The 576,716-nt window shown below is 38.9% G+C and overlaps 5 protein-coding genes and 2 long non-coding RNA genes across 10 annotated transcripts; 5 read left to right on the forward strand and 2 right to left on the reverse strand.

The window, feature by feature from the left end:
- The first annotated feature begins 5,396 nt into the window (after window positions 1–5,396).
- LOC129660003 (uncharacterized) lies at window positions 5,397–8,375 on the forward strand. The gene is made up of 3 exons (XR_008718297.1): window positions 5,397–5,436; window positions 6,126–6,203; window positions 8,014–8,375. It is a non-coding gene; the product is annotated as an uncharacterized LOC129660003 (long non-coding RNA).
- A 6,886-nt stretch (window positions 8,376–15,261) lies between these two features.
- Window positions 15,262–27,699, reverse strand: LOC129660004 (uncharacterized). 2 transcript variants are annotated; one of them, XR_008718299.1, is made up of 4 exons: window positions 27,265–27,699; window positions 25,719–25,850; window positions 23,149–23,236; window positions 15,262–15,364 (listed from the first exon to the last, which is right to left on the reverse strand). It is a non-coding gene; the product is annotated as an uncharacterized LOC129660004 (long non-coding RNA). The 2 variants fall into 2 exon arrangements; XR_008718298.1 differs by lacking the exon at window positions 27,265–27,699 and having other exon boundaries at window positions 25,719–25,990.
- A 39,548-nt stretch (window positions 27,700–67,247) lies between these two features.
- On the forward strand, window positions 67,248–70,556 carry TSPYL1 (TSPY like 1). Its single transcript, XM_055535121.1, has one exon. It carries the CDS (start codon window positions 67,347–67,349, stop codon window positions 68,649–68,651), a length of 1,305 nt encoding a protein of 434 aa, XP_055391096.1. The 5' UTR covers window positions 67,248–67,346; the 3' UTR covers window positions 68,652–70,556.
- Window positions 70,557–84,611: 14,055 nt separating this feature from the next.
- TSPYL4 (TSPY like 4) lies at window positions 84,612–88,592 on the forward strand. Its single transcript, XM_055535126.1, has one exon. It carries the CDS (start codon window positions 84,725–84,727, stop codon window positions 85,967–85,969), a length of 1,245 nt encoding a protein of 414 aa, XP_055391101.1. The 5' UTR covers window positions 84,612–84,724; the 3' UTR covers window positions 85,970–88,592.
- A 5,161-nt stretch (window positions 88,593–93,753) lies between these two features.
- Window positions 93,754–202,661, reverse strand: NT5DC1 (5'-nucleotidase domain containing 1). 2 transcript variants are annotated; one of them, XM_055535124.1, is made up of 12 exons: window positions 202,381–202,661; window positions 196,259–196,350; window positions 194,551–194,622; window positions 191,848–191,954; window positions 188,461–188,540; window positions 184,999–185,080; window positions 111,885–112,059; window positions 109,927–110,024; window positions 108,289–108,407; window positions 107,095–107,247; window positions 104,215–104,383; window positions 93,754–95,505 (listed from the first exon to the last, which is right to left on the reverse strand). In XM_055535124.1, exons 1-12 carry the CDS (start codon window positions 202,471–202,473, stop codon window positions 95,390–95,392), a joined length of 1,356 nt encoding a protein of 451 aa, XP_055391099.1. In that variant the 5' UTR covers window positions 202,474–202,661; the 3' UTR covers window positions 93,754–95,389. The 2 variants fall into 2 exon arrangements, with proteins under 2 accessions (XP_055391099.1, XP_055391098.1); XM_055535123.1 differs by having other exon boundaries at window positions 184,999–185,083; window positions 202,381–202,659.
- Window positions 176,471–182,665, forward strand: COL10A1 (collagen type X alpha 1 chain). The gene is made up of 2 exons (XM_055535127.1): window positions 176,471–176,751; window positions 180,795–182,665. Exons 1-2 carry the CDS (start codon window positions 176,556–176,558, stop codon window positions 182,663–182,665), a joined length of 2,067 nt encoding a protein of 688 aa, XP_055391102.1. The 5' UTR covers window positions 176,471–176,555.
- A 26,714-nt stretch (window positions 202,662–229,375) lies between the features above and the next one.
- On the forward strand, window positions 229,376–329,411 carry FRK (fyn related Src family tyrosine kinase). Of its 2 annotated transcripts, XR_008698094.1 has the most exons (9): window positions 229,376–230,805; window positions 289,932–290,053; window positions 310,925–311,088; window positions 313,200–313,368; window positions 316,276–316,434; window positions 325,080–325,261; window positions 326,928–327,093; window positions 327,473–327,802; window positions 329,128–329,411. XR_008698094.1 is itself a non-coding variant. In XM_055535122.1 (8 exons), exons 1-8 carry the CDS (start codon window positions 230,432–230,434, stop codon window positions 327,679–327,681), a joined length of 1,545 nt encoding a protein of 514 aa, XP_055391097.1. In that variant the 5' UTR covers window positions 229,376–230,431; the 3' UTR covers window positions 327,682–329,411. The 2 variants fall into 2 exon arrangements, 1 of the variants encoding a protein (XP_055391097.1); XM_055535122.1 differs by having other exon boundaries at window positions 327,473–329,411.
- Window positions 329,412–576,716: the final 247,305 nt, after the last annotated feature.

The raw sequence follows: 576,716 nt of genomic DNA on the forward strand, positions 1-576,716 counted from the left end.
TTATAATTCTGTTCTGATGAGGCCAAGGGGGCAACATTTTCAAACATATGGATACATTCAATATCCATACTGATACTCACAAAGTAACTTGAGAATTACCAGTGAATTGGTACATCCACTCAGAAATTCATGCTCTAATCAAAGTGGGATAATGGTGTCACCTTTGTTTACAACTCCTTCAAAAACTACCTTTCAAATATTTTCTGCATGTTTCAACAAGTAAAAACATTAAAGAGAAATGACAAATAAAATATTAGAAAACATGTCAAGATGTAACTTTCTTTTCATATGCAGATACATGGCAATATTCTTTCTCTGTAAGCAAGTTTATAATCAAAACATAATTTGGTGGAGAACTGTTTGAAAGCAATGCTGCCATATTGCTTTTGCTTTTATTGGATACCAGTAAGAATGACCATGACCTAGCAACCAGAGAGAATGCTAACCTAAGAGATCTTGCCTCACAAGTCAACAGATATGATTTTATGAAACAAAGCAAACTATACCAACACTTAAAACCACAAATGAGCTGAGATTAACAAATACTTGCAGTGAAAAGGAAGCATTAGACAATCTGATTTGTAATATTGAAAAACACCCAGCTGTTTCCATGTGACCACATCACCTGTTGTATATACTGTATTGAAATAAAAGATCTCTATTACAGAGTTTCTACTTATGAGTGCAAAAGAACAGTAGTAACTTTTGTATGTTCTTAATCTTCAGATGTCATTCTCTGAAAGCCAAAAACCTTCCTAATGTCACAATTCAGTATTAAACTGCATTTGCTAAGTATTAAAACAGTGTTTACTATATATAGTTGTTGTTCAGTCGCTCAGTTGAGTCCAACTCTTTGCAACCCCATGGACTGCAGCACACCAGGCATCACTGTCCTTCACTATCTCCTGGAGTTTGCTCTAATTCATATTCACTGAGTTGGTGATGCCATCCAACCACCTCATCCTCTGTCATTCCCTTCTCCTCCTGCCTTCAATCTTTTCCAGCAATCTTTCTTTTCTAATGAGTCAGCTCTTCGCATCAGGTGGCCAGAAGTCTTGGAGCTTCAGCTTCAGCATCAGTCCTTCCAATGAATATTCAGTATTGATTTCCTTTAGGATTGACTGGTTTGATCTCCCTGCAGTGCAAGGGACTGTCAACAGTCTTCTACAACACCACAGTTCAAAAGCATCAATTCTTCAGTGCTCAGCCTTCTTTATGGTCTTAATATATATAGGAGACAAAATATATGAATATAGTAGCTAAACCGAAGTTATAAATAGGAAAAAAAGACATATTTAAATTTGATCATGTATGGCTGGCAATGACTGCTGAAAATTATAAGATTCTGACAATAATGGTCATTATTAAATTACTAAGAAACTAGGTCATTACTAAGAAACTGGGTAAAATATACTGTTCACTTTCAGTGAGAAAATTGCTAAAATATCACATTAAATATAATCTTTGTTTTTATTAAAAGAAGCATTGTCAGTTAGAACTATTATGTTTTTTCCTCAGTTCAGAAATATATTAAAAAGTTTTATTTGCCTGACACCAGTGTCTGTACCTTCCTTTCCCCAATAAGGAGAATAGTTTTAATAAAGCACCTGACCTGCCTCTTGAGAAATCTGGATACAGGTCAGGAAGCAACAGTTAGAACTGAACATGGAACAACAGACTGGTTCCAAATCAGGAAAGGAGTATGTCAAGGCTGCATATTGTCACCCTGCTTATTTAACTTATACACAGAGTACATCACAAGAAACACTGGTCTGGATGAAGCACAAGCTGGAATCAAGATTGCTGGGAGAAATATCAATAACCTCATATATGTAGATGACACCACACTTATGGCAGAAAGTGAAGAAGAACTAAAGAGCCTCTTGAAGAAAGTGAAAGAGGAGAGTGAAAAAGTTGGCTTAAAGCTCAACATTCAGAAAACGAAGATCATGGCATCCAGTCCCATCACTTCATGGGAAATAGATGGGGAAACAGTGGAAACAATAACAGACTTTATTTTGGGGGGCTACAAAATCACTGCAGATGGTGACTGCAGCCATGAAATTAAAAGACTCTTTCTTCTTGGAAGAAAAGCTATGGCCAACCTAAACAGCATATTAAAAAGCAGAGACATTACTTTGCCAGCAAAGGTCTGTCTAGTTAAAGCTATAGTTTTTCCAGTAGTCATGCATGGATGTGAGAGTTGGACTATAAAGAAAGCTGAGCGCCAGAGAATTGGTGCTTTTGAACTGTGGTGTTGGAGAAGATTCTTGAGAGTCCCTTGGACTGCAAGGAGATCCAACCAGTCCATCCTAAAGGAAATCAGTCTTGAATATTCATTGGAAGGACTGATGCTGAAGTTGAAACTTCAATACTTTGGCCACCTGATGCGAAGAACTGACTCATTTGAAAAGACCTTGATGCTGGGAAAGATTGAAGGCAGGAGGAGAAGGGGATGACATAGGATGAGATGGTTAGATGGCATCACCACCTCAATAGACATGAGTTTAAATAAATTCCAGGAGTTGGTGATGGACAGGGAGGCCTAGCGTGCTCCCTGAGCAAAGAGTTGCAGAGTTGACATGACTGAGCAACTGAACTGAACTGAATTGAAATGAAGAAAATATAAATTATTGTTGGTTTCTTATCTCTGTAGGTGACTTCTATTGCCTAGACTTTGAGATGACAAATCACAGCTCAATTATTCTGGATAGACAATGACAGAAGTGTCAGATTCTTTAGTCTGAGTGGAAGACTTCAGTATCAGAACTGTATAGGGAAGCAATAATTCTTATGATATCAACTTCTTTAGAAATTATGCTCTGCTTTTCATATCACTATAAAGTTTTCACTTTAAATTTCTGTTTCTACTTTGGTGTCAGTATTGCTCAGAAGTTTAAACAAGGTTCACTGGCTACTGACCTCCAAGTATTGATACATGGATGAAGTATGAACATGAAGGATAGTATTTGAATAGGTCCCTGATCTTCCATAACCTCTTTCATCTGATGCACCATTGACAGACAGTGCCCACCAAGGCAGGGACTGTGAGCAGTTGAGATTCCACCTGTTTCTTCTGTTAGATGGCATCAGTAAGGAGGAATATAAGCTGAATCTGGCCCAGAGAGCTTTGAGCCGGGATCCAAAGGCCTCTAATAATTGATCTAGGTGTCTTTAAGACTCAGCATTAAGCATTTTTCATCTTTCTACACACAGTTTTTAAAAGCAAAAAAAAAAAACAAAAAACAAAAAACAAAAAAACCCCAAATCTCCAAACTCCCCCAAAATATCCAACATGGAGTTCTGGGAGGAAGATGTTATAAAAAGAGAATGTCATTATATACACAGACTTACAGGAAGTGTTCCCTATTTAGTCTACTAGAAAATCATAAGAATTGTTACAAAATCTAATACTCTTTTTAACAGTTCCTTTAAAGCAGATTTTTCTCAAACTTTTTTTTTTTAACTAAAAACTAATATGGATAGAGGAGATGATAGAAAATAGATATCAATAATAGCTAGGTAGACAATACATGATAAAGATACTGAAATAGGTATGTATAAAACAAAGTTTCAGAAACCAGTTTATTTTAGTCTGTTCCATTAAAAAAGAAAGATTTTCATTGACTAAATAGATTTCAAAACTCACTAATAGATTACAACTAGCAGCTTAAAAACATTGCGCTGGTGGTTTCTGTGTACATGGAGAGAGATCTTGCTTATGTTTACTTTCAAAGTTTAAAGATATAGACCTCTCAGAAGTATAAAACTGAAACAGTGGCATCTGCATTCTTTTTAATCTACGTAAATCTAACTGTTAAACATGTAAGAAGATGCCTTGATGCTTTAGAAAGAGAAGTAGAGGCAAGTCTGCTTAAAAACAGATACTGTGTGATATTGAGAAGTCTGTTCAGAGTGGCAGGAGAAGGAAAGAGCAGTAACATAGATAAGGTTTAAATCAATTTGCTGTTGTTGTTCAGTCGCTTGGTCATATCTAACTCTACGACCCCATGGACTACAGCATGCCAGGCTTCCCTTTCCTCCACTAGCTCCTGGAGTTTGCTCAAGTTCATGTCCATTGAGTCCGTCATGCTATCTCATCCTCTGACACCATTTTCTCCTTTTGCCTTCAGTCTTTCCCAGCATCAGGGTCTTTTCAAATGAGTCTGCTCTTTGCATCAAGTGACCAAAGGATTGGTGCTTCAGCTTTAACTTCAGTCTCGCCAGTGAATATTCAAGGTTGATTTCCTTTAGGATTGACTGGTTTGATCTCCTTGCAGTCCAAGAAACTCTCACGAGTCTTCTCTATAAAGCAATACACTACATTTAAGACTTTTCCAAGGGTCACATAGATTTTTTAACAGGAAAATTATGCATTTTTGAAATACACCAAGAAAATTAGCAATTGTTAGAGCTGTAAGGCACCAGAGTTTTCCCACAGTTTAGAAGTAATCAGTTCATCAAAGAGAAGGTCCACCTGAATGATCATGAGTCATCAATTCCTGCCACTGTGAAGAAGGCTTCCAAGGACTGCACATCCCAGTCTTGCCATATTTATTCATTATGTCATCTCAGGTTTTTTATCAGCAAAGAATATCTCTTTCCCTCAACAAAGTTAAGACTGCCAAAGACTCGTTCCACCTCCTACATTTATAAATAATCATATGGTAGTATACATACTCGGAGAAGGCACTGGCAACCCACTCCAGTACTCTTGCCTGGGAAATCCCATGGACGGAGGAGCCTGGTAGGCTGCAGTCCATGGGGTCACTAAGAGTCGGACATGACTGAGCAACTGCACTTTCACTTTTCACTTTCAAACATTGGAGAATGAAATGGCAACCCACTCCAGTATTCTTGCCTGGAGAATCCTAGGGACAGTGGAGCCTGATGGGCTGCCGTCTATGGGGTCGCACAGAATCGGACACGACTGAAGCAACTTAGCAGCAGCAGCAGCAGTATACATACAAGTATAGGCTGCAGACTGCTGTTGCAGATGGTGTCGATACTGTAAAACCTCTAAACAGTCATCTATTGATTATTATTTTTATGTCTTTTCACAGGGTGAATATTTCTATGGTCAGGAAGAATCAGCAACAGTGAAAGACATCTGTAACTTCTGAGGAAAATAGCATAATGATCAGAAATTTTTACTGCACTGGATATAGAGCCTTGGAACCGGGTAAAGAGAACTTAACTTGCTTGCCTTCTGCCAGTGGCAGGGATTCAACTAGATAGTGATGAACTGAAATTAGAAAGCATTTTATGACCTAGTTCTAAGAAATTCTAAAACAAGATTTATTTACCTAGTCTTATTTGCCTGAGGCATTTTATCAGTGACTTGGATTAATTACTCTATAAATTCTGCATTTGATAGCTCATCTTAAACCTAAGGAATCCAGAAGAATATACATCAAATACAAAGGCTTCAGCCAGGTATTTCCCTGTGTCTTCAGACTTTTGACACACATACATACACAAACAGGTTTTCATACATTTTGGGACATGTACGTACATAGACTTCAACAGGCTTGGAATCATCTGGGAAAGTGGGTCCCTGGAATGTACCATTCAGAGCAGCAAATATTCCTATTGCAGGGTGATGGATTCTGGAAATATTTTGGATGCTACCTATTTACTTAAAATTCTCAAATAGTTTATTAACAGATGAGAAAGAAGGAAAAATATTTGGGGGTTAAAAAAAAGCCTTATATAAGCAAGGCTATGTTGATGCCATGTAAAAAATAATTTGTTTTTACAGCTTAAGGGCAGAAGCTAGGGAGTGGCTCACCACCCATCAGCACTTGATCCTTCTGAAGAGTGCACTAGTACTGGAGAAGTAACGTTGTTTTCTGGATGCTAGAGAAAACCAAAATGTAGTAAATGTCGGGAGGGAACATAATAATGAATTTCAAAGTTTCACACTTCTCAATTAGCTAGAAAGGGTTTGTTTCTGCTTTTTCTTTTTCTCAGTTGGTTGGGGTTTTTGTTTTTCCGAGCCATGCTTTGGAAAGATACCAAGACCTTACTAAAACCACAGGTCCCTGTGGATGTCAAAATCAGTAATTAATGTGAGATGATGAAAGGGGGAGACATTAACTTGAGGCCCAAATATGTCTTTTTAGAAATGAACTTGGAAGCACCAAAGAATTGGACACGACTGAGCGACTGAACAACAACAACCAGCTATGAAGACAGATCAGGTGAGCAGAGATGGCACCAGGGGCTGAGGCTAGTATGCCTTTCCGTGCCCCAGAGTTAGAGGAATCCTGAAATATTCAGTGTGGCTACTGCAGCCAAACACAGGCCTCATGGGAGGGAAAAGTCAAGTAGACACTTGATGGAGAGCCAGATATGTACTTTCTGACTCTACCACCAATTGAGGGACATGAATAAGTCACTGCACCCAACTGGGTGCCAATAACCTCATTCATGGAATGAAAGCTTGTTGTCATCTACAAGATTCCTTCACCTTTAGAATTTGATGACTCAGGATTTCTGAACTGAGGTAGCTGTGGCCTTCTAGATAAGGACAGTCCAGAAGAAATATAATGCTGGCCACATAGGTAATCTGAAATGTGTAGTGGCTACATTAAAATATATCAAAACACACAGGTGAAATAAGGTTTTATAAAATTTTTCCTTAACCCATATTGATAAGGACAGTCCAGAAGAAATATAATGCTGGCCACATAGGTAATCTGAAATGTGTAGTGGCTACATTAAAATATATCAAAACACACAGGTGAAATAAGGTTTTATAAAATTTTTCCTTAACCCAGTATGTCCGAAATATTGTTATTTCAACACCCCTTTGAAATCCCAAATAGCCGTGTGACATCAAGTGCTCACAAGCGCCGTGTGTTCCTGGTGGCGGCTCTCCCATTTGGGACAACACTGCTATTGACACTAGTGGAGTTTGCAAATAGGAAGGAGTAGGAGTTACATTTCTCTTCGATGCTGTGAGTCATGGTTCCAAAGCCTGGCTAGTCATCAAAATTATCAGAGGAACTTTAACAAAAATATATTTCTGAGTGCATCTCATTCCTTGAGCATGGATCATATCTTTAAAAATCTCACTAGATAAATCTGAGATGCAGCCAGCTTATTCCAATCTACAGAGCAGTGTTTAAAACCTTTTTACTGACCTAACTGAGGGTCCGTGCTGTTCGGAGGTAGCTGGCCTAAGGGAAGCAGTGATTTATGGTTAGCAACCCCCGCAGAGACCCTCCAGAGAGGACTATCTTGTCTGCTAAGTGAGCTGGAAGATTTCAACACTAATCCTGACAGCAAAGGGTGCTTTCAGTTATGGAGGGCAATTTCAAGTTAAAATGTATTTAAAAAACAAAACAAAACAGTGAGCTGATGTTGCAAAACAAAGGACGCCAGATTCTGCTCTGCCAACTGGTGACTTGATGGAGCTGCAGTTGTGGTGATAGATCTACTTTTGAGCCGCTCAACATTTGTTTGCAATGGCACCCTGCTCCAGTACTTTTGCCTGGAAAATCCCATGGACGGAGAAGCCTGGTAGGCTGCAGTCCATGGGGTCGCTAGAGTCGGACACGACTGAGCGACTTCACTTTCACTTTTCACTTTCATGCATTGGAGAAGGAAATGGCAACCCACTCCAGTGTTCTTGCCTGGAGAATCCCAGGGACGGGGGAGCCTGGTGGGCTGCCGTCAGTGGGGTCGCACAGAGTCGGACACGACTGAAGCGACTTAACACTAACAACAACAGTAACATTTATTTGTAGACTGGCTGCCTTCAGTCTGAGATATTCTCATCTTCAGATGTCTTCCAATGAGTGGTAACAGAGTGGTTGGGAGAACTTATCAGAGTGAAACATCCCACAGTACTCCATTTTACTGACAGAAAAGGCCTCCTGAAGTGTGCATGCCTAGAGGGGACTGTGGAGACACAGAAGAGCAGGCCAACAGCCAGGGCCCCTGCGGCTTCTAGTGAACCTGTCATTGGCTCCTAACCCCCACCACTATGTGTGTGTTTGCAGCCAGACTCCACCACTACACAGGCACTTGCAGCTGGCGCCCACAGCTGACTGTGTCATACCACCTGCTCCAGCTACTACTGCTCTGCCTTCCCTGGTTCTTAGCCACCCGACCCAGAGGCATCACTGAGGACCCCAATAGCCCTTGCAGCCACTGCAGATCTCTGGCAGTATTCACTAAGCATCGCACAGTTGTCAATAAGGTGGACCCCAGCAGCCTGAGCCCATTCTCTGTCCCTAGGAACCCAGTGCTGCTACACACCCTAACTTCTCAAGGACAAATATGAGGAAGACTGCTCCTGTGCAGACTACACCAAATACTATCTTCATTCTAAGAGAAGGACTGTGTATCAGAAAATATTACCTCTATATAATACTGCAAATAAAGGTATATATTTAAAGGCTATCTGTAGTCTAGATTCTAGAAAATGACACTACATCACTTTTTAAAGCAGATAAGCATTATGATTCAGTATCTGAAGGCTGCTTATGTATACTCTAAAACCTTTTCTAAGAATCTAAGAAAACATATCACTAGGTTTAGATCACTTCTAAGACTTTTTAAACTTAATAATAATTATCAAATTATTTTCCATTGGCCATTAAAGTTCACAAAAAGCAAACATCTTGGTAGAGAAGCTCTCATAATTATAAAATAAGTCCCACATCTACCTGAGTCTCTCTCTGTCATAATGGCAAATGTCCTATGGATAGAGATAGTCAATCTATGTTCAAGTAACAGTTGTACAATTTATTAGCTCTATAGCCTCAGGAGAATTGCTTAGCATTCCCAAATCTCAGTGTTCTGGGACTATTAATGCCCATCTTGCAAGTTTATAAGGATGAAGTAAAGTGTTAGACACAATGCCAGACAGAGCAGATTCTCAAAGGTAACTATTATTATTAATGAAACAAAGTCTTCTATATAGACTTTACTGATAAACATTTACAAGATTTTCTGGAAACTAAGAAGGCCCTTATGAAGAAAGACATTTATTCCCAGTAACTATGACATAAACATATTTATTTGGACCATGACAAAGAAAAATATCCCCAAATTTTCCATTAAATATTACCTAATATTACACGCTCACACACACAAATCTGCCTCCCGCCACCACCCTTAGTAGTCTTTCCATCTCTCCAGAGGAAAAGTAGAACATAAAGTTCCTTCTGCTTAAACACAAAATAAAGGTCAGCACCAGTACATTTGGAAAAATATCCATCAGTGTTTATATAAAGACAAACCCACAGATATATACACTTCCATGTACACACATACACACAAGGACATTTATTAATATGTGTACTTGAACTACAAATTAGTAAAGACCAACATTTTACTGCTTAGATAAAATAAATGATTAAGGTTTATAGAAGCTCAAGCACTTATGATGACCATAAGACTCATGCCTCGGTCTTATTCTTAACCTTCCCTGATGCACTTGTCTGAAAACACATTCCACAATCCCACAGATTATTCTGGAGAAGGACAGAGAGAAGAGAGAGAAGGAAGGGAGAATGCGGAGAAGGAGGAGGGAAGCAGAGAGAAGGAGAAGGAGGAAGAAGAGAATAGAGGGAGGGAAGGATGAAGGACGAATGAAAAGAGGATAGGAAAAAGGAAAGAAGGAGGATTCCATGTGTGGGGCATGTGTGTGGGTTGCTTGGCAAGCCAGCTCAGTTTGTGGAAGGCAACTTTTTGCCGTCCCAAAGCCTGCCCAGACTTGCCCTAAGGTTATGTTGCAAAACGGATAGTGATTTCTCTGCCAGGCATGTTATTGGAATGAATGAAGTCCCAGATCTGACTAATATTTTCTCCTTGGCCTTCTTACTTCTTTAGCACAAACATCTGGGCTGTGGTGTTTTAAAGTGGTTTAAAGCTCCTCAAAGAATCCCAAAGTTCCTGTTTTTTGTTTCTCTATTTCCTACTACCCAGTTTCAGAGCTACTGGCCTCTACCCTATCTAGCACTGACCCTGTAGATTTTTGAAGTCCTTTCGCTTTTCAGAGCTACCATTCCCAGCACAGCTACCTCCATGCAGAGTCTAGAAATGAGGATCAATGACCCATGTCAATTCAGTACATATTGAGAGATTCTTTGAGGGCAGGTCCTGTGTTTGGGGACTCTTTATGATTGAGAGAAGAAATGGTTCTAACTGGTAATTTTAGATGAACTGATACCTGGACATAGGAACAGGGTAAGTTAAAGCCTGAAAAAATTAGTTGTGCCTAGGAAGCTATGTGTAGATAGACAATGTGTAGATATATATATATTAATAATAGCCAATTCACACAAAGTAACATTAAGCAAGACTGTATGTGGATACTGATTCCAAAAATACATAAACACATAAAATTATGAAACATTCCAGCTAGACATCTAGTTTGACCCTTTTATTTTACATATTTATAGACAGAAAATTGAGGTCTGGAGATTCTAACTTTTCCCAGATGATGGATAGAGACTGGAATGGGCTTTGGTTACAGTCCAGGGGAAACTAATTATAACCAAAGAGGTTACATGCAATTAGCAAAGGTTTAATGATGGGACTTAAAGTTCTCATAAACTAAGGAGCAGCGCTCTGGGATAGGAGAACTGTGGTCAGGAGAAAGACGCGTGATAAAATGTTCGAGACAACTCTCTGGGTTCTACCAGAATTGAGACGAACATTCAAGACCTTCGTCTCATTCATGCTTACCAGGGAGCTTTCTGATTACAAACTCAAAAGTTCCTAAAGTCTGGAGATTAGAATTGGAGGACACCTGATGACAGAGAGGACTAGTCAGCAAAGACTGATCATTTGAATTAAATTGATAAACCTGAGGTTATAAAAGAATATACTTGAGGACACTGCATTCATGAAAAATTAATCCAAGATGGTCAATAACTCTTATTCTTTTTATCTTTTTGTGGAACATTATTAAAAATTTCAGTATACATGCAACTATTTCATAAGGAGGTAAAAATAATGAAGTTATTAATAAATAACAAACATTAATATAGTAAAATTACAGTAGAACGTAGTTGTGATATATTTAGCCAATAAGAATATATTTAATCATATTATAATCAGCTATAAAAATGGTTCCTAGAAATTTAAATGTTAATAAGTTTGCCAACTTATTAACACTTTTCTTAAATAAAAAATACACGTTTTAAAATGTGACATGAGTTATCAGATTTATTTTTATTTTCTACCATACTCAAAACAGACTGTTTTCTCTCATGGTTCTAGGAAGGGTTACTCTCTTGCTGCCAGGAGGCCTGAGTACGGAACCGTCAAACTAAAAATCAGATGACTATTCTGTTAAAATCAGGGTTCTAAAACTGGATTCATGAGACTGAGAATTCAGCAAGGAGAAAACATTCACATCTCTGTTTTAGAAAAGTTATTAATGATGTGGACTATATGGAAGTTAAAAGAAAAGTAGGCAAAAACCCAAATTTATACTCAATCACAACATATATTCTACTAGCCACAATGTAAAAACAAACTACAGTCTCAATAGTATTAGCCAATTTGAGTAGCTTTTAGCAAATAAATAAAATTTACTTTCTAAGACTGTAAATTCTGTGTAAAATGATATAACATACACATATAGAGAGATATTATATATAATGTATAGATACATATAGATGTACATGTATATCTATGAAATGTACACATATTTCTACATATATCTATATGTATATTTTAAATATTTACTTTTTTATTTGACCACATAAGGTCTTAGTTGCAGCATGTGGGATCTAGTTCCCTGACTAGGGATTGAACCCAGTCCCCCTGCATTGGGAGCATAGAGTCATAGCCACAGGACTATCAGGAAAGTCTTTACTTTTATATATTTTTTAAACTGAGCAGAGACATCAGCACAAGCAAATGGCAGAGGAAAAAATTTTCACAAATTTAACCCAGGCAAATTCCTAAACAAGCAAACAAAATGAGCAGCAAAAATAACCTTCAGAAGTGAAAACAAAAATCAGAATCCAGACTCATTGAGATATATTGCCTAATATATCTAGTTATGTCAGGCTCTGTGGTGCAACGGATAGAGCATTGGATTTCTAATACATCCAGTTTTCAAGAAAATGATTATGACATGTGCAAAGAGATAAGAATGTGTGGCCTATATTCAGGAAATAAAGCAGTTAATAAAAACATTGTCTGACTGTCCTCAAATGTTGGATTTTACAGACAAAAAATACAAAACGCTTCTTATAAAAAGCAGCTATTTAGTTCAAAGCACTGAAGTAAACTATGATCTGGAGTTAAAAGAAAGTATGACAGCAATGAATCGACAATAGAGATTCTCAGCAGGGTGACAGAAATTAGAAAAAAAGTACCAAAGCATATATTCCTGATTTGAAAAATAAAATAATTCACTGCTGCTGCTGCTGCTGCTAAGTCACCTCAGTCGTGTCCGACTCTGTGCGGTCCCATAGTCGGCAGCCCACCAGGCTCCCCCGTCCCTGGGATTCTCCAGGCAAGAACACTGGAGTTCTTGGGTTGCCATTTCCTTTTCCATAATTCACTAGAAGGCCACAATAGCAGATTCAAGATGGCACAAGAAAGAATCAGTGAACTTGAAGACAGATCAGTAGAAGCTATCCAAACTGAAGAGACCAGTGGGACAACATCAAATGTACCAATATCCTAGTAGTGGGAGTTCCACAAGAAGAGGATAAAGAGAAGACAGCAGAAAAAGTATTTGAAAAACAATAACTGAAAATATAACAAATTTGATTAAAAACATTAATACGCATATCGAAGAGACTCAAAGAACCCCAGGTAGATAAACCTTCTGCAAGAAGCTCTCCTTACTGGTTTTTTTGCGACTGTGTATCCTCATGGATACTTATATGACTACTGGAAAGATCACAGCTTTGACTACACAAACCTTTGTCATCAAAGTGATGTCTTTGCTTTGTAATACGCTGTCTAGGTTTGTCATAGCTTTCCTTTCAAGAAGCAAGCATCTTCTAATTTCATGGCTGCAGTCACCATCCACAGTGATTTTGTTGCCCAAGAAGAGAAAATCTGTCACTGCTTCTACTTTTTCCCCTTTTATTTGCCATGAAGTGATGGGACCAGTAGTCACGTACGGATGTGAGAGTTGGACCATAAAGAAGGCTGAGCGCCAAAGAAGGGATGCTTTTGAATTGTGGTGCTGAAGAAGACTCTTGAGAGTCCCTTGGACAGCAAGAAAATCAAACCAGTCAATCCTAAAGGAAATCAAACCTGAATATTCACTGGAAGCTGATGCTGAAGCTGAAGCTCCAATACCTTGGCCACCTGCTGCAAAGAGCTGACTCATTGGAAAGACCCTGATGCTGGGAAAGACTGAAGACAAAAGAAGAGGGCAGCAGAGGATGAGATGGTTGGATAGCATCACTGACTCAATGGACATGAGCTTGGGCAGATTCCAGGAGATAGTGAGGGACAGGAAGGCCTGGTATGCTGCCATCCATAGGGTCCCAGAGTTGGACATGACTTGGGGACTGAACAAACAAATTTTCATGGGTCCCCTCACAACTTCATGACTATTCCTCTTGCATACTTGCCTTTATCAATCCTTTTTTTCCTCAGTGGATGTATCTTAAAGTCCCATGCAACTCATCTTTCTGTACTATATACTCTCACACAGAAATTATATCCATTTCCACAGCTATCAGTAGAGACTTTCAAATCTTATAACATAAATTCTGTATTTCCACTGCCTGGTTCAATACCTCTTCTTGGATATTTCACTATCTCCCTAACTGCAGAATGGATTCATTCTTGTGTTGTTCCATTTTCTATAACAGCATTAGCACTAAGAGTGGGCAGTGAGCAACCTGAAACCTCAGTTACCTTTGACTTTCCTTCTCCCCAACTTAGTTGTTAAATCCTGCCAGATTCTACAGACAACTGTCTTCTTCCTATTAATTTCCACTACTACTTCCCTATTTAAGGGAAGATTTCATTACTTTCTCACTCAGATTGATCCTACAGCTGGTTTTCATGACTCTGTTCTCTTTAAGCCATCCAAAACACAGTAGTCAGATTAATATTTCTAAACCATAGCTCAGATCATTTCACTACATGTTAAAACAACAAAATTATAGTTTCCATGGCTCAAAAAAAATATATGAGTTTGTTAGCAGAACTTTCCCTTCTGAACTGTACCACTTCCCTTCACCAAGTCCCAATTTCAGTGTTGAAAAAAAAACTTTGGAGACGCTTTTCAATTCAACTGAAATAAATCATAAAGTTAAAAAAAAAAGGATAGTTTATTTTTTGGAAAAAAAAAAAAACAAGAAAAAAGATTGTTATTTGTGGGTGGGTACATGTTCCCTGACAACTTGTAAATGTTCTAAGTTTTAACATTATGTAAGTTCTTGGAAGCCTGAAGTAGCCACATCAGCTATGGGAGATGAAAAGTTCAGGACACATGGCCATGGGATATGGTGAACAGATGGACAGGACTGAGGTGGAAGATCCTATCTTGAACTTTGTCATCCAGTTATAGACAAGAAAAACTAATTCATCTACTGAACAGGAGCAAATTACTAGTAAATGGATACAGATGAACAGAGATTCTAGCACAGGGTGTGTGAGACAAATCAGGATTAGAACAAACATTTCTGGAATATCGAGCTTTGCTATTTGGAACCATAGAGGAACATACAGTTCCAGATGGACCTAGGCAAGGATGTCTGGGCAAGGCTGCAGAGGTCCAGGCACAAGGAGAAGCTGGAGAATCTTGATTAACTGGCAAGAGCTGCTTTGTTTTATAACATTCTGCTGCCTGTACACTATTTTGCTGGAAAATGGGAAAAGCTTTCTGTCACTCTACGGCTTTGTGAATGGAATAAGCTACATGAATTCTGCAAATTAGGTAACAAAACTGTGCAGATGCCGGTTGGGTATGGGTCAAATTTCTTAGCTAAGGTTTCCACTCTCTCTGTACTTATGCCAAAAGTAGTTTTTAGTTCAGTTTATGAATTATAATGAATTCTTAATTTATAGGATCAAAATTTTAAATGTTTTGCTATGAAAGGATGCATATTAATTAAACGTAAATGGAGCCAGAAAAGTAAGGTTAATCAGGACACAGAACAGAGATGTGAAGAAAAACAAAGCTCTTGTTACAGAAAGGAATTGATGAAGTTTATCCTTTGTGGTTATTCTTTTTTCTCTTACCTGACAGGATCAATGTAAGTGCAAAATTTCTGCTGCAAATGCTGAAGATAATCTTCGTGTTTATACCAAATTTTATTATGTCCTCCGAAATTGCATGGGTGTTATTGAATGCAGGAGTAAAAAGTCTCCATAAATCAGAGCAGACTTAACATATTTGATGTCCTCAGAGCTACTTCTAAAAAGAGCAAATCACATGGGACATTTTAGTTCACAGTCATTAGGAAGTAGGTAAAACAATTTTCTATGATATATCTGAAACCACAGATTTCATCAAAGCACAATTGTGTAAATCTTTATTTGACCTCAAGACTCTCTATAATAATCAGATATAATAATAATAAAATAAAATAAATAATAATAATAAATTAAATTAAATTAAAATAATAATAAAATATTATTATTACTATAATAATAATAAAAATGCTGCTTTTCATTTTTTTCCAGATTAATTCGGCAATTAGAGCATTTCTGATTTTAAATGATGAATTATGATACTATTGAAAAATTTAGCAAAGTAAAACCTGCACAAAGCAACTTTTCTTATATATGCTTTCCTTGTATATATGAGGTACTGCATAGTATTGCAGTGGGGAGCAGGGGTTGTGGGGTCAGATTATTTAGATTTATGCACCATCTCTACCATTTATTAACTGTGTGACACTGAACAAATATTTATTGTGTGCCTCAGCTTTCTTACTGTAAAACAGAGATAATGATAGTATTTACAGCGAGGGCTATTGCATTAATAAAGACAAAATCTAAACTTAGACATTAACAGTGTTGTGTTTAGTCACTCAGTCATGTCTGACTCTGCGACCCCCTGGACTATAGCTCGCCAGGCCCTTCTGTCCATGGGATTTCCCAGGCAAGAATACTGGAGAGGGATGCCATTTCCTTCTCCAGGGGATTTTCCCAACCCAGGGATCGAAACCACATTTCCTGTGTCTTCATTGTAAGCAGATTCTTTACCCACCAAGCGACCAGGAATACCCAATAAAGACAAAATCTAAACTTAGACATTATCAGTATATCATAGCTATTCTCATTACAGTCATAAATATTTATACATATCACAGTCATTAACTGTTTTTGCAACAAAGACTAGGAACTTAGCCTAAAATACACAGATATTTTGAGCACAATATAATTATACTAATAGAATTTGCTGCAAGCAAATACAGCAGACCACATGTCACTCAGGTAGGTAGCATTTTAAGATTAGTGTTAAAATAATCTTTATTTTTAACACAACTTTTAGAAGTTATAACTAATTGTTACATTCAAATGAGAAAGACTTTGGCTAAAATCAATTCTATCACATCATGTAGCATCTTATACCTTGTATATCATCTCCCAGGAATGTATTTTCTGTTAATATACTAAAGGTATACTATTTTACTAAAGGTATTATAATAAAGGTATCTATTTTTAGATTTTTCTCCTATAAAACAGATATTTATTTTTAATTACTAAGTATAGCTGAAATAAAATTCTCCCTGGATTCCAAAAAAGTTGACATATGAATGCAAATGTATAGCAGGGATGCAAATTATAATGCTGAATATAATTCTGAGAGACATGTTTATGATTAAATGCACACAGAAGAGGAGAAGAAAACAAAACTTTCAGCACACTATCTGGGTATAGTTTGTGAAACCTGGATAGTGTGTGAATGAACAGAGCAACAAGAAGTGGAATTGTTTGCAAATAACTTCAAATGGAAAGATGAAATAGAATTGTTTATCTTTGAGAACACGATTTGGCTTTAATTTCCCTAGAAGAGATCAGAGTGATTTCAATCTTTCTTTAATGAGTTAAAATGTTAAAGAGTTGAAATGGGAATTTGCCCATTGTGAGTCAAGGTGTCAAGGGTAAGAGTTTAATCCATTCATTTAACAGACATTTGTGTGATATGCTGGGGATATAAAGACACAAAGATTAGAGCATTCCCACTAAAATATTAGAATCTAGTAATAAGAGACACATGTAAACAAATTAGTACAATAATGTTCACTAAGTAAAAATACATTAAAAGAAGACAGTTCTATTTTTAGCTTTTTACGGAACCTCTATACCGCTCTCCTGGAGAAGGCAATGGCACCCCACTCCAGTACTCTTGCCTGGAAAATCCCATGGATGGAGGAGCCTGGTAGGCTGCAGTCCATGGGGTCACTAAAGATCGGACACAACTGAGCGACTTCACTTTCACGTTTCACTTTCATGCATTGAAGGAAATGGCAACCCACTCCAGTGTTCTTGCCTGGAGAATCCCAAGGACGGGGAAGCCTGGTGGCCTGCTGTCTATGGGGTCGCACAGAGTAGGATACAATTGAAGTGACTTAGCAGCAGCAGCAGCAACATACTGCTCTCCACAGTGGCTGTTATCAACTGGCATCATCATCAACAGTGCAAGTGGATTCCTTTTTCTCCCACTCCCTGTCCATATGACTCAGCAATCCCACAGCTGGGTATATACCATGAGAAAACCATAATTCAAAATGACACATGTACCCCACTGTTCATTGTGACATACTTACAATCGCCAGGGCATGGAAACAACCTAAATGTCCAATGACAGATGAATGGATAAATAAGATGTAGTACGTATACATGGTGGAATATCACTCAGTCATAAAAGGGATAATATCAGGTCATTTGCAGAGAAATGGATGGGCCTAGAGTCTGTCATGCAGAGTAAAGTAAGTCAGAACGAGAAAAACAAATATTGTATATTAACCCATATATATGGAATGTAGAAAAATGGTACAGATAAACCTATTTTCAGGGCAGGAATAGAGCCATGGACATAGAGATCATGTCCACATGTGACATGTGGACACAGAGCGGGGAAAGGCAAGGTGGGATGAAATGGGAGATTAGGCTTGACATACACACGCTGCTGCTGCTGCTGCTGCCGCCAAGTCGCTTCAGTCGTGTCCGACTCTGTGCGACCCCACTGACGGCAGCCCACCAGGCTCCCCCGTCCTTGGGCTTCTCTAGGCAAGAACACTGGAGTGGGTTGCCATTTCCTTCTCCAATGCATGAAAGTGAAAAGTGAAAGTCAAGTCACTCAGTTGTGTCCGACTCTTCAAGACCCCATGGACTGCAGCCCACCAGGCTCCTCCGCCCATGGGATTTTCCAGGCAAGAGTACTGGAGTGGGGTGCCATTGCCTTCTCCAATATACACGCTACCATGTGTAAAACAGATAGCTAGTGGGAAGCTGCTATATAGCACAAGGAGCTCAGCTTGGTGCTCTGTGATGACCTGGAGGGGTGGGATGTGGTGAGGAGGAGGATCATGAAGGAGGAGACAATGTACACGTGCAGCTGATTTTCTTCATTGTACAGTAGAGACTAACATAACATTGTAAAGCAATTACACTCCAATAAAAAGTTCTTAAAAAGAAAGCAACTAGGATAGAGATCAACATAGTAAAGAACTGAACTTCTTTCACAGATCATAGTTATGTTCTAAACTGTATTGTCTTAGTGAAAAGAATATGGAGTTGAGAGTTGGAAAGACTTGGTTTAGATGCTGGCTCTTCCACTTAGTAAACTTATGTTAAAGATCTTTGGCTTTCTTGAGCCTCATTTTTCCTACTTGTAAACTAGATACTGTACGTATCCTGAAAGGCAGTTGAGACACAAGTCAGTGCTTGCCACCTGAATGTATGAATAATATATATACATGCTAATTCCATTCTCTTTTTATGGATAATTTATCAACTTTAAAAATTTTTTAACGGTGAATAAGGATTCTTGTTGCTCCACAACCTTACCCATACTTAAGATTGTCAGTAATTTTAGCTTTTCTAGAGGAATTCTAGTAGTATATCATTGTGGTTTTAATTTGCATTTAATTTAATATGCATTTGCCTGACTACTAAAGAAATTAAAGACCTTTTCTTATAGTTATTGGCAATTGTGGTATCCTATTTTTATGAAATTCCTTTCTGGTCTCTTGCTTGTTTTTCATCAGGTTGTCTTAAATATTGATTTGCACATGTTCTTTATATGTATGCTGGATCTAAGACTCATATATGTAATATATTCCTCTATCCTTGAACTTGACCACTACACAATTGAAACTTCTCAATTATTAGAATAATAAAATGGTGTGTTATTTCTAGAAATATTAATAAATATACAAATTATATTTCCTTCATTAAACTTGTTGAAATCATTACACTGCTTCAATTTCTTATCTGCTGTCACTGATAGTAGAGAAGCGGAATTACTTGACTATAGGTAATTAAAAGTGTCTTTTGATAAACAGAGGTTCTTAATTTTAGCATGGTTCAATTATCAGTCTTTTCCTTTTATTGGTACTTTTATGTCCAGTTGAATATAGAGACAACTGATTTATTGCAAAGATTCATCTCTTTCTGTATTCTGATTTGTGCCACTGATCTTTTTGTCTATTCTCACCCCGATACTAAACTATCTTAATTACTATAGATAAACAATAAGTATTAATACCTAGTAGAACAAATCCTCCTATTTTTACCCTTCTATTTGAAGAGTGTCTTACCTGTACCTGTTCCTTTCAATTTTCATATATATATATATATTAAAAAAAATTTTAAGATCCTTTCTTTCTCTCCCTCTCATATACACATACACACACTTAAGTGCACATATAAACCTACTTGGATTTTTATTGGAATTTCATTGAACCTAAAGCTCAGTTTCACAAAAATTAAAATGTAAAATGCTGGGTCTTTCAATATGGGAATGTGACATAAGCCTGCATTAATTTGTTTTTTATGACTCAGGAATGTTTTATGCTTTTGCCCCACAACTTTTCAATATCTATTCCTAGATTTTAAATATTTTTTATACTATTATAAATTTTTCAGTTCTATTTTCTATTGCTACTTGTCATAGTCCTGCAATTTTAAAAATCTACAAGTAGATATTAGAATTAAATGAGCTTCACAAAGATAATCTTGTTAAAGTCATTTAATTCTATATCTATTGGTAGAATCTCTGGGATTTTCTATGCACATAATCATAACAAATAATAGCAGTTTTGTTTCTTTGAATTCTTTTTCTTTCCTCCTGCACTGATTAGGACTATCGTATAAGGCTGACCAGAAGTGGTGATCATTTTCATACTTGTCTTATTCCTGATCTCGGAAGAAAAGCTTTCGCTATTTCCATCGTGTCTGTCTATTGGTGTCTTGTAGATTTCCTCTATTAAAGGAATTTGCTTCTATTCCTAGTTTGCCAAAAGATGGATTTAATCAGCTGCTTTTCTATTAAGATGGTCATATGATATTTTTTATTCTTTTAATGTGGTAAATTCTACTGATTAGTTTTCTAATATTAAACTAACATTGCATAATTACAACTAACCCATCTTATTTGTGACATATTATTGTTTATACATGTTATTTGGTTAGCTGAAATGAAGAATTTTGATGTATATGTTCATGGCATTCTTTGAATAGGAGGGTAAAAGGAGGAGGATTTGTTCCACTAGGTATTAATACTTATTATCTGACAATACTTATTGTCTGTCTGTAATAATTAAGAGGGCTTCCCTGGTGGCTCAGTCGGTAAAGAATTGCCAGCAATGCGGAAGACATGGGTTCAATCCCTGGGTTGGGAAGATCCTCTGGAGGAGGACAATAATTAAGATAGTGCAGTTTGAGGGTGAGAACAGACAAAGATCAGTGGCACAAATGAGAGTTCAGAAAGACATGCACTTTTGAAATAAACCAATTTTTTCTTCATAATTTCCTGTTCATGTTTTCAGGGTTATGCCAACCTCATGAATTAAATTGAAGAGTGTTTCCTAAATTTTTTTTTCTTGAAATGCATAAAGATGTTTACTCAATAAACATTTGCTAGAATTACATAGTGAAATTCTGAACCTATATTGGAGAGTTTTAAATTAGAGATTCAGCTTTTTTCAGTTGTTATGAAATATGCATAATTATTTCTTCATGTCAAATTTTAACAGCTATATTTTTTTTGTATCTTTTTTCATTCTACTAAGGTTTTTGAACTGTGGTGTTGGAGAAGACTCTTGAGAGTCCCTTGGACTGCAAGGAGATCCAACCAGTCAATCCTAAAGGAAATCAACCCTGAATATTCATTGAAAGGACTGATGCTGAAGCTGAAACTCCAATACTTTGGCTACCTGATGTGAAGAACTGACTCACTGGAAAAGACCTGATGCTGGGAAAGATTGAAGGCAGGGGGAGAAGGGGACGACAGAGGATTAGATGGTTGGGTGACATCGCCGACTTGATGGACATGAGTTTGTGTAGGTTCTGGGAGTTGGTAATGGATAGGGAAGCCTGGCGTGCTGCAGTTCATGGGTTCACAAAGAGTCAGACACGACTGAGTGACTGAACTGAAGTTTATACAAAATAGTTAAGACACGAAGCATACATTTATTAGAAATGTAATTATTACCAAAATTTATGGTGCATGAGAGGTGCATTTAAGAGTAGTTCTATTTCTTATTAAAAGTTTGCCTTATTAAAATGAACTTCTTTTTGACATAATTTTTAAAAACAAAGTTGTGGTGCTGAAAAAACTAAGAACATGTTATATTCTTTTGAGTTAAAATGAAAAGATGAATGTAGCAGCACACCTAATGTATTTGACACCTGAAAGGAACCATTTTTAACACCTCTCCCTTAATATAACAAAAATATTTTCAGTAATAATTATGAAATAAAACAAACAACAGTTATCATGTCCAGAAAAGAAATGCATAAATAATAGTTCTAGTAAAAAATTAATAAATATAAAACAGTAAAATTTTAGTATTTTTAAGCACATTGATGTATTTTTTGAAAATGGAGAAAAATGCTTACATATTGGTCCCCATGGCAATGAATAATCCCACTGTGGTTTCTGACTTTGAGCCTTCACTTCTGCAAATTTGTCAATGACTTTGTCAAACTGATCTTTACATATTCATGGTCAATAAAATTGGTATGGTCTCACTCATAGTTGAATGAAGGACATGTATCTATTTTAATTTCAAATACTTCTTGCACATAATAGATACATGAGTAGCTAGGAAAGCTTTAAAATAAAGATAAGTTTATCAGAGATTCATAAAAATCCCATTTCATAGTAAATTCCAGAAATGCAATACTGTCCATATCTTTGCTCTTTGGGATCAGCTCTAATGCTTTAAAACATTTCTTCAGTTGAAAAATTTCCACTAAAATACCTTCACCAGAAAATTCATCATAAATTTATGTTATACTCAGTAAAATTCTTCAAAGCATATAGTGGTAACGAATTATTTGAATGTGCTTCAGGCTCAGTTCATATCTCTAACCTCTTTGGTACTATGTAATCCTGTGTTTAAACATAGATCCAAAATAAACAATTATAGCACAGTAATTATGAAATTGTAAAAACAGAACTTGGCTGCTTATTCTTGAAATAAACATATGTAGCTGAGTACATGTCCAGAGGAGTTACTTTTATTTTCACGTAGACTACAATGTTTGTTAAAGAGCAAGTAACCACAAAAAAGATAATTTTCAGCTTATAATTATACTATTACATTTCAGTAATGGCAAATGTTATTTAGAACTTAGACCTACAAAATTTTTTTTAGAGAGGGGTAGGACCTTTGGCATTGCTTAGAATTGTCAGTGCATAATGATAATAAAGGGCTTCAGGTGGAGCCAGTGGTAAAGGACCTGCCTAATAATGCAGCAGACTTAACAGATTTTGGTTCAATCCCTGGGTTGGGAAGATCCCCTGGAGGAGGGCATGGCAACCCACTCCAGTATTCTTGCGGGGAGAATCCCATGGACAGAGGAGCCTGGTGGACCACAGTCCACAGGGTTGCAAAGAGTTGGACACAACTGAAGTGACTTAGCACACAACACAGTGATAATAAAAGGTAGACTGGCTTTTTACTGTAGTTTTATTTTATCTCTTTAAAATTTTCTACACATAAAGCAGTCCCTTATTACCTATATTAGGGGTGGCCACTTGCACCATCCCATCCTTGGTACACCATCCCATCCTTGGTACACCACCACATCCTTGGTACACCACAAGCTGGATGATAAAAAATAATGAGGGAAATGACAAGGAACATTTATTTCATTTTAACTCCAGCAGGCCACATATCTTTTAGAATTAGGTGATTCCAAGCAATTATGAGAATAATAAAATGATGTGTTATTTCTGGAAATATTAATAAATATACAAATTATACTTCCTTTTGCTCCTTCATTAAACTTGTTGAAATCATTACACTGCCTCAATTTCTTATCTGCTGTCACTGACAGCAGAGAAGCAGAATTACTCTGATGTAATACAGGTGGATAACCAACTGATAAAGTAAGACTAAAAATTTTGGCAGGCAAACAAACCTCTGAAGTACTGTTTGAAGTATTTCCTGCCTTATCTGTTCTTTTTAGCACCCTATTACAAACTGAAGGGAGGTAAACTCATTCTGCTCAATATATGCACATTTTTTTTAATCTAAAGAGGAAATGCCTGGCAAATTTAATTAAAGACTTGAGAATTATACTGTGACTCTCAATAGGCTACAGCAAGTGGTAAGTTGCTGATTCACAGTTTAAAAAAAGAAAAAAATAACAAGATACGGTAAAATTTCAACATCTGAAGAATGTAGTATTGCATAAGTTGTAGCAAGTAAAATGACTGGAAAAACACCATTAAATTATTTTGCAGTCAGACTTTAACCAAAATGACTACACCTTTTACGTGTTCTGTGCTTTATTGACAAATTTTGTTCAAAGAACTAAACTACATGTTTCTTTACAGTCAGAAAATAAATAGCAGAAATGCCCATTGGTTCTTCCTGTTTGGTTCTGCTAATGGACTAATGTTCCCTTCTGCTGTAGCAATTGAGGATGTTTGTATTCTTGACCCCTCCACAGGGAAGCAGGAAAGAATCTGAACTCTGATGACAAGTTGTACTTCCCGCTTAAATGTACTGTTCTGGCCTCTGAGAAGGAGGAACAGACATGAACTTGTGAAGTGTAGTGAAAACGCCAATCAAGAGTCTGACTTCAACAGTCATGTCTTTAAGCTTTCTGTGTAAGAACATAATTTCTTAGTAACACACATAATGATTTCAACTACCCTCAAAATTAGGCAGATAAAATACCCAGTAAGGCATTTTCTAAAAAATATATAAAGCAGGCAGTGAGATTGGAAGCACACACCAATAATGGGCCCTTGGATAACAGAACTACTTACCAAGAGCATTCTAGAGTCAAGTATTCTGAGAATGCTTCAAAGTTCTAACCTCTAAATACCCTGTAATCCAATGATTTCTATCCCTTGGACACCAGTTGTGTTTCTTCCAGAAAATCATTTGTCCAAGATTCTGATGATGCATATAAAAAAAATCTATCATCCTAAAATTCTGTAGCAATTGCTGCATCCTCAATTGCTCAATTTTCTGGAACCCCAACATCATACTAGATAATTCAGGGTCAGTTATAAGCTCTCCAGATCACATTTGGAAGCTTAAATTTTATTCTAACCCTGTCCCTTAACTTAACCCTCCTCTTTCTTGTTTCATTCAGCTTGTGATCGAAAAAAAGGAGAAACCCATGAAATATGTATTTTAATTTTCTACTAGGAGATAATCCTAGGCTCCTCACCCCTTTTAGTACCTTAGGGACAACATATTACCCTTTGTGATGTGCTGGGTAACCAGGTAACTGAGGAGAACAGGGTCTGTTCTGGAGAAGGATGGCACTATACCAGCTGAAGACACCTTTTCCTGACTCTTCCCTGTTCTGTCCTCTTCTTACTATCTGCACTGTAATCCCCTTTAGAACCTGTCAATTTATTTTCCCTGGAGTTGTAAGGCCTACATAAAAGGCCTGCATATTTGAAGGTCATATAAATAACACCAAACATGAATCCCAAGACTACAGTTTAGTAAATGTGAATCATCACATCTAACTGCCTGACTGTAATCATTTTGAACAGTCTATTTAGGATTATATTTCTATTTGGGGTTTCCCTTTTTCCACTGGAGAGGATTTAGGAAAATATATTTATTTCTTCACCTCTCTAGTAATTTTTCTGCTGCATTTTGCTCTTACACACTATTTTCCCCATTTAGATTTAGATATATTTACTTTTCCTTTCATGAAGTCTTCATCTTAATTCATGCCCTATAGCTCTGCAGTAAATTTAAGGGAACACCCAATAGCTTTGCTTTTGACAAATGAAGGGAGAATGTAACAGTTTCTTTGGCCAAGCAAGAGAGAGACAGATTGTGACTATAGTGAGTCATGATTTGGCCACGTCAGCATCAGCCAAAAAACACCTAGACTGCCAGAGCACTTAGATGAAAGTACATGGCAGTGAATTTGAAGACAGTCAAACAGTGCTATGCTGGCATCACTTAAATATTATCAACAAGATCAAAAGAGGTATGAAGATCACAGTAACTTACAAAAGATTTCACCACAATTGGCCCGAGCAGCTCCTAAGATATTTCAAACAGAAAGGATTTTCTTTCACAGAGAGAGTTGAAGGGGACCCTTACCTCAGATTTTCCTTGATTCTCTGTCAGCGCTTGTTCCTCAGGCTTCTGCTTTCATCTTTTCTGAGCTTCTTCAGGATGAGGATTCTCTTGCAGTTACTACAGTGATGGGCCAGGGAAATAATTGAATGCATGCTGAAAATCAGACAACTAATTATAAATGGGTCAGGCATTTGAGGAGGCAGAATTATAAAACAGAGAGTAGTGGTCTTTCCTGCAAGGCAGAGGAAAATTATATAACATGCATCAGAGCATGGGTCACACTGTGACAAAACAGAAGCTGTATAAACATCTTAACTTGCAGGAGCCCATCTCTCTCCCCCAGTTGCAGCACAGTGCATTAGGTTTTATGGAAAATAATGAAAGCAGCAAGAAATTTGATGGAGAGTCAGACAGTACTCAGAAGAAGTCATGATTAAACTGAAATGTGAGGGTGAAGTGCGTGCTAAGTTGCTTCAGTCGTGTCTGACTCTTTGTGATCCTATGGACTGTAGCCCACCAGGCGTCTCTGTTCATGGGATTCCCCAGGCAAGAATAGTGGAGGGGGTTGCTTTTTCCTCCTCCAGGCATCTTCTCAACCCAAGGATCCCACACCCCTCTGTCTCTTGCATTAACAGGTGGGCTCTTTATTACTAGTGCCACCTGGGAAACCCGGTTCTAGAGGTAAACCAGTGAACAAAACAGGTGGAAATCCCTACCCTGTGACATTTACATTCTAGGGAAGGGACATTTTGGCAAGGGAAGGGGATTGAGAGAGTATGTGAAGATTAAACGGATTTTTAATGTAAGGTGCTAGGAATAGTGCTGGAGAAGGAAATGGCAACCCACTCCAGTATTCTTGCCTAGAGAATTCTGTGGACAGAGGAGCCTGGTGGGCTGCTGTCCATGCGGTCGCAAAGTCAGACACGACTGAAGCAACTTAGCATGCATGCATGCATTGGAGAAGGAAATGGCAACCCCCTCCAGTATTCTTGCCTGGAGAATCCCAGGGACAGAGGAGACTGGTGGGTTGCCATCTATGGGGTCACACACAGTCAGATATGACTGAAGCAACTTAGCAGTAGCAGCAGCAGCAGGAACAGTGCCTGGTATAAAATGTTCAACAAATGCCACCTGCCATTTCCTTATTTTACCAATGAGGAAACTAATATCCACAGAGGGGAAGGAGTCTGCCTACATAACTCAGGCAGCCATTCCCTTCTCCAGGGAATCTCCCCAATCCAGGGATTGAACCCCAGTCTCCTGCATGGTAGGCAGATTCTTTATCATCTGAGCCATGAGGGAAGCCCCGTAAGTAACTAAGAGAGGAGGCAAATCAGGCTCCAGGCTACCCCCATCTCACCTCTCTCAACTTACTCCTAGAAGAATTTCAGTCTGGGGCTGGAAGACAGATACTAAAACAATGCAGCCAGAACTGTCTCTTGACACAGACCCCTATACCTGAATGGAGAACTTACTGGTGCCATATATCAGAAGCAAACACTGCTAAATGAACTTTTATTTGACATCCCTGAGAACATAGAAAAGATAAAGAGCTAAAGGAACTCACCTTGTTTGTAGCTCCAGCCAATTCTTGCTATTGCTAAGTCACTTCAGTCGTGTCTGACTCTGTGTGACTCCATAGACGGCAGCCCACCAGGCTTCCCCATCCCTGGGATTCTCCAGGCAAGAACACTGGAGTAGGTTGCCATTTCCTTCTCCAATGCATGAAAATGAAAAGTGAAAGTGAAGTCGCTCAGTCATGTCCGACCCTCAACGACCCCATGGACTGCAGCCTTCCAGGCTCCTCCGTTCACGGGATTTTCCAGGCAAGAGTACTGGAGTGGGATGCCATTGCCTTCTCCCTAGCCAATTCTAAGTACCTTTATAACACTCATTTATGAGGGGCTATCTACTGTTCTACATTTACATTCAGTTCAGTTCAGTTGCTCAGTCGTGTCCGACTCTGCGACCCCAAGCATCACAGCACGCCAGGCCTCCCTGTCCATCACCAGCTCCCGGAGTTTACTCAAACTCATGTCCATCGAGTCAGTGATGCCATCCAGCCATTTCATCCTCTGTCGTCCCCTTTTCCTCCTGCCTCCAATCCCTCCCAGCATCAGAGTCTTTTCCAATGAGTCAACTCTTCACATGAGGTGGCCAAAGTACTGGAGTTTCAGTTTTAGCATCATTCCTTCCAAAGAACACCCAGGGCTGATCTCCTTTAGAATGGACTGGTTGGATCTCCTCGCAGTCCAAGGGACTCTGGGTAAAAAATGACTAAGGAAAAAAATGTAAAGTCAGTTCAGTTCAGTTCAGTCGCTCAGTCATATTCGACTCTTTGTGACCCCATGGACTGCAGCACGCCAGGTCTCCTTGTCCATCACCAACTCCCAGAGTTTACTCAAACTCATGTCCATTGAGGCGGTGATGCATCCAGCCATCTCATCCTCTGTCATCCCTTCTCCTCCTGCCCTCAATCTTTCCCAGCACCAGGGTCTTTTCAAATGAGTCAGCCCTTTGTATCAGGCGGCCAAAGTATTGGAGTTTCAGCTTCAGCATTAGTCCTTCCACTGAACACCCAGGACTGATCTCCCTTAGGATGGACTGGTTGAATCTCCTTGCAGTCCAGGGGACTCTCAAGAGTCTTCTCCAATACCACAGTTCAAAAGCATCAATTCTTTGGTGCTCAGCTTTCTTCACAGTCCAACTTTCACATCCATACATGACTACTGGGATTACCTCCACCATAGTTTGGCCCCAGGTAAATAACAGGGAAGAAACACAGCCCAACCTATCAACAGAAAACTGGATTAAAGATTTACTTAGCATGGCCCCGCCCATCAGAACAAGACCCAGTTTATGCCTAGTCAGTCTCTCCCATCAGGAAGCTTCTACCCAGTCAGTCTCTCCCATCAGGAAGCTTCCATAAGCCTCTTATCCTTCTTCATCAGAGGGCAGACAGACTGAAAACCACAATCACAGAAAACTAACCAATCTGATCACATGGACCACAGCCTTGTCTAACTCAATGAAACTAGGAGCCATGCCGTGTAGGGCCACCCAAAACAGACGGGTCATGGTGGAGAGTTCTGACAAAATGTGGTCCACTGGAGAAGGGATAGCAAACCTCTTCAGTATTCTTGCCTTGAGGACCCCATGAACAGTATGAAAAATGTAAAAGTAAACTGTATTTTTATAGCATTTAATATAAAATTATAATAATTATTAAAACATCTCTCAAATAAAATAGCACTATCTTGTGAATAAAGCAAATCTGAAAATTTCCCCAATATATTTAAACCAGAGTGCTATTTTAAAGTATTTTTATAGTCAGACGGAACATAGAAAGTTTACAGGAGGCCCAGAAAATGTACTGGAATGACTTATCTGAGCCAAAATTCTATGAGATGTCCAAACATTTCTTCTAATCCTTTATTTGAATGACTAATATTTGTTTACGTTACAAGATAACTATAAAGGTTAAAATCCACATGATATAACTAAACTCAAACTTGTTCCCATGACCCTCAAGTCTTAAAAAACAAAAAAAACTGAAGGGCTTCCCTGGTGGCTCAGTGGTAAAGAATCTGCCTGTCAATCCAGAAGGCTCGAGTTTGATTCCTGGATTGGGAAGATCCCCTGGAGAAAGAAATGGCAACCCACTACAGTATTCTTGCCTAGAAAATCCCATGGACGGAGGAGCCTGACAGGTTACAGTCCGCTGGGTCACAAAAGAGTCAGATGTGACTCAGCAGCTAAACAACACAAAGTGAGGGGCAATCAATTTAAACATGTTGCAATATGTAGTAGAATATAATTTGAAAAATCTAATTTGTTCCATTAGAGTCATGGCTTATGATAACACAACAAAATTTTCTTTTATCCTTATTGTGAAAGCACATGAACTGGAAAAAAGACAAAATAGTAAATCGTGCTTTAGTATAAGAGATTACACTGACTAAAAACAGGAAAAAAAAGGAAAAAAGGCAATCATCAAGGCAGTGACTGACAGTCTTGAATACAAAGATAAGTAAAGTGAAATGATATAAACAGTGAGAAAACTACTCTGAGCCTAAGAGGGTTTACGTTTATGTATAATTAATTTCTCTATGAATTTTCTGATTCAGGATATGAGTTAGCAAAATTATTAGGATAGTGAGTCCAAAATCTGTTATAATAGTTAAAAGAATAGGCATAATAAATGACTAGATGACAGGCTGTTCATGAGCTTAAAACCAAAAAGTTGGAATTTGTGCTTTATAAGAAAACAATAATTAAATCATTTGATCAGCTATACACAGAAATGAATGCTTCAAGTAAGAAAAAGGAAAAGAAAGCCTACTGAAGGTTTGGCTTTTAAACTGGAAAATGTTTACTGAAGGTCTATGTCTGAATCTGCTGCTGATTTAGTGGCTTAAATTACTCCAACTCTGCTTGCAATTAACCTATAAAGGATTTACATGCAAAAAGCATTTAAAGATGCTCATGTATTTATGGTGTTTTGTAAGCAATCATTATTACTAACCAACACAAAGACAGAGAGTTCCAGTCAAATTTACCAAGTGCTGCATAAACCCATTTAGAAAGCAATGCTATAGGTTTACTATGGTTTGGCTTCATTTAAAAATTAGTTTGTAAAAGTGCAAATTGTATATTATTTTTCCAGGGCTGCCATACATAAAGTATGATAAACTAGGTGGCTTAGTACAGAAAAGATGTATTGTCACAATACTGGAGGCTAGCAATTCGAAATCACAGAATTGGCAGGGTTATGCTCATGGCATCTGGTCCCATCACTTTATGGGAAATAGATGGAGAAACAGTGTCAGACTTTATTTTTTGGGGCTCCAAAATGACTGCAGATGGCAATTGCAGCCATGAAATTAAAAGACGCTTACCCCTTGGAAGAAAAGTTATGACCAATCTAGCATATTAAAAAGCAGAGATATTACTTTGCCAACAAAGGTCTGTCTAGTAAGGCTATGGTTTTTCCAGTGGTCATGTATGGATGTGAGAGTTGGACTGTGAAGAAAGTTGAGCACCAAAGAATTGATGTTTTTGAACTGTGGTGTTGGAGAAGACTCTTGAGAGTCCCTTGGACTGCAAGGAGATCCAACCAGTCCATCCCAAAGGAGATCAGTCCTGGGTGTTCATTGGAAGGACTGATGCTAAAGCTGAAACTCCAGTACTTTGGCCACGTCATGCGAAGAGTTGACTCATTGGAAAAGACTCTGATGCTGGGAGGGATTGGGGGCAGGAGGAGAAGGGGATGACAGAGGATGAGATGGCTGGATGGCATCACTGACTCGATGGACATGAGTTTGAGTAAACTCCGGGAGTTGGTGATGGATAGAGAGTCCTGGCGTGCTGTGATTCATGGGGTCGCAAAGAGTTGGATAAGACTGAGCGACTGAACTGAACTGAACTGATGCTCCCTCTAAGCCTCTAGGGAGGATCTGTTCTTGCCTCTTCCAACTTCTGGTAGCCCCAGATATTCCTTGGCAGATAATCCCTGTCTCCTGTACAATGTCATGAACCTCCCTCAATAGTTCATCAGGCATTCTATCAGATCTAGTCCCTTAAATCTATTTCTCACTTCCACTGTATAATTGTAAGGGATTTAAGACATACCTGAATGGTCTAGTGGATTTCCCTACTTTCTTCAGTTTAAGTCTGAATTTGGCAATAACCCTAACCCTTCTCAGATTCTCCCTCCTATAGCAGGATCCCCCCACCAACCACTCCTCATTCCTTCACTGCGTTCCTGAAATGCTCCTCCCTCTTCCCATCACATCCCTTCTGTCCTTTCGGGATCAGTAGTGTTCTCCTTCAGGAAGGCTGCCCTGACCAGTGACTGTGCACAGGGTGACTTACATTCTTCCAAACCTGACTCGCGGGCTTGTGCCTGAACTACTGAACTGGTGACCATCTCACTGGTATTTTTCAAACTGTACTTATGTGGTTAAAACAAAAAAGGAATAGATTACACTCTCCAAAGTTGATAAAAGCAAAAAGCAAAAAAAAGTTGTCCTCTCATTGTGAGAAATGGACCATAAAGAAGATTGAGCACCAAAGAATTGATGCTTTCAAACTGTGGTGCTAGAGAAGACTCTGGAAAGTCCTTTGGACAGCAAGGAGATCAAACCAGTCAATCTTGAACATTCATTGGAAGGACTCTTGCTAAAGCTGAAGTTCCAATACTTTGGCCGCCTGATGTGAAGAACTGACTCACTGGAAAAGACCTCAGTGCTGGGAAAGATTGAGGGCAAGAGAAGGGAATTCCAGAGGGTGAGATGGTTGGATGGCATTGCTGACTCAATGGACATGAGTTTGAGCAAACTCGGGGAGATAGTGAAGGACAGGGAAGCCTGGCATGCTGCAGTTCACGACTGAGCGACTCAACAACTCAACCCTGAACCCCACATTCACTACACCTCCACACATCACTTTCATCTATTCCACAAAATGAAGGCTTGGACTACATGATCTCCAAGGTCTCTTTCAATCTGAAAACACTAAGGCTGTAACATAGAAGATATTAAGAAGGAGGGATAACACATTGTGGTAGTTGATATACTCTAAAATGAAACAGAACCTGATTTACGAACTCAGTTCCACCTCTTTCTATACTTGTTTCTGAAAAAATGTTTTTTTCTGGCTGCACTATGGGGCATGTGGAATTTCGTTTCCCAACCAAGGATCAAATCCATGCCCTGCAATGGAAATGTGGAGTCTTAACCACTAAACCACCAGAAAAGTCCCCTCTCATTTCCTATTTCCACCTTACTCCAGCCACTGTTCTAGGCCCTGACAATGCAGCAGCAAATTAGACTGTTAAGGTCACTGTCATCATGGTGATTACATTCTTGTAGGATAGACAAAGAATCTAAAAACAATATAAATGTATGAGTAAATAATATGATCTTGGATAAGAAAAGTAAAGCAAGGAAAGAGAATAATGAGTGAGGAAGCTGTAAAAGATGTTTTAAATAGCATGTGGGGATATGTTCTCTGGGAAGTGCTATTTGAAAGAGGGAAAAGGTTTGAAGAGCATCCTCGAGGGAAGCAGTAGCATCCGTAAATATCCAGAGGAGGAAGGCACACGGTCAGGGCACAGGTCTGCTACTTACTTGTTTCATTTTATTTTAGACATAGTATAAATAAAATGGACTTGAATGGTGAATTTAACTCAGATGACCATTATATCTACTACTGTGGGCAAGAATCCCTTAGAAGAAATGGAGTAGCCCTCATAGTCAACAAAAGAGTCTGAAATGCAGTACTTGGATGCAATCTCAAAAACGACAGAATGATCTGTTGGTTTCCAAGGCAAACCATTCAATATCATGGTAATCCAAGTCTATGCCCCAACCAGTAACGCTGAAGAAACTGAATGGTTCTATGAAGACCTACAAGCCCTTCTAGAACTAACACCCCAAAAAGATGTCCTTTTCATTCTAGGGGACTGGAAAGCAAAAGGAGGAAGTCAAGAAACACCTGGAGTAACAGGCAAACTTGGCCTTGGAGTACAGAATGAAGCAGGACAAAGGATAATAGCGTTTTGCCAAGAGAATGCACTGATCATAGCAAACACCCTCTTCCAACAACAAAAGAGAATATTCTACATATGGACACTATCAGATGGTCAACACTGAAATCAGATTGATTATATTCTTTGAAGCCAAAGAAGAAGCTCTATACAGTCAGCAAAAACAAGCCCGGGAGCTGACTGGCTCAGATCATGAACTCCTTATTGCCAAATTCAGACTTAAACTGAAGAAAGTAGGGAAATCCACTAGACCATTCAGGTATGTCTTAAATCCCTTACAATTATACAGTGGAAGTGAGAAATAGATTTAAGGGACTAGATCTGATAGAATGCCTGATGAACTATTGAGGGAGGTTCATGACATTGTACAGGAGACAGGGATCAAGATCATCCCCAAGAAAAAGAAATGCAAAAAAGCAAAATGGCTGTCTGTGGAGGCCTTAAAAATAGCTGTGAAAAGAAGAGAAGCAAAAAGCAAAGGAGAAAAGGACAGATATACCCATTTGAATGCAGAGTTCCAAAGAATAGCAAGAAGAAATAAGAAAGCCTTCCTCAGTGATCAGTGCAAAGAAATACAGGAAAACAACAGAATGGGAAAGACTAGAGATCTCTTCAAGAAAATTAGAGATACCAAGGGAACATTTCATGCAAAGATGGGCTTGATAAAGGACAGAAATGGTATGGACTTAACAGAAACAGAAGATATTAAAAAAGGTGGCAAGAATACACAGAAGAACTGTACAAAAAAGATCTTCACAACCCAGATAATCATGATGGTGTGATCACTGACCTAGAGCCAGACATCCTGGAATGTGAAGTCAAGAGGGCCTTAGGAAGCATCAGAGTCAGACGCGACTGAAACAACTTAGCATGCACACACACACAACAAGAACATAGTGAAGAGTAAGAAACCTATTAGACATCCAGATGAGGATTTTAGGGAATGATTGGATATAGGAGGGCCTTGACAGTGACTTAAAAAAAAAAATTCTTCGGCCTACAGATGACTCATCAATATATTTGGAGCCATTTGGTACATGAAGCAACCTAGGGAGGGAGCATATACAGAGGAGAAAAGAGGCCAAAGGCTAAATCTGTAACCCTCCCATAATTAGAAGCTAGGAGGAAAAGAAGGACAAACAAAGATAAGAAATAGCTGCCTATAAAATAAGAGCAACAATTGGAGAATGTAGCATTCCAAAGCCACCTACAAATTACAGGATCTAGGCTTTGAGCTTTGGCTTTCTCATCTGTAAAACAGTACTTAACTATAAGAACTTGTGGGGAATGAATGAAACTATATATGTTAAGTACCTACCAGAAAACCTAGCCATGATAAATATTCAATAGAATAATAGTTGGCAAAATTTAGAATATTGTTTATACACATGACTAGGAAAGACTAGAGATCTCTTCAAGAAAATTAAAGATGCCAAGGGAACATTTCATGCAAAGATGGGCTCAATAAAGGACAGAAATGGCAGGGACCTAACAGAAGCAGAAGAAATTAAGAAGAGGTGGCAAGAATACACAGAAGAACTGTACAAAAAATATCTTCATGACCCAGGTAATCACGGAAAGTGTTGCACTCAATATGCCAGCAAATTTGGAAAACTCAGCAGTGGCCACAGGACTGGAAAAGGTCAGTTTTCATTCCAATACCAAAGATAGGCAATGCCAAAGAATGCTCAAACTACCACACAATTGCACTCATTTCACACGCTAGTAAAGTAATGCTCAAAATTCTCCAAGCTAGGCTTCAGCAATACGTGAACCGTGAACTTCCCGATGTTCAAGCTGGTTTTAGAAAAGGCAGAGGAACCAGAGATCAAATTGCCAACATCTGCTGGATCATCGAAAAAGCAAGCGAGTTCCAGAAAAACATCTATTTCTGCTTTATTGACTATGCCAAAGCCTTTGACTGTCTGGATCACAATAAACTGTGGAAAATTCTGAAAAAGATGGGAATACCAGACCACCTGACCTGCCTCTTGAGAAATGTGTATGCAGGTCAGGAAGCAACAGTTAGAACTGGACATGGAACAACAGACTGGTTCCAAATAAGAAAAGGAGTGTGTCAAGGCTGTATATTGTCACCCTGCTTATTTAACTTCTATGCAGAGTATATCATGAGAAACACTAGGCTGGAAGAAGCACAAGCTGGAATCAAGATTGCCAGGAGAAATATCAATAACCTCAGATATGCAGATGACACCACCCTTATGGCAGAAAGTGAAGAGGAACTAAAAAGCCTCTTGATGAAGGTGAAAGAGGAGAGTGAATAAGTTGGCTTAAAACTCAACATTCAGAAAACGAAGATCATGGCATCTGGTCCCATCACTTCATGGGAAATAGATGGGGAAACAGTGGAAACAGTGGCAGACTTTAGTTTCTTGGGCTCCAAAATCACTCAGATGGTGACTGCAGCCATGAAATTAAAAGACGCTTGCAGAGAAAGCCTTTGACAAAATTCAACATTCATTTATGATAAAAACTCTCCAGAAAGCAGGAATAGAAGGAACATACCTCAACATAATCAAGGCTATATATGACAAACCCACAGCAAACATTATCCTCAATGGTGAAAAATTGAAAGCATTTCCTCTAAAGTCAGGAACAAGACAAGGGTGCCCACTTTCACCATTACTATTCAACATAGTTTTGGAAGTTTTGGCCACAGCAATCAGAACAGAAAAAGAAATAAAAGGAATCCAAATTGGAAAAGAAGAAGTAAAGCTCTCACTGTTTGCAGATGACATGATCCTCTACATAGAAAACCCTAAAGACTCCACCAGAAAATTACTAGAACTAATCAATGACTATAGTAAAGTTGCAGGATATAATATCAACACCCAGAAATCCCTTGCATTCCTATACACTAATAATGAGAAAACAGAAAGAGAAATTAAGGAAACAATTCCATTCACCATTGCAACGGAAAGAATAAAATACTTAGGAATATATCTACCTAAAGAAACTAAAGACCTATATATAGAAAACTATAAAACACTGGTGAAAGAAATCAAAGAGGACACTAACAGATGGAGAAATATACCATGTTCATGGATTGGAAGAATCAATATAGTGAAAATGAGTATACTACCCAAAGCAATCTATAGATTCAATGCAATCCCTATCAAGCTACCAACAGCATTCTTCACAGAGTTAGAACAAATAATTTCACAATTTGTATGGAAAAACAAAAAACCTCGAATAGCCAAAGCGATCTTGAGAAAGAAGAATGGAACTGGAGGAATCAACCTACCTGACTTCAGGCTCTACTACAAAGCCACAGTTACCAAGACAGTATGGTACTGGCACAAAGACAGAAATATAGATCAATGGAACAAAATAGAAAGCCCAGAGATAAATCCACACACATATGGACACCTTATCTTCGACAAAGGAGGCAAGAATATACAATGGATTAAAGACAATCTCTTTAACAAGTGGTGCTGGGAACTCTGGTCAACCACTTGTAAAAGAATGAAACTAGAACACTTTCTAACACCATACACAAAAATAAACTCAAAATGGATTAAAGATCTCAACGTAAGACCAGAAACTATAAAACTCCTAGAGGAGAACATAGGCAAAACACTCTCTGACATACATCACAGCAGGATCCTCTATGACCCACCTCCCAGAATATTGGAAATAAAAGCAAAAATAAACAAATGGGACCTAATTAACCTTAAAAGCTTCTGCACATCAAAGGAAACTATTAGCAAGGTGAAAAGACAGCCTTCAGAATGGGAGAAGATAATAGCAAATGAAGCAACTGACAAACAACTAATCTCGAGAATGTACAAGCAACTCCTACAGCTCAACTCCAGAAAAATAAATGACCCAATCAAAAAATGGGCCAAAGAACTAAATAGACATTTCTCCAAAGAAGACATAAAGATGGCTAACAAACACATGAAAAGATGCTCAACATCACTCATTATCAGAGAAATGCAGATCAAAACCACTATGAGGTACCATTTCACCCCAGTCAGAATGGCTGCGATCCAAAAGTCTACAAGCAATAAATGCTGGAGAGGGTGTGGAGAAAAGGGAACCCTCTTACACTGTTGGTGGGAATGCAAACTAGTACAGCCACTATGGAGAACAGTGTGGAGATTCCTTAAAATACTGGAAATAGACCTGCCTTATGATCCAGCAATCCCACTGCTGGGCATACACACTGAGGAAACCAGAAGGGAAAGAGACACGAGTACCCCAATGTTCATCGCAGCACTGTTTATAATAGCCAGGACATGGAAGCAACCTAGATGTCCATCAGCAGATGAATGGATAGGAAAGCTGTGGTACATATACACAATGGAGTATTATTCAGCCATTAAAAAGAATACATTTGAATCAGTTCTAATGAGGTGGATGAAACTGGAGCCTATTATACAGAGTGAAGTAAGCCAGAAAGAAAAACACCAATACAGTATACTAACGCATATATATGGAATTTAGAAAGATGGTAACAATAACCCTGTGTACGAGACAGCAAAAGAGACACTGATGTATAGAACAGTCTTATGGACTCTGTTGGAGAGGGAGAGGGTGGGAAGATTTGGGAGAATGGCATCGAAACATGTAAAATATCATGTATGAAATGAGTTGCCAGTCCAGGTTCGATGCACGATACTGGATGCTTGGGGCTGGTGCACTGGGACGACCCAGAGGGATGGAATGGGGAGGGAGGAGGGAGGAGGGTTCAGGATGGGGAACACATGTATACCTGTGGCGGATTCATTTTGATATTTGGCAAAACTAATACAGTTATGTAAAGTTTAAAAATAAAATAAAATTAAAAAAAAAAAAAAGCTCCTAGGCAATTGAACCACTTGAGCTGTGACATAAAATCATTTCCTTTAATCTAGTTTATTCATTGTGGATAGCACTCCAAAATAATACTTTAAAAGTCAAAAAAATAAAAAATAAAAAAAATAAAAGACGCTTACTCCTTGGAAGAAAAGTTATGACCAACCTAGATAGCATATTGAAAAGCAGAAACAGTACTTTGCCAACAAAGGTCTTTCTAGTCAAGGCCATGGTTTTTCCAGTGGTCATGTATGGATGTGAGAGTTGGACTGTGAAGAAAGCTGACCACCAAAGAATTGATGCTTTTGAACTGTGGTGTTGGAGAAGACTCTTGAGAGTCCCTTGGACTGCAAGGAGATCCAAGCAGTCCATCCTAAAGGAGGTCAGTCCTGGGTGTTCATTGGAAGGACTGATGTTGAAGTTGAACCTCCAATACAACAGAGGATGAGATGGTTTGATGGCTTCATCGACTCAATGGACATAGGTTTGGGTGGATTCTGGGAGTTGGTGATGGACAGGGAACCCTGGCATGCTGCAGTTCATGGGGTCGCAAGAGTCGGACACAACTGAGTGGCTGAATTGAACTGAACTGATTGGGCTATTTTCATACTGGAGTTAAGTAAAGATGAACGTGTTCATTTATGAATATCTGAAGCCACAAAGTGGCAAGAGTAGGATTCACAGAAATAACAGAAAATCAATAGGTAATTGACGTTCATTTTGGAGTAATGTGTGTGTGTGTGCCCGCGTGTGTGCTTACTCAAATGACATCATGACTAAGTATATGTTAATTTCCAGACCTTCTTAGAAGTTTCCTAAAAGGAGAGTTTGTGTGTGAAGGTTGGAGGAAGAACAGAATAAAAAGAGTATTTATGAGTGCTTACTATGTATCATGTACTATAATAGATTATTCAAATTTACTTACATAGACATCAGATCAGATCAGATCAGTCACTCAGTCATGTCCGACTCTTTGTGACCCCATGAATTGCAGCACGCCAGGCCTCCCTGTCCATCACCAACTCCCGGAGTTCACTCAGACTCAAGTCCATCGAGTCAGTGATGCCATCCAGCCATCTCATCCTCTGTTGTCCCCTTCTTCTCCTGCCCCCAATCCCTCCCAACATCAGAGTCTTTTCCCATGAGTCATGAGGTGGCCAAAGTACTGGAGTTTCAGCTTTAGCATCATTCGTTCCAAAGAAATCCCAGGGCTGATCTCCTTCAGAATGGACTGGTTGGATCTCCTTGCAGTCCAAGGGACTCTCAAGAGTCTTCTCCAACATCACGGTTCAAAAGCATCAATTCTTTGGCGCTCAGCCTTCTTCACAGTCCAACTCTCACATCCATACATGACCACAGGAAAAACCATAGCCTTGACTAGACGAACATTTGTTGGCAAAGTAATGTCTCTGCTTTTGAATATGCTATCCAGGTTGGTCATAACTTTCCTTCCAAGGAGTAAGTATCTTTTAATTTCATGGCTGCAGTCACCATCTGCAGTGATTTTGGAGCCCAAAAAACTAAGGTCTGCCACTGTTTCCACTGTTTCCCCATCTATTTCCCATGAAGTGGTGGGACCGGATGCCATGATCTTCATTTTCTGAATGCTGAGCTTTAAGCCAACTTTTTCACTCTCCACTTTCACTTTCATCAAGAGGCTTTTTAGTTCCTCTTCACTTTCTGCCATAAGGGTGGTGTCATCTGCATATCTGAGGTTATTGATATTTCTCCTGGCAATCTTGATTCCAGCTTGTGTTTCTTCCAGTCCAGCGTTTCTCATGATGTACTCTGCATAGAAGTTAAATAAGCAGGGTGACAATATACAGCCTTGACGCACTCCTTTTCCTATTTGGAACCAGTCTGTTGTTCCATGTCCAGTTCTAACTGTTGCCTCCTGACCTGCATACAAATTTCTCAAGAGGCAGGTCAGGTGGTCTGGTATTCCCATCTCTTTCAGAATTTTCCACAGTTTATTGTGATCCACACAGTCAAAGGCTTTGGCATAGTCAGTAAAGCAGAAATAGATGTTTTTCTGGAACTCTCTTGCTTTTTCTATGATCCAGCGGATGTTGGCAATTTGATCTCTGGTTCCTCTGCCTTTTCTAAAACCGGCTTGAACATCAGGAAGTTCACGGTTCACATATACTTCAGGAAACATGAGATAATATTAGTATGTTCAATTTACTAAAGGGTGTTCTAAAAATTTTAAAATTTGAATAAAAGCAATAATCAATCAGAAATGCTAATTACCTATCAGTTTATTTTCTTCTCTTGACTTAAAAATTATTAATTATAAAAGCTACTATTTATTGAGTATCTACTATGCTCAAGGAACTGGAGCTCATAATTTACATGTATTGTTTCATTTTAAAAACAGTCCCACAGAAAGATAGGTGCTATTATCACCATTTTTTGGAAGATATACTTGAGGGAATTCCCTAGCAGTCCCGTGGTTAGGACTCTGTCCTTTCACTGCTGAGGGTCCAGGTTCAATCCCTGGTCAGGGAACTAAGATCCTATAAGCTATGCAAAATGAGGAAAAAATTCAATAGAAAAAAATTACAAATAAAGAAAAGAAGATATGTCAATACTTGAGACCCAATGGGTTTATGTAAGTTGTTTTAAAATATAGTTAATAAGTCATTAAATAAGACCATGGACTCTGGTTTTTCTCATTAAAAAGGCCTCATTACCTTCACTATACTGTACTATCATCATAATATTTTGATAATTATTCTTCATGTTCAACCTTCCTAATGTTTTCACTTTCATTTATAAAGAAGTATTTTCTGCTTAAACAGTTCATTTCAAAATATATTAGAACAAGAAAGGATACATCCAGTTCTATGTTACTTTACACACTTACAAGATTTACAAATCCCTTATAAAATTTAAGCCAAGATCAAAACAAGCAAAACTCCAGAATTTCTGAGTCTAAAGCTTACCAGGGAACAACTTGCTTCTAATGCTATCAGTGTACAGTATGGGGGCAGGCAGTGTCAGCCAAACAGTGTGTGGAATCAGTCAGGCTGTATGCCAGCCAACAAAGGAAATGAATCTGTTCTATTGTGGACTGAATGTCTGTGTTCCCCCTAAAGTTCACATTCTGAAGCCCTAACTCTCAATGTGATGGTATTAGGAGCAGAGGCCTTTTATACATGATTAAATTTAAATCAGGTCGTGAGGGTGGTATATTCATGGTGGGTTAGTGCCTGCATAAAAATAGTGAGAGAGAGAGCTCTCACTCCCTCTACACACACACATCAAGGATTGGCCAGGTGAGTAAACAGAGAGAGTGAAGGATTACAGGCCAGGAAGAAGGCCTTTACTAAGAACTGAATATTTGGGTACCTTGATCTTAGACTTCTTAGCCTAACAAACTGTGATAAATAAATATCTGTTATTAAAAATGACCCAGTCTACAGTATTTTGTTATAGCAGCTCAAGCTGACTAATACACTAGGTAACATAGCTAACATAGAGCTGGAATTATATGTGATTCAGGACATTCAGAATTAGTCTAGATGGTCTTTCAAAGGACATAAAGAGTGTATTGATAGATTTTACAATTGCTACAGATCTCACGGAATATTCATGGCCATGTAGAGAATGAAATGAAAACAAAGAAATCAAGCAAAAGTGATCTCTAGTTGACAGCAATTACTACTGGATAAGTTAGAATTTAGGAATATATCAATTTTTTCAGTATTTCTAATACTTCCTCCTAATTATGTTTGAATTTGACTAAATAGTTCATATTTATACAACCTTTCTCCAGCTTTCAGCTGGAAATATGTACTTCCCCTTTGGAGTGATCTTGTGCACATATCCTCCAAGATGCAGCATAGGCTGCACAGTATTGTTTTGAGTAAAATATCTGCTAAGTGAGGGAGTAGGAAGGGGACTATGTAGGGAAAGGCTTTTTATAAAAAATGAGCTGGAGTAAAAGAAACAAATAGAGATTCATGTTCTACCCTTGTTCAAATTTGTACTACCTAATGTTCATAATTTATTTATTGCTCACAGAAATTTACTAATAATGTTACTTCACTTTTAAAAACTTTCTAAATTAGTGTGCTGCTGCTGCTAAGTCACTTCAGTCGTGTCTGACTCTGTGCGACCCCTGATACGGCAGCCCACCAGGCTCCCCGTCCCTGGGATTCTCCGGGCAAGAATACTGGAGCGGGTTGCCATTTCCTTCTCCAATGCATGAAAATGAAAAGTGAAAGTGAAGTCGCTCAGTCGTGTCCGACTCTGATCAACCCCATAGACTGCAGCCCACCAGGCTCCTCCGCCCATGGGATTTTCCAGGCAAGAGTACTGGAGTGGGGTGCCATTGCCTTCTCCTAATTAGTGTAGGCATGCTTTATTATCTAGTAGGCATGCTTTATTATCTAGTTCATGTTTATATAAAGTGTATGAAGGAAATTTTCTTTTCAGAATAAGTTTTGAATTAAAATATTCTTTACTAAGAATCCTCTTGAGGCTACTGAATCCATCACTGATGATATGGAAACAGAAAGGCAGGGCTATTGGCAATGTCTCTGCTTCATTAGAAACTGTGGCTTTCTCTGTAAAACGCTAAAATCAATCTGTCACAATTTCAAGCAAAGTCACAATGAACCCATACTCAAACAGTAGACTTAATGAATAACTGAAGTGATCAGGTTTAGATTCTGCTTCTTTCATTCAGCAAGCCTGGACTCCAGTGGTCAGGCACTGCTTCGGGGACAGAAAAATAAGGTACACACCTGCTGCCCTTAGGATTCACTTTCTTGTGTGACAGAAAAATCCATCAGCAACTCATTGTACATCAGAGTCCTAACTGCTATAGCTTATTTCTAGGCAAATTGCTATGTATACACAGAGGAGATACATTAGTCTGCTTGGGTTGCCATAATGGAATGCATGGTTTAACAAACATAAATGCATTTCTCATCCTTCTAGAACCTGAGAAGCCAAGATCAAAGTGCCAGAAGATTAAGGCTTGCAGAGGTCCACCTTCTCACTGGATCCTCACATGATGGAGTAAGAGACAAGTTCTCTGGTGTCTCTTTTTACAAGGGCACAAATCCCATCATGAGGGCCCCATACTCATGACCTCATCTTACCCTTTTTACCTCCAAAGTCTCATCTTAAAATACTATCACATTGGGGGTTAGAACTTCAACATATGAATATTAGGGAACACAACATTCAGTCCCTAAGAGGAGGGATGTGTTAACGCTGCCTACGATTATGGAGTAGGGCATTGCAGAAGAATTGACCCCTGAGGTCTCAGAATGGGCATAAGAGGTCGCCAGTGAAGAAACAGTGAAGGCATACTTTGTAGAAAGAATAGCAGGGGAAAAAAAACACAGGGGGAAGAATGAAAGGTGATCGCTGCATCATGGATAGAATAAGGAGTAACTATAGGATAGGAAACAGTGAATGAGGCAGAAAAGTAGTTTGAGACCAGATTATAGAAAGGCCTGAGCATGACTCTGAGAAGCTTAAAATTTCTTTGTATGGGTAGCAAGAAGCTGACGAAATTGTGTGTGTGTTATTAACAAAGTTTGTTTGGACTAAAGTACTACAATTAAATTTAATATTTAAAATTGATTTTTTATAAGTTTTTATGATAAAATAACATCAAACTTTGAGAAAGCAAGAATAACACAAAGAACTCCTGTATAGTCTTTACAAAGATTTACCAATTATCACTATTTGGCCACATATACCTTATTCTCTCTCTCTCTCTCCATATATATATATGTTATATATATAACATATATATATTTCTTATATAGACACATAGATATGCATGGGTATGTATACACACACACACATTTATATATCAGTTCAGATCAGATAAGATCAGTCGCTCAGTCCTGTCCGACTCTTTGCAACCCCATGAATTGCAGCATGCCAGGCCTCCCTGTCCATCACCAACTCCCGGAGTTCACTCAGACTCAAGTCCATCAAGTCAGTGATGCCATCCAGCCATCTCATCCTCTGTCGTCCCCTTCTCCTCCTGCCCCCTATCCCTCCCAGCATCAAAGTCTTTTCCAATGAGTCAGCTCTTTACATCAGGTGGCCAAAGTACTGGAGTTTCAGCTTCAGCATCATTCCCTCCAAAGAAATCCCAGGGCTGATCTCCTTCAGAATGGACTGGTTGGATCTCCTTGCAGTCCAAGGGACTCTCAAGAGTCTTCTCCAACACCACAGTTCAAAAGCATCAATTCTTCAGCACTCAGCCTTCTTCACAGTCCAACTCTCACATCCATACATGACCACAGGAAAAACCATAGCCTTGACTAGATGGACCTTTGTTGGGAAAGTAATGTCTCTGCTTTTCAATATGCTATTTAGGTTTGTCATAACTTTCCTTCCAAGGAGTAAGCGTCTTTTAATTTCATGGCTGCAGTCACCATCTGCAGTGATTTTGGAGCCCAGGAAAATAAAGTCTGACACTATTTCCACTGTTTCCCCATCTATTTCCCATGAAGTGATGGAACCGGATGCCATGATCTTCGTTTTCTGAATGTTGAGCTTTAAGCCAACTTTTTCACTCTCCACTTTCACTTTCATCAAGAGGCTTTTTAGTTCCTCTTCACTTTCTGCCATAAGGGTGGTGTCATCTGCATATCTGAGGTTATTGATATTTCTCCTGGCAATCTTGATTCCAGCTTGTGTTTCTTCCAGTCCAGCGTTTCTCATGATGTACTCTGCATAGAAGTTAAATAAGCAGGGTGACAATATACAGCCTTGACGCACTCCTTTTCCTATTTGGAACCAGTCTGTTCCATGTCCAGTTCTAACTGTTGCCTCCTGACCTGCATACAAATTTCTCAAGAGGCAGGTCAGGTGGTCTGGTATTCCCATCTCTTTCAGAAGTTTCCACAGTTTATTGTCATCCACACAGTCAAAGGCTTTGGCATAGTCAATAAAGCAGAAATAGATGTTTTTCTGGAACTCTCTTGCTTTTTCTGTGATCCAGTGGATGTTGGCAATTTGATCTCTGGTTCCTCTGCCTTTTCTAAAACCAGCTTGAACATCAGGAAGTTCACGGTTCACATATTGCTGAAACCTGGCTTGGAGATTTTTGAGCATTACTTTACTAGCATGTGAGATGAGTGCAATTGTGCAATAGTTTGAGCATTCTTTGGCATTGCCTTTCTTTGGGATTGGAACGAAAACTGCCCTTTTCCAGTCCTGTGGCCACTGCTGAGTTTTCCAAATTTGCTGGCATATTGAGTGCAGCACTTTCACAGCATCATCTTTCAGGATTTGAAATAGCTCAACTGGAATTCCATCACCTCCACTAGCTTTGTTCGTAGTGATGCTTTCTAAGGCCCACTTGACTTCACATTCCAGGATGTCTGGCTCTAGGTGAGTGATCACACCATCGTGATTATCTGGGTCGTGAAGATCTTTTTTGTACAGTTCTTCTGTGTATTCTTGCCATCTCTTCTTAATATCTTCTGCTTCTGTTAGGTCCATACCATTTCTGTCCTTTATCGAGCCCATCTTTGCATGAAATGTTCCTTTAGTATCTCTGATTTTCTTGACGAGATCTCTAGTCTTTCCCATTCTGTTGTTTTCCTCTATTTCTTTGCATTGATCGCTGAAGAAGGCTTTCTTATCTCTTCTTGCTATTCTTTGGAACTCTGCATTCAGATGTTTATGTCTTTCCTTTTCTCCTTTGCTTTGTACTCACATGTATATACACACATTTTTTTCTGAACTAATTGAGAATAGTTCATCCTTTTACCTCTTAATAGTTCAGTGTGTATTTTCCAAGAATAAAGGCATTCTCTTTTATAACCAAATTACAATTTTCAAATTCAAGAAATTTTAATCCATATACTTTCAATTTTGTGAACTGTTCTAATAATGACTTTTACACTATGAAAAATTTTACCCTGTAGAATCAAATCCAGAACCATGTATTGCATTTCATTTTCTTGTCTTTTTCATGTCCTTTAATCTGCAAAGTTCCTTAACCTTCTTTTTCATGATAATGGTATTTTTAAAAAGCATTGAGAATTTTTAAAGAAAATGATATGTTAAAAATACCTTATTATTGAAAAATGACTAAGGTCAGTGAAAAAGAGATGAATGAATGAAAAAATAAGGGGCAGAGAGGTGACTTGGATGACATAAACAGCTTGAGGTGATAAAGATTCAGTGGGAGGGTGAAAAGGGCACCCACATGGGAAATTCAACAGCATTCAGTGCCGATTTTGTGCGAAAAGTAAAGAAATTAAAGTTTGCTTCTAGCTTGGTCCATTCAATGGATGATGATAGGATTATAAATAAAGATTTTGCCTTCTCTTTGATTCTAGGTTGAAGGAGGATAGCCAGTTTTTCTTTTGAGTGCTAAGTGGATCTAGGTATCATGCAGTTGGAAATAAGACACAGAACTCTGGTAAGATATCTAGGGTAGAGAAAGAGTACCTGAAGAATAACAAACCTAAATAGCCTATCTTTTGCTTAGCTTTCCATCTTCCAGCTGAGACTTGTACACAGGAGATGCTTAAGATGGATTGTAGCCTGACAACAATCTCACAGTAGCTTAAAGTGAAGTTGCTCAGTTGTGTCCGACTCTTTGTGACCCCATAGACTGTAGCCTATCAGTTTCTCTGTCCATGGGATTTTCCAGGCAAGAGTATTGGAGTGGATTGCCATTTCCTTCTCCAGGGGATCTTCCCGACCCAGGAATAGAACCTGGGTCTCCCGCATTGCAGGCAGACGCTTTACCATCTGAGCCATCCGGGAAGCCACCAGTAGCTTAAAGGAAAGGCAAAAGGGTGGTCAAGTTTTCTTCCAGGCAGATGAGGGCTGGGAGGACTCTGGGGATTTCCCTGCAGAATTGAGGAAGCCCTGAGCTGATCAGGGCAGCTCCTCCCTGCTGCAGAGACTCAAATAGGAATTAATAGGGTCCCAGAGGAACAACGCTTTGTACCAGCTTCACAATCCCCCATCCAGAATTTCCAAATCCAGAGAACTCCTATAGAACCTTTCACCTACACTTCTCTTCTACTGTCCTGTCCTGCACCCGCTGTGGGGTTGGGAGGGAGTGTGCAAAAAGGAATCAGACCATCCAGTTGGTCTTTTATTGGCTCATCATTTATTCATCTATTCAAGAAATACATAGTGAATGTCTATATAGTGAATGCCAGATGCTGAGCTAGGTTCTTCAAGTATGGCAATTAACAAACATCTTTGACATCATCATTGTATTTCCAATCTATCAAGGGAAACATTAAATAAATAATTAACTAAAATTGTTAAGTGCTACAAATGGGGATGCTGAGTGCAGTCAGAGTGTGTGAGAGGGAGAGGCCCAGCTTGGTGTAGAGGCTCAGGGAAGTCTTCCCAGAAAAGGTGACACGAGAAGGTGAGGAGGCAGCTGGGTAAAAAGGGTGAGGAAGCAGGGAGGATGAGGTAGAGAGAATGCCAGGCAAAGCAAACTGTATAAAAAGAACCCAAGGCAGGAATGTGGAAGTGAACATTTGCCTAAATGTGGAAGTGAAAGTGTTAACTGTGGCTAAAAGGAAGAGAGCACGCCTGGGGTGAGGTCTTTACGCTAAGAGATAATCAGCCACTGGTGGCGGGGGGTGGGGAGGGCGGTTACTGGAACGATGTGACAGCTACTGCCTATCAGGTCTCTGGTGTGAAGTGAAGAGATTAGAAGATCAAAGGTGAATGTATGAAGAACAGAATAATACAGTCTTTCCCTCTTGGGGCACACAGACATCTATTAATAATGTAAGAGGTGATATAGAAACATAGCAAACGAGCATGACCCTGAGCAGGGCTGGACCTCCCTGCTCCTGAAACACAGCCTGGCTCCACATGGGTAAGGCCAGGGATTCTAGAAGTCCTGGCCATCTCCAGGGAAGAAGAGGAACAAGACTCCCTCTCCAGGTAAGTCCTCAGGACTGCCTTGACCTCCAAGGGAGAAGAAACCTGACCCCAAACAGTTTGCCTGCTCTCTCTCTCTTTATGCCAGCACATAACACCAACTCCAAAATCTTTCAGCCTGACCCAGTAATCCAACTACTGCTCTATAATCAAAGAATGCTCTCTCTCTTAGGACCTTGCTCCATATTTTCTGTTTGCACAGTATCTGAATAAAAACCATACTTGAGATGATTTCACCTTTAAATTTACTACCTATAAATGCTCATCATAAGATGGCTGTGAAGTTTGCATTAAGAATCATCATCATATGTTACCATATATAAACGACTTCACTCAACTAGAGTAGCATTTACTCTGGCTTACTTCCATATGCCAAGACTTTAATGCTGCCTGCTGGCAACAGGAACACTGCTGGAATTCTTTGTTGAGCAGAACTTCTGAACTGGAACTCGACACTAAAAAGCAGTGAAGAAAACTTGTTACCATTCATTTATTTTGGACTTAAATTCAAAGGGTGAGAGGAACGGGAAGGACAATAGTTCTTTGACACAAGCAAGTTAGTAGAAGGCCAAAAATCTCTTTATTAGACTTGATAGCCTGAGGCAGAATAGTCAGGAAAACAATTTTGCAAAGTAGATCTTTGCAAGGGAGGGGAATGATAAGATAAATATATGTAATGAAGCATATTAAGCAACTGCAAATGTTGTACCTGGACCCTCTCAATTCTAAAAATTCCCAGCTTTTCACTCATGTGGAATTTGATAAAAAGAGTGATAAAATTATATATTCAGAAGTTAAAGGAACTTGGACATTTGAAGTTGAACTTTTTTGCTTTAATTTTTGCATTTATATGGAAATCATATTCAAATATGACATGAAATGAGTACTGTATTATTAAAGCGGCTGTTGTTATTATTCCCAAAATAGTAACAGCCACTTAAAATGTACTACTTGAAACTTACTCTTCAAGCATATTCTATTACTTCCACTTATTTCCTAATTGTGACTTTGGGCCCCAAAGGACAACAGCAACTTTCAGAAGCATAAATTTAGTAGTTTAGTGCTGAATAAAATGTCTTCCTGTAAGATGTGAAAGTGTGTCTACACTTTACTTTCTTATTACTGTACAGATCTTCCTAAGATAAACTTACACTCTTTTTTTGGACTAAGATTTATTAATAACTGTCAAATTAAAAAGAAATGGCTTGAACAAAAGCAAATTATTAGCAGACCAGCAGATTATTAAAATTCCACAACTGTATTTCCATCTCATGTTCTACATTATGGTTGTCCACAGACAACCACTGCCAAAACACTAGCAGTCTCAGAAAACAGAAAAGTGTGCAAAGCAATTTTCTTTTAGACCATGTTAATTTTACTTTCTGAACTTCAATATTCACAGTATACTATGGAATTTATTTCTCTACCCACCTCTTCACTACCCACAAATGCAGCACACATTTCTTTTTTCTTCCTTACTCTGTGCATCATTCAACCCAGAAATCTGAAAAGGAGGAAATTCGGAATGGCAGAGTCTACAAAGCTGATTTAACTTGGCTTATATTCTTAAAAATTTTGGCCTAGAATAGCCAGATATATTCTAATCATAATAGTTACAAGACTCAGACGAGCTCAAATTCTACAAAATCAATGATTTTTCTTTTTTTTTAAATTTAAGCAGACTTTCCAGATGAGAGAGTTTAATACTCTTTTAGTTTACCATGCCTTGGGGTCATTTTGTTCCCATAATTTTATAAACCTATAATTACAGATAACTTTTAATTGGTTCAAATTATTCTTAAAACCATGAGAGGGAGAAAAACTGCTAGTTGTTCCTCAATATTCAGCCCTTCCTTCTTTCCCCAGAATTTTAGGTGAACACAAAATCACTTTATCTGGAGACTCATTTCTCTAGCAAACCAAGTTTTGCCATCGGCATGTGAGGGGATATGACTGTGGGATTTTTTAGGTCACATTAGAAAACTGCCTTTACTTCCTCGTTACCTATATTTATTACTTAATAATACTTAATTAGAGATACCAAGGGGACATTTCATGCAAAAATGGGCTCGATAAAGGACAGAAATGGTATGGACCTAACAGAAGCAGAAGATATTAAGAAGAGATGGCAAGAATACACAGAAGAACTGTACAAAAAAGATCTTCACGACCCAGATAATCACGATGGTGTGATCACTCACCTAGAGCCAGACATCCTGGAATGTGAAGTCAAGTGGGCCTTAGAAAGCATCACTATGAACAAAGCTAGTGGAGGTGATGGAATTCCAGTTGAGCTATTTCAAATTCTGAAAGATGATGCTGTGAAAGTGCTGCACTCAATATGCCAGCAAATTTGGAAAACTCAGCAGTGGCCACAGGACTGGAAAAGGTCATTCCAATCCAAAACAAAGGCAATGCCAAAGAATGCTCAAACTATTGCACAATTGCACTCATCTCACATGCTAGTAAAGTAATGCTCAAAAATCTCCAAGCCAGGCTTCAGCAATATGTGAACCGTGAACTTCCTGATGTTCAAGCTGGTTTTAGAAAAGGCAGAGGAACCAGAGATCAAATTGCCAACATCCACTGGATCACAGAAAAAGCAAGAGAGTTCCAGAAAAACATCTATTTCTGCTTTATTGACTATGCCAAAGCCTTTGACTGTGTGGATCACAATAAACTGTGGAAAATTCTGAAAGAGACTGGAATACCAGATCACCTCACCTGCCTCTTGAGAAACCTATATGCAGGTCAGGAAGCAACAGTTAGAACTGGACATGGAACAACAGACTGGTTCCAAATAGGAAAAGGAGTACACCAAGGCTGTATATTATCCCCCTGCTTATTTAACTTACATGCAGAGTACATCATGAGAAACGCTGGACTGGAAGAAACACAAGTTGGAATCAGGATTGCTGGGAGAATTATCAATAACCTCAGATATGCAGATGACACCACCCTTATGGCAGAAAGTGAAGAGGAACTAAAAAGCCTCTTGATGAAAGTGAAAGTGGAGAGTGAAAAAGTTGGCTTAAAGCTCAGCATTCAGAAAACGAAGATCATGGCATCCGGTTCCATCACTTCATGGGAAATAGATTGGGAAACAGTGGAAACAGTGTCAGACTTTATTTTCCTGGGCTCCAAAATCACTGCAGATGGTGACTGCAGCCATGAAATTAAAAGACGCTTACTCCTTGGAAGGAAAGTTATGACCAACTTAGATAGCATATTGAAAAGCAGAGACATTACTTTCCCAACAAAGGTCTGTCTAGTCGAGGCTATGGTTTTTCCAGTGGTCATGTATGGATGTGAGAGTTGGACTGTGAAGAAGGCTGAGCGCTGAAGAATTGATGCTTTTGAACTGTGGTGTTGGAGAAGACTCTTGAGAGTCCCTTGGACTGCAAGGAGATCCAACCAGTCCATTCTGAAGGAGATCAGCCCTGGGATTTCTTTGGAGGGAATGATGCTGAAGCTGAAACTCCAGTACTTTGGCCACCTGATGAAAAGAGCTGACTCATTGGAAAAGACTCTGATGCTGGGAGGAATTGGGGGCAGGAGGAGAAGGGGACGACAGAGGATGAGATGGCTGGATGGCATCACTGACTTGATGGACGTGAGTCTGAGTGAACTCCGGGAGTTGGTGATGGACAGGGAGGCCTGGCGTGCTGCGATTCATGGGGTCGCAGTCAGACACAACTGAGCGACTGAACTGAACTGAACTGAATACTTAATAATTTACAAATTGATATCGTCCAGGCAAACCAGGATGGTTAATCACCATGTCTGAACCTTTTACCCAAACCCCAATTACAAAGGTTTAGCAAGAATTTTTAAAAGCCTGATGGTCACAGACCACATCTAAATTCCAGAGAACTCCATCGTGGTGGGAGACGATTCCTTATGAGACCAAAAGTTGCTAGAGAAACTCTGCCTCTTCCTCCAAGTCATCTTTTCCTGGGTTTGACAAAAAGTGAATTTGCTGGAAATGGTCCAGATAATTTACCCTAAGAAGATTCATAAGCAGGGCCTTGCAAGGAGATGGGAGAACACATCTGAGAAGGAAATGCAATTCTGTCATCTTGAAGCATGTGCTGTTGTTGTTTAGTCACTCAGTCCTGTCTGACTCTTAGGGAACCCATGGATTGTAGCCCACCAGGCTTCTCTGTCCATAGGATTTTCCAGGCAAGAATACTGGAGTGGGTTGCCATTTCCTTCTCCAGGGGATCTTCCCCACCCAGGGATTGCATTGACAGGTGGATTCAACCCAAGGATCAAACCCATGTCTCTTGCATTGGCAGTGTATTCTTAACCACTGAGACACCACAGAAGACCACAGCATGTGTAGCTAATCAAATAATCCTAAAATATTACCTATCAAAGGTCTGGAGCCTCCCTGGTGGCTCAGACAGTAAAGAATCTGCCTGCAATGCAGGATCCCTGGGTCAGGAAGATCCCCTAGAGAAGGGAATGGCTACCCACTCCAGTATTCTTGCCTGGAGAATTCCACAGACAGAGAAGCCTGGTAGGATACAGTCCATGGGGTCGCAAAGAGTTGGACAAGACTGAGAGAGGAACACACTTATTAGAGGTCCTCAGTGTGGTCATTAATTATTTACAATCTACCAAAATTCGTGTCTTAACCTGCGTGCCCCCAGAAGCTGACCCTGGGTCAGGTATTGGACTGCAAGTAGTTTATTTAGGAGATGATCCCAAAAGGCACTAGTGACAGGCTGGGGAAAGAGAAGGAGGAAAGGAAGCCATTATAGGCGTGACGATAAGCAGGTTACTCATGAAGGCAGCTGGGACTACATCCCATTGGGACCTCTGAGTGATTTTCATGCATCAGAGTTGTTCTCCACCAGAAAGGAAAGGAAGCTGGGATGTTTATCCCTCCAATTCGCTAGCATTTTGGCCTGGCAGTAGGAAGCCTTCAGCATCATTGAAACAGTGAATGTCCAGGGAATGTGGACAGAATGTAGACCGACAATCCTGCTATAATTGACCATCCAAATTATATCCTGAGTCTTACCACTTCTTATCTTTTCTACAGTGACAACCCTAGTCCAAGCCAATGTCAACTCTCTCCTGAAATGCTGCAGCTGCTTCCTCATTGGCGTCCTTGCCTGTATTCTTCCACCCCACCAAATCCCCACAAAACAGCCCAAATGATTTTTCCAAAGCATGATTCCAATTATATCATCCTTACTCTGCCAAAAATTCAGAGATTACAGAACAGAATCCAGCTTCCTTACCGACTTCAAAGCCTTTTGCATGATCTTCTGCCCCACTATTTCTGACCTCATCCCCTCAGCAAAGTTAGTTGACTACCCAGTCACCCACTCTGTGTTGATTAGCCTTGTCTCAACCTTTGTTCTGTTGTTCCTTCTGTTAATATTGCTCTTTTCAGTGGATCACCTTCTAACCACACAGGTATAACTCAAATATCACCTCCCCACAAAGGCCTCCTCTTGATATCTTAGCCCTAATCACCTTATAAACTGCCTTTCCTTAGAGCATTTATCAGTCCCCATAATTATCTTTTTATATGCTTTCATATTTCTTATCTGCACACAAGAAAGTAAACTCCTGATAGTCAGGGATTTGGCATGCCTTATTCAAAGCTATGGGGCTTCCCAGGTGGTACAGTGGTAAAGAATCCGCCCACCAATGCAGGAGACACAGAAGATGCAGATTCAATCCCTGGTTTGGAAAGAAACCCTGGAAGAGGGAATGGCTACTCACTCCAGTATTCTTGCCTGGAGAATTCCATGGACAGAGGAGCATGGCGGGCTACAGTCCATGGGGTCACAAAGAGTCAGACATGACTGAGCAACTGGGCATGCTCGCAGGCATTCAAAGCTATATCCCCAGTACCTAGAACATACTAGGGATTTCAGAAATATTCGTCACTGAAAAAATGTTTCCAAGGTTAATGAGGTTGAATGAAAGGGCCCTTCTGTCTTATACATTGTAAACATAACTTCAATATACACTGTTTATCCTTGGTCTACAATAATAAAGAAGAGATGGTTTGCTAAGAAAAGGCAAAACTGGTGAGATTATGGAAAATTTTTCATCAGTGGAGTCCCAGTTAATGGAGTTCTACTTCTGAAGAGGTTTTTAATGATAATGTTCTAGCTATTTTTAGAAAGAAAATAAAATGACAACTTCCAATTTTTCTTTTTCCCCTTAAGTAAACCCATTTGTAGCTTTCAGTTAAAATTGTTCTGTTCCAGGGTTTAGTCATGCATTGAAACTAACAACATCAGAAAACATAATTTCCAGGAGGTAAATTATTTCTTTCTGAAAATCTAAAAGCTTTTCTTGTTTAAATATTTAAATTAAGGTGGTTATATTTTATTTTCCATGTGGTATTTCCTGCCTTCTCTTTCTACACATTGGCTGATTTAGTCATTAGATCACATCTCATCTTATATAAAGACCCTGAAATTAAAAAATGTTTGGGGTAAAGTCAGCAAATTTTAAACAGGAAAAAATAAATGCACACTGTTAGGGTTCAATAGGATGCTGATGGCAGAACACAACACTCCACGGTGAGCGTCAAAGCCCCTCAAATACAGCCCCCACATTCCAACCTTCCCCCTCCCCCTTCTTCCCCTGCCCATGCCACTGACTTTGTCTATACTTGCTTATCTCCAATGCTCTCCTCTAATGCCTTTTGTCTTCCTTCAAGTCCCAGCCTGTGTCCCCTCTTCTATAAAGCTCTCTCCAAACGCCCCAGGGAATCACTAGGTGCTTTTTTTTTTTTTTTTCCTGTGCTGAGTGTTCAGCTTGTATTGGGTAAAACACGCCTAATGTTCCCCTTTTCAAATGGCATTGTAATGTCCTACCTCCCACTGGATACTCTCTCAGGGCAGGAACTGTGTCTTTATCCTGGAATCCTCCATTCTTATATTTTACTGGGAAGTCTCAATGTGTGTGTGTGTGTGTGTGCACGTGCGTGCTCAGTAGTGTCTGACTCTTTACAACCCCATGGACTGTAGCCTTCCAGGCACCTCTGTCCATGGGACTTCCCAGCCAAGTCTCAATGTGTATATGTATGTGTGTATGTGTGTGTGTGTGTGTGCACGCGTGCTCAGTTGTGTCCGACTCTTTGCAACCCCATGGACAGTAGCCTCCCAGGCACCTCTGTCCATGGGACTTCCCAGGCAAGAATATTGGAGTGGGTTGCTGTTTCCTACTCTAAGGGATCGAACCTGAGTCTCTTGCATCTCCTGCATTGGCAGGCAGATTCTTTACCACTGCAGCACCCGGGGAAGCTCAGGAATAAATAGTGTTCTTTCAATATACTCCAGGGTTCTGAGAGAGTATGTTCTGCATATTGCAGAATGACAACAGTTGTTGTCGCTGTTGTTACTCAGTCACGTTCAACTCTTTGCGACCCCATGGCTGTAGCATGCCAGGCTTCCCTGTCCTGCGCTATTTGCTCGAGTTTGCTCAAACTCATGTCCATTGAGTAGATGATACCATCCAACCATCTCGTCCTCTGTCATCCCCTTCTCCTCCTGCCTTCAATCTTTCCCAGCACCTGGGTCTTCCAATGAGTTGGCACTTCGCATCAGTGGCCTTGGTAGTTGTTAATAAAGATGGGATGGGAGGAGATTGAGGGAGAGACTTGCTATGCTCCTGTCTTCTCCTTTTCTTTATATTCTCCTGGTCTCAAGATGGGGCCAGAGACTAGTGGAGTCTGGACTGAGGTTCTGACTTGCTACACTACCTCTAACACCACGAGTAAGATACTAGCTCGCAGATCTTTTAATTAACATCTTCTACTTCCTTTTATGAATATCTTTTATGAATACTCTCTCATCTATTTTCAGTCCTCAAGGACTCTTTTACCCTAAAGCTATACACCTTTTCTTCTACTGACTTTAATAATCAGTAGCATAGGGCTTTCCTATTCCTTAACACTTCTAGATTCCAAAGTTCAACCTAAGAAGGTTGGTTTACAGGTTATTTAAGTTACTTAAACTAAGGTACAAACATAGGAGTGTTCCTATTTTAAATGAAATTCTAATAAATTCTAATAGACTATTTTTATCTTGAAAGCTACCATTTTTGGCTAACTGCAGCACCCTGCTTCTAAGCCTTCTTTCATATAAAATAAACTTTTATGAAAAACAGACATACTTAATAACTATTCACTAATTACTAACTTGCATATTGTGACAACTTGCATATTGTGACAGTTAATTTTATGTGTTTTTGGACGCAGTGCCCAGACTAAATACTATTTTTGAGTGTGTCAGTGAAGGGTATTTCTGAATGAGATTAACATTTGAATCAATGAACTCAGTAGACTGCCCTCCCAATGTGAGTGGGCAGCATCCAATCCATGGAGAGCCTGAATAAAACAAAAAGCAGAGGAATTCGCTCCTTTTTCTCTGCCTCATGCTTGATCTGGAACATCTCTATCTCCTTCCTTTGGACTGGGATTCACACCATCTGCTCCCCTGGTCCTCAGGCCTTTGGATTCAGACTGAATTACAGCATGGGCTTTGTTGGGTCTCCAATTTGCAGATGGCAGATTATGGGACTTCTCAGCTTCTACAATCACATAAACCAGTTCCCCCAAACAAATGTATCTATAGCTAACTCCTGATATTGTTGTTACTCTGGAGAACACTGACTAATACAGATGTATTACAAATAAAAATTACTATCAAATAAATCACCAAGGTCACTTCTAGCTCACTGGTTAAAGCAACCAATGCTCCATAAGACAGAGGTTCATCTCCACGTATTGAGTTTCTTGAGTTCCAACTATTTCAAATTACTCTCTAGTCTATTATTGGCCTCATCTTCCAAATTTAAGCAAAAATAAAAAGCCTTCATTTACCTTGAACTCTGTCACATTTTGAGCAAGTGTTTTTGCTTCAGCCTTAAATACCAGTCCAAAAAATTAACATAACAAATGTGTTAGCTTTTGGTGTTTTCTTTTTTTAATGACTGCTAAACTCTGTGTTTGATCATATAAAGTAAAATTACTTCATGATTTTATGAGAGGGTTTTCTTCAATGCAGTCTGAAAAATATTTTAAATTAATAATGTAAATGTTATAATGTCACCAGTTCTCTTTAAAGTTGTAGGAAGAAGTTAAAGATCACTTTCCTTTTCTCATCCCCATTTCCCTGGAGACCACCACTGTTGGCAGCTGGGTACACATCCTTTCCAAATATTTTCCATGTTTAGATAGATATATGGGTGTCAATTAATGTTATTTATTAAAGTATAATTATGCTACATTTATTGACCTACAATTTTTTTGTATGTTTCTAATTTCACACAGATACTTTCCCAAGTCACTATTTGGGATCCATTTTATTCTTTCTTTAAAGGTTATGTAACATTCAATTATTTATATATACCATAATTTATACACCTTTTCTTCTACTGACTTTGTTTCATTTGTGTGGGAGGAGCTCATGCAATGGACTGAAGGTTTGTATCCCCTAAAATTCCCATGTTTAAATCCTAACCCCTAAAGTGATGGTATCAGGAGGTGAGCGCTCTGGATGGTAATTAGGTCATGAAGGTGATGCTCTCATGAATAAGAATGTTGTCACTGTTTAGTTGCTCAGTTGTGTCTCACTCTTTGCAACCCCATGGACTACAGTCCACCAGGCCCTTCTGTCCATGGGATTTTCCAGTCAAGAATACTGGAGTGGGTTGCCATTTCATTCTCCTAGGGATCTTCCCCACCCAGGGACTGAACCCAGGTCTCCTGCATTGGCAGGAGATTCTTTACTGCTGAGCCATCAGGGAAGCCCGGGTGAACAGCATTACTGCCCTTACAAACGTGGCTCCAGAATGCTCTTGCATTCCTTCCACCATATGAGGATACAATGAGAAATTGGCAGTCTGCGAATAGGAAGAGGGCTCTCACCATGTTAGCACCCTGATCTCATACTTTCAGCTCCTAGAACTATAAAAAATAAACTGCTATTTGCAAGCCACCTAGCCTATGGTACTTTGTTATAGCAGTCCAAATGATTAAGACATCTGGTCTATCCCTACTTTAGTAAGAATATATGATTAGGACTTCCTTTGGTTTCATTTCTTACAAACTTTCTTCCTTCAACCCACTGTCTCCCTCAATCAATCACATATTTTCTGAATGGCCAATTATGAAAGAACTGGCCTCACATACCAGCCATATTTTCTTCATTTCTCATTCATTTCTCAACCCTGCATCCTGCCCCTCTACTCTTCTGAAATTATTCTTGCTAAAGACACCCATATCCACACAGCTGCCCAGTTCAGGAACTTTTCTTCCCAGTCTTCATCTTACTCAACATGGCTGCATCCTCTTAATCCTGGTTTCCTGAAGTTCTTTCCTCCCTTGTCTTTTGGGATAACATTCTCTTCTGTTCTTCTCTTACATCTAACAGCTACTTCTCCATTTTCTCTGTTTCAGTTTTCTCTGCTTGTCAACCACATTACCTGTCTCTGTTATGTCAAGTGTCCAGAGTTCTATACTTGGCTCATCATTTTTTCTCCTAATACATGTCTTTCTGGTGTTCTCATCCTCTCTGATAGTTTCAACTATCAGCTATACACTTCAGTCAGTTCAGTCACTCAGTCATGTCCGACTCTCTACAACCCCATGAATTGCAGCACACCAGGCCTCCCTGTCCATCACCAATATGCCAAAGATGTACAAATCTACCTTTGGACCCCGCTGTTCTCCTGACCTACAAAGGCCCAGATTTATCCTTCAGCATCTCCAAAGGGGTACCTTAGATTGACAACAAAACTCTCTTGTCTATAGCTGGAAAACTCAGCAGTGGCCACAGGACTGGAAAAGGTCAGTTTTCATTCCAATCCCAAAGAAAGGCAATGCCTAAGAATGTTCAAACTACCGCACAATTGCACTCATCTCACACACTAGTAAAGTAATGCTCAAAATTCTCCAAGCCAGGCTTCACCAATACATGAACCGTGAACTTCCAGATGTTCAAGCTAGTTTTAGGAAAGGCAGAGGAACCAGGGATCAAACTGCCAACATCCGCTGGATCATCAAAAAAGCAAGAGAGTTCCAGAAAAACATCTATTTCTGCTTTAATGACTATGCCAAAGCCTTTGACTGTGTGGATCACAATAAACTGTGGAAAATTCTGAAAGAGATGGAAATACCAGACCACCTGACCTGCCTCTTGAAAAACCTATTTGCAGGTCAGGAAGCAACAATTAGAACTGGACATGGAACAACAGACTGGTTCTAAATAGGAAAAGGAGTACATCAAGGCTGTATATTATCCCCCTGCTTATTTAACTTACATGCAGAGTACATCATGAGAAACACTGGGCTGGAAGAAGCACAAGCTGGAATCAAGATTGCCGGGAGACATATCAATAACCTCAGATATGCAGATGACACCACCCTTATGACAGAAAGTGAAGAGGAACTACAGAGCCTCTTGATGAAAGTGAAAGAGGAGAGTGAAAAAGTTGGCTTAAAGCTCAACATTCAGAAAACGAAGATCATGGCATCCAGTTCCATCACTTCATGGGAAATAGATGGGGAAACAGTGGAAACAGTGGCAGACTTTATTTTTGGGGGCTCCAAAATCACTGCAGATGGTGATTGCAGCCATGAAATTAAAAGATGCTTAATTCTTGGAAGGAAAATTATGACCAACCTAGATAGCATATAAAAAGCATAGATATTACTTTGCCAACAAAGGTCCATCTAGTCAAGGTTATGGTTTTTCCAGTGGTCATGTATGTATGTGAGAGTTGGACTGTGAAGAAAGCTGAGCACCAAAGAATTGATGCTTTTGAACTGTGGTGTTGGAAAAGACTCTTGAGAGTCCCTTGGACTGCAAGAAGATCCAGCCAGTCTACTCTAAAGGAGATCAGTCCTGGGTGTTCATTGGAAGGACTGATGCTAAGCTGAAATTCCAATACTTTGGCCACCTCATGGGAAGAGGTGGAAAAGAGGCTGACTCATTGGAAAAGACCCTGATGCTTGGAGGGATTGGGGGCAGAAGGAGAAGGGGATAACAGAGGATGAGATGGCTGGATGGCATCACTGACTCGGACATGAGTTTGAGTAAACTCCAGGAGTCGGTGATGGACAGGGAGTCTTGGCGTGCTGCGATTCATAGGGTAGCAAAGAGTAGGACATGACTGAGCAACTGAAGTGAACTGAAGTGAACTCACGACTTCTCCCCTCTTATCAAAACCTGATCCTCTGCCTATCTTCCATAACTTAGTCACATTTCCACCCATCTTTGCAGTCCAAACTTAAAAAATCAATTTTCTTCAACTCCTTGCCCATCTTCGTATATGTTTTTATCACTTCTTTTACTGTTTCTCTGAAGTAATCCATTATGTTACTATCGCATTTCTAAAGAACTATTCATCAGTCCTTGTCTGAACCATTACACTTCACAACTGATATCCTAGCCTTTAGCCACACAAGCGTCAAGTCATTTTATTGCCAATTAAGTTATTATTTGATATAATGTATGTTAGTCCCCTGTTTAAAGACCTCTAACATCTAACAGTCACAGGATTTTAAGATGCATATAATTACAGAGACTATATGAATATAATAGTCTCTATAATATTACAAACACATACACACACAAGTACATAAAAGGCTGTTAGTCATTAGACTCCATTTTACTGAAGCATCATCCCTCACTAATTGTCCTCTTTCAGTCACTCCTCAAGCTGCCTGGGCACTTAAGTCCAGGTCTTTGCTCAGGGTATTTTATCAGCTTGTAATTCTCTCTCTCTCCCTCTTCCTAATAATCTGATTTTTCTACTAGGACTCACCTCAAAACTATTGATATCTCCTCTGTAATAGTTCTCCAAGCCCTCTTGTCAGTTACGGGAATACAAACTTTAAGTTCTGTGCATTCACAGCCCTTAGCTCACACCTCTCTTGTTCCATTTATCACCTGGTATTGTAATTATTTGTTTCTCTATCTATCTTCTCCACAATGGCATAAATCCCTAATGAACAAAGTTCACATCTTTGTATCCTATCACACAGTGCTGTGTCTTGCATGTACTATACACTAACAAATATATTTGAGTTTACTATTTGGAAAGACCAAATAGTGTGGCCAGGTCTCCAGCCTGCGCCTCCCGTCTACTGTGCTCCAGATGACAGTGCAGATCACAATGGTGACTAGATAATTTAGCAAATTTAGGTTGGGTGCTCTGTTTACTTTGTTGTATTAGTAACATAGTTCTAGGATCAGCATTTCATCAGCAATTTCACTGGGGATGAACCCAGAAAACGTTCTCTCTTTGGAAGAGAAGAAAGCAGTTAAGATGATCAAGTTCAATTTTTAGAATCAGAGAAATGTTTTCAATGAAAGACTTCATAAGGGCAGATGAAACGCTAAGTGGAAAGATGCAGATTATCTTCCTTTTCTCAGAGTAAGTTAGCATTACTTCCAAGTTGGACTTCATGTATTTCTTAACAAATCTTTATTTTCAAAATTTCCTCCTGAGTACAGACAGTAAAAACTAACGAAATATTTATTGACTAGAGCTCTCTGGGATATAGTAGAGGTCAGGGAGGCCTGTTGTGCTGCAGTCCATGCAGTCGCAGAGTCGGACATGATTTAGCAACTGAACAACAGCAAGAGCTCTTTTACCCTTAAGTTCATTCATCACAAAGGAACTCTTTGAACTTCAAATCTGAGAATCTGGAAATACTGTTAAGTTAGATATATCAGCAGTAGCAGGAGGTACTGTTTCTTAAATCTGTCCCACATTTAATAAATGCTTCCATGGAGGGCACTTGTCTCCTAAAAACCGTTATGTTCTGTTTAGATTTATACAATATAGTTTTCATGGCTGTTTATGCTAGATTTCAGCGTGGAATCATTCAATCAATGCAATAAACACTGCAAGAAGATCCTCTGACTGCTAGGCATGGAAAATGCAAACCCTGGCAAAAGCAGTTATCAGCAAACAGGCAGTAGTCCTTAAGTTCCCTGGTTACTGCCTAAGATTTAAAAAAACTCAGAAAAGTAACATGACGTAGTAGAAAGAGCTTTGAAGACAGGCAAACTGGGCTTATATCCACACTCCATTACTTACTAACTATATAACCTCAGGCAAGTTATTTGACCTCTCTGAGTATTCTTATCTCTTCAATAAGATGAATTCTACCTATGATCAAATCAATGAATGATAGTCACTTTCCAACCTTCCATATTTTAAAAACAGATGTGCGGACTTGCTTACAAACCAAAGGAAATTTTAATATACAGTCTTAGAGCCAAAGAATTTATAAGGCAGAAGTCTCAGCTAACAGATGAAGTGTTAATGAAAATCAAAGTATTAAGTTATATACTATAATATAAACTTTTCACATTGAATTAATTTTTATGCCGAAAGTAGTAAATGACTGATGAAACTTGTTTTAAAACTTGTTTATGCATTATGACAGTCTGGTTGTTCTAATAAGGCTCTTTGACCTTGGGACTGTATTTAAAAAAATAACTAATATTTTTGTAACTTATAAATGAGCTCTGGAGTTTAATTAATAACCACAACACAAATTCATGGGAACAATATTTAAAGAGTTTATCTAGAAAATGCAAAGAAATATTTTTCCTGTATATGAAATTTCTTAACCTGAGGCATTTGAGATGCTAGATGCTTTCAGATATAAAAATCATATTTATTAAAGGGCTTTACTGTCAATTTTTGGTACTGTACCACACAAATCACTATGATTCATATTAATTTTAAAAATCTATATAATTATTTCCATTAATTGTTTCAGATATTTTCATTTTATTAAAAATCTTTTTCACCTTACTAAAAATACAGTAGGAGGTCATTCATCAGGCACACATTTTTGGGTTACTTAAATAATTAATGTAATTACACAAATTTTTCAAGTAATTCTGCCTGAATTTGATTCATTTAGTTTCAGTACTTTATCTGAAGGGTAATGGCTCACTTTGGCAAACTATTTTAAATCTATAAGCTTTATAGTAAGGGATTTGGATTGCATAATATTGGATTATCTTTTTGGTACTAAGTGAGCCAGTAGACGAGTACTTCTAGTGAGAATACCTACTCCCAAAGTAAACACACAAAATTTTTGTTAAAAAATAAATGTTAACTGAAAACATTAATTTTAACAAATAATTTTTCTTAAGATCTTTATAAAACATAAGTCTGCAATCTCTGTGGTATGGCATTTTAATTCTAATCAGCCTTTTTTCTACCACCTGAAGGTACTGTATGTCTAGAACAGCACTGTCCAATAAAACTTTCTGCCATGATGAAATGCTACACACGGTCCAATGCAGTAGCCATTAGCCAGATGTTGCTACTGAGCATCTGAAATGTGGTGTGACTGATGAACTGAATTTTTTATTTTAATTAATTTAAAGAGCTACATGTGTCTACTGACCACTACATTGGACAGTGTAGGGCTAGAATGCATGTTGAAATAACTGGAGCAAGCAGTGGACCAATATGCTTACTATGTCCTCATGCCCCATCTCCTCAAGCTCTTTAACTCTTATCTACCCACAGCAGGATACAAGTTAAGTCTCGTTTCCTCCATGAAGCTTTCACTGACCACTCTAATACACATGCATGTCTCTCTCTTCTGAACTCCTAAATACTTACCTGTTTTATAATGGAATTTAGTACCTGTTATACAACACAGACAACAGTTTACTTATAATGTACGTAAACTTTAGCATAAAAACAATACAAATAATAGTACCAGCTTCTATTCATTGAAAGGTTATAATGTTAAATATTTTATACACATCTTATTTCATCTTTTTAAAATAATTTTACTTATTTATTTTTTGGTTGTGCTGGGTCTTCTTTGCTGCACAGACTTTTCTGTAGTTGTGGCAAGCAGGGGCTACTCTCTAGTTGCGGTGTGCGGGCTTCTCATTGCAGGGGCTTCTCTGTTTCTGGAGCACGGGCTCTAGGGAACTCTGGCTTCAGTAGCTGTGGCATGAGAGCTCAGTAATTACAGTTCCCGGGATCTAGAGCACAGGCTCAACCATTACGGTGCATGGGCTTAGTTGCTCCATGGCATATGGGATCTTCTCAGCCCAGGACCAGGGATTGAACCTGTGTCTCCTTGGACACAGTGGCAGATGAATTCTTTATCAGTGAGCCACCAGGGAAGCCCTATTTCATCTTTTTAATAGGCCTCTAAAGTATGCATATATAAATGTAAAATTATAATCTCTATTTTACCTATGAGGAAACTGACTCAGAAAGATGAAGTTACTAGTCCAGGTCACAACAGCTAGTCAGGGGAGCTGGAATTTGAAATCAGGTACATGACTCCAGTAATACAGGGTAGGGACCTTGTCAGAGTAGGCACAGTCAAATGAGATATTCTGGCCTGAGCTAATTACTGGAAGCCATAATAAACAAAGCTCAGTTTGTGTGAGAAAATTACTTGGTAACTGTTGGTGATGGACAGGGAGGCCTGGCGTGCTGCGATTCATGGGGTCGCCAAGAGTTGGACACGACTGAGCGACTGAACTGAACAACTTAAAGGGAATAAAAGATTATGATTCAATTTAAATTACAAGAGTATTTCACTTATAGTGAGAGAACCAAAGTTCTGTCATCATAATCTAGATATATCAATACCACTTTCTTATAGACAAGTTGCTCCCTCTAGTGAAAGCTGATGGGAATAGCATACCCTCAAATATTCAAAGGAGAAAAATCTCTGCAGAAGCTATACTTTCCTAAGGAATCTTTTGGAAATTTGTGGAGGTGAGTTCTATATATTACAAAGAATGGAGGTTGTTACTGGCTTTCATTAGGTGAGGCTGGGGTGCTAGATACCATGCAGAAGGTCCTCATAAACAAAACACTGGCCTATTTCTGAGAGGGAAAACCCATTTATATTTATCTGAGCCTGGAAGTTAGCATCACTTTACATAAAAAACACAAAATATTTTGGCACTGTTTTACTATGCACTGAAATTTTCCAGGAAGGAATCTATGGCATTTCACCTGACAAAACACTGTCACTTGTAAAGCATAGTATTTAAATAGTATCCATGATGAAAGAAAAAGAAAAGGGAAGAAAAACAATTGCCAATTAAGCTAGGACACAATGCATTCTTATACATAATTTTATCTCTATTTAAATGGTTCCTTTAGACATATTTAGACGTAAGTCAAGTGTCACACTTGGACACATATAAAGGGGGAAAAAGCAAAATAAATTAAAGTATTTCTAAAACTTCTTTGTATTCAGAAGATTTTTGACTCAGAGTTGTTAAAATCCATGTTTTTCAAAACAAAATTATTCTCTTGCCACCAAGTATTTTGATGATGCTGTATTTGTTAAAACACTGCTCAACTTGTGTCTAGGTTTTTTTCAAAGCCACTGACACCAATTATATGCATTTTGACATTGGTACTTTTTTGAGCCTTCCAAAGATATTGATGGTTGAAGGGGTTTCTGCCAGGAAAAACTTGAGCCACACAGAGATGCAACCGAACTTCAACCCAAGGAATATCCCTTTCATACTGTTGTAACAAATTACCACAGACTTAACAACGTTAAGGTACACAAATTAATTATCTTACAGGTTTGGAGGTTAGATAAAATCAAGATGTGGTAGGGCTGCATTCTTTTGGAGACTTCTATGGGAAAATCTACTTCCTTACCTTTCCAGCTTCTAGACAGGCTGCCTTTATTCTTTGGATCTTTGTTCCTTCCTCCATCTTCAAATATTTTTTTCTCCCTCTTTTTCACTTTCTCACCTCTGCTCTGGTCATCAGTCTCACACTGACACTCCCACTTCCTCTTACTGTAATTATACAGGGTCCATCCACCGGGATAGCCCAGCACAATCTTTAAATCTCCTGATTCTTAACTGAAACATACCTATGGAGTTCTCTTCCCAGGTAAGATAAGACACAGGTTATGAAGGTTAGGACATGGACATTTTAGGGGGCCATTATTCAGTGTAATATAATAGAATTAAAAAAAAAAACCCAAACATTTGCCTCTTTTACATCTTGAGGTAACTAACTTAAAACTGGTATCCAGCCGTTTGTGTTCTATTCAAGGCCATCTTGGTTATCCATTTTAACTGGCTTTTCTTCATAAAAATGGAGGTGGATGGCCCCTCTACCAGTATTTCCCCGAGGTCCCCTAGCTCTCTAACACGTTTTCCTCACAAGTCAACACACTACAACAACCAAAGACACTGACATCCCTTTTGAAAAAACTCTACAAGCTAATTACCATGAACAGATAACTTCACCAGAGCCAACCTTTCCTACCTTCTTTCAGAACTAAATTCGTTATTAGATTAATAAATTGATGGGGCTGGAAACAGCTTTTCTATTTCCTGCAGTGACGGGCCGCGGAGCGAGATTCAGCAAACTGATTCTGACTTAATTCCTGCAAACATCACGCAAGACAAGCTCTTCTTTGATAGATTATCAAGGTAAGGCTGCTGCTGCTAAGTCGCTTCAGTCGTGTCCGACTCTGTGCGACTCCACAGTCGGCAGCCCATCAGGCTCCCCCGTCCCTGGGATTCTCCAGGCAAGAACACTGGAGTGGGTTGCCATTTCCTTCTCCAATGCATGAAAGTGAAAAGTGAAAGTGAAGTCGCTCAGTCATGTCCGACTCTTCACGACCCCATGGACTGCAGCCTACCAGGGTCCTCCGTCCATGGGATTTGCCAGGCAAGAGTACTGGAGTGGGGTGCCATTGCCTTCTCCGAAGGTAAGGCTAGCAAGGAACAGTATGCATGACTTTTGTGGTAAAAAGTCGTTCAGTAGCTTTTTCTCCCAGAGATGTTACAGGCCAGAATATTTTCACTCACTACCCGAGAAAAGGGAACAATTTGCTATTACTTTAGTTAAAAATTAAAGAGAATTTTGCTCCTGCCCATCATGGAATAACAGGGAGTAGATTTACCCTCTTGCCTACAAAACCATAAAAACATGTTTTCAGACAACAGAAGGCAGTGTAGTACTGGGATCCTTACAATTACCCCAGCGAACAATCTGGAGGTACTTCCAGATGCACTGCCAGGAAGGGAGGGGGGCGGGGGTCTCCCTGCTTCAGCCTCTGCTTGCGAGCCACATATTTACGTAAATCAAATTACCAATCCACCGGATTAAATTCGTAAAAATAAAGCTAACAGAAACACTCGGGCTGTAGGAAGCCTGGTAAGCCATCCCAGGAGCCGCGAGTTCTCGCGTCACATCGAGATTTACTGCCCTGACGTCATCCTCACGGAGTCACTCGCGAGATTAGAGAGAGAGAGAGGTAGGAGCGACCGGTTTTCGTCGAGCGCGGCTTCTGAGAGAAAAACAGACATTGGCCTTCGGTTTTTCTGGGTGCTGCCGACATGAGCGGCCCAGACGGGGGCGAGAGGACCCCTCTCCTTGAAGCCCACAGCCTCACCACATCCGACTGTGCCGCCGGAGCTCCGGACCCTTCCCGGTGCCTGAAAACAGAGGCGTCACAGGTGATGGCGGAGACGGGTGAGGGTTATTTCGAGGCCGTCGCGCTCCCACCACCCCTCCTTCCAGAGGAGGAAAGCGCACCCCCAACTGCTCCCTCAGATCCAGGCTGTGCCGGTACGTTCCAGATCCGAGCCGGCGGGGATGGCGGTTACGTAGTGCCCGAAGCGAGGCTAGAGCCGGCTCCGCCTCCTACGGAGGGCCTGGGAACGGCGTCTGTGTCCCTGGCAACAGACGACAGCCTGGGAAATGGCCGTCAGCCCGGAGAGCCGCAGGGCTTGAGTCGGGAGAAGCCGCTAGAAACTTGTGGCGCGGAGAAGTTGGGGTCTGACTTGATGGCGGAGGCGAAGGCTGAGGAAGTGAAGACTGAAGAGGGCCCCGTCTTCTCGGTCGCAGTGGATGAGGAGGTGGTGGGGAAGGAAGGAGCGAAGGAGGAGGAGGAGGAGGGAGTGGAGCAGGGAATGGAGGTGGAGGAGAGGCCAGTCGGTGAAGAAATAGAAATGGTGGAGAACAGAGTGGTGGAGGAGGCGGGGCACAGGCCCCTGCGTATCGATCTCCGCATGAACCCGCTGGAGGCAATCCAGCTGGAACTGGACTCTGTGAACGCTCAGGCTGACCGGGCCTTTCAACAACTAGAGCATAAATTCGGGCGGATGCGTCGACACTACCTGGAGCGGAGGAACTACATCATTCAGAATATCCCGGGCTTCTGGGTCACTGCCTTTCGGAACCACCCCCAGTTGTCTCCCATGATTAGAGGCCAAGATGCAGAGATGTTAAGATACATAACCAATTTGGAGGTGAAGGAGCTCCGACACCCGCGAACAGGCTGCAAGTTCAAGTTCTTCTTTCGGAGAAACCCTTATTTTCGAAACAAGCTGATTGTCAAAGAATATGAGGTCAGAGCCTCTGGCCGAGTAGTGTCTCTTTCCACTCCAATCATATGGCGCCGGGGCCATGAACCCCAGTCCTTCATTCGCAGGAACCAAGAGGTCGTGTGCAATTTCTTCACCTGGTTTTCAGACCACAGCCTTCCAGAGTCTGACAAGATTGCTGAAATTATCAAAGAGGACCTGTGGCCAAATCCACTGCAATACTACCTGCTGCGTGAAGGAGTTCGTAGAGCCAGACGTCGCCCAATAAGGGAGCCTGTGGAGATCCCCAGGCCCTTTGGGTTCCAGTCTGGTTAAACTTTGCCATTGGGAAGGTTTCTGCACAAGGTCCCTTTTGGCCTCCAAATGGACCTGCGTTTGGGCAACAGATACGGATATGTCTTCTAACCACCCCTCTCCCTCCCCACCCCACTTTTTTCTCTGACATTTCTGGAGCCTTTTTCCTCTGGACATTCAGTTCTCTCAGCCTCAAGATTGAGACAGTCATGGCCATGCTCCTTCACTTCCACATGGCCTTCGTGCTTTTCTGCATTAATATCACATGCTGCATGGCCCATGATTCATACCACTCCTAAGTAAGCTTGTGATGTAAATTGCATAGTCTTTCTCTGCACTACTTGGACCCTGTTTGTTCCCAGAGCCTCCAGTTTGACTCTTATACCTGGAGGTATTTGTCTGGGAGGCCATTCTACCTATCCTACTCAGCAGCACAGGCATATAGCCTGTAGATAACTGGGCGTTAATGATATCAAGGGAGAACTGGGCCACTGGGCCTGTATGATTTATGTGACTCCATTGCTCTTCTTGCGCCTCTGGTCACCTACTATTGCTGCCTGCTACTGGCTGTTCCCTTGACTGCTACCTACTGGATGGACATCTAGAACTTTGTCACCCCCACTCTGGTTTCTGGTAAACAATCTCCAGGTTTCCTGCCAGAACTCAAAAGAGCCTTCCATTTTTCACAAAAGACTTATCCTCTATTCCTCATCCCCCGCCCCCATCTCCCTTTCCTCCGCTCCCATCATCCAGAACCCTAATAACTGTCAGGCAAGTGGTTGAGGTGACAAGTTAGACTTCTCATGGCAGGTTGGCCTAAAGATGGTGTCCATTCAAAGTGCCAGGCTTTTTCAGTCTCGAGTGAATCACCCAAAAGCTGGGTACTTCTTTGTGCCTCCTTTTTTCATCCTGAGTGTAATTAAGTGCCAGAGTGGCAGTACACCTCTGTTGTCTCTCTCCTGTCTTAAATGGTAGCTCATAAGTGTGTGCAAATCAGGTCTTTTAATTTGGCTCTCCATTATTTCAAGGAACAGGCTGTCTTGTCTAATAGATTGCCAGAGCTCTTATTTTCTTCTGCTCTCTTCTGCATCCTCCACCCACGTTAGCAACATCTAGAGGATTTAAAGGGAGACATGAAATGAAAAGTGCTATCTAGGCCATAATTGATGGAAGAATTAAAGATACTGCCATGGGTTCCCAAAACAGGAGAAACTGAACAGACCACAGATAGGCAAAAATGAGCCAGGTTAAAATTGGGCCTGAAATTAAGATGGAGAGTCTTAAAGGAGGTTCTTTGTCAGTGGTGATGGGAGAAGAGGTTCTTTTCCCAGGATTAACACGTGAGAATTGAAGGGGGTTAGAATGTTAAGTACGTTACCTAGAAAAGAGTTCTGTAAAAAAGGCAACTTGAGTGCTTGCTCTTGTTTTCATTTGACTTCATTTATAAGGAGGGTTAGTACTGTGTGGTTTATTTCACTAGTATTTAGTAAAATCGTGTTATTTTCCTTGTTTCTGGTTACTGGGAAAATTGAGCTATACAGGCTTTATTTTGCTTTCAATTGAGAACATTTGGAAAAATGTGCTATATCTCTGTATGATATAGACACCTAAATGAATATCTGTAGTGAATTTCAGTTTCTGTTAATAATTAAACTGTATGCTTAGAAATATAATCTGTGTAACTTGTTCTTGTCATATTCTTAATACTTTGGAAATTGTCTTCATGAAAAAGTAGCCTACTAAAAATATGTGGCTTAATTGTCTGTCTTGATAATTTGCCTGGTTAACAGCTTAGTAATTCATGTGTCTTTTCCTAAATAGCATAAATACTTGTGAAGCTGCTCTGTCAAATTGAAAGTGTACCATTGATATATTTGTTTTTCTTTATATGCATGATGGTAAAATAAAAGCATGTTACTTGCTGGATTTCTTATATTTTACCCTGCATGTAAATATGCATGAAGAAATTGTTCTATGTAATGGCAGGTTATGAAATTACTACAGTTCTTAAATGGATACAGTAGGCGTTCTCCCAAAAGTAAGAGAGGCTTCTCTGGTGAAACAGACAGTAAAGAGTCTTCTGCAATGCAAAAGACCCTGGTTGGATCCCTGGGTCAGGAAGATCCCTGGAGAAGGAAATGGCAATACACTCTAGTATTCTTGCCCAGAGAATTTCATGTGCAGAGGAGCCTGGCAGGGGAGAGTCCATAGGGTTGCAAAGAATGGGACAGGACTGAGTGACTTAACACTTTCACTTTCAAAAATAAGAAAATGAGGCTGACTACTGTACCTTCCCATGCAGGGAGGTTTGTTGTTGTTTTATTTAAAATGTTAACAATTTTAACTTCTTCCTCATGATTTCATTTTTTTCCATAACAGCTTGTGTAGCATCATCCCCCTTTCACTTATCCCCAAGTCATTCAGGCTCTTTTTATTCACTTTTGCATTTAATAAGCAAACATGCCTAGAGTTCTAATGAGTTATATACTTTTATATCCTTATACTTTCTCAATTCTAGAAACTTGTTTATTCTTTTCAACTTCATTACTTTCTTTCTGTGTCAAATCCTTTAAGTCCTGTCATAGATAACACTTTTGCCTTAACAGTTTTTCTATTCTAAATATTTCTTTATAAACTTGGTATACTTTGTAGGGACGTATGTTCTAGAAAATAACGTAATAATTCATTATAGTGAATTCTGCATAGTGATACAGTAAAATAAAATACAGAGATATACTTTCACAAGTTTTTCACACCTTTCCTTTCTAATTTGAAAGCTTTGTGAAAATAGAAGTAGGGTGTCTTTTACTTACAATGTTTTGCCCATAGTTGTCACCAGATAAATACTAATATTTATTGAATGACAAAATGAATAACTCAAATGGAAAGATATAACAACTTAGTACCCAGAAAAGACTTTTGATGAGGTAATGGAAAGAAGAAAACAGTTTTTAAGGTATTTGTAAAACTGATGTCAACAAATTTGCAGAGCCTTTCTTAAATTTCATGTTTAAATAGAAACGGTCTAAACACTTAACTTTTCACTTGCCATTTTAACAGGGCATTACTTACTTAACTTTGAGTCAACTTTTGTGTGCTTTGGTTTTCTACATTTTTAAGGTGACTGTCACACTGGAGATAGAAGAGGTTAGACTCTAGGCATGTGCTGTCTAATAATAGTCACTTATCACCAGTGGCTGTTGAGCACTTGAAATGTGGTTAGTCTAAACTGGAATCTGCTCTAAGTATAAAATATATTGCTAAGTCACTTCAGTTGTGTCCGACTCTGTGTGACCTCATAGATGGCAGCCCACCAGGCTTCCCCATCCCTGGGATTCTCCAGGCAAGAACACTGGAGTGGGTTGCCATTTCCTTCTCCAATGCATAAAAGTGAAAAGTGAAAGTGAAGTCGCTCAGTCATGTCCGACTCTCAGCGACCCCATGGACTGCAGCCTACTAGGCTCCTCCATCCATGGGATTTTCCAGGCAAGAGTACTGGAGTGGGGTGCCATTGCCTTCTCCGATAAAATATATACTTGATTTCAAAGACTGAGTGTGGAAAAAAAGGATGTAAAATATCTCAGTTTTTATATTGATCACATTGAAATACTTTTGATACGTTAAAATATATTAATAATTTCCCCTACTTAACCACAGAGGGTGAGACATGACTTAGCAACTGAACAACATTTTTAAAAATGGCTGACAGTAAATTTTATATAGAACAGCATGGTTTTAGACTTCATGATGAATATGTCAGCATATATAAAATACTAAAATGTCATTTTCTCCCCATGAAATTTTTTGTGACTTTCAGTTCAGTCGCTCAGTCATGTCCGACTCTTTGTGACCCCATGGACCACAGCACGCCAGGCTTCCCTGTCCATCGCCAACTCCCAGAGCTTGCTCAAACTCATGTCCATCAAGTCAGTGCTGCCATCTAAGCATCTCATCCTCTGTCATCCCCTTCTCCTGCCTTCAGTCTTTCCCAGCATCAGTGTCTTTTCCAGTGAGTCAGTTCTTTGCATCAGGTAGCCAAAATGTTGGAGTTTCAACTTCAGCATTGGTCCTTCCAGTGAATATTCAGGAGTGATTTCCTTTAGGATTGACTAGTTCGATATCCTTGCAGTGCAAGGGACTCTCGAGTCTTCTCCAACATCACAGTTCAACAGCATCAACTGTTTGGTGCATATTTTTCTTCGGCACAATTCTTTGTGACTTGAGAGCAAAGTTTATCTAGCTAAAATTCAAGATGTGTAAAGTATAGCTTGGGCTTCCCTGAAGGCTCAGCGGTAAAGAATCCGCCTGTAATGTGCAGGAGACATGGGTTCAATTCCTGGGTCAGGAAAGTCCCCTGGAGAAGGAAATGGCAATCCACTCCAGTATTCTTGCCTGGGAAATCCCATGGACAGAGGAGCCAGGCAGGCTTAAGTCCATGAGATTGCCAAAGATTTGGACATGACTTAGTATAACAACAACAAAATTATAGCTAGAAGCTGATGGGTAAGTGATAAAATGAACTGTCTTTAATCAGTTTGTTCTTGGATACTTAAGATATACTTAGCATTTTGTAAAGTGTACTGTGTAAAACTGATTTGGGGTATGTAGGAAAGATGTCGAGTGCCAAATTTGCACTGACAGTTATATTGGTTATTTAAAGTAGTGTATAACAACATTTAGGACCTGCAGCTTCCTATTTTTCTAGAATGAAATGTTCTGTATTTTTTGGTGTACGGATGTACATGAAGCTCAGAAAACAATTTCAGTCATTAATCATATTGTTTATCTCCAAATTTTAACAATTGGCTATAACAGAAAAAGCAAGTCCCCATCTAGTATTGGACCAAATCCAATGCTCACCACTTGAAGCATAGTTTATTTTTTTAATATTTATGATATATTTTTATGTTCTCTGTACCTTACTGTAAAATGTATTTTGTTTTAGAAAATTAGTGTTGTCTAAATTGTATTGAAAATTAGTTTGCAGCAATTACTACTAATTTTGTTTTGGATATTAAGGATTATATGGGATAGTGAAGTAAAGGTTGTCCTTGCCCTTGGGGAACTGTCTCATTGAGGGGGTATCATTCTTTGGATGTTTCTTCAGCAAATTCACATATTCAAACTAGTTACATTCATAAGGAGACTCGGGCATAATGTGGCCTAAAGGAGGTATCAGAGATGTTCAGGACCATACTCTCCTCAGGACCATTTTCCTCTCCCTCAATATTAATATATAATTGAGGTCCTAGACTGTACAGAAGTGACAGATAACAATATATCCTTTCATCAGTATGGGAGGTGTTTCCCTTGTGAACAGTTCTGTCTAAGTTTGCTTGAAGTAAATTGAGCTCTGAAGAGTTTGAGCCATTGCCTCTGCCCTCAGAGGTTCTCAAAACCTTGAGAATTTCTCTGGGGCTATATTAGAAATACTGAATATCTACTTGGCTCTACTTTTTAAGGATTTGCATTTAACATAATTTCCTGGAGAACAGGCCAGGAAGAAATGGTTCTATTAAGAACGGGGTCACTTATGTAAGTTCCTGATTTTTATGAACAAGTGTTTTACTATTGACTTGATGAAACTCGAAAGGCATGCTGGTTTTAAGTTGGAATTAACTGTTTTACAATCTACCACCTAGCATATTTGCCAAAATAACTACCTTCCCTGAGCCTCAGTTTACTTGTCCATATGCAGGGATGATAATATCTTTATTATAAGCTAATATTGTCCTAGCATGTATTTGGAGAATAGATTATATGGTTTCAGAGAGGATAATAACAAACGTTTGGGAGCTTGCCATGTTCCATTGTTCTAAAGATTCCAAGTATTAGTTAATAAAGGTTACATTGTGAAAATGCCAATGCCTGGCATATGGTATGAATAAAAAAAAATATTAATTTCCATTTACCTGCCTCATTTAAATTTCTCATTTAATTCATATCCTGACAAGTCGTCATCTAGCTTAATATTTCTCAAACCTAACTGTTCATTATCAATAGCTGGGGAGCTTTGAAAATAATCCTGATGTTTAGGCCCTACCTCAAACTAATTAAATTAGATTTTAAGGTGCAGATAGGATTTAGAATCATGGATAACCTTTCCTTGGACTCCTCAAATGAGGGAATACTCAACTTTTTTCCAAGTTTTGTTGAATTTACTCAGAATCCACTGCCTTACAACGTCTAGCTGTTGCAAAGGGCCTGGCAAATAGTTGTCTCTCAGCACATTGCTCCCTATTTTGACCCCAGCAGTCTCGCAGAATGGAATTAGCCTGACTCCACAAAAGAGTTCTAAGTACTTGAAGATCATCCTTAACATGCTTCTCAGCTCCCCACTAACCAACCTGGCTATCTATCAGTTCCTTCCATTTCATTTTCTGTTCTGTATGCTAATTATTTACTTTGCCAGTGCTCTTTCTAAAGTCTGGTGCCTGGAACTGAATGAGATAACATCCAAAAATAAAACAGGATGAGATTTTTCCCCCTGCCTTTATTATGAATAGTATGTTTCTTTAAATGGATCCTTGGAGAGCATTAGCTTTTGAGGCAGCAATATTACCCTTTTACTAAACCCTTAAGTTTTAAAGTACTCGTGTGCTGCTGAGTTTGGCTCACCATCTTACCACATTTTATTGAATTTTGTGCCCAACAATTTACATGTATCTATACTAAATTTCTTTCTATTACTCTCCTGTTTACATTTGGAGGATTGTTGCTAATGAGTAATTCTCCCTAATTTCATGTTGTTTGCAAATCTAGTCTGTAATGATGTCAGGTTCTCCCTCCCAGGACCTTGCCTTCAGAGTCACACCGCATCTTTAAGACATCATCTTTCCATCAACTATGAATCCATCTATTATCTAGTGTGTGTATAGTTTAACTTTGTTCTAGGGCATCAGAACTTGGTGCCCAAGTATACTTGGCACCTCTTAAGGAATTAGGGAAAGATGCCCCCTCCAGACAGGGATTAGGAAAGTGTGCCAGTTCTTCCCAGATATAGTCCGTTATAGCAGATGTGTTTATCTTTCAAATTTCCTTGTCAAAAAAGAAAATGACTTAGTGATCTTCATTTAACTCTGTTGATCACTCTGCCTTTTTTTTGAAGGCAGTATTAATATTTTAATATTACTACTTCAACATTTTTGTGGGTTTGAAATTTTTCAAAATAAAATTAGAAAAATATTAAAAATGTCATACAGCTTATTTTAAATCAGTCATCAAAATTAGAAAACAAATTTAAAGTATGAAAGTGCACAACTAAAAGCTTAATTTATAGACCTGATGAATTTCCATCAAAGTAATAAGAATACTCACATTTAAATGATTGTTCTATAATTGGAAACTATAAGAAATAGGAAGTATATATTATTGTGAAGACGTATTGCTGAAAGTGGGTTCTTTCTTTCAGCTCTAGATAAGACCCACCATTGTGCCAAGCTGATCATATGTCTTGAAACTTATGATTCAGGTTCTCCTTTACAAAGTTCTAGAAATATGGGTCTTAGTGAGGGCTTCAGAACTTATTTCTTGAGGCTGAGGCCCACTGATGGAGCAGATTGGCATTGCAGAATCAGGCACAGCTACTGAAAGCATGATTTGTATACCAAATCATATCTGTGTCTTTATATTCACATTATATATAAGCAAATCATGGCTCAGAGAAGTCAGGTGACCTGTGCAAATTGAACAGCTAGTAAGCACAATTGAGAAATGAAGCCAGATCTGTCTGATTTCAATGTATGTGTGTTTACTCTGTATTAGTCAGGTTTGCTAGAGAAATAGAGACAATAGGAATAGACAGTTATGAGGAATTGGCTTGTGTGGTTATGGAGGCTGAGAAGTCTCATGCTATGCCGCCTACAAGCTGGAGACCCAGGGAAGCTGGTAACAGTATAATTCCCAGCTGAGTCCCAAGGTCTGAGAACCAGGAGAGTTGATGGTATGAATACCAGTCCAAGGGCAGAAGACTGATGTCCTAGCTCAAGTACTTGGGCAGGAAGTAAAGGGCAAATTCTTCCTCTACCTTTTTGTTCTATTCATGCCTTCCTAGACTGGATAATGCCCACCTAAATTGGGGAGGGCAATCTACTTTCCTGAGTCCACCAATATCAAATGCTAATTCCAGAGATACCCTCACAGATGCACCCAGAAATAATATTTAATCTGTCAAATTAACCCTGCCAAGCTTAAACAAAATTAACCATCATTACCAACATACAAAGGTATGAGGTCTCTCAGGTCAGGGATTTGGCTCTGATTTCACTTATAATTGGGAAAAGCAAGGCTTTTTTCGGGGGGCGGTGTGTGGGGGCGTTGTCACAGGGAATCATCATAACTAAGACTGAGAAAATTTTAATTTTGTAACAGAATCTAAGTGTTAAAAAAGATTATTATTCATTTTAATAAAATATGGAACATTAAACATTGAAAACTCATGCTGTAGTTCTTTTAGTGAACACATGGTTTATAAAATTGTACTCTTTGGAACAGTTTAAACTTTAACACCAAAGATGAATTAGGTTATTATTATTTTGGTTTATTATTTGCTTTTTTTAAAAAAATAATGAGGTCATCTATTATATCTAAAATTGTTCTATAAAATATTTTAAATATAATAGATTATTTTAAAAACTATTTCCTCCCTCTAGTGACCAAGAATGGGAATACCACATCTACAAGCATTAAAAAAACTGATTCTCAGTGTGCTTGTGTACCTCCCCCTAGAGGATGCCTGGGAAATTTGCCAGTTATTTTGGTTATTACAATGAATGTGGGTGCTACTGGCATTCATCAGGGGCATTAAAAATGCTAGCTAGCATCCTGCAGTGTGATGGACAGTGCCCCATATAAATGAATAATCCGTTGCTGAATATTCATGTAAATAAACTTATTATTTAAGCCTAGTATTGTTTCCTGGAGAATCCCAGGGACAGAGTAGCCTGGTGGGCTGCCGTCTATGGGGTCACACAGAGTCGAACACGACTGAAGTGACTTAGCAGCAGCAGCAGCAGCAGCAGCAGAGCCTACTGTAATCCTACATATGAAAACAAAAATTTTTGTATTCTTTGTACACTGCATTTTTGAAAGCAATTTATTTCATTTACTCTAAAACATTGTAAGATACATCATTACCTAACACTGAAGAAAACTGCCAATTAAACTGATACATACACAAATAAATGTTGACACAAAGCTTTTTAAGATTTAGAACTTTTATTTTATCAACAATCAACAGAGTGAAAAGGCAACCTATGGAATGGGAGAAAGTATTTGCAAACCATGTATCGGAAAAGAGGTTAATCTCCAAAAAATACAAGAAACTATTGATTCTATAGTTTTAGCCATCCAACTACCTCATCATGTAATTTAATATAGGCATACCCAAGCATTTACAAATTAAAACATATTCTAAGACTGATTTTCTTTTACTTGCCTAAATTTCCAAAGGCAGAGCTGGAACACCTTCTTCCCAACACCAATGACAAGAATAACACAAAAGAAATGTTAAATCTAATGGGCTGATTTAAGGCATGGAGTGAGGACCAAAATTCTTGTTTCTCCCCTTAATAATTGGGCACTTTCCCAACAATAAGCACTACTTTGTGGATGTGGGGCAGGGAATAGAAAGATGGGGATGATTTAATATTAAACTTGAATGGCCATATGGTCTTATTTCTAAGAAAGTTGCTTTCTCATTTTACATGTTGTGTACAGTTGAATAATATAATGAATGAGTGTACTCGTTCCCGAGTCAGTTTACCTGGATTCAGATTTTGGCTCTATCACTGCTATATGACCTTGGATGTTGTTTTTGTTCAGTCACAGAGTTGGGTCCGACTCTTTGCGACGCCTCGGACGGCAGTACATCAGGGTCTCCTGTACTTCACTATCTCCTGGCGTTTGCTCAAACTCATGTTCACTGAGTGGGTGATGCCATCCAGCCATCTTATCCTCTGTCGTCCCTTCCTCCTCCTGCCCTCAATCTTTCCCAGGATCAGGGTCTTTTCCAATGAGTCAGCTCTCTGCATCAGATGGCCAAAGTATTGGATCTTCAGCTTCAGCATAAGTTCTTCCAATGAATATTCAGGTATGATTTCCTTTAGGATTGACTGGTTTGATCTCTTTGCAGTTCAAGGGACTCTCAAGGGTCTTCTCCAACACCAAAATTCGATCTTGAATAAACAACTCAATTTCTCTTTGCTTCAGTTCCTTCTGAGATAAAGTCACTTAAATGGAGGTGATCATACTACCATCTCCCAGGGGTGTTGTTGGAATTAAATGAGATAACACATTTAAGTGTTTAAGTGGTGTATAGAAGATACAAAATAAATGTGAGCTATGATGAGGCTTCCCAGGTGGCTCAGTGGTAAAGAATCCACCTGCCAGATGTGGGTTTGATCCCTGGGTCAGGAAGATACCCCGGAAAGGGGGATGGCAACCCACTCTAGTATTCTTGCCTGGAGAATTCCATGGACAGAGGAGCCTGGAGGGCTACAGTTCATGGGGTCACAGAGAGTCAAATACGACTGAGCATGCATGCATCTGCATGATAAATATATACAGGCAAACCTTGGAGGTATTGTGGGTTCAGTTCCAGACCACTGCAATAAAGTGAGTATCTTAAGTCTTAAGACTTTTTTTTTTCTTCTCAGTATATACAAAATTATGTTTATACTATAGTCTTTGGTATACAATAGCACTATATCAAAAAATAAGCATACTTTAAAAATAGTCTGATTTAAACAAATGCTAACCATCATATGTGCCTTCAATGAGTTATAATTTTTTTTTTTTTCCCAGTGAACGATTTTGCCTTAATAGCTCATGACTGATCCTGGTGGTGGTTGCTGAAGGCTGGGTGGCTGTGGCAATTTCTTGAGAGGAGACAACAATAAAGTTTGCCACATAGATTGACTCTTCCTTTCATGAACAATTTCTCTGTAGAATGCAATGCTATTTGATAGGATTTTACCTACAGCAGAACTTCTTTCATAATCGGAGTCAATCCTCCCAAAGTCTGCCTCTGCTTTATCAACTAAGTTTATGTCATAATCTAAGTCCTTTGTTGTCATGTCAGTCGTCTTCATAGCATCTTCACCAGGAGCAGATTTGTCTCAAGAATTTCTTTGCTCATCCATGGGAAGCAACTTCTCATCCATTAAAGTTTTATAACAAATACAATGAAAAAGTATGAAATATTATACGAGTTACCAAAATGTGACACAGAGACACAAAGTGAGCAAATACTTATTGGAAAAATGATGCCTATAGACTTGCTTGACATGGGGTTACCACAAATCTGCAGTTTGTAAACACCAGCATAGCCATATTATTCATTTCAGTAAAGCCTTTTAAAAACTTCATTTAAATCAAATCATCAAATTTCACTAAAATCTATGAGATTGTCACTGGACTACTGTGTAAATATAGTATATGCTAAAGAAGAAGCCACTATGCTGCCATCCTTTTCTAGCTGGGGCGAGGAGACAGTTACCTGCATGAAACAACCAAGTTTAAGGTAGAAGATAAATAAGTACAACCTGGATGGCAAAGGTAACGAGCTATAGAATGGTAAGTGATTAAGGAAGGTATAGGAGATGGGAGAATGCAATTTGTCAATTAATATGTGTCTGACCATGGTTAACTTCTCAGTGATACCTGGGTTCTTATTTCAAAATTTACTCATTTAAAACACCTAGCACAATCTACTGAGAAGGCAATGGCAACCCACTCCAGTAACTCTTGCCTGGAAAATCCCATGGACGGAGGAGCCTGGTAGGCTGCAGTCCATGGGGTCGCTAAGAGTTGGACATGACTGAGCGATTTCCCTTTCACTTTTAACTTTCATGCATTGGAGAAGGAAATGGCAACCCACTCCAGTGTTCTTGCCAGGAGAATCCCGAGGACAGCGGAGCCTGGTGGGCTGCCGTCTATGGGGTCGCACAGAGTCGGACACGACTGAAGCGACTTAGCAGCAGCAGCACAATCTAATGAGGTAGGCCTGAATGGAGTTTTAACAAATGGGCAGGCTATTATTAATGGAAAATGATTCCATTGACAGGAATAATCAAAGCTAGCTAGAGAGGGATGTTTCAAGTAGTGGAGACAAAAAAAAAAATTTCATATGTACCATGCACCCCAATGGTCAGAGCTGCAGCATTTATTAATAGAAGAGGAAAGAGGTGAGAGATAATTAGTTTGGGAAGAATGAATCCTGTTTGCACTTTTTTTTTCACCCCCCTCAATGGGTAACTAATTAGCTCGCAGCAGTCAGTCTGGAAGTCTGTCCTTGGATATCTTGTTTATGTAATTTCTGGAAAACCTTTGTGAGCTAAACTATGAAGATGAAGGACAGGCTATTTCTCTGTAATGTCTGCCTGTATCTAGCACCTCCCTTCTTAGCTGTGCCAGGCCTACACTACTTCCCTCACAGAAATGTCAATATAACTGCTGACTTTCTTGAAATCCTTTCCCCTCAAATCTTTACTTCTCATTGGAAATCTCTTCTGCACCCTTATTTGAAAGTGATCATAATCTGAGGTTGTAGTGGAATTTCTATCACAATTTATAGTCATTTTTGAATATGAATTTAAGATGTTAATCAAAAATATGCAAAATTCAAGTTTTTTTTTTTTGTTCTACTTCAACCAACAAAACAGATAGTAGTGACACCATTATCAAATGAGTTGTATGAGTTCATTCTGACCCCTCAAAATTTTTAAAATATTTTAACATTAACTTTAAAAATGTTATTTAAAATATTTTAATTAAGACAATAACTCTGGTGCCTACAAACAGTTGATCATGGCTTGCACCCTTCAGTGAATTATCACAGAAGAAAATTTTGGCAAATTTACTGGCTTCATTCCCACAGGCATTGTGAAGCAGGAACTCTTTTCACATTAAGATCACAACTCTAGGATAAGCAATATATAATATGTAAACTCCAGTAATGCTGAAGAAGCTGAACTGTTCTGTGAAGACCTACAGGACCTTCTAGAACTAACACCCCAAACAGATGTCCTTTTCATTATAGGGGCCTGGAATGCAAAAGTAGGAAGTCAAGAGATACTTGGAGTAACAGGCAAATTTGGCCTTGGAGTACAAAATGAAGCAGGGCATAGACTAACAGTTTTGCCAAGAAAATACACTGGTCATAGCAAATACCCTCTTCCAACAACACAAGAAAAGACTCTACACATGGACATGACCAGATGGTCAATACCAAAATAAAATTGATTATATTCTTTGCAGCCAAAGATGGAGAAGCTCTATACAGTCAGCAAAAAAAAGACTGGGAGCTGACTGTGGCTCAGATCATGAACTCATTATTGCCAAATTCAGAATTAAATTGAAGAAAGTAGAGAAGACCACTAGACTATTCAGGTATGACCAAATCAAATCCCTTACAATTATACAGTGGGAGTGACAAATAGATTTAAGGAATTAGATCTGATAGAGTGCCTGAAGAACTATGGATGGAGGTTTGTGACACTGTACAGGAGATAGGGATCAAGACCATCCCCAAGAAAAAGGAATGCAAAAAGGCAAAATGGTTGTCTGATGAGGCCTTAGAAATAGCTGTGAAAAGAGAAGTGAAAGGCAAAGGAGAAAAGGAAAGATACAACCATTTGAATGCAGAGTTCCAAAGAATAGCAAAGAGAGATAAAGCCTTCCTCAGTGATCAATGCAAAGAAATAGAGGAAAACAATAATATAGGAAAGACTAGAGATCTCTTCAAGAAAATTAGAGATACCAAGGGAACATTTCATGCAAAGATGGGCACAGTAAAGGACAGAAATGGTATGGTCCTAACAGAAGCAGAAGATATTAAGAAGAACTGGCAAGAATATACAGAAGAATTGTACAAAAAAGATCTTCATGACCCAGATAATCACAATGATGTGATCACTCACCTAGAGCCAGACATCCTGGGATGCAAAGTCAAGTGGGCCTTAGGAAGAAGCATCACTATGAACAAAGCTAGTGGAGGGGATGGAATTCCTTTGAGCTATTTCAAATGCTAAAAGATGATGCTGTGAAAGTGTTGCACTCAATATGCCAGCAAATATGGAAAACTCAGCAGTGGCCACAGGACTGGAAAAGTCAGTCTTCATTCCAATCCCAAAGAAAGGCAATGCCAAAGAATGTTCAAACTACTACACAATTGCACTCATCTCACATGCTAGTAATGATCAAAATTCTCCAAGCCAGGTTTCAGCAATATATGAACTGTGAACTTCCAGATGTTCAAGCTGGATTTAGAAAAGGTAGAGGAACCAGATATCAAATTGCCAACATCTGTTGGATCATCGAAAAAGCAAGAGTTCCAGAAAAACATTTATTTCTGCTTTATTGACTACACCAAAGCCTTTGACTGTATGGATCACAACAACCTGTGGAAAACTTTTCAAGAGATGGGAATATTAGACCACCTTATCTGCCTCCTGAAAAATCTGTATGCAGGTCAGGAAGCAATAGTTAGAACTGGACATGGACCAACAGACTTGTTCCAAATAGGAAAAGGAGTATGTCAAGGTTGTATATTGTCACACTGCTTATTTAACTTCTATGCTGAGTACCTCATGAGAAATGCTGGGCTGGATGAAGTATAAGCTGGAATCAAGATTGCTGGGAGAAAGATCAGTAACTTCAGATATGCAGATGACACCACACTTATGGCAGAAAGCGAAGAAGAACTAAAGAGTCTCTTGATGAAAGAGGAGATTGAAAAAGTTGGCTTAAAACTCAACATTTAGAAAGCTAAGATCATGGCATGTGGTCCCATCACTTCATGGCAAATAGATGGGGAAACAATGGAAACAGTGTATAGACTTTATTTTGGGGGGGCTCCAAAATCACTGCAGATGGTGATTGCAGCCATGAAATTAAAAGATGCTTGCTCCTTGGAAGGAAAGTTATGACAAGTTAGACAACATATTAAAAAGCAGAGACATTACTTTGCCAACAAATGTCCGTCTAGTCAAAGCTATGGTTCTTCCAGCAGTCATTACGGATGTGAACGTTGGACCATAAAGAAAGCTGAGTGCTGAAGAATTGATGCTTTTGAACTGTGGTGTTGGAGAAGACTCTTGAGAATCCCTTGGACTGCAAGGAGATCGAATAAGTCAATCCTAAAGGAAATCAGTCCTAATAGTCATTGCAAGAACTGATGCTGAAGCTGAAACTCCAATACTTTGGCCAAGTGATGAAAAGAACAGACTGATCAGAAAAGACCCTGATGCTGGGCAAGGTGAGGGCAGGAGGAGAAAGGGACGACAGAGGTTGAGATGGTTGGATGGCATTACCAGCTATATGGACATGAGTTTGAGTAAGCTCCAGGAGTTGGTGATGGACAGGGAAGCCTGGCGTCCATGGAGTCCCAAAGAGTCAGACAGGGCTAAGTCACTGAACTGAACTGACTGAACTGAATAGGTTAACTTTTAGCAATTAAAATCCCCTTTGATTACGTTTCTCCCAGTACTGCGCAAATGCTGAATTTGCTCTTTTACAGGTGCGTGGGTTACTTCTAAGTAAGGAAATACATTTTGCTATTCACATCAGTTAGAGGTAAGAGAAAATACTGTCCAATTGCTTCAGAGGTGTTTGCCAAAGTACATAAACTATGAAATGTGTAAGGCTACTGGAATAATCTTTTATTATGTCTTTTTTAGCATGAGAGGAATTTTCCTTTTTAGCTGCTCCGAATTTTAAAAAATCATCTCAAGTATTTTAAAAAAGCAGTTTAGATACCTTAGAAGTTTATTCAGTCTTAGAAATCCACATTAACACACAGTTCTCACTTGCTTGAGTTTGTCTACGTCCATTTCTGTAAGCCAACTCTTCCTGACTAATAAAATTCATATTTTTTAACAAAATCAAATACACTTAACTGACATGCAGAATCAGACGGCTCAGCGAACTCTCGCGCGATTTTAAGACGCTACCGCCAGACGTCACAGGTTGCCATAGCAGCCATCACCCGGAGTGGAAAAGAGGGGTGGTGCGACGGGCGGGTCGCTGCTGCCGCCGCCGCTGCTGCTACTGCGGAGGACCGCGGACGGTCTCCTGCAGGTCTGACTTCTGCCAAAATGAGCGGCCTGGATGAGGGCGACAGCCTCTCCGTCGCTAAAACCTGCGGCCCCGCTACTCCCGACCATGCCCCGGGACATCCGGACCTCAAGCAGTGTCAGAGCGAGGAAACCGAGGCGACCTCGGTGATGGCGGACACAGGTGAGGGCGGCTTGGAGACTGCCGCAGAGGGAGGCGCAGCCCAGGACCCCGCGGGCTGTGGCCTTGCGCTCCGCATTCGAGTTGCTGGCAGTCGCGGCCGCGTAGCGACCAAAGCGGGCCAGAAAGAGGCTCCGGCTTCCACGGAGGGCCTGGAAGCAGCCTCTGCCTCTACCTCTGTGGGAGCCGACAATAGCCAGGAAAATGGCTGTCAGCGTAGAGAGCTGCGCAGCCCTGCAATCGAGAAGGCTCTAGAAGCCTGTGGCGCAGGGAGCTTGGGGGCTCAGATGTTGCCTAGAGCGAAGGCCAAGGAAATGACAACGAAAAAGTGCGCTGTTTCTGCGGCAGGGGAAAAGGAGGGAGTAACAGAGGAGGTGGTGGAGGGAAAGAAGGTGATGCAGAAGGAAAAAAAGGTGGTAGGAGGCGCGAAAGAGGAAACCCGGGCCAGAGCCCCGAAGATCAATAACTGCATGGATTCGCTGGAGGCCATCGATCAGGAACTGTCAAATGTAAATGCCCAGGCTGACAGAGCTTTCCTTCAGCTGGAGCGCAAGTTTGGCCGTATGCGGAGGCTCCATATGCAGCGCAGAAGTTTCATTATCCAGAATATCCCAGGTTTCTGGGTCACTGCCTTTCGCAACCACCCGCAGCTGTCACCTATGATCAGTGGCCAAGATGAAGACATGATGAGGTACATGATCAATTTGGAAGTGGAGGAGCTTAAACACCCCAGAGCAGGCTGCAAATTCAAGTTCATCTTTCAGAGCAACCCCTACTTCCGAAACGAGGGGCTTGTCAAGGAGTATGAGCGCAGATCCTCTGGCCGGGTGGTGTCTCTTTCCACTCCAATCCGCTGGCACAGGGGCCAAGACCCTCAGTCCCATATCCACAGGAACCGGGAAGGCAACACTATTCCCAGTTTCTTCAACTGGTTCTCAGACCACAGCCTTTTAGAATTCGACAGGATTGCTGAGATTATCAAAGCAGAACTGTGGCCCAATCCCCTCCAATACTACCTAATGGGTGATGGGCCCCGCAGAGGATTTCGAGACCCAGCAAGGCAGCCAGTGGAGAGCTCCAGGACCTTCAGATTCCAGTCCGGCTAACCTGCCCTGTATGAGAAGCTCCTGCACAAGTTCCCCTACCACCCACCTCCTCTCAGACCCATGCTTAGCCAACAGCATGCTGTCGTCCCTGTACTTTATCTTCACACTGGATTATTTTGTCCTTTGATCCTTCTAAATTCTCAAAACTCAGTGGCAAGATAGTTGCTTATATGCCAATGCTCTCCTTCCTCTGCGCCTTCCTGCTCTTCTGCATCCTGTTCCACTGTTCCAAGTGCATGGCCTTCCACTGCTTCTATGCCAAGCACATAATACTGTAGATACCCACTGCCTTCTTTTGCATGCTCTGGGCCCTGTCTGACTATAGCCTTCTCCCAGTTTTTAAAGTGGTTATCTACCACGAAAAAGCTTGATATACTGTTGCAGCTACTTAGCTGGGCGTCATACTTTGTGCTGACTGTCCTCCTGATACCCATGTACTCTGTGGCCAAATCTTTGTTTCACTGCTGCAAGATGAAGCTGATAGAGATGATGCCAGCCAACACCTAAACTGAACAGTCCAGGCCACCAGTAACTGGTTTTCAACTGTCTTCTTGGGTCCGTGCCATCTACCCTGCTGATTATTTTTGCAGAATAAGCGGCTGACGGGTGGATGGTTACTAGGCATGAATGAGGTAACAGATGAGAAGTTTCTGTGTTATGTTGATCTTAGGCCTTTGGTCACTCTGCATTGTGACCAGGTGGTGGTGAGTATGAAGCCCTGTGATACCCACCCAAACCTGCTCTCAGCCTTCTGGATGAGATTTGCACAGGCACCATTCCCTGCCTCTTTAGGAACTATCTGGAGACTTAAGCTCCTGGGCAGCACACAGGAACCATCCCCCGCCAGACCCCCACCCCCCGCTTGCCAAATGGTTACCTGGAAACTGCTTGGCTGTCAGGCAGGTTGGGCAGTCATAATATCACAGTGCCTAAAGCAAAGCTGGTGGGAGGTCCTTTCCAGCAGTTAGCCTTTTTGAGCTCTAGCCAACAAACCACCATTAATCTAGGTGTCCCCTTCTGCACCCATTCTAAACATGACAAAGTTGCCAGGATGGGGCCACCAAGGAAGAGGTATTTCTGGTCTGTGGGGCCTGTTACATATCTTTCTGTCTTTCACTTTCCTGCTTTCCTCCTTTTCTCTTCCTCCTCCTCATAAACAGTTACAGCTGAGAAAACAAAACTGGCAAAGTAGGCTTTTTGTTTACTTTGCTTTCCCTTTGATTGTGTCCAGGAGAAAAATACTGTGCATTGGACTCCAGCTTTCTTACTGCTCTCTTCTGCCCTCATGTGTCCACCCCACTTCCTTGAGTAAAGTCTAAACATTTCAAAGGGAACTCTGTAGGGTGAATTGCCTGCTTATGGACATTGTTCTTTGGGGCCCACTTTGACAGCCCTGTACTCTTCCTTATCCATTTACCAAAACCTGTGTGTTTTCTTGAGCCTTAGCTTGAGAAGCTGAGGGGAGATCACAGAAGGGCTGCATGACAGACCCAGAGCAGGCTGTGATCCAAGGTAATAAAAACTTAGTTTCACTCCACCTTTTTAAGCTTGGAAATTTTTTGAAGTGGCCCACTTAGAAATAACCAAGGCAGCTTTTTGAGGGGCACTCCTGTCCTCTGTACTGTTTTTTTCCCCTGAATTCCCATGGGCCTGCATCCTACCACCCTGGCCTTGGCTCTCAGTCCACAGCTTCTGCATTTCCTTCCCTGCTTCTGACCTAGGAAATGAGGGAACAGGTTGCAGTCTCCTTGTGGGAGCTGCTGAGACTCCCTCATTGGGAGTAAGGGGGTGTGTGAAGTCTGCCCCATAGGATGTCTGTACAGAGCCGTGGGGAGGGTGTCCTAGGCTGTAGAAACTGAAAGCCCAGGAAACCAAATGAGTTTCCTGCAGGGTCAGCAGTAAAAGGAGAGACGCCTGTGGTTTTTCCCAGGAGAGGTGGGAGAATGAAAGCGTTTGATGCTTTAAGATGATGCTTGCAGATGTTAGGTTTTCTCTCCAATTTTTCCTGACTCCTTGAATTCACCAGTAGATTTTTGTACTCAAATATAAGTCTGAATGTTTTGTATTCCAGCATATGTGGACAATTAATGGTATATGCTCCTTATTTCACTGTTTGAGTAAAGTCCTATTAATTCTTTTCTCCATATTTGCTTGCTGGCAAAATTGACATTTACAGCCTGCTGTTTGCTTGTAATTGAGAATGTGTGCAAAAATATCAAGCTTGTTTCCTGTGCAGTATGAAAACTTTTGTGACTACTCACAAATATATCAGCTTGTTCTGGTCTCTCTTCTTATATAGCTCGATTCTTAGAAATATAATTTGAATGTGATCTTTGAAATTGTGCAGATTGTTGCTGTCTTGTGAAAGTATTCTCAAACAGAAAAACATAACTTTGTCGTCTTGATACTTCTTGGTCTAGTAATAACTGTTGTACTTGACATCTTATGTTCCTAACTTGTAGAATTGTTCTGTCAAACTATACAAAGATAGTACTTTAGTCTTCTCCTGTGTGTTCAAAAGGAAAAATTAATCTGTTACTCTGCTGTTCCTTGTTTTCACCAAAAATAAAAATAAATAATGCTCTGTCTGTTTTGTCTAGGCTAATAAATGGTTGGAAAATCATTAAAGTTATCAAGTTGTTACAGTATCGTGTTGAACCTTTAAAAAAGGCAGTAGTGCACCTTCCAAGAATTTTTGCTTGGAAAATGGTAGATAAGAAGCCCAAATGCTTATTCATAAATATATTTCCTATACAGTCAGCATAGTTTTTGGTGGTAATTGAACTGCTGTATATTGATTTTTGTCACTTACCTAAAATACTGTTTTCAGTGGAGAACTGTTCTCTATTGCACAGTCATTTTTTTTACTTACATTTATGTTAACTATGTCCCATCTTTGGCTCATTCTTTACTTGATGAGCTTAAGATAGATTTTTGGAAGACTTAATCATTGGATATTCTCTAAGTACTACTTAAATTCTTTTCCTACAATAGTGTGGTGCTCTAAAAAGAAAGAAAAAATATAATGTCTTGAAGCAAATGATACCAGACATCACAGTGTCAGTTACCAGTAATGTCTTGCTTTTAAGCATCTATTACACGAAGGTTTGGGAGATAAATACTTCTGCATTCTCTGAAGCAGAGAGTGCAACGAATACTACAAGGTCTGCATAAATGAATCACTGAATATTTTTAGCCATCTAAACAAAATTTTGACATAAATGGCCACAAATTACTGATTTGAATTAGAGATTGTTGATTAAACCTACAGGTAAACCAGACTTGCTGACTCTTGATGCAGTTCTTGTTTGCAAGTTCTATTTGCTGAAGTGTAATTTTTCTAGACCTGGAGAACTTTTAAGTATTAGCGAAGTTTTCCTTTATAAGTTTTATACTCATCTTCCCCATACTATGTTCATTTTACCTTTTCAATTCAGTGATTAATTTCTGCATTGTGAACCATCTGTTTCAAGCATTATCTTTTTATCCTATTCTGGATATAATCAGAAAATGTCATTTTTGCTGGTTTATTATCAGCTTCAGTCTAACCAAGAGTATTCATTTTTCTTGTAGGCTGGTGCTACTCATTTGTCACAGATTAACATGGTTTCTGTTATTTTTAGTCCAATAAAATTAGACTCAGCATTTTCTTGGATTCACATACTACACAATTGGTTAACTCAAATAACCCTGCTCCATTTCTTTGCATTTCCTTTTTGTTTTTATTCCTCTGTTCTGGAACCAAAAGTCTTAAATCAGATCTCCCAACCAGTTAAGACTTTCTCTCATCCTTTTCTCCAAGGAAGCATGACCATTGTGGTCTGCTCTGGCCACATTACCCTTTGAGTACTTCATAATTTTCTTGGTCCCTATATTAACAGAATATTATTGGGCATCCTTTTCTATTTTTCTGGATATTTAGCTTAGGCCAGATACCCACAAGGTTTTCTCTGACCTTCCTTATTCAGGCGGGTTCCTCTTCCACATCACTCCGGCTGCTGCTTTTGCTTCTGCTTTCTCATGTAGTGCATGAGTAAATCAGTAGTTTTCAATGTTAAAAACAATCCCCTCAAAATGACCAGTATTCCTAATTATTGAGTTCCTGCTCTCATAGAGTTACAGTTTAAGCCTTCAATATCTGATTTTGCATCAGATACACATTCCTTGGTTTGATAGTCCAGAGATCTAACAGCAGGTACTTTTACTTACATGTTGTTCTTAGGTTACTGTCATAATTCTGAAAGTTTTACTATTCCCTTTAAAGTAGTTGAGAAAACAGCTCAGAATATTGAACTAAATTGCCTAAGATGCAAATCACAAACTTAAATTGTTTGATTTCAAGCTAGGGTACCTTCCACTATATCACAGACATCTGTATTAAATTCAGCATAAAACAAAAACCCTATTATGTGAGTATTAAATGGAAGGTTATTCTTAACGCATTCATGATGGTCTTTGAAGAGATTTTATCACTTAAGATTCCATAGATTAAAACACTTCTGAACTTACATATGTAATAATGATGTTTGGTGCATAAATGAGATTAACAGTTCATCAAAGGGAATAAGTGCAACAAAAGGACATAACAAATTTTAAAAATGGTGTATTTAATTTCTGCTGTATAGCAATGTGATTCAGTTATATATATACACATCCTTTTTTTATATTCTTTCCATTATGGTTTATCACAGGGTATTGAATTTAGTTCCTTGCGAATAGTAGGACTTCGTTGCTAATTCATTCTATGTATAATTTGCAACCCCACATCCCCATCTCTTGGCAATTGCAGTTCTGTTTTCTATGTGGGTTTTGTAGATGTTCATCTGTCATATTTTAGATTCCACATATAAGTGATATCATATGATAGTTGTCTTTCTGATTTGCTTCATTTAGGATGATAATCTCTGGTTGCATCCGTGTTGATGCAAATGGCATTTTTTTTAATGTCTAGTATTCCATTGTGTGTATATATACATACTCTATCGTCTTTATTCTTTCATCTGTTGATGGCTGCTTAGGTTATTTTCATGTCTTGGATATTGTAAATAGTATTGCTGTGAACACGGGTGTGTGCATCTTTTTGAATTATAGTCTTGTCCAGATATATGCCTAGGAGTGGGATTGCTGTATCATATGGCAATTCTGTTTTTAGGTTTTTTTAAAGGAACCTCCATACTGTTTTCTGTAGTGGCTGCACCAACTTATATTCCTGCCAAGTGTCAAGAGGGTTCCCTTTTCTCTACACTCTCCAGCATTTGTTTGTAGACTTTAATGACGGCCATTCCTACCAATGTGAAGTAATAATTCACTGTAGTTTTGATTTGCATTTCTCTAATAATTAAGCTCCAGTACTTTGGCCACTTCATGCGAAGAGCTGACTCATTGGAAAAGACTCTGATGCTGGGAGGGATTGGGGGCAGGAGGAGAAGGGGACGACAGAGGATGAGATGGCTGGATGGCATCACTGACTTGATGGACGTGAGTCTGAGTGAACTCCTGGAGTTGGTGATGGACTGGGAGGCCTGGCGTGTTGTGATTCAGGGGGTCACAAAGAGTCGGACACGGCTGAGCGACTGAACTGAACTGAATTATTACCAATGTTGAGCATTTTCTCATGTGCCTATTGGTCATCTGTATTTCTTTGGGAAAATGTCTATTTAGTTCTGCCTATTTTTCGATTAGGTTGGGTTTTTGTTGTTGGAACTGTTTGTGTATTTTGGAGAGTAAGTCCTTGCCAGTCTCATCATTTGCAAATACTTTTTCCCATTCTGTAGAATTGTGTTTTTGTTTTGCTTATGATTTCCTTTGCTGTGCAAAAAGCTTGTATGTTTGATTAGGTCCCATTTGTTTTTATTTCCATTGCCTTAGAATGACCCAAGAAAAAACTGGTATGATTTATGTCAGAACGTTTTGCCTGTATTCTTTTAGTTTTATTGTGTCATGTTTGTCCTTTTGAAGTTGTGTCTGGTGTGAAGAGGGTGTATTCTAACTTCATTGATTACATGTGGCTATCTAACTTTCCCATCAACCCTTGCTGAAGAGACCGTTTTTTTGCCCGTTGTGTATTCCTGCCTCCTTTGTCAAAGATTTATCGACCTTAGATGCACAGATTTCTGGGCTGTCTGTATTCTGTTCCACTGCTCCATCTGTGTGCCACAAAGCTACTGTAATCAAAACAACAGTATAAATAGCGTGACAGCATGCTGTTTTGATTACAGCAGCTTTGTAGTATTGTCTGACATCTGGGAGGCTTATGCCTCCTGCTTTGTTCTTTTTATTCAGGATTGCTTTGGCAACTCTGGGTCTTTTATGGTTCCATATAAACTTTAGGATTATTCTAGTTCTCTGGAAAGTGCCATGGGTAACTTGACAGGGATCACATTAAATCTGTAGATTGCTTTGGGTAGTATGACCCTTTTAACAATATTTTCAACCCGAGCATGCGATGTATTTCCATTTCTGTGAATTGTCAATTTTCTTAATGTTTTATAACTCTCAGTTTATCTTTCACCTTGTCAGATTTATAGGTGTTTATTTTTTTGATGTGATTTTAAAGGAGATTGTTTACATTCCCTTTGTTAGTGTAAAGAAATGCAACCAATTTCTGTATGTTAACCTTGTAGCTTGATACTTTGCTGAATTAGTTTATCAGCTCCTATAGTTTTTGTGTGGAGACTTTAGGGTTTCCAGTATATAGTAGTTCAATACATAGAAGACTCTAGTAATACAGTCATCTGTATGTAATGAGTTTTACTTCTTCACTACCAACTTGAAAACATTTTATTTTCTTGTCTGATTACTGTTCCTAGGACTTCCAATACTGTGTTGAATAGAAATGGTGAGTGGGCATCCTTGCCTGATTCCAGATTTTAGTGGGAAAGCTTTTGGTTTTTCACATTATGTTGGTTTTGAGTTTGTAATAAGTAGCTTTTATTATGTTGAGATATGTCCCCTCTATATCCACTTTATTAAAGAATTTTTATCATGAGTGGATGCTCAATTTTATCAAATGCTTTTTCTGCATCTGTTAAGATGATCATGTGGTTTTTGTCTTTTTGTTGATATGGTATATCATATTGATTGTTTTATATACATTGAACCATCCTTGTGACCCTAGGATGAATCCAGCTTGGCCGAAGCATATGATCTTTTTTCTGTTGTTAGATTTGGTTTGCTAATATTTTGTTGAGAATTTTTGCATCTATATTTGTCAAAGATACTGTCTTGTACTTTTCATTTTTGGTAGTGTCTTTGTCTGTTTTTGGTACTGGGTGATGGTAGCTTCATAGGCCTGTGTGCTAATATTAAACTTAAGTCCTCTGTCCATTTACACAATTTTCTTGCTTTTTTACTTCATGTAACTTTATTATCGAATATACAGCTTTTGTTCTCCAATATCGTCTTTAAAATTTTTGATGATTATTTTTCTGGCACTTTTTAGAAACAATAATTTTAAAAGTTTAAATACAATTCAACAGAAGATCATTCATTAGAAGCACTGACTGCTCTGCTAGTAAAGTGGGAGGAAACTTGGATATAAACTTTAATTTTCTCTTTTGACAAATGGAAAAAACTGAAAGGTGGTAACTTGTTCAGATTTTTTAGTTAGGTACTGATAAGAGGAGCACCAGAACTTCTGACTTCAATGAATATCTTCCACTCCTCAGTGGCTAAAAGAATGAAATTAACTTATTTGGAGGTTCTCATTTTTCATATTAACAATAGCAGTTTAGAAGTATTTAAAGATGTATTATTCTTTGCCATTGACAAAATAAACATGCATAAGGAAAAATAGCTTTATTTTTAAAAGAAATTAAAGGTATCCACGAAAGTATACATGAAAACAGCATCTTTCCTTGAGCCCTAAGCTTGATTGTGCATGCTCTTTATTATATTCCAATGAGATTTTGGAAATCAATTTCAAAGACATTAACATTTATTAACAGATACTGAAGAAAGCTACTGACTTTGAGAGAAAAAAATTCAGTAACTGTTTACCTACCCTGAGATACTCAATCCCACAATATATTGGGGATTATTTGAGCATTTAAAAATTTAACAAAAATATTTATCTTTTCATTGCATCTATCAACATGTTAAACTCTTGGATACAAACCAAGTAAAATGATGGTGACCAGTGTTTTCTGATTCTGTCCATGATGGACAGAGTGAAATTACAGCATAAAGAGTAGCCAGGAATTTATACTGTAAACATTATCTGGGTCCAAACATCTTGCAACAAACTATTAATATGACTACACGTAGCACATAGAACACAATAATCCTGAACTGCAATACATCTATAAAACCTTTTAAAAATAATTTTTTTCAACCTCTTTTTTCATTACCACTGCCCCTTGCCCTAGAAGAAAAAATATATTTAATTAATAAATTTAGCTTTAACTTACATTTCTCCCTAATGAGAGAAATACTAAAGAATAAGATTTTGTTGTGTAGAATAAAGATGGAGAACCATAATCCACTGCGTTGAGATTTTTTTACACCAAGAGCCAATTTTTGCCCCACTGAGAATATACGACTTAAAGTGAATGAAAAGTGAAGTAGACATTAGGGAGGAAAATGAAGAAAACATTAGGGAGGGAGAAAAAAAACAAAACCCTAATGATTAACACTGGAGGCTGAAATAGTTGGCTTCTTCTATCATCCAGGTCCCATTATGGCTGCAAGGTCTCAGAAGACATCATGTCTATCTCCTTGTTTTGGAAATTAGGAAAATAGCATAAAATCTGATAGTTTGGAATAATAATTTAATCTTACTAGACCTGGTGTTTATGACTATAAATTCAAACAACAGGTATAGATCAGTTATTCTCAACTTTGGCTGCATTTTCCTGGGACATATTAAAGATGTCAATGTTCATCTGTATCCCCAGACCAATTAAACCAATGTCTGGAGGTTATAGTCTAGCCAGTGGTTCTTAAACTTTAGTGTGAGTCATACTATAATTAAACACAGATTGCTGGGTCACAGTCCCAGATTTTCTGATTCTGTAGTCTGGGATGGGGTGTGCAAATTTACATTTCTATCAAGTTTGCATGTGCTGCTATGCTAGTGGTTTGGGGACCACACTTTGAGGGCCACTGGCCGAGGTAAATGTGTAAATATGTATGTGTATATGTATGTATGTATATATAGCCCCAGGTAATTCTAATTTCAGAACTACTAGTATAGAAAATATTAATAAGATTCTTTTCAACTCTAAGATACTGAGATTTTAACATAATGAGTGTCGTTGGGTGTCAAGACAATCTCTGTAGAAAGGAGACCTATGGAAAACATACCAATTTCTTGGTCACGTTTCATTAATAATTTTGTTTCTATAAAGCATTTTACAGTAGTTTTTGAAAATTAACATTTGCTGCATATATGGTTTTCACTCATTTTTTGGTAAAGATAGTTTATTTGGCTGTCAGTTTTCCAGCATTTGATAAGACCAATGGAGGGTTTGGATAATAGCCTGCTGTTTTTGAATTATTTGAAGAGAATCTTGTAAATTTGTAGTCCAGGGGTAATTCTAAAAAAAAAAAAAAGATTTATTCTGCAGATCTCAGAAGGCCTTTTATAAATATAAACAAATCAATATTTGATAGTTATTCGTAATAAAACATTTTTTAGATTTTTATAATTTTAATATTTCTTTTATCACCAGGATAGGTTGCACCTGGAATGAACAGTGTAGATGTCTTTTCCTATATAATGTACAGTAATATTTAAGTCAAATTACATTTAGAGATATTGCAAATTATATTCAGAGGTCTAACTAGTGAATAAACGCCTTTATTGACTCTCTACACAAAAGTAAATACACAAAATAGGAACACTCCTCTGATTTTTTTTTTTAATTTAAATGTCTCTAAGCCTTTATCCAGAAACTTATGTAACTGGAAAATGAGAACTAATCATCTTCACGCATGTGTGTGTGCTAAGTTGCTTGAGTCATGTCTGACTCTTTGTGACGCTATGGACCCTGGAGGCTGCCAGACTCCTCAGTCACAGGATTCTCCAGGCAAGAATACTGGAGTGGGTTGCCACACTATCCTCCAGGGAATCTTCCCAACACAGGGATCAAACCTGCGTCTCTTATGTCTCCTGCATTGGCAGGCAGGTTTTTTTTTATCACTAGCTCTACTTGGGAAGGCAATAATCTTCACAGCCCTGAACACTAACAGAGTTATGAACAATAATCTTTGAATGCTTAGCTAAATAATTCCAATATGCACAATCTGGCAGCTTTTCCATATGATAAGCATCGCACACACACAGCCACAGAGGAATGGATGGAGAGAACTAAAATTCGTACTTTCTCTGTTGTGGGACATTGTGACATTTTCATATAAATATCTCAAAAGCTAGCGTTCAGATATATTCCTCCTAAGTTTCTTCAAAGAACCATTACCATAAATATTACAAGTGAAATATTAAGACCTATGTCATGTAATGATTATTCATTCCACATGCAGATACTGGTTAGTAATCCTTATTTCACAAATTTTACAGGTAAAACATCATTTGGTAGTATTTAGTGTTCCGAAAATGATACTAAAATAAAAATTATATTTTAAATGCCAGTGAGAATCATTAAGACCCAAACAGTTAATCCTTATGAGGAAAAAACTAGTGCTGAAAATTGCGAAGAAGGAACACTGCCTTTCTGAGGTCAGAGAAAACTAAGATTACTATGAATAGAAAAACATTCAATATTTTTCAGTATTAGTGAATTTCACTAGTCTTCACTGCTTCAAGTTAGCTGGAGTGTATTTTCAGCCATTAAAAAGGCTCATTAAAAAGCAATGGAAATAAAATTGTTAAAACTGAGTTTCAAAAATAGTGCACCTGAGGTTCTGGATTTCTTGTAAGCCACCAAAATGATACAGGCTAAGAGCTGACCCAACTACCTCTTTCCCTGTCTTTCCTATACATTTCCTAAAGTAAAGGTAGCTATTATTGAAAGGTTAAAATGATTACATTATCAAAACACTTATAAAGCAAACATTGCAGTAATATATACTGCAAACTTTTGTAACATCTATAAAAAATGCTTCTAAGAAAATTCTGAAAGAGATGGAAATACCAAACCACCTGACCTGCCTCTTGAGAAACCTGTATGCAGGTCAGGAAACAACAGTTAGAACTGGACATGGGACAACAGACTGGTTCCAAATAGGAAAAGGAGTATGTCAAGACTGTATATTGTCACCCTGCTTATTTAACTTATATGCAGAGTATATCATGAGAAACCCTGGGCTGGAGGAAGCACAAGCTAGAATCAAGATTCCTGGGAGAAATATCAATAACCTCAGATATGCAGATGACACCACTCTTATGGCAGAAAGTGGAAGAGGAACTAAAGAGCCTCTTGATGAAAGTGAAAGAGGAGAGTGAAAAAGTTGGCTTAAAGCTCAACATTCAGAAAACTAAGATCATGGCATCTGGTCCCATCACTTCATGGCAAATAGATGGGGAAACAGTGGCTGACTTTTATTTTTGGGGGCTCCAAAATCACTGCAGATGGAGATTGCAGCCATGAAATTAAAAGACGCTTACTCCTTGGAAGGAAAGTTATGACCAATCTAGATAGCATATTAAAAAGCAGAGACATTTATTTGCCAACAAAGGTCCGTCTAGTCAAGGCTATGGTTTTTACAGTGGTCATATATGAATGTTAGAGTTGGACTATAAAAGAAAGCTGAGCACCGAAGAATTGATGCTTTTGAACTGTGATGTTGGAGAAGACTCTTGAAGAGTCCCTTGGACTGCAAGGACATCCAACCAGTCCATCCTAAAGGAGATCAGTCCTGGGTGTTCATTGGAAGGACTAATGTTTAAGCTGAAACTCCAATACTTTGGCTGCCACCTGATGTGAAGAGCTGACTCATTTGAAAAGACCCTGATGCTGGGAAAGATTGGGGGCGGGAGGAGAAGGGGACGACAGAGGATGAGATGGTTGGATGGCATCACCGACTCAGTGGACATGGGTTTGGGTGGACTCTGGGAGTTGGTGATGGATAGGGAGGCCTGGCGTGCTGCGGTTCATGGGATCACAAAAAGTCAGACACAACCGAGCGACTGAACTGACTGAAGCATTTAAATGTCTATGAGAGAATCACATCTTACAGAATATGGACGAATAAAGAAACTTTCCCTGGTGACTCAGATGGTAAAGAATTCGCCTGCAATGCAAGAAACCTTGGTTCGATCCCTGGGTCAGGAAGATCCCCTGGAGAAGGGAATGGCTACTCACTCCAGTGTTTTTGCCTGGAACATTCCATGGACAGAGAAGCCTGGTGGGCTACAATCACAGGGTCGCAAAGAGTCGGACATGACTAAGCATGCAAAGAAACATTACATGTATTCAGGAAGGTTTCAAGCGACGATGGGGAGTATCAGGTTTTTCATTCCCTATCTCCTTTAAAACAGAAATGTTATTCTGTCTTCCAGGTAGCACAGGAAGCATAAAGTCTACTAAGGTTAAGAAACTGGGTATGGAATAGCCAAACTGAGGTCAGATGACTATTCTGTTAAAGAAAAGGATGTCCAGAATGGGGTTCACCAAGAGGGAGACATTTGCATCTGTCTTAGGAAAATCACTGTTGGGTGCTGTTTGGAAGAAAAGAGAATGATAGACAAAGAACCAAATTCTTGTTTACCACAGTAATTTTCTATTAAACTGTGTACTGAATATACTATAATATCAACTACATTATCTAATAATTGTATGAACTGAACCAAAATGAATATTCTTAAACAGTAAGTTCAGTGTAAAATAATGAAACACAAACAGAAATACAACAACTCTTGGAACTTTTTTTTTTTAAAGATATTGCCAGGATAACATTTATATAGAGATTTTAAAAGTCATGACCATCATACTGTTTTCCTTTCAGCCATTTTATTTTTTACTTGGAGGTAGATTACACAGTGCTATCCAAATTTACTGAATATGTTACTGAAATAATTTCAAGTTCTATGTGAGAGGATTTCCTTATGAGAATGTGATCATAAGTATTGAGTGCTAAGTTAAAGAGAAACTAATACTTTGCTTTTTGAGGAAATGTCTTAGGCATCAAAATCAATACTGAATATAATATACCAACTGTCATTCTTTCCCCACAAAAAAATCTACGTGTTTAGTTTTGTTTGACTACTGGTGAGTCCAACTAAGTATTTTCTCCTAAAAAAAGTGAGAAGACAAAGGCTCTGCCAAATTCTTTTTCAGGGTGCTGAGGAAGGAAAGTTTGGGAAAATGAAAATGGGAGACACTGATGTTATTATTGCTTCTTTAAGGAGAAGTGATCACCCTAGAAGAGAGGGGATTATTTTCCCTTTTTTTTTTTTTGAGAAATATTTAAATCCTAGAATAATGGAGAGTCACTTTTCTTTAGGTCTCTTACTCTTTCACAACCATATCCCATTGAACAGTTTTTAGAATAATTCAAGTACTTTAGAATAATTCATTGACTTCCATTATCACAAAATCCTACTCTCACTATAAATTTGAGTCACTTTGAAGGAAAGAAAGTGAAATATAAAAACTGAAAATGACAGTGTAATTCTGGGCCAGTCCCTCCCTTCATGTTACAAGGTCCCTTTCTTCAATAAGAAAATTGTAGGTAAAAGAAAGAAACATATTCTTTACTTTTACGTGTGTAAGCATGGAACAAAATGAAAAATGCTTTTGAAACTAGTGAAAATGAGTATTTCAGCAAGTAAGATGTATTGACATATTGGATTTGGATACTGATGTAGAAGATGGACCTTTTGGAAGGCCACACATCTTAGTCACCACTATCATCCCAACACTAAATATCAGAAAAACATCTTGCTTTACTTTCACATCTGTCCTGTGAGGGTGGTATATGCCCAGTTTAAGGAAGAAGAATCTGAGATTCAAGGAAAACCACATCTGAACTGGAGCTGATACCAACTACAAGAGCTAGGTAAAATAAAATCATCCAAGTCACTGGAGAATTGAGACCACTAAGACCCAAGGACACACAATCCCTGGAAAGAACAAGCAGCAGTGAAGTGATACAACATTCTGCCACAGCTTTTCCCTTCAGGCACCTGAATTCTGGGTGGAGGTGCGGCAGGGGCAGTTACCAGCAGCAGGAAAACCAAAAGAGATTTTGGCAGTCTTGAGGGGGTACAGAGACAAAAAATTGGGATGGAGCCTGATATAGAGGAAGGTGTGGAGAACTGAACTGTGGGCTCAAGGTGCTTGCCAGACTCTGCAAGGAAACTTTAGGAAGCTAAGAGACAAGCAGAAACATATCCCTCTGTAAAGCAGAGTAGATTTTTCAGCAGTTTCTTGGTACTGAGAAAACAGGGAGGGATTAAGTTCTGACCTGAGAGAAGAGAGGATGAATTTACTATTATGAAGAGAGGATGAAATTATTATGAAGTGTTGCTCTTTCATGTTAATAATGGATTTTTTTCCCCTTCACATTAACAGAGCTAACTGTTAATTTTCTTTTGGTTAACATTAACATGGTACTGGAGAAGGGGGCGGCAGAGGAAGAGATGGTTAGATAGCAACACCCACTCAATGGACATGAATCTGAGCAAACTCCAGGAAGCAGTGCAAGAGAGGGAAGTCTGGCATGCTGCAGTCTATGGGGTCGCTAAGAGTCAGACACATCTTACTGATTGAACGACAATAAACATGGTATTGTCTCTTTCCATCTTTTGATATTCAAACTTTCTGTATCTTTTTCTCCCCATTTTAATTTTTTTTTGAGTTTTAAAATTATTTTACATAATTAGATCAGTACGTGTATCATTATAATTCTTTTCATAGTTAATATCTTATTAGAGACTATGATATGCATTTTTGGTTTAATAGCTCTCATCCTTTGCCATATATGTTAGAACACTCTACTATGAGATTTATATGCCCTTGGTGTCAGGTCTGAAAATTCTTTCCTTATTCAAACCTCATAGGATTAAAAAAGATTGTTTCTAACTGTAAATACTCACATATTTACAGTTCCAATTTATTCACATATCCTTTTGTTGCTGTATATTCATTTATTCTTGTGTTTCTAGTCTTCCAATAGGGATCATTTTTACTTTTGCATGAGCAACAATACCCTTTACTGTCTTCCATAGTGCACGTCTTCTGGAGATACACTTTCTCCATTTCTGTCTGAAAGTGAAGTCGCTCAGTCATGTCCGACTCTTTGTGACCCCATGGACTGTAGCCTACCACGGCTCCTCAGTCCATGGAATTTTCCAGGCAAGAGTACTGGAGTGGGTTGCCATTTCCTTCTCCATGGGATCTTCCCGACCCAGGGATTGAACCCAGGTCTCCCACATTGCGGGCAGACACTTTACCGTTAAGCCCCCAGGGAAGCTCCATTTCTGTCTATAAATACTTTTTTTAAATCATTTAATGATATTTTTACTGGGTATAGAATTCTATCAAGGTGACAATCATTTTCTTCCAGCAATTTAAAGATATCACTCTACGGTCTTTTGGCTTTTGTTTCTCACTCTTTTGTTGAAGTACTCCTTTGAAATCAATCTGTCTTTATTCTCTGACTGCTTTTAGTATTTCTTAATTATGTGGTCTTTAGCAGTTAACTTCGGGATTTCCTTTTATGTACTGTGTTTCAGTTCTTTGGGCTTCTTAAACCTTTGGCTTATTTTTTTTCATTTCTGGAAAGTCTGTAGCTACTGCTTTTGGCTTATTCTCTCATCACCTAAGATTCTAATGACAGAAATCTTACTCATTCTATCTCCTGTGTCTCATAGTCCCTCTGCTTGTATCTCCTATGCTTTTTTCTCTTTGGGATTTATTGTGACTATTTTTTTTTTTGGCTGATTTTCCAGGATACCAGTGCACTTTTCCTGTGGCTACTCTTCTGTTAAACCCATCCATTCAGTTCTTAATTTTGACTTTTTAATAAGAATTTTCATTTTCCCAAGTTTTTATATATCTACCAAATTTCTCATTCCTTTCTTTTCTATCCTTGGTTACTTCTGTTAGTGTAGTCTCATATCCTTGCATACCTGGCTATTTTTTCATTACGTGCTGCACTATATGAATTGGTTTTTTTTTTTGAAATAATTTGAGTCCTAAAAGATGTTATCTGCCTCAAAAGAAGAATGATTTAAAGTTGAGCTTCAAAGAGTACATGAAAATGTAATGAGATGAAAGAATACCTCAGTCACCAAAATCTCTATTAGAGAAAGCATTGTATTGGTCTTGGAGTAAGTGTCTGAATTAACCGTTATTAGTCAAAGGTAAGAATAATCCATAGGGTGTAGATGCATGCTCAAGAAACAGGAATCACCTGCTAAGTTGTCCTGTATGACTGGGAAGTGAAGGATTTAAAGTTCTCTTTGAAAAGAGAAGGAGAAAGATCAGAGAAGGAAAATCCCACAAATGGCAAGAAAGAAGAACTGAGAAAAGATATACTGGATGGTTAAACCATAACCAAAAAAGGTTTAAATAAAATATTATATATATAAAAAAAGCTGAGCTTCATTCCTGTGAATGCCTACTTCTAATTCATCCTTCAGGGTCTCAAGACGGATTGAGTCTACCAGGTCTATCCCTCCTTTGGTAGGTCTTACCCCCCACACACTTTCTACCCCTGTACATTCATGAAACTACAAAAAAAAGCCACTCATTTCTTTGGGTACCTTTTCTCTTGAGTTAGCAAAGACGAGGAAGAGCAGGCCCCAAAGTCAGCGTCGCCCAACTGGGCCTCCTTAACATCCTGTCCTTGTAACTTTCCCCTAGCTTTATCCTGTGACTCCAGGCTGATTAAAAAAAAGAAAAAAAAAGTGCAGCATTTGCAGTTGGTTCCAGCAGACAGGCAAGTCCTAATTACCTCAACTCCCATATCTATATGTTATCCAAGAGAAACCTACAAATGTCATGGGAAAATTTTCCTCTTTTAAAGAAAAAAATTTCACTGTTTGCAGATGACATGATACTGTACATAGAAAACCCTAAAGATAATATCAGAAAATTACTAGAGCTAATCAGTGAATTTAGCAAAGTTGCAGAACACAAAATCAATACACAGAAATCAGTTGCCTTTCTATATACTAACAATGAAAAAAATCAAAGAGAAATTAAGGAATCAATCCCATTCACCATTGCAACAAAAAGAATCAAATATCTAGGAATAAACTTACCTAAGGAGACAAAAGAATTGTACACAGAAAATTATAAGACACTAATGAAAGAAATCAAAGATGACATAAACAGATGGAGAGATATTGCATGTTCCTGGGGAGGAAGAATCAATATTGTGAAAATGACTATACTACCAAATGCAATCTACAGATTCAATGCGATCCCTATCAAATTACCAATGACATTTTTTCACAGAACTAGAACAAAAAATTTCACAATTCATATGGAAACACAAAAGACTGAATAGCCAAAGTTGTCTTGAGAAAGAAGAATGGAGCTGGAGGAATCAACCTTCCTGATTTCAGATTATACTACAGAGCTAGTCATCAAGACAGTATGGTACTGGCACAAAAACAGAAATATAGACCAATGGAACAAGATAGAAAGTCCAGAAATAAATCCATGTACCTATGGGTACCTTATTTTTGACAAAGGAGGCAAGAATATAAGAGGGGGCAAAGACAGCCTCTTCAATAAATGGTGCTGGGAAAACTGGACAGCTACATGTAAAAGAATGAAATTAGAACACTTCCTAACACCATACACAAAGATAAACTCAAAATGGATTAAAGACATAAATGTAAGACCAGAAACTATAAAACTCTTAAGAGGAAAACATAGGCAGAACACTTGACATAAATCAAAGCAAGATCCTCTATGGCCCACCTCCTAGAGTAATGGAAATAAAAACAAAAGTAAACAAGTAGGACCTGATTAAACTTAAAAGCTTTTGCACAGCAAAGGAAACTGGAAGCAAGGGGAAAAGACAACCCCTGGAATGGGAGAAAATAATAGCAAATGAAACAACTTCACTCTGTGTAATAGGTTCTAGGTTCATCTACGTCATTAGAACTGACTCAAATGTGTTTCTTTATGGCTGAATAATATTCCATTGTGTATATGTACCACAACTTCTTTATCCATTCATCTGTTGATAGACATCTAGGTTGCTTCCATGTTCTAGCTATTGTAAACAGTGCTGCAGTGGACACTGGGATACATGTGTCTTTTTCAATTTTAAAACTCTACCTCAGTCCACAGTAACAGGTAAAGCGTATGTATTTTCCCTCTTACCTGCTATTGCTTCAATACTTGGAATTGCAATAGTGCTGTAAGCACTTATTCGCTTGCAAGACCATGTATAAACCAAGGAATCTTCTCTATTTTCCAGTCCGGAAACCGAATCAATAAAAAAAGAGCCCCATTTTTTAGATGATGTATTCAGAGGCTTTGCCTTTGATCCCTGAAACAAGAAACCAAATAATGAAACTGATTAATTAGCGTTCAACCTCATTTTTCCCACCACTAAGTAAATCAAACTAGAAAAATTCTGCAGAAATTTCAGTTGTTTAGCCAGACTATATAAAAAATAAAACAAAGCTTAGTAGTCCTTTAAGGGCTTCCCCAGTGGCTCAGCAGTAAAGAGTTCAGCTGCCAATGCAGGAGACACAGGTTCGATCCCTGGGTCAGGAAGATCCCCTAAAGAAGGAAATGGCAACCCACTCCAGTACCCTCACCTGGGAAATCCCATGGACAGAAGCCTGGCGGACTACAGTCCATGGGGTTGCAGAAGAGTCAGACACGACTAAACAACAAAGCAGTCCATTGAAGTACTCTCTCCCGGCTTTGCTTGGGAACGCCTTTCTCAGCCTTTGGGATCTGGTTTGGATGCCACCTAGGATGTTTTCCTTGACTTTCCACACTTAGGTGAGATTAGGTCTCCTCCTCCATTTTCTCACACTCTTGAGTTTATTCCTAATACAGTACTTTTCAAACCATCTTGCAATTATCATACTATTTACTTTTTGCCCTGGACAGATTATGAACTATATAAGGTGAAGAACTATCTCATGTATTAGTTTATCACTAGGGCCTAGTGCCTAGGACATAGCAGGCACAGAGAAAATGTAGACTAAATAAAAGACTCATTCAAGAAATGCTTCTCAGTGTTTTACAGATGCCATATAAAATTAAGAATGAAAAAAAAAAATCCTATCACACCCATATAATTTGAATTATAAAATCTGTCATCCTTCCTGGATGAAAACTTTGTTTTAGAGCATCAGAGTCCCCAGTATGCCTTTAGATTCATGATTCTTTCTGCTGGAACTCAATTTATGAAGCAAGATGAAAATACATGTTTTTCAGATGATGCTGTTGTTTAGAAATTCCTTAGCAAGAATCTATTTGGATTTCACCAAACATACTAAGCAGTATGGAATACAAATATCTGTGCTTCTGTGTATACATTTAAGGTGTATTTAAATATAATTTCTCAAGGTGTAAAGAGAAGCTTATAGTGTAACTTTTATTTGGCTCATTGTCTTTTCTAATGAGTCTAAGAAGAGATGACTCACATTGCACAGACTATATGTGGATAATGGTTCTGCCAACACTGAGTTTTGGTAATCTGGGCTGCATGTTATTCCTCTGAAAAGAGGAAAGCAGACTTGTTTACCCTTTCTGGTTCAACGTATTATGGATGCTGTTACTGTCTAAATGTTCATGTCCTTCCAAAATTTATATGTCGAAATTCTAATCCTCAAGACGATGTAATTATGAGGTGAGGTCTTGAAGAGGTACTTAGGTCATGAAAGTGAAGCCCTCATGAACGAGGTTTAGTGTTCTTATAAACGAGATCCCAGAAAGCCCATTATGTAATGTTGTGTTTGTAATGAATTAGCAAGGAAAGGGGTCTATGGGAGAAGATGGAGCTACTGTTTACATAATGCTGAAGGAAACATTCCGACCCTGTCTTCACTTTCTTTTCATTGTCTGTGCATTCTTAAATCATTGTAAAGAAACCAAATTTCCTTTACATTGTAGAGAAACCAAATTTCTCTTTAAGGGAAACTTCCTCCACAATCCCTCAAGTTAGAGGGTCCACCTCCTGGAAGGTTATTTTAAAACTCTTCTTAACTCAGTCCACAGAGCTATATAGTTCACAGAGTTTCCAGTGTCACGCTGAACACTAAATGTTGGAAACCTCATAGAAACCTGACTCCTTTAGTCTAACATAGTAGTCTTTATTTCTTAGAACACTTTTAGGTTTACAGATAAATAGGGCAGATAGTATGGAGACTTCTTAAATATGTTGTCTCTGGTCCACCCCTAACAGGATCTTTCCTGTTATTAACAATTTGTATTAATTAGTGTGTTATGTTTGTTACAACTGTGCTCCATTTATTCATCCCCTTCCCCTCTGAGCCCTGGGGCATTCACTGGTCTCTTCCCTGTCCCTATACTTCTGTCTTTTCCAGAATGTCACACAGCGGCATACAGTACGCAGCCTTTTCAGACTAGCTTCTTTCACTTCTTTCACCTTAACATGAACTTTAGGTTCCTCCATGTTTTTCCATGGCTTGATAGATTCTATTGTTATTTTTTGATCTGACCTTTGGTTTTTGACTTTTTAGATTCTTCCACTGGAATGAATTTAGAAGAATGCATAGTGCATTTTATTTTCTGATCTTTTAATTTTCTGCTTATTTTTGCTTTTATATACGACTTTCCCTTTCTAGACTGATGACATACTTTACTTTTCTTTCCCTCAAAGTTCATTGGGGGTGGCTCAGGAGTAAGTTTACGGGAGCTACCGATTTCGGAAGTTAGACCCATGGAAAAAGAGCACAAGAGCTTTCATGGCTAAGCCAAAGAGACAGAGTGTAACTATAGCGGGTCAGGATCTGGCTGCCTCGTCATCAGCCAAAGCACAGTCGTGGTGCCACAGCTCTGGACGAAAGCAGGGAGCCCAGAAGACAGACAGATGGTCAACGGCATTATCTTGGCATCCTTTAAAAACTACCCACAAGATCAAGTGCAGAGTTGAGAGGGCATGAAGGTCACAGTTAGGTGCCAACAGACTTCATTGCTCATGGCAGAAACAAGCACTTTCTAAGATATGACAAACATAAAGGTCTTTCTTTCAAGGAAAAAACTAAAGGAGACTCTTACCTCATATTTTCCTTTTTTCTCTTCAGGTTCTGATTCCTCAGGCTTCCCATCTTTGTCCCCTCGGAGCTCTTCGAGGATAAGGACTGTCTCCCAATTACTATAATGACAGGCTGGGAAAATATCTGAATGCATGCTGTCACCAAAGTAAACAACCTGTAAGTCAGACAGCAAATTTTGTCTGAGACATGAGGACTGTTAAGGGGCATGGTGGTCATTTTACAAAAGGCACAAGAAAATTCCTTAACAGCTATCAAAGTCATGTAAAAGCTGCATAAACATCTTAAATTTCCTTGGATAACTTCCCAAGTGACCACTGACTTGCTCCATTTGATTCACAGGGTGTCAGGTTTAAGAAATTACACAATTCATTTGCATGCAGAAGAGCAGAAGATAAGTGAACTTAATTCAAATTTCTGAAATGAAAATGAAAGAGCCCCAATGTTTACAGTTAAACCTGCCCCTGGAATTGAAGAGCTGGTGACATACTGGAGACAGCCTGTTATAGAGGATTAGATTAGCAAGAACACTCTCAACAGAGCCAATTTACCAAAGTTTACAGGCCCCACTCACACCTGCTGAAACAGCGTCTCTGAGAGTGGGTGGGCGAGGCAGGTGGACTCCAGGAAGCTTCCCAGGTACTCTGAGGTATTCTGAGGCAAAGCTTATAGATGAGGAAACCAGGTTAAGAGCATATGAGCTAGAACCTCCAAGTCAGGAGCCCCCGGGGGCTGTGCCAGTGTGGGAGCCAGTGGATCAGGGCTCAGTGATGGACTGACCCATCCTCTCATGGGGCTTGTGGCAAACGTTTTTTAGAAGGAAGTGTTCTGCTATTAAAAATATACCAATGTCCAACATCAACAATATGACAGGATGTTAAAAGCTAATGTGTCTTTAGTCTGTAGTATAATCAGTTATTGCTGGTTTCACATATAAAAAGGTCCTTGATGGGCAGTTAGCAGGATAACATTCCTCAGGTAACCCACACACTATTCTAGGTCTGTTCCTGCTTGGAATATTTGCTTTTCTTTGTCAGAGATAAAAATGTACATCAAAGGAAAGACTTATTTAAGCAGAAGAGGTAGGCAAGGAGGTTGGCAGATAGTTATGCGGAATGCATTTAGAGTTACGGTTTTAGTTGACAAAGGTTTCTCTCTCCAAGTGGGCCACAAAGACTCCACCTCAATGAGAAAATACCTTGGGTTCAGGCTTGCCAGTCATTTTCTTCAGAAGTTCATAAAGGTGGACAGCGTTCCCTTGGGAGTACCAGCCAGGTTTATCCAGAAATGGCAGCGCCTCCCGCTCCTCGTCATTCTCTGAGAACACAGATCAACAATCACACGTTTTCATCAAGTGGCAGCACTCACTGGGCAGACCACGCTTTGCATGGCTGAAGGACATGTGTAAGAAGGAACCACGTGGGGATGGCAGCTACCATTCAGTGACCACCCACACGTCATGAGCATTTCGTTGACATAGAGACATATTTTTTAAAAGAATTTTTTAAGAGCAGTTTTAAGTTCACACAAAACTGAGAGGAAGGTACAGAGATATCCCATATACCCTCTGCCCTCACAAAGGCACAGCCTCCCCCATTACTGGTGATAATAAAACAGTCCAACGTATAATAATGGAAGATGAATTTCTACACAACCTCAGTTATTTTGAACAAGAAATTCTAAAATCACAATTACAGATAATTAAAGCCATGTCACAGCTAAAGGTCAAAAGATATTCAGGCCTATTTGGCTGACATTTCAGCAGCCATTTTTTAATTCTTTTATACAATCAAATTAAAACCCTATTATTCTCTAAAGAATAGGTCAAAAATGAGCCATGTTTAGCCTAACATTAAGAGTCTAAGAAGAATCATCATATTCCCGGAGAAACATGGTGAAAACCAATTATTTCTCATGTCTGTCTGTCTTTACTTAGTACAGAATGTCTTGCCATGTAAATAATCTGGGTTTGATGGCAACTGGAAAATGATTAACTTACACAATTATTTTTGAAAGCAAACCTACATCTGATATGTAGAGGCTCCCTGTGTAGGAAACATTGGGAAGGGAAGCTTTCTATTGCTTAATAAAAAAATATAAATCTATAGAATCATGATTTCTCAGATACTGGGACTCAATTATTAACAAAAAAGAGAAAATTTCTTCTTTATACAAAAACCAAAACAAAAAACTCACTTTACACAAATATACCCCTTCCCTTCCCTGTTTTCAGCCCCCAGACTGGAAGCTGCTCTGCAGGGTCCTATCCATGCAGGGCAACGTGGAGGGCTTAGAACCTTCATAACTGGGAAGCTGTGGGACTGAAAAAACCATTAACTCCAGCAGCAGACAGCCAAGGTGGCGCATGAAGGCATCAGAGCTGAAGCAGAAGCATACAGTCCAAGGGAGCACACTCAAAGAAGTTTCAAGCACCATCTTCATAAACCCAAATACAATACTTAAACATTTCTTCTCACGCTCTATGGGAAGCACCAGGCTCCCGCTCTGTGTCTCCATGACAACGGCTGACATCAGTCCCTTGCAACTGCCTCCCTGTGGGCACTCTAAGGTGGCCTCCCAGTTTACTCGGTGTCACCAGGCAGTCACTGCCACCTCGACAGGCAACATGGCCTGTAATCCCATCCCACGCATTCACCGACTTGCTTATGTGTTTGTGTTTGTAACCTCATGAGGAGAAAGGACACTTATCATCTCTTTAATTCCCTTCATTGCATCTAACATGAAATTTTGCACATGGCTGTTAGCCAACAGGGTATTTATTAAGTGAACGAATAAATCTTAAGCAGGAGAGGAAAGACACAAACTGTGAACTCACCAAGTGTCCGGAAAGGCCTCTGACTTGGTAAATGAGAGAAGAAGCCAGGCTTCAATGCATTTGTAATCACAATGTCAAAAAGATCTTCAAAATCATTCCTACAAAGCAGTGATATTTTTCATAAGTTTATTTTAAGGAATTAGAAAAGGTCCATAAAAAACAGAACTTAATCTTTGCCTATCTGACCACAGCATCATTTCTTATTTTTTGATTAAGAAAAAAATAAGAAAGGAAATAGAAGGTGGTCAAGCACTAATTATCCAGACACCACCCTGAAGTATACACATAAGGGGAAAAAAAGCACATTAACTCATTAACTCTAGGTGCTAAGCTGACTTTCTCACTATGGCAACAGTTATAAATTCGACAGTTCTAACATCTACGTATTCACACACTGTTTTCAAATTTAGGGCCTGAAATTTGTTTGAATTTATTAGCATCAAGAGTTATTAATAATTTTGTGTATCTCATGGGTCTTACCGAAAGCCAGCATCGTATTGAGTCAGGAGACATCTTTCAGAGAGTGTTAAAAAATCAGGGTAGTCTTATAATATGGTTATTTTTGTATAGTAATAAAAATGTATTTTTTAGTCTGTATTTAATACTATACTAAGGATTATTTGGGACAGCAAAGGGAAGATAATTTTTGTTCCTGACAGACTCACTATTACATTGGGGAGACAATATTTACCCAACACTTCAGAATACTTTTATAACAGCAGAACTGTACTACAGAGGAATTCAGATATGAAGAAAAATTCTGGTAACCTACAATGAATGTAGGTCACCAATGAAAAAAAATACTCCCAGTGTTTACTCTGAAGCATGGTCCTGGTACCAGGACACAAACGTTCTATAGAAGGCATTTACTTCCCAAGGCACCTGGGACTGCAGCCTTAACTCACTTCAAGGATCCCATCCCTTAATATTAATAAGAAAGCAGAAAACCACCAACAGACTGTAACTGTACCACAGGTCAGTCTGAACCTACATGTGCTGAAAAACATGGGAATTAGGAAACTAAACCAGTCAGCAAGGGGTCAGTCTGGAGGCTAAATTTTGCTTCATACTCACAGCAATTCAGTACAGTGTCTGATAAAATTTGAGGAAACATTAGGGCAAATCTAATAGCCGATTTCAGAATCTAGATCTGACCATGGATATTCCCAATACGGATGCCATAAATAAGTATTAATGCTTACTAAAATTTATCAACTACTCTGCCTAATACTTTAACCTGTACTATGCTATTTAAATTTCCCCTAACACCTATGAGGTATTGCTGTTGTTCAGTAGCTAAGTCATGTCCGACTCTCTGCGACCCCATGGACTACAGCATGCCAGGCTTCCTTGTCCTTCACTATCTCCTGGAGTTTGCTCACTGTCCCATTTTTAAGAAGATGAAATGAAGGTTTAGAGAGGTTACAGAACCTACCCTGGGTTACAGAGTAAGTTGTAAGGCAGGGCTTGTGCCCACATCTGCCTTGAGTCTACACATTTATACTGTCTCGATGATCATGGATGTCAACCCCACACCTGGATGGGTAAATGGTGAAGTGCCTGGCTCCACAGGGAAATTGCTGCAGGGGGGCTGTATTCCAGGTGAGTGTCAGGGAGCATAATCTGTAACTCAGTGTCCCTCAAGAATCACCCAAAGCTGAGAAACCAGAGACACGGAGGATGCCTGAAGGACTTGTGGTCTGTCCACAATATTTTCCAGAAAATCTGAAGTCCATCAGCTGTGAGCATACTGGGCCTGGCAAGACTGCTTTGCTGAAATGTACGTGGGGTATCTTGCTGTCAGCAGATGTTGAGGGCTGTTATGAGAAATAACCACGTGTCACTCAGTATTGTTTAATATAATGACATGGTCATGGCTGAACACTTAAAAAGGGCACTGGTCTAATCTGTTATCAGGATTTTATAAGACCGTGAAAACAAAATGACTCACCACTTACCCAAGGATATATTGGCAGAGGAGTCTACAGTAATCACTGTGAGAACTGGTAATTAACATAAGGATTTTGCCAGCATTCTTTAGCTGTCGAAGCCACTTTTTTACTGATTCCGGACAAGTGTGTAAATATTTGCCTGGATCTCTTTTTATTTCTGGAAAATATATTCCACAGTTTTCTGAAAAATAAAAATATCACAGAGATTAAAATTTTTTTCTTGATTCAGTGTCTTCTCAAATAAGTTCGTCTCTCTCAAATTATAAAATTAAAAGGCTAAAAACTATGTTCAAACAATCTAGCAACAATGCCATTACTAACTTCTTGAATACTTACTGTTCTTTTTTAAAAACATGATGACTGAAAATGTCAGTTGAAAACATTTTCTGGTTGTTTGACAAGTGTTAAAACAGATAACATAATAAACAAAATATATCAGCACTTTCAAATCAGAGAAAAACTTACTGTATTTGAAATGTCAATAAATATTCTTTCAATCATTCAACAAATACTTGCTGAATTCAGAAAACAAACAAATACATTTTCAGATAATGCAACAGGAACACACCTTGGCAGGAAGCAGTGGAGAAAGGAGCTGTTTCAGGTTCTGTTTCAGATGGAACTGAGACTAGATGTCCTGGGTCTGTTACAGCCCTTGGGGGGCTGTGATATTAAATGGAAAAACAAGCCAGAAAAGGCAGGAAGGCAGTGTGACTGACAGAAGTTGAAGAACCTGAGTCACTGAGCTGGCCCAGCTCTGTTCCTCTGGGTCTATAAAGAGTCCAGGGCATCAGCCTGAGCTCCGAGGCAGCTGGGGCCAACATCTCCAGAAGTCCTGGTCAGAGGCACCCAGTGTTTGATACGGAGGCTTCAGAGTTATGCGTGCTTAGACAGACAATGCAGGTTTGGTTGAAATGCGATTAGATTCATACAGCACTTTAGAGATACAGGTTTTGGGGGCGTGATAGCACTGGTAAGCACAGAAAGAGAACCTGAGTTCTTACTTTCCTTAACTGCTAGAGAAAAGACACATGCATAGACAAAACAAGAAGTGAAAGAGCTTGTGCTGAATGATAAAATTCTGCAACAGAGTCTATACATCTGTAATTCTGTTTAGTGTCATGCACTTAAAATAAGGGAAATGAAGTTTTACTTCAAGAACATTAGGACAAGAAAGAAGAGTCTCTAGGGGGAAAAAAAAAGAAACAACAAAAACAGAAATGGCACCAAATACTGTTATCTGACTGCCCAAACCCACTCTCCCTCTTCTTTGCTGGAGAGCATTCTAATTGTGTTGGAGGTTTCTGAGGGGCAGGGTGCTTAGAGAGGGTGGGTCTCTCTACCAGTCCAACCTAACAGGGTAATTCCTTCCCATGTCCTAATCATGTGAAACAACCCAATTTAGCAACAGCTTAACCATTAAGGATATCTATTATTTGCATCCTACAACATCTTTCTTCAGAAAATAATACAATGTAAGAATTATTCATAATCAGACCAAAATATTGCTTAACAAAAGAATGAATGTTGTAAAATGAGAAAAACAGCCGTCAGAGTGCCAAGAACAACAAAAACAAACTTCGTGCCCTCATATTCTGCCCTACAAAGAACATGTGTTCTTGGATCTCTTAATATCCCAGAAGCTATGTAATGGCCCTTGAAAAAATTAAAATATATCTTCTGTATTTCAGGGATGAGAAGGTACTAGTAAGAAAGGACTAACTTAAGAAAGAAAAAATAATATATTTAAATAGCTAAAAACAGAATAGTTTGATGAGTAATGATCAAAGCAATGGCAGAAGCTGTGTCTCTCCCAGAATTTACCTGAGGCAGTCATATGTAAGATTATTTCACCCAGAAAAACAAAGGCTTTTGTAGTGATATTATGGGCTGGATAACAAAAGATTTGTAGTATGTAATGCTGAAGATACTTAAGCATCTGTATTCAGAAACAATCGCTGAGAAAAGGCTCTTTTTTCCTTAGCTTATGTGTGGAAGCACACATAAGTGTGGTCAAAGTGCCACCTAGTGGTCAAAAAGTAAATTACTGTTAAAAAGCTATTCCATTTCCAAATGAATTAAAAAAAAAAACAACATACATTTAAACAGAGCATTTTGAAATTCCTGCCTAGATTAATATTAGTTTCCCTTAGTAAGCCTAATCTAAAAGAGTGCAAACATAATAGTTTAGTTGGAGAAAACTGCTCCCTGAGGAAATAATGGAGATGTTCTCGCTTTGTCCACAAGCCAGAGAGAAATGAACAAATTAAAAAAGACAAATCCTGTACAAATGGATATGTTATGGTAGATTATGGGTTGCTCTTTGTGTAAAAGGTCACTAACCGTGGTTGGGGAAAATATTTTTCATCCCTTGTAACCTCAAATCATTAAGGGAATAGGAGGTATGTTAATGTAAATACACACTCATCTTTTAAAGCTTATTTTTACTGATATAACTAACACATAACACTGTGCAAGTTTAAGGTGTACAATGTGTTGATTGACATTTATACACTGCAGGAGATTATTACTGTATTTAGCCAACACCTCTATCATGTTGCACAATCATTTCTTTTTCTTTTTTTGTGGTGGGAACAATTAATATCTAATCTCTGAGCAATTCTGAAGCTTATAATTTAGTACTGTTGTCCATAATATATACCCATGATTTTTACTGAAATGGTCAAGCTATTAAACCAGAGGAATTTATGTTAAACATATAATAACTGCCTATTAAATTATTTCCCTAAAAGCAGGGAGTCTGATTTTCTGTTTGACATTGAGCGATCATTCAATGAATGAATACTTAAATAAGTGGAGAGGCAGACACAGGAACATTTATGTTTATTTAAAGTCAAAGTAATGATTTTTAACATATAACCTATGACAAAAATTCTATTATTCATGTCTTATTAATGACATCCTATCTAAAGTACCTTCCTTTTTATACCCCTATTGATAAAAATAATCATGTTTATTCTGTTTTTATACTGAGAGATTTACACTGACTAGACAAGCCAGGGAACTGAGACTGAGACCTAAGGTGGAAAGAAAGGAATGGTCTTGTCTTGTTTGTTCTCCACTCACAAAGCAGCCTGTGTTTTCACTTAACCTCAAAAGAATTCTATTTCATTGCCATTTTATGTAACTCATTTTCCTGGCCTCTACACTCCTCTTCTATCCTTAGATGCTGATATTTTCTCTATCTAGAGGGGATTAAAAGTAAAAAATTTAAAAAGCTAGTTCTAAAGAATAAAGGTTTCACTCTCCTATATTAAAAATTCGGTATTAATGCAGTCACGGGAAGAACAGCGAGGTGCTAAGACAGTCCTTCGGGCAGAGAAAATGACCTGCACGTAACCACTGTAATTCAGGACTGAGGGACCTCTCGTGGTAAAAAAAAATAAGTACAACTTGAATATTAAAAATGCTTTTTTAGCTTAATAGACAATTGTGCCACATCACGATTTCTATCATCATGGAATAAGTAAGCATTTTCCTTGTTAACTATATCGCCAGTGTTGGTGTGACGTGTGGGTCGTGTTCTCAAAGCTGCCGTGCGGGAGGATCAGAGATTCTGGAATGCTATCAGCTCCACCATCAGCCTCCAATTAAGGTCTGTTATCATTTCCACTGCAGAACATAATTTAGGAGAGACTGAAATATTTACAACCTTTGTACGTTATAGAAGAGCAGGCCAGTGAACAGCTAAAATGTTCAGCCATGAACTGTTTAAATATATTTGCAGTAAGGGATGATACAATTTTCTGAAATACACATATACTATATAAATTTCTTTTGGCCAAGAGATACTGAAATAGTTTTTGAAGGATGAATGAGATAAACAATAGATTAAAAAATGTTCTAATTTTTTTGTTTGTGATAGAAGGCAAAAGATGAAACTGAAATTTAATGTTAAAACAGATTTTCTGTTTATGGACCCTATATGGGCCCTAAATGGTTTGCTTTTAATATTTGTAAATAAATCTAGAATATCTAGATTGAGTATCTATGTACTAAACATAATGCTTGGAAAAGGACAACAAGAATTGAGAAATGAAGGGTAAAGGTACTGAAAAACATAATCTATAAAATTTACATGAACAGTGTTTGACTTCTATCTCTGTATCTGTGTCTTACCCCCAAGATTCTGATTTAATTGGTCCGGGCTGGAGCCGTGACACTGATATATTTTTTTAAAGCTCCCCAAGTAATTTCAATGTACAATTAGGATTAAGAATTATGGCTCTAAACATAAGAACTAGAACTTTTGCTATTATTATCTGTATATCCTGCCTGCCTCATTGGGATCACTGGCTCTCAGCGAGCCGGGACTTCTTAATTTTATAGTATCTTGTTACCTAACATGAGCTATGTAACCTCACTGCTTACGTGTCTAAAACCTTGTTTTAAATTTAATTTATCAGGTGATCAGTGTCTGTTAAAGAAAAATAACATGTGCAGAAGCAGCAGAAGTCAAATGCTTCAAATCCATATTCAGTGCTGTAATTGTTGAATAATATGCTTTTCCTCACAATACCTACAGAAGTTTTTTTGTAGTGACTGAGCTGATGTTGGGCTTCCCTGATAGCTCGGTTGGTAAAGAATCTGCCTGCAATAAAGGAGACCCTGGTTCGATTCCTGAGTTGGGATGATCCCCTAGAGAAGGGATAGGCTACTCACTCCAGTATTCTTGGGCTTCCAATATTCTTGAGATGATGTCATCTATGCTATTATCTGGGAACTGAGATAGGCCAAAAAAAAAAAAAAAACCCCCAAAATAAATGTCTTCCACATTGAGGTATAAGCATTACCTTCCTTTGTGGAATGTACTCTCCTTTCTCTGCTGCTTTAGAAATGCTTGCTGCTTGTCTGTGGAGCATTTCCCAACACCCTCACCCAGTCACACCACCTCTGGACATCATTCATCACACTGCACGATAATAAACACTTGTAATAAGTGTGTTTATGTATTTTTCTTTCTCCTGAGACTGAGATCTTTTAGGAAAAGAATTGTCTTTACCTTGGTATTTACATTTTCGATGTCAGGGAAACAGCAGAGGATGAATAACTGTAGAAGTAAGTCTGTGTGCGGGGAGAGCTATCAAGTGAGATTTATCAGGTGATCAGAAAAACCTGAGGCCGGCAAACTGCAGCCCACAAGCTAAGAAAGGTATTTACTTAACATGATTATAGAAGTATCTACATAAAGCCTATAATCTTTACATGATCTGGTCCTTTGAAAAAGTTAGTTGATTCCTGAGACAGTATTTCATAATTTTAAGACAGTAACAATAAGCAATAGTTATAACTCAGTTTTAGAAAATGCCAGCAAGACTATTGAAGTTGTTCATTTGAGAGATCCTGTTGAAAGGTTTCATAGTATCTCAGCAGAGTGACTATTAGAAGATCATGTGTGATAAAACTGCTTTCTGAAAGACAATATAAATACTTTTATGTATTTTTTTCACCATGACATACCTGCTAAGTGCTGAGTTGCTCAATCATGTCTGACTCTTTGCGACACTATAGACTGTAGCCCACCAGGCTCCTCTGTCCATGGGATTTCCTGGTAAGGATACTGGAATGGGTTGCCATTTCCTTCTCCAGGGGATCTTCCTGACCCAGGAATCAAACCCGCGTCTTTTGTGTCTCCTGCATTGGCAGGCAGATTCTGTACCGCTGAGCTGCCAGGGAATCCCTACTTATAGCCCCTCAGTTATTTTCTGGCCTGAGTCTTCTAACAATCTCTTCTACTGAACCAGAGAAGGTTCTCGTCACTTTTCCATCTTGTTAAAACAAACCTAAATCTGCCTTTGCTGTTGCCTGTATGATTTTGATACACCTTATTTTTTAGTCTCTGAATAAAATATTTCCAGGTTCATTTGCTCTGCTTACTAATGGAGCAATTATAGCAAGGGCCACAGCAAGATACTTCTAGTCCAGGCCAAAAGCTTCCAGCTGGTAATCTTTTCCCCTGTTAAGGTCAGAGGAAGTAGAAAGATCCAAGAAAGGCACATGAAGACAAGATGACATCATCAGAAGGACCTAAAGAGCATGTTGCTGGGGATGAATAAAGGCACTACTGCCTAAACACACGCAAGTTAGCTTCACAAGACACAGGAACGTTTTCCTTGGCAAACCAACAATCCCCCAGGTAAAACCTGGGACAAGTTTAAGGGGCCAGCTTCAAGGAGCTGCACTGTAAATTTTGTCTCAAAATAGGCTTTTAAATATATTTACCAGGCATGAAACCACCTTGCATGGTTTTTGTCTTCACCAGAGGACACAGACCCACATATTATTCTGACTTGAAACCTCCCAACTCCTCCAGAAGAAAGAAGATGGAAAAAATCAGAACTAAAACAGGATAGCTTGGGGCAAAGCAGGCTCAGAGAGGTGCCAATGCTTAATCCTTTAAAATAAAGTTAAAGCTGGCTTCTCTAGCTCTGAGGCACACAGAGATTAGACACAGTAACAGGAATAAAGCAGGCATATGCCAGACATTAGAGTTCATTTACAATAAACATTTTGAGGGAACCTTCCTCCTACTGAGGAAGCCAATGCTCAGTTACTTAACGATTCTTAAAACAAAAACAAAAAAACCCCACCAAACCCCAAAAAACTGTGTTTCTTCCCACCTGGTTTTTCTTCTAGCGTAGGTAGCTTAACAGAATGCCAAGACAGCATTTTAGAAGGTACACACAATGCTCAATTCAGCTCCCAAAAGAACATAAATAACTAAAAAAAACCCATTATGGGAACCCAGTCTTCATTCTACAATAATCCATTTTGAACAGAGTGGAGAAAGCCTGGGGGCACAGCTGACCCAGCCTCAGCCACCAATATATAGCCTGTAGCCGCTTCATGGAGGGGGCAGGACCTCAGGTAGAAATTGGGGAGAATGGGCTGGAGGGGTTCCCAGCTGAATCACGCTGTGTTCCACTGGCTTCCAGAGAATTTTCTACTCTAAGGAGTGCTTTTAATCTTCTCAGTCTCTCTTTTTCCTTCTTTGGCCTATCTCCTTCCAGTTTGACTAATACAAATAAGTTTATATATCTGGGGTTTTTTTCTGAACTAACAAACGTATAGTCATAGTAAGATGACAACCATATACATTTTTAAAATACTTAAATAAAGACTTCTAAAACTAAAAATCAAAAAACAACTCAGCCGGGTTAACATGAAAAAAATCTTAAAAACAATGTTAAATATTCAATTTTATACATACATACATATATACACATAAAATTAAATATTTTGAAAGAAAGATATTTTTCTGCTTTCTCCATCACACTATCAATCTTTAGCCATTATTCAAAACCAATTTCTTTTCTGCTTTTCTAAATTCCATCCTGTTTTTGGGACTCAACATAATTTCCACTTTTTCTACTTTTCAATCTGCCAGCTACTATATTCTAGTTTACATACTCCAACCCTTAGTCATATATTTTTCTATATAGTTTATTGTGTAAGAAGTGTATCTTCTATTTAATCTCTATAAATCAAATTTCTCTGTGTCATTATAGTGACTAGCATTACAACAATTAGATTCTGAGCATAGAACACATTCTGAACATAGAACAGATTCTGAGCATAGAACAATAAAGGTAATGTAATTAAACTTTCTCTTAAGGATGTTGAACATACTTGCTTGAAATCTTGGTGAGTATAAAGTATTATGTGATTCAATGAAATAAACAATTCCTTCCGTAGTCAAAGGGAACTTTGTTTTTGCTCAATCTAAATGAGGCCTACTTATAAATTTTAGGGCTTTCCAGGTGGCGCTAGTGGTAAAGAACTCACTTGCCAATGAAAAAGACTTAAGAGAAATGGTTCAATCCCTGGGTGGGGAAGATCCCCTGGAGGAGGGCACAGCAACCTATTCTAGTATTCTTGCTTGGAGAATCTCATGGACAGAGCCTGGTGGGCGGCAATCCATAGGGTCACCACTGACGTGACTTAGCATGCATGCACATATAAAATTTAATTAAATGGAATCTCAAGACTAAAGTTCTTAGGAGAAGTAGTGCAGCTCTGATTGTTGGTATATATTTAGTGAGTATCACCAGTGTTTCAGAATAAAGCACAATAAATCTGCTGTAAGCATAGAATAGTTCTAGTTATCAAGGCAGGGATCCTGTAAGTTCCCCAAAGTGTGTGTTAGTCGCTCAGTCGTGTCCAACTCTTTATAGCGCCATGGACTATATATAGCCCACTAGGCTCCTCTGTCCATGGGATTCTCCAGCTAAGAATACTGGAGTGGGTTGCCATTCCCTTCTCCAGGGAATCTTCCCAACCCAGAGACTGAACCTGGGTCTCCTGCATTGCAGGTCGATTCTTTATTATCTGAGCCACCAGGGAAGCCTAAGTTCCCAGAAAACCCAAATAAAACAACATTGTCCTAATCAAACTTTGTCACTATGAAAAATTATATTCTGACTTCTCTTGACCTAAGAAAAAAAATCTGTTAAGAAACCATACGACATAAATGATCAGACTATTTCTTTCTAAAGGAAAGGTGCTGTCAACATAAATCCAGAGAAGCAGAAAGCCTAGAATTACTCAATAACCAAGAAAGAAACAAGCATTCAAAATTCAATTTAAGTAAGGCAAATATTTTACTCACAGTATTTGGCAAAAGTTAGCAATAAACACCAAATGAGCTATGTGTACTAAATGAAGAAAAATGTGAATGAAAAGGAAATTGCACTAGCCCTCACAGATGCCCAGTAACAATTCCATTTATCTGAAAACTATGAGAAAGAAAATGTTTTTCTTTCCAGATAAGAACTCCATTTACACTTCCAAAGGAGTTTAATCTAAGTGTCTTGTGCCAGCAAATTAAATCATTATAGAGCAGGGGAGGAGGGCGAAAGGAATTTGTGATTTTTCAGATGAAGTCACTAAGTAATGGCTCTTGCTACTGATATGAGGAGAGCAGCTACTCCGTTCTTACTGAAAAACCTTCAAAGGATGGAGCAGTTGTGTGCAGAGCATATCAACATATATATAACAAGCACATTACAGGATGCAGGCCTGGGTGATCCTGGATGGCCTGATCTCAATCAGACAGTCCTGATTCAAGTCTCAGTTGTACAATTTGCGTGGGTAAGTGTCCCGGTCATTCAGACACTTTGTTGGCTTATCTGTGAAGTGATGATGATATTAGAACCCACAAGATTATCAGGTGGATGAAACACGATAATGTATGTGAAACACCTGCTCAGTGCTTGGCACACGGTAAACACTCTCTGTGAGCCGCCCTGGCTTAAATATAGGCTTAAATCAACTGTGAAATCCCCCCTCCTATGGGCCACGTTGCATCAGGAGCCTATCCCACAAGGGGTGAATTCATGATCACATGGTCAGTTCAGTTCAGTTCAGTCACTCAGTCATGTCCGACTCTTTGCGACCCCCATGAATCACAGCACGCCAGCCCTCCCTGTCCATCACCAACTCCCGGAGTTCACTCAGACTCACGTCCATTGAGTCAGTGATGCCATCCAGCCATCTCATCCTCTGTCGTCCCCTTCTCCTCCTGCCCCCAATCCCTCCCAGCATCAGAGTCTTTTCCAATGAGTCAACTCTTAGCATGAGGTGGCCAAAGTACTGGAGTTTCAGCTTCAGCATCATTCCCTCCAAAGAAATCCCAGGGCTGATCTCCTTCAGAATGGACTGGTTGGATCTCCTTGCAGTCCAAGGGACTCTCAAGAGTCTTCTCCAACACCACAGTTCAAAAGCATCAATTCTTCGGCGCTCAGCCTTCTTCACAGTCCAACTCTCACATCCATACATGACCATAGGAAAAACCATAGCCTTGACTAGACGAACCTTTGTTGGTACTTACTCACACAGTACTTACATTCAAAACATATTTGGAAAAAAACTTCAAATGTTCTGACCAGGATGCAAGGCAGTGTCTCTTTTTGCCACTTCCAGAGAAAAACACAGGACTGAATGCCCACTGCTCCATTATTTGACATTTCTCGTAGCACTGGGCAGATAACCTCGCAGACCACAGAACCCCATTTCCTCACTGTGGATACGAATACAAGGCCTAGAGGCTGACTTGCCTTTCAGCACACAATGCTGTTAATATACCTTTCATTTTACTATCCATTAATAAAGTAGAGAATCTTTTTGTATTGTTATTAGTCACCATCTTTCATTCCATTTGCAGTTCTATCTATAATACACAAGGTTGGAAATGAAGCACTCACCAAAAAAAAAAAAAAAAAAGTTTGTTGAACCAACTAGGTGAATTGAGGGCTATTTATGTCAAATTACTTGATTATAAAAATTCACCAAACTCACTTGGAGAGCACTTGGTAAACTCAAGTATTATTAACTCAAGTATTTCTGATTCTACCAAATGCCTACAGGCTCACATTAGAGCATTATTCTCTCTTATCCAACTGTTTTCCTGAAGGACCAAAGGCCATTGTCTTCAAGGCATTTTCTAGATGGGCCTATGGAAAGTTAGAAGTGTGTACATTTGATGATCACTCTGCACATATGCAGAACAGATAAATAAATTGTGGTAGAGTCATACAACTGTGTACTATACAGTAACAAAGAGGACTGAATACATTATACAACAGGTATAAATTATAGAGACATAATGTTCAGGAAAAGAAGCCAGACAGAAGAACACAGATATAGCCTAATTCTACTTCTATAAAGTTAAAAATCAAGCAAAATTTATCTATGGTGTGAGATATCCATCCAGGCAATGGATATTGGCTAGAAGGGAGATAAGGAGAGCTTCTAGGGGACCAGAAATTGTTCTATCAGCTGAAAATATGTTCATGAATAACACTATTTAACAACAGTACTTATAAAAAACTGACACAACATTTTCATGACCATAAAACATAATATAAGAAACTGAGTAGAAATAAGTGCTAAATCAGAAATTTAAGAGTCCAATCAAATGAGAATCTATGTAACCCAGCATTGTAAAACTGTTCAGAACAGAAAAGCAAGTATTTAGTGAATTAGTTTGTTTAAATTTTCATTAAATAACATCTTGGAGTAGCTTTACTATTTCCTGTCTCCCAGCACAAGAAGTGTTTTTCTACTATCATAATCTGTGGGAGATAGTTGTCCATTAAACTTAATCTGAAAGCATTGTATTAAGCCGTCAAAAGCCATGTTATAAGGAAGAAAACTTCTAGTGGGATAGGACCACAGTTTTTTTTGGCATTTAATATTGCTCCTAATAATATCTGTTACCTTTGTATTTTCCTTACGCTTTGAGAATTTCCAGTACAGAAACTGTTGAGTAATCAAAAAACTGTCATTCTAATTTTTTCTACAGAGCTTCTGAATTTACTTGTTCAATTCAACAGCAGTAGTAATGGCAAGAGCTGTCATTGTTTTAGCATTTATCAGTAAATGCATTCTCAATTTATAAACCACAGTTCCCCTTTTCCCAGACTATAATCTCAGAATTCTGTTCTTAATGCAAATATCATGTAGCTAGATTTTTGTCTGGCTCCGTAAGTATCACTCATTCCTGATTTAACGTGTCCCTGAATTTTGCAGGCATCAAATAACTGATTTGTATCTGTAAAAGAAAATAGTCCTTTGTTTTTAGAATTAAAGAAATAAACCTCTTGCCAATAATACTTTTCTAAAGGTTCAGACTCTTAAAGGTAGAATCAAGGGCATATGAGACCACTGTTTCCTCATTTCCCCCAAAGAGTATGGTGAATTAAAACTCAGCAGCGTTTATTTTTTAGGGTTGACTTAAGATCTCATGACTTTCAAGTCAGAAAGACAGAAACAAGTATTGTATATTAACACACATATATGGAATCTAGAAAAACGGTACTGATGAACTTATTTTCAGGGAAGGAATGGAGACACAGATGTACAGAATGGGCTTGTAGGTATAGTCAGGGAAGGAGAGGGCAGGACGAATTGAGAAAGTAGCACTGACATATATACAAAACCATGTATAAATTGGCTAGTTAGTGGGAAGTTGTTATATAAAACAGGGAGCCCAGCCTGGCGCTCTATGATGACCTAGAGGGCTACGATACAGGAGGGGAGGGAGGCTCAACAGGAAGGAGATATATATATATATATATACACACACACACACACATATATATATATATAAAATATAAATTATGACTGATTCATGTTGTTATACAACAGAAACCAACACAACATTGCAAAGCAATTTTTGTCCAATTAAAAAAAAAGATCTCACAACTTTCAATTTAAATGGGCTAAAATTTAGTAGGAACTTTGTTTGGCCAATGGTTATATATTTGAAACATCCTAAGCACAAGAAAAGAAAGTTCCTCAAAAAATAATTTTTTTTCTAGAAGAAGGGCCAAGCGTGCACAAGCAGCTCTGAGGGCTAACACACAAGAGGAGCCCACATCCAATACCATCTAGACCTGTGTTGTCTAATATGGTCATTAGCCACATGGGGCTATTTAAAGTTAAATTAACTAAAATTAAAATGTAAAAGTCAAGTCCTGCAACACCCTAGCCACATTTCAAGTACCTGGCAGCAGCATGTGGCTACTGTCAGCCACAATGGACAGCACGGATACAGACCATCTCATCCCTGGGAGGTTCTACTGGTCAGAACTCCTCTAGGATAACTTCAGTCCATGATTCCTAAAATTATCAGCCGTGGCTGCATAAAACTACGGTGTGGCATTGGGATCAAAATAGCAAGCAAACATGATCTGGTCCAGAAATAGAGCCTTTAAAAAAGCAGAAGTCATAATTATAACCATGAAACCAGGCCAAGGCTGCAGTGTGGACTTGTGGGAGAAACACTATGGCCAGAATCAGGCGGCTCGGGCTTTACATCTGCATTTCAGCTTTGTGTGTGTCCTCACCTGTCAGATGGCAGTCATTGTTAGGGTTAATAATCAGGGTACTGGGTGGGATGGATGAAAGACCTAAATACCTAAATGATGCAGGTGCCTTAGGAGAGTGGTAAGCACTTGTTTATGTCATTATTCTTATGTTAAACGATGTTTTTGTTATCAGCAGCAAGCTTAATGTTTAGCTCACTGTGGTGCTTGAAATCAAAAAGCATTATCAGGGTGATTTCATGTCGGTAGTTATATTAGGGAACTTGACTGATCAGTTCTTAAGTACTAAGAGATTACAGAACACTGCTCTCTGTATAATGGAGTGATTCTGAATTCAGTATTTATAATGAACCATGCTCATATATGTACCTCTATACAGTGCTACATGCCTGGGATGAATAAACTGTTCACTGAAATAAGGAGGGTGGAGTAAAAAGGTGAGAGTATCACAAAGAAACCAGGTGTGTGCTAAGTCACTTCAGTCACTTTTGACTCTTTGCAACTCCATGGACTGTAGCCCGCCAGTCTCCTCTGTCCATGGAATTCTCCAGGCAAGAATAGTGGAGTGGGTTGCCATTTCCTCCTCCAGGGGATCTTCCTGACCCAGGGATCGAACATGTGTCTCTTCTGTCTCCTGCACTGGCAGGCGGGTTCTTTACCACTAGCTCCATCTGCAAAGCCCCTACATAAAATATTTTTTTATCCTGTAAAGTTATGACCAACCTAGACAGCATATTCAAAAGCAAAGACATTACTTTGCCAACAAAGGTCCGTCTAGTCAAGGCTATGGTTTTTCCTGTGGTCATGTATGGATGTGAGAGTTGGACTGTGAAGAAGGCTGAGCGCCGAAGAATTGATGCTTTTGAACTGTGGTGTTGGAGAAGACTCTTGAGAGTCCCTTGGACTGCAAGGAGATCCAACCAGTCCATTCTGAAGGAGATCAGCCCTGGGATTTCTTTGGAGGGAATGATGCTGAAGCTGAAACTCCAGTACTTTGGCCACCTCATGCTAAGAGTTGACTCATTGGAAAAGACTCTGGTGCTGGGAGGGATTGGGGGCAGGAGGAGAAGGGGACGGCAGAGGATGAGATGGCTGGATGGCATCACTGACTCGATGGACGTGAGTCTGAGTGAACTCTGGGAGTTGGTGATGGACAGGAAGGCCTGGCGTGCTGTGATTCATGGGGTCGCGAAGAGTCGGACACGACTGAGCGACTGAACTGAACTGAACTGAACTGAATACAATGTCTCACCAAGGTTTTACCATTGTGAAGGATCTCCCCATCTTCTATTCCTGTTCTGCATATATCTAGGTGCATTACCTGCTGGGCAGTCTGTGCTTCACCTGACAGCGAAAAGGAGGTGCTGCCACAGTACCTCATTTTTCCATTCCTCTTTGAGAAAACAGAAACCAAACAGGGAATCTTCTAGATCTTGGTTAGAAGAAAGAACCTATAAGCTGTAAAGGCAGCTCTGATAAGGTGCGGTAAGAAGGGAGCACATGTGGATTTCCTCACAACAGAAAGTAAAGCTGGTCTGCCATCAGATTTACACCAACATGGTGAAGACTGTTAAGTGATACATAAATACCATAGATAAGGACATTAAACATCACCGTGAGAATGATGCCTGGGAGAGATTCCACAAACAGACTTTTAAACCTTCAGTTAGTTCACTCGTGTCCGACTCTTTGGGACCCCATGAATTGCAGCACGCCAGGCCTCCCTGTCCATCACCAACTCCCGGAGTTCACTCACACTCACGTCCATCGAGTTGGTGATGCCATCCAGCCATCTCATCCTCTGCCGTCCCCTTCTCCTCCTTCCCCCAATCCCTCCCAGCACCAGAGTCTTTTCCAATGAGTCAACTCTTCGCATGAGGTGGCCAAAATACTGGAGTTTCAGCCTCTGCATCAGTCCTTCCAGTGAACACCCAGGACTGGTCTCCTTTAGGATGGACTGGTTGGATCTCCCTTGCAGTCCAAGGGACTCTCAAGAGTCTTCTCCAACACCACAGTTCAAAAGCATCAATTCTTCGGCACTCAGCTTCCTTCACAGTCCAACTCTCACATCTATACATGACCACAGGAAAAACCATAGCCTTGACTAGATGGACCTTTGTTGGCAAAGTAACGTCTCTGCTTCTAAATATACTATCTAGGTTGGTCATAACTTTCCTTCCAAGGAGTAAGCATCTTTTAATTTCATGGCTGCAGTCACCATCTGCAGTGATTTTGGAGCCCCAAAAAATAAAGTCTGACACTGTTTCCCCATCTATTTCCCATGAAGTGATAGGACCAGATGCCATGATCTTAGTTTTCTGAATGTTGAGCTTTAAGCCAACTTCTTCAGTCTCTTTCACTTTCATCAAGAGGCTTTTTAGTTCCTCTTCACTTCCTGCCATAAGGGTGGTGTCATCTGCATATCTGAGGTTATTGATATTTCTCCCAGCAATCTTGATTCCAGCTTGTGCTTCTTCCAGCCCAGCATTTTTCATGATGTACTCTGCATATAAGTTAAATAAGCAGGGTGACAATATACAGCCTTGACGTACTCCTTTTCCTATTTTAAACCTTAGGGAGTCATAAACTAGACCTGCTAATATCTTTCTGGATAAAATAACCACTGTTTATAACAGTACCTTAATTTTATTTACCTATACTTTTAAAAATAAACTTTAGAATAACTTTAGATCTACTGAAAAACTGCAAAGATAGTAAGAGAATTTCCATCACTCACTATTTCCCTATTATTAACACTTTACAATATTCCATGTTTGTCACAATGAATGAACCCACACTGATATATTATTAAAATGGCCACGCTTTATTTTTATTTCCTTAGTTTTTATTTCATGTCTTTCTCCTTCTTCCAGGATCCCATACCACATTTAGTGGTCATGTCTCCTTAGGCTCCTCTTGGGTGTGACAAGTCTCTCAGACTTTCCTTGTTTCTGATGACCAAGACAGTTTGGAGGAGTACTGGTCAGGTATTTTGTAGAATGTCCCTTGACCGAGATTTGTGGTGAGACTAGGGTTATGGGTTTTTGGGAGAAAGAGCCCAGAGGAGAGGTGCCATTCTCACATCATATCAAGGGTATTTATGTCATAACATGACACCTCACTGCTGATGTTGATCTCGAGCACCTGGATGAGGTAATGCTCACCAGATTTTTCCATTGAAAAGTTACTCTCTTTTCCCCTTACCATACTGTACTCATTGGAAGGGAAGTCACTATGCACAGCCCTCAATTAAGGAGTGGGGAGTTACGCTCCATCTCCTAGAAGGTGAAATGTCTGCAAAAATTATTTGGAATTCATTTGCATAGGCAAGCTGTCTCTTCTCCTCATTTATTCATTCAATCATTTATTTATATCAACAGACTCACTGGTATTTATTTTACACTTTGGGTTATAATCCAATACTACTTTATTTATTTTGTCCTTAAACGGTTCCAGCTTTGGCCACTGGGAGCTCTATTACTTGATTTCTGGGTCCCTTTGACGTATCCCATCATCAGGTTTTGGTTTTTCTTTTGAACCACTTCCCCAGTTTGTGGCACCACAGGATGCTCTGGTCATCTTGCATGTTGCCTGCCCCAGTCCTAGAATCAGACACTCCTCCAAAAGAGCTCTGGTTCAGATCTGGGTGCCTTTTTAGTTTCTAATGGGTTTGGTACACGTGCTTCTCTCACATCCACAGCCTCTTGGACAGATGAGTAAACCAAGGTTCTGAGTAGCTGAGGCATTTGCTCAAGATCAAGACTAATAATGGCAGGGTTGGGATAAAATTCAGTCTTTTGATGATAATATTGTTCTTTTCCATTACTGAGTGATTTCTGGATGAGGACCTGGACTCAAAGACCAGTCTCACAACTTGTAGGAAAAAGGAAAAGAGAAACTGACATTACCAGAACATAGTCCTTCCAGGAGAGAAAATATTAACAGAGGTATGTGACAGACTCTATGTACCTAGAAGGAAACAACTGGAGATTCTGTATTGGACAAAGGCCTCCAATTGTATTACAGCAGTGGTTCTCAGCCGGAGGTACTTTTTCTTCCCGCTCCTCCTCTCCCCACCCTGAAACATCTGGCCATGTCTGGACACATTTTGCTGGGGAGGGGCGTGCTGCCACTGGAGTCTAGGGGAGAGAGGTCAGGGATGATGCCAAACATTCTATAATGCACAGAAGAGCTCCTGCAACAAAGAATTACAGTTCAAAATGACAACAGTGTTCACACTGAGAGACCCTAAACCCAGGGACCGCTAAAGAACTGCACCCAGTTTTATGCCATCTCTACTCTTGCTGAATTACTTTCCCGTTGGTGGCTATGAGGGACAATCGTGGAAGATTCTGGGGGCATTCTGTGGTCTAGTGAGTTGGTCTATTAGCAGGAAAAAAAAAAAAAAAAACCAACCCATTTTGGTTAAGGGATACGGCTCACCATCAGATAAAAGAGTTCTCCCTGGTGGCTCAACTGGTAAAGAATCTGCCTGCAATGCTGGAGACCCAGGTTGGATCCCTGGGTTGGGAAGAGTCCCTAGAGAAGAGAATGGCAACCCACTCTAGTATTCTCCCCTGGAGAATTCCATGGACAGAGGAGCCTGGCAGGCTACAGTCCATGGGGTCATAAAGAGTCGGGCATGACTGACTGACTAACACTTTTGGTTCTTACACGTGGGTCAAACAGAAGAAGGGGTGCTCTTTAAAATGAGCAGCCATGGCTCATGTGTTTACCATATATGCCATCGTTTACTAGTAGGCCATGCTTCTGCTATCTTCTAGTTCAGGAACAAGCTGTGCAGAATGGTATGGTGGCTTAGAAAGTCTGCCAATGAGCTGGTCAGCCTTACTAAGTAGATGGCTGTTGCCCAGAAACTGTTGTTCATTGCTCAGTGACCTCGGTTTGAAGAGGAAGTAAGTGACTGAATCCCTGTTTGTTGATGCTGTCAGTGACCACCCAGCAGTTTGACAGAAGAAAACAATCCTTGTTTACTATGACCTCTCTTGGAAGCTTTAGAAAAGCTTGCTCATTCTTGGTACTAACATTCAATAGAGGACATTTTCTGAGCAAAGCTAGGTGTGTCCTGGGATCATAAATCGCCATTGCCTTCTATAAAAAAATAGAGCTTACAGGGGCAGTATAGTTTGGGATGATCCCATTTGGGGAGATCCTGATGATGCAGATAGGTATATGTAAAAATACTCCATGCACTGTAATGTCTGGTACACAGTAATTGCTCGTCAATTGTAGCAACAATAAAAACCCAAATGTTTACTTAGTGTTTCCTAGGTGTCAGGCCCTGTGCAAAGGACATGTTTATCTCATCAAACACTCAAAACTAGCCTATGAGATAAGTGCCACTCTATTACTACCTAAGTTATGAAGGAAGTCAGATGCTTATGGAATATATGATAGTTAAAGAAAGGAAAACTGTCATCTTGCGATACAATCTTATTCCTGGAGATGATATGAGGTCACAAGACCACAGTGATAAACAAATGCCAAGTTTAGCCCGTTAACATCCCCACATTACCAACCACAGTCTTACAGGGGGTGTCAAACACTGGACGGGATGGGTGGACGCACCAGGAACTAACACAGCTTCGCAGGTCAATTATACTTCAAAACAAACTCACAGCAAAGAGATCAGATTTGTCGTTAACAGAGGTGCGGAATAGGGGATGGGGAATCAGATGAAGGCAGTCAAAAGGTACAAACTTCCCGTTGTAAGATAAATATATACTAGGGATGTAATGTACAATATAATAAATCTGATTAACACTGCTACATATGAAAGTTGCTAAGAGAGTAAATGCTAAGAGTTCTTACAAGGAAAAAAAGCTTTTTTTCCTATTTCTTTACTTTTGTATTTATATGAAAAGATGAATATTCACTAAACTTACAGTGATAACCGTTAATGCAATTATTATGCTGTATACCCTGACCTGGGCTTCCCTGGTGGCTCAGAGGTTAAAGCGTCTGCCTGGAATGCGGGAGACCAGGGCTTGATCCCTGGGTCGGGAAGATCCCCTGGAGAAGGAAATAGCACCCCACTCCAGTACTCTTGCCTGCAGAATCCCATGGAGGGAGGAGCCTGGTAGGCTACAGTCCATGGGGTCGCAAAGAGTTGGACACGACTGAGCGACTTCACTTCATACCCTGACTTATACAGGGTTGTATGTCAACTGCATCTCAATAAAACTGCAAGAAAAAAAAATGGAAAGTTTCTAGGCCTGTACACGCCCCTCTTCAGTCCTGCACTCAAAAATCACCATTTGTAGTCATTTGTTCTTAACCCTTCTGATAATTTACATTCACAACTCTGAGTAATATACTTAAGTTAATTCATAAGCTTTAGACAATATCCACTGACTTCCTACTAAGAAATGAGAATTCACTTAATTCACATTAACCTTTATTATCCTTTTCCTTCCTCTTTATAATATTTATAGTTATATTCAGATTTATTCTCTTACTGGTCACTTTTTAAATATTGCGCATCCAGCTCTATTTGTTGTTCCATCAAAATTTAACTCCCCAGAACATAAAATAGGCCATTAGTAATCCTCCTTCCCATCAACTCTCCAATTCCCTTCTACTTTTTTTTTTTAATAGTTATTTATCTGACTGTGTTGGGTTTTCATTGTGGCATGCAGGATCTTAGTTATGGCATGTGGGATCTAGTTTGCTGAAGGATTGAACCCCGGGCCCCTTGCTTTGGCATGGTGAAGTCTTAGCCACTGAACCACCAGGGAAGTCCCCTTCCCCTTCTACAACTTACCATCTGATCATCATCTTATTTTCTTCAAATTACCAATAAACCTTTCTGTGCTTTATGAGTTGCTTCTAAAAATCAAAGGTGAATAATCTGTGTTTACTATATTGTGATCTGTAAATATTATTCATTACAGAAACAAGGAATGTTTTAGAATTATGTTTCTACTTCCAGAAGTCCATTTTTTACTGAACTGTCATTCAAAAGAACATGTTACTAGAATAAAGGTCAAGTGGATTTCTCTTTTTTAGTTTTCATAATTGCTCAAAATCACACATTTTTTTGTATTGTGATTGCACAATGACATTATTGTACATTTTTTAATCTGGAGTTTCTAATTGCCTTTACTTTTCTACTGTTCATATCATCAAATTTTTACAGCAAAATTATATTTGGGCTCACCAAATAAAGATGAAAAATTCAAAGTTCATTATAGCAGACAATAAAAACAAACTTTTGAAAACACTTTTGTTTTTAAATTCTTAAAGATAACTTTTTGCTTATGTGTCCTTTAAAACAGAGATGAAGTGTATTCCATATACATTAGTAAGATCCATTTATATACTTTCAGTTTATAAAACACTGCTTGCAAATATTGTTTTGTGTTGTCAACCCATGAAGGAGGCAGAATCGTCTTTATTTCACAAATACAGCAATTTAACATCAGAGAGAGTTTTGGAGTGGGGTGCCATTGCCTTCTCCAAGAGAGACTGAAAGATTTAGCTACAATCAGACAGCAAGTAAGCTGCAAGTTCCAAATGCGAAACCAAGTTTTCTTTTCCCCTCAAAGCCCAAGGTTCTTTGCTTCTACCTCAGCTGCCTAACACATGGGCTCTTTCTGCCTTTTGTTTAGAAATAAAACATCATGATTTTGGTTTATAAGTTTTGTTATCAATTAGAGCACTCCTATGGAAAGCAACACACTACTCTCACTCCTTATTTACTAAGGATAAGGCAGGGAAGGATTTTTGTAAATAAACAATAGAAAAACTGGCAGAACTAGAAAACACAGAAAAACACAAATCAAAAGGCCATTACATAAAGACGCTACAATGACAAACTGAATAGTCAAGGCAGGCCGAAGATTCGTAAGCACTAGGCTTCTCAGTGAATACATGAGCGCCTATAAGCACTGGGGTTATTACGCCAGCAGGACAGTGCTGACATGGAAGGGACACCGATCCCAATCGTACTCTCACAAACCAGGCGTATCTCACACAATTAGCTTCTGAGGAACAACTCTGGGTACTGTCTCTGAGAGGTCAAGGTCTACCAAAGAGGAGAACCAGGGTCCTGAGAAGACGCCATGTGAGGACACCAGGGGAAGTTCAGCACAGAGAAGTAGGCTCAAGTTACAGTCATATGAGCACAAAGAAATGGGTTTCAGCATAACATGAGGAAGAATTCCTGACAGAGGAAACATGCCCTCAAAAAATGACAAAATAACAGCATTCAGACCAGCTAGATTCTGGTTAGTTGAAGCTTTAGACTCTCTATACAGGTAAAAGGCAAAAGCTGAAAATTCAATTTCTGAATTTTGAATTTCATGTTTACCATTTATAATAAAGCAAATATTCTTTAAAGTTATTTAAGACTTGACTTTGACTTTACATCAGAAGAAAACAGTTCAGGAAAAACAGTTTCTTAAAATAAGAACTTACTTAATGTAAATATTAACAGAAACACAGAACTCAATTTGAGCAAGAAATGTCCAGGCTTTCTTCTTATATATACCTAAACTCTAATATGTCAACTTTTTTTGAAATAATGGGGGAAAGTAGTCAAGTTTGATTGTTTTTGTATGTAGCTATCCAGTTTTCCCAACAGTCTAAAAATTGACAGTCTTTCCCCCATTATATGTCAATTAATTGACATATTATAATATTGACTATATTACATGGCCAATTAATTGACTGTGTAAGTGTGAGTTCATCTCTGGACTCTATTCTGGTCCACTGATCTGTATGCCTGTTTTTGTGTCAGGGCCATACTGTTTTGATTACTGTAGCTCTATACTACAGTACAGAGAAGGCAATGGCACCCCACTCCAGTACTCTTGCCTGGAAAATCCCATGGACGGAGGGGCCTGGTAGGCTGCAGTCCATGGGGTCGCTAAGAGTCAGGCATGACAGAGCGACTTCACTTTCACTTTTCACTTTCATGCATTGGAGAAAGAAATGGCAACCCACTCCAGTGTTCTTGCTTGGAGAATCCCAGGGACGGGGGAGCCTGGTGGGCTGCCGTCTCTGGGGTCGCACAGAGTCGGACACGACTGAAGTGCCTTAGCAGCAGCAGCAGCATACTACAGTATAGTTCAAAACCAGGAAGCATGATACCTCCAGCTTTGTTCTTCTTTCTTAAGATTGTTTTGGGGTCTTTTGTATTTCTATACAGATTTTAGAATTATTCTAATTCTGTGGAAAATGCTATTGATATTTTGATAGGGATTGTACTGAACCTGCAGAATGCCTTGGTTATTACTATGGTCATTTTAACAATATCAATCCTTCTAATTCATGAGCATGAACTATTTTTCCATTTGTTTGTGTCACGCTCAACTTATTTCATCTGTGCCTTATAGCTTTCTGAGTTGTTCTATTTCATCAGTGTCTTGTAGCTTTCTGAGTATAGGTCTTTTTCCTCCTTTATTCCTGGATATTTTATTCTTTTTGATGTGCTTATAAATGGAATAGTTTTCTTAGCTTCTCTTTCTGACAGTTGTTAGTGTATAAAAATGCAACAAATGGAATATTACTCAGCCATAAAAAGAATGAACTCTTGCCGTTTGCAAGAATACAGACAGACCTAGAGTGCATTATGCTAAGCAAAATAATGATTTCACTTATATGTGGAATCTAAAATAGAAAACAAATGAACAAAGGCGGGTGGTTGCCAGAGGGGAGAGGGGTTTGAGGGGATGAGAGAAACAGGTGAAGGGCAAACTTCCAGTCACAAAATAAATGCGTCACAGGTATGAAATGCACAGTGTTGGGAATATAGTGAATAACTGTGTAATATCCTTGTATGATGACATACTATAACTAGACATTCTGTGGTGATCATTTTGAAACATATAAAAATACCAAATCACTATGCTGTACACCAGGAACTTATAGAGTGTTGTAGGTCAATTATTCTTCAAAAACAAACTTACAGAAAAAGAGGTCAGATTTGTGGTTACCAGAGGTGGGAAGTGGAGGAAGGGGATACTGAATGAAGGTAGTCAAAAGGTACAAACTTTCATTTGTAAGATAAATAAATACTAGGAATGTAATGTACAATGTGATAAACATAATTAACACTGCTATACGTTATATATGAAAGCTGTTAAGAGAGTAAACTCTAAGAGGTCTCATCACAAAGAAAACTATTTTTTTTCTTTTATATCTATAGGAGATGAACGATGTTTACTAAACTTACTGTGAGAATCACTTCATGATGTATGTACATCAAATCATTATGCTGCATACATTAAACTTTTACAGTGCTACATGCCAATTACATCAGAATAAAATGGGAGGAAAAAATTCAAATGATGGGGAAAACATACATAACTCTCTAAAGCAGAAACATATTTCATAAGATTATTTGATTACATACAAAAAGGGAATCATCCCTTTCATCAATAACATTTTAGCTGATATTTACTGAGAAATCACTACATGTTAGGGACTCTGTTTAACCCATCATATGCACTATCTCCTAATAATAATACAATTTATTCCAATTTTAAATGTGTGCTGAAGACTTACAGGGGTTAACCTGCCAAGCCTAGAGTTAAGTCCAAACTGACATTCATCTCTTAAAACATTACATCCACTACCATTACGTACCTATTCAGTGGATTGGAAGTTCATGTGATAAATTCTTACCATGATATTAATGATTATCAATTTTCATCTGAGTAATGGGCAAAAAGAAGATTAACCAGATCCCTTTTATAAGACCAAATTCTCACTCTCATGTTAGCTGATAATTTCTATTATCTTTATTCTGTGTGGATAGAAAGGGAAGTCAATATAGCTCAAAGTGGCAAAATTAATTTAAATTCATCTCTGATGTTTCCTGCTCCCTTGCTGGCGAGGACATCAATAAACAATGAAAACCTGGTAGACTGAAGGTCTAGGGAGTACAGAAATACTGCCTATTGATATACACAATTTTAGGAGTCAGGTCGTAGGATAAACATTTCAGAGTTTGATGTTGATTGTAGAAACTTAAAAGCACTTTATTACATAATTGTAATTGTTAGACAATTTTGTAGATTATTTTCAGCAAAAGATTTTCTTTACAAACTGTTTAGACAGGCTATTTTCCTACTGCAAGTCATTCCATATACATGGTAGTACCATATATGTTGAATAATGAAGATGTGGTTATTCCTACGTATCAAATACACAAATATCTTTTTGAGTTTAGACAGTGACTGCTTAAGGATATTTCATCTTATCAATAAACGATAATCTATTAGTAAATATTTATGAAGCACCTACGAAGTAGAAATCACTTGCACTGTAAGACCTTTCTCTTTCCTCCTCTTTCCTTCCACAGAGCAACAGGAACTATAATATTAAGTACAACAGGGTTTTTTTTGTTTACTTATGGTTAACATTTTTTGAAGATCTCAGATGCTGTTCCTTGTTTTGCATCTTCGAAGCAGTATGTCTTGTTTCAGGTCAGAAGTAACAAATTCCAAGGAAAAACAGGTTTTTTCTTTTTCTTTTCCTTTAAGACACGGATGTTCAAGGCTGAATACTATTAAATAGGTAGAAGCACATGTTACATTTCTAAGGAATGGTTTCTCCTGTTAATAGCACTGACCCCAGGAGTTCAAAGACTCAGGTCCTGATTCTACCATAACCCTCACTAGGCAACTTCGGGGAAGTCACCTTAGACCTCTCAACCCCCGTTTCTTCATTTAAAATAAGGAACTGGAGTTGGATAATTTCTCAACTCAACCCCAGCTCATAATTCTAGGATTTCCTTGTAATGGTCTTTAGAAATAGGGGTAAGTCAGGTGGCGCTTAGTGGTAAAGGACCCCTCCCCAATGTAGGAAACGTAAAAAACATGCGTTTGATCCCTGGGTGGGGAAGAGCCCCTGGAGGAGGGCATGGCAACCCACTCCAGTATTCTTGCCTGGACAATCCCATGGACAGAAGAACCTGGCAGACAATGATGTCCATAGGGTCACAAAGAGTGGGACGTGACTGAAGCAACTTAGTACACACGAGTTACTAACGAGGATGCTTGCAGAAGCACCACACAGAAGCCCACCCAGTGAAACTAAGACTGCCCTCTGGCACCTACTCAGATTACTGAAATCCAGCACACCTGTCACTTGCTCCGCAGAAGAACGATTCTTTCCATACCACACGATTCTGGCAGTTCAGCTGTCAAGAATCCAGAGACCAACACATTTTTGGCAGCTTCACAGGTCTAAAATTTCCTGTTTGATTTTATTCAAGACCTAATAAAGCAAAAGGTTGTGCCAAAGTACAAGCTTTCTTCACTGGGTGTTTTATCCCCATACCCACCCTCACTTTTATTGCTCTTGACTTAAATTTAGCTGGGCAAAAAGGGCAACAAATGAGATGGGAGGGCGTTTGCTTTGTTTTCTCAAGATGCAATGCTCCTAGCTCCTCAATACTATACTGTCTCCCTCACTTCTCACTCTGCATTCAAGTAACAAGTAACTGTCCATAGCTCCCTGACCCTACATCTACCAACCTGAGAACCATCAGAAATTACTTCCTTTCATCTTGCAGCAATAACTTCACTTTTCAAGGAAAAAAATCCCCAGTATTTCACCTAATAATGAAAGAAAACATAGCATGATAATTTTAAAAAATACTCTTCTGACTCAGGGAGGCCTCAGTGAAAATACAGTGCTAGGAAAAGAAAATAAACACATATTATCTACTACATGCCGAACACTTTATATGCCTTGTCTTATTTAACAGCCACTACAGCCTTTGTGATAGATATTGTTATACCCTTATCACAGATGAAAAAAAGCCCTGAGGTTAATTCAGTGAGATAAAATAATTTGCCCATTATTTAAACAGAGACTGTGCCGTTTCCATTATATCATGCTGTTCATATTACTCCGACATGCTCTGAAAACTATTAAAAGAAAAGCATATATTTTATTTCTCCTGTGAAATCAGTTTAAACATCTTGAAAGGCAAATGCATGATATAGCAAAATGTACAATAAAATAATTATGAACTTGCTCTGAAGCGATGCTAATATGAACTTGGCATTTATTTAGGGATCTGCTCTGCGTACCATTATTTCACTTCCCTACCTGCTGCATCTGAATAGATTTTTGTATCCTTTTCCTTAAGGATACAGTTCTATTAAAATCATTTTATTCACCCTCAAAACATTTTACCATAGCCAACTACAAATATTTACTCTCACTTGACAAGCAAGAGTCTTTTTAAAGGAAGAAAAACAGTCTGCATAGCTGGTTTAAACTTTTGAACTCTATTTCATCCACAAGAACGACAGCGGACCAGCAGTCCCATAAACACAACTCAATGTCATCCAACTTGGGCTCATCTGTTTATATGTACATGCATGTGTCCTCTCCATGTACAAAGGATCTGAATTACTTGCACAAAACGCTTAGGAAAAAGATAAAGATACAGAAAGAATAAACATCACAACCAGAGGAAATAAGAGTAAAATGTCAATATAAGACAGACAAGAAATAAAATGCACACATATGCCAATACTGGGGCTCTATGTAAGTTACCCAGAGAAGGCAATGGCACCCCACTCCAGTACTCTTGCCTGGAAAGTCCCATGGAGAGAGGAGCCTGGTGGGCTACAGTCCATGGGATCGTGAAGAGTCGGACATGACTGAGCAACTTCCCTTTCACTTTTCACTTTCATGCATCGGAGAAGGAAATGGCAACCCACTCCAGTGTTCTTGCCTGGAGAATCCCAGGGACGGGGGAGCCTGATGGGCTGCCGTCTATGGGGTCGCACAGAGTCAGACACAACTGAAGCGACTTAGCAGCAGCAGCATGTAAGTTACCAACTGAACTCTGAGCTTACTTACTAGTACTCAAAATGGGGAAAATTACATACACACACTCAGTCACACAACTCTAACATTTTATGAGAGAGAGAGAAACTTATGGTTAATCGAGGTAAATCTTTGATCACAATTTACACCTAAAAAATTTCTCAGGAGTGGAACTAAAAACAGAGAGCAAAACTTAAGTAGAAAAGGTATACTACCCAGATCCATTTTCTCATCAGAAACTGCAAAATGTGGTAATCAGTTCTACTATTCCTTTTCCTTTTTTTAAGCTGAAAGTCTTTTATAAAGAAAAGCTTTCCTGCATCAACTATTTAGTTACTGTGCATTAAAATATGTACAAGAGATAATTCTTTGATTCTTTCCATTTATTTACTATTTTCAAAGCCAGTTCCCTTGTATCCTCAAAATAATCAATGAAATAATAAATTATAATATGTATATATTAATAATAAAATTTTATTCCTTTAAGGGAATAAAGTCAAATACATCTTTTTTCAGTCTATATACCTAAAAAAATTAAAATAATTATCATGTGAAATAAAGAAATAGAAATCTTTATCCTCTTAGTGAAGTTGCTCAGTTGTGTCCGACTCTTTGAGACCCCGTGGACTGTAGCCCACCAGGCTCCTCCATCCATGGGATTCTCCAGGCAAGAATACTGGAGTGGGTTGCCATTTCCTTCTCTAGGGGATCTTCCTGACCCAGGGATCGAACCCAGGTCTCCCGCATTGCAGGCAGATGCTTTAACCTCTGAGCCACCAAGGAAGCCCATAATATATATATATATATATATATAAAACATATATTAATAAAAAACATTTTATTCCTTTAAAGGAATAAAGTAAAATACATCCATCCTTTTTCAGACAATCTAGCTAAAAAAATTAAAATAATCATGTGAAATAAATAGAAATCTTTATCCTCTTAGGTTAAATTCCTCAATTTTATAGAAAACTGGATGGTATTTGTCAGTCTAAAAACCCAAGATTTTACTTTGATGATGGCTTCTTGCTGTTTTATGCCCACTGACACTTTTCTAAAGTTCTAACAAATGTTATATTTGCTTCAGAGAAATCACCAGTTAACAAATCCTTTACGATAAGGGGCTTTTGTATACATAAAGAATCTTGGCTAGCATTATGTACATTCTTGTGTGTTTTCAAAAGAGAGAGAGAAAAAAAATCACTCCAAGTAATAAGAGAAAAAAACAGGGCCCAAGAGGCGTGTCTTAATCCAATGAAATCTTATAATACTGGGTTATCATTGAAGCTGCTTTAGATTCCAATCATGCTACCAAATGGTTACCAAAAATCTGCAATGTTTCTGAACAGCCTCAAGGATGATTAAAACAATTTAATATAGTATGTTAATTTTTTTAAAAAGTCTTTGTGGTTGCTAATACTCAAGGAGAAAAAAGAACGCTAAAACCACAATTCTCTGAATAGAAGTATAATTGTCTGATCAGAAAAGTAAAGTAAATCCTTTCCCTGATAGCTCAGGTGGTAAAGAATCCACCTGCATTGCAGGAGAAGCCAGTTCGATTCCTGGATCAGGAAGATCCACTGGAGAAGGGATAGGCTACCAACTCCAGTATTCCTGGACTTCCCTTGTAGCTCAGCTGGTAAAGAATCTGCCTACAGTGTGGGAGACCAGAGTTTGATCCCTGGGTTGGGAAGATCCCCTGGAGAAGGGAAAGGCTACCTACTCCAGTATTCTGGCCTGGTCATAAAGAGAAAGATATGACTGCGAGACTTTCACTCACTCCTGCCATGATGCAGTTTTCAGATTTCTCTATTTTAATATTGAGGCAAGGAGCATTTTGACAGTGAAACACACTGGAAGAATACCTATTATACACTATTTCTGAAATAAACAGCTATCCCTAATAATACCCTCATAATACCTCAAGGTGAGTATCTCATTATGCTAAATAAATTAAAAGATAAACATATTTTATTTTACAATTTTTCAACTTGACTATTTTAGGGCCCAAGACTTAGTCATTTGTGTAACGATAAAAATGAGGATTATGGAAACTTTCTTTCTACTGCTAATTAGCACAGTATCCTTAGACTCATGAGAGACAACATGGAAGATCTGGAAATGTGTATCAAGTCAAGGAAGAGTTGTTTAGGGCATGATGGTTTATAATGTGAACACTCAAACATCGAATTTGTCAAAAGCTGGAGGCTTTTTTTGGTTCTCATCTAAGTCAATAAGCCCAAGGGTTGTTTTTGGTTTTGTTTTCACTATTCTGGCAAGCCTGCATTTTTTGGGGGGAGATCAGTTAAGGAGTTTTATCATTGGAGGGAAACTGTTCTATGTTTCTAGAAAGGAGATAAAATTTTAGACTTTTCAGTGAAGCTGTCTTCACCAATATCATGCTTCTTTATATTGGGTTAGATATATTCAATCCTTAAAGGAGAAGGCGGAGCTCTTGGTATTTGACTTCCACACACCAGCTTATCCTAGTGATACCTGCTTTAACAACAGAAACTGAGAGTTAGTTTTCTGCTTCACTGTAGAAATCCCTTTAAATGAAACTGGCCAAAGTCTTTTTTAACTGAGGAGTAACTGACATGTAATATTATACTAGTTTCAGGTGTACAATGTATGATTTGTATTTGTATATATTGCTAAATGGTCACCACAATAAGTCCAGCTAATGCCTATCACCATATAGTTACAAATTTTTTTTCTTAAGATGAGAACTTTGAAGATCTACTCTCTTAGCAACTTTCAAATACACAGCACAGTATTAACTGTTTAGCTGTATATTACATCCCCATGACTTATTTATTTTAGAACGGTCCTTTTGACTGCCTTCACCCATTTTTTTTTGGCCAACTCCCCTCACCCATACCTGGTATCTGACAACCACCTATCTGTGTTTTGACCACCCAATTTCTGGATTCCTATACCTAGACATAAAATCCAGATATGTCTACGACTTCCTTCTATCCCTTCAATGAATCAGGCAGGCAGGCTTTATGTTAAGATGTTGAGGCAGGTTTTCTGGATCTGTTCTTTGGTGGTGATGGTTTAGTGGCTATATTCCGTGTTGTACAATATACCTTAGTTTATTTTATACACAACAGTTTGTACTTCTTAGCCTCCTACCCTTACACCACCCCTCCCCCTTTCCCTCTCTCCACTGATGACTACTGCTGCTGCTAAGTCGCTTCAGTCGTGTCCGACCCTGTGCGACCCCATAGTCGGCAGCCCACTAGGCTCCTCTGTCCCTGGGATTCTCCAGGCAAGAATACTGGAGTGGGTTGCCATTTCCTCCTCCAATGCATGCAAGTGAAAAGTGAAAGTGAAGTCGCTCAGTCGTGTCTGACTCTTAGCGACCCTATGGACTGCAGCCCACCAGGCTCCTCCGTCCATGGGATTTTCCAGGCAAGAGTGCTGGAGTGGGGTGCCATTGCCTTCTCCTGATGACCACTAGGTGTTTCTACACCTGTGAGTCTGCTTTTTTATTGTATATATACTTATTTTATTCCTATAACTATATCCAGTAAAAATAATAAAAAGTGTTCTTGACTATGACAATTCAAAGAAATCACAAAAAAGGTTTAGAAAGCAAACATGGTTTAGAAGCTGTCGTGTCTGACTCTTATGATTCTATGGACTGTACTTGGCCAGCTCCTCTGTCCATAGGCTTCTCCAGGCAAGAATATTGGAGTGGGTTGCCACTTCCTCCTCCAGAGGATCTTCCTGACTCAGGGATCAAACTTGCGTCTCCTGCACTGGCAGGTGGATTCTTTACCACTGAGCCACCAAAAAAGCCCTTGCTTTACTTCTAAATACATTTTATCATATAATTTTCTTTACCTAAGCAGCATTTTAAATTTAGCAATAAGGTTCACACTTAACTAGAAATTTTGTATGATTAAAGAGAAGAAAGCTCATGAATATTTTAAACCCAATTTACAATAAAACAGATGGAAGTTATTTATAATACTTAAGAATGGTGAGTTTTGATCACAGAAATAATAAAGTCTAGATCTTACAGTGGCGCTTGTCTTTGGATATACTCTATCCAGTTTCTTCCTTAAAGTCTATAACACCCATGAATGAAAAACAGAGTTAATTGAAAAGTATGACATGAATGTTATAAACAGTGAAGAGAAAAAGCAAAAGAACATAATTTGAGGCTAAACTGAATTATTTGTTCTGAGACTTTGTTGAAAATGGAAAGCTCACGTAATAAAAACTTAATTTTTATAGAGTCTTGTGCATGAATTCATTTTATGAGAGGATCTGTATCAAAACTATATACTATACCATAAAGAAACTGCACTATAAATGGGAACTTCAGATTTTAGCTGTGGTACTCTAGACATTTTCTAAGTCCACATGTCTGAGTATTCAATTCAATATAAGAAACTGTATTAAAATTACATATAAAAGTTCCCATTAACTTTCTGAAATATTACTGGGGAAGAATGAGGTGTTTAAGAGGGAGAAATATACTGAATGTAGGACAGTGCAAAACACAGTCTGTGTTACTGCCTATCAATGTACTATCAACTGCTATGGAAAAGCTAATGATGTTTACTAAGTACTTAAGTGCTTAATGGAAAATTGTTTATAAATCTTCCTTTTAATATATTAATATTTTGAAACAAAGAAGAAAACAAATGTGGAAAAAAAGCCGGCTCTAAGGTAAAAACTGAAAGGTTTTGAAAGAAATCTGTATATTATACATAATGGTTTCACTATTCTGTTTGGGCTTCTACAAGACGTACAACTCAAGGATCTAAGGCTTTCAGAAGGAGCCTTAACAGATGGGTCAGGTCAGCTACTGACCTTTATTATCTATAATTTCCCTCTGAAAGCCTCTGAAATGTGCCTCTCATCTCTCCACCCCTGCTCACTTCAACATTCTAATTCAATTTGACTATTTGTTTAAAACTGAGCCCTAACAAGGGGAGGATAGGGAGATACCCTCTCTTGTGGTTCACTATGCTTTTTGTTGTGGTGGTGGTCTACTGAAAAAGAAGAACTTAAAAAGCTTGCAATTTCACATATACTTTATTTCCCTTTGGAGTCAAATCTCTGCAATAATTCATGTCAATATTTTTCGAATTTAAACAACTGTTTAGCTTTAAGACTGATGCTGGTTTTTGGCAGACAGCTTTTTCAACACTTTCAACTCTTTGAGCCTGTCCCCATAGTTCACTGCCACAGTCTGGGCTTCCAAGATAGCAGAGGCTAACATATTCTAGCCTGGAAAATCCCATAGAGGGGCGCCTGGTGGGCTGCAGTCCATGGGGTCGCTAAGAGTCAGACACAACTGAGCGACTTCACTTTCACTTTTCACTTTCATGCATTGGAGAAGGAAATGGCAACCCACTCCAGTGTTCTTGCCTGGAGAATCCCAGGGACGGGGGAGCCTGCTGGGCTGCTGTCTATGGGGTCGCACAGAGTCGGACATGACTGAAGCAACTAAGCAGAAGCAGCAGCAACAGCCTAAAATGAGTGTGGATGCCCATAAAAGTTGCTTGTCTAGGGTTCCCCTACACAAAGTACACTAACACCTGACTGGTCTCAGACAATCTGACACTTATACAGAAACTTAAAGCACTGCGATTGATTCAAAAGATGGGATGTGGGGATCTTCATTCTTAGACCAATTTAAGTAAGAAACCAAGAAACAAAGGGAAAGGGGGTAAAATATCTGGGATACAAATAAAGTTTCACTTTGTTTTCCCCTTCTCACCCCAAATAGTTCAGGTAATTGCAGCCCAAGGTTAATCTCCTTCCTTCCCTGTCTTGTTTGGTTAGATGAGAAGTGGTATTATGGAGTGAGTATAGTTAGGCTAAGACAAAAAACAAAACAAAGCAAAATAACAAGGTGTAATGAGGAGAGAGGAGCAATCCTTCTTCCTAAGGAGTAAACGGTTCCTCCATGGACCAGGGGCTAGATGCACAGACTGGGGTCCTTAAAACACAAGGACCTGTGTTGTGACTGGAGAGTAAGGTGGGGTGAGGACTGGAAGCACAGTCAGTTATCTAAGCTTAATTATCTTCATATCCGTAGGTATCTTTGATAACAATTTCAAATGTAGTTTTTACTTAAGATATACTGAATGTCAGAAGCAAATATGAAAGGATCATTAGAATATTTTTAGTGTCATCCCTCCTGACTCCTCCAAGTTGATTAAATCCATCTCTCAAGGCAACTTTAAATTACCCTGCCTCCAGGAAGGATACCTCATGTTCTCCTCATCATCCCCAATTAGGAAACTGTAATTCCCCCACCCCGTCCCTTACTTTATCCACATCGTTTTTATGACAGGTTCCTTTCTACTTATTATAGTCTGTCAGTATTAATTTTAATACTTTGGGGATAAAAAGCAGAGAGCACATAATACTTCTTTCCAAATACTTAAAGCTCATTAATTCTGTCAGAAATTTAGAGGGACAGGGACCAAGGAAAACACTACAGAAAGTAAATGTGAAACAGGAAAACGAGACAAATCAGAAACATTCTTTATTTTATTTATTCTTCCCCCAAATAAAGGATGATGGGGACCAAGAGGCCAATAATATTATTTTTTCAAAGTAAAGAAATATTGACCTTAATATAACTTGAAGAATTTTATGCAATGGTATAATCAGAAAAGCATTTTTGACTACTAGCATGATATTTCATTACAGGAGATAGTTCATTGCTGAACATGATTTAAATCAATGTAATTTTTCCCAGACTATTCCCAACCCTAAATGCCTTTAATTGCTTATTTTAGTTACTTGCATATTCTTGCTTATTTTAGTTTCTTGCATATTCTTCCAGTTTTTTGTTTTTAAAACCACCCTCCACTTCTGTTTATACAAAAGATAGCATAAAATGTATATAATTCTGTACCTGGCTTTCAAAAAACTTATATATCCTAGAAATCCTTCCATTTGAACGCATGCAGAACATCTTCCTTCTTTCCTTCCGTGTCCACCCCCCCCCCCCACCCGCCTTTTTTTTTAAAGGAGAAGTGTATGATTTCTCTGTGTGGATACACTGCTGCTGCTGCTGCTGCTAAGTCATGTCAGTCATGTCTAACTCTGTGCGACCCCATAGACGGAAGCCCACCAGGCTCCCCCGTCCCTGGGATTCTCCAGACAAGAACACTGGAGTGGGTTGCCATTTCCTTCTCCAATGCATGAAAGTGAAAAGTGAAAGTGAAGTCGCTCAGTCGTGTCCAACTCTTAGCAACCCCATGGACCGTAGCCTCCTCTGTCCATGGGATTTCCCAGGCAAGAGTACTGGAGTGGGGTGCCATTGCCTTCTCCGGGTGGATACACTATAGCTTATTTAACCAGTCCCTTTTAGATGGATAGAAGCCTCGCTTCTGATCTTTTGCTTTTATGACCAATGTTATAATGGATAACCTCATTCATGTGTCCTTTCATTGATGTGTAGAATACTGGCAGGAAAATACATTTGCAATCCTTGACTGACTCAAAATCATTTTAAACTGTTCACTTTAGGCTCTAAAGGACATATTAAAACTTATTTAACTGGACCTAATGTATTACATTATTTAATCCCCAAATATGGTCTTGGCAAAGATTAATTTACAATAGTCTTTTAGATGACCTAGCAAGTGGCATTGATTTCCAGAAGAGGTGTCTGTGCTGATGAGGGACAAGAACTATAAAATGAAAACTATTACTATAAAGTGCTAAATGAAAGATTGTTATCTTTCTCAGATTGTCCCAGATTGTATGGAAACTTAGAGAAGTTAGGAAACTGCACAATATGTAACCATCAAGACTGTATGTTTCCTGTAACACTAAAGTTTGCATGTTAAATATTTGTAGTCTTAACTATCCAAATGGAGAAATATTTCAGTGCCATATTGCATTCAGTTGGCCACATATAAAGTCTATATATTCCCTACCTAAATAAAGTTCTATTCTATCATAAGAGCCTCATTTCAAATCTGTACAGGGAGTAAAAACAAAACAGATAAAGAATGATGTGATTTTAAGTTCCCCCTCTTTTTTTAGTCCTGACTTTCTATTTTTATCTCATAAAGAAATATATTTTATTCTCAAAACAATTCAGGATTTTTCCTCATTTATAGGATGTTATAGCCCAGTCAAGAAATGTAATAAGATGCCTCTGCTAAGAAATACTACCTTTTATTAATTCTGATTTAATAAAGCATATCAAACATCGCTTTATTTTTTTGTTTCATGGCTGAAATAAAACAGAACAAATAAGGAATTATTTAATTTCATCAACAAAAACATCCCAAATACTTCTCAAGGAGGCTCTCACCCATTCATAATTAAATTAACCTGTAAGTTTACCAAATAAACACCACGAACAGGGTACTTTTAAATGGTTATACACTACCTCACTGTTCTAGCATTTTTTAAAAAAGCAAATACAAGGTCTTCTGTATTTTGTTAATCAACAATTTGCTGGAAGACTTAAAAATAAGGTTTACAGAAAAATTCCAAAACATCAGTCAGATCACCTGTACCAAGGAGTACAACATGTCTGGGTGAATCTACTGGCAGAGTTCAGGGAAGAAAACAGGTCATAAGTATGCCTGCCCTGTGAGGAGACCGGGTCACCATGGACAGTGTTAGGATATAGGAATGGTTAGAGATTCAAAGCCTCAGTGACAGGAACTTTAGATATTTTGCTGCTCTGTTAAAGTAGTAAATGTATTTATTTACCAACTATTTTAAAATTTCACATATTGTTAACACTACCACTTGGTAACCAAAAATAAAATCATTAGAAATATTATAGTATTACTATTCCAAGGGGGAAAATACATTGCAAATCAATGTATTGACCTTAGACCCATGCTTTAACATCTTTTTGGTCAATCACTTCAACTATCGCATAAACAAAATACACCTTGAAATATTCCCTTTAGAGACATGTATTGCCTGTCCTAATTTCAAAGATTCACCCTGCACTTTCTGAGTGCTGTACATATAACTTTACACTAAAATGGTCCTTGGAAACTCTCTGGCATTTAATAAGCTTTATTCTGAGGGACTTCCCTGGAGGCTTTGATGGTAAGGAATCTTCCTGCAATGCAGGGGACCTGGGTTCAATCCCTGGGTCAGGAAGATCCCCTGGAAAAGAGAATGGCTACTGACTCCAGCACTGTGGCCTGGAGCATTCCATGGACAGAGGAGTCTGTCAGGCTACAGTCCATGGGGTAGCAGAGTGGACATGACTGAGTGACCACCACTTTCACTTTTTTTCCATTGTCTCCCTGAGGGTTACTTTGCCAAATTGCATTTCTAGGCATGTATCTTTCACAAAGTCTCACAAAGAAGGTGAAAAAATAATCCTGTCAAGATCAAATCTTTCACTTACCAAAGCTTAACAGCCCTCAAATGACAAGAACACTATTCAGGTCATTGCATGAAATGTAAGAAATAAAAATGACTAAAACAATAAGAAAATTATTAGGTAGAACTACATGAAACTACTGATATTTGACTGTTTTTGATATATAAAAATGGTAATTTCATGTGGTTCAACTTAATATATCCCTGAATCCTGAACTGAAAGAATGGTGTTTATAACCAAAACTTAATTCAAGGAGACTTAAAAGAAACTGGAACAAAATGTTTTACAAATTAAAATTTAAATGAAGACATGGAATATTTTCGTTTCATTTTGAACTCTAGCTGAACACAGAGTCTGTAAAACACTGTGTTTAAATAAATATAAAGTGAATGTACTCATTTGACAATAGATATTATTTCTTTAACAGATGTAAAATCACTTTCAAGGTATTTGTGAAACTTTCAGAGCTGATGTCTGTTTATATTCTGTGCAAGAATACGATTTTAAAATATATTGGCCTTTTAAATGTCTTATCAAAATACAACATTTTATAAATTACAGCTAAAATCATACAAGGTCATAATTTTTAAAAGTTTTAAAGAAACAATTCTAACTAGCTTGACTATTCAAGATTAAGTTATTTATATGTTTATATATGCATGTATGTGTGCATATGTGTAAAGGCATATACATATTTATATACCAGACATTTTGTAAAATGTTATACACTAGGCTATTTCAAGGGATTAGGATTTCCTTCCTTTTCCAAAAGCAATGTAATTCAGCCATCTAGTGGTAAAGTATAAAGCAATCATCTCTGTATTTTATTATGCTATGAAAATAAGACTAGCAGTATGGAGGGGGATTATAGGTTATTTAGATTTGCTGTTTTTTCCCCTCTGGTGAGACCACATAGCCTAATCAAGAAGTCAGAAGCACTTTCTTTGTGGATCTTTAAAATGTATGTTTAAATATTAACATGGCAAAGCATCATTTTTATTTTTTATTGTACTGTAATGAGCTATACCATTATAAAACGTTCTACCAAAAATTGATTACTTTGACAAATAAACAGATTTGGCTCTAAATTTGCTGACATAAGCCTTAAAGCTACAGGAGATAGAGTCCATTGGGAATAGAATATATGTATAAGTCACAGGAAATACAGTAAGTGCTAATGTAAGGCTCTGTAGGAGCAGACAGAGAAATGATTTTAAGCTTGACCACAGTTTCCTTGAGGAGAGGTTGTCTGAGCTAAATTTTGGAGGCTAAAAAAAGAGAATTCACTTGATGGGCACATGTGGCATTAGCATCCTCTTCATCCTCTCGGCTCCATGGCCTCTCTCATGTCTTCAATTTCCACCTACAGACGGGTTCCTTCCAAGGCCATTATCTCCATATCAGATCTATCTCTGGAATGCCATATTCACGAACTGAAGCCCAATAGATACTTCCAACCCTACACGTTCAAAGACAAAATGATCATCTTTGAAAGCTTTGCTCATTTTCTCATACTCCAAATCTTAATGGATGGAGTTACAAACCTTTAAGTGTTCAAGTCAAAAACCTCAAAGTCATTCCTCACTCCCACCATCCCTATCAAATGGAATGTAAGATCCTGTAGATTCCACCCTCCTTACTATATTCTGTAAATATCTCACTTCTGTATCCTCTGAGACTCCTCAGTTTTGTTTCATAACATCCTTTATCGGGATAATTACAACAACCTTCAGATTCCTAACTCTTCCGTACCTAGTAAATTTCCAATAGGATGTTGGAAATGTGAGTCTGAAGAAGAGGCCAGATGTCTTACGTAGAGACCAGAAAAGGGAGAAATAAGCATGTGAATAAATGGTGAAGTTATGACAATGACTGTGGCCATCTAGGTAGGCCCTGCAGTATAAAGAGGAGGGCTACACACAGAATCTTGAGGAATCCCATTCATGGGAGGAGCAAAGAATAAGAAAGAAATTATGGAATACAGTAAAGAAGAAATTCCGAGTTTCAGGGGAACCAGGGAAAGAGGAAGGAAGAAAACCAAGCGGACAGAGTTTTGAGAGTGATTTACACAAAGCCAGGCGTTTAGAAGAATGGCAGTATTATTACTGAAAATACATCACTGGGCTTGAGCAGTGGGACTTTCTGGCTGACTTTATTAAGAACAGTGGAATGGTGCCAAGAACTGTATGCGTTGTAAGGAAAGAGGCAAGTCTAGAACAATGACCTAATAAGTATGGCTGTGAAAGGACAGAAGAAAAGAGAAGAGAAGGAACTGTAGGCTATAGGAAGGTTCCTCTTCTTTCATAGCATTCAAAGTCCTGAATATGTTAAGGGGCTTACATAAGAATGCAAAGAATACATGTAAAAGAAAAGTCCCATGTGAGATAGAGGGGGATGAATAGCGTATACAAGAGTTGGACTGCCCTGGAGAAAAAAGCAAGGCACCTCATTCTCTGACATGGTAGCATGGATAATTAACAGAAAAAATTAAAGGTAGATGAGAGAGGAGCTAGAAAAGTTGTTTCCTAATATTTTCTCTTACCTTTGAGAAATAATAATTCTTTGCCTCTTGTCAGACAAGAGGCAAAGGGATCTATCTTACAGTGAAGAAGCAGGGGCCAGGATGAAAGATATGGAAGTCATAAAAGAAGTTGAACAGTCAACTGTTGTAATTTTAAGGTGATAAAACCCAAATCATTAACAGAAAAGACTCAAACAGCTCCTACATTTGCCAATCATATATGCCAATTTAGAATTTGGAATCTTCAAACTGGTTTAACATTCGCATTTCAGAAGTTAACTGAACTGAAAGTTTAATGAAGTAAAATGAAGACAGTGTTTCATTTTAAAGAAGACTATGGAATACAAACCTCACAAACTTATATCCTTCAAAATTTCCATTTTCCCTTCTCTTTTGTAAGGAATAGCGTATCAAAATAAACCAGGTCACTGTAACCCTGCATATCAGTCAGTGAAGTAGCACAGTAAAATGAAATAGGTGCTTTCAATCAAGTTGGCATCAACTACTCCCCAAATAACACATGTCCTTATTAAGCTTCAGAAGCCAAAATAAATGCCTTGATGCTCTAGCAACAAAAGAAGATGTGATGAGACAAAATGATCAGATTATGAATGTTTCAATAATCAAGAAGAGCTGTTATTATTCACAGGCTACAGTGAACTATTTTGTTGCTGTTTATTATTATTATTAAAGTTTTACTTGCTGGGCTAAACTGGTACTTATTACAGAAAAAATAAAAAGGCCAGAATTTATTCCTATTATAAATGGGAAGTAGAAATAAAAAGTAATGCTTTCTAAATTTATACTATCTATATATCTAACCCTAAATTTAACAACCTAATGCCACATTTTTCAATATTTATGTGTACAATTTTCCTGACAACACTGAATTCTAGAAGCATACCAAGAGGCCACATATAAATTATTTACATTCCATGGCCCTATACTAACAAACTTAAACAAGGAACAGCATGAAAGAAAGGGTTTGGAAAAAGATGTCTTATGCAAATGGAAATGATAAGAAACTGGGGTCACAATACTCATGAGACAAAACAGACTTGAAAACAAAGGCTATGAAGAAAGATAAAGGAAGGACACCATATCAGTATATATAGAAAGAAAGAAACTTGCAGTGCTCAATGTTTCAAGTGAATAAATGAATGAGTGAAGGGAATAAAAACCTGTTTTACAAGGCTATGATAATATATGATAATTCTGGAGGACATAAGCCAAAATCAATATACATTGAAAACATTTAGGATTTTCCTTCTTGTGTAACTTATTTTGAGAAAAAATTAGCCAGGAAAAATAGGAACTGTACAATAAGAGCGTATTTGCACACATGAAAGGGGTTTAAGATATCTGGCTGCCACACTCACTGAAAGGGGCACACTGAGAAGCCTTCACTGCACAGGGGGAGGGAGAAGAGAAGAGGCTGGTGCAGGCGCTGAGGGCAGAGGAAGATGGGGAGGGCTCTGTACCGAAGCAAAAAAGGGATGAGTAAGGGATGCAATTAGGAGATGCAAACCCTACTTCCTGTTCAAATTCAGAGATAAAGTCCAGAAATAAGAAGATTTCAATCAACAAAACATAACATTTTTAAATGCCATAAGAAGTTGTCAAATGTCATCTTATCAAAAATCCTAAAACCACATATAACCTGAAATTATTTTTATTCATGAAGTTTAAACAACAATCGCAGTACCTAAATCAATTTATGTAACATTTAAATGTAAGCTCTGTATCCATTACACACAATTTTAAATGTTTTGATATTTCCAAACTCACCACATTTGATATTTACTACTTACAATATTCCAAGATTCTCCAGTTTCCCTGTTATCATACAATATGATGAGAATATATGACAGAGAGCTACAACAGCAAGCAACATGAATAAAAATAAGCTTATCAAATATTGCAAGATGATGTCTCAATCTCTAAAATCTAGCTTTTAAATATCACTTTTACCCAGCTACTTCACTCCAGACACATCACACCATTCTAAGACACCATCTTCTCAATGACCTCCCAGTGACCACTGACTCCCCAAAGTTCTGCATATTGTAGCCAGTGTAAAATTTTAAAAAACACATATTTAATAGGTCACTTTTCTGCAAGGATTCTTCAAGCCTTGGCCTCACGGCCTCTGTCGAAGGTCAGACTCTTCGACTGGGTCTGCACAACTACAAGATCTAGCTCCTGCACTTTTGGTCTCATCCTTCATGGCCCACAAGCCTTCTTTCAGGCCCTGAACAGTAGTTTGGGGGCAATCCTCAAAGAGAGCTACCCTAGGAAATAAAGATCAAATGTTGTACTAAGACAGTCACTTCTACCTGCCTGTGAGGAGGATATAAGACTTTAGATAAAAAGCCGTGAGTCCTAATTCTGATTCTTTGTGTAAATCAAATTCCTTCTCAGTTTCCTCATCTCTAAAGAATGGGCACTGGTCAAAAGGATCTCTAAGAATTTTCAAGCTCTCCAATTCTATAACTTTTTCACCACTTATTTTATAGCTATTGCAGCCTCAAGGGTTCCATCCCAATAATCTACACTGATTTGGTATATAAATCAGAGATTACATTCAACTATTTCCTTTTTAATTCAGTGACTGTACTAAGTAATGGGACTCTTGGAAAACAGCTCTCTGCAATTTCCAGTCTAGCCACCCTTTTCAACAGCTGTCTTTTGGTTCACCTTTGTTAAAAGCAATAGTGCGTATACATGTCACTATTCAAATAGCACTTTGTGTGGAGACTCCATCTCAGACTCACCTTATTTATCTTACTAGAGTAGAATAGGTCAGTGTTGTGTTAATATTGGTAAGGAAATGACCTAGAGGATTAGAATCTTAAAATGCAAAGTCAGTCTAGTATAGAAACACACTGTCTACTCAATTTCCTGTCACACAGAGTAGGAAGAAGCGTAAGTTAGTATGCAGAAATGGCTTACAATGCTCCAAAGCTGTACAGTGACGAAAACAGCTATTTACGCTATTAATTATGAAAAGTTCTTAATTTAAAATTTTAGAAGTCACTGAGTAAAATTGTGTTGAATTTGCTAATAATATCACTTACAACTTCAAATTCTGACTCAAATGTGTAATTACCCTAAAATGGCCTGCCAGTAAAAAATATTTTGAGAACTTTGTTGGTTTGCTGTCCACCTGTGTTTATCCATGTGGCGCTAGTGGTAAAGAACCCGCCTGCCAATGTGGAAGACGTAAGAGATGCGGGTTTGATCCCTGAGTCGGGAAGATCCCCTGGAGAAGGGCATGAAACCCATTCCAGTATTCTTGCCTGGAGAATCCCATGGACAGAGGAGCCTGGTAGGCTACAGTCCATAGGGTCTGTAGGGTCACAAAGAGTCAGACACGACTAAAACGATTTAGCATGCATGCATGTGTTATCCATGGACTATGCACCTGTCTTATAATAAAGAAAGAAAAATTCAAGGAACTTGTGAAAAAGACTGAAAATTCAAATGAGTAGGAAAGTCTGAGAAGAATGGTCAGTTTCCATTATTTAAATTTTCACTATGTTCTAGTAATAAAAAGGATCATCAGCTCCTTCAAATAAACTGTAATAAATCAGTGTCAGGTAATACATATTTATTGAAGGTATTTCTTTGACTAGATTTCTATTTTCTCTTTTATGCTTCCAATTTGATTTACTTAACAGAAATGACTGCCTACAAAGGTAACCACTCAAAATATGATTTTAAAAAGTACATTTAAATATATCTTAATAGTAACATTATTTTGCTCAGTTTTCCCACAGAGAAACACAAAAAGCCCTCAAAATTTACTTAATAATGATTTTGTTATAGGAAAACCATTTGACTTTTAGCCACTTCTTCCTTAACAACAAAAAAAATATGTACTCATTAATACTTCTACTAACATGTCCATATTTTAAGAGTAGAATGAAAACTGATATTCACAATGATGGTCCTAAGGCAATGTTTAAGATTCAGTAATATTAGAAAAAAAAAATTAAGCTTTAGTATTATAGTTATTTACTACTGTATTCAAATACTCAAAAAAGCAGGAAATCTTTTTTTTTTCCTGCTTTTTTGGAAGGCACGTATAGTAAACTCAATGAAAACAAACCATACATTCTTTTTTCTCCTTTACTTTTTGTCTTTTTATAGGATTTGGAATAGATTAACATGTTAAAACATTCAAAAGGTAAAAATGGGCATACAATGGAAAGTCAGTCTTTCTCCCACACCATCCAGTTTCCCTCACAAAAGACAATCCCTCGCACGAGTTTTTTGGTCCATCTTACATAAAGTGTGTGACAGTTTGTGTTACATATACAGTTCCATGTATTTTACAAAAGGACTGTTTTAATACTCTATTCTATACACATTTTTTTTTCTACCAGCTAATTTCTGGAGGTCCTTTCAAATCAGTCTCTAATAAGGTAGCCCCACCTTTTTAATGACTACTTAATGTTCCACTGCACAGATGAATGAAATTGTAGCTAGTATTTATTAATGAATATTTGAGTAGTTTCCCTCTTTTGCTATTATAAACAAAGGTGTAATGAGTAATCCTATAAATACACACACACACACACATACACACTCTCACACACATATCCTCTGTACATATACAATTTTATTGTAAGATAAATTTTCAGAGATGGAATTCTTGAGTAAAGATCATGTGCATTTAAAATTTTTAAATTTGTATTAATTTACACTGTCTGCAGCAGCTTCTATTTGCAACTTATTATGAATGAAATGGAATATCTTTGCACAAGTTTAAAGTCATACTTCCTTTTCTGTTAATTGTTTATATCCTTTGTCTATTATTCAATGTGGTTATTGTTTTTTAGTATGTTTTAAAAAAACTTTAATATTTTAAAGACTATTATCTCCTTGTCCATTACATGAGCTGGAAACTTTACTCTTGGTTTGTCATTTGTCTTTAATTTTGCTTTTATTTTTCTTTATATGTAGAACACTTTTTAAATGTTGTCAGACTCATACATCTTTTCTTTAAAGGTTTCTTGGTTTGAGATTATACTTAGAAAGGTTTTCTGATCCCAAGATTAAAAAAATTACATATTTGTCTTACATTTTTTAGCAGCAACTTAATGACTTCTTTTTAATGGTCAGAACTTTGATATCTGGAATTTATTTTGGTGTTAGGCAGGGCACAACTTTATTTTTCAAAAAGCTACCCATAAGTTAAACAAAACTTCTGCTGCTGCTAAGTCGCTTCAGTTGTGTCCGACTCTGTGCGACCCCATAGACAGCAGCCCAGCAGGCTCCCCCGTCCCTGGGATTCTCCAGGCAAGAACACTGGAGTGGGTTGCCATTTCCTTCTCCAATGCGTGAAAGTGAAAAGTGAAAGTGAAGTCACTCAGTCGTGTCCGACTCCTAGCGACCCCATGGACTGCAGCCTACCAGGCTCCTCTGTCCATGGGATTCTCCAGGCAAGAGTACTAGAGTGGGGTGCCATTGCCTTCTCCAACAAAACTTCTAGAATAATCCATTTTCCACTGATGGAGAAGGGAATGGCTACCCACTCCAGTATTCTGGCCCGGAGACTTCTACGGACTGTATAGTCCATGGGTCGCAAAGAGTCGGACACGACTGAGCGACATTCACCTTCATAATCAGGAAGAATTACAGATCAGGAAGAATAAAAAACAGATCAGGAAGAATTCACAGTACACTGAAGCTTAAGAAATATGCTACATTGTATCATAATTACAGGAAACTACAAGACGTAGATAATATAAATATTCTTCCTAGCCTTAATACTTACTTGTTAATTCATTTATCTTTCCCCTCTCCCTGGCAATTCTTTCTTTAAGAAGAACATTTCCAAGTGGCCATCTCAGAATTTTCCTGATTTCAACCCAAAGGGATTTCTTTTCCCATCTTGAGTGAAGTAACTCCAATAATTTACTTACGCCATATGCCTGTAGAGATAGTCTTCCCCCTTTTATTTGAACTTGAAAGGTCAAAGTATGATCAAGTCCATTTTGTAAGCTATCTAGAATTACAGGATGATGCCACATAATCAAAAATGTTTTTCTACAGCCTGGATAACTTTGTATTTGCTTTATTCCTTTTTAATCATATACTGGACTGGAATCTCAGAAAATTCACACTGCTTTTTATCAATACCTCAGGGACTCTCTGCCCCAAATCCTATTCACTCACCTCAACTTCTGTCCACTACAAAGTATGAAGTTTTTCCTAATCAGCACTATCTATAACCATAACCAGCAAGTTGGGCTGGGTGCCATGCGGCTGGCACCTCTGCTGAGTTAGGAGAAGGAGAAGGAGAAGGACTTCTCTCTTTTTCTGTGCTGCTCTCCAGAAACAAGTCAGGGGAGACTTCTGCCTGGGAGTAGTGTTCTGTGGAAAGCCCAGTGAGTGAAGCCTAGACTGCATGCTAAATTAACATAATTACAAAACAAAATTCTGGGCACCTGCTCACTGCTTTTAAATACTGTTGCATAAATGTTAAAAGAAGGTGAGAAGGTACCAAAAATATCTATTTGGTCAGTTTTCAAATACAATTTTCCACTCAGCCATGTAACAACTACTGGTAAATAACAGAATGAACTGCTAATAAAATATAAAGTGAGAAAATGAAACAAACCATTTTCACATTTTATTGGATGGAAAACACAAATCTATTTTTAGATCTCTGGCAATACCTAAGAGAAAGACCCAGAGGATCTTCCCAACCCAGGGATCGAACCTGGATCTCCTGCATGGCAGACAGACTCTTGACCGTCTGAGAATGTATAAAATGGTAAATAAATAAATACTGGGTAAAAGATGGAAAGAAAATAGTAAGATGACAATGGCAGGATTTATAATAATATAACAAAGAACCCATTTAATACCTTAAATGAATGTGAAGTTTATGGATTTATTCTCAAGCAATGATACAACCAATCTCTTTACTAAGAAATAATAAAGAACACAGAAAACTGCATTTTAAAAATCAGCATTCCCTTTTAATCATCAGTTTAGTATTATTTAATTTTTTTAGACTTTCACAATAGATACTTATTTAGCTCAGATCTTATGATGTTGATAATCCAAATATTTTACTGTGAACTCAGGAAAGGAGTACGTCAGGCTGTATATTGTCACCCTGCTTATTTAACTTATATGCAGGGTACATCATGAGAATGGAAAATAGAAACAGTGACAGACTTGATGTATTTTTTTGGGCTCCAAAATCACTGCAGATGGTGATTGCAGCCATGAAATTAAAAGATCCTCGCTCCTTGGAAGAAAAGCTATGACCAACCTAGATAGCATATTAAAAAGCAGAGATAGACAAAGGTCCGTCTAGTCATAGCTATGGTTTTTCCAGTAGTCATGTATGGATGTGAGCCTTGGACCATAAAGAAAGCTGAGCACCTAAGAACTGATGCTTTTGAACTGTGGTGTTGGAGAAGACTCTTGAGAGTCCCTTGGACTGCAAGGAGATCCAACCAGTCCATCCTAAAGGAGATCAATCTTGAATATTCACTGAAGGACTGATGCTGAAGCTGAAACTCCACTATTTTGGCCACCTAATGTGAAGAACTGACTTATTTGAAAAGACCCTAAAGCTGGGCAAGATTGAAGGCAGGAGGAGAAAGGGGATGACAAAGGATGAGATGGCTGGATGGCATCAATGACTCAACAGACATAAGTTTGAATAAACTTTTTGGGAGTATAAATAATACAGAATAAACATATAAATAATACAGAGTAAACATATCTGGGAGCTGGTGATGGACAGGGAGGCCTGGCGTACTGCAGTCCATGGGGTCTCAAAGAGTCGGACAAGACTGAGCGACTGAACTGACTGATTTCATCACACCTCATCTTTCAAAACAAATACCATCTGGAAACATTTAATGGTAAGCAGTTATCATAACACAATTTGCAGAGGGAGGGGAAGATCCTAAAGAAGCTTCCAATCTATTACAAAGCTTCAAACCCACAGGAAGGTTTTATGTTCCATTACTTTGCTCACATATTAGATTTAAAAGGCACTCCATTTCTCATGTGTCGATCTGATGTAAGAATCAAACCTGAGATTCGTTTGTTCATTCACTCTGAGAATACTTCAACATCATATTCTAGCTGAATCCTTACTCTTGCTCCTCAGATCATGTCCCCCCACTGCTGGCAACAAACACATTTTAAAATCCAGTAACTTTCAACAGAGTTGTGCAGACAACAGTCAGTGCTGTCAGTCTAAGGTGCTTTGGTTAAAAAAAGGTCTCGTTTTGAACTACATGCCAAAGAGAGGTCTCATTCTCCTATCATGCACATTTGTGGCTGCGCTATGGTAAACTAGCTCAAAGCTGTAAGAGACCAATGCCATTGGCTCATTATTGGTTTCCTTCCTGTTATCACATCCAGTCCCTTTAAAGATTGTATTACTGCTGGGAAGTCAAATAGTTGGGTGTGGCGCAAAGTCTGGTGTGGATTAAAATAGGCTCTAAGAGTCCATTGACTAGCTGATTTGAAATCAACATTAACTTAAATACACTCAAATATCTGAGTTCTAAACTTAGAATCTTTTACTTAAAATAATATAGAAAACTAGAAAAGATATGCTTTTTTTCTCACACTTTTATTTTTTTTTTAATTTTATTTTATTTTTAAACTTTACAATATTGTATTAGCTTTGCCAAATATCAAAATGAATCCGCCACAGGTATACCTGTGTTCCCCATCCTGAACCCTCCTCCCTCCTCCCTCCCCATACCCTCCCTCTGGGTCGTCCCAGTGCACCAGCCCCAAGCATCCAGTATCCTGCATCGAACCTGGACTGGCAACTCGTTTCATACATGATATTATACATGTTTCAATGCCATTCTCCCAAATCTCCCCACCCTCTCCCTCTCCCAAAGATATGCTTTCAACAAACATATTCAGCAGTTTTGTGCCTGTGAATGGAAACTGTGTTGTTTATATTTTAATGTTGTAACAAAAACAAATGTTTCACATTTTGCTATAAAGTGATTCTAATTATGTAAAACCCTACCTAGTGTGTGCATGCTAAGTGAGGTCAGTCCTGTCCCACATTCTGTGTGACCCTATAGACTATAGCCTGCCAGGCTCCTCTGTCCATGGGATTCTCCAGGCAAGAATACTGGAGTGGGTTGCCATGTCCTCCTCCAGGGATCTTCCTGACCCAGGAATCAAACCTGTGTGTCTGACATCTCCTGCTTTGGCAGGCGGGTTCTTTACCACCAGCACCACCTGGGAAGCATAAAACCCTAGAAGTCCATATGTAATGTTCGAGTGCAGAATGTCCAATACCAGTAATAAATCAGTCCTGAATGTCATCATTATTCAGAAATCAGTGACCATACTTAGTTGTGAAATAATCAAATACTATTACAATACTTAATGACTGAAAAATCATAATGAAAAAACTCCAATGTCTCTAAATCTTTCCGCAAGTTGTCAAAACATTTAAGGCCATCCCTTTCACATCAGCACTTTCATAAAGGGTTGTAAACATCTTAGTTATAGATTAAAATCTAATAGAGAAAATATATCACAACCAAACACTGCTACAAATTCAGCCAACTGCAATTAATAACACACAGCAATAACCTTTCTTGACTTAAGTACAATAAAACAAATCATTAAGTTAATTTTTTGAGGAAATGGCTTATTTCCTTATAGGCTTATCCATAAAATGATCCCTTGTCTTTAAAAAAAAAAGGGCACACTCACATTCTTTACATATGGCTAATAAGGACAGTGTAATTTGTTGGCAGTTTTCATAAAGAGGAAAAAAAAACTATAAGTAGTAGGTTTAATTCATTCTGAAAAAAGAAATCAAAATAAAAAGGCAGAAAAATACAGTACTATTCTTCCTAACGTTACTTATGTCAGTGCAAATTCCTTTAATTATTATCACAGTATGAGTAAAATGTCAGGTATTTTGATATTATCCCAAAATAACAAAAATCATGTCTCTGGGAATTTCATAGTAATAGCAAAATATGTATGACAGAACTAGAGCCTTCTTCCAAATAAAATATAAACCATAACATCTACGTTTTTATCCACGAATTCTTCCCACCGTAAAACATAAAAGAGAATAGTTTTGACCCAGATTTTGTGAGGCATCCACCTGATTTCCACATCACACTGACATAGAGCTGAGACACCTGGAGCAGAGAGCTCTGAATAAGAAACGATCTCCCAGAGCTAGTAAATATAGCACCTTGCATCTTTGGCAGTCTGAAGAATACAGTTACCGAGAAATGAAAAGAAACAAGAAAGGCAGTGCCAAATTACTGTTCAAGGTTTGAAGAGCACTACAAATTCACTGAGTGCTTCCTGCTTGTTCTGAGCCACTGCCATGAGCCTCTCGGAGTTATCCTTCTATCAAGACGCCCGGATCGCTACCGACAGCCCTTATGCAAGCAGTTTCCACCACACACTATCGTCTCATTTTCCTGTACATGTTTATTTTCCGATTTCAACAAAATTATCAGACACAAATTACAAGTTCATTTAACATATTTCAAGGGTAAAAAACATGACTTTGATAGTGGAACTGACACTAATGATAAGATACTCTTTTTAGTTGACGAGTTAGGCTGTCTGTGGCTTTGATGTTTATGTTACTACATTATTTTTTTTCAACTCAATGCAATCTCTACTACTTTTTCCTAAGAATTTGCCAGGTAATGACTTTTTTAGGTTAAAAAAAAGCAAAAATGATGTTTAATAAAACTGAGTTTGTGGGATTATCTTTTAAAATTAAATTCCTAAAACTGACCCCCTAAATACTAAAAAATAAAATGGAACACCTGTGAATTGTATTAACATTAGTTTCATATTTTAGAATAAGAATCTATTGACCCCCTTAAAGTCTTATAAATATGAAAGTAAAAAATTTACTTTTCATATAAATGAGAGGAAAAAAAAGGAATTATTCTAGCAATAATTCCATTTGTATCACACATTAGAAATCAGCCATGAAGTGAAAATAAGGTAACAAGTATTTTTTTTTTAGTTTTTTAATCCAAGCAACTTCAAATTTTTCCCATAAAAGGAATTCCTCTTTATTTTTCCAGATTAGAAACATACCATATTTACATACTTTTCTCACAAAATCACTTACTAAAACAATTAGAACCTTGTAAGAGAATTTTCATTAATTAAATGCTGATCAAAAAATGCTCATATAGAAACATTTTCCTGTTGGAAACTCTGATAAAGAAAATGTGGTGCTTTATTATTATATGAAAATAACATTTCCTTAAATTCAAATGTCAAATATAAACTTCCATTGATGATTTACATAGAACTTTTTCAAGTAAACCTCGAATTTCAAACTCTGTAAAAAGAATGCTCACCTATCTCTACTATAGGAAAGAAAGTCAACAAAAGTAAAATTTAGTGAAACATTCTCTATCATCATTCAAAGAGGTGTTCTTTGAATATACAGTGGCATGGAGTCCCACTTGAAAGTTGGGAAAAGAATAACAACAATAACTTACTGGATCTCAATGAGTCCATTTTAAAAATAGGGTCTTCCTTGGCTAGACAGGTGCAGACAACACATAAGATGCCATATATTTGCAAAATACTAACTAATGGAAATCTATATTCAAAACACAGAAGGAATGCTCAAAAAACAATGACGACAACAAGAGAAGACGATTCAAAAAATATGGGCAAAGATACAAACAGGCGTTTGAGAGAGAAATAAACACAACTGGCCAATAAATATATGAAAAGATGCTCACTCTCAGAAATCAGAAACATGTAAATAAAAATCTAATGAGACAGCATCTTTATAGCCATCTTTAAGACTGATAAACCTTAAAATTTAGGTGAAACCACATAATTCTCATGCTCTGCTGGTAAAACATAAAATAGCTGTAGCAAACAATCCAGTAAAACACAAAATATGTATATTCAATATTCCACTTACAGGTATCTTACTTGAAAAATTCTTTTGTGGATAGATAGGAAACATGTAAAAGAATGTTTAAAGCAGCATAATTTTTAAGAGCAAACAAAAATAAGCTAAATATTCATCAGCAGATGAACAAATAAATTCTGATATACGATGGGAAACTATATAGCAGAAGAACATGAACAAACAGCCACATACATAATACAGACCAATCTCAAAAATATAATGTTGCATCAGAAAGTCAAGGTGCAGAGGCTCATACATGCTATAGTTCCTTTTAAACAGAATTTTAAAACATCAGTGAAAAATGTTGTGGTGGGCTATGTATGTGTTTTAGGGGTGGGATATGGGAGGCTATCCTTTCTATGATGACAGATGAAAAACATACACACAAATTCAGCAGTTACCTATAGGAGGAACACAAGGAATAAGTCAGGGAGGTGGGCACAGGGGCTTCAAAAGTAGTGATAATATAGGTGTCTTTTAGGTGGGTGGCAGATACATATATGTTCACTTTTTGTAGAAAAGAATTACACAGTTATAAAGAATTATATATACTATAAATCAATTTTAAATATTAAAAAGGGGGTCCTTGTTCTTGAAAATTGTCTAAAGCAATGAGCTAAGGCAGCAAAAGGAGACTGGCATAATGTGGCCCGAAGAGCAGAAGAGTTGCTTCTACCCTGAGAAAGGACGGCAGCCAAATGATGTAAAACTGGTTCGTCAGCATTTCAACTAGTTTATAAGGGATGGAACTCCAGCCTAAGTTGATCCAGTGAAGAGGAAACTACACAAAAGAGGAATATTTAAAAATACCTAACTGTATGCTCTTGTGGAAAACACCAGTGTAGCATTTGACCCTGGCATCTAAACTCTCCGCTCTGCCACCTACTGGCTTGACAAACTCAAGGGTTTTACTAGGGTCTTAAAGACAGACAACTTCTACACAAATGGCCCTTACCTTGAAGACGACGACTTAGTATTTATAATGTCTGTTAAGAAAAACACAATTAAATTCCTATTTCTTACTTTCTTCTCATGAAAAAAATACCTAAGGAACCATAGCTCATTCAAGTGCCCCACATATGCACTTTTCAGCTGAAAAATAAGACCCTAAAGTGCTATAAAAGTTAAATGTAAAAAGACATAAGAGCTCTTTACTATCATACAAAATATTTTAAAAAACTCGCATGAATTTATCAATACTGCAAGTCAAGTGCATTTTAAAAGCAGTTCAACACTGTTTTACTGTAGCACATAATATGCATTATAATGGACAAGAATTTTGATGTATCAGTTCTGAGAGTAAAATAAAGTCTAAGTATAGATGGTTCTCAAATACAATTATTTCTCAGAATTTACCCTAACATAAATGGTTCTCAAATACAATTATTTCTCAATATTACCGTGAAGTTAACTTTTAAATGGTATTATCCAAAACATAGTTTTATTACCCAAAATCCACACGAGTTTAATCAACATTTGTACCAAATAACAGAATTTTAAGTCAGTAAGTTAACAGTCACAAATTGTTGATACTAGAGTGCTTTCCCCCACCAAAAATAAAACGTATTTGATAAGGTTACCTGTTCCCCACAGGCTACAAAACTCTTTAACAATTCCCTCTTGAAACTGCAACCCACTCCAGTATTCTTGCCTGGGAAATTCCGTGGACAGATGAGCTTGGCGACCTACAGTCCATGGGGTCACAAAAGGCTCAAATACAACTAAGCAACTAAACAACGACAATATGATCAATATGCCTTTTGCTAAATTAATTTTTAGGAGCTTTTCCTAAATTTGAAGAAAAAAGTTCTTTGATAAGCATGTAATTGGTCCCAGTTCAAAATAGGGTGATACTAATTAAAACCGTATTTTAGGTTTCTGGCACCAATACAATCACAGGAGAAGAGAGTCCTTTATGTTGTTTTTGATACTCAAAAATGATTTTTCCATTTGAAGGGCAGGAGTGAACTAAAGATAGGACTTTGGTTAACCTTTTGTCCAGAGTTGAGTTGTTTCGAGGATATTAAATTTAAAGAAATAATAACATTTGAAGATGTAGGTCAAACAAAGGTCACCCAGGATATATTAGCAAGAGAATTCAAACAATAAATCAATTTATAAAAAGCTCTCTGCCTTTTCTTTTAAAAACCATCAATCTCTCTGAAGTTGAAAATCCCACATTAAGGTTTCCCCACTTAGAGATCTCTTTTTACAGATGAAAAAGGCTTCATAACTTTTGCAACAGTTTAGCCATTGTTAGGATTAAAATATAAGTTAATAATTTACACATGTGCCAAAACATAGAATCTTTTAGTAATGCCACCTGCCTTTCAACGATTTTAAAAGACCATGATGGGCTAAAAATAACTGTAATAAACACTTCCTCAGGATAAAAGCAAACATAACAACATTAGCGCCATTTGCTTTTTAGTTAGCTTCTTTTTAAATTAGCAAATTCTAAACTAACCCAATCTAGAACTGAAATAACAGAGCTCTTTCAATGGCAAAGAAATCTGAGAAGCTGATGGAAAGCAAGTGTACTGGGATTACACTTTCAAACACATTCTTGACAAATAACAGCCAACACAGTTTTAAATTAAATAGTACGGAGGAGCCTGGTGGGCTGCAGTCCTTGGGGTCGCTAAGAGTCGGACACGACTGAGCGACTTCACTTTCTCTTTTCACTTTCATGCATTGGAGAAGGAAATGACAACCCACTCCAGTGTTCTTGCCTGGAGAATCCCAGGGACGGGGAAGCCTGGTGGGCTGCCATCTATGGGGTCACACAGAGTCGGACACGACTGAAGTGACTTAGCATAGCATAGCATATACTTAAAATTATACTGGGTCCTATGTAAATCCTCGAGAGATATATCTACAGAAAGCAGTAACTGTATCATCACCGACTGTGTGATCCTGGCTAGAATGCGTAACCTCTCTGAGCCTCAATTCTTCATGTCTAAAGATGGGTATAATAACAGTACCTGCTTCATCTGCTACAAGGAATAAATGAGATAATAATGCAAAGTTCTTAGAATTGTATCTAGCACGTGATACAAGCTTAATACATATAAGCTATGCGGTGGACATTTTCTAATGGATTTCAAAACTCTTAAGACACTTGATTCTCCATAAAAATTTTAGGTATAGTAAATAAGAGTATTTGTCAAAACATGACCAGGGACCAGGGATGATCCATAGCTACAGTAGTGCCTGAGGTTTGGCTAAGAAGTATCTTTTGATTGAATTAAAGTATAATGAAGCTAGAGTAAATATTAAGTATAACTTACAGAGTCCCTTGGACTGCAAGGAGATCCAACCAGTCCATTCTGAAGGAGATCAGCCCTGGGATTTCTTTGGAAGGAATGATGCCACAGCTGAAACTCCAGTACTTTGGCCACCTCATGCAAAGAGTTGACTCATTGGAAAAGACCCTGATGCTGGGAGGGATTGGGGGCAGGAGGAGAAGGGGATGATAGAGGATGAGATGGCTGGATGGCATCACTGACTCGATGGACGTGAGTCTGAATGAACTCCGGGAGTTGGTGATGGACAGGGAAGCCTGGCGTGCTGCAATTCATGGGGTCACAAAGAGTTGGACACGACTGAGCGACTGAACTGAACTGAAGGAAAATATTTTTGGTAATATAAGTTAAATTATCAAAATTCTATTATGTTGTTCATTAAATAACGAAGTAATGTATTACCTGTGGTTTTCATGGAAAAAAGTTACTTCTGCTCAAACATAAGTTTGCTAATAAATACATGTATGTGTATATATGTGTAATTATTGTTATCTAGAAGACTTAATGAGTCATAAAAATGGGTTTATGTCTGCTTCAGACAAAATGTAAATATCAGTTTCTAGTACTTAATAGGATTGGTATTTCTTACAGCTCAAATATTCATTTTTTGATGATACTGAATGTCTCAAATTTTTCATCTTACAAATTTTAATGTTCTAAGATTATCTATAACTCAACCTCCAAACAATAACTTATTTTCCCTTTAAGGGTCACGTTCACAAAAGAAGATGCTAACAGGTAGTCTGGGTAGGGAAAGAATAAATGCTGTCAGTAGTCTATGAACCTATTTTTATTTCCTGGCATATGTGTTTAATACATTGAGGATTTGAATTAATTGGTATATCAACAAGTACATGAGGTATGGATGGGTGAAAAAATTTGGAAAATAAAGCACAGGCTAGTCTAAAAGTTATCTGTTGCTCTAAAATTATACAGTTCAGGTTTCTGAGGCATTTAAAGAAATGCCTGTAAGTTCCCAAGAGTATGGGCTCCTCTTCTTTCTCTCTCTATTCAGCCCCTCTCCTACACCTACACCCTTAACTCTACACTCCAGACCATGGCTACCTAGAGGAATACTGTCTTTGGAAGATCTTACTCTGAAATTCTAACTTGATTACCAGTAGGAGGGTTGAAGGTACACAGTCTGTAGAACAGAAGCCACAGTTCCTTTCTTTTGCAAAATGGCTTTGGGAAGCAGTTGTTAATTCCCAAAGCCATGTGGGAAACTGTGACTTCCATAAGAATTGAGAGTTATTTTAAGGTAAAACAGAGACTGAAAAGACTCAGATTCAAACCAACGCTATGCAAAAGGATCCACCCGAGTGCCCACAAATATGAGACAAAATGCCCACACTCAATAAACACTGAAATCTGGTCTCCTAAAGCTCTTAATTCCTTCATTCAGCAAATATTTACAAGGTCCATGTTCTGTACCAGGCACTACCTGTGCAGAATGGAACTTCAGTGGTAAATAACCAATAGTCCTTGAATTACATTCATAAACAATTAAAAAGTGTGATGATCTGGAAGATGGTTTCACACCAGAATCCATGAAATCTGGATTATAAAAAAGCCAGCACAAAGGCTGTAAGAGGCTGTATTTGGTATCTGTCTCCTTCACAAGAGCAAGATCACCAGTAGCAGGTTGCATGCATGCTAGGTCACTTCAATCATGTCCAACTCTTTGTGCCCTCTGGACTGTAGCCCACCAGGCTCCTCTGACCATGGGATTCTCCAGGCAAGAATACTGGAGGGGGTTGCCATGCCCTCCTCCAGGGGATCTTCCTGACTCAGGAATCAAACCCGCAGCTCCTGCGGCTCCTGCACTGCAGGCAGATTCTTCACCGCTGAGCCACCAGGGAAGCCAGTTAGCAGCATCTAACCTAGCAACTGGCACAAAGTAGAGATTCAAAGTTCAACAAACACTGGGGAAGATTAGCAGTGTGAAGAGGTTCAAACATAATGTCAGAGGTATTTAATTCTTCAACATCAGGGTGGACACCATCATCATTCACATTTACTGAGCATTCCCAGACATCGTTCTACCACTTCACACACATCTTCCTTCACCTTTCAAAGTTCCTAACAAATAAAAAGAGAAAACAGGATAGGACTTTTAGAGTTTCTAAAAGTTTCTACATCTCAAGCCTTACTAGGATCAGAAGTGGCAAGATTTACTTTGACACAGGTGATTAAATATGACTGACAGAAGCTTAGAACTAAATAGGTCATGGGGAGGCGGGTGTGGAGAGGAGATACCACTATTAATAGCTTTTATATCCCTATGGTGTATACATTTTATTTTTGATTTTCTACGTTTTCTCTAAATAGTAATTACTTTAAAAATCTGAAAGCAAGTAAGCAGACTTGAGGGATTTTACTAAAGAGGGAACCTGGGTGCAAGAAGTCGGGAGCCAGAGACGTCAGGAAGAGTAGTCCCTTAGCATGAGTCTACAGGGAGCGGGGAGGTCTTCCGGCCAGGTAACAAAGTTGTCTGACTAAGGCTCAGCATTACTTCAGCTGAAAACTCCAGGGTGTATTTTAATTGTTTATATGAGCACGTTACTGCTGCAAGGAGCATCAGTCTTGAAGGCAGGTTTCCTGGTGGTCTGTGTTGCCACCTACAGAAACTGTGCTTCACACCCTCTAATGGATGGTGATCACGGAGCTGATCTATATATGATAATAAACCGGGGGGGGGGGGCAGGGGAGCACAAAAAGATATAAATAAAAAAGCATCACCCCATGATTTCTCCAATTAATACTTTAATTCTCTACTTTCTCCTTCCAACTTAGCAGACTGCACATGAGAAGCTGAACTTGTAAATAAAATAGGAACACACTTGAATGGAGGAGAACCTGTTAGGTGGCCGAGATCCTTGAAGATTTTAGGTCAAGGAGCCAAGAAGCTCTATATTTTAAACTCAGCAGGTTACTATGAAAAGATGGTGATCTCAATAAGCACCTGAGACATAAAACTTTGAGTTCTGTAAATAATGTGGCAATTTATGCACCATAGAAAATAGAATACAAAGCCTTTGTTCAAACTTTCCAAATGACTCTGTTTTTCTTGACCTGGCCTGAAGTTTCAGGGGTTTTCATCAACACCTGTCTTTATGCATGAATTTCTCCTTTCAAACCCTCAGCAGCTATCTAACTGCTACACCACATTAGGTTATTTACACAAACAGATCATTTTTAGCTCTTGGGTTCTGTAATAGGATAGACGAATGTTCTTTTAAAACGTTTTCAAGAGGAATGAGGTACAGCTAGGTGGTGCTGGAAGCTGTAGGTCTCCAAGTGCCTTCACTAAACTTCTGGGCACTTTCCTCATTTCCACGGCTTAAAAGACTGAAGGATTAGAGGAACAGGAAAGTCAGTATCCTGCTTGGGTAAGGACATGAACACATGAGCTTCGTCTGTGGTGTTTTCCCTCAATGGAAAACACCATCCAAAGCCCTTTACTTCAGAAACTCAACTCGACTGAACATCAGGGAACACGCCATTCATAAGAGAGAGCTAGTTTTCTCCTCTGAAGAATAAAATGACTGATCTAGATAACCTTTAATGTTCCTTATAGCTCTGAATCTCTGAAAGAACAATAATATTCTGCATCAAAAGTTTATGTGAAAAGTTTAAATGTTACAAAAACCTTTATGAGCAAACTAAAAAGATAAACTGGGAAAAAACATATGCAAGCTGTATCATAAAAAGAGGTTTGTTTATAGGAAACAGACCACTTTTAGGAGTATGCTAGAAATATGGTCTTAACTATATGAAAAGGTGCTCTTACACTTAGTAAGAGGAATGGAAATTACTAGGCCAAGACTCCAATTTTCATTTCTAAAATGAGGAAATATCGAGAAGTTCAACAAAATCTAAATAACACATCCTATGGGCGAGGCTGTGGAGAAACAGGAACTCTCACACAGTGCTGGTGGAAATGGAAAATGATAAAATACCTATGGAGGGGGACATCATAATAGTCAACAAAATTACACAGGTATTTACCTTTGGGCTCATGTATCCATATGTAAATATATACTTATATGCGTGCATGCTAAGTCACTTCAGTCATTATCCGAGTCTTTGCAACCCTATAGACTGTAGTTTGCCAGGCTCCTCTGTCCATGGGGATTCTCCAGGCAAGAACACTGGAGTGGGTTACCATTTCTTTCTCCAACGCATGAAAGTGAAAAGTGAGAGTGAAGTCGCTCAGTTGTGTCCGACTCCTAGTGACCCCATGGACTGTGGCCCACCAGGCTCCTCTGTCCATGGGATTTTCCAGGCAAGAGTACTGGAGTGGGGTGCCATTGCCTTCTCCACACCACCTGGAAACCCAAATATATATGTATATGGATTTTAAGTATTATATATATGGATTATACACACACACACATATATATGTATTCAAGCTAATAAGCAAAGAAGGAAAGATAGAATTAGGATATCTAGGTCATGCTCATTCCTAGCAACACACAACCAGCAATGAAAGGTTTCCTGATTAAAATACACAACATCCACTGGATCTACAAAGTACCCTTGGCCAAAAAGTATTTGTGTGTGTACATCTCAAACCTAAATCCGATTGAATCTCTGGATCTAACTACCAATTTTTCAGGAAATGCAGCATACAGAGAAGCATGTTAAGTGACAGCAAAATCCAAAGTGTAGGAAACTGTACAGGCAAGAGGACCCAGTTTCTTAGCAAATAAGCTGTAAAGGGAAAAAAGAGATGTTGATAAGAAACCTACATGAACGTGGCATATCAATTCAGGGAAATTCATGAATCTAAGTTGAACAAACAATCAATAAAAAACTATGAATATGTATGTATGTATACTACACATGGACTTCCCAGGAAAAGGAGTACGTCAAGGCTGTATACTGTCATCCTGCTTATTTAACTTATATGCAGAGTACATCATGAGAAACGCTGGGCTGGAAGAAGTACAAGCTGGAATCAAGATTGCCGGGAGAAGTATCAATAACCTCAGATATGCAGATGACACCACCCTTATGGCAGAAGGTGAAGAGGAATGAAAAAGCCTCTTGATGAAAGTGAAAGTAGAGAGTGAAAAAGTTAGCTTAAAGCTCAACATTCAGAAAACTAAGATCATGGTATCTGGTCCCATCACTTCATGGGAAATAGATGGGGAAACAGTGGAAACAGTGTCAGACTTTATTTTTTGGGCTCCAAAATCACTGCAGATGGTGACTGCAGCCGTGAAATTAAAAGACGTTTACTCCTTGGAAGAAAAGTTATGACCAACCTAGATAGCATATTAAAAAGCAGAGACATTACTTTGCCAACAAAGGTCCGTCTAGTCAAGGCTATGGTTTTTCCAGTGGTCATGTATGGATGTGAGAATTGGACTATAAAGAAAGCTGAGTGCCAAAGAATTGATGCTTTTCAACTGCGTTGTTGGAGAAGACTCTTGAGAGTCCCTTGGACTGCAAGGAGATTCAACCAGTCCATTCTAAAGGAGATCAGTCGTGGGTGTTCATTGGAAGGACTGATGCTGAAGCTGAAACTCCAATACTTTGGCCACCTCATGCGAAGAGCTGACTCACTGGAAAAGACCCTGATGCAGGGAGGGATTGGGGGCAGGAGGAGAAGGGGATGACAGAGGATGAGATGGCTGGATGGCATCACCGATTTGATGGACATGAGTTTGAGTAAACTCCGGGAGTTGGTGATAGACAGGGAAGCCTGGTGTGCTACGATTCATGGGGTCGCAAAGAGTCGGACACGACTGAGTGACTGAACTGAACTGAAGGTGATGCTAGTGATAAAGAATCTGCCTGCCAATACAGGAGATCCAAGAGAGACAGAGGTTCAATCCCTGGTCAGGAAGATCCCCTGGGTAGGAAAAGGCAACCTGTTCCGGTATTCCTCCCTGGAAAACCACGGAGAGGAGCCTGGCGGGCTTCAGTCCTTGCAGCCACCGCGAGAATCAGATACAGCTGAGTGACTAAGCACACATACTACATATGTGTTTGTATATCTCTATGTACATTTTAAGTATGTATGTATATCCATATCCATACATACATATGCATGTGTATGTGTGTGTATACACACATAACTGAAGAAATGTGAAGTGAACTAAAGCATCTGATAATATTAAGAAACTTAATTTTGGGTGTATGCTGAAAACACTATTTTAAAGAAAAAGAACTTACCTTCAGGAGAAATATACTAAAATTTCACAGGTGAATTGGTAGAATATAGTTCCTGGTGGCTCAGGCGGTAAAGTTTCTGCCTACAATGTGGGAGACCCGGGTTCAGTCCCTGGGTTGGGAAGATCTCCTGGAGAAGGAAATGGCAACCCACTCCAGTATTCTTGTCTGGGAAATCTCATGGATGGAGGAACCTGGAAGGCTATAGTCCATGGGGTCGCAAAGAGTCAGACATGACTGAGCGACTTTGCTTTCACTTTCTTTCATGGGATTTGTTAAAAATGTGGGGGTGAATAGAGGAAGGATTGAGTGACAGTGACTTGAGATTAGTTTAAGTTGGGTAGTGGGTACATTCATGGTTACCATTCTCGCTACTTCTATGGATAAGACTAAATTTTTCTACAGTAAAGCTAAAAGCCACATGAACAAAAACAACAAAATTTATGTATCTAATACTAACAAGCTGGTGACAGAACACTGGTATCAGACTAAGACATTCTAACTTAGCAGCTCACCTGAGGAGCTTTTTCAAAATAGTTTCTGAACCACCACTATCTTAATGAATCCCAAAGACAGAAGAAACGGTGTTGTGTCCCTCAGGACTGTGGAAGTGTGGAAAGAAGGTGGAGAACCACCTACAGTGTTTAAACACTGTAAGGGTGGGGGCTGTACATCAATCATCCAGCTCTTTTACCACCATACCTGACATGCAGTAGGTACTCAAGAAATACTTGGTGAATTAATGATAACCTGGGAAGTGAAAATGAACATGTAAGCTTAATAGCAGCTAAATGCTAGTGTGCAAAAAACATCTTCATATTTGATACTGAAAAAGCCATTTTGGTTGCTGAGTTTAAAGAGCATGACTTTCTGTCCTTTAAGTAGAATAGGTTTTCATTATAAAGCCACAGTCTAGTCACTTTCAACAGCTACAGGTAAACTCCTAGAATAAAAATAGTTTTAAATACACAGTTGGGTGGGGTGAAGCTACAAAATATTCTGATTCTACAATCTGTTTTGGACAAGACAGTGCTTTTTATGTGACTAACAAAGCAAACAGCAGTCAGATTCCTTGTACTGAAATAAACACACTATTTGCCAAAAGGGTTGAACGTACAAGGCTTATTCAATAAAGACACATTTCCCAAAATTAAATGGGAATATAGAATGACAAATACCCACATATATTTACATATCCCCCAAAGAAGACATATGACCACTTGGTATGGATTTTGTCTCTAATAATTACGAAATGGAGCCAAGCCCACTGTCTCACCGCAGAAAACAGCAAAATACCTCAAGCACAAGAATGACCTAATTTTAAAGTTGGGAGGAGTTTAGAAGCTAATCCAAACTTTTCATTGTGTTGATGAAAAAACAAACACCTAGAGAGGTTAAGGTGAAAAGTTCTGGAAATAGTTGGAGCAACCACAGATAAACACATGGTCTACACAGGTGCACAGAATGAAGAGCTGAGAATTAATCTTTGAATTTTCATGTAAATAATAACGAACAAGGTATCAGTCTTGATTATAAACAAGTAAGTATGTGTCACCATATATACACATAAAAATACTGGAATATACATTTCTAATAAACCCTTTTAAAACAAAGTCTATAACCTAGTATTCAAGGGCATCCATAACGTTACCCCACTTACTTCTCCAAAATCTTTCCCAAGAGAACCACAGTACCTGGAAGGCAGCCATTTCTCTCTCTTATCTTTTGTGGTCTCTTACAGATGTAGTAGAGGACATAGTATAATTACAAAAAGTATTATTCCATAGATAATTTTCAAGTGATGAAAGAATGATCAGAATATATAGAACAGATAAACAAGGCCCTATTGCATAGCAAGATCAGATCAGATCAGATCAGTAGCTCAGTCGTGTCCGACTCTTTGCGACCCCATGAATCGCAGCACGCCAGGCCTCCCTGTCCATCACCAACTCCTGGAGTTCACTCAGACTCACGTCCATTGAGTCAGTGATGCCATCCAGCCATCTCATCCTCTGTCGTCCCCTTCTTCTCCTGCCCCCAATCCCTCCCAGCATCAGAGTCTTTTCCAATGAGTCAACTCTTCGCATGAGGTGGCCAAAGTACTGGAGTTTCAGCTTTAGCATCTTTCCTTCCAAAGAACACCCAGGACTGATCTCCTTCAGAATGGACTGGTTGGATCTCCTTGCAGTCCAAGGGACTCTCAAGAGTCTTCTCCAACACCACACTTCAAAAGCATCAATTCTTCGGCGCTCAGCCTTCTTCATAGTCCAACTCTCACATCCATACATGACCACAGGAAAAACCATAGCCTTGACTAGACGAACCTTTGTTGGCAAAGTAATATCTCTGCTTTTGAATATGCTATCTAGGTTGGTCATAACCTTCCTTCCAAGGAGTAAGCGAAGGGAACTATATTTAACATCCTATGTGAAGCCATAATGGAAGAGAATAAAGACAGAATGTGTGTGTGTATATATAACTGAATCACATTGTTGTACAGCAGAAATTAATATAACATTGTAAATCAACTATACTTCCATAAAAATGACTGAATAGAAAATACAATATAAACTTTTCAATTCTGCTGTTACTCAGAACTGATATAAAAGTCATATTTCATATGAATCTGTGAATATTATATAGAGACATGGTAAGTTTCTAAATATAGCAACCAATAAAAGGTTTGAAAGTGAGAGTTAAGAGAAAGGAAGGCAGTGAGATGAGTTATCCATTTATATTTCTACAAGGTGCTATGCAAGGCTTAGTTCAAAATATATGCAGAAAATTACATGCAGGGGAGGAAGAAGGGAAGAAAAAGAACAAACCTGTATTTCATCCACTGGTCAAACATTTAATTTCAATTACTGGTCAATCCTGAATCCATACCACTTTAATTCTACAGAGATTTTTTTTAAAAAAAGACGTATCTATGCCTATTATGGAATTTTCCTTCTCACCTACTTCATCCGTAAAGTTGATGTGATTTAGTTCCAAAATGACGAAATGAAATAAGAATCAGAATTTGGCCTCTCAACTTGTTGTTATTAGATTCTTTAGGATCCTGAGAACTGATTTTAAGAGTCTCCTATCATTGTTAAAGAGAATACTAACTACTGAAAATCACAATGATAACATTTACTTTCATCTTTTGGGGGGAAAAATGTTTCTAACTGAGCTGATTCAAGATCCTAGAAGGAATCTGCAAGGCAAACAGATAATACTTCCAAAAAGCTGAAAGCAAAGTCTGAAGATTAGTTTTCTTCTGAAATGAACACAGCAACCTTATTTAAATGGACATGATATATGATATGATATGATATGATATTATTAAGTTAAGGGTTTTTGTACCTCCTCCACTGCAACTCTAAAATAAAACCCAAAATTAAGCAATAAAATCTGAAGCCATCTACCGAACACAGTAAGTAGAGTGTTGTGAACAATGAATTTAAATCCTTTAGGGTAATCACACTTGCAGCTCTTTAAATTTATGGATGTCTTGCTTCTGTTTGAAAAATTTTAAATATTTAAATGCAAAAACTAAAATGTTTATATGCTAACACATTTTACATTTCTCTTATTAACATCTGAGGGCTTACATTAAAATCCTGAAATAAAGACAGCATACCTACATTTTCACCATTGTGCTTCTTCCAAGCCTAAAAATAAGAATTGAGGTATGCTATTTTCATAAAAATTTAGAAACATTCATGGACACATTGATGGCTTTATGTAATAAGTGAAGAATTTAGGTGATGGTTTAAACCCACACTCCCCTCCAAAAGACTTCTTTCCCTACTTCTACATACTCCCAAGTATTTTCAACCAAGTAACACAAGAACGTGCTTTCTAAAAATATAAAGGGGCTAGGATCACCCCATCATGAACTAGCAACCTAAACATCTGAGTAATAACTTCTAAAATAAAATCACAGAAAAAGATGGTGCATTGCTAAAACTATTAATAAAATTTAAGACAAAGAGTTTATTTTTCAATAAGGAAACAAGGCAAAGAGAGCCCAACCTGATCTTGTATGCCCGCCCAATAGAACTTTCCACCGTAATTAGTGCTTCCCACCTCTGGGGCAGGGGGAGGAGCTTAAACTCAGGGTGACCTCATGGAGCAAGGGAAAAACAGTATAAATGCTGCAGGACAGCTCTGGAGAGGGCATCTTCTGCAGTGCTCACCTGGGCACAGGGCAAGGCACAGAGAGCGCTGGTAAGAAACCATCTCCAGGAACTCCCAGAGTCCGGGTAAGTCCACTGGTAGACCTCCACGTCAGCTTATTTGGAAAAAAGTCTCAGTTATTTGTTATTTTGTGATTTAAAATAATGGCTTTCCACTAAAATCACTCAGAAAGTTTAATCTGTAGCTGTCTGTAAAATATAGTCTTAATTATACTATATTTGCAAAAACATGTTGTAATCTGCATTTCAGTGTTTTTGAGACTATTGGTAATTTCAGTCTGTATCAAAGATCTTGAGTTATTTAATACAGACATCCAACTACAGTTTCTGTGTTTCTTTTACTGAAATCATTTTATTTTCACTTGATTATCTGGATACGGTTTTCAAAACTGACGAAGACATATATTCACATAATTAACAATTATAACTCTCAATTTATGGAATATATTCAGGATATACAGAATAAGGTTAAAAAAGTAGATGAAGAATTCATCTATGCAGCATTAGAAAAACGAAACAGGTCAATAATGAAGCTATATGAAATTATTCTTTTCTGTTTTTCAGAATCCAGCTGAGATCATGCTGCCACAAACAGCACTTTTGCTGCTAATGTCCTTGAACTTGGTTCATGGAGTGTTCTACACTGAGCGATACCAAACACCTACAGGCATAAAAGGCCCACCATCCAACACCAAGACACAGTTCTTCATCCCGTATGCCATAAAGGGTAAAGGTAAACTGAGCTACATATCTTGCTCTATTAACTAGTGGGTTGTTGCTTTATATAATCTTAATGATCTCTTTAGCAAAATGTTTTTTAAATTTTATTTGGCATTAAATTACCTTCAAACTCCTTAAATAGCCCAAAATGATTTAATGGTAAAAGTAGGTCTATTCAAGAACATTCATATCCTTTACACAAGAATAGCAGAAAGACATACCTAAAGAATATTAGGAAATTTTAGGTGTACACTTTTTTCCCTCAAATGTGTGCTTTTTGCACAAGTAATTCCCATAACCTAGACATATTAATCCAACCAAATTAGTCATGTTTAAATTGTTTTAACTAAAAATAACTGTCCATTGTACACAAAAAGAGTAGCAGGTTTATATATCTACATGCTTACACACATTTCTTTTTACAGCTTATTTTTCTAGCTTACAGATCCAAACAAAATTGAGTCTTAGCTATCAAATAACATGAGATCCCCTCAATAGAAACTTAACAGGCAAATGAAGTAGCAATTCTCATAATTTTTTTTAATGCATTTTGGTTTAGTTTCGTAGTTAAGTGCACACACCTAACTGCTTTATGCAACCCTGAGTTAGTTATCCTCTCCATGCTTTAGCTCACTCATTTGTAAAACAAGGCGCATCTATTTCAAAGGGCTGTTCTGAGACTTAAATTAGTTAATATGCAAAGTGCTTAAGGGTTAGCTCTTACTACTACTGCTTCTATTTTTCATACTACTTCCATTATTTCTACTTCTATTATTACTTCTCTCCTCCTTTTCTTCCTACCGCTCTAGTACTGGCGGTGTGCCTTAGGTAAGTTTTAACTCTGTTCTTGAATCTGTTCTTCTGCTCAGCTTTCTTGACTATTATGAAGGGTACTGATGTCATGTGTATAAAGTACTAACAAATCCTCAAGCAAGGGCAACTTTTAGGTTCATATTCACCAATTTCATTTAATAGCTATCTAGCACAAACTGCCTGCTACATTACTGAATTACACTGAGTAATATGAACTGACTGTAGGACTCAAATTTCTTTTCCATAGTATTTTTCCATTATGCTTACATATTTTATTCTATAAAGCTATGAATAGTTGTCATAAAATTGAAAAATTATGCTTCTGGAGATGACTATTTTTAGCAAACTGAATGTATAGGATTGTCTTTTTAACAAGAAAGATGAAATTTTTAATGTTTCATGAAAGGTAGCTTAATGATCAGAAATAAATGCATAAATGCAAGTACTCAATAGATACCTTTCAATGCTCATATACAAACACAGTATGAGAAAGAAAAAAGTTAGGAAAAGAATAAAAGACAAGAAAATCTGATACTTTGCTTGAAGCAACAAATGCAATTTGAAATGCTATGACAAGCAGCACTGAATTATACTCTGTATGATCACAAATTCAGACTCTTTGTAGCTTACAAGATCATAACAAACAGTTGTGAGTTAAAATAAAATGCACCACCACTATTAGAAGTTCAAAATATTTTCTATCTTTTCACCATAATACACTGTATCATTTTGGTTTTTCTTTTGTAGAAAAAGTGAAAATATATCTTGTAAACAAATGAAAAATTTAAAAGCCATATTTTAACTATTAAATCCACTTTAGTCTACTTGGTAATACATAGTAGAAACAAATACATTATTATCTACCAGCAATTAAATGAAGACAAAAGCCCACAATTTATATAGTGAAACACTGAATTGCTAACAGATATACAAGGAATTCCTGTGCAGTTGCTAGGCATATCTGTTCAAAAAGGTTAAGAGAACTGTCAAAACACACTAAATTATGCTGCAGAGGGTTTCATTACTGGTGAGTACACGGGAACCATTCTCTGACACAATCAACCACTTTGTGGACATTTAAGAAACTTCTCTTCTGGAACCTACCAGGGTAACATTCTAAGTGACAGAGATCACTGTCTTTGGCGTTTCAGTCTCAAATTGGGCTCAATTCAGTCATTCACAGCAAGACTTGCTTTTCCTCTCTACTTTAACAGTTAAACATATTTCCAACCAGACCAAGACATTTTTATATAGACATGATCTTTATAAGATTCTGAAGCAAACCCCAATTTAATATGATTTGCATTTTTAAAATGTCCTATTTTACTGCAAACCATTAAGAAATCCTTTATTCATTTATTCTATTTGCAAGGCATTAACACTCACTCATTTAGATATATAACATATGTATAGTAACATCACCAACAATATGTTCTAATATATGGAAATCTTTTCCATAAATTAATTTTTCTCAGTCTTTTTCCTCATGTCATTTTCTGAAAATCAATGGGTAAATAAAACTACACATTTGTTTGAAAAATGAAATATAACTTCTAATTAGTACAACATATAAAGATACCCAAATGATTTTCCTATTTCAGTATATGTTTTAATGACTATGCTCTGCATTTTATACTTCATTTATTATCAAATGTTTTCCAAATACCAGGAACATATCTACCCAAGAGTTTACATTAGCAACTACTGTTGGCTGACTATTGCTTACATGCCAGTTAATTAATATGAAAGATTTAAAAAATACAGTAATGTACCAGTTAACATTTAAAAGAAATTATACCCATAAAAAAATATTTTCAAAGGCAATTTTCAATTCATTTAATATCAATTTCATTTTAGTCTTCATTTTGATATTTAAAGCCATTAAAGACTTAGTTAAATGGAGTTGAAGCATATTAACATGTTTTCTACAAAAAAAGATAGAGCTCAAAAGTGACAGTTCTAAGTCATTTTCAGGGTTTTGACCAAACTACTCAACTACTTTGACATCTACTAAATCTACTATTACTATGAACCATTTTCTGACAGCATAAGAATCGAATATTAATAGTATACACAGACATTCTAACTATATTTCTGAGAACTTATTAAACAGAAAATTAATTTTAAATAAATCCTGCAAGTAGATATTTAAAAACATAAGTAATTTCATTACCATCTTTGCTAGCTATAGAAGAATTTCTGAGAAAAAAAGACTTTTATCTAGAGGCATATGATAGTGCTGCCTAAAGATCCTTTGACATGGTGATACTTCCCCAATAGTGTATCCCAAAGCCAGCCATGCTCTGTTACACCCCACCTTCGAATGACTAAAACCAAAACTCTGGACACCTCTTAAAGCACTTATCACATGCATACTTGTTTTATTCCCTTTGGGACTATAGTTCTTACAGGATGTGTTTTGTACTTTTCTTATACTTACAGTTCAATAACAGATTTCACATCACAGGAACTGAATAATTTTTTAGTTTAAATTTACTATACTAGTAGAAGTATTTAGCTCAAATGAACCCACAGATCTATGAAATCAACAATAGCTGCATTAATCAAAGAAAACTTTATTTAACCATTTTAATACTATTTTATGTACCTTGCACATTAATTCTCTAATTCCTTATTTCAATTTTAAGTCAATAACAGAGAACATAAGAGCTCATGCTTTGTACTGAGGTCAAAAACAACCAAACAAAAGAAAACCCAAAATCTAAACTTTTTACAGCAGGGTCATGGCAGATGTAAATTAAAACAGACTACGTTTCTCCTTTATCTTATAGGATAGCTTTTGTGAAGGGAAGCTGTTTTAGTTCTTAACCTGTTCCTTTTTTTATTCTGTACTTGCCTTTTTCCTCTTTTCCTATCAAATGCCACTTTTTTCCTTTTCCTTGGTAGATGATTTTCCTAAAATAAATGTGCTAAAAAGTTTACCTCCAATGCACTCTTATTCCAAACAAATGTTTCAATCCCAGCTTATTTTCATGGATCATTAGGACGTAACGAAAGTATGATGGTAGCCACAGTCTTGTGAAACCATCTTCTCTAACAGTATGTTTTAAAACAATATAAATGTCTGAAAACAATATAAAATTGTCTAAAACCATTTAAGACTAGTCTGCCAAAATGGTCTGACGCTGCAGTAAATACCCTATCCTCATTTATATTCTGAGAAGCAGTGGTTCCTGAGCATCACTAACCCCTCACCTCGTGTGTTCTGCGCATGTCTTTCAGGTGTGTCACTAAGAGGAGAGCAAGGCATCCCCGGTCCACCAGGCCCCGCTGGACCTCGAGGGCACCCAGGCCCGTCAGGACCACCAGGAAAGCCCGGCACCGGAAGCCCTGGGCCCCAGGGACAGCCAGGGTTGCCAGGACCACCGGGACCGTCAGCCACTGGGAAGCCAGGTGTGCCAGGACTCCCAGGAAAACAAGGGGAGAGAGGACTAAATGGACCAAAAGGAGATATTGGACCAGCTGGTTTACCAGGACCACGGGGCCCACCAGGGCCACCTGGAATCCCCGGCCCAGCTGGAATTTCTGTTCCAGGAAAACCTGGGCCACAAGGACCTACAGGAGAACCAGGTCCCAGGGGCTTTCCTGGAGAAAAGGGTACGCCAGGGGTCCCTGGACTGAATGGACAGAAAGGGGAAATGGGGTATTGTACTCCTTGCCGCCCAGGTGAGAGGGGCCTCCCAGGTCCTCAGGGTCCCACGGGACCACCTGGCCCTCCTGGAGTGGGGAAAAGAGGTGAAAATGGGTTACCAGGACAGCCAGGCCTCAAAGGTGATCAGGGTGTTCCAGGGGAAAGGGGACCAGCTGGCCCACCAGGCCCCCAAGGCCCTCCTGGGGAACAAGGACCAGAAGGCATTGGAAAGCCAGGAGCCCCTGGAACTCCAGGCCAGCCAGGGATCCCAGGGATGAAAGGTCACCCAGGGGCTCCAGGAACAGCTGGGCTCCCGGGGGCTCCCGGCTTTGGGAAACCAGGCTTGCCAGGCCTGAAGGGACAAAGGGGACCCGTGGGCCTTCCAGGGAGTCCAGGTGCCAAAGGGGAACAAGGCCCAGCAGGTCATCCTGGGGAAGCAGGTCTGCCCGGACCCTCAGGGAATATGGGACCCCAAGGACCAAAAGGCATTCCAGGCAACCCCGGGCTCCCAGGCCCTAAAGGTGAGATGGGGCCAGTGGGGCCTGCAGGAAACCCTGGGGCGAAGGGAGAAAGGGGCTCCTCTGGCTTAGATGGAAAACCAGGGTACCCAGGAGAACCAGGTCTCAATGGTCCCAAGGGTAACCCAGGGTTGCCAGGCCCAAAAGGTGACCCTGGAATTGCAGGATCCCCTGGTCTCCCAGGCCCCGTGGGTCCAGCAGGAGCTAAGGGAGTGCCTGGACACAATGGCGAGGCTGGGCCCAGAGGTGTCCCTGGAATACCAGGTACTAGAGGTCCCACTGGGCCACCAGGCATTCCAGGATTCCCTGGATCCAAAGGCGATGCGGGAACTCCAGGGCCTCCTGGCCCAGCTGGCATAGCAGTCAAGGGCCTCAATGGACCTACTGGGCCACCAGGGCCTCCAGGGCCAAGAGGCAATGCTGGGGAGCCTGGCCTCCCAGGGCCCCCAGGGCCCCCAGGCCCTCCAGGCCAAGCAGCCCTGCCCGAGGACTTTGTAAAGGCAGGCCAAAGGCCGTTCGTTAGTGCCAATCAGGGAGTAACAGGAATGCCTGTGTCTGCTTTCACTGTTATCCTCTCCAAAGCTTACCCAGCTATAGGTACTCCTATCCCATTCGATAAGATTTTATATAACAAGCAACAGCATTACGACCCAAGAACTGGAATCTTCACCTGTAAGATTCCAGGGATATATTACTTCTCTTACCACATACATGTGAAAGGGACCCATGCTTGGGTAGGTCTGTATAAGAACGGCACCCCTGTAATGTACACCTATGATGAGTACATCAAGGGCTACCTGGATCAGGCTTCAGGGAGCGCCGTGATCGACCTCACCGAGAACGACCAGGTATGGCTCCAGCTGCCCAATGCAGGCTCGAATGGGCTGTACTCCTCTGAGTACGTCCACTCCTCTTTCTCAGGATTCTTGGTGGCTCCAATGTGAGCATATTCTCACCAAGCTAACACAAATCTGCTTGAAAAGGCATTCCCCAACTCCACCCCATCCCACGAAATGCATATGGAGGTAGGCTGAAAAAAATGTGACTAATTTTCCAAAGTACAGGTCTGAGCTCTCAGATACGGTAAACATATATGAAGGCCGTCTTGAGTTTCTAGTCAGCAATCCTAAAACTCCTAAAAGTCTTCTGTGAACTCCTTCAGTATTTAAAAATTTCATCCTGCTAAGCTGAAAAAACAATCGCAAAAAACCCTGAAATGTGATGCTAAATCATGTCAAATTTGATTTCAGAAGTTCAGCATTTCCTTTTAAAAATCAGTCTGTTTCTGACAATTAACAGGAAAATTTCCAGGAAACATTTGGAAGATGTCATATATCTTTATGGGACTTAAATACTTGAATATTCAAATTTAAAAAACACTATATACCCTGAGATCTTTCTGATGGTGCATTACTCGAAGGTTTAAGTGGCCCCTTTTGTCAATATCTATTCAAGTATACAGGTGCATATAGACTTTTTACAGCTCTCATAAGAAACCCAAAATATTAATGCTAAAGTTAATCTGAAATGCAAGGTGCTTTAGTCATGAACCTTTCAAACTTTTCTGTGGATTGCTGAAAGCTTTCTATATACCCTTTACAACTTGGAAATGGTGTCTAACCTATTTTATTTATTTGACACAAGTGTGATTAATTTGCTTTAATGACTACTTGAGTCTTCTATAATGTTAATATGATTTTGTGGGTTTATAGAGTATTAGCATATGTACCTTGGGCCTCCCGTTCCAGTGAAATTGTAATATCAAGGGTTTCAAAATCTGACTAGAAATGAAAAGATATTATTTATTTCTGCTCTGTACTGTATTTTAATGTTTCTGTTTAAAACTCTTAAGCTGTGCCTCATGAAATGTTTTATCCACTCCTTATTTACAATGCAATAAAATAACATCAATAGATGATTATGTCGAATTTATTTGAAACCAGCAATTTGTCATTCTCAACCACTCTTTTAAGGGTTTTCATTTTACAAAGTTAATAAAAAGTAAAATGATAAACTGGTGGGTAGCTTTTGCAAGGGTCATGGATATAGCCTTCTACTGGAGATGGGCATTTCCATACACCCAAGTGCTCATTGTGGACTGAAAAGCCGTCAAACAGAACCACATGTGATCTACAGGGTGAAGGGCTGGTGACTGGGAACAGAAAAGTAAGACAATCACCCAAGTCAGTGATATTCTTCTAGGAAGGAAAGAAGCAGGCAGCAGAGAAACATGTAGTTTGAACAAATATTATGCAGTTATTCACTGCCTTGACATGTTTTTAGTCATAATATTTAGGATCATTTTGATGGCTTAAATGACATTAAAAGGCAGGCAAGAATTTTTATGCCAATCAGATGGCAACATTTTTATTTTTCTCAGCTGAAAAACACTGCCTGTGAGCATCCATCAATCCACTGGTTGAATTAGGACAGTCTGGTTCAAGTCACTCAGGTACCATACTATAAAGGCATCTCTTAATGCCTTAGAAGCAATGTTTCTGTGTAACTCAAGCAAACCTGTTGATGGAACTGTAAAAGCTTGGGCTTGGGTTGGTGATCTCTGCTCCCACTCTGTGTGAGCTCAACCTGCTTTTAAGCATTACGAACAGAATTTTCACCCTTCCTCTCTGACTGTAATCACTACACTAATGGTTACAGCTGTCACCAAACTCATTTCCAAGCGAAGAAAGACCAAATTCTGGGGTATCCACAAAAGGGTCCTAGTGGTGAGCATGTAAAAGACAGCATCTCTCAGAGTACTGGCAACGATGGCCATTAAACAGACATGAAGAAAAGAAGCTCTTAGAATATGACCAGTTATCAACTTTATAGCAATATCTAAGGTCAAATTAAATCCTAATTAAGGTACATTAAAAATAGGTACCTTCTAAGTAATTCATTAGACACATAGCATTGAACAAACATCTAAAAGCCTCTCTCCAAGAAATGGAGACACAGACATAGAGAATGAACTTGTGGACACAGCCGGGGAAGGAGAGGGCAGGACAAGTTGAGAACGTAGCACAGGCATACATACACCATCATGTGTAGAACAGATGACTAGTGGGAAGCTGTCATATAACACAGAGCTCAGCCTTGCACCCTGTGATAACTAGAGGGCCGGATGGGGTGGGAGGGAGGCCAAAAAGGAAGGGGGATGTATGGACAATCATAACTGATTCGTGCTGATGTATGGCAGAAACTACTGCAACACTGTGAAGCAATGATCTTCCAATAAAAAAGTAAAAGAAATAAAGTCTCTCTTCACATTACTCACCTTTAAAAGCTGACATTTTATAATTATGTTGTATACCAGCAACTATGTCCTTCCAAAAATCAAATGGTTTTTGACCATTGTTCTGCTAAAGAAAAAAAAAAAACCAAATCCAAATGTGACACATGTAATAACTGTGTTTTTAAGCATAGTAGAAAACACTTGGCAAACAACTATAATATTACTGCACTGTAAAATAGGGATTCGTGTTTGAGGAAATATAACAGATCAATAAACTTCTCACGTTTCCAGATGTGACTGTAGAAAAATATCTTCCATGAAAATCATGGCTATAGAGATGTATATACACATGACTAAATATTAATGTAACCCATATAACCCAAATAAAATGAAAATTTCCATGCATTATAAAGTCTAAAAAATATACACTACTTTTAACACATAACAAATCCACAATGTTATAGCTTAGGAGATATCAGGATATGTCACTTCCTGTACCATGGCATCAATGGAGCTAAAAGGCCCACAGCCTTAAAACTGCAAAAGCTGCTTACTTTACAGTTCTGTGCACCTTCACCTGAGTTTCAGTATACAAGAGCAAGTAAACAGGAAAATACACAACCCTATAGCCCCATGCTTCCTTGGAGATATTAACCAGTATCCTTCTATATAAACAAAGACCAACTACTAGATAGTCTTTAAATGATATCAAGCCCAAAATATTTAAAGACCGGTGCATTTGTTACAGTCACTGTAAAATGAGAAGCTGACTCCATCCCATAATAACAACTTCTACAAGCCAGCACTATGGCTCAACAGAAACTTTCACAAACACATGACTGTAATTCTGATTCAAAAATAAACCAGCATCTAGTCCTATCAGAATGCAGAGTTCCAAAGAATAGCAAGAAGGGATAAGAAAGCCTTCCTCAGTGATTAATACAAAGAAACAGAGGGAAACAATAGAATGGGAAAGACTAGAGATCTCTTCAAGAAAATCAGAGATACCAAGGGAACATTTCATGCAAAGATGGGCTCGATAAAGGACAGAGATGGTATGGACCTAACAGAAGCAGAAGATATTAAGAAGAGGTGGCAAGAATACACAGAAGAACTGTACAAAAAAGATCTTCATGACCCAGATAATCACGATGGTATGATCATTCACCTAGAGCCAGACATCCTAGAATGAGAAGTCAAGTGGCCCTTAGAAAGCATCACTAAGAACAAAGCTAGTGGAGGTGATGGGATTCCAGCTGAGCTATTTCAAATGCTAAAAGACGATGCTGTGAAAGTGCTGCACTCAATATACCAGCAAACTGGGGAAACTCAGCAGTAGCCACAGGACTGGAAATGGTCAGTTTTCATTCCAATCCCAAAGAAAGGCAATGCCAAAGAATGCTCAAACTACTGAACAATTAATTGCACTCATTTCACACGCTAGTAAAGTAATGCTCAAAATTCTCAAAGCCAGGCTTCAGCAATACGTGAACCGTGAACTTCCAGATGTTCAAGCTGATTTTAGAAAAGACAAAGGAACCAGAGATCAAATTGCCAACATCCGCTGGATCATCAAAAAAGCAAGAGTGTTCCAGAAAAACATCTATTTCTGCTTTATTGACTATGACAGAGCTTTTGACTGTGTGGATCACCACAAACTGTGGAAAATTCTGAAAGAGATGGGAATACCAGACCACCTGACCTGCCTCTTGAGAAATCTGTAGGCAGGTCAGGAAGCAACAGTTAGAACTGGACATGGGACAACAGACTGGTTCCAAACAGGAAAAGGAGTACGTCAAGGCTGTATATTGTCACCCTGCTTATTTAACTTATATGCAGAGTACATCATGAGAAATGCTGGACTGGAAGAAGCACAAGCTGGAACCAAGATTGCTGGGAGAAATATCAATAACCTCAGCTATGCAGATGACACCACCCTTATGGCAGAAAGCGAAGAACTAAGGAGCCTCTTGTTGAAAGTGAAAGAGGAGAGTGAAAAAGTTGGCTTAAAGCTCAACATTCAGAAAACTAAGATCATGGCATCTGGTCCCATTACTTCAAGGTAAATAGATGGGAAAACGATGGAAACAGTGACAGACTTTATTGTTTTGGGCTCCAAGATCACTGCAGATGGTGACTGCGGCCATGAAATTAAAAGACACTTGCTCCTTGGAAGAAAAGTTAGGACCAACCTAGAAGGATATTAAAAAGCAAAGACATTACTTTGCCAACAAAGGTCCATATTGTCAAAGCTGTGATTTTTCCAGTAGTCATGTATGGACATGAGAGTTGGACCATAGAGAAAGCTGAGCGCCTAAGAATTGATGCTTTCCAACTGTGGTGTTGGAGAAGACTCTTGAGAGTCCCTTGGACTGCAAGGAGATCCAACCAGTCCATCCTAAAGGAAATCAGTCCTGAATATTCATTGGAAGGACTGATGCTGAAGCTGAAACTCCAATACTTTGGCCACTTGATTTGAAGAACTGACTCATTTGAAAAGACCCTGATGCTGGGAAAGACTGAAGGTGGGAGGAGAAGGGGATGACAGAGTATGAGATGGTTGGATGGCATCACTGACTCAATGGACATGAGTCTGATTGAACTCTGGGAGCTGGTGATGGACAGGGAGGCCTGAAGTACTGCAGTCCATGGGATCACAAAGTCAGACATGACTAAGCGACTGAACTGGACTGAACTGAGGCCTATCAGAAACATCACTGTCATTCTGAAAGACAACATAGGCAAAAAGGAAAGGGATTCTGGCATAAAACCAATTTATGTTCATAGTTCTTAAGCTCTAAGTATAAACTGATATAACCAGAGATTTATTTAATCCTGATACCTAGGACAAAGAAAAAAATCTATATACATTAAACTATGCTCAAAATGATCATTTTTAACATTTCATCCCATTTTTTCTGGTTTTGTACTATCTAACAATGCTTAAAAAGACACGTGGAATTTCTTTACATTTCTTTTATTTATTTTAAAAACTCTGCTAATGAAACCAAGAAATATTTCTCCACACGCAAGTTTGGTATTTTCTTTTTCTAGACTTTTGCACCCCCTGCTGGAGAACAGGTTTATTATTCTTAGGTATGGTCGTTATTTAATTTTCCAAAAATACTTTGACCAATTTCTCTATGTCTTTCCTCCTTGGTAACCTCTGAAACTACAAAGGAAATTGAGTAAAATCTCAACTCAAAAGACATATATAATTAAGTCCTCTGTGTGTGTGTGCGCTTAGTTGCTCAGTCATGTCCGACTCTTTGCGATGCCATGGACTGTAGCCCTCTGTACATGTAGACTCCTCTGTCCACAGGGATTCTCCAAGCAAGAATACTGGGGTGGGCTGCCATGCCCTCCTCCGGGTGATCTTCTCAACCCAGTTCCCCTGCATTGCAGATGGTTTCTTTACCATCTGAGCTACCAGGGAAGCTCAAAATCCTCCGATTCATGGCCAAATAATGTACCATGGTTTCTAAGAAATGAGTCCCCACTCACCTTTGTTAAAGAGTCTACCACTCTGGCACACAGAAGAGCTCCAGGCAGGTCAAAGTAGTTATCATAAAAGTAGTATTTTCCTAAAAAGAACACAATTTTAAACTGGGATCAAATTAATGCCTCATTTATGTGATACGGAAACTTGGCTAAAGAGTCTATATTTTGGTTTAGTTACTTAAAGGGGCTTCTATTTCAGTTCAGAACCACTCTACTCCAGCCTGTCATCTATTGTCTTTTAAAGAAGGCTTCAGCTATAATGGCTCTATTAATATAAAAAATTTATAATAAAATATGATATACATAAGTTAAGCATTTTATTAAAAACATTTAATATAAAATTAAAGACTATATCATAAACATGAAATAGATTATGGAAAAGTCACAATTTGTATTATCAGTATCACTGAATTTCAAAACCATCGACCTAACACTGGAGTACCACGAAGTGCGTTCACTAATCTGTGTTGGTTGATCCCCTGGAGTCTCACATTCAATCTTTATGCAACTTCAGACAAATTTCAGTACAATGTAAGAACAGCCAGGGTGAGAAAAGGAATAAAAAAAACAATGTGTCCTCACATCACGCGAGGACACAATGTGTACTTATCTTAGAAAAACTTGGAAGCACAGCACAGGCACACTCGAGATCTTGGAGAGCAGAGGGTTTGATTTATTCTCCTTGGCCTGAGGCTAGAGTTCAAGTGGAGCCCTTCCTTGGCACTGACAGCACTTTTGAATCTGCTGTCCCTGGGCAGAACCTTTTGAGGATCCACGTCACATCCCCTTGGTCCACGGCTGACTCCAGCCACAGCTGTGTTGAATACCACTATCCTTCCTCAAGCCACACCTGTGTCATTCCCTCTCTCTGGAAGCCTCTAGAGCCCATGTGGCAAGCCTCAACAGACAGGTCAGGAATCAGTGAATGCAGGCCCCAACTTCCTATCCCTCAGGTTGACAATTCTGGGAAGTGCTCTCTGTGCTTCTCCTCAGAAGTCCTGGTGGAATCCAGGGCCCTTCTCTGTTCTTGCCTTTCACATCACACTCTCACTGCTATCTCACTCCTGCAGACTGCAAGCAGGAGCTACCACTCTGCTTTGAGCACAAACCTCACAGAGTCCTCTCTCCTGAGAACTCCTGGTACAAAGAGGAATCAGGCAGATCAACAGGTGGAGTCGGATTTCAGTTTAATGTAAGGGAGTACTTTTCAAATGGTCACAATTACTTTTGTGCAGATTATTATAACTGCCTGCCCCCTTCCTCCATTTGCAAGCTATGTATGAGGTTATGGAACATAGTGGTCTTGTGTCTTAAGTGTCTACTATGCACAATTTCCAGTATATTGTAGGCACTCAATAAATGCTTGTTGAATGATCCAAAAATTGAATGGGTTACAGTCAACCTTTGAACAACACAGGTGTGAACTGCACAAGTCCACTTTTACATGTATTTTTTTCAACACATAAATAAATACAATAAATACTATAGCAGTAGACGATCTGTGACCTGCAGTGAGTTGAACTCACAAATGCAGAAACTGATACAGGGAGGAACTCCAAGTAGGGAGGGCTGACAATTAAGTTATACTCAAGATTTTCAACTTCTTGAGGTAAGTGTCCCTAATTCCTGAGTTGTTCAAGAGTTAGCTGTATATTGGAAAGAAGAAGCGTCACGGTAAATTAAGAGAAAACTCTCTGTAAGGTCCAGATGTTTATCCCTTTAAATATTACTTAACGCCCTCACATCTTCATGTCAAATTACCAAGAATATAAAAGAAATAAAGTCAAGTTCTGTTAATTCACAAACTGGTTGTACAGGTTTGTATGCCCTTTTCCTCAGTTAAGAATATTATGGTTGTCACAGTCTTCTTGTTTTTTTACTTTTCACAGCTGAAATTGTTGGGGGGAACATCTCAGACTAGTTTTCATTCTTAAGAAAGGCTAGGATGTCTTTGTCAGTATGAGGAAAAGCAAGAATTTGGAGAAAAGGGAGAAGACGGCCCACATACATCTCTGTCCACCCTGCTATGCTGTCAGCCACATGACACACCAGGGCTGCAGGGACCAGGACAGTGGACACAGATTCCCAAGGCTCACTACCCGTAATGCACCTCATCTCTTGGTCTGTGATACCAGAGTGACCTGCCTGAACCAGCCAGCTGGTGTAAGTGGACCTGCCCAGTTCAAACCCATGTTGTTCACCTCTATTTACAACTGCCTACATCTGGACAGGTGGGACAATGGTAAAGAACCCGCCAGCCAATATAACAGGCACAAGAGATGCAGGTTTGATCCCTAGGTCGGGAAGATACCCTGGACTAGGAAATGGCAACCCGCTCCAGTAAATTCCATGGACAGAGGAGACTGGCGGGCTACAGCTCACAGAGTCTAAAAGAGATGGACGTGAATAAGCATGCACGCTTGTACACATACATCTGGACAGACTACAGGAGTCTTCCTTATCACTTGAATAAAAAGTAAATCTATCCATTTAACTTCCTAGCTATTGTGAGTTGAGATGTGTGAAAGCATTCTACACCTAACCCCAAGGTGAAATCTGTTTTCCTATTAACTTATTTTATTTTATTAATAACACATACTTCCTGACGTTTTCTTCTCACTATGAGAAAACAAACCACCCAAAGACAGCAAATATGACAAATAAAAACACGATAGCAATAAGGAATAATTCCAACTATTTTCCAGTTACTATATTTTCGAAAGGAAAATAGGTGCATTTCAAAACTGTAGTATGGGAGAAAATGACCAAAAAAACCTAGAACAAATGGAAAACTAACAATTATGACTTTTAATGAGGTCTGTTTATAAGTGTTTTAATCATTCTTTATTAATTTATGACATCTGTTGTCTATAAATAATTTTTGAAAAATCTTTTCATGTTTACTCATGGTAAAACTCTTTAAGGAGAGTGGGAAAAAGTTGTGTAAAATCACTCGCAATAAAGGGGGGCAAAAAGGCAATGGTAGAAGATACTAGAAATGGCAGTAAAGAAAAAAATTCTAGAAAACAGGAGAGGTGAGAAATATGAATGTGGGGAGAAGCGGGGAACAGAGAAATAAAAGGATTGTGCAGGTAATGAATTAATAAAAATACAGAATAAGTAATGTATTATTCCTAAGCGCTAAGTCTTCGTTACTCCAGAACAAGTAAAAGGTGAATCAATAAAAACGTTAAATAAAACAGAACCAACTGCCAAAGAAAAACCAGACATACATGGGAAATAATAGTTTCTATGAAACCACAACTGCGGTCTTGTGCATCCTGCCCAGCAGGGGGCAAGGACGGACTGCTCTGTGTCTTGATGTCACAGGTTCGGGGTCCAAAACAACAGGGGAGGGAATGGCGGCGCTGCCCCACACAGGAACCATACCTGACCGGAAGGCCATTCCCGTGTCCGGCATGAAGTGCTTCCACTGCTTCCTGCCGAACTCCTCCGCCAGCGCCTCCGCAGACAGCATCTTCGTGCCGTGGCTGGCCCTGGTTTGAAGAGATGAGGTACACGGTTCATTAGTGGTTCCCTTGAACACTCCCTCCTCCAGCTTTGCTATTATTAACTTATTAATTCACCCTAATACTACTAAAGGGTTTTGTTTTTTTTTAAGAAAAAGGTTTTCAATGGGATGACTTCCCTATTTAGGATCCTATAAGGTATTTCTCTCTTTTTTTTATTGTTATTTCTTAAATTTTATTTTTAAAATTTTTATTGGCGTATAGCTGTTTGACAATGTTGTGTTAGTGTGTACTGTACTGCAAAGTGAATCAGCGATACATAAACATATATCCCCTCTTTTTTGAAAGGCATTTCTCTGGACAGCTCTTTTTCCTTCCTCCATTTCACCCCTCAACCAGCAAGTGATCAGGAGAAGCACACTCTGAGGTCAATGCTGTGATAGGTGCCCCAGACCAATCTATAAACTACAACTTCTCTGGGAGAAATAGGACAAGCCTTGCCTAAGAAGTTGTCCATTAACCATGCAGATAAGACTTGCCTAACGGAACATAGAGGAAACAGCTGCAGGGACTAGGTGGGAAGCTGGCCTGTGGGGAGGAGGGAGCGCAACAGTCAGAGCAAGAGCTGAGGCCTGCAGGAGGAGAGATGTGCCTGGTACCCAGGGCTGCGCAAGCACAGGGACTATGAAGATGAAGACTGGGTAGTAATGTGCCACTCAAGGACATAAGGTAGCTAAAAACACAATGGGAAACAGTAAGATGAACGTGGCAAAACCTGGAACAGGAAGACAAGAAAGTAGCTATTTTTTGTGCTCAAAATACTGCTTTTACATCAGTTGGGCCTGGTTAAGAGAATCTTACCCTATAGAAAAACAGTTAATATTTCATGTAGTTTACTGTGAGAAATTATAATGCTAGACTGTGGTAGCAAAGCAAAATGAAGAAAATGGAAATGAAATAAGAAAGGCAAATGGAAGAAAATCACAATTAGGATCCTTTTTATAGAGAGGTTAACATTTATATAATAAAAGCTATATTAAAGGTGGAGGAATCTTGAGCAGGAAGTACGAAAAGGTACCTACTACGTTGTTTGAAAGCAGGCATCAAGGATATAAGCTTATAAACTCAGGAGGAGCTGGCCGGTTAGCCAAACTTGAATGGAGATGGTCAGACCTTGGGGAAATGATGTTGGGAATGGGGACAGACAGACAGACAGAACAAAGAAAGAAGTAAAGTTGCAGAATGATTTCTATTCTTTTAACCATGACTGAAGATAGCCAAGTACATTGTAAGAATCGGAAAGGGACATTAAAGGTCACGGTCAAAGCTGCATTGCGTGTATGTATGTACATATGTGTCTGTGTGTGTGTATATATATATATATATATATGTGTGTGTGTTTATTTATACATACAAATGAATACATACACTCATAGCTCTAGCTGCCTGAGAAAAAAAGATGCAAATGAATTACAAAATTATCAGAAGTGGAACGACATCTGCTCGAGCTAGCTCCACCTTAGGGGACAGTTTGGATAGAGTGTGAGCCTGTACTGTACAAAAGGAATGATGTACCCAAAGTGACGAGCATCCTCTTCTTGGACTCCAACTGAGTCAGCATAAATAATAAATCACACAACTGCACGGCCCTGTTAACTTGCCTGTACTGTAGTATTGGAAGGAAAATAGAGGCTTACCCCATGGTACCTTCTGTAAAACACAGAGCAGATGGCAGCTGCTTTTCCACTGCCTGTTCCGTGCTGTGCTAAGTCGCTTCAGTTGTGTGCAACTCTTTGCGACCGTACGGACTGTAGCCTGTCAGGCTCCTCTGTCCACGCTTGCCCTACTCTTATTAACACTCAAAGTGTTGGACTCACCTTCCCTGGTGGCTCAGATGGCAAAGAATCTGCCTGTGATGCAGGAGACCCAGGTTCAATCGCTGGGTCAGGAAGATCCCCTGGAGAAGGGAATAGCAACCCACTCCAGTATCCTTGCCTGGAGAATCCCATGGACAGAGGAACCTGGCGGGCTGTAGTTCATGGGGTTGCAAAGAGTCAGACACAACTGAGCAACTAACACTAAGTAACTAAGAAGAGGGAAGGAAAGGGAGTCAGCACTAAGCTTGGGACGGGGAGACACTGATGGACGCTGGAGGAATCTAGAAACACTTCCAGAAGCTGAGACACAACATGAGTCCTGTATGATGGGGGCAAATTTGGACAAGTGGAAGAAAGAGAGGTGTGCCTAGACCACCAATTCTACCCCATGTCCATTCTTTCCTTCTTCCTTAATAAAGAGAGCTTCAATTTTACTCCAGGTTAACATGATAAAATTCCCAGGCTCTTTTGCAGTAGAGGAGGTCAAAAAGCAAGTTAACATTCTACTGTATTTCCTGTGCAAGTATTTCTGATAAGCTAAATTTAAAGAATTAGACCTTTCAATCTAATGCTCCCAGATTTATATTTAAATGGATCCAACGATTCCTACAAAGACCTGCAGGCACACAGACAATCTCTCATCTGACTGACTAAAGTAATAATCTTGTTTAATCCATACCTTAACAGTCTAATCCTACATGGTAATACAAGAGTAAAGTTTCAACACCACAACTAAATTCTATTACCTGAGCACGGTGCCGTTATCTGCAAGTTTAATGAAGTTCCCATCTTCCAGATCCAGTGCCAAGCCCTTGCAACTGAAACAGAAAAGTCTGGTTACCAATCAGTTCACATACTTATTAACACTTAACTCAAGAAATAATAACTTATATTTTCAAAAAGTCATAATACTAAAAACAGACTCTGCCACCCAGGTGAATAACATGTTAATCAAACAAGTAAGCTCTTGAATTCTAAAATTCAAGAATTCTAAAATTAAATATCCGCAGAGCAAGTACATGAGGAAAACTGCTATGTGGGCAAAGGACAGCGTATTTAGTGTCTAAACTCTTTGAGCTGAGAAAAAAAAACTCAGAACAAAAAATGAGCACCATTGTATGCCTCTGCTAACATGTACAAATGTTTTTCATTAAATAAAACACACACAAACACACATTCATATTTTACAAGTTAAGATCTTAGCCAGAATCTTTTCTGTACTCTTTAGACTCTGCCTCAATTTAGGTCAGGCTATAAGAACTAGCCCTCTGGGCTAGGCATATTATTGAAAACCACTAAAAGAAAGTCAAACACTAAGTTTTAGGTTCTTCACTGTAAAAGACTTATGGAATTTGGGAAGAAAAGTGGGTTCAGAGTCATTATTATGAGTAATAAAAACAAGAAGGCATAATGGCCACCAAATACCAACAGAATGAAAAGAAAATGACAGGGTACTTTACAAGCATTATTTACTTTGGTCCACAGTAACATTTCCATAAGAATTTCATATAGCAAAATGTTTCTGTTTCTTCCTTTTCAGAAAGTGAGAAATCAAAAAGGACTAACCAAACACTGGAAGAGTGCATAATAGATGAACACCGTTGCTCTAGAATTATTTCTGGATGTATTTTTCATGTGTTTCAGGACAACTGTTAATTTTTAACTGAACAATTTAAAGTGGTTTAATAGGACTTTTGTTTGTTTTTATTGGTTAAATGAGGAAGAAAGACAAAGGAAACCTTGGGAAGTTGAGACTCCTAAGCCAGGAACGGAGTAAGCTGTCAAGAGTCTCTGTTATAGGAATATCTACCCAAATTACACAAAAACAGATGTCCTAATTCAGACACTTATTAAAAACATGGGGTAAAGACTCTGCCTGCCAACGCAGGAGACACCAGAGATACGGGTTGGATCCCTGGGTCAGGAAGATTGCTTGGAGCAGGAAATGGCAACCTGCTCCAGTATTCTTGCCTGGAAAATTCCAGGACAGAGAAGCTTGACAGGCTATTGTCCACAGGGTTGAAAAGAGCTGGACACAACCGAGCACGCATACGTGCACACACACACGCATTCAAAATATGATGATTTCCACCTCTTTTCACACAGTTCTGTATAGGAAGGGCAATAAAATAATTTTTTAATAAAAGATGTACATTTTAGAGACAGTTCTTAATCTCTGAAACTCTTAATAATGACAGACTTAACCTATGCAAAAATACCCAAATTAGTCACATTTGCTCTTAGCTTAATTTTCATACTTAACTAAGCAAGCCTAAAAATAGAAAGGACTTTAATTCATCAAATATAAAACTTTTAGTACAGAAGGCATTCTGTCCTTTGGCTCAACTTCACATTTCACTTTCTGTCTCCATGGAAGAGGAAGCATTAAAATTTTATCCACAAGAATTAAAAACCAGAGGGAATGTACAGACCTTTAAAAAAAAAGCTGCTTACCAGAAATCCCAATCCTCTGGGGTCACCGTGAGCAATCCCTTGTCATACCCTTTCTCCTTGACCAGGAACTGAGCAAAGCTATTATAAATGAGCTGTTAACAAAAAGGAAGAGAGATTAAATGTAAATTTCACTATGCCTTCTTAACTTCACAGGCCTGAAGACCTAATGGAATAAGCCACGAGATAGTTGGGAAGGAATCTGTATTATCTGTTAATTGTGAAGCTTGGCGGGTTAACATTCCTTCCCAGGAATTTATGCACTCCGGCGAGCCCCAGGTAGCTGCTGTCTTTTTTACACTATCAGTGTACAATTATACAACCAAGGACAATTATTAATCCTACTCCTGAAGCCTAGAGGGTTGGAGATCATTAAGACTTGACAAAGCTTTGTAAATTGATTTAACACTTCACCAGATGATAAACATACTGACCATTCTACATCCACCCCCTGTCCATCCTTTCCAGAAGGCCCCATGGCAGCTGATAACGCTATTTTATACACTTGAGCCCCACACAGTGGAGGCCACCCCACTGGCCCAGACCTTGGCACAATCTAAACCTAAATCAGCGTGCACTTAAAGAAAATCCCTGTCAAGGAAACCTAACACACACCAATCACAATCTGCTGTGTCAGCTTTAGCTCGCTTACCTCTCCCTGGAGAACAGGACCCTCAGTCCCTATCAGGAAATTTCCAACCTCCTAGCCAATCAGACCCTGTTTTTGCATTGCCGCATCTAACACTATAAAACACAGTCAAGCCCAAAATCTCTGGGGAAGAGTGCTCCACTGCTTGTGGGGCCACTGCACTCCCCCAATCCAGGAAACGTTTTCTCTAAATGAAGGAGCATCAAATTCATGACTACTTTTACTTTTGTCATTTGACACAGGGGAATCTCCCTTGTGGCTCAGCTGGCAAAGAATCCGCCTGCAATGTGGGAGACCTAGGTTTGATCCCTGAGTTGGGAAGTCCCCTGGAGAAGGGAAAGGCTACCCACTCCAGTATCCTGGCCTGGAGAATTCCATGGACTGTATAGTCCATGGGGTCACAAAGAATCGGGCACGATTTCTTTCTTCTATAGGGGAATCTCAAAGAGAAATACACATGAGGACCAGTCAGGTAATCTACAGGAGGAATCACGGCACCTTCATCAGACACAGGGACTCTCTCTTTTTATCCATTGTAAGAAAAGCTGAGGGGAAAGAAAAAAAAGAAAAAAACCTCTGGAAGCAAGCATAAAAGTAAACGCTCTGCTGACTGTCGACAGATTTCATTCTCAACAACAAAATTCCAGGGTTTTTGAGAGTGAACAGTGTCCAAGAGGACACACAGAGTATCCTGACCCTTCTTCTGCAGATGTTAGCCCATGACAGGTTTCAACAGCACTGGAATGGCACAGAAGGGAAGTGGGAATAGATACAGCAGCAAGAGTAGAAGGCCTCCCTGAGGGAGTGATGTCCAAACTGACACCTGCAGGACAGAGCAGTTAGCTGGGTGAATCCAGGGGGGAGAGGGCCACACAGGTCCAGGGGACACACAGCTCACACAGCTCAAGTTGGGGATTGGGGTTATGAGTGTCAGGAGATGAGTACAGAGAAAGCAAAGGCTCCTTGTCAAATAGAGCTGTTTCCTGTCAAAAGCTAATGAAAATGACTATACATGTACCCCACACAATGAGACCCTGATCCAGGTCAGCTGTTCAGAGTTACATTAAGTCAACACTATGTACAAACACTCCTCAACCCTGGAGGTGAGTCAGAACCACAGGTGATAGTTCTTAAAACCACCCAGAAATTCCAAGCCTCCAGGACAAGGTGGGGCCCCTACCAAATTCCTGAAACTGTGAGATGATTGAAAATCACTGACTTCTATGTTATATGAATTTTCACTCATATGAATTATCAATCATAAAATGTACTGAGTCACTCAAAGGTACAAAGTACTATGGACGATAAAAAAAAAAAAACACACGTCATGATCCTGCCTGCAAGAAACCAGTGCTCCGGGATTAAGAGATGTAAATCCCATGTGTAATGTAAATCCTCAGATGCTTAGAGCAGCGCATGGCATACAAGTAAATTCAATTTAGGTATTGCTATTATGTGCTGGTTAAAAAAAAAAAAGAAAAGCCCTGACTCATAGCCTTTGTTCATTTCCATGTTACAGATACCCTCTACAAGCTACCAATGGTTACTGCACACCATTAGACTTGCCTCTGGTCAAGGTAAGTATTTTCAGCCTTGGACAACTGGAATTTCTCACCCTTTGGCAATATTGATCAAGACACGGATACGTGATTCTAATAAGGTCAGATTCCTTCCCAAGGCAAAGAAACCTTTCCAACAGGGCTGCCTATGGGGCGCCCACAGCTGTATTTGAAGGAGAAGGTTCTATAATAGGAGAGAATGGGGTCAATATGTAAGGAAAAGCAGAGAAAAGCACTGCTGAGAAACACAGGGAAGGCTGTGTCTTTGAAAGCCCTCTTCCGTCCTAAGCCCTTGGCCCTTGAACCTTTTCCTTGCATTATCCTTGACTCACCCCAGAAGCCCTCATGGCATAGGGCCTCCACCACCCACCCCTTCCTCTCCGGGTCTAAGCTGCTAACTTACTTTCCCAACAGTCTCACCTGACTAATGATCATGCAGAATTCCCAGCGGTTGCAAACTGGTGCCCTGCGGGTCGTAGGCAGATCACAAATTATATCTGGTTCCCACTGAAGGATGCCAGATAAAATATGAAACTCCTAGGTCAATTGGATTTTCGGTTAAACAGCAAATAATTTTTTAATATAAGCATATCCCATGAGATAGTTGGAACACACATACACTAAAAATGTTTTTGTTCTTTGAAACTCAAATTGAACCAGATGTCCTGAGTTTTTCTTCACTGTATCTGGCGACCCCGTAATTCTGCTGTTTTGAAAATGAGTTGGCACTGAAAAAAACTGACAGACTTCTCACACAAGCTTCGATTTCTAACTTGTCTTGAGAGAATTATATCTGGCAAGACTGAGCTTCTATGCCCCACGGTAAATGCTGGCAGATGAGCACGGCTGTATATGTTCATTCTCCTGGCTGCCAGAGACCCCCACATTCCCCGTCGCACATTCAGGTTAACTGCCTGGCCCCGAACACTCCTGAGTCTGCAACTCCAGGACAAACAGGTGTCATCATTTCCAGGATGCTTTTCCTGAGCCCCTGTTGAGGTGACACACCCAGTTCCACATTGGCATAACACTTTGCACTTGTTAAATGGCTTTCCAGGTGGCGCTAGTGGTAAAGAACCCACCTGCCACTGCAGGAGACACAGAGACTCTGGTTCAATCCCTGGGTTGGGAAGATCCCCTGGAGGGAGGGCGTGGCAACCCACTCCAGTATTCTTGCCTGGCGAATTCCAAGGACAGAGGAGCCTGGTGGGCTATGGTCCATAGGGTCACAAAGAATCGGACATGACTGAGGCGACTTAGCACACAGCATGCTGCACTTACTAAATATGCCCATGAGGCACTCAGTGACCCACCATGCCAACACCACTGCCATCTCCAGTATTGTCTCCTGCCATTCCCCACCTTCTGCTTGACACCCAGCAGATCCAGGTGCTGTTTCTTATCTCTTGGTCCTTGCCTTGGCCATATTTCCTCTGCCTGAAATGTTCCTCTTTGCCTCCTCACCTGCCAATTGTCACTTCCTGTGCTGGGACCCAGCTCAAGCATCACTCACTCCAAGGCCTCCCTTTTGGGCTTTATAGCACACAGAAAGCCTGTGGTAGGCAGCAGAAACCTGCCGGCCAGTCCACCATGCGGGTGACCCTGGACAAGCTACTTACCCTTTCTGTGACTGTCCTCATCTCTAAAGGAGGTTAATAACATCTACCTCATACAGCTGTTGTAAGGATCAAACCAGTCTGTATCAGCAGAATGCTTATTAGAATAGTGACTGTGAGTGCCATATTCAGTTACTGAAATACCTATTATTTATTCAATCGTTTCATAATTATTTACTGAACTCTGCATATGCAGAGTCAGCTTGGTACACAGAACACACAATAAAGTCACAGATACTGAGGTCAAAGGTTCATGGCTCCAGGATCTAGGGGAAGGTTCCAACAAGTAAATAGGAAAAATTCAAGGCAGTGTATAAGTGCTATGAGAAATTAAGGTTTTATGGAAAACTGGAGGTAGGATCAGGATAAGAAAGTAAACTTTAGGGGGCCAGGCTACTTAATTTGAGACCTGCCAGATGAGGGGTCAGTGTAATGAAGAAAGGAGGGCCCTAGGCAGAGGTAACAGCCAAGCATCAGCAAGGGCCAGGCAAGCTTCCGTCAGCACAGGGGACCAAAGCTCACCCTCCAACATCCTTACCCATTACAAGGCCACCTGAGGACCTGTGTGTTTTCTCTGTACTCCTAATTCTATTATGGTGCTCAGCACACAGAAAGATTACTGAACCAAACAGAAAGAAAATGCACCAGATTACTGTTTTCAATCTTAAAATATCGCTTAGATTTGAAGCTTGTAGTAAAGAACTCTTGCTTTTGGGAAATCTTGGATTCTGAAATTGTATGCTCACACATGCACAAAATTGACTTTTAACAATATTTCCTTCAGAAGAAGGTGACTAGAGAGGAAGTGCAAGAAAATGTTAATCCGGGGGAAGATTTGAAAGGCAAAAGAAGGAAAATATGAATCAAAGACCTAGACAAAGTAGTGGCCAGAGAATCGAGGAGAAAAGTCTCCTTAACTCTCAACATGAGGAGGCAAACATCTGTACTGTGGGAAAGCAGGAACACACAACATTAGGAACACTACACTTTTTTTTAAAACCATCTGTACACAGAAAACAGGAGTAATTCATACACTGTTTTGACCTTTGACAGGTACCCGAACTGCTAACTGGGGCAGTGAACCTCATCTTAATGAGGAGCTGCCCTGGCTGATGTCTATTCCAGCTACTTGGCACTCTATCCTAAGTGGTCAGGCTGGACAATGATTCCAGTAGTAACTACAAAAGCCACCACTTGTGTCAGAAACAGCTCTCAGCATTATATATCCATTACCTTTTTAATCCTTGCAACAACCTTTCCAGGTAAATCCAATTATTAGCCCAGTTTTACAGATGAGGAAACTGAAACTAGACACAGGTTAAGTAATTTGTCCAAGGTCACAGCGCTAGTAACAGAGGAGCTAATGCCTTAAGCTAGGCAGTCTGGCTGCAAATTCCTAGCTTTGACGACCATAGCCAGTTTTTTTCTGTTTTGGATACCTAAATCTTTGACTTACCAAAAAAAAAATTTTTTTTGTTGTTAATTTCTCAAAATCAGTTTCCATGTGAAACTAAAGGAATGGGGGAGGGAGAACAATTCGCTTAAGGGTACAGATATGGAATCATACACATTCCACTTCCTGTTCCTTCCCTAAGTGCAGGAAGGGTCCGGGCTGTTGTTAGGATTAAAACTTGCGTGGAGCATGCAGTAGCCGAGCAATACTTAGTTCCTTCTCTTGGTAAAAGGCAAAATTAGGGCTAAGATCTTAATGACTTTCCGGTTAGTATTCTTTCCTAAGAAAAGAATACACCACACAATTTTCCCCAGACGGCAGTATTTAAAAACTGACAGGTGGTCGCATGGAAATGCAAAAGAAAAAAAAATGCAGCCAAAGACGAAGTCAAAAGTCGCTAACCAGGTGGCTGTATCAGCGCTCTGCTGGTAGCCAGAATGATTTGCTGAGACGCTCCAAAACCGGGGATCTGCAAAGGACACCCCCTGTTTCCCCGGCCCCGCCCTTGCTCTGCCCCAGGAACCGCTTCCCCAACCCAATCTTGCACAACTTGTCTTTCCTTCGCCCCTTTTCTTCTCTACCCATCTCTCAAACTAGGCTATGGGCTGGGCCAAAGAAGCCGGTGCCCAGAGCAAAGGCGGAGACGGCGTGGGGGGCGGGAGCCGAGGGGTGGGGTATGCACGCTTCATTTCGCCCCGCCTCGCGGCGGGAGGCCGAGTTGTGCGCAGAAGCGCGGCGGCTGCAGGGCCCGGCGACGCCCGCCTCCGCCGCCTAAACCGGGAGGAAACTCGAGCCGGCGCCACCAAGGAGGCTGCACGCTGGGTGGCCCGGCAGCCCCCGCCACTCACCCGGGCGCTCTCGGGCAGGTTGTAGCAACACAGAGTGTGGTCCAGGTCGAAGCCGACCACGTCGCAGGCGGCCAGGGAGAAGTGCTGAGCCATAGTTGCGCGCGGAGCTCCAGCGACTGCGTGGACGCCGGGAGGTGAGGAGAGCACACGGGCAAGACGCTGCGGGACTCCCTGGCGGGACGCGGCGGAGTGGGGCGGGGCTCTGGACGCCGCACGGCGGCCCCGCGCTCTTCCCGCGCCCGCGAGCCCCGCCCCCGACCACGCTTCTCTCCGCCCCCCGCAGCCGGCCTTCCAGGTGCCCAGCCTTCGGGTGACACCCCTAGGCCGGCTTCTGCCGCATTCTCACCACTCTGATCCCCGCCCCTAAGTCCGAAGGCGGGACATGACCAGGAGCGGAGCCACCGCTGCAGGGATTGGGGGCGTCGCTAAGTCCCTGTTGGTGCATAGCCTTTGCCACAAAATTAACTCGGGCTCCCCAGCGTTATCAAAGCACCAGAGAAACCGTGAGACAGCCCAAGTTAACAACTAACTCTTTACTCTTGGGTGCGAAATCATATAAGATTTTGGAGAAAATGTTATCCACTAAATACCCCTCTGCCCCAGGTAGCGTATAATTTGGAAGATTATTTTTTTGTCCGCAAGATCTCTAACCATGGATTGAATCAAAAATTTTACATCCCTTAGAAAATTCCTAAGTATATTTCTAAGTAAAATGGGGGACTTCAACATTTCACCCCTTGGAGCGTATTAGAAAATAAATTTGTTAGAAATCGTGAAGGACCATTTTTGCAAAGTGATGATGATTAAGGAAACCAATATTCGTTGTTATTTGATTATCTTACTTTTATTATAGTGAAGAATTTTTCCTATGAAAGGACTTTAGAAACTTCCTAAAACATGCTGCAGAAAAGAAAACTTTATGCAAAGAAGTTTTAAAATTTATACAACACACAGCGATTTGAATGACAATGTTCTCAATTCTCTCAAGGACTGTGTATAGCGAGTATCATTTTAGATGCACAGAAGAAAAGTTAATTCATAATGTACAGTGGATCCTTAGGGCATTTAATTCTGAGAACTCCTGGATATGAAGGGCTAGGACTCTGAGATTTTTTAAGTTGTTTACAAGAGAAAATACAAATCTTGACATTAAAAAGAGAATAGAAATGTATTATCTTTGTACTGCTTCTGTTTTAAATTTAAAAGAAGGCTTTGCCCAAAGGGAAAAAAACCAATAGTCATGACATAATGAAAATATAATAGATTGAGAATTATACTTAACCCTTACAAATACTAATCCTTATGAGGCTAATAGACCAATTAAGGAATTAATTTAGTACAATAAATAGTTCAACCTGGTAGGACACTTATTGTACCCAGTGGACCCATTTGAATAAATTAATAACTTGTTCCATTATGACTTGTGAAAGCCCCAAACAAATCTGTCTGGACTAGGAACAGGAAGGAATCCTCAAGAAAATCGAGCTATATTCACTGGTTAAAGCCCAACAGCCATGTCTTTAATACCTGTGAATCAAAAAAGAAAAAGCTGTATTATTTCATCACTTGAGCCTGTTTCTTTTTCGTGAATCTGTTGGCCATAGAATTGACCTTAGCATTCTTTTTTGGCCCCTGCATTAGAGTATGTCCCAAGGTCACACTACAGGTAGACTACACATTGAAGGCCACAAGTCTCCTTGGGGGATATTTTGTTTTACTGTGGGACTAGGCACTTCAGGGACTTCTCTTAGTAATGTAAATGTACACATGCACTCATTGCTAGAAGGAAGAGTATGAAAGGATTGGTTTTTCATGGCCTAAGTGGTCATGATCCTGGACTGGAGTTGGCCCTAAGACCTGGATATGCTTATCAATGGTCATATCTACTTGCCGAGAAACAACTCTTACATGCCTTATATTCCTCAAGGCCTTGTTTACAACAATTAGGAGGGTTTAGAAAATAACCTGACCCCATCATCCTGAATGAGCTGTCACTCATCATGACTTGCCATTCACCTTTCTTGGCCATTATCTTAAACCTCAGTCTAACTTCTGTAAGAACATGTGGGATGATCTCCCTCTTTTCCTTCACTCCCTACATAACCTTGAACTTAAATACTGACATTTACTTCATTTCATAGGCTTATTTTCAAAGGCAGATATTTTCTTTCTTTGTATATATTAAACTTTTATCAAATATAGTGCCATGCACACTTCTTCTGTTGTCAACCAGAAGTTCAGTGTTCTACTCAGACTCCAATTAATTTCTGTTTCTTCGAATGATATGTTAAATATGTCAGTATTAGGGACTGAATTATGTCCCCTCAAAGTTCGTATGTTGAAGCCCTAAGCCCCAATGTGACTACATTTGGGTATAGAGATTTAAGAAGGTAGGTATGGTTAAATAAGGTCATAAAATTGGGGACCTAATTCATTATGGCTTGTGTGATTATAAGAAGAGGAAATACACAAGGGATGCACATACATAGAGGAAAGGCCACTTGAGCACACAGGGAGAATGTTCAACCTGCTAGCAAGAGGAGAGATTTCACTGGAAATCAGCCCTACCTGCACCTTGATCTTGGACTTTCAGCTACCAGAACCGTGAGAAAATAATTTCCTGTTATTTAAGCCACTCAGTCTGTGGCTTTCTGTTAAGGCAGTCTCAGCAGACCGACGTATAGATGTTGTTTTGTCAAATGAGCAAATAACGTTAACATTAACATGTATTGTCTTAAAGATCTTTGGGGAAAGTATTAGTTGCTTAGTCGTGTCCAACTCTTTGCAGCTGTGGACTGTAGCCTGCCAGGATCCTCTGTCCATGGAATTCTCCAGACAAGAATATTTCCAGTATTCTTGGGAAGGGTTACCATTCTCTTCTCCAGGGGATCCCCATGATCCAGGACTGAACCTGGGTCTCCTGCACTGCAGGCAGATTCTTTAACATGGGAGCCACTGGAAAGTGAAAGTCGCTCAGTCATGTCTGACTCTCTGCCACCCCATGGACTACTGGAGTGGATAGCCGTTCCCTTCTCCAGGAGATCTTCCCAACCCGGGGATAGAACTCAGGTCTCCCACATAGCAGGCTGATTCTTTACCAGCTAAGCTACCAGGGAAGCCTTAAATGATGTGAAATTTGTTTAAATTATTTGTTAGTTTTAAAAATTTTGATACTTTTATTTGTATGTAATGTCAATACCATGCTGTGGAGTTTTAGGGTTTTTTTATTTAGTGTTCCATGTACAAATATATATACATTTTTTTCTTATAATTAGAAAGTTATAAAATAATTTTTAAATGCTCAGAAATAGGTTATGATTTTTATTGATCATTTTCTAGGTTTAAATATTATCATTATAACTGACCTGTATTTTAATAATGAAAATACTATAATTTAGGAAATTTAACCTTAGGTATGCCTTTTACTTAATTTGTTACTACCTAGGTAATAACTTTGTGATCAGCTAGCTTAAATTTTAGACACTAAAATAGCACATTAAGTGATATTTTATCGATTTATAATACTGTATTTTAACATATAAATTGTAAATATTCACCAGGCTTATTAAGGGGCGGGGAGGAGGAAAATAGTCTGTTTAATTTTTCGTTAGTTTAAAATGTGCTTTTCTAAATACTCCAAAATAAACATTATAATGTTCAACCTTTTATGTAATCTAAGCCAATCTACACATCTTCTCTGGATCATATAATTTGTTTAAGGGGGAATAATTAAGATTATTTAGTACTTTAAAATGTACAAATGCCTAAAAATTAAACTCTCTAAGTCATTTAGCGAAATAGAGCCAAAAACTTATTTATAATACTGGGCTGTGGCCTTAAGATGGCAGTAGTTCTGCATTAGGAATATTTTTCATTTGATTTCTTTAATCTTCAAATTTAAATACATTATTTTCTACTCTCCATTTCTCCTTTTGCCACAAGAGAGGCCTACCTAGAAATTTTACTGTAAGTTTTTTTTGTGTGTATTTATTTTTGATGGTGTAGGGGAGAATGGGATAGAATGAAGTCCTTTGGTTAAGAAACTGCTTATTAAGATTGTGTGTGAATTAAAAAACCAAAATGTTTACAATGTGAAATGAGTGCCTCTTGGAGAGAAAACTAAAATAATAACTAGCAAAATTGTGACTCAAACAGATCTCAAACGATGTAGCAGTGGATTGAAATTTAATTAGGACAAATGTTAAGTTTGGGGTTAGGGTCAAGTAATCAACTTTATCAGTCTGTTATGGAGCATCTCAACTGATTAGATGTTAAGTCCAGAAATAAAATATGGATAAACTCAAGGTGAACTCAGCTAGCTCTGATTTGAATTCAGTTTCTCTTTAATTGACTGTCACTTCACAATACTTCCCTTTGCCTTGGCTGTCTGAGGTATGAAGGTTCTAAATTGCAGAAGGTCTACCATGTTGTCAAAGAGTCTGGGAAGAGACTTTAGGTCCTTGGTTACTGACATCCATATAACTGCTTTTCCTCAGCTAGACCTTCCCTGTCAGTCTTTGGTTGCCTCTGGCCATATTGGCCACACTGGCCACACCATCAGCATCCATCCATGCTGCATAAATTCTGAAACACCTCTAGTTACAGTGTCATCAGGAAAATGGTTAGTTTGACCCCAACCATGAAATCATCCGTCACTCAGCCAACCTCTGCTCCTCTCTTGAATAATTCAAGGAAACCTTCACAGGAGACTTTCGGCTTTGGAGCCACAGAAAAGCAAGGTACGTGTTATGGTGAGGGAAGGCCGGGTAGCTGCCTCTGACCCTCTTTCTACGTAGCTGTGAGCTCACCCACTGTTCCTATTCTAGTGATTGCCCTGTGTTGTCATAGGACATTCTGCAAAGCTTTTGAAAAGAGAACTAGGATTCAATTCTCTCTGCTTTTGGATCCTCAAGCTCATGTGGAAGGTTCTCTTGTTTCCCATACAGGGGATTTAACCATGTAATGGGATAGAATGTAGGGTCCCTTTCTCAGAGACCCACACAAATGACTCACTCTGATGCTCTCCATTCTGTTTCCCTTGGGACTCATATTGTCAGATAAGATACAGAATGTCTTTCAAGTACAGATCAGATCAGATCAGTCGCTCGTATCCGACTCTTTGCGACCCCATGAATCGCAGCACGCCAGGCCTCCCTGTCCATCACCAACTCCCAGAGTTCACTCAGACTCACGTCCATCGAGTCAGTGATGCCATCCAGCCATCTCATCCTCTGTCATCCCCTTGTCCTCCTGCCCCCAGTCCCTCCCAGCATCAGAGTCTTTTCCAATGAGTCAACTCTTTGCATGAGGTGGCCAAAGTACTGGAGTTTCAGCTTTGGCATCATTCCTTCCAAAGAAATCCCAGGGCAGATCTCCTTCAGAATGGACTGGTTGGATCTCCTTGCAGTCCAAGGGACTCTCAAAAATCTTCTCCAACACCACAGTTCAAAAGCATCAATTCTTTGGTGCTCAGCCTTCTTCACAGTCCAACTCTCACATCCATACATGACCACAGGAAAAACCATAGCCTTCACTAGATGAACCTTTGTTGGCAAAGTAATGTCTCTGCTTTTGACTATGCTATCTAGGTTGGTCATAACTTTCCTTCCAAGGAGTAAGCGTCTTTTAATTTCATGGCTGCAGTCACCATCTGAGTGAAAGTTTTGAGTCTTCAAGGGCATCCAAATATGAACATATCTCAGAAACCCCTTACAAAGAGTGATCTAGTCAATGTGGAGGCAAGACTCAGGCATCCAGAGCATCTTTGTCTCCAGACCTCTTAAGCAGGATGTTTATTTTCATGATTTAAATGACTGAATGCATTTGACCTGTGTATTTTCATCTTTGACCATTTATCCCTGTCTAATCATGCATTTTTTACGATGTACAAAGTGTTTCATTAAATGGATAACAATACCTCTCATAATTTAATTTATTTCTTTATTTTGCCACAGTTTCTTTATCTGTAGAATCAGATATTTGAAATTAAAAATAATACTGGTATCTATTTACTATTTTAACAATGACATTCAAAACTGATTATTGCTTGTTCATCCTTCTCTACCATTGTTTTTTTCATAAATGCCTCTTAACAAAAATATTCACACCAACCCTTTTTTTCTCTTTCTTTTTTATTTTTTAAACTATGAAAGCATGATAACACATTTATAGTAGACTTGGAAAGTACAGAATAAAGTTACATATAGTCCCGCTATATATTATAATTATTTTTTAAGTAGACAAACGAAGATTTTTAGTTGAAGTTTCAATATCAAATTTCAAAAATCAATAGAATGAATATACAGAAAAGCATAAGGATATAGTAGACCTGAAAAGCACCATGAACTAAACTAATTCAATATAATTAAGGTTTATACAATTTTCACACAACAGTAGGATACAAATTCTATTCAAGTTCCCATAGACTATAAACTCAGAGAAACTGGAACATATCCAGGGACATAAAACAAGGTGTAAAAATTTCATAGTCTAAAGGTTTTGAAATCATGCAGCATCTGCTTTCTTATCATCTACACTAACCCATTTGAAAAGCAATGTGCAAATATCAAGAGTCTTAGAGATGGTTTATATGTATTAACATCTTTAATCCAATTCTAGACATCTGTCCTAAGATTTCTATCCCAGAAAAACCTCAGGTAACAGGGTGATTGGGTAATGGTAGTGACATTTCCATAATCTGCCCAACTCCTGTGTTTCAGCTAAACATTCCAATCACCATTCCTCTAAAATGGATTTTTGAAAAACAAAACAAAAGAAGGCAGAGAGAATAAAAATAAAAGGAATGCTAAACATTTGGGAGCAATAGAAATATTAAATTATGAGAGGTATTGTTATCGATTTAATGAAACACTTTGTACATCTAAAAATGCATGATTAGATGGAGATAAATCATCAAATATGGTAGATTTAAACACAAGCATAATGATAATTTTTTTTATTAGAGTCTAGTTGCTTTGCAATGTTGTGTTAGTTTCTGCTGTACAACAAAGTGAATCAGCTATATGTATACATATATCTCCTCCCTCTTGAGGCTCCCTCCCACTCCCCCCCAATGATAATTATATTAAATGTAAATTATCTAAAGACTCCAATTAAAAGTTGTTAGTTTTGTTCAAAAAGTAAGATCCAAGTATGCCATCTAAAGAAACCAACTTTACACATGAAGCTATAATACCATTTGAAAAAATTGGAGGTGTACCATAATTATCTGCCATCATGGAAAAACTGTAGTATAGTGATTCATTTTATTAATTTTCTCTAACATATTTCTATTAATTTGACTTATTAAAAGCAAAAATAGAATATATAAATGAAGAAGGACTCTTGCTTAGAGTTCTAAATTTCTGGATCGTAAAGCAAAATCAGGTTAGTCATCAAAAGACTTGTTAGGAAGCAAAAAGGAAATCATGTATTATCTCCCCTATCTTTGTTTTTGAGTTGCTTTTAACCTCCTTTCTCTATTCTTCACACCTACCTGCCCAGAACTGGTATTGGGATTTGTAGAAACACAAACACATCTTGTTGGCCAAGGTCTGTTTCCAGATCGCACCTGTCCACAGTTCCCACTCACAAGTGGCTTATAGTCCTTTAAAAACATGGCCAGGCATGTCAGGATCAAGGATGAGGAAAACAATGAGCAATTCTCTGGTCTTTTGATGGTTGCTGCTTCTTAACCCTTTCACCATTTTTGTTAGCATAAAGAAAAGCTCTTGTCATTTTGACCACATTAACTATTTTTGCCTCATAATAGGAGCACTAGTTAGAAATGGAATTGAGTAATGGGAAATCCACTTATGTAAGGCACACGTTACCCAATACTAAGGACACTAAGTATTTTTCCTTCAGGGTTGTTTCATTATTGACTGTTTTTCTGTCAGACTTCTCTACCAGCTTGGAGAAGGAAGTGGCAATCCACTCCAGTACTCTTGCCTGGAGAATCCCATGGACGGAGGAGCCTGGTAGGCTACAGTCCATGGGGTCGCAAAGAGTCAGACACGACTGAGCGACTTCACTCACTCACCCACTCTCTATCAGCTGTAAGTTATTTCAGACTGGGAACTGTGTCTTGTTCATCTTTATGTGCCTTAGTCAGTAGCACACAGCCTGGCACATAATGCCCATTGAATGAGTGAATAAATTTCCATTTCCTAATTTCCATCTTCATCCACTGTGAATTTTTGAATGGGTGCAAGGAAGCTTTTACTTGGAAGGCAAGAGGCACTATATTTCGTTGATACTCTAAATCCCTGTTCTCAGTAATCAATAAATCAGGATTCACATTTCACAGATTTATAATAAAGATTTTAATCTCTTGGAGCCTGTTTCAGGCAGTGTTCTGACAACCATTAATTTTTAGTCCTGTCAAATACTAGTATAAGTGTATCAGGCACAAATTTTTTATTTGACCTCCTATAGACTCTTCACTGTGTGCACCAAGAGCTCTGATGCAGGCTGTATAAATTATCATGGGGTAAAAATAGCGTACGCCAACATTTTGAGAACCTAAGAATTAACTTCCCCAGTCACACTTACTTTTTAACAGTAAATCATGTAGAAAAATACTCACTTTAGAAACTTTGGTTTATATATTTAATGGTAAAGTTCACAGAACTTTTCTAGTTTCTGTAATAGATTCTGCTTATATTGAGCTAATACTCCCCATTAAACTCTTCATTAGGACTGTTGACCCTTGGAACATAGTATTTTTTATACACTATAATTTATTCTTATTCTTCAAGCTATATTTTAAAAATGTCATTTGGACATGCAAACAGCTCTTAATGAGAATGGTTGAATAAATTCTCTTTTTGGCTTGCAGTGGAAGTGTCAATATATGCATAATTTATTATTATTAATTTCTTCTGGAAATTAGCCAAGTAGGCATTATAAGCAACATGTCAATTTTTCCCTTTTTTCTTTTTTCCACCCACAAATTTGACAGTACTCCAAGGAGGGTACAAAGTGCTGCTGTCTCTGGGTGCACACGTGACCTCTGTCCTTCCTCTTGCTCTCTGTGATGTGTGGGTATGAACACACGCACACAAGGCACTTGCATGTGGGTGGGGAGGGCTTGTCAGTGAGTGGAGAAATAGCAAACATTGAATTTGAGCTGTGAGGACTAAAATACCTGACACAAGCCCTGGAACTATAAAAATTCCATAACCAACATTTGCTTTTAGGAGTCTGTGTGTCCATCCCAAACTCTTATGAATCTTCCTCTGTCCAATAACTGGAGTCCAGGCTGGCTACACTAATTTTTCCAGATGGGTCAAGGGGCATTAAAAGCAGAACAAGGCTGTCTGCATGGGAGTGTTCTACTGTTATTGATCTTGTGAATAAACAATTATATTAGCAAACAAGTTAAATACCTCTGTCTAACAAATCCTGGCATGTCATGTTCATACCTGCTGGAAGATACCGAGGGTATCCAGAAGACGTGACACTCTATTCCTGGATCAAAAAACCGTTTCCTCCAGTTTTCATTTTCCAAGGTACATTGTCTTGTAAGACACATCGGTGTTCAGCTTTGTGTAACTGCTGTAAGAGCATATATTGATCTGGCACGGCCAGAAAAAAGGAAGGAATCTGGTGACAGGCAGGATTTGCATTATGATCTATGAAGCAAAGGTGATTCTCCATCTTCTCTAAAAGAAAGAAGCATTGGCTTTCTCCACGTACAGTCCCTGGAATATAGGAAGTGGTCAAAAATGTTTGTTCAATGAGCAAGGAAATGTGTAAATAAATACAGTAAGCAGGAAAGAATTTAAGGGGTTAATCACAATTTAAACCAGAGGAGAGGAGACCATAAACTTACTAAAAGATCATACTGAAATAGCTCTGTGAACCTACCTACAAGGATCAAATTACAAATTTGAATGAGGTAAGAGATGAGAAAAAAAGAGTTGTTATTAGTTTCCTAATTCTAAAACTTGGATTTAAATAATCACAAGAAAATAAATAATATTATTAACCATTGAGGGCTTCAGTTCAGTTCAGCCACTCAGTCATGTCTGACTCTTTGCGACCCCATGGACTGCAGTACTTCAGGCCTCCCTGTCCATCACCAACTCCTGGAGCTTGCTCAAACTCATGTCCATCGAGTCAGTGATGCCATCCAACCATCTCATACTCTGTCGTCCCCTTTTCTTCCCCACTTCAATCTTTCCCAGCATCAGGGTCTTTTCAAGTGAGCCAGTTCTTCACATCAGGTGGCCAAAGTATTGGAGTTTCAGCTTCAGTGTCAGTCCTTCCAATGAATATTTAGGACTAATTTCCTTTAGGATGGACGGGTTGGATCTCCTTGCAGTCCAAGGGACTCTCAAGAGTCTTCTCCAACACCACAGTTCAAAAGCATCAATTCTTTGGCGCTCAGCTTTCTTTATAGTCCAACTCTCACATTCATATGTGACTATTGGAAAAATCATAGCTTTGAATATATGGACCTCTGTTGGCAAAGTAATGTCTCTGCTTTTTAATATGTTGTCTAGTTTGATCATAGCTTTTCTTCCAAGGAGCAAGCGTCTTTTAATTTCATGGCTGCAGTCACCATCTGCGGTGATTTTGGAGCCCAAGAAAATAAAGTCTGTTCATTGTTTCCACTGTTTTCCCACCTTCTGCCATAAAGTGATGGGACCAGATGACATGATCTTAGTTTTTTGAATGTTGAGTTTTAAGCCAACTGTTTCACTTTCCTCTTTCACTTTCATCAAGAGGCTAGGTTTTGTTTTTGCCCTCCAGGAGTCTGTTTGCCCAGTCCTATGTAAGTTCTGAGGACTCTATGGTGGAGTTAATGGGGACCTCCTCCAAGAGGGCTTATGCCATACCCACGTCTGCTGCACCCAGAGCCCCCGCCCTTCTGGCAGGCCGCTGCTCACCCATACTTCCGCAAGAGATACTCAAACACCCAAAGGCAGGTCTGGCTCAGTCTCTGTGGGGTCTCTGGGTCCTATTGAGGGCTTACTTTGTGTCAAAAATTTTTATAAGCATTTTACAGCTATGAACTCATATAATCTTCACAGTGATCCTGTGGTGTAGATACTATAATTATCCTCATTTTTATATATGAGGAACTAGGCAAACAAGATTTAAAAAACCCCAAACTTGTTCATAATCACATAGATGGTAAGTAGTCATAGAAGAGACAAAACGTGGTGACCTAGCAGTCTATTTCATCTATTTCATCCACAAGTGGACAAATGAATTCATGATGATAAAAGAGCCAGATTTTCTCCCCAAAGGGGAGACAGAGTTCAACAAGCAGGTGGAAGAAGAGAAACTGAGGGAACTTGGTGAGAGCTGAGAACCCCATGGGTGATTGAAATGAGTCTGATCTCTGCCTCTCCTCTTCTAGCTGAGCATTCACGAGAGAGGATGGTGGAGGCTCCCAGTGCAGGGAGTATCCTTTGCTTTCCAGGTTGTAACCAGAGAAGATCTCACCTAACAAGGCATAACAGGGGGAGGAGCCAAGATGGATAAATAGGGACAACCACTCGGATTCTCTTGTGTCCTTGCAGAATAGTGGTAAGTTTCCTATGTCCCTGAATAGAACTCTGAAGTAAGGCAATTGAGAGCCAAAGATGAGAAGATGCTTTGGGATGAGACAAGGGGAGTTAGGTCTCTCCAGTTTGACTTTTAGGCAAGGAAAGAATCAAGGCAAGTTTTCAAAATGGATTTTATGTCTACTGATGATCTCCATGGCAATTTGATTACTATATATGAACTTTTGCTATTTGTGAACATTTGACCATAATGAAATTTTAAAAAATATTTTAAAAATAACTTTAACATTTTTGCTCAAATTTAGCTTTGTGTCATGTGTATCTGATTACCTGCAGAAGTAAAATAACTGGTTAAATTCATTTTGTCACATAAAGAAGTACCAGTATATTTTGTTACCTAGAAGTAAGGTCATCATCAACTATATGGATTAGGCTGGGACTTCCTCATTTTAACACAGAAAGCCTTTTGTACCGGGAGATCCTCAGTCTTTGGTAAACCGGGGTAGTTAGTCAGCTGCTGCTGCTAAGTCACTTCAGTCGTGTCTGACTCTGTGTGACCCCATAGATAGCAGCCCACCAGGCTGCCTCGTGCCTGGGATTCTCCAGGCAAGAACACTGGTGTGGGTTGCCATTTCCTTCTCCACGTTAGTCAGCACCTGCTTACAAATCACATTTCCCTAACATTAAGGGAATGCAGATGAGTCAGTCCAAATATGACTGGTTTTAGCTCTGCAGAATGTACTGATGTTCCATCTTAAGCTCTATATAGACACTCCTCATTTGGACTCATTGAGGACTTCAAGTCTTCAGCAGGTCTCTGAATTGTGGGTTTGAAATTTTTCTTAATATTTTCTACGAAGATGCAAGATATCTAAGTCTGTGAAACAGCAGGAGCTAGGTGATAAAGAAGCATCTGTGATGGCTTCACAGACCATGCAGGAGTAACATAGGAGCAGGTGCTTTTGACTTTTGTGTCTCTGGAGAATAGGAGTCAGGACAGGACAAGAAATTCTCTGACAGCCTCCTTCGCCCTAGCAGCCACCAGGAGCCAGGATTTTGGACTTTGTTGTCAGCTCTCTTATTAATTCCTTCAGCAGTCCTTGGCATCGTAGCCAAACATCATTTTAAGCTCTCAGTCTGTCAACTCTGGATAATTCTTAGCTATCTCACAGTGTTGTTGTGGGAATTGATTAATATTTATGAACACATTTAAATGGAGAAGTGCAGTATAAATATTATTGAATGAATTGAAAAATTGTTTCCTACATAATATTATACATAAAGGAAAATAAGCCATAGACTGTAGTGTCTTCTTGGAAGAGTTTTAAAATAATGATCAATTATCTGCTGTTTCCCCTTTCATCTTTAATAAGTTTAGTGTTTTGTTGTCTAATGTTTTCAGCAATGATATCTGCTAAATTTATTTATTTTTATTGTTATTGTATTGACACATTTTGTTTCCTGTTAAGTTCAATTCATCTCTTTATTTCCAGTTAAGGTTTTCTAAATCATTGACCATGATTTTTCTTCCATTGAAATTTATCTAGTTTAAAAGGGACATTTGTCATTACTTAAGAGTAACTATTGAAACTCATTGCTTAAGAGAATAGATATTTCTGTAGTCAGGATCATTGCATCAAATTTCTGTTACATGAATTCTTGTCCCCTTCTTACATTTTTCTGTATAAAATTAAAAGTATATTTAGCTGGAAGAAAATGGGATTTTCAGCATAATAAAATTTTACTTAAGTTTTTGGTTAAGTTTATGAATTATGTAAAATAGAGAAGTTATACCTTTTAACAAAACACATATTAATAACAATTCTCAAAATATTCATAATGGTAGTATTTTACAAATGGCAAAAAATACATTCCATGTTAAAAGATGGTCCATTTCAGAAAGATTATTTTTAAAAAATTCTGCCTCATATGTTGTGACAGCAAGGAGAGCTACCTGCTGTTGTTTTAACAATTCAACATTTAACTGCTTAACTTCTGTATCATGTCTAACTTTAAGACCAAAGTTATTATTGTAAATGTTTCTTTAATTTCTCCTAACTTCAACAGAGGTAACTCTTCCCAGCCATAGCTGCTATTTAGTTAAGACACCGACAATGCTGTCTCCCATCACCAAATGCTGTGTCACTTAAGGGTGGCAGCCTTTTCAGACTGAGTGTCTTGGAGCATCAATATCTTAGTCGAGTCAATGCTGATGCAGGGCCTGGTTCTCAATAATATATATTTAGAAACTTTTAAACAAATCAGTTTACTCCAAATGATTAAATTTATAAAATATATCCTAGTTAGCCATATTCATGGGAGAATGACTTATGAAACACACATCCAAATTTTAACCCCAAATTAAAGGTACACTTGGTGAAACTAGTAAGGGACATTCAGGAGCCCCACACAAAGAAAACTGCTTACTGAACACAGAATCTGGAAAAGGAAATTGTTACCAAAAAGATGAGACTTCGCTCTAATATGTTCCAGAATGAGAGCTTTTCTCATTCTTACCAAAATTCTGTAATTATAACTGATAACTAAAAGTAGAGTACATACAGTAGAGACACACTAAAATATTCTTTTTGTTAACTCCTCTCTTTCAATTCTTCTTACCAGTAACATACACAGAAAACCCTTCATAATTACCTAACAAATTTCCTCATGACGAACATATTACATTTACTGGAATCTATTTCAAAGGGCTACTTCCTTTTTCAGGGAGCACCGTAAGTCTTTTGCTAAGGTTTCTCTAATCTTACCAGAGGTTTATTTTATGTTCTTCTACATGTCTCCCACTGCCCAGCTCCCTGGTACAATTTCCACAGAGGTCTAACTTTATCTGCATAATCAATCAGTTAGGGTTAGGTTAAGGTCTGCAAGAAACAATGCTTAAAATCTGTGAGGCTTAAAACAACCAAGATTATTTCTCCTTTAGGTTATATGTATCTATCTGGTAAGTGAGGCTCATTTCCATGTTTTGCTCACTCAGGGATGCAGGCTAATAACCTTTTGTCTGGAACATTGCTGCCATGGTAGGGAAGGAAATGTAGTTAATTGCACTCTTCCTCTTACAGGCTTCTACTTGGAAGTGATACATACTAGTTCTAATAACGGTTCATTGGTCAAAGCCCTGTAGTCATGCTTACCTTCAACGGGATAGGAAAGTACAATTCTACTGTGTACTTGGAAGAGAAAAACGAGAAATATCTTTTAACAGCAATAATAAATACCACATCTAGTTATTTTGATTAATATTTTCATTTTTAAGGAGGAATGTTCTCTGATCTAGTTCTCAAATGAAAGGCTCAATCACTCAACAAATATTCATTTGAGTGTCAACTTTTTCAATCTATTTTGCCAAATGCTATGAATGATACAAAGATGCAAGAAGTGTGGATCTCAGGACTTTTGTAATAGAGTACAACAGTCTTCTTATAGAGCTTGCTACTTCTGCTTCATAGCCCTTAGCAAGTAGTAATTATTTCTGCAACTATTTGTGTCATGTTATCGCCTACCTCAGTTTATATATTATATATAGGTTATGGACTGTGTCTCTTTTCATGTCTATTAATATAATCTCAAGAGCAAGCACCATGCCTAATACCTAGTAGGTGATGTTCAGTGATTATCTACTGAATGTATTATAAAAGAAAAAAAACTCATGAGGAAGTCAAAGAGAGAGACATTGCCTCCAAACAAATATATACCTTATTTAGACTTGTATCTCCCTGTGTATTGACAGTTTATCTGGTCAGTATTTTGGTTTGCAATAATGTCCTTGTGTGTGTGCTAAGTCGCTTCAGTCATGTCTGGCTATTTGCAACCCTGTGGACTGTAGCCCGCCAGGCTCCTCCGTCCAAGGGATTCTCTAGGCAAGAATACTGGAGTGAGCAGCCATTCCTTCCTCCAAGGGATCTTCCTGACCCAGGAACTGAACCCGTTTCTCTTTATGTCTCCTGCATTGGCAGTTGGGTTCTTTACCACTAGCGCCACCTGGGAAGCCAAATAATGTCCTTACACAGGAAAAACAATGCTTGTTTGACTTATTTTTTATCCCCAAGCACTAACCCAGTGCCTGACACACGATAGGAACTCAGTAACCTTCGTTGACTCAGAGAAGCAAAGGAGATAAGCCCTGAGGATGACTGAAGTAAATAACTGTCAATAGATAAAGTGAAGTGAAGTCACTCAGTCGTGTCTGACCCTCAGCGACCCCATGGACTGCAGCCCACCAGGCTCCTCCGTCCATGGGATTTTCCAGGCAGGAGTACTGGAGTGGGGTGCCATTGCCTTCTCTGTCAATAGATAAGCCACTGTTATATAGCAGTCACTAGAGTGTGCTTCGGAGAAGGCAATGGCACCCCACTCCAGTACTCTTGCCTGGAAAATCCCATGGACGGAGGAGCCTGGTAGGCTGCAGTCTGTGGGGTCGCTAAGTCGGACACAACTGAGCGACTTCACTTTCACTTTTCACTTTCATACATTGGAAAAGGAAATGGCAACCCACTCCAGTGTTCTTGCCTGGAGAATCCCAGGGACGGTGGAGCCTGATGGGCTGCCGTCTATGGGGTCACACAGAGTCAGACACGACTGAAGCGACTTAGCAGCAGCAGCAGCAGCAGCAGCAGTGTGCTTTCTTCAGTCAGTCTATTAGTAACATATGGTTTAATTTTCTAAAGCATAAGTGTTACACACAATCACTTCTGATAGGCTAGTAGATGAGTGTTTCAGTAATTGAACAAAATTCCAATTGCATTGGACACACCTGGGCAATGGAGCTTTAACAGATGACTTCTAGTGGCTGGAGACCTACCTCCACTGGAGGACAAAGTTGAGAGTGACAAGAGGGAGGTTTGTCACATTCTATACATTTGGGGCTAGGTTTGTAGCATGGATTTGCATTTCAGTTCATATGTACTATTTTAAGTTTTGATATTCTGAATTTCTCTTAACTGGGGAAATGTAAAAATGTGTACAAGGGAGCCTGGTGGGCTACTGTCCATGGGGTTGCAAACAACAACAAAAATGTGTACAATCAACCATAGTATAATGAATACTTTTTTCTAAAGATGAATATAGCACGCAGATTATAGGTTTTTCATGTTAACATGAAGCAAATGTATGTATCACTCTGTACATGAGGGTCAAGATGTGACTTGTAGTTTAACTTCAAATGAGGAAATGTAAACTACCTTCTACTAGGCTTTTATTATATGCTGAAAATATTTTCTTTGATAATTCTCCAAGGAACATAAATATTGAGACTTGGTTACATTTCCAAGATGATCAACCATCTTTCAAGGTACAGGACAGCAATTACACCAAATATTACTCTGTAAATCATTGTGCCATTTGCACCTCTACATGTTATGTGGTTTAACAAGAGATTTTTTAATATAAATGTGGCTAAAACATCATTATTATGAGCTTAGTTATTAAAATGCCGGAGTTAAAAAAAAAAATCTAACCATCCTGAAGAGTCTTTTGTTATTTTTGAAAATTAATTGGAGGTATTTATCTGAAGTCAACCCAAATATTTCCTTAACCTTGACTTTAAATAGTAGGAATTTATGAAAATAATAGGATTTGTTTTTCTTTTAAATCAAAGAAACAAAGGAAAAGAAATGCTTAAAAATGAGACCATTAGATAATAACCACTTATTGGAAATCTAAATGTTGTTACTTAGAAATAGTTCAGTATCAAAATAAAGAATGCCAAATATACTACTTATTGAGACACAAAAAAAGGGCTGGCTCAACAGGAAATTCTTGAAGCTCTGCCCAATTACTTGGCATGGACATTGGAAAATTCTAGATCTAGGAAGTTTAGTGTATTTAATAATATTTTCTTTGTGTTTATATAAAATCATGTATGTATAAGTAAGAACCAGTACATTTGTTATTGTTGATGATGAATAACAGAAATAAACCTAATATAATCTCTTTTAATTGGAGAATGCCTGTTGGACATATGGCAATATTCTTTTCACCCTTTGGGTTAGGATTTTGTGAAAAAAATTTTGCAAGTTCTAAGAATGCTAAAAAATAGTACTATTGGGACTTATAGTTATCATAAATGCATCATTCTAAGAAAGGGAAGCCTGGGTTCAGGTTAAATGATTCATGGTCATGGATACCATAATCATTGTTGCTGTTGTTGTTTAGTCACTAAGTTGTGTCTGACTCTTTGCAACCCCATGGACTATAGCCCACCAAGCTAGGTAAGAATACTAGAGTGGGCTGCCACCTCCTTCTTGAGGAAATCTTCCAGACCCAAGGATCAAACCCATGTATCCTGCTTGGCAGGTGGATTCTTTACTGCTGAGCCACCTGGGAAGTCCAGACACCATAATTCAGTTCAGTTTAGTTCAATTCAGTTGCTGAGTCGTGTCCGACTCTTTGCGACCCCATGAATCACAGCATGCCAGGCCTCCCTGTCCATCACCAAGTCCCAGAGTTTACTCAAACTCATGTCCATCAAGTTGGTGATGCCATCCAGCCATCTCATCTTCTGTCGTCCCCTTCTCCTTCTGCCCCCAATCCCTCCCAGCATCAGGGTCTTTTCCAATGAGTCAGCTCTTCACATCAGGTGGCCTAAGTTTTGGAGTTTCAGCTTCAGCATCAGTCCTTCCAATGAACACCCAGGACTGATCTCCTTTAGGATGGACTGGTTGGATTTCCTTGCAGTCCAAGGGACTCTCAAGAGTCTTCTCCAACACCACAGTTCAAAAGCATCAATTCTTTGACATAATTAGAAGGATACAAAATAAGTTGTCCAGACTGAAAATCAGGAGATTGGAGTCCTATCCTGAAGCTCGCATAACCTGGTTCTGGGATCTTGAATAGGGCCATATCAAAATTATCCTTGGTCCTCTTCATCTTCTACTTCTTGATTCCTCTTCCCTCAACTATGACAACCAAAGATTGTATGGAATCCTTTTTTGACTGAACTTCTTGAAGCAGAGTTCTATGTGGTGGAAAGGAAGGATCCCTCCAGGGCAGGAATGCTGGATATTCCTGACTTTATCATCAATAATAGCTCAGTGACCTGAAGCAAGTCACTTCTCGTTTCTGAGCTATTTCCTTTATTCTAAAAATGAGGTCATTGGGGCTTTCTTAGTGGTCTGGTGGTTAAGAATCTGCCAGCCAATGCAGGCAGGGACATGGGTTTGATCCCTGGACCAGGAAGATCCCACATGCCACAAGGCAACTAAGGCCCAACTGCTGAGGCTTGTGTGCCCTAGAGCCTGCAACAAGAGCACTCACTGCAGTGAGAAGCCCAGGCACCAAAACTAGAGAGTAGTGGCTGCTCACTGCAACTAGAGAAAGCCCTTGTGCAGCAATGAAGATGCAGTGCAGCCAAAATAAAATAAATCGAATTAAAAAAAAAACAACAACAACAATGAGGCAACTGGACTAAAAGGTCTTTAAAATCCCTTTCAGGATAAAAGAAAAAATCGAAGAGACTAGACAATAGCATTTCTTTCAAAGGTAACTGATTGCCAACTGAGCATTTATATGCTGGTGTCTTGCTCAGAGAATCAAGCTGAGAGTTGTCACTAAATTTCTGCTACACAAACTGTGGTCTAGAAATCAGCAGTGAAGCCATCCTCTGGGGCCTCTTTAGAAATGCAGATTCCTAGGCCTCATCCCAGATCTACAGAATCAGAATTTATGTTTTTACACAAGCAGATTCAAGTCTGAGGACCAGCTGGGCTGGATCAAATTGGTGAATGTTGATGCCGGCTCAGTTATGCTTTGTGTCAGAGGTGAGAGGGACGGAAGGAAGTCCAAAGCCCAGCCAATTTCCCTTGACCATCTTCAGGTCCCTCAGCCTGAGTCCTTTCTTGTTTGAAGTGAGAAGTTAAGCAGAGTTGAGACTTCTCTGGACCTGCATAAGATCTCCTGGAAATGTCAAGTGAGGGTGCTGCTGCTAAGTCACTTTAGTCGTGTATGACTCTGTGCGACCCCATAGACGGCAGCCCACCAGTCTCCCCCGTCCCTGGGATTCTCCAGGCAAGAACACTGGAGTGGGTTGCCATTTCCTTCGCCAATGCATGAAAATGAAAAGTGAAAGTGAAGTCGCTCAGTCGTGTCCAACTCTTAGTGACCCTATGGACTGCAGCCCACCAGGCTCCTCCATCCATGGGATTTTCCAGGCAAGAGTACTAGACTTTAGTTTTCAAAGCACACCAGTTCTTCTGTTTCCTCTGGATCTCTATGCTTGCTTTCCTTCCACCTGGCACACTTTGCATCTTTCACTCCCCCTTTCACTTATTCTTATTTCACTTATTCACTTAAGAATTCTTATGTAACTCTAATGAAACTCTTTAGTAACTTTTATTCTTTCTTCAAGTCTCAGTTTAGATGTCACTTTTTCTAAATGCCCTATTTTCCCACATGCTTATCTGAGATATTTTTCTGTAGGTTCCAATCTATCTCATTAACAGAAATATTGTGATGTGTGTGTGTGTGTGCATGTGCACACAATAAAATAATGTGCATTATTTTATTGCATGTGCATGCAATCTATTTATTAATGACTCTGTTAACTTACATGGCTCATACAGACCCATTCTCAGACTTTTCAGAGGCCCTTCCATATTGAAAGCAAGAGCAAGAAAGAGACCGCTCCACCCCTTTCATGGGGGCTAGGACATAACAGATGTGAACAAAGGCGTTCTAGTGTTTCTGTAACATTATTTTATCATTTGAAACTTTATAGTAAATTTTGGTATTTTGGTGTCTTTTAACATCAAATCTTAAAATAACACAAAATATAAGATGGAAACGTACCTTAGTTGATCTACTTGGGCGATGCAGGTGTAATTTTAATTTTAGTTCACACAAACTTATAAATTGTTATTTTCCTGAAAGAAAAATGCAAATGAAAGAATGATGAGAGATGAGGAGAGGGGTGCAGTTGGGGAGGGTGAGAACTAAGAAATGATGGGTGGGATAGTAGTCATATGGAGAGAATTTCTGGGGAAAGTCAGAGATTTTAAAGGATGTTTTCCCATGCAATCTAACTGTTTCCTTCATATGCTCACAGAACAATAGTTTTGGCTATGTATGTAGCAATGCTTTTGAAACTGGATATGTAGCCTGCCTTTTGCTTTTGCTTTAAGTGGGAAATGAGTTGGAAATGTGACAATTTCCTTAGTCGCTTTCAGTAGTACAAGGAGAGGGCACCTCTGGGTACCCAGAGGTGGCCCAGTTCATATTTTCACAATAATGACTAATGTTTATTGGACACCTTTGTGTCCTGGACAGTGGGATAAATATTTTACTGTATTTCCACATTTAATTCTTATAACTTTATAGGGTAAACATTACTGTTTAGGAATTGTCAGCGTGTTACAGAAGAAACTGAGGCTCAGCAGTCAATAATTTATCCACGAGCACACAGCCAAAGAGTGCCAAGGGAACAGGAAATCTCACCCACAAGCCATGCTGCTTCCCCGTGACAGTACACGGAGCCCGCCACCCAAATGACATGGATTAACAAGCAGTGACATTTGGGTTCATTTCTTCAGCCACTTGTGATTCTATCTAACTTCACTGTTATCCGATGTACACTAGAAAAATCTTCCTAGCAATGTTGATTAAGAACTAATCTTTTGACAGGAGTTAAACCCCAACAGAGGCATGGCTCCGCTAATCTTATTTTGCACATGAAGTTTGGAATTAGTCAAGAAACTTACAAGATTAACAGTAGGAAGCATGCTTTAATACTATACATGTTCATGCTCTGTCTATCCAGCCAGAAATTTTCTATCTCAAGTTTGTCAAAATAACAGAAGGGCTTAACGAAAAAGCAAACAAACAGAGACTTCTAGGTGTTTTCATTTTTTATCATTTGGGGAAATTGTGATGGTTGCTAACAGACTAGAAAGACTCCTGGAGATTACTAAAATAATTTTGCTGCTAGATAAATGAGAACCTTGATTAATGAAATGTTTAACAGGGAAGGACAAACCACCTGAGTTAACCATGCATATCTATCCTCGTCTTAGAAAAGGCTTATCAGCTGCTTCCAGGAGATTGTATATATGAGAATATTAGCTCCTTTTTGAAAGCAAGTGGAACTTCCATTGGTGGGCCAGTGGTTAAGACTCTGCTTCCCCTGCAGGCTTGACCCCTGGTCAGGAAACTAAGATCCTACATGCCAAGTGGTGCCACCCAAAAAATTAAAGAAAGAAAGAAAATTCATTACCTCTTTACAGATATCTCTAGAATATTTGGTTAGTATCATGCTGAAATCTAGACATATTATGTCTATTTCAAGTCCTTTAGTGCCAAGAACAAAACAAAGAACTTTAAATAGGTTTTACCTTTCTTTAGTTAAAAATTTAAAAAACTTTCTGAAGCTAAATTGATTTACTTGCCGGTAAGAGATTCATATCAGTAAAGAAATTCACTGCATTGTTTACTGAGGGGAAAAAATGGTGGTTTCTGAAGTGTTAGAAATGGAGTTTCCTGGTTATACTCTTGAAAACATACCCTCTGGATAGGACAAAATGAGTTCAGCATTTGCCTATGTTTAAAGTAGTCTATTGTCGCTGGTCAGGAAGGGTGCCTTAGCTACAGTAAGGATCTAGCATGTCCCTGAAAATTCATATCCTTCAATAGTTTTACCTTGTTTCAACTAATTCTGAAACACAGGTTTGGCTTTGATATTCCCCTTAAGTGCTTCTATCCAAGGTGGCCCAGTGGTAAAGAATCCATCTTCCAATGCAGGAGATGCAGGTTTGATCCCTAGGTTGGGAAGATCCCCTGTAGTAGAAAATGGCAACCCACTCCACTGTTTTTGCCTGGGAAATTCCATGGACGGAGGAGACTGGCAGGCTACAGTCCATGGGGTCACAAAAGAGCTGGATACCACTAAGTGACTGAACATGCATGCATGCACAAGTGCTGCTATAAGTGAAACATTTTCCCTTTGCAAAAATTGGAGTTAATTTGGCTTTTTTTTTTTTTTTTCATTTTTGAGTCCATGTTGGCTTCTAAAAATCAAGATGTCTGCTGGAGCTCTAGCCACCTCAACTCAACCGAGTTTCAGGCAAGAGGAAAAAGAAGAGAGGGAAAGGAAAAAGAGTAGATTCTCCAGCTGAGTCTGTTTTCTTAAGGGATTTTCATGAAACTCCAACCAATGACTTTTGCTTACTTTCTTTTCTAATTTTAACTGGAGGATAATTGCTTTACAATGTTGTGTTGGTTTCTGCTGTACAACAACATGAACCAACCCTAAGTATTGATCACTTCTGGTGTAAGGAAGGGTGAGAAATGTAGTCTCCAGCATTTCACTTCTGTAAAAGTAAGGTTCTGTTAGTAGGAAGAAGAAACTGGACACTGGGTAGGCAAGTAGATGTTTTTGTCTCAGAAGGAAAGAAGGTGCAGGGATTTGCAGAGGTAGATATATCTTTTTGATGCAAGAGAAGGACACTGAATCTGTTAATGTTGAAGAGATTTGGAATTTCTGTAAATTTCAGTGACAAGTTCATCACTAGAGAAAAGGGATATTTGCAGACAGTCTGAGAAGTATGGGGGACGATTTGGAATAGTGCTATGAAAAAATGACAAGAACCACATCTTAGTGGACCGGAATATAAAAGAATGGTCATAAGGGCTTAGCAGGAGCTGGAGATCATTAATTTGTCCTGGTACAGAACTGAATAGCTGTGGGATTTTCAGCTATTCAGTGCTTAACAAATCAGATATAGGAGCATGGCTAAATTCATTTAACATTGCCTGTGCGTTGGATGTGGGGTTGTAGGAGCTAGGAAAAAATCAAGGAAGAGAAAAATTATTTTGGCAGAAACGGACAAAGTAATTCCAAAGGAAGTGTGGGGTTTTTATTCAGGCCTCAAAATGCAGGCAGGAGTCTAATGAGAAGGGAAGGAACACCAAGCAAAAGAATGAAAACAGGACCAGAGATGGGAATGAACAAGACCTATTGGAGATACAGTAAGTCTATTTGGCTGAGTAGGAAGGTTAATCTAAGGCAGTAATAGAAGGCAGATATTGAAAGAGTACATCTGATAAAGACCGAATAAAGAACAAATTCTTTAGTCTTGAATTCCAAGCTGTATTTTCCAGGCAATAAGGAACTGTTGAAGGTTATTGTGCAGGAGAGTGATTTAAGAAGACTGATGTGGTGGCAGAGTGCTGTAAGGATGAGAAGAGAGTGGTTGTGGAAAGGACAACTGGTTTAAGAGACTGGCAAAGGACTCTAACATTCGGGAGATGATGCATGGAAAGGAGGGGACTAAAAGGCAATAGACAGAAAGTCACTAACGTTCGTGCTCCCAGCTCTTTCCATACTCTGTGCTCTCATTTGTGAATACTTGTCAAAGTGTTTATCTTACCACACTGTCTCCTTCCTCATCCTTCCTTCTTTACCCTCCCCTCTCCCCCACCCCTCTTCCCTCCCTTCTCTCCCTCCCTCCCTCTTTCTTCTTTCCTTCCCTCCTTCTACAAATACTTACTGAATATTTACTACTTACATACTGGACATTTTATAAGGCACTGAAGATTCAGAGAAGGAAATTTTATTCCCTTGGGGAATGCAAACAAGTAAGGAAATCAAGTGAAATTTAATAGGGGATCAAGTAGAAGTGTGTGTGCCAGCTTTTAAGGGCACAGAGAATAGGGTCCTCTAATCTATTATGGCAGAGAAGATGCTACTTTAATTTGCTACTTTAATTTAAAAATCACCAGGGAAGCAGGTAGAAGAGGGAGCAAAGATGCAGTAGGAAAGAGGACCCTGGGCCTCAGGGGCAGCTGGTGGCTTGGTGAACCTGATCACAGTGTGTCTGTGCAGGAGCAAAGGACGGTGAGGTCCAAGAAATTACCAGAATCTTGTGTGTCCTGCTAAAGACATTAGATTCTATTCCAAACATGTTTTGGAATAAGATTTTACGAAGAAGAATATTAGCCTTTTAAAGAGTCACTGAGGGGGCTTCCCAGGTGGCTCAGTGGTAAAGAATTTGCGTGCCAATGCAGGAGACACAGAGACACAGGAGACATGTGTTCAATCCCTGGGTCAGGAAGATGCCCCGGAGAAGGAAATGGGAACCCACTCCAGTATTCTTGCCTGGAAAATTCCATGGACAGAGGAGTCTGGCGGGCTACAGTCCATGGGGTCACAAAGAGTCCAACATGACTTAGCAACAAAGCATGCAGGCAAAGAGTCATTGAAACAAAGGAGTTAAAATTTCAGGGCTGGAGTCAGATTGAGATGTTACTGGTGGTTCAGCTACTTGGGGACTGTGTGACCTCCAGCAAGTAACTTAACCTCTCTGCCTCAGTTTATTCTTCATTAAGAAAAGAAACAACAACAACAAAAACTACCTTCCTTGTAGGTTGTTTTTTTTTTTCTGATAGTTAAATGACTCACCATTTGTAATATTCTTAGCACAGTGCCTGGCACTGAGAGAGCCCTCAAAGCTGATAGCTACTTTTACTAGTACTCATATCACCTCTGGCATTGTTTCTACTACAATAACTGTTCTGGGAGTGGTGTGGAAGATGAGATAAGCTGGAGGAAAGGAGATTTGTTAGGAGGCCTCTGCAATAATCTAGGGAAGAATATTTGTTTTATCCGATACCTAAATGTCATTCAGAAGGAATAAAAAATGTAGAATAAATGAAAAGATGGACAAGTAGAATTTAGTGACTGATTAGTTCAAAGAAACCAAGGAAGGAGTGAAAGATGACTGCAAGGTTTCAAGCTCAGGTGACTGTAGAATTCTGATACTATCTACACAAGGAAGCTCTTTCTCTTCCCACCCATTACCTCAAGCTTCTCAGGCCATTGCTCGCCTGACATCTTTCGATGGTCAGTTCCTTTTTCGGTTTCATTCACTAGGTCAGTGACTGTGCTATGTAGGTCTGCCACTCTGCCTTTTTCTGGAATGCCTTGTCAAAATCATAATGAAGGCATATTTGAATTTAGAACCTTCAAATTTCTGAAGTCTTAAACTCCACTTAGAAATTGGGTTTGAATAAATCTTTCAATGCCTGCGTCCTAAGTTGCTTCAGTTGTGTCTGACTCTTTGTGACCCTATGGACTGTAGCTTGCCAGGCTCTTCTGTCCATGGGATTCTCCAGGAAGAAAACTGGAGTGGGTTGTCGTGCCCTCCTCCAGGGGATCTTCCTGACTCCTGGGAACCTGCTTCTCTTACATCTCCTGCATTGGCAGCCAGGTTTGTTACCACTAACGCCACCTGGAAAGCCCATATATCTCTCTATATATGAGCCCATATATCTCTTTAGATGCTTCCAAATCTTATTTCATATTCTAGATCATATGTTTCATATTCTAGATATTCTAGATCACGTAGCTATCTCTAGAAAGACTTTAACACTTATGCCTCTGTTTAGAAGCATTAATAGAATTCTACACTTTTTATAATTTACATTGTGTTGGAACAAAATTTTATTATGGCTTCTTAATATTATATACTCTTTATTTTCTCTTCTGTTTTATATTAGAATTATATTTTTGGTCTCATATCACAAATAAAAAAGCAATCAAACCTGGCTTGGCTTTTGGCTTTTCTCTTTCTGCCAAGTTAGTACGTCTGCTCTGACTCTGAGGGGTTCCCTAGTGGCTCAGTGGTAAAGAACCTACCTGCCAACGCAGGAGACACAGGTTTGATCCCTAGGTCAGGGAGATCCTCTGGAGCGGGAAATGGCAATCCACTCCAGTATTCTTGCCTGGAAAATTCCATGGACAGACAGCCTGATGGGCTACAGTCCACGCAGTGGCAAAGAGTCGGACACAACTGAGCGACTAAGACACAAACACTTACACACACAATCCGACTCTGAAGACAATTGGAGAAATCTGGAAGTGTGACATGAGACCTTGTTTTAACCAAATGATCTGTTCATCATGAATGCCTGATTTCAGTACAAGGAAATAGGAAGGGAGACTAAGGCCATGGTTCTTTTCTTTCTTTTCTTCTTTTTTCCTGTTTTTCTTGAGTTCAGTTATTCTGATTACTAAAAATGCTTTGCTGTTTGACAAAGAACAGAAATTCTGAGTTTGGATGAGGTTCTGGGATCCAGTAACATTCAGAGAAATTGTTTTTAAGAAAGAAACTTTAAAATAAATGCCTTATACAAAAATAAGTAACACAGCCTAAACAAGTTGGCAGAGTTCTCTGCTAGTGAAAATGGCCTTGTGTTGATGTGTCTAAACTCTCTGCCTAGGTTTCTTGGGATCGAGGGCACCTACCTGTGAGACAGCTGTCCTGAACTAGGCGAAGTAGAACAAAACTCACTGCCTATTGGAACCTCTCTCCAAGAGCTTGGCTTCCTTAGTTTCTGAGTTCCTGCTAATGAAGCTAGAAAGAACTAGTGCAGGCTTAGAGCTCAAAGTTGAACAGCAAGAGCTTCCACACCAGTTCATATGCAACCCTTGTACTCTTTCTCTCTACTGGTCACCTAGTCTGTGTGTGTGTGTGTGTGTGCCCCCGTGTTTCAGAAATAGTACACGAAGGATGGGAAATTGTCTCTGTGGGAAAATGTAGTATTTTGGGTTCTCAGCATTTTAGTCATCTGCTCTTGTATTTTTCCAGACTGTGAACTTATTTTGAGGCTATTAAAATCTATTCATGGTGATAAAAAAAAAGATAGGGACTCAATGACTCTTTCCCAATTGCCCTTTTGTCTAGTAGCAAATACCCAAATGCTTTACTTTTCCTTTCTATTTCCCTTAGTGGTGGCAAAACAATCCTACTCGTCTTTATGAAAGGACCTATCTCTGCCTTTATTTTCTGTGCTGGTAGCTCAGCAGGACAAAACAGTCCCTGGGCTAGTTTGTCTGTCCAGGAGTAAGGATTTTGGCAGCTGCTTCAAGAATTGGCTCCCTGGTGAGGGCGCTGGTCTCCCTTGGGTGTGGGAGAAGGGAGAGGCAGAGGCGACTGGAATCCCATTACGATCACAGGCACAAAGGAACCAGGAAGTAAGAAGAAATTATTACAGTCTGTTCATCGCTCAGGATGTTAAAGGCAATAGCCTGGGCAGGTTGGTTAGTCATTAGCAGAAAAGAAAGAGCGCTGAGGGTCAGGACCGGTCAAACCTCTGAGACGGACTTGAGGTGGGGAGAGAGCTGCTGGCAAAGGCAAGACGTGGAGACAGGCTTACTTGGAGTTCGCCTGTTTCTCTTGGTAACTTTTTCCTGGGACAAGAACCAAGATGCCTCTTTTCTGTTCTCAGGCGTTTGTCTAAATAAAGCGTTCTCAAATTTCTTTTTGTGGTGGGAATCCTGAGAAACCTTCCCACCGATCAGCTGCCCACTTTCCACCTGGTTTTGCCTTGGGGGCCACAGAAAGCAAGCCGGTGAGTCTCTGCAAGCAGGTTGGCCGGACGGCTGTGAACGGGGCTTTGTACACTCTCCCAGAGCCGGCAGGACTGGTGCTGATTGCAAAGTTTCCGGGTGGAGGAAGAGAAAGTGGATCTGCAGAGAGTGAGGGGAGAGGGAGAAGCCCCTCTCCCCCACTCCCCCCGGGGGCGCCATGGGTAACCTCTGCCTGAGGCTCTGGACCTGCCTGGATCGTTGTCTCCACTGCCGGTGGTCTGAGGAGGTGGACAAGCCTGGGGTGATTCAGAACCCATGGGCTGACTGCCCTCCTGATCCTCCCCGGCCACTGGCTCCAGAGCCCGAGAGAAGCCAGGGCCAGTTCTTTGTGGCTCTATTTGATTACCAGGCTCGGACAGCCGAGGACCTGAGCTTCCACGCGGGTGACAAGCTCCAAGTCCTAGACAAGTCCCACGAGGGCTGGTGGCTGGCCAGGCACTTGGAGAAAAGGGCCGACAGCTCCAGCCAGCAGCTGCAGGGCTACATTCCTTCTAACTACGTGGCTGAAGACAGGAGCCTCCAGGCAGAGCCGTGAGTACCACACACACTATTTCTCAACTCTCTGAGGGCGGGTAATGGGTTTTTCTTTCTTACCTAGCTGCAAACCCATTAATTTTCAAAGAGCTACTTAGAAAGTTATGAGGAAGTACTGGAAAGATCCTTCTAATTGAAATCCACCTCCCCTGAGAGGTGAGAGTGAAAGTGGAAGGTAATTGTTGAAGTGACTTCCGTTACAGTGGCATACTCCACCTGTCCTAGGGGCAGTTTCATCAACGTAAACAAACGGTGTATTTAATACTCTCTCTTTTCTTTGGCTGTAAAAGAAGTCAGGGCTTCCCTGGTGGCTCAAATGGTAAAGAATATGTCGGCAACAATGCAGGAAACCCAGGTTTTGATCCTTGGTTGGGGAAGATCCTCTGGAGAAGAGGATGGCAACCCACTCCAGTATTCTTGCCTGGAAAACCCCGTGGACAGAGGAGCCTGGCAGGCTACAGTTCATGGGGTCACAAAGAGTCAGATACGACTGAATAACTAAGCACAAAAGAAGTCATGCCTCACATTAACATAGAACTGTGTTTCTTTAGCAGGTAGCTCAGTCGGTTAAGAAACTGCCTGCAATGCAGGAGACCCGGGTTCGATTCTTGGGTCGGGAAGAACCCCTGGCGAAGGGAATGGCAACCCACTCCAGTATTCTTGCCTGGAGAATCCCATGGACAGAGGAGCCTGGTGGGCTACAGTCCACGGGGTCGCAAGAATAGGACACGACTTAGTGAGTCCACCACCACCACCAGCAGCAGGTGTATCATAGGTCTTCCTTAAACCACACTTTCAAACCTAAAGTCCAGCTCTCTCTTTTTCTAAACTTTTGAAGCATCAACTCCAGTCCCGATAGACACACAAAGGCTAACTAACGAATTAATAGAAGATCACATTTAGAAGGTGTCACCTTTTCCTAGTAAAATCATGACTGGATATTCTTCTTTGAATCCCATTTGGTTTTTATTATAATTAGAAATTAGCCAGCTACAGATATTCAAGAGGTTTTAACAAGGAAAATAATGACGTTATTTCTCCAGAGAAGGGGATAGACTTTACCCTGATATTTGAATAAATCCTGTGACTTATAGTGGAACCAAGGAAGAAAATTTTATGTACTTAGGCACTTATCCATCCATCTGTGCACCTATCCATCCATCCGTGCAAGTGGCAGGTGGAGCAGTGGCATGGGGAGTTGGGGGAAGGGCAAGGTTATGCTAGTGGTGGTTTGAATATAAAACAGATAGAGCAAGGTCTTGACAATGGATTCTTGGGGTGTGGTGAGATGAGAAGCAGGCTGTGACTGTTACTTGCCCAAACTGTTTCCACCTTGTTCCAATGAAACCCAAGACTGGGAATGTTTCTCAGGACTCATTTTATAGAGTGTATATTCTTAGTGGAGGAACCTCTGGGGACTCACTCATTTTCTTATGTGTTTTCTCTTTTGATGTGAACTGCAGCATTTTTTACTGGTCTGGGGAAAAATATTGTAGGAAGAGCTATGGTGCATTGTTGCTGCTTTCCAAACTCAAATTCAAATACAGAGAGGGTTAGGGGACTTTGAGATTCTTTCCAACATCAGGGGTCTATGAATGTTAAGAAGTGCCTTATTTTAAACCTAAATAGAAATGAATTGAAATCTAGACTTCTGACAAATGGAATTGATCTGTTCTCAGATGAGAAAATCAGCTGTATGAGCATTTATTTCTGTGATAATCTATATGAAATGTCTTTATTCACTGAATGCTTAGTTATATGCATTTGTAATATGATTTTTTCCTACTACGTGATTTCCATGTAAGGTATGGTATTATATATGTTTTATATTCAGTTTAACATAATATTAATGCTGCTGCTGCTGCTGCTAAGTCGCTTCAGTCGTGTTCGACTCTGTGCGACCCCATGGACTGCAGCCTACCAGGCTTGTCCATCCATGGGATTCTCCAGGCAAGAACACTGGAGTGGGTCATAATATACTAGTTTTGAATATATTCAATTCGTTTAACTGCTTAGGGCTCCGTTTCCTCATCTGTAAGTTCTCTGGGGTCTCCTAGTCCTCTAGATTTCTCTATTATGTAGGAACATGACCTCTTATTTTCAAATGTAGTGGTTCAACTACATTCATACTTGACAGAACAATAAATGCTGAAGACAGCAAGTGAATTGAAATAAGCATTTCAAAAGCAATAATGTTTTGGGTAACAGGATCAAACACAGCACCCTTACTTCTTTAGATTCTTTCTGCCTAACAAAGTAAGACAGTTACATTATCATGGCTATTTTTCGATTCTCAGGGGTTGTCTGTAGCCAAGAATACTTTTCTCCCTCTGTACGTAACTCCTGACCTTTCCTCTTGGAATTAGTTCTCAGCAGTGTTCCCATGTGTTACTACAATCCTGTATATTTGTGGTAGGTTTTTCTTGGGATCTTCACATCCACCGGCATAAAAACTTTCTGCCTAGGAATAGAGACGCAGATGTAGAGAACGAAGCTGTGGACACAGGGGCAGAAAGAGAGCGGGGACAAACTGAGAGAGTAACATTGACATACACACTACCATGTGTAAAGTAGATAGCTAGCGGGAAGCTGCTGTGTAGCACAGGGAGTTCGGCTTGGTGCTCTGTGATGACCTAGAGGGGTGGGATGAGAGTGGGTGTGTGGGAGGGAGGCTGAAGAGGGAGGAGATATATCTATACATATAGCTGATTCACATTGTCATATAGCAGAAACTAACACAACATTGCAAAGCAATTATACTCCAGTTAGAAAATAATTAAAAAAAAAACAAAACCTTTGATGCTCAGATATTGCTCTCATGCTTCCTGGTCAGCAAGAGCCATTTGTTTCCTTTTAAGCGTACACCATGACTTTCACCTGTGAACCCAGGTTGCTAATTGAGGTTCTTGCAACCAAACAGCTAAATTGCTTCAGTGTTCTTTATGCAGGTGGCTGTAGCCTCTAGAATTTCACCCCATTTCAAGTAGAAGCAATTTTAGTCTTCTAAGTGAAGGTATCCAAGTGACCCACAGTGCCTTAATACCCTGGGGAATTATTATTATTATTTAAAAGCTTCTTTTAATAACTTTCTTATGTGAGTTTTTAAACTTCTATTCCTTATGAATAAATAAATAAACTTCCTCTTTTTCCTTATGAATTCTATGAAAGTTAATGTTTATTTTACAAGGAGCTCAGTATATAGTATTAAGTAAAGATTATTATCTTCACATGTGTGAGATGAGAGGCAGTGGGGAATCAAGGAAATTATCATCCAGTTCCTTATTAGACTGGTTTAGTGCAATGCATTTTAGTATTTATTGTTAATATCTTAATCCTTGACTTGCATTAATAAGAAGACAGTGCAAATACTTTTGGAGTAATTAGTGGCAGGGCATGTCAATTAAGTTTCAGTGTTGGTTTGTTCCTTTGTTTCTTTTAACATTAGGAAATAAAGATGTTAGAAAAAGAACTAGACTATTATTAAAAGACAAACTAATATAATAATTGATTACTAAATTCCACCTAGAAATGCGTTACCTTTTCTGAATACTTTACATTAAATGATATAATAAATTCATTCTTAATGATTTATTTGTTTCTAGGAAGAATCACCGGTTTATCTTCAATTTTAATTCCTAGATCCTTTCATAGATGAATGTTTTTCTTCCACATCTTCAACATGGAATCCCTCAAAAATCTTACTCTTAGGCTCTGATTACTCAGAACTCACTGCACCCTTTTAAAATTCAATGTTCTTAGAGATATAGTTAAAGTTCTCCCAGAAAATAATGGTATGGAAATTACCTATGAATCTTGGAGCCAATAACAATGGCTTTAAATTCTATTGCTAAAAAACAAGTGATGAAATATATTGATGAAAAGCAAAAAGATCAGTAATTGTATGCTGCTAAGCTGCTAAGTTGCTTCAGTCGTGTCCCACTCTGTGCGACCCCATAGACGGCAGCCCGCCAGGCTCCACTGTCCCTGGGATTCTCCAGGCAAGAACACTGGAGTGGGTTGCCATTTCCTTCTCTAATGCATGAAAGTGAAAAGTGAAGTCGCTCAGTCGTGCCCAACACTTCACGACCCCATGGATTGCAGCCTACCAGGCTCCTCCGTCCATGGGATTTTCCAGGCAAGAGTACTGGAGTGGGTTGCCATTGCCTTCTCCCCAGAATGCTGCTGCTGCTGCTGCTAAGTCACTTCAGTCGTGTCCGACCCTGTGCGATCCCATAGACGGCAGCCCACCAGGCTCCCCCGTCCCTGGGATTCTCCAGGCAAGAACACTGGAACGGGTTGCCATTTCCTTCTCCAATGCATGAAAGTGAAAAGTGAAAGTGAAGTCGCTCAGTCGTGTCCGACTCTAGCGACCCCATGGACTGTAGTCTACCAGGCTCCTCTGTCCATGGGATTTTCCAGGCAAGAGTGCTGGAGTGGGTTGCCACTGGCTTTTCCCCAGAATGCTAGTTACTCCTAAAGGAAATGTACAACATCTTAAGAGTCAGGTACTTAACTTCTAGTTCAAGAACTGTCACCACTGATTTAACTTTCTTTTAAAAGGTATGATTCTGATTTGTTCTTGCAAAGTCGGTCATTGATTGAGGGCAGAATTTGACATAGGGTAGAAATTGCTTTCGACTCAGCAGTTAACACTTTCAGTCGTGTCCAACTCTTTGGGACCCCATGGACTGTAGGAGAAGGGGGTGACAGAGAATGAGATGGTTGGATGGCATCACTGAGTCAATGGACAGAAGTTTCAGTGAACTCTGGGAGACAGTGAAGGGCAGGGAAGCCTGATGGGCTGCAGTTTATGGGGTCACAGGGTCAGACACGACTTAGCAACTCAACAAGAAATTGCTTTCAGGGAACTGAACATTTATAAAGGCCAAAGATAAACTAAAACATTTATATATTAGATAGAGACACATACCAAGTTGTTAACAACAGTTACCTCTAAAGAGGGATGGTGGGGGAGGGGGAGACCTGAAGAATGATTTTCATTTTTCATTCTGTATTAACCGTACAAATTAACCAAGTTTTCAATTTTTGGTAGCATTAAGTCTTGTGTTATGTAATGCTCAAAGCTGTATAAAGACTCGTTTTAGTTTGTCCTCTTTTTCCTATCAATTATACCTTCCCTTTTTTCCTTCTTTCCTCAAATAAAAACTTATTCTGAATAAAGTTCATGGGGTCGCAGAGATTGTATAATTTCCACAAAGCATCAGTCATCTATGAAGAGTTTAAAAGTTGTTTCCCTAGTTGTTTCTGTGCTTTTGGTGGTTCCCACCTTTGATGTTAAACTGGACTAGACTCAGAAGTACTTTGTGAAAAGATTTTCCTACTCTTATTGCCATGTAAAGGTAGATTGGGCTTCCTTCATGGCTCAGTGGTAAAGAATCTTCCTGCAATGCAGGAGATGGGTTCGATTCCTGGGTTGGAAAGATCCCCTGGAGAAGGAAATGGCAACCTACACCAGTATTCTTGCCTGGGAAACCCCATGGGCAGAGGTGCCTGGTGGGCTACAGTCCATGGGGTTGCAAAAGAGTTGGACATCGACTTAAGGACTAAACGCAACAACAAAAGGTATATTGTTTACAATTCCTCTCCTATTCACCATGATATAGACGGCCTTGAAAAAGAGCATAAGAATAAATATTTGTAACTTGTAAATTTATTGTTAGTTTATGCTTGTCAGATACAAGTGTTAGAATTTTATAAAGTTTTAAGATAATAGACTTTCTATTTGTTTAAGGACTATTTTTCTAATCATGCTCCTCTTTTAATGTGTCAGACTAAAATTCTGTCAAGATTTTATCTAACTTAAAGTCATTGCTAAGGTCTGAAGAAAGTCATTGCTAAGTCTTTGCTAAGGCTTGAAGAAAGTAGCATGGGGAAATAAACTAGTACATGCTCAGAAAGAGAATTCTCTTACACCACTATCTAAAAATACAATTGCAACTTTGCTACTTGGTTATTTGAATACTGTTGAATTTAATAATAATTATCCAATATAAGTTGTACACAATGTTCCTAGTTGTTTTCAGCCTAGATGTCAGTAGATATCTTTCTCTGCTAGGATATGAAGCCTGCATTTGAATCTTAAAGAGAGAGGAACAATGTGTTTTAAAAATTATTTACCATCAATAAATAAATGAAGAAAAAGGCATAAGGATATTCACAAATCAATCTAACATATCTACTTTGAGTAGTTGAAATCATTAGAAAATCACCTATGGGTAAGCAGTCACATAAATATTCTTAATCCACATCATTTATTTCTTTTCCTTTGTTCTAGTTTTCAGGGAAGACTAAATGCATATAGGTAGAACTGGAAAATAAAATATTTTCAATTTCTCTTCTTGAAGACAAAGTATTCTTAGATCTATAGTTTAAAAAGCTAAGTAAAGTGTTTATTTTTATATAAAAGTAAAATGCATTATAAAAATACATGTGGCTATTTATCAAATTAAATGTTTTGGGTAATCCCAAGATAAGACTTTTCAGACAAATAATTTAAATCAACAAAAGCATACTTTTATGCTGAGAGTAACTGGAAAACTCTGTAATTAAATGACTGCATTTCTTATAAAATTATGATATTATCTTATTTCTTTATCCTTTGATATAAAATAACAGTGTGATAAATTTATTGCTCAAATACTTTGTAAAAAATTAAGACCCAGCAAAGCCAGAAATAAATAAATAAAATTTAAAAAAAAGAAGTAAGTACTTTTAAAATTTATTTTAAAATTACATTTCAGGTATAGTTTTACATGATTTTTCATATTAATATAATTGTACTACATTTATGTTTATATAACTGTGTTTATGTCCATTATTTAATGCATTATATATATATTTTCATCATTTTTAAGAAAAATGATAATTAACTGCTACATTAAATACATTTTATAAGAACAATGGCAAAATCATAGAAATGAGGAAAAGAGAATTCAGCAGAACTTCATTAAAATCAGAGTAAAAGTATAAGTGTAATTAATAACAGTTAAAAATAGTTGATTAATAGCTGTAAAACTTGATTACATGCATCTCAAAATATTATTTCTTTGAGAAGCAATGAAGTACCATAGTATGGAATTATTAAAATAAGTCAGGAGTCAGTCATTTAATTGGTAAACTTAATTTGGAAGTTTCAGCTGCAATATGCCTTTCAGAATCAGTCTCTCTTAATAAAAGTATGGGTTATTTTTTCCTTTTCAGGTTTTCAACAAATTTTTAGTGAGGGAAAATATTATATGTGCATGGAATATTAATAACTCATAAACTACTGTGCTTCAGTCCTAAAGATTAGAACTTAAATTCCAGCTTGATTGAATTCATTCTTTGAAAAAAGAAGGAAGATTCTATTTTTTTTTTTTTTTTCAAACTGGTTTGATTTTGTTCAAGTGAATTTATTTAAAGGTTTGGTTTGTCTCTGTAGATAGATCCTAGTATTACTTTTTCAAGCATTTCACCAAACTGACATAAAAGTAGACACAACCTTCTGTATAGTAAAGTAGGACTATTGTTAAGCAACCACTGTGTCCTATGGACTAGATCCTGAGGCTTCCTAAAGAGAAACAAACAAGACTTTGCCTCAATTAAGTGTCTGATTTTCAGCTCAGAAAACTTTGCATTTCACAACTGCCTATACCACAGTGAGAATCTATACAGTAAATAAAAATCAGAGACATTTTTTAGTTCTTATGGTGAATATTTTAACTTGGTCCAAATGTTAATGGTATAGAATTTTGATTGAGGTATAATGTTGGTTGCCCCTTTTGATTTGGCCTGTGGTGTGCTTAAAAACCAGGCTATGGGTTCCAAAGATCTGAATTTGAATCTGGCTCTCTCATGACCAAGCCATGTGACTTTGAGCAACTTACAGTAAACAGGAATAAAAATGACCCCTATATCATTGGATCAACATGTGACATAAATTAATTAGGTTGTTGTGCAGAAAGCATGCACCATAGAGAACCTGACACATAGTCAGGGCTTAAGAAATGTTATCTGTTATTTAGCTGGCCAGCTCTTCCTTTACCTCTGCCTAAATGGATAACACTTTGCACCCTCCACTCCAGCCTCAACTCACAATATTCTTTCCCTATAACAACATCCACATGATGAGCATCTTTCCATCTTTCTTCCATACTCTCCTTTCCCTGTGGTCTTTAGCTTCCTGTGTGTGTGTGCCCAGTCGCTCAGTCATGTCCGACTCTTTGCGACCGGACGGACCGTGGCCTGTCAGGTTCCTCTGTCCAAGGGATTTTCCAGGCAAGAATACTGGAGTGGGTTGCCATTTCCTTCTGCAGAGGGTCTTCCCAACCTATGGATTGAACCTTCGTCTTTTGCATCTTCTGCCTTCTTTACCCCCAGGAGTGGGTTATTGCGCTTGCAAACTCTCCCTCTTTTTTTTTTTCCTGACCAATTCTCATTCATCCCTCAAATCTTACCTTGTTTGTTCCTCTCTCCCTGAAGGCTTTCCTGACTTTCTAGAAGACATCAGGTCTTCCTGCTCAGAGCCTTTAGTATCAGCTTTCATTATTCTCGTTATTTTCTCTAAGGCTCTAAGCTCTGTTTGTGGGAGGTGGGGGAGATGAGCTATTGCCTTGGGCTCTGAAACTTTGTGTAGTGCCTGTGCATAATAAACACTCATAAATGTTGGTTGAGTAAATGAATAATTAAATAGTGATTGCTTATCTATAAATCTCAGGTCTTTTATTGAAATAAGAAGCACCTCTTTTCTTTGACTTTTTCTCTCTGAGTTGCTTTTTTTTTTAACCTACCAAGAAGATCTACTGAGTTTCCTTGTTTTAGGGATAGGCTATTTTGCACTTTTTTTTCAATGAATTGTCCATGCCTCAATTTCTGTTTATACTCATAGTCATAATAACATAATTTCCAGGCTCCTAGAAATTAGTGGCTTCATTCGGTCCCTAAGGGAAAAATATTTAGGGAGTTATAGACTGATTTGAATATTCTTTGTAATGTAGAATGAATACCTAAACGGTATGTATATATGTTATTTTTAGATATCACTTCAGTGAGATTCACAATCAGTTCCTGGCCTGGTATTCATTGCGACTGAACTGAACTGAAACTATACTGTGGTTAATTTAAAGTAAAGGAATCACTGGCCTGAGCTTTTAATGGATGGAAAACCAAAACCCAATTTACAAAATTAATGTTGTGGGACCAGAGTTATAATTTCAGTTTTTATGCTGAACATATACAACTTCAAATTATTATGTGTATGAAATATTTTTCAGTTTGTGCATGCTGAAAGTTTGACTTTTTTTACTGAATATTAGGATTATCACTATTACCTTCTAAAACATTACCAAACAAAATAATTGTCTTTTTTTTACTAGCTTTCTTACTAATTAGCTGTTAATTTCTCTGCAGCATTCTCTGACTCCCAGTTCTTAGCACATCATAGCACTGGAAGGACTTTCTAGGGAAGGTAGTTGTGCAGATTAATTGCAGCTTGAATAATATTTCAGACCTCCTAAGGCTATTTTCCTGAAGACTGCAACTTTAGCAGTTAGTCTAGGTGAATGTTTCTTTGAAGATGAACATAACAGAAGAATTTTTCTAAAATGCATAGATTCAAACATAGAACATGTGATCTGTATTACCCAACTTATTGCTCATTTGGCTAATTTCAGATAAACTACCCTCGTGTAATATCTTTGTCATGTCATTTTTTTCCCACAAAGTTTTTCAGTTAGGTTTTTTTCTTATTTAAAAACTGAACTAATTTTAGTGTTAGCCTTTAATTTTTTTTCATGTTTTCTTTTTTATTCATATGACATTATTTTATACAGCCTTTAAATTCAGAATAAATTTCTCAATTAGGGTTTTTATCCATTAATTTTGCACCTTCTTAAGGGTAAAATGAAAATACAATTCAAGAAATATTATTGCTGAGAACTTTTGAACTTTATGAAAAATGAAAGTGTTAGTTGCTCAGTTATATCTGACTTTGCAACCCATAGACTGTATAGCCTGCCAGGATCCTCTGTCCATGGAATTTTCCAGGCGAGAATACTGGAGTGGGAAGTCCTTCCCTTCTCCAGGGGCTCCTCTTGACCCAGGGATTGAATCTGGGTCTCCTCCATGGCAGGCGGATTTTTTTTTTTTTTTTTTAACCACTGAGCCACTAGGGAAACCCTTGAACTTTATATTAGGTTTCTAATGTGAAGAACATTTAGAATCTTATTTTAAAATAAATCTTTCCACTAACACAAATCTTGTGTAACACACTGGCAGTTGATTTGGATGATTTGATACGCGTGCTCAGTTGCTTAGTCGTGTTGGACTCTTTATGACCCCATAGCCTATAGCCTGCCAGGCTCCTCTGTCCATGGAATTCTTCACGCGAGAATACTGGAGTGGGTTGCCATTTCCATGTCCAGGGGATCTTCCCAACCCAGGGATCAAACCCAGTCTCTTGTGTCTCCTGCACTGACAGGTGGATTCTTTACCACTAACGTCACCTGGGAAGCCTATATAGTTCCAGTGAAAAGCCAGTAATTCGATAGACTAAAGTCACTCCAGTATCACCTATATCTTTTAGCCATTTCTGAAAATTAGTTACAACATACCAAGATTCCCATAAGGGACACTATTGCAAGCTCCAGAACTGTGCTTGTTGCAAAGTCGCTGCCAGAACGTTGTCTCTGGAGGTGCCTGTGTTATTTCTGTGAAATTGGACTCAGGATACTTTTCTGCAAATCTTTTCAGCATTTCTAGTTATTGAAGAAGATAGAGTCTACCAGATTCATGTATCCATTGAATACACTTTTTGTGTCTATTTACCATGTTAAAGGCATTGTTTTTTGAACCATGGGAGATAACAAAATGAATAAGGCAGTGCTTTTTCTCCAGATCATTTTACAGTTTCTGGAGGTAAGACTATTAAACCAAGAATGTATGTCAATGCCTATTAGACAAAGACTACCAAGAACACACCTATAGTAGTTTATTATTCATTACAAGGAAAGAGACGACACTCCATGGACAAGAGTGGAGCATCTCAGTAGGAGTATTAGAACACACGAGAGGATTTGGGGCATTGACTTTGGGGAGAGTTTAGGAAGCAAGACTGCTCTGGATGGATTACTGTCAGGAAGCAGGGTAACTGTATGATTTTGTATCTTAGTTAATCTTATTGAGAAAGAGGGAAGATTAGATCAAGATTAAAGTTATGGTCGGTAAAGAAATAGCAGTCACTTATGTTAACCAAAATAGGTGGATGCTTGGTCATTTTTGTGCTTGGACAATGTCCATTTTTTGGTGAGTGTTCAGATATGATTAAGGGTGAGCTGATCTTGTTTTTGTCTTGATCCGTCAGGGTCACAGAGTGGCCTTGTCTGCTGTTGGTGTTCTGTGAGGTTGTTTATGTTCAACAGGAGAACTCCTAAGCCTAGTCTGAAGTGGCAGGCAAACTCTTTGGTGCCAGGGCTGCTTTTCTCTCTCAGCCAGCATAGGACAGATGCTAAATGCCAGAGAGTAGCACAACTGTCTGTCATATAGCTTGCACTTAAAAATAGTATTTTAAAAGATGTTGAAGAAACAAATACATGAATGAATATGTGCAGAGGTAGAAGAGATATATTCTGGTTTGGGGAAAATCACACCTTTCTTTCAGGGTTCCGCTCTCATGACCCTCTTCCAAGAGTCTTTTTCTAACCTTTATAAAAATAATTCATAATTTGTTTCCCCCACAATCTTGTATATCTTGTTAGTAGAACAATAGTAAATAATGTGCAAGCTAAGTCTCTTCAGTTGTGTCCAGCTCTTTGTGACCCTATGGACTGTAGTACCCACACACTTTTCTGTCCATGGGATTCTCCAGGCAAGAATAACAAAGCGGGATGCCATGCCCGCCTCCAGAATAATAATTAATAACTGGTATTTATTGAGACTTTATCATTATGCTACTCAAAAAATACAAAATAATTGCACTTGTATTACCTTTATATATTACAACCTGCTGAGGTAGCTACTTTCTCTGGTGGCTCAGAAGGTAAAGAATCTGCCGCAATACAGGAGACCTGGGTTTGATCTCTGGGTCCGGAAGATCCCTTGGAGAAGGGAATGGCAAACCACTCCAGTATTCCTGCCTGGAGAATTCCATGGACAGAGGAGGCCAGCCAGGTATAATTCATGGCATCGTAAAGAATCGGACACAACTGAGTGACTAGCACTACACTTCACAGATGAAGAAATTGAAGCTAAGAGAATTTAAGCAAACTGCTCAAAGTTACACAGCTAATAAATGATGAAAATGAGATTTGCCTGCCTCAATCCTGCCTTTGGAGTCTCTACTTTTATCATATAATGGCTAAGTTGCATAACTTCTGTCTTTCATATGAGACTGTGAAGTCTTAGAGGGCAGGATACTTACATTTCCTGCATCATGGCTGGAAAACTGTTTAAGACAATGTCTGTGCTCCAGACAATTTGTAATCCCAGGAGGTGAGACTCTCTATTGCGTTCTGAAATTGTAAATTCCCTGTGGTAGAAGCACTGTCTGATTTAATTTTACTCAATGCTTATCCATGAGATAATTCAGTACAAATTGTTGAACATGGGGGAAAGGAAGTAAAAGTACATTCAGGGAATGGGAAGTTGTATAATTTAACTGAAGTATTTATGGAGAGAGCTATGAGAAATAAATCTGGAAAAAGAGGTTGGGACAAGGTTTTGGAAAAGACCATGTGTGCCAGGTTAAAGACTTTGGGTTTTGTCTGATAAGAAACAGATGAAAAGTCATGCTTTGAAAAGGCAGTGATGATGTGGAAGTAAAATGGAGAAGAAACAGGCTAGGTGGTGATAGAGAAGCTGTACCTAATGTCTCCAGCATGAGTTTATCAGGGTTTAATTTCTAATTGTGGTACTGTTAAAAAAGGAAGAGTAGGAATATAGGAATTTCATGAATGAAAAATCAAGAGGACTTAGGGGAAGAGAAGTAATTAACATTTTTAAGTATCTTTGATGTGCTGAACACACAAAACTATATACATGAGCTAATTTAATCTTTGTAATAGTCCTGCAAGGCAAAGTTTTCTTATCACTGCTTTTAGGACAAGAAAATTGAAACTCAGATTTAAATAAATGCAAGAGCATTCTTATCTGGTAAATACTAGAGGCAAAAGTAATTAGAAGAAAAAGAGGATTTAAAAATATGTTTTTGAGACCACGTGAAATATTAAGAGAAATATACATTTCATAAAGTCCTCTTTTTATTGGGGGCATGGTTGAATCAGAAAGACAATACATTCACTTTTAAGAAAGTTGAATGTGAAGTACTAATGAGTCATCTCAGTGAAAATGTCCAGGAGAAATGCAGAAATAAAAAAATATGGGTAAAAAGAGGTCTATTTTATAAAGATAGATATTTGAAGGAATTCACATTCATCTATGTTATAGATGTTTCAGGAATATGAGAAATGCAGGCATTGTAGATTTCAGAACTATAGTGTGCGAGGCTAAGAAACAGGAGGAGTCAAAGATTAACTCTCTAGAAATGCCCATAGTTTAGGTGAGTAGACGTGGTGAGTAGATTGTAATAATAACTCTGTTGTTCACACCTCCTTGTTACACACTCTTGGGTAATCTCCTCCCATACAAACTCTCAGTTGGCCAAGAAACTTGCTTTGTCCAGTGGAACAATTATAAACATGACAAAAATAGAGATTGAAAAGGGCTTACACGTTGGGGCTTGCTTTCTTATTGTTCTTGGAGTTCTGCAACTACTATGAAAAAGCTCAAGCAACCTCCTGGAGGATGGAAGACTATGTGAAGAGAGGCCCTGTTTGTCCCAGGTGACTCACAAGCTGAGTGGAGACTCATGATCAAGCCCAGCTAAGATCAGTTGAACTCACTCCAAATTGTTCACTTTTAGATTCCTGAGTTAACCAAATATAGTCAGCTCTTCATATCTGTAGGTTCTCTATCTGTGTATTGGGGCTGCAAAGAGTTGGACACGACTGAGCAACTGAACTGAACTGAACTGATTCAACTAGATATGATAGAAAATATTTGGAAAAAAAGTTCCAAAAAATGAAACTTGAATTTGTCACATGTTGGCAACAGTTTACATAGCATTTCTGTTGTATTAGGTATTATAAACAATCCAGAGATGATTTAAAGTATCTCTAAAGGATATGTGTAGATTGTATGCAAAAAATACATGATTTTATAAATATAGGGGACTTGAGCATCCACAGATATTGGTATTCTGGAACCAACCCCCTCCAATAAGGAGGGAAGACTAGCTGTTAGAAAGCAAAACCTAACTAATACAGGGAAGAAGAGCTTCTGAAGGAAACTGAAGAATTCAAAAGGTAGAAAAACAGCATCTTATCAAAATAAGCAAATGGAATGTCAAGAGGGAGGTTTTGGGTCAAATGCTAAGCAAAGGTCAGAGTAATGAGGAAGAAGTAAAGACCATTAGATTTACTGGAAGACTACTGGTGACACTAAAAAGCAGTTTTATTTTGTGATTATTGATGAGATCATGCAGTGAAGAGTGTAAGTGAGTTATAACAAGGAACTTCATGCTCTGACTGGGACTCTGCACTGGGAGGTGTAGGGCTGAGCCATAGAAGTTTTGTATGATAGGGCTCTACTCATGGGGCTTGCATCCATCCTGAGAATCAGAGCTGAGGAAAGGCAAAATCAAAAGAGGCAGTGGAACTTAGCTGCCTCCATCTCTGTGCAGAATATTCAGGATCTTAAGGACTATGTTTGGTTGGGATTTTCCAAAAGTTTCACCCTCTTTAGGGCATCAGAGTTGGTGGCTTTGCAACATCCTTCGGTGAATTAGATATTTGGATTTGGAAGTTAAGGCAGAATGAAGATAAATAAAGGGTTCAGCTTTAGTGCAGTTTGGGCTTCCCAAAACTGTTGGAAAAATGAAAGAATTTTCTCTTGGATGCTATACTCTCAAGTTTTAGGGTCATGTGGAAAGACTGAGCTTAGTTCAAGGTCTTAAAGTAGAAGCAGCAAATACGTAAATAACTTTTAAAGAAGTTTGTCTGTGAAGGAAGAGAAACATATAGGAAAATAGAGATGGTCCCTAACTTTCAATGGTTTGACTTAAGATTTTTCAACTTTATGATGGTGTGAAACCAATATGCATTTGGCAGAAATCATAATTTGAATTTTGAATTTGAAGTTTTGAATTTTGACCTTTTCCTGGGCTAGCATTACAGGGTCCTATGCTCACTCATGATGTTGGACTGTGGCAGTGAGCCTTGGTTCCCAGGCAGCCATGCGATGGTGAGTTTTTAACAATCCGTACTCTTAAAATCATCCTGTACTCATACTCCCATCCTCTTTTTCACTTTCAGTACATCATTCAATACATCACATGAGATATTCATCACTATATTATAAAATAGCCTTCTATTAGATGGTTTTGCTCAACTGTAGGCTGATGTAAGTGTTGTGAGCACATAAAATGTAGGCTATGTTAAGCTATGATGTTCAGAAGGTTAAGTGTAATAAATGAATTTTTGACTTATAATATTTTCAACTTATGATAAGTTTATTGGGACATAACCTCTATCCTAAGTCTAGGAAGATCTGTATATTAAATAGACTTGATGATCAAAACTTACTTGGAAATACTTAGTCACTTTAAAAGCTCTTTGAAAATACTTCATACTTTATTATAAATCTTCATCTACATTGTTAATCCTTTTTTATGGTATAGTTGTAGTACTATTTTACAAATAAAAAGAATGAACTCAGATACACCTGTTGCAGAATAAAAAGGCATTATGTAGTCCTCCTTTGAATAAAAAAGCAATATGTAGCCCTCTGCATTTTCTTAGAAGACAAATAGGGCATCTGTTAGGTAAGCCCTGATTATCTTCTATTATGCTGCTGCTGCTACTAAGTCACTTCAGTCATGTCCGACTCTGTGCGATCCTATAGATGGCAGCCCACCAGGCTCTCCCGTCCCTGGGATTCTCCAGGCAAGAACACTGGAACAGGTTGCCATTTCCTTCTCCAATGCATGAAAGTGAAAAGTGAAAGTGAAGTTGCTCAGTCGTGTCCGACTCTTAGTGACCCCATGGACTGCAGCCCACCAGGCTCCTCTATCCATGGGATTTTCCAGGCAAAAGTACTGGAGTAGGGTGCCATTGCCTTCTCCATCTTCTATTATATACTATAGTTATAGGATACTCCTGGATTAACTTCAGGGTATTATCATAGAGAGAACAGAATAATGTTTCAGATAAAAACAGTACAAAAGTGATTCAGTTTCTTGTATCTATGTTATGCAATAGTTTATAGGCACCTATTGGTTTTGATGCGAATCACTCTGAACTCTGTACTATCTCTTATCAAAAACTTTACTTTAACAAGCAGTAGTTTAGGAGAATGGAAAGTCATGCTATTGATTTTGTAGGTCCTGGTAAAGTGGTAGAAAGTGAAATAGTTACATGAGAATTAATGGACATCAAAGGATCTCAATAGATGATTTTTCTCTTATGATAGTGTTGGTGCTTAGTGAAACCACTGATAGCTTTTAAAGCATCATGGTTCACTTTATGAAAAATTTAATATTACAAAATATTCCAGTTTACCAATGGCTTTTAAAAAGTTCTATTTGAAAAACACATTTTATAAATACAAAAGAATGTGTGAAGCTTAAGGTAAGATTTAAAGCATGATGAATAATGAACATCCACTTAACCAGCCAGCTCATGACCTTGGCTGTTACTAACAAATAATCTATGAGTTCTTCCCCTCCCCCTTCTCCTTGGTAAATTTAACCGTTTCCTAGGAAATGTAGATAGCAATTCAATTTCTAATAGTGAAAGACTGGAATCAATCCAAATGTCCATTATAAGAGAGGGATAAACTGTGGTTTATTTATTCAATGAAATATTATACATTAGTGAAAATGATGAATTGAGTGGCATGCAACAACATGGGTATGTTTTCAAAGTATAATGTTGAGTGGAAAGAAAATTTTAAGAGGTTGCATATAATACGATTATATTTCCTGAAGTCTACAAATAAAACCAAACAATATATTGTTTGGGCATATATGTTAGTAAACTATAATATAAGGTAAAGGAATGACAAACAGCTGCTGGATTTGCTTATGTGAGTGTTGTAGATTCTATGCTTCTGTTGAACATTTAAAGAAATGAGTAGAAGAGTGATTTTCATGCATCAATCAGGAAAATTAAAGGTAACAATGTTGGCCAAAAGGTCAAATGTAGATATTGTGATTAATCTTACGTCGTTCATGACTCTGCCTTTCTCACAATATGGTTTTCACTGAATTATTCTTTTAATATTGTCCTCCTAATATAAGAAAGACCTAAAAATAGAGCTTTTGCAATTACTGTTGTCTTTATCCACTATGACTTTTAAGATACTCCTCCAAATTTCGGTGACAATAATTCTTAACCTATAGACTGCGGATTCCTAAAGGTTCCAGAGAGGGGCCTGAGAGAGTTCATGAGCCCTCTGAAATGGCAGATAAAATTTGTGTGATATATATTTGTGCGTTTTTTAGGATAAGGTGTTATAGGTTTTATCATGTTCTAAAAGGAATCATGTTTTAAAAATATAAGAACCTGCCATTAAATTAGTACACATAGTTTGCTTCTCTTGAGAAATTGATTTACTTCCTTATAGCAGATAGTAAATTCTTAATTTATTACACATCACATTTTTATTCTTAGCTATGAGGAAGTTCAGAGTCCGGTTAAATGCGTGTTCATAATAATTGGATTTGACCTTAAGGCTAGCTTATTTTCTTCCTTCTCTCTCTTTCTGTTTTTGAATTCTTTTTCTATTTCTACTCTCAAGAACATATACTGAGTTTTGTAGGGGTCTGTAGAGGTCTAGACATGTTTAATGTTTTTGGATCTTGAATTATAAAGAAAATAATTTTATGTCTTAATCTACTTACTGATTAAAGAGTACTTAAAAAAACTGTCTTTTTTTTGAGCTTTGTCGAGAGACTAATTCTAAGCCAAACTAACAGGTTGCTTGATAGAATACAATTAAAGACTTGGCCAAAAACCTACCACCGCTCCCTTACCTTGCTCCCACTTTGCATTTCTGGGTCTAACACTAGTTGGTGCTGTCTCTCCTGCCTCATAATTGTTTGTTTCATTTCTCTTCAATTTCAACCAGGGGCACCAATCTTTGTCTGCTGGAGAATTTGATGCAACCTCCCGGCCCTTTCTCCTTGTTTCCAGGATAGCAGTCAGTGTGTTTGCGTACGTGTGTAGGATTCATTCTGGTTATCTCTTGATCCGTAAGGCAAGGCAGAAAAGTGCCCTCCCTAGAGGCTTTAGCCTTCTGTGAGGCCCACATGCATTAGAAGAGAAACATACAAAGAGCCAAGAACAAAAGGGAAGGAAGGCACGCAGAGGTTTAAAATGTGAATAAAAAGGCAGATGAATTTTTTTTTAACTTCTCATTTTACATTGGGGTATAGCCAATTAACAAACAATGTTGTGACAGTTTTCAGGTGAACAGCAAAGGGACTCAGAAAAAGGGGATGAATTTTTAATAAACCCCATCAGAAGAAGAGATGTAAGGAGTAAACTGAAGCTCTCATAAGCTAAAATAAAAGAATATAAAGCAAAACTGATGTTTAAGAAAAACAAAGTGAGAGTATGTGAGGGATTAGAGAGAATGGGAAAGGGGATTGATGAGTAGAAACAATAGCATGGCTTGGTTTGTAGTTGAGGAAAGGCTGGTAAGGATATTTAGCATCTGCATGCTAAGAATGGAAGTCAGACAAATGTGTACAAGCAGGGAAGTCCATAATTCTAGGCTTATGGTATGTTAACTGTATTAAAAAATATCCCTGGAGTTTTTGCATTTGTGCTACATAAGTGTTTATACTAAGGAGACTATAACCAGATGTAACTTTTCAAAGGCAGGCTTTCTGTTGGGTCCTATAGTGAAGAAAATAAAATGCTAATCATTGTCGCTGAAAGTGAGTTACATCCTTTTCTTCCCTCATTCTACCTTTTTCTACCATCCAAATGATATGTTACATTTTAGTGCTGATCATCTTTCACAATGTAAAAAGAAAAGAACCCACAAAAATATTCATCATACTGCGAATGAAACCAAGGGATTGAGTTCAGTGATCCAAGAATGAATTGACCTCCTGCCTGGACTGTGGGCAGTTTGGATTAAGGCAACTCGATAGTGAGATAAGAAGCCTTTTGCATTCACTGATGGAAAATTGGCTGTATGGGCGAAGTAGTAAAACAGAAGACTTTTGCAGGGACTTAGAGGAATTAGTAGCCTTGCTCATTCACACTGATTGAGAAGGTCTCACAAAGAAAGTCTGGCATTCTCCATTTAGGCAAACAAGAAGGATTTGTTTGCTGATTTAATAGTCAAATACTATGTTCACAATAGTAAAACCACTTTTGTTCTGATGACATATTCACATATAGACTATGAAATCTCCTTTTGAGGATTTAAAAGAATAGATGGTTGAATGTTTATCAGGTCAGGTTTACATAAGCTTCTGCACAGTTCCAGTGATGACTTTTCACTTTTCATTTACTTTGTTCACCTTATCGCTACATTTACATTTGCAGTTAAGAGGACTCATATTTATCTTATAAAGCTATTTCATTTATATAATGGACAAAATAGTATTTTTTTCCTTTCTGGAACTTTTTCAGTTAATTTGACTTTGAAATTAAGTTAATAGAAGCTAATCTTCAAATGCAAAGGAAGAACATCTCCCAGGAATTTTTGCTCAACAGTTCTGGGAATATAAAATATTTAGAAAGCATTTTGTTTTAGCGTTCTAACTGCATTGTTGCAGCTGATGGAGGTCACTGAACATGCCTAGTGATTTAGTTTTGTACAGAGGGTATTGTGAGAAGAGTGATCCCAAGTTGTTTTTCAAACCTACATTCTTCTTCATTCGGCATATGTCAGCAACTTGTGGTTGCTATAGTTTTGGGCCATTGTAAAAAAAAGATAGGAGTATAAATAACATATGATTTAGTTTGATCCAGCAGAAAGTAAGTATATTTGCTAAGTGTAACCCAAGTAATTGGCAAGGTTACTGCATTCCTGGAGTTTACCTTATCTGCTGGATCTTAGTCCCTGCTGAAAGAGGGGAGCAAACTAATCTTATCACTGGAGGATTTGTCATGAGAGAAGCTTTGTCCAGGCAAAGAAAGTACCTGTTATTACTTCTTAAATTGCAGATCTATTTTAGAAACCAAGTATTTTGTAAGACAAACATTTAAAAAAGGCAGATGGATGTCCTACTGGATGATCCTTTTTTTTTACAGACACTTTGCCTAGAATAAAAAATTGAAATGAAATCATGTTTAGTGGAACCTAGAGGTAGTGGTCATTGAGAAAGAGAGTCAGATGAAGAGAAAGAAAATAGAATGAAGATAAGATGGAAGAGATGAAGGAGAGGATAAGAAGGCAATACTTAAATTTCTATGACAGAGGAAAGTAATATGTCAAACAATTGTTGTGCATGTTCTTCTCTACTGTAAACAGAAACCATACAGACAGACATTCACCTGCTCACTATTTATTTGTGAGAAGTTGTTGCAACACAAAAACTACCTGTTAGTTTAGCCACCAATATTGAAAAAAAGTCAGTACAGTGGAGTATTAAGGAAAATCTTTAATAATAACTCTATTAAGAGGTCAATGAGTTGGAAAGCTTGATTGTAAAGAGTGGCTACACAATTTAAATGACAATTTCTCTTGCTTCTACCATTTTTGATTCAGTCATTTGTTACATTTAATTCAAATGAATTAACTATCATGGACAATACTTGGATAACCAAATATGTTAGCAGATTATAACTTTGAAACTGAATTTTCAATCAATGTTATTAGGTAGAAGGTTTCTGACACTATGTTTTTGGTAAATGGATAGGAGTGAATAATGGCTGTGGGCATATTGGAAAAGAATTAGCAAGTTTAGAATGTGCTTGAATCTTTAGCATTCTGTAGGTTCAACTGAAATTGAATCTATGGATATTGATTTCTTATAAAAATTCTAGACCTCTCTTAAGTTCATCACTATAATTTACATCCCAGTTAGTAAAGAATTAAATTATCTTTCAGAACTAATTTCCTCTTGGAAAGCTATGCAGCAGCAAGCAAATAAAATCAACATTCTTAAATCTTAAAAGCAACCCGTCACTCTTCTCTGCCTCTGGCTATTGCACATTAATCTCTCCTGTACAGCAAACTTTTGAAAAGTTGCCTTTACTTGGAGTCTTTTTCTTTTTCTCTCTCTCAACCATGGTCCTCTTTTAAATGTTTTTCACAGAAAATTTCAAACATTTACAAAACTATAGAAAACTATATCCCATGTCTCATCACTCAGCTTCAACAAATTTCTTGATAATCCTTCTTCCAACTCCTATTCCCACCCTACCAATGGTTTCAGTCCAGTTCAGTTCAGTCGCTCAGTCGTGTCCGACTCTTTGCGACCCCATGAATCGCAGCATGCCAGGCCTCCCTGTCCATCACCAACTCCCGGAGTTCACCCAGACTCATGTCCATCAAGTCAGTGATGCCATCCAGCCATCTCATCCTCTGTCGTCCCCTTCTCCTCCTGCCCCCAATCCCTCCCAGCATCAGGGTCTTTTCCAATGAGTCAACTCTTCGCATGAGGTGGCCAAAGTACTAGAGTTTCATCTTTAGTATCATTCCTTCCAAAGAAATCCCAGGGCTGATTATTTTGAAGCAAATACTAGGCATCATGGGCTTCCCTGGTGGCTCAAGTGGTAAAGAATCTGCCTACAATGCAGGAGCCACAGGAGACGCAGGTTCAATCCCTGGGTCAGGAGGATCCACTGGAGGAGGGAATGGCAACCCACTCCAGTATTCTTGCCTGGAGAATCCCATGGACAGAGGAGCCTGGTGAGCTACAGTCTATGGGGTCACAAAAAGTGGGACATGACTGAAGTGACTTAGTATGCACTCAGTAGGCATCATATAATTGTATCCATAAATTCTTTTGTAGCTAGCTCTGAAATATAATACACAAAATACTTTTAAGAAACAAGAAACCAAATATAAGTACAATATAGTGATCACTCCTAAAAATATAAAATAACCCTAATATCATCAACTACCCTGTTAATGTGAAACTTCCCAATTTTATAAATGTATTTTTAATACTTTGAATCTAAATTTTTATGGATTTACTTTGTGATTTGTTCGTCAATCCATTTAAAGCCCACATATTGCAACTGGTTTATCTCTTTTAATATCTCTTAACATGGATTCCTCTTCTATATCTATTCCTTGCTATGTATTTCTTTTGCTTTCCAAACTGGATTTTGCTGACTGATTCTTTCTTGAACTAACTGCAGTTAGACTTTTATCACTCGGGAAGCTGCTCTTATTAAAGGTCTCCAGGAAAACACACAGAAAGTCCATTGGTCAGGTCTTAGTCCTCATCTTAGTTATCTTATCAATACTATTTTTTTAAATTAATTTATTTTAATTGGAGGCTAATTGCTTTACAATATTGTAGTGATTTTGCCATACATTGACAAGAATCAGCCATGGGTGTACATGTGTTCCCCATCCTGAACCCTTCTCCCACCTCCCTCCCCATCCCATCCCTCTGGGTCATCCCAGTGCACCAGCCCCGAGCATCCTGTCTCATGCATCGAACCTGGACTGGCGATCTGTTTCACATATGATAATATACATGTTTCAATGCTATTCTCTCAAATCATCCCACCCTCACCTTCTCCCACAGAGTCCAAAAGACTGTTCTATACATCTGTGTCTGTTTTGCTGTCTCACATATAGGGTTATTATTACCATCTTTCTAAATTCCATATATATGTGTGAGTATACTGTACTGGTGTTTTTCTTTCTGGCTTACTTCATTCTGTATAATAGGCTACAGTTTCATCCACCTCATTAGAACTGATTCATATGTATTCTTTTCAACAGCTGAGTAATCTTCCATTGTGTATATGTACCATAACTTTCTTATTCATTTGTCTGTGGATGGACATCTAGGTTGCTTCCATGTCTTGGCTATTGTAAACACTGCTGCGATGAACACTGGGGTACATGTGTCTCTTTCAATTCTGGTTTCCTCGGTGTGTATGCCCAGCAGTGGGATTGCTGGGTCATATGGCAGTTCTATTTCCAGTTTTTTAAGGAATCTCCACTTGTAAAAGAATGAAACTAGAACACTTTCTAACACCATACACTAAAATAAACTCAAAATGGATTAAAGGTCTAAATGTAAGACCAGAAACTGTAAAACTCCTAGAGGAGAACCTAGGCAAAACACTCTCTGACATAAATCACAGCAGGATCCTCTATGACCCACCTCCCAGAGTAATGAAAATAAAAGCAAAAGTAAACAAATGGGACCTAATTAAACTTAAAAGCTTTTGCACAACGAAGGAAACTATAAGCAAGGTGAAAAGACAGCCTTCAGAATGGGCGAAAATAATAGCAAACGAAGCAACTGACAAAGAATTAATCTCAAAAATATACAAACAATTCCTGCAGCTCAATTCCAGAAAAATAAACGACCTAATTAAAAAATGGGCCAAAGAACTAAACAGACATTTCTCCAAAGAAGGCATACAGATGGCTAACAAACACATGAAAAGATGCTCAACATCACTCTTTATCAAAGAAATGCAAATCAAAACCACAATGAGGTACCATTTCATGCGGGTCAGAATGGCTGCTATCCAAAAGTCTACAAGCGATAAATGCTGGAGAGGATGTGGAGAAAAGGGAACCCTCTTACACTGTTGGTGGGAATGCAAACTTATCAATACTATTTAACACACTTGATAATTCCACTATCCTTGATACACTTCTTTTAATTGATCACAAGGACACCCACTCACCTAGCACCTGGTTTATCCTACGTCACTGCCTGAGACATTTGTGCTGGCACCTTTTCTTCTTCCTGACCATTAAATATAGGAGTGCTCAGTCCTTTAACTTTGATCTTCTTCTCAATCTGGCCTCATTTTCTGTGTCAGTTCACTCAACCTGATGCATGTATATTCAGTGATCTACTTGACATCACTATATCCTCATGGAAGTTTCCAAATTCCAGGCATTTCCAACATTCCAACGTTTCCAAAACTGAGCTTCTGTGTTTCTCCTGTGAACCTATCCCACTGTCTTCCCCAGCTCTGTCCATAACAATTTCTCCATTTACTCAGGCTAAATATCTTGGAATCACTGACTGCCATTATCTGGTCCAACTCACCTTGATCTTTCAGTCTGGCTTACTGTGATAGCATTACTGCGGCCTCTCTGATTTGACTGTTGCCTTAAATAGAGTCTGTGCCCAACCCAGAAGGCAGAGTGACTGTTAAAATGCCAAAAGTTAAAATAACTTCTCTGCTTGAAACTCTCCAGCAATTTCTTACGTCACTCAGAGCTAGTGACTCCAAGTCTCCTTGAAGTGACCCGCCATGTCCACCTTTACTTCTCTGACTTCACTCTTCATTTCTCTCCCTTTGGCTTATACTTCTGCCACATGACTTTTTGGGGAAGGTGTGGGCAGAGGGAGTGTGGGTCTAGCTGAAAATGATTTTGTAAAGTTTTGTTTACAGGCTGGAATTTGAATTAGTATTGCTCATTAAACCTGTAAGAAATAGGGAGAAATGAAGAACCTTGTAGATGGTCTCACAGATGCAATATCTTGCTCTACCCTGAACCGTTGATATACAAGGTGTGGCTAAATTACTCCCAAATTATTTATTTTGATATTAAGGGAGATGTCTTTCTTGGTCCATGAATATGTACATTCATCCTAAGAATATTGGAGAACATAACCAGTTTCAGTTGTATTAATTCATGTAGGAAAGATTATTATTTTCACTTAGATTTTCCGAACTGAAGAGTGGCCTTTTAATTAGCTTGTGCTGATGTTTCATCTGTATTTGGCATTTCAAACTGACTCTTATTAATAAGGGGCAGCCTGTAGGCCATTGTAAAGTTTTGAGAGCACAGTCTTTCTTGCCCATGGATGCTGAGGGCAAAAAGGGAAAATCTGGGAGTTGAACAAATTGATCCCTTGTACTTCTAACATCAATGAAAGGCTGTGTTATTAATAAAGGGGTATCTAGATTTCAGTCCTAGGCATTTCAAAACCTTTCATATTACATTTGATCTTCTCTTATTTATGTCTTTTATAAGAGAATTTTTCTTAATGGATTCAATGCAATGTATGCACATCTAAAAATAGCTCTGAACACAAAAATATTGTGAGTAATTCTGCGTTGTCATGATGTAAAATTATCCTGTGCATCTCAAATATGTTTCTCCCTCCCCTAAGAAATTAAACACAAACATGAAATATACATAAATATGTGTTTGCTGGAATGCTACTTGACATTTTAGTTGTAATTAACAGGACTACGAATATTGGCCAACATTAATTAACAATGTAAAATACCTTAAACATGAAGTGTTGTAACAATGCTGAGTAGATTAGGCACATTCATCAATATACCTCATGGTTATTAAAGATTTGTTTTTGAGTACTGCATTATTAAACAGGTTTATTATGTCTCCCACGTGAATCTTTGGTTTCTGCTGTATTTGTTCTGTAGATATTACTCCTTCCTGAGGCTATTGTGGAGTTGAGCACAGGCTCCATGGTCTGCGTATGCAGGGTGAGAGGCTGATTTGAGGTGTGGTCTTGGGAGAAGCAAAGCTGCCTTCTGTTTTTGATTTTGGTTATGTTAGTGTTTTATTTTTCTTAAGTCTCAGAGTGAGTGCGGCAGGGGAGGAGAGAGCAGAAAGCAGAGAGAATGACCCTTCAGGTGTCCCACAAATGCTATTTCTTTGGGTGTGGTATGCCCGGCCTATCTATGAGATTGTAAACTTACTTCCAATGAATCCAAGAACTCAGATAAAAGCGTTTCCCAGGTGGTGTTACTTGTGGACTCTATTCACTCATAACATCGATACCATTAGTTTTCATTCAAGGAGCGTGTGTCTAGAATGGCTTTGTGCCTTAGCCGCCCATCGTCTCATGACATTATGTTACTGAGTCCCTGTCTTGGACCCTTTTTATGAATATTACAATGATTTTCACTTTTCCTTTCTTGTAGATACTGGCTGGCTTCCCCCTTGAGCCCTGATCCTACTTCTGAATAGTTCTTTTTGATTAGTGTCTCCAACTACCCTGCCTTACTGCTGTGTGTGTGTGTGTGTGTGTGTGTGTGTAAAGTTGCTCAGTCATGTCCAGCTCTTTGCAACTCCATGGACTGTAGCCCAGCAGGCTCCTCTGTCCATTGGATTCTCGAGGCAAGAATACTGGAGTGGGTTGCCATTTCCTTCTCAAGTGGATCTTCCCAACCCAGATATGGAACCCATGTATCTTATGTCTCTTGTGCTGGCAGGCAAGTTCTTTACCTCTGCGCCCCCTGGGAAGCCCCCTTACTCCTGTACATTACCTTGAAAAAAAAAAAAAAGCCTGCAAAGTTCTTGTTTCACTTTTCTTCTAACTGATCTCAATCTTTTTAATCATATTTTTTTCTTCTTTAAGCCATTAACATATTTTTGTTTATTGAATCTGTTGTAGACCTATAATACTGGATTAAAAATCTCCTGTTTTCACTTTTAATTTCAAATAGTTCTTTCTTTATGTTATTTTGATTTATCCTATTATATATATGAACATATTTTAATTTTTAACTGTAATTTTTTATCAATTACAATGACTTTATTTTGATGCTATTAAAAAACTCCAAACTCCTCTTTTTCTAAATTAGTGTTTTTTTTGAGATTAAAAAATGTAAGTGGCTAAGCATCTATCTAACATTTGACTTTTATTATTTCTAGGTCTTTCTATCTTTGGTGCCCCAAACAATAAATCATGCAGTTAGGTCTGGTCTTTTAAACTAGTCTTAAATTCTATGACTTGAAGGACCACTTAGGCTGCTTATATCCATTATTCATTAAATAATATTCATTTGCTTATATAATGTTTATTGTTATAGGTATTGTCACTTATCATTCTATTTGACACTTTAAAAATTATAGCTCCTTTTCTTGAGGGTCTTTATTTGAGACTGTTTTATGTTGCTCTACTAACACGATGGATGGAAGTTATTTCATCTTAAAGAATGCTGCTGCTGCTGCTGCTAAGTCACTTCAGTCGTGTCCGACTCTGTGCGACCCCATAGACGGCAGCCCACTAAGCTCCTCTGTCCCTGGGATTCTCCAGGCAAGAATACTGGAGTGGGTTGCCATTTCCTTCTCCAGTGCATGAAAGTGAAAAGTGAAAGTGAAGACCCTCAGTTGTGCCCAACTCTTAGCGACCCCATGAACTGCAGCCTACCAGGCTCCTCCATCCATGGGATTTTCCAGGCAAGAGTACTGGAGTGGGGTGCCATTGCCTTCTCCATCTTAAAGAATAGAAGTGTTTAAACACTGCTAGATGATTTAAATATGTTTTCTCATTAGTCCCTTCATCATGTGAAGTCATTAACACTTATTATCTTCAACACAGCAGTCAGTTTAGGACGTCCCATGGCCAGCTCTTTAAGGCCCGATCCTAACCCTGTTGTGAGCATATCACTCTGCATAAAGCAAATATGATGGCCATGTGCAATACGTTTTGAGATTTATTACTCCTTATCACCCCTTCCCTGATCCATATCCTTATTTCTTGCCCCATTGGACTCATCTCTTCAGGTCCCAAGTCATGCCATCATTTATTATTGGCTGTGTTTCCCTTCTTCTGGTAAATCAGTTGTAAAGATTCTCTTTCTAATAACTCAGCTTTTGTCTTCTCAAAACCTTTTCTTTCCTGATTACTCTTCTTGGAAGAGTAGCCAGCTTTCTCTAACTTAAGTCCTTAAGAACTTGGCTCCTTGAAGGATGTATTATTCCCATTCTCGACACTTTTTCATTAGTGAAAACAAATCTAATTTTCTATTTATTGATCTATCATCTATTAATATTACTTTCTTATAGTAACTGATGTTTGATCTACTTTGGCCCCTTTATTGTCTCTGTTATGCTTTTACCACAAATGTGGTAACTATTTAAAAACCAGTAATAACAACACTGAGCTTGGTAAAGAATCCGCCTGCAATGCAGGAGATCCCAGTTTGATTCCTGGGTCAGGAAGATCCCCTGGAGAAGGGATTGGCTACCCACTCCAGTATTCTTGGGCGTCCCTTGTGGCTCAGCTGGTAAAGAATCCACCTGCAGTACAGGAGACCTCAGTTTGATCCCTGGGTTGGGAAGACCCCTGGAGAAGGGAAATGCTGCCCACTCCAGTATTCTGACCTGGAGAATTCCATGGACTGTGTAGTCCATGGGGTTGCAAAGAATCGGACACGACTGAATGACTTTCACTTTCACTTCATTTTCAATAACGTCAAATTTTGGGGCATTATTACTCAAGAATTGCTCTAGGCACATCTCTTCTTCAATCACTAAGAATTTTCTTACTAATCAATAGGTCCTGTTCATCATCTCACTGACTTCAAACATTTAACTGGAAAACTGGAGCACAGAAATTGGTGCCCTGTGGCTTTTTCCTTGTCATTTTTCTAGAAGTGGATGTTTATCTTCTTATTGTTTTTTTCTTTACTTTTTTTTTCTCTATCAATATATGATATTTTTGTTTGCTGTTCCAATTTGGTTCCTTGAGAACAGTAGCAGATCAATTACAATTAATACTAATAATTTGGATACTTTTAAACACAAGACACAGTTGATATTTCAACATCTTGTACCACAGTAATTTGTAATTCTACAACTACTCATGCCTGTGGCACAGATGAAATAAACCTGTTTCTTCTTTCTATTAATTTTATTAATATTTTTATTAATTAAACAATTTTATTTATTAAACAATAAAGCACATTGAATTATAAGCAAGTGGGATAACTGATTCCACTCTGAGTTTTAAGAAACTGGGTGATCTGTAAGCATCAGTTTTCTTTTTTTTTTTTTTTTAATTGAAGGATAGTTGATTTACAATGTTGTACTAATCTCTGCTGTACAGTAAAGTGACTCAGTTTTACACATATACACATTTAAAAATATATTATTTTCCATTATGGTTTATTCCAGGGGCTTTCCTGGTGGCTTAAATGGTAAAGAATCTGCCTACAATGCGGGAGACCTGGGTTCAATCCCTGGGTAGGGAAGATCCCCTGGAGAAGGAAATGGCAATCCACTCCAGTATTCTTTCCTTGAAAATCCCATGGACAGAGGAACTTGGTGGGCTACAGTCCGTGGGGTTGCAAAGAGTCAGACATGACTGACTAACACTTTACTTTTTATGGTTTATTCCAGGAGATTGGATATAGTTCTGTGTTCTAACATAGGACTTTATTGTTTATCCATTCTAAATGTAGTAGCTGTAAATATCAGCTTTTGAGTTAATCATTTTATTTTGAGAGAATGGTAAGTTCACGTGGAGTTGATAGAAATTATACAGAGATATTTGGTATATCTTTTGCCCTCTTTTCCCTAATGGTAACATCTTTCAAAACTGTACTGTTGGGATTCCCTGGTGGCTCACTGGTAAAGAATCTGCCTTTACCAATGCAGGAGACACAGGTTTGATCTCTGATCCAGGAAGATCCCATGTACCTCAGAGCAACTAAGCCCATGAGCCTTAAGTGTTGGGTCTGTGCTCTAAGCCCGGGTGCTGCAACTACCGGGCCCTCATGCAGCCACTACTGAAACCCACGCGCCCTGAGCCTGTGCTCTGCAAGAGATGCCCCTGCAACGAGAAACATGCACACCACGATGAACAGTGCCTCCACTCACTGCAACTAGAGAAAAGCCTGCATAGCCAAGGAAGACTCAGTGCAGCAAAAAAAAAAAAAAAAAAAAACCACCCAAAACACTGTGCTGTAATGTCAGGACCAAGAAATTGATATGGACGCTGTCAAGATTCAGGCAGTTCCATCACCACCAGAATCCCTCTTCTTACTCTTTTGTGTCAACCACTGCCCTGCTTCTCATCAGTCGCAGCCCTTCCAGCCCCTGGCCCCAACCCCTGAAAATTATTAACCTCCATTTCCTTAATTTTACTTCAAGAATCTTACATAACTGAAGGTATACATTTTGAGACTGGATTTCTTTCCTGCCCAGTATAGTTGCCTGGCAATTCATGTAGGTTGTTGCGGGTATTAGTAGTTTGTTCTGTTTCATTGCTGAATAGTATTCCATGATGTGGATGCACACAACCATTCACCCACTGAAGGGCATTTGAGTTATTTTCATATTTTGACTATTATAAGTAAAGCTTCTATAAACATTCTTATTCAGGTTTTTGTGAATATAAGTTTTCATTCCTCTAGGATGCATGCCCAAGAGTACAATTGCTAAGCCTATGGTAACTGCATTTTGTTGTTCAGTTGCTAAGTCATGTCTGACCCTTTGCGACCCCATGGACTGCAGCACACCAGGCTTCTCTGTCCTTCACTGTTTCCTGAAGTTTGCTCAAACTCATGTCCATCGAGTTGGTGATGCCATCCTACCATCTCATCCTCTATCATCCCCTTCTCCTCCTGCCCTCAATCTTTCCCAGAATCAGGGTCTTTCCCAATGAGTCAGTTCCTCGCATCAGGTGGCCAAAATATTGGAGCTTCAGCCTTAGCATCAGTCCTTCCAATGAATATTCAGTATTGATTTCCTTAGGATTGACTGGTTTGATCTCCTTGCTGTCCAACCTGCATTTTAGTTTTGTACAAATCAGCCAAACTGTTGTCCAGAGTGGCTGTGCCATTTTATGTTCCCACCAGCAATGTATGAGTGATCCAGCTGCTCTGCATCTTCACCAGCATTTAATATTGTCATTATCTTTTATTTTAGCCATTTTGAAAAGTAGTAATGATATTTTTTTATTTTATTTTGCATTTCCCTAGTGGTTTATGACGTTGAACATCTTTTAATGTGTTTATTTACCCTTTGTATATCCTCTTCCATGAAGTGTCTCTTTATGTCTTTTGCTCATTTCCTTGAGGGACTTTTTTCTACTATTGATTTTTAAGAATTCTTTATACATTATAGACACTAATCTTTTGTCAGATACAAAGTTTGCCTATATCACACACATTTTCTTTCAGTCTGTAAATTGTCTCTTATCTCCTTAATGGGATCTTTCACAGAGCAAGAGTTTTTAATTTTGCTGAGGTTAATTTTATCATGTTTTCCTAATATGTGTCATACTTTTGGTGGAAAGTTTAAGATCTCTTTGTGTAGCCCTAGATTCTGAAGATTTTGTTTTTGATTTTACCTTGCTGCTAAGGTATTTTAATTGCATTTTAATTGGAGACTTACTTGCTACACTCTTCTGAACTGAAATCAGTAGTCTTGATTCCAAAGTCATAAACTATGTACATGAATACATGGATGAACTAGCCATAGTCTCTATATTTGCTGGAGTCTTTAAAAAATATTTTTGATGGCTCTAGCATTGTAAAGAAATACAGAGTGCCTCAACTGTAGGTATTGTCATGGAGGAAGAAGAGCATGGAAAGTTAGGACCCTTGCTCTCCGTGCCTTATAGCGCTATTGGTAGGTTACCAGAATAAGGGACATCCAATAGAAATGTTGATAAGGAAGCTGAGGTCAGAGGTCATACAGCATGTGGAACATATTTATATCCAGAGATTAAATGGAAGACTTTGGACTCTAGCATCAGTGGAGAACTTTTAGCTTGTTCTCCTGAGTGTTTACCATCCTGGATTATGAAATCCATGTAACATGACTCATAGTATTAACAAAGGATTATGACAGATGAAAGGTTAGTAATAGTTGAGAGCATTGCTGAGAAATAGACTATCAGAGAAAGATGTCATCACATACGTTGAGTGTTTGGGGCTTCTTATAAGCCTGGTCTTTCAAAAGGTCAAAATTATAAAGGTGTGGCTTGCAGCTTCATTATTTCTAAAAAGGGCTTGATTACTTTGAAAATATGTTTGTGGTTCAGGCATAAGTTCACAATGACATCATCAGTAGGGGTGGTTTCCTTTTAGAACCGAAATTTAAGTAGTTTTTTAATAGTTAAATAAGCATAGAGTCCATGTATAGATTTTAATATGAAACTTATGGTCATTTTTCAAAGAGTGACAACAGTGTGTTTTTTTTACTTCTTGGCCTTAATATTTCCTTTCTAAGAAAACTAGCTAACCAGAAGCACAGCTTTGTATGACATATTGAAGATTAGATACCTGCTTTCCTGTCTTCTGGCTTTAAGCCCCAGGTTAGTCCCCTGAAAACATATATCTATACTGTCATAATCAAAGAAGCAGTAGCAGTCTATGTGGTATCATTCGACAGATGTTATGAGGTTGCACTAATCCCAACTTTCCTTTACATGGAGCCTGGAATTTTTGCTGTCTTTTGAGTTAAAGCCTTCTTTCCAGAAGATTTTTTTTTTTAACAAAGGAAAATAACTTACCAGGGAAGTAGATATTAATATCATCAAGAGATTCACATAGCCATACCCAGCCATTTCCCTGAGAATATGACCCTAAGGAAGCACAAGCCAGGACAGTCATATTCACATGGGGCATCTAAAAAGCAGGGGTTTCTAGAAAGCTGAGTGATGAAGAATTGATGCTGTTGAACTGTGATGTTGGAGAAGACTCTTGAGAGTCCTTTGGACTGCAAGGAGTTCCAACCAAGTCTAACCTAAAGGAAATCAGCCCTGAATATTCATTGGAAGGACTGATGCTGAAGCTGAAACACAATACTTAGGCCACCTGATGTGAAGAACTGACTCACTAGAAAAGACCCTGATGCTGGGAAAGATTGAAGGCAGGAGGAGAAGGGGACCACAGAGGATGAGATGGTTGGATGGCATCACTGACTCAATGGACATGAGTTTGAGTAAGCTCCAGGAGTTGGTGATGGACAGGGAGGCCTGGCATGCTGCAGTCCCTGGGGTTGCAAGCAGTCGGACATGACTGAGCAACTGAACTGAACTGAACTGGTGGTAGCGAAGGTACATTTTATTAAAGGGAGATTTCTGAGAAGCTCAGACTTGCCAAGTGAATGTTTTTCACAAATGCCAACCTATGTATTTTCAAGTTGAACTAAGGAAGAATTGGCATTATAAAAACTAAATAGTATTGGCTTTTGAAAAAGTAAATTTTACGAAGTACAGAGTACACACCACAAAATGCGCATATCCTAAACTTCAGTGAACTTTGATAAATGTGTACTTATGCCTGTACAAACGACAGCAATTAAGATGTAGAACGTTCCCATCACCTGAGAAAGACCCCTCATAGTCCTTTTCCAGACACCTCCCTTCTTTTGTCTCTAGACAAACACTGTTGTGAGTTCTTCATTTTGCTGCCTCTTCTGGTCCTTCACATAAATGGAGTCCTACAACATTTACTTTTTGGGGTCTTGCTCCTTTTGCTCAAGATGATGGTTCTGGGCCTCAGCCATGTCGTTGCATGTATCATTAGTTTGATTTCTAGCATTAAGTACTAGTTCACCGGATGACTGTTCCACAGGGTGCTTTTTCATCCTCTTCTTGATGGATGTTTGGGCTGTTTCCCATCTTTGCCCATTACAAGTAAAACTGCTCTCATTATGGTCTATTTATGATCATGTTTTCATTTTTCTGAAGTAACACCCAAGGGTGGAATGGCTGTGTCATAGGTTTACCCTATGTATGTTTAACTTTATAAGATATTGCCAATAGGTCTCCAAAGGGTTGTACTCCTACAACAACAGATGAGAGATGCTTTGTATCTTGCCTGTGTTTGATATTCTTGGTCTTTTTTTTTTTTTTTTTTTAATTTAGCCTTTCTACTGGTTATAAATATCTTGTGCTAAGTTGCTTCAGTTGTGTCTGACTCTGTGTGACCCTATGGACTGTAGCCCACCAGGCTCCTCTGTCCACAGAATTCTCCAGGCAAGAATACTAGAGTGGGTTGCCGTTTCCTTATCCAGGGGATCTTCCCAACCCAGGGATCAAACCTAGGTCTCTTATGTCTCCTGCATTGGCAGGAGGGTTCCTTACTACTAGTATCACCTGAGAAGCTCATATAGTTGAAATAATCTTTCTGTTCGTTAGTAGTAGAAATAGTAGTGTTAGTCACTCAGTCGTCTGCGACTCTTTGAGACCTCACAGACTGTAGCCCACCAGGCTCCTCTGTCCATGGGATCCTCCAGGCAAGAATACTAGATTTGGTTGCCATTCCCTTTTCCAGAGGATCTTTCTGACCCAGGAATCAAACCCTGGTCTCCTGCATTGCAGGCAGACTCTTTACAGTCTGAGCTACAAGGAAGCCCCACTCACTGTCGTTTAAATTTGCATTTCCTTAATGACTAATGATGTTGAGCACGTTTTCTTGTGTGTGTTGGCCAGTCTTAGACCTCCTTTTGTGAAGTGTCTGTTCTTTTTGTCCATTTTTTTTAACCCAGTATCTAGGCCTACTTGGAGTTCATTTCTATTGACTGCATTATTTTTTTCTTGAGTGTGAATCACACTTTCCTGTTTCTTTGCAGTACTGCTAACTTTTGAATGAATACAGGACCTTCTTGTAGCTACTCTAGATGCTGTCACATTCTTCTGAGAATTAGTGGCATTCTATTTTAGTAGGTAGCTAAACTGACTGGGCTCTAGAGGTAAACTTTGCCTCCTACAAGAAATATAACTGCTTGTATCTTTATTCTGTAAGATATATCATTTTACTACCACATGGGGTTTATACATAACTATATAACCTAACCTAATATTGAAGTCAATGGTAAAATCAGAGTGTGTGTATATATATATATATATATATATGAATATATTCTTGGAATTATTTTACCAATATATTTTAAAGGTCCTGCATCTGAGCTAATGAGAGACTTTTTTTTTTTTTTTTTAATGAGAGACATTTTTCTTGAAATGTCTTTGATTTTGATACCAGGTAATTCTGACCTCATAAAATAAATTGGAAAATATCCTTGTATTTTCTGAAAGGGTTTGTGTATAAGATTGATATTATTTCTTCCTTACATTTTCACAGAATTCACCTGTAAAGCCTTGGGAATATGGAGTTTTCTTTGTGGGAAGGTTTCAAATTACAAACACAATTTCTTCAATGAATATAAGGTTATTAAGATTTTACGACTCCTTGTGTTTGTTGGGTAAGATGTTTTTTATCAAGGGACATGTCTATTTCATCCAAATTGTCAAATTTATTGACATATAGTTGTTAACAATATTCCTTTATTGTTATTTTAATGTCTGTGGGAATTTGTGGTGGTTCCTTCTTTAATTATAGATATTGATATTTTGTTTTTGATCGTTTTCTTGAGAGATATTGCTAGAGGCTTATACCTTTTATTAATCTTTGCAAAAAATCAATTTTTGTCCTGTGGATTTTTTCTATTTTTTGTTTTTCCCACCATTGTTTTTATTATTTCTTTCTGACTGTCTCTTAGGTTTAATTTTTTTTTTCTATTATTTTTAAAGGGACTATTTGGTATGATTTCGAAAAAGCACTAGAGAGATGTATATGTATGCTTAGGAAATTTGTTAAAAAGTTTTGCAATCTTATTCTTGTTATCAAGGATTTCTTTTCAAGTAACCTAATTATTCCTGTGAATTTAATTTTAATTAATTACATACAATAGACATGAATATTTACAATAGAGAAATAATAAGGCATAGCGAAATAATAAGGCAGGAAAGTCTTGTTTTTTGTTTGTCAAATCAAACTCCTAAAAATAGCACTTTAATTTGAAAGTAGAAATATAGTTATGTATTTCAAGCAAGTATACTGCATAGGTCTTTTTTTTTTTTCATAGTCTCTGCCTTATCAGCCATTATATGTGAAATTTTGTCTGCACCATTGATGTATTGATCATACATATCACATTATGAAGTACTTTCTCACAATACGTTTCTTTTAAAATGTATTTCTCCAATTATCTGACATCATAATGATGTATGATATGGTTAGGTAGCATATGTTTTTTGACTTTTTGTCTTTTTATACTGGTATACATGTATGTTTTTCCAATTATAATGTAAACTTGTAAGTAAGCCTAGTCTTAGAGTAGGTCTCAGTAAATATTTATTGTAATGTTTTTCATTTTAGAGAATTCTCAACGTTTAAAACATTTTAAAATCTACTTGTTTAGTTTCTAAAGAACAAGCAGAATCTGATTTTAAATGTTAGTGGATCATAAAATATCATTTTTAAAAACTAACATAACACCATTGAAATTTTTGTAGTTATTTTTTTTCACTATAATTTTCTCACCAAATTTTGGAAACCATTTGTACTCGTATCAGTTAGATATATATAGGCATGTGCTGTGCTATGCTTAGTCGCTCAGTCGTGTCTGACTCTTTGTGACCCCATGGACTGCAACCCGCGAGGCTCCTCTGTCCATGGGAGTTCTCCAGGAAAGAACACCGGACTGGGTTGCCATGGCCTCCTCCAGGGGATCTTTCCGACCCAGGGATTGAACCCAGGTCTCCTGCACTGTAGGCAGATTCCTTACTCACTGAGCCATCAGGGAAGCCCAAGAATACTGGAGTGGGTAGCCTATCCCTTCTCCAGGGGATCTTCCCGACTCAGGTATTGAACCAGGGTCTCCAGCATTGCAGACGGATTCTTTACCAGCTGAGCTACCAGGGAAGCCCCATATACAGGCATACCTTGTTTAAATTTGCTTTGCTTTATTGTATTTTTCACAAATTAGAGTAAGTCTGCTAGGGCCATTTTTCCAACACCTTTTGTTCATTTTATGTCTTTGTCACATTTTTGTAATTCATGCTGTATTTCAAACTTTATTTTTATTAATACATTTATTATACTGATCTGTGATCAGTGAGCTTTGATGTTACTATTGTAATTGTTTTGGGACTCCATGTACCACATACAAAACAGAGAACTTAATTGATAAATGTTGGTTGTGTTCTGACAACTTCACCAATGGGCTTTTCCCTCGTCTTTCTGCCTCTCCTCCAGCAGACATCCCTGTTCTTTGAAACACAACTATAATGAAGTTAGGCCAGTTAATAACCCTACAGGAATCTCTAAGTGTTCAAGTGAAAGGAAGAGGTATATGTCTCTTGCTTTAAATAAAAAGCTAGAAATGATTAAGCTTAGTGAGGAAAGCATGTTGAAAGCCAAGATAAGCTGAAAGCTGGCCCTCTTGTGCCAAACAGTTAGCCAAGCTATGAACAGAAAGAAAAAGTTCTTGAAGGAAATTAAAAGTACTGCTTCAGTGAGCACATGAATGATAAGGAAACAAAACAGCCTTACTGTTCATATGGAGAAAGCTTTAGTGGTCTGGTTGGAAGATCAAACGAGCCACAACATTTCCTTAAACCAAAGCCTAATTCAGAGCAATGTGCTAACTCTCTTCACTTCTAGAAGGCTGAAAGAGGTGAGGAAGCTGCAGAAGAAACTTTGAAGCTAGCACACGTTAGTTCAGGAGGCTTAAGGAAAGAAGTCATCCATCAATGTGGCAAAATTTATTGTTGTCTAATTTTAAGAAATTGCCACAACTGTCCCAACCTTCAGTAACCACTGCCCTGATCAGTCAGCAGCCATCAAGCCATCAACATTGTGGCAAGACCTTCCACCAGCAAAAAGAATACAACTCACTGAAGGCTCAGATGCTAGTTAGCATTTTAAAGCAATAAAGTGTTTTTAAATTAAGGAATGTAAATTGTCTTAATTAGGCACAAGGCTATCCCATACTTTATTGTTGTTTAGTCGTTAAGTCATGTCCTACTCTTTCAAGACCCCACGGGCAGCAGCCTGCTAGACTTCTCTGTCCATCGAATTTCCCACGCAAAAATAGTGGAGTGGGTTGCCATTTCCTTTTCCAAGGGATCTTCCTGATCCAGGAATCGAACCTATGTCTCCTGCATTGCAACTAGGGTCTTTACCACTGAGCCACTAAAGAAGCCTATCACATACTTAATAGGCTACAATATGTGTAGACATCATTTTATATGCCCTGGGAAATTAAAAAATTCAGTGATTCACTTTATCATTGTGATGAGTGAGTGAGTGAGTGCAAGTTGCTCAGTTGTGTCTGACTCTTTGCGACCCCATGGACTATACAGTCCATGGAATTCTTCAGGCCAGAATATTGGAGTGGGTAGCCTTTCCCTTCTCCAGGGGATCTTCCTAACCTGGGGATCGAACCTAGGTCTCCCACATTGTGGGTGGATTCTTTACCAGCTGAGCCACAAGTGAAGCCCAAGAATACTGGAGTGGATAGCCAATCCCTTCTCCAAGGGATCTTCCCAATCCAGGAATCGAACCGGCGTCTCCTGCATTGCAGGCAGATTCTTTATTATTGTATATACACTTATTATATACACTTTATTTTGATGGTCTGGAACCATCGAAAATGCTCAGTATCTCCAATGTTTGCCTGCCCTACAAAAAATAAGACTTCAAAAATGTTGATAAAGTTGACAATTGGGTAAAAGTAAGTCATTAAACTATTCTTTCTACTTTGGAATATGTCTTAAAATTGCTATAATACTAAGCTTAAAAATTTGTTATGAGTATGAAACCAAAGGAAATGGGAAGCTTGTGTCTTATTAAGATTTTTTTAAGAAAATATATCTGAACATGGGTGGATCTAGGTTTCATGAATCTACAGCTTACATAGTTTAGAGGAGGAGGTTCTCTTTAAAAAAAGAATTAAAAACTATATGGACCAAATTTGTAAGAAGGAGAATGTTTATCTAGAAGGTTAAAGCACTACAAATTATTTAAAGAAGCTGACAAATAATAAACATAACATCACATTAATTAGATAAACTACCTTCTCTATGAATTTTTTTCCTTCATATTTTGACTTCATTTTCTTTGATTGGCTCTTCATGTGAAAATGATTTTATAATACCATTTTGTATAGCAAGAATAAGTAATAATTTAGTTTTATTTTTGAGATGTCTAATCAATTTTTTGGTTGGTAGTATAGAAAATCTGCTTTAAGCTTCATAATTCATTATCTGCAATATCATCTATAATTTTAGGGCTGTTTTACTTATTTAAATATTTATTTGAATCTTATTTTGCTTTCCATTTTCAAATTTTGATCTTTGTGCAGCCAAGTCTGCCTCTGAACAACAAACAGGAATTAGTGTTTAACTTTTTAAAAGGATATTCTGTTATTCTATGAGAACATTTTTAATAAGTTGATTCATAGTAAGTCTAGACTGTTGAAAGTCCTTTGTGTTGTATGTAGTATATTTTTTAGGCAGGATGTCAAAGAAAATAAAAGGTAAATATCCTCATGTGATTTTCTATTTTTGTAGGAAATCAGTGAAATTGAAGAGAAATGTAAAAAATGAAAAACAAAAATACATGATTTATTACAATAGTCCAATGCGATGGTTCACTCTGTTTAGCACTCTCTCTGGAAGATAGCATAAGAGATTATCTACTCACAATGAAAAGGATGTATCCCTAAATATCCTGTTTTTTACTAAGACCATATTGTGGGGGCAGTTTTCTACAAATTTAGGTAAAATTTTAAAAATATCTTTTTATAATATTTTTAACCCCTTTATGCAATCATCTCTTTTTATTTCTGACCCACTCTGTAGAGTAAAATTTTGATTTGTGGACATGTTTCTTACTCCACATTCTGCACCATGTTAGAGAAATTGCACTGAAGTGCTTTGCACATCTGCCGACACTCTGGCACTGCCTGTTACCTACAAGACTTGACCAGGTTACGCTGTTTCTCTTGGCTCTGGTTTTCTCCTCCACACAATGAGGATATTGAAGCACCTGCTTTGACTACCCCGAGATCTGCCATGAGAACGAGTTCCATGATGTAGGTTTGATGACACTGTGACTTGTGAAGTGAAATCCAGGTGCTGTCCTTACGGTGATCGTTGTTATTGTCCCCTTATTTGTAGGACTGTGATCATCTGATTGGCTATGAGAATATTAATGACTGATAAAATCTGACTTACTTTTTTGTTCTCTGTTCCAAACCTTCAGATGATTCTCTCTATATTAATGTCTTATTTTTAAAAGTCATTTGGTCAGCTTTAACTTTGTAGGACTCAGTTTGACTTGGTAAGACTCACATCCCCAAATAATCATTTGTTCATTCATTCATGGTCTTTACTGAGAGTATATTTAATACCAGGTGTTGTGCTAGGCTCTGAGCTTTGGAGTGATGAGCAGAAAAATAGGGTTTTGCTCTCTTGGCACTTACAAGTATGGTAGGGAAGTGAGAATTAATAAAAAAATATTTAAAAAAAAAACAAGGAAAGGAATGTGGTGCTCCTATTCACCTGGCCTGCAGACAAGGATTTCTTAGCCTGAGATATTTAAGCTACAATCCAAAGGAAGAGTAGGAGTTAAGTGGGAAGGACGGGGTCTTATACAATAAATCTATCATCACTCAGCCTGGTAAAAAACCTCATGCCTATTGAGAGTCCAATCTTGAAGCTCTTGAGTGTTCCTGTCCTGTGTTGTCATTTCAACAGCAGGTCTTTTCAAATCTGTAAGTTTTAAAAATCTTTTCTGTAGCACTGAAACATATACATTACCATATGTAAAATAGTAGGTAGTGGAAAGTTGCTGGATAACACAGGGAGCTCGATCTGGTATTCTGTGATAATAACTTAGAGGATGGGATGGAGGTTGGGAAGGAGGCTCAAGAGGGAGGGGACATATGTATACTTATGGCTGACTCACATTGTTGTATAGCAGAAACCAGGACAACGTTGTAAAGCAATTATCCTCCAATTAAAAAAAAAATCCCTTTTCTGGGATACAACTGACAGGTGAGTTTACTATACTATATATTTCACTGAGTTCTTTAATTAATCCCAGGCTACTAGTGTTTTAGTAGGTGGGAAAGTCTTTGTATCATGAAAAGTGTGAAATAAAATCTTACTGAATTAACAGTTGGTTAATTAGTAAGGTGGCCATCCATGCAGGGCATAGTTCAGCTTCTTAGAACACATGTCATTTTACCAGTGTGTGCGTGCTCATTTGTATTGGACTCTGTGACTCCACAGACTGTACCCTGCCCATATTCCTCTGTCCATGGAGTTTTCCCGGCAAGAATACTGGAGTGGGTTGCCATTTCCTTCTCCAGAGGATCTTCCCAACCCAGGGATCGAACCTGCACCTCTTTTATCTCCTAGCTTGACAGGTGGACTCTTTAACACTGACGCTGCCTAGGAACTTGTATGCAAATAGCTTATATGCTATTTATAAATAATATTTACATTGTGTATCATTGGAATGTATCCCCTTATTAAGACACTTTGAGAGAGCAAATATTTTAACCTAATTCAAGAAATCCATTATTTTAATATTGCATTATTTAAAGGATAATTGTAACTGGAAGAAACTCTGCCCCTTCACCCTTAAGCCTGGGTGTGTCCTTGCCCTTGACACAAGAATATGCATAACTACGTGGCCATGCCCTGATATGGCCAGTGGTGGAAGAGCTGCTTGCCTAAGGATTTGATGTGCTGAAGAAAATTCTATTTTCAAAACTCTCACTGTTGGTGTTGATGAGAATCAAGACCTGGAGTTCCCGAACCTTTACTGAAAGAATAATTTGATGTCTGTTGGAATCTGCAGGAGGCCCAGACCAAATTGCCTTGCCTCCAGAAGCAGGGGATATTTTACTGTAAAACTCTGTAAAAGTAGGGCCCTGGATCTGAGGGAAAAGAAGGTGTTGGCAAGTTTTCTCTTTAGGGGAAAGAATATTAAAATTTTAAGAACAAAGATTTCTGGTATGTGTGAGCTTGCTTTCTATTCTAGATTGTCCCTAAATATTTGCTTTGAATTTTTAAATTTATGACTTGTTGGATGGGTTGAAAATAAGAGAGTGGAGTCCAACATGGAGCAGAGTGGACCAGAGAGAACAAAGGTGTGAGGTTGAAGATACAGATGTAAGAGAAAGGCTGTCTCCTCAAAACACAGAGCTGAGCGCTGAGCTGAGCTCCCTGTGCTTTATAGCAGCTTCCCACTAGCTATCTATTTTACATATGTATGCATGTCAAGTTGAAACTCCAATACTTTGGCCACCTCATACGAAGAACTGACTCATTTGAAAAGACCCTGAGGCTGGGAAAGATTGAAGGTGAGAGGAGAAGGGGAAGACAGAGGATGAGATGGCTGGATGGCATCACTGACTCAATGGACTTGAGTCTGAGTGAACTCCGGGGGTTGGTGTTGGACAGGGAGGCCTGGCGTACTGCGGTCCATGGGGTCACAAAAGGTCGAACACGACTGAGTGACTGAACTGAACTGAACTGAGACATGTCACTGCTGCTCTCTCAATTCGTCCCCCCTCCCCCAGTTCCCCATCCCATGTCCACAAGTCCATTCTAAAAAATAAAAAACAAAACCTAAACAAGGCTGTAATTTTCAGACCCTGGGTACTTGGCTTTCTGCCTCTGAATTGTGTGCTACACTTGGGAACTTTCAGCATCCTCAGCTCCACCTCAGCCTGGGGGCATTCGTCTGGGACCTGCTCTGCCTGGCATTCTTATGCAGACTTAGGCGGTTGGAAACTGAGGCCCTGGAGGAAGTTAAGTGGTGCTGGTTGGTGTGGCAGGGTGGGTGTTGAGTGACAGTTTTCATTCTCTCAGACAGCCTTTCCTCCTAACAGTTCCCAGGAGTGAGGTTTTAATATACTTTTGCAACCGCCTTTTTCTCTAACTCTAAGCAAAATCAGGCAGAAAACCAACTTTCAGGTTCAGAAACATCCACCAGGGCTGGCGGAGCCTTCCTTTTGTTTCCTGACAAATAGCTTGTTGACACTGAAAACAAAAGGTGTATTTTCTGGCACTGCTTCTGGCTTTCCTTTTGACAAGAACCAGCTGCTCTATGGACTGTTCAGCTTCTAGCATTTCAAAGTCCAGTGGGTGGCATTTACGAAGGTTATAAGCTTCAGTTATTTATGCTAGGGTTATTATTGGTAATTGTTAATTATATCCAATTTTAGTGGGTAGCTGCATACACAGGGTCAGATTATGGAAAGAAAAAGGAAAAGCAATGTTTTTTCTGACCTTTACTGAATTCTTTGTCTCACTCCTTGTCTGCCTGGGAACACCTGTTTCATTTAAATCCCTAAAATGGCAGTGCGATTAGTGCACACCTGATTAATGCTAGCTGCAGATGCATGCCCCCCACCCCCACACACATATTTACACATCCATTTCCACACATATGTGTGTGTCTTTGTGCCCTGTATGGGTTAAGATTAGACAGAGATTTTGTTCTTCATTGTATATTTGCCAAATGTGAAAGATAATTTTATTTAAATAGTTTAATTTTATATGGCTTTAAGAGATATCTGTGAACGAATCCTACTTTATTTATTCTACTATAATCAGAAATAGGATTTCTATTCTATGTATAGTTATTTTTCATAAAACAATACTCTTTCCGTTAAACAGGTTGCTCACTTTTCTTTGGCTAAAGAGCCACTGCTTCCCAGGAAACCCTTGGAGGATACTTGTAGCTCCTGGTGTTTTGCATTTTCATAAACGTCACTGATAAACATGAGTGAAGTTGATGGGCATTGTTTGTTCTTTAATTAGAAAAAAATCTGCTAACAGATCTTGGCCAAATGGCAGTTGAAAAATCTGGATATTGGCTTCAGTCCTAGAGTAGATTATGATCCTTACTCGTTTACTCCTCTCAAAGATGCAGTTCAGTTTTTCTCCACATCTCTATTTATTTTGATTACTTTGAGTTTAGGAACACAAGACAAAACCCTCTGGAATTCCACCTGCCACATACTGCTGCCTACTAAGAGTGATTCTAAAAATGCAATCTCCTTCTTCCTTCCTTTGCTTCTTTCTCTTTCTCTTTTGCACATATCGCCTTTGAACACACTGTATAACTACTCCTGTATTTTGTTTGTTGCTGTCCTTCCCCATTAGTATGCAAGATCCACAGAGGCAGGATTTCGTGTTCCTTCCATTCTCAGCTGTAATTCTACCAGCCTGAACTGTGCATGCACAGAGTAGGTGTTTGCATGAATCCTTGTCTCTGTTGAGTGAAAAATGAATGAGTGGATGAATTTTATGCTGGCAGACCGTAGTTATAGCTTTGTCACCAGTTCTTGTGTGAATCTGAAAAAAACCACTTAAACTTACTGAGGAAGATGAGTATTTTCTGTCATAGGCATCACTGATAATTTAAAGAAATGATGGATTCATGTCCCAGAAAAATGCATATACTCATTAAAACACATTTACAGTGAATTTCAAAGATTTACTCATGGACCCACATGAAAATTTCTTTGCACCTCTAAACTTCTGATCAACTCTCCTGTGTTCCTCCCACAGAAGAACTCTTTCTTGTTCCCACACTCCATATTGTCATCTCTTATATTTGTTCATTAAATAATTTTTAAAGTACAAATCGAAATTTTCTGTCATTTTTGCTGGTGTGCCTCAAACTTAATACTATCTCCCATTTAAAATCTTAAGTGGAATATCCTACCCTCCCAATGAACTTTTAAAATTTTGCTGATGATCTGCTTCTCCCATTGAGTTAGTAGTTTCCACCTGCAATTACCTATAAACATCAAAGAACTGGTTTTCTTGTTTCTTCCTTTAATGGTCCCTCCCCGCTCACTGTTGCCAACCAAACCAGCCTGCTCACAGACACCTTGCTGGTTCTTCAGTTGTGCACACGCCCTTGCCCTTCATTTCTTTGGATTTCTCATCTTTTCCAAACCTGTATTCAAAATGTGTTTTCTTTAAGAAGGTTTCCATCATTGACTCACTGTTAGTTGTTCATATCTCTGACAGTACACCTTGGTGATTAAATGTTCTTTTTGTTTGATCATTTTCTCTTCGAGTTATTACTCAGTTAAAATGATCTTTTGTCCCTCCCTTGATACTCTAAGATTCTCAAAGGAAAAGAAATGTACTCTTCTTTTCCTCTTTTGCTTTGTCATCTGTTCTTCATATACTTATGAAGTAAATATAACTGATATATTTCAGCATATAGAAAATTATATCAATATTACCCTGTATGGTAATAAGAAGGTAAAGATACTTTAAAGATGTTTCCTATCTTTTATATGGGATAAAGAATTCAATGAAAGTGAGGGATGACACAGTGCATCATTTAGTGTTAAAATGATTAATACCATCTTTGAAAGTTAAACATCAGCCTCTGGTTTTGCTGGTGTCTATTCTAATAATGGGTACCTGTGCTGTATCAATCGCAAAATATTTTGAATATAATCTCTGATATTTATAAAAAGGATATAAATGCTCCTTCTTTTTTTCTTTTTGTATGAGAAACTTGTTATCCAGAAAATTCAGACTGGCCTGCCAAATCCAAAACATGGCTTTATGAACCCATCCAGAGCAGGCACACACAGGGACCACCCACTGATTAGACTCAAACTTTTGGTCTTGTTTTTCTCCATGAAGATGGTTCTCAAAGAAAAAGTTATTTTGTAGCTTTTTAAAGAATACTCAATGGTTTAAACAAAGTGGGTTGAGATAAATATCATTCATGACACTGGAAATTAAAATTCTATAAAGTGAATTAAAAAGTTCCTTTTAGCTTTCTGTCTTGGAGTGAGAAAGAAAATGATTCATGAAGGAAGGTAACTATTTTTGAGGGGTAGGAAACTAAGTCACTCTGAAATTAGTGACCCATATAACCATTAAAAAGAAACCCTAGTACCTCAAAGCTTATTCATGTAAGAAAGAAATGTGAATGAACATGTGCGGTGTTTTGTGAAGTAAAGCATTTCCTCAGGAATTACAAAATCAGTTTACTTTCTTTGGATGTGACAAAGATAGAAACTATTTAATATTTAACACTTTCAACTCTAACCCATATTCCTCTAGTTTCTAGGACAAGCATTATCACAAATGTACAAAAAAGAGTACATAGGTTAAATTTTACACTTTCATTTCAGGCTGGATGATTGAAAATACCATCATATATGTACACATTTTGTTTTTTATTTTAACAATATTAACTTTTATTTCCTTTTACACTGTTGAAATGGTTGGGAAGCAAAAACAGCGCCTTGAGACTGAATGCTTGTCTAAACTTTGTTGTATTCTTCCTAAACTTTTTGTGAGGAATTGCGTACTTTTGATGACTAGACTCAGGGAAGTGGATTCAGGTTACAATCCGATGCTTTCATGAACACGTGGTGCTGTACCTTCCTCAGTGGGGAAAGTACCAGTTAGTTAACCTTACTTCCTCCCTGAGAAAATTCCTTCAAAAGTCCCCTTTCATGATGACTACAAAGGTAAACAATAGCAACAACAAAGCTTTATCAAATGACCCATACAAGGAATTTCCTGGTTTTTCTGTGACTGCAAATTCTACTTCAGATACTGGATGTGACATTGTCATTTTCTCACACATGCTTTTCCTGTGTGCAGCCCTGATATCCCTGTGTTTTGGAGGACAGAAAAGTCAGTCTCATTTTTGGTCTCTACATTCACGCAGAACTGTTCCCTTTGGCAGAAGAGAGTGGTTAGTTGAAATCTGTGGTCTGAGGCCAATTAACATTCGAATCTGTGCTGCGACTGGCCCAGAGCAGATAAGGCTTCTTCCTTAAATACTTTGCCCTCCACACTCTTTGGCAAGAACAAATAAAAGATTACGTGAAACACGGGCATTAAGTCCAACATTCAGTATAAATCAAAAGACTATATAAAGTGCCCACACTGAGATACAATGTGTTAACTGCTTCATCAGCAAGTATTTATTTGAACTGCTCCAAAAAGCATATCTGGTGTTATCAGACTCAGTCTTTATGCCAGGGAGGTCTGCAGCCTCAGGTGAACACAGGGACTAATCTCAAAATAAAAAGTAATACTGTGCAGCACTAGCTTTTGTGTGCATCTTGCCAAACCAGAGGAGTAGTGGCTGAGCACTGAAGGAATGCTAGGGAGGCAGGTTTTAAGTGATGTTACCACCAATAGTGGGAAGAAGATGTGTTTAGCTGGAGCAGAATTGATATAGGGACGATAAGGCTGAAGAAATGGCTAGTGGCCACATTGAGGTGAGTTAAAAAAGGTTTTACTCCATGAGCAAAGGGAACCCTTAAAACTTTTTTTTATGTGTATGTACTGGTGAGATGTACCAGGTCATGTTTTCTGATGATTAATCTAGCGGTGGTGGTGAGCAAGTGGGAGAGAGACTGAGGTGATGCACATAAAACTTGTAGCCACGGTGCCTGGCTCCTTGTGTGTGATCTGGAAGCAGAAGCTATTAAGATTAAAGGTAGCAATAAAACATTTCCATAGTCCAAATGGTGATGATGCATGGGACAAAGGTTGTGGTGGGGGAAATGGAAAGGAGGGAAAACTACGAGAATACATTGATGATCAGTATTATTATTATCTTTTTGTCCTTATCATAATAGGGGAGTGGGGAAAAGTGACAGGGTTAATTACTACAAGCCAAGAGGGATGCTGAGCCAAAGGGAAGGGAAGGGGAAGGAAGGGGAAAGGACATGAAAATTACCTGGACCACAGGGAACTTTGATAGAGGCTTTCCTGGCAATGTTACTGAAACACAGATTAGTGCAGGCAAGTCATATAGAACCTCCATAGCTTAAGGGTTCATGATTCCAAGGCTTAGGTACCATAAATGGCTAAATGTGATTATGAATGTACCCTGCAAACTGTAGGTATTTTGCAAAAATGTTAGTCTTTCTGATTCTCCCAACCCACACTGGTGGGGACAATAGGTGGTTTTTTATCCATAATAACCTGTGTTACCATGATGACAGCAATAAAAACACCCGTAACCTGCGTTCCACCGGGGGAGTCATCCCCGGGTACTTTCCCATTGGTGGCTATGCCAAGTTGATCTACCCACTTTCTTTTTTGCTATTTTTGGGGAGGATACAAGTATTGGTATTAGAGATCTATTTTTTAGAGTCTAGCTAGCCATCTTTAGGAGAAGGCAATGGCACCCCACTCCAGTACTCTTGCCTGGAAAATCCCACGCACAGAGGATCCTGGTAGGTTGTAGTCCATGGGGTCGCTAAGAGTCGGACACGACTGAGCGACTTCACTTTCATGCATTGGAGCAGGAAATGGCAACCCACTCCAGTGTTCTTGCCTGGAGAATCCCAGGGAGAGGGGAGCCTGGTGGGCTGCCGTCTATGGGGTCGCACAGAGTCGGACACGACTGAAGCGACTTAGCAGCAGCAGCAGCTGTCTTTAGAGTTTAAGGCTAGCCATCTTAGTTGTTAGGGAGACATTGGGGAAAGAAATTATTTGTTAAATTTCTAAACATTAGCTAGAAGTTACTGAGGATGAATATCCCCTTTTAAAAAGATAGGAGGAAATCACCTCCATCTTATTGGAGTTATGAGTGTCTACTTTGTGCCAGTCAGTGAGGCAGCAGAGCGAACAGAATAAGGCTCTAGTAAATGAAATAAGGAAACATTAATGGAGATACCACAAGTATTCACAGGTTTATTTCCCTAAATTTTGATTGATACCTATATTATTTAGATGTTGGTATTCAGTAACACTGCATAAATTTTGTTTTTTTAAAAAAGACACATTCTGTATTTTTTGTAAAATATAGTCCAGTTAATCACACTATAGCTTTAGTTAGCTTAATATATATTTATATAGCTAGCTTTATATATATATATATATAGTTATTGCTTTAATTTCATGTAAAGGTGGGCACAATAAAGGACAGAAATGGTATGGACCTAACAGAAGCAGAAGATACTAAGAAGAGGTGGCAAGAATAATGGAAGAACTATACAAAAAAGATCTTCATGACCCAGATAACTACAATGGTGTGATCACTCACTTAGAGCCACACATCCTGGAATGTGAAGTCAACTGGCCCTTAGGAAGCATCACTATGAACAAAGCTAGTGGAGGGGATGGAATTCCAGTTGAGCTATTTCAAATCCTAAAAGATGATGCTGTGAAAGTGCTGCATTCAATATGCCAGCAAATTTGGAAAACTCAGCAGTGGCCACAGGACTGGAAAAGGTCAGTTTTCATTCCAGTCCCAAAGAAAGGCAATGCCAAAGAATATTCAAACTACCACACAATTGCTCTCATCTCACATGCTAGTAAAGTAATGCTCAAAATTCTCCAAGTGAGTCTTCAACAGTATGTGAACCAAGAACTTACGGATGTTCAAGCTGGATTTAGATCAAATTGCCAACATCCATTAGATCATCGAAAAAGCAAGAGAATTCCAGAAAAGCATCTACTTCTGCTTCATTGATTACACTAAAGCCTTTGACTGTGTGGATCACAACAAACTGTGGAAAATTCCTCAAGAGATGGGAGTACCAGACCACCTTACCTGCTTCCTGAGAAATCTGTTAGGTCAAGAAGCTACAGTTAGAATTGGACATGGACTAATAGACTGGTTACAAATTGGGGAAGGAATACATCAACGCTGTATGTATATTGTCAACCTGCTTATCTAACTCATATGCAGAGTACATCATGCAAAATGCCAGACTGGATGAAGCACAAGCTGGAATCAAGATTTCTGGGAGAAATATCAATAACCTCAGATATGCAGATGACACTACCCTTATGGCAGAAAGCGAAGAAAAACTAAAAAGCTTCTTGATGAAAGTGAAAGAGGAGAGTGAAAAAGCTGGCCTAAAACTCAGCATTTAAAAAACTAAGATCATGGCATCCGGTTCCATCACTTCATGGCAAATAGATGGGGAAACAATGGAAACAGTGAGAGACTTTATTTTCTTGGGCTGCAAAATCACTGCAGATGGTGTTGGCAGCCTTGAAATTAAAAGATGCTTGCTCCTTGGAAGAAAAGCTTTGACAAACCTAGAGAGCATATTAAAAAGCAGAGACATTACTTTGCTGACCAAGCTGCATCTAGTAAAAGCTATGGTTTTTCCAGTAGTCATGTATGGATGTGAGAGTTGGACTATAAAAAGGCTGAGCACTGAAGAACTGATGCTTTTGAACTGTGTTGGAGTTGGAGTTTGAGTTGGTGTTGGAGAAGACTCTTAAGTCCCTTGGACTGCAAGGAGATCCAACCAGTCCATTGTAAAGGAAATCAGTGCTGAATATTCATTGGACGGACTGATGCTGACTGAAGCTCCAATACTTTGGCCACCTGATGCAAAGAACTGACTCATTGGAAAAGACCCTGATGCTGGAAAAGATTGAAGGCAGGAGGAGAAGGGGACAAAACAGGATGAGTTGGTTGGATGGCATCACTGACTCGATGGACATGAATTTGAGCAAGCTCTGGGAGTTGGTGATGGGAAGCCTGGCGTGCTGCAGTCCCTGGGGTTGGAGTCAAGACACAACTGAGCAACTGAACTGAACTGAACTGATTGCTGTAGTTGGCTTTTTTGGATTAGTAAAGTGGACTGCTGCCACCTAGTGGTGGCATGGCCTAGTCAAGACTGGACAGGCAGGACCGAGAAGTCAGTTCAGACACAGAGACCTAAGATCACGTTCACATTTTCACTTATGTTCTATCATTTCCTCCAAGCCACCATGTCTAAAAACAAATATATAACTTGTCCCTTCAGTCAGTTCTCTTAAAGTAAGTGCTATTTATTAAGTGTGAGTGTGGCCAGGCATTGATCACTTTACACACATGATTGTCCTTAATTTGAAAATAAGACTGCAGGGTAATGATTATTAGTCTCATGTATAAATGAGGAAATACAGGCATAACTTCCCAGTGAGATGCTGCAGCTCCTACTTCTCATTACACTCTGCCTTCTGATGTGCTGCTGAGTACATTGTCCTTCTGTGATGCAGTTTTGATACCCTGGTGTCATGTTTGATCTTCTATCTGTTTCACTGCTCATCCACTTTCACTCATTCCATACTCCTTTGAGATTTTTCTTGTAGCTTTCAATTCTAACTGCCCAAATTTCTAGTCCAGATCTTTATAACATGCAGTTTTTTTTGTAGTATGTACCTGATTGACTTCTTTCAACATTTTTTGTAAATAAATTGTGAAATGATATAACTGCATCTTATTATAAACCTCCAAATTACAGAGAAGAATGCAGAATAAAACTGGAAAGTCCCTTGTCATCATTTTTTATATGTCCCTAATCTCCAAAGAAGTAAGCACATATAATTTTTGACTTGTTGGCTTTTGGAATATAAATAAAACTATAATATTCCTAGTACTTTGCAATTTACCCTTTCGTATCCAGCAATATGTCTTGAAGATCTTTCTATGTCAGGGCTATATAATTTACACACAGTAGACACTCAAATGTTTGCAAAATAAATCTTAGATTTCAATTACATATTCCTTTTGTCTAAAAAAATATTGTATTTTTTTCCTCCATTTTCATCTAATTTAAGCATTTTTCTCCAAGGTTATAGGTTACTACAGAGCCCCTCTTCTTTTTGGTTAGTCTTAATCAAGGTCTCTTTCATGGTGGATAAAGCCTAGTAATAAAGGTTATTTTCATTAAATATCAATAAAATGTATATGTGTGAGTGTGTGTAGTGTCATTTTATTGGATAGTTATTCACATGTAAGTGCCAAATCTAACTTATTCTCTGGTGTCGTATGTAAGTTTCTAACCTCTTTACTGTTTCTGTACCTCAGTAATTCTCAGTCTTTGGTGTGCATCAGATTTACTGGGGGACAAGTTATTAAAACCCAGGATGCCGGGCCTCACCTTCAGACTTTCTGATTCAGTAGGTATGATGTAAAGCATGCAAATTTCCAAGTTTCCATGCGATGCTGACCCACATTTTGAGGATCATGCTCTATAAGACTCTTCTTTGATGTTTTATATCCTCTTAGAATTTCTTGATTTCTTCTTGGCATTCACTGTTTGCTGCACATAAGAACTACAGCGTACAGAGAGCCCTGAAAATGGCTGTGGTGGATGTACTCCTCCAGAACGCGGCCAGCAAGGGCTCTGAAGGCAGAACCGAGGAGGATGACAGTTCTGCCCGAGGCTCGGACCACAAATTAAGGAACAATTTTCACATGTTCAGAGGGTGGAATGCACTATCAGTTGCCCATTAGTCTATACAACAGCATACGCTCTAGTGATCACAATCTATAGCAGATGCATCATCTTTGAGTGTGAAAGATGGTATTATAATGCCGCTGCATCCAGAAAACTATTTTTATTCATTTTCTTCACATCTTTTAAAAATTTATTTGTTTTTTGGCTGTGGTGGGTCTTCATCGCTGCACAGGGGCTTTCTCTAGCTGTGAGGCGTGGGGGCTTCTCTCTAGTTGTGGTTTATCATTGCACTGGCTTCTCTTGTTGGGGAGCACCTAGACTCCCCAACAAGAGCTCTAGACTGCGTGGGCTCTAGACTGCGTGGGCTTCAGTAGCTGCGGCACATGAGCACAGTAGGTGCAGTTCCCAGGCCTTTAGGGAACAGGCTCAGTAGCTGTGGCGTGCGGGCTTAGTTGCTGCAATGTATGTGGGATCATTCCAGACCAGGGATCAAACCGGTATCCCTTGCATTGCAAGGCAAATTCTTTTGACCCAACAGGGAAGCCCTATTTTCTTCACTTCTTGATGGTAGCTCAGCCAAGTCAAATTCCAGATATTAAGTGAGCTGATACATCCAGTTAAGTATTGGGATGGTCAAAAAGTTTGTTTGTTTTTTTCCACAAGATGTTATGGGAAGACCTGAACAAACTTTTATGCCAACTTAATAGTTTCATGTATTTCATTGTTATTATCAATTTTTTCCTGATGTGATTTGCCTTGTAAAGTGATTGTCCAAGAATCCAGAATGGGTGAGACAGAAGTTCCTCTCTTCAAATGTTGTAAAATGACCATATCTTTAACCATTTGATTTACAGAACTGTTTGCTTATATGTATATTGGGCAGAGAAAACACATCATTTTATAAACTTGATTATCCAAAATACAAATGTAATGTTTGCATGTAAAACTTACATAATGGAGTGTTTATTCTTTAGAAAAATGAGATATAGGAGATATAGTTGTACTTCTAAGAATTTAATCTACAAGATGAATTATAATTCTCATAGAAGTTTACATATTTACATTTGGACCAAACATTTTAATGTTGCTGGATAATTAATGCACTAGAAATCAGGAAAATGTATGGGATTGATCAATATATTTGATCCATGTTGCTTCTTTGCTTGAAATATTTGTCTGAAGAAATTTTGCCATTGCTGGAAATGGAGTCTAAAAAGAAATTGCCTGAGTACTTTAACTGTCACTTCAACAGTCACTCAGTCCTGTCCGACTCTTTGTGACACCATGGACTGCAGCACGCCAGGCCTCCCTATCCATTGCCAACTTTCAGAGCTTGCTCAGACTTATGTCCATTGAGTCAGTGATGCCATCCAACCATCTCATCCTCTGTCGTCCCCTTCTCCTCCTGCCTTCAATCTTTCCCAGCATCAGGGCTTTTTCAAATGAGTCAGCTCTTTGCATCAGGTGGCCAAAATATTGGAGTTTCAGCATCAACATCAGTCCTTCCAATGAACACCCAGGACTGATCTCTTTTAGGATGGGCTTGTTGGATCTCCTTGCAGTCCAAGGGACTCTCAAGAGTCTTCTTCAACACCACAGTTCAAAAGCATCAATTCTTCAGCACTCAGCTTTCTTCACAGTCCAACTATCACATCCATACATGACCACTGGAAAAACCATAGCCTTGACTAGATGGACCTTTGTTGGCAAAATAACATCTCTGCTTTTTAGTATGCTGTCTAGCTTGGTCATAACTTTCCTTCCAAGGAGTAAGCGTCTTTTAATTTCATGGCTGCAGTCACCGTCTGCAGTGACTTTGGAACCCCCCAAAATAAAGTCTGTCACTGTTTCCACTATTTCCCCATCTATTTGCCATGAAGTGATGGGACCGGATGCCACAATCTTAGTTTTCTGAATGTTGAGCTTTAAGCCAACTTTTTCATTCTCCTCTTTCATTTTCACCCAAGAGGCTCTTTAATTCTTCTTCACTTTTTGCCATAGGGGTGGTGTCATCTGCATATCTGAAGTTATTGATATTTCTCCCGGCAATCTTGATTCCAGATTGTGCTTCTTCTATCCCAGCATTTCTCATGATGTACTCTGCCCATAAGTTAAATAAGCAGGGTGACAATATACAGCCTTGACATACTCCTTTTCCTATTTGGAATCAGTTCTGTTGTTCCATATCCAGTTCTAATTGTTGCTTCCTGACCTCCATCCAGGTTTCTCAAGAGGCAGGTCAGGTGGTCTGGTATTCCTATCTCTTTCAGAATTTTCAACATTAGCTTTCACTAAATAGGCATTTATCCATAAAAATCTATGTGGTTTTTTTTTTTAATGTGTTTGATTAAAGCTTGTATAAATGGCATTATAATGTTATGGATCATTCTTGAACTTCCTTTTGTCCCTCAACAATGTATTTGCTTTAACTCCAAATATAGTAATCCATTTTATATGCTTAATTAAGTTTATGTATCAATTCCCCTGAAGTGGACATTTAGGTTGTTTCCAATTTTCAATGTGAGAATTCTTTAGTAAATGTTCTTGTGGTATATTTCCTTGAGCATGTAGAGTATACAACCTAGAAATGAAATTAAGTAGTATACAAATATTCAGTTTTACCAGGTACTGCCAAATGCTCTCTGAATGAATTGTACCAATTAACTTGCCACTAGTATTAGTATTGTATAAAGGTTCTTGTTTCACTTTTTCCCTAATGTCTGAATGTGAAAGTTTTAACTTTTGTCCAGCCTGAAAAGTGAAATCACTTTTCATTTTTATATTTAAATATTCTTAATATTCATAATTACTGGAAATAGATAAAGGCTGTACTTCCCTCCTATTTTTTTTTTTTTACTGGTTATTAGGTTTTTCTTTTCTGTCATCTATCAAGTATATACTATGTCAAGTTTTATCATAGTATATACTGTGTCTTATTTATTTTTTTACTGAATATAGATCTCTATATAATCTGGATAGTAATCTTATTCTTGGTTATATGTTGCATAAGTACCTTTTCCAGGTCTGTGGCTTATATTTAAATTTTATTTCATGGCAATCTTGGTGTTGTTAGTTTTTAATTGTGATGCAATAAATGTCATCAGTCTTTCCCCTTAAGGCTTATGTCTTCCTTTTCTTTTTGTATTGTTGAGGAAAACTTCCCTACTCCAATATCCTCAGAATGTTTTAAAGTTTGCCTTTTATATTAGGTCTTCAATCTATGTAGAATTATTGTGTTTGCTGTAAGAAGCATCAATTAATATTTTCATATGGATTATGAATGGTACCAGCATCATTTGTTGACTAATCTATACTTTCATCACTAATTTGTATGTTTGGTTCTGTTGGAGTTTTTAATTATGTTCCATCATTCTATTTACTTATTTATGCAATGATGGAAAAAATAAATTTCTATTTTTCTATGAATTTATTCCATCGCCACCTTGGAACATTTCCAATCCATTCAGTTGTCACTCAGTCGTGTCAGACTCTTTGAGACCACCTGGACTGCAGCACGCCAGGCTTCCCTGTCCATCACCCACTCCCGGAGCTTGCTCAAACTCATGTCTATAGAGTTGGTGATGCCATCCAACCATCTCATCCTCTGTGGTCCCCTTCTCCTGCCCTCAATCTTTCCCAGCATCGGGGTCTTTTCAAATGAGTCAGTTCTTAGCATCAGATGGCCAAAGTATTGGAGTTTCAGCATCAGTCCTTCCAAAGAATATTCAGTCCAACTCTCACATCCATACATGGCCACTGGAAAAACCATAGCCTTGACTAGATGGACCTTTGTTGGCAAAGTAATGTCTCTTCTTTTTAATATGCTGTCTAGGTTGGAACATTTCCAAGCCTTTTATAATTTCAGTTGGGCAAACAAGTCTATGGGTATTAATTTGGTTCCTGTTATTGAATCAGTGTGGTAGTCTTTAGTGTAGTCCACCCAGTGTTTCCAAGTTTTCTGCCTTCGAGGAAATAGTAGGATTGCATTTTCTCTTTGCATTTAGGCATGAACATACAACTTATTTGTCCATAGGCTTATTTGTCCATTGTCCATTATTGAGCAGAAGCTTTAAAAAGAAGCTCCAGAAGCCAGCCTGTGATTTGCCACAGTTTCCAATTCTGCCTTCCTGGCCAGTCATGGAAGCATGGAGGTGGAAATTCTTTGGTAGACAGAGAGATGGATGAACTTCAATGGATGTGCAGCTGAGTACAAAATAAATCTCTGGTGCCTCCAAACCACTGAGATTTTTGGAGTGGTTCATTGCTGTAACATAATCTGGCATTTCCTGGCTAATACAGTTAATATTATATAATTTGAAATTTGATAATTAGGAAAATGGTAAACAATCATCTTACTTTTGTCAGGAGGTAATTATATTTTAATGTCTTTTTTTCCCCAACTTCTTCCACTTCTTCTTTCAATTATATCACCTTAGTGCCCTCATACTCCCTGATACCTGTATCCTCTTCAAACAACTGGAGCCAATTTTGAGGGCCTCTCCCAGCCTGCAGTTCCTCACTCAGCCTGAATCTTTTCCCTCAAGCCTACATTTCCTTTTCAGTGCTTATATTTTAAAAGATCACAACCTGGAAAGATAAATGTTTTACCTAAAATATTTAATGATAAAGATCAAAATTGTGACCCCATAGTGAAAGTTTATTTGTGAAAATCTGGCCATCTTAGTTTCCGCTTTATAATATTGGCGTCTACTGACTTGACATAGCCAGTTTCAAACTGGCTCTGATATTAATATCCATAATTCTTTGTTAGAGTTGATCACATTCACATTTATTGACTCTTGTAGTTCTGGAATGTTATAGATAAGAGGGTAAAGATAAGAAGTGGAGGGGACACTGAGAAGAAACTACTCAGGCAGAAGTATCTTTTCCATATAATCTTTCCATAGATGAAGGGGCTTCCTTGATAGCTCAGTTGGTAAAGAATCCACCTGCAATGCAGCAGACCCCAGTTCAATTCCTGGGTGGAGAAGATCTGCTGGAGAAGGGATAGGCTACCCACTGCAGTATTCTTGGGCTTCCCTTGTGGCTCAGCTGGTAAAGAATCCAGCCACAATGTGGGAGACCTGGGTTCAATCCCTGGGTTGGGAAGATCCCCTGGAGAAGGGAAAGGCTACCCACTCCAGTATTCTGGCCTGGAGGACTCCACAGACTCTATAGTCCATGGGTTGCAAAGGGTTGGAAACGATTGAGTGACTTTCACTCACTCACTCCATGGATGAAAACTTCCTTCTAAACATGCAAAATCATCTTACATTACTGGAGGAGTTGACAGCAATGGACATGGGGAAAGGTGGAAATTAAAGCCCAGAGAGGGACTTCCCTGGTGGTCCAGTGGTTAAGAATCTTGCCTTACAATCAGGGGACATTTTTTTTTTATTGGTAACTTTTTATTTTATTTTTATTTTTTGCTTTACAATATTTTATTGGTTTTGTCATACATCAACATGCATCCGCCACGGGTGTACACGTGTTCCCCATCCTGAACCCCCCTCCCACCTCCCTCCCCATCCCATCCCTCTGGGTCATCCCAGTGCACCAGCACCAAGCTTCCTGTATCCTGCATCGAACCTGGACTGGCGATTCATTTCTTATATGATATTATACATGTTTTAATGCCATTCTCCCAAATCATCCCCTCCCCACAGAGTCCAAAAGACTGTTCTATACACCTGTGTCTCTTTTGCTGTCTTGCATACAGGGTTGTCGTTACCGTCTTTCTAAATTCCATATATATGTGTTAGTATACTGTATTGGTGTTTTTCTTTCTGGCTTACTTCACTCTGTATAATAGGCTCCAGTTTCATCCACCTCATTAGAACTGATTCAAATGTATTCTTTTTAATGGCTGAGTAATACTCCATTGTGTATATGTATCACAGCTTTCTTATCCATTCATCTGCTGATGGACATCTAGGTTGCTTCCATGTCCTGGCTATTACAAACAGTGCTGCGATGAACACTGGGGTACACGTGTCTCTTTCCCTTCTGGTTTCCTCAGTGTGTATGCCCAGCAGTGGGATTGCTGGATCATAAGGCAGTTCTATTTCCAGTTTTTTAAGGAATCTCCACACTGTTCTCTATAGTGGCTGTACTAGTTTGCATTCCCACCAACAGTGTAAGAGGGTTCCCTTTTCTCCACATCCTCTCCAGCATTTATTGCTTGTAGACTTTTGGATCACAGCCATTCTGACTGGTGTGAAATGGTACCTCATAGTGGTTTTGATTTGCATTTCTCTGATAATGAGTGATGTTGAGCATCTTTTCATGTGTTTGTTAGCCATCTGTATGTCTTCTTTGGAGAAATGTCCGTTTAGTTCTTTGGCCCATTTTTTGATTGGGTCGTTTATTTTTCTGGAATTGAGCTGCAGGAGTTGCTTGTATATTTTTGAGATTAGTGGTTTGTCAGTTGCTTCATTTGCTATTATTTTCTCCCATTCTGAAGGCTGTCTTTTCACCTTGTTTATAGTTTCTTTTGTTGTGCAGAAGCTTTTAATTTAAATTAGATCCCATTTGTTTATTTTTGCTTTTATTTCCAATATTCTGGGGAGGGGACATGGGTTTGATCACTGGTTGGGGAACTAAAATCCTATATCCCACATGCTATGGACAGCTAAGCCTGGGTGCTGCAAAAAGGTATAATAAAAAGAAGAAGCAGAAGAAGAAAAGCTCAGAGAATGACATTTTTGACTGTTCACAGTTTGATGTGAAATATATGAATCCCTGGATTGGAATGTTTGCCTCCTAACACCTGGTGTTAGGAGAGTTAGTGGACAGTCTGATGGTGATGATGAGCAATTTTGGATCATGGAGCATGGCAGACTTAACCATGTGGTGGTAAGCCCACCTTGGAAGCTTTGCATTTGACAGAAAGTGAATACAGGATTTCTCAGAGAGAATGCATGTGTGAGAAGGGTTGTCATAACAGACATCACCCAAATTCCTATTTTGTAATGTATTAAAGACTCCTGATGAGGATTGAAGACATCCAGAAGAACCATGTCAAGTATCGAAAGCTACCATTTGTACCTGTTATAGTTTCACTGAAGAGTATCAAGTCTCTGTGATATTGAAATACTTTATTGACAAACTTCTTCCTCCTTAAAAAAAACAAATGTTGATTGGTTAATTAAAGTTTATCTCTCTCTCTCTCTTTTTAGGTGGTTCTTTGGAGCAATCAAGAGAACAGATGCTGAAAAACAACTATTATGTTCAGAAAATCAGACGGGAGCTTTTCTAATCAGAGAAAGTGAAAGTCAGAAAGGCGATTTTGCCCTTTCAGGTATGGGAATTGTCTGTGTGATTTAAGTATGGATTTGAGAGTCTGTAGTCATGTCCTTCTGTGTGAACATGGACATGTTAATTTTAAGTTTGGCTTATTTATCTTCAGAATAGTACCAACAATAAGTTTACTGAACTGCTCAAGTAATATAAAAATTAGCAAAAAAATTTCTATCTATTGTTAGAAGTATCTGTAAATAGTTTCAAATACATACTCTCTAGGTATGAAATGAAAACTATATGGATCTGTGTTTTCACACTTTTGCATTATCTACTGGCCTATCCTTCTAGAGAAATGATAAGCAAGAAGCAGAGTCTAAACTTGTCAGAATTGATCTTGCCATAATACTTTTTTTTTTTTTACATTTCATTTGTATTTGCCTGGTAAATAGAAAATGAATTGAAATCCTGAATGCCAATGCACTTAATTAACCCATGACATGTAACATTTGGTCAAATGTAGTTTTCTGGCTAATAGTCAACTATGTGCTTACTTAATAATATCTTAGAAGACAAGAAGCGTAGGGGACCTAAGAGTTATCTTTAAGTGTTACAGGTGCTTATATATTAGGTAGTCATCAGTCAAAAGCTAGATTAAATGTTTTAGATCCTAGCATTAAAAATATAGAAGAAGAATATTTCCATGAGAAAAACACATGAAAAGTAGGATTACTTGAGTCATATCTTTAAATAATTCCCAGGCTACAGTGACTGTTCTGAACACTTTCTAAGTAGAATATTATGGAACAAAACAGCTTTGTAGGCTTAGAATAAAATTACAAGGATATTGGCTGTTATGTGCTGAGAATACTCTAGCGCTTGCCTATGGATTTAGAAAGCTTAGTAGGCTCTACTTGGAGACCAGCATATCATTATAGATTCCTTTTCAATGAAGTCAAGCCATTTAGAGTCTTGCAAACAAATTATCTGATTGCTGTGTATTCACTGGGGGGCAAGTAAATGCAGACCTTTATGTTCTGCTGAAAGGGAAATTTTCTCATTAGCCAGAAGGAGGGTGATACGGGAGAAAAATGGGGAAAACGGGTCTTTGATATATCTACATTCAAACAAACAAATGACCGAACAAGCCAATTGCTGACTTGGATTACCACTAACGGTCTTCAGGTGCATCAGTCATGAATTTATTTCTCAGTGCAGTTGCCTCCTAATCAGTCTGAATTGATGGTCTTCAATTTTGCTGGCAGTTGTGCCACTAAAGGAAGGCAAATAATATCCCTTTTCTATCTCTGTCTTTCCCGCATGAGTTTTCCTTCGAAGTATTGTCTTTATTCTTCCGGCGGCAGTGGTTCGCAGCTGTCAGAGAAGAGCTTCACGAGGAAGCGTGATTTATTGATGCTGGGGCAGGCGCTGAGAAGCAGCAGCCCAAGGCTGGGGTGGGTGCTAATTGGCTTGTTGTGATCCTTGCACGGCTGTCAGCTCTTGTGAGGTCTGCGCTGATCTGGGGAGAGAGTTGGGGCCGTGACACCTCTCATGATGGCATGACACTAATTAGCTGTGAATTAGAGCAGTGCTTTTGGATATTACATATTATACGTGGTAGCCGGAGAATCTGTCTTCATTAGATGCATGACAGGTAGTTTTCGTGGCCTTACTGTTATTTGTCATTGGTAGAGAGTTGTTTTTCTGATGAAAAATGTAAAATTCTGACTGCATGTCAACTGGTTCGGCTATTTCTTGACTTCAATCAATTACTCTAAAGGAAATGATCATTGTTATTGCCATTAATATTAATTCGATGTTTGGTGTCCCATAATCATATATATTATTGTTTAAGGTACACTTTCAGAAAAATACATCTTGAGGGCTGAAAAATGACTTTCAGTTGAGTTTTTCAGAGAAAACACTGCATTGCACATAGTGATTTTACTTTAGGTAACTCTGCATGGGAAAATCTCTAGAGGAGGAGAGGGAGTTCCAGATTCATCCTCCGTGAAACCCTTTCAAGAGCAGGTGATACTAGACTGAAGATAGTCAAGAAATGACCACCCTGAGGACATGAGACAAAAGGGTTCATTAGCAATATTCAGGTTGATACATCTAATAGCTGATATCATTTTTTAATACTATTTCTGGAACAAACATTTGAGTGCCTACTCTGTGCCAGGCCTTTGTTTAAATCGAGGGCATCAAGGAGAGCAGGGCACTGTCTCAGGAGGGTTATAACATGGCTGAATGGTTGTGAGATGAGAGGGGGCAGGGGCCAAGTCTAGGAGAGGGCATTCGGAAGGTTTCACAGAGGAGGCCGCATTTGTGTTCAGTTTGCGTCACAAGGTAGTGGAGTGACAGTGATTATTTCTGGCAAGGCCAACACACAGAGTTGTGATATGTCCAGTGTTATGTGGAAAGGAGGGTGGGAAGGGGGAAGGATAGTGCAGGGGTGTGTGTGTGTGTGTGTGTGTGTGTGTAAAGCAGTGATGGAGGAAAGCAGGAATGGCCAAAAATGAGCCTGAAAAGTTGGAGCTGAACTCTTCAGGGCCTTGTTTACCAGCATGAGAAATGTGGACCTTTTTCTCTAGGTTCAAATATAGAAGGAGGTGGTAGGTAGAAAGTGCCTTGGGCTAAATGTTGGTGGCAGTGTGGAAAGCAGAGCAGGTGAACGATTTATAGGTGATGGTCTGGGGAGCAGGGCTTCCCTGGTGGCTCAAATGGTTAAGAGTCTGCCTGCAGTGCGGGAGACCGGGCTTTAATCCCTGGGTCGGGAAGATCCCCTGGAGAAGGAAATGGCAACCCACTCTAGTATTCTTGCCTGGAAAATCCCATGGATGGAGGAGCCTGGTGGGTTATACAGGTCATGGGGTAGCAAAAAGCTGGACACAACTGAGTGACTTCACTCATTCTGGGGAGAAATGACAGGTAAACACAGAAGCAGCATCGCTGCTGTCTGAAATCACAGGTGTGAGACAGCAGAGTCAGTCAGCATTCCATGGAGTGGGGCCTGGGAACCTACAGTTAGCCAGCTGCACTGATGCTTTGCTTGTCCCCAGAAGCTGCACGGCCCCTCTGTTACTCTCCTTTTTTTATGGGGCAAGTGTAGGAGTGGCCTTAGGGCTCTCGAGAGCAGCCTGAGTTTGTTGTTGTTGTTCAGTTGCTAGGCCATGTCTGACTCTTTGTGACCCCATGGATTACAGCACACCAGGCTTCCCTGTCCTTCATTCCTGGAGTTTGCTCAAACTCATGTCAATTGCTTTGGTGATGCCATCCAACCATCTCATCCTCTGTCTCCCCCTTCTTCTCCTGCCCTCAGTCTTTCCCAGCATCAGGGTTTCTTCCAATAAGTCTGTTCTTTGCATGTGGCCAAAGTATTGGGGTGTCAGCTTCAGAATAAGTCCTTCCAAAGAATATTCAGGGTTGATTTCCTTTAGGATTGACTGGATTGATCTCCTTGCTGTCCAAAGGACTCTCAAGAGTCTTCTCCAGCACCACAGTTTGAAAGCATCAATTCTTCAGTGCTCAGCCTTCTTTATGGTCCAACTCTCACATCCATACATGACTACAGGAAAAACAACAGCTTTGACTATATGGACGTTTGTTGGCAAAGTGATATCTCTGGTCTTTAATACGCTTTTTAGGTTTTTCATAGATTTTTGTCCAAGGAGCGAGTGTCTTAATTTCACAGTGGCAGTCACCATCCGCAGTGATTTTGGAGCCCAAGAAAATAAAATCTGTCACTGTTTCCACGTTTTCCCATCAATTTGCTATGAAGTGATGGGACTGGGTGCCATGATCTTAGTTTTTTAAATGTTGAGTTTTAAGCCGGCTTTTTCACTCATCTGTGAGCACACCAAAACTGCAACTAGCTGCAACATCCATCAACAGGAGGACGTTGGAACCCACCAAAAAAGATACTCCATGTCCAAGGACATAGGAGAAGCAGCAATGAGATGGTAGGAGGGTGCAATCACATTAAAATCACCTGCCAGGTGGGCGACCCACAAACAGGAAGAACAATAGTACCAAAGAATTTCTCACACTGTTGCAAATGTTCTAGGCCCCACATCAGACTTCCCAGCCTGAGGATCTGGCAAAGGCACTGGGAGTCCCCAGGGAATCTGACTTTGAAGGACAGTGGGATTTGATTACAGAACTTCCACGGGACTTGGGGAAACAGAGACTCATGGAGGGCACAGACGAAACCTTGTGTGCATCAGGAGCCCGGGGAAAGGAGACGGAGCCAGACCTGCCTGCCAGTGCTTGAGGGTCTCCTTTGGAAGGGTGCGTTGGCCGTGGTCTGCTATGCAGACAGGGGCACCGGCAGCAGCAGCAGTCCTGGGAGGCGCGTGTTGGCATAAGTCCTCTTTAGCTCTGCCATAGAGCCCATGGGCTCCAGGACTGGTTTGCCTTTCTGGGAATGGGTCGCCTCAAGCCAAACACCTAACAGGGAGGGAGCACAGGCCCATCCATCAGCAAATTGGATTAAAGGTTTACTGAGCATGACCCTGCCCACTAGAGCAAGACCCAGTTTTCCCCATAGCCAGTCCCTCTCATCATGAAACTCGCACAAGCCTCTTAGCCTGATTTTGGATATCAGCTGTTTGCAGGGTGGTTTGGAAAGCCCAGCTCCTCTGGGCTTTGGCACTGTGGGAAATTGTAGCTCCTCTTTTGTGGAAAAGGAAACCATAGGACCTGTCAGAAGTATAATAGAATTCAGGTGCAGCCCTTCTTACTGCTCAAAGGGGGTGGTGGGGGGACAGGCCCAGTGGGCCCAGTATCATGCAGTTTAGAAGGAGCTCCTGGGGCTTTTTGCTAGAGAGTTCTGTTTGTCTCTGTCAGTGATGGCTTGAATCAGGGCAGAGGTTTAGCAAATAGAGGAGAGGGCATGGAGGTGAGAAATATTTAAAAGATAAAGCCGACAGGAATTGGTGGCTGATCAGAAATGAGATAAAATAAGGGAGAATGGATAATCTAGAGTAACTGTGATTGGGGGAAACTAGTCACCTGAGCCATGATGAAGTCCATGCGAAGACATGCTTGGAGAGAGGAGAGGGAACCAAAGGAAATCAGTTCAGAGGTGTTTGAAGCAATTGCAGGAGGGCATATCTATTTTTTAACTTGTGTCTGCTGAACTGAGAACTCACTGTGATACATCTCCATTACATTGAACACATAAGTCCCATGGAATGTGCAGCACTTTTATAATAGTACTTTGTGATTGCTTTGAAGCCTGCTATCTACTCGAGAATATAAGGTAGGTCTCTGCAGCAACATAATTTAATTTTTAAAATAAATATACTAGAATTTTTAGAACTGAAGTATCACACAAATAGCAGAACTGCCTTTACAGAAAGGATATCACTTTATGTGAAAGGCCATAGCTGGGGCAATTTAATATGTTAATATGTTCATTAAGGGCAGCTTCAATACTTGGAAGTGGCCAGAATCACTGGAAGAAATTTCTGAATCATATGGCTGATTAACCTGAGTGATACCATGGACTTATAACTTGGTAAATATTTCTGCATGCCTTCTAAGTTCATTCTGAAGGCAATTCAAAAAACAATGCGAACAGCAGCAGCTTCATCAGGGCAGAAGTGTACCCTTTCATGTTGACCTTGTGTGTATCCTTCATGTTGAACTTACATATTCAAAGACTCATTTAAATTTATGAGTTACTTTTTCAGTGTAGATAAAAACGTGCTTTTCAAACTAGGTGATACACTCCTTGAGCCAAAACAACATACTTTTATTGCTTCTGTTTCATGCTTCTTCTTTATCTCCACGGTTTCTAGAACAGTTTGTAAAGATGGTAGATGCTCACACACTCACGTATTTACCCTGTTGTCTACCAGCAGCAAAGATAAGCAAGGCCATTGTCACTTTGTTAAACCTCAGAGGTCTGGACCATGTAAGATCACAAATAATCCTGTGTGCTGTGTTTCAGGCTTCTTTTAGAAAAAAGACAGCTTCTCACCTTAACAAATTAGTTGTTCCCAGGTAATAAGACTTGTAGGGAAGACAGAATTGGAGAAGGATGTCATTGGCATTGTGGCCCTGTATCTCTCTGTCTGGCCCAGAATTCAGACCCAAACTCACTTTTCACTAACCGCTGAGATACCACTATTGCTCCCAAACTTTCTAAGACCTGCTGACTCATTCTAATCAGATACTGACCAATGGCAAAAGGCTGTGTGTTTCATTATCAGTCCCCCCAGCCTCCATTTAGTTTTCATTTAAAATTAATGTGGACATAGTGGCCACAAGAGAATGTCAGGAATTCTATTACTATTAGCCATGGATATAAATACAATCATATATCCCAAGGAAGGGCAAGTAATAATTGGTTGGGAAAAAAGTGCTCCTTCAATTTATTATGCAATGAAATGTCTATGGATTCTGGGAGCATTTTGATATTGGTTAGAGATGTTTTGCTTTTTAAAAAGTGCACACGGTGCAGAAAGAAAATTCTATGTTAACAATTCCAGTATCTCACATAAAATGTATTAAATTTTAAACATGTTGGTGCCATCTTAGAAAATGCCTTTTAATTCAAGTCATAATTTAGTTGTGTTCAACTTAATTGCAAATATCACTGCCCATAATAGCAAGTGGTGTTTTTTGGTAAGTAATCATATTATGCCTGCCTTTTCTTAACATTACTACTGATAAATTATATTTCAGATGTTTTACTCTATAAAGTTAAATTAACATTTTATGATGTAGTACATATATCTGTGTTTATGTCTGTATACAAACACACACACACGCACACACATGATACACAGGCAAAAAACTTTTTTCTCCAGGCATCCAAATTCAATATGGATTATATTTTTGGATAGTAGGACATTGCCAGACCTGAGGTGTCAAACCAGTTCTTTCTGGATCTTGGGCTTTGATAATATATGAACTTGATGCTTTCAAACTGGGGAAAAGAGGGAAGGATTAGGAGAAGAGTTGAACAGGGGAATACAAAGGAGGCATAGATAAGGAAGAACATTTGAGGTGTGGTGCTGAGTTTTTGATTGAACAGGAAGCTAAGATATCTTGACTTTGGAAAGGAAAGTCAGAGACTCACAGGCCTTCCAATTCCTCCTCCTTACCACCAGCCTTGAGAAAGTTAGTTTAGTTTATATCTCAGGGAAATAATAACTAAATAAATGTTTATATTTCAAGGTTACCTGATTCTTAAATAAAGTGTCCAAGTAATTTCTTTTTGTTACACCAAGTGGAGAAAACGTGTTATTGGAAAAAAACAAAACAAAACTGTAACATTAAGCCTAAGGAGAATTTTTCACACGATGTTTACACAACATGGATGTTGTCTACAATGCTGAATGCTATATGTGTACCTTTATTTTAAAACCAAAACACCACGCTGACTTCTACTTTCTGGTCCCCCTTCTTCGCAACTGCAGCCAAGGAGGGCTTTCAGTCAAGCATGTGCTCCCTCTAGTGGCATGTCAAGAAATAGCATGCCGTTATGGAAACAATAAAGGAGGTTTTTTTAGTTTATATTTTCTGTTTCCACGACTCATTAATTTATAGAAAGGAGAAGAATATCTGATTTTTAGTTGAAAAGAAGTTTCTAATTTTAAAATATCTCTATCATCTTGTGCTATAAATAAAACCACATCCAACTGGCAATAATTTTATTAATTTCAAAAAATTGACCAAGCTTTGTATTTTCTTAATGATTCAGGTTATCTATTTTCCGTGTCCTGATAGTTACATAAGATGTGTTCATGATATACAAAGTAAATGAAATAGACACAATCCAATTTAATAAATGAGTAGCTCTAATTTTTAAACTGTGTATTTCAAATGATACATGTATATTAGCTACTTTATAACTATTTGTCAGCATTACATCAATCATGAAATCATTTCTAATGCATCTTAGAAACATGCTTTGCATCAGGTTATTAGGTGCTTTGTCACGGGAACTACAAATTAAGAAAGTATTCTGTTGTCTTAAAAGCCTAGCCATGGCAGAGACTAAATTTATTTTCCTATTTGTTTCAGTGGGTCAGGGACCTTCCTTAAATCCTCTTTCATAGCTATATCCTTTCCACTTGCAGAAACTTAAAAATCTTTTGCCAGAAGTAAAATATGGAGGAAAAAAACATAAAAGGAAAGAAGCAAAAATTATATTTCTATTTTCATGTACTTTTAGTAAGCATCATTTTCTTTATATCTTTTATGTGTATAATCCTGAACAAAATGATGATCCAAGCCTTAAAGAACTTGTGATTTATTCATTCATTCATCAAATACTTATTTAATGCCTACTATGTGCAGTTGGTATTCAGAAGGCTGGGCTACAATGGTAAACAAGACAGTCCCTGCCCTCATGAGGTGTACCTTCTAGTTGTCAGTGGAGGGGAAACGCCAATTAAATAGAAAAGACACACTTTTATAGGAAAGGTATCTACTTATTTGTTGTGTTAACTGTGGTTTTTACAAGACTAAGCAAATAGTTGAAATCAGGGAAAACATTTTGATTTTCTATATTGAATAATGATGGGTTGGAGTAGAAATGAGGATTGCTTTCTTACATTGGAAATTTGAGAGAAATCTGGAAGCAGAATTTTATTCTGAGGTTATCTAGGTTGGGACGATGAGGTCATCAGAGTGACAGTTGGATTCTCCCGTCAACAGTAATAAACTCAGCAGCCTGGTTTCATGGGTTTGGCTCTTTTCTCTTAGTAGCAATGTGGCTTTGGGCAAATCACTTAGCCTCTTTGTGCCTCAGGTTCCTCCTTAGCAAGCAAGCAAGCAAGAGTTAGTTGCTCAGTCGTGTCCAACTCTTTATGACACCATGGACCTCCTCTGTCCAAGGGAGTCTCCAGGCAGGAATACTGGAGTGGGCTGCCATTTCCTTCTTTGGGGGATCTTTCCAACCCAGGGATCGAACCAGGGTCTCCGGCCTTGCAGGCAGACTCTTTCCTGTGTGAGCCACCAGGGAAGCCCTCTTTAGTAAAATGGAGATTAAAGATAGTATCTACCTCCTGGTGGTATTTGGATTAGACAAGTTAGACCAGTTAATGCATGAGAAGTGCTCAGAACACTGCCTGGCACTAAGTTGGCAATGTAAATACATGTTATTGTCATTAAAATTCAAACCTAAGCCTTTGGAGAGCTTGTACCATGATCCTAGCTTAGTGTCATGGCTTAATGATGGGACTCTGAAACTGTCAATATGGTCATTGCTGTCTGGGATGGCAGGAAGAAGACATTGGCTATGTTCTTTTCTCTTTTAAATTTGTGCTGTAACTTCAGCACTTTGCTGTGTTTATTTTGGTAATTTAGGTTGCAAAAAATGAGGGTTGGATACTTTAATGAAGCTGCTATTGGGTGGGAGGGTTGCCTAGTAGACGGGGCAGAATCCTAAGCGTCAAGCACTGTCCTCCACATGCAGCCTGCTGTCTTTCCCTGCAGGTGCCTTTGTCCATAACGATGAGTCTTCAGAGTTTTCAGATTTTATTTAAATGTTTACGTTTGTGTCCCAGTTTTCTCTTCTGGAAAGTAGCAGTCATAATTTTTCTCTACCTCATTCGAATGTTATGATGACTATATTTATTTCCTTGTTAGAATGCTAGACATTAGAGAATCTGAACTGGAAAGGACTTTCAAGACACTTATTTTGTAATTGATGGAATTGGAGACAAGACAGAGTAAGTTGCTCATCAAAGGCAACCTAACTAGATCTGAGCATAGCTAGTTCCAAAATTGGATCTTTGGGCAGCTTTTAAATCTTGTTCAGAAGTCACATTGCTTTCTTTAAAATGTCCTGAATCAATCAGATTTTGATCCTGAATCTCAGTGGTTTACTCCTGTGAGGTGTTGCTTGGTCACGCTTGGTTAGATTCTGTCCCAGATAGAAAGCCTAGGTTTATTTCCATATAGCTTTCGTTCTGGGACTTAGATCAAAGGAGTAGCCATTGCCCCAGGTATGGCACTTTCCTGGTGGAGAGCAGAAGGTTGAGGGGGCAAGGTGGGAGGAGACCTACTATTCAGACTCTTTACAGCTTTTGCTGGGATGTGCCATATGTTGTTTGCCCCCACTCCATAGCAAGTTACACACGTACATCCTAAGTCAAAGTGATGGGGAAGGATGCTGCACCTATTAGAAGCCAAGAAAGAATGATTGATTCACGGGCCTCATGTCTCACATAATTGTGTGTATGTGTGCATGCTCAGTTGCTTAGTCGTATCCAACTCTTTGCAACTCTATGGACTGTAGCCCACCAGGCTCCTCTGTCTGTGGAATTCTCCAGGCAAGAATACTGAAGTGGGTTGCCATTTCCTTCTCCAGGGGATCATCCTGACCCAAGGATTGAACCCATGTCTCTTACTTCTCCTGCACTGGCACTAGCACCTCTAATTAAATGCTATCAAAGGGCTCAAAAGCCAGTAGGAGAGGGCCAGTGTAAATAGCAGGAGCAGCACTGTGGAATGAATTCAACAGCAGAAGTCTATTAACAGTGGGATGTGAAGGACCAAGTGAGTCACTCTGCTTGCTCAGGTCTGGAGGCTTAATCGAGGAGGAGAGCCTGAGCTGGACCTTGAAAAATGAACTTGTCTCTAATATATAAATAGAACAACATTCTAGTTGGAGTAAATTGTTCGTGCAAATGCACAGAAACAGGAAACATCATGGTGCCTTCCAGAAACTACCAATAAGTGTTTAAACCTTGAGGGTAGGGTGCAGAAGAGAATTCCATTAAGGTGTATGACCATTAGGCAATGGGGCACACTTGAAGAGCTTTAAAAAGGAGAATCATAAATTCAGATCTGGGTTTTCAAAGGTGACTCTGGTGACTGTGGAAGATGGACAGAGATGTTGGAGACAGGGAAAGCAGTGGCCCAGAAGAGAGAAACTGAGGGGACACGCCATAGGGTGATGGTGATGGGGAGTACAAATAGATAGGATATAATGCTCAGTTGGAGATGAGAAGTCAGGAAGACAGAGGAATCAGGGGTGATCCTTGAATCTCTAGCTTTGCTGTCTGGGTTTCAGGATGGCAATACTATTCACTGAGAGAGAATATTCAAGTGGGGAGGAAACTGGGGAATAAGACCATGGGAATTAAAGTTGTGATTGGTGCATCTGAGGCACCTTGGTACATCTGAGGTGCCCGCAGGGGTTGGGAAGGTGCATTGGAGAGAGAGACTGGGGGGTCATCGCACACTTAGTACAGTCAGCTGAAGCCGCGTGTCTGTAGTGCTACCAAGGATAGTTGTGAGAGCTGAGGTGGTGGTCCAGGTCAGAACCAATCTAGAAGGAGAAGATGTAGGCAGAGAAGACTCAGAACTAGTAAGAATAAGAAAAGTGGAATCACAGCATTAGATGGAAGAATGTTCAACCTATGTTTCCCTTAAAAGGTGTCAGTTGCAGAAATAGACCTTCTTTGTAGCATTATCCTAATCTCGGGATTGAATAGTACCCATAAGCCTACTTGCTCCCAGAGCTGTGAGCAGTGACTTGTGAGAGTAGCCTAAAAATACTTGCTGTTTGGCAATAGAAGGAGACAGTTGGTGGAGGGATTAAGTGTGTGGTGTGGGATTCAGCATTTTGTTGCCTGGTTTCGACTCATAGAATGAATATTTACCTGCTTTGTATCCAGGGGAAATTTACTTAATCTCCCTCTGTTTTCTCCTCTGTAAAACAATGAAGAGATATCCACATCCCTTAGGGTTGGTATGAGAATTAAATAAAATACGACATAAAAAGGCACTTAGCACAGTGCTTGCTTAAGGCGGGTGCTCAATAAAAATCCAATTGGTTTTATGGTTGTGCATAAAGAGTACTACCTTTTGCGCAGCAAGATGGAGGTGTTGACCCCCCCTTGCACTGAAACATGTACTTTGAACTCTTTTTCTGGGGATGGTGATGAATCATGGTGAGTATCCATGGCTGTTCACCTGATTCATACCTGAACTAGTCAGAGGCATTAGGAAGATGGTTGGCCAGCCTTCCAAAAGCAGCCTATGACTAGGAGATGGTTTGTCTTTATGTGACATGTTTACTTGAACATGACCAGAGCTGTGTTTGCCACCAGCTATGACAAATGAAGCCAAATCTGAACAGACCTGTGTACACTTCACCTAATACTTGTCTGAACTAAACAGCAGGAACACATCTTATATCAAGGGTCCTCATTGGGTATGGAGAATGAGAGCTCTCTGCTTTTGGAAATGCGAAGGAATAATGAGCAAATGACCAAAAGTTGTCTTGCATATGTAAAAACAGTGAAAAATGGAAGGAGGCAGTATTCTGCTATGAAAATCAATTAGTTAATACATGAGAAGGTCCTTTGTATTTTCCCAAGGAGGTAAAAATTCATTTCAAAGTATTTCAATTATCTTTCATTACATTTCTCCATGACTTTCATGTTCATTCTGTTTAACATGTCTGCTACTTACTGAGATGGGGTGCAAAGGAGAAGAGGGATTCAGGGCTTGAGTTCTCCATCCCAGAGAAGGCTTCCTGAGAGTTTGGGCTGAGTTTGATAGGGAAGATAAAGGTGGTATTCTAAAAGTCCTCAAACATTCTCCTAAGAAATCAGTCAATTTCTTGAAAAAAAGAGAAACAAAACAGGAAACAGGAAATACATTGTTAAGGTTTCTCCTATTTCTACTGTCATTAACAGGGCACCCTAGATGACTAGACGTGGATTCCAGCCCTGCAAACTACTAGCAGTTTATTTTGAAACTCTAGGTTCATCAGTAAAAGAGGGATTTAGACTCAGTCATATGTAAAGTTTCTTGCCATTCATGTATCATGTTTTCCTTTTTTTGATAGACTAGTAGAATTTGCAAAAGCTGTCTAGACTAATATTGCTTTTTCCAAGAAATCCCTTATAATTTTAACTTTCTAAGTGGAGCATTAAACCTCCCAGAAACCCCAGAGAACCAGCCTGTTCCAGTGCTGGGCAATTCATTTAATTAGAAATTCTTTCTTATGTTTGGCAGATATGCCATTTTATTTGATTATATATCATTTCATTTGTGAATGTGTTTACTTCTACAAAAGCTTTCAAGTTGGCTTACATTGCTGAAACAGAGCTAAACATAAAAAAATAAGCAAACATTAAAAAAAAAACATAAAATACAGCTAAACAGTAAAAAAGACAAATCAATGAAAAAGAACAGAGAAATAGATCTTGCTGAGCCTCTAATGGGAGATAATTATCACAATTTAGAAATCAGTTTAGCTTGGGGTTCTCTTGCAGTTAAGGCAGAAATGGAACCATATTGTGCTTCTCACTGGGTTATGGGAGAAGAGATGCATTATGATTTTAAGTGTCAAGTTCAAAGAGAAATGAGTTCATAGAGGTCTTTATATAAAGAATATCAAGTATCTTAATAGACAGTCTTGAATAATGTGTGTGGACATTGTCTCAGGTGGTTAATTATGTTGCCTCTCTATAAAGTGGGAAGCATTATGTATATGCTTTTATTTTAAATTCGCTATACTTTTATTACAGTTGGTTTGAAAAAACAGACTGAGTAAAATATTCACAAATCTGCCAATCTAGCACAACTATTATCCTGTTGGCAAATTAAATCATCTTAGCCCTCATGCAATTACGGTTTTCACAAGGAACCTCAGCTGGGTTTCTTCAGCAGGAAAGGACCCCAGGACATAGCAGCAGCCAAATGTATCCTCATGTTTGCAATTATATTCTTAATTTTTTACCCTACTTATTACACTGAACACATTATATATTTTTCTTGTTACTACATACTTTTTATGATTTTATTTTTAATTCTCAATTTTAAGATTTGCTGCAATTTACCAGTCATTTCATGCTATAAAAATGTTGCATAAATATCCTTACACTTACTGCTTTCCCTGTTTTGGATGATGAACAGTGGTTAGTTTCCCATACAATGCTTTCATTGAATTTCAAGTTGGAAACTGGCTCACCTTAGTGGACAGTGTAATAACCAGCCCTTTGCAATGTGTTGATGTATTTACTCTTAAGAATGTTGACGGTGATATTGCTTATTACATTTTCTGTGTTTTTCCTTATGAGGACTCATGCGAGAAATTTCTCTTATTTCAGTACCAGAAATCATGTGTTTTTTTGAATAAGAATTTATTAATATTTTCTTCAGGGAATCAGGTAACTGAATGATTTTCCCTCATGGCTGTGAGCTGTCAAAAATGCAGAGAGCCAAATCTTTGGTGCATATCTAGCAAACATGAATGGAATGGAAATCTAAAGAATACCTTACATACAGTATACCAGCCTTGTTTCTGGAGTCATCATCCTTTTCTTTCCTTTTTGTCCTATTTCCTTCATCCCCTTCCCTTAAATTTTATTCTATTTTGATGATTTATGCAAGCTTTTGGAGCTTTCTGGAACAAAGCAGAGATATAACTAAATAAATACATGTAAATACTTGAATTATTTCCTTAGGGTAAGTTTTGAAAAGTAGAAGCACTGGCTTTCGTGTCACATTAAATCTTAACCCAGTGAAAAATTTTCTGTAGGAAACTGAGATAATATAATCCATGGATGTAAATTCCTGGTGATTTATTGCCGATGTAATACTGAGTGAGAACTTAGAGTCCTGAGAGGAATAAACAGTCAAATTGTTTCCCAGAGACTTTCTGTGCAATATCAGTTCATTTCAGTTCAGTCACTCAGTCATGTCTGACCCTGCGACTCCATAGACTGCAGCACGCCTGTCCATCGCCAACAGGCGATGTTGAGCTTACTCAAACTCATGTCCATCGAGTTGGTGATGCCATCCAACCATCTCACCCTCTGTCATCCCCTTCTCCTCCCACCTTCAATCTTTCCTAGCATCGGGGTCTTTTCCAATGAGTCATTTCTTCGCATCAGGTGGCCTAAGTATTAGAGTTTCAGCTTCAGCATCATGTCTCTAGCTCTGTGCAATATCAGAGGCTGTAAATGCTCTTTTCATGGAAAACTGTGGTAGATGTTTTTAAATTAAATTATGACAAAATATTGATTGCTATAATAATGTATTAATTAAAGTGATGCTCATCTTCATATGATATCATAGGTATAAACAACAAAATTGATTATTTTGTTCTGAAAATTTAAGAGCCAGCTTTGACAGGGGATTGGCCTGCCTTTGTAAGGAATTAGACCATATAGGTCTTGAGGATAAGACCAGTGGTTTTCTCAAAAATATTCTAAGTATTTGGACAGACATGTGATTCAAGCTCATGGATTTCTATGCTATATAATATGGAAGAGGCAGTTGATTTTTGCCTGTAAGTATAATTGTTTATATTGTCTTTGACTAAAACGTACGTCAGCAGGTTTCCTGGACCAGTAACAATGCTGGAAGACCTCAGGACACGAGAGCTGTCAGATGTATCCTCAAATAGCTTTTCTCAAAAAATTCTTAACTGGAGTATAATTGGTTTACAATGTTGTTTTGGTTTCTGTCACATAACAACGTGACTCAACGATAAGTATACATATGTCCCATCCTTCTTGAACCTCCCTCCCATGCCCCACCCTTCAAATAGCTTATTTTAGTAAGTTGTTTGAGTCACCTAATATAGATATTCTCTTGAGTCTTCACTTAACCTACCAGTTTAGTAGTCAGACTTACTGACTGATGTTCCTAGCTCACTGAATATGCCTTGCAGGGAGGCAGGTGACCTTGGGGACCAACACAGTAGTCGAGTTTTATGCATGAAAAGAGTCAAATCCATTTGTTCTCTTTGGTTTTGATGGATTTTTTTTTTTCACCAAAAAATAACACGTCTTCTACATGATGCCACTTTAATATTTTTAGATAGCTGTATCAATACTTTGTTCTTTCAAAACTACTCGTACTGGAATTCTACTCTGTTTGCTGTAGAACAAAATACAGTGCAAAATGGATGTTTGTTTTGGATTCTGTTTTAATGGGAGCTTCCCTGATAGCTCAGTTGGTAAAGAATCAGCCTGCAATGCAGGAGACCCCAGTTCGATTCCTGGGTCGGGAAGATCCGGGGGAGAAGGGATAGGCTACCCACTCCAGTATTCTTGGGCTTCCCTTGTGGCTCAGCTGGTAAAGAATCCACCTGCAATGCGGGAGTCCTGGGTTCGATCCCTGGGTTGGGAAGATCCCCTGGAGAAGGGAAAGGCTACCCAGGCCAGTATTCTGGCCTGGAGAATTCCATGGACTGTACAGTCCATGGAGTCACAAAGAGTCGACACGACTAAGCGACTTTCACTTCTGTTTTAATAGGGGATTCAGTGTAATGACTCAAATATTATTTACTTACTGGTGTAGAACTATCTTGACATAATTTCTGAAGCAATGGCATAGTAGGTGTTATCATGAGTGTAACAGTTTCGAAAAGTGCAAATCAACCTACTAAAGAGAAACCAAATAAACAGGGGTTTACATGTGTAGGAGTTCTTTCACACAAATTTACAGCAGTTTCTTTACTTAATGTGTTTGGTAGCCACTATGTTATGTAGTCATTATTGTGCAAAGAGTGGAAAATTTTACTTTGGAAGTGGCTCTCTTTTGTTGACAATGCTATTTGATAATACTGATATTCTAATATAGTACTCACACATTGGACATTTAGAAATATCTATCATCCTTTGTGAATAATGACACTCAAACTACCCCTGTGGGAGTGTATAGATAAGATCATTATTTTCATTTTCTAGATAAGGAAACTGAAATGAAATTCTTTGCCGAAGGTCAAAGAACATATCACTGGCAGAATAAGATTAGAGCAGTGAGTTCTTGATTTTCAATCATTTGCTCAATCATCTAAGTCACATTGTTTTACTCAGTATGAGAGCAGATTATTATCAGTCAGTAGGAATAAGGCTATGCCCAGATGATGCCAGAAGACCAGCTGAAAAATGAAAATCTGCTCACTCAACCATTTGTTTATCTGCAAAATGCCAAACTGCTCATTCTACTGATATTTTTCACTAAGCCTAATAAGTTGTCTTCACGTCTTGCAGACACAGCCTCTAACTCAATGTTTATACTGCCTTCTAAAGTTAATTTCTGGAGGCTCTGTCTTTTAAAAACAATTTTGGAATATCAGAATTATTTAATATGTTCTGAATATGTTAGTCATGGTAAATTGAGGAAAAAACTCTTTAAAAGTGTTTTTTTTTTTTTTTATGAAATACCACTCCTTTGTGCAGTGGTGAACAAACACCTTTTCTAACATTAGAGACTAAAATAAGATCTCACCATTAGGAGAAAACTGGGCTTCCATAACTGCCACCAACTCCTTGTAAATGCATTTGGGCCTGGCATATGGGACTGAAATTATAGGACTGCATCTATATCACATGGATTTCTGCACAATCAGTTACCTTCGTTGTGAAGGTGGCCAAAAAAAAAAAAAAAAAAAAAAATCAGGTAACCAGTGTTACAATCCTTATAGAAGGTCTTGGGCAGAAATAGCTGAATTCTTTCAATGTTCAGTAAGCCTTTATTGTACTCTTAATACATGCCTACCTGCATTGCGGCAGTGTATCCTACTTCTCGGACATGTTTTGGTAGATTAATCAGTTGACAGGTGAAATATTTTCCCCTAGGTCAAACAGTATAAATGCAAGTCAAGATGCCAGCTTAGGATGTCTGGCCTTCTAGTAGCTCAATTCATTCAATTGTGCTGCTCCTGAGTTTGTTGATGGATAATTCCATTGTATAGCTAGCCTTGTATGTTTTGCAGTTAAACTACTAAAATACTTTAACTAGTCTTAACTCATAGTAATTCACAATAAGGATGGCATAAGCATTATCATTCACTTATAGCCTGTAGAATGTAGAATAGATTTGGTTCAATAAAAGAGATCACAGTGAACTAGAACAGGAATAGAAAATTCATTTTTCCTTGGTTCTGAGATCTTCTGAATTCAATCTTTATTAGGAATGGGCAATTTACAAATGTGTGGACCCATTACTAACGAATTAAAACCACTTTAAGAAAACGACATGAATTTTGGATTTGATTACTCAGGAATATAACTTTAAAAGTGCTTTCATCCTAACCCAGTGTATTGAATTTACCTTAGGTGGCTTCTGTGATCTAATTTAAAAAAATATATATGTGTGTGTATATATATATCTTTTAGTCTTGCCTAGACTGAAAACTTGAATGAACTATACATAAATAATCTGTGATGTTGATCAGAGATGAAGTACACATCCTGTGTTATTGCAAAACTTAAAAAATTGGATATAAACATGAATGATTGTCTTTTAATGGTATTTATACGCTGGGGTTAGGTTTGTTTTCCTCTATTTAAAAATAAAATTCTGGTGAGTCTTGACTTCAAAGTACTGACATTTGTAAAATTTGTTGCTGTTGTTCAGTTGCTAAAGCGTGTCTGGCCCTGCCACTCCACAGACTGCAGCATGCCAGGCTTCCCTGTCCTTAACTATCTCCAGGAGTTTGCTCAAATTCATGTCTGTTGAATCAGTAATGCTAGCTATTTAATTTTTCAGCAGACATTTCAGAAGCTTACATTTTATTTCAAATCTAAAAGTTAGTGACATCGTTCATTCATCTACCAAATATTTGTATTAGTTGTTAGTCTGTGTCAGGCTCTGAGTAGGTATTAGTTCATGACACAGAGACCCTGTAATTCACAGAGCCACCTCTACTGAGATAAATCCACCATCACAATTAACCTGGGTGATGTGAGAGAAAGGAGCTGGAAGGGTACATGCAACAGGGTGATGGGAGGAGGCTGGTTCTGAGGATTTAAATTGAGACCCGAAGAAGATCTGGCTTTTAGAAAATTCATGGGAAAACCATTCAAGGGGTATTTAAAGTTGTAAGGTGAGAATGACTTTTTCTTTTGGTAATGTGTAGTTTTCACAATTTGTAGTTTTCTGAAAGGACTACAAAAAGCAATGAGAATTCAGAAAGAGAAAGCAACAGTTAATAGAAATGTTGGAACATTAAGGTAGAAACATTAGGAAATTTTGAAAAATTTTAAAGCCTGCTCTTTTAATCTTGAAGAAATGGAGGTTCAGTGACATTTCCGTGTTTTGGTCACATACTAGTTAGAAAATATTGGTTTTTACAGTTGAGAGTTTAAATTTTTAACTATAAATAGTTGGTAAACATTTACTTAGGTTTTCTCTATAATCAATAGCAATTGCCAAAGCCATATCAATCATTGGGATTTGCATCCCTTGTTGAGAAAATCACGAGTATTTTGACCCTTCAGTCATCTGTTGACTTTAGTCTCTGGCTTAGAAGTCACTAGGCTTTTTGTGATGCATTAAAAGATAATTAAGTTTAATTTCCAGGTAGTCCATTTTAGTTTGGAGCCAGATATAGTCCATCTTGATTAAAAAAGAATTTTTTATTGGAAAATTTTTTATTGAAAAAAATGGTCATGCTTCCTATTATTTCCAGTTAGAGACATATTGCTTTGCTAGACATCTCAGTTATAATTTATGTACTTTTCTTTTTGATAAATGGCAACTGGAATTTTCAGGCCAATATTTATATAAATTGCAGGTATAATTTATAACGTAGCTACCTACTTCTAATATTTTTTATTGGTTTGTGGAGAAATATATTGAGGTTAATATTGTTTACATCTCTGTTTTTTTATTTTTAGCTTTTTAATCCATATACAGAAATCTGTATGCGTTTAGTTCTATATCCTAATAAAACCCCTCTATTTGGTGATGATTATATAAGGCAGTTAACATTGCCTCAAGAGTTATAGTCAAAGGGAATGGTAACTTGACAGATCAGAGTACAAGAATGTGTTCTAGACACTTAAAAAATTATGATTTAAGAACCTTATGTTATTTTTAGAAGAGCTAAATGTTTGCCTGCCCTCTGCATTTAATATAAAGAACTGAAAGTAAAATATTTTCATGATGCAGATGATGTGATTTTTTCAGTTTTATGGAGGTTTAATTGACAAAAAGATATTTAAGTGTACAACATGATGATTTGAAATACATATACATATTGAAAGGATTCCCTCTCCCTACATCGAGCTAATTAAAATATCTGTCACCTCATATATTTCTCTCTTTTTTTGGTGAGAACATGTGACAATCACTCTCAGCAAATTTCGCCTGTATAATATAGTGCTACCCCCTATTGTCACCGCGTTATATACTAGATGTTTAGACCTTATTCCTCTTACAGCTGAAACTTCATGCCCTTTTATCAGTTCCTCCCTATTCCTATTCCTTCCATCCCTCCCCCAGGCAGCCATTTGTCTACTCTATTTCTATAAGTTCATTTTTAAAAAATTCCACATATAAATGATACTATGCAGTGTCTTCCTCTGTCTTATTTTACTTAGCACAGTGGCCTCCAGTTCCATTCATTGTTGCGAATGACAGGATTTCCTTTTTTTTCTTTTTTTAAAGGCTAAATAATGTTTGTCTCTGTCTCTCTTTCCTTCCCTTCCTATATCTGTATCTATATGTCTATACATAGATTTTGTTTCCTGAGAGCACTTTTATTTCAGTGTCCATGTTATATAATTTAATGGGAGAAAATTATCCTTTGTCTCTGTACCAGAAAGAACTCTTTCTAAATATCTTGTGTGATTTTATCTTATGAACACTGTGATTTCTGAAACTATTTCCTTCTTTACATTGCTAGAATAATACAGTCACTTTTATAGCTTGTTTTAAACAAGTATACTAAGCCTCAAAGCATAGTTTTTTAGTGCTAACCATACTCTTTTATTTTTATATTTCCTTTAAAATATGATTTTCCCATTCTTTTTTCCTTTTTTATTCTGCTATATGCTTTTGTAAGCCTCCTGAAGCCTTTTCTGAAAGAAAAGTTGAGAAATAAATAGAATTTGTTAAAATTTTATTCCATGCATGGAGCTATCATCATTAAAAAAAAGCAAATCTCTTTTGCTTTGGCAAGTTTATTAAAAGGACTTATTCTGGGTTCCAGTTTTAGATGAAGGGGTTGTGAAACACTACAGAATCAGAAGACTGGACGAAGGGGGCTTTTTCCTCGCCCGGAGAAGAACCTTTCCAACACTGAATGAATTCGTGAGTCACTACACCAAGACAAGTGATGGACTGTGTGTCAAGCTGGGAAAACCATGCTTAAAGGTGAAATGCTTTCAAGCTGTGTGCTTTACTTTTGAAGTTACTTTTTTCCTTCAGATATTGAAGTTTTTTGTCATATGATATGCTAGCTCAGGAAAAAAAAATTAATTGAATACCTAAGGCATGGATAGGCAAACTATGGCCTATGAGCCAATACTACCCCACACTTATTAATATTTTTATGAAAGTGTAAAGTGTTAGTCGCTCAGTCGTGCCTGTCTCTTTGTGATCCCATGTACTGCAGCCCACCAGGCTCCTCTGTCCGTGGGATTTTTCCAGGCAAGGATACTGGAGTGGTTTGCCATTTTCTTCTCCAGGAGATCTTCCCGACCCAGTGATTGAACCCCGATCTCCTTCTCTTCGGGCAGATTCTTTACTGACTGAGCTACCAGGGAAGCCCCAATATTTTTATAAATAAGTTTTATTGGAACATAGACACGCTCATTCATTTACAATCGTCTTTGCCTTTTTGCTATAATAGCAGAGTTTGGTAGTTGAAACAGAGACTATATGGCTCACTAAGTCTAAAACATTTATGATCTCATCCTTTTCAGAAGAAGTTTGCCAAGTCCTGACCTTAAGCAATCACTGAACACAGAAAATATTCATTCTTTGCACTAAGACACTAATCTAATATCCTGATATTGGAGCATTTAGTGATACAGCTGGAGGAGAAAAAAGTGCTGGAATATAATTCTTACTTAGATGATCTGTATTCAAGAATATTAACATGAAATGACCAGGTTCATTATCCAGTTGTCTGCATATAATAGATACCATTTAACTGTTTAACAGTTTGTTTGGCCTGGTGTTTGGTGGAAGGAGATAACATTTATAGAATTTTTATCTACATCTGTCATTAAATTCCATTGTTTGCATGTTTTACCTAAATGTGTTTAAAGTTAGATAGTGGTCAGTCACCTTCGTTGGGCAAACCCTCAGCTCCTCATCAGAGTTTAGGTCTCATGTATGGTCAATGGTATAGCCAGTCCTGTGGTTTATAACTGGATGACTGCTGAAAGCTTCCTGGTGATGCCTGATTATAATTCTATAGACAAGTAGAAGCTGAACAGTTCTGATCATTATGTAGGGAATTTATTGAGTTAAATCCTGCCCAGTGAATATGCAATTTTGATATATGTATAGACATCTTAGGGTATCACCAGTGGATCAGTGGTAAAGAATCCACCTGCCAATGCAGGAGACGTGGGTTCGATCCCTAGGTTGGGAAGATCCCCTGGGGGAGGAAAATGTAATCCACTCCAGTATTTTTGCCTAGAAAATCCCTTGGACAGAGGATCTTGGGGTCACAAAGAGTCAGACATGACTGAGCCACTGAGCATGCATGCATATACATCTTAGATGGTACAGAAATGACCTCACAAGAAAATCTAAGCTTATGCTAAAAAATATCTCACCTGATACCAAGACATGACTTAAAAATACTTAGTTTAACTCATAGTTTTGAATTCAGATAGGGAAAAGATTTACAAAACATAGGTGACCTTCGGTGCACTCAAGATGCCAATGACTTAGTGGAGGAAATAAGATAAATATCTAATGACATATGACAAGCTAGACTGTGAAGTATGAGAGCAGAGGCCTTGCCTGCTTTGTTTACACAATGAAGCCTAGTTGGTGCTTGAAAAATATTCATTAAATAAATGAGTGAACAAATAAGTAAATGAAATTGAAAAAAGATGAAATTAATTATGAGAAATTTGATGATACATATGGTAGATGCTAAGGGTCAGAGAGTTGGGGAAATAACTGTGGATGAGATGGAACTTCATTTGACCTTGACCCTTGATTTAGGTAGGCAAGGATACAGAGAGAATGTACACCAGATAAGTGGGAGGGGGACATTGGGGTTTGGGGTGGGACAGATGGACAGCAAGGTGCCTTATGTAGCAGCATCTGGGAGGAGAGCAGCTGGATTAGGTAATAGCACAGATTCTACCACTATTGCTTTTCATTTTAAAGTAATTTAAAAACAAAATACAATATTTTGTTTTTAAAAGTGATATCTCTAAAAGTACCTAGGTTATTTTCAACCAAAAAATTGTTAAATATAACTTTTTTCTTACCAGTATTCTAATTATTCTGTGAAACAGATACAAGTTCCAGCTCCCTTTGATTTGTCATATAAAACTGTGGACCAGTGGGAGATTGACCGCAGCTCCATACAACTTTTGAAGCGATTAGGATCTGGTCAGTTTGGTGAAGTGTGGGAAGGCCTGTGGAACAATACCACTCCGGTAGCAGTAAAAACATTAAAGCCAGGTATGAGAACCAGAATGGCATACATTGATTTTTATAACTTACTTGCCATTATAAATGTTCAAGAGGTCATGGAACAGCTGGTTTGGAGACCAAGCAAGTGTTTTGCTAGGTGACCACAGTACTCGATCCCAGTACCTGAGATTTTCACAATTACTGCAGATGTGTGGTTTTGAATCCTAATTCTGTTGAAAACTGAGACTAACCTTTACTGTCCAATCTTATTATCTTTTTTTCCAAAAAAGAAACAGCTAGCTATCCATCCTAACATTGCTCTCTAAGGAAGGCCTTTCACAGGTCAAAAGAGAACAAAAAAATTAGATTTCTTATATTAAAAAAAAGCTCCATGATAGTTTTCTCTCCAACAGGAATAATTATTATTGATTTATAGTGTAATAGCAGCAAACAGCTTTGGTGATTGCTTAAATGTCTTCACTTCACTGGGGTCATTAATCAATATTCTCAGCTATTTATTGCTTAGCAGACTGCCATGCAATAAAGACGAGCCTGAAATCAACTCCCACAGTAGCTTTGACAGGCAAAAATTAATATTTAATGTTGCATTACTAGCTGAGTTGAGATTGGGTCTCTCTTGCTGTGCAGCTGGTCAAGCTTCCCCTGCAGAGGCTCCTGATGTACTGTGGTTCCAGCTCTAGTGGATGGTCTGATTTGGCAATGATTTAAGCTTCCTTGGTGGCTCAGATGGTAATGAATCTGCCTGCCATGCAGGAAACCTGGTTTTGATCACTGGGTTGGGAAGATCCCCTGGAGAAGGGAATGGCAACCCGCTCCAGTATTCTTGCCTGGATAATTCCATGGACGGAGAAGCCTGGCAGGCTGTATAGTCCATTGGGCCACAAAGAGTTGGACACAACTGAGCAACTAAAACATACACATACATAAGTGGCCTGTATTCCATGAATCTGATGACCACCCAAAGCATCAACATAAAAACGTATTGTAGATAAATTGTCTGAATGAAGATCATAATTGTCTGAATGAAGTTTCTCACTGGTAACTTCATGAATCAGATTATTTGGGGGTGGGGGCATGATCCCACTATATATGTAATTGATCATAGGCCAAACTAATTACAACAACCCTAAGTGGTCCCTTATTATGGTGTGGGTGCCTCTTTTATTCTTAGCTCCATTTTGCCACAGTCTTAAATTAGGTCTTGATTCAAGACTTTAATCCTATTTGATTATGTGGAGCAAACCAGTGGTAGAAACTGAAATGAGGGAGCTCAGTAAAAATTGATGGAGAAGAGAATAGGCCATTTCCCCATATTCTTTCTCTGTAAGTCCTTGCCTCTTCTCCTTAGTCAGTGAAGAGATATTTATAGTTGATCTGTTTGGTTTACCTAAGAATGTGATTGCTAATAATAGTACAAATATGGCCAACACTCATTGAACACATGTGCCAGACAATACTGTTACCCTGACATTGATTCTATGATGTCGGTGGAATTATTAGCCATGTTTTAGAGATGAAGAAACTGAAGTTCAGAGATGTTTGGTAATTTGTTCAAGATCACAAAGTGAGGTAGGGCTTGATTGAGCCTGGGTAGTGAACTTCTAGAGTCTCAGATGGCATACCAAAGGATAGATTGCCTCTGTGAAATAGCCTGCATTTCATTAATATAGCCTGCATTTCATTAATAAGGCTATTAATAAATAGCCTTATTAATGAACAAGTCAGAGTGTTAGCTTGGAGGGTCAAAGCTTATCCATGCTTGAGGTTCAAATATTAGCTGTGAAGTTTTCAAAACGAGAGAATAAGGAACAAAATGGACTCTGAGCATCACTGAAAATGTTTGCACTATCTATAGTGAATACTGAGAGGTGAAATGACAGAATTCCTTCAATTACATCAGTGAGTCTGAAACATCATATTGTATAAGAAATAAAAGATTTTAAAATGACTAATGCACTGGGACGACCCAGAGGGATGGTATGGGGAGGGAGGAGGGAGGAGGGTTTAGGGTGGGGAACACATGTATACCTGTGGCGGATTCATTTTGATATTTGGCAAAACTAATACAATTATGTAAAGTTTAAAAAAAAAAAAAGACAAAAAAAAAATGACTAATGAAATGTAAACTCCAGGTAGCCTTTTTTCTCTTAAATTCTATGTGATTGTAACTACTTGGTACTCTGCATGGTGAGTCAGAGTCGAGCCAATATAAATGCAATTTAACTTAGATGAGTCTTCAAAATAGGCTCCGATGTCTCTCTTATCAAGCTATTAAAACTCCAACTGTGGAGGTATTAATACATGAGAAAATGTGGAATGCAGTTTCAAGTGGTGAAAAAAACATTAATTTGTGGGAGGGGCCCATGATTGTTTTCTGCTTGGCCTATACTCTATGTCCCTACAGAATTAAAGACACAAACGTGGTAGAATGTCATTGTTTTTTAGGATAGTTATCCAGCTCTTCCCGCAGTAGGTACCAAGGACAGGGCAATGATTAGTCTTTGGATCCTGGGCAGAAAAACTCACTGCAGCGATTAAACATTCAGTGTCTTCCAGGGTTCATGTTAACAGAATGTCTTCTCTTTGTGTTCCTAAGATGCCTGCCTTGCTTTATCAATTAGACTGCTTTATCAATTAGACTGCTTTATCAATCAGTCTCTCCTTTTTCATTCATTTTTCATATGGACCTGAAGCAACCTCTCTTCACCGACAGGTCATAATACATAAGCTGCACAGCCCTGATGCACCAACACACCAGTTATTAGGTTGCCCTGGTGGAACTGATTCTCTTCCTTGATAAATCTGAAGATTTGTGACACCAGTGCTCTTACTTTACTGAGAGGCAGGAAGCAATCTCGGTGATTCCCACCAGGCTGCTCTGAGGACAGGAATGCCTCAATAACATAAAGTGATTTTCCCCTCTTCTTGTTTCAGGTTCAATGGATCCAAATGACTTCCTGAGGGAGGCACAGATAATGAAGAACCTAAGACATCCAAAGCTTATCCAGCTTTATGCTGTTTGCACTTTAGAAGATCCAATTTATATTATTACCGAGTTGATGAGACATGGAAGTCTGCAAGAATATCTCCAAAGTAAGCTGAAGACTTAATAAAAGGAAAAAAAAGAGGAATTTAGTTTAGCGAATCCTATAAATGTCAATTTAGCAAGCCTTCTATAACCCAAAGGATATTTACTATGGCATATCTGTGACAATGAATGTCTTAACATTGAATTGCTCAACTACTCTTTAATAGGCTGTATGCTGTGTACTCAAAGGGAGGAAAAATATTTATGTAGTGGAAGAACAAACTGTTCACCATAGACATATCAGAGTACTTAAATGCAATGTGAAAATTGAAGAATAGATGTTTTGCCTGATGCTTTGTTTCTATAGTAAGTAATTGAACAATATCAGTCATGGAGCAGTATTTTCCAATGGCCCAGAATTAGGAGACATAGAATATTTTGTGGGGAAGGGAGGGAAAGTTACCCTCATTTTTGTCTTTGCCAGTTTTTGACAACATTGTGCTTGTTGGTATTTAAAATACTTCCAACTGCTAGAAAACATAAGAATGTTCAGGCTAAAAAGCAGACACATACTATTACCTTATTTTTACATCTGCTTCCTGTAGTCTGAGAAGACGCAAGGGTGCTGTAGATTTTTGGTTGTTTATTACAAATGAATAATTTAATAAACAACAATATTATAAACATTAAAATGAGATGTTCAAAGAAATGGAGATCAAGTACTGAGAGAACAATTCATGCTTAAAGAAGAGGCATTTTCTATACTTTCTTGACATGCCAGAGTGGGACTGATACAATGTATGAGGTAAAGGGAGGTGAGAAAAACAGAACAAAGATGTCAGAAAGATAGGAGAATTTTCTTATTTCAGGGTGACTGGTGAAGCTGGTGATATTAAATTGCAAAACTAGATAAGAACAAAGAGCATAAGACCTGCTAACTGTTAAAAACAAAAAGTATACCTAGCTCCCTTGCATAAATATATCATATTTAACAGTATTGTGTTACCCATCATTGGGAGACTAACCTCAGCACTGACTCCTTTTGCCTTATCCCCAAGGACAAAAGTATAGGAGCCATCTCAGGTCATCTCTAACAAAAATGTTTTGTCAAATGATAAGCCTTCAGGCTGTTAAACAGCAACGTCAATTCTCAGTCCTCAAAACTAACAGCAGTGTTCAATTCAATGGATACTCTCTCCTTCTGGAACCACTACCTTCGTTTGGCTACTGGGACACTTCATCCAGTGGCCTTTTCTCCTTTATTTCTTTCTGGTTTTTCTCAATTTATGTGATTTCCCTCATCTCCCCTACCTCTGGATATCTTGGGATTTTCCAAAACTCTTTTGCAACATCACTAGATTCCTTGCTAATCTCAACACTCTTATTGTTTAGTAACATTTATGTGTTACCAATTGCCCAAATCATATCCCTCCATTACTTCAGAGTCATATATCCAACTGCCTTTGTAACTTCTCTATGTGAATGCTGTATCAGTCTGGATGATGTGGGATAATGTGGGTATAATGCAGTAATGAACTCCTGCAAATCCCAGAGGCTTGACACAAGTATTTATTCTTGCTCATGCTACATATGAAAAGTAGACTGGCTAGTGTCTCAGGTCTGTTGATCACCTTGTCAGGAGCAGGAAATATGACTAATCTCATTCTGTCTGTTAAAATTTCTGACCAGGAGTGACAGAGGTAACTTCTGTGCACTGTTCATTTGGTTAAATCAAGTCAAAGGGATAGGGGAGCACAACCCTCTAAAGTGCTTAACAGCAAGAAAAAAACAAAAGTTTATAAATAGCCCTCATTTCTATTACATATGTCTATTGGATATCTCAAAATAACATGTCCAAAAACCAATCTCTGATATTATCCTCGGTAACCTGCCCCTCTTGAGGTTTTTCCTTCTCTCATGATGCCAACACACAGGCTTACTATCTCAGTCTTCTCTACTCTCAGATCCTATGTCAGACCAACCAGCAAATCCCACTGGCTTGCTTTTGAAATATATCCAGGATTTTACCACTTCTCAACACTGCTACTCCAGTGCAAATCATCATCAACCCTCTCCTGGATTTTGCAGTAGCCTTCTAATTGATGTCCCTCTTTAGGTTCTTGACCCCTTATATTTCTTCTTAACACAATAGCTGGGCTGCTAAGTCCCTTCAATTGTGTCTGACTCTGTGTAACCCTAGGGACTGTAGCCTGCCAGGCTCCTCTGTCCATGGGATTCTCCAGGCAAGAATACTGGAGTGGGTTGCCATGCCCTCTTCTAGGGGATCTTCCCAACCCAGGGATCAAACCTGCATCTCCTAAGTCTCTGGCATTTCAGGTGGATTCTTTACTCACTGAGCCATCTGGGAAGCCCCTACTCATTTTGTAATGAATGGTTTATTTAGATAGCTTATTTTTTGTCTCTTCTAAAATACAACTCAGTTTTAGTGCTTGAACAATGTCAGGGGCACAGAAGGTGTGCACTAATTGTGTGTTGACTAATTGAATGAATAAATGATGAATAGATTAAGTTGGGGCTATTGTGAACCTAATTTGGGACTTGGGGTTACACTTGTTTTAAGACTCTTGATATTCAGCTTGAATGCCAGGTACACTTATATTATGTTGCAGACTCCTTTGACATTGAGGATTTCTGTGGCCATTGTGTTTTACTCAGGGTTGAGCATGAACTCTGTTGTCTTCTGGGTTGAGCCATCAGGGTCAAGTTGACAAAGGCCTTCATTTGTCATGATTCTTAGTAGCCAGGGGGAGTAATGAAGGTGTGTTTATTACAGGCAATTCCTTCCCAATCAAGAGGGTTTCATTTCAACAAAGTGATCTTAAAATGAATCTTCCACTCTTAAACAGCCCATCATGATAAATATTATTAAGCTGAAAGGCTCTTGAGTAATGGAACATAATGAAAATATTTCCTTGCTGCAGATGTAAATTGTCGCAGGTCTGTGAACCCTTATATCAGTTTTGACACGTGGCTGTTGTATTAGAAGTGTGCTCTGAGGTTGTACACATTTCCTAGGCCACTGCACTCTTTCAGGGCAGGAAATGTATTACTCAATTTCCTTCACTATTGTGCCTGTCAGTGAAAACCTTTTTATATCCACTATAATAGGATTAGATGTTGTATTTGATAGTTGAAATAACACATTTTTCTATAGAACCATCTTTGTAGTCCCTAAGCTTGGCTGAATATTTTTTTTTGTAATAAACTTGTCCAAAATGGGAGAAGCCTGTCAAAAACTTTAGCACTGTGGGTAATTGATGCCTGGTATTTCTTATTGAAACTTAAAGAGGATAAATACCTGCATCTTTTTAAGTTTAGTTGGGCTTGTTTGCTTTCCAATAAATACTTGTAGAGCATCTAGTATATGTCAGTATATTTTCTTTTCCTACGAATCAAGCTCCAGCATGTAGTTCATCATTCTCACGGACAGTCCACCTAGTGGATTGATGCAGACAGGAATGTTTTCACTGAGATATCCTTTAACTGAACAAATCTATAGAGCTATTTACTGTTTGTATGAATGGAAGTCTCTTCATAGCCCCTGATTTTTGGGTGCTCTGGAGTGTAAGGCGGATTTTAGAAAGGCAGTATAGAATAAATTTGAGTCATAAAATTTCAGTCTCCAACATATCCTGGATTTGAATCTCTGCAATTTATTACCAGACAACCCCGATGGTCCAGTGGTTAAGAATCCGCCCGCCAGTGCAGGGGACATGCATCGATCCCTGGTTGGGAGGATTCCACATGCAACTAAGCCCCTGCACCACAACTACTGAGTCTGTGCTCTGGAAGCTGTGAGCCCCAACTACTGAGCCCAGGTATCCTAGAGCCTGCGCTCCCCAGCAAGTGAAGCCACCCCAGTGAGAAGCCTGTGCACCACAGCTGGAGAGTAGCCACGGCTCATGGCAACCAGAGAAAGCCCACACGGCAAGGAAGACTCAGGGCAGCCAAAAATCAATCAATCAATAAAATATTAAAAAAAATTATTTGTTCCTCTGAGTGCCAGGAATCCCTATCAAACAGGGCAAACTACTTCCTGTAGTTGCTCTGCGTATTAGATGAGGTGACTTACTGGAAATCAACCATATGGGATGGTGGTAGGAGAGGAGCATATATTTTTAATTTTTTTCTTTAAAGAAAACTATATAGCACTTACTATGTGCCAGGAATGTTTCTAAGTCATACACAAGTATTAATTTAGTTCATTCTTCTAACAACCTCATGAATTCTTATCATTATCATCCCCACTTAGCAGTTGAAGAAATTGAAGTATGGAGAGGTTAAGTATAGTAACTTATTCAAGATGGTTGTGTGAGAATTCAAACCCAGGAAATCTGGCTCCATAATCCATTAAAAAAATAATTTTATGTATTTATGGCAGTGCCAGGTCTTCATTGCTGCCCAGGCTTTTCTCTAGTTGTGGCCAGTGGCTACTCACTAGTTGCTGTGCACGGCTTCTCATTGTGGTGGCTTCTCTTGTTGCAGAGCACAGGCTCTAGGGAATGCAGGTTTCAGCAGTTGTGACTTCCCAGGCTCCAGAGCACAGCCTCAGTTGTTGTGGAGCACAAGATTAGTTGCTCCGCAGCATGTGGAATCTTCCCGGATCAGGGATCAAGTACGTGTCTCCTGCATTGGCAGGTGGATTCTTTACCACTGAGTCGCTAGGGAAGCCCCATGGTCCATGTTTTAAATTGTATACATAGCACTGATATTATTTCCCGAATATCAAACTTTTATCTATTGCTGCACAACAAATTACCCCAAAACTTAGTAGCTTAAAGCAGCAAACATTTATTTCCTCACAGCTTTTGCAATCAGGAATCCAGGTGCAGATGAGCCAGGTCTCCTGGCTCAGGGTTTCTCACCAAGGCCACAGTCTTTTTATTTGCTTGTAAACAGGATTGTTTTATTGTCTTCTCTTTCTGATAGTTCATTATTAATGTATAGAAATGTAACAGATTTCTGTATATTAATTTTGTATCCTAAAATTTTACTGAATTAATTTATTAGCTCTAGGAGTATTTTTGATGGGGTCTTTAAGATTTTCTGTATACAGTGTCACGTCATCTGCCAATAGTTAACGTTTTACTGCTTCTCTTCCAGTTTCTTTCTTTCCTTGTTGATTGCTCTGCTGTGGACTTCCAATACTGTGTTAAATAGAAGCGGTGAGAGTGGGCATACTTACCTTATTCTGGACCTTAGAGGAAAAACTTTCTGCTTTTCACTATTGAGTATGATGTTAGCTTTAAGTGTGTCATCAGTTCAGTTCAGTTCAGTTGCTCAGTCGTGTCTGACTCTTTGTGACCCCATGAATCGCAGCACGCCAGGCCTCCCTGTCCATCACCAACTCCCGGAGTTCACTCAGACTCACGTCCATCGAGTCAGTGATGCCATCCAGCCATCTCATCCTCTGTCGTCCCCTTCTCCTCCTGCCCCCAATCCCTCCCAGCATCAGGGTCTTTTCCAATGAGTCAACTCTTTGCATGAGGTGGCCAAAGTACTGGAGTTTCAGCTTTAGCATCATTCCCTCCAAAGAAATCCCAGGGCTGATCTCCTTCAGAATGGACTGGTTGGATCCACTTGCAGTCCAAGGGACTCTCAAGAGTCTTCTCCAACACCACAGTTCAAAAGCATCAATTCTTCAGTGCTCAGCTTTCTTCACAGTCCAACTCTCATTTCCATACATGACGACTGGAAAAACCATAGCCTTGACTAGATGGACCTTTGTTGGCAAAGTAATGTCTCTGCTTTTGAATATGCTATCTAGGTTGGTCATAACTTTTCTTCCAAGGAGTAAGCGCCTTTTAATTTCATGGCTGCAGTCACCATCTGCAGTGATTTTGGAGCCCAAAAAAATAAAGTCTGACACTGATTCCACTGTTTCCCCATCTATTTCCCATGAAGTGATGGGACCAGATGCCATGATCTTCGTTTTCTGAATGTTGAGCTCTAAGCCAACTTTTCACTCTCCTCTTTCACTTTCATCAAGAGGCTTTTTAGTTCCTTTTCACTTTCTGCCATAAGGGTGGTGTCATCTGCATATCTGAGGTGATTGATATTTCTCCCGGCAATCTTGATTCCAGCTTGTGTTTCTTCCAGCCCAGCGTTTCTCATGATGTACTCTGCATGTAAGTTAAATAAGCAGGGTGACCATACACAGCCTTGACATGCTCCTTTTCCTGTTTGGAACCAGTCTGTTGTTCCATGTCCAGTTCTAACTGTTGCTTCCTGACCTGCATATAGGTTTCTCAAAAGGCAGGTCAGGTGGTCTGGTATTCCCATCTCTTGGAGAATTTTCCACAGTTTATTGTGATCCACACAGTCAAAGGCTTTGGCATAAGTCAATATTACTCAAGTCCTATTTAAATACACTGCTTGTATTAAACACACACACACAATGCTTAGGTCTTTCTCATTTGAAAACTTTCCTTGACTCTATTTAATTTCGTTTTCTTAATTATAAAAGATGACAGGCATGTAGAATGGAACATGTATGATTTATGTCCTTTCTACATATATATTTATCATGTAATTGTAAAGTGAGCAAATAAACAACTATGCAGCCGATATGCAAATGAAGAATAAGATACTCAGCATTCCAGAAACTGCTCTAGTACCTTATCAATGACGATCCCTCACTATCATGAACTTCATGATAATTGCTCTCTCTTCCTTGACTTCATTTTCCTCTGCTAGTGTTTTCGTATTTTCCCTTCTTGATTAGGCTTTTGGAAATTGATTTATCTTCTTGCTATCTCCATGTCCTCAATTCCCATTCAGCCCTTCACCCTTTATACCCCGTCTCCAGTGAGATTTTCTCCTGTCACCAGTGTCTCCAATGACTTCATAATTGCTGTATTTAGGAAATGCTTTTTAGTTCTCATCTTGCTGGGGTTATTTGACACTAGTGGTGACTTTCTCTTCTCAAACTTCTGACTGTTGGGATGTTCTCTTCTGGTCCTTCTCTCGTTCTGTAGGCTGATTCCTCTCAGTTTTCTTGCAGGTTTATTTTTCTATGCCCACTGTAAATGTTGGCCTTTCTCATGATTCTATCACCTTGCAGCAATCTCAGCAACTTTTAATGTTTAACTTCCACCCATAAACAATGACCCTTAAATCCATATCTCTAGCTACATGCTTTCCTTTGAGCTTCTGAACCATATGCTTGTCTTCTTTTAGACATTTCCACTTGGGTAATCCACATGCATCTCTAGTTTCACAAATCTTAAACTGTTTAATTCTGATTAGGCAGCAGCAATGATAGCTAATAAGAACAGGTAGACTTGACTGTGTTCTTCCTATGTCAAGTACTATTTTAAGTGCTTTACGTGTATTAACTCATTTTAATTCTCTTTTAACAACTAATCCCATGAGGTAAGGGCTTCCCTGGTGGCTCAGATGGTAAAGAATCCACCTGCAATCTGGAAGATCTGGGTTTGACCCCTGGCTTGGGGAGATCCCCTGGAGCAGGGAATGGCAAGCCACTCCAGTATTCTTGCCTGGAGAATCCCCATGGACAGAGGAGCCTGGTGGGCTACAGTCCATGGGGTCACAAAGAGTCGGACACGACTGAGCGACTAAGCACACCATGAGGTAATGATAATTATTGCTGTATATATGGGGAAATTGAGGCACAGGAGTATTAAGCAGCTTGCCCAAAGTCAGGAAGAAATCTAAGGTGGAGCCCTGATTCAAAGCTGGCACTCTAGCTTCAAACCAGTGTTCCCCCGCTTGTACTGTAATTACCTCTCAAGTCAGGAGTTGTGTGTAAGACTCTTGACCATAAATTCAATGCATTTTTGGTAATGTTTGGCTTATTCAGACAAGGATAATGATAGTTTGGGTTTATGTGAGACAATTTCAATTCTCCAAAAATTTGAAGGTATCTATTAACAGTATAGCATCTCAACTATCCAGGGATGGCTGACACTGTTTCACAAAGTCATCATAAGATAACACTAATCTCTCTATAATTATCAGACTGGCTCTACTATATAAATTTCCTATACTTTATTATGCAGAATCAGCAGTAGGAGAAACTATGTCTATGAAAGGTATACCATGCCTCAAGAGACGAGCAACCTATTCTAAGAATAACAGACTAAGAAAGAAACTTTAACACATGCATCAAACTTGATGGAGTACAAATGTAATATACACAGCTTATAACTACACATATAGAGCCTTCATTTTTTTGTGAGCTAGTTTTTAAGAACAATATGATGGAAGAATGAGACCTTTTCATTGGCTCAACCATGCAAATTAGCATTATTTTTAGGTTCAAAGACTAAAGCAAACTATACAATGAAAGAAATCCAGAGGCAACCAAATAATTTCCAGGAAGAGATGAGTCGGTGACATGTGGTATTCAAAATGGCAATAGCTGGACTCTTTCAGATATTTATAGCTGTGTTTGGATAATGTGGTACTTTTGATCCTTTCTCTCAGTAATGTTCATTTAGGGAAGGGAGGGACTCAGCTTTGAAATGTGTTTGAACTCTGAAAATTGCTGCCTCATTAACCCTTCACAGGAAATAGAACGGCTTGTACTGATTATATTTATTTTCTCAACAGATCAGTGTGATGGCACTTACTCCCACTGGGAGCTCAGTCATCAGAATTCTTAGAATTTGCTTCAATATTTCAAATATTCTCCAAATTGAACCTCTTATTTTCTCTTTTTGCCTAGATGATGCTGGATCAAAAATCCATCTGACGCAGCAGGTAGACATGGCAGCCCAGGTTGCCTCTGGAATGGCCTATTTGGAATCTCAGAACTATATCCATAGAGATTTGGCTGCCAGAAATGTCCTTGTTGGGGAACATAATATCTACAAAGTGGCAGATTTTGGACTTGCCAGAGTTTTTAAGGTGGATTTGGCTTTGTTTTAATTAGTTGGTAATGAGTCAAAAGGCTCACAGGCCAGTAGACTAGTAGTATTCCTGCTGTTTTTTCCACAATATTTCTGAGAGTCCTGTGGTCCATAGATCATGTCGGGATACCAAGGCCCTACAGGCAAAACTACCTTCTATTTCTGTTTCTTCATCAATTTGAAAGAAACAGAGAAAACAATGACCAACCACATGGGAAAGTATGTAATTAAGTTTGTGGTTGAATTAATGATCAGTTTTTCGTATCAGTCTCTGGTGGCACAGTGGTAAAGATTCCGCCTGCAATGCAGGAGAGGTGGGCTCAGTCCCTGGGTCGAGAAGATCCTCTGGAGAAGGAAATGGCAAGCCACTTCACTATTCTTGCCTGGAAAATCCCATGGAGAGCCTGGTGGGCTATAATCCATGGGATCTCAGAAGAGTTGGACGTGACTTAGCGACTAAACAACAGTAGCCTCTGTCTGCCTTTGTTTATTTATAAGCAGCACACTTTGTATAGCCATTGTATGTATTGTTGTTCACTTTGTGCCAGACTAATATGCATGCTGCCAGAACTCTACAGCAATCATTGGTTTTTAAAATACTGCCTCCCCCTACTTCCCTCAATTTTGTGACATCAGGCCAGAAGACACTGATATGGAAAGTGTAGTATTAGCTGTTTTTCTCTGAATTTAAATGTTTATTTCTGCATTATATCCTAAAATATGAGTGTGGAGCATGAAACACAAGTATATGATTCTCTTTTGATCTTTATGAAGTTGTCTTTCCTCTTTGTAAAATAATTAGATCCCCAGTGAGTTGATATAGTAATTTAAATCATTTGGATCCTACTTTTCAGTATTAGAAAATGGTTACATGGTAATTCTCAAAGTCAGTGGCTCTTCAATACCAGCAGTAAATTAAAAAAAATAAAAGGCTTTGTTTTCACTTTTTTTAGTTTGTTAAAGACCAGGTATAAAACCCGTGTCATCACAGACGAATTTCCCATATGTAATATAATGCTCCTTCCAGTACTACTTTTAGCACATAGTAGGATCTCAAAGGGCTTCCCCAGTGGCTCAGCAATAAAGAACCCACCTGCAATGCAGGGGCCACAGGAGTCTTGGTTTCCATCGCTGGGTTGGGAAGATCCCCTGGAGGAGGGCATGGCAACGCACTCCAGTGTTATTTGCTGGAGAATCCGATGGACAGAGGAGCCTGGTGGGCTACAGTCCAGGCAACTGCAAGTCAGACACGACTGAAGCAACTTAGCATGCATACACAGGCTCTCAAATAGGGCTTCCTTGATGGCTCAGATGGTAAAGAATCTGACTGCAATGCAAGAGATGGAGATTTGATCCCTGGGTCAGGAAGACCTCCTGGATAAAGGAATGGCTACCCACTCCAGTATTCTTGCCTGGAGAATTTCATGGACAGAGGAGCCAGGGCACTACAAAGAGTCAGATAGGACTGAGTCACTAACACTTTCACTTCAGGCTTTCAAATAATGTTTCATTAATGACTAATTTGCTGCTGTACTTATCACCTGAACTAAACTCATTTTGAATCTTTTCCCTCTATATTTTAATGAGCAGTAGATTACAGACGAATGAGGGTGGCCAAAAAAAATACCACTTTAACTTGGCTTGATTCCTTAATGCATTAACAGGTAGAGAATGAAGACATCTATGAATCTAAACACGAAATAAAGCTGCCGGTGAAGTGGACTGCACCTGAAGCCATTCGTACTAATAAATTCAGCATTAAGTCCGATGTGTGGTCATTTGGAATCCTTCTTTATGAAATCATTACTTATGGCAAAATGCCTTATAGTGGTGAGTAATTCTAAAGTGGGCCTTTCTGCTGTAGGTCACTTACTTAGGTGTGACTTTAACTGCTTTGCCCAGACTTAGAGGGCAGAGTTATGAGGCTGACCACACCATGCGCCTGTGGGAGCATAATAGATAAAATTTGATGATAATGATTTGCATTAATGAGGTGCTTTATTGCCTCCTTATCCTTTGCTCTTGAATTGCAGTCTTATAGACAGTACTTGCTGCAGGATTTAGTCTTGACAGCCTGGGAAGAGAATGGTGGACTTCACAGTTTCTCCGAAAAAGTCAATTTGCTTTGTCCTCTAGGGTATCAGTATCTGTGGATTTAAGACTCTGATTTTCAATTTGTTTTTTGTTGGTTCCATTGTATATGTTTTAGGTATGACGGGTGCTCAGGTAATCCAGATGTTGGGTCAAAACTATAGACTCCCTCAACCATCTAACTGTCCATTGCAATTCTACAATATCATGTTGGAGTGCTGGAATGCAGAGCCTAAGGACCGGCCAACATTTGAGACACTGCACTGGAAATTTGAGGATTATTTTGTAACAGAGTCTTCATATTCGGATACAAATAACTTTCTATGAGGAACACTGAAGAGGAAGAACAAATAATGAAGCAGCAATAAAACCCAATAATCAGTTCAGCAATACAATCATATTAACCAACTGTAAAAATGAATTTCTCTTCACATGTTCAAGTGATAAGGTAAATTTGGCCATATGATATAAAAAAGATTAAATGTGCATTTTACCAACTGGGCAATACTGAAGGACAGTCTAGGATGAAATATCATCTCCCCACTGCCTGGCCAAATCAAACGTACTAAACAGAGTTATTTTTCTTTTTAAAAGAGACATACATTTCTATTTATTGTTTGAAATGCCGATCAAGAGGATCAAGAGATGATAGTCAATTTTTACTCAGTGACTGTTGTAGCGTTTTCCTGTTTACTGATTAAAGTGGTTATTCATTATTCCTTGGATTGCTGAATCCCATCAGACTGTTATTATGAAGGAATTTGATTGCTTTGCTGCACAGCAGGACCTGTGCTTTGAGATTTTTTTTTTTCTCATTTAAAATATCCTGTAACTACAATGATGGCAAAGCCATGTTAAACGACTTGATTGTACTTGGAGTAATTGCACATATTTTTTTCTATGCATAAAAAAATGAAGCAGCTGTTGAGAAAAAGAATTAAAATCTCCCTCATTTTGTAGAAGGAAATGATGGAATTTTTCTATACCTCGATGTGTGTCATCTGAGATTCATCTACATTAGTTTTAGTCTCTTAATGTTAAGAATCAGATTGCAAAGCTGATGACTTATTATCTATGGAAATATGCAAGAAACATGTAATAGCCTGCAAGATCTGAGAAATAAGTATCAAAATAGTTCAGGAAAATGAGAGGAGATCAGTAGGATTGTTTTATGACCTAGGATTTCTGAATAATTAAAAAAAATGTACCTTTGGCATATAGGCCAGATTTTCAAACTGACTACAAGACAGGTCAAATTCTGCTTCAGATCTAGAGAGTAAGAATCAGGAATAATAAGGTTTCATAACCTTGGTTTTAAAACTGTATTTTTTGTCTGGTTAGGCCAAAAGGACTTTTTACTCATCTTAAGTTTTAATTAACCTTTGCAAGAATCTTTTTTCTTTTAAGCAGTTGGTTTATCAAGTTTTGTGCCTCATTAGATAAGTGTAGACAGTCCTCAAAGAAGGTTTCAAATCAAAATATATATGCAAAGATCTTCTAATGTAAAGCAATATGAATGAAACAATAAGAAAATTTGAGTACATTGAGAATATTTTGAGTATATTTTCTCTTCTTTCTTTAAAGGGAAGGAAGAGCATTTCTAAGCAGTTACGGAAGCCCCAACACAAAGTAGATTAAGCACTAAGTAAATCTGTAACTCTCTAATTGGAAGACAGAAGTGGTTAAAAAGGAGATAACAGGCCCCGGATAGGGAGTCACTCATGCTAAGCCCCATGTCAGCAAACCTAGACTTAACACTTAACCTAATTGCAGTTTCAGCCTCTCCCAGGAATGTAACCTTTAACCAACCAGTCAACCTGGAATCACTGGGCCAGCACGAGGGAGGTAATCTTCATGATAGACCCCTTCCATCCCACTTAGGAGGACAACTTTGTCCAAAACAATCCATTCTTGGCTAATAACTTCCTTTGCCCACCCTCTTTTCTGTTTTTAAAAGTCCTTCCTTTTCTATGGCATGGCCTACCTGTTTTCTATTTGTTAAATGAGATGCGGTCTTGATTCAAGAATCACTGAATAAAGCCAATTTGATCTTTAAATTTACTCAGTTGCATTTTTGTTATTTAACAAAGGAGACAGGGTTTCATGAACAATACCATTAGCAATTCAGTGATGCTCTTGTTGTCCAACTCTTTTGAGGCCCCATGGACTGTAGCCTGCTAGTCTCCTCTGTCTATGGGATTTCCCAGGCAAGAACACTGGAGTGGGTTGCCATTTCCTTCTCTGGGGCATCTTCCCGACCCAGAGATCCAACCTGAAGCTCCTGCACTGGCAGGTGGATTCTTTACCAGTGGCCACCTGGGGATCCCATCAATGGTGTTAACAAAGATTGAAGTCCTTTCCCAACCTTCCCTCTGCCATCAGCATTGTTCTCATTCCTATGATCATAGATGGCCATCAGAGCCAACTGGGGTTGCCTTTTCTCCATCCAGCAAGAAAAATGGGAAGCCTCTGTCTTTGCATTTTCAGCTTGTATAAAAATCATTATTTTTCTTTTAAGGCAAGTTGGGGTCATATGCCCAGCCCTAGACCAATAACAGACTGTTTTGTGCTGACTTAGAATAAGTTCTAGGCTTCCCTGGTCGTTCAGATGGTAAAGAATCTACCTGCAATGCAGGAGATCTGGGTTCAATCCCTGGGTCAGGAAGATCCCCTGGAGAAGGAAATGGCCATCGACTCCAGTATTCTTGCCTGGAGAATTTCATGGACAGAGGAGCCTGGTGGGCTAAAGTCCATGGGGTTGCAAAGAGTCAGACACAACTGAGCGACTAACACTTTTGCTTTTTTTTTCAGAATATGTTCTGCCACTGAAGCTGGGAATATGGGTACCTTTTCTGGAGACAGGCTGGGAGGTTGACTTATCTGAATAAAATTAGAGAAGTCTGGGTAGGTGTCCATTAAGGAGAAAGTCCCCTAGAATAAAGTAGCTATGCAATATACATATAATAGTGTGTGTGTATATACACTTAAACTTTTTGAAAGTAAAATGGGCCACATGGAGCTAACAATTATAGAGTCATTTGGTTCCTTTATGTGTGTGTGTGTGTGAGTATGTGTGTGTTATTTGCTCATTGGTGTCTGACTCTTTGCGATCCCATGGACTGTAGCCTGCCAGGCTCCTCTGTCCATAGAATTCTCCAGGCAAGAATACTGGAGTGGGTTGCCATGCCCTTCTTCAGGGGATTTTCCCGACTCAGGGGTTGAACCCTGGTCTTCCGCATTGCAGGCAGATTCTTTACGGTTTGAGCCACAAGGATTATTGAATAGCAAATATTTGTAAGGGAAGGTCAACACTAATCTTTCTAATTATTTGCCTATGTATATTCAAAAGCAGAGACATTACTTTGCCAACAAAGGTTCGTCTAGTCAAGGCTATGGTTTTTCCTGTGGTCATGTATGGATGTGAGAGTTGGACTGTGAAGAAGGCTGAGCACCCAAGAATTGATGCTTTTGAATTGTGGTGTTGGAGAAGACTCTTGAGAGTCCCTTGGACTGCAAGGAGATCCAACCGGTCCATTCTGAAGGAGATTAGCCCTGGGATTTCTTTGGAAGGAATGATGCTAAAGCTGAAACTCCAGTACTTTGGCCACCTCATGCGAAGAGTTGACTCATTGGAAAAGACCCTGATGCTGGGAGGGATTGGGGGCAGGAGGAGAAGGGGACGACAGAGGATGAGATGGCTGGATGGCATCACTGACTCGATGGATGTGAGTCTGGGTGAACTCCGGGAGTTAGTGATGGACAGGGAAGCCTGGCGTGCTGCGATTCATGGGGTCGCAAAGAGTCAGATATGACTGAGCGACTGAACTGATCTGAACTGAAGGCAACTTCAATTACTTAAAGTCAAAGAGTCTAATGCAAAGAGCAAATTATAAATAGCCAGTTATTAGAAATTAAAAGAAAATAGCTCATTTTCTTTGAGATTATTTCTAGGAGTTCAATCCTGATTGAACATATACAGAAATGAATTAAAATATTCCCATTTCATTGTGAAAATTCAACTACTATATCATTTTCTTTTTGCAGTAGCTAATAACAATAAATTTTTTCATAAGGTCTGATTTTGAAATGTAAAAAGAAGGTTGTCCTTTCTTGTTTTTATACTACCTGAAACCCTTTGACTTAACACGTTTGATTCTTGGAGACATTTATGTTCTAGTTTCTGTCAAACCAATCTATTATTGTTTTTACCTGATGGATCATAGAGAAAAATAATAGATTCAGTTATGAGAAGCAGGAATAGATTTTTAAACTGATATAAATTTCTTTCCCTGTATAGAATAAAAGGATCAGGAAAAGATAAGTTGAATTCTCCTACAATGAGCCAGCTCTTGTTAAATTTACCTCCATTAAATTGAAGCAAAGCATTTTCTATGTAATGTTTTATTTATGTAGTTCAGTTATTTGGAGGTGGTGGTGAGAGATGTGAGTACATAATTTCATGTGGTATTTCAAATCTCTGTTGACAAAAATCTAAGGATTTTTAAAATAGAAAAAACCCTCAAAATTCCAATAAGCCTCTCTTAAGAAGGTTATGAAGGAAATAGCTTTATGTTGTCTAAGGTCAAAAGAGGCATAAATCTAAGTGACCAGAAATCTGAAAACTGGGCTGTGCAATGGGTTGTTTTAAAGGACACCAAAGAACAAGCCATGGGGAAATATCAGGCCGGCCACATCAGCTCGCATATTTTGCTCACAATGTGCGTCTGCATGGTGCCTGCACGGATGACTGAACTATAGGGGCCCAAGCTCTTTCCATTCTCAGGCGGCCCAATGGGAACCGCTGCCCTTGGAAGGATGCCGGCTGTCACCCAGCTGGTGTTTCCTAGAGGAAGCAAGGCTCAGCTGGTGATCCGTAGCTTTGCCAAGCATATGCCCAATCTGCAATCCTGTTTTTCGTGAACTCGAGCATGTGGTTTCTGGTCCAAATGGTCTGGTTGGTAGTGGGTTTTCTGGTGACTTTTCAGGACTCTTCACAAAGATATATGAACTACAATGGTGATAATTTGGATACTTATTCAGATTGTGTGAAAGGCCACTTAAAAAAAAAAAAAGTAAATGAAGCTTTTATACATGGGGAGTGGAATTTCCAGTGAGTTCATCTGGAAATATTCAGTTTTTGTATTTCCTGGCATCATTACAGAGTCTTGGTCTACAGTCTTCAACATAATCCCCAAATTCCATGGAATGGGCTAAAAAAAAAAGGTGGGAGGTTTGATGGAGAATACTTAGAAATCTTTTAAATCCATGACCCCAGAAATATTTTAATTTTCACTGTATCATCCTTTTACTGCCTACATTGCCCTATTAAACGCCTTCAGATTTGCTTTTTTTATATTAAGGAACTGATGGTAAAACTCCTAGATTATTTATGACATTTAGAAATGAGCTGGAGAATAAAAATAATGTAGAAATGTTGAATCTCAGAACTTTAACTAGTTTAGCTTCAGTCTGCACTCAGGTGATACTATCTATATAGGAGTTATAAGATTAAGTCATAAGGAAAGAGACACCCAATTATTTCCTTTTACTTTTCTTGCTTGGGTAGTTAATCTATTAGTCGTCTAAAGCAACAGATTTCAGTGTAACATCTTTTTCATCCTCGTAGAAAGTAGTCAACTCTTCCAGAAAAGGGTAGCAAATCTTGAACATGCCTTAACCATCTAGTTATATGTATTGCTATGCAGGAGATTCAAATCAAATAACATAGGAATCATGGAATTGTATGTTAGGGTGAAGTGGTTAAAAACAACTAAAATTGCTTGGTTTGGAAGGATCTAAACATCGTCTAGTAATAATTTATTGAAATTTTAGAATAGAGGCTTTAATTGTACTAATTGTAAAGGAAAAAGTTGGTTGATATTAGCCAAATTAGATTTAATTTTTATGGTCCACACAATTTCAGAATAAAATATATCTCAGCTTTCAGTCGTTTTTCAAAATCTACATTTAATTATAGATTCAGAAAGTGGGAAGCAAAGCAGATTAGCCAGGTTAGTATATTTTAAAGGATCCTCAGTGAGATTTTTTTCTCTAAAAATGTGTATTTCTATAGTGTACCCTTTAATAATATTTATGTTGTACAATTACATGCGAATATATTACACATCTCTGTAACTTATCTGTGTAACAAAAGGTTAAAAAAGACCTCTTTTAATTGTACCACTTGTTATAAAGCTATTACTTGTTGTTCAGTCGCTCAGTGGTGTCTGACTCTTTGCGACCCCATGAACTGCAGCACACCAGGTTTCCCTGTCCTTCACCATCTCCCAGAGCTTGCTCAAACTCCTGTCCACTGAGTGAGTGATGCCGTCCAACCATCCCATCCTCTGTCATCCCCTTCTCCTCCTGCCTTCTTTCCCAGCATCAGGGTCTTTTCCAATGAATCGGCTCTTCGAATCAGGTGGCCAAAGTATTGGAGCTTCAGTCCTTCCAATGAATATTCAGGACTGATTTCCTTTAGGATTAACTGCTTTGATCTCCTTGCTGTCTAACGGACTCTCAAGAGTCTTCTCCAACACTGCAGTTCCAAAGGATCAATTCTTCAGTGCTCAGCCTTCTTTATGGTCCAACTCTCACATCCATACATGACTACTGGAAAAACCGTAGCTTTGACTAGATGGACTTTTGTTGGCAAAATAATGTCTCTGCTTTTTTTTTAATTTTATTTTATTTTTAAACTTTACAATATTGTATTAGTTTTGCCAAATATCGAAATGAATCCACCACAGGTATACATGTGTTCCCCATCCTGAACCCTCCTCCCTCCTCCCTCCCCATACCATCCCTCTGGGTCGTCCCAGTGCACCAGCCCCAAGCATCCAGTATCGTGCATCGAACCTGGACTGGCAACTCATTTCATACATGATATTATACATGTTTCGATGCCATTCTCCCAAATCTTCCCACCCTCTCCCTCTCCAACAGAGTCCATAAGACTGTTCTATACATCAGTGTCTCTTTTGCTGTCTCGTACACAGGGTTATTGTTACCATCTTTCTAAATTCCATATATATGCGTTAGTATACTGTATTGGTGTTTTTCTTTCTGGCTTACTTCACTCTGTATAATAGGCTCCAGTTTCATCCACCTCATTAGAACTGATTCAAATGTATTCTTTTTAATGGCTGAGTAATACTCCATTGTGTATATGTACCACAGCTTGCTTATCCATTCATCTGCTGATGGACATCTAGGTTGCTTCCATGTCCTGGCTATTATAAACAGTGCTGCGATGAACATTGGGGTACACATATCTCTTTCCCTTCTGGTTTCCTCAGTGTGTATGCCCAGCAGTGGGATTGCTGGATCATAAGGCAGTTCTATTTCCAGTTTTTTAAGGAATCTCCACATTGTTCTCCATAGTGGCTGTACTAGTTTGCATTCCCACCAACAGTGTAAGAGGGTTCCCTTTTCTCCACACCCTCTCCAGCATTTATTGCTTGTAGACTTTTGGATAGCAGCCATTCTGACTGGCGTGAAATGGTACCTCATAGTGGTTTTGATTTGCATTTCTCTGATAATGAGTGATGTTGAGCATCTGTTCATGTGTTTGTTAGCCATCTGTATGTCTTCTTTGGAGAAATGTCTATTTAGTTCTTTGGCCCATTTTTTGATTGGGTCATTTATTTTTCTGGAGTTGAGCTGTAGGAGTTGCTTGTATATTTTTGAGATTAGTTGTTTGTCAGTTGCTTCATTTGCTATTATTTTCTCCCATTCTGAAGGCTGTCTTTTCACCTTGCTAATAGTTTCCTTTGATGTGCAGAAGCTTTTAAGGTTAATTAGGTCCCATTTGTTTATTTTTGCTTTTATTTCCAATATTCTGGGAGGTGGGTCATAGAGGATCCTGCTGTGATGTATGTCGGAGAGTGTTTTGCCTATGTTCTCCTCTAGGAGTTTTATAGTTTCTGGTCTTACATTTAGATCTTTAATCCATTTTGAGTTTATTTTTGTGTATGGTGTTAGAAAGTGCTCTAGTTTCATTCTTTTATAAGTGGTTGACCAGATTTCCCAGCACCACTTGTTAAAGAGATTGTCTTTAATCCATTGTATATTCTTGCCTCCTTTGTCAAAGATAAGGTGTCCAAATGTGCGTGGATTTATCTCTGGGCTTTCTATTTGTTCCATTGATCTATATTTCTGTCTTTGTGCCAGTACCATACTGTCTTGATAACTGTGGCTTTGTAGTAGAGCCTGAAGTCAGGTAGGTTGATTCCTCCAGTTCCATTCTTCTTTCTCAAGATAGCTTTGGCTATTCGAGGTTTTTTGTATTTCCATACAAATTGTGAAATTATTTGTTCTAGCTCTGTGAAGAATACCGTTGGTAGCTTGATAGGGATGTCTCTGCTTTTTAATATGCTGTCTTAATATGTTTGTCATAGCTTTCTTCCAAGGAGCAAGTATCTTTTAATTTCATGGCTGCAGTAACCATCTGCAGTGATTTTGGAGCCCAAGAAAATAAAGTCTCTCACTGTTTCTATTATTTCCCCATCTATTTGCCATGAAGTGATGGGACCAGATGCCATAATTTTAGTTTTCTGAATGTTGTTTTAAGCCAGTTTTTTCACTCTCCTTTCACCTTTATCAAGAGGTTCTTTTAGTCTTCTTTGCTTTCTGCCATAAGGGTGGTGTCATCTGCATATCTGAGGTTATCGATATTTCTCTGGGCAATGTTGATTCCAGCTTGTGATTCATCCAGTCCGGCATTTCACATGATGTTCTCTGCATATAAATTAAATAAACAGGGTGACAATATACAGCCTTGACACACTCCTTTCCCAATTTTTAATGAATCCATTGTTCCGTGTTCAGTTCTAACTGTTGCTTCTTGACTTGTATACTGGATTCTCAGGAGGCAGATAAGGTGGTCTGATATTCCCATCTTTTTAAGAATTTTCCACAGTTCATTGTAATCCACACAGTCAAAGGCTTTAGTGTAGTCAATGAAGCAGAAGTAGATGTTTTTCTGGAATTCTCTCATTTTTTCTATGACCCCATGGATGTTGGCAATTTGGTCTCTGATTCCTCTGTCTTTTCTAAATACAGCTTGAACATCTGGAAGTTCTCTGTTCATGTACTATTAAAGTCTAGCTTGGAGGATTTTGAGCACTACCTTGTTAGCATGTTAAATGAAAGCAATTGTGCAGTAGTTTGAACATTTTTTGGTATTGCCCTTGTTTGGGATTGGATTGAAAACTGACCTTTTCTAGTCCTTTGGCTGGAGTTTTCTGAATATGCTGGCATATTGAGTGCAGCACTTTAACAGCATCATCATTTATGATTTGAAATAGTTCAGCTGGAATTCTATAACCTCCACTAGCTTTGTTTGTAGTGATGCTTCCTAAGGCGCATTTGACTTCACACTCCAGGATGTCTGATTCTAGGTGAATGATCACACCATCATGGTTATATGGGCCATTAAGATCTTTTTTGTATAGCTCTTCTGTGCATTCTTGCCACCTCTTCTTAATATCTTCCGCTTCTGTTAGGTCCATATCGTTTCTGTGGTTTATTGTGCCTATCTTTGCATGAAATGTTCCCTTGATATCTCTAATTTTCTTGAAGAGATCTCTAGTCTTTCCCATTCTATTGTTTTCCTCTATTTCTTTGCATTGTTCACTTAGGAAGGCTATCTATCTCTCCTTACTAGTCTTTGGAACTCTGCATTCAGATGCGTACATGTGCAAGTATTAAATTAAAAAAAATTAATTGTGTTCTTCAAAATACTAAAGCAAAGGGTTTTCTTAAAAATATATTTTACCCTAAGTGTTCTATCTTCATTCTTACTGGATTTGTTTATTATGATAGTTATTTCAAATTAATTTATTATGCTAGTTATTTAAAATTATTTTAAAGTTGATTTTGCTGTTTCAAAGTTCAAGTTGGTTGTGAATTCACTAATGTATTTCATAGCAAGTAAAATATCTCCTCAGTTGATTATATTAAAAGAATTTATATTTGTATGATGGGTAAAGTACATCTGTGAACCTTGGGAATATGGTCTTTTTTATGCCACATATTTATAGCAGGCTAGCTGCTTTATGTCACCTTTCTCAGAAACCCAAGCAAAGGAAAAACTACCAGCTCTTATGTAGTTTGTAGCTGTGGCAGTGGGAATGACAGTATTGGTGGGTCTCGTGTTGGCAATTAAATCCTTGGCTTGCAATTCATTGGCCATAGTGACATGATTTCGCCCAGACACAAGGAGCACTGTATGTATAATCCTACCATGTGCCCAGTGACAGGGTGACAATATACAGCCTTGACGTACTCCTTTCCCTATTTGGAACCAGTCTGTTGTTCCATGTCCAGTTCATGTGAACCTCAACCCATAAACCTATAAGCAATCTTACTTTCTCCTCTTCTCCCTAAGAATTAATTTATTGTCTCCAATCTGCTATCCACTGTTCATTCTCTCCTTGCCCCTTAACAACAGAATCTGTGTTCTTGGATCCCAGCTAAAAGATCACATTTCTTAGCCTCTTTTTATAGCTAGGAGTACCTATGAAATGTAAGAGAAAGTTGTTTGGCAGGACTTGTAGGAGTGTGTGGAGTGAGAGGGAGAGGCAGAAATTAGGGCTGACCAGGCAAGTCCTGCCCCAGTTGTGGGAGGCTGTGCAGTCCAGGTTAGTAATGGACAGACATTAATAGCCTTTAAATTAGTAGCATAATCAAATTTGAACTTTTAAAATATTCTTTTCACTAATCTATGGAGAATGGATATGGGGAGACAATTAAGGAGGACTGATTGGGGGAGCAGTGATAATGGGTCAAGTGAGTGGATGGCAGGAGACAGAGAAAACAAACAAACCCACATGAGACTCTGGAGGTAGAAGCAATGGTACTGTTTGCTTCTGTGAATGAGGAATACTTAGGTATCAAGGAGGACCTGTCCTCTAGGAGAAACTAGATATGACATAACAGAAAAGAAGCAAGTAGGGGAGACAATGATCATAGGAGCTAATTAGCTGACTGACATCATAAAACATCCAACTTGAGATGTTAATTAAGGAGTTGAATATTTGCACCTGGAGTTCAGAAGTGACGTGTGAAGTGTAAATTCGGAGGAGTTGGCATAAGAAAATCACATGAGAAAAGGGGGCCACTGAAGGAGAGGGTGCAGAATAAGGACCAAAAAGGGATCAGCGCTTTTCCCTGGGGAGGTGGACATTTAAATTTGGGTGGAAAAGAAGAAGCCAGAAAAGTGGTGAAAAATCAGGAGTGTTATCACAGAAGCTAAGAATTAAGGAGCAGACATTTGTATCAAATGTTATCTTTAAAAACCTGCTATTCAAAAAAAAAAAAAAAAAAGAAAATGATGAATAAAAGAATATCATATCAAAAAAAAATGACAGGTCAAAGACTTTGGAAAGTGAAAGTTTTCCACTGCTGCTGCTGCTAAGTCGCTTTAGTCTTGTCCGATTCTGTGCGACCCCATTGAGGGTAGCCTACCAGGTTCCCTGTCCCTGGGATTCTCCAGGCAAGAACACTGGAGTGGGGTGCCATTGCCTTCTCCGAGTTTTCCACTAGGTTTTAGCAACTTGGCCCTCCTGAGGAAGTGCGTTCTTGCTGGAGAAATAGGATCAAAAGTGAGACTGGAGTGGGCTGAGGCAGAAGTGAGTGATGAGTGGGGACCATGTCTAGGGCCCTGGCGGTTTTTCCCCACGGGGTTGTGAATGTCAGAGAGAGGCATCAGCTCACAGGGAGTGTGGGATTCGAGGTGGGGGTTGTGTTTCTAAAAATCGGGGAGACCAGATATTGTTTGGATGCCATTAGGATGCTTGTTGGACCTTATTTCAGCGGGAGTGGAGTCTGCAGTGTAGGAACATTTACCGATTCAAATAAATCTGAAAGAATAACTGCTGTCTTGCTCACTGCATTTGTACGAACTATCTAATATGAATATTTCTTTGTTAAACTAAGTATTTTTGCCTTAGGAGAACTAAGGCCTGGAACCTTTAAAAACACATTTTGAACAGACACATCTCTTATTCCAGGACCATTTAGTTATAAGGCAAATATCACGGTAAATTTTTCTTAGCTGTTTGCTCAAGATTGATCTAGTTTCCTAACATTCTGTAGTAGATAGGTCGCTTTTCTTTGGAAATGTAAGTTTTATCTGGATTAAAGAAATAGGGCCAAAAAAAAAATTCAAGTAATTTCAACTAAAGTATCTATTCATTTTCCTTGAACATGGATGTCAGGTCTAATTGTTCAAAATATTACAATAAGGCTCATTGTAGAGGAATTATGAAACCCATTTAAAGAGGTGATAAGAAAACTGGGGTTTTAATATTTCAGGGAGAAGACATTTGAACTACCCCCAAAGAATATAATTATAAGAAAGAATAAAAGGGGAAAAGAAAGGAAAATAAAGCAAAGAAAGGCAAAGCTGTTTTAAGAAAACCTATCATCAAATCTTAGGAAAAATGGTTCTTCCTTTATTTGGCTATTCATCTTATGAATAATGCAAAAACGGTCTTATTTGATTTTAACATATCCTTAGTTCAAGCTAAGTTTTAGGACCTGCGTCAAACAAGTGATTTTGCAATAGAATCTTTCCTGGGCATTATCTGCATCTATCTATTTTCACAGAATTGCAGAATTTGAGAGCGGGTAGAAACTTTGGAGATCATATTGTCAGTCTCTCAGGAGTTCTCTTTCTTTTGGAGTGAAAACTCAGAAACAAAAATAGTAAAAAGCAAGGGTTATTTAGTCATTTGAGAGAGATTTTTTTTTCAAATAAAATTGCTTCATATACTCCTAAAATCCTTGCAGAATTACTTGAAAATCTTCAGAAAAAGGCTTGGCATAAATAAGATTGTTTCAAGTTAATTATCTCTTCCCTATATTTCTGGAGAAACTTACAGCACTTAATTTAGAGAATAGTAAAGATAAGATTCAAGAGTTGATTTTGTGGCTGCACATTAAAAATATTTTAAAGCCTGCAAAGTGTGCAATGTTGTGCAAATAGGAATGAGTGCCAATCTTGAGTAATAGCAAAAGTCAAAACAACAGGATAAATGAATTCCACAAGTTCTCAAACTGACCAGCAGGTGGGGGCCCAGATTGCTGCCAAACAGTTTATAATTAGGAGAGAAAAAGAGACCTTAAAGTATTCTAAAATCCTTATATTTAGTCTATGTGGAAAAAAAAAAATTCTGGAAGTAAGCTCACTTGATCATAAGTACCTCTGCTCAGACAGAGGTGAAGTGAAGACATTGATACAGATTATGACACAATGCTCCCAGTTTGAGAGAAGTGCAAGATTATGTAATTCCCTTCTCACCAAACTCTAATTATCAAAGTAACTGAGTGCTCCTCACCAAAGTAGAATTAATGGCATCCCACTCCAGTATTCTTGCCTGGAAAATCCCATGGACGGAGGAGTCTGGTAGGCTGCAGTCCATGGGGTCGCTAAGAGTCGGAAACGACTGAGTGACTTCACTTTCACTTTTCACTTTCCTGCATTGGAGAAGGAAATGGCAACCCACTCCAGTGTTCTTGTCTGGAGAATCCCAGGGACGGGGGAGCTTGATGGGCTGCCGTCTATGGGGTCACACAGAGTCGGACATGACTGAAGTGACTTAGCAGCAGCAGCAGTCCTCATGAATGTTTCTTTTTTGATATACAGTTTCTAGTATTTCAGCTCTTATTTTTATGTGCACTCTGGTTATCTTCCTACAATGCCCAATTATGTTTCCAAAGCACTGAAATATTTTTTATGTATCTTTGCTTGCTTTCTTTGCTTATCCATTCTTTTAACAAAGAAGTATGAAGAGACTTTTGTAAAATTAATTTAAAAAAATTACAGGTGTTTAGATTGTTATTAGCACAAAAAGTAAAACATTTTCAATACTAACTTGCAAAGCTGACAGCTAATCATAGTCCATTTTTTCAACCATAGGAGAGTTAAATTATTATTATACCAGTGAAAAATTGAACAATTTTCCCTACCGTGGTTTAGAATTTTGAGTTCATGAAACAGTAAAAATGATATGTTGTTTGTGGCATTAACTCTACTTAATTTGGAACCTTATAATAATTTTGTTTTCTTCCATTAAATCTTTAATGCATTTTCAGCACAGAATTTAAATATTTTAATATGTCAAATATTGATTTTGTGTTAACATTTTAAGGCTATCTAAATCACATCGATACTTTTTGGTGGCTCTGAAAACAAGTTGATCTGTACTTTATTATCTACTCAATATTATGATTTTAAGTTAATTTGTTGACTGAAGAAGAATTATGTCCTGTAAGTTCATTCGATTATGATAATCAGATTTCTAATATTGTGAGAAAGACTTAGTAAGATTCATGCACTTTTTCTGAATAAATGATACAATTGTATTGGGCTGGCCAAAACATTTGTTCAAGTTTTTCCATAACATCCGATGGAAAAAAACCTGAATGAAGGTGAATCCAATATTTTCTTTTTCACCTCTGATATTACATGGTTAAATTCTGGTAGTCTCTTCTTTAGTGAGAGGGCTTTAAGAAAGGAAAGCACTACTTGATTAATGCTAGAAAAATGCCAATGAAAGGTTGCTTTTGCATCTCATTGGTCTTATTTCCGGGGTAAAATGGATGAAAAAATATAGAATGTTAGAATCCCAGTCTGGTTCTGACAGAATGCTGTGCTAAGAGAAAATTTGCTTTGGGGTCCATTTAAGAAAACACTTAATTTACTTATTTTTAAAAATCTTTTTATTTTGTATTGAGGTACAGCCAATTAACAAAATTGTAACAGTTTCAGGTGAACAGCAAAGGGACTCAGCCATAAATACATTTGTATCCATTCCCCCTCAAAGAGTCAGACGCGACTGAGTGACTAATACACACACACACACACACACACACACACACACACACACACATTCCCCCTCAGAAAACCTTTATAATTACTGAATATTTAGGGAAAAGAATGGGTTCCAGAAAGGGAAAGGGTGATGCTTTCTGAGGAATTCAAAGATTTTTTTTCTTAATGGATCCAACAAGGGTTGTCCTATTTCCCCTCCAACATACTTCCTGTGTTTGGCAAAGGGTGGGAATGAGATAAGAGGGAAAAGAGAAAAAGGGACGTAGGAAGAAGAAAAAATGTAGTTAGCAAGATGGTGAGCTAGTGGAAGAAAACTAGTTCTTCTCTCTTGAGACTAAGTAGTCAGATTTATAGTATCTATTTCAGTCTTAGCTAGAGATTTACTGACAGATCTTTGCCAAATCAAATCACTTAATTCTATAAGCCTTTTTTTTGCTCTTGGTGAAATATTATTGTTAGTATTTATGAAATGCAATGAGGATTTCATAAACATAAAGCCATGAATATTTCATGAAGATCTGGAGATATTTGGATCTAAGTATGTGTTATTGAATACAGCCAACTCTCAAATCTCACTTAGTGGGTTATGTGTGGATTTAGTTCCGGACTGATATCCCCTTGCTACGAAGTATATTTCTGAGCTGTTGCCCTTCACAAGTTAGTCAGTGTGTAGTTAAGAAAAGCAATCTAATTTAATTTCAGTCTGGGCAGTAAATCTCTTGCAATGAAGGTTGAGATATAAGGAAGTGGGGGAGTGGAGGAGGAGGAGGAACTAATTTGGGCTTTCATTCAATCATCAGTCCAACACTTATTCAGCATCTGCTCCATCTGAGGGACTGGGTTAGAATTGGGAATAAAAATATGAATACTAGAGAAAGCCTGATGTGGTTATGTGGTTAAGGCTTTGAGCTAGAATTGGGTTACTAGTCCTTTGCCTTGAGCATGGTACTTAATCTCTTTGACCCGATATCTGTAAAATGAGGATAGCACCTAGGTCAGAGAGTTGTTTTGAAAATTAAATGAGAAAAGCATTTTGAGTATGCACTCAGTATATGTTAGCTATGAAAATCAAGTCTCAGGCATCTATGGGGAATCTGGGTAAGTAACTGATGAATATAACATTGTGGTAAGTGGTGTCACCCAGGCACGCATGGTCTATTAAGAAGACTCGGGACACACACTGAAATCAGACTAGAAGATTAATGCAAATGGAAGAGGATGTTAACACTAGATTTTGAAGAGAATTTCATGCTAAGCCAAGGACCTATATTCTAGTCTGAAAAAACATTGGTATAAAATTTACAAGCATCTAGTCTGAGTTTCAAGCTCAGATGATCTTTGATAACTGTTTCCCTTGAGACATGAAAGAACTTAGTTTTACATCTTAAGCTTTTGACTCTTTAGCCCATCAAATATTTGATTTAATTTTTAGGGATCCCTTTATCCGATCAAAATTTTAAAAATCATTTTTACATTTGACCGGTTTTTATCTACCTATATTAGCCATATTTTTCAATTTATTCTGTACATTTTTTTTCTATTTTAAAATTAATCTCTTTATTTAGAGGATTTTGGAATTTCTTGGCCCTTGTAAAGTATGTTTATTTGCCTCACAATTTCCTTTCAGTATGGAATATATTGTAGAAGAGAAAGCAGTGATTTAGGACAGGTGGCTCCAGGGTAGCAATGTAGCATGTAATGAATGTTGTGGAAGAGAAGTCCTGTTCCCTAACTCTGTCACCTCCAGCAGATTAAGCAATCACTCTGAGCCTCATCTTTAAGACTCTTAAATATATGCATATCACATGGGATAATGAATATGAAAATGGCCAGCACACCAAAGATTCTGAACAATCTAAGTTGGTTCTAGTTTGTGCTCATGGACAGAACTCCCCTTGGAATTTACAATGATTTCCTTGTCCTAGAGGAAGCTGGCCTCACATTACAGATGACCAAATCTTAGTATAGTACTGGCATACGTAGGCAACCGATATATAATATTTGCATCAATAAACTAAAAAGTGAGACAATGAAAACCTCCACGACTAAAGCACAGCTTCTTGGAACCATAGAGCAGATGTGAATAATGGAGCCTGAAAGTCAGGTCAAAAGACATTTTCCACTAGTCATCTACTCACAATCCTGCTTCTACAAAAAAACTAGGTGATAATAAATCTTTTCTTGAAAGCTGTCTACTAAGAGACACATGATAAGGTTCCTGATACATTCATTAGAATACTTGCTTCCAGAATAAATAGAAACAAAGGTATTATTAAATTCTTTTTTGTTTAGGGTTATATTTTGCAAGGATTCTTTATCTCCATTCCCTTCTCTCAATGTGAAATCAAACAAGTTAACTGTGGCTGGGATTGATAGAATCCAAATATAGTATAAAAATGGATCATCTCATTTACATAAATTAGATACAAGAAGTACTTTTGTTGTTTCTATTCCCCCCATGCTAAGAACAAAAGCTAAGTGCTCAAGGAGTCTACCTTGGTTGATATGTTTGTCAGGATTGTGACTTAATAATTTGAGGAGACTTGAAAGTCAGAATAGGGAATGGTCTGTCAAATATTAGACTGAGAAGTTTCCGCACTATGAGCTGGTTCTTAAAAAAGAGTTTCCTGAGTCATAAAGGAAATTTTCACAAATTTACTTTTATACTTAGATCCCAGGGTGATTCACTGTAAGTGCTTTTCTCCATTCTGAAGATACATGTATTAGATCAGGTGTGGGCAGGAATCCCTTAGAAGAAATGGAGTAGCCATCATGGTCAACAAAAGAGTCCGAAATGCAGTACTTGGATGCAATCTCAAAAACGACAGAATGATCTCTGTTCGTTTCCAAGGCAAACCATTCAATATCACAGTAATCCAAGGCTATGCCCCAACCAGTAATGCTGAAGAAGCTGAAGTTGAACGGTTCTATGAAGACCTCCAAGACATTTTAGAACTAACACCCCCAAAAGATGTACTTTTCATTATAGGGGACTGGAATGCAAAAGTAGGAAGTCAAGAAACACCTGGGGTAACAGGCAAATTTGGCCTTGGAATACTGAATGAACCAGGGCAAAGGCTGAGTTTGGCCAAGGGAACGCAATGATCATAGCGAACACCCTCTTCCAACAACACAAGAGAAGACTCTATACATGGACATCACCAGATGGTCAACACTGAAATCAGATTGATTACATTCTTTGTAGCCAAAGATGGAGAAGCTCTATACAGTCAGCAAAAACAAGACCGGAAGCTGACTGGGGCTCAGATCATGAACTCCTTATTGCCAAATTCAGACTTAAATTGAAGAAAGTAGGGAAAACCACTAGACCATTCAGGTATGACCTAAATCAAATTCCTTATGATTGTACAGTGGAAGTGAGAAACAGAATTAAGGGACTAGATCTGATAGATAGAGTGCCTGATGAACTATGGATGGAGGTTCGTGACATCATATAGGAGACAGGGATCAAGACCATCCCCATGGAAAAGAAATACAAAAAAGCAAAATGGCTGTCTGGGGAGGCCTTACAAATAGCTGTGAAAAGAAGAGAAGTGAAAAGCAAAGGAGAAAAGGAAAGATATAAGCATCTGAATGCAGAGTTCCAAAGAATAGCAAGGAGAGATAAGACAGTCTTCCTCAGCGATCAATGCAAAGAAATAGAGGAAAACAACAGAATGGGAAAGACTAGAGATCGCTTCAAGAAAATTAGAGATACTAGGGGGACATTTCATGCAAAGATGGGCTCAATAAAGGACATAAATGGTATGGACCTAACAGAAGCAGAAGATAGTAAGAAGAGAATATCTCTTAATATTGGCAAGAATACACAGAAGAACTGTACAAAAAAGATCTTCACGACCCAGATAATCACGATGGTGTGATCACTGACCTAGAGCCAGACATCCTGGAATGTGAAGTCAAATGGGCCTTAGAAAGCATCACTATGAACAAAGCTAGTGGAGGTGATGGAATTCCAGTTGAGCTCTTTCAAATCCTGAAAGATGATGCTGAGAAAGTGCTGCATTCAATATGCCAGCACATTTGGAAAACTCAGCAGTGGCCACAGGACTGGAAAAGGTCAGTTTTCATTCCCATCCCAAAGAAAGGCAATGCCAAAGAATGCTCAAACTACCACACATCTCACACTCTTGCACTCATCTCACACGCTAGTAAAATAATTCTCAAAATTCTCCAAGCCAGGCTTCAGCAATATGTGAACCGTGAACTTCTTGATGTTCAAGCTGGTTTTAGAAAAGGCAGAGGAACCAGAGATCAAATTGCCAACATCTGCTGGATCATGGAAAAAGCAAGAGAGTTCCAGAAAAACATCTATTTCGGCTTCATTGACTATGCCAAAGCCTTTGACTGTGTGGATCACAATAAACTGTGGAAAATTCTGAAAGAGATGGGAATACCAAACCCCCTGACCTGGGGGTTTGGTATTCTCTTGGGAAACCTATATGCAGGTCAGGAAGCAATAGTTAGAACTGAACATGGAACAATAGACTGGTTCCAAATAGGAAAAGGAGTGTGTCAAGGCTGTATATTGTCACCCTGCTTATTTAACTTATATGCAGAGTACATCATGAGAAATGCTGGGCTGGAAGAAGCACAGCTGGAATCAAGATTGCCGGGAGAAATATCAATAACCTCAGATATGCAGTTGACACCACCCTTATGGCAGAAAGTGAAGAGGAACTAAAAAGCCTCTTGATGAAATTGAAAGAGGAGAGTGAAAAAGTTGGCTTAAAGCTTAACATTCAGAAAACGAAGATCATGGCATCCGGTCCCATCACTTCATGGCAAATAGATGGGGAAACAGTGAAAACAGTGTCAGACTTTATTTTTTGGGGCTCCAAAATCACTGCAGATGGTGATTGCAGCCATGAAATTGAAAGACACTTACTCCTTGGAAGGAAAGTTATGACCAACCTAGATAGCATATTCAAAAGCAGAGACATTACTTTGCCAACAAAGGTTCGTCTAATCAAGGCTATGGTTTTTCCAGTAGTCATTATGGATGTGAGAGTTGGACTATGAAGAAAGCTGAGCACTGAAGAATTGATGCTTTTGAACTGTGGTGATGGAGAAGACTCCTGAGAGTCCCTTGGACTGCAAAGAGATCCAACCAGTCCATTCTAAAGGAGATCAGTCCTGGGTGTTCTTTGGAAGGAATGATGCTAAAGCTGAAACTCCAGTACTTTGGCCACCTCATGCGAAGAGTTGACTCATTGGAAAAGACTCTGATGCTGGGAGGAATTGGGGGAAGGAGGAGAAGGGGACGACAGAGGATGAGATGGCTGATGGGATCACTGACTCGATGGACATGAGTTTGAGTGAACTCTGGGAGTGGTGATGGACAGAGGGGCCTGGCGTGCTGCAATTCATGGGGTCGCAAAGAGTGGACATGACTGAGGGACTGAACTGAACTGAAAGTGATTGTTCATTCATTCATTTTCATTCAGCAAATATTTTTTGAGTGCTTATTATATGCCAGGTATTTTCTAGGAATAATGAGGCAAACAAAATAGAGCAAGTCTCTGCCCCACATTCTAAGGATGATTTCACCCTTAACCTTACCATGATCCATTATTTCTGCCTGAATCCTGCAGTTTACACAATCAGAAGGGTAGTATTATGGGAATACAAGCATGTGTGTGTGTGTGTGTGCTGCATCACTTCAGTCATGTTTGACTCTTTGTGATCCTATGGTCTGTAGCTTGCCAGGCTCCTGTGTCCATGGGATTCTCCAGGGAAGAATACTGGAGTAGGTTGCCATGCCCTCCTGCAGGGGATCTTCCCAACCCAGGGATCGAACCTGTGTCTCCTGTGGCTCCTGCATTGCATATGGATTCTTTGAGGCTGAGCCACCAGGGAAGCCCTATATGAGTGAAATAGAACCAAAATGCTTCTAATTATGTAGCTAATCTTCAAAGTTCTAAAAGACTCTGTCTACTCACACTGCATATATGGTTGAGTTTTACCTCAAGCCAAATTCCAAGGGCTTGATGATTGTTTGAAACTGGTATCAATTGTCCTATGTTGGGAAATAGAGAACTGACAGTCCCATCTCTTTGGTGAAATAAAGATTACTAGACTTTTTTAATCCTATAAAATTTCTATGAATATTTTAGGCAGAACTCATGAAATGATCTAAGTGCCTACATGTAACGTTTTTGTTTTGTAAAAAATGTAACATTTAAGGCTTAGATTATCATAGTGTACATTAGGGGAGCTTCAAGAGGGCACTGTTAGCAATTACAGGTCTTTTAATAGAGAAACTGAAAATACAAATACTGCTAAGCATCTCACTCAGTTTTTCTATAAGGGTCTATCCAAATTTTGTCACTTGGAGTGTTTCTGCAACTATAACAAAAACAACAATAATTCTGTGTTCTATTAAATATCTGATCAGTAGACCAGAGCTGAAAAGGGTCTTATGAGATTTCCTGTTGCCAAGAAGCTTAGATCCTGTCTTGAACTCTGGATCTCCAAAACTTTGCAAACATTCTAATTACCTTTGTTGTAGGTATTGTACTCTAAACAGAAACTGGACTCTGTAGGTACGATTCTCTGTAGGTTTGAAATGGAACTTCCTTTTTTGTCTGTTATCTTTTTCATGATTGTTTGCCCCCCTGCTTTTCCAGCTTCTCTGATAAAGCAGGACATTTCGATATCTACTTACTTCACCTTTTCCAAGTTTGCTTTTATAGTTAGCTAGTGAAACTAATTTGTTTAGTGATATGGTGATTGCAGTCACTTGATTTCCCCCTCTCTTTTTATTTTTCTTTTTACTACATTTATCTTTTTTTTTTTTCCTCTCCAGTGGACTCAAAGGCAGAACTTCACATTCTAATAAACACCACAAGCTTCAAAATGGATGAGAAATGTGTCTCAATTGAAATGTGGGATGGGAAAGTTGGTTATTGAAAATACTCAAGGGTAAAATTATAGAATCAGCACATGAAAAATAGATATGAGAAAATGGGTGACATGCAGCAGATATCACATTCCTTCCTTTAAACTCTTTTTCTTTTCTTGGTCCCTAAATCTGGTCATAAGATTTGCTCCTGGATTTTCTGTTCATTTCTAAATATACTTCTGCTAGAATTCTGGTCTATGCTTTTGGCTTTAATTGTCATCTCTACATTGATTAAACGGCTACTGGTGCTCACTGGAGGCTGTGTTGGTTATTCTCTTATTGCCCTTGAGTTCTTCTCTGCCCTGCTTTGTGCCATGAGAGGCTGATTGCCACAGACTGCACTACCCTGGCTCCTTGCCCTGCCCTCTGGTTGCATTTAGACAATGGAAGGATGGGAGAAAAGTGAATTAGAGTCATCATACATCTTCCCTCCTCACTGTTGAACCTTGATTCTGGCTTTAGCTCTTGTTGCCAGGTCTCTTCTCTACCACCAGCTCCCACTGGGCTCAGGTAACATGACTTTCTTCTCTTGCTCCTTTGTATCTGGAGTTAACTGCGGTTTCCTTCTGTTGCTAGTTTGTGTGACTTTCTCTTTTGAGTCCCTTAATCCCGCCACACTTCAGATCCTGACAGTGGCTGCTTGTCTTTGGGCACCAGGATCACGTATGCGTTAGAGATTCAGTGGTGAACTAAACAGGTTCAGTGGAATTTAACATCCTAGTTTTGTCTCTGTGGAATTTAACATCCTAGTCTGGGCATAGTTGATGAGCTAGCAAACTAAAAGTAAGAACAACTGCTGCCATTTACTATAAAATTTATGGTACCAAAAAAGAAAAAAGGGCGCTTAAAAAGCAGACAGATGTGAGGATATGGAGCTAATTTAGACATGGAAATATGTTCCCATGGGGGTAATACATGAGGTAAGACATCAGTGATTAGAAGTAAGGTAGGCATTGGAAGGGCAGGAGAAATAAATCAGCAAATATGGAGAGCCTGAGGCAGAAGAGAAGTCAATGATACTTCAGTCTATACCTAAGTAGAAGGCCTCATATGTAAAATCTCTTCCTGCATTTGAAGCTGTTTACAGATGTATATTTATATAACAAAGACTTAGATTGTACTTGCCAAGTGCCAGACACTGTTCCAAGTGTTTAGTATTATCTCATTTAATCTTCAATTATATCCTAAAAGCTGAGGCTATTTTCCCCACTTTATAGAGGTGGAAACTGTAGCACAGAGAAGACATATCCTGCTGTCATCTCAGACTTAGCAGATCCAGTACCGATTTGATTATTTCTCCTTTTATCAGACTTACTTATATGAATGGAATTCTCATTATTTTAATCCCATGGCATAGAAACTTTGCTATTTCCCTTTTTTTCTTTCCTTTCATTCCCTTTATCAGGCATGAGCCTCCATAAATTGTTCCTTCAACGGATGTCTTACACATGTCAGTATGTTTCCATTCTTAGCAGCAATGCCCTAATGCAAGCCCACTTCTTCCCTGGGTCACTGGATTACCACAACATCCTCTGATTGTATGCCCTCTCTCCCCCTTCCACACCCCAGAAGGGGATGGTCTGAAGAAGCTACCAGATTATGTCTTCCTAGAAAAATCAATTCATCATGTTGCTGCTAAGTCGCTTCAGTTGTGTCCGACTCTGTGCGACCCCATAGACGGCAGCCTACCAGGCTCCCCCGTCCCTGGGATTCTTCAGGCAAGAATACCGGAGTGGGTTGCCATTTCCTTCTCCAAGGCATGAAAGTGAAAAGTGAAATTGAAGTCACTCAGTCGTTTCCAACTCTTAGTGACCCCATGGACTGCAGCCCACCATGGTCCTCCGTCCATGGGATTTTCCAGGCAAGAGTACTGGAGTGGGGTGCCATTGCCTTCTCCATTCATCATGTAACCCCCCTTTAAAAAATATACTCAAGTCCTCACAATTTCAACACAAAGGACCCATCATTAGAGAGCATTGCAATCTAACCTCATTCTCTTTATCCTTAATCCCCTATTTTTTCAGCATAGGTCTTCAGTACCTGATTTTCTGATTTCTGTATTCTTTTCTGAACATGGAGGAAACAGAAATTCCATGAATATCACTGTCTTCCAGCATAAGTTAGGTGAACATGTTAGTTGCAGGGGAAAACGTATCAATTTAGGAATCTTGTTATTTGGAAGATTTAACTAATATATATTACAAAAATATTACATACATGTGACTGAGAGCACATTTATAAATAGGATAACTGACTCCTTCCCGCATCCACCATGCAGATTAAATAACAAGGTTCAGTTCAGTTAAGTCGCTCAGTCATGTCTGACTCTTTGTGACCTCATGGACTGCAGCACGGTAGGCCTCCCTGTCCATCACCAACTCCCTGAACTTACTCAAACTCACGTCCATTGAGTTGGTGATGCCATCTAACCATCTCATCCTCTGTCATCCCCTTCTGCTCCTGCCTTCAATCTTTCCCAGCATCTAGGTTTTTTTCAAATGAGTCAGCTCTTTGCATCAGGTGGCCAAAGTATTGGGTTTTGGCTTCAGCATCAGTCATTCCAATGAATATTCAGGACTGATTTCCTTTAGGATGGACTGGTTGGATCTCCTTGTAGTCCAAGGGACTCTCAAGAGTCTTCTCTAACACCACAGTTCAAAAGCATCAATTCTTCGGTGCTCAGCTTTCTTTATAGACCAACTCTCACATCTATACATGACTACTGGAATAACCATAGTTTTGACTAGACAGACTTTGTTGGCAAAGTAATGTCTCTGCTTTGTAATATGCTATCTAGGTTGATCATAGCTTTTCTTCCAAGCAGCAAGCGTCTTTTAATTTCATGGCTGCGCTCACCATTTGCAGGGATTTTGGAGCCCCCCAAAATAAAGCCTATACACTGTTTCCCCATCTATTTCCCATGAAGTGATGGGACCGGATGCCATGATCTTAGTTTTCTGAATTTGAGCTTTAAGCCAACTTTTTCACTCTCCTCTTTCACTTTCACCCAAGAGGCTCTTTAGTTCTTATTCACTTTCTGCCATAAGCGTAGTGCCATCTGCATATCTAAGGTTATTGATATTTCTCCCGGCAACCTTGATTCCAGCTTGTGCTTCTTCCAGCCCAGTGTTTCTCATGATGTACTCTGCATATAAGTTAAATAAGCAGGGTGAAGCAGTCTGTTGTTCCATGCCCAGTTCTAACTGTTGCTTCCTGACCTGCATACAGATTTCTCAGGAGGCAGGTCAGGTGGTCTGGTATTCCCATCTCTTTCAGAATTTTCCACAGTTTATTGTGGTCCACACAGTCAAAGGCTTTGGCATAGTCAAAGATGTTTTTCTGATAGTGTGTTTTAATTGTGTGGATTATCACAATTTCATTTTCTTTAGTTAGCACTGCTTTTGCTAACTTGAATGTTATATTTAACTGGGAGGAATGAATTTAAGGAAATTAAATCCATTCATTTAATATAGCATATTTATTGAGTCATTATTATGTGAAAATTCTATTTTAAGAGTCTTAGGGAATGGGAGAATAGGATATACTTTTTCCCCTAAAGGAACTTATAGACCACCAGTGTCCAAAATGAAGCTTGTAAAAGTTCACCTGGAGGGTTACTGGTGAATAGTGAAGGAGCTGTTAGATGAACCCAGGCACCAGGTATGTAAAAACCACTCATTAATTGATATGGTATTTGTATTTACCACTTTGTAATGGAGTTTGACTTTCTCTCCCTTTAGCCTAAAGCTGCATTCTGGTTCAGTGCTTAATCTTCACTTATACCTTTTAGCATGAAGAAACTGCCAATATTTGCCTGAAATTAAGGATTGAGAAATCAATGGTTTTAAAAAAGTGCATAGTAACCAATTTCCCTGGGTATTTACTCACTTTCAGAATCACGTCTACTTCAATCAATGCAAAAGCTCTGGATTTATAGTCCTGTCTCGAGAGCTAGTCCCTTTCCCTCAACGTGACACACTCTTGTGTCTGCCTAACTCACTCTGGAATGATGCCCCAGGAGCTCTAGTCCCTGGTGGTTTCGTTGTTCTCTGCACCTCAGGGTAACCAGGGCTCAGGAGAAGGAATCCTGGTGTCTCACACCCTTTAGGATTCTTTGGGGTGGTCATGTCCACCCTAATCTCAGTTCTCCTTTGAGGTCTCTCCATTAGGATAAGTTGTGTATACGCCTCTTAGTTTTTCTCAGTGTCTGAAATGGTTACCATAGGAACACACACAGAGTCACTCCCAAAGACCAACATTAGCTCTCGTAGACAATACAGCTTACACGTGGGGGTCCCAAATCCGAATGTGCTGAGGCCAGCCAGGAAGACCAGGTGAGTGTGGGGGCACAGTGTTTCAGGGAGAGATGGGGACAGTGACAACCTCTGCTCGGCTCCGTCTTTCTGTTACTACATGAGAATGAGGGTCTTCAGTGCTGCCGTACAATCTGAATTATGTCAAGAGGAGCTAGAAAGCCGTATTTTCAAAGTAAGTAGGAAAACAGTTTAAGTATTGTAATGGTTAATTTTATGTGTCACCTTGACTGGGTGCCCAGACATCTAGTCAAACATTATTCTGGATGTGCTTGTGAGGGAGTTTTTAGATGAGATGGACATTTAAATAAATAGACCGAATAAAGCTGGTTGACCTCCCTAACATGGATGGGACTCATCCCATTAATTAAAGACCTGATGAGAACAAAAATACTGAATAAGAGGGAGTTCTTCCTGCTTGAGTGGTTGAACTGCGACATTGATGTTTTTAAGCTTTTGGATTCAAACTGAAAAGTGGATCTTGTTGGGTCTCAAGATTACTGGATTTAAAGTTGGAACTTACACCATCAGCATCAGCATTTCTGGTTCTCAGGTCTTTAAACTTGGATTGGAACTATACATCCTTGGCTCTCCTGGGTCTCCAGTTGGTCTCCATCATTATATGAGCAATAATTCCAATCTCACTCACTCTCTCTCTCCCCCGCTCTCTCTATATATACATACTTACACATATATACATATAGTGCTTATTGGCTTTGTTTCAAGTAAAACACAACAATGACATGAAGTCCTATACGATGTGCCTGAAGACCAGTGCCATCATTTTATATTAAATATGTAAGAGTACAGGTCAGCATTTCTTGGCTGCTCCATATATTTCAAAGTTCATTGCATCTCAAAATGAAGATATGATCTTGGGTTCATATGTAGAATAGTGTTAGTGACTTTTCTTTCTTCACCTCCCTTTTCCTTTTAGTGATCTTTCTAGATCTTTCTAAAGCTTTCTAGGAATAAGAACCACTGCATTACTGGGCCATATACTTGTCAGTGACTGTCCTCTTAGTGACACAAGAGCAATGCCAGAGCTTACTGGGATCAGTAAATTCTTAGCCCAGAAGTCTCTTCCTCTTTAATCCCCATTAGAGGAGGTATTAGGGAAGCAGGGAATGGAGTTTCATTTTTCCAATTTGGTAAGTAAAGAGGCTTTACTTTTAAACAAACCATGCCATATACATCAAAAAGTTGTTGATCATCAAAATAGTCTCCTTGAAAAATTATTCTTATTTTAATAAAGATTCTGCCATGTATTCAAAAAATATTTGTTATTCTTTCAGAATTGCCTTCTAAAACAATTTCACAAGAAAATTTTGGACAGCGTAAATTAGTTATTCTTTGTTTTTGACTAAAAAACATGAATAACCAAATCAGAATATTCACCTTTTCAAATAACTTTTGGTTATGAGAGAGTCAATTCCTAGGCAGGTTGATAAGAAGTCTGGGGTCCCTGAGGAGGAGAGAGGGGTCTAGGACTCTTGAAGAGGAGATAGGGGTCTGGAATTCTCAAGGAAGAGGAAAGGACAAACGTATTTTTTTTCCTCTACATTCCTTAGTCTTAGTCACATAAAACATTTTTTTCTTTAAGCCCCGAACTGATGATTACACAACAAACTCAGTTTAAATTCTGTACTAAGGATTATATAACAACAACATATCCTGCTTGAGGAAAGTTTCTCTTTCTTGAAAACCTTCTGACCAATCCTGTTATCTTAAAATGTATATTATGAGAGTAGGTCTGGTAAGATCTTTCTATTATTAGTTCTAATACTGTTATCTTAAAATGTAAATTGTGGGAGTGGGTCTAGTAAGATCTTTACAACATTGAGACATTCTTTTGATTTATTATTAATAACTAATTAAAAAAGTATATAGCTCCCTTGCTAAAGATTAGTGAGGGGGTCACTCTCTGTCCCCTTCTGATGTCTATGTCAGAAGCTTTCTCTGTCTCTTTTCATACTTTAATAAAACTCTGCTACACAAAGCTCTTGAGTGATCAAGCCTGGTTCCTGGTCCCAAAGCTAAATCTTCTTCAGAGATCAAGAATCTGACACCCAATCACCATAAGCTATCAGTTAAAAGGTGAATTTAAATATCCCCTTAAGGAAAAAAATTGCTACCACTAAGACTACATAAAAGCCATTTTAAGCAATGGCTATATCATTGGGATAAATGCATATTATGCAAAGATGCCTGCTCTGAAAGGGTCCCATGGAATGAGTGGTTTTGGTGTATTTGTTTAGAACTCAGTCTTTTTACCACAAAACAGGGTTGCAGACTCACTGAGTGACTTGGGTTGGGAATAAGACAGCAGGAAATACCGTGAGTTTGAGAATGAGGCTCTGGCAAAAGCAGGTGGCTGCTGTTCAGCAACATCAAATGTTGTAGGGAGGCTCCGAACCATGTCTTCCCACACTGCTGGTATTTCAGCCCCTGTGAAGAATGCAGAGGAGGGTGACATGGGGGTACCTGGTACTGCTGGTGGGTATGTTTTAGTCATGTGGTGGCCAGAATAAGGAGGAGGAGGTGGAAACCCTGAGTGCAGATTGTGCACTTGAATTTGTCTGTAAAAGGAAGAAAATAAATTAGGACATTAGCAAGCTCCAGGTGGCTTTTCTTTAAGGTGGATATAAATGGGAAGGAAGGATTCCAAGGGTAGGAGAAGAGTAAAGTGATTGGAGAGGAAAGAGTGGAAATGGCGTGGACCGCAGGACTGAGGCAGATGGAACCAGGGAACTCAGAAAGGATTAAAGCAAGGGCTCAGGAAGAAGGGAAGGTGGTGGGGATGAGGAAGGAGATCTCATCCTCTGAAACAGAGATTGATTGTGGTAGAGTGAGATGATCAATTACTTGGATAAAAATAGAAAACACACTTATCAAATCTGTGCATGCTACCAATCTGTGTGGAGTAGCTAATGTGATTGATAATAGACGTAAGATTCAAGAAGTCATGCTGGAATGTGGAAATGATGAATTGAAACAAAATGAAGTTTAGTGGTGATAAATGCAAAATTTTCCCTTGGTACCGAAATAAATCATTTAAAGTACAGAAAGGGGAATAAATGACTTATACCATTTCATGTGGAAAAGAGTAGCATTTTACTTGATAAAAAGCTTACATACTAGTAATACCAGAAGGGTAACATACTTGCTACAAAGCTAATGCAAACCTACGTTTAATGACTTGGGAGAGTCTAGAGTCCACCGCAGGAGGGTCTATAATTATGATGTGTGAAATGTCTAAAATTGGGGCAGAAGGAGCACTATCATTAGGGCACTAATTAAACAAACTCTGGTACATCCTCAAAATGAAATACTCAGTGGTTCTGGAAAAGAATAAGGAGGCTCTCTGCATACTAATTGGGAAGGATTTCCAGAATATATTGTTAAGCAAAAGATGAGGGTGCATTATGTACCTATAGCATGCTACCTCTTATTTATGAAATAGATAAAATAAGAGTATGTAATTTTATTTTTAAAGTTCACATAAAAAATTCCAAAATAATAAAAAAGGAATTCAAACAATGTGGAATTAAAATAATAAAGGAATTAAAGCCCAGAGCAGGCTGAGTGGGAATAGAATAGTGACAGAGTAGGAATAAGGTTTCTCAATGTATCCATTTAAATTTAATTTTATTTTGACCATGTTAAAGTATTATCAAGTTTGAAAGATGAAACTGGTGAAGTGGGTGGTTGAAATTTACAATGGAGTACGTAAGCTACAGAGACTCTATCCAAACTTATATTCTTCCTAGTGACAGGGTTTGCACTTCATTTATCTGTTCTTCTGTAGTGTCTTCAATAATACTTGTCAGGTAGAAGGCTATCATTAAATATTTGCTGATCAAATGAGTAAATGAATGAATACATGAATGATATGACATGAGATGACATCTCTCCTCAAATGTACAAATGACTCGTGTCAAATAAGACTTAGCCCTGTTTTTAGTTCTGTGTGATCAAACTAGAATGAATGAATGAGAATTGTGGGGAAAAAAAAAAAAACAACAGTTTGTTCTTTCAATAACCATTTTTGAGAGACTATTCTGTAGCAGGTACTGGAATTCTCAAGCAGAATAAGACATGATTTAAGCTTTCAAGTGGGTCCCGGTATAGAATCAAGGTGTCACGCTCAGAGATAATTTTATAACAAAATGGACACAAAATGGTCATAGAAAGTGCTGAATAAACCTGGGATGAAAGTGTAAGTGTGGGTTGGGGGTGGTCATAGTTTGCTTCCTGGAGAGGGCATGTCTGAGCTCCATTTTAAAATAAAGACAGGAAGGGAAAGAAAAGGGGAAAGAAGGGATAATCACGGAGAAGGAAGGCAAAGGCAGAGACTCAGGACAGAAGAGAGTGGAGCACGTCGTGAGGAACATCAACCAGTTCGTCTTAGTGGGAGCATAGAGATCAGAGCAGGGATGGCAGGAGATGTGACAAGAAAGGGAGACAAATAACTTGAACTCAATGTAATAAAGAGGTTTCTAGCAGGCTGCATCACCCAAAATGGGAATGGTTCTCAATGGAGGTTTTCATGTTCAAGCCCAGGCAGGCTACAAGTGCTATAGAAAATAAAAGAGCGTGGGCTCAGAATTTAAAGTAGACTTTTGTCTTTTAAACAAACTGCATTGCAGGAAAAAGGAGTGTGGGATGATTACATCTGAGTTCCTTGACACATCAAAATTACCGGTTTTCTTTTGAGCAAGTGCTACTTGAGATCACGTTCCCCCACTGCCTGCTGGTTAGCAGGAGGGGAGGGTGTCATGACACCCAGGGAAAGGAGAGGAGACCTTATGATACTATGTGATGTGGGGAAGGTGGATCTGGAAGTGAGTAAACCTGAAAAAGATTGTTTGCAAAAGGTGTTGATTTCATGCATTTCAAAAAACCTAGAAACCAGTGAAGCATTAAGCACCTATCATTTTGTTGAGGCTTGAACTTTCTCTAAGTCTGTCACATAGAACTGTCTTACTGTGGAGGAGCTGATTTTTTTTTTTTTCCTTCAGAAAAGATAGTAAAGAGAAGGACTCAAAGGGCAGTATAAGGGGTTGGACTAGATGGTCATTTATGATACTTCACAGTCCTGTGTTCGGAATGTGAAAGATTGCTGCATTAGGATTGTCTGACCTCATGTCATTTTTAGAAAGAATCTCCTTGAAAGGAAGGAAGGTTTTTTTTGTTTGTTTTTGCTTCCCAGGACTTAATACAGAAGCCTGCTACCTAGTAGGGCCATTAAATTATTTGTTCTTATGAATGGATGTGTTAGAGGCACACCAGTAGTTCTCTGATGTCTTCTATTTTTATACTAATAGCTAACAGTGCTATATGCTAAGTCATTTCTATGAATCTTCGAATACACACACAACACACATGCACACCTTTTACAGGTGCAAAAGCTGAGGAGTACAAGGTTAGGTGGAGAAGGAAATGGCAACCCACTCCAGTATTCTTGACTGGAGAATCCCAGGGATGGAAGAGCCTGGTGGGCTGCCGTCTGTGGGGTCGCACAGAGTCGGATATGACTGAAGCGACTTAGCAGCAGCAGCAGCAAGGTTAGGTAACCTGCCTGAGATCACACAACTGGTCAATGATGGAGCACATGAGCTTTTCGAACTTCCGAGCTCATGGTCAGAGACTACCATACTGGGAGATTAATTTGGCTTCTTCTATTCTTCATTCTTTTTCTATATATTTTAGATTTTAAATTATTCTCAAAAGATACAAAAGGGAAACAGGGTGGGATTCTTTTCCCTTAAATTAAACCACAAGGTCCTCGTGCTTGTTAAGAAGGAATCTCAGGATAGCAGACTGCATCCCATGGGGAGCCTGTGTCTGCTTTAGAGATTTGTCCCGTAATTTGAAGAACCGCTGGACGCTGACAGTGTAGTGAAAAGGGTACAATCAGCTTCCTGACACGGGAAGAAAGCCTGTTAAGAGGTCAACTCTCTGGAGACTCTGGGTGCCAAGTGTGGGACAGCGCTAACAACTTCCAGCGGGAGTTGGGGCCAGCTCTCCCTCTCCAGATGGCTCATTGCAGGATGGTGGGTCCCACAGTGGGGAGCAGTGGAAGGGGCTGTCCTGGAGACAGCAGCAAGAGATAACAATGAGGAACCCTTTCAACACCAACTGGGGCATGCTATCCCTGAAAAAGAAGGATCCAAATGACTGTCTCCTCACACCAGGAAGCTGTCTCTCACACTGCTCAGCTGGACTCACCCTGGCACTCCTTCTGATTGTGAATAATTATAAATACACCAGATACAATCTTGCCTATGTTTCATTCTTTGGCAAAGGTAATTATACTAATTACTAGCATTTTGAGGCTGTGTCATTGTAGCCAGACACTTGAGGTGAATGCTTATTTTTTATCTCATAAGAGAAGCTACAACACCCTACACCTGTAGTACTGTGTTAATGAGCTACAGAGAATATAGTTTAACTAATTTGGGCTGTTTTCCTCCTATGTCTATTATTTTCTTCCTTCTCACCTGAGGGATTGTGCTGCCAAAGTCTGCAGCAAATGGAACCCTGTGGCCGTCATTTCTCTAACAAACAAGAAGAGAAATCAAATATAAGTTGGTTTTGCTTCGCAAAGCTATGATTTTCTATCTTCCTCCTCCAACTAAAATCTAAATGAAACATTACTTTCCAAGAACGTTTTTTAGTCTTTCTAAGATTGTAATCATGAATTCAGTTTTACCTTTGAGTTTTATGCCTAACCTTAAAGACCTGCAGTTGCTGACATGAAATTGAACACACCTGGAAACCACTATTTGACTCAACATTTCATTATTGCTAATTTGTCAAAATTGGTATAAAGCTATACGCTTTTTCTTTACTGGGAGAGGAGGCGGGGCCCGCCCCCCACCCCCTAGCTTTCCCGCAGATCTCACCGCCTCCCAAGGCTTTAAGACCCGGGCCCGCTGACTGCATTGAGACCTTGGGTAGGGGTGGCTGGAGGGGCTGCACAAAGCACCCCCCGGCCCTCCCGTCACAGGCATGGTGACCCCGGTCCAGCTTCCCAACCCCAGTCTCAGCTACCATTCAGACGACACCCGCCGGCTGAGCTCAGACCTTGCGCCTTAGGTCTCAAGACCCGCTGAGAAAGAAACCACCTTCCCTTTTTGCAGGTGAAAACACTGGGAGCAGGAGGTCGAATGACAAACGAAAGTCACACTGAATGGGGTCAAATACTCCCGGGACGGACCAGGCTGGCCGCCTCCGAGGCCCGAAGCCGGGCGGTCCCACGAGGTCCCGCAGCCCGCCTGTCCCCGAGGGCTGCGAGGGGCGCGCTGAGACGCCCATGGGTGAGAGGTCCCAGGTTCCCCACCGCAGAGACCCAGAGACTCCGAGTCAAGACTCAACGTCAAGGCTGACCCAGAGCAGGCGGTGCAGACGACAGGTAGGGGAACCTGAAGGGGCGTCGCAAAAGTGACGCTCCTCACCTCCACTATGATGCTCTTCCAGAGAGAGGCAGAAATGGACCCACGTTGTATATTTTTAAGACAAACGGTATCTGCTCATTTAAATAATTAGTCCTATTTCACAGCTAGAATCTTGACTCAAGGAAGTTGAATGACTTGCATTTTGGCAGATGGTAGATACAAACTGGGCTCTGATTTGATTCCTGTTAGACAAAAATCATCTGAGGAGATTTGTTGTTGTTGTTATTTTTATTTATTTTTAATTGGAGGATGGTTGCTTTAGAATGTGTTGGTTTCAGCTGGACAACAATGGTGAACTAGCTATAAGTATACATATATCCCCTGCCTCTTTAAAAACATTTTTTTTAAATTGGTGAAAAATTGCCTTACAATTTTGTGTTGGTTTCTGCGGTAGAAATATGGGGAATCGGTCATAGTTATGTATGTATATCCCTTTCCTCCCGAGCCTCCTTTTCCTCCCCCCATCCCAGTCCTTGGATCATCATAGACTGCCAGGCGAGGTTCCCTGTGTTATTTAGCAACTTCCCACTATCTATTTTACATATGATAGTATATATATGTGTCAGTGCTACTTTCTCAGTTCGTTCCCCTCCCTCTTGAGCACCGTCATCCCATCTCTGGGCAGGAGATTCTTCATTGTAAAGGTCCAGATATCTCAGAGTTACTAAACTTGAGACTTTGCCCACTTTAATAAAATTTATGCTGAAATGTATGGAAAATTTCCACAGAAAGTAGAGTTATTTGTTGTTAAAGTTATCAATTCAGTAGACAGTAATATGACACATTTTCCTGTTTTTTTACTAAAGGAAAATATCCCCCATTTGTGAGAGTCAAGCAATTAGGTAAGACTGAGAACAAAATGCCAAGCACGGAGAAGAACTTCAGCAAGAATCAGCCGGCTCTATGAGTGGGGAGAATGGCGGCTTGGGATCTCTGTGTGAATGTTAAACTTTCCAGGTGGCACTAGTGGTAAAGAATCTGCTTGACAACGCAGGAGACGCCAGAGATGTGGGTTCCATCTCTGGCTTGGGAAGATCCCGTGGAGAAGGAAATGGCACCCCCCTCCAGTATTCTCACCTGGGAAATCTCCTGGACAGAGGAGCCTGGTGAGCTCCAGTCCACGAGGTAGCAAAGAGTCGGACACGACTGAGCAGGTGTGCACTTGCTAGGTGTACTGCTTGTGAATATTTAAGGCAACAACTGGAGGGAAAACCCTAAGTACTTAATATTAGAATTTATGCTATTAGTTTAAGACTCTCAGGAGGATAAGATTACTAAGAAGAAATACAACGTTACATTAAAACTACTGTGGCAGAAGTTGTTAGCTGTCTATCCAATATCCACTGGCTCTTTCATTTATTCAGTAAAAGAAATTTTATATCAATGGATGTATGTCTACCCAGTTAAAAACCATTTTCCAGCCTCTCTTTAGATACAAACCTTAATGAGCTATAAGCAGGAATTTTTACTAAGGGTACTCATGCAGTGCTAAGTGCATTTTGTGCCTGTTACCTGGGGTAGACATGACAGATGGAGAACAGTGGCTGTCTTGTGACCACAAGATTACCTTCAGCATTGGGGCCATGGGACTGGTAGGCCAAAAGAGAGACAAGCCTAAGTATCAATAACACCTTGGAGCTTCCATGCCAACTTTGGTGTACATTACATCAGAGAAATTTATCCCATTTATACATATGTGTATTTCATATATATGTGTGTGTATATATATATCATAATCAATTTGTATATTTCATATATATATGTGACCCCATGGACTGTAGCCTGCTAGGCTCCTCTGTCCGTGGAATTCCCGAGGCAAGAATACTGGAGTGGGTTTCCATGCCCTCTTCCAGGGGTTCTTCCTGACCCAGGGATTGAACTCCAGTCCTGCATTACAGGCAGATTCTTTATTTTGTCTGAGCCACCAGGGAAGCCATATACATATATATATATATATGCTAAGTAGCTTCAGTGGTGTCTGACTCTTTGTGACCCTGTAGACTGTAGCCTGCCAGGCTCTTCTGTCCATGAGCTTCACCAGACAAGAACACTAGAGAGTATTCTCCAGGGAATCTTCTCCAGGGGATCTTTCTGACCCATAAATCAAACCCATGTCTCTTATGTCTTCTTCATTGGCAGGTGGGTTCTTTACCATTAGTGCCACCTGGAAAGCCTATATATATATATATATATACACACACACACACACACACACACATATTTGGTTGATTCCATCAATATTTCTCCATCTTTCAGCAGTCTCCGTGACATTACACTGTTCTACTTTTTCTTTTTTCTGTACACTTACCGCTTTTTCAGTACTCTACAGTCTTTTGTATTATGTTTATTGTCCATCTCTGTTAAAATATCAGCTCTACTAGGGCAGGGGTCACTGTCTGTTTTGCTCACTAAAGTATCCTAAGTGCTTAGAACAAAGTCTGGCCCATGGTAGGTGCTTAGGAAGTAGTTATTGGATGAAGGGATGTGCTTCTGCATACAAAAAATGTTAGTGAAATATTTGACAACATAAAATAAAGTATAAATAATAGAGAACATAATCTTCCATGCATATGTGGAATACGTCCCTGGATTTTATGTGTAATGTTGGTTATTAAAACTTAAGAAAGCAAAAGGGATTGGAGAAGGACTACAGAAGGGCAGCTGGAGAGGGCTGGGTATTAAGGTGAACTTTAAAAGATTAGGATTGCATAGTTTGGCCAGCCAAGATGAAAGGAAGATTAACCAAAGTTCATAAATTCTGCATGGAGGATTTCTCCACCATGAAGTGTCTCATTCAGTCTCAGTAGCCCTCTGTCTCCAGCTCCACCAGGCAGAGTTAGAGGCTCCTCCTCTATCCTCCTTTCTACTTTCATGAAATCACCTGCCTTATAGAACTTTTGAATGTTTCACTTTCTTAAGCATACCCTGTGAAGCTCATGTATTAATAGGTGTTATGCAAAGAGAAATCATGTAAATAACTCCACAGAAAGTCTAAATGAATCATTTTGGATTCCTAATAAGTAATTTAAAAGAGCTAAGGCTCTTTAGAATATATTGATGACTTTTGGAAGTTAATGCCTATGGAACAATCCTACCTCTCATACACTTGTTTTGGAGTCACTCAGAAAAGTGTACAAACATGAAGAACTATGAGTTTATCAGGTTTTGTTTTTAAGTTAATAGGTTAAACCACAAAAGAGAAAATACAAAAATTTCCTGTAGAATGTTAGCATTTAGTATCATAATCATTACTAACTCACATATTTGTAGTTTTTCTCCTTTGGCTTACTTTTCATACTTCTGTGAGGAGAATTTGAAAAATTACATTGCTCTGTGCCCATTTTTTTATGCCAATATGGCAAAATGTTTATCTGTACAAGTATTTCACAACATGTCTTGAAGTTTGTTTCTATAATGCCTTGATTTTGTGTGTTGTTTTTTTTTAATAGGCTGTATTCTAAAGGAAGATATTGTGGCATTAATCAACCATTTTTTGAGAAAGTATAACATGGTTGCTGTTTTTTAGTCACTAAGTCATGTCTGACTCTCTTGTGACCCCATACAGTCTATGTAGCCTACCAGGCTCCTCTGTCCATGGGATTTCCCAGGCAAGAATACTGGAGTGGGTTGCCATTTCATTCTCCAGGGAATCTTCCTGATCCAGGGATCGAAGCCACGTCTTTTGCATTGCAGGCAGATTCTATACCACTGAGCCACCTAGGAAGCCTCTAACATGGTTGGATTTACATATATGTGCAAAGATTATTTATATAGAAATGGTCTCAGGGAATAATGAATCCATTCTCAGGCATTGAGGTATATTTACCTCAACAAAAGTTACTATTAATGATGGGGATCCTTTTGGATCCTCATTGGCTACATCCAAGGAATGACTCTGGTTTCTAGGGGTGATAATTTGATGGGGAGTATATTTTCTGCAGATGGTTCTTTGCCAGTATTCTTCAGGATGGTCTTCATGCAAGGAAGATTGGCCCTACCTATAAGCCAGTAATGTGAAAAATCATTATTAAAAAAAGGAATGGTCCTTTTGCCAGCTAAGGAAACTAATACTTTTTATCCTCCTCTAGTCACAATGATCAACACATTAATTCACTGTGTACAAAGGGCATGCAGCTCAGTTATTTACTAGAGGCATAAATTAAATGCTGAGCATAGTTCAGGAGGGAGAGCATCTTTCTTTCTTGAAAAAGTAAAAGGAGAGAGAAAAGCTTTAGAAGTTTCTAATCTTGCCTATTCATATTATAGTGAACAAATCAAGTTTAATCCTTTTCAGGGTTGAGCTTTAAATTTTTATGTTTTCTACCTGTTATTCAGTAGAGACCGGTATGCAGACCAGCCATAGTGCTTGTTTCTTTTTATCAGAACAAATGTCTCCATTCCCACCAAAGAACTTGTGTATTCTTTACCCTTTCTCTTCCAAATGACCTGTCAAAACTCAGAAATGTCATGTTAATGTTTTATGGACAGACTATCCCAGCTGCTTCAGGAAATGGCAGCATCCCTTCAATAATTTACATGCTGTTTCTGCTCTACTTTTTCTGGTGTCTGTAAAGTTTCAGCAGTGAAAAGCCAGACAGCAGTAGGGCTTCTCGGCAGCGTGTTTGTCTCTAGAGCTTTGTCTACTTCTAATCCTACTTTTTCCTTCTTAAAGCCCAGCAATTTCCACTTTCTAGTCTAGTAGGACCCATCAGTCACTTTTCATACAGGGGCTGTGTTTCAAGTTCATTTTGTGATTCAAGTTTCACACTTGTTTCTCCCTGTTGGATTTATTAACTGTACTTTGTAATTAGCAACTTACTTTACATTAGCTTGTTCGTCAATGATTCCATCCATGAATATCTTTGTTTCCTTACCTTGAAGAAAATGTTCTGGCTGAGAAGAGAGTGGATATTTCTTTTGTGCCGGTTTGATTTATTCATCTAAAATCTGGCACATTAAAGACCCAAGTATTTTTCAAGCTTAAAAAATACTATCATGAACAAAATTTGCATTTGGTTTAAATATGGTGTGGTGGAAAGAACAAAGGCTTCATAGTCACGAGGGCTAGAATCAAGTTCTAGTTTTGTCCCTGACCTTTTGGGAATCATAGTCAAGGATCGCTTTTCATCTGTGAGTTGGGAATTCTAATAATTGTCTGACATCTCCTAGGACCTGCGTGAAGATAAAATGAGATGCTCTATTTAAATGTTTCATAAATAGAGGATCTTAAAGCATCACTACGAACAAAGCTAGTGGAGGTGATGGAGTTCTAGTGGAGCTATTTCAAATCCTGAAAGATGATGCTGTGAAAGTGCTACACTCTATATGCCAGCAAATTTGGAAAACTCAGCAGTGGCCACAGGACTGGAAAAGGTCAGTTTTCATTCCAATCCCAAAGAAAGGCAATGCCAAAGAATGCTCAAACTACCACACAATTGCACTCATCTTTCATGCTAGTAAAGTAATGCTCAAAATTCTCCAAGCCAGGCTTCAGCAATACATGAACCGTGAACTTCCAGATGTTCAAGCTGGTTTTAGAAAAGGCAGAGGAACCAGAAGATCAAATTGCCAATATCCGCTGGATCATGGAAAAAGCAAGAGAGTTCCAGAAAAACATCTATTTCTGCTTTATTGACTATGCCAAAGCCTTTGACTGTGTGGATCACAATAAACTGGAAAATTCTGAAAGAGATGGGAATACCAGACCACCTGACCTGCCTCCTGAGAAACCTATATGCAGGTCAGGAAGCAACAGTTAGAACTGGAACAACAGACTTTTTCCGAATAGGAAAAGGAGTACGTCAAGGCTGTATATTGTCACCCTGATAATTTTACTTATATGTAGAGCACATCATGAGAAACACTGTGCTGGAAGAAGCACAAGCTGGAATCAAGGTTGCCGGGAGAAATATCAATCACCTCAGATATGCAGATGACACCACCCTTATGGCAGAAAGTGAAGAGGAACTCAAAAGCCTCTTGATGAAAGTGAAAGAGGAGAGTGAAAAAAGTTGGCTTAAAGCTCAACATTCAGAAAACTAAGATCATGGCATCTGGTCCCATCACTTCATGGGAAATACATGGGGAAACAGTGTCAGACTTTATTTTTTTGGGCTCCAAAATCACTGCAGATGGTGATTGCAGCCATGAAATCAAAAGATGTGGAGGGTATGGGGAGGGAGGAGGGAAGAGGGTTCAGGATGGGGAACACAGGTATTCCTGTTGTGGATTCATTTTGATATTTGGCAAAACTAATACAATATTGTAAAGTTTAAAAATAAAATTAAAAAAAATTATATGAAAAAAAAAAAAAGAAATCAAAAGATGCTTACTCCTTGGAAGGAAAGTTATGACCGACCTAGATAGCATATTGAAAAGCAGAGACATTACTTTGCCAACAAAGGTCCGTCTAGTCAAGGCTATGGTTTTTCCAGTGGTCATGTATGGATGTGAGAGTTGGACTGTGAAGAAAGCTGAGCACCGAAGAATTGATGCTTTTGAACCTAACCTAACCACAGGTGTTGGAGAAGACTCTTGAGAGTCCCTTGGACTGCAAGGAGGTCCAACCAGTCCATTCTAAAGGAGATCAGCCCTGGGTGTTCTTTGGAAGGAATGATGCTAAAGCTGAAACTCCAGTACTCTGGCCACCTCATGCAAAGAGCTGACTCATTGGAAAAGACTCTGATGCTGGGAGGGATTGGGGGCAGGAGGAGAAGGGGACGACAGAGGATGAGATGGCTGGATGGCCTCACTGACTCGGTGGACGTGAGTCTCAGTGAACTCCGGGAGTTGGTGATGGACAGGGAGGCCTGGCGTGCTGCAATTCATGGGGTCGCAAGGAGTCGGACACGACTGAGCAACTGAACTGAACTGAATCAGATCCTTTCAGTCTGTGAGTCACACATTTTGACCTTTGTACCAACTTTTCCAGGCCTTTGTGTTCTGAGTCAACCCAAGTCCAAGTGGGCAGGGCTTATTAGAAGTAACATCGCCTCCTGGCTTCTGAAGTGTGAAAACACCTCCCAAACTAGAAAGCTGTAGCAGAGTGAGTGTAGTTTGATGCAGTCTTGCGTCAGAGAGTGTGAAGGTGTTAGTAAAACCATTTCTGCTAATTTTCTCCTAATAATGCCCCACACCAAGGCCTGTTCATCTTTTTCTAAACTCTCATTCTGAGGCATTAAACAGCATATACTTTTTTTGGTGGTGGGGGTGGGGGGTGGGGTTGGGGGGAAGAACCTTAAACTAACAGGTCTTTGGTAAATATTTTTTAAATGGAAGATCATACACTTTTCCTTAGGGATTAATTTCCAGGGCAGGTTAGTTTCTATGCATAATCTAAAGTCTTAGTTTATAGAACAAAAATCTACCATCCATCAAGAGGGACATATTTTCCATTTTGAAAATGTGTATTTGGAATTTTAATTTACATATAGACTTTTAAACATAGCATTAAGTGTCATGACAACAGTATATAAATCTGAATGCATCATCTTATGATATTTTTAATTGCCCTGTATCTAAATGGTTTGCACATAGTTTTAGAGATTTCGCAACTTTATTTCTAGTATTATCTCCCTTACCAAAATGGGTTAGTACCTTGATATGGGGACAGTAAGTAGAGAGATTTAACTTACATACATAGCATTTATAGTCAGAATTATTTCTGAGCTTATCTTTCCTTTGATGTAGGGAATTCAATCCTGTTTTTGTTAGTTACATAATTACTTGAACATGTTAGCTGATGAATAGATTCTTGTAGAAGGAATAAATAATTGTACTCTGTACTATCTTGACAGAATGATTTTTCTTAGAAGATTTTCGTAATCTTGTCCTTTCAGCACTTTACTATGGCAGACTTAGATAGTCTAAACTCTTGGGCCTGTTCAGTGTGAATTCATGAGACAACTGATTTCGTGTCTCCAGGTAATCAGTGTCCTCACCTATAGAGTGAAGATACTAATGTCGACAGTTCTCAAGTTACCATAAGCTGATTCCATTGCTTTTCTTATCACTCAACTCAATGCCAGCTCCCTGATTTAGATGCTTATGGCAGAAAGTGAAGAGGAACTAAAAAGCCTCTTGATGAAAGTGAAAGAGGAGAGTGAAAAAGTTGGCTTAAAGCTCAACATTCAGAAAACAAAGATCATGGCATCTGGTCCCATCACTTCATGGGAAATAGATGGGAAACAGTGTCAGACTTTATTTTTAGGGGCTCCAAAATCACTGCAGATGGTGACTGCAGCCATGAAATTAAAAGATGCTTACTCCTTGGAAGAAAAGTTATGACCAACCTAGATAGCATATTGAAAAGCAGAGACATTACTTTGCCAACAAAGGTCCGTCTAGTCAAGGCTATGGTTTTTCCTGTGGTCATGTATGGATGTGAGAGTTGGACTGTGAAGAAAGCTGAGGGCCAAAGAATTGATGCTTATGAACTGTGGTGTTGGAGAAGACTCTTGAGAGTCCCTTGGACTGCAAGGAGATCCAACCAGTCCATTCTGAAGGAGATCAGCCCTGGGTGTTCTTTGGAAGGAATGATGCTAAAGCTGAAACTCCAGTACTTTGGCCACCTCATGCAAAGAGTTGACTCATTGGAAAAGACTCTGATGCTGGGAGGGATTGGGGGCAGGAGGAGAAGGGGATGACAGAGGATGAGATGGCTGGATGGCCTCACTGACTCGATGGACATGAGTCTGAGTGAACTCCGGGAGTCAGTGATGGACAGGGAGGCCTGGCATGCTGCGATTCATGGGGTCGCAAAGAGTCGGACATGACTGAGCAACTGAACTGAACTCCTGCCTGGAATCTCTCATGTGTGTTAGGGCACACACACAATCATATGGAATTAATGACTTTATCATTCTCTCTGTGTCAAATTTCCCTAGGTTTTCCTCACACATTTGAAGTAGAAATTAGGTGGAAGGAGGAATGTATGTGTTTGCGTATGTAAGAAATGGGAAAATTGTTGCAAAAATATACTTTTGTTATCTGTAGGTGTACTGATTTTTCTTAAGTAAGAGAAGAAAAGGAAATTAATATGTTAAACCAATAAAGGATGATTTGCCGAATTCTTAAGAATTCTGCTACCTGCAAATTAGGACACTGAGACATGGGAGACCTACAACATCTTGGAGGGATAGCTGCAGAGAATAGGGAACCTGTGTACAATTTTGGGGGAGGATATCCTTCTTAAAAATATGTGATGCAACTAATATTGTTTATTCCAAGGAAATGATTTTTACCAGTTAACCTGAATATATTGCTGAGACTTTCAAGTGCCATAACTTTAAGTTCAACATTTTTATAATGGAATATATGCTTAGAAATGGAGTTGATTATTTTTCACTCATGGTTCTTTTTGCTCCTATACTCTGTGGCAGTGTCTTACTGCCCACCCTTCCGCTCACATTACAGTAGAGAGAAATATATTCCTGGCAGTCATCGTGAGGATGTTTATCCTAAGTGTGTGGGTGCCAAGGCTCTTGTGTTGCAGAGTTCCAACTGTTAGCTCTCAATTTTGATCTTGGCTTAAGGAAGGACCACCCCCCATCTGCTACTTGCAGGAAAAAATAAACCACTCTCCATTGCTGCTACATGACTGTGTCAGCAGATGTTACTACTGCCTTTAACTGGGCATGATCCCTAACATTTATTTAATGAAACAACTCATGTTGTAAAATAACCTATTATTTGGTTTTCTGTTTTATGACTTATTAAAGAAACAAGCAAATAAGAGACTTTGCCTTTCCAGAGGGAAGTAAAGTGGAGACAGTTACCAATTTGGTTGTCTGTTATAATAAAGTAATTAAACCTAGATAAAAAATATTGTGGGTCACTGTTATAGAAAGTGAGGCATAAATATTAGGTATTGAGGACTTCTTGAATGCTGAAACACCTAGCCGTGACATCTCCCTTTTAAAGGAAGCTGGGCGCTAAGAAGTGTGCTACACTTTTGGCAGAGAGTCGCTGGCTCAGTCACTGAGCGGTTTGGTCCCAGCTGCGGGTTGATTGATGGCACTGCATTGGAGAGCACTCTTAGGGGAGCTGTTTACCCCCATCTTCCATCTGGAGCTGCTGGGATATACTTCACTGTGATGATGGCTACTGAATGAGCTGCACTGGCAGCACCTCGGAAGGATGGTGGCTGGGGAGCCGGCCCAGAATCAAAGGATGTCAGGGTAATGAATGGAGCTGAGCACAAAACGTCCAGCGCTTCTCAAACATGACGGGGTGGCAATTCGAAAAGAAGGATGGCGCACAGCTTGTAAAACTACAAAGCAGGGAAATGTAACATTCCTTTGTTCTTTCATTTAGGGATCTTACTTTCTAGAGATTTATATCCATTCAAGGAAATATGGTAGTTATGACTGAAATACAGTGACTTTGTTGACAATGACCTATTGTTTAAAATTCATTTGACCGTATTAGATTATAAACTTCTTTTAAGGAAGGTGTTCAGTATTTTGGGGGGCACATAGACAACCAGTCTGAGAGATGCATTCCTGATCCACAGCTTCTTTAGGAATCTGTAATTACTATGTATTATGGAAATTATATATATTTCCATTTAATGGGAAACGGTACAGAAAGTCCATAAAAACAGTACAGAAATGATAGTACAGAAAAGCATTTCTAAGAGGTGGACATACGCAAGCACATGCTCCACCAAGCACAGGTGCAATTGAGGTGAGTGCTAAGTATTATAGAGAGGCTGTTGTACAGGTGAGGACATGCCTGGGAATGAAGCCAGCAGCCCAGGGTCTAGAAAATCTCTGTGGAAGAGAGTTGTAAGGCAAGATCACGAGGAAGGAGAGATGTGAGTTTGAGTTTTTTGAGGGGCTAGTTTACCCTGTTGCTTATAGCTATATATTATCACTCTGGCACTCTAGTTTTTCACAGTGTTATTCATAACCTTTCCTTTTAATAATAAAATCCATTTCCTAAACTGTGCTATTACAGAGCATGGCATGTAAAATATCCCAGAGATGAAAAGTGTAAGACTTTTAAGAAGAGTGAATACTTAGGCTAGATCCTGAGTTGGGTTTGAACTGGGGAAGTTTGGTTGGAGGAATAAAATCTGTGAGCATTACTTGTAACTTGATAGATAATTGCAGTGATGAGATCAAAGTGGTAACTGAGGAAGGTGGACTTAGCTGTGTTGAGTTCCTTAGGATTGTTTCTGGAAAGGAGGGATGGAAGGAAAGAAGATCCTTAGGGAAGGTGGTTTGAAGGAAGGAAAGCTGAAGCAGTGAGAACACAGCTGAAGTATCTACACACCTTGGTTCTAATGCAAGCAAGGAAGGACCAGGCTGAGAGAGTTATGTTTGTCAGCATGTTCTTTTAGGAAAGCTTTGTTCATCTTCTATTGAGAGTTCATGGATTGACTCTGCTTCTTGTTATCCTGACTATACCAAATATAATCACTTTGCTTCCCATGTTTGCACAAAGTTAATGTAGTACTTTCAATTTTTTTTGCAGTAAAATCCATTTCTTAAACTATGCTGATTAGGTAAAAGAATGTGCTTTTTGGAAGTGAAATTGCATTGTGTATTCTTTTGCTTGGTAGGCAATATTTTTTAAGGTCTGCATTCACAGACACTGAGATTCTCGGTAACTGAGGCAAGTACAAACAGGCTCAGGATCATTAACACTTGAAAATCAGTAAAATTACGAATTAGGCGCCTAATTTTGGCCCACTGCTTTGTGTTTGCCTGCTTCTTAACCTCTCCACAACAATACCATGATGTAGGGATGTAGTTAGTGAAAGGATGAACAGAGATGTCTGAGTGGAAGCCCACCTTTATCTACTAACTCAATTTTACTTGGATTTTTCTATGCTTGATGGTATAGAGGTTGAGTTTCTCAATTTTTTTGACATCCTACCAGCTTCTTGTTAGCCACCTGCCCCAGGGAAAATGGAAGAAGGTAGGATATAAAATTCATCATTCTTACTACTTAGTATAGCTCTAAGTTTGCTAAAAAACTTAGAGTTTTGCTAAAGAGGAAATTAAAACAAATGCCTCACAAGAATATACAATGGATTAAAGACAATCTTTTTAACAAGTGGTGCTGGGAAAACTGGTCAACCACTTGTAAAAGAATGAAACTAGAGCACTTTCTAACACCGTACACAAAAATAAACTCAAAATGGATTAAAGATCTAAACGTAAGACCAGAAACTGTAAAACTCCTAGAGGAGAATATAGGCAAAACTCTCTCCGACATACATCACAGCAGGATCCTCTATGACCCACCTCCCAGAATATTGGAAATAAAAGCAAAAATAAACAAATGGGACCTAATTAACCTTAAAAGCTTCTGCACAACAAAGGAAACTATAAGCAAAGTGAAAAGACAGCCTTCAGAATGGGAGAAGATAATAGCAAATGAAGCAACTGACAAACAACTAATCTCAAAAATATACAAGCAACTCCTACAGCTCAACTCCAGAAAAATAAATGATCCAATCAAAAAATGGGCCAAAGAACTAAATAAGAATGTCTCCAAAGAAGACATACAGATGGCTAACAAACACATGAAAAGATGCTCAACATCACTCATTATCAGAGAAATGCAAATCAAAACCACTATGAGGTACCATTTCACGCCAGTCAGAATGGCTGCGATCCAAAAGTCTACAAGTAATAAATGCTGGAGAGGGTGTGGAGAAAAGGGAACCCTCTTACACTGTTGGTGGGAATGCAGACTAGTACAGCCACTATGGAGAACAATGTGGAGATTCCTTAAAAAACTGGAAATAGAACTGCCGTATGATCCAGCAATCCCACTGCTGGGCATACACACTGAGGAAACCAGAATTGAAAGAGACACGTGTACCTCAATGTTCATCGCAGCACTGTTTATAATAGCCAGGACATGGAAGCAACCTAGATGTCCATCAGCAGATGAATGGATAAGCAAGCAGTGGTACATATACACAATGGAGTATTACTCAGCCGTTAAAAAGAATGCATTTGAATCAGTTCTAATGAGGTGGATGAAACTGGAACCTATTATACAGAGTGAAGTAAGCCAGAAAGAAAAACACCAATACAGTATACTAATGCATGTATATGGAATTTAGAAAGATGGTAACAATAACCCTGTATACGAGACAGCAAAAGAGACACCAAAAGAGACACCGATGTATAGAACAGTCTTTTGGACTCTGTGGGAGAGGGAGAGGGTGGGATGATTTGGGAGAATGGCATTGAAATATGTATAATATCATATATGAAATGAGTCGCCAGTCCAGGTTCAATGCACAATACTGGATGCTTGGGGCTGGTGCACTGAGACGACCCAGAGGGATGGTATGGGGAGGGAGGAGGGAGGAGGGCTCAGGATGGGGAACACATGTATACCTGTGGCAGATTCATTTTGATATTTGGCAAAGCCAATAGAATATTGTAAAGTTTAAAAATAAAATAAAATTAAAAAAAATAATAAAAAAAATAAAAATAAAACAAATGCCTCAAACTAAAACTGGGCTTAATAACTATAATTTTAAAGTTTAAAAATTCCCTTTCTGATGTAGAAAACTGTGACTCAAAAAAGGAGTCACAATGTAAAACCTATGAATCTAAAGTCAGTGTTTAAGGGAATAAAAGTTCTCCATTCTTTCTTATGCTTGCATAAAGTATGATTGACCCTGTTTTATTAGATATAAATATTGCTAGATATACTAAACATTCTTTTAAAGTATTTAGCTCAAATTACAGTTTTTTTTAAAAGATATTTTTCATTTTAAATGTGCCTGCTGTTTACTTTCATCTTAAATGGTGTTTAGGAAGGAGGTTGTGCTTTGCTTGGCTGGGGTTAGAATTTATGTACTAATTTTGGCTCACCCATAACTTGGCACACCAGTACCTGTGGACTCAGGCAAAGTCTCACCCAGCAGGTTTCACCTGGGTTTTTTATTTTTATAGAAATTAAGTTGTAACTTTCATTCCTTATCTTTTTAAAAAAACCAATGTGTCAGTACATTGCTTCCCAGGTGGCTCAGTGGTAAGGAATCCACCTGTCAATGTGATCCCTGGGTGAGAAAGATCCTTTGGAGGAGGAAATGGCAACCCACTCCAGTATTCTTGCCTGGGAAATCCCATGGACAGAGGAGCCTGGTGGCTATAGTACACAGGGTTGCAAAGAGTTGGTTACAACTGAGTGACTGAGCACACGTTTACCTCTGAAAAAATTTATGGAAGGTTATTGTTTGCCTTAACTTCTGAAAAATTAATGGAAATTATTTTCTGAAAAGGATTATGCAGAAGTTTATATTTGGATCTGTTCAGTACATTTGAGTCAGACATTTGTTGTGGGCTGGATTGTGTCACCCTAAAATATATGTTCAGATCCTAACCTTTGAATGTGACTTTATTTGGAAATAGGGTTATTGCACATGAAACTAAGTTGAGGTCAAACAATTACAGTGGACCCTGATTCAGTGACTGTGTGTTTATAAGGAAAGGAAAATTTGGACATAGGCACAGAAACACACAACGGAGAATGCCACATGCAGACAGAGGCAAAGGTTCCAGTCAATATGTCTACAAGCTAAGAGACAGCAAGAATTGCCAGCAACTCCCACAGTATATGGAGAAGGAAATGGCAACCCTCTCCAGTATTCTTGCCTGGAGAATCCCATGGACAGAGGATCCTGGAGGGGCTACAGTCCATGGGGTTGTAAAAGAGTCGGACACAACTGAGAAACTCACAACAACAACCACAGTCTAGGTGATACTCACCTTCAGAGCCTCCAGCAGAAATCCACATTGCTAACATCTTGATTTTGGGATTCCAGCCTCAGAACTAGGAAAGGATAAATTTCGGTTGTTTTTTTTTTTAATGCCACCCAGTTTGTAGTACTTTGTTCCCAAAGTCCTTGGAAACAGATACAGATACAAAAAAAAACCCACCAAAAGTGCATTTTCCTCCTCTACTGGGTATTTTCTTTTTCCAGTTTTATAGTTTTTCTGTAATGATATTGATAAACTCCTAATAGGGAACAACCAAGCAATGTACATACATTCCTTCAAAAAATTTTTTTTGAAGGCAAAACATTTCCTAGTGTAGAGGCATTTCCAACGTCATAGTTCTGAGTCCATCTGGAATGCATTTTAGTTTTAATATAGCTACCAGGTTTCTTTGTGAGGAGGACTTTAAAGACTTCTAGCAATTTTCAAATATGCAATACAGTATTAAGTAGTTTTACCATGCTGTGCATTGTATTTTTATTTAGGAATGGCAAAGGAAGCCTTCCTGGTTCAAGATAAAAGGATTCAAAACATTTGTATGAATTCTTAAGCAGCCAATATCATCTACACAATAAGATGTAGTAGATCTGCTACTGTTAGAAATCAATGTGTGATCCTGTCTCTCAGAAAAGAGGAAGGTGTTGGGAAAAAGGATGGTGAACACATACTAGCAAGGAGACACTTATTTTGAAAAGTTTGAATCTCCACACTTAACCAACCTTGCTTGTATTTTGTCATTTATAGCTGGGGAAAAAGATCCTTCACTTGAACATCAGTTTGTTGAATAAAAAATGACTAAAAGCAAAACTTAAGATAGCTATGACTATTAAAAAAGATAAAGTCTGATTTAGGAAACCAAATACTAACTGGGTACTATATACTAGTGCTTTTGCATATGTGGTCTGATTAATCCTTCAGCATGCCCCATGAGGTACAAAGATCATGGACAATTTCCCCTGTTGTTTTTTCAGTCAAGGAAATAGCATCAGGGCTGTTTAATGACTCAGTTGAGGCCACACAGCTTGCCATTTGCAGGGTCAGGATCCAAACTTGTAATCCAAGTCTTTGGACTCAGATAGTCACCAGTTGCCTCTTTTATGCTACACTGCATTGAGATGATCTCTCCACTCTTCTAGAATACAGAAAGTTTATCAAACATCCAGACTGAAAGAAAGTTCAATGAAAGAGATGCAGAAATGGCTTCTTACTTGGGGACCAGAGACTGATCTGAAAGATCAGATCAGGTCTATGTAGTTTAAACATTTATATGAATTAACTTGAGCATTTTGAAAAGGATCTTTCCTTAGTGCCCAGCACCTACACTAAGGAAAAATGTAAATAATTAGCAGACATAAAATGAACCATATGCAATGAGTTCTGATATTATTTTGTAGTTTTTGCTTATGAAGAGTTTGCTGAAAATGCATTACTCGAGGCTGAGATTTGTCTGCAGCTGGTCATGTGGGTTCCTCCATGGAACCTCAGGGAATTCACTCCTGATAGGGTGGCTTGCAAGGCTTTAGGCATTTAACTAAGTCTCAATATTGACTTTTGCAGTGGACCCAACTTCAGAGAATTGAGTACTGGGTCTTGACCAATTGACACCCACAATGGTGGCATAATGGCAAAATGCATGTATTATCCATCATGCTCTAAACTGTGCAGGTTCATTCACAAATGCCCTTTTAACCCTTCACCCAAGATGGAACGATTTACAAACCCTCTTCTCTCCTCAGCTTGTCTGAATATTCTCTTATCTCCTAAGCCAAGAAAGCCCACCTGAGATTTTTGCCCCAGCAAAGGTATATTGACATATAAAAATACCTTTATCTCTTCTTTCTCTTTCTCACATAGCCTTTTTTTGACTTTGTTTTGCTTATAACAAACTTTTCACCTTACTTTTACTTTGAATATGTCTCTGCAGGAAGCATGTTTCTGGTCATTTCAGTCAGACTGCACTGCCAAAAAACATCTTCCGGGGACTCTGCGTGGCTCGTTGCAGCTGTTAGGGTTCCTTTCACCATTCAGAAGTCAGTTTGCTTTTTTATATATTTTGTGTGAATCTAAGTCCATTTAGACACCAAATTTCCTGATTTTCTATTCACTCTTCCATTGAGAACATATTCACCCTTAGAGAATTTCTTTTCTTACGAAATGTGCAAATTTTCAGAATTCTGTACATAAAAATAGAAGACTAAGTAGAAACTAAAATATACGTCCTCCCTCCTCATGGAGAGTTCCCACTAGAGGGTGTCATTGAGCTGTTGTAGTGTACAATGACCCACTCCTACAGAGGGTTTATTGCCTGACAGTCTTGCTTCTTGGATGGACAATGTAGATAGTCTGACATGCAAGTGGGGAAGTAGTGATACTCTGTGGTCCTAAGATTCTACATGTCCAAATGGGAAAAAAATGAGGGGTTTTGTATATATTTTTAAATTTGTTGAACAAACTCACGAGGCAACTATTCTTCACAAACAAGTACACACTAGTATACACACACACACTTAAGCTGCACAAAAGCTAAAGATACTTGGCTTTAGTAGAGGTACTGTTTTCTCTAGAGCTCGATGATCCTAAGACCTGAGATACTGTGTTTGGTTACACAGATTGATGCATTTTTTTTTTTTTTTTTTTTTTAACCAGGAAGATTAACAGAAAGATTTCCTGAAGCTTTACCGTCTATTACTTTCTGTTACCTGGCCTGGAGAATTCCATGTACTGACTAGTCCATGGGGCCTCAAAGAGACGGACATGACTGACTATCACTACCCCTAATTACTAGGTTTGACTGTAAAAATTCCTATCTGGATGCTTCTTTTTCATTTCTTGTCTCAGATGCCTTCATTCTCTAAGTCGTTAATATCAGAAACTTAGGGGTCAGTTCCAATTTTTACTTACCTTTAACCTCTTTGGAGGTTAAATTAGTCTCTAAGTCCTATCTCTCAAATATACTTCCTCTCCAGCCTTAAACTAGTACCCTTTTCCCTTTAAGTGTATATTCACCCTCCATTTGCCTTCTAGAGTTAGCTTAAAAAAAATCTAGATAGTATAAAAGTGACCTTGGCTTTCTGTGTTAGTGTTTTCATTATTAAATATTGTAAATAATGTTTAAATAAAAATACTGCATTTGGCTATAAAGAAAGATGGACCACATAGCGAGGCATACAGCATGCTCTTGATAAATTAAAAAAAAAATCAATTCTCTCCCTAAAGCCCTTGCCATTTTATTGTATTCATTAGGTGATATGTTAACTTAGTTTTCATTTCATTCCCAGGGCATAACATAATGTCTGAAACACAGTTGATGCATAATAAGTATTAATTCAATGAAGAAAAATTTAGACTTAGTTTTATTGCCTTTCATGTTTTTGGTGTTTTAATTTGTAAAGATGCTACTAATTATCAGATAAAATATAATAGTTTAACAAACATTACATAACTATATAAATAATTAAACCATGAACATATTTCCCTCAAGTGGGCAAATTCCCTAACCCATTTTTAAAAATGCACTTCTTTAAAAGCCCTAAAGGAGCAAAAGTCTTAACTTGCCTGTAAATGGGCATAATAAGGGCTGCAGAAAGCTCCCAGAACTTCTGAAATTATTCACAGTATTTACTGCATATCACCCATGCATTTTTGTTTTGGTGGTAGGAGTAAGGAGGAAGGGTCAGATTCTCAAAAAAAGAGCTGTGACAAGACAAAATAACCACTGTAATAGAAGATGGCAGGCAACAGAGTACCAGGGCTTGTAGGTTCCGGGACAGCCTAGTGAGATGTATTTTTCAGCAGTGAACAGTTTTGGAACACGTCAGATCACATAATGAAGGCAGTTGTCCCATACTTAGGACAGAATTTTGAAAATAGATTATCTGAAGTCCATGACCTTGAACTCAAGTACCTGACTTCTGAGCAAGAGCCAACAAATAAAACTATTAACTCACAGTCTTAATTCTGTCCGTGCTTATTCAGACTGCCTCTTGGGTTTATTGCCAGCATGGCTAGGGTTCACACAGAGCCTGTCATGTTCGTAACCTTGGGTTTTGTTTCTTTGGTATAAGTCTGCTGACTTTTTCTTTCATTCTTTATATATTCTCAGTGTGATGCCTTTTCTTTTTTATTTTTAGAATAGAAATCAGAATAGATCTAAAAATAGAACATTATAGATTCCCCTTTTTAAAAAAGCTTGAGCAGAGAAAAGAGAGCTGTTATTTGATCTTATAATAGCTTTTGAAAAAAAAATGTTTGCCCCATGTTTTCATCATGCTCCTTTTGAACTCTGAACTTGCTATTTAGATAGTTTAAAACAGTAAAATATTGAAAGATTCACTTGGATGAAATACAGAGTCTAAATGTAAGGTCATAGCCAATGGGACAGAAATGGGCAAAGTCTAGAAACAGTGGAGAGAATGCCAAAACTACCCATAGTGGGGTGCTAAGATCCCACATGCCTTGTGGCCAAAAAAACTGAAACATATAACAGAAGGAATATTGTAACATTCAAGAAAGACTTAAAAATAGTCTGATGCTTCTATAATTATGTCCATTTGCAGTGCTGATTAAAAGTGAAAGAAAATTGAGATATTGAGATGGCCAGTCATTATGCTCCTTTTGTAGAGGGGTTAACTCGTAGCCTGGAGAAAAGGCCATAGATTGTGTTGTCTTAAAGGTTGAGCAATATGTTGGAGACATGAAGCATGACTGTATAGAATAACTTGACCTCATCATTCAGCGTGTTCTTGGTGGACAGCCCGTGGCTCAGTGGTCTGTTCAGAAGGATTATGATCAAGATCTTGTCAACAGAAAATGGAGAAATGCCTCAGTGGCTGCCACAGTCAGCCTTTTTTTTTTTTCTCGTGATGTATTTCATTACGGCATGCATGCATGTTTGCTGAATTAACTTAGAAGACTTGAATCTGTGATGAAGTTGTAGGACCACAGGTGACCTCTGGTGCTTCAAGAGGTCTGATTGATAAAGATGTGTTTTAATACAAATTCCCCAATTATCTGTTTTTTCCTTATTTGTGGCTTCTGTAAATAAAAAGTAGAACCCATTGTTAAAATGTATCAAAATGAATGTGTTGCTAAACACTTTAAAATTAATGCATGTCTTGAAATAGATTAATGAGAACAGCAGCTTTTATATGGTTGTTTGCCTTTCTGACTCTCTACTTTTCAGATTCCCAGTCCTTTTTTCATGTCTGGCTTCAGAGAGAGACATTTTGGGCTGTTGTATTTATCAATTGCTCTCTTTTTAAATAAACTCTGCTGGAGTATCTGTGGCCCAGGTCTGTGAACATCCTTGGTTCCACTTCTGACTGTGAGCACACTTGTCCATCAACCAGTCCTGAAGACATATGGGGCAGACAGGTGGATGAGTGGGATGTGATTCCTCCTAGGGTGGAGACTCCTTCTTAAACCCACTTTATTTATTTACTTTTCCTGTGAAACCAGAAACAAATGTCATACTTGCTATCAGTGGAGTTCTATTTACTTTAGAATTTTCACTGCAAGTCATCTTTCCTTCTTTTTTGAAGAGAGGAATAGCTCCCGACTCTTAATGTTGTTTTTACTGCCTGTCACTGGAGTTCATGTACATTGAAATTTAAATTCCTTGCAATAAATCTTAGTCACGGTCTCTTTTCAGAAGCAGACTGCATTTTGACACAGAGCTTCTAGTTTTGGCACTGGATTTTAAAAATGAATAGCTTTTAACCTTGCTTGATTTAAATATTGGTTTTAAACAGGCTTAGTGCTGTTTTTGTTTAGTGCTGTTTTGTTGAGGTATTTCATCCATGCTTCACATTCTACCAACAGCCAGGAAAATGTTCCTTTCTTTTCTTTTTTCCCACTTATGCCTACGAGTCAATATGGAATGGCTGTAAAACCTGTGACTTAGCCATGTCCATATGGGCAAAGTGTTTCAGGAACAGAAGAATATGCCGGCAAAAAACAATTAAATGTGGGAAATATTGATTGATACTAATCTTAGTAAGTGATAAGGAGTGTGACCCTTTAATGAAAAGCTAGCTAATGTTCACTGAGAAGCTCTGTGAGGTGGGCGATACTGGACAGTACTCCTTAGCATGCTTGCCTGTCGGAATCTTGTCGAGGGATATCTCTTTGCTTTTGAATATTTCATGGGAGCAGTGGTGCAGGGTAGAGATTTGGGGAAATGCTGTGTTTCTATTGAGTGAAAACAGGTGTGGTAGTTGCATATGTGTGAATACTTCTGCATGCATCAAGGTCTGGCTGTGTATGTTCACGCATGCATATATCTATCTATAATGACTGCTGGCTGTGGGAGGCATTATTCTCTTGGCTCCCTATCTGCATGTGTGAATTGATGCCTGCATGAGGGAATGTGTCACTTCTTGAGTGAGTGTGCAGGTGGGTGTAGATGGATGTACTTTATGCCAGTAGTTCCTGTGTAAGACAAGGTGAGAATCGGTTTTCAGCATGACTGGTTTCAGGCCAGCATAAGATGGTGACTGGCGTTAAGCCAAGAGTACTATTTCTTTACCAAATTTCACATACAGATCTGCTGGCATATAGGATTTATATTTTAAAAATTGCAAGAAAGTTAACTGTGAGCTTAAAGTGGAAATTGAAGCTGTGTTGAAGAGAATATAATGTAATTGAGGTGCCAGGGGTGCCAGTACCATGGGTAATTGTAGCTTCGTTGCATAATGGATGTGAAATGTGTATGGACTAGGGCAGGATTATTCCTATTTATGCATTTTCTTTTGTTTATATCGGCAATGACACACCAATTATCACCATTCAAATCACTTAGTGCTCCCATTACCATTCATTCTGAAGTGTGTGCTTTTGATTTCGGTGCCTAGATCAGAGGGGAACTTGGAAAATTATGCTGGGCTAACCCCTAAGAGCGCTCTCCTACCTCCTTCTTTTGATAACAGTGCTGCCCTTATTGTGTGCTTTTGTAGTTGAATAAAAATACAGAACTGCTTCCAAGGGGAAGCGAGTAAGTTATCTGACATAAGGGCCTCCGGTGCCTTTTCCCTCATGGAATCTCAGTGTCCGCTTGTATTTAGAACCCCTTTGGGTCTGTGACAGATTATATAATCACAACTGGGTCCCAAGAGGAATGCTTCCTAGATTATCACCATTTTAAAAGCAGATCCATATCACAAAGGAGGCAGAGTTAAAGTGACCCGAGTGGAAGCTGACAGGTCCTGAAGGTGAATTAGCTGCTGTGGTGTCAGTAGGTGCAAATCACCGCGGGGGGTGTTGACCACGGAGGGAGAGGTTGCTGCTAGGTTAGCTGCTGGGCCAATTAGGTGCTAATGGCAGCAGAGAACTATTCTTTTGGTGGCATAAGAGGCCCGCTGAGATCAGTGTCAGTAGGATTGCAAAGATGAGCATTTTGTCATGATATGGAAACAATAGATGGTTTTAACCTTCTCCTTTTACAGCATGCTGCAAAAGCACACAAGAGCTAGCCTGTCAATGAAAGTTTTACTTTCCTAAGGATCTTTGCCTCCATTAAAAGCAAAATATTTCTCTTACTCACTGTTTTATTTTTGTGTGTTTTCCTTCCCTTACTATTATCCTATTCAGTCATGTGCAATTCAGCTATGCCCTTGCTTTATGGTGAGAGTCTGGTTTTGAAATATATTTTCTGGTTGATCCATCCACTCTTGGAATATAGTATATGAATTCCTTTAGGAAATAGTTTGTGCTCTGGTTATAAAGAAATAACATACATGTGATTCAAATTTGGCAAATCTATTTTAAAGTCACACATTGTAAAAGGCAGGTCAATTATTTTATTAAAGTCTTTTGGCATTATTTGAATAAAATAATGATTATGATACTGTAAACAGATTCCACAACAGACCCACAGTATTTAAAATTTGTGATGTTTACTATCTGGTAAGATTCAGTAACATCAGTTTGTAAGTCTTGGGATGTTTGATTTTAGGGGCAGTCCTGGCCAATAGAGGAAACTTTTTAGTCTCCTGTATCGAGTATCTTTTGCTTATGTACCATCCTGGCACTAAGTGCACAGAAAGGAATCTTACAAAGACATTAATCAGACAGGGAATAATTGAAAGAATGAAACAGATTATTTTGAATGTTAAAAAGGACCAAAAAGATGACAATGCTTAGGTAATAAGAATGAGTCACCACACACACAGAGACACACACATATGCACACACATGATGTATATATACAAACATTTTACACAGAAACAGATCTTTTTGGTGGAGGGGGAATGGCTTTTTTCACTACCTTTTTATCAGTTCCATGAGTACATAGTCTACTTCATGTCCTCCTTCTGTGCAAACTTTGTAGTATTTTAAAAAGAATCACTATTTTATCTTGGAAGCTTGTAAAATATTGGATAAATGTACTCAGTCCTTTTAGTGAGCTGGGAAGAAATTATTTTAAAAAATTAATTGTTTTTTGAAACTGCCTATTAATCCATTAATCTATGGGCTTCCCACGTGGCACTAGTGGTAAAGAAACTGCCTGCCAATAATGGAGACTTGAGAGATGTGGGTTCAATCCCTGGGTTGGGTAGATCCACGGAGGAGGTCATGGCAATCCACTGCAGCATCCTTGCCCCGAGAATCCCATGGACAGAGGAGCCTGGTGGGCTACGGTCCATAGGGTCACAAAGAGTCAGACATGACTGAACTGACTTAGCAGCAACATAGTTGATGTATTGAAATAGTCTCTTCTACTACAACTCAATTGCAGGGCTTTCAGGAAACATTAAATTTGCATTATAAAAGTAGTATTTCAATAAGAAAAAAGAGGGAAAGGATTAAGTACTTTAGACCTACAATAATGAAGTTATTGTTTTCTTTCTGAAATTTCGATAGTGAGGGATTTTTATATAGCTCTAAGCATAAAGCCCTGACACCTAAGTTCAGTTCAGTTCAGTCACTCAGTCGTGTCCGATGCTTTGTGACCCCATGGACTGCAGCATGCCGGGCTTCCCTGTCCATCACCAACACCCGGAGCTTATTCAAACTCATGTTCATCGAGTCAGTGATGCCATCTAACCATCTCATCCTCTGTCATCCCCTTCTCCTCCTATCTTCAGTCTTTCCCAGCATTAGGGTCTTTCCCAGTAAGTCAGTTCTTCGCATCAGGTGGCCAGAGTATTGGAGTTTCAGCCTCCTCATCAGTCCTTCCAATGAATATTCAGGACTGATTTCCTTTAGGATGGACTGGTTGGATTGCCTTGCTGTCCGAGGGACTCTAGGTCTTCTCCAACACTACAGTTCAAAAGCATCAATTCTTTGGTGCTCAGCTTTCTTCACAGTCCAACTCTCACATCCATACATGACTACTGGAAAAACCATAGCTTTGACTAGATGAACCTTTGTTGGCAAAGTAATGTCACTGCTTTTTAATATGCTGTCTAGGTTGGTCATAGCTTTTCTTCCAAGGGGCAAGCATCTTTTAATTTCATGGCTGCAGTCACCATCTGCAGTGATTTTGGAGCCCAGGAAAATAAAGTCTGTCACTGTTTCCATTGTTTCCCCATCTATTTGCCATGAAGTGATGGGACCGGATGTCATGAGACCTAAGTATCAGACCTAAGTATTATGAGACTAAATATCAGGGAGCAAAATCCAGCATTTGATCACATCCATTTCCGCTCAAGAGTAATGGAGAATTTCCATTCACTTTTAATACCTGTATTGCTCATTGTTGTGAAGAACAATACACATGTCACCTCAAATTCAGCAGCCCCACTACAGCAGAACTTTATACCTAGCTCTGACCCTAGCAAAATTGTTTTCTCATCTACTGTGGTTAGCATAATGCAGAGCATCTCAAAGTAATCTCTTCTTTTATTATACCCAATACTAGTTATGAAAATAATAAGCTGACATAGAGATGGTATTTTTTTGGAATGGAAGCAAGTGTTCATGATAGACAACATGTGGTATGTTGGGTCATTCCAGGAAATACAGACTTCCTTGCAAAGACCATTCAAAGGATTCTGAAACTGGATTCAAGAAAACACTAATTTATGTGCCCTCGAAGAGGGGATAGTGCCATGTGTAACTTACACCTCCTTTTCCTTAGACATAGGAGAGAGGAGAATAAGCTTTGTTGTGTTTCTAATTCACTCTGTGGCTCATGAACTTACTCATTTCTGCTTTTCTTTCTTTATTTTTTAACCTTCAACAATAAAACCTGTTTTTAAACTGAACTTTGTATCTTATTGATTTTTTAAAAATTATTGCACATTGGTGTATAATTGATTAACAATGTTGTGTTAGTTTCAGGTGTACAGCAAAGTGATTCAGTTACACATATACATGTACACATGCATCTATTTCTTTTCAAGTTCTCTTCCCATTTAGGTTATTACAGAATATTGAGTAAGCCATTACTTTTGGGAGGTGAGTATGTGGACTTGTTTGAAGCTTGATAAGGAGCATCTAACGACCACAAAGTGGGAAGCAAGAGCGCTTATGGGAAAATGGAAACATTGGGAAGAGGAATAGAAATGAATAGAAGTCTGGGAAGAGAAAAAAAGCCCCCAAACCGAGTCATTATTTTTTTATATGCTGAAGAACTTGGGGTAACTTCCTGTGTTCAGTGCATCACTTGCTATCTTTGAATGCCCATGTCTTTTCTGGGCTTTTGACCATTTCATCTTGATCTTCCTGTCTTTGTCGCTGGAGGCTGCCTGGGCCCCTCTGCGCTGGTCAACACACAGTCTGCTGCTTTGTCACTTGCTTGTCATCCGTACGTGCAGCGCCACAGGCATTCACACCTTGTCAGCCGCGTCGCTGCTCTGTGCACCAGCATTCCAGTTGTCACCTTCTTGATGGGTGCCTTTGGAAATTGGTTAACATTTCACTTTCACTTTAAACCATGTAAGAATGTCACTTTATGCACCAGGTAGAAAATAGACTAAGGTGTTAGAAAACAGGCAAAATAAAGATCACTAGGAATAAAATTTTCCCATTAAAATGCTGAGCTTGAGAATTATTGAAGCCAAAATGGTCGATGAAAACTGCCCCTGACATACTGGATCTGACTGAAGTCTCCAAAAGATATTTCAGTCTCTTTCCATAAAAATTATCATCTTGTGTATCTGTATTCTAAGTCATACAGTCAAGTCGTCCGTTTCAATTAAAAGTGCTTATGTTGTCCATATACCTAGAAGAAAGAAAATTAAATATTAATAGTGATTGCCTCTGGATGGTAAAATTATGGGTAATTTTGTTGTTGCTTTTAGAAATGTTTCTTTAATGTTCAGATTTTCTACTCTGAGCATTAAAAGAATGCTACTCTATGATTATAAAAGAAATGCTTTTATAGTCATAAGAAATTTAAGTAAGAAACAATTGATACAGATGTGTGTGTATATATATATGCCTATTGTTTTTATCATATGCTTGTCATTTTTGTGTTTTGTCAACTGTATCACTACTCAGTGCTTTTGAATGAGGGATAAAACAGCAATCAACTGTGAATCCTCTGAATCCATCTTTTGTCAAAGGTGATGTGAGCATTCATCTCCATCATATTTACAGCAAATTATCAATTTTCTCACACAATCTGCTGCTCCCTGGACTGCTGTCTCCTTCAGGCCAATAATTATTTTATTTATCTTTACTTTAAAGCCCCTTAGTTTGTGTTTGAATGGGAAAAAATAGTTGTTAAATGATTAATGAATAAACTTAAAGCATTTGAATTACTTTTGGGGATTTTGGCAAGCTAAAGTACTTTCACAAAAAAATCTGTATACATGCACTAATGTGGACTCACTAATGTGAGTCCTAGTTTTTTTAATACCACCAAAAAATATTACTTATTCCCACCTGGATATGATATATTTATCTTATGTACTTATTGTTTGCTTTTTCCTCTCCCATCCAACTCAAGTAGAAATAAAATAAAAAGTCATGTCTCAAGAAGGCAGGGACAACGTTTCTGTGCCAGTTCTGTAGCCCTTGTGCCTCAAATAGCACCTAGCAGGTATTCAGTAAAAATTTGTTGGATGAATGAATATCTTTCTTCAAAATTATGAATTCATAGATAACTAATGAGGAATACTGTATAGAATAAGGAACTCGACTCAGTGCTCTGTGGTGACCTAAATGGGAAGGAGTTCCAAAAAAGAGGGGATACATGTAAACGTATAGCCGATTAACTTTGCTGTACAGAAGAAACTAACAAAACATTGTAAAGCAACTGTATTCCAATAAAAATTAATACAAAGTAAAAATAACATAAAAATAAGAAAAAATGAGAAATGTTTAAAGTTAAAATAATTAGCATATATAGAACTGTTTAATAAAGACAATAAAAGTCACTCACAACTCAATGACTCAGAGATAATCCCTGTTAAATATTTGGTGTGTGCAAAGAAAAACCTTGGAAGGAAATACATTACAAAAATGGGATTGTAATTATAAAAGTGAAATTATACATATGTAGTCATGTAATCTTTAGTTTTGGTGGTTGAGTGGCTAAGTCATGTCTGTCTCTTGTGACTCCATGGGCTGTAGCCAACCAGACTCCTCTGTTCATGGGATTTCCCAGGCAGTAATACTGGAGTGCCTAGCCATTTCCTTCTCCAGGGTATCTTCCTGACCCAGGGATCAAATCCATGTCTCCAACATTGCAGGCAGTCTCCTGCATTACAGGCAGATTCTTTACCACTGAGCTACTAGGGAAGCCCAGAAAATTTTATCCTGACTTTCAAAACCTCTTCTGCCCTCATCTTTCATAACCAGTAATCAACACATCACAGATACAGTTTTAAACATAATCATCTTTCTTAATGGAGCTCTATGTTCAGAAGATTCTGGCATTGATATCTGACTACACTGGCCTAATGCTAAGATTATGAGGTGTCAGTATCAGCAACGAGTGATTTATGGTCCCCTCTAATGAATACTCTTTAAGTTTTGCACTAGTTGCTTTTCTGCCTTAGTTATTCATAGTTTTGAAGGAGCTCATTATTGGTTATTTCATTTGTCAGGGCTTAATCACTCACCACTTATCTTCTTTTGTTCCTTAAACTTTTGTCATTTAGAACCACATCCAATTTTAAAATCTATTTTTCTGGAGCATTAACTAATAGGCCACTTCTTTGGAGATATATGAACTGCCTAGTAGGTGATCTTCATGGTATACTTTTCTTTTTTTTTTTTTTTTAAGACGCCCAACCTTCCCCTTTCCTCCACCTCAGTCCAGTCCACAAAATACTCCTACCCCACCTCGGTCACTGTAATTTAGGGTCCTTTCTGAGTCTTCAGTTCTGGGGATAAATGTTATCTTAAATCAAATAGATACCTACCATTACTTGCTTGGTGCCAGGATGTATTTTAGAGCCATTACTGTGTGAGTGATTCATCAGGAAGTAGGCTATTACAGGAGACCCTTTATTTTAGGCTTTGCTTTAGGTTCAGAGGCCTCAGTGAGGTTCTTTTCTGATTGAGTTGTTAGCTGGTAACATCTTCTCAAAATAGTTCATAGAGAGAAGGATCTTAGAGTGAAATCCTGCTTGTGCAAATGCTTCAGAGACCAATTTGAACTATTTTCTCCAAAGAAAACCTTGGTTCTTCCAGTAAAGGCCAAGGGCTTAGGCCCTAAAAGTTGTTTTATTTGGGAGAAAACATAGATCCAACTCTCAGACTTTCACGACAGAAAGTTGCTCTCTCTTGGCTTATTTGTTTTAATTTTCAGGAAGGGAAGGGTCTTTCCAAGAAGTGCTGCTGCTGCTAAGTCGCTTCAGTCGTGTCTGACTCTGTGCAACCCCATAGACAGCAGCCCACCAGGCCCCGCCGTCCCTGGGATTCTCCAGGCAAGAACATTGGAGTGGGTTGCCATTTTCTTCTCCAATGCATGAAAGTGAAAAGGTGACCAAGTAGCAAAATGACCACCAGTAAATGGCACCCCACTCCAGCACTCTTGCCTGGAAAATCCCATGGACGGAGGAGCCTGGTAGGCTGCAGTCCATGGGGTCGCGAAGAGTCGGACATGACTGAGCGACTTCACTTTCACTTTTCACTTTCATGCATTGGAGAAGGAAATGGCAACCCACTCCCGTGTTCTTGCCTGGAGAATCCCAGGGATGGGGGAGCCTGGTGGGCTGTCCTCCATGGGGTCACACAGAGTCGGACATGACTGAAGTGACTTAGCAGCAGCAGCTCCTGGTTTGTATCCTATCAGCTTAGTGATGCCAGTGAAAGAGACCTCTTTTCCTCAAGATCCTGTAACAGTTTGGGACTTGTATCTCATTGGTCCAGCCTAGGTCATGCATCTTTGGTATGGGTGGTGTGATGAATGTAGACACACACCACACACAGGCCTGCACATGTACATACACATATACATACAAAACCTAAACCACAAGATTGCTCCCTGGCTAAAGAAAGGGCTCATCATTCAAGCTGAACTGACTAGTCTCTTTCCTGAGAATTTAAATCATTTTGTGGAGACAGAGCACAAATATAGAAAATGATTAGGGAGGATCCATCTTTGGTAATGGTATCCTAAGAGTGCTGAGGAATTGATGCTTTTGAATTGTGGTGCTGGAGAAAACTCTTGAGAGTCCCTTGGACATCAAGGAGATCAAACCAGTCAATCCTAAAGGAAAATCACTCCTGAATATTTACTGGAAGGACTGATGCTGAAGCTCCAATAGTTTGGCCACCTAATGTGAAGAGCCGACTCATTTGAAAAGACCCTGATGCTGGGAAATATTGAGGGCAGGAGGAGAAGGGGGTGACAGAGGATAAGTTGGTTGGATGGCATCACCAACTCAATGGGACATGAGTTTAAGCAAACTCTAGGAGACAGAGGAGCCTGGCATGCTGCAGTCCACAGGGTTGCAAAGAGTTAGACACGACTTAGCCACTGAACAACAACAAAGATGTTGATTGGTTTCTGTTTCCTCTAATAACAAAAGGGCTACTTGGTGGTAGCTTTCTAGTGGCCCCTGGATAATTACCTTAGCATTCTCAAACTCAAGACAGTTGGTAGCCTTCTTCTACAACACAATTATGGAAAAAAAAAAAAAATCAAGCTGTAGTGTTTATTGGAGAAGGAAATGGCAACCCACTCCAGTGTTCTTGCCTGGAGAATCCCAGGGACGAGGGATTCTGGTGGGCTGCTGTCTATGGGGTCGCACAGAGTTGGACACAACTGAAGCAACTTAGCAGCAGCAGTGTTTAAGGGCTTCTCCGATAGCTCAGTTGGTAAAGAATCTGCCTGCAATGCAGGAGACCCTGGTTTGATTCCTGGGTTGGGAAGATCCACTGGAGAAGGAATAGGCTACCCACTCCAGTATTCTTGGGCTTCCCTTGTGGCTCAGCTGGTAAAGAATCTACCTGCAATGCAGGAGACGTGGGTTCAATCCCTGGGTTGGGAAGATCCCCTGGAGAAGAGAAAGGCTACCCACTCCAGTATTCTGGCCTGGAGAATTTCATGGACTGTATAGTCCATGAGTTAGACAGGACTGAGTGAGTTTCACTTCACATAGTGTTTAAAATAAGAGAGAAAGAGCCTACTAAATTTTGTTTAATGTGATGACATAAGTTTTTCAAGTCTAATTGTTCTTAGGATTTGGGACCCAGATAGAATGACCAGTATTATTTTTCAGAGTTGGGTTCAGAGCATTTGTATCAAATGCCAACCAGTATTTATTGGATTAACAAATTAATTATTAGAACTTGTGAGAAGAAGCTTTAGGTTAATAAATTTCAAACTTTTTCTCCAAAGCATAATTAACCAACTGTTAAAATAACATGATAATAGGAGGAAGTATAATTTATTGCAATGTATTTGTATTTCTAGATCTCTGATTTCAAAATTATTAAGATGAAAGCTAAATGTCTACTCAATTTGCTAACATTAACATACAAGAAAACCCATTGGAAAGGTCATTACCAAAAAAGGTGTTACATAGGCAAAAATAGCTCTGAAGGGAGGTCGTCATGTCCTCTTTTAGAACAAAAGTATGATACACAATACAAAGTGGAAGTTAAGATAACCTGTTCTCTTCCAAAGGAGATACAAAGTTGTTCTGTGCCCATTTCATTATATTAATTCTTTAGCCTGATTGCTCCTTTCTGGTTTGCTCATACCCCATCAAACATGGACCCTAGAACCGCTATACTAAGTCAGATATACTATGTCCTGTCATCAGTTGAGTGAGAGGGTTTCACATCCTTCCCGCAGTGGTGCTAGTAAAGTTGAGGCCAGTACCATCATCTTTTTGCAGACTCTCATGGCTTATATTCATAGATCTATTCAAATCGCTTTAGCAGTAACTTCAATTCTTGTGCAAAGTCATGTATATTTATTACTCTCAGTGTAAAGTAGGACTCCATGTTTTATTTTTAGTTTAGTTTAATACTGTTTGAATGTCTCTTATCAAGGATAGGCATTATGTTAGAAGCTGGAGATGGTGAGATGTAGATGTCTTTTGAATTTTGATTCACAGTCTGGCAGAGAGATTAACAAGTCAAGAGATAAATCTGGTAGAGTGAGATGAGGACAGTAATAATAGTGACTAAGCTTTCAAGTGCCTAATGTCACCAACTTGACAGGTGACAGAGCTGGGAGTCAAAGCCAGTGCTAAAATCCTAGGACTAAACTTCATTTTCTTAGCTACTGTGAGAGTCCAGCAGAGCAGGTGTTAATACCTACAGATGGGAGTGTACAGGAGCACAGAAGCACTGACCCAGCCTATAAATCCAGGAAGGCTTTCCTATGTGGTCTCCTAAACTAGCCTCTCGGGAATTAGCCAAGTGAAGGTGGGAGAAGGGCATTCTATGCAGATGAAAGATCCCAGGAAAGGTATTGAAGTGAACACATATGATGTGTTTAGAGTATCAGTACTGATTTAGTAAATTAGGGAACTAACTTGCAATGGCCCTGGTTTCTACCCAAAAAAGATGAGAAACATTCTTACAGGTCAGGGACCTCATTGATGGTTTTAAAACAGGGAGTAATGCTTTTAGATGCCTGTTTTAGAAAGTGCAGTGAGGAAGATGAGGTAAAATTTGAGGCCAGGAAACCAGTTAGGAGATTCCTGCCACAGCCTAGATGTTTGTTGTTGCTGTTATTTCAGTCACAGAGTCAGACAGCCTAGATGACACATGCCTAAATAAGATGTAACACTGATGATGAGGGCGTGGAGGAAGCAATCGAGATATTTAAGAGGTAGAGTTGACGAGCTTTATAAAGGGGCAATATAATATGGTAGTGTCATACAGGGTAGGCACAAAACCTGGCTCGCTTACATATTGGTTATGTGACCTTGGGCAGGTTGCTTAACTTCTCTGAGATTCAGTCTTCTCTTCTGTCAAATGGTGGTAATAGCAGAACCCACCTCATGGGATTGTTACCAAGATTAAGTGTTAGTGTGTGTGTGCATGTGTGTGTGTGTGTGTGTGTAATATTATTCAACCATAAAAAGAGGGAAACTTTGCCATTTGTGACAACATAGATGTCCCTTGAAGGCATTATGCTAATTGCAATGTCAGAAAAACAAATATTGATCTCACTTACATGTGAAATCTAAACAATAATAACAAAACAAAACAAAAAAAATAAACTCATGGTTACACAGAACAGATTGGTGATTGCCAGATGTGGGGACAGGGTAAAAGAATGGGGTGGGGAATGGGAAAAATGGGTGAAAGAGGTTAAAAGTATGAACTCAAGCTATAAAGTAAATCATGGGTATGTAATGTACACCATGCGAGCTATAGTTAATAATACTGTATTGTATATATTAAAGTTGCTGAGATAGTAGATTTTAAAAGATTTTCATTATAGGAAAAAAATTGTAACTACCTATGGTGATGAATGGGGCTTCCCTGGTAGTTCAGCTGGTAAAGAATCCACCTGCAATGCATGAGACCCTGGTTCGATTCCTGGGTTGGGAAGATCCCCTGGAGACGGGATAGGCTACCCACTCCAGTATTCTTGGGCTTCCCTGGTGGCTCAGATGGTAAAGAAATTGCCTGCAATGCAGGAGACCTGAGTTCAATCCATGGGTTGGGAAGATCCCCTGGAGGAGGGCATGACAACCCACTCCAGTATCTTGCCTGAAGAATCTCCATGGACAGAGGAGCCTGGTGGGCTACAGTCTACGGGATCACAAAGAGTCAGACATGACTGAACGATTAAGTACATTGTGGTGATGAATGTTAACTACACAATTAGGTGATCATTTCACAATATATACAAATGTTGAATCATTATGTTGTACACCTAAAACTAATATAATATGTCAATCATATCTAAAATTTTAAACATGTTAATGTGTGGAACTGTTTAGAACAGTGTCTGCAATGTCTTGTTTCTGAATGGATGTGAATTATAAGGAAACACTTATAGGTGATTTGGTGGATGGTGGTACCACCAGTTAAGATAGAAAATATTGAAGGGGCTGGCTTCAAAGAAAAAATTATGAGTTAACATATATTAATTGAGCCTGATGTGTTTGAATTGCATTTTCAGGTAAAGGTATTTAGTAGTCAGTTACTTACACTAGTCTGGATCTCAGAAGAGACTTTTGAGAAGCTGATATAAATCTGGGAGTTGCCAGTATTTCTATGTGGATGCTATTGGAAACAACATATTAATTAGATTGTTCACAGAGGAATTCAAATAAGAAGGGAGGATAATGAAGAGCTGGACCTTGGCAATAAGAGTTGATGGAGGGACTGAAGTAGAACCAGGAAAGATTGATGTCTTTCCTGTGAATAACCAAAGATACCTGAGGACTGTTAGATTACTTGTATAATACCCTCTGGAGGAAATGAACATAAGGGTGAACAACAGGCATTCTTTTGAATCTCTGAGCATAAGTGGTTGATAAGACAGGAAGTTTCCATTTCTAGGAAGGTTCTACTGAAACAAAGTGAGCAAAAATTTCACTTTTCACCTACCCCATGATTCAGCTTCACTTTCCATTTTTCATGCTCTGCCTCACTGCTTTTCTTTCTTCTAGGCATTCCCTAATTTCACCAAGCCCTTTTTTTTGAATGGTAACCAGAATGAACAGAGCTGTTTAGCTATGAATGAACCTCAGCTTTATGTAAAGAAATATATTTTCTGAGGCTTCCCTGGTGGCTCAGCAGTAAAGAATCTGCCTGCAATCCAGGAGAAACAGGAGACTCAGGTTCGATCCCTGGGTCAGGATGATCCCCTGGAGAAGGAAATGGCAATGCATTTCAGTATTCCTGCTTGGGAATCCCATGGACAGAGGAGCCTGGCAGGCTACAGCCCATGGGGTCTCAAGAGTTGGACACGACTTAATGACTCAACCACCATCAACAAAACTAGAGTGTTGACTTCATCTACTTCATCTATTGTTCTGATTTTGTAAGAATCTTTCTGCTATGACTCTTGGTTCCTTTACTAAGTTGTAAAAAAGCTCTCAACTCTTTATTTTGTATGGCCTTTGCAGACATGGATAGAAAACAAAAGCAGTCAACTTTTCCTCCACTTCCTCTGAGGAATTCTTCCCTATTCTAAATTTCTCCTCTCTCATAGAGCTTTCCTCCATGATTTAGGATTGTAAATATTCCTACTTGTTCACACAGAGCAATGTTCAATGCATCTCATTTGTATTTTATATGACACATGGATAGGACAATAAATAGATAAATGAACAAATGAAAGCAGTTTGATCATGCACTCAATGGTACAATTTATACATACAACATATTAAGGTATGGCATGAGACATGTTCCTATTAGCACACAATTTCTTTTTATATAGAATCAGAGTTCATCATTTTATTTATATCCCTAAACTGAATCTTTTTAACTTCAACTTCAAGAGTGCTTGAATTAGTTTCCATTGATTAATGCTATAGAAGCTATCTGCCATCTTAGTGAAATGAGTATTTTAATACAAGGTAAATGTTGTCTATGAGCATAAACTTCTTATTCTTCTTCTTTGGGTTTTATTTTTGAGGCAAGAATAAACCACAAAACAAAAAAATACCTGGGGGGAAAAATGTAGCACCAGTTTCATAAACGGGATTTCTTTCACAATGTAAAAGCATCTTCCTTTGTGAAAATCACTGAATCTGGTATCTATAGACCATGTGTGCCTTCCACCTGTGATGTAAACCTTGAAACCTGAGATTAGCAGGTACTCCTTCCTATTTACCAATGGCACCCTACTCCAGTACTCTTGCCTGGAAAATCCCATGGAAGGAGGAGCCTGGTAGGCTGCAGTCCATGGGGTCGCCAAGAGTCGGATACGACTGAGTGTCTTCACTTTCACTTTTTACTTTCACGCATTGGAGAAGGAAATGGAAACCCACTCCAGTGTTCTTGCCTGGAGAATCCCAGGGACGGGGGAGCCTGGTGGGTTGCCGTCTATGGGGTCGCACGGAGTCGGACATAACTGAAGCGACTTAGCAGCAGCTTCCTATTTACCACCACTGAGCAAACTGACTCAAACACTGCTTGGCATCTTTGAGAGAACTGTGGGCATATTTACACTATAATTATTAAGGATTTGGTTCCTGTGGTTTAGTGTAATTATGGGTTCATGGTTCTCCACAAGGTAAAAAAGTTAGCCGGTAACCAAAGAGTAAGGGCTAAGCTATATTAAAAGTGGCTTTAATTTGTAAAATGTTGAAGCTGTCTTTAATTTCTTGGACATGATGAAAAATCTGGTATATCAGGTATCTAATTTTTATTCTACTTCTTCTTAAAAGCTTGTTTCTACTTAAATATGCTGCTTATTGCTTAGCAACCATGTTAGTACTGCCAAATTAGTTTCTCCTATAACTCAATAATAGGGCATGCAGTAAATAAATTTCTCATAGTGTCCTACAGCCAGGAGCTGATCAAGATACTAAAATGCTGTGAAAGGTAGGCAAGCAAAAGACTTTGGCTGCAGTAACAGCATTTGGAGGTGCCATCAATTTCAAACATGAGTTCAATCATACCATGCAAGTCTCATTAATAATTGTGGTCTGGTCTCTCATCCAGGTTTCATTTCCAAGTGCATTGTTATTAACTGTAAAGTATTTCATTTTAATGTTACCAATTGCTTACTCTTAACTGTAGACAACGGAGAAGGCAATGGCACCCCACTCCAGTACTCTTGCCTGGAAAATCCCATGGATGGAGGAGCCTGGTGGGCTGCAGTCCATGGGGTCACTAAGAGTCGGACACGACTGAGTGACTTCACTTTCACTTTTCACTTCCATGCATTGGAGAAGGAAATGGCAACCCACTCCAGTGTTCTTGCCTGGAGAATCCCAGGGACGGCAGAGCCTGGTGGGCTGCCGTCTATGGGGTCACACAGAGTTGGACACGACTGAAGTGACTTAGCAGCAGCAAGGTTAGGTGGAGAAGGAAATGGCAACCCACTCCAGTGTTCTTGCCTGGAGAATCCCAGGGATAGAAGAGCCTGGTGGGCTGCTGTCTGTGGGGTCGCACAGAGTCGGACACGACTGAAGCAGCTTAGCAGCAGCAGCAACTGTAGACAAAAGGTGGTTCTCACTTCAAACATTTCTTTTAGTGTTGTGATTCACCAGTCAGTTTTACTATCTGAAGTCAATTTTCAAATGATTTCTTCAGGAATATTTCTGTTAAGACTACTTTACCCATGTCTGTATACCATCCTTCATAAGTGGATAAGGGTCTGTGTTAGAAGTTCCCTCTGCCTTCTCTTAAAATTTATTGAATAAATGTAGTAACAATTATTAGGGCTTTACAGCAATTTTCAATCTAGTGTTCCTCTGTCTTTCTGCGTGACTTCTGTGGCCAGGTGTCATAAAGAGTTTCTCAGGAAAAAGCAAATGTGATGATGTAAGAAGAATATGTTTATCTGTGATTCTATTTCTGTTTTGTAGATAAGTTCATTTGTACCCTTTAAAAATTTTTTCACATGTAAGTGATATTGTATGATATTTGTTTTTCTTTGTTTGACTTACTTCACTCAGTAGGACAATCTCTAGAGTTACAGATGTAGAAAACAAGCTTACAGCTACCAGGGGGTATGGAGGGGGAGGGATAAACTGGGAGAATGGGGTTGATATATATACACTATTGCATATAAAATAGATAACTAATAAGGACCTACTGTATAGCACAGGGAACTCTACTTAATACTCTGTAAAGGCCTATATGGGAAAAGAATCTAATAAAGAGCGGATATATGTACATGTATGGGGCTTCCCAGGTGGCGCTAGTGGTTAAGAACCTACCCACCGAAGCAGGAGACCCAGGAGATGTGGGTTCCATCTCCGGGTCAGGAAGATCACCTGGAGGAGGGCATGACAATCCAGTATTCTTGCTGGGAGAATCCTTTGGACAGAGAAGCCTAGCAGACTATAGTCCATAGGGTCACAAAGAGTTGGACACAACTGAAGCGACTTAGCACACACGTATGTATATGTATGATTGATTCACTTTGCTGTACACTGGAAACTAGCATTGTAAATAGTATGTTGTAAATCAACTAAACTCCAATAAAAGTTTTTAAAAAGAATATGTTTGTTAGATTCCTTTATCTAAATAATATAGCATTAAGAAGACTTTTCAGAGTCTCATTCACTAGTGACTGCTCAATGAGCATCACTGATGAATTGGGTAGTAATTCCGCCCCAGGGTCCAGTCCCATCAGCTGTCACAGGCTAAACAGAATGGAACTGGCTACTCAGTAAGGCCAGCAAAGACTCTCAGGGTCCTAACTAGAATTCTGTTATTGATTCAGTTGGTGGCTCATCTTTCTACAGTTCAATATCTTTAACTAAGATTCTAGTCCATTATTTTTAGGTAACGTCTCTTTTCTTTGCTTTTTTTCTCCCAGGGCAAGAGAAAGCCTGATTCCATTATAGTTTAATATAGCTGTGTTGGGACAATCCTGAAATGATTAGATGTAAATGGAAATATTCTAACAGTTTAGGTATGTGCTGGCATTTTTGCTTGTTTGATTCCTTTCTACTCTTCTTTGCCAATGGTATAACTGGTATGATCCCTTTTGTTCCCCATGTGATTGCTTGTTATGATTGTTTTCTTTTTGTTGAGTTGACCATGTGATGGAATTCTCTTTCTCTTTTGAACTTTGGTTGTTCTTGTGATCTGTAACATAAATGGATTCTAGAGAAGGATGGAAATTTGGAGTTCACTTAGTCTGAAACCCCACCCCTAAGCAAGAATTTCCTCTCCAAAATATAAAATGTTCTTTGGGTTCTGTTGACTATTTCCAGCATGGTGGTTCCCATTTCTTCAGGGGGCAGCCAGTTTCATATTTATATACTCTTTCTTTTATGAGTCCAAGTCGTCTCACCATTACCTTTCCCTCTCCCGACTTCATTGTTCCCAGTTTGGTGGCTCTAATACTTGCAGATTATATTTATTTCATCTCATATGACTGCTATTACAGATATTTGAAATTAACTCCAAGTAGCCTCCTTTTCAGTTAGGATATCAGTAATTCTTTCAACCATTCTTTGGTAGGAGAACGAAATTTGCCTCCCCCAAACATCTCCTTGGCATACAGATTATTTCAAGCTGTAAACAGTCAAGGCCCAAAAAGACTCAGGAAGAAACTTTGACCTTCCTCCTAACTGCCTAAAAGAATTTAGATGGAGGGTTTGTTCCTGGAAAATCACCTGAGACACTTTCTAAGAATATGGGCTAGCTGGGGTGGGAGAAACTGCAGGACCTAGAGATCAGGGTTCACTCTGTGTCACTTTGTCTCTTCATGGCCCAGCAAACATTTGTTTATCAAACATTTGCTTTTTCATTTTCATGTTATTGCCTTCCTCCTCTTTGATATCTCAAACCATTACCCCCAACATTCTTTTTTGTCCTTAGCTGAAGATGGTATTGAAGTTGAGAGTTTCATTCATTATGGCAAGTTACTCAGTTTTCCTGAGTCTTTCTCAGGTATACCTTTTATTTAACTTCTGTTTGATTGTCTCTTGTTAATCTGTCTCTTGTCAATTTAATTCTTAGTCCAGTCCAGAAGAACTGGAAGGTTAGAGGAAAGTTTCTTCCTCACTGACACTTCTTACCTTTATAGTTTTCAATATTTAAGGATCCATGTTATTTTCTAAATGTTCATGAGGTAGTTCTAATACTCACTAATCTCTTTCACATATACTTTTAGGACACTTACTTACTCTAACTCTTAGTAAAGTTCTCATGGACAGTCATTACGTTCTGTCTTTCTTGAAATTCATTGTGTCTTTTACACATATGCTTAAAAGAAACATTTTTAAAGGATTAAAAGAGTATTACTAAAATAGAATTGTCAACTTTCTAAATCAAGGAATTGTCTGAGGCAACTAGTTGTTTTTATATCTACCCAGATATATCCTCACAATATTTCATAGACTTAGAGGGATGAAAGGAAACTCAGAAACTTAACTAGCCCAAGCCTGTTGTCACTGGGGCCTGGCATGAGCTAGAAGCCTTGTTTTCATGGAGGGAACTGAATCTCTGTATGTTTGACAGGATCCTTCTCTTTATCCTGACTTCACTGGATATATAACTTCAGAGTAATAAAGATAAAATTATGTTGAAATTGTTAGGATATGGTGTCTTCTTACTAGATTACTATTATTTTAATAGATTGAGGTGACTATTTACATGATCATGCTTAATCCTCCTATTCTTTTTTCTGACACAGAAATTGAAGCATATGCATGATAAGGTTAAGAACCCAAGTCTAACAACTATTAGGGGACAAAATGAGTGATCCAGGATTTGTTATCTTTGCATTTCCAGCACAATATAATGCTCAATACATAATTTGTTGTTTCATATATTAGTGTCTTAATAAATATTTGTTGGAGGAATAAATATATTTGTTTGCATTTAAAATTAAATTTGTCTTTGTATCATCAGTTCAGTTCAGTTCAGTCACTCAGTCATGTCCAACTCTTTGCGACCCCATGGACTGCAGCACAACAGGCCTCCCTGTCCATCACCAACTCCTGGAGTTTACTCAAATAATGTGTTCCCAAATCTAATTTTCAGTTCCAGGATTTAGTTGTTTGAGAACGCTGAGACATTTTGTCCTCTTCAATTCCTTTGTAAAGCTGTATACTGTCCAGTGTGTTAGTGTGATTACTTGTCCATCCTACCTCCTATTATTACATAGATCTCTTTTTTGATGTCCCACATCTTCAAGATGATTTTGACAGCTTGCATGCCTATGAAATCTTACTCAAACCATTGGTTTTTATAATATTTATTTTTTCTCATGGACTGACTCCTTATTGAAGTCATTCTTTCACCAGAAGGCCTGGTATATAAAATCCATAAATTGTGTCCCTAAGAACTTGTCCAGATAAACTAGCTCTGTTCAGCACTACTAATATTAGAAAATCAGAAATGAATGATTTAACCCTGAGTGTCCAAAGGCAAATGGTTGGATTTAACTGGATGCTGAGAGCATTCTGGAACGCGCCTTCTAATGACTAAGATTTTCCTGGAATAGGAGATTCAAAATTATTGGTTTACTGAAGTCTTGACTTTTCAGTTCAGTTCAGTTCAGTTGCTCAGTTGTGTCCAACTCTTTGCGACCCCATGAACCACAGCAGGTCAGGCCTCCCTGTCCATCACCAACTCCCAGAATCCACCCAAACCCATGTCCATTGAGTTGGTGATGTCATCCAACCATCTCATCCTCTGTTGTCCCCTTCTCCTCCAGCCGTCAGTCTTTCCCAGCATCAGGGTCTTTTCCCGTAAGTCAGCTCTTCGCATCAGGTGGCCAAAGTATTGGAGTTTCAGCTTTAACATCAGTCCTTCCAATGAACACCCAGGACTGATCTCCTTTAGGATGGACTGGTTGGATCTCCTTGCAGTCCAAGGGACTCTCAAGAGTCTTCTCCAACACCACAGTTCAAAAGCATCAATTCTTCAGCACTCAGCTTTCTTTATAGTTCAACTCTCATGTCCATACATGACTACTGGAAAAACCATAGCCTTGACTAGACGGACCTTTGTTGGCAAAGTAATGTCTCTGCTTTTGAATATACTATCTAGATTGGTCATAACTTTTCTTCCAAGGAGTAAGCGTCTTTTAATTTCATGGTTGAAACCACCATCTGCAGTGATTTTGGGGCCCTCCCAAAAAAGTCTGACACTGTTTCCACTGTTTCCCCATCTATTTCCCATGAAGTGATGGGATCAGATGCCATGATCTTCGTTTTCTGAATGTTGAGCTTTTAGCCAACTTTTTCATTGTCCTCTTTCACTTCCACCAAGAGGCTCTTCAGTTCTTCTTCACTTTCTGCCATAAGAGTGTTATCATCTGCATATCTGAGGTTATTGTTATTTCTCCTGGCAATCTTGATTCCAGCTTGTGCCTTATCCAGCCCAGTGTTTCTCATGAGGTACTCTGCATATAAGTTAAATAAGTAGGGTGACAATATACATACAGCTTTGATGTACTCCTTTCCCAATTTGGAATCAGTCTGTTGTTCTTGTCCAGTTCTAAATGTTGCTTCCTGACCTGCATACAGATTTCTCAGGAGGCAGGTCAGGTGGTCTGGTATTCCCATCTCTTTCAGAATTTTCCACAGTTTATTGTTATCCACATAGTCAAAGGCTTTGGCAAAGTCAATAAAGCAGAAATAGATGTTTTTCTGAACTCACTTGCTTTTTTGATGATCCAGCAGATGTTGGCAATTTGATCTCTGGTTCCTCTGTCTTTTCTAAAACCAGCTTGAACATCTGGAAGTTCATGGTTAATGTACTGTTGAAGCCTGGCTTGGAGAATTTTGAGCATTACTTTACTAGCATGTGAGATGAGTGCAATTGTGCGGTAGTTTGAGCATTCTTTGGCATTGCTGTTCTTTGGGATTGGAATGAAAACTGACCTTTTCCAGTCCTGTGGCCACTGCTGAGTTTTCCAAATTTGCTGGCATATTGAGTGCTGCTCTTTTACAGCATCATCTTTTAGGATTTGAAATAGCTGAACTGGAATTCCATCACTTTCACTAATTTTGTTTGTAGTGATGCTTCCTAAGGCCCACTTGACTCGCATTCCAGGGTGTCTGGCTCTAGGTAAGTGATCATATCATCGTGATTAACTGGGTCATGATTATTTGTATCATAGTTTTTATGTTTTGAACCTAAAAGATTAAATAGTTTTGCAAGGCTTATTATAAAAAAGTACTTGCTCTCTCATCTATTCTTTCCTGTCCTTAATTATGATTTTGAGGGGCAATTTTTAGTATTTTTTCCTGCTGATTCTGGAATTTATCCCCAACTGACTAAAAAAATACATGTTTTGGATATTTAGATTTTTTTTTTTTTGACTTTTTGCTGTGAAGGGTAAGGACTTAGTTTCTTAACTCCCTGCTGCCACACACATGTATTCACCACCCATCTCTTATCCTTCTAATGTAGGTATATCCTTCTAATGTAGGTATATCACAACTTTTATTAATTAGTGTTGGTGGTTACATTATTGTGACTGTGAAAATATTTTTCCTTCCAGTCTTATTGCAATATAATTGACATACAGCACTGTATAAGTTTAAGGTATATATTAATTTTGTATCCTTCAGTTTTACCAGATTCATTGGTAAGTTTTTGGTGGTGTCTTTAGGATTATCTACGAATTGTATGTCAGTTGCAAACAGAGACAATTTTACTTCTTCCTTTCCAATTTGTCTTCCTTTTATTTCTTTTTCTTGTCCGATTACTGTGGCCAAGACTTCCAATACTATGTTGAATAAAAGTGGAGAGAGTGGCATCCTTGTCTTGTTCCAGATCTTACAGAAAGTGATTTCAGCTTTTTGCCTTTGAGTATAATGTTATCTGTGAACTTGTCATATATGTCCTTTATTACGTTAAGTTATCGTCCCTCTATACCCTCTTTGTTGACAATTGTATCATAAATGGATGTTGAATTTTTTCAAAAGCTTTTTCTGCATCTATTCAGGTGATCAAATGATTCTTATTCTTTAGTTTGTAAATGTGTATCTCTTTGCTTTATTTGTTGATGGTGAACAATCCTTGCACTCCTGGGATCATTCCCACTTGATTATAGTGTTCAGTTCAGTCAGTTCAGTTGCTCAGTCATGTCTGACTCTTTGTGACCCCATGAATCACAGCACACCAGGCCTCCCTGTCCATCACCATCTCCCGGAGTTCACCCAGACTCGTGTCCATCGAGTCAGTGATGCCATCCAGCCATCTCATCCTCTGTCATCCTCTTCTCCTCCTGCCCCCAATCCCTCCCAGCATCAGAGTCTTTTCCAATGAGTCAACTCTTCTCATGAGGTGGCCAAACTACCAGAGTTTCAGCTTCAGCATCATTCCTTCCAAAGGAATCCCAGGTCTGATCTCCTTCAGAATGGACTGGTTGGATCTCCTTGCAGTCCAAGGGACTCTCAAGAGTCTTCTCCAACACCACAGTTCAAAAGCATCAATTCTTTGGTACTCAGCTTTCTTCACAGTCCAACTCTCACATCCATACATGACCACAGGAAAAACCATAGCCTTGACTAGACGGACTTTGTTGGCAAAGTAATGTCTCTGTTTTTCAATATGCTATCTAGGTTGGTCATAACTTTCCTTCCAAGGAGTAAGCGTCTTTTAATTTCATGGCTGAAGTCACCATCTGCAGTGATTTGGGAGCTCAAAAGAATAAATTCTGACACTGTTTCCACTGTTTCCCCATCTATTTCCCATGAAGTGATGGGACCGGATGCCATGATCTTTGTTTTCTGAATGTTGAGTTTTAAGCCAACTTTTTCACTCTCCTCTTTCACTTTCATAAAGGGGCTTTTTAGTTCCTCTTCACTTTCTGCCATAAGGGTGGTGTCGTCTGCATATCTGAGGTTATTGATATTTCTCCTGCCAATCTTGATTGTGCTTCTTCCAGCCCGGCATTTCTCATGATGTACTCTGCATATAAGTTAAATAAGCATGGTGACAATATACAGCCTTGACATACTCCTTTTCCTATGAGTCCCTTAATGTATTGTTGAATTCAATTTGCTAATATTTTCTTGAGAATTTTTGCATCCATGTTTATTGGTGACACTTACCTGTAGTTTTCATTTTTTTGGTGTCTTTGGTATTGGGGTGATGTAGAATGAGTTCAGTAGCTTGCCTTTATCTTCATTTTGGGGAATATTTTGAGAGGAATAGATGCTAGCTCTTATTTAAACATTTGGTAGAATTCCCCCTCTGAAGCTGTCTGGTCCTAGACTTCTGTTTGGAGTTTATTTTTTTATTACTGATTGAATTTCATTACTGGTAATTGGCCTGTTCATATAGTTCCTATTCTTTCTTGATTCAGTCTTAGAAGAGTGTATGTTCCTGGGAGTTTGTCTATTTTTTTCTAGGTTGTACATTTTATTGGCTATGTCTATTTGTGCACCCACAGTAGTAACCCTACCACAACAGAAGGGCTGTGCAGCCCACATAGAGGACAGCCCTAGAGCATGTAGCTCTGGTGATGAGAAGAGAGGGCTCACTTCTCTGAGATTAGGAAATGTAACCAGCCTACCAAATGCACAGAAATAAAAACAAAGAATTAGGCAAAATGAGGTGACAGAAAAATATCAAGGAACAAAATAAAACCCCAAAAAGAGAACTATGAAATAAAGATAAACAATTTATCTGATAAAGAGTTTAAGGTCATGATCATAAAGGTGCTCAAAGAACTTGGGAGAAGAGTAAATGAACAGAATGAGAAGGTAGAAGTTTTTAACAGAGTTAGAAAATATAAGGAAGAATCAGAGTTGAAGAAGAGTCCAAGTTGAAGAATCTTCCTTATATAGAAAATATAAGGAAGAATCAGAGTTGAAGAATCTGAGTTCACAATGCTGAAATTAAAAAATACACTAGAAGGATCAGCAGTAGATTAGATGGCACAGAGGAGTGGATTACAAACTGGAAGACAGATTAGTGGAAATGACTTAAATTGAACAGAAAAAAGAATGAAGGAATTGTAAAATAGGGCAATTTAAGAGACCTCTGAGATAACATCGGGTACACTAACATTCACATTACAAGGATTCCGGAGGGAGAAGAGAGACAAAGGAACAGAGAACATATTTGGTCACAGTAGTTGAAAACTTCCTAATGTAGGAAAGGAAACAGGCATCTAGGTCCAGGAATCACAGAGAGTCCCAAACAGGATCAATCAGAAGAGGACCATCAGTTCAGTTCTGTTCAGTCGCTCAGTTGTGTCCGACTCTTTGTGACCCCTCGGACTGCAGCACGCCAGGCCTCCCTGTCCATCGCCAACTCCCAGAGTTTACTCAAACTCATGTCCATTGAGTTGGTGATGCCATCCAACCATCTCATCCTCTGTCGTCCCCTTCTCCTCCTGCCTTCAATCTTTCCCAGCATCTGGGTCTTTTCAAACGAGTCCATTGAAGAGGACCATAGCAAGACACATTATAATTAAAATGACAAAAATTAAAGATAAAGAGAGAATATTAAAAGCAGCCAGGAAAAAGCAACAAAATTATATACAAGGAAATTTTCATGAGGATGCTAGATGACTTTTCAGGAAAAAATGCAGGCCAAGAGGGAGTGGCACAATATATTTAAAGTGATGAAAGAGGAAAGCCTATAACCAAGAGTATTCTCCCCGGCAAGGCCTTTGTTCAGATTTGATGGCGAAATCAAAAAGTTTTACCAAGAAGCAGAAGCCTAAAGAGTTCAGAACCACAAAAGCGGGCTTTATAAGAAATGTTCAAATGACAACTCTCAGAGAAAAAGAAAAGGCCACAACTAGAACATGAGAATTATGAGGCAAAAAATAACAGCCTACTTGGAGCTTCTTTTCAGATTCAGAAATCATTTTAGAATTTTAAAAACATCTACAGGATGAAAGGGTCAAATTTAAACTTATGGTTAAAAAAAAAAAAAGGGAGGAAAGGGTGGTGGCTGGGTCAATAAAGATGGAGGTGTTTTGTGTGCATGCAAATATTGTAATTGATTTCCTTGATAGGATAGAATTATGAGACATCTGGAAATTTATACCAATGAAGAAAATATGTGATAGAAAAGATACAGTTAAAGAAAGCAATAAATGTAGTTTTAGGGTATGCTGTATCTTATCAGGAAGTGATACTGCAGCTGAAGTGAAGCAGTTACAATGGCATTACTTGCTTAAGGTAACCCTGTTTAAAAGTTCATGTCAAGGAGAGGGAGAGGGTAGGATGATTTGGGAGAATGGCATTGAAATATGTATAATATCATATATGAAACGAGTCGCCAGTCCAGGTTCGATGCACGATACTGGATGCTTGGGGCTGGTGCGCTGGGACGACCCAGAGGGATGGTATGGGGAGGGAGGAGGGAGGAGGGTTCAGGATGGGGAACACATGTATACCCGTGACAGATTCATTTTGATATATGGCAAAACCAATACAATATTGTAAAGTTAAATAAAATAAAAAAAAAATAAAAAAGGTTAAAAAAAAAAAAAAAGAACATGCTGGCATTCATGCTGTGTAAATAAAATGTTCCCTACAAAAGCATAATATTTACAGGTAGAGAAAGTTTGCTTTTTTTTAAATGGTCTTCACTATTGCAAAATTTTCTGCTTCCGCCCGCCCCCCCTGCCCCCCCATTTCATTTTCAATTGGCTTTGACATTCGGGCTGTCAGGGACATCTCTGGGTAGCTGTCAAGCGGACAACCACCTTCAATGATAACCAAGTCTAAATAGAGACAGAAACAAACCTTTCAATATCCCAATGGATTAATGCTTCTTGGAGATGGTTTCCTTCAATAATTGATTACTTGCTGTGGTTTGACTGTGTGTTTTGGGAACCGTATGTCTGTTGCCATAACAAACTAATTGAGCAATTCAGTTGACACGACTCCTGGTTCCTCCAGTGTGGCCAACTTCAGGCGTGACCGCCGAGCAGGACTGCGCTCTTAAACAATACATCTGGGAGACTTGAGACTTTTCCAGTTCCCTTCGCCTGTGACCCACTTTATAGATTTTAGACTTGTGTGACTGTGATCCCAGAAGGGACAGCTCGCTTCAGTACCCTGTCCTGTAGGCAAAAGGAGTAGCCCATCCATTACCATCTCCTTCTCTTTCTTAGGTTAATGACTATATTAAATATTAAACGAGTTTCCGTCTCCAGAGTACCCCTGTAAGTGATTTTACATTAGCTCATCCACTTTTGGCACTGTCCTTTCTTTGATTTCTGATAAAGCATGTTGCTCTGTGTAACATAACTCAGAGGAAATCATGATTGATTTGACAACTGTTAATGTGATGCTTAATATTAACCTTCATTTTTAGATATGGGGGAGGTTGGTGAAGGAGGAGGAGAGGGAGAAGAAAGAGGAATCAGAGCGAGAAATGTGTCTTAGGCTTCTTTTAAGGTGACAGGGATGAAGGATCTCATTAACATAACACAAAAAGTTACCACGTTTCCCCTCCTTTTTCTTCTTTGAGACATCTCAGAATCTCTGATAGCTCAGATACTGATTCTAACTCCTCCCTATCAGAGCTTTGATGACTGCACCAAGAGGGTAAAGATCATTTGGGGATACAGATATCTTGGGAATAAAACCTGTGGGATTTGCTGCAGCTTTTCAGAAAGGGTTAGGGTTTTACCTTCAGCTACCTTCCGATTTAACATTGAATGAGAAGGGATGCTGTGAGGAAAGTAGAATTAAGACATAATCTCTACTCACTGAGATTAGTATCATAGTAGACAGACAGGCAAGACCCCTGGAAATTAGAGAGCGGAGGCCGGAGCATCAGGGAAGGTGGTTACCTGTGGGACTTTAGCTGGGAGAGCGTGAGGCCTCTGTCAGCAGCTGTTTTCTAAAGCTTCAGCCAGTAAACGAAAGGCATCCCTGAGGCTTTTCCTTCTCAGACAAAGCTTATTCTTAAAAAAGTCAGCCTCTTTTTAACCTGCAGAAGAGTACAGTTGCCTATGCCTCTTTTGACTGTTCTTTTGGGAAAGGAACTAGATTTATATATATTTTCATTTCTTTTCAGTAGACAGAGAAGTGGAAAGCGGAAAAAAAAAAAAAAAAAAAAAAAAGAAAGTGATAGTCGCTCTGCCATGTCTGAGTCTTTGCAACCCATCTACTGCAGCCCACAGGGCTCCTCTGTCCGTGGGATTTCTCAGGCAAGAATCTTGGAGTGGGTTCCCAGGCCCTTCTCCAGGGGATCTTCCTGACCCAGGGATCTAACCCAGGTCTCCTGCATTGCAGGTGGATTCTTTACTGTCTAGGCCACCAGGGAAACCCAGAGAAGTAGAAATCCTTGGGTAATTGCAGAAGTTGGTATTTTTGGAACTCAGTCCTGCAGCGTGGAGTCTGTTCTCTCTCCAAGTTGGCAGAAAGAGACCAGCAGTGATTTGAGTCTGTGTGACAGGTTTGTTCTTTGTCATCTCTCAGAGGCACTTTTACACACATTTTAGCAAGATTAGGAGGAGGGAACATGGGTCTTGTAACATTCCATGTCTCACTTTTATTTAATAGGGCTTGGATATTGAATGAACTAGGCCTTGATGAAAACTTTTATTGGATTTATATAAATTTTGCTCCCTAAAGAGCCAATATATAAATATGTTACTTAAGTGCTGCAGATATGTAATTGAGTAAAGTTTTACAATGGGAAGAGAGCTTTTAACTAGATCAACTTCTTCGTTTGGCCCATGAGGTCTTAAATGAGAAAGTGGTCGTCTAAGGCCTCACAGCTGGTGATATACAAAATAGGGAGACCCAGCCACAGAGCTCCATGTATGCAAAACCATGCTGAGATAAAAAACAGACACAACAGGGAAGAAAAATATGATTGGGAGCAGGCTAGCCAGTTCTTTTGTAAAAGAAAATGTTACACAATTCTAGTAGAAGTATATGATGATTACTTTTTAAAAAAAACAATATATTATGAAAAATTTATCATTTGCTGCACAGGAGGGCTGGTACAATCAAGTAGTAAGATTTTTTAAAACAACGATTTAACAGAAAGATCCCTATCTGAAAATCCATTCTCTTTTGATGCACGCTGCTCATCTGTCTTCTCAGTATGCGTATCGACAAAACAAAGATATTAGTGAGATTCAAGTTTATGCAGATTGACCAATATGAATTGTACATGGCAAGCCTCAGGCAGGATCTCTGCTGCGTGATCACTGGCAATAGTTTCAGATTCCAAGTAGTCTCTGTGATTTGCAGTAACTCAGACACATCTAGCAGCTTGAAAGTGTGGGGTTTTGTATCATTAGATCAGAGGTTCTCAACTGATTGCTGACACTTTGGGCCTGAGACTTCTTTTCTGGTGCATATAATGCCTATATCATAAAATATAGGTACTTAGAATACCTATATACACACTTTCTGCTTCTTTAGTGACTTAATTTTGCAGCTCCCTAAAGCTAATGAGGTACAAATACAAGTACCAGGTAGGTAGAATATTCAGCAGCATGCATCCCTGGCCTCTAAACACTAGACGCCGGTAGCTTGCCACAACCCACTGTAACAACCATGTCTCTAGACATTGTTCCCTGTGGATGGACGAGAGGCAGACTATCCCCCAGTGGAGAGGCAGGAGCTGCTGCATTAGATGATATTGCGGTCACTTCAGAATCAGCCCATGTGGCCAGTTTGTTCCAGACCACAGAAGCCTGCCTTTGTTCCTTAAGCAGGAGAGAGCAGCACAGTGCATAGGTGTGTGTTCCTGGGTGTGTGAAGGAAGGCAAGCTAAGCAGGTCTTTGCTAAACCAGTCAAATGAAAGGCAGAGAGGAAAGAGATTACTGGATCAATCAGGGTCTAGCTAGGAAAACAGAAACCACAGGGGAATAAATGCAGGGAATTGTTTACATCAGTGATGTGTTGAGCTGAGAGTTATTTTTGGAATTGGAAGGAAATCCAGAAATGAGCAATGACAGCCATTGCTGTAGGCTGGAGAGAGAGAGGTCCTTAGGGATCAAGTCATCCCCAAAGAGGCAGGGACAAGGATGGGCCTCTGTGGTAGGAACTGAAACTGTAATGGAGATATGAAGCTGCCCTAGGCAGAGCGAAGAGGAGAAATATCCTGTTTTCCCTCACCCTCCAACCTATTGCCACACCCTCTCCATTGCAAAAGCTAGTTTTCCACTTGCCATATCCATGGTATATAGAGTACAGTGGGATACTTGGAAATGAACCTAAGAGCAAGCAGGCCCCGGACTGGCACAGATAATTATGTTCAAAAGCAGCAAGTAGCATATTCTGTTTCCTGGAGAACTAGAACCGGAGGCATGAACTTATCTTGCTTAATGTCCAAAACACGACACACTTTCTGCTTCTGCAGTGACTTCATTTTGCAGCCCCCCAAAGCTAATGAGGTACAAATACAAGTGCCAGGTAGGTTAGGGTATCTGTTTTGGGGTAATACCCAAAGAATTTTATACTTTTTTACAATAAAAAACCCTACCATAGTGAATAACTTACTTTTATGAAGTATTTATCATACATAATTTAATTGTAACTTTCTGAAAAATTTTATGATACAGGCATTATTCCTTTTCTAGCAACAAGAAAACCAAAATAGGAAGAACTTTAAGCAAATTGCCCAAGGCCACATAACTTGTAAGCAGAGGAGTGTGATTTGAATTCAGGCCTGTGATACTGTGTACCTCACACTCTTGGCTACTATGTTATGCTGCCATATTGTGGGGATATGATGACTAACTAATAAATGATAGTTAACATTTATTAAGAATTAGGAAAAGGCAATGGCACCCCACTCCAGTACTCTTGTCTGGACGGAGGAGCCTGGTAGGCTGCAGTCCATGGGGTCGCTGAGTCGGACACGACTGAGCGACTTCACTTTCTCCTTTCACTTTCATGCATTGGAGAAGGAAATGGCAACCCACTCCAGTGTTCTTGCCTGGAGAATCCCAGGGACGGGGGAGCCTGGTGGGCTGCTGTCTGTGGGGTCACACAGAGTCGGACACGACTAAAGTGACTTAGCATAGCATAGCATAGCATCAAGAATTATTGGATGTCTGGCTATGTTTTAAGTGTTTTTCTACTTACTATTATTAACTCATTGAAATCACACAATAGACCACTTTACAGATGAGGCTCTCTCAGGCTCAGAGAGGTGAGGTCAGCTGGTTGAAGATCACAGAGCTACTAAGGGGTAGAGCTAGGTTCTGAACCTAAGCAATTTTGGTTTTAGACTGTGCTTTTAACCGCTAAAGTGATTAAAGGTTCTGTGTGTATATGATTTATTTTATTCATTGTTCATTTCAACCAGTTCTGTTCTATGCTGGGCACTTTCCTAAGCTGCGAAGATGAATATGATATCAGTGAGGAACTTATCATTTAGTGCAGCTTATCGTTTAGTGGAATGCTCACAAACATGTAAACAAGTGATGATGATTTCTTGTGACAGATATTGTAAGAGAAGTTCATCCCAGGAGATATGGAGGGATAGAGGAAGATTGGGAATTTTCTGTATGTAGGATGGAAAATTGAAAGTGGAAAGTAAAGGAGCTTTTCATAAGAGAGCTAACTCATAAGATGTGTGTATTTGTGCTGTAGAAGTTAGGTAGTTGTGCAAAGACAGTGACAGGGAAGGAAGTGGAATTGAAAGAATATTCATTTGGGTAAGGCCTGGATCAAGGAGGGTTGGGCAAGGAAGTCAGAAAGGAAGACAGGCTCCAGATTCTCCGAGGTCTCATATGATCCAGTAAGGAGCTGGGAAGCTTTCCTTTTGCCATGCCTTTAAAATTCCTTACAGTGCTTGATGCATTTATTTTTCTATCTTCTACCAGTTGTAAAATTATATTCTTTGGTGTCTTTGAGTGCACTATATGTTGGTGAGAACTACTGAAAATTTTCTCTTTGTGAGTGATACATATTATAGCTGCTTTGTGAGTGACACACACAAAAACTCAGAGCTTGAGCCAACGGGCATTTATGGGGCTCTAGTGACCCAGATTTGGAACAGGCCTTGACCTAAGGTTGTACAAGTCCTTATGGAGAGATTGCTGTGAGGGAGCTGCTGAAATGTCACTCCAGCCTCACGTCATTGCTGTCTAGCTATTCTCCAAATGACTTTCTTTGGTAGTTAGCTTCACATTGAGTGTTCAGACCCAACAGACAAAGTGGAAACCTGTGATTTGTGATTGAAATGCATCATTGGAACTGTAGCCTGATGTCACAGCTTCTATTCTTAGAATATGCATAACACAGAAAGATAATTAAACCCCCTATCATGAATGCCATGCTTGGCTCAGTATTTAAGGAGGAGATTCCCTAGGCAATTTGACCTCTACCTTGTCCACTGGGCACGTGTTTTGACTTCTCCTGTTTCTGAAGCCCTGTCGGAGTGTGAATCAATGGAAGAGTTGGGGAAGGTGAATTTAAGGTGATTCAATGTGATGTCATTGGCTCACTTTTGACAAGCTGAGCAATCTAATGCATACTACTATTTCTCTCCCAAGGTGTAGTTCTTTTGTTCCTTGGATATTGATGATAATATAGTGAATTAGAAGGACATGTAACTTTTTGAAACAGAGTGAAAATAACAGAAGAAGGTGCATTTGAATGTCAGTTCTGGTTTTTTGTTTATATAACCATTGGGAAATCACTTAACCTGTAAGTTTTAGTTTTCTTATCTATAAAATGATTCCTGTTTTATGTCATTGGTGTGAGGAATATGAATTTAACACATATGACAGTGGTTTGTGAACTGTGAAATACTGTATAATTTAACACATTAGTGTTAATAAATTGACAGGCTCAATAGCCTGTTATCTCCAAGTATTTTCGTAACATTTGAGATCTTAGTATGAATACTGGGTAGTACTAACTGTACCTTTTAGAAGGTTCTTTTTCATAAAAAAAATATTTCAAAGAGCCTACCCTTTGTTCCTCAGTTTGTAGCCATGGTCCAGAGTTGGCCAATTTTAGAATAAATGTTACTATTGAACCACAATAATCTCATCCTGACTGACAAATGACACAGGAGCACCTGGACCCCTCTGGCTTGAGTCTGCTGCATCTGAAGAAGGGGAATAATAATATCAACAACAGAGGGCAGTTTTTAAGACTAAATGAGTTAATCCTTGCAAAATACTTAGCATAACATGTGAAACTATTTTCAATGACTGTTAACACCTGTTTTTATTGTCATTATTATGATACCCACAATCTGCAGGCCTTCGTGAGGACTGCTGAATTTCCTTCTGGGCATGGTGGAGAGCCACTGTGGGATTTTTAAGCTACTTTTGAGAAATTAGTTCAGGTCTTGAAAATCACTTTCATTTTGCACAACTCAAGGTAATGTCTGAGCACCATGTATCAAATAGCTCCTATTCCCTGTTTTTTGCAGAGAATAATGTGACCTTGTGAATCTGATATAAAAAGCAAGTTTAACTAGATAATTCATTTATTAAATAATGAACGGTAGCTGATAATTTAGTGAATCCTATAGGGAATTTTTAGAACCCATTCATAAATTTTTTTGATGGATAACCCTTTGCTAACTTATTTGATCATGTTTAGCTTTTTATTGTATAACTGATCCATATTAAATACAGAATCTTTAGAAAAGAAAACTAGCAAAGAGAAAGAAATATAAAAATTTCCTATTGCCTCATTAGCCAAAGATGATCATTATTAATATTTTGGCATGTACCTTTTTGGTTAAAATTTCCAAAATTATACTTACTTGAATTAGGCATATGTCTTTAGCACTGAACTCTGACAAGATAAAAGGCCTGTCATGAGAACTTTACTTAAAATTCAAAAGAAATAAAATTAAAAAATCCTAACCCAACCCACAATCCCATTTTTAGTTCAGTTTAAATATGTAATTCAGATGAAAAATATAGGAAATCTTTTGTAGATTGCTTTCTCAAATTGCAATAACAAACTTTTCTGTATATTTTACCTTCTTTGCATCATAAGCAATAAATCACAAATTGTCACCTCTGTATGTAGTGCTTTGTGGCTAAATTATCCTGAAATATCCAAAAGGAGAGCCATTTACAGAATAATTTAAAAGAGGAGAGTAAATCTAAGTCAAATACATTACATAAAATGATTCACAGAACATGTCTTTTGTAAATTCTTGAATGACACTCTGAATATATTTTGTCTCCATCTTTTTTGTTGGCTTTATCCCTACACTTCTAAAAACTGCTGTCAATTTGTATTGACATACCTGTTCTTACAGCTTACCAATACTATTTACGCTTTGTTTGATACAGTAGACATTGGAAAAAAATGGGCTAGAATATTCTAATGGAATGGTTGGAAAAATACATTTTAGAAGTGTGGGTACAGAGGAGCCTGCCAGGCTTCAGTCCTTGGAGTTGCAAAAAGTCAGGGTTTTTGTGACTGAGTGACTGAGCACACAGGTGTGTGACAGAGACATACACACACACCAAACACACACAGATGGTTTTGTACTTACCTTAATTTGCGGGTGTGTGGACAGGCTTAAAAGACACAAGGTTATGCTATCTAAGCTGAGTGTAGAAGAATTGATGCTTTTGAACTGTGGTGTTGGAGTCCCTTGGACTGCAAGGAGATCAAACCAGTCCATTCTAAAGGAAATCAGTCCTGAATATTCATTGGAAGGACTGATGCTGAAGCTGAAGCTGAAGCTCCAATGCTTTGACCACCTGATATGAAAAACTGACTCGTTAGAAAAGACCCTGATGCTAGGAAAGACTGAAGGCAGGGGGAGAAGGGGATGACAGAGGATGAAATGTTGGATGGCATCACTGACTTCATGGGCATGAGTTTGAGCAAGCTCTGGGAGTTGGTGATGAACAGGGAAGCCTGGCATGCAGCAGTCCATGCGGTCGCAAAGTGTTGGACACGACTGAGTGACTGAACTGAACTGATGCTATCTAAATAAATGAATGGGTCTGCTGTGTTTCCTCAACTGTAACTAGTCGAGAGTAAATCAGACTTCCTTTAATTAAAGCACCAGGACATGAACAATTATTACAGTATCATCATAAGAAATTATTGGTTATATTTATAATGCTAAGAGGTTTGGGGGGAGAAGTGGAACACAACTAATTCTTTCAGAATAAATTTCCATTTATTTAAGAGTATTTCTTCAACTGAATTTAATCCCAGAAGCAATAAGTAGGATTCCTTTTCTCCTGTTTACCCTTTGCGTATGACCGCAGGATCACAGAGGTGGGGACATTAACCACCTGTCATCCCAATTTAACTCTTATCAAAGGGTGATAGAGGATGACACAGTGAAACTTGCCTTACTTAAATGCTCAGCAGCAGTGCAGTAGCTTTCTCAGCTTGTCAAGTCAAAGAAAAATTGCATGAGACAAGTTAAACAGGCACAGAAGACTTTATTCAAGACTATTGCAGTAGGGGTCACGACTATTGAAATAAGGGGGAGAGACTGAACTCAACTCCATTGAAACAAAAGGCAGAGACAGTTTTGGAGCACTGGTGTCAGCTAATAGAAAAGACCTGGAGGATGTTAGGGGGAGGTTGTCAATGTGACTGGGATATCTGTCTTTGCTGATTGGCTCTTATCTAAGTCAGGCTCTTATTCTCCCACAGAGACTGTGGGATAAGGGTACTGTTTTCCTACATGATGGATTTCAAAGGGATGGGTCTCAGGTCCTTAAAGTCCTCTGTTATAAAACTGGCAAAAGGCTGACAAGAGCAGGATGGGAGGTCAGGTGACAGGGACACAGGCTTGTGGTCAAGAGAGTCAGAGATGGACAGGAGCGAGAACTGTATTTCTGTGCTAAGGAGTTTGTTTTTTTTTTTAATTTTATTTTTAAATTTTACATAATTGTATTAGTTTTGCCAAATATCAAAATGAATCCGCCACAGGTATACATGTGTTCCCCATCCTGAACCCTCCTCCCTCCTCCCTCCCCATACCATCCCTCTGGGTCGTCCCAGCGCACCAGCCCCAAGCATCCAGTATCGTGCATCGAACCTGGACTGGCAACTCATTTCATACATGATATTTTACATGTTTCAATGCCATTCTCCCAAATCTTCCCACCCTCTCCCTCTCCCACAGAGTCCATAAGACTGATCTATATACATCAGTGTCTCTTTTGCTGTCTCGTACACAGGGTTATTGTTACCATCTTTCTAAATTCCATATATATGCGTTAGTATACTGTATTGGTGTTTTTCTTTCTGGCTTACTTCACTCTGGATAATAGGCTCCAGTTTCATCCACCTCATTAGAACTGATTCAAATGTATTCTTTTTAATGGCTGAGTAATACTCCATTGTGTATATGGACCATAGCATTCTTTTAACAATTTGTTGCTATTATTATCATCATTGCTATTTACTATTTGCTTAGTTGAATTAAGCCTATTAATTTCTTAAATAGCCATTATAAAATGGCATAGTGAGTGAGAGAAATTCCCTAAAGAGCTGTGTTAGCACATAATAATCAACACAGCTTCCCGTCCTGCTACTCTATAAACTCTACTTGACAATAAAGTAATTGCCTTTCTCTTTTTCTAGGCATCACTACACAGTTTTCATTGCAGAATTATAAGGTTATCTCTTAATCATTTACAAACCTTGAGAAGCTGTCTCATTTGACATCCCCTTTTAATAGTTTTGTTTCCTAACTTATTTTCTTCTACCCTCTTCCTAGAAATAAAATGTCAGGAGACATCTTTGCAAAATTACAATAATGGTGTTATTGTCATATTTCTGGTGTTTATCTATGCAAAAATTAGCAAACTGATAAGACTGATCTCTGTAGATCCTCTTTGTATTGGCCAAACATCTTGGGTTATGAAACTGGAAGGAAACAAGTAGGAAGTTTCATTCTAAAAGAGCTATTATATGTCATTTTTTGGAGGGTACCCCAGAACCTCTACCTGGTGTCACAGATCCGCAGTCTCCAGGGCGGCTCCAGGGCAGTCTTCAGGTAAAATTCCTTTAAGAGCAGATAGTAGGTGATCCATTACTAAGCTGTTACATTTTTTCCACATTAACTTATTTCTAAGATAAAACCTATCAGATGGATTTAGATTTTATCAGTTAAGAGTTTGAAATATATCCTTTTTAGGGTATTCTCAAGTATTTATGTGTTGGCTTAGAGGGTAAAGCGTGTGCCTGCAATGCTGGAGATCCAGGTTTGATCTCTGGGTTGGGAAGATCTCCTGGAGAAGGAAATGGCAACCCACTCCAGTACTCTTGCCTGGAAAATCCCATGGATGGAGAAGCCTGGTAGGCTACAGTCAGTGAGGTCGCAAAGAGTTGGACACGACTGAGCGACTTCACTTCAACTTCAGGGTATTCTCATATTCATTCTGAGCTTCCCTGGTCACTCAGTGGTAAAGAATCTGCCTGCCAATGCAAAAGACTTGCAGGTTTGATCCCTAGGTTGGGAGGATCCCCTGGAGAAGGAAATGGCAACTAACTCTAGTATTCTTGTGTGGGAAATCCCATGGACAGAGGAGCCTGGTGGGCTACCATCCAAGGGGTCGCAAAGAGTTAGACACGACTTAGCGACTAAGCAACAACAAATAATCATTTTATCTCTAAGGAAAAAAGAGAATTTATCTAAATTCTCAAATTTATACCCAACGTATTACTTTGAAATGATGTATGTGTAAAATACAAAGATAGAGCACGTGAACCACAGGAAACCCTTATGAATACAGAGCTTGCATCCATTCTGGGCTGTATCCTGGCTCCCTGGCAGGAGTCTTATGAGTACAGGGACCCCAATGAGGAAGGTCTCCTATAGGTTTCACATGCTGGTTTGCATGTGCAAATTGATCTTAACATAAATTCTCTCAACTTGGGAACATTTTCATTAATAAATATTCTTAAATAATCTGTTCCCAAATCTAATTTTCAGTTCAGGATTTAGTTGTTTGAGAATGCTGAGACATTTTGTCCTCTTCAATTCCTTTGTAAAGCTGTATACTGTCCAGCGTGTTAGTGTGATTACTTGTCCATCCTACCTCCTATTATTACATAGATCTCTTCTTTGATGTCCCATATCTTCAAGATGATTTTGACAGTCTGCACTCCTATGAAATCTTACTCAAACCATTGGTTTTTATAATATTTATTTTTTCTCATGGACTGATTCCTTATTGAAGTCATTCTTTCACCAGAAGGCCTGGTGTATAAAATCCATAAATTGTGTCCCTAAGAACTTGTCCAGATAAACTAGCTCTGTTCAGCACTACTAATATTAGAAAATCAGAAATGAATGATTTAACCCTGAGTGTCCAAAGGCAAATGGTTGGATTTAACTGGATGCTGAGAGCATTCTGGAACATGCCTTCTAATGACTAAGATTTTTCCTGAAATAGGAGATTCAAAATTATTGGTTTACTGAAGTCTTGACTTTTCACTTCTCTTCAGTTCAGTTGCTCAGTCGTGTCCAACTCTTTGCGACCCCATGAACTGCAGCAGGTCAGGCCTCCCTGTCTATCACCAACTCCTGGAGTCCACCCAAACCCATGTCCATTGAGTTGGTGATGCCATCCAACCTCTCATCCTCTGTTGTCCCCTTCTCCTCCAGCCGTCAGTCTTTCCCAGCATCAGGGTCTTTTCCCGTAAGTCAGCTCTTCGCATCAGGTGGCCAAAGTATTGGAGTTTCAGCTTCAACATCAGTCCTTCCAATGAACACCTAGGACTGATCTCCTTTAGGATGGACTGGTTGGATCTCCTTGCAGTCCAAGGGACTCTCAAGAGTCTTCTTCAACACCACAGTTCAGAAGCATCAATTCTTTGGCACTTGACTTTTAGAGGATAAATTTTATTACATTCAAGGCTCCTTCTTGCTTCTATTCCTTATACAAATCTAGCCTTGCAGGAAATAAATGTGGGTTTACTCTTCTGTTTTTAGATAATATCAGAGGGATAAATTCTGAATTCCAAGCCACATCTGATGAAAGTCTTTCTCCAGATCTTAATCTTGCTTTGCAGTAAGATATGTATACACACAGATGGAGAGGTTGATGTCTATATTCATGACATACACATGAACACTTTTAAAGTAGCTTGGCTTGAGTTTTTTCCCTTTAACTTTTGTAAGAAATGTTCTCTGTTCTTTCTGAACACTCAGACTTTACACATCTCTATTGAAACAGATTTAATATTATTTTACCTTTTAATGCCTGTATTTTATTGATAACCTGTTTTCTTCTATTGTTATTAGTCCAGTTGCTTACATAGATTCGATTTCAGGGTATGTAAGGTATGTGCTTATTTTCTGAGAATATGTGGAGATGGTCTATATGAAGTATGCATAAGTGGCCTCATTATCTACAGGTCAATACTATGACTTTAAGAATTTTGTAAGAATTTTTAAAACATTGTCCCTCTTCCATGCTTATTCTTTTTCACTTGTCTATCAGTTTCCTCATAGCAGTTAACAATAAAATCCTAGAAAAACAGAGAAGACATATTCTCAGAATTCAGCAAGGGAAGGCAAGCTTGGAAGACAGTGTCCCTCTTCCCAGGCAGTCTGTGAGAGGGCCAAAGAACTCTCTAATGGTACATTTGGCATGTGTGCATGCAGGGTAAGTTGCTTCAGTTGTGTCCGATTCTTTGCAACCCTATGGACTGTAACCTGCCAGGCCCTTCTGTCCATGGGATTCTCTGGGCAAGAATACTGGAGTGGGTTGCCATGCCCTCCTCCAGGGGATCTTCCTGACTCAGGGATCAAACCTGCTTCTCTTAAGTTTCCTGCATTGTCAGGCAGGTTCTTTACTACTAGTACCACCTGGGAAGCCCATATTTGGTATAAAAAGCTTTAAAAGGTAAAAGAAAGCTGGTTGTATTTGTAAGCCTGCTAAGTGGGTAGAGAGGTGAGAGATGGAGTTAGTATGGGCATGAACAGTTGAGGTTATGAGTTGTTCTCAACCTGGACTCTTCATGACAAAAGAATAGACAAAAATTTTATTCTGTGCTTTAGGGAGACCTGTAAGCATCAGTATCATCATACATAAGGGGAACAAAGCAAGAGTCTATGTACAAAAGGGAACTAATGTCCGTCTAGGCAAGTAGATATGTCCCTTTGTAGGAGGCAGGGTTGAGCTTGAATGGGGCTGAACAGCAGACCCCAGGGCAGAATTTGGATGGAAAGTGTTGGGGAAGGCACCATCATTACAAGCAAGTCAAAATCCTCTTAAGATATGAACAGAATTACCACAACAGTTTCAGGGATATGTGATAAAACAGGGCTTACATCCGCAGACTTCTAAGTGTTCACATCTCAGAGAGAGGACAAAAGAATGATTATTGGAACTACTTTGTGAGGGTTATCAGAGAACTAAACTATTTCCAGGTGGAATTGAAACTGAATTCCAGATCTTTTCACATTCTTATACAGCGTGATGTTCCTCAATTTCAAAAACTGAAAAGCATGCCTAGGAGCTAAGAATGAATGTAAACTAGGAATTACGGAAGCACAATTTACCTTGATGACTGTATGAATTGTTTCTTTAGACTTAATGGGTATTGATTTTTCTCATCCTAGAATTTCATATGGAAGTTTTCTCTACTGTGTAGTGCCTTGTTCATCCCTACCCTGGCCTCTGCCTCCAGCTCCACCAGGCAGAGTTAGAGGCTCCTCCTCTGTCCTCTCTACTTTCATGAGATCTCCTGACTTATAGAACTTTTGAATGTCTCACTTTCTAAAGCGTATCCTGTGAAGCTGGTGTATCAATAGTTGTTATGCAAAGAAAATAATTTCATCAGATAAGCTTGGGAGCTTTTGAGTTAAATGTATTTCCCTGCTGCATGCTGTTTCAGAGACCGTAATTGGCTGGTGTCATCTTGAATCTCTAAGACGGAATGTTGAACATTTCCCACTCTTTCCAGTCTGCTGACCACTTTGTTTTGGGTAGCATCTCAGATGCTAGTGTTTTCTAAAAGAAGTTAGAAAATGGTCCATATCTCAGGCATTGATCTTCTTTTCCTTATCAGTTTGTGTTAGTTTTTTTTGAAGACTAGGACTTGTTTTGCTTCCCAAAACTGCGTATAGGTACTTAAATGTACTCTTTTTTTAAAATTATGATAAATACACAAATATTTAATTTACCATCCTAACCATTTAAATATACAGTTTGGTGGTATTCAGTTCAGTTCAGTTCAGTCACTCAGTCTTGTCTGACTCCTGCGACCCCATGAATTGCAGCATGCCAGGTCTCCCTGTCCATCACCAACTCCCAGAGTTTACCCAAACTCAGGTCCATCAAGTCGGTGATGCCATCCAGCCATCTCATCATCTGTCATCCCCTTCTCCTCCTGCCCCCAATCCCTCCCAGCATCAGGGTCTTTTCCAATGAGTCAACTCTTCACATGAGGTGGTCAAAGTATTGGAGTTTCAGCTTCAGCATCAGTCTTTCCAATGAGGACTGATCTCCTTTAGGATGGACTGGTTGGATCTCCTTGCAGTCCAAGGGACTCTCAAGAGTCTTCTCCAAAACCACAGTTCAAAAGCATCAATACTTTGGCACTCAGCCTTCTTCACAGTCCAACTCTCACATCCATACATGACCACTGGAAAAACCATAGCCTTGACTAGACGGACCTTTGTTGGCAAAGTAATGTCTCTGCTTTTGAATATGCTATCTAGGTTGGTCATAGCTTTCCTTCCAAGGAGTAAGCGTCTTTTAATTTCATGGCTGCAGTCACCATCTGCAGTGATTTTGGAGCCCCCCCAAATAAATTCTGACACTGTTTCCAGTGTCTCCCCATCTATTTGCCATGAAGTGATGGGACCAGATGCCATGATCTTAGTTTTCTGAATTTGAGCTTTAAGCCAACTTTTTCACTGTCTTTCACTTTCATCAAGAGGCTTTTTAGTTCCTCTTCACTTTCTGCCATAAGGGTGGTGTCATCTGCATATCTGAGGTTGTTGATATTTCTCCCAGCAATATTGATTCCAGCTTGTGCTTCTTCCAGCCCAGCGTTTCTCATGATGTACTCTGCATAGAAGTTAAATAAGCAGGGTGACAATATACAGCCTTGACATACTCCGTTTACTATCTGGAACCAGTCTGTTGTTCCATGTCCAGTTCTAACTGTTGCTTCCTGACCTGGTCTGGTATTCCCATCTCTTTCAGAATTTTCCACAGTTTATTGTGATCTATACAGTCAAAGACTTTGGCATAGTCATTGAAGCAGAAATAGATGTTTTTCTGGAATTCTCTTGCTTTTTTGATGATCCAGTGGATCTTGGCAATTTGATCTCTGGTTCCTCTGCCTTTTCAAAACCAGCTTGAACATTTGGAAGTTCCATGGTTCATGTACTGTTGAAGCCTGGCTTGGAGAATTTTGAGCATTACTTTACTAGTGTGTGAGATGAGTGCAGTTGTGTGGTAGTTTGAGCATTCTTTGGCATTGCCTTTCTTTGGGATTGGTGGTCTTTGGGATTGGTGGTATTGAATACATTTATAATATACTTTCATCACTACCGTCCATTTCCAAAACTCTTCGATCTTATAAAACTGAAACTCTGTACCCATTAAACAATAACTTCTGACACCTGCTCTCCCCAGCCCCTGGAATCACCATGCAACTCTGTGTCTCTGATTCTGACTACTTCTGGGTACCTCATATAAGTAGAATTATACAGTTCTTGTTGTTTTGTTACTGGCTTATTTCACTCAGCTTATATAGACTTAATATTTGTTAAGTGTATTATTGAAAAATAAGAAAGTGAGAAAAGCTACCTCAGAAGATCTTTGGGGACCAAAAATATTGACACCCTAATTTGAAAGATACATATTTACTTATATATAGTGTAATTACTTTCACTTTCCTTTCATTTATGTACTCAATAAACCTTCATTAAGCCCCTCATATGTTCCATGCCCCTTCATCAGCCCTGACCTTTAACAATGACTGAGACAAAGCCTTTGTCTATGAGGGATGGCATTGAAGCAGAGTTTATTACATTTTCAGAAAAAATAACCCTTTGACAAAATTAGTAACCCATTATTTGTTTAGACATCAAATTTTACCAGTTTGCCAGACTTGGTCTTTCAATCTCATATTTTTTCATGAGGAATAAGAACATTTTAAGTATATCAGTTCTCCTGTTGAACATTGTTATGCCATTTTTATCTTTCTAAGTCAATTAAGAACAACATAAGAATTTTCCTGCATTTATTGATCTGGTATGGACTGCTGATTCCACAGAAAGTGTCTATGCTCCAAGGTCCATGATTTTGTTATAGAATGAATCATAACTTTATTTTAACTCCAATCCTCAATTATTGATGGTATTTGTATGAGTGGAAATGGTATTCAATTTTAAACAGAGTACAAATGACTTTGCCCCAGTCTGTCATGTTTTAAATACATGACTAAACAACTTTGTTGAATTTTAGATGAACTGGATCCATGCCTTTCTGGCAGAGCAAGCTGGAAATAATTAGTTTACTTTATAATGATATTATTTAGGTGTTTATCAACAGACATTTTTTGAGGGGATATGTTTATACGATACTACATTAGGGTAGGAAGATTCAAAATTATAAAAGATATAGTATTCAAGGACCTCCTCATTCTATTGAGAGAAGCCAATCAGTGAAATAAAATGACAGTACTGACTGTACCAAGCAATAAAAGAGGTATGTGCAGAGTGTGGTGGAAGTACAAAGGAGGAACAATGAAAACTTTGCAAGGAAGAGGAGAGTATTCATAGAGTAGTTAACATTTGAGTCATTAAACTGAAAGTCGAAATTTTCCTGAGAAAGAAAAAAAGAAAGTCATTTCAAGTAGAGAGGATAGAATGTGACCAGAGCCTGAGTTGCATGACATGGAATCCTACATCATGAGATTGAAGAGACATTTTAGAAGCTGATTATGAAAATCCTCATGCAGTATGGTACAATGTTTTGGACCAGGTAGCAAAAAGTCAAAGAAAAAGGATATGCAGGGAAATGACAAGATACTCATTATATTTACAAAGACATCTGAAGTTTGAGTATAAGTAATGATACAGTTGCCATGGCCCTGGCAAGAGATGGTAAAGATCTGTGTTAAGGCTACACAAGTGAAAAGGAGGGAACAGGGAATTTTGAAAAAAGACTTGATGGCTGATGGCGTGTGATAGTTGTGGAAGAGATAATAATAACAATAACAGTAATAATAATAATACCCTCAAACACTTCTACTTTAGACAGATATGATAACATTAACCTACCTTGTGAGGGCAGCTATGAGAAAGAAGAGCAGAGACTTTTTTCTTTTTCTTTGTGGTTTTGTTGTTAGTTGATTTTGGAGGTGGTGAAATGGGTGAGGTTTGTGTTAGTTAAATAGAGTATATGAGATAAGGCAGAATGCTCATGTACAAGAAAAGGATCAAAGTAGGGGGAAAAAACTGATGGATAGTGTTTAATATGTGTGAAGAGGAATAGGGATTAATTAGAGAGACCAATTAGAGAGATAGGCTTCCCTCATAGCTCAGTTGGTAAAGAAACTGCCTGTGATGCAGGAGACCCTGGCTCAATTCCTGGATCAGGAAGATCCGCTAGAAAAGGGACAGGCTACCCACTCCAGTATTCTTGGGCTTCCCTGGTGGCACAGCTAGTGAAGAATCTGCTTGCAGTGTGGGAGACCTGGGTTGGGAAGATCTCCTGGAGAAGGGAAAGGCTACCCACTCTAGTATTCTGGCCTGGAGAATTCCATGGACTGTATGGTCCATGGGGTCTCAAAGAGTCGGACATGACTGAGTGACTTTCACTTTTAATTAGCGAGATGAGATGGTTGGATGGCATCACCGACTCAATAGACATGAGTTTGAGTAAGCTCCGGGAGTTGGTGATGGACAGGGAAGCCTGATGTGCTGCAGTCCATGGGGTCACAAAGAGTTGGACACAACTGAGCTACTGAACTGAACTGAGAGAGACCAAGCATGAATATTTAAAGAGCTGGGAAAAAGAGGGTAGAAAAGTTTTAACTTTGCTCTGTTGAATTAAGATTCCTCCTTGTATTTTTGTGCTTTTATTTATTTATTATTTGACTTAATATTGTTCTACTGTATGTAGTACCATAGTTTGCCCTTCACTTACTGAAGGATATCTTTGTTCTTTCCAAGTCTTAGCAATTATGAATAAATATGATAAAAACATTCATGTGTGGGTTTTTTTTTTGTCTAAATTACCAGCTCATTTGGACAAAGGAGTATGAATGCTGGATTATATGGTGAGAGTATGTTTAGTTTTGTAAGAAACTGCCAAGCTGTCTTCAAAGTGGCTGTACCATTTTGCATTCCTACCAGTAATGAATAAGAGTTCTGTTGCTCCAGATTCTTGTCAGCATTTGATATTGTCAGTTTTAGATTTCAGCCACCCAATAGATGTGTAGTGATATTTCATTATTGTTTTAATTTGCATTTTCCTAATGACTTATGCAGTAGAGCATCTTTTCATATGTTTATTTTTATCTGTATATCTTCTTTGTAAGATGTCCAGATCTTTTGTTCATTTTTTAATCAGGTAATTTTTTTTTTACTATTGAGTTTTAAAAGTTCTTTGTATTTTAAATACTAGTCCTTTGTCAGATATGTGGTTTGCAAATATTGTTTCTAGTCTGGGGTTTGTCTTCTCGTTCTCTTATCAGTGTCTTTGGCAGAGCAGACATTTTTCATTTTAATGGATCCCAACATATTAATTCTTATTTCATGGACCATGCTTTTGGTATTGTATTAATATGTAAGATATCATTACCAAATCCAGTGTTTTTAATGCAATGGATTTTGTTGTCCTTTGCTGAGAGTCAGTGTATGAAACGATAATTTGAAGCATATTTCTACAGCTTCTAGAGACCAGTTGTTGAAATTATTATTTTAATATTTTATTCATTTTTAAAAATAAGAGATAATCTTATGAGGTCTTCTTATAAATTAATTCTGGGGAATGTTTGCTTCTAAGAGGTGCTTTTAGGATTTGATTTAGTTTATCCATTGGAGAAGGAAATGGCAACCCACTCCAGTATTCTTTTTTTTTTTTTAATTTTGTTTTATTTTTAAACTTTACATAATTGTATTAGTTTTGCCAGAATCCTGTGGACAGAGGAGCCTGGTGGGCTGCTGTCCATAGGGTCGCACAGAATTGGACACAACTGAAGTGACTTAGCGTGCATGCTTGCATTGGAGAAGGAAATGGCAACCCACTCCAGTATTCTTGCCTGGAGAATCCCAGGGACAGAGGGCCTGGTGGATTGCAGTCTATGGGGTCGCACAGAGTCGGACATGACTGAAGTGACCTAGCAGCAGCAGCAGCAGCAGCAGTTTGTCCATTGCCTAGAAATTCTAAACCTATGACTTTTTGTTTTGACTTCCTAAAAAGCTAAATTTATTCCTCAGTGACAGTAATTATCTCAATCTTATTACTGTATGTGTCCCTGTCTCCCTTTCTCTATGTGGATATCTGGCTTTTTTTTCCTTTAAGTTTTAATATAGTTAACCTACAAGAAATGACTAAGTTATTTGAGTCAGTTTTGGAATGGCATGACATCCTGGAAGAAGGGCCATTAAAATTGCTTACTATATGGTAACTTGGAAACTTAACGGCCTAAATCAGTTTGGTTGCTTTAGCCAGAATGCCCAATTTTAAGTCAGAAGCAAATGGTCAAAAAATAGATTTTCACAAACTTTAGCTCTATTTTAATCAGTAGCCTGTTGCAGCTGCCCGACAGGGTGCCCACGTCACATTCACCTGTGAGAGTATGTGATAGGTGAGCACTGCTGATGGATCTGTGATGGAAGCTGTGCACATCCTGCCCGTGAGCTTATTTGAGTCTTCTGAGGGCTCACTAAAGGAAACTGCTCACAGTATTTGTTGCATAGCCCATAAGTAGAAAGCTTTCTCTAAGAGCTTCAAAATATATCTGGGTTTTGTTCATATTTTTGGTGTATATTCCCATTCCTTTCTCTTGTTCTGACAGCACCTAGTGGAGAAGATAGTGTCAGACAAAAAACTAAAAAGGGAATTATGACTAATATCCTAAGTTCTGTAAAACAGCTAAGGAAGGGAGCTAGCATATAGAAGGGAGATAACATATAGAAGGACTATATATAGTAGCTTTAGGATCTTGCTAGAAACTTGCATCAATAAGATCCAATCCCAGAATTCCAGGGTTAGCAGTCTACTGAGAAGATAGATAATTATAATAAAATGTATCAATTGCTACTGTGTAAGATGAAGAGAGAAGAATGAGTACTGAAAACTGTAAAATAAAAGCGTACATGTAGTGTCATGTTATGCTGAGAAGGCAGCATAAGGGCTTTAGGTTAAAGGCAAGAAAAAATTTCCTGCCAGTGAGAGCTGTTAACATTTCATGGGCATGGAGGGAATTTGTTAAACCATCCTGGCTGAAAGGTCTTCTAAAACCAGGGAGATTTTCACATCTAAGAGGGTAAGTGTGGGCCTGCCTGCAGCCTGAGGGATGGATTGGATGACCTCTTCGAGCCCTGCAGGGCCAGGACTCTCTGATTCTATTAGTGAATTTAGAAGTGGAAAATTCATCTTGTGTATTAGATGTTACATTAAAAATGTTAAATCTGTCACAAAGTAATAATCAGTGAAATATTTCATGCTCGGTGAGGCAAGAACCTTGAGGCTCTTTGTGAGCCTGAAACAGTGGGGTGATGACTTACTCAAGAGTCTGATATGCAGCTCTGAGGTCCTTCAGACTTGTTAGAGAGATAATAGTTTCTGCCTTGGAACCTGAGATTTTGACATTCAGATGGCAATTTGCCATTTGTGCTGTGCTAGGTCATTCATCAACTTGGGTGGCATTGATATTCTGCATAATGTACTTGCATAAGAGACCATCATGATGTCTCCATGATAATTTTTTGTCTGGATCACAGTTTGTATATTCCATTTGTATTTTTGATATATGTGGTCTTCATTTGTTTAGGTTTTTCCTGTAAGTGGCCAGCATGGTATTTTTAAATAGCAGAAAATTTTAGACTACTTTCATGTTATAGCACCTTATCATAGGATATGGCTTCCTGATAGCTCAGTTGGTAAAGAATCCACCTGCAATGCAGGAGACGTGGGTTTGATCCCTGGGCTGGGAAGATCCCTTGGAGAAGGGAAAGGCTACCCATTCTAGTATTCTGGCCTTGTGAATTCCAAGGACTGTATAGTCCATGGGGTTGCAAAGAGTCCAACAAGACTGAGTGACTTTCACTTTCACTTTCATAGGAAAGGCTGTAGTGGATAGGCAGGACTCTTCAGCAGGGGATGGGGCAAGAACTTGGCCAATTAGGAAAGTTCTGCCAGGAACTTCATTCAAAGAGCCAGAAGCTAAACTCTGATGAGCAGATAGGACTGGCATGTGATGACCTACTCAGGCCCACCTGGGGAGGTTTATTCTGGGGGAGTCAGTCAGGCAGGGTAGGTACCAGCAAGGTAGGAAGGTCATGGTCTTAGGGAGTTCAGAAACAGCAGCTAGGTCCTGGAGACAAGCCACAGAACAGTGTACCTTGAGTCAGGAACAGGGATTGCTTTATCTCTGCTAGGCCTGGGCAGCCTGGAATCTAAACTGTTAGTACTAGAAAGAGGCCAGAGGCCAAAGTGATAGAGGAAGGGGAGTATATGTTCTCAGGGACAGAGTGGAGCACAGTGGGGAAGAGTGACCACTGGAATCAGCAAACCCGGCTAAACAGTTCTGTTCTTTGCCATCTGGGTGACCTCAGCCAGATAAATTAAACTCTTAGAGTTTCAGTTCCTACATCAACAAGGTAGAGAGAATGCAAGTCCCTTCATTTGGTTGTATAAAGTACAGTGCACAGCACATTGTAAGTACTCCATTGTCAAGTGAACCATTTAACTCCGTAAACACACACATTCACATGTGCACACACTAGTAACATGGAAGTAAAAATTCCAGAAGTCAAGTCAGAGTTTGGGGTGAGACCATTATCTGGCATATCCTGTCTTGGCAAAATACTTTAGAATCTCAATGTTGGTTTCTTTCAATGTCAGAATGAGATATTTTTAGATTATGGAGTTGTCATAACGTAGGGCAATGTAAGTAAAGGGCCGGGTACAGTGCTTGACAAATAGGGGGTGCTTAATAAAAGACACCCTTGCTTCTGTTGTTGTTATTATTATTATTGCTATTACTGTTAAGCCACTTTGGGATGAAATAACTAGACTCCATCTACCGAAACAGTGGCACCATTAGTCCCAGGGTTATCAACTCTGATTAGGCAGCACTATGGAAAAGCAACCCTACACAACAGGCCTGATGAATCTGCCCAGAGAGAGCCTGAGCTAGGAGGCTACAGACTGTCCTTAGGAGAAGCAGAGGATGAAGCCCCACAGTGTAGCACTGGGTGGATTACCCTGGGCTTCCCAGACGTGTTCTAAGAGTTTTAATTTTTAAAAATATATTTTTTCTAATGACAAAAATAACAAATTTAGCATGTTTGAGAAACAGATAAAAGTGTAAGAAAATAATCCATAATAGTCTCCAGGTATCCTCTAAGAACTAAAGTAACTATTTCAATGTATATTTTCTCAGTATTTTTCTAATCATATATATCATAAAGATTATAAAAGTTCTATATTCTACATGCTTTTTCATTCTCTTAATAGTTCATGAATATTTTTTCCATTTTGATAAATCATCTGTTGTACTTTAAAATAATTGAACAATGCTGAATTCCTGTAATAGAATTAACCAGTTCTTCATGGTTTGGCTATCAGTATTTTCTAATTTTCATGATTTTCCCTTTTGTGTCTTTTAAAAACACATGTCAAATAGAATGATTTCTTAAGTGAAATTCTGTGGAACCATGTGCAGATAACCAGTAGTAAATAATTTTACTCTCTATTCACACACCCACTGAAGAATATTACACAGTATAAGAGAAACCAGTTTAGAGAAGTCCTATAAGCAGGACTTTGCCAGTTGTTTGGTGGTCCTTGACTACCATGCGGGGTGAGGAGTGAGCAAGTCTCAGTTGCACTGCAGAGGCCAGAACGCATCACAGTTTCTAATCTGATGAATCTGGCAGATTAAGTTCTAGAAAGTCACTACATTCATCCTTCTACAGGCTTTTATTATTATTCTCCAATTGGAGTAGATTGCATATCAGACTTTGCCCCTTGAAATGTGACAAACAGAAGCTGTGGTCAGAGGCAGGCTATAGCCTGACCTGACTCTGCATTTGGGAAGAGGCAGGGGTTTGGATTCTAATAACCCCAGGGGTTTGGATTGTACAACCCTTATTGGTTTGTTTCCTACTGCTACTTTCACAAATGACCACAAATCAGTGCCTTAAAACAACCCAAAGTTAGTATCTTAACAGTCATGTAAGGCAGAAGACCAAGGTCAGTCTCAGAGGGCTAATGTCAAGGTATCAGCTGGCTGTTTCTATTTTGTTCTGAAGCCTCTAGGAGAGAATCTGTATGTTGCCTTCCCCAGCTTCCAGACACAGCCTGGATTCCTGGTCATGGCCCTTTTCTCCTGCTTCAAAGCCAACAACCTAGCATTGTCATAACTCCTTCACTGACTCTGCTTCTATTGTCATGTCTCCTTTTTCATTCTGGAACTCCTTCTGTTTTACAAGGACTCTAGTGATTATGCTGGACCCACCTGGATAATCAGAGAATCACAGTTCACTTCAGTTGCTCAGTCGTGTCCAACTCTTGGCGACCCCATGAATTGCAGCACGCCAGGCCTCCCTGTCAATTACCAACTCCTGGAGTTCACCCAGACTCACGTCCATCGAGTCAGTGATACCATCCAGTCATCTCATCCTCTGTCGTTCCCTTCTCCTCCTGCCCCCAATCCCTCCCAGCATCAGAGTCTTTTCCAATGAGTCAACTCTTTGCATGAGATGGCCAAAGTACTGGAGTTCCAACTTTAGCATCATTCTTTCCAAAGAAAACCCAGGGCTGATCTCCTTCAGAATGGACTGGTTGGATTTCCTTGCATTCCAAGGGACTCTCAAGAGTCTTCTCCAACACCACAGTTCAAAAGCATCAATTCTTCAGCACTCAGCCTTCTTCACAGTCCAACTCTCACATCCATACATGACTACTGGAAAAACCATAGCCTTGACTAGACAGACCTTTGTTGGCAAAGTAATGTCTCTGCTTTTCAATATGCTATCTAGGTTGGTCATAACTTTCCTTCCAAGGAGTAAGCATCTTTTAATTTCATGGCTGCAGTCACCATCTTCAGGGATTTTGGAGCCCCCAGAAATAAAGTCTGACACTGTTTCCACTGTTTCCCCATCTATTTCCCATGAAGTGATGGGATCAGATGCCATGGTCTTCCTTTTCTATATGTTGAGCTTTAAGCCAACTTTTTCACTCTCCACTTTCACCTTCATCAAGAGGCTTTTTAGTTCCTCTTCTCTTTCTGCCATAAGAGTGGTGCCATCTGCATATCTGAGGTTATTGATATTTCTCCCAGCAATCTTGATCCCAGCTTGTGCTTCTTCCAGCCCAGTGTTTCTCATGATGTACTCTGCATATAAGTTAAATAAGCAGGGTGACAATATACAGCCTTGACATACTCCTTTTCCTAATTGGAACCAGTCTGTTGTTCCATGTCCAGTTCTAACTGTTGCTTCCTGACCTGCATACAAATTTCTTAAGAGGCAGGTCAGGGGGTCTGGTATTCCCATGTCTTTCAGAATTTCCCACAGTTTATTGGGATCCACACAGTCAAAGGCTTTGGCATAGTCAATAAAGCAGAAAGAGATGTTTTTCTGGAACTCTCTTGCTTTTTCCATGATCCAGCAGATGTTGACAATTTGATCTCTGGTTCCTCTGCCTTTTCTAAAACCAGCTTGAACATCTGGAAGTTCACGGTTCACGTATTGTTGAAGCCTGGTTTGGAGAATTTTGAGCATTATTTTACTAGCGTGTGAGATGAGTGCAATTGTGCGGTAGTTTGAGCATTCTTTGGCATTGACTTTCTTTGGGATTGGAATGAAAACTGACCTTTTCCAGTCCTGTGGCCACTGCTGAGTTTTCCAAATTTGCTGGCATATTGAGTGCAGCACTTTCACAGGGTCATCTTTCAGGACTTGAAATAGCTCAACTGGAATTCCATCACCTCCACTAGCTTTGTTCGTAGTGATGCTTTCTAAGGCCCACTTGACTTCACATTCCAGGATGTGTGGCTCTAGGTGAGTTATCACACCATTATGATTATCTGGGTCGTGAACATCTTTTTTGTACAGTTCAGTGTATTTTTGCCACCTCTTCTTAATATCTTCTGCTTCTGTTAGGTCCATACCATTTCTGTCCTTTATCAAGCCCATCTTTGCATGAAATGTTTCCTTGGTATCTCTGTGGACTGAGGTTCGTGACATTGTACAGAAGACAGGGATCAAGAGCATCCCCATGGAAAAGAAATGCAAAAAAGCTAAATGGCTGTCTGGGGAGGCCTTAGAAATAGCTGTGAAAAGAAGAGAAGCAAAAAGCAAAGGAGAAAAGGAAAGATATAAGCATCTGAATGCAGAGTTCCAAAGAATAGCAAGAAGAGATACAAAAGCATTCCTCAGCGATCAGTGCAAAGAAATAGAGGAAAACAACAGAATGGGAAAGACTAGAGATCTCTCCAAGAAAATTAGAGATACCAAGGGAACATTTCATGCAAAGATGGGCTTAATAAAGGACAGAAATGGTATGGACCTAACAGAAGAATTATAAAGTCCTGAATCACAAAGTCCTTAATTATATCCATACTGTCCCTTTTGCCATGTTATATAAGGTATTCATGGCGAAGGCAATGGCCACCCACTCCAGTACTCTTGCCTGGAAAATCGCATGGACAGAGGAGCCTGGTGGGCTGCAGTCCATGGGGTTGCTAAGAGTCGGACACGACTGAGCTACTTCACTTTCACTTATCCCTTTCATGCACCGGAGAAGGCAATGGCAACCCACTCCAGGGTTCTTGCTTGGAGAATCCCAGGGATGGCAGATCCAGGTGGGCTGCCGTCTATGGGGTCGCACAGAGTCAGACACGACTAAAGTGACTTAGCAGCAGTAGCATAAGGTATTCACAGGATCTGGTGATTTGGCCAGGGGTAACTTCAGGGGCCTATTTCTGCTTTATTGACTATGCCAAAGCCTTTGACTGTGTGGATCACAATAAACTGAAAAATTCCGAAAGACATGGGAATACCAGACCACCTGACTTGCCTTTTGAGAAACCTATATGTAGGTCAGGAAGCAACAGTTAGAACTGGACATGGAACAACAGACTGGTTCCAAATAGGAAAAGGAGTATGTCAAGGCTGTATATTGTCACCCTTCTTATTTAACTTATATGCAGAGTACATCATGAGAAATGCTGGGCTGGAGGAAGCACAAGCTGGAATCAAGATTGCCGGGAAAAATATCAACAACCTCAGATATGCAGATGACACCACTCTTATGGCAGAAAGAGAAGAGGAACTAAAAAGCCTCTTGATGAAAGTGAAAGACAGTGAAAAAGTTGGCTTAAAGCTCAACATTCAGAAAACAAAGATCATGGCATCTAGTCCCATCATTTCATGGGAAATAGATGGGGAAACAGTGTCAGACTTTATTTCTGGGGGCTCTAAAATCCCTGCAGATGGTGACTGCAGCCATGAAATTAAAAGACGCTTACTCCTTGGAAGGAAAGTTATGACCAACCTAGATAGCATATTGAAAAGCAGAGACATTACTTTGCCAACAAAGGTCCATCTAGTCAAGGCTATGGTTTTTCCTGTGGTCATGTATGGATGTGAGGGTTGTACTGTGAAGAAAGCTGAGCACCAAAGAATTGATGCTTGTGAACTGTGGTGTTGGAGAAGACTCTTGAGAGTCCCTTGGACTGCAAGGAGATCCAACCAGTCCATCCTAAAGGAAATCAGTCCTGGGTGTTCACTGGAAGGACTGATGCTGAAGCTGAAACTCCAATACTTTGGCCCCCTCATTCGAAGAGTTGACTCATTGGAAAAGACTCTGATGCTGGGAGGGATTGGGGACAGGAGGAGAAGGGAATGACAGAGGATGAGATGGCTGGATGGCATCACCGACTTGATGGACATGAGTTTGAGTAAACTCCGGGAGTTGGTGATAGACAGGGAGGCCTGGCGTGCTGCGATTCATGGGGTCGCAAGGAGTCGGACACAACTGAGCAACTGAACTGAACTGAACTTGAGGGTCCAGCATTCTGCCTACCATGCTTTCCCTCCTGGTGGTCATTTGTGATTCTATGTTTAGGTGGATATTGATATATCAGGAAGATGTTAAAGTTGATATTATTTCTAGGTATACAGTTATTAAATTTCCCTGAAATCACAGTGAGTAGTTCTGTAATAAGATGTAAAAAGACTGAACTGGGCCCTGAGACCCAGACTGCTTTCATCTCTGTGAGAATGTCTGAGCCACAAATAGAGCGTCACTAGCAGGGTTCCTCCATTAAATCTTAACAACCTGCAAATTTACAACTCTGTGAGCGAGGCCCAGGCTTATCCACATACACTGATTGAATATGGAAGGAAAATAATTGGTGCTGTTGTCGGTAGTTGGCAGAAAACTTGAACTTGGAGAACAAGTCTTTCTTAGAATGAGCAGCAAAGGCTTATAGGCTTGCTTATATGTACTGACTGATTGTCAAACTTAAAACTCTAGCATAAAATTTCTTACATGGATATGAAAGGGTTATTGCAGAGCATGAGTCTGGTAGGCTTTAAAAGTTATCTGATTGTACTTCAGATCTGAATTCTTTTTGCAATTCTGATAAAGAGTTTCAAAAAACTAGTGAAATAATACAAATGGGTGCTCTTTCCTTACTGGTTTCTATGTGACTTGCATTGTTGTTATGCTTATACACACTGCAACATATGCCAATTTAACAGTTTTGGTAAAAACAAACAAACAAAATTCCTGAATTTTATGCTTGTCAGAAAACATTTAAAAATCCTTTGGGTTCTGGTGATAAAAGGAGCTTAACCTTCATGATTCAGCTTTGGGATCTTATCTTTATTTCTACTCTAAGGTTAGAGAAACTGTCAAGGGCCTTGGAAAATATGTACTTGATAGAGAGATTCGTGAGATTTTTTTCTTTCTGCAATTTTCGATTTACTTCAGTGTCTTGGTGATAGGAATCTAGACTAGTTGGGCTAGATGAAATTCTTTGTTTCATTGGTGGGGGGATGTATCAGCTAGGGTTCAATACAAGAAATAGAACATTTTTGATATAGAAAAAATAATTTATCATAGGGTCTAGACATTATGAAATTGAGTGAACTGGTAAAGAAATCTGTGGAAAGCTATTATCTCTGATATAGCTTGAGGTAGCTACAGGTCTGCAGGGCTGGGGGCCCAGTGGAAAAGCCGAATGTGAAGTGGAGAAGGGCATAAAGACAAAAGAAATGTCTATTTCTTACCACCTCAGTGGACCTCAGTGATGCAGGTGACTGGCAGGAAAATCTAGAACTTTCTATTGGATATATGACTTTGAGAAGTCTCTGCAGAGGTCAGGTGTCAAGGTGGTGTCAAGGTGGGCCATTAGGTCATGATAATATGAGCCCTCTGCTCTGGTGCCTCCCACTCTATGCATTTCAGAGTGTGATGGTTACTGTTTCACTTCTGCCTTTAAAATCTAACATTTCTCCAGTAATGAAACCAAACTTAGAACTACATAGCAAATGGAATTCCAGGACATATAGTTCCAGCTCATCTAAGTGGACACAGTTAAAGCCACCACGGGAAATTTCGCAGGCACTGTGGACTGATGGTTAAGCTCAACCCGTAGTTAGAGGCACACACCATATTACACACTTCAGAAAGAACAGTGAACAAAAACAGGTGAGAGAGCAGTGAATCAAAACAGAGAAGATCCTTGTCCTCATAGAACTCGCAGTGTTGTGAAGATAGATAACAGAAGAACTGTATAAAGCCACAAAACTGTTAGAATTTTGAAATGCACAAGGGAATTAAAAAGGTGCTATTATAGAGAATAATGGACTTCCCTCGTAGCTCAGTCGGTAAAGAATCTGCCCGTAATACAGGAGATCCAGGTTTGATTCTGGGTTGGGAAGATCCTCTGGAGAAGGAAATGGCAATTCACTCCAGTATTGTTGCCTGGAGAATTCCATGGACAGAGGAGCCTGGCAGGCTACAGTTGATGGGATTGCAAGAGTCGGACATGACTTAGCGACTAAACCACCACAGAAAGAATAATAGAAGAATGATCATTCTAGAGAATGAATTGGGTTGGGCAAGAGACAGAATCTGGTGAACAGAAAGGATTATGGCTTGAATTAGTAGTAGTGAAAATAGGAAGAAATGGAGAAGGTGCTTTGTTGTATTTCAGAGGAAGAAAAATCACCATTTGTTATTAGATTGGATGTTGAGAAAATAGGAAAGAAAATTCAAGGATGATCCTCAGGTCTTTAACCTGAGATCTTTATGTGGAAAATTCAGGAAAGAACTGTTTTGGGAAGGTAAAATTGAGTATAAAGTTTTCAACATGATAGTTTAGAAATGTTCAATTTGAAATACCATGTGTGGTGGTCTATAAATTCTGGAGCTCAGAGGAAAAGTTGGAGAATAGTGCAGTGAATATGAAAATTTGGGGATTATCCTTATAGAGATGGGATTTAAAGTCATAGTAGTACATGAGATCTTGGAGAAAGGGAAATGTAGAAAGAGAAGATGGAGGATCTAGCATAGAGCTCCAAACCACTCTATAATTTAGAGAATGGGTAAACAGGAGGATTGTGTGTGTGTGTATATACATACACACACATTTTATTGCTTGCTGCTGCTGCTGCTAAGTTGCTTCAGTCGTGTCCAACTCTGTGTGATCCCATAGACAGCAGCCCACCAGGCTCCCCTGTCCCTGGGATTCTCCAGGCAAGAACACTGGAGTGGGTTGCCATTTCCCTTCTCCAATGCATGAAAGTGAAAAGTGAAAGTGAAGTCGCTCAGTCATGTCTGACTCTTTGTGACCCCATGGACTGCAGCCTACCAGGCTCCTTCGCCCATGGGATTTTCCAGGCAAGAGTACTAGAGTGAGGTGCCATTGCCTTCTCTGATATATACACATATATGTATATAAATCAGGGAAGTGGAAAATTAGTAGATCATGGTATTATAAAAGCAAAGAGGAAAATTATATTGGGTGGGAGAGAATGCCAGTTATCACTGAAATTAGATTGGAGGAATATTTTCCAGGATTTTGGTTTCAGCAAGTCTTTACATTCCTAAAAATTATGGAGAACCCCAAGGGGCTTCTATTTTTGTGGGTTGTATCCATCAATATTTACTTTATTAGAAATTAAAGCAGAAAAATTTTAAGTATGTATTACTTTAAAAACAGCAAAAATAAATCCATTTCACATTAATATAAGTAATATACTTTTTTGGAAAAAACTATATTTCTCAAAAATATTGAGAATGGTGACATTGGTTTATGTTTTTGCAAATCTTTTTGGCTTAATAATTCTGCTTCTCTACCAGTCTGTTTATGAAGAAAATATAGACTCACAAAAAATGTAGTTGGAAAAGGGAGTAATATTTTAGCAGTCTATAATAATAATTATAGATATTCTTTCTTACTATAATAGAACTTGGTAAATGGCAATTTCTTAACAATTAATTGGAATATAGAATCTAAAACCATATCAGTGAAAATTTAATACTCTGCCATGTTAAAATCTATCAGTATACTTTATATTTTGAATGGATATTTTCACCCATGCGTGATTTTGTAATATCATCATCACCCAGGAAATATGGGTTTACTGATTTCTACATATTGGTGAAATATTGTTATATTCCATTTGACAATGTTTTTAGAATCACATTAATTAACATCATCTCTGATATCATCAGTATTATTATAAGAATAGATTTTATAACATAAACCCCTTTAAAATTTTTTTAGTACTCCAGGGATCCCTCGATCACATTTTGAGACTGACATTTAGTTAGAAAAAGCTAGAAAAATATTCATTGGATTTAACAACTTGGTCGTTTGGTGACTTTCGTAAGAACAACATTGATGGATGGAGACAAAACAAATTGGAATGAGTTAAACAAAGTAAGAAAGTATTGATTTCACAAAAGAGTACTCTCCAGAGACATTTATTTGTAAAAATAAGCAGAAAATTCAGACAGTAGCTGAGGATGTGTGGCTAAAGGAAGATTTAGTTTCCTTTGCTTTGCTTTGTTTTAAAAACACAACCACATTTGCATATTGATAGAAACATTTGAGAAGACTAGAAGAGATGGCTGGTGTAGGAAAAAGAAATAATTGCAGGAACAAAAGCCTTGTGAAGACATGAGAGGATTATACTTGATAACATGGATTTGCCTTCAATAAAAGGGCCTATGATAAGAGAATGGGTTCAGATGCAGGTAGGTTTGTAACTGTGGACTTAGATGGCTTTTATTTTCTCAGTGAAGTGTGAAATGAAATTACCAGCCAAAATTTGGGCTAAGAAGAAGGGGTTTTGGAGATTTAAGAAAAGATATAAGGTATGAAATGTTTTCGGGAAGGAGGATATGAGTTAGTAAGAGAAACATGATAAGATTGCATGGTTGTCTGGACAGGGGAGGCTTTTATCCATAAATTTAAAATGAAATCAATTACTTATGTGATTTTTTTCCAGGAGTGTTCAGTTATTTGGGTGTAGACATGGAGAACGAGATGGGTAGATTTATACAGAATTGGAGTTTTTGAGACGATAGATGATAAACAGGGAGAGGAAAATAACCTGATATTTTCAGAGGATTAATTATGACTATTTGCATAGGACTAACTGTGATATATCATCATATGATCTAGACAGACCAATGAGGAAACTGAAGCTAGGAAGGGGTTGACGAAAAATGACGGAAAATGGGATCAATGAATTGGAGATCACTATTGAGGAGGGGCACTGGGAAAAGAAGATAAGGAGATGGAGCAATGGTCAAAGACTTGGCTTTTTAAATTTAATTTTCATTAATGCGATTTCTGATGAGTTATATGTGGTTACACCATGAGAATAATTGTTAATTGGAAGAAAGATAAAAGAGTTGCTGAGGTAAGGCAGGAAAAAAACCGAATCTAGTATATTTATGTTATTCCTGTAGTTCATTGATGATGGTGGTGTGGGATGGAAGAGAAGACTGAGTTGTGTGTTGAAATCAGACAACAGGTTAAGCAAGATTGTGTTGTGACACTAGTCAAAGAGAGAATGAAAGATTTAAAAAGTGATGTGGCGAGCCAAGACACTCAGCATGTCAGGAGTCTAGGAGGCTAACAGAAGATAGGAAGACTGGGGTACCAGTGATGAAATGAAAATGAAGCCACTGAGAGTAGCTGGGCAGAGGTGACTCTGATTATAACACAAGAGCTGATTGGAGCCAAGAAAAATAGCTTCTTTTATTGTAATGGTTCTTGCCCTGGCATGGCCAGAAACTTATAGACAAAAAGTATCCCTATAAATGAATCAATTCAACCTATCCCATCAGCTGGAACTACTGATACTGCTTGTCATTTTTCTCTCCCTGTTTGAAGTTTAATATCTTAAAAACAAAAACAAACAAAACCAAATCTAGCTAGCAAATCACTTCACATTTTTGGCCTGCAATTTCCAAATCTTTAAATAAAAGGGTTAGAATAGATGATTTTGAAAGTTTCACTCAACTATGAATTTCTTTGAATTTAAGAGGAAAACATTGGAAAAATGTAGAATAGAAGAAGGTGAAATTAAAAAAAAAATTTAGCTCAATAAAGATTTACCTTGCTTGCTTACCACATTATAAAGATGTTTCAGTTCAGTTCAGTTCAGTCTCTCAGTCATGTCCAACTCCTTGTGACCCCATGAATTGCAGCACGCCAGGCCTACCTGTCCATCACCAACTCCCAGAGTTTACTCAAACTCATGTCCATCGAGTCGGTGATGCCATCCAGCCATCTCATCCTGTCGTCCCCTTCTCCTCCTGCCCCCAATCCCTCCCAGCATCAGGGTCTTTTCTAATGAGTGAACTCTTTGCATGAGGTGGCCAAAGTATTGGAGTTTCAGCCTCAGCATCAGTTCTTCCAATGAACAACCAGGACTGATCTCCTTTAGGATGGACTGGTTGGATCTCCTTGCAGTCCAAGGGACTCTCAAGAGTCTTCTCCAACACCACAGTTCAAAAGCATCAATTCTTCGGTGCTCAGCTTTCTTCACAGTCCAACTCTCACATCCATACATGACCACTGGAAAAACCACAGCCTTGACTAGACGGACCTTTGTTGGAAAAGTAATGTCTCTGCTTTTGAATATGCTATCTAGGTTGGTCATAGCTTTCCTTCCAAGGAGTAAGCGTCTTTTAATTTCATGGCTGCAATCACCAACTGCAATGATTTCGGAGCCCCCCCAAATAAAATTTGACACTGTTTCCCCATCTATCTGCCATGAAGTGATAGGACCAGATGCCATGATCTTCATTTTCTGAATGTTGAGCTTTAAGCCAACTTTTTCACTCTCCTCTTTCACTTTCATCAAGAGGCCTTTTAGTTCCTCTTCTCTTTCTGCCATAAGGGTGGTGTCATCTGCATATCTGAGGTTATTGAGATTTCTCCTGGCAATCTTGATTCCAGCTTGTGCTTCTTCCAGCCCAGTGTTTCTCATGATGTACTCTGCATATAAGTTAAATAAGCAGGGTGACAATAAAGATGTTTAGAAATTGGTAATTCTTGTCTCTAACAAACATACAATGAAACTCTTCAGTATACCACTGAAAATGTGTCAATGCTTATGGAAATGTCTTAATAGCTATTATAATTACCTTTCACTCTGTTATGGGAATTTTATAGTAAGGAATAATTTTAAATATGGAAAAAATGTTATTCAGAAGTATGTTGAGATATGTAGTTTATATATTGAAAAATTGGAAAAGTTTTAAAAACATGTATTTTAAAAATTAATTTAAAATTTTATTTCTGGTGGAAATTATGGTGTACCTAGTAAATGAAAAACAATAAGAAAACTATTGCTTTTTATAATAGTGCTCATGAAAAGCAGAAAATTTAAAAAATGCTTAAGAGATTTTCAAATGAAAAGGCAAGATGAAAATTATTTACACTGTGTGATTTTAACCATATAAAAAGCAAGACAAACCTATGTATAGAAAATAAAAGACCAGAAAGAAATAGCAAAATATTGAGGTGATTGTGTTTGATAGGGGGACCTGCAGGTTATTCTCTCTACATCTCTGCAGATTTTCTTTAATGACTACTGTAAAGGAAACATTAAACAATTATTGTAAAGCAAACATTCCTCAGGGCTCAGCCAGTAAAGAATCTGCTCACAGGGCAGGAGATCCAGGTTCAATCCTTGGGTAGGGAAGATTCTCTGGAGAAGGGAATGGCTATCCACTCCAATATTCTTGCCTGGAGAATTCCATGGACAGAGGAGCCTGGTGGGCTGTAGTCCATGGGGTCGCAGAGTCGGGCATGACTGAGTGACTAACTTTCAAACATTAAATGGTATTTAAAACAAAAGTGCAGCTCTTTTAAAAACTCTGTGTCTGGTTTCCAGTCAGAGTCAGAGACCTTAGGTGGGACAAGGTCTTCATTCTTTGCCAGAGATTTAAAATGATTCATTCTAGTTGACAGGGAGCAATTGCACAGTATTTCATTTTCAGAATTCAGGTAAATATTCCTTCCTCCACCAAACACAACTTATTGCAAACTAAATACCTACTGTATAATTAAGCTGGTATAATTAATAAAGGGCAGAGGAGACTTGGAATGTGTACTTCATTTATGAATAATCAAGTAGAAAAATGTTTTCCAGTACATTGAGCTATTCATATAAAATGCATGTGACAGTCAAATGGCTTTTGATTTGCAAGTTTGCAGTCACAGATCTAGAATTTCTTGTTTTTGTTGCTGACTAGATAAATGCTTCCAGGATCTTATACAAAAGATTAAAGCCCTGATATTCTCACATAGTCAGCCCTGCAGAAGTCAGAAGGGTACCAAATGTTGCTATTCTTCCGAATCAGAAGGAGAAAAGTTAAGCTCATATCTTATTGAGTGCAATATTTTGTCTTTCCATTGGAATTCAGATCTGATCAGCAGTGAGTCAAATAAAAAAAGGGCTAGCAACTGGATTTTGATCCAAATTTGTGCTTTTATTCAAAAGCAGCAACAGCTTGTATGCTTGGGGAGTTAAATTTGCTTTATTATTTGGAATCAAACCTCTGTTCTGTGCCCCTGGGCTGGATAATTATTCTTTTAGAGAGAATTAGTCTTCTGATGACACATTAAGAGGTTCTTTTAGAAAACAATACATTTTTAACATTGGACTAAGTCCCAGGATATTTGAAATTAGTGTAAGTAATGGTTGGAAAGCCCCCAAATGATGGCTGTAAATGACACCCAGAGTGGCAGGGACTTAATGGGCATAGAGACAGACACCCTATAGGAGCAGAATGCCATGCCAAAGGATTAAATGACCAGTGTCTAAGAGGTTGGATGCTACCATTTGAGATTTACTATGGCTGTTCTAGAATAATTTCTCCAAAACCAATGCTGGCATTTTGGACAGTGCTTCCTGGGGGGTTGACTTACAATGAAATTTGACTCTACTTAAATTAAACATTTTAGATATGCTGGCTAGAAACACATTCACCTTATATTAGTCCATCTTTGTGTGTGTGTGTGTGTGTGTGTTTGTGTGTGCATACTTTCTTTCCTGTGGGGTAGATGCTGTGATGCTAAGCAAGTATTAGTGCTGGATCTGTGCACATGAGTCCCATATTAATGAGCTCCCAGATGGGTTATGAGAATGCACGTGAAGGGTGTAGATGAGTCACAAAATGCTGTTAGGTAGAAAAGGTGTTTTACAAACATTGGAAAGCATTATATCATTACACAAGAAGTAATTTTTTTTTTCTTTTTCCTTTGGCATTTTGTGTCAAGTGCCATGTATTAATTTGTGAAATAACAGTTGATGACTGAATAAAATTGCTACAAATATATTCTGTCAAAAATATGAAATCAAAACTGGTCCCCAAAGGAAGCTCATAATATGTAAAATCATTGACTATTACCCTCTTATTTTTTAGGTTTGTTAAAAAATGTTCCTCTGGATGACTCTTTTTCTTCTTCCCATTTACTGTTTGTGAACAGTAATTCCCCAAGGCTTTAGCCATCATTCAGTTCTATTTCCTTCTCTGTCTATCCTTTCAGCCAATGCTGCTAACTTTCCATTATAAATGAGTAAATGCTGCTAACCTAATGCTCTAAGACCTTGGTGCCATGGCCTAGGGGCAGGAGGGAGAGGTGATGAATTTTCTGTCAGTCATAACCTTTGTCCATTTCCTTGTCTTCTTTGGAATTTTTTTTTTCTCTAATGTGCATACTGTTGAAACCAGTGCATAAATATATATTTACAAGCTGTGGTGATCTGAACGTACATATTGGGATATACTGAAGAGAAGTGAGAGACTGTTGATTCTAGATTCTAGTTGAATGTCTCACACTAGTCGTATTCATTTTTTGTAATGGTTCTCTATTCATATTTATCTTACAGAATGGTTTTGGTACTGTGATAGAAATTCAATAAATATCTTTTATGTCCAGCAATAATTTAAATGGTTTTAGAGAAAGGGTTATATTTTCTACTTCTTTATGTCTTTGGTGCTATATTGGGTATACTGTTGTTTTAAGAGATGAGGGAAGGATCAGTGAATTAACGCTCCCTAAATACTCTATTAGATGTTAACTGGGATGAGTAATATGGAAGGAAGATAGAATGACAATGACATCTGTAACCTAGTTTGAGTAATTTGAAGTCAAATACCTATAGGTACAAAGTTGCATCTATCAATGCAGATGGATGCAGAATGAGCAGGTAGTGGGATTTTTTTAAAATGCTGTTTTCTTTGTATAAATCACAGCAATATGTTCCTCCTAATATAAAAAACACTTCTTTACTTATGTGGTCCTTTATAGTCAGTTATTTCCGTACTTATCCAGTCTAATTTTATCACTCCATCCTTAAGAAACTACTTTTAATTGCTCCAGTGTGGCTGGACTGAAAGCTGTAGAAGAAATGAAAGTTTCAGGTTCTTTATTTTATTTTATAAGGAAACTGAAGCCTTGAGAATGCAAGGGGATTCATCTGACATCATATGGAGCTGAAAGAAGGGAGGTGGAGCATACCAGTTTAAACCCTTGTTGATTCACTATAGCCAAGCTCCGTTTACTGAACATTGTTTTGTTGGGGCTGGAAAAAAATTCTCAAAGTCTTAATCTGGTGGTTCTTTATTTTGATTTATGTATACATGCATGCTCAGTTGCTAAGTCATGTCCGTCTCTTTGGGACCCCATGAACTGTAGCCTACCAGGCTCCTTTGTACATGGGATTCTCTCAGCAAGAATACTGGAGTGGTTGCCGTTTATTCCTCCAGAGGATCTTCCCGACCCAGGGATCAAACCCATGTGTCCTGTGTCTCCTGCATTGGCAGGCAGATTCTTTATCACTGTGCCACCTGGGAAGCCCCTTATGTATGTATGTATATAAAATGTACATATACTTGCTTATATATGTGTATAAATATGTATACATATATATAAAATACATTATATATATGTACTTTCAAAATGGGTATTTTGGGGCATGTAATTCAAAGGGAGGATGCCTTAGCACTTTCTCATACCCCTCCCCAGAAGCAGGTGGAGAGCATTCATGCTATAATCTGGTTTCTTAGTGTCCTTGCAGACCACACTGGGACTCTCTATCTTCAGGCCCATCTGCTCATCTTTGTTTCTTTGGAAGTGAATGAAATTAAAAAAGTTTCAGGCACACTATCTTTTTCCTTTTGTTTTAGCTGCTTAGCACATTTTTATTCAAACAAATGATCAATAAATACAAGTTGGGTTGTCTTTATTTTCCCTGTTAGAAGATAGAGTGAACTTGTTCATTTCTTCTTAAATAAAATCTGTATTACATATTTGTTTTGTTGGGCAGACTTTTAGTGTTTCTTTCTTTATCCTGTTGCAAGCATCTGTTCATGCACCAAGCTGTGTTTGACTCTTTGCGACCACGTGGACTGCAGCATGCCATGCTCCTCTGTCTTCTACTGTCTCCGGGAGTTTGCTCAGATTCATGTCCATTGAGTTGGTGGGGCTCTTTAACCATCTCCTTTTCGGCTGTCCCCTTCTCCTTTTGCCTTGAATCTTTCCTAGCATTGAGGTCTTTTCCAATGAGTCCTGGTGGCCAAAGTATTGGAGCTTCAGCATCAGTCCTTCCAATGAATATTCAGGATTGATTTCCTTTAGGATTGACTGGTCTGATCTCCTTGCAGTCCAAGAGACTCTCAGGAGTCTTCTCCAGCATCACAATTCAGAAGCATCAATTCTTCAGCGCTCAGCCTTCTTTATGGTCCAACTCTCACATTTGTGCATGACTACTGGAAAAAACCATAGCTTTGACTGTACCTGTTATATGATATCCTTATGTGATACTTGGTTCTCACTTTCCACTGTACCCAAGCCAGATTCTGTGGATTATTACTATTTTCAATCCCTTGACAACTATCTAACTCTCTCTCATCTCTCTTTCCTACTCTCAAACTAGTTTAGTTAGATTTTGACCTTGGTTATGCTCAACTATCTGTCTTAATATACATCCAGAAGAAAGAACAATCAGTTTGCTTATTATTCTACATCTGAATCATGAACATAAATCTGAAAGGGCACTAAATATTCACCTGCATTTGTAGTTTGCCAGGCTAACATGCTCTGGTTCTTCTATGCCTCACAAAGACCACATTGCACCTCCCTTCAAAGCTCCTAGACCTCACCACAACTCACTCACCTTTTGTGACCTTGCCTCACACATCTGCAGACAACTGAAGATTATGAACTGCCTTATAATCTCACTCCAATCAGATCTACCAGCCAACCTTCATCTGAAGTTACAATTTCTGCTTACTGCAATGCTCCCATCAAAGCCTTCCTTCTGTTCATGTTCCTCATAGGGTGAACTCAAAGGAAGGTAGAGGGCTGCTGCTACTGCTAAGTCACTTCAGTCATGTCTGACTCTGTGTGACCCCATGAATTGCAGCACGCCAGGCCTCCCTGTCCATCACCAACTCCCAGAGTTCACTCAAACTCACGTCCATTGAGTCAGCGATGCCATCCAGCCATCTCATCCTCTGTTGTCCCCTTTTCCTCCTGCCCCCAATCCCTCCCAGCATCAGGGTCTTTTCCAATGAGTCAACTCTTTGCATGAGTTGGCCAAAGTACTGGAGTTTCAGCTTTAGCATCATTCCTTCCAAAGAACACCCAGGGCTAATCTCCTTTAGAATGGACTGGTTGAGACTAGGAAATGGGGATGCTATCTTTCTTGATTACAATTCAAAGAGATGGCTCCCAGGTCATTCAGAAAGATAGTCTTGTTTTATGAGACATAAAGAGCCTTTAAAAAGTTACATTAAAATGGGTCAGAGAATGAATTTATGGCTGTAAGTGTTCTAATGTAAATACTCTAAAAGAGAAGGTCAGGAGTCTATCAGGAAGAAGCTTGTTTAAAGTTTAGTAAAGCTGAGCAGAACTTTAAACTGTCTTGGTCACCAGGTAACATCAGCGTGGCGTATATTAAAACAAACAGAACAAAGTATAATTTTTTCTCCTGCTGGTACTGCTCCATTTCTCCACTTGTCTTCAAAGCAAAACTTCTTGAAAGAGTTGTTTATAGTCATTGGCTCTGATAAATCACCTTTTGTTCACGCTTCAATCCGTTCTATTTCTCCATGTCAGGTACTCTCTTGTGATTGATCATCATGTTGGCAAATCCAGTGGCCAGTTTCTCTGCCAGTTTCTTATTTGACCTTAGAAACATTCAACAGAGTTAACCACTTCGTTCTTGAAATGTTCTTCTCTTAGCTTCTGTTTTTTTCATCCACTTCACTGGGTGTTCCTTCTTTGACTTTGCTGGTTCTCCCTCCCTGATGTTTAAGTTTGGAATGCCCCAGGGCTTAGTCTTTGGGTTCTTTGTTTTTGGACTACACAGTCTTCCTAGGTAGCATCATCCTGGAACATTAACTTATATACCATCCTTATGCTGGCTGCCATTCAAGACATTTTTCCAAGACTCTGGACTCAGATATCCAATTCTCTGATTCTTGTAGGATATCTAAAAGTCATTCAAGCTTAATTTGTTCTGAAATGTATTTCTCATCCCTTAACTCAAATTGGTTTCTCCCTCATTTTTCCATCTCAGTAAATAGTTTTACCACGGACAGAGGAGTCTGGCAGCCTGCAGTCCATGGGGTCACAAAGAGTTGGACACGACTGAGTGACTAAGCACAGCACACCTACCCAACTGCTCAACTCAAAAATCTATGAGGAGTCTGTACTTCCTCTTTCCCCCTGCTTTCTGACATCCAAATTGTAAGCAAATGAAATTGATTCTACCTGCAAAAACATATGTTCTCTACTTTCAACAATACATGGTCCAACCCATCATTATCCCTCCCTGTAATACTTGTCTATTTGCACTTCTGCCTCCCCATAGTTCATTCTCCACAGAGTCAGCAGAGGGATCTTTTGAAAGACAGACTTTAAATCATGTAACTTCCCACCTACACGTAGAGCAAACTCCACTTCCTCCCTTGCCCTACAGTGTCTCGTATGGACTGGTCTCTGTCTCTGGATAAGTCCTGGACTTCTTGCCTCAACACCCTCCCTTTGCCCACTGACCCCAGCCACATTAGACTGTGTGTTCCTGGAATTCTGTCTTCTGATCTTTTCATGGCTGTGTGTGGGGGGGAGGTGAGGGTGCGGGGTGGGGGAGGATAATTCAAGTCTCAGTTTAAATGTCATGGGAAAAGATTTCCTTGACCACTTAATCTAAGGTGACCCTGACACTATCACATTACTTTAATTGTTTACATAAGATTCACTATTCTCTGACATTTTCTTCTTCTTTTTTAATTGTCTGCCTTATTGTACTTGAATCATGAAATCAGATCCTTCATTTTATCCACTGTCCTTGGAACATGGGCTAGCTCATAATAATTACCATATAAAAATATGTTGAATTAATGTTAATAGAGGAGTGAAGGCTACATATTCAAGTATATTCAATTTCCTGACTGTATCTCAATCATGAATCTAAATCCATATTCTATAAACCGACATCACCTATTTTTTTTTTTTTGATATTAGCAGTAAATCAGTGTACGTCAATTAAATCAAAGAAAAGCCTAAGATTAAGTGATTAACCAGCAAAAGGAATTGCCATATTGATGGAATGACTTTTTCATGTGACACAGAGGTCCTTATCTGGAAGACTTTATGGTGATGGTCTTTTCCTTAATGGTGCATTACATAGATATATGTATATATTAGGATTAGGATTTAAGATTTACATGAAATACCATGTTCATTATTGATAGCACTTTGAACATTGAAATAAATAAGAATGAATTTGCTACATGGTAAGCAACTATTTTAAATGACTAGGACACAAGTAGTTAATACTGGTAAGATTTAATTTGGCTGAACAAATTATTTTTAAAATTCTTAAAATAAATACCCACGTATTACATCTTTTGGTATCATTAATGAGGATTCTCCCAGAGATATTTTTTATCCTTTTTGATTTATGAAATTAGATTAATTTTCAATAAATAATAGTAATTTACACATGCAAATATGAAAGTATTTTATAAATACAAATTGACCATAAAGATAATCAGTCTTTAGGGAGTAGATGTTAGGATTTATGAAAATCTGAATGGGCAACTTATATGGCCACAAATATAATATTCAGGAATCAAGTCTATTTGAAATACTCAAGTCTAACACTAATTAGAGCAAGTTTGTAATAAATTATATTTGACTAGCACAGTTATTTTGCGTAACTTACATAAAGCTTTAAAAAATCTCTAGATTGCAACTGAAAATCCGTGTTTTAGTTTTTGCTCATGAAACCTAAGGCCTCTCAGTGAGCCGCCGTTGCTGCATGGCAGCAATCAACTGAGTAAACTAGTTTATGGTTCACTCTCCACCACTCCCTATGCAGTTCTTGCCCAGTTTCTCACTTCACTATTTATATTTAATTGCCTGGGCTCTGTACACATTATATTGGCAAATCTGTCAATTTCTCTAGCTGATAGCTGGCTAAGTAATACCCAATTCATATGGGAAATATCCAATTGTTTTACTTGTCTCAATGGCACAGAAAAATTATATTTTTTGCAGAAAACATTTCAGAATTGGTGGATTAAATCAAAGGTTAACTGAAATTTTGAGTTACTTAACAATATAATAATACAAAATGCAAAATAATGTTATTAATTTTATAATTTTTTAAGAGATTGGCCTATTTTTATGTGAAATGACATCTTAATTTTTTTTAACTTAAAATTGCCTAGGAAAAATGATTAATTCAAGATAATTATTAGAATATGAATTAGCACAGCTCTTCCACATTGGTGAATGAGGATTTACATTTATTTTGTTACATTTTAAAATTATAAGCTATATATATTTACAGTAGAAAAAACTTACGTGCAGAAAAATTCAGAAAAGAAAGAAAATTACCCATATTCCAACTATATTATTATGATGATGACTATATATGTGTAGGTATGTGTTTGTGTGTTATGTGTGAATATGTATCTCCAAGTATGTATAAGAATTATATATTTATACTGTATATATTTTTAAAGCAAAACTAAAAGTTAAAGTAAAATTTAATATTAATGTTTCAATATCTGCTATATTGTCAACAGTTTCCTGTGTTATTGTATTGAATAGACAATTCTGAGAGAGGAGGAAATCAATCTTCCTTTGTATTTATGACAGACAACAAATAATAACTTTTCATTGAATTTTTAAACTAACCTTACTAGGGCCAATCAGTCTTGCTCAGTTCATTTCAAAGGGAAAAGATCTATAAAGAAAACAAAAAGTTATAATAAGTAAATAAATTTATATCTTTGCCCACAAAGAAATAAAGACTTATTCTCTCCAATTTTATACTCTTTACTAAATTTCTGATATGCTGTTTTAAGAAAACTACTACTAACAGCTAAAAGATTCTATTTTGATAAAAATAGAGCCATAACTGAAAATGAATATTTCAAAGAATTTCATCATTTGCTAAATGGGGACCCCTTTCTTCCTTTATCTTATTAAGCATGAGAACCAGTGAGTTGGAAATGGGGCAAAGTTTTAATTATTGTGTGTATATTTAGAACTAAGTATGAATCCATGTATATTTCACAGCACTTGAATTCACAGCTCCACTTGTTTTACTCAGCTATAAATGAATGAGTTTTACTCAGTATGTCCAATAAAACTCATGTAAAATTCTATTTCTAAACAGATTTGATAAGATTTTTCTTTTTATAATTTCACTGTATAGCTGAGAAAGCAGATCCAAAGAAACAAGTAACTTGACCTAGTAATCTAAGAAGTTAGCAAGATTTGGGGTCTCAGAACTCATCACCTGACATAGTGCTTAGCCACTGAGTCACCATGTTCCCTGAGGTTCATATTTCCTGGCTTCAGATCAGATCAGATCAGATCAGTCTCTCAGTCGTGTCTGACTCTTTGTGACCCCATGAATTGCAGCACGCCAGGCCTCCCTGTCCATCACCAACTCCCAGAGTTCACTGAGACTCACATCCATCAAGTCAGTGATGCCATCCAGCCATCTCATCCTCTGTCATCCCCTTCTCCTCTTGCCCCAAATCCCTCCCAGCATCAGAGTCTTTTCCAATGAGTCAACTCTTTGCATGAGGTGGCCAAAGTACTGGAGTTTCAGCTTTAGCATCATTCCTTCCAAAGGAATCCCAGGGCTGATCTCCTTCAGAATGGACTGGTTGGATCTCCTTGCAGTCCAAGGGACTCTCAAGAGTCTTCTCCAACACCACAGTTCAAAAGCATCAATTCTTTGGCGCTCAGCCTTCTTCACAGTCCAACTCTCACATCCATACATGACCACTGGAAAAACCATAGCCTTGACTAGACAGACCTTTGTTGGCAAAGTAATGTGTCTGCTTCTTAATATGCTGTCTAGGTTGGTCATAACTTTCCTTCCAAGGAGTAAGCGTCTTTTAATCTCATGGCTGCAGTCACCATCTGCAGTGATTTTGGAGCCCCCCAAAATAAAGTCTGACACTGTTTCCACTGTTTCCCCATCTATTTCCCATGAAGTGATGGGAGCAGATGCCATGATCTTTGTTTTCTGAATGTTGAGCTTTAAGCCAACTTTTTCACTCTCCTCTTTCACTTTCATCAAGAGGCTTTGAGTTCCTCTTCACTTTCTGCCATAAGGGTGGTGTCATCTGCATATCTGAGGTGATTGATATTTCTCTCGGCAATCTTGATTCCAGCTTGTGTTTCTTCCAGTGCAGGCCTTGTGTTTTCCAAAATGGTGTTAAAGTTTTCTAGTGTATTAAATACTGTTTAAACTTGCCGTTCATTTTCTCTTTCCTGACTCCAGTGCTATGGTTTTGATTTGACTTCATATGCCTGTGAAGCATGATAATAGCAAAATCCAAAGTTTGTGCTTATTTTGATTAACTGTGCAAAAACTGAGTTATTAAAAAGAAAAATAACATATACTGTTTTATGTATCAAGAAATAAACTTCTACTTTAAAAGTAGAAAATCAACTTTATTATTAAATGACTTTCTATCCTTAGTGCTTTCTATTTTCTATATTTAATGCAATAAATAAAAATAAATGAAAAAATATCAAATATTACAACCAGCGATGCCTAATTACTATTTAACTAAAGTGAACAGAATAGAAATTATGCAATAGTAATTTCTCTTTGTAAATCAGTAACTCTAGGGACAGTCTTTTAGGAAAAGCATTGTACTGTAACAGATACAGCATTACCATCTCAGACACATAAAAATTTAGGTGTGCATTTCAGTCTGATAATACCCTAAACAATATCTCAGCCAATACAGACATTTACTGTGATCTTACCATTTATAATCTGAGATTTTAGTAAAAATAATAGAGTGGATTACATGGCAGTCATCAGACCATCTTCAGTGGTTTTCTAGAGGTCACTCTTGACTGCTCATCCCCCTTTCTACCACCTCTCCTTCCTGCTCTTGTACCCATTCTCAGCAACCATATTATTTACTTGGTTATTGTTTTTATATCAAAAGTTCAGTGATCTCAATTGGGTGTTAGAGAGTAAATCACTGCTGAGGTCCAGAAGGGCTACCTAGAAAGTGCAAGGCACCATTTTAACTTTCCCACGTAATAGGTTATTTTGTCGTTGATGTTACTGTGCTCCCCAAGCCCTAACAACTAGGCTAAAATAACTCTATTTGTTTCAGCCACCCTCTGACTGTTGAACTGTGGAACAATTTTCCTTTTGTTTCCCTCTAACCCTTTAGAAAATAAAGTTATGTAAGTCTAGTTCTGGGATTCTTATTGTCTCTAAAGGTCATCTGCTCTGGCCAGAAAGGTTTCTAGGCGATGAGAAATTGATTTAACCAGAAAACAGGGAGCCTCGTTTTTAACTCGTCCTAATGGCCTTCACGAGGGAATTAGAACATCGTCCTCAGAAAGGCTGACATGCTCTGGCATAGATGCGGGTCGAACTGCACTATAAACATGTTAGTGTCTTGACTGTGAATTGCTGGCCACCTAGATGAATGCTCATCACACTCTCTGGGAGACACTGTCACAGCCTCAGGAAGACCTGCTTATCATTCATGTGGTCACTTCCATTACCTCTACTCAGATGGTGCTGACCTGCTATTAGTGACTCTAATTTAATTTCCCTCACTAGTGTCATGGGTTATTTCTTCCATTACTTGAGAGATTTAATTTACAGGGTAAACTCCATCACATGAGAGAAGGAATTTTTCATGACAGTAGGAACAAGTACCTTTTGAAGATTAAGATGATGCTGGCTATTTATCTTGGTCTTCTCAGTAGCTGGCAGTTGAAACTTCATTGAATGGTAATATATTCCTGTATCGATGGTGCCTCTGACAGGAATTAAGCAGTGTATGTTTTACTGATTTTATGGAGTCACTTTTTGGTGCTATTCATTCAGAGAATCTTAAGTAACAGGTACAGCATGACTTATGTGGGAGGTAGAGAAAGAATAAAAAGATATTATTTCCCTTTTGTTCCCCTGTGGATTTTGGAATCTGACTTCTTTCTGTTTTACTATACTATAATATTTCAAAAGAACAATATTGGGAAAAAGTTTCCATTGTGTAAGTTCAGATTAAAAGGTTGAAAGATGTTATTCTTCCTGTTTTTCTATTTGATTTGAAGGCCTGCCTGATAAGGGGGTCCCTTTAGAGTACAAATAATGGAAGTAGAACTGATAGCTCAGGATTGGAGGTTATTAATATAAAACAAAGTGTACTCCTTATTTTTTTTTTTAATTTTATTTTATTTTTAAACTTTACATAACTGTATTAGATTTGCCAAATATCAAAATGAATCCGCCACAGGTATACACATGTGTACTCCTTATTTTGTTTTTCTGTTTTGATCACTAATTGTCAGAATAATTGGATATTTTCACTGATTTTCCTCTTATTCTGCAATCTCATGACATTGCTTAAAAGGCTTATTCTTTTCTCTAAATTCTTGGCTTACAACCTCTCAACTGTCCTTATAAATGATCATAGATTTCCTTGGTCTGACTAATTCCTCCAAAGGAAAGGACTGGTGCCTTCATTGAACTTAAATAAAGAAAAACAAACAAAGAACAGAGAGATCTTTGTTTGTGGGCTGAGATGTTGAAAGAGAGTTGAGTATCTTTTCCTTTCCTTTTTCCCATTTCTGTTGTTGGCTTTCTTGTTGTTCAGGTCCCCAAATTGGTTTAATCCTAATCTCTCTTCTTTTTTTTTTATGCCATAGATCTAATTCTTCTATATAGACTCTGCTCTCAAAATTGATCCAGAGTGTGCCTATGTCCCTCGAATATGAATTTCTCCAAGGGTGAGGGCAGACATCTATGGCACTCTCAGAGAACAGGATGCTGGGCACCACTGGGTAATGTGAGGGGTAGGAAAAGGGAGACAGAGGAGGAGGCAGGGTGCTAAAGTTTATTTTACACTTTCAGTCCTAAAAAAGGGGGAAGGAATTTTCTTCACAGTCTTTTTCAATCCCAATCTCAATTTTTCTATTCTGCTCCTTCTCTAGGGGATGAGCAATGGTCCTTTTAAATCAGTTATGATAATTTCATTCCCCTTTGCGAAAAATTGGCCTGGAGTGGTCATGTAATTTTATTCTGACCAATGAGACACTCATAAAACCTGTTGAGGGGATTTCATTCTAAAATTACAAGGAGAAAGCTTTCCCCAAGCTTTCCTTCTTTCCTGGAACGTTAAAATGATATGTGAAGCCAAGGAAGCCATATTGGGGTGGAGGGAAAAGCATGGAAATAAGACAATGTAAGAAAGACCCAAACGACCTGGGTCCTTGGTGACATTGCTGAGACTCAGCCAATCCTCAGAATGTCTGCTTTTGGAATTCTAGTTAAATAAATAATAGAAGCCTCAGTTAAGTTCAGTTAAGTTTGGTTTGCTCTGCAGCCAAAACCATTTCTAACTGGTGAACTTCCATGTGATTTTTGCCTTGAACTTCTTATCATTATGTTCCACCCAATGTTGAGTGATTGTGGTCTTTCCACTTGGAATCCTGGTACATAGTTTATTTGCCTAAACTGTGAGTAGAAATTACATCCTTGGTTCCTGTGTCTTGTCCCATAGATAAACTTCAACTAGATTTCCTGGACTTAGTGCTTTTTACTTTCCCTGGGTCATAAGTTATGGCATGTGATAAAGCTTGGTCTTCAGCTCTGTTCTCTCTCTCATTAGCCAGCATGTACTGTTCTGAGGTACCCGAATGTCCTAAGTAGTTTTTAGATTTATGGCTATATTTTATTTCTCTAAGTGAGATAATGTATGTGAATACATTTGTTCATTATTAAGAATTGAATATATGTGTGGTACCATTTTTATTGTTAATATAAATTATCATTACTGTTCATCATTGTCCTCTTCCTTCTCCATGTACCTGATGGCCTCCAACTCACAAGATAAGAATTCTGACTAGTACTTTAGTGCTGTGGTCAGTGTGTGGAGTTACAGTAAGACTCTTTTAAGATGTTGGGAATAAGAAAAACATGATTGCATTCTGAGAGTTGAGTTGGAAAATTAATGCAGGATAGACCACAACTTTGGCCACCTGATATGAAGAGCCAACTTACTGGAAAAGACCCTGATGCTGGGAAATATTGAGAGCAAGAGGAGAAGAGGGTGACAGAGGACGAGATGGTTGGATGGCATCATTGACTCAATGGACATGAGTTGGAGCAAGCTTTGGGAGACAGTGAAGGACAGGGAAGTCTGATGTGCTGCAGTCCATGGGGTCGCAGAGTCCAACACAACTTAGTGACTGAACAATAAGACCAGAACATTGCAAGTACAAAGAAGCCCCAAGGCTATAAAACTTGATTGTGACCTGAATGAATGTATCAACATACATAAAGAAAAAGGTAGGAAACATAAGAGAAAAAGAGTCAGGCATTGGCAGTGCTCTTCAACACCATCCAGGGGAGAAAACCTGAGCCCATAGACCTTGAATATTCTGGCTTTTGACACTTTCTTAGATTGTGTCTTTTTCATGTTATTAGGACTCCTCAGCTCTTGAGACAAGGTTTTCAAGCTGCTTTGACAAAGTCAGTTGCTTCCTTAGGAGGCATGCTGAATGAATTTTTTGATTATACAGATTTTACTTTTGGTGGTTGAATCCTTTCTTGGAGTGTGATTACTTACTAGGTCCTAGAAGAAAATACTCTTTATTTCTTTTACTTGGAAAGAGAGTTGCTTTTTGAGATGATGGAGCAGTCTGTATCTTGATAGAAGTGGATTTGACTTGGACAGTTGTACATGTAGAGTCATTGACCTTCAAACTGTTGTGATGTTTGAGAAAGTGCTGAGCTTCTGAATAGCAGCAATTATAGACAATTTTTAATAAATCTATCACTTATGTTATATACTGAAAACTAAAGTTTGCAGAGACAAGATGGTTAGTATTGTAACATATACTTTTTGCCAGTTCTTTCCTATTACTGTATGTACAATATTTTATTTTAAATGAGTAATTCATTGTGGGTTTGCTTGATTAATTCTTCTGTGCACTCCTTTGTCCTTGGAAACCCTGAGGAGTAAAATATTACATCTGTTCTTGTGCCTGTCCATGAATGAGTGGATCTAAATGCCTAGTTGGTCAGTGATTAATCAGATCTAGCTTGCCCTGAAGCAGCTGTGTCCAGCATATCTCCCCTCAGAATTGGTCAGAGCATAATTTACCCCTAGGGATGGCATATGTCTCAATTTATTTTATAACTTAGCCCAGTTATTTTTTAAGCTTTCAAATGCAGGTGACATTTTGGTAAAGTATTAAGGGAACCAGATTTGTGGTCAAAGATCAAGGTTCTAGGTCTGTCTCACCCCACTGATTAACAGGCTGACCTTTGGGAAATCACTTGTTAGCACTACATTATACTCTAGGGCACCATTTAGTACTCTCCTCCTTAATTACCTTTCCATGTAGTCAGAAGTGACAAAGAAATCTATCTATACACACACACACACAGAGTATATATATTAAGCACACACACACATATATGTATATGTGTATACACACACACACACACACACACACACACACACACACACACATATTCTCATGGGCTTCCCCGGTGGCTCAGTGGTAAAGAATTTTCCTGCAGTGTAGGAGCTGAAGGAGATGCAGGTTTGATCCCTGGGTTGGGAAGATCCCTTGGAGGAGGGCATGACAACCCACTCCAATATTCTTGCCTGGAGAATCCCATGGACAGAAGAGGAGCCTGGCAGGCTACAGTCCATAGGGTCACAAAGAGTCAGACACGACTGAAGTGATTTAGCACACACGCATGCATACAGAGAGCTTTGAAGTAGTTAAAAGGTATTGTGTTTCTAATAAATAAAATTTATTGTCATCATATAAGTGTATAAGTGTCGGGTTATAGTTTTACAGCATGTGCTCATGAACAAAATTATGAAGTTTTTTTCTTATGCCTAAAAATACTACTGGAGGTTCTCATTTCCTTTGATGGAAAAACACTTCATCTATGATATCCTAAGGAAATCCCAACATTTCAAAATTTGTGTTATTGCATGTGCTTAGTTGCTCAATCATGTCTGACTGTTTGTGACCCCATGGACTGTAACCCTCCTGGCTCCTTTGTACATGAGGATTCTCCAGGCAAGAAGATGAGTGGGTTGCCATGCCCTCCTCCAGGGAATCTTCCCAACTTAGGGATCAAACTCAGGTCTCCCACATTGCAGGCAGATTCTTTACCATCTGAACCACCAGGGAAGCCTCACTATCTTGAGTTCAAATTTAACTTGCTGCTGCTAAGTCCCATCAGTCGTGTCCGACTCTGTGCGACCCCATAGACGGCAGCCCACAAGGCTCCGCCATCCCTGGGATTCTCCAGGCAAGAACACTGGAGTGGGTTGCCATTTCTTTCTCCAATGCATGAAAGTGAAAAGTGAAAGTGAAGTCGCTGTCATGTCTGACTCAACGACCCCACGGAGTGCAGCCCACCAAGGCTCCTCCATCCATGGGATTTTCCAGGCAAGAGTACTGGAGTGGGGTGCCATTGCCTTCTCCATCAAATTTAACTTAAGAGAGTGAAAATTTCTCCTTCCTTTTCCTCCCCTGAAAAAAGTAGCTCTGAACTCCTGGGTTTCTGTCATACAAAGGTGTGTTGGTGGGGGAGGAGGAGGCATCTGGCCCATGGGTACCTTTTGCCCACCCTGGCCATGCTCTGGAAGGTTTAGTCATCTTGTTCATTTCTCCTGGTTTGTGCAGGGTTCCTGCATCCCCACCTAGTGCTCGCATTGACTGTCTACAAGTTTACATCAAGTTCCACTGCAGTATCCCCTTGTCCTGCCTGTGAGACTTCTGCTTTGCTCAGCCTACACTTCTCTGCCATTCTTGATCATGTGGGAGGGGCAGGATGGCTCCCCAGGCAGTCCTCTCTTACTTTCTATGCATGAATGGTGAGGAGGTTGCTGTCCTGATCAGAAAGGAAAAGAGGAATTTGGTTTTCTATCTCCAAACACTCCTGAGCATTCAGCTCTTCTCCCCCTTAACTTGGAAAACCTGGCAGGGTGCAGAGCTGTTCCTTTTGCCATGGTCCAATTCCAGTTTTTTTTTTTTCTCTTTTGTTATTAATGTATATCTAATTGGTAGGGAATTGGAGAGGGGGAGTGAGTGGCTGTTGATTTTTCTGGTCATATTCCTTTCAAATCTTATCTATCTTAAGCCTGGTCTGAGGCATTTTGAAACTAACAGTCAAGAATTTATAGTCTTTTACTGTAATTTCTCTACCAGTACTGGGTGACTAGGCACTTGGTAAAAGTAAGGAAACTCAATGAAAAAGGTGAGCAGGGGAACAAAACATTAATTATAATCTGTTGTATAAATTCATGTTTAATTTTTTTTTCTGACAAGATATCTCATAACATCACTCAGAACAGTGATTTCTTAGAAAGATGGAAATTTGAAATGTGAGCATTGGACATATGGATCTCCAAAAGTTTAAAAAATATTGCCAGAGATATAAACTATAAATTTGACATATACTACAGTAATTTCATCCCTGGTGGCCAGTGGTAAAGAATCAGCCTGCAATGCAGGAGATGCAGGTTTGATCCCTGGGTCTGAAAGATCCCCTAGAGAAGGAAATGACAACCCTCTCCAGTATTCTTACCTGGAAATCCCATGGACAGAGGAACCTGGCGGGCTACAGTCCATGGGGTTGCAAAGAGTCAGACACGACTTAGTGACTGAACAGCAAACAGCAACAATAGTAATTTCATTCTATTTCAATAGATTTGAATAAGCTTTATTTTTCTTGGATCCTTAGATACATCCAACAACTGTTTGTTGGATGACTGCTACCTTTTGAGGAAGTATGTTTCCTTATGTATTAAGTGGTATATCATTTAGTAGGACTTCCTAGGTGGTGCTAGTGGTAAAGAATCCACCTGCCATTGCAGTTAATGCAAGAGATAAAGGTTTGATCCTTGCCTCAGGTAGATCCCCTGGAGTAGGTAATGGCACCCCACTCTAGTATTCTAGGAAAATTCCATGGGCAGAGGAACGTGATGGGCTAGAGTCCATGGGACTGCAAAGAGTCAGACATGACCGAGCACAGCACAACACAGCAAAGATCTCTGCAAAGTACTATGGACATCACTGAGGTGTTATGTGTTTTAATTAATTCCAATCACTTGCATACACACCATGGAGGCTTGATAAATAGTAAATAATTATCTTTAAGTATTTGGAGGAATGTGAAATGGAAGTCAGGATGTAAATCAACTTTAATTTTAAAAAATTATTAAAACTAACAGATTATATTTTATGTGGTACCATATTTGTAGAAAGAAGACAGCTTGAGGAATAGGAAATAGAATGAGGAAATGGAGATTCCGAGAAATACTAAATGTGAACCAATTTTGACTTAGAACACATTTTTTTCTGATTTTTGTCATAACAACAGATATATATTGGCTGTAGATTTTGTGAATGGAAACAGTGGCCCTGCCTCTCTGAAGTTAATGGTCTATTCAGAGCAATAAGCAAATAAATAAAATTAAAGAAAACAAACAAAACTCCACAAAATATAATGCTGTAAATAGGTCATGACCAAGTAGTATCACAATTCTATGAGAGAATCACTAAGATATCAGTTTCATTGTAAAACTGCATTATGTCCTTGTGCTATTTGAAACTCTGTTAATACTATGAAAATATATCACAGTGTCCTGATACTGATGATATTTAACTTGATAACAACTTTTAATTAACATCAACCAAGCTTTGTTCAATGAAAGGTGTTAAAATTACATGTTATGCTGCCAGTAACATAACCGGGAGATGTGACTTTGATATAATGATCCATTAAAAGTATTACAGTTTTTTGGAAAGGAAAGATGTGCTGTTGGTTTGGTAAAGACAAAACAACAGTACACTGCTGTGAATAGTTTAGCTGAGAAAGCCTGTCCCTTTTAGCTTGTTCCAGGGATAAGTTACTAAATCAATGCTCAGAGGCAGTCCAATCCAGTCTAGCCCAGTCTAGGAGGCATTTTATGCAAATACCTATTAACTTATTTGGCTGAAGCTGAAACTCCAATACTTTGGCCACCTGATGTGAAGAACTGACTCATTGGAAAAGACCCTGATGCTGGGAAAGACTGAAGGTAGGAGGAGAAGGGGATGACAGAGAATGAGATGGTTGGATGGCATCACCAACTCGACGGACATGAGTTTGAGCAAGCTCCAGGAGTTGGTGATGGACAGGAAAGCCTGGCATGCTGCAGTCCATGGGGTCTCCAAGAGTCAGACACGAATGAGTGACTGAGCTGAACTGAACAGTTTATCAGTACATGTCCTGTTTATCTTGAGGTTCTTGATAGTATATCCACAGCTGACATGTAGCAACATGACCTGGCATCTTTCCAATTTCTTTGGGTCTGTCTTCATCAAACTTTTTTTTTTTTTTTTCATCAAACTTTCTAAATCTTAAGCTTTGCTTTCTTTGAAACTGAAGCCTCAGGTTTCACTTTAGCATCTGCATGGGCAGAAGCACCGTATGGGTCCCTGGATGTTGGTCATTAGGAACAGTGAGAGGCAGAAGCAGTGAGTGGATGATAAAACTGTTTTGCCAATAGTTCCCCTGAATAGTTAACAAACCAAAAACTCACCTAGACTCTAAGAATGAAATTTATCTTTTAGTGCTTATTTCAAACAAGACTTCAATGATTCTTCACATAGAGCCTTCCTTCTCTGAGCTTTTACTTGTAAACAGTGAATCCGTTGCCTGGCACATGGCGAACAACCTGGAGTATTGTATTCTGTGGCTACCTTAGCAATAGCTGCCATAAAACGAACTATTTAAACAATAAGAAAACCAGGTCCAAAAGCCTGGAACATTGAAGAGTGATTATTATTTTATTTTTTTTTTTTTTAAATTTTATTTTCTTTTTAAACTTTACATAACTGTATTAGATTTGCCAAATATCAAAATGAATCCGCCACAGGTATACATGTGTTCCCCATCCTGAACCCCCCTCCCTCCTCCCTCCCCATTCCATCCCTCTGGGTCGTCCCAGTGCACCAGCCCCAAGCATCCAGTATCGTGCATCGAACCTGGACTGGCAACTCCTTTCATACATGATATTTTACATGTTTCAATGCCATTCTCCCAAATCTTCCCACCCTCTCCCTCTCCCACAGAGTCCATAAGACTGTTCTCTACATCAGTGTCTCTTTTGCTGTCTCGTACACAGGGTTATTGTTACCATCTTTCTAAATTCCATATATATGCGTTAGTATACTGTCTTGGTGTTTTTCTTTCTGGCTTACTTCACTCTGTATAATAGGCTCCAGTTTCATCCACCTCATTAGAACTGATTCAAATGTATTCTTTTTAATGGCTGAATAATACTCCATTGTGTATATGTACCACAGCTTTCTTATCCATTCATCTGCTGATGGACATCTAGGTTGCTTCCATGTCCTGGCTATTATAAACAGTGCTGCGATGAACATTGGGGTACACGTGTCTCTTTCCCTTCTGGTTTTCTCAGTGTGTATGCCCAGCAGTGGGATTGCTGGATCATAAGGCATGTCTATTTCCAGTTTTTTAAGGAATCTCCACACTGTTCTCCACGGTGGCTGTACTAGTTTGCATTCCCACCAACAGTGTAAGAGGGTTCCCTTTTCTCCACACCCTCTCCAGCATTTATTACTTGTAGACTTTTGGATCGCAGCCATTCTGACTGGTGTGAAATGGTACCTCATAGTGGTTTTGATTTGCATTTCTCTGATAATGAGTGATGTTGAGCATCTTTTCATGTGTTTGTTAGCCATCTGTATGTCTTCTTTGGAGAAATGTCTATTTAGTTCTTTGGCCCATTTTTTGATTGGGTCATTTATTTTTCTGGAGTTGAGCTGTAGGAGTTGCTTGTATATTCTCGAGATTAGTTGTTTGTCAGTTGCTTCATTTGCTATTATCTTCTCCCATTCTGAAGGCTGTCTTTTCACCTTGCTAATAGTTTCCTTTGATGTGCAGAAGCTTTTAAGGTTAATTAGGTCCCATTTGTTTATTTTTGCTTTTATTTCCAATATTCTGGGAGGTGGGTCATAGAGGATCCTGCTGTGATGTATGTCAGAGAGTGTTTTGCCTATGTTCTCCTCTAGGAGTTTTATAGTTTCTGGTCTTACGTTTAGATCTTTAATCCATTTTGAGTTTATTTTTGTGTATGGTGTTAGAAAGTGTTCTAGTTTCATTCTTTTACAAGTGGTTGACCAGAGTTCCCAGCACCACTTGTTAAAGAGATTGTCTTTAATCCATTGTATATTCTTGCCTCCTTTGTCGAAGATAAGGTGTCCATATGTGCGTGGATTTATCTCTGGGCTTTCTATTTTGTTCCATTGATCTATATTTCTGTCTTTGTGCCAGTACCATACTGTCTTGATAACTGTGGCTTTGTAGTAGAGCCTGAAGTCAGGTAGGTTGATTCCTCAGTTCCATTCTTCTTTCTCAAGATCGCTTTGGCTATTCGAGGTTTTTTGTTTTTCCATACAAATTGTGAAATTATTTGTTCTAGCTCTGTGAAGAATGCTGTTGGTAGCTTGATAGGGATTGCATTGAATCTATAGATTGCTTTGGGTAGTATACTCATTTTCACTACATTGATTCTTCCAATCCATGAACATGGTATATTTCTCCATCTGTTAGTGTCCTCTTTGATTTCTTTCACCAGTGTTTTATAGTTTTCTATATATAGGTCTTTAGATTCTTTAGGTAGATATATTCCTAAGTATTTTATTCTTTCCGTTGCAATGGTGAATGGAATTGTTTCCTTAATTTCTCTTTCTGTTTTCTCATTATTAGTGTATAGGAATGCAAGGGATTTCTGTGTGTTGATTTTATATCCTGCAACTTTACTATAGTCATTGATTAGTTCTAGTAATTTTCTGGTGGAGTCTTTAGGGTTTTCTATGTAGAGGATCATGTCATCTGCAAACAGTGAGAGCTTTACTTCTTCTTTTCCAATTTGGATTCCTTTTATTTCTTTTTCTGCTCTGATTGCTGTGGCCAAAACTTCCAAAACTATGTTGAATAGTAATGGTGAAAGTGGGCACCCTTGTCTTGTTCCTGACTTTAGAGGAAATGCTTTCAATTTTTCACCATTGAGGATAATGTTTGCTGTGGGTTTGTCATATATAGCTTTGATTATGTTGAGGTATGTTCCTTCTATTCCTGCTTTCTGGAGAGTTTTGATCATAAATGGATGTTGAATTTTGTCAAAGGCTTTCTCTGCATCTATTGAGATAATCATATGGTTTTTATTTTTCAATTTGTTAATGTGGTGTATTACATTGATTGATTTGCGGATATTGAAGAATCCTTGCATCCCTGGGATAAAGCCCACTTGGTCATGGTGTATGATCTTTTTAATGTGTTGTTGGATTCTGATTGCTAGAATTTTGTTAAGGATTTTTGCATCTATGTTCATCAGTGATATTGGCCTGTAGTTTTCTTTTTTTGTGGGATCTTTGTCAGGTTTTGGTATTAGGGTGATGGTGGCCTCATAGAATGAGTTTGGAAGCTTACCATCCTCTGCAATTTTCTGGAAGAGTTTGAGCAGGATAGGTGTTAGCTCTTCTCTAAATTTTTGGTAGAATTCAGCTGTGAAGCCGTCTGGACCTGGGCTTTTGTTTGCTGGAAGATTTTTTATTACAGTTTCAATCTCCGTGCTTGTGATGGGTCTGTTAAGCTTTTCTATTTCTTCCTGATCGAGTTTTGGAAAGTTGTACTTTTCTAAGAATTTGTCCATTTCTTCCTCGTTGTCCATTTTATTGGCATATAATTGTTGATAGTAGTCTCTTATGATCCTTTGTATTTCTGTGTTGTCTGTTGTGATCTCTCCATTTTCATTTCTAATTTTATTGATTTGATTTTTCTCCCTTTGTTTCTTGATGAGTCTGGCTAATGGTTTGTCAATTTTATTTATCCTTTCAAAGAACCAGCTTTTGGTTTTGTTGATTTTTGCTATGGTCTCTTTTGTTTCTTTTGCATTTATTTCTGCTCTAATTTTTAAGATTTCTTTCCTTCTACTAACCCTGGGGTTCTTCATTTCTTCCTTTTCTAGTTGCTTTAGGTGTAGAGTTAGGTTATTTATTTGACTTTTTTTCTTGTTTCTTGAGGTGTGCCTGTATTGCTATGAACTTTCCCCTTAGGACTGCTTTTACCGTGTCCCACAGGTTTTGGGTTGTTGTGTTTTCATTTTCATTCGTTTCTATGCAAATTTTGATTTCTTTTTTGATTTCTTCTGTGATTTGTTGGTTATTCAGCAGCGTGTTGTTCAGCCTCCATATGTTGGATTTTTTAATAGTTTTTCTCCTGTAATTGAGATCTAATCTTACTGCATTGTGGTCAGAAAAGATGCTTGGAATGATTTCTATTTTTTTGAATTTACCAAGGCTAGCTTTATGGCCCAGGATGTGATCTATCCTGGAGAAGGTTCCATGTGCGCTTGAGAAGAAGGTGAAATTCACTGTTTTGGGATGAAATGTCCTATAGATATCAATTAGGTCTAACTGGTCTATTGTATCGTTTAAAGTTTGTGTTTCCTTGTTAATTTTCTGTTTAGTTGATCTATCCATAGGTGTGAGTGGGGTATTAAAGTCTCCCACTATTATTGTGTTATTGTTAATTTCTTCTTTCATACTTGTTAGCATTTGTCTTACATACTGCGGTGCTCCCGTGTTGGGTGCATATATATTTATAATTGTTATATCTTCTTCTTGGATTGATCCTTTGATCATTATGTAGTGACCATCTTTGTCTCTTTTCACAGTCTTTGTTTTAAAGTCTATTTTATCTGATATGAGTATTGCTACTCCTGCTTTCTTTTGGTCCCTATTTGCATGGAAAATCTTTTTCCAGCCCTTCACTTTCAGTCTGTATGTGTCCCCTGTTTTGAGGTGGGTCTCTTGTAGACAACATATGCAGGGGTCTTGTTTTTGTATCCATTCAGCCAGTCTTTGTCTTTTGGTTGGGGCATTCAACCCATTTACGTTTAAGGTAATTACTGATAAGTATGACCCCGTTGCCATTTACTTTATTGTTTTGGGTTCGAATTTATACACAATTTTTGTGTTTCCTGTCTAGAGAATATCCTTTAGTATTTGTTGGAGAGCTGGTTTGGTGGTGCAGAATTCTCTCAGCTTTTGCTTGTCTGAAAAGCTTTTGATTTCTCCTTCATACTTGAATGAGACCCTTGCTGGGTACAATAATCTGGGCTGTAGGTTATTTTCTTTCATCATTTTAAGTATGTCTTGCCATTCCCTCCTGGCTTGAAGAGTTTCTATTGAAAGATCAGCTGTTATCCTTATGGGAATTCCCTTGTGTGTTATTTGTTGTTTTTCCCTTGCTGCTTTTAATATTTGTTCTTTGTGTTTGATCTTTGTTAATTTGATTACTATGTGTCTTGGGGTGTTTCGCCTTGGGTTTATCCTGTTTGGGACTCTCTGGGTTTCTTGGACTTGGGTGATTATTTCCTTCCCCATTTTAGGGAAGTTTTCAACTATTATCTCTTCAAGTATTTTCTCATGGTCTTTCTTTTTGTCTTCTTCTTCTGGGATCCCTATGATTCGAATGTTGTAGCGTTTAATATTGTCCTGGAGGTCTCTGATATTGTCCTCATTTCTTTTAATTCGTTTTTCTTTTATCCTCTCTGATTCATTTATTTCTACCATTCTATCTTCTAATTCACTTATCCTATCTTCTGCCTCTGTTATTCTACTATTTGTTGCCTCCAGAGTGTTTTTAATTTCACTTATTGCATTATTCATTATATATTGACTCTTTTTTATTTCTTCTAAGTCCTTGTTAAACCTTTCTTGCATCTTCTCAATCCTTGCCTCCAGGCTATTTATCTGTGATTCCATTTTAATTTCAAGATTTTGGATCAATTTCACTATCATTATTCGGAATTCTTTATCAGGTAGATTCCCTATCTCTTCCTCTTTTGTTTGGTTTGGTGGGCATTTATCCTGTTCCTTTATCTGCTGGCTATTCCTCTGTCTCTTCATCTTGTTTAAATTGCTGAGTTTGGGGTGTCCTTTCTGTATTCTGGCAGTTTGTGGAGTTCTCTTTATTGTGGCGTTTCCTCGCTGTGTGTGGGTTTGTACAGGTGGCTTGTCAAGGTTTCCTGGTTAGGGAAGCTTGTGTCGATGTTCTGGTGGATGGAGCTGTATTTCTTCTCTCTGGAGTGTAATGAAATGTCCAGTAATGAGTTATGAGATGTCTATGGTTTTGGGGTGACTTTGGGCAGCCTGTATCTTGAAGCTCAGGGCTGTGTTCCTTTGTTGCTGGAGAATTTGCTTGGTATGTCTTGCCCTGGAACTTGTTGGCCCTTGTGTGGTGCTTGGTTTCAGTGTCGGTATGGAGGCGTTTGATGAGCTCCTGTCAATTAATGTTCCTTGGAGTCAGGAGTTCCCTGGAGTCAGGGTTTGGACTTAAGCCTCCTACTTCCAGTTATCGGCCTTAATTTTACAGTAGTTTCAAAACTTCTCCTTCTATACAGCACCACTGATAAAACATCTACGTTAAAGATGAAAAGTTTCTCTACTGTGAGGGTCACTCAGAGAGGTTCACAGCGTTACATGGAGAAGAGAAGAGGGAGGAGGGAGTTAGAGGTGACCCAAATGAGATGAGGTGGAATCAATAGTGGAGAGAGTGGACTAGCCAGTAGTCACTTCCTTATGTGCACTCCACAACTGGACCGCTCAGAGATGTTCACGGAGTTATACAGGGAAGAGAAGAAGGAGGCAGGAGACAGAGGTGGCCAGAAGGATAAAAGGGGGAAATGAAAAGGAGGGAGACAGATCCAGCCAGTAATCAGTTCCTTAAGTGTTCTCCACCGTCTGGAACACACAGAAATTCACAGAGTTGGGTAGAGTAGAGAGGGGTTAGGGAGGAGATACAGGTGACCTGGTGGAGAAAATGGAGAGTCCAAAGGGAGAGAGAGCAGTCAAGCCAGTAATCTCGTACACTAGTGAAAAATGGGTCCTGAAGATTGGGTTCTTACAGGTACAAAATTGGTAACAAATACATAAAAACAAAAATTAGAAATCTAGAGTAGAGTTTGGAATTTCAAAAATGTGATGTTAATGAAAAGAAGGAGGAAAAGAAAGAGAGAAAAAACGAACAAAGAAAAACAAACAAGGTCGTGAAAGTAATAAAGAAACTCCAGGTACAAAATTGATAACTAATACCAAAAAGCAAAAATTAAAAATCTAGAGTAGAGTTTGGAATTTCAAAAATACAACGTTAAAAAAAAAAAAAAAAAAGAAGAAGAAGAAAAATAAAGAGAGAAAACAAACAAACCAACAAAAACACTGTCGCAAAAATTATAAAGAAAATACAGGTACAAAATTGATATCAAATACCAAAAAGCATAAATTAAAAATCTTGAGTAGAGTTTGGAATTGCAGATATACGATGTTATATAAAAGAAGAAGAGAAAGAAACAGAGGGAAAAAAAAGTCACAGAAATTATGAAAAAAACTATAGGTACAAAATTGATAACATATATCAAAAGGCTAAAATTAAAAATCTAGAGTAGAGTTTGGAATTTCATAAATACAATGTTAAAGAAAAGAAGAAAAAGAAAAAAGAAAAAACAAAAAAACCACGGTCAAAAAATTATAAAATATATATATGAAGTTTGCTGAAGAAGAAAAAAAAAATAGGGTCTTTTTTTTTTTTTTTTTTGCAAAGTAATAGTTATAAAAGTGAAAATTAAAGGACAATAGAGGACTTAAAAAAATTTTTTTTTTTTAATTAAAAAAAAAAAAAAGAAAGAAAGATTGATCGTAAAAATAGTAAAAATATATCTAGGTCTTTCTCTGGTTTTGTTGTGAGTATTGTGGGTTCAGTTCATTTTTGGCAGTTCCTTAGTCCGACTTATATTTCTCAAGATCTATAGGCCCCTTCCTATGTAATCCGTAGTAACCACAGGGTTTTAATCTATGGCCTGTAGCTTCCAAGGCATTTCCCTCTGTTATAGCTTCTTCTGTTTGCTGGTCTCTTCAGTGTCTGGTTCCCGCCCTGACACAAAGGGGACGGTTGAGGACACTATTTTTTTTTTTTTTTTTTTTTTTTAATTTAGGCTCACTTGTTCAGCCGCGCTGTGGGGAGGGAGGGAGGGATGCTGCAAACAGATAACACTGGCGAGCACTCGCAGTGCCTCAGCCACACTGGGTCTGCCCCCGCTCAGGGCGCGTGTAGCCTCCCTGCCCACACTGCTCGGGCTCTAGGTTGTTCGGGAACAATCAGAGGCCGGCCCTGGGCTGAGCTCCCAGGTCCAAGCCGCTCAGGTTCAGGCACTCGGGTAGTCCTCAGAGGCGCAGACTCGGTTGGGCCTGCGTTTTGTGTTCTTCCCAGATCCGAGCAGCTCAGGCGATGAGGTGTTTGGCGGGCGCCAATGCTGCGACTTATCGCCTCCCCGCCACTCGGTTATCTGGGTGTAAAACCGGCGCACCTTCTCAGGCAGATGTTGACCGTCCAGACCCCCAAGAAGTTTTAGTTAGCAAAGAAGCCTGCTTACAGTTTTATAGATAGTGTCTTTCTGGGGCTGCGCTTGCCCCCTTCCGGCTCTGGCTGCTTGTCACTGAAGGGGGAAGGTCTGCAGCCGGCTATCTCTGTTCAGTCCTTTGTTCTGTGCGCGGGCCTGGCGGTGTCTTAGGTTAGGGCTGGCTTTTCGCGTGGTAGATATCCCACAGTCTGGTTTGCTAGCCCAAATTATTTCGCTCAGATCGCGCTCAGGACATTCCGCCCGATTCTTACTCTAAGGGACACAGCCCGCGCCGCACTTCCCTGCCCAGCCCCCACTTGCTAATGCCGTGTGCAGGCGTCTGCGCTGCTTCTCCGCTGGGGGAGTTCCCGTAGGGCTCACAATCCGCGATTTTTAATTGTTTATTTTTTTTTTTCCCCTCCCTTTTATGTTGCCCTCTGTGCTTCCAAAGCTCGGCACAGATTCGGCAGTGAGAGGGTTTCCTGGTGTTTGGAAACTTCTCTCTTTTTAAGACTCCCTTCCCGGGACGGAACTCCGTCCCTCCCTCTTTTGTCTCTTTTTTTTGTCTTTTATATTTTTTCCTACCTCCTTTCGAAGAGTTGGGCTGCTTTTCTGGGTGCCTGATGTCCTCTGCCAGCATTCAGAGTTGTTTTGTGGAATTTACTCGACGTTTAAATGCTCTTTTGATGAATTTGTGGGGGAGAAAGTGTTCTCCCCGTCCTACTCCTCCGCCATCTTGGCTCCTCCTCCTGATTATTATTTTTTAACAGACTTTCAATTTTAGAGTGGTCTCAGAATGAGAGAAAAGTGAAGCTAGTAGAGATAGTTCCCATAAATTCCACACTCATGTCTCCTCTTACTAGCATCTTATGTTTCGATGGTACGTTTGTCATAATGAACTGAAATCAACGTATTGTTTTTAAACTCTATACTTAATTCAGATTTCCTTTGTTTTTACTGATCATCTCTTTTCTGTTGCAGAAATGTAATGGATCTTCCAAAAACCTACATTAAATTTAGTTGTCATGTCTCCTTAGGCTCCTCTTGGCTTTCACAGGGACATTCCCCTCAGTTTAACTAAGGGGAATGTCCCGTTCCTTAGAGAATTTGGTTTAGAAAACATGCAACTGTAAATATTTCTCTGCACCTTGAAAATGTAATATGTTTTGTCCTAGCTTTTTGCCACTTTTATAACCCTGTGAAATTTTTCTCAAGGAAGCTGGGAACCATCGCTGAAATATAAACATGGAAGGAGTTAGTGTCCCTACCTCCCAGTCTCTGTAGGAGGCTTGGAACCTGACTTGAACTTCATACGTGCCAACTAGCAAACACAGATGACCCACTACTAGAGAAGAATACTTGCAAACTAAAAAGTCAGTACACTTGATATACCTCATTGACAGCTTTTCTCCCCTGACATCTTCCAGTAACTTTTCAACTAGTTCATCCCAGCTCTTAAAAACTCTCTTGCCTTTTTTCTCCCCCCATGGAGTTGAGTTCAGTCTTTTGACCATATTGCAGTAGTCTTAAATAAAGTCTTCTTCCTTGTGTATTTAGCTTTGGTGCAGTTTTTGCTTTGACAACAAAAATTTTCCCTTAAAAAAAATTTTTTTTGATGACCTTGGCACTTTTAAGAAGTTGCAGTCAGGTATTTCCTAGAATGTTTCTCAGTTGGGATTTATCTAATGTTCTTCTCATGATCAGATTAGAGTTGTGGGTTTTGGGGAGCAGAGCATAAAGTGCCGTTTTTTATCACGTCATATCAAGGATACATGATATCAATACGTTTTATCGCTGCTGATATCAACCTTGATCACTTGGCCAAGGTTGCTTTTATCAGGTCCTCCTCTCCTCCCTTTCTATACTATACTTATTATGTGTAGCACAGGATAAAGTTATGCTCTTGAAGGTGGAGTGTTCATATATATGGTGTAGAATTCTTTTTCAGAAAAGATTTTGTCTCTTCTCCACTTTTTGTCTTGTTCATTCATTTATTTATGTCAATATCAATGTGTGGGTATTTTTTTAACTTCAGGTTATAATTCAATGCTATTTTATTTTGTTGCTTTGCTATTAGGAGTGCTTTCAGTTGACCATCTTTATTATTTATTTGTTTATTCATTCATTCATTCTTTTATTTTAGTACTGCTTTACTTTCTGACACTACAAGATGCCCCAGACTCATCTTGTAAACTTTCTACCTCAGTCCTGGATTCAGCCATTTTTTCGAGGATTCTTGGTTCCTTTCATTGGAGAATGATACTAGAAATTACTAGCTGGGCCCTACATGTGCTAGTTGTTATTGGGATAGCCTTACTTTCAGGATTTCTCAGCTCATAGAGCAAGAAAAACATGTGTCAATAACATTTCTATCTGTAATCTGTACCTACATTAAGCCAAAACAAAATCATGATAAGCTAAATCAATCTTCCCTCATAGCTCAGTCAGTAAAGAATCTGCTTGCAATGCAGGAGACCCAGGTTCGATCTGGGAGTTGGGAAAATCCCCTGGAGAAGGAAATGGCAACCCATTCCAGTATTCTTGCCTGGAGAATCCCAGGGACAGAGGAGCCTGGTGGGCTACAGACCATGCGGTCGTAAAAGTCAGACACGACTTAGCAACTAAACCACAACCAAGCCAAATCAGTTCATATGTAGTCTTCAGCTCTCATCCATTAACACATGGATTAGCTTCTTCCCATGGCTTATTTATAAACTCCCATTCCAACAGAGAGAAACCTGGCTCCCACCATCTATCTCCCACTTACTTAATTGTTCAGTTCCATTATATATGTAGTGATATCAGAATTGTTAACCTGTGTTTTGATGGGAAATAACTTTATCAACAGGAGCATAGTGCTTATGCACAGTTCTTTTGTCTTTAGTTTTACACCACCCATTCATTTCCAAAGTTATTTAGGTCAGCTGTGCCCACCCCTCCCCGTTTCAGTGAGTTTTTTCATACATTTGTAATATAGTTAGATTCATTAAAAAATTGTTTTTTATTTGAAGAATAATTGCTTTATAGAATTTTATTGTTTTCTGTCAAACAACAAACAGGGGCTCTGTATCAATCTAAAGGGGTGGGATGGGGAGGGAGATGAGAGGGAGGTTCAAAAGGGAGGGGATACATGCATACCTATGGCTGATTCATGTTGAGGTTTGACAGAAAACAACACAATTCTGTAAAGTTAGATTCTTTTTCACATTCTACATTTTATTCTGGGATTCTCGCAATCTCCTAAATGTATTTTTTTTAATTGCATTAAGGTGTCTCTTTGTGATTACTGATTTTAGATCTCTCTTCTTTAATATATACGTTTAATGCTATAACTTCTAAGCACTGCTTTTGCTACATGGATGGGAATGGGTGAATTTAACTCAGATGACCATTATATCTAATACTGTGGGCAGGAATCCCTTAGAAGAAATGGAGTAGCCATCATGGTCAACAAAAGAGTCCAAAATGCAGTACTTGGATGCAATCTCAAAAACGACAGAATGATCTCTGTTCATTTCCAAGGTGAACCATTCAGTATCACGGTGATCCAAGCCTATGCCCCAACCAGTAACACTGAAGAAGCTGAAGTTGAACGGTTCTATGAAGACCTACAAGACCTTTCAGAACTAACACCTCAAAAGATGTCCTTTTCATTATAGGGGACTGGAATGCAAAAGTAGGAAGTTAAGAAACACCTGGAGTAACAGGCAAATTTGGCCTTGGAATATGGAATGAAGCAGGGCAAAGGCTAATAGAGTTTTGCCAAGAGAACGCACTGGTCATAGCAAACACCCTCTTCCAACAACACAAGAGAAGACTATACATGGACATCACCAGATGGTCAACACCAAAATCAGATTGATTATATTCTTTGCAGCCAAAGATGGAGAAGCTCTATACAGTCAGCAAAAACAAGACCAGGAGCTGACTGTGGCTCAGATCATGAACTCCTTATTGCCAAATTCAGACTGAAATTGAAGAAAGTAGGGAAAATCACTAAACCATTCAGGTATGACCTAAATCAAATCCCTTATGATTATACAGTGGAAGTGAGAGATAGATTTAAGGGACTAGATGTGATAGACAGAGTGCCTGATGAACTATGGATGGAGCTTAGTGACATTGTACAGGAGACAGGGATCAAGACCATCCCCATGGAAAAGAAATGCAAAAAAGCAAAATGGCTGTCAGAGGAGGCCTTACAAATAGCTGTGAAAAGAAGAGAAGCAAAAAGCAAAGGAGAAAAGGAAAAATATAAGTATCTGAATTCAGAGTTCCAAAGAATAGCAAGGAGAGAGAAGAAAGCCTTCCTCAGCAATAAATGCAAAGAAATAGAGGAAAACAATAGAATGGGAAAGATTAGGGATCTGTTCAAGAAAATTAGAGATACCAAGGGAACATTTCATGCAAAGATGGGCTCGATAAAGGACAGAAATGGTATGGACCTAACAGAAGCAGAAGATATTAAGAAGAGATGGCAAGAATACACAGAAGAACTGTACAAAAAAGATCTTCATGACCAAGATAATCACGATGGTGCCAGACATCCTGGAATGTGAAGTCAAGTGGGCCTTAGAAAGTATCACTACAAACAAAGCTAGTGGAGGTGATGGAATTCTAGTTGAGCTCTTTCAAATCCTGAAAGATGATGCTGTGAAAGTGCTACACTCAATATGCCAGTAAATTTGGAAAACTCAGCAGTGGCCACAGGACTGGAAAGGGTAAGTTTTCATTCCCATCCCAAAGAAAGGCAATGCCCAAGAATGCTCAAACTACCACACAATTGCACTCATCTCACACGCTAGTAAAGTAATGCTCAAAATTCTGCAAGCCAGGCTTCAGCAGTACATAAACCATGAACTTCCAGATGTTGAAGCTGGTTTTAGAAAAGTCAGAGGAACCAGAGATCAAATTGCCAACATCCACTGGATCATTGAAAAAGCAAGAGATGTTTCCAGAAAAACATCTATTTCTGCTTTATTGACTATGTCAAAGTCTTTGATTGTGTGGATCACAATAAACTGTAGAAAATTCTGAAAGAGATGGGAATACCAAACCACCTGACCTGCCTCTTGAGAAACCTATATGCAGGTCAGGAAGCAACAGTTAGAACTGGACATGGAACAACAGACTGGTTCCAGATAGGAAAAGGAGTATGTCAAGGCTGTATATTGTCACCCTGCTTATTTAACTTATATGCAGAGTACATCATGAGAAACACTGGGCTGGAAGAAGCACAAGCTGGAATCAAAATTGCCGGGAGAAATATCAGTAACCTCAGATATGCAGATGACACCACCCTTATGGCAGAAAGAGAAGAGGAACTCAAAAGCCTCTTGATGAAAGTGAAAGAGGAGAATGAAAAAGTTGGCTTAAAGCTCAACATTCAGAAAACGAAGATCATGGCATCTGGTCCCATCACTTCATGGGAAATAGATGGGGAAACAGTGTCAGACTTTATATTTCTGGGCTCCAAAATCACTGCAGATGGTGACTGCAGCCATGAAATTAAAAGACTCTTACTCCTTGGAAGGAAAGTTATGACCAACCTAGATAGCATATTCAAAAGCAGAGACATTACTTTGCCAACAAAGGTCTGTCTAGTCAAGGCTATGGTTTTTCTAGTGGTCATGTATGGATGTGAGAGTTGGACTGTGAAGAAAGCTGAGTGCCGAAGAATTGATGCTTTTGACCTGTGGTGTTGGAGAAGACTCTTGAGAGTCCCTTGGACTGCAAGGAGATCCAACCAGTCCATCCTAAAGGAGACCAGTCCTGGGTGTTCACTGGAAGGTCTGATGCTGAGGCTGAAACTCCAATACTTTGGCTATCTCATGCAAAGAGTTGACTCATTGGAAAAGACTCTGATGCTGGGAGGGATTGGGGGCAGGAGGAGAAGGGGACAACAGAGGATGAGATGGCTGGATGGCATCACCGACTTGATGCACATGAATTTGGGTGGACTCCGGGAGTTGGTGATGGTGATGTCCCTGCAGGACAGGGAGGCCTGGCGTGCTGCAATTCATGGAGTCACAAAGAGTCGGACTCGACTGAGCAACTGAACTGAACTGATAAATTTTAAAAAAGATTCCTACAGTGATTTATTTAATAGTGTCAAGGATGATGTGGTTTTTATGGCCACAAGAAATGTGTAATATTATTTTGCAGAAATTATTATCTCATTGGCACTATTATTACATCCTATACTTTTTGATAAATTATATTCTGTTTTCATTTATTTCAAATATTTCAAATTTCTCTTCATATTTTTTCTTTGGCCCATTGGTCCTTTGAAAGTGATATATTTTTGTTATTAATTCCTACTTTAATTCCATTCAGTCTGAAAACATGCTTTTTATGATTTCTGTTTTTCTCAATTTGTTAAGGTATGTTCTCTGGCCCAGAATGTGGTCTATTTTGGTGAAAGTTCCATGTGAATGTTAGAAGATATGTGTTATGCAGTTGTTGATGGAGTAATATATAAATACAGTTCAGTTCAGTTCAGTCACTCAGTTCTGTCTGACTCTTTGTAACCCCATGGACTGCAGCACTCCAGGCTTCCCTGTCCATCACCAACTCCTGGAGTTTACTCAGACTCATGTCCATTGAGTTGGTGATGACATCCAACCGTCTCATCCTCTGTTGTCCCCTTCTCCTCCTGCCCTCAGTCTTTCCCCCCATCAGTGTCTTTTCAAATGAGTCAGTTCTTCACATCAGGTGGCCAAAGTATTTTTAGTTTCAACTTCAGCATCTGTCCTTCCAATGAATATTCAGGACTAATTTCCTTTAGGATGGACTGGTTGGATCTCCTTGCAGTCCAAGGAACACTCAAGAGTCTTCTCCAACACCAGAGTTCAAAAGCATCAATTCTTCAGTGCTCAGCCTTCTTATAAAGAAGAGAGTTGTCCAACTCTCACATCCATACATGACTACTGGAAAAACCATAGCTTTGACCAGACAGACCTTTGTTGGCAAAGTAATGTGTCTGCTTCTTAATATGCTGTCTAGGTTGGTCATAACTTTTCTTCCAAGGAGTAAGCGTCTTTTAATTTCATGGCTGCAGTCACCATCTGCAGTGATTTTGGAGCCCCCTTAAAATAAAGTCTGTCACTGTTTTCACTGTTTCCCCATCTATCTGCCATGAAGTGATGGGACCAGATGCCATGATCTTCGTTTTCTGAATGTTGAGCTTTAAGCCAACTTTTTCAGTCTCCACTTTCACTTTCATCAAGAGGCTTTTTAGTTCCTCTTCACTTTCTGCCATAAGGGTGGTGTCATCTGCATATCTGAGGTTACTGATATTTCTCCTGGCAATCTTGATTCCAGCTTGTGCTTCTTCCAGCCCAGCGTTTCTCATGATGTACTCTGCATAGAAGTTAAATAAGCAGGGTGACAATATGCAGCCTTGACATACTCCTTTTCCTATCTGGAACCAGTCTGTTGTTCCATGTCCAGTTCTAACTGTTGCTTCCTGACCTGCATATAGGTTTCTCAAGAGGCAGGTCAGGTGGTCTGGTATTCCCATGTCTTTCAGAATTTTCTACAGTTTATTGTGATCCACACAGTCAAAGACTTTGGCATAGTCAATAAAGCAGAAATAGATGTTTTTCTGGAACCCTCTTGGTTTTTCAATTATCCAACGAATGTTGGCGATTTGATCTTTGGTTCCTCTGCCTTTTCTAGATCCAGCTTGAACACCTGGAAGTTCATGGTTCATGTATTGCTGAAGCCCAGCTTGGAGAATATGAGTATTACTTTACTAGTGTTTGAGATGAGTCCAATTGTGCAGTAGTTTGAGTATTCTTCCTGAAGAATTAACATTTCCTTCAGGGCAAGTCTGCTGATAATGAATTCTCTCAGTTTTTGTTTGATTATATGTCTTTGTTTATCCTTCATTTCTGAAGGATAATTCTAGGTTGTTTGTTTTTTCTCTCTCTCTTATTTTGAAAGTTAAATAGTTTTTCTCTCTCTTCTTATTTGCATGGTTTCTGAAGTTAAGTCCCTTGTAATTTCTGTTCTTGTTCCTCTTTAAGTAAGGTATTTTTGTCTTTTGGTTTCTTTCAAGTAGTTTTTCTTCATTCTTAATTTTTTTAAAAACTATGAATTTGATATCCCTAGGTGTGATACTTTTGGGTATTTATCCTATTTGTTTTTCTTTTAGCTTCCTGAATCTTGGCTTGGTATCTCTTCTTAATTTTGGAATGCTCTTGGCAAGTAGTGCATCAAATATTTCTTCTGCTTTGTTCTCTCTTGTCTGACATTTCAGTTCTACAAATATTACACCTTTTCAAATTATCTCTGAGTTCTTAGACATTTTGTTCTATTTATTTTATTATTTTTATTTGCATTTCATTTAAGGAAGTTTCTATTAGTGTATACTTAAGTTGACTGATCCTATCTGTGCCTAATCCACTGATGAGTCCATTGAAGGGATTTTTTCATTTCTGTTATAGTATTGTTGATGTCTAGCCTTTATTTGAATTTTTTTTCTGAGAGCTTTCATCTCTCTGCTTATATTATCCACTCATTTCTGTATGTTTTCTACCTTTTCCACTAGTGTCTTTACCAGATTAATTACAGTTATCCTAAATTCCCTGTCTAATAATTTTAACATGTATATAATGTCTGAGTTTTTAATATGTATATCATGTCTGAGTTACATTCTGATGATGATCGATTTGTGTCTTCACACTATTATTTTCTTGATTTTTGGGACGCCTTGTAATTTTTTGTTGTAAGCTGTATATCTTATATTGGGAAGAGGGTCTTGTATAAATAGTTCTTTAGTGTGAGGATGTATGTTAACCTGTTAAAAGTTTGGTTACTTCTAGTGTTTCCTGTAGCTATAGAGGCCAAAGACTTCAAATTATTTAGTGACCTTGCTTTTGTCTCTCTCCTTTTGGGCTTCCCTAAGTTCTCCTACCCAGAGAGAGTCTAGATCTTGCAACCCTTCCAGATACACTGTTACTATACTTGAGCTTTGTTGGTGTAGTGGCAAGTAGTGACCAGTGCAGAGAGAAGGCATTTTATCATTTTCGGATTAAATCTTAATCCTTAAATGGTCCTGTGACCTTCACCATTGGATCTCCAGTGGTATAGTTTTTCTTGTTGTCCCCTATACTCTCCACTGGATTCAATGTTCCCAGTCTATCTCCTTAAGGCAGTTAACTCTGTTGAGTTCTTCTTCCCTTATGTGAGGCAGGAAAACTAGAGCAGGATGGAGTGGGGAGAAAGCCTTTCCCTCAGAATCTCTACAAAATTCTTTGTCCTTGGAGAATAAACTTTTATTATGGAAAACACTCTGGATATATTTCATAATAATTGCTTTTCCCTTTCTCCTGCTAGAATTATAAAGTTTCTTTCTTGGATCTTCACATAAGGAACTGGTGGTGTTCTTGGAGGTAAAAACCATGACAATGTAGGGGACTGCACTAAGAGTGTGGTCCTCAGGAACTCAGTCTCAAGCAATTTATTAAAATTACCATTGACCTGTTTCTACCAGCTTATGCCTTCTGCAGTTTTGACATCATCTAAACATATCTCAGGTATGACTCTCTAGATGCACTGTTTCTCCAAATTTTGGTATGGCGGTAGGCCTGGCAGCCTCAGTTTTTTGATGGATCTAAGAAAAATTAATTTTCAATTTGTCCAGTTTTTTCTTGTTGTAATGATGGGAGTGACTACCTCCAAGTTGTTAGAGATAAAACTGGAAGTCCAAGGATTATTTTTTATGTAAATGTCTTGACCAGTACATTTCCAAACAAGACAGGTAATTTGTCTCCAATCACTCTGAGGAACAGAATCAAAGAAAAACATCCTAACTGGGCAATAGGAAATATCTTGGAACACTTGTTGTCAGTTGCTAAGTCATGTCCAACTCTTTGCGACCCTGTGGACTACAGCACGCCAGGCTTCCCTGTCCTTCACCATCTCCTGGAGTTTGGTCAAACTCATGTCCATTGAGTTGATTATGACACCCAACCATCTTATCGCCTGTTGTCCCCTTCTCCTCCTACCTTCAGTCTTTCCCCAGCTTCAAGGTCTTTTCCAGGGAGTAAGTTCTTCGCATCAGTTGGCCAAAGTATTGGAGTTTCATCATCAGTCCTTCCAATGAATATTCAGGGTTGATTTCATTTAGAATTGCCTGGTTTGATCTCCTTGCTGTCCAAGGGACTCTCAAGAGTCTTCTCTAGGACCATAGTTTGAAAATATAAATTCCTCAGCGCTCAGGCTTAAATCACTTATGAAAGGTGATGTAAAATCATCACAGCACAAGCAGGTACAGAACTTAACATGAGGTCAAGTGTTATACTTTCTTGACCCCATTCTACTTGCTTTCCCTCATTTTACTTAGTCTTAATGAAAACAAAATATGGCTGTATTTCTCACTATGGAGGTTATAAGTGGGAGCTCTTGGCTAAGAGATCCTCCAGTAGTTGTGGTAAATTTGACACACATTGTGCCATTTATTTTACCACATTATCTTTGCTTGTATTCTAATCCCAAATGATCCAGTGCTGCTCAACTGTTGCAGAAAAGCACAACAGTGAAATCTCAAGCAAGGCCTTTATATGCTGAGATTTGATTGATTTGACTGTGTTAGAATAGATCTTGAAACTTTAAAATAGGTATTCAGTGATACACTCTTTGTGTCCTATAAAGTCTGCAATAACTGGTATAAATGCTTAAGCATCCATTCAGGGAATTAAGTGTGAAAAGTGGGGAACAAGAACCAGGCAGATTCTCTCAAGGGCAAGACAGCAAGTGTTAGTAAGGCTATTCTGCCGCAGATCAGAAATGGGTAAGCATGCATGTGTGCTAAGTTGCTTCAGTCATGTCTGACTCTGTACAGCTCTATGGACTGTAGCCTGCCAGGCTCCTCTGTCGATGGGCTTCTCTAGGCAAGAATACTGGAGTGGGTTGCCATGCCCTCCTCCAGGGGATCTTCCAGACCCAGGGATCTAACCCACATCTCATGTCTCCTGCATTGGCAGGGGGGTTCTTTACTTCTAGCGCCATCTGGGAAGCCCCATGAGTAAGCTGTGCTGTGCTAAGTCGCTTCAGTCATGTCCCACTCTTTGTGTCCGTATGGACCGTGGACTGCCAGGCTCCTCTGTTCTTGGGATTCTTCAGGCAAGAATACTGGAGTGGGTTGTTATGCCCTCTTCCAGGGGATCTTCCCAACCCAGGGATCAAACCCGCATCTCCTATGCCTTGTGCATTGGTGGGTGAGTTCTTTACCGCTAGCACCACCTTGAAAAGAGACACAGCCCAGGTGTGCAGCCCTGTCACACCTGGTTTCCTGAGTTATCCAGGGCTCTCTGGTTAGTGAGGCTCAGCTTGCAGGTCTCAAGAGTGAGATAAGGAAGAGTGGCTTTGATTGTGATGCTGACCCAGGAGTATGGGACATCACACAGCCCTGGAGCCTGCGGCAGGAGAGCAGCTTATCTGACAAGGCTCACGAATCCAAAGTGATATGCAGGATGTCTCCTGTCTCAGGAGCGACCAGCCACAGTGCAGAGTGTCAGCAGACAGAAAGGCAAATGAATTTCTTTATTTTCTATTGTTCTCTTGGAAGGCCATAATAACCAAAGTCAATTGTTATGTTGTATTAATTATCCTAAATTATAAGTGAAGAATATTGTTTGTTAGTGGTATTAAAATTCTGTTCCCAAGTGGCAGAAAGGTGAAATAGGAGTGTGACAAGTGACATCTTTGAACAAAGAATGTTTGGAGAGAAAAAGCCTTGAGTCATACATTTAAAAAAAATAGGTTTGAACAAATGTTCATTTCAAGGAAGGCTCAATTATTAAAGAAGGAAGAAATATATATATATGAAGAAAATAGCTTACTGAGAACAAAGTGGCATAAGCTAAAAATTATAGACTGCTTTTCTATTGGATTTGAGAAAAATCCATGATATGATGACTGAAATAAAAATATAGGAGGATGCCGGTGCTAAATAATTTAAAGAATAGAGGAGATATACATTTAGAAAATGGACTCTTGACTGTCATTTGCTTTTCTTCCCCTCTAGTTCTTTGTACAAGACGACTCTGAAGGATACACTGCCCTTACAAAATCAATTACTGAATTACTACTGAGGGATAGGCAGAGAGGAAAAGTTTTGTGAGTTAGTATAAAATGTCCCCTCTGCCATAAACATGATCCTGTTTAGATGTCACGGTTGCCAAACTTTGCAAATCAGAAGGCAGTTCAGGATTTAAATCTACCGCCAGGCGAGCAGCAGAGTTGTCCTGTGTAATAGGAAGGGAAAAGGGGTGGGAGGAGCCCTCATTTGTAGTGTTGCTGATTTCTGTGGTGTTAAATATTCCCACCTCGGCTCATTTTAAACTGCTAGTGTGAAATTGACTATCCATCAAAGTTCCTATAAATTTATAATCAGTGATTGCAGATTTATACAGGGTTTCTGCAGCACTCCACTGGCTCAGACATTGCTTTGAGCTGTTATGGCTAAGACATGCATTTTGGAGAAACTGCAAATTATGTTGAATACTAAGGGCTACCCTAGCAGCTCAGCAGTTAAGAATCTGCCTGCAATGCGGGAGACCTGGGTTCGATCCCAGGATTGGGAAGATGCCCTGGAGAAGGGCATGGCAAGCCACTCCAGTATTCTTGCCTGGAGAATTCCATGGACAGAGGAGCCTGACAGGCTGCAGTCCATGGGGTTGCAAAGAGTTGGACATGACTGAGTGACTAACACACACACACACACACACACACACACTCACACTCACAAATACCCACGTACAGTGTGAAGCTAAATTTTGGATTGAAGCTAAGTTTTGGGGCAGTGAAGGCTTTTAATTCAGGTAGGAAATTGATCATGAGCCCAGACCAGAATTGGCAGTGCCTTAGTGAATAGAACAGAATGAGTGCCCTGGGAAAAGGGATCTGATGAAAGGATGTAGAGCTGGAAAGAAGACATTAAAATCCATATACTGTCCTAAATGATAAAAGGAAAATGTAGTGTTTTTGCTTGAAGTAATGGAAAACTGTTGAAGGTTTCTGTCATTTAAGATGATATAAGGTAATGAATTGTGGAGATTGGGCTAGAAGAGAAGGGACTGAAGGCATTAGAGAGCTGAAGCACGGAGCAGTTTTTGCCCTAGCACATTGTCAGTTCCCCAGGAAGCACTTCTGAGAGAGAGATTTGCATGCAGGCCGTTTATTGGGGCAAGCTCTCAGAATTAATACCTAGTAAGGGAATGAAGGTGGTGACACCCCACTCCAGTACTCTTGCCTGGAGAATCCCATGGACGGAGGAGCCTGGAAGGCTGCAGTCCATGGGGTCGCTAAGAGTTGGACACGACTGAGCGACTTCACTTTCCCTTTTCACTTTCATGCATTGGAGAAGGAAATGGCAACCCACTCCAGTGTTCTTGCCTGGAGAATCCCAGGGACGGGGGAGCCTGGTGGGCTGCCGTCTATGGGGTCGCACAGAGTCGGACATGACTGAAGCGACTTAGCAGCAGCAGCAGCAGCTAGGGAATGAAGGAGATGGCTTCGGCACAGAGAACTGTTGGACTGCAACACAGTCAGTCACAAGCACCCTGGTGGGAAACTGAGGGGAACTCCAGCTGTGATGAGCCTTCAGAGATTTCTTGAATTGGGGTGAGGATGGTGGGTCTATTTATTGTGACAGCAATAGGTTATAAGACATGAGCTGCTCTCAGCACGAGATATGACCTTAGGAGGCATCTTTCTTGAGCAAAGGACAAGTCCCAGAGAAGTACTGGCTGAAATGTGTAGGCAGCCAACCCTCCAGGCATCTGAGAGAATGAATGTTGCATTCCTGGAATGGGGAATCTGAGTGGCACATCAATGTACCACATCCCTTTTCTTAAATGCAGGGAAATTAATGAGACACTATTAATAGTCTAAGGTGACAGTGGCATTGGTAAGGAAGTGGTATCTGTGAGATGTAGACACTTTGCATTGCAAAATCATTTTTCACTTTTATAAGTTCTATTTACAGTCTCTTGTTGCTTACTCTTTTGTTATTTTGTTTTTATTAAAGTTTCCTTTAAAAGGTTTAGTTTTCAATATTATGCACATTAAATGGTATTTCAAATATTTAAGATACTTAGTACATAAATTCGTTGTTTGTTGGTTCTCTAGAATCTCACTAAGGATGGCTGGTCCCATTGTGTGTTTGGTGGTATTTGATGAGAAAGTCATGTTTATTTGATCACAATCAGTGGGAATCCCGGGGACCAAAATTGAGATACCACTCTCCAGAGAGGATTTGCAATTGCTCCCAAGGCAGCCAGGTGCTCTAGCAACCTGAAGTCCCAGCATCCCTAGCTCAGAGTCAGCCACGCTTACTCATAGGTTTACTCTTAGGGCCGTGGTGCCTTTCTGCTTTGTCCAATAGTCGTTGCCCTCTGCTCCCACTCCTCTCCCTGGTTTCAGTTTATTGAGTTTTCATATTATTCTTTTTAGGGGGTGAAGACAGGGGTTTCTATCATTTTGGGGGAGTTCTCTGGTGCACTAAATAATGAGTTTTTATGGGGGAGGTACTTACTCTGTAGTTGGGAGAGTCCACTGAAATATTTAGGTAATCGTTGGAGGCCAAAGTGACTGGAGACATGATATAAGGAAGATGAAGACATGAAACAGGAGTTTCAAATTTCTGGATTATAAAACTGGAATAATGGATAGAAGTATGGAAGTCAGGAGAGAAAGTCATTTTCTTGATGGTTTGGGAAGAAGATAGTGTGTTCTAATATATTTCACTATATTCTGGGCAAAATATATAAAATTTTAAATACTTGAGTGTAAACCAATATTAACTTTTTATACAAAAATATTTCAAATAAAAGCTAGCACAGCCTTCAGGGCTATTTAGTGACCTATAAGTAGTGCAAATATATTCAATTTTAGATTTCCCTTACTATTTGGTGTCAGAGAACACTATATTTAGTATGGGACATGTGACAGAAATCTGTGATATGTCAAGGAATTGTATGTTAAAAGTGTGATCAGCTGTGAATGATAGTATGCTAAGTTGCTTCAATCATATTTGACTTTTTAGACCCTATGGACTGTAGCCTGCCGGGCTTCTCTGACCATGGGATTCTCCAGGCAAGAATACTGGAGTGAGTTGCCGTTTCCTTCTCCAGGGATCTTTCCAACCCAGGGATCGAACCTGTGTCTCTTATGTCTCCTGCACTGACAGGCAGGTTCTTTACCACTATTGCTACCTGGGAAGCCCGTGAATGACAGTAGCTTAAGTTAACAGTCAACATTGGCTATTTACATAAAAGATACTTTATCAATATAACTTCAAAGAAGGCATATATCAGAAATATTTTGCATCTTATATTAGGATATCCTCAAATAAACTGTTTTGACTGAATTTATATGGGGTAAAATTTTAATTTATAGACTAATTTTTTGCTTGATTAATACTGCACTATTAATTTTAGGAACTTTATTATATGTTATAATACATTGTAGGACACATTCTCCTTCCCCTTTGATTTTATTTATCAGATTCTTTTCTCTTGCTTATTTTTTAAAATTACACAAAAATTTTAGAATCAGTTTGTTCATTTTGTTTCTAAAATCTTATATTTTTTGTTGTTATTGTGCTGAAGCTATGAATTAACCTAGTGATTTATGTCTTTACTATATATTTTTTTTTTTGAGGATATGTTTGACTTATTTATTGCTTACACATTAGTTTTTGTCCTTAAGAATTGTTTACATTTTTGTACAGTAGGTCTTTTATATTTCTTGCCAGTAAAATGTTGAATTATTGTGATGAGAGTGGGCATCCTGCTTTATTCCTGATTTGTGGAAAATGCATCTGAGGATCACCAGTGTGATTGAGCCAGAATGCAAGGCCTAAGTTCTTTCTGTTATGACACACTAACTCTCAGAAAAGCTTTATTCTTAGGTGAAAATGTACATTTACATAATTTTATAAAAACATGTATCTATAAAATATATAATGAAATAATAATACATGTGTGCACGCCAAGTCACTTCAGTCATGTCCAACTGTGTGCAACCCTATGGACTATAGCCCATCAGGCTCCTCTGTCCATGGGATTCTCCAGGCAGGAATACTGGAGTGGGCTGCCATGCCCTCCTACAGGGAATCTTTCTACCCAGGGATCGGATCCATGTCTCTTATGTCCCCTTTGGCAGGCAGATTCTTTACCATTAGTGCCACCTGGGAAGCCCATAAAATATATAATGAAATAATAATAAAGGGAGTCAAATAAAAATAATTCAGTGCAATTTAATATATGCCTGTGATTATTAATATTGTCTTTTAAAATTTTATTGAGTCTGAGGTAAAACAATTGCATTTTGAAAGGGTCTTTATTTCCCCAAATTCACTTAAAATAGCACTTTCTTGTAATTTTAGCCATAAATAGTCCCTTGATATTTACAAATATAGATTGGAAGAATGTGACAGATTGTATTTTCCAAATGGTAGCAATAAAGTCTTCTTCTCATTTACTGTTCTACGATGTGACTTTGCCACTCCTTCAGCAAGAGGTGGCTAATTTGCTTCTCTTTGGGTCTGTGTGGGCTTATGTTTGTTTTGACCAGTAGAGTACTATGGAAGTTACACTGACTTCCAAGCCTGTGTCATAAAAGCATCACAGCTTCTGTCGTATTCATTTGAACATTTGAGCTCAAAGCCCTGGGCCAACATGTAAGAAGTCTAACAACCCAGAGGCTGCCGTTCAGTGAGAAAACTGATCTACATGAAGAGGCCACATAAAGGTGTTCCACTTGGCAGTCATAGTCTTTAAGTCACTCAACCCAGGCAACAGAGATCATGGAGCCTATATAGATAGAGCCATTCTCCACTGTGTCTTGCTTGAATTCCTGACTCACTGAGTCCATGAGCAGGGACAATGTTGAACTTTACCTGAGCCCCCTGATCCTGGAAAATTGAATTAATTAAGAAATCTTTTCAACCTGTGTGTTCTGGGAAATGGTTTTATTCTGGATATTTCATTTTTTGTTGTTTGTTTTCTTTGCTTAATTTGCTTGCCTCCTGCTTTAAATAGATACTCAATCCATATGTTTTCTCTCTGAATATCATCAATAGTCTTAAAAATCAAGTTTCTGTAACAAAGTTCTTATACAATTTATATCATTGTTTTGTGCTATGTCTTAAGACAAAGTCAGACACAGACCCTCCAAATTCCAATTCTTTGGCTCATAAATGATTGTTGTTTTTCAGTCACTGAGTCATGTTGAGACTCTTTGCGATCCCATGAACTGCAGCACCCCAGGCTTCCTTGTCCTTCACTAGCTCCCAGAATTTGCTTAAACTTATGTCCATTGAGTCAGTGATGCCATCCAACCATTTCATCCTCTGTCACCCCTTTCTCCTCCTGCCCTCAGTCATTTCTAATGAATCAGCTCTTTGCATCAGGTGGCCAAAGTATTGGAGCTTCAGCTTCAGTATAGTCCTTCCAGTGAATATTCAGGATTGATTTCCTTTAGGATTGACTGGTTTGATCTCCTGGTTGTCCAAGGACCTCTCAAGAGCACCACAATTTGAAAGCATCAATCCTTTTTCTCATAATTGATTGTTTGAAACCTTTATCTTTACTGACCAATATGGATAAAATGCCTGTTGACTTGACCAAGAAAATCCCTTCCCTCTTTCACTGAGAGATGCTTGCAGAGTTTATGGTTTGGGGCTTCTCCCTTTTGCAATAATATCGTCTGTTGTATTATTTCAAGTGTCCTTTTAACAAAAATTTTCCTTATTAATGTAAACATTTGTACTTTTTCTTTGACAGCATACATAACAGAATGATCAGTTTAATTCACTATTAGGTTAATTGACTTTTTCCCTCAACATAATCAAAACCCTTTTTAGTCAGGAAAATATGTTATGTCAGTATTGATTCAAAAATTAAGCACTGTAGGCCAGATTATTTCACCACAAAACTAGCAGAAATGTTTACATTTATATATTTACTGGAAAATAATTTAAATGACTTCTAATTTTTGTATTTACTTGAGTGAATAGAATATTTCATGGGTATATTCTAGACATTTTAATGATAATTTTCATCTTAATTGAGCATGATACTGATAAATTTTATTTTGAGCTATCCAAAATGTTATCTATTAGTAGGTATATGTGAGCGTGCATGCTCAGTTGCTCAGTCATGTTCAGCTCTTTTCAACCCTATGGACTGTAGCCCACCAGGCTCCTCTGCCCATGGAATTATCTAGGCAAGCATACTGGAGTGGGTTGCCATTTCCTACTCCAGGGGATCTTCCAGACCCAGGGATCAAACCTGCATCTCTTTCGTCTCATGCATTGGTATAACAAGATATACATCCTATAAGGACTATGTGACACAAACTTGATTTTTAAGACTATTGATGATCTTCAGCTAGAGAACAAATATGCTAATTGAGCAACAATTTTGTGCTCAGTCTTTCACATTCCGTACCTCATTTCACCCACAAAGCAGCCAATGTTTTTAATTACATTTTTATAAATGATAAAATGGTCTTCCTCATGATGATAGAATTCCTTTTTTGAAATTTTACTTCTCTTTTAAAATAAAACTCATCTTTCACATAATATGCAAAGACAGAATCAATACTGTGGAAGCAGAAAAACATTTCCTTAGTAGTTTCATGGCAAAGATAAGGGGTGACTTTTTAAAACCTGATCACATTTTTTCTAGCTGACAGCTAGAATTTTAGGGAACAACAAAGATTGTGGTCCACCCACAGGCTTAGTAAAAGGGCAGCAATAAGGATTTCCAATCTGGATTGTGCACTTATTAGCATGATGGAGTTTCACAAATTTCTTTTCTTCTCTGAGTTTCAGTTTATGTCTCCTAAGTCTAGACATAAGATGCAGATGCTAATTTCTAATACATACAATTCCTGAATATTGTAAGGTTCAAATCAGAGAATGTGCTCATTTAGTGCTTAGATATACCAGAGTGCTCTACAAAAGCAATGATTGTAAACTTAGAACTTGACAAAAGCAATGCACGTAGAATCCAAGTGTGTTCACATATATTCTCTCACTTGACTTTTACTTCCAAACCATATTTGCTGAAACACTCCTTCTACTTGGAAAGTTCTCAGATATGAATACAGACATCTTAGCCCAACTTCAGGCTCTGCCTCAAATACCACCACTTAATGCAAACTTTTCCCTAATCCTAATAGTTGTACTCAATCCATCCTCTTAATACATTTCTATGGTCAGCTGCACTTTTCTTTTTTTAATGTAACATACAAAGAATTCTATTTTTATTTTTTTTCTATTTATTTACAGCTGGAAGCTGTTTAGGGCTCAATTTATTTATTTTTTAATATAAATTTATTTAATTTAAATTGGAGGCTAATTACTTTACAAAATTGTATTGGTTTTGCCATACATCAACATGAATCCACCATGGGTATACATGTGTTCCCCATCCTGAACCTCCCTCCCACCTCCCTCCTCATACCATCACTCTGGGTCATCCCAGTGCTTCAGCCCAGCTGCACTTTTAAAAATAATACTGTTTAGCAATTAGTTCTGTTGTTTACAAGTCATTTCCCACATCCAGGGTGAAAGGTCCTAGAGGGAAAGAACTGCTTCTTATTTCCTGAAGCTTCTATAGTACATTGCCCTTATCCTTTGTGGAGAGCGGGGAGCTCAGTACATATTTTTTCAATTGAATTCTATAAATCAGTTATTAATGACTTTTCTCTGAGATATTGTAAGAACAGCAACTTTAAACTTTGCACATAAAAATGTAGGGTAAATAATAAAATGAAGGTTAGTAAGGTTCTATGTCTGATTTATCACTATTGTGAAATAATCACAACTAATATGATTACATCCATATTCCCTGGCATGTTGTTATAGTTTTTTATGTCCCTGTTAATGAAGTTTTATCTTCACAAAGTGATAAAAAATACACCCTGTGATCTCAGGGTATATTTTATTAATATTCCTCTTTAAAGAAGATCTAAATTAAATCGAGTTCTTGACATCAGTAGTATATTTTGCTCAGTTTCTTTCATTAGTTACTTCAGGGTTATTTTCATCAAAAGTAGTGGTTAAATTCTTTTTTTTCCTTGAAAGTCTTTGACAGTCCTTGGTGCCACTGGTGGATACTTTATTGTCTGTTCCCAAGGAATGTTAACTTGATCAACATCTGGAGTGAATTACCTGAAGACAACCAGCTCTTTTGATGTGATTCTCATTCTTTTAATCCTTTCTTTTCAGGTAGAAAATGAAATACATTATAGTTTTAGTTGCTAATTAGTTGCTTATGATAGTAGAGCCTTTTTTTTTTTTTTAATTTTAGTTAATGGTACCTTTCTTCCATTGCTGGCTGAAGTCTCTTAATCTTACTTAACCTAACTGATTTGTACAGAATATGAAATTTATGTATCACATAAAATTTTTTATGAAACTAGTATATCTGTTTGTGATCCTCCAAAACTATCATATGTGAAAAACTCTACTAACTCCTTTTATATGATAATCAGTTCAGTCCCTCAGTCATGTCTGACTCTTTGGGATTACATGAACTGCAGCATCGGGCTTCCCCGTCCATCACCAACTCCTGGAGCTTGCTCAAACTCATGTACATTGACTTAGATGCCATCCATCCATCTCATCCTCTGTCATCCCCTTCTCCTCCTGCCTTCAATCTTTCCCAGCATCAGGGTCTTTTCCAACGAGTCAGCTCTTTGCATCAGGTGTCCAAAGTATTGGTGCTTCAGCTTCAGCATCAGTCCTTCCAGTGAATATTCAGGACTGATTTCCTTTAGGATGGACTGGTTGGATCTCCTTGCTGTCCAAGGGGCTCTCAAGAGTCTTCTCCAACACCGCAGCTCCAAAGCATCAATTCTTAGGCACTCAGCTTTCTTTATAGTCCACCTCTCACATCCATATATGACTACTGGAAAAACCATAGCTTTGACCAGACAGACCTTTGTTGGCAAAGTAATGTCTTTGCTGTCTAGGTTGGTCATAACTTTTCTTCCAAGGAGCAAACATCTTTTAATTTCATGGCTGCAGTCACCATCTGCAGTGATGTTGGAGCCCCCCAAAATAGTCTGTCACTGTTTCCATTGTTTCCCCATCTATTTCCCATGAAGTGATGGGACCAGATACCATAATCTTAGCTTTCTGAATGTTGAGTTTTAAGCCAGTTTTTTCACTCTACTCTTTCACTTTCATCAAGAGGCTCTTTAGTTCTTCTTCACTTTCTGCCATAAGGGTGGTGTCATCTGCATATCTGAGGTTATTGATATTTCTCCTGGCAATCTTGATTCCAGCTTGTGCTTCATCCAGCCTGATATTTCGCATGATGTACTCTGCCTAGAAGTTAAACAAGCAGGGTGACAATATACAGCCTTGACATACTCCTTTCCCAATTTGGAACCAGTCTGTTGTTCCATGTCTGGTTCCAACTGTTGCTTCTTGAGCTGTATATAGATTCCTCAGGAGGCAGGTAATAGGAATGCTAAGAAGCAATCCAATATAAAAAGTGATTTTTCCTAAATATTGTATATAGACTGGGAACTAGTTGGTAAAGAAAAAAAAAGAGGAGTTGGTTATTTTATTCATTTTTTTCATTTTTATTGAAGTATAGTTGCTTTACAATGTTGTGTTAGTTTCTGCCGCACAGCAAAGTGGATCAGTTATATGTATACATATATCCCCTCTTTTTTGGATTTCCTTCCTATTTAGGTCACCACAAAGCACTGAGTAGAGTTCCTTGACCTGTACAGTAGGTTTTAATTTGGTATCTATTTTATATATATTAGTGTATATCTTATTCTGTATGAGTCCTGCTATGATAATAAAAGTAGAAGTTATCTTACAATATGAAGAGGCATGTGAAAACTTACTTTATGGAGCATAGTGACACCCTCTATTGTTAGATAAGATGACTTAGAATTAGTCTCGTTTATCAAATTTTGAGTGCCCACCATACTCCAGATATCATAAAGTTTTCTAGGAGTGTAACATGAAGCAAAACAGATATGGTCTTCATGGACCTTGCCCTTATAGTAGTTGGACAGTTTTCTCCAGATAAAATTACTTAGTTTTGAAATATAACGTGGAATAAATTACTATTTTTCATCCTTTATACTAGCAAGTTCCACATGGGCAAGAATCTTTGTTTTTTAGTTCACCAATTTATTCCCAGTGCCTAGAACAGTGCCTGGTACATAGTAGATTTTCAATAAATATTTGTTGAATAATAAGTACTTTCAACAAAGGGAACCTTTGGTTAAATTTCTCTTGTATACTATACATTTACAAGACCCTGTCTGCTAGATGTCACTGGGTAGGCATAGGGGTTGGTACAATTTTATCACATTACCAGTAGAAAGTCATATATCCCTGACTCCTCCTCTTACCTGTGTAAGTCATAACCTTGAAATCTCATAAAAATTTCACTCATTTTTTTTTAATTGCTTGTTATTGTTGTGCTTCATCTGTAATTGCCACACACATCTGGTAGATTCTTCCCCTTTTTGACCCAGGTCTACTCACTGACTTCTTCTGCCACTGAAGCTGCTGGAGGGTGTTTGTTGCTGACATTCCTGCTGGACAGTCCATCTCATCGGGATAATGGTGTAGTTTGTGTCTCGTGTGCTGTCTCCTAATGTTTCTGAAATGCAAACCTGCTTTCTCCACTCTGTGTCACATTGCACCACAGAAACTCTGAAGTAGCGCTGCTCATTCTTCGGGTCTTTCAGGCTCTTTTTTTTTTTTTCAGAAGAAAACCTTCAGATTTTATGAGCAGTGCTCTCTACGTAGAGCTCTGACATAAACGGCTAAGTAGAGGGAGGGCACAGGTAGACCTTGCTGCTTTTTCCCATTCCTCTACTGTTCTCTTCTTTTGTAAACTGATGCTTGGACATGCTGGATACAGTGTGGCCCAAGCCTGGACCTGTAGAAGTAACTTGGTAGTAACAGGCTCAAAGTGTAAATTACAAAACTAGAACTCAACAGGGGACAGAACTGTTACCATCATGGGGGCAGCCACTTCTAATCTAAATTCTCTCATTTAATTTGACCATCTCCTTAAAAAATATTATTCCCAATTTCAGGAAACTAAGTGTCCAGGTCCTTAAATAAGCAAACTGCCTAGATAGATAGAAAGAATGTCAACATAAAAATACATTCGAGATTTCTGGCTACGTGTTATTCTGTTAAAAGTCAGTTTGAATAAAACTGATGAGTTAATCAGGCATGTGTTTGTGTCTGGCATCGTTGACTTATAAAAGGAGAAGACAAAGTATTTTTAACTTGGGGATTATTTGGTGGAGAGGTAAAAAAATCCCAAATTGTAGGCAGATATTTGTAGCATGTATAGCTATGTATGTGGTGTGATTTGGGGGCTTTTAATAAGATCTTGTGTACCCTACGGTGCTTCCTTGTCCTGCATCCTTATACATGACATCGTTTTAGGAGTAAAACATCTTTCAGTTTCAGTTAGTTCAGTGTAAGCTGGTCACAAAGGAATAAAGGAGATTTTCATGGGTTTGGGCACAGAGATGCTTGGAGCCATCATCGGCACACTGGTTTTCTGCAGAGGCAGGGGAGAGAGGGAGGGTGAAATTAGGGTGGGTTGAAGGTAAGCCGCAGTAACTGCACATATTTAGTAAAAAGTGAGGATTATATCTGAACTGTACAAACGTTAAAACAAGAATTAGTATCATGAAATGGAGATCTCAAACTAAATTCAAAAGATGCAGGTTTTAGTTCTGACCTTGATCCTTGCTGACTGTGTGATCCTGGGCAAGTCATTGAAACTCACTGGGCTTTCTCATTCTAATATCTCCTGGTTCAATTCTAAAATCTTGTGATTCAAATGGCTGTGTTGTGTGGATGGATCTTAAAAAGAAGAGCAGTGTAGGTTTGTAGACTTTGTGGGAAGGTAGGTGTTTTGGATTGTATGTTTGTGTCCCCCTGAATTCTTACATTGAAACCTGATACCCAGTCGGATGGGATTTAGAGGTGAGGCTTTTGGCAGGTGATTAGGCCACAAGAGTGGAACTTTATAAAAAATATTTTGGAGAACTCCCTTACCCCTTCTTCTGTGTGAAGACACAGCGAGAAGATAGCTGTTTATGAACCAGGAAGAGGGCTCTCACCAGACATTTCAGACATCGAATCTTCCAGCACCTTGTCTTTGACCTCTAGCTTCCAACACTGTGAGAAACACATTTCTGTTGTTTATTTGCCACACAGTCTGTGATAATCTGTTATGTCTGCCAGATCAGACAAGTCAGTAAGTCTAGAACTGGATCATCAACAAATCCAGTAAAAGGGTTTTGTACCTAGTTTCCAGTTTGGGGGGAATCCCTGCAGTACCAGGCAATTCTTGGGTATCAGTGGGGGCATCCTTCAATTCAGTTCAGTTCAATTCAATTCAATTCTGACACTGTCTACCCAGAGAGAGTCCCAGCTTCCACAGGCTAAGGGCTCAGTCCTACAAGACTGCATCCCCTACCCACACTTCAGATGCCCTTTGCAAATGCAGGTTGTCACCTGGGCTTCTACCTAACCAGCTATAGATTGGAGGTTCCACTGGCCCTCCTCCAACTTAAGAGTGCCAATCACAAGTCCAGGTTGTCACCTAGGCTTCTGAACGAGGTGCAGATGCATTCAGTTGTGTCTGACTCTCTGTGACCCCATGGACTATAACCCACTAGGCTCCTCTAGTCAATGGGATTTTCAAGAATACTGGAGTGGGTTGCCACCTCCTACTCCAGGAGATCTTCCCAACCTAGGGATTGAACCTGTGTCTCCTGCACTGGCAGGTGGATTCTGTACTACTGAGCCACCTGGCAAACTGGAGGTTCTGACAATCCTTTCTTGGTTTCTGTTAATTTGCTACAGCAGCTCACAGAACTGAGAAACATTTTGCTTAATGGATTACTGGTTTATTATAAAATATGGCCCAGGAACAGTCAGATGGAAAAGATGCATAGGGCAAGGCATATAAGTAGGGGCTCTGAGCCTCCATGCCCCTTTGAGAACCCTGTTTTCCAGAAATCTGCGCCTATTCACCAACCTGGAAGTTCTCCCAACCCTGTCCTTTTGGGCTTTAATGGAATAAGCACAATTGATTAAATCATTGGCCATTGGTGATAGAATTCCAACCTCAAGCCCCTCTTCCCTCCTCAGAAGTCAAGGGTTGGGGGTAGGACTGAAAGTTCTAACCCTCTAAAAAATACCCGGTTGGCTCCATTGGCAACCAGCTCCTATCCTTGGGGTCTAAAAGTTGTCTCATTAACAAAACAAAAGCTCCCTTTATAGCTCTCTTCTGTTCAGAAATCCCAAGAAATTTAAGAGCCCTGTGTCAGAAATAGGACAAACAGAGACCAAATAGACTTTTCTTATTGTAAATCACAAGGCTTACATACAGGAACTAGATTATTGGAGAAAGAGAAGGAGAGGGGGTTTCAGTAAGACGGATACCAAGGCTGGAACAAAACACAGATTGTAGATCTCAAGGAAAGTGATCTGACTGAAAAAAGGTCAGGACGGTTGTAATAACACTGTATTATTAACAACATTATACTGCATTTTCCAGAATGATCTTTATGATTCCAATCACAATTACTCTTTTGTAATTGTGTCATGAAATATTAAATTACCTACTCTCTTTCCTATTGTTCCTACCCTGTCAATTCCCTAATTCCTTTAAAATGTCCACTTTGTGAATTTGTTTCAGTCACTAATATCGTGATTAAATTGTTGTTCTAGTTTCAGTGACTGAGGTGTCCTTTTTCTGTGCAAAGCCAAGGAACATTTTGATGGCATTCTTACTTTTTGTAGCAGGGACTCTTAGTTTGGGATTGGATTTAAAGGCTCACAGTGCCTGTATTTTTCTACTCCTTTACCTCTGGACTGGGCTGAAGTTTTCTCATCTCTGCTCTCATGTTAACCTGTGCATTCCTATACTGCTTCAGTGATGTTTAAATATCTATATACGTGTTACTCTTCTCACCAAACTCTGAATTTCTTCAGGACAGATTTCTGTTTTTCATTTGTAGGTCTAACATAGCAAACAGCATATGGTAAATGTACACCTGGTTGAGTGAAGAAGTTACCTGTTGTTAAGCTATACATCCCATGTTTTGCAGTAAAAATGATGTTGGACCTGAAGGAACTTTTGAACTCAAGTATATTGTAACACAATCCCGCCCTCAATTTTTTTCCCGCTAATATTCTTTAGACTCTAGCTACATTTATTAGCGACTGAAAAAATGTGAAGCTCTATTAGCAAAGAGAAAATATTCAGACCTAAAAGACCTCAAATAGAAGATCAATAGGCTGTGAAGGCAATTATCTAATTCATCTGGGTCACCCTCACCTTTATTGCTAGAAGAACTGGCTTTATTTCAATTCAGTCATAAAACCAGTGGGTTATTAGCAAGAAAACAGGCAAGCAGTTTTTCTACTATAGCTACAGTTAAGAACAATTATGGTATTAAGTTCATGGATACTGAAGAGATTAATAGACTTTTCAAGGAGTTTTATGGACGATTATATATGAATGATAACTGTTCTATATGTTAAGGGGAAAGATCATATTTCTGCATTTCCTTAAATGTGGACAAATTTTGGAAGGAAAAGAAATCGTCTTGAATAAAGCTATTCTTCCTACTTAAAACTGCCAAAGTCCTAGAAAAGTCTAGGTAAGGTCAGGATGCAGCCAGTTCCATTAAAATGCTTTGCATTAAAGGTTTCATTAATCTTTTATAGATTGTATGGTAATAGGACTATTTTATCTCAAATGATCCTGGCCTGGATTTTGCTTGACACGTGTTTTATTAAGTGCTCTTATCTGTCATCTTAATAATCCAGTGCTGGTATTTATTAAAAGTTTTGTTAAATCACATTTTTCTATGCAGTTTTTTCTTTTGAAGAAGTTGAAAGAATTTTATTGTTATCTTATTAATATATACTGTCTTTCTCTGTTTGAGATGTCTAGACAATGATTCTCTTTCCAGTATCCTATTATGTCCTTCTATTGTGCATCTCCTCTGGTTGTTATGTTTCTCCCAAGACAGTGTCTAGTAAAGGCAAAATGACTTTTTTTTCTGTTGGGTTTAGGGAACTATTCAGCACCACTTCCTCATTTACGGGAAGATTGAAGGAAGTATACAATCCACAGAGAGTTGCCTAGAAAAGAAATAAACTTTAAACTATTTTAAAGAATAATAAGCATTTTCATGCCTTCCAAGGATAGGCTTTATGTTATTCTAATACAAATTGAGCTTTTATTTTGAATGGCACATTTTGTAAGAGGTAAATATAGTAAAGGTATGAGTATCACGGGTGGCCTGATTTGGGGATTTTTGAGAGATTGTTCAACTCTTTAGAATGTAGAATTCTTAGCCTTTTAGGGAGTGATTAAGTCGCTAGGAACTGATTCATTTTTTTAAGTATAAGAGATGGATCTTATAAAGCATTGTCATAGTTTATTAATTTATAATATGTAGTATAGCATTATTGTGCAGAAGATGAAGGAATATATAATAAAGCATACTATCTAGAATAATGCATGAAATTATACACACACATACACACACACTCCCTTAGCTGAATCTTTGGCATTTAAAAAATAGATAAGAAATGTTAGCTGCATCTGAAGTAGCAAGATACCTGGGGAAAAGACTTTAATAACCAGAGGTTGTATTTGAAGTTAGTAGCTATTCTGAGGAATCCATGAAGGGCTTTGCTTTATTACATGGCTCAAGTCTCCAGAATATGAAGGATAGTTAAAAACCCTGCTGATGCAGTAACTTTCAGATTCTAAAATATTTTCATGTATGTTAATACTGTTCTGATAAAAATTATGTTAATTGACTACTCAATCCCTTTTGAACTGTGTTATGGAAGCATTGGTGAAATTATTTTTCCCGATTCTTAATCTTGCAACATAGTGAAAAACATTTCTCCAGTTTTCCTCCTTTTTTTAAAGTTTGAAATCTTCTGGACATTGTAAGTTTTATTCTCATCAGCAAGTTATTGTCAATTTCAAATAATGTATTACTTTGGGGAACTTTCCTACTGATGGCAAAGCATATCTGGGGAGCATGTATTCTTAGATGCTTTGGTCATGTAGAAGAGTCGTCACTTAATCAGTTGACCCCATTCCTTCTCCTGGTTTTCTTTTTAGATTTGGGATACAAGTTTGCTTTTGGTTCAGAACTTTTTTTGTTTTTTTTTTTCAGCAAACATTGTTCACTACTTACCTGGCCCCTGACAACCTTAAAGCATCTGAAATGAAACACTCCCTATGGGCATGGCCATGTCCAATCACTGAGCCAGAGAGGAGCAGCAATGTCTGACTTTACATTAGGAGCTCCATCTTCATCAGTCAGAGGAATTTGTTTGTTCCTTGTTCTCAGAAAATACGCAGGATCTCCCTATTTAGTCTTCTCTCACTGTATGATAGACTATTTGCTCTGGCTTCTCATTCTATTTGGAACTGGCACTTCATCCTAGTTCTCCAGTTCTTGATATCAACTTTATTTCAAGGGACTGAACCTGAAACTTGCCTAACCTATACCTTGTATACCTACATGACGCTGAGAACTGCTGCCCTGGTTTCATGTCAGATCCGTCAGTCAAAGATGCCATTCCACATCAGGCTAAGGGTTACCAAGCAACCTTTAAACATATCAATATAAATGGCTGCTTCTTTTTAAAGAGGGTCCATCTAGTTTAATATCCAAATCCTGCCTGATATGGTATTAAGGGGAAATTTATTTTTTATATTGCTAGTACTTTGAAGAAGCTCTGTCATATAGCAGGCAATGCTAAGACATCTCTGCTATTCATCCTTCTGGTCAACCCTGTGCTTGTGTGTGTGTGTGTGCTGAGTCACTTCAGTCATGTCCAACTCTTTGCGACCCAATGGACCATAGCCCATCAGGCTCCTCTGTCCATGGGATTCTCCAGGCAAACACTGCAATGGGTTGCCATGCCCTCCTCCAGGGAATTTTCCCAACGCAGGGATTGAACCCATGTTTTCTATGTCTCCTGCATTGCTAGGCAGGTTCTTTACCACTAGCGTCACCTGGGAGGTTAAATGACCCTGGCAGAGTACTGCAGGTATATCTAGGTCTCAGTTTTTAAGATGTGATTAATTGCTCATCAATTCTAAAGCTTCCAAATGAAATGAAACTGTTGTGCAGGATGAGTTAACGGTACAAAGAAAAAGAAGCATAAAATTTAGTGTGCCTAATAATTACCAGGGGTGCTTTTTCATAAACCAAATTCCATGATCCAGCCCAGAGATTCTGAGTCAGCAGCTTGAAGCCTGGCCTGAGAATTTGCCTAACTCACAAATACTTTTGAAGATCTAATGCCAGAGGTTTCAGAACCCCATTTACAAAACTGTGCCAAAGAGTGTGTGGATGGCAGAGGAAGACAGAGCAAGACAATCTGTGTTCCGGGACAGGCTGTTTATAAAGGAGAGTGGTTTTTGAGGTTGATTTTCTGGTCAGTTCCCATGTTTTATGGTCTGAGTCCGAGGGAAAGTGGGAATGAGAGAGGGAGCAGAAACATTGGTTTTCACACTCGACATTTGGAGAAAATTTTGCCCTGCAGGTTAACATTTGGAATAACTATGGCATAGTGTGGCGCAAAGTCATTTGAAGGGTGAGGAGGAAGCTGTTCCCCCCATATCGGCATCAGCAGGCCAGCTTCCCAGCCTCAAGGCACTGATACCATGTGACTTCTACACCAGCAGCATGAGAGAGTACTAAGTGGCCCCACTGAGGCACATTCTCTTATGCTATGGTTGTTGGGATTGTCAGAGAAGAAAGGGTAGAATAAGTCCAATGCCATGTTGAGGACAGAAATGCTTTCAGAAGCATTGTGAAGACTTCCTTGACAGGGAAGGTTTTTTTTTAAATTTGGGGTCCTGCAACTAAATGAATTAGAGTTGAAAGGATGTTTTTCACACCTTAGGATATACAGTATTATGTTTTCTAATATATGCCACTTGTATGCTGCTGCTGCTGCTAAGTCGCTTCAGTCGTGTCCGACTCTGTGCGACCCCACAGACAGCGGCCCACCAGGCTCCCCCTTCCCAGGATTCTCCAGGCAAGAACACTGGAGTGGGTTGCCATTTCCTTCTCCAATGCATGAAAGTGAAAAGTCAAAGTGAAGTCGCTCAGTCGTGTCTGACTCTTCGTGACCCCATGGTCTGCAGCCTACCAGGCTCCTCCATCCATGGGATTTTCCAGGCAAGAGTACTGGAGTGGGGTGCCATTGCCTTCTCCATGCCACTTGTATAAAGGCATATTTTTCAACAAATTCAAACTAGGGCAGTGTACATTAGAAACTGTAAGAATGTGAGCATTTAAAAAACACAGTTGTGTTTAAAACCCATTTGTGGGAACATTTTCTATATACTAAGTGATTTTCTTGTCTAATTTAGGTGACTTCTGCAGATATGTTGTAATAGATTTGGTGTAAGTGTTAGAAAAATTCAAATTTCTTTATACCTTTACCTAATTCATTCATATATTTATATGATTATAGTATTGAAAGGGCCTGTATAGTATTGACGATATCTATAAAAACATAATTCAAAAAAATACATGCACCCAAGTGTTCACTGCAGCATTGTTCACAATGGGCAAGACATGGCTGGATGAATGGATAAAGAAAATATGGTACATGTATACAATGGAATATTACTCAGGCATTAAAAAAGAATTGGAATGGCCCTAACAGAATCAGAAGATATTAAGAAGAGGTGGCAAGAACATGCAGAAGATCTATACAAAAAACATCTTTATGACCCAGATAACTTACCTAGACCCAGACATCCTGGAATGCGAAGTCAAGTGGGCCTTAGGAAACATCACTATGAACAAGTTAGAGGAGGTAATAGAATTCCAGTTGAGCTATTTCAAATACTAAAAGATGATGCTGTGAGAGTGCTGCACTCAATATGCCTGAAAATTTAGAAAACTCAGCAGTGGCCACAGGACTGGAAAAGGTCTGTTTTCATTCCAGTTCCAAAGAAAGGCAATGCCAAAGAATGCTCAAACTATCAAAGAATTGCACTCATCTTACATGCTAGCAAAGTAATGCTCAAAATTCTCCAAGCCAGGCTTCAACAATATGTGAACCACGAACTTCCAGATGTTCAAGCTGAATTTAGAAAAGGCAGAGTAACCAGAGGTCAAATTGCTAACATCCATTGGATCATCAAAAAAGCAAGAGAAAACCAGAAAAACATTTACTTCTGCTTTATTGATTATGCCAAAACCTTTGACTATATTCAGTTCAGTGCAGTCGCTCAGTTGTGTTTGACTTTTTGCCACCCCATGAACTGCAGCAAGCCAGGCCTCCCTGTCCATCACCAACTCCTGGAGTCCGCCTAACCCATGTCCGTTGAGTTGGTGATACCATCCAACCATCTCATCCTCTGTCATCCCCTTCTCCTCCTGCCCTGAATCTTTCCCAGCATCAGGGACTTTTCCAATGAGTCAGCTCTTCGCATCAGGTGGCCAAAGTATTGGAATTTCAGCTTCAACATCAGTCCTTCCAATGAACATCCAGGACTGATCTCCTTTAGGATGGACTGGTTGGATCTCCTTGCAGTCCATGGGACTTTCAAGAGTCCTCTCCAACACCACAATTCAAAAGCATCAGTTCTTCGGCGCTCAGCTTTCTTTATAGTCCAACTCTCACATCCATACATGACCACTGGAAAAACCATAGCCTTGACTAGACGGACCTTTGTAGACAAAGTAATGTCTCTGCTTTTTAATATGCTGTCTAGGTTGGTCATAATTAGATCACAACAAACTGTGGAAAGTTGTTCAAGGGATGGGAATACCAGACCACCTTCCCTGCATCCTGAGAAATCTGTATGCAGGTCAAGAAGCAACAGTTAGAACAAAAATGGAACAACAGACTGCTTCCAAACTGGGAAAGGAGTACTTTAAGGCTGTATATTGTCCCCCTGCTTTTTAAACTTCTATGCAGAGTACATCATGTGAAATACTAGGCTGGATGAACCACAAGCTAGAATCAAGATTGCTGGGAAAAATATAAATAATCTCAAATATGCAGATGACACCACAGCTATGGCAGAAGGCAAAGATGAACTAAAGAGCCTCTTGATGAAAGTGAAAGGGGAGAGTGAAAAGCTGGCTTAAAACTCAACATTCAGAAAACTAAGATCGTGGCGTCTGGTCCCATCACTTCATGGCAAATAGATGGGGAAACAATGGAAAGAATGAGAGACTTTATTTTTGGGGGGGTCCAAAATCACTGCAGATGGTGACTGCAGCCATGAAATTAAAAGACGCTTGCTCCTTGGAAGAAAAGTTATGACCAACCTAGACAGCATATTAAAAAGCAGAGATATTACTTTGCTGACAAAGGTCCATCTAGTCAAAGCTTTGGTTTTTCCAGTAGTCATGTATGGATGCGAGAGTTGTACTATAAAGAAAGCTGAGTGCCAAAGAATTGATGCTTTTGAATTGTGGTGGTTAGAGAAGACTCTTGAGAGTCCCTTGGACTGCAAGGAGATCCAGCCAGTCCATCCTAAAGGAGATCAGTCCTGAATATTCATTGGAAGGACTAATGCTGAAGCTGAAGCTCCAATACTTTGGCCATCCGATGGGAAAAACTGATTCATTGGAAAAGACTCTGATTGATGCTAGGCAAGATTGAAGGCAGGAGAAGAAGGGGATGACAGAGGGTGAGATGGTTGGATGGCATCACTGACTCAATGGACTTGAGTTTGAGTAAGTCTGGGAGTTGGTGATGGACGGGGAAGCCTGGTGTGCTGCAGTCCATGGGGGTCACAAAGAGTCAGACATGACTAAGTGTCTGAACTGAATGATAAAAAAGAACAAAATAATGCCATTTGCAGCAACATGGATAGACCTAGAGATTGTCATACTATATGAAATAAGCCAAGCAGAGAAAGACAAATATGATATGATATTGCTCATATGTTGAATCTTAAAAAAAATGATACCAATGAACTTTTTTACAAAAGAGTAATAGAGTCGCAGATGTAGAAAACAAATTTAACATTACCAAGGAAGATAAAAGTGGAGGGATAAATTGGGAGATTAGGATTGACATTTGGAGAAGGCAATGGCAACCGACTCCAGCGTTCTTGCCTGGAGAATCCCGGGGACAGGGGAGCCTGGTGGGCTGCTGTCTCTGGGGTCGCACAGAGTTGGACACAACTGAAGCGACTTAGCAGCAGCAGCAGCAGCAGCAGGATTGACATATACACACTACTCTAAATATAACAGATAACTAATGAGAACCTACTGTGTAGCACAGTGAACTCTATTCCATACTCTGTAATGACTTATAAGGGAAAATAATCTAAAAAATGAGTGTATATATGTATATGTATAACTAATTCACTTTACTGTAACAGCAGAAACCTAATACAACATTGTAAGTCAACTCTATTCCAGTAAAACTTAATAAAAAAAAACTGGCATATTTGATTACAATTTTATTTTGTTGTAAATAACTGGATGAGCTCTGTGTGTAGACATGGCTTTACTGCACTCCTGTTTTGCACTCCAGTACTACACGTCTTTGGTTAGAATGTGGTGAAAATGCTGTTTTCATGCTACTTCCCTATAGTGGTGTTTCTCCAAGTTAACTCTGTGGACATCATGATTTCTTTGGAAGTTTGTAAGGCATGTGACTTCCTAGGCCCTACCCCAAACTCTGAATGAGAATCTCTGGTAGCAATAATTTGTATTTTTAATATGCTCCTAACTGACTCATGTATACTAAAGTTGAGGACAAATATCTCAAAGACTTTGACAATAAAATGAAATAATAAAAATTCCTAGTGCTTATGTATTTATATGTTGCTCAAAATACTTTCACGTGTGTTAACGTACAGTTTATTGGTGAGGTAGGTAATGATTTTCTCCATTTTACTGTTGATGAAATTTAGTTTCATTTTGATGGATGGGTCTGGTCCAAGATGGTAAGCAAAACGTGTCTCAATTTTTTTCTGGATTTTAGGGGAAAATAATTTCTTTGTTCATTGCCTTGTTATTTATATTATTTATCCATCCATCTATCCACACACCTATCCATTTGTTCAACAAATATTCACTGAAGATGTATTATGTGCCAGGTAATGTGTCAAGTGCTACAGATAGAAAAATAAGCAAGGCTCGGATTTCATCTGGCAGGAGTTTATAGTGTAGAAAGTGATGGGGGTAAAATAAGAAAAAGTAAAAAACCCCATAGAAATAGGTATAGGCTATTTTCCTTGTTAAGAGTGGGTTTTCTGGGCATCATTATATAGTGAATGGAGTATATTCTTCCCCACTTACACTCCCCATCCCTCCTCACCCCTCTGTGTGCACACACTGGGGACTTCCCTTTTCATACCATTATCGTAGCTTTAGGTATTTAATCACATTCTCCGTCACTGAGGTTTAAGAGTATTTACTGGACTTTGGTTTTTCAGATATGACTAAGGCATAGATAAAGCTTATTGTTGCTAGACAATCAGCACACAATTTACTAATGGTTGTTCTTCCTGAGTGATAATGACAAGGGCAATAATTATTGCTTCTAAGCACACATGATGTATAGAAGCTACTTTAATGCCTACTAGGTTTTCTACAAGTCTTGAATCAACTACCATGTGCTAGAAGCAGCTAGCACGTTCATCAGACATTCAGCAGGTAGAGGGTCTGCAGTCTCTCCAAGTCAACCCTTCTGTCCGCTTCACGTGCTCTCTGTTCCTCTCCTGAATCTAGTGGAATCATTAGCTCCTCTAGAGTCAGGGAGTCCAGGTCCTTTTTTATTTCTCCCAATTTTTATGCTAAGTCCATCTAGGGAGTTGCTGATGTTTGCAGATGGGAAGAATGTCATTTTTCTTGTGCATTCTTTTTTGTATGTATATACATTCTTAAAGTAGCAAGTAAATTAGTTGATTTTAAATTTATAGTTTAACATTATTAGCTAACTTAGGAAAGTAATATTTGTGCTATTTATTTTTAAACCTAAAATATGTATAGTACAAATTTCCCCCAATTGGTTTTTTGTTTGGTTTTTGGTTAAGAAAAGACATCTTTTCTTGATATGGTAGAATTATTAGAACAGATATTGATGTTGGAGGTAATTTGAAAGAAATGAAGACCCACATGGATTTGTACTTCTTTTGTATGGAAGTGGGATCTTTCACACTGAGTTGAAGTTTGTAACTAAATTTAGTGGTGAAGTGCTAAATCACCGAGTGTTATTTGCACAGTTGTACTGGCTAATGAACACATAAAGTCTCTGGAACTGAAGTGGCATTTACATATAAAGCGTAAATAAGTTGAAAACCAGAAGAAATTCTTAAGAGAAGAACTTTGAATTAAAGAAAACCAACAGAATCAGATGTTCCGTATGTCACATAAGTGATTTATGGGTTTCTTATAAAGTAGCCCTTTGTGTTTAGAAGACTAAGATACTACAGTCAGTCACTGAGAGATGTTTACTTACACATGTTGGTGAATCTGCAGCAAAGGAAGTAGGTTAAGTACTACTTTCTCATGACACATTAGCTTGATATATTCAGTAACTGGCTAATGAAACAGAAAGCCAAGTCAAAGAACAAATAAAGTGGGCACATATGCTTATTGAAACTTGATTATTACACAGATATTACTAACATGGTCATTATTTTACTATATGTGTGATGTAAATATTATAGTGATAAGAAACAATTCTTTTTCCTAGTATATTGTTGATAAACACTACTTCTCTGGAATGTAGAAAATGAAGCCAGATTGCAAATATACGAATACATTTAGAAATTTAAGTGTGGTGGAGGAATATTCTGATGGTCCAGCTGGAATGACAATGAAATATCCTGGAGTAGTCACTCACATTAAGGAGCTTCACAGGAATGGAAGTCAGCATTATGCTTCCTTCATCCAAAAATGTCTTGCTGTGAAAAAGAAGCTATACCTGCACTAAACAGAATGTTTAGTGACATAATAAAGATTGTGGATTTATAAAGGTTATTGCATGAACTTTGATATTCTCTATTGCTACATCAGATGAAAGTTGGAGATGGCTTGCTGAGGTATGATAGTTTTCAGAGGAAAAATATTTCAAGAGAGTATAACTACAACAAACGTCTAGTGATTTTATAAAGTGAGAGGATAGTTTGGTCTCAGTTTTTTAAGAATGTGAATTGGACATCTGAACTTACTTATCTTACACATTTGATATTTTTAATGTGAACAAGCAAATAAGGCAACATTTTTTGTGTGTCAGATAAGAGAAACATGAAAATGGAAATTTAGAGGCTTTGAAGAACACAGTTTCTATAGATTGTTATGACATATGCCATGATAAATAGCAACTTTCAATGGTATAGACAGTGATCTTGATATTGCCCATGTATGAAAAAATTATAACTGAACCATACAAATTTTATCAAACAGTTTGAATTTCATTTTTCATCAAAAGAGCCACATATAAACATAAATCTGGAATCCAGTTCTTTCATTGAATGATTAACTCAAATGGAACCACACCTTTATATGCTAGATCATTGGAACTACCTGTAGATGAAAGATTGGTGAGGAATTTTATAAATATATCACTTACATTACTTTGAATAAAAGCTTAAAATAAATATCCTAGATTTTCAGAATTCAAAATGGGTTTTAAAATCTCTTCTTTACGTTTTCATCAACATGCCTTTATAAGGCTGGTTTCTCTACTATGAGAGTTAAGACAAATCATAGAGACCATCAGAGATAAATTACCCTCTACAGCAGCACTGACGCTAGTCCAACTTAGGTTAGAGAAGTAAACACTCAAGAATCAAGTCCCTTTGTCAAATTTGAAACTTTAAAGATTGATGTGAAAATGTTTATTCAGATTCTTCATATAGACATTTAATAGGGGAAATCATTTTTTTTTGAATACAGCTTTTTGAATAGTTATGTCTGTGAGGTGCAAAATTTTCTGAATTTATAGTGATTTTCTACATTGTTTACCTGTATAATTACTTACTTTCAGTCAGTATGTCAATTTTCTTTTCCCTCTATTATTTTTGTTCTGATTATATTTATTGAATATAACATCGTTCTGTTAACTTTAATAATAAAAATATATTTATATTTTGCATATCCTTAAATGTTATTTTCTAATTATTTATATTTTATTTATAAAACTAAGATCATGACATCCGGTCCCATCACTTCATGGGAAATAGATGGGGAAACAGTGGCTGACTTTATTTTTTTGGGCTCCAAAATCACTGCAGATGGTGATTGCAGTCATGAAATTAAAAGACGCTTATTCCTTGAAAGGAAAGTTATGACCAACCTAGACAACACGTTAAAAAGCAGAGACATTAATTTGTCAACAAAGGTTCATCTAGTCAAGGCTATGGTTTTTCCAGTGATCATGTATGGATGTGAGAGTTGGACTATAAAGAAAGTTGAGCACTGAAGAACTGATGCTTTTGAACTGTGGTGTTGGAGAAGACTCTTGAGAGTCCCTTGGACTGCAAAGAGATCCAACCAGTCCATCCTAAAGATCAGTCCTGGGTGTTCATTGGAAGGACTGATGTTGAAGCTGAAACTACAATAGTTTGCCCACCTGATGGGAAGAACTGACTCATTTGAAAAAACCCTGATGCTGGGAACAAATGAGGGCAGGAGGAGAAGGGGATGACAGAGGATGAGATGGTTGGATGGCATCACCGACTCAATGGACATGAGTTTGGGTAAGCTCCGGGAGTTGGTGATGGACGGGGAGGCCTTGTGTGCTGTGGTTCATGGGGGTCACAAAGAGTTGGACATGGCTGAGTGACTGAACTGAACTGAACTGATTTATAAAACTGTTGATATGTGACTGATTGTATTACATTTAAAATAAAGTAGATCCTTCACGTTAGTTATAGAAGCACTGATCTAGAATATAAAGGGAGCAAAGAAAAGTAGCAATAAATAAAAGATAATAGGAAAATTGGCAAAAATTACAAACAGACAATTTGCAGGAGAAGAGATAAAAATTCTAACATACATTTGAAGAGATACTTCAATTCATTAAAAATCAGAGAAATTAAAATAGTGATGGAATGTGCTTTTTATCTATCGTGTAGGCCAAAGTCAGAAATCTGGAGTATACCAATTCCTGACAAGGATATGAGGATACAGGAATCTTTATAGACTGCTGGTGGGAGTGGGGAATGGTCTAGTTATTCTGGAAAGCAATTTGGCACCAAATGGCACCCCACTGCAGTGTTCTTGCCTGGAGAATCCCAGGGATGGGGGAGCCTGGTGGGCTGCCATCTGTGGGGTCACACAGAGTTGGACACGACTGAAGTGACTTAGCAGCAGCAGCAGCAGCAGTAAAATAGAGTATTTACATATGTATAGACCCAGTAATTCTGTTCCTGGCTAAAAACCCAAAGAAATTACCACACTGTTTCATAAGGGAATGCATCAGATGCCTCCCTGATGCTGTCTCAGAACCTTTTATCCTCATGGGCTCTAGGACCCCTCGTCACTCTACTGCCCAACAAAGTCCCTGGCACCCTACCCTATTCAGAATTTGTAACCACTATAGCAGCAATTAATTCTACAGATTGCTCAATTCAGCCATGGGAATCCACCTGGATTTCTGAGTCCTCCCACCACTGTAGGACACAGAGGGAGGTCTCTTCCTAATTAAGTAACTGAGTGGATGTGTTACTGTTTGTCTCCAGTGCTCACTCTCTTTCCCCTTTTTCCTATAGGCAACTTTTTCTGTGTCTTTAATATGCATTTATTTTTTGTGTTTATGTTCCTGCATACTGTATATTGTTTTATATACCTTAAGTAACAAATTATAAATCCAGGGATTTTCAAGGCATGGTCCTGAGTCTCAGGAAACTTCTTAGTCTAGAATAGAAAGCCTGAATATTTCATTGTTTGACAAGTTACTTTCTCCATGTGGGTGTGCATGCTAGGTGGCTTCAGTCATGTCCTGCTCTTTGTGACCTCATGGACTGTAGTCCGCCAGGCTCCTCTATCCATGGGTTTCTCCAGGAAAGAAACTAGAGTTGGTTGCCAAGTCCTCCTCCAAGGGATCTTCCCAACCCATGGACTGAACCTGTGTCTCTTATGTCTCCTGCATTGGCTGGAAGGTTCTTAACCTCTAGTGCCACCTGGGAAGCCCCTGTTTCCTCCATATAGCTTCCCAAATTGTCTTCTAATCTCTGATTTTAACTAAGCAACTTAATCCTTTGTAATTTAATTTCTGGCTTTTCCCGCTAATTTGTCAATGGACCTGTTTTTCTTAATCTCTCCTTTAATGTTTATTCTGATTTCTGAAACTCGGTACCGATTCTGACAAAACACTGCTATTCTCAAGTATCTTTGTGATATTTAGCATGTATCAAATAACAACTGTCCTACAACAAAACAACAGTATATTCAATGCATATATAACTGGAGAGAGGGCTATGTATGACATTATGTAATCAGTATAGATGTGGAAAATACATGGAAAAACAATGTGATTGGAAAAGTTAAACATCCTTACTAATCTTTCTAAGTCAAATAGGAATTATCTTCTTAGCTGTTCCTACAAAGGCATTCGTACTCTGTGCTACTCATCTTCTGGTCTTTTAATTTTTCTCTTTTATTTCCTCTTACTTTGGTGGAATATGGCTCAGAAAGCACAAAAGAGAACTGGTGGTCTTTTGAGTTTCTTCTCTAAGATTCTGAGACTCTGTGACCGCTATGGCTCAGTGAATGACCATTGGAATAAAATTTGGGCTAGCAGGGGGGGGAAAAAAAACAGAAAAAAAAAAAAAAAGCTAAACAAAGCTCTTTCATGCTGAACTGACTATTCTCCAAGTCACCAGAAACTGTAGTAAATCATTTGAGGCAAAAAGACAAAATACAAGAAAGTTGTACTGTGCAACTTTCAATTAAAAGTATTGTTCAGGATTTTTTTTCTTAGTATGTAGCTAACAAAATTAGTGCAGGAACATACTTCTGCACAGATTACTAAATACTTTGCCTGTGTCTCCTATTTTATACTTCCTTGCTTTTCCTTGTTTCAAATTTTTCATTTTCATCAAATGAGTCCTTGAAATGGGATTGCTAGTATGTTTGATGACTATCTGATGAAAAAGATTTCAAAGCTCTGGACTAGCATGTTGCATTTCATAAAAGTCACTTGCATTCAGATTAAGTAATATTTATTGGTTGATATACTCTTAAAATGGAATTAAATCCCTTTGTTTGGTACCTGTTTCTCTGCCAGCTTTTCCTTTTCTCTTTTGTTTTCAAAAACTGAGCACTTCTTCCCTAAGTAGACTCTGATAACCTGTCAATGTGAAGAAACAGTCCATAGCCTGGTGATGGAAGGTTTAGTCTTATCCCAGCCTATTGGGAAATACCCTCTGACCTGTCACTCTTCTCTGTAAAACTAAGACTAATTTAAAGATAAATTGTATGGAGCTACTGTGAAGCAGAAGCAAAGATAAAGTTAATGGGAATGTGATTCGATTTATAAAAATCTGATTTACGCACAACTTTTCAGCAGCACATTTATAACATCAAATGAAGAACATCTGTACTAAAGGAAACAACAAATTCCTTGAGCCTTCATTATGAAAAGAAATCAAATTGTGAGGAAAGACAAGATATATAGGCAATTACTCAATATCAACATGGCTGACAAGTTCAACTATAGCTGGTTAGAAAAAAATAATTAAATTCCTTGAACCATAAGCTTGTTCACTCTTTTATCTCTACTGTCTGGGGGAAATAGAACAGCGACTGTTTATTGTGAAGCAAGGGCAGGCTTTTGTTACTAGGACCTTCACGTCTTTCGGAAGAGCCGTGATGGTGAGAATTGCATTTGACTTTTGGATAATACTAGCCTCTTAACAGAGACATTTATTTTTCACTAGCTATCCTTGTTCTCTCGCACAGTCTTGACTTAGTCCAGTTACTTGCAACCACGTGACTTTCTAGTCAACAGGTTGAGGTGAAAGTGACCTTGTCACTTCTCGGTCAAGGCATTTTTGTACAGGCATAGGTTTTCTATTTTTCTGCCACTGTGAACACCAAAGTGGAACCTTCAAATCTTAACCTGCTGAGATCCCTAAATAAGTATATGGAACAGAAGCCTTCACTGACCTCCGCTGAACTATAGATGAATCAGAAATAAACATTTTGTTGTATTATGCCATGTAAGTTTGGGGGTCAATTTGTTACACATCATGAATTAGTGTATACTGATGAACCAACTGCATAGGTGTTGCTAATTCAGACTTCATACTAATTTTATTGCCCTGTAATCATCTTTTGAAGTATTTATTTATTTATTTTTTAAAACAAATATTTTAGAGAGGAAAAGAGTGTAGAAAACAAACTGCCATAATTTCTAACTTTTAATTCAGTTTTATTTTAAAGCTTTTGTTTTTATCTTGGGAGCTGTTTAATGGGATCATATTCAGTACCACTGCTGCTGCTAAGTCGCTTCAGTCGTGTCCAACTCTGTGTGACCCCATAAACGGCAGCCTACCAGGCTCCCCCGTCCCTGGGATTCTCCAGGCAAGAACGCTGGAGTGGGTTGCCATTTCCTTCTCCAATGCATGAAAGTGAAAAGTCAAAGTGAAGTCGCTCAGTCATGTCCGACTCTTCGTGACCCCATGGACTTCAGCCTACCAGGCTCCTCCGTCCATGGGATTTTCCAGGCAAGAGTACTGGAGTGGGGTGCCATTGCCTTCTCAGTACCACTAGATACAGGTAAAAAAGTGAACGCTGGGTTCACAGGGTTCCAGTAATTTCATCAGTTTAGCATTTTATTTATTTCAGTAGAAACATCTTTCAATCAAGTCATCTTTCAATCAGTCCGTATGCTCAAGGTTTGATATTAAATTTGTGGAAGAAATTGGAACAATTTTTTAGAAAGCTCTGACAGTTTATAAATAGATACTGGATTGTTAACTTCAAGCCAGGTGAGAGAATATATAGTCTTGCTAAATTTTTATTTCAGCTGTTCTAGTAAACATACCTATTGGTTAGATATGCATTTTTATCCTAATAGTGACAGAGATTAAAATTTAGGAGGTGATTTTTAACACAAAATTCAATGTAAGGCAAAATTTTGATGCAATAGTTTCAAATGTGGATGCAACATACTTGGATTTGGTAATGTTAGGTTGCAAATTGTACATTTATTAGCAAGTGCTTATTTACATCCTTAAAATATTAATTGTTTGAATCCATCATTATAAAATTATCGTGAAGCCCAGAGTCAAGACTTTATGTGCAGCAGTTCTTTAAACTCTACAACAATGGTATGAAAAACATCATCATTATCCTTAGGGCTTAAATGAAGAACTTGAAGCAGCAGTAGGTAGTAAATTGCTTAAGGCCACATGACTGCTGCTGCTGCTGCTGCTGCTAAGTCGCTTCAGTCGTGTCCGACTCTGTGCGACCCCATAGACGGCTGCCCACCAGGCTCCCCCATCCCTGGGATTTTCCAGGCAAGAACACTGGAGTAGTTGCCATTTCCTTCTCCAATGCATGAAAGTGGAAAGTGAAAGTGAAGTCGTGTCCAACTCTTAGCGACATCATGGACTGCAGCCTACCAGGCTCCTCCATCCATGGGATTTTCCAGGCAAGAGTACTGGAGTGGGGTGCCATTGCCTTCTCCAAAGCCACATGATTAGGAAGTGGCAAACTTTGGATCCAGGATATTCAATTCCGGAGTCCTCTCTATTAATCCGTGTGTGTGTGTATTAGTCGCTCAGTTGTGTATGACTCTTTGCAGCCTCATGGACTGTAACTCACCAGGCTCCCCTGTCCATGGAATTCTCCAGGCAAGAATACCGGAGTGAGTTGCTATTCTCTTCTCCAGGGGATCTTCTTGACCCAGGGATTGAACCCAGGTCTGCTGCATTGCAGGCAGATTCTTCACTTTACTAAATCTATTACTATTTGTCAGGTATTGCACTGCACAAGTCATGGACAATATTTCAATTATTTCACTGCACTTATGAGGTATATATCAATATCCTAATTTTCACAAGTAAAAAGACTGAAGAAAATAAACACTAAGGTAAATCAACTACATTGCAATAAAAATTGATTAAATTTAATTAATTTTATTAAAAAAGAGAAATGTTAAGATAATGGATCTAATCATACAACAGCAAATGTGGTGGTAGGAGTTGACTTCAAACTGTGCTCAAAGGGGAATGAGCTTGATTTTCAAATGATAGTGGGGATAAAAACTCTGTGTTCAGACACAGAGCATGACGCAGTGCAGGGTCCTATGCAAATGATAAATGTAGCAATGACTTGGTGGCCCTCTGAATACAACAATGTGGCACTCATTAATATATTTAGTAGCGCTGTCCAATTTTGAAACAAAAACAAAAAACTATACTCCCAGTTAAATTTAAATTTTAGATGAATATATTTTTTAGTATGAAAGTCCCATACATTACTTTGGACATACTTATATTGAAAAACAATTTGTTGTTTATCTGAAATTCAAATTTAACTGAGCCTCTTCCATTTTATCTGGCAATCCTATTTTCTAGAAGTTTCCTCACTTGTACTTTCATTTTGTGATTCTTTACCACATTCAAGGCACAGGTCCCTTTGTTATATCTTTGGAATAAAAGTGGTATAAAAATCTATAATTCATTATTGCTATTTATTTACCTACAACAAAGGAGAAAGATGGGATGAGATAGTTTTTAGTTTTTTCTTAAGTATATGGGATATATAAACATGGACACTCTACATAAATTACTTTTTGTATTATTCTCTAGTTACAATGTATCAACTCCTACATCTACTTAAAAAATGTAGACATAGATGCTCATAGAACAAAACCTCACATATTTATTAGTATTTCACACACTTGAACTTTAAAGATGATATGAACCTTCTTGAAGTCAATACATTTATCAACAGATATTGTTAGACTGCGTTTTTGATGATATGACTGCTATTTTGAGAGCATCACTGAGCAATTTCATTAATTTTTTTTTCTAAGACTGTCTTTTTCTTGGAAATCTTGACTGCCATTATTATATATATTCTTTCCTTCATTTCTAACAAAACACAATATGGTTAGAATACAAAAACACTTTAGAACAAAAGTTTGATGAAAAATAGTAAATGATCACTATCTCGGATTTTTCTTTTTCTTTTTCATTTAAAAACCTGTCTCTGTGGCGGATTCATTTTGATATTTGGCAAAACTAATACAATTATGTAAAGTTTAAAAATAAAATAAAATTAAAAAAAAAATAAAAACCTGTCTCTTCTCCATTTGTGGAATTAAGGGCTGTAGGGCACTAATTGCTATGTCATAAGACCAAAAGGTCAATATACCTGACAAAGAAACAGTAAGATTGAAGACTTGTCATTGTTTTGAAAAAAGTTTCCAAGATGTACTTAATTCCTCTCTGTTAATTATTAAAATCAGCTGACTGACCTTGTGACAGGAGTGACTGATTTCCAGTTTTCATCTGTTATGGCTCATCTTCTTCTCTGAAGTTCCTTGTTAATGTGTGAAAATAACTGGCAAGGTTTTTCAAATTCAGTGGAATGATTAAACTCATTGCTAGACTGAGACAAAATTTGTAAAAAGGAATACACGACACTATGTAAATATGAATTTTATAATAATGAAATTACACAAGGGGAAAAAAAAGGCTTTTCTGGTGGCCCAAGGGTGAAGAGTCCACCTCTAATGCAGGGGACACAGGTTTGATCTTTGGGTCAGGAAGATCCCCTGGAGGAGAGGGGATGAACCTTTTCCAGTATTCTTGCCAGGAGAATCCCATGGACAGAGGATCCTGGAGGGCTACAGTCCATGGGGTCGCAAAGAGTTGGACACGACTAAAGTGACTAAGCATACACACACACAAGGAAAAGAGAGAAGAACCCTGATATTTTCATTGTAGAATTAATAAAAGGGAAGAATGAAGCAAGCATTTTAACCCCAAGGAGTGGCATCTCACTCCTTCCATCATCTGCTCTCCAACAAGTGATCTTGGTTTGGAAAAAGCTAATAGTGGAATTTCTTCTTATCTACACAATATGAAAAATCCATAAATTTATAATCTGGTGATCCTCCTTCCTGTCTTTTTTTCTGGAGCTTCCTTGATGGACTATGATATTTACTGGGCTGAAATAAAAACTCAGGAATGTTAATTATTTTCCTAAGAAACATATCTGAAAATAAGGTTTTTCTTATAAATTACAGAATGTGTCTGCACACATTTTTGTTTAACTTGAGTATGTCAGCATTACACTTTGCACATTGTGTGTATTTCCTTATTACAGTGACTGGGTTTGCTAAGAAAAATTCAAATGATGCTGTTTGGCATTCTTCATTAACAGAAGAAGGTCCCAGAACAGTGTTTGAGAACACCTCTCCACAAAAAGGGAGAAATCCCTGTTAGATACAACACTGACTCATCTTCAGTAGTAAAGAGTTTCCTAGGCACTTCCCTCTACTACTTTTGGGGAAATTGGTCTGGAAGGAGGTTAAATTGCATCACTGTATGTTTATATCAGGATCTTTATCATCTGTATCTAGATTTTGCCACACTCACTGCAGGTTTACAGAAACTTTTTTTTTTTTTTTTTAATGTGCATTTATTTTTGGCCATTCTGGGTCTTCGTTGCTGTACGAGCTTTTCTCTAGTTGCAACAAGTGGGTCTACTCTTTAGTTGTGGTGCATGGGCTTCTCATGGTGGTGGCTTCTCTTATCTCAGAGCACAGGCTCTGGGGCAGGCAGGCTTCAGTAGCTATGGCTCCTGGGATCTAGAGCACAGACTCAATAGTTGTGGTACACGGGCTTAGTTGTCCCAAGGCATGTGGGATCTTCCCGGGCCAGAGCTTGCATGTCTCCTGTGTTGCCAGGTGGATTCTTTACCACTGAGCCACCAGGGAAGCCCGTACTTAAACCTTTTAATCTCTGAAAGGAATCTTCACGTTTAGGAAAGGAGGATAAGTCATTACTATTTAGAAGAACTTCTTTTCTACTTCTGTGACCTAGTTAGTGGACTTCATTGAGGCACATCAGAGACTGACAGAATTTGGGAAGTTCACTTCCAAATGCATGGACTCAGAGTAAACTTTTCAAGTCAGAGAACATTGGTACCTGGGGAAACATTGCATGAAATCATGTGCACTGGATAGCTTTTATGGAGCTCATTATCAAATGGGAACATTAGGCAGGAATCTGGCAGAGAAAATGTAATCAGGATTTATAATTAAGTGAGAAGAGAATTTATAAACTTGATTATAATTGTAGGGTTTCTAGGCCTTTTTCCAAATATCAGCCACATGCACTGTGACTATAAAATAAGAATTTGTATACTAAGAATTATTTATTATGATTTCAGTTCGGAAAACGTTGACAGGTTAGTCTCAAACTGAAAATCTTGCAATCCTTCTAAAGAAAGTTTGGTTACAGGATATTTTTTAGTAGATCCAGTCTGGAAGTATTTCCAATAATTACATAACTCAAAATAACTTCTCAAACAAAAATTCATTGTTTTTCCTCAAGGATGTTAGTACTGTTCTCTTTAAATGGAAGACTTTTTGAAAGAGAAAAAAAGTTTGCTTATTTTACAGGTACATCTTATCCTGGTAGGACTAAAGGCAGACCCAGCTCCTCCCTTCATTTGTGTTATTGATCTTCTTAGGAGTTTGGAAATAATGATAGAATTTTCTGGAACTAGCAGCCAGGGTGTTGTGGGCTTGGGCATCGTGGCTACTGAGAAAGACAGATAAGCATGATCCTGACTAGTTGCTGTTGCAGCAAGGGCTTGGAATTAGGTGACTCATTCCTCAAGACTGATAGTCTAGCTTGTGCAGCATTAGCCAACTTGGTGAAAGAACAGTATAGTGGTTCTGAGTTGGATTTTATACCTAGCCTGACTTGGATGTGGACCCTGGGTATAATATTGACTAATTGTGAGAGTATGAGTGTTACTCAAGTTTCCTCATCTGTAAAACAAGGCTAATAAAACCAAATTTAATAAATTTTTATGAGGTTTAAAATTGATGTGTAAACATATATCCCTGATATATAGTGAATGCTCAGATGATGAGCATTTATTTGAGTACCTATTTTCATTGTTATTATTTCACTGCAAAGTTATTGATTGAGTTTCTAGCCATCTATATATCCATGTAGTCTTTTATAAGATGTTACATTTCCTCTCTGATTACATATACTGTGTCCCTACTTGTTAAGATATACAAGTAGGGACTAGTGTTTTATAATGAGAGAACAATTAGGTATAGACATTAATTATGGCTCTATTTTTAGGTTAAATATAGGAAACACCTTTAAAACTAGATCCTTGATTTTATTTGCAAATAAAATCAGAGTTATTGATCACTTCAAAGCACTCTGACTTCAGGGGCCTTAAAATCTGTTTAGTGAGGCAGAAGACATGAACTCATGAAAAGTTAAAATGGACAGAAGACATTACTAATGGCCAAAGGAGTGAGTGGGAGTGAGCGAGCTTCATGGCCACAGGCAGAGCCTTGGGCTAGAGGAACCTGGGGACTCTCAACAACAGCTCTGAGCTTGGAGCTCTGCTGAGGTATGTGGGTAAACGTGGAAATCAGGCCTCAGGGAGCTCTCTCAGACAACCTCTTACCCAGCCAGAAAGCTAAGTAGAACATTCATCCTACAAGCCAGCAGTGATCATGAAAATCTAGATACACTTAATGGAAATTAACTAAAAATATATTGGCCTTCTTTACAAAAAGAGTGTGGATTCATACATTTAAAAAGATTTTTTATGGCCTGTATTAGAAATGTGATACTGAAATAGAATATTTTTTGGAAAGTATTCTGGCCGTTCCACTGCAGCTTGCAGTGCAGAGACAGTAGGAATCCCTGGGCAGGGCTGGTTGAGCCGTGATCACAGAGGGAGGCACCAGCAGTCTTAGAGAGCACTGTGGGTTTTGCTGTCTGTCACATGTTATTGGGGGCTTCCCAGATGCTAGTGGTGTTAGTGGTAAAGAACCCGCCTGCGAAGTCAGGAGACATAAGAGACATGGATTCGATTCCTGGGTTGGGAAGATTCCCCTGGAGAAGGAAATGGCAACCCACTCCAGTGTTCTTTACTGAAGAATCCTACGGACAGAGGAGCTTCATGGACTACAGTCCATGGGGTCGCAAAAGAGTCAGATACGACTTAGCGACTGAACAACAAATTATTTTGTTTAATCTTGAGAAACCTCTATGAGGTGGATAGTTTTTCTGACCAAAATTAAATGATTAAGTAATTGGGTTCCAGAGCCTTTAATTAATCTCGCTGTAGAAATATAACTAGGACGTGCCAGAGGAAGATGGGAACCAAGTCGGTCAACCAAAGAGCACTGAGGTTAACCAGGCAAACCCTGCCTCCCTGAACAGATAAAGGGATTCTATTAGTGAATCTAATGATGCAGAGGACGGTCTATTCCTATGACTGCAACTTCTCTGGAATGCTAGGTAAAAGTCCAAACATAAAAAGGGTAATTTAAAAAATTGCTACATATATATATGTGTATATGATACTCATGCATCTATAATGTATGTTTGTGTGCATATGAGTCAGTTCATGTATGTAAATATATGTGTATTTGTGTAAATACCCTCCCCCCCAAATTTTAGACCAAAGACTCCCCTCTAGGTAGCATTAAATTTAGAGCAACAATGAAATAGGAAAACTGGAGGTAGAAATATTTGCATATTATTTTGCCTCAGTTGTTAACATTTTAGTTGAATTTTTAGAGAAACAGTTACAGCATGATATGCTTGGAATTACTCTTTTCTCTATGTTTTTCTGTGTAGCAGAGCAGAAAATGTGAGAAGGTTTATTCTGAATCCCAACTGAGGAACCAATATGATTCATGTAGTCAACTATTTTCGTCTTCTTGGAACTTTTTTTTTTAGGTTCTGGGATGCTGTATTTTCTGTGTTCTCTGTTCTACACCACTTCTCTTCCTCCTTCGTCTATCTGTGCTCTCTGGGCGGGCTTGTGAATCCTGGAGCTGTGAATGTCACCTTCAAAAACTGTATTTCCAGTCAATGCTTTTACCACGCCTCAAAAAAGTAAAAATATCATACTATATATTTGAGATCTCTTTAACACAGACAATAGGAACTTCTGTTTTTCTCCTGAGACCTGCTTCTCCATTGTCTTTTCCACCTCATTAAATGGCAGCACAATGTACCTGGTTAGTTGCTCAAGGCACAAACCTAGGAATGATTCTCAATTCTCTTTTCCTTCCAGCCCAACCTGAAATCCTCACTCAGTAGGTTCTGTCATCTTTCTCTCAAAGCATATCCCTTGTGTCCTGTGACTTCATTTTCAACACTGCTTCCTTGGTCTAGGCCACCATCCTCTCTTGCTGAGTATAGCCTCTTAAATACTTTCTCTACCTCTATTTTTCTTCATTATCATTTACTAAAGTACCAAGAGTAATCTTTTAAAATGAATAATAGTCTCATGTCACTTCCCTGTTAAAACATCCCAAACGCTCTCATTAGTCTTAGAATAAAGTCCAAATGTATTGCCTTGCTTGGCTTAGAACACCCTGTGTAAATCTGCTCCCTGCCTGATGTTTACCTCATTACATATTAATAACCTTCCTCTCCCCACCCCGTCCCCCCATCTTGGCCACTGAGTTTTTGCCACACTGGTCTTTCTGTTCCTTTCCATGTCTCTGCCTGACTTAGGGCCTTGATACTAGCTGTTCCTTATGCCTGAATGCCCTTTCAATGACCGTTGCTTGCCATTCAGATGCTATATTAAGTGTCTTTGGTTCTGAGAAGCCTTCTCTGACCACCCAAACTAAAGTACACATGCAGTAACTAACTCCTTCTCACACCATCCTGCTTAAATTCTCTCCATAACAGTTAGCATGTTCTGACGGTTTCTTATTTACGTTATTGTCTAATATTTATTTGTTCATTGTTTTCTCCATGAGAATATAAACTTCTTGAGATCACAGACCTTATCTGTCTTGTTCACTGCAGTACCCAGAGGCCTAGTTAGTGCTTGTCAGAGTAGACCCTTGGTACATATATGTTAAATATTGATAGAATGAAGGCTTGTGTGGTGAATTCAAGATATTTTTAAATAGATTCTCTGTAGCTCTTAGCTGGCTCCCACCTTTTAAACCATGAGTCTTGGTTTACAAAGAAATAGATGGAGTTGGGTGTATTTTGGCAGGTACTAAGGAACCCATTGAGTGATGTCACAGCCTGGGAGCTAACAGGCAGTTTGTCTTATGCCAGCTTGAAAGGCTCCATAGGGTTGACTGATCCACCCATAATTCTTGGCATCTGGAGTGCAGAATGAGAAAGTAATGATAAAAAATTAATATTCACCAACCATTATATACTAATATAATATCACAGGGAAATTATGGCTGATAAACACTCTGATTCAAAAAGCCTCATAATTTAGCCCTCTAGGAGTTGAAGCAGGCAAACGAACATAAACTTAGGTACCAGTATACTAATAGTCTATAGTCCCAGCTTTCTAGTTGTAAGAATTGCTTAATCAATAATGTGACCTAAAAGGCATCCTCAGTTGACTAGAATGAAGCTTTGTAGTTGGTAAAATTTGATGGGGCTTTGGCTACTTGCTAGTAGTCCTGTGATTATGTTATTTCAAAAAGAAGTTAACTTGCAGGTGTATAATTAGTGGATCTTAATCTTGAGGGATTGTCTAGGAGGGACTTATCGAATCCCAAGAGCCCTTCAATAGCTGGGAGTGATTGCAGAAGGGAAGTCAGAGAGATTCAAAGTATGAATAGGGCTGACACCTCATTGCTAGGTTTGAAGAGGAAGTGAGGGGACCTGTGAAGAGTGTGGGTGGCCTCTGTGAACAGAGAGCAGTCCTCAACTTGTAGCCAGTGAGGTAATGTGGACCTAAGTCCTGTTAGCTGCAAGAAATTGACTGAATCACCTGTCCCCCATCTGTACTCTGGAGGGTGGCCTATTGCTTGCCAGCAGCTACAGGCCAGCTCTGGCCTGGCTGGATCTGTGAACTGTTCTCTTATTGGGTGTGTTGGATCACACTACTCTACCCCTTCCAAGTTCTTCTTCCCTGAGTATTCTCCCTCAGCCCTAGGCAACATATAAAGTGGCCTTATATCTTATAGTTACTTTTAAAAAAAAAAATCATAGTTAGTCATTCTTTATATTAAACTTCCACTGTTTAGCCTACAATGTGATTTCTATTTCCTGATGGAATTTAGAATGATACTGCTGATTGATGAAATCACTCTTCTTAGGGCATATAAGCCCTGTTTTTGAATACATGATTTAATCAAATCCATATTTAAAGTTCCTATGGGTCACTGTCCACTTTCCTATCTTCGAACAAGAGTTCAAATTATACAGATTTTATTACATGGAAGGAGATATTCTTGTATTTGGATTTTTTTTCAGAAGATAGTTTATCTAATTTAACAGAAATAACATTATCCTTATTACCTATACAGAAAAAATTTCCATGACTATCTGTGTAATGCAAGGCACAGTTTCAGAACAAATACATAAATAATTGCTGATATTTAGAAAGAAGCTTAGATTACTTAGTGGGCATAATTTCCAGGTTCTATTTATCTTATAACAAACTAATTCCTCCTTTAGAGTACTAAGTTATGATTGTTTTAAGTAACATGACTTTTACTTCTTCAAAATTTAAAACTTATTTACTGTTTAAGTTTTTGATTGATGTCCTGCTTTTAACGTATAAAGTAGGAATGGTCAGGGTCAGCCCTTCTTATGCTATTTTGTGGTCAATATTGAAAATGCTCTGTTCCACTTGCATGTATCTATCTAGTACATGGAGCTGGTTGTCTGGCTGTGGAGGAAAAGGCAGATGCAGTGGATCCAGTAGGAGAAGGTGGGCTGAAACCCATTCCAACTTCACTGACACATATATTGTTCCTAAGACATGATCCACAAGTGTGTATGAAATGAATTTCTCATCAAAAGAGCACATGCAAATAAGTGAAATTTTAGAATTACTCAACACTTCCATTTGTAATTATTATGAAGAGGACACAATGCCCTGTGCTAACTCTTGCAACTTTCTTTTCCTTCTTTTGCGTCTATTGTCCATGTGTGCCACTTCTTTCAGCCTCTCACTCCCACTGTCTCCTTCCAAATGCCTCAACTTTTATCAGTGTTTGCCTCTTGCTCTCTCCTCTGTCTTCCTTCCTTACTCTTTATTCAAGCAAGGGTCACTGTAATGGAAGATGGAGAAGGAGATTTGAAGGAAATTTGAAGCTGGCCAAGTTGGAATCCTCCTTAGTGGTAGAAGCTTGACTTAAGGCTTAGAGATCTCATTTATTCTTATTTTCAAATCCCATCAATACCAACAGAACCAACTCCAGTGATAGACAACTGAAAAGTAATTTCCAGGGTCTATATTTAGTCTGTTCTAGAGCAGGGGCTCATGGTGTCTCTGAACTAATCTGTGGTCACAAATTGTGTTACCTGTGAAAGAGATTTTGAAATGTAGGTTAATGAGCAGGACATTTTTAGGAATTGCTATTGAGTTGTGGGAGAGAGTGAAAAAAAAAACAAAACAGGTTTGGTTAGAAAGGAGTTGAACTTCGATCAGTTGTGTTAGCTGACTCTTTGAGGAGGTCTAGGGCTGAGATGGCCCTTTAGAGCTATCTTGGGTAGGGATGAGGGAACATGGTCTTCATGTTCCCACACTGATGTGTGGATGTGCACTGACCCTGGGAGGAACTATAACTTTCAGCAAGGCAGTTTTCTTTAGCTAAGGCAGTCCTCAAAGAGGGTTAGTTTTTGGAGATGGTCTCCTTTCAACATTCTCAACAGCTGAGTGACTAGACCCTTCATTCCTTAAGAGAATTCCAGGCAGTATATCCATGCATCCACACACATGACCATATGATGGCATTTGTCAATGAGACATGTGCTTGGTCAAATGTGTCATTAACTACTATTTGTAGGAAATCTTAATAGAGATTTATCATGGAACTCTCTGGAAAAATCAGATTTTATTTTTAGCGGCCAGGGAAATGTATAAAACAGCTTACCTTGGCTGACACAGTTGTAGAACAGGAGAGGCTACTTCAAGGTTGGAGTGGGGAAATTAACATGATAAAGATATAAATGAGCACCTGTGGAGTCTGGGGTCCATTTACTCCTTGGCCATTAGGAACTACTCTTGTGCAGCTGGCAGCGTGACAGAAGACAGAGGGCAGTGATCCTAAATTTGGGTAATTTTCTTTCTTTCATGGCTCCTCAGGTGACTACTATACCTGCACAGCAATTTCTTGCCACAAAGAAGCAAGGATTGGTGGTTCAGATGGTGCTTGTGTCCCATCACCATTAGCTGCAGAAGTGAGCACTCTGGAGAGTTTGAATAATAAATATATCTCTCTTTGTTCCCATCTCACACCCTGAAAGTTTTCTTTGAAGTTTAGAGTGCCTTTCATGTTGTGGAAAATGTGCTGTAATATTCTGAAGGTCCAAATCTTTCTAGCAGAGCTATCAAAGGGCACATCATAGTCAGTGGTTCTGTTGACTGACTTCTGTGTTCAATTATGAGTTCCATGTGGGTGGACACCATGTCTCTATTGTTCTCTATCACTCCTGACCAGCATCCCAAGAGGAAAGCAGATTCTCACCAATGTTTGTTGAATGATTAGATGACTAAATAAATTCTATACTGTTATTATAATCTGGCTATCAGTGCTTTTTTTCTCTGAGAATTTAAAATTATTTTGCTAACTGGTTGCTAGTTTCCTATACAACAGACAAAGCTATGTTGGATCTTAGTATCAAAACATACGAGGAATGTCCACTGTGTATCTAATTAGTTGGGAACAGAGCATCTTTCCTTAAAGACCATCTGCATTTTTTAAGAGCAGAGAGAGCTTGTGTGTCTGAAGGCTCCAGATTCTAATTCAATTACGTTGCAGACTAAAGGGAGCTGCAATTGGAATCTAATCAGGCCATCAATATTGGTAACAGTAGTAATCAGTCAGAGCAACCACATCAGCCTAAAAGCAGAGCACCTAGTTGACCTTTATTTATCCAGAAGATGATCATGTTGCAGCAGCATATGTGTACAGAAGATCTGTGTGGTTGAGATAGAAAGCAGAGGATACAGTAGAAATTGCAGATATGAATATGAAAATGGAAAGACCAAATTCTACTGGAAAAGACAACAGTGAATATAAAGTATAGTTAAAAGAGGGGATGGCATAATAACATGGGGATGGCATAACAACTCCTGAAGTAAGAGTGAGGATAATATGGTGACTGTAACTTCTCAAGTGAGGACTAATAGCTCTAGATGAGCCTGTAGACACATAACTATAGCATATAGAGAAGTTCTATCTGCCGGGAAGATGGTCCTTTCTTATATTTCACAAAGAAAGTGAACTGTAAGGGACTTATGGTTTGTTCTCCCACTTTACACCATAGTGATGCAAGCCTTTTGGTATTTACCTATATATATTTAGCTGATGTGCTTATCTTTGCAAACCCCATGGACTGTGGCCCATCAGGCTCCTCTGTCCATGGAATTTTCTAGGCAAGAATACTGGAGTCCCTTCTCTAGGGGATCCTCCTGACCCAGGGATTCAACCCAGGCATCTTGTATTGCAGGCAGATTCTTTACCATCTGAGCCACCAGGGAAGCCATTTAAATGACATGCTTGTGTTGCTGGCTCCCTGTGTGCTGTGCTTAGTTGCTCAGTTGTGTCTGGCTCTTTGCGACCCCATGAACTGTAGCCTGCCAGGCTCTCCTGCTCATGGGGATTCTCCAGGAAAGAATACTGGATTGCCATGGGTTGCCATGCCCTCCTCCAGGGGATCTTCCCAACTCAGGGATTGAACCAGTTCTCTTATGTCTCCTGCATCAGCAGGCAGGTTCTTTACCACTAGCACCACCTGGGAAGCCCCTCCCAAGGCATAGGAGGAGTTATTTCCTCAGAAAAAGAATTCTTAAAGAGAATTTTCTTCAGGCTTTCTCTGAAGTCTAAAGAATATTGTGACCACACGGTCAAAAATTGTGTTTTCCCATGGTCATAGTTTTATAGGTAAAATTTAGACCAAATTGGCTCTGATAACAAGGGCGGATTGGTCCCAGTAGGGATTGTCCCTCTGGGGAAGTGGGGGTCTTGGTGTAATTAGCCCCAGGCTGTTGATTATAGGAGGAAAGTCCTGGACATAAGGGAACTTCAGTCCATTTTTCCATCCTATGTCAATAAAGATCTCGTATTTTTAGGCCATTTCTCTTATCCTTTGATCACAGCTGCAGTTTGACCAGTCATTAAAAAATTTTTCCAAGGAGATCCTAGGTGGGATGTGGAAACTTAGAGGAAGTACTTCCCATATTAGCTTGAGCAGTTTGTACCCTACCCCCATTTAAAAAAGTTTTGGTTTCTGTCGACCCATTTTCAGCTGTAGAAGATGAAAATTTAACCCTCTTTCTTTGCTCAGTTCCATCACACACGTGAATAGGTTGCATTACAAACATGGTGATTTTACTTAGATCAATATACAATCTAAATATTTTCACTCTGTAACAAGATTCACAATGAAGCCATGCAGTACGCTGTGATAAATTTTCCTTTCCTGTCTATATTCTGTCCCTTACTCCATGGCTTGGTTCTTACATTTGTCATGGTTTTCTTTTATCTGCCAATTTCTTTGCCTCAGTTGTTAAAATCTACTCTCAACATGTTCAAAAACATTAGGATACCCTATCAATTTTATTTCCTTGAAGATATTTCACCTGAAACCTGTAGTCTTCTCTTGACTGACTGATGCTTTCTCAGTCTGCTTCACAGAGTCATCTAATAATCTCTGTATTTTGCCTTTCTCTTTGTTTTAGTCTCCATATCCTAGATCCCGTATCTTTCTCTTCCCACGTTTACTCCCTCATTTTGGTAGATCACATTCTTCATAGCTTCCTGAGAATGGATACATGGAAGGTAGGTTTGTTTTTTTTTTTTTTTTTTTTTTTTTAGGACTCCAGTGTTTGAAAATGTCTTTATTTTACTCTTGCTTTTAATTAAGATTTGGCTGGATCTGTATATTCAGTTCAGTTCAGTCGCTCAGTCGTGTCCGACTCTTTGTGACCCCATGAACTGCAGCACGCCAGGCCTCCCTGTCCATCACCAACTCCCGGAGTTCACTCAAACTCATGTCTAGCGAGTTGGTGATGCCATCCTGCCATCTCATTCTCTATCGTCCCCTTCTCCTCCTGCCCACAATCCCTCGCAGCATCAGAGTCTTTTCTAATGAATCAACTCTTCGCATGAGGTGGCCAAAGTATTGGAGTTTCAGCCTCAGCATCAGTTCTTCCAATGAACACCCAGGACTTATCTCTTTTAGAATGGACTGATTGGAACTCCTTGCAGTCTGAGGGACTCTTAAGAGTCTTCTCCAACACCACAGTTCAAAAGCATCAATTCTTTGGCGCTCAGCTTTCTTCACAGTCCAACTCACATCCATACATGACCACTGGAAAAACTATAGCCTTGTCTAGACAGACCTTTGTTGACCAAGTAATATCTCTGCTTTTGAATATGCTATCTAGGTTGGTCATAACTTTCCTTCCAAGGAGTAAGTGTTTTTTAATTTCACTGCGGTCACCATCTGCAGTGATCTTGGAGCCCAGAAAAATAAAGTCAGCCACTGTTTCCCCATCTATTTCCCATGAAGTGATCTGTATATTAGAGACAATTTTTTTCAGATTATTTTTTGAAGAGTCTGATGGTATTCCTATTCTATTTCCTGCCCCAGCTTTATTAAGATATAATTGACATATAGCATTGTGTAAGTTCAGGGTATGCACAGTGTTGATTTGCTGCTGCTGCTAAGTCGCGTCAGTCGTGTCCGACTCTGTGGGACCCCATAGACGGCAGCCCACCAGGCTCCCCCATCCCTGAGATTCTCCAGGCAAGAACACTGGAGTGGGTTGCCATTTCCTTCTCCAATGCATGAAAGTGAAAAGTGAAAGTGAAGTCGCTCACACGTGTCCGACTCTTAGCGACGCCATGGACTGTAGTCTACCAAGCTCCTCCGTCCATGGGATTCTCCAGGCAAGAGTGCTGGAGTGGGTTGCCATTGCCTTCTCCAAGTGTTGATTTAATACATGAATATATTGCAAAATGATTACCATCATAGGGTTAGCTAACACCTGTATCATGTCACATAATTATTCCTTTTTTTTTTTTTTGGTGAGAATATATAAGATCTACTCTCTCAGCAACTTTCAAGTGTATAATACAGTGTTATTAATTACAGCCACCATGCTGTGCATTAGGTCCTCACTGATTCTTGATCCTTTATATAAAATCTATTTTGTTGTCTCTGGAAGATTATTATCTTTTCCCTGAAGTTATGAAATGTGATGGTGTGCACTGGTGTGAGTCCATTTTAGTCCATGGTAGTGGATTCTTCTCAGGCCTTTCCAATAAGGCAACTCAGAGCCTCATTTCTGGGAGATTTCTTAAATAGTTATTTGAAATATTCATTCCTTTTAATTTTCTGTTTTTTCCTTTTAGAACTCTTTTTATTATTTTCTCTATTTCTGTCTTTTTGCAACATATTCTTTATCTTCCAAACTTTCTTTTGAGGTTTTTTTTTTTTCATTTTTGCTGTCACATATTGAATGCCAAAAGCTCCTTTGTTCTCTAAATATCCTCTCCCCCTTTAAAAAATAGCATCCTCTTCCTTCTCCACAAAAATGCGTTTTCTGCTTTCTTTCTGGCTAATATTGTTAGTACGTGTTTGAATTTTTCTCCTCTCCATGGTTTCTTTTCTCTCCATGTTTCTTTCTTCTGTTCTTTTTTTTTTTCTCTCAGTTACCACTTTTTACACTAGATGATGCTCAGGTATGTTGTGATATCTGCCTCATATTAAAAGATGGAACACTGACAAGCTGCTCGGAGCTCTGTGCTTTTGGATGGGCTTCCTGAAATGTGATATAAGCACTTATTGTGATCAGGCTGGCCCTGCCTTGGGTAACTTGGTAACTCTGAATGTCCATTTCTTTAAGTGTTTTCTCTTGGGCTGGTGAGATTTCCAAGAGAAATTTCCTCCAGTTTCTTGGGAGGGTTTGTGTCTGATTGCTGGCACTCTGGGAGGTTAAAGGTGGAAGAAAGCTGAAGATCTAAACATCAGTGTGTCTACACTGTGTGTGGGTGTTTGTGTATGCTCAGTCATGTCTGACTCTTTATAACCCCCTGGATTGGAGCCCACCAGGCTTATCTGTCCATGGAATTTTCCAGGCAAGAATACTGGAGTCAGTTGCCATTTCCTTCTGCAGGAGATTTTCCAGACCCAGGGACTGAACTCGCCTCTGTTGTGTCCTGCACTGGCAGGGGGATTCTTTACCAATGTACCATGATTGAGTACCCTCCCCCACACCCCAGTTGGTGTTCTACAACTGTAAGACCTTCGGTTACCTTTCAAGAAAACAAAACTCTTGTCTTCTGTCAGGGTGAGAGAGGGGTACTGGTGTGTGTGTAAGCCTTGTTACACTTTTGACAAAACTTTGTTTTTATCTCCATCTTCACCTCAACTTTCCGATATACTCAAAGCAACCAATTCCTGAGACTTTGTGGGTTCTCCAATGTTAATTTTTCTCCTCAGCATTCCCAATGTGGAATTGAAAAAAAAAATCTCAGGTTATAATGTGAGTTTCCACTCATCGGTCTTCTTTTCAGTTTCTGGACCTCTTCCTTTCTCTTTATCCTTTTATGGGTTTATGCCTTTGAAAAAGTTCACTTACAGTCATTTTAGAGCTAAATCTGTGTGCTCAACACTCAATACACATTTACCCCAAATTTTTCAACTGTGTTACTACATACTGTTACAAGCTATTTCTATACAATTAAGCCAGTTTTGCTCAAAATTTATAATCCAAGATTACACTGATATTAGACATCACTGAAGAAAATGAATAGAATTTTCTTTCATTTGTTTCTGTTACTCTACAAACAAGAAAAAATGAACACAAATGACTTTGTGCTTCTCCTATAACGTACTATGCTTGTATTTCTGCTGCTAATATATTAACTATTTTGTAGTAGAATAGAGTATCTGAGTCTCAGTTTCCATCCACATAAGGACCAAGATCATCTTGGTTGGGATTTGTGTCTGAGGAGTATACACTTGACACTAAGTCTTAAAGGCTGAAAATTAAGGCAAAGCATATGACTTTAGGTAGCTGAAGTCAAAAGAAAAAGAGTGTGAGCTAAAGTTCTTGTTACATGTTGAGGGTCAAATTCAAGGAATCCAAAAGCAAAATTTAAATCCGCAGGTAGAAAATTAGTCTGGGATTATATCTGGAAAGCTTTAAGTCATACAAGAAATTTAAACTTTAAATAGAGATGAAAGGACTTTCTTTTAATTGTGTCAAATTCAATGAAATTTAAATTATGAAACTAAATGTTTATGGTTTATTCAGAAACCCTGGATTGAAAATGAGGGACAGCTGAGTGTCAGGAGTCAGGTATATCTAAAGCCTTATGGAGCAAGGAGATTGCCATATGAATTTGTAGGATCTGAGACTTGCTTGGTTTTGGTTATTGGCAAGTTGTGTAAGGAGGGTATGTCTGCTTTAAGGGCACAGATGAAAGGTTATCACATTTGAAAAGCTCTCAATACTAATCTGAATGAGAACAAATTCATGATATTTTTTAGGGCAATTGAGCTTACGATGTGTTCAGCCCTTTGCATCACAGCCAGTGAAGGTAGAAAAGAAACCTAAGGCTGATAGAGGAGCGTGAGTGATCTAGCATAGTTCTGAAGTCTGGCCTCTGAGAGACTAATAAACTGCATCATTCATTGATTTACTTACTCATTTTTTTTTCTTTTGAAAAGTACTTATTTAATAGTTTGCATTTGCCAGGCACTGTCCTTGGTACTGAAGAGAAGTGTTTATTCATCCCTTCATTCTTTCACAACATTACATACTGAACATCTCACTGTGTACCAGGCACTCTGCTAGGGGTTAGTGTGTATGTAACACACACACACACACACACACACACACACACACACACACACACACCTTTGGTTACTGCCCCCAAAGACCTTGTATCTAGGAACAGAAGCAGGCACACAAATAAGCAATTATAACATAGGATATGAAGTGCTACAATAGAGGGGAGTACAGGCTGCATATGAACACTCAGAAATGATACTTAAACTAAACCTGGGAAATGAGGGGAGACTTTCTGGAGGAAATGGAATCTAAGCTGTGACCTGAAGGGTGAAGAGCTCCTCAGGCAAGGGTACAATGTTCAATGGATACCTGCTTTTTCCTGGCTGGAAGTTATATGCCCTTCTGACTGGTGGCTTTTATAACTTGGATGGATAGAAAGGAAACTGATATCATCCAAGATATATTTAAGTTTGTACCTTTCAGAGTTTAAATAGAATACAAGACTTCTAGGTTTCTTGGGTAGTGCAGTACAAATGAATCTATATGTTTTATGTCTGTCTTAAAAAGATAGTACTAGTTATTGTAATTAATGAAAACTCTAAATGTTTAAGTAGACATTTGATGAGATTTTTTTTGGAAAAACAGCTACAGCAGAGGCAAATGGCATCTGTGTGTGTGTGTTAGTCGCTCAGTCATGTCCAACTCTTTGTGACTCCATGGACTATTAGCCTGCCAGGCTCCTCTGTCCATAGAATTCAGGCAAGAATACTGGAATGGGTTGCCATTTCCTTCTCCAGAGGATCTTCATAACCCAGGGATTGAACCCAGGTCTCCTACATTGCAGGCAGATTCTTTACCATCTGAGCAATCAGTTCAGTTCAGCTCAGTCACTCAGTTGTGTCGGACACTTTGCAACACCATGAACCACAGCAAGCCAGGCCTCCCTGTCCATCACAACTCCCGGAGATTACCCAAACTCATGTCCATTGAGTCATCGATGCCATCCAACCATCTTATCCTCTGTTGTCCCCTTCTCCTCCTGCCCTCAATCTTTCCCAGCATCAAGGTCTTTTCAAGTGAGTCAGCTCTTCACACCAGGTGGCCAAAATATTGGAGTTTCAGCTTCAACATCAGTCCTCCCAAAGAACACCGAGGACTGATCTCCTTTAGGATGGACTGGTTGGATCTCCTTGCAGTCCAAGGGACACTTCAAGAGTCTTCTCCAACACCACAGTTCAAAAGTATCAATTCTTCAGCACTCAGCTTTCTTTATAGTCCAACTCTCACATCCATATATGACCACTGTAAAAACCATAGCCTTGTCTGAGCCATCAAGAAAGCCCTAAATGGCATGTTCAGTTCAGTAACTAACATTAAATTGCAAGATCTGTTGGGAAACTATAAAATCAGTCTAGTCTAACCATAGTGATGTCAAGGAAGTTGTTTGGGGGGAGTCTGACAACCCTTCCTCTCCCCATATCCAGGAATTCTCAAATGAACATTAGTAGCAATGCACTTACTCTAATAAGCCCTGCTTTGAGTCAGGTTTCCATTTTGGATAGCTGCACAGAAGCTCTTTTTATATAGAAATCTAGAGCCACTACCATGTCCCCATGACATAAAACTTACAATTAAAAAAAATGGTCTCAGCAGAAGCTGCAGCATTTTCTGATGGAAAGGATTCAAAAAATACCTACCTACCAAAGCAAGTTTTAATGGATAAATCTAGTTTGGGTTTGAAAACAGGTGATTCTAGAGAGCTTGCTTACTTCTTTGAAGTTGTATTTATTGCCATTTTATTGTTTTTGCCTTAACCCCATATTTTGTGTTAGACCCTTGTCTTGCCAAACAAGTTTTGCTGACCATGGTACTTTTTAGCAATACAACTTTCAAAACAGGGACAATTACTAAACTCCTGACCTGGTCCAGATGAGCTTGGGAAATATGTAGGGTCAGAACTGCAAGTTTTGAGTAGGGGTTTAGAATAATGGGGGCTTCCCTGGTGGCACAGAGGTTAAAGCGTCTGCCTGCAATGTGGGAGACCTGGGTTTGATCCCTGGGTCAGGAAGATCCCCTAGTGAAGGAAACAGCAACCCACTCCAGTATTCTTGCCTGGAGAATCCCATGGACAGAGGAGCTTGGTGGGCTACAGTCCACAGGGTCACAAAGAGTCAGACATGACTGAGCGACTTCACTTTCACTTTCACTTTAGAATAATTGAATATAGAATATAGAATAATCAATAATTATTGATACTATAGATGACTCCCAGCCCTCCTCTTTAGTTTCCCTAGAGAGCTGGACCATAGAGAAGACTGAGCACTAAAGAATTGGTGCTTTCAAATTGTGGTGCTGGAGAAGACTCTTGAGAGTCCTTTGGACTGCAAGGAGATCAAGCCAGTCAACCCTAAAGGAAATCAACCCTGAATACTCATAGGAAAGACTGGATGCTGAAGCTGAAGTTCTAATACTTGACCACCTGATGTGAAGAACCAATTTATTGGAAAAGACTGATGCTGAGAAAGGTTAAATGCAAAAGGAGAAGGGGAAGGCATTGGATTAGATAATTGGATGGCAAAATTGACTCAATGGATGTGAGTTTGAGCAAACTCCGGGAGATAGTGGAGGACAGAGGTGCCTGGTGTGCTGTAGTCCATGGGGTCACAAAGAGTCAGAAACGACTTAGTGAATGAACAACAATGACAAAACAATTCTATCTTTTGTCAAAGATTTAGTAAACAGTGTTGAATAATATAAGTGAAGGACAAATGAAAGATTGAGTTTACCTAGTACCCAATACAGGAATAACTTGAGAAACTTTCTTAAATGTTGTAGTTCTCCTATAGGATCTCTGAGGTTTCATCATTTACTAGGCATCCTCTTTTCTCTCAGTCACTGGCTACACCCTGACTTCTCCCTGCACCCCAAAGGGTTCTGAATGTACAGTTATTCCTCTCTCTGTTTTCTTAATTACAAATAACCTCTTTCTTCTTTGCTATGAAAACCAGACACAGCCAGAGAAGGTATGCTTTTATCTTAACTGGAGTGCAGAAAAGCCTCTTTTTCATAAAACTCTTTCCCTGCAGATAAATTAAGTCAAACCAGATGCTAAGAATGGCTCTTGAGGAGTGGTCTGTAGGTAGAAGTTGACTAGGAAGAAATCTGGAGAGAGATTGACAGACAAGCAATGTGATTGCAGCACTTACCAGAGTAGAAGTTGTTACTTTTGTTACAAATCTGCTCTTAGCAAAAGAGTCTCTGTCTGTTACTCCAATCAAACTTCATGCAATCTTTTTTGCATGTTTTACATTTAAACAAAATTTTCATATGACCCTTTGAGCTACATAATTCCTAAGGAATGGAGTCAGAATTTCTGCTCCTCATTCCAGGTTTGAATTCACTCTGGCACATCAGGAAATTAGAGAAGCTGGAGCAGAGAGCAGAGGGGTGCCCATTTAGGAAGGTGGGCTTTATCTCCACTTGTGACCTTACCTTCCAGAACCAAGAAAGAGAGTGGGCATGTTAAATAACATTTCAAGAGAAAATTAGTTCATTTGCCTTAAAATAGTCTACATTTGGCCTTTTCACATTACTTTCTTTTTTGATTATTCTGCTTTGATTATTATTTATTGAATTACTTTGAGCAATTTCCATTTATCTACTCACTGTGCTTTTTTGGTACATTACTTAAATAGCTCTGAAATTACAACATCATCCTAAAAGAAAATGGCAATTTCAATCTGCCCATATAATTAACATAAATTCCAAGGACAATAAATTGTTATAATCATTTGAAAATTCAAGAATATGGAAATTCAACAACAGGGACTTTTCTGTGACATAGACTGCTCTGCATTATACATTTTAGTGCTAACATCAATTTGGAGATGAATCTATCTATAAGAATATATAACATTTGCATGCTTTTACTATCCGTAAGCTTGTGACATTAATTTATAGGAAAAAGGAATAGTTTTATATTCATAAGGAATGAGCAAAGAAGGAAATACCAATAAGCAATGTGAGTCAGGTTACTAATTCTTTATTTATGAGATTTTGTATTCAGTAAGGTTCACCTAATGACCTCTTAGATTTCAAAATTATTAAAGAAATTGTACCTGACCTTTCCTTTTTTCTTGTTAGCTTTAAACAGTACAGGAAATCTACAAATGTTGAGATTCTGGAAATATTACTATTTTCTTATTTTGTTATTTTTTTCTCTGAATATCTTGATTATTATAAATGCCTAATGATCTAATATTACTTGTGACCTGGAAATCATTTCTAAGTTTCAGAGCCCAGAATACACAGGCTATCAGGTAGTATCTATGGAAACATATTCCTTCACTGCTTCTTCAGTTTCCACATTTTCTGTTAGAGGAGATATGCTTACTTAAATATCTGCTTTACTAAAGGACAAGCAGCCATTCTGATTTCTGAAAATTTATATGTTCTTCACATGTTCACTGATGGTGTGAACTGGGGGGACACTGAGTGAAGTGGTGACCAAATAATGACAGCTCAAAAGTGATACATTAAATAAATCCTCAGTACTTGTTATATTTAATCTTGACAGAATTTTTTTTTTAACTCCATGATCCATAACAAGAAAAAAACAAGTATTTCATTCATGTGTTTCAGTATACTTTTACTGCATGGTTAGTGGAAATTTTAATTGACTTGAAATCTGCAGATTTGGGTCACAGTCCTGACAGCATCATTTTAGAGCAGATCACTGACTCTATGAAGCCCAGTTACCTCATTTTCAGATCAGAAGTAAAACATGCAAACCTTGCAGAGTTTTAGTGAAATGCTGAAAAAAATAATGACCATAAAATAATTTTGAATCTATTTTTAAATCTGCTATGATCCATAAAAAGTGCTGTGTATTTATTTACTGTGTAAATACTTCCATTAACAAATTTACTTGACTAGAGCTAGTCATTAAGAAGAAACTATATTAGGCACATGATTTGCATTATTTGTCTTGAAAGTTTTTGACTGTACATGTTACACTTGTAAATCAATCCAAACAGAAATATGTAGAGTGATTAGTGAAGGCGCTTTTCGGGTTTATGACTATTCTGTTTTCTTTATGACTTGAACTCCATAATGGTTTTTTTATTGAGGTTAACATAAATATTGTAAGGTTCACAGACCTTCACTGTATAACTTATAGTTTTATAGATACACACATACCCCTCCGGGTGGCACAGTGGTAAAGAATCCACCTGCCAATGCAGGAGACACAAGAGGTGTGGGTTCAATTCCTAGGTCTGGAAGATCCCTGGAGAAATGGCAACTCACTCCAGTATTCTTGGCTGGAAAATCCTATGGACAGAGGAGTCTTGTGGGTTACGGTCCATGAGGTTGCAAAGAGTCGGACACGACTGACTGACTGAGCACATATACGTGCACATGTGAACACCAAAGGATCCCTTTTACAGAGGTCTCCCTTATGTCATTTCTTAGTTGATGTTCTCACCTTCCAACAGTATACCATAGGCTGACTCCTTTTCATCATTGATCAGTTTTGTCTATTCTTGATTCACAAATAAATGGATTGTATATACTTCTGTATCTGGCTTTTTATGACTCATCACTAAGTCAGAGAGATTTATCTACAGTGTTGCATTTAGCATTAGTTGATTTTAAAAATACTATTGAGTATTCCATTGTGTAAATATATCAAGATTTATTTATCTTCTCTCGTGTTGATAGCTGTCTAGGTTGCTTCCAGGTTTTGGCTATTAGGAATACAGCTACTATAGAGATCTTGGTACTCGCCCTATGGTGGACATATGAACTCATGTGTCTAGAGAGAATTACATCTTGTATTCTAAATAAATATTTGTCAATTTCATCTTAAATTCTATTTAATACTGTTACCCTAGCCTACTTGTCATTCTATTGGTTTTCTTGTTCTGAAAATTCTATTACAATGAGATTGGAATTTTGCCTTATTCCCATATCATTTTCTTTTTTTTAACTTTTTAACATGGGGCCATTTATTTCAAACTTTAGTGGCTGTGACCCAAAATAAGAAATATAATGTACATTACAGCTTACTTGTATGCAGAGTACATCATGAGAAACGCTGGGCTGGAAGAAGCACAAGCCGGAATCAAGACTGCCGGGAGAAATATCAATAACCTCAGAAATACAGATGATACCACCCTTATGGCAGAAAGTGAAGAGGAACTAAAAAGCCTCTTGATGAAAGTGAAAGAGGAGAGTGAAAAAGTTGGCTTAAAGCTCAACATTCAGAAAACGAAGATCATGGCATCTGGTCCCATCACTTCATGGGAAATAGATGGGGAAACAGTGGAAATAGTGTCAGACTTTATTTTTTGGGGCTCCAAAATCACTGCAAATGGTGACTGCAGCCATGAAATTAAAAGATGCTTACTCCTTGAAAGGAAAGTTATGACCAACCTGTTCAAAAGCAGAGACATTATTTTGCCAACAAAGGTCCCTCTAGTCAAGGCTATGGTTTTTCCAGTGGTCATGTATGGATGTGAGAGTTGAACAGTGAAGAAGGCTGAGTGCCGAAGAATTGATGCTTTTGAAGTGTGGTGTTGGAGAAGACTCTTGAGAGTCCCTTGGACTGCAAGGAGATCCAACCAGTCCATTCTAAAGGAGATCAGTCCTGGGTGTTCATTGGAAGGACTGATGCAAAGCTGAAACTCCAATACTTTGGCCACCTGATGCGAAGAGTTGACTCATTGGAAAAAATCTGATGCTGGGAGGGATTGGGGGCAGGAGGAAAAGGGGATGACAGAGGATGAGATGGCTGGATGGCATCACCAACTTGATGGACATGAGTTTGAGTGAACTCCGGGAGTTGTGATGGACAGGGAGGCCTGGCATGCTGCGATTCATGGGGTTGCAGAGTTGGACACGACTGAGGGACTGAACTGAACTGAATAAATGATAATTTTATTATTAAAATTGTTGTGTTTTACTTATGGGCTAAGACACAGTCACTTTTTAAAACTTCTTAAAGATTGGACATGAGTCGGACATGACTGAGTGACTGAACTGAACTGAATGCATACATATGTTATAAAAGTCTTATGAAACAATATATACCCTTACCAAGTATGAAGTATATCTTTAAATTCTGTATTTTCTATTTTAGTCTAATCAAAGCTATTCATTTTTATGAGTGTTTTTTATTTTATTTTTTATTTATTTTTACATTAATTTCTTATTGTTATCTATTTTAAATGTTGCTATATATACTTGTCAGTCCCAAATTCCCAATCTATCCCTTTCCCACCACATAAATTCATTCTCTATGAGTCTGTTTCTGTTTTGTAAATAAGTTCATTTGTATCTTTTTTTTTAATATTCTGCATATAAGTGATATTATATGCTATTTATCTTTCTCTAACTTACTTCACTTAGTGTAATAATCTCCAGGTCCATCTATGTTGCTACAAATGGCATTATTTCATTCTTTTTAATGGTTGAGTAATATTCTATTGTGTATACACACACACACACACACACACACCCCCACATCTTCTTTATCCTTTTATCAGTTGATGGACACTTAAGTTACTTCCAATCTTAAAATTTTCTTTTTTTTTTTTTTTTTGTCCAATTGTAGTGCCTTCTAAAAGAATTCCTTGACTTACTATGTAAAGTCTGATACTTAGTATAGGTCTGTGCTAAGTCTCTTCAGTCGTATCCAACTCTGTGCGATCCTGTGGACTGTAGCTTGCCAGGCTCGTCTGTCAATGGGATTCTCCAGGCAAGAATACAGGAGTGGGTTGCCATGCCCTCTTCCAGGGAGTATATGTCTACTTCATTCTCAGTTCAATAATCATATTTTGAATTTTCAAGTACTCGACTATTCCTTTTTTCACTGCAGGTTGTTCTTTCCTTAATTTTAAAAATACACAATGAAGTATTACTCAGCTATTAAAAAGAATGCATTTGAATCAGTTCTAATGAGGTGGATGAAACTGGAGCCTATTATACAGAGTGAAGTAAGCCAGAAAGAAAAATACCAATACAGTATACTAACGCATATATATGGAATTTAGAAAGATGGTAACAATAACCCTGTATACGAGACAGCAAAAGAGACACTGATGTATAGAACAGTCTTTTGGACTTTGTGGGAGAGGGAGAGGGTGGGATGATTTGGGAGAATGGAATTGAAATATGTATAATATCATATATGAAACGAGTCGCCAGTGCAGGTTCGATGCACGATACTGGATGCTTGGGGCTGGTGCACTGGGACGACCCAGAGGGATGGTGTGGGGAGGGAGGAGGGAGGAGGGTTCAGGATGGGGAACACATGTATACCTGTGGCAGATTCATTTTGATATATGGCAAAACCAATACAATATTGTAAAGTTAAATAAAATAAAATTAAAAAAAATATGTTTTCAGTATTCTCTTGAATGTCTCTAAAACTGTTCGTTTGTCGTCTTTTTCTCGTTGCTGTATTAGTATTTGTTGGTAGTTTCTTTTTCCAACAGGTTTATTTGCCTGTCTCATGTTTTTATTTATCTTCAAATGTCTACTGATTCTTGGTTATTTCTATGGATTGCAGTGCCCTCAGCACTGCATGAGTGTGTATATTGGGAGATGAAGGGGGTTCATGATTAGAGCATGAAAATTCCTTGACTTTTGAGTAAGAACTTGTCTTTGGTGAGAGAAATAGGCTACCTGGGAGCACTTTCTCTTTTTTCCCCCTGCTCTACTGCATACATTATAGTGTGTGCATGTTCAGTCACTCCGTCACTTCAGACTCTTTGCGACCTCATGGACTGTAGCCTACTAGGCTCCTTTCTCCATGGTTTCTTTTCAGGCAAGAATATTGGAGTGGGTTGCTATTCCCTTCTCCAGATCTTCCACAACCAGGGATTGAACCCAAGTCTTCTGTGTTTCCTGTATTGGCAGCTGGATTCTTTACCACTGGAGTTACCTCTGAAACTCCAATACTTTGGCCACCTGATGTTAAGAACTGACTCATTGAAAAAACCCTGATGCTGGGAAAGATTGAAAGCAGGAGGAAAAGGGGACAACAGAGGATGAGATGGTTGGATGGCATCACCGACTCGATGGACATGAGTCTGAGTAAGCTCCGGGAGTTGGTGATGGACAGGGAGGCCTGGTGCGCTGTGATTCATGGGGTCGCAAAGAGTCGGACACCATTGAGCAACTGAACTGAACTTCTTTTACCACTGAGCCACCTGGGAAGCCTACACTGTCGTGTTCAGTTCAGTTCCATCAATCAGTCGTGTCCGACTCTTTGTGACCCCATGAACTGTAGCATGCCAGCCCTCCCTGTCCATCACCAACTCCCGGAGTTCTCTCAAACTCATGTTCATCGAGTCAGTGATGCCATCCAACCATCTCATCCTCTGTCATCCCCTTTTCTCCTGCCCTCAATCTTTCCCAGCATCAGGGATTTTTCAAATGAGTCAGATCTTCACATCAGGTGGCCAAAATATTGTAGTTTCAGCTTCAACATCAGTCCTTCCAATGAACACCCAGGACTGATCTCTTTTAGGATGGACTGGTTGGATCTCCTTGCAGTCCAAGGGACTCTCAAGAGTCTTCTCTAATGCCACAGTTCAAAAGCATCAATTCTTTGGCACTCAGCTTTCTTTATAGTCTAATTCTCATATCTATACATGATCACTGGAAAAACCATAGCCTTGACTAGATGGACCTTTGTTGACAAAGTAAAGTTTCTGATTTTTAATATGCTGTCTAAGTTGGTCATAACTTTCCTTCCAAGGAGTAAGCATCTTTTAATTTCATGACTGCAATCACCATCTGCAGTGATTTTGGAGCCCAGAAAAATAAAGTCAGCCACTGGTTCCACTGTTTCCCCATCTATTTCCCATGAAGTGTTGGTAATGGATGCCATGATCTTCGTTTTCTGAATGTTGAGCTTTAAGCCGACTTTTTCACTCTCCTCTTTCACTTTCATCATGAAACTCTTTAGTTCTTCTTCACTTTCTACCATAAGGGTGGTGTCATTTGCATATCTGAGGTTATTGATATTTCTCCTGGCAGTCTTGATTCCAGCTTGTGCTTCCTCCAGCCCAGCATTTCTGCATATATGTTAAATAAGCAGGGTGACAATATACAGCCTTGACGAACTCCTTTTCCTATTTGGAACCAGTCTGTTGTTCCATGTCCAGTTCTAACTATTGCTTCCTGACCAGCATACATGTTTCTCAAGAGGCAGGTCAGGTGGTCTGGTATTCTCATCTGTTTCAGAATTTTCCACAGTTTATTGTGATCCACATAGTCAAAGGCTTTGGCATAGTCAATAAAGCAGAAATAGATGCTTTTCTGGAACTCTCTTGCTTTTTCTGTGATCCAGCGGATGTTGGCAATTTGATCTCTGGTTCCTCTGCCTTTTCTAAAACCAGCTTGAACATCTGGAAGTTCACAGTCATATATTGCTAAAGCTTGGCTTGGAGAATTTTAAGCATCACATTACTAGCATGTGAGATGAGTGCAATTGTGTGGTAGTCTGAGCATTCTTTGGTATTACCTTTATTTGGGATTTGAATGAAAACTGATCTTTTCCAGTCCTGTGGCCACAGCTGAGTTTTCCAAATTTGCTGGTATATTGAGTGTAGCACTTTCACAGCATCATTTTTGAGGATTGAAATAGCTCAACGAATTCTTTCACCTCCACTAGCTTTGTTCGTAGTGATGCTTCCTAAGTCCCACTTGACTTCACATTCCAGAATGTCTGGCTCTAGGTCAGTGATCATACCATCGTGATTATCTGGGTCATGAAGATCTTTTGTGTACAGTTCTTCTGTGTATTCTTGCCACCTCTTCTTAATATCTTTTGCTTCTGTTAGGTCCCTACCATTTCTGTCCTTTATCGAGCCCATCTTTGCATGAAATGTTCCTTTGGTATCTCTAACTTTCTTGAAGAAATCTCTAGACTTTCCCATTCTGGTATTTTCTTCTATTTCTTTGCATTGATCACTGAGGAAGGCTTTCTTATCTCTCCTTGCTCTTCTTTGGAACTCTGCATTCAAATGGGTATATCCGTACTTTTCTCCTTTGCTTTTCATTTCTCTTCTTTTCATAGCTATTTGTAAGGCCTCCTCAGACAGCCATTTTGCTTTTTTGTATTTCTTTTTCTTTGGGGTGGTTTTGATTCCTGTCTCCTGTACAATGTCATGAACCTCCATACATAGTTCATCAGGCAATCTGTCCATGAGATCTAGTCCCTTAAATCTATTTCTCACTTCCACTGTATAGTCATAAGGGATTTGATTTAGGTCATACCTGAATGGTCTAGTGGTTTTCTCTGATTTCTTCAATTTCAGTCTGAATTTGGCAATAAGGTGTTCATGATCTGAGCCACAGTCAGCTCCTGGTCTTGTTTTTGCTGACTGTATAGAGCTTCTCCATCTTGGTTGCAAAGAATATAATCAGTGTGATTTTGGTGTCAACCATCTAGTGATGTCCATGTGTAGAGTCTTCTCTTGTGTTGTTGGAAGAGGGTGTTTGCTATGACCAATGCATTCTCTTGGCAGAACTCTATTAGCTTTTGCCTTGCTTCATTCTGTACTCCAAGGCCAAATTTGCCTGTTACTCCAGGTGTTTCTTGACTTTCTACTTTTGCATTCCAGTCCCTTGTAATGAAAAGGACATCTTTTTTGGGTGTTAGTTCTATAAGGTCTTGTAGGTCTTTATAGAACTGTTCATCTTCAGCTTCTTCAGTGTTACTGGTTGGGGCATAGACTTGGATTACCATGATATTCAATGGTTTGCCTTGGAAACGAACAGAGATCCTTCTGTCGTTTTTGAGATTGCATCCAAGTATTGCATTTTGGACTCTTGTTGACTATGATGGCCACTCCATTTCTTCTAAGGAATTCCTGCCCACAGTAGTAGATATAATGGTCATCTAAGCTTAATTCTCCCATTCCCATTAGTTCGTTGATTCATAGAATGTTGACATTCACTCTTGCCATCTCCTGTTTGACCACTTCCAATTTGCCTTGATTCATGGACCTGACATTCCAGGTTCCTATGCAATATTGCTCTTTACAGCATCAGACCTTGCTACTATCACCAGTCCCATTCACAACTGGGTGTTGGTTTTGCTTTGGCTCCATCCCTTCATTCTTTCTGGAGATATTTCTCCACTGATCTCCAATAGCGAACTGGGCGCCTACCGACCTGGGGAGTTCATCTTTCAGTGTCCTATATTTTTGCCTTTTCATACTCTTCATGGGGTTCTCAAGGCAAGAATACTAAAGTGGTTTGCCATTCCCTTCTCCAGTGGACTACATTCTGTCAGACCTCTCCACCATGACCCGTCAGTCTTGGGTGGCCCCACGGGCATGGCTTAGTTTCATTGAGTTAGACAAGGCTGTGGTCCGTGTGATCAGATTGGCCTGTTGTCTGTGATTGTGGTTTCCGTCTGTCTGCCCTCTGATGCCCTCTCTCAGTGCCTTCTGTCTTACTTGGGTTTCTGTTACCTTGGACATGGGGTGTCTCTTCATGGCTGCTCCAGCAAAGTGCAACCGCTGCTCCTTACCTTGAGCATGGGGTAGCTCCTCTTGGCTTCATCTGTGCCCCATCACAGCCGCTGCCGTGCCTACACTGTAGTGTAGTATTTATCTAATGTTAGATTTCCTAATTTGGAAGCTATTCTCATGATTATGTCCTCAGAGTAGGATCAAAACTCAACTGCTCTGTTCTTCAACCAGTTATCTGATGAACAGCCCCAGGACCATTCTTTCTTACAGCTTTAATCTTGCATGAGGCCATACTTGGATTCTGCTCTCAGCATTCACTTTTCAGTGGCGCCCTTATTTTTCTTTATGGTTTTGCTTTCCTGTGTGGTTTTGCTCTCTTGGCTCTCTTTGGTTTCTTTGTCCTATTGTCATCTGTCTTATATTTTCTGGAAAGTCAACTGTTCCAATCAATTGATGACGTCCACTCAGACTTGCAGCATTTCTAGAAATTTATTTTTATTTGTATTGTATTATTTTCCCAGAATTTGGGGTTGAGGAGGCAAATGTTTGAGCCTAGTTGGTCATCTTGAACCTCTTGTGTGTTATTTTCAATAATTCTACAACTTGTGTAACAGGAGAGAGATTAAATAACATGTTAAAGTTTATATTGCTGACATGTAGAATGTCTGACTGATTACAAAATCAAAGTTATTTCCAGTACCCCCGCCTTTTAAAATAATTGGGAGCCAAATGCCCAAAGGATCATCAATGTGCTATTTATTTAGGATTTTAAAATTTTATTTTCTCATTTCAGTAGCTCTTTGTTTAATGCTGGGCTTACACTTGAATAAAATATAATTGCAGGTAGTTGATCTGACAGCATGAGTGGATTAGTGCATTCAACAGTTGTTTGGTCATTAGAAGGAAAACACTAATGTAAAACTCCACATTCCATTCTTTAAGCCCATTTCTCATTATTGTAATAATATAAATGGCCCATTCCCCTTTAAATATCATTTAAAAATATAACTCCACTTTTGGATAGAAGTGGAGGAGAAAAATTATGTGCTTAGTGTTTTTTCAGGAATTTTCTGTTTAATATTGTAAGGTTAGGATGCCAGAAATAGGGCTCATAATAGTGTTTAAATATTAGAAGTATATACAAAGTTGTTTATATAGAATAACACTATTTGTGACTAATTTTTTTTCCTTTTGAAAATTGCATAATTGGAATGCTAATTGGTAGTTTTATAATAAGCTTTGAATATTCCTTATACTTTTCTTTGAACAGAAGACCCTATAGATGAAAGAAATAATTATATCAAATATGTTTGTTTTATTATAGTTATTCAAATACTAAAACAATTTTATTTGTTAGAATATTGAAATTATATTAGACATTCATTATCTGGTGTACTGATGCTGTAATTAAAAAAAAGTAAAATTGGTTAACATAATTTCATTTGAACAAAGAACAGAGAAGCAAATAGGCATTCCATTAGTAAGCTGAAATCTGTTTTTCAAAGGACGTGAATTATAAGAGGGCAATGCCACTGTAGGGATTGGAGCTTTGTTAAGTCATATTTTTTATAATGTCAGTTTCTGGTGATCACTAATGGTGTGGTAATTATGGCGGGAGCACTATTTGACAATGAGACATGGAGCACTGAAGACTCTAGCTTTTTTCCTTATTATCAACCTGGACTCTGAGTCAAGGCTTTTTTTTTCCCCCCAGAAATTTGATGTGATAGCATTACTGAAAAGGACAATTTTCCATGATAATATGCACAGTTATTAATAAAACATCTCCTATTACACAATAATTGAATACATTTAATTAAAGTTGATGCAATGACAATAATAGAAAAAGGCAAGACTTTCCCCCAGTGAGTCAGAAATGAGTGATGGTAATCAGTCTGGATTGTGCCAGAAAGGAAATAATCCAGGAGATGAGCTTGATGGCCCTTATTCAGTAACTCTTGGTTTCCTTACAATGAAATTTTAGTAGGAAATGCTAAGTTATGCATTCTCCTCTTAATAAACAGTGACAGTAACTCAATATGTCATAATCCTCTCCATTGTCTGACACATCTTGATGCAGATCAGCAAGGTATGAGTTCCTTTCATCTCTACATCGGTTCATCCAGACAAATTCTGAAAATGTATTTGTTTCCTAACAAACCACTATGAACACCTATCCTTCCATCTAGAAGGGACTATGTTCACTCTAAGTTCAAGAAAGTGTATCTGGAAACAATTAATCAGTGCACATTATTAAATTATCTGTTCCTAATGATTATTCTATTAGCTGGAAAATGATTGTGGTAATTATAAGCAGAGCAGATATATGAGCTCATAACAATTGTGTGGATTTAAATTTTCACTCATGATTTCTCTCATAAAAAATTCCAAATGATGATTAAGTATGTTTCATTTTCTATATTATTAGCTTTTAGCAACTGTTTTGCATAGATACTGAGGAATCAAAATTGACTCACAGTTCAGGAAGGTTGAATTCTCTAAAGCACACAATGATGACCCATACAATGTATTCTTGGAGATTCGATGTTAAATGGGCATTGCTATTAACTCTGAAGCAAAAAAGATGAACTTAGGGAAAAAAAAGGAAAATACTGTGTTAAGAAATAGATAAAAAGTCGAGTAAAAAGTAGACACTTTCAAAAAGATAGCTTTTAAAACTAAAATTATTCACATTTAACTTTTTCACTTATTCTTTTCCACCATGTATTCACATACAACCCTCACAAACCACTGCAGAACTCCAGTGGATATAATAGACAGCAGACTGTCACACTGTTACTCTTTGTCATACACTCCTGAGGGACATAATCATTTAAATAATAAGGAAGCATCATTTTATGAGATCATGACTGTGCTTTATTCCTTGGTGAGGAAAAAAAAGTTGACTGCTCTCCTGATTATGCTAGCCAGAGAACAGTTGTTTTCTTCATTTCATGGCTCTTATGAGTTTTTAGAAGGTATGGTCTTCAAATATATTCAGTAATATCAATTAGGCAGAAAATACTTCTAAAGTTTTTACAGTTGGTAAGAATATTTTGCATGTACCCAGAAGCTTGTATGGCTCAGATCTCAATTATTTCAGTGTAACAGCTCAACCTTGGCCCATTACCATAGGTCATACAAAAGGAGAGTTTGACAATATAAATGAGTAAAGGGCAGCATGGGTATATTAATATTAATATCTACAGTATACTTGGATTGTCTAAGTTAAGTCTGGATGCAAAGAGTAAGGCATTTTCCCTTATTATAAAATCAGCAGGCTGGATTCTACTTGTTGAATATAAAAAGATACATCAAAGGTTAGTTTGGCTGAACATGAAAAAAATATTAGACTTAAAAAATCTGGCTTTACCATCTGGCTTTGTCGATTACTAACCTCTTTCTTCAACAAATTATGTAGCATCTGAACTTTAGTTTTATCTTCTTAGATGTCTCACTTCAAAACTGGTTTAGAATACCTGAAAAGTCATAATTTATAGTATAAAGTGATTCAAACATGATAGAAAATAATCACATCACTTTTATATATGGAAAACTTAAAAAGTTTTGGGGAACTTGGTGAGTTTTTGTACTATTTAGTCCAAAAACAAGCCTTTGTGCTTCAAGGACTTCTGAACAGTCTCTATCATCTACTGTCCCACAGTTCAGTTCAGTTCAGTTGCTCAGTCATGTCCGACTCTTAGCGACCCCATGAATCGCAGCACGCCAGTCCTCCCTGTCCATCACCAACTCCTGGAGTTCACTCAGACTCACGTCCATCGAGTCGGTGATGCCATCCAGCCATCTCATCCTCTGTCGTCCCCTTCTCCTCCTGCCCCCAATCCCTCCCAGCATCAGAGTCTTTTCCAATGAGTTAACTCTTCGCATGAGGTGGCCAAAGTACTGGAGTTTCAGCTTTAGCATCATTCCTTCCAAAGAAATCCCAGGGCTGATCTCCTTCAGAATGGACTGGTTGGATCTCCTTGCAGTCCAAGGGACTCTCAAGAGTCTTCTCCAACACCACAGTTCAAAAGCATCAATTCTTTGGCGCTCAGCCTTTTTCACAGTCCAACTCTTACATCCATACATAACCACAGGAAAAACCATAGCCTTGACTAGACAAACCTTTGTTGGCAAAGTAATGTCTTTGCTTTTGAATATGCTATCTAGGTTGGTCATAACTTTCCTTCCAAGGAGAAAGTGTCTTTTAATTTCATGGCTACAGTCACCATCTGCAGTGATTTTGGAGCCCAGAAAAATAAAGTCTGACACTATTTCCACTGTTTCCCCATCTATTTCCCATGAAGTGATGGGACCAGATGCCATAATCTTCGTTTTCTGAATGTTGAGCTTTAAGCTGACTTTTTCACTCTCCACTTTCACTTTCATCAAGAGGCTTTTTAGTTCCTCTTCACTTTCTGCCATAAGAGTGGTGTCATCTGCATATCTGAGGTTATTGATATTTCTCTTGGCAATCTTGATTCCAGCTTGTGCTTCTTCCAGTCCAGCGTTTCTCATGATGTACTCTGCATATAAGTTAAATAAGAAGGGTGACAATATACAGCCTTGACGAACTCCTTTTCCTATTTGCAAAGAGTCTGTTGTTCCATGTCCAGTTCTAACTGTTGCTTTCTGACCTGCATACAGGTTTCTCAAGAGGCAGGTCAGGTGGTCTGGTATTCCCATCTCTTTCAGAATTTTCCACAGTTTATTGTGATCCACACAGTCGAAGGCTTTGGCATAGTCAATAAAGCAGAAATAGATGCTTTTCTGAAACTCTCTTGCTTTTTCCACGATCCAGCGGATGTTGGCAATTTGATCTCTGGTTCCTCTGCCTTTTCTAAAACCAGTTTGAATATCAGGAGGTTCACGGTTCACGTGTTGCTGAAGCCTGGCTTGGAGAATTTTGAGCATTACTTTACTAGTGTGTGAGATGAATGCAATTGTGTGGTAGTTTGAGCATTCTTTGGCATTGCCTTTCTTTGGGATTGGAATGAAAACTGACTTTTTCCAGTCCTGTGGCCACTGCTGAGTTTTCCAAATGTGCTGGCATATTGAGTGCAGCACTTTCACAGCATCATCTTCCAGGATTTGAAATAGCTCAACTGGAATTCCATCACCTCCACTAGCTTTGTTCATAGTGATGCTTTCAAAGGCCCACTTGACTTCACAATCCAGGATGTCTGGCTCTAGGTCAGTGATCACACCATTGTGATTATCTGGGTCGTGAAGATCTTTTTTGTACAGTTCTTCTGTGTATTCTTGCCATCTCTTCTTAATATTTTCTGCTTCTGTTAGGTACATATCCTTTCCGTCCATATATTCAAACACAATGGGAAGGATTGGTGTCAGGTTAGGAGCTTTTTGCCTTCTTATAGTGTCTTTCTTCACTAATACTCAGATTAGGCATCACTAACAAATCAAGCTCACTCTACACAACACCAAGCCGCTAGCAGTGGCAGAAAACTGTAATTGTTACAGTAGTTGTTTGACTTAAAATCAGAAACTACTTGAATTTTGAAACCCAATTAAGACAATTCTGTTCAATATAGTTCTTCAATTAAAGATTCATAGAAATACAAGAATTTCAGAAGTTTTCCTGAATAGCCAAGCATTTTATAAACCCTTAACAAATGTTTTCTGTTTTCTGTCCAAATTGAATCAGCATGAGTTCGGGTTCCTCCCCCATATGTTTGTGCAAGATACAGTTTCTAACACTTTGATGGAAACAATTCTGCAAAGAAAAATAAGTTCATTGGTCAAGATTCTATAACGGTTGCTGTGTAGAAGAGAAATAAGATTTCTTTTCTTTTATATGCTGTTAACTCAAGCTGATGTCTTGTGACCAGTGTGAATTCCTCAGGCACTTTCATACCTTCTCAGCCATCTACCTTCAGGCAGAAGCTACTGTGATTTGATCAACTGGAGAGCTTGGTCAGGGAGATCTTGTAACATAATAGTTTTTAATGGAAGGAATACAACATAATTGGGAATCCACAATGACAGGTGGCCCAGGGCATTAGCTTTCAATATTGCTCTTCCAGGCTTGTAGATAAACATGTAGCTGAGTGCACTGAACTAATCAAGACTGAAGAGCAGCATATGTGCTGTTATAATTAACTGGAGGAGGGTAGCACACTATTTCAGATCTTCACTACAAAGCTATAAAGCTTTGCTTCTCATAGTGTCCTTAGATCAGCAGTCTGCATCTCCTAAGAGCTTGTGGAAAATGCAGGCTCTCAGGCCCAACTCCATATATTTTGAATTAAAAACTGCACAGTCCGCAGGCGATTTGTATAAATATTAAAGTTTGAAATCACCACTCTAAATTTGTGACACATGGGCCATAGAAATTGGGTTTCTAGCCTTCCTCAGTTGTCATTTTGATTTTGTTTCTGTTTTCTTCCTTAGCTTGAATTTTTTTCAATAATGATGACCACAGACTTCTAATACCTAGGTGTCTTTTATTTGCTGTTAAAGCTTATTATCTCCTAAAAGCCCTCATCAAGATTTTCATAACATTCCAGTCGTACTGGGCCAGCTCTTCAACAGTTCTTGGCCTTTAGTAAAATTAAAGCAATTAGCATCCCACATTTGATGTCATGATCCTAATAATCCACTTTGACTTTTGGCCTTGACCGTTATAACTTAGGTGAATGGGGACACTGGTATAGATCTTTGCAGAGGTCCTGCATGTTTGAGGAAATATGTACTAATTGGGCTAGATGCCAACCCATCTCATCTGTTACATTGTTTATTATTGGCAATTGCACTTAAGTTACCACTCTAACCAAGCTAGATATATAATTCCCTGTGTCCTATTGTATACAGTCAAATATATAAGTCAGGAGATCGGGAAGAATTTCCTAATGTATTTAGCATACAGGTTGTGGTAGGAGAATGGAGGGCTGGGTTGTGAAATATCAACAATTTTGACTTTGGATGTTTCTTGACACTTAAGTAATGAAAGAGAGCTAGAGAAGTAGCTCAGGGTTGGTGGAGATGATATTCTTTCTTCCTGCCTAGAGTGTGGGCTGATTGAAAGGGGGCAGCACCATTCAGAGATAGATGGAGTCCCTGTGACCTTATGGGAGAGAATCTAGAAGGTTCAGTGACTTAGTGAGTTGTCTTTGGTTAATGATATTAAGGGCTTCCTGGGTAGCTCAGATGGTAAAGAATCTGCCTACTCAGGAGATGTGAGTTTGATCCCTGGGTGGGGAAGATCCCCTAGAAGAGAGTGTGGCAACGCACTCAATATTCTTGTCAGGAAAATGCCACACACAGAGGAACCTGGTGTGCTGGGGTTACAAAGAGTCAGACACAACTAAAGGGACTGAGCATATGCACACACAAGTCTACTGGGAAGAAAGCCAGTGATTTGATGCCCAGTATTTTATTCAGTATGTTTCTATTAACAGAGAAGGAAAAGGAAATAACAAAACTCCTTAAAATGAATTTTCCTAGTCCTGGAGGTACACTTGCATACCACTGACATCCCTATGACCCCCCTTCATAGATCATAAGCTATTTGGAAGTTCTGGTTTATTTGGATAAGATAATTGTATAGTGGCAATTGTGTGTTGGCAGGCCTTTGCAAAGCATGAGAGATTTAATTACCTTGAGGGATTATGTTGAAACTGTCACTGGTCAAATGTCTTTTCTAATGCTTTTGAAGGATATGTAACAAAATACCTCTGGATACAAAGTATACACACAAGTCCATAAAAGACTTTTTATCCTCTATATTCATTTCCTGGGGCTGCTGTAAGAAATCATCAAAAACCTAGGGGCTTAAAACAACACATAGTTAGTTTTTCACAATTATGGAACCCAGGAGTCTTAAATCAAGGTGTCAGTAGTCCTGCTTTCCCTCTGAGGCTCTAGGAGAGAATTGGTTCCCTTTAGATTCCAGCTTCTGCTGGCTGACTAGCATTCCTACGCTTATGGTCCCATCACTCTAATCTTTGCCACACTGCTTTCTGCTCCTTTCTGTATCTGCTTTTGTCTCATAATGATACATGTGATGACATTTATGGCCCTCCTGAATAATTCAGGATAGAGGAGTGATCAAATAACACTTTTGAGAAGGTGATATCCACTCTTTAGCTATATAAGATAATAAAAAGCTTCATAGGTTAGGACATGAACATGTCTTTTGGAGGGGTCCCCTATTTAATGCACGGTCTCCCTTACTGGTTCTTTCTGAGTTTAATGAAAAACATTTTGGAAATTTCATCAATTATTATGAGTGGAGAGTTGAATACAGACTTGTATTCCCAAACTTCTCACTCTTTTGACTTTAGGTTTGTATCCTGGCACTCAGATCCTTTGCCAGATAAGGAATGATCAGGATCAGCTTATGATTTGGGAAGAGAGATGTGCCACTGGCTGAAAGACTGAGGGAAAGTTATCATTCAGGGAAACCTAGGATCCAGACAAGGCTTTTATATACATATTGACATCCATGTTGATAGCCTGATGTGGAGCTGTATTGGAGCCTTCTGAGTCTAGCCATGCATTACAGTCTGTCTGATAATGCAGCTTGATATCTTATTTACAAACATAATATTTAACACTGAAGTGGTATATCATACATGTTAAAAGACTTTTGGGGATACTTTTCCTTCCAAGTGAGGACTGTTAACTCCCTCACAAATGTCCTTGGCTCAATTGGATACTATGTCTTAGAGCAAGCATCTTCCTTAGTTGTGTTTTTCATACTGACTACAGGTGGGCTAAATATCAGAGCTGTACATGCCTAGAGAGGTATACACCAACTGAAAGAGCAGAAGCACTGATTGTGGGGACCAAAGAGTGTGGCTAGGCACTTTGGGCTGTCCCCTGAACATAGTTGCCATAGTGACATAGCATTAATAACTCCTATTTTCTTACTCTCTTTGTTGCTGTCTCCAGATGAGGGGTCCAAAGTGGAAAGAGGCAATGCAGAGCACTGAGAGATGGGTTGGAGCTGCAGCCACGTGTGGAGGGAGGGAAGGAACCCTGAGAATGGTAGGGTTGCAACTCCAGGAGAACGCTGCTCTGTAAATGGATGGATATTCACAAATTGATAGTCTACTGTGTGTGGTCTTGCTAGGAAGTAGGTTTCCTTTCCTTAGAAAAAATGCCTGAGGTGCTGCATTAGGCCTGGGGCTTTAGAAGAAGGGATAGAGGCCAGAGCAAACTAGAGATATGTTTTTCCTTGAACCCAAGAAGGTAATGGCAGTTCAAGCAAAATATATTACCTGTACCTAATGCATGCAGTTACATGATTGCTCCCCAAAAGCAGTCTCCTTAGAAATGACTTACCTAAATTCCATTTGTTTCTCTAAAAATAGGCATTCAGAATATAAGCATTGCTGGTCATGGGCTATTTTTTACATGTGAGAATTTTTACATAAGAGAATGTTCTGTCTAGGTAGAAAGTATCACTGTGAGTGTTTTGGGAAAACTTCTCAGCTATGGGCATCTTGCTGCGATGCAAATTTATCAATTTCCTAATCATATCTATTCTAGACAAAAAAGAAAATTAGAGTGTAAGCTGATTCAGGAAATTATCTTATTTGGCAAAAATTACCATCAAGAGACAGATTTGACAAAACTGTTCAATACTGGGGGGGGAGGGAGTCTAATGATTTCCTAATAACATGTGCTAACAGCAAAGTGGAAACACCATGTCAATTTGGGGAAATAATTTTATAATTATATAATTATAATTATAAAATTATAAAAAAAAGATTCAAAATAATAATAGTGGGAAAATAAAATGAAGTTGAACTTTATCTTGTAATATACTTATCACCTTTAATTTGACATAGACACAGGTGCTTATATAATCTTTCAGTGCTTAGGTTCTCTAAGGCTCTATCTGGAGCCTTTACTGGATTCCAGAATCAAGATGCTATTAGAAATGGGCTAGTATGTAAACTTCCTATGTCAGACTTACAGTGCTGTTATCAATAATGTTATCAGTTCTCTTCCTTGTTTATGGATATTCAGGATGGTTCTAAAGACACTTATTGGTCAGGGAGGGAGGCTAGAATAGTTATATAGTTAAAATGAAGAGTGACATCTGAATTACTCACTAACTTTAAATGCTTAGCACTGTGTACCAGCAAAGGCATGTTAACTCCAGTGACAGACAAGAAGATGCAGCCCAGAAACCAGGTCTTACTATTAATTTTGGACACTTGTGGTATATATAAGCTAGTGGACCATGGAAAATGCTTCTATCGAGTAGTGAAGTAGTGTACACCCTTCACAGTTAATAATGTGGGATAGCTCCCCAAAATTACAGCTGTTAAAATAATGCATCCCAACAACCATTCCTAGATTAGACAGTGGTGGTGAGAGGGTGATGTGGAGCCGTCTGTGGTAGCAGTTACCACTGCTGCCTCCTGGCAATAACAGCCATGAGTGTATGAGCTGCCACTCATTCAACAGAATGGGTTGAGAGTGAAGAGTAACCTGGAGGAGGGAGAGGGGTCTGACAGCATATGGAGGTGGAGACCCAATAAGTCCCCACTTTTGAAGAGTTTCTAAAGAGGAATAAATACCCCCTAAGAGCAATGGAGAAGGCAATGGCACCCCACTCCAGTACTCTTGCCTGGAAAATCCCATGGACGGAGGAGCCTGGTGGGCTGCAGTCCATGGGGTCTCTGGGAATCAGGCACGACTGAGCGACTTCACTTTCACTTTTCACTTTCATGCATTGGAGAAGGAAATGGCAACCCCCTCCAGTGTTCTTGCCTGGAGAATCCCAGGGACGGGGGAGCCTGGTGGGCTGCCATCTCTGGGGTCGCACAGAGTCGGACACGACTGAAGCGACTTGGCAGCAGCAGCAGCAAGAGCAAAGTCAAAGATAGCAGAAATGAGTTGACTCTCCAAAGGCACAGAGAATTCCACCCAACATTAAGGCTGACAAAATGCTGGAGAAGATGTTTCCCATGTGGTTAAGTATTTCTCAGTGAGTGAACTGCCATAGTACACCCCAGGGTGGGGAATCTTCATTAAGCATGGGTCTGGAGTAATTGTACAAAATAGACTCTCTTTTATGCATAGCTCAGATGAATGTTTGAGCAAATGTGTCAGAGTTCATTAACAGCAAGTAACAAAAAAAACAGCTCTTGTTTTTTAAAAGGGGAGTTAATTAGCAAGATAAGCAATAGCCTATATTACTGAGGGGAAAGCTAAAAATCCAGCCCGGAGAAAGATTAGGTACCAGGCAGCTCAGGGATCTTGGGAGGAAGTACTGATAAGCATGAAAGACTGATGAACATCATGAGAACATCACGAAAGACCAGTGAACAGTCTTTGCAGGGTTTTGCCATTAAAATGAATTAAGTTAGCTACTCTCCAGCTGTGTGACATTCTGCTTAAGCTACGACTGTTCCAAGTCTTCCATGTCTGTTTTGTCCCAGTTGGGCCATTATGTAAACTGCTTGTCCAAGAGAGAGCAGAGCAGTATACTGAAGGTCTAGAGACATCTTAAAACAGGACAGGGTTGTCTCCCCAAAGGAAAAAAATAAGGTGTTGGGGCTAATATGATAGGCAGTGCTGAATACTTGTACCCTGTAATCCAGGCCTTGTCTGCCCATATTCATAACATCTTTACATCCACATCAAAAACGCACCATCACCACACATACCCTAAAGTCTAATGTGTTTATTTCATTTCAATTTCAAAATATTTGGATGATGAATATTTGTTCTGGTTCAGTCTCTTTCCTGTTGCAATGTAGTACAACTGAAGAAACTTAGGGGAATTTACCCACAGCCAACATATATTCAGTTCAGTTCAGTCGCTCAGTCATGTCCGACTCTTTGCGACCCCATGAATCGCAGCACACCAGGCCTCCCTGTCCATCACTATCTCCTGGAGTTCACTCAAACTCACATCCATAGAGTCAGTGATGCCATCCAGCCATCTCATCCTCTGTCGTCCCCTTCTCCTCCTGCCCCCAATCCCTCCCGGCATCAGAGTCTTTTCCAATGAGTCAACTCTTCTCATCAGGTGGCCAAAGTACTGGAGTTTCAGCTTTAGCATCATTCCTTCCAAAGAAATCCCAGGGCTGATCTCCTTCAGAATGGACTGGTTGGATCTCCTTGCAGTCCAAGGGACTCTCAAGAGTCTTCTCCAACACCACAGTTCAAAAGTGTCAATTCTTCGGTGCTCAGCTTTCTTCACAGTCCAACTCTCATATCCATACACGACCATTGGAAAAACCATAGCCTTGACTAGACGGACCTTTGTTGGCAAAGTAATTAGGAACAATTAAGTAACAGAAGAAAAGTTATATACACAGACATGTAATATCCATACCCACACACACACAACAGAGCAAGGAAGGAAAGAAAGGACTTTTTTCTTCAACAGGTCTTGAAGCCACTGCTGGATCTGTAGTTTTTCTTCCCAATTACATACTCAAAGTTTTCCTTACTTTCTACCAGTGTCTGTAAGTTATTTTACCCCATATTTTGATGAAACATATCTTCATCCCTGAAGGTTCTGGACCCTAGATTATTTTACCTTGTAAGATTGCTCTCTTTCATTAACAGATAAAGGAATGCCAAGGGACTCCAAATTTCCATCCATGTTGTACTCTATGTGCAGTGTAAATCCCATTTTCTACTTAAAATTAGAGTAATCATTCTAGAAAACACCATGTTTACTATTCTTCCTCTCCCCTTCCCCCACCCCCTTTTTTAGTGGCATTAGAAATGTCTATAGGCCAAATGGGATTTGGGAGACTCCTCCTGAATGGAGTGACCACAAAATCTCTGGTAAAGCATTTTTATATTTGGTATTGAGATTTCTATACATCAGCTGAACTTAGTGTCACAGACATGGAAAGAAGAAAAAATTGCCAATGTCACTGTTAGATCTCAAGAAGGGCCTTTTACACTTGTTCCCCTTGCTTCTGATTTCTGGTTATCAGAAACACTGCAATGTTCGTAGGTCACAAGTTCCTTCATTAAACTACCAGTCTCTCTGCTGGCCCCGTATATACTTTTGGGTGAAAGGACTCATGATAATAACAATGATAATTGTTAAAAAAAAAAAAAGAATAATAGGGACTCCTGGGAGAAGGAACTCATTGTGTTAATTTTTTCATTTGTTTGGTTTTTGGCTGCACTTTGTGGCATGCAGGATCTTAGTTCCCTGACCAGGGACCAAACCCATATGCGCAGTGGAAGTGAAGAGTCCAAACCACTGGACCACTAGGGAATTCCACACATTAATTTTTATTATAAGTAATTTTCTTGGATAAAGGTTATGATGTTGAAGGTACTATGAAGATCTATTAGGTGTTCAGGAAGCCCTAAAATGCTGGGCTGGCAGAGGTGTAGAGGGCAAGAGAACAACTTGCATCATAGGATATGTATGTTCCAAAGCAGACAAATTGCTATGTTTCTCACTATAGGAGGGGTCAGTTCAGTTCAGTCGCTCAGTCGTGTCTGACTCTTTGTGACCCCATGGACTGCAGCATGCCAGGCCCCTCTGTCCATCACCAACTCTCGGAGCTTACTCAGACTCATGTCCATTGAGTCGGTGATGCCATCCAACCATCTCATCCTCTGTTGTCCCCTTTTCCTCCTGTCTTCAACCTTTCCCAGCAACAGGGTCTTTTCCAATGAGTCAGCTCTTCACATCAGGTGGCCAAAGTATTGGAGTTTTAGCTTCGACATCAGTCCTCCAGTGAATATTCAGGACTGATTTCCTTTAGGATGGACTGGTTGGATCTCCTTGCAGTCCAAAGGACTCTCAAGAGTCCTCTCCAACACCACAGTTCAAAAGCATCAATTCTTCGGCACTCAGCTTTCTTTATAGTCCACTTCTCACACCCATACATGACTACGGAAAAACCATAGCCTTAACTAGACGGACCTTTGTTGGCAAAGTAATGTCTCTGCTTTTTAATATGCTATCTAGGTTGGTCATAACTTTCCTTCCAAGGAGTAAGCATCTTTTAATTTCATGGCTGCAATCACCATCTGCAGTGATTTTGGAGCCCCCAAAAATAAAGTCTGCCACTGTTTCCCTATCTATTTGCCAAGAAGTGTTGGTAATGGATGCCATGATCTTCGTTTTCTGAGTGTTGAGCTTTAAGCCAACTTTTTCACTCTCCTCTTTCACTTTCATCAAGAGGCTCTTTAGTTCTTCACTTTCTGTCATAAGGTGCTTTATAAGAAATATACCACTGAATAGCCCCTCAGACTGTATGAAGTGAAGTCACTCAGTCATGTCTAACTCTTTGCGAGCCCATAGACTGGAGTCTACCAGACTCCTCCATCCATGCAATTTTCCAGGCAAGTGTACTGGAGTGAGTTGCCATATGCCTGACACTAACACAATATGGTAAATCAATGTTGTACTTAAAATTGTACCTCAGGGACTTCCCTTGGGGTCCAGTGGTTAAGAATTCGCCTTGCAATGCAGGGGACGTGGGTTTGATCCCTGGTCAGTGAACTAAGATCCCACATACCACGGATCAACTAAGCACGCACGCCACAACAAAATGACTCCACATGACACAGCTAATACCTGAGGCAGCCAAATGAAAAAAATAAATATAAAAAATGTACTTCTATTAAAAAAAAAAAAAAGAAATAGCAGTAGGGATGAGCAGGCAGTGTTTTACTACATGCTGTAAATGGGTCATAGCAGACCATCCAAACATGAATTATAGTTTCTCCAAAATTCCTGATGAGCAAGTCTGGTCTTCTACCCCGACCGTCACCCTCCACAGGGGTTGGAGGTAACAGATGTTTTCTTCTTTTATTTTGGAATTTGGAGGAAGCTCTCCTAAATCAGATCATGTTAGTTTTCTACTGGTGATGGAATGCATTCCACAAATGTAGTGGCTTAAAATAACACAAGTGTATTATCTACTAGCTCTGTAGATCAGAAGTCCAATACAGGTCTCAATGGGCTACCACCAGGGTGCTGGCAAAGCTGTGTTCATTTCTGGCTGCAGGGGAGAATCTGCTTCCTTACTTTTTCTAGCTTCTGGAGGCTGCCTGCATTCAGTGACTTTAGACTCCTCTTCTGTATGTTCGGAGTCAGCAAGATCACATCCCTTTAACCCTTCTTCCATCATTACAACTCTCTCTTTCTAACTCAGCCAGAAAAAGTCCTCTGCTTTTAAAGACTTTTTTGATTACACTGGACCTGGAAGGATGTCAGGGATAATCTTTCCATATGGAGGTTCATATTCTCAATCACATCTACAATGTCCCTTTGTCATGTAAAATTACACATTCACAGATTCCAGGGATTAGAGTGTAGACAATCTTTAGGGGAGGGGACATTATTTTGCCTACCAAGGTGATTAATCCTGATAGTGGTGCCTTGAAGAGATAATGCCATAGATCCAGAGGTCAAATACCAGGAGCTGCCTTGTTCCTGTTTATTGTGAAAGCTATTGTTCTGTCATTCCCTCAGTTTTGTGAATAATCATCCACCATCCAATAAATTCCTTTTTTTCCTTTAATTAATTAGACTTAGGTTTTTTGTTTTGTTTTGTTTTGTTTTTGGCCCACCTAAGAAATTTATGTCACTAGTTGGGAAGGGATATTGGGCTTGAAGGAAAAAAAAAAAACAAAACAACTTTCCATTAAGACAAGTTGGTAAAGTTTATAGCGTAGGGAAGAACAGATGTGGAGCTGTGATTCACTCTGGATGGGTGACATGCAGTAAACATAGGGAGACTGAATTAAACACAAGTAGGAGCTAATCTGTTTGACTTAATGCCCTTGGGATGGGGGGCAATGAGCAGAGATTGAAACAAAGCAGGGGTGAAGAGTATTCAATTTGGTCCATGTGGGGAATTGTGAATCAAGAAGCATCTCTCAGAACAGGAGACCCCATGGTGGCTTTGTGTAAAAATGGAGCTTATAGATTTACTTAATGCAAAATAAGATTGTTCTAGAGATTCAAATCCAAGGGACCAGAGCAAAACCTCTAGGGAAAAAGTGTTAACAGAAAGCAAATGAGAAACAGACTCCAGATACACAGGGATAGAGGTTGACAATGTTCTGGGCTTTGATGACACCAGGAGGGAATTGCAAAGAAATGATGGGTAGAATATCTGGCTACTTGCTACATATGCACAGAAGTGAGGCTATACCTAAAATATGAGGCTTCACATTTCAGCTGAAAATTTAGATATCATTTCAAAGCATGCTGATATCTGAGGTGAGGATTATTTTTATGTTGACTTGATATTTTCTCAAGTACTCCAAGAAAAGTATTGGGTAAGTGGCCTGCAAATAACCAGTCTCATAGGAATAAATTAAAGATAAATGATGGAATTTAGAGAGCAAACCAAATCTAACTTTCTCAAGATCTCACATTCCCCTAGCACTGTGGTAGGTTTTTTTTTTTTTTTTTTAATCACAGTAGTTGATGAGAATGGTGTCTGTTAGTGCTTGATTTATTTTAGTAACATGTTGTACTTTTTGGACACATAATTTTTGATGTTAGAACAACTCATTCTAGACTCATTGAAATGCTACGCCATAGATACACCTTTTTCTAATTGTTGATGCCATCTTGTTTTACCTGTAGTCTATTCTAGATCTGCTATTGACTACTTGCTTGGCCTGGGGTAGATCTTTTAGCTTTTTTTGGATTTCACTTTCACATGTGTAAACATAAACAAATATTAGGTGGCCTCCATCCTTCATTCACTCAATAAGTATTTATCAAGCATCATAGTTAGGGATGCAAAGATGACAAACACATCCCTACCTCTGTGAGGCATACAAGTAACAATTTAATTTTTAAAAGTGTGATTAATTTCTACATAAAGGCAGGAAAAGTGAGCTAAGGAGGTATTGAAGGTAGAACAGAAGAATGAGAAGGACGGGGAAAGAGAGGCTGTCCCCAGAGCTCTTCAGTAGGTGTGGCATTGTATCTGAGTCCATAGATTCAGGGGTGAATCAGGCAAAGGGGGCCTCATATTGGAAAGATGGTGAGGGGGATCAGTGAGGACCCTGTGCTGGCTGGGAAGTGTCAATGCTTCTGCACAGTTGCAGCCTAACTGTGAGAATCTAGGTGTTGCTGTTGTTCAGCTGCTCAGTCATGTCCAAATCTGCAACCCCATGGACTATAGCCCACCAGACTTCCCTGTCCTTCACCATCTCCTGGAGCTTGCTCAAACTCATGTTCATTGAGTCAGTGATGCCATCCAACCTAGACAAGCTGGAAAAGCTGCTCAACTAACCGTCTTTCTCTCTGAAAATACCCAGCACAAGTGTCCTCACTGTCTAACCTCTGGAAGGCACCAGAATCTGCAAATCAATGGGCAGGTACATCCACAGACTCAGCTCCTTTCAGTTTTGTTCAAAAGCTGACTCTTCACGGACCCCTCCACTATCTATTTATTGAATTAAATTTCTTTAATTTAAAATTAAAACTGCCATCTTGTTTTCCTGACATTATTGACTTATTCTGCTCTATTTTTTTTAAATACCTATCATATTGTATAAATCTTGTATAATTTACTTATTTATCATGTTTGCTATTTATTTAGTATCTCTCCTCCCAGAATGATAAGCTTTATAAAGTTAAGGATTTCTTTTTATTTCTGTTTTGATGATTTTCTCTATAGCAGTACCTGGCACATAGTAGATGCTCAATTGAAAGAATGATGCACAGATGAGTTCAAACTTAAAGGATATTCAGTTTTTAAAAAATAGATATGGAGGAACATTGGGAGTGGTGCGGTGTAGGTAAGTGAAGTGAAGTCACTCAGTTATGTCCGACTCTTTGCTACCCCATGGATTGTAGCCTACCAGGCTCCTCCATCCATGGGATTTTCCAGGCAAGGGTACTGGAGTGGGTTGCCATTTCCTTCTCCAGGGAATCTTCCTGACCCAGGGATTGAACCCAGGTCTCCCACATTGCAGGCAGAGGCTTTACTGTCTGAGCCACCAGGGAAGTAGGTAAGTGAGCATACATAGAATTTGAGCTGATGGTTGACCAGGAAGACTTATAAGAGCAATGGGAAACTGAAGGCACTCTAAGGGTTCTGACTGCCTGATAAGAAATTTGGATTTCACTTATATCCACATCATTATGTTTAAGAAAGAGTCTAAATAAAAATTTAGAATCACAATTTGTTAAGAAATTACAGAACTGTATGTTTAATCTGAGCTCTCAGATATCAATGCTAATGGTAAGACCCTTTCAGAATTCTAAATAGACTATCACCTGGCAGTGTTAGGTCAAAAGGAAAGAGATATAAATAAAATGAAAATGTATGGTGCTACAAAAACAAAATATTTAGGAAAAAGGAAAGAATGTTTAGACACAAAACATCATCTTGAAGAAAAATTAAGCAGAAACAAATAAAAATAACATAATTGAACAAAGAAAAGGTTTAGGAAATGTAGACTTTGATAGACAGTGTAACAGGAAATGAGAAATTTAATGAAAAGGTTGGAAGATGTTTGACATTAACAGTACAACAAAACCTATGAGGCAAATTTGATTAAAAGTATTTTGAAGGCCATTTTCTGTTTTGTCCCCTTTCCCCACTATGTTCACTGGAAAAATGTCACTTTCCTTGTTCTGTATGTTATTGAATTATAAAGCCTTGGGTGACAAAAACCCTTCCCCTCGTCTTATTTGTTCACTGCAATACAAACTATACACTGGCGACAAGCACAGAAGATCCTTCCACTAATCACAGACACAGTGTCATTTGGAAAGAATTAGAATGATAATCTAGTAGATTGATTATTAACCTGAAATTCATAAACAGGTCAATGACCTGAAATTTTATGGAACATTTGTGAGTATGGACATTATTCTAAATGAAGGGGTCTACTCTTTTCATTGCAGTTTTGAAAGAATCTAGGGTACCCAAGATGCCCATGATTATTAGAATCTGACCAACTCTTTTTGTTTGCCTGGATGCAGAACTTTCAGTTTTAAAACTAGGAAACATCCCAGGCAAACTGGGACAAGTTGGTCACCCTAATGTTAATAACTACTATAATCTGTCTATCTATCTATATATATATATAAACATATATATGTGTGTAATCCATATACATATAAACATATTTGTATATATGGAAACATATATGCATATATGTATATGGAAACTTAAACCCAGAAGAATGGCACTGATTTCCAAATTTGCTGGGAAATCTGGAGCCTGAGTGTTCCTGTCTTTTCCATGTGACTAGGTAATTCACATCTTTACCTCTATACAGTAATGCCATTTTCTCCTCTAAACTGTTGAATGTGAAAATATTGCTTAGTTGCTAAGTCACATCCAATTCTTTTGTGATCCCATGGACTGTAGCTAGCTAGGCTCTTCTGTCCGTGGGATTTCCCAGGGAAGAATACTGAAGTGGGTTGCCATTTCCTCCTCTAGGGGATCTTCTAGCCCAGGGATTGAACCCAGGTCTCTTACATCTCCTGCATTGAGCCACCAGAGAAGCCCGTGAAAAGCTTATCACAGGCAAAACTATATATTCTAAATTTTTCTATATAATTTCTCTCTATAAGAATGTATATGTTCAGTATATTATCTATTTAGATTTAGAAGTACAAATATTTAAAAGTATAAGTGAATAGACAGAAATATGGTTTGTAAAGAAAGTTTTAACAAGGTTTTATCCTATTTACTTTTTCAGTGCCAACTACTTTAATACTGGTTTACTGCAAAGTTAATTACAGATGAACTACAAAATATAGCCTTCACTTTGCTATTAAAAGAGAGTTAAATGCCTACTTTGACTAGATATCATTGCAGAAACGAATTTTCACCTACAATGTGAGTTTTAGAGTCAGTTTGAGCACTGTGTAATCTATTGCTGTTAATGGACTCATCTACAATGGCATCCTCTAAATCATATTTAATGGGATATAGTCTACGTTTTTCAACATGTGGTTTTTTTTATTCATAGAGAGGCTGTATTATGAAAAATATTATCTTAGAGTAGTAGTTTGGTTGTTAGGCTGACACACATGTGACAGTCCTGAGGTTTCAATTATCCACTTGCATCAATCAATCTTTTTGTTTTCGACACTGTTGCCTGCAGTAATGTCACAGCTTTTCTGTCAGACAGAAGAACTTTGCGGGAAATGTTATTCATTACAGCTGCAAATCTGTCACCGTGCCTGGCATGGCTTGTTAATGACAACATTTATTTCAAAGAGCCATGTTTCGCTTTGTTGCAGGAGAGTTGACTTTGTGATCGTAAAGTCTAATGAAATGCCAAGAAGATGAAGTGAACAAAGTTTTCCAAAAATATGCTAAAGGGATCCAAATCTGTTTTTTTTAAAAAGGAGAATACATTTACATTCATATTTTCATGCTCTTACTTGTGTTTGCAAATGAGTACCCTTAGAATTAGGAGGGCTGTATTTGGGTGGCTGTAAAAAGGTTGTTCTTCCCCTGTGTTGCAATAACATTTCCGGTGGATACAAGTTAATTGTCCAGGCTTGGATGAAACATAGAAAATGCTTAGTAATGTTGCATTTCTTTCTGAAAACCCTTTGTGAAAACTGCATAGTGACTAGTAGCAGTGCATAATGATTCATGAAAACTAATATATTCTTACTAATTTATGTGTTATTTAAAAAATTGTGTGCTAAAAGCGATATGTGTTACTGAGATGAGCGCTAGAAGAAAAGGGAGGGATATTCCTCAGTTTAATGGAGAAGGTTAATTTCTGTTTTTTCCAACGGGTAGACTAATATGTAAATTGCTTCAAAGTGAAAATAACTGCTGGTCATAAAACTTCTGTTTGGAAGTTAAGTTGAGAAAAGAAGTGTACAGTTCTTTACATCTCCTTCCATGCAGGGATGGGAGGTGGAGCCCATTTCTCTAGCCCTTGAGACTGAATTGGCCTCGTCACTTGATCAACAGAATGGGAGAAGCAAAGTTGAACTGGTTTTAAACCTTGAACTTGTTTAAGCCTTAAGAGGCCTTGAACACTTCCTCCTGTTTCCTTGTAGCCCAGCCACCAACCTGGCTTCCCTGGTGGGGGACCAGGTGGATCTGAGATAAGCCACAGTGCTAGCTGAATGATCTTAGCCCAGCCAGCGCCCACTTCATCTTGGCAGCTCAGTCTAGAGTTTTGAATGACCCAGCCTAGATGAGTAGTCAGTGCAGAAGACCTGTCAACCCACAGAATAGTGAGTTAAATAAATGATGCTTGTTGTAGCCTATGAAGTTTTAGGAACGTTTATTATTCACTTTTCTTATATGGATGACAAACTATTGAATCAAATGGTCTTTTAGTTTGTTTCAAGATTTGTCTTTTGTGGATCATGTGAACCAAGCTGAAAAGACTATTATTAAAGATTAAGATTGCAGGTGTGATGTAAAAAGTTCATAACATCTTTGTAAGAAATTAAAATATCTAAATGCATATAGGTACTATTATCTGTTTAATCTACATTTTATCTTGATTCTTTCTTTGTTTATACCTCTCTCTGTATATACCTATTTTCTATAAGCCTTTACTGATTTCCCTCTTGTTGTAGCATTAATTCTAAGCTCTTTAGCAGGTGAATTTTTTTCTTGCAGTTTTACTGTTATATAATTGACATATGACATAGTATAAGTTTAAGGTGTACAACATAATGATTTGATATATGTATATATTACAAAGCAAGTGAATATTTACATTCTTCCCCAAAATTGATATGTCAAAACCCATCTCCCTAGTGTGATGGTATCAGGATGGTATTGGACCTTAGGGAGGTAATTAGGATTAGATGAGATCATGAGGGTGAAGCTCTCATGGAAGGGATAAATGCTCTAGTCCCTCATTGCTAAGTTGGTAAAGAATCTACCTACAATGCAGGAGACCTGGGTTCAAATCCTGGGTCAGGAAGATCCCCTGGAGAAGGAAATGGCAACCCACTCCAGTATTCTTATCTGGAGAATCCCATGGGCAGAAGAGCCTAGCAGGCTACAGTCCATGGGGTCACAAGAGTCAGACATGACTTAGCGACTAAACCGCCAAGAGTCACAAGAGAGCTTGCTTTCCTTCTCTGCTCTCAGACGTGTGAGGATACAATGAGGATACCATGTGCAATCTGGAAGATAACTTGCCAAAACCCTAACCATGCTAGCATCACGTTCTTGGATTTCCAGCTTCTAGAAATGTGTGAAAAAAACCTTTCTGTTGTTTCTAAGCTACCCAATCTACTGTACTGTCTTATAGCAGCCTGAACTAAGACATCAGGACATATAAAGCACTAGGAGCCCCGTTACTTTCTGAATATGCCAGATGTGTCATCCCTTCTTGGCTTAGTATGGAAATACCCTCCTCCCTCTTCTTCACCTGATGAACAACTTACTCTTCAAAGCTCATTTGAAATGTTATCTCTTCTATGAAGTCCCTCCTAAGTTTCCTGGTTGGAGACATCTGTTGCATTGACAAGGCTCCACTGCATGGATTGTGATTTTTTTTTTTGTTTATATGGTTGTTTCTTCCCTCAGATTTTGCATTCTTGCAGAACTTCAGATATTAGGTAGAACAAATAATTACCTTCTACACTGTCCTTGCATAAAGATATGCATCTTAATTTAATATTTGTAAATGAGAAGGAGTAACTGATTTGTCTTTTAGATACTATCCAAGGAGATTTCTAAGTTCAGTGTAGATAAAATTCATGTACCACTTTTCTCTATGATCTCATTGATTTGTTTGAAGCATATTACTAAAACTAAGTGCTAACAATAAAACAACAGTATATTAAAGGAGCAGTTCACTCAGTAGGTTTTTCTTCAGAGTCTTGAACACTGAATATTCCAGCAGTAGAAAAATGTTAAAGACTGAAGGAAACCTAAGGTAGCAGCCTCATCGGGAGTACTGTGTACACACAGAGGATACCTTGAAATCATTTAAACACAGAAGATTATTATCAATTGATTTGTCATCTTCCAAGAGCTTGAGTTACTGAAACTCTTGAATCATCCCTTGAAAAAAGTGGACAAGCTGCATAATTGTTGCTTGCTAATTTCCTTGGGAGAAAAACATGAACTCACTTTGTCTAGACATGCTGATTGTAATCCATCAAGCAATGATTAAACAGTAATACTTTTCTTCATTATACAGAATGTTAAAGAGACCTTTGAATAACAATTAGAATTCTTGAAACACAGAAGATAAAGGGTCTCAGCCCATAAACAAAGGCTTTATAGAAACTCATATGCAAAATAAAAGTGAGGATAAATTCTTCATTCTAAGAAAAAGAAGCAACAACCATGTTGTAGGAACCTGATTCCAAGGAATTTAAAATTAAATATCTCATAATCCAATCTTGGGAATAATTTTAATGTAAATATTTAAGTAAAATCTTAATGTAAATTAAAATATATAATTATGTGATAATTATGTATATTTTATATATAAAAAACTCAACCCCATGTGGATTAATCATACCATTCCCTCCAGCACTGATATCATAGGCTCCATACAAATGCACAGATTTTATTGAATTATCTTCTCACTTGTTTTTTCGCATATATTTCTTTGGTTTCTTCTGCTGGGTTTTAATCCGTTTAGCAGTCAGGGTACATCTTCTTCTAGGCCTTTTGTTGTTGTCACAGCTGAGTTAATGTCTGTCCAGTTCTAATCAATAATGTATTGATTGAAGAAGAAATGTTAAAGAATGTAAATTATCAGTTTCTATTGTTCCTCACGCATATAATTTGTCATTTTATGCAGTTAAACTATCCCCACCAAGCCTTGCTCAGATAATTCCTCCCCCATAAAAATGTTCTCATCTGCATCTTAAAAATACCGGTCAATCCCAGCCACCTCAACTTGTAATATTAATCCTCTACCAATCTCCTCTTATTTTTTCCAAAGACCATGTATTGCCATATTTATTGTATTTTTCTTTATCTGTTATTAACAAGTGTTTATCTCCTCTTTTTCATTAGATTGGGAACGCTTTGATTGCAGAGAATAAATCTTACAATGCTTTCCTCAATTCCTCTCATATGCCATAAACATCTGTTATTATCAGATTATCAGAAAACATCTATTATTTCTAAAAACAAATGACAATAGCTGATCTATAAAATTTCCACTAACATCTTCATAAATCCTGACCATGTTTACCTCTGCCAGCCCCATTCTAATTGTCTTTTCTTCCAAACTTTGTGGGAGTAAGTTTAATATTACTAGTGTTAAGGTGCTGGTGCTAAGTTGTTTCAGTTGTGTCTGACCCTTTGTGACCCTATGGACTATAGCCCACCAGGCTCCTCTGCCCATGAGATTATCTGGGCAAGAATCCTGAGTTGCCATGTCCTTCTCCAGGGGATCTTCCCAACTCAGGGACCGAACCCATGTCTCTTATGTCTCCTGCGTTGGCAAGCAGGTTCTTTACCTCTAGCACCACCTGGGGAGTCCAGGATAGGATTAAAAAAAATGCTTCTTTCCTTCCAAAATGAGCAGGAATGTGTTTGGGAAGCAGAAAGGTGTCATGATAATAAATATAAGAATTATATATTAATGGAGTACTGGATTTTTAAAGTATCTATCATACTTTAAGGTTTGATATATTAGACTAATATGTGCTCAGTGATATCAGGAGTAACACCAGAATAAATGATGTGTTAGGGTCCCCTCTGGATACATGCAAGAGTCTGTTGGCCAATTCCATTGCCTCATCTTTGAGTATGCCTCACTTTAAGACCAGAGCTGCACTCAGGATATGACTGAATGACAGTTATCAACTGTCAGCAGACCATTCAAAAGTGAAGTACATTTGCTGCCAACTGTCAGTGCCAGATGCAATGGCAAATCACTTTACAGATTGCTGACAAATTGCACTGATATGATTTCTGAAGAGCCTCCATAATTTACACTAATTAGAAGTGGGCCAGTCTGTAGAATATCTGAGTTACTTAGGGAATCTTTATAAGAAATGAAATTTCTTTCTTAAAATAAACATTTGTTTATTTTTGGCTGCACTGGGTCTTCAATGCTGTGTGTGGGCTTTCTCTAGTTGTAGCGAGTAGGGGCTAACTCATTGCAGAATATGGATTCTAGGGTGTGCTGGCTTCAGTAATGGCAGCTCACAGGCTCTAGAGTGTGGGCTAGGTAGTTGTGACACAGAGGCTTAGTTGCCCTGCAGCAGGGGGGATCCTAGTTCCTGGACCAGGGATCAAACTGTGTCCCCTGCATTGGTAGGCACTGGGCAACCAGGTAATTCCCCTAAAAATGCAGTTTCTTAACTTTTAGGTTTAGTGAACCACATGAACTTGGCTAAATAGGGATTTTAGGGAATAACAAGGCTTCCCTGGTGGCTCAGATGGTAAAGAATCTGCCTGGAGATTGCAGGAGACCTGGGTTTGATCCCTGGGTCAGGAAGATCCCCTGGAAAAGGGAATGGCAATCCACTCCAGTATTCTTGCCTGGAGAATTCCATGGACAGAGGAGTTGATGGGCTATAGTCCGTAGGGTCGCAAAGAGTTGGACATGGCTGAGTGACTAACTTCGTCTTTCAGGAAGTATCAGCGTTGATGAGTGATTTATCAGCATATTCATAAACAAATGTAGAAATGATGCTAGGGGAATGACCAATATGACAGAATTAAAAATATAAGTGACTTTCGATAGGCTGAAATATTGAGTAAGTATAGTAAAATAAAATTCTTTAGGAATAAGTCTATAGCTTCCTTTCTACTGGAAGGAAGAAATTCCTTTTTACTGTAATTTTTTGAAAAGCCCCCAAATTGAAGCAACATTATTATATGGCTGCCTCTTCAAAGTAAAATGATGAGATATCTTAACAGAAGATTACTATCTTCTTCAATGCAGAAGTAATAGTTTCGATCTCCGCTCTGGAGAGACCTTAAAATTCTAGTTTTAAATCTAGTTTTTAAGTTTTAAGAGACCTTAAAACCCTTGTGTCCAGTTTTGGATACCACAGAAGAGAAGAGATATTGACAAATAAATGGAGGTCCAGAGGAAAACAACTGGATAGTGAGAGGACAGGAAACCATAGCCTACAAGGCAGAACCTGGAGACATTTAGTCTAGGCCAGAACTAATTTAGGAGTGGTAAAATATTTTGACCTCTCATATGGAAGAGTTGATTAGATGTCTTATCTTTGTCTCCATACAACAGAACCATGGCAAATGAATAAGAATAACTGAGAAATAGATACCAGCCCAGGAATTAGAGTGATGGAAGCACAGGTGCTTGGGATATTATACAAGACCTTCATCCATGGACTCAGATCCTTTTCAGCCATGAGATGTGGTTATTGTCATAGTCTCAAAATTTTAATTTATTAATCAGACCAATATTTATCAGATTCCTTTCCATCATTTTATATTTATCTTGGCTGTAAAATAGAAACTTCCTGCTTCACGTTTTTGCTGTCTCTGATTTGCCTGCCTGCAGGCTCTTTGCATTCATGCTCTTCTCTTATCTAAGGCTGAGTCTGTAAAGCTCTTAGAGCATGCCTTACTGCTAGCATCTCTGTGTCTGGGCCAGCTTAATCTAGAAGAATAGACATCCTATTTCAGACTCCAGTATCAAGCTATTTTTCAATTCTACTTTACTAATAAGGGCCTTGTTCTTGTATTATTAAGATTCTACTGACTGGGAGATAGTACTGTGGTTCAGTGTCAGTTTTGGAATAGAAATAGCTGGTTTAAACTCCTGTGACCTCAGGCAAGTTTCTTAACATCTTTGTACTTCTGTTTTTATTTTCCTTTTTGTTCTTTCACCTGTAAATAGGGAATAATAGAGGTACTTATGGGTTTTGTGAGTATAAAATGACTAAATTTATGTAAATCACAGTGAATCAGCCTGTCACATGCTAAATGTTAGCTATTATTAATATTTTAGACTCAAAAATTCAAATTTGAATTGGAAAAACAGTTATTGATAGAAATTAAATAGCTGTACTCTGTTTTGGGTGTGATGTGGGAGGCCAGAGTTAGTTTATGCAGAAGATGATTTGTTATCATTATTGTTCAGTCACTAAGTCATGTCTGACTATTTGTGACTTCATGGACTATAGCATGCCAGGTTCCCCAGTCTTCCACTATCTCTTGGAGTTTGCTCAAATTTATGTCCATTGAGTCAGTTATGCTATCTAAGCAACTCATCCAATTGAGCCCCCTTCTCCTTTTGCCCTCAATCTTTCCCAGTATCAAGGTCTTTTCCAATGAGTTGGCTCTTTGCATCAGGTGGCCAAAGTATGGAGCTTCATCTTTAGCAACAGTCCTTCCAATGAATATTTAAGGTTGATTTCCTTTAAGATTAACTGGTTTGATCTCCTCTCTGTCCAAGAGTCTTCTCCAGCACCAAATTTTGAAAGCATCGATTCTTTGGTGCTCAGCCTTCTGTATGGTCCAACTCTCACATCCTTACCTGACCACTGGAAAATCATAGCTTTGACTATATGGACCTTTGTTGGTAAAGTGTCTCTGCTTTTTAATTCACTAAGTTTGTCATATGAGAAGATGATAGATGATCTTAAATTGTGAGTAGCAGTTTTCAGGCAAAATGGGGTTGTGAAATGTTCTTTCCATCCAAGTAGGGTAGAAAATATGGTCAAAGACATGGACTGCAAAAGGATAGGGCAAGTTCAAGGTGAGAGCACAGGCAAGGAGGTAGAGGGGAACAGATGGTGCTAAAGAGCACTTGCACTTTGGGTTGGCTGCCCTTAGCTACATTTTGTCTTTTGGGATGTTGGTCCTTAACTGTCCAAACAGCACAGGAAGAAGTTGTGTAAACCAGAGGTTGGCAAATTTTCCCTGCAAAAAGCCTGAGAGTAGTTACCTAGGCTTTGTGGGCCACTTAGGTTTCTGCTGCATATAATGTTTTTCAACCATTAAAAATGTAAAAATCATCTTTTAGTTCAAAGGCTACCCATAAACAGGCAGTGGGCCAGATTTGCTGGCCCCTGTTCTAGACTCTTGAGCCAGTATGGCTTCTCTATCCTTAGAAAACTTGGCTGGAGCAGAATATATATGTCAGGAAATGCCTTGAAATGGACCACAGGATTGTCAGTATTGATGCTGGAAATCCAGAGCAACAGAAGGATTTTATCCTGGGGCATAGCTGTGTGGTAGTTCTCTTTGAGAAAGAACACTCATTGCAGCACCAAAGATGAATGAGAAGATGGACTGAACTGGGGTACTGAAGAGTTTGAATGATGTCACCAATCAGTTCAAGGGAGTCCATACCCCTGGGACTTTGATCAATAAAACAAGGGAAGTGTGAGGAGTCAAGGAGATCAAATCCTCTTCCTTCTTCTCTCCTGTGTACTACTCGGAGGGCAATTTCTTCTGTCAGCCTTCTGGAAGAGTCTCACTTGCCAAGTCAATGCACCTACTGCTCTTTGTTTTCATTGCTTGGAAGCCTTAAAAAACAAACAAAACAAAAAGCAACTCTCTCTAACTGGATTTGTACCACTCAAATAGAAATAGCACTTTAAGCCTTGCCTTAACTTCCTTTCCTGGAAAACCAGATTAAGATACAGGTGGATGAAGAAAGAAGACCTGAAAAGATCTGAGAATAAAGGTTAGCAAGATGGGAGGAAAAGTAGTGGAACACAGATGGGAGCAGTAGAGAGAATTTCAATGAGGAAGTGATGGGAATGCCATAGAGAGACTGAAGGAGGCTTATATTGCTGAATAGTTGGGAGGCCGTGATGCTCTTGCTGGAGTAGGTTCCTTGGTGAGGTGGAGGTGTCACACTGCAGAGGATTTAAGACTGAAGGGAAGTGAGGAAACGGACATGAGCTGCATGTGGACTTGTCTTCATGAAAGCCGGCTTTGAAGGCAAGGAGAGACAGTGGGTGGTAAGTTCAAGGAAATGGAGTTTTAGAGACACATTTCAGTTTGGAGTTTTATGTGTTATAAGTAACAACACTATTAGGGAAGTCATCTAACCATGTTTAATCTACCAGTTACCATCCTACATAAAAGTAACATCCCTTCTAACCTTACCCTTGAACTTTGGCATTTTCTGTCACCTTAACCCAGTTTTTTTTTTCCCCAATTTTATTTTTCTAGATATAAACTACATTTTTGCAGTTATATATTTTTATTTCTTGTCTCTCTCCACTCAAACACAATCTCTCTAGGGGCAGGGTTTTTGGCTTACTCTTTTTGTTCGTTTGTTTATTCTCAATACATAGAAGAGTTTCTGGCCCATAGGAGGAATACAGTATTATTTTTGTGGAATAAGCAGTAGCCACAGGACTGGAAAGGGCAGTTTTCATTCCAATCCCAAAGAAAGAAGATGCCAAAATATGTTCAGACTAATGCACAATTGCACTCATCTCATACGCTAGCAAAGTAATGCTCAAAATTCTCCAAGCCAGGCTTCAACAGTACGTGAACCGTGAAATTCCAGATGTTCAAATTCCAGAGATCCAATTGCCAACATCCGTTGGATCATTGAAAAAGCAAGAGAGTTCCAGAAAAACAATTTCTGCTTTATTGACTACACCAAAGCCTTTGACTGGGTGGATCACAACAAATGGTGGAAAATTCTGAAAGAGATGAGAATACCAGACCACCTGACCTGCCTCCTGAGAAATCTGTATGCAGGTCAAGAAGCAACAATCAGAACCGGATGTGGAACAACAGACTGATTCCAAATAGGGAAAAGAGTACATTAAGGCTGTATATCATCACCCTGATTATTTAATTTATATGCAGAGTACATCATGTGAAATGCCAGGCTGGATGAAGCACAACCTGGAATCAAGATTGCTGGGAGAAATATCAATAACATCAGATATGCAGATGACAGAACTCTTATGGCAGAAAGCGAAGAACTAAAACGCCTCTTGATGAAAGTGAAAGAGAGTGAAAAAGTTTTAAACTCAACATTCAGAAAACTAGGATCATGGCATCCATCCCAGTCCCATCACTTCATGGCAAATAGATGGGGAAACAGTGAGAGACTTTGTTTTTTGGGGGGGCTCCAAAATTACTGCAGATGGTGACTGCAGCCATGAAGTTAAAAGACGCTTACTCCTTGGAAGAAAAGCTATGACCAACCTAGACAGCATACTAAAAAGCAGAGACATTACTTTGCCAACAAGGTCCATCTAGTCAAAGCTATGGTTTTTCCAGCAGTCATGTATGGATGTGAGAGTTGGACTATAAAGAAAGCTGAGCACCAAAGAATTGATGCTTTTGAGCTGTGGTGTTGAAGACTCTTGAGAGTCCTTTGTACTGCAGAGAGATCCAACCAGTTCATCCTAAAGGCAATCAGTTCTGAATATTCATTGGAAGGATTGATGCTGAAGCTGAGACTCCAATACTTTGGCCACCTGATGTGAAGAACTGACTCCTTGGAAAAGACCCTGATGCTGGAAAAGATTGAAGGCGGGAAGAGAAGGGGACAACAGAGGATGAGGTGGTTGGATGGACTCACGGACTCAATGGACATGAGTTTGAGCAAGCTCCAGGAGTTGGTGATGGACAGGAAAGCCTGGCGTGCTGCAGTCCATGGGGTGGCAAAGAGTTGTACGTGACTGAGTGACTGAACTGATCTGAACTGAACTGAACACTCGTGATAGTCTAGCATTTTTACTTCCTTTAGAAATATAAAATATGTTAAAAAGAACTAGGGTATATCAGGTTTTTCTAGGTATAAATAGCTGGGTCAAAATGTGGATATAAGATTTATTGAGCTAAGCCTGATTCTTCTGATTAGAACAAATGAAGGGCAATTTGCTAAGAAGATTCTTACAACCATATGGCAGTGACAATAAATGTCACCTTTTTTGTAGTCTGCATAACTTGGCTTATTTTGTTGCTTCATTGTGTATTCCACTCCAGTTTCTTCCCCTAAATTCCTTAAAATGCAAAAGTCCATGTGCCTAATTTTTATCTAACAAATTAAATTTGCTAGGAATGCTGTATAGCTGGAAGAAAGGGAGAGGCTGCGTCAAGAAGCTCATACATACATACATATGTTTTCAAATTATTTGTGCAGACTGTGCATCAAAAACTCGGTTAAGCATTGGTAAACTTCATTTCAGCTTCAGGTGCTAAATGAAAGTTATGGTTATTGTAAAATAAAGAGTTAAGAAATTGAAAGGAGAAAATGGGTACAGAAGAAGAAAAAAAAGAAGTGGTGTAAAATCCCTGGCTCCACAACTTCACAGTAAATGAGGAGGCGAACAGTATACAATTAAAGAAAAATCAATGAGGTAGAAATACTCTTCCTCAGAAAGTGAATGAGGCAAAAATGGACTCTTTTCCTTTTATTGAATTTGGGTGCTGCTGGGGTCTTGTTGATGCTAATTTTATTAGCTTTTAATATCGATTTATTTAGTTATTTAATCAGGATCAGTGTTTCTCACATACCTGAGCGTAGAGCCCAGAGTGACCAGGAACCTGAGGATAACAGAGTGTGGGTCTGTTAGAGGTCTGTGAAATATGGTGAGTCACCCAAAGAAGGTAGGCAAGTGTACCAATTACCTCTGATCTTCTTAAAATGAACAGTTATTTATAAATGGAAATGACTTTTTCTCTCTTTTAAATACATATTTATTTTGAAAAAAAAAAAAAAGGGAAGGTATGATAATTGATTCTCATTTATATTTTCCACCCAGAGGTAAGTTGATCAGGACTGGGTGCATACTTTTGTGGACTCTTCAGTGCATTCACCCACATGTGTATATACCCACATACACTCAAGGACGTGTAAACTTCTTCATGCTAAAAATGCTGGGATATAAACTCCCTTTTTACTTTGTTGTTGAACTGAAATAAATAAGATAGCTTTTTTTTTTTTTTTTTTTTACTTTACAGTATTGAATTGGTTTTGCCATACATCAACATGCATCCGCCACGGGTGTACACGTGTTCCCCATCCTGAACCCCCTTCCCACCTCCCTCCCCATCCCATCCCTCTGGGTCATCCCAGTGCACCAGCCCCAAGCTTCCTGTATCCTGCATCCAACCTGGACTGGTGATTCGTTTCTTATATGATATTATACATGTTTTAATGCCATTCTCCCAAATCATCCCACCCTCGCCCTCTCTCACAAGTCCAAAAGACTGTTCTATACATCTTTGTCTCTTCTGCTGTGTCGCATACATGGTTGTCATTACCATCTTTCTAAATTCCATATATATGCGTTGGTACACTCTATTGGTGTTTTTCTTTCTGGCTTACTTCACTCTGTATAACAGGCTCCAGTTTCATCCACCTCATTAGAACTGATTCAAATGTATTCTTTTTAATGGCTGAGTAATACTCCATTGTGTATATGTACCACTGCTTTCTTATCCATTCATTTGCTGATGGACATCTAGCTCTTTTTATTGGGGGCTAAAATTTAGGTGGATGTGCAGTAGGTGATCCTAGTGGATGATCTAATCAGAGGGAAAGATTGGTTTACAGTTGGGAGTTACTGATAGACTGATTAATATTTTGGCTAGTGTACTTTCTAGGTGGTTCTGTAGGTGGTCATTCATGTTTGGGAACATATTATTTAAATATTATATTTTATTGTGAAAAATAGAAATGCTTAAACCAGTAGAATAAAAGAACATGACTTGGTCATTAAGAAAAGTATATTTTTTTCTTTTTCTTAAAATTTATTTTATAGAAGTATAGTTGATTTACAATGTTGTATAGCTTCTGCTGCATAGAAAAGTGATTCACTTATATATTAATATATATGTTCAGTTTTATATATGTATTATTTTTCATTGACAAACCTAGACAGCATATTAAAAAGCAGTGACATCACTTTGCTGACAAAGTTCCATATAGTCCAAGCTATGGTTTTTCCAGTAGTCATGTATTGATATGAGAATTGGACCATTAAGAAGACTGAGCACCCAAGAATTAATGATTTCAAATTTTGGTGCTAGAGAAGACTCTTGAGAGTCTCTTGGATTGCAAAGAGGTCAAACCAGCCAATCCTAAAGGAAATTAACCTTGAATATTCATTGGAAGGGCTGGTGTTGAAGCTGAAGCTCCAATACTTTGGCCATTTGAGGTAAAGAGTTGACTCATTGGAAAAGACCCTGATGTTGGGAAAGATTAAAGGCAAAAGGAGAAGAGGGCGACAGAGGATTAGATGGTTAGATAACTTCACTGACTCAATGGACATGAATTTGAGCAAACTCTGGGAGACAGTGGAGGACAGAGGAGCCTGGCATGCTGCAGTCCATTAAGTTGCAAAAAGTCAGACACAGCTTAGTGACTGAACAGCAAAATTCTTTTTCCTATTCTTTCATTATGGTTTATTACAGGGTATTGAACATACTTCCCTTTGCTACACAGTAGGACCTTATTGTTTATCTATTCTATTTATAGTAGTTTGCATCTGCTAATCTCAAAATGCCTATCCATCTTTTCCCACCCTCTCTCCCTTGGCAGCCACAAGTCTGTTCTCTCTGTCTGTGAGTGTGTTTCCATTTTGTGGAAATTCATTTATGTCATATTTTAGATTCCACATATAAGTGATATCTATAACAGATATGGTATCTGTCTTTCTCTTTCTGACTTACTTCATCTAGTATGATAATCTCTAGGTCCATCCATGTTGCTGCAGATGGCATTATTTGTTCTTTGATATGGCTGAGCAGTATTCCACTGTGTATCTATATCACATCTTCTTTGTCCATTCATCTGTCAGTGGACATTTAGGTTGCTTCCTTGTCTCAGCTGTTGTGAATAGTGCTACTATGAACATAGGAATATGTGTATCTTTTTGAATTATAGTTTTGTCTGGATATATGCCCTGGAGGGGATTGCTGGGTCATATGGTAGTTCTATTTTTAGTATTTTGAGGAACCCCCATGCTGTTTTCCATAAAGGTTAAACCAATTTACATTTCTACCAACAGCATAGGAAGGTTCCCTTTTCTCCACACCCTCTCCAGCATTTGTTATTTGTAGATGTTTTAATGATGGCCATTCTGACCAATGTGAGGTGATACCTCATTGTCGTTTTGATTTGCATTTTTCTAATAACTAGCAATGCTGAGCATCTTAAAAAAAGTGTATTTTGGTCAATTAGTATTTGGAATCATATGAATAGAAAGATGTGAAATTCTTGAGATTGTCAGAGAGAGAGGAGCTAGAATGGAATGTGGAATGTGCAGAGGACAAACACTGAGGTTCTGTGGGAAATGATTTAGGTCAAGGGTACCAGAGCTGGTGGCATTGTGAGCACTGACACACCTGCTGTTCACAAATGATGTAAATAGAACAAACACTTCTTTCCCTGTCCTTGTTAGCCTAACTATCTGGAGGAAATCCAGGAGTGGGGGACGATGGAGTTCATGTTACCTAGCAATTCATCACATAAATCTTTCTATGTCATTAACTTTTTTGATGTTGTTTTTAATATTGCCAAGAAATCATTATAAGATTATACTGTAGTTTATTAAGTAAAACCATTCTTGATAGTTTTAGGAGTGTGGTAGGCAGAATAATCAGAGAAGGCAATGGCATCCCACTCCAGCACTCTTGCCTGGAAAATCCCATGGATGGAGGAGCCTGGTGGGCTGCAGTCCATGGGGTCACTAAGAGTCGGACACAACTGAGCGACTTCACTTTCACTTTTCACTTTCATGCATTGGAGAAGGAAATGGCAACCCACTCCAGTGTTCTTGCCTGGAGAATCACAGGGACAGGGGAGCCTGGTGGGCTGCCGTCTATGGGGTCGCACAGAGTCAGACACGACTGAAGCGATTTAGCAGCAGCAGCAGCAGCAGGCAGATTAATGGTGCTCCAATTATGTCTACATCCTTATCCTGGGAACCTATGAATGTTATTAGTTTTCATGGCAAATGGAATTACCGTTGCAGATAAAATCAATGTTGTTGTTTATCAGCTACGTTAAAAAAGGGAGATTATGCTGGAATATTAGAATGGTCTCAGTGAAATCACACTGGTAGTTAAAAGTGAAAGGGGAAATGTAGACAGTGTTAGAAAGGTGGCAATATGAAAAGTGCTTGGCCAGATAGTCTGTAGTTGTTGGCTTTTAGGATGGAGGGAGGGGTCCATGAGCCAAGGAAA

The sequence above is a fragment of the Bubalus kerabau genome, chromosome 9 (genome assembly GCF_029407905.1).
Source record: "Bubalus kerabau isolate K-KA32 ecotype Philippines breed swamp buffalo chromosome 9, PCC_UOA_SB_1v2, whole genome shotgun sequence".
Classification (NCBI taxonomy): domain Eukaryota; kingdom Metazoa; phylum Chordata; class Mammalia; order Artiodactyla; family Bovidae; genus Bubalus; species Bubalus kerabau.

What these genes read in the sequence shown, in the direction of transcription:
- TSPYL1 (XM_055535121.1), top strand. Translation starts at nt 67,347, where the DNA reads ATGAGCGGCCCAGACGGGGGCGAGAGGACCCCTCTCCTTGAAGCCCAC.
- TSPYL4 (XM_055535126.1), top strand. Translation starts at nt 84,725, where the DNA reads ATGAGCGGCCTGGATGAGGGCGACAGCCTCTCCGTCGCTAAAACCTGC.
- COL10A1 (XM_055535127.1), top strand. Translation starts at nt 176,556, where the DNA reads ATGAAATTATTCTTTTCTGTTTTTCAGAATCCAGCTGAGATCATGCTG. An exon ending in GTATGCCATAAAGGGTAAAG is followed by an intron (nt 176,752 to 180,794) that starts GTAAACTGAGCT and finishes CATGTCTTTCAG; the next exon opens with GTGTGTCACTAAGAGGAGAG.
- NT5DC1 (XM_055535123.1), bottom strand. Translation starts at nt 202,473, where the DNA reads ATGGCTCAGCACTTCTCCCTGGCCGCCTGCGACGTGGTCGGCTTCGAC. An exon ending in CTCTGCCAATATATCCTTGG is followed by an intron (nt 110,025 to 111,884) that starts GTAAGTGGTGAG and finishes ACTGCTTTGTAG; the next exon opens with GAATGATTTTGAAGATCTTT. An exon ending in GAGGCCTTTCCGGACACTTG is followed by an intron (nt 108,408 to 109,926) that starts GTGAGTTCACAG and finishes CTGTGTTCTCAG; the next exon opens with AGAATGACGAGGAGCGGGAG.
- FRK (XM_055535122.1), top strand. Translation starts at nt 230,432, where the DNA reads ATGGGTAACCTCTGCCTGAGGCTCTGGACCTGCCTGGATCGTTGTCTC. An exon ending in AGGAGCCTCCAGGCAGAGCC is followed by an intron (nt 230,806 to 289,931) that starts GTGAGTACCACA and finishes CTCTCTTTTTAG; the next exon opens with GTGGTTCTTTGGAGCAATCA. An exon ending in AGGCGATTTTGCCCTTTCAG is followed by an intron (nt 290,054 to 310,924) that starts GTATGGGAATTG and finishes TCTGGGTTCCAG; the next exon opens with TTTTAGATGAAGGGGTTGTG.